Source organism: Lutra lutra, chromosome 9, assembly GCF_902655055.1.
Source record: "Lutra lutra chromosome 9, mLutLut1.2, whole genome shotgun sequence".
NCBI classification, from domain to species: domain Eukaryota; kingdom Metazoa; phylum Chordata; class Mammalia; order Carnivora; family Mustelidae; genus Lutra; species Lutra lutra.
In genome coordinates this window covers 128,230,149-128,790,609 of record NC_062286.1, presented here as the reverse complement: position 1 = coordinate 128,790,609, position 560,461 = coordinate 128,230,149, and the positions used below count along the sequence as shown (strand labels likewise).

At 48.3% G+C, this 560,461-nt stretch overlaps 12 protein-coding genes and 2 long non-coding RNA genes across 35 annotated transcripts; 5 read left to right on the top strand and 9 right to left on the bottom strand.

Annotated features, from left to right (window-relative positions):
• Positions 1-8,866: 8,866 nt before the first annotated feature.
• TOMM34 (translocase of outer mitochondrial membrane 34) lies at positions 8,867-25,724 on the top strand. 2 transcript variants are annotated; one of them, XM_047744068.1, is made up of 8 exons: positions 8,867-9,131; positions 13,028-13,127; positions 14,252-14,404; positions 17,793-17,962; positions 20,772-20,919; positions 24,478-24,604; positions 24,830-24,945; positions 25,462-25,724. In XM_047744068.1, exons 1-7 carry the CDS (start codon positions 9,005-9,007, stop codon positions 24,932-24,934), a joined length of 930 nt encoding a protein of 309 aa, XP_047600024.1. In that variant the 5' UTR covers positions 8,867-9,004; the 3' UTR covers positions 24,935-24,945; positions 25,462-25,724. The 2 variants fall into 2 exon arrangements, with proteins under 2 accessions (XP_047600024.1, XP_047600023.1); XM_047744067.1 differs by having other exon boundaries at positions 8,868-9,131; positions 24,830-25,724.
• Positions 25,725-27,228: 1,504 nt separating this feature from the next.
• PABPC1L (poly(A) binding protein cytoplasmic 1 like) lies at positions 27,229-47,792 on the bottom strand. The gene is made up of 15 exons (XM_047744066.1): positions 46,926-47,792; positions 44,999-45,192; positions 43,493-43,608; positions 41,049-41,188; positions 40,736-40,830; positions 37,827-37,964; positions 37,422-37,517; positions 33,053-33,319; positions 32,227-32,311; positions 31,471-31,599; positions 30,843-30,946; positions 29,649-29,742; positions 28,322-28,452; positions 27,805-27,879; positions 27,229-27,418 (listed from the first exon to the last, which is right to left on the bottom strand). Exons 1-14 carry the CDS (start codon positions 47,116-47,118, stop codon positions 27,811-27,813), a joined length of 1,851 nt encoding a protein of 616 aa, XP_047600022.1. The 5' UTR covers positions 47,119-47,792; the 3' UTR covers positions 27,229-27,418; positions 27,805-27,810.
• An 837-nt stretch (positions 47,793-48,629) lies between these two features.
• On the bottom strand, positions 48,630-70,386 carry YWHAB (tyrosine 3-monooxygenase/tryptophan 5-monooxygenase activation protein beta). The gene is made up of 6 exons (XM_047744069.1): positions 70,251-70,386; positions 55,491-55,793; positions 53,201-53,324; positions 52,146-52,309; positions 50,899-50,994; positions 48,630-50,586 (listed from the first exon to the last, which is right to left on the bottom strand). Exons 2-6 carry the CDS (start codon positions 55,782-55,784, stop codon positions 50,530-50,532), a joined length of 735 nt encoding a protein of 244 aa, XP_047600025.1. The 5' UTR covers positions 55,785-55,793; positions 70,251-70,386; the 3' UTR covers positions 48,630-50,529.
• Positions 70,387-121,888: 51,502 nt separating this feature from the next.
• Positions 121,889-183,551, top strand: RIMS4 (regulating synaptic membrane exocytosis 4). Of its 2 annotated transcripts, none has more exons than XM_047746702.1 (6): positions 121,889-122,132; positions 161,485-161,623; positions 175,467-175,579; positions 175,818-175,919; positions 176,404-176,543; positions 179,048-183,551. In XM_047746702.1, exons 1-6 carry the CDS (start codon positions 122,036-122,038, stop codon positions 179,264-179,266), a joined length of 810 nt encoding a protein of 269 aa, XP_047602658.1. In that variant the 5' UTR covers positions 121,889-122,035; the 3' UTR covers positions 179,267-183,551. The 2 variants fall into 2 exon arrangements, with proteins under 2 accessions (XP_047602658.1, XP_047602656.1); XM_047746700.1 differs by having other exon boundaries at positions 161,482-161,623.
• Positions 183,542-188,793, bottom strand: KCNK15 (potassium two pore domain channel subfamily K member 15). The gene is made up of 2 exons (XM_047746699.1): positions 188,302-188,793; positions 183,542-185,133 (listed from the first exon to the last, which is right to left on the bottom strand). Exons 1-2 carry the CDS (start codon positions 188,582-188,584, stop codon positions 184,424-184,426), a joined length of 993 nt encoding a protein of 330 aa, XP_047602655.1. The 5' UTR covers positions 188,585-188,793; the 3' UTR covers positions 183,542-184,423.
• Positions 188,794-206,585: 17,792 nt separating this feature from the next.
• Positions 206,586-219,380, bottom strand: CCN5 (cellular communication network factor 5). 2 transcript variants are annotated; one of them, XM_047746847.1, is made up of 6 exons: positions 219,100-219,380; positions 218,828-218,920; positions 214,824-215,040; positions 209,504-209,758; positions 208,038-208,127; positions 206,586-207,754 (listed from the first exon to the last, which is right to left on the bottom strand). In XM_047746847.1, exons 2-6 carry the CDS (start codon positions 218,885-218,887, stop codon positions 207,534-207,536), a joined length of 843 nt encoding a protein of 280 aa, XP_047602803.1. In that variant the 5' UTR covers positions 218,888-218,920; positions 219,100-219,380; the 3' UTR covers positions 206,586-207,533. The 2 variants fall into 2 exon arrangements, with proteins under 2 accessions (XP_047602803.1, XP_047602804.1); XM_047746848.1 differs by lacking the exon at positions 208,038-208,127 and having other exon boundaries at positions 206,588-207,754.
• A 49,429-nt stretch (positions 219,381-268,809) lies between these two features.
• ADA (adenosine deaminase) lies at positions 268,810-294,945 on the top strand. Of its 2 annotated transcripts, none has more exons than XM_047744923.1 (12): positions 268,810-268,936; positions 278,328-278,389; positions 283,932-284,054; positions 288,693-288,836; positions 289,513-289,628; positions 290,648-290,775; positions 291,499-291,561; positions 291,652-291,753; positions 292,006-292,070; positions 293,349-293,478; positions 294,112-294,214; positions 294,653-294,945. In XM_047744923.1, exons 1-12 carry the CDS (start codon positions 268,904-268,906, stop codon positions 294,664-294,666), a joined length of 1,083 nt encoding a protein of 360 aa, XP_047600879.1. In that variant the 5' UTR covers positions 268,810-268,903; the 3' UTR covers positions 294,667-294,945. The 2 variants fall into 2 exon arrangements, with proteins under 2 accessions (XP_047600879.1, XP_047600878.1); XM_047744922.1 differs by having other exon boundaries at positions 291,499-291,570.
• Positions 294,946-295,421: 476 nt separating this feature from the next.
• Positions 295,422-393,703, bottom strand: PKIG (cAMP-dependent protein kinase inhibitor gamma). Of its 9 annotated transcripts, XM_047744929.1 has the most exons (6): positions 393,570-393,601; positions 327,894-328,057; positions 318,425-318,494; positions 299,994-300,063; positions 299,417-299,590; positions 295,422-296,145 (listed from the first exon to the last, which is right to left on the bottom strand). In XM_047744929.1, exons 4-6 carry the CDS (start codon positions 300,028-300,030, stop codon positions 296,066-296,068), a joined length of 291 nt encoding a protein of 96 aa, XP_047600885.1. In that variant the 5' UTR covers positions 300,031-300,063; positions 318,425-318,494; positions 327,894-328,057; positions 393,570-393,601; the 3' UTR covers positions 295,422-296,065. The 9 variants fall into 9 exon arrangements, with proteins under 9 accessions (XP_047600885.1, XP_047600887.1, XP_047600890.1 ...); XM_047744931.1 differs by lacking the exon at positions 327,894-328,057 and having other exon boundaries at positions 393,570-393,697; XM_047744934.1 differs by lacking the exons at positions 327,894-328,057; positions 393,570-393,601 and adding an exon at positions 343,605-343,671.
• A 4,651-nt stretch (positions 393,704-398,354) lies between these two features.
• On the bottom strand, positions 398,355-401,006 carry LOC125108720 (uncharacterized). The gene is made up of 3 exons (XR_007129999.1): positions 400,872-401,006; positions 399,897-399,930; positions 398,355-399,035 (listed from the first exon to the last, which is right to left on the bottom strand). It is a non-coding gene; the product is annotated as an uncharacterized LOC125108720 (long non-coding RNA).
• Positions 400,938-426,055, top strand: SERINC3 (serine incorporator 3). Of its 2 annotated transcripts, XM_047744921.1 has the most exons (11): positions 400,938-401,094; positions 407,272-407,433; positions 408,056-408,249; positions 409,967-410,046; positions 410,702-410,839; positions 413,732-413,901; positions 415,564-415,654; positions 416,486-416,666; positions 419,063-419,290; positions 420,098-420,256; positions 423,087-426,055. In XM_047744921.1, the coding sequence occupies exons 1-10, from the start codon at positions 401,056-401,058 to the stop codon at positions 420,234-420,236; spliced, it is 1,422 nt and encodes a 473-aa protein (XP_047600877.1). In that variant the 5' UTR covers positions 400,938-401,055; the 3' UTR covers positions 420,237-420,256; positions 423,087-426,055. The 2 variants fall into 2 exon arrangements, with proteins under 2 accessions (XP_047600877.1, XP_047600876.1); XM_047744920.1 differs by lacking the exon at positions 423,087-426,055 and having other exon boundaries at positions 420,098-420,612.
• Positions 425,324-464,209, bottom strand: TTPAL (alpha tocopherol transfer protein like). 5 transcript variants are annotated; one of them, XM_047744926.1, is made up of 6 exons: positions 463,992-464,209; positions 463,531-463,689; positions 436,333-436,792; positions 433,791-433,984; positions 431,558-431,668; positions 425,324-429,550 (listed from the first exon to the last, which is right to left on the bottom strand). In XM_047744926.1, the coding sequence occupies exons 3-6, from the start codon at positions 436,775-436,777 to the stop codon at positions 429,272-429,274; spliced, it is 1,029 nt and encodes a 342-aa protein (XP_047600882.1). In that variant the 5' UTR covers positions 436,778-436,792; positions 463,531-463,689; positions 463,992-464,209; the 3' UTR covers positions 425,324-429,271. The 5 variants fall into 5 exon arrangements, with proteins under 5 accessions (XP_047600882.1, XP_047600884.1, XP_047600880.1 ...); XM_047744928.1 differs by lacking the exon at positions 463,531-463,689 and adding an exon at positions 454,242-454,347; XM_047744924.1 differs by lacking the exons at positions 463,531-463,689; positions 463,992-464,209 and adding exons at positions 439,662-439,773; positions 440,285-440,398.
• An 11,341-nt stretch (positions 464,210-475,550) lies between these two features.
• On the bottom strand, positions 475,551-537,978 carry HNF4A (hepatocyte nuclear factor 4 alpha). 5 transcript variants are annotated; one of them, XM_047745477.1, is made up of 10 exons: positions 537,834-537,978; positions 497,210-497,384; positions 495,823-495,917; positions 490,665-490,771; positions 489,829-489,984; positions 486,407-486,494; positions 485,356-485,511; positions 482,310-482,576; positions 479,685-479,837; positions 475,551-478,612 (listed from the first exon to the last, which is right to left on the bottom strand). In XM_047745477.1, exons 1-10 carry the CDS (start codon positions 537,880-537,882, stop codon positions 478,470-478,472), a joined length of 1,389 nt encoding a protein of 462 aa, XP_047601433.1. In that variant the 5' UTR covers positions 537,883-537,978; the 3' UTR covers positions 475,551-478,469. The 5 variants fall into 5 exon arrangements, with proteins under 5 accessions (XP_047601433.1, XP_047601435.1, XP_047601434.1 ...); XM_047745479.1 differs by lacking the exon at positions 537,834-537,978 and adding an exon at positions 512,417-512,432; XM_047745478.1 differs by lacking the exon at positions 537,834-537,978 and adding an exon at positions 510,438-510,534.
• LOC125108971 (uncharacterized) lies at positions 505,320-515,198 on the top strand. Its single transcript, XR_007130061.1, has 2 exons — positions 505,320-505,657; positions 514,044-515,198. It is a non-coding gene; the product is annotated as an uncharacterized LOC125108971 (long non-coding RNA).
• Positions 537,979-546,560: 8,582 nt separating the features above from the next.
• R3HDML (R3H domain containing like) lies at positions 546,561-554,306 on the bottom strand. Its single transcript, XM_047745487.1, has 5 exons — positions 554,049-554,306; positions 551,467-551,585; positions 551,216-551,348; positions 549,623-549,738; positions 546,561-546,822 (listed from the first exon to the last, which is right to left on the bottom strand). The coding sequence occupies exons 1-5, from the start codon at positions 554,304-554,306 to the stop codon at positions 546,690-546,692; spliced, it is 759 nt and encodes a 252-aa protein (XP_047601443.1). The 3' UTR covers positions 546,561-546,689.
• Positions 554,307-560,461: the final 6,155 nt, after the last annotated feature.

Here is a 560,461-nt window from a genome sequence, read left to right as displayed (position 1 = left end):
CGGGCTGGCCTCCACAGAATCCATGTTTTATTTGCTACTTTGTCCTACTAGAAATCTGTACAAATGGTAGTAGGAGCCCTGAGGTAGTAAAGATAAAAAGTTTGTACAAAGTTCAGGAAGCCATCACAGGTCCCTATTGCAAAAAGTCAGTCCTCTATCCTCTGAAATCCCCTGGTACTTTTCCTGTACTTCTCCTAAAGCACACTCTTAGTTTGACCTCATGTTCAGGCCCCACTGCCCACACACGCATGCCTATAAATGAGTAGGTACTCAGAAAACCTTTTTTTTTTTTTTTTAAAGATTTTGTTTATTTATTTATTTGACAGACAGAGATTACAAGTAGGCAGAGAGGCGGGCTGAGAGAGAGGAGGAAGCAGGCTCCCTGCTGAGCAGAGACCCTGGGATCATGACCTGAGCCGAAGGCAGAGGATTTAACCCACTAAGCCACCCAGGTGCCCCTCAGAAAACCTTTTTTAAAAATAAATGTCAGTTTACCAGTACATAGTGTCAAACATCCCTCCTTTATGGGCTTTTTCCAAAAGGTAGGCTGAGGCTGACATCAGGATTGCCCTCTCTTTAAACAGAATTTCCAGTCCAGCACTGCCCCATAGAAATTTCTGGGATGGTGGAAATGTTCTATTTATATGCTGTCCAAAACCAGTGCCAGTAGACACATGTAGCTGTTGAGCACTTTAAATGTGGGTAATATAACTGACAAACTGAATTTAAATTATATTTATATAACATTTAAAAACAAACCTCGGGTGCTTGGGTAGCTTAATGGGTTAAGTGTCTGCCTTTGGCTCAGGCCATAATCCTAGGATTATGGGATTGAGTCCCAAATCCGACTCCCTGGTCAGCAGGGATTCTGCTTCTCCCTCTCCCTTGCCTCTCCCCCGACTCATTCTTGTTCTCTCTCTCAAATAAATAAATAAAATTTTTAAAGATAAGTAAAAAAACCTCAGTCTGAACCATAATATGATAATAGCTTAAGAGAAAGAACCAGTGGGGAAACCGGGTGGCTCAGTCCGTTGAGCATCTGACTTGTGATTTTTTTTTTTTTAAAGATTTTATTTATTTACTTAACAGACGGAGATCACAAGTAGGCAGAGAGGCAGGCAGAGAGAGAGAGAGGAGGAAGCAGGCTCCCCCGAGCAGAAGAGTCTGATGCGGGGCTCAATTCCAGGACCCTGGGACCATGACCTGAGCCGAAGGCAGAGTCCTCAACCCACTGAGCCACCCAGGCGCCCCTGACTTGTGATTTTTGACTCAGGTCATGATCTCAGGGTTGTGAGATCCTGTATCTGGCTCTGTGCCCAGTGGGGAGTCTGCTTGAGATTCTTTCTCCCTTTCCCTCTGCACCTCTCCCCATGTGTGCACACACTTTCTCTTTCTCTCACTCTAAAATAAAATCCTGTGGCGCCTGGGTGGCTCAGTGGGTTAGGCCTCTGCCTTCAGCTCAGGTCATGATCTCAGGGTCCTGGGATCAAGGCCCACATCGGAGACTCTGCTTGGTGGGGAGCCTGCTTCCCCCTCTCTTTCTGCCTGCCTCTCTGCCTACTTCTGATCTCTCTCTCTGTCAAATAAATAAATAAAACCTTAAAAAATAATAATAATAAAATAAAATCTTAAAAAAAGAGAATCAGTGAGCAGGTTACTCATACTTCATTCCATGCTTACTGAGCTCCATATGCCTGTCACTGTAGTCGGCTCTGGCTAGGTTACAGTACTCAAGACATAGATGAGTTCTAGCTTTTTTGCAGTTTACAGTGTAGAAGATACAGTTGCTAGGCAGGTAATTAATGTGGTGATAAATTACATAAAACTATAATATGAGAACCTAACCAAGGCTGGTAGGATCAGGAGAACTCTGAGAAGGCCAGAACAGTCATTCATTCATTCATTCATTCAGCAAATACATATCTAGTATCTGCTCTGGGCCAAGCACAGCACTACCTGCAAGGCAGTGAGGAAAATAAAGTTTCTTCCCTCGTAGATCTTCCATTCAAGTGGGAAAGGCAATAAAACAACAAAACCAAATAGACAAAGAAACAATATGTGACTGAAATGAGAGACTAAGTCACACTAATATATATATATATATATATATATATTTTAGATTTTATTTACTTATTTGACAGGCAGAGAGGCAGGCAGAGAGAGAAGAGGAAGCAGACTCCCTGCGGAGCAGAGAGCCCCATGCGGGACTCGATCCCAGGACCCTGAGATCATGACCTGAGCCGAAGGCAGAGGCTTTAGCCCACTGAGCCACCAGGTGCCCCCACACTAATATTTTTTAAAAGAGTATTTAAGGCAGAGGGAACAGGCAAGGGCAAAGGCAAAGGCTTGTGTTGGAAGAGCAGCCAGAAGTTGGCATGTTTGGAGCAGAATGAAGAAGGAAAGGTAGGAGATGAGGTAGGAGCTGTGGCCAGAGTCACATTCAATATGGGCAATGTAAAGATGCAAAGGATTGCAAGTTAGTTCAATGTACTAGTTAACTATCACTATGTAAAAAAACCACCCCAAAACCTAACGGTCTCAAAGTAATCATTTTCCAGTTTTTGGTTATTACAAATAAAACTTAAAATCATTTATGTAGATGGACATACATTTAATTTCTCTTGAGTAAACAAATAGGTGAGAAATATCTGGGTTAATGTATTAAGAAACGTTTTTTTCTTTTTTTTAATTATTTTTAAATTTTTTTAATTAACATATAATGTATTATTAGCCCCAGGGTTACAGGTCTGTGAATCACCAGGTTTACACACTTCACAGCACTCACCATAGCACATACCCTCCCCAATGTCCATAACCCCACCACCCTCTCCCTACCCCCCCACCCCCAGCAACCCTCAGTTTGTTTTAAGAAACTGTTTTTCAAGGTGATTATACTATTCTATATTTCCACCAACAGTGTATGGGAATTTCAATATCTCTATATCATCTATACTTGGTATGATCGATCTTTGCAATTTTAGCCAATCTAATAGTTGTGTAGGGGTATCTCACTGTGTTTCATTTTGTTTCGTTTTAAGATTTTACTTATTTATTTGAGAGAGAGAGAGAGGGCACAAGCAGGAGTAGGGAGGGGCAGAGGGAAAGGGAGAAGCAGACTCCCTGATAAGCACGAAGCCTAGTGGGGGGCTCCATCACAACCTGAGCTGAAGACAGATGCTTAACCCGCTGAGCCACCCAGGCGCCCCCTCACTGTGTGTTTTTTTTTTTTAAAGATTTTATTTATTTATTTGACAGACAGAGATCACAAGTAGGCAGAGAGAGAGAGGAGGAAGCAGGCTCCCCGCAGAGCAGAGAGCCCGATGTGGGGCTCGATCCCAGGACCCTCTCACTGTGTTTCTAATTGGTATTTCTCTAATGACTAATGAGTTGAGCATCTTTTCAAGTACTTGTCATCTGTGTATTTTCCAAGTCTTTTGTCCTTCTTAAAATGGCTTTCCTCTTATTATTGAGTTTTTAGTGTTTTGTTAATATTCTGGAGGCATGTCCTTTATCAGATATATGATTTACAAACATTTTCTGGAAGCTTGTATTTTCATTCTCTCAACAGCCTCATTTTTAAAGAACAGAAACTTTAATTTTAAGTATCGTTTATCCACTTTTTTCTTTTATGACTCATACTTTTGATGTCATATCTAAGAAGTCCTAGGGGAAAAGACCAGTCCTGTAAGCTCACTTCTCAAGTTCCCGTGTCAGCTGACTTCTGGCTGGGTTCACTGTCAGGAGACCAAAAACAGAAAACTAAGAGAGAAGCCAGTCTTTCTCTCTCTTCTTTGCTTCTGATCAAGTATCCAACAGTAATTTTGTCTTCAGCTCCTCCTAGAGCATCCTGACTTGGCTCCAGCTCCTACTCTGCTGCAGCTTCTGAAAGAGCAGAGGCAAACTGAGGGGCAAAGCACAAGCTAACACTCCACAACTCCCCCCCCCCCCCGACACCCCTCACCCCGTGGGTTATGTGTGACATTCCTCAGGCATCCCGGCTGCCCTAAAACAAAGGAAAGGAAGAAAAACGGTTAACTGATGGAGATCACAGTCATGCAAGATACAAGACACAGTCTCCTCAGTTTGCAACTATCAATGGTTATAAGAAAAAAGCAATTTCTGGGGTGTCTGGGTGGCTCAGCTATTAAGTGTTGCCTTCAGCTCAGGTCATGATCCCATTGGGCTGCCTGCCCAGCGGGAAGCCTGCTTCTCCCTCTCTCTCCCCCTGCTTGTGTTCCCCTCTCTCCTCTCTGTCAAATAATACATAAAATCTTTTAAAAAGAGAGAGAAAAACAATTTCCAAGAACCTATAAACTCAGTTTCCTAGAGCCCTAACATCACTCTCCCCTCCATAAGATAGAAAATCTTTAATTAGGGGCGCCTGAGTGGCTCAGTGGGTTAAGCCTCTGCCTTCGGCTCAGGTCATGATCCCAGGGTTCTGGGATTGAGGTCCCACATCGTGCTGTCTGCTCAGCGGGGAGCCTGCTTCCCTTCCTCTCTCTCCCTGCCTGCCTCTCTGCCTACTTGTGATCTCTCTGTCAAATAAATAAAATCTTCAAAAAAAATCTTTAATTAGTCACTCCTCATAACCCCAGTGCAGCTCTTTCTACCCCTGGGTCCTATCTCCATGCTTAACAAAGATGTATCAAGCATTCTTTCTTGGCCATTGGCTCCCTCAACCCCAACACTCCAAGCCACATCATCACCGTTTCCTTTTATATTCAAGTCCTGGCATAGTATTCCTGCTGCTGCTGGCCTTTGGATCCCTCAGTGTTCCGTGTTGGCATCTTGGCTCTTCTGTCACCTCTGAAACCAATTCCCTGAATTAACTTCTTATTTCAAATCCCTTCCATAAGCCATCTTACTCGGAGTGTGTTTTCAGATAAAGTCATGACTGATACACCTGAACTGAAAAGCATCCAGAACTGGAAATTGACAAATTATGATGCTGTCTGTATTTATTTCCCCAAGACCAAGTGGTTCATTATTTGGAATCAGCATATAAAAGTATTGGCTGTGCCTGGCTCAGTTCAATGAAATGTAAGATTGTCCTGATTCTAACACTTTACTCACCAGTGTCTCTCAACCAACTAAGGCAGAGATATTATTTAAAAGAAACTACCAACTAACCCTGAAAAGAAATGTTTAAACGAACAAAAAATGAATGTCCAATAATCATGTCTGTGCATGTTACCTCATTCAGGAGACTACAGCTGTAATATCTATTCCTTCCCCCATTAAAGCTGCATACATATTAAATATGTCTTTGGTGAGATGGTTAACTCAGAGAGATGAAATCTTAATAAATATCAAAAAGTTACTTCTTAAAAAAAAAGTTACTTCCTGTCCAAAAAATAGACCCAAATGTCCATCAGCTGACAAATGTATAAATACATACATGTAATGTATTTATGTGTAAATACATACATGTAATGTATTTATGTGTAAATACATACATGTAATGTATTTATGTGTAAATACATTACATGTAATGTATTTATGGATAAATACATTACATGTAATGTATTATGGATAAATACATTACATGTAATGTATTATGGATAAATACATTACATGTAATGTATTATGGATAAATACATTACATGTAATGTGTTTATGTATAAATACACCCAAAATGTATGCAATGGAATATTACTCAGCAATAAAAAGGAATGAAGTTCTGATACATGGTACACCATGGATGACACGGGGAAAACACTGCTGTGTGTGAGAGGCCAATCACAGAGGATCGTGTATCATATGATTCCATTTACATGAAAAGTCCAAAACAGGCAAATTTATCAGAAGGTAGATTAGTGGTTGCTTTGGGCTTGGGCTTGGGGATAGGGGAGATGGAGTAGGAGAATTGGGTATGATGACTAAAAGATGTGGGGTTTCATTTTGATAATGACAATATTCTAAAATTGTGATGATTATATAACTCTGAATATAATAAAAACCACTGAACTGTACATAACTTTAAATGGGTGGATTATATGCTAATGAATTATTTCTCAATAAAATTGATTTTAAAAAGTCACCTCCCAGAAGACTTTCACTATGCCCCTACTCCCCAATATCTCCCTCCCCTAAATTCTTTCAGTTCTGCTTTTATCGGCCCTGCATTTATGGGAAGCATTGTGGGAAGGGATTACCATTTATCAGTTGCTGTGTAAGAAACCATTCCCAGAACTTAGTGGCATAAAACGACAGTATTTCTGTCTCTCTCTCTCTCCCCCATAAATTTACAATTTGAGCATGGTTCCGCAGGTAAGGTTCATCTCTTTTTCCATGGTGTCAGTCAGGGTCAGTCACCATTTGGATATATTCTTTTTTTTTGTTTGTTTTTAAAGATTTTCTTTATTTGACAGAAAAACAGCTAGAGAGGGAACATGAGCAGGGGGAATGGGAGAAGCAGTCTTCCCACTGAGCAGGGAGTCCGATGTGGATCTCTCGATCCCAGGACCCTGGGATCATGACCCAGCTGAAGGCAGACGCTTAACAAACTGAACCACCCAGGCGCCCCTGGATGTGTTCTTATCCAAAATGCCTCATTCACATGTCTGACAAGTTGGTGCCAGCTGTTGGCTGGGAGCTCACTTAGCACTGAGGGTAGAGGGGACTTCTCATTTTGGTTTGTTTGGTTTTTTTAGTCTCAGGATAAAGGCTAGGTGCTGAAGGATATTTGTGAGGGTGAGCTGGGAGGAAGCTTTAGTGCCTTTTAATGGCATAGTCTTGGAAGGTAGATAATGTTATTTCCACTGTTGAGGGGACCCCAAAGTCCTGTGCAATTTCAAAGAGAGCTAAAATAGACTCTATCTCTGGTTGGGGGAGTGGCCAGGTTCTGGAAGAGGGCAGAGGACTGGAAATTATTGGTTTGGTCATTTTTGGAATATACAGCTTGACACAGATGTACTTGTCTGGTGTATCATTTAGAATATATCCACCTCCAAGTAACTGGGGGGAAAAAAAATCTAAATGGCAGCTTAAGGCACCATGGCATTTGTTGTTTATTAAGTAGTCCAGAAGTCAGTCCTTCCAGGGTTGATTCAATGGCTCACCGATGTCAATTTCATCTTTCTCCTGCCCTCCTCAGCACATGGGTTTTTCATGCCTGTGCCTATTGCCTCACAATTGCAAAATGACTACCACATGTCCAGGTATATATCCTTAACCCAACAGTAACCAAAGCATAAAGAGAGAGGAAAAAAAAGTTATTTTGCAATTCTGTATCTCTTATCTGAGAGGAAAAGCTTTCCCATAAGGACCCAGCAGACCTCCCTTAACTCGCTGAGCAAATCAGGGGTATGTCCACACCTGACCAATCATTGGCAAAAGGGAGTGAGATTACTGTGATTGGGTTAACAAAATCCTGATTCATTCCCTGAAGCAGAAGAATTCAGACTTCCGGAAGCAAAGATGGAAGCTGTTGACTAAATAACCAGCAGTGTATGTGCATGGTCGGGTTTCCCCGCCACACTAAATTCATTCTTTCCTTGTGGGGGGCCTGCGCTGGACTGAGTAGATTCAAATGGAACAGCCACTCAACCCTCGGAAAGCTTATAGTCTGGGTGAGTTGGATTTACACAAATAATTATAACTAAATTTCTGAGGGCAGAGACCACGTGTTTGCCAATAGACTTTTATAACTACATGTTTGGTGCCACACCTGGTTAGGTCTTGTGGAGATAAAAATAAAGACCTACTTCCTGCCTTTAAAGGCTTCACAGTCTTTGAGAAAAACTGTAAACTGACAATTACAGAGTGTTAACTGAGATATAAACTCTGGGAGCAATTGGAGCAGAGGAGGGACCAGGGACAAGATGTGAGGTGTCAAGAAAGGCTTTCAGAAAGAATGATTATAGGTGGAGTCAGGATCAGGTAAAAGGAAGTGTTTGGAAAAGAACTGCAGGTTAGGGGCGCCTGGGTGGCTCAGTGGGTTAAGCCGCTGCCTTCGGCTCGGGTCATGATCTCAGGGTCCTGGGATCGAGCCCCGCATCGGGCTCTCTGCTCAGCAGGGATCCTGCTTCCTCCTCTCTCTCTAGGGGTGCCTGGGTGGCTCAGTGGGTTAAAGCCTCTGCCTTCCGCCCAGGTCACGATCCCAGGGTCCTGGGATCGAGCCCCACATCGGGCTCTCTGCTCAGCAGGGATCCTGCTTCCTCCTTTCTCTGCCTGCCTCTCTGCCTACTTGTGATCTCTGTCAAAAAAATAAATAAAATCTTAAAAAAAAAAAAGAACTGCAGGATGGGGGCACATAAGCGAAGGTTAGAAAGCAAGAGAAACACCTTCATGTGCACAGGAGTCAACAAGCAGTTAAAAACACTGGCCCATCAAGGGGACATACAGTTATGTCAAAGGATGCTGAAGATAAGTTCAAGTTGCCCTCAGCGAAAGATCCTCACGGACCTATCAGTGCATTCATTTATTAAATCAACATCTACAGAGCACTAGGTACCGGTTAGTTTCCAGCCTCAGTGCCTTTGCACTTGCTATGTGTCTGGACCAGCATTCCCTAAATCTTCTCAGGCTTCTTCAGCTCTACCTACCCCACCCCACCACCCCCCTTATCTAAAATAGTCCCCACGTGGTCACTTCCCATTACACCACAGTTTTGTTTTCCTTCTAGCATTAATCACATTATGAGATTATCCTCTTCGTTTGCTCAACAGTTAATAGCCTGTCGGTTCCCACGAGAATGTAAGCTCCCCGCCAGCAGGGACCTGGCCTCTTTCATGGTTTTACCCAGAGTTTTGACCTCCTTAGGCTCTCAGCCTCCCTACGGGGACCATGCAGAGCATTCCGCTAGGTAAGTCCCGACCGGAGCATGCGCAGAAGGCCCCTGGCGCGCGCAGCTCTGGCCCCGCCCCGCGCGTCCCGCCCCCTCCAGGGCAGGTTGGCGGTCGCCGTCGCATCTTCGCCGGCCGGTGCTCCCGCCGGGACGCTGTTGCGCACGCCTCAGCGCGGTAACGGACGCGCCGCCCGGTGCGCCGGCTCGGCCCCGAGGATGGGCCCCAAGCTCGCAGACTCCGTGGAGGCGCTCCGCGCCGCCGGCAACCAGAGTTTCCGCAACGGCCAGTTCGCCGAAGCCACCGTGCTCTACAGCCGCGCGCTGCGGACGCTGCAGGCGCAAGGTACGACCCTGGCCCCGGTTTCCCCACCAGGCCGGCCTCTCCCCGCGGCGTCCCCCGCCGCGGCCGCCCAGACCTCGCTCCTGCCCAGGGTGCCTGCGGCTTGCTTTCTCCAGAGCCAGCTGGCTCATCAGGCCCACCGGGCACCCTTCCCGCCCATTCCCCGCTTCGGCATCCTACGAGAAACTTCCTTGAGCCTTTCTGCTATTTTTTTTTTAATTGTAATACGGTTTTATTACTGGTTCTTTTTCACTTATTGATTCATCCCAAACATATCTCCATATCAGTGGGTGTTTTATCACTATTTTTTTTTTATTGCGGTAAAAAACAGCATTAAATTTACCTTCTTAACCGTCTTTAAGTGGAGTATTAAGTACATTCAGATTGTTGTGCAACAGATCGCTGGAGCAGTGAAACTCTGTACCCACTAAAACACTAATCTTCCTTCCCTCCCCTCAGCCCTTTGTTTCCACCTTTCTATTTTTGGTAGCTGTGATTTTGATTAGTTTAACTTCCTATGAGTCCAGTCATACAGTATTTGTGTTTTGTGACTGACTTAGTTTGCTTACTTTAATGGCCCCAAGGAGATTATAATCCATGTTGTAGCAATGTGACAGATGGTTTCCTCCTTTTTTAAGGCTGCATAATTTTCCATTGTATGGACATACCACATTTAACTTACCCAGATGTAAACTAGGCCTGTCTGATAACCATCAGGGCTGCAAAGAAGACAGACACAGTGATTTGGTAAGAGAGGTGACTGGGGAGCTCTTTTGGAGTGGAAGGTCAAGGACAACTTTGAAGAAGTGACCTTTGAAGTGATGTCTGAATGATGAGAAGAAGCCAAGTGCATAGTTTTGGGTGATGAGTATTCCAGGTGGAGGAAACTGTTCATTCCAAAGGCCCCCAGACAGGATTAAGCATGGTGTGTTGCAGGAACCAGAGCATAGTAGCCAGTGGAGGAAGAGTAAATATTGAGGTCAGTTAGATAAGAGCCGTATTGTGTAGGCATTTTATACAGTAGGCTGTGGTAAGGAGTTTGGATTTTATTCCATGATGGGAGACAACTGGGGAGTTTGGGGTTTTTTGGTTTTTTAAGATTTTATTTATTTGACAGAGAGAGATCACAAGTAGGCAGAGAGGCAGGCAGAGAGAGAGGGGGAAGCAGGCTCCCCACCGAGCAGAGAGCCCGATGCAGGGCTCGATCCCAGGACCCTAAGACCTGAGCCAAAGGTAGAGGCTTAACCCACTGAGCCACCTAGGCACCCCAAGTTTTGTTTTAAACAGAGGAGCAGCATGTCCTTTACCAGTTCTCCCAGCCTCCAGCTCATGGGTAAGACACTTTGGAGAAGAGTTAAGCCTCATTCTAACCAACCACAGCCCACTGACCCAAACCTCTCCTCCAAAGTGCCTGACCCATGAGCCCTCATTTCCTGTAGTACCTATTTCCTTTTGCCTTCCTTCATTTGTTGAGTGCTTTACTATGTGTTAGACACTACAGACTTCATTCTTTTTTGTCTACATACAAACCAAGGATAAGACACCTTATAGATGAGGAGTCCAGAAGAGTTAAATCTGTCTACCCTGGGTTATACAATGAGGACATCAGAGGCAGGATCTGAAAACAGGTCTGTCTGATTTGCAAGTCCAAGTTTTGAATCATTTTGCCAGGCTTCTCCTCAAATCCTCTCCAAAGTCCAATCTGTCTTGTTTGACCTTGTGCAATTTCAAGCCCCTCTTTGGCCCCCTCTTGTTTTTCTAGACACTCCTCTTTAGGCCCACTTCCTCATCTCAGCCTCATTTGATGAAGTCACTGATGAATCTGAGGGAATTGATTTTCTACCTTTTTCTTTCATCCTACCCCAGCTGGTCTGCAAAGCATGTGCTTTTGAATGGATTTATTCTGGATCCTTAGAAGGGCTGCCTGGTGTAGATTTAGTTGGGGACCAGCATTTGGTTCTGATCTTGCTATTGATTTTCCTGGTAATATCTGGGCAAATCCATTGATTTCTCAGCTCAGCTTTGCTGATCTTGAAAGGACAGCAGGGAGCAAGCGAACAAAATGACCCTTCCAGCAAGTCTGTAAAGTGGTGTGTTAATGCGATAGGGGAGCACATGCGATCAGAGGGATCGAGTGACTCATGCGGGCTCAGGGGCAGGATCCTCGGCTCCTCTGCTGCTCTTCCCACCACACCCCTGCTGCTTCTGTGCATCCGTGCTCTAGCGCCTTGAGATAACTATGAGTTTTGAGTACTTGTGCTTATTATTCAAGAGCAAGGATATATTCTACTTTTTCTTGTACTTTGCTGTCTCACTCAGGGCCTGGCAAAATAAGGGGGGACGTTCTGATTTTATTGGTTTGTTACTATTGGTTTGTTACTGTTGATATTGAATGAAAACTGTCGTGCCTCAGTATGGTGACATACTTAGTTTAAAAAAGTAAGTTGTGGAAGGATAAGCAGTGGGGTGCCACTTAGTTTCGAAAATCTTTGAAAGCTATAAAATGGAATATGCTCTTCCCTGTGAATGTGAAGGTAATAGAAGAAGGCAAGCATGACTACAGGAGGGTGTTACCTACCAACTTCAGAACTGTGCTGACCTCTGGGGGTCTGGGGAGGAAGCAAAGAGAAAAGGGTGAGGATGAAGGGAGCTTTAGCCATCTCAAAAATGAAAGAGGTTGGAAACAAATACAATGTATTGCCAAGTCCAGGGATGGATGTCAAGTATCTGTTTCACTGTTTTCTGGATGTTTTGTAATTTTCAGGAAAGAGTTTATTTTACTTCTTTGGGGTATATACTCAGGAGTAGAATTACTGAGTCAACATCTAATAATTTTTGGAGTTTTTGGTTTGTTTGCTTTCCGTGATGGCTTGTGCTAGTGGGTATGAAGTGGTTGAAAAATTATTTTTTTAAAGATTTTATTTATTTATTTGAGAGAGTTAGAGTAGGAAAGCACAAGAGAGGGGAGGGTCAGAGGGAGAAACAGGCTCCCCCCTAAGCAGGGAGCCCAATGCAGGGCATGATCCTGGGACTCCGGGATCATAACCTAAGCCCAAGACAGACGCTTAACCAACTGAGCCAGCCAGGCACCCCAAAAAATTATTTTTTAAAATTGAAAGTCTTTGTGGCCACACAGTAAAAGACATGGGCTTCTGATATTCCTGAGGATAAGGATTACCTTTAGGAAAGTGTCTGATAATTCTCTTCCATACTGGGTCGCTCGAATCCTTCCCCTGATAAAGTTCTGCATATTCCTGCCAGACCCAGAGGACTCTTCTTTGGCAAAGTCCTCTCTGATTTGACCAGGTAGGATTCGTCTCTGTCTGACCTGTTCAGTCTCTTTTTTTATTTTATTTTATTTTATTTATTTATTTGACAGAGACAGAGATTGCAAGTAGGCAGAGAGGCAGGCAGAGATAGAGGAGGAAGCAGGCTCCCTGCCGAGCAGAGAGCCCGAAGCGGGGCTCGATCCCAGGACCCTGAGATCATGACGTGAGCCTAAGGCAGAGGCTTTAACCCACTGAGCCACCCAGGCGCCCCTGACCTGTTCAGTCTCTTTATCACATTTTTCTTTTCCTTTTTCAAAAACCCCTCTCATTGGGTTTATGTGCTTTTTGTAACAAAATTCACACACACATGTAGTTACAGCATGGATATCCTTGAGCAGAAGCCAGCTGGTTCATGTTTTGTCCTTTGCCTGGTCCTGACTTGCGTGCTGGAGTGAGCAAAAGAGAAGTTGATTGGTTCCCTGTGAGTGGCAGGAAACTTGCTGGCAGCCCCTCAGACCAAGAAGTGCCATCAGGAAGCCCAGAGAGCTCCGGGTTTGAAATACACCCCAGAGTCCCGGGGCGTCCATTTCCCACTCTGTTAATTTCGTGCTTTCTCTTCCCCTTGGGCAGGTTGCTCGAACCCGGAAGAAGAAAGCATCCTCTTCTCTAACCGCGCAGCTTGCCACCTGAAGGATGGCAACTGCAGGGACTGCATCAAGGACTGCACTTCGTAAGTGGGCGGGGCAGCCCCGGGGTCTCAGGACAGGAGGCTGCGTTCATCGGGCCTGTTCTCTTCTTAGGGTCAATCCCAGTGGTTCCGACTGTGTCAGATAAGGAGGAAGTGTCCCCGAGTGTCACCAGGTCACCGAGGATAGGAGGCTCCACGTGGTGCCTGCGGCCCCTGACTCATGTCTTTGGAGTCTGCCAACGGAGTGGGAGTCTTAGAGGGTGGGCTTAGGTCGGGACTTAGAGGTGAGCCTTACGGGCCTTGTGAGATTGGGGACCCGACGATGAGGGTGAGGTGCAGGCTTGTGACTGGCTCGCCCTGGTGTTTTCTGGGGTGGATGTGTGCAGGAGGGAAAGGAAGAGGGACAGAGGTTAGTTGAATCGCCTCAAAAGAAGCAAGGAGAAGAAGGCGTCCGTCGATCGCGAGGTGTAAAGGATGTTGAGCAGTTTGTCGTACTACTTTCTTCTGCGGCCAGTCTGACCCTGCCTGCTCTTCTCGTCCCTGAGCTGGCAACATGCGTGTGTTCTCAGACCCGCTCTCCTGCGGCCTCGCCTTGGGGTCATGCCCTGGTGATAGCTGAGAGAGGAGGAGAGACGAGTGTGCTCCCGGGGCCTGTGCTCGGGTGCTCCGTACCGGGCCCATGCTGGGTTTCCTTCCCGGAGGGCTCATGACCGCTCTGCGGGGTAAGTTGACCGTCCCGCCCAGGCTAGAAGTGGGTTGCGGCCGACTGAGGCCGTAAGGTGATCTACCTGGCGTTCCGTGGTCGGTGGCAGAGGTGGAATTCAGACACCACTCCAGCTGACGGCGAAGCCTCTTTCTCCCACCGGGTCAGACTCTGTAGGAACACGTGGGAGAGTACAAGCCACAGGCGCTTGTTCTTGATCTGGGGGGAGTGTGACTCAGAAAATTGGATTTAACAGCCTTAGTGGTTTTCTACCCTTCCTCCCTTCTTCACTTCAGTCTAAGTTGGAAAGTCCCTCTGCTAAGGTTTGACATTTTTAGCCACGTTTCTGTGCCAGCTGTGACCTCCTGTACGCTGAATGTCGCAGATGACCCTTCGTAGAAGGAGCTGTGGGGGGAGCCCTGGTGCCTCAGCAGCTGGATGACATTTCTGCCTCCTGCTCCAGAGCGCTGGCCCTGATTCCCTTCAGCATGAAGCCCCTTCTGCGGCGGGCCTCGGCCTACGAGGCTCTGGAGAAGTACCCCCTGGCCTATGTGGACTACAAGACCGTGCTGCAGATTGATGACAGTGTGGCGTCAGCCGTGGAAGGTCTCAACAGGTGAGCCTGACACCTCAGGCGGTCTCTCCGGAACTCCCTGGCCTCCTGGATTCACTCGGGACCGTGGCTTTGGTCAGCTCCTGGGGGTCCCCTGAGACCTGCTGAGCACATGGTGAAAGTGCTGAAGGAGAGTCCGAGGTCATGGTTAGCAGGGCCCTGAGGGGTCAGAGTGAGAGGGTGGATGGCTCGATGGCCCGGCTGCTCGGGTTCATTCATGTGCTAACAGGTTCTGGAGCTCTGTGTAAGGGATTGTGCCGGGTGCCCTGGGGGAGACCCCGCTTGCTTCATAGACCTAACTAGAGTGGGGACACAGGTGCAGGCAGCCGGGACACGAGGCTTGTAGGGTGGTGTTTGCAGAGTTGGGCTGGCCTTTGGTACTGTGATGCCTCCTCGAGGCCCGTTGGGCACCATTTTGTTCTGGGCTTTTGAGTGGTGGTTTGTTTTTGCCTCGTGGCTGCCTTCGTTTGTGTAACTGGTCACGTTTCCCCTCTTTGCATGGGCCACTAGAGAGCCAACAACCACACTCACAGCAACCCTTTACAGGACTTCGTGGCATGTGTTAAGTGTATCATTTTTAGCTTGACTTGTTTTCTTTCTGTCTTCTTTTATTCAGTCATTCAAGAGAATCTGGCACTTCTGTGTCCCCGACTTTGCACTAGGGCCTGGGCTGATCCCTGACACATAGCTTTTCCTGCCCTAACGGAACCCCCAGTCTCTTGGGGAACCCCAGTCAGTCATAGCCACGCACACCACCGTATAGTGAGTGGTGTGGTAGGAGGAGGCCTAGGGGGCTGAGGGGACAGAAAGAGGCACCTAACCTTCCCTAGGGGAAGGAGGAAGCCAGTCAGGATTTTGGAGAGGAGGTGAGCTGAGGCTGAGAAACGAAGAGATCTGGGGCCAGGGCAGCAGGAAGGGCAACTGCCAGGGTGAGCCGGGATGATGTGTTCTAGGAATTGTGAGAAGTCCCATGTCACTTAGCACTGCTGGTAAGGAGCTCAGCTCGGATGTGTGAGGTGAGCCTGGACCTAATCCAGGCACAGTGAGGTTTTGTGAAAGGGTCTTGAGCAAGGGAGCAACTTGAGCAGATTTGAGAGAAAAAGCTCACTGGCTCCCGTGTTGCTGGATGACGTGAAGGAGAGCAGAGTCAGAAGAGTTAGGCGGTAGCTCAAATGGTGGAGATAGCGGAAGGAGGACCGTGGGGACCAGTTTTGGGGACATTTAGGTAGTAGTTCAATGAATTTGGATGTTGGCGTTAGTGAGAAGGGAAGAATAGAAGAAACATCCTGGTGGGTGACACGGTAAGTCGCAGGGGACCGTGAGATGAGAGGTGTGAGGACAGTGGTTGGTATCTACGTGGGTTTTGGAGCAAAAGAGACAAATATAAGGCAGACTCTGGATTCGAGGTCATCAGCATAGAGGTGGGTTGAGGTTGTGGGAGAAAAAGAGACCCCCACAGCAAGTGAGCCCGGGGAAGAGGGTTGCGTTTTGAAAATTGCAACATTTGAGGGACTTCAGGGAGACAGCAACTGCAGGGGAGGAGGAAACTCAGACCACTTGAAGAGGGTTGCGTTTTGAAAATTGCAACATTTGAGGGACTTCAGGGAGACAGCAACTGCAGGGGAGGAGGAAACTCAGACCACTTAGGGAGGAAGTATTTCCAGAAGGATGAAAACCTCATTCCCATCAGGTGTTCCAATGAGTGAAGTGAACTTGTGGGTTTAAGGAGAGTGGCTGTGGTTATATGGAAGCATGCGGCAGGTCAGAAGCCTGCATGGCAGTGGGTTCAAGAAGCCCGGCCGTGAAGAGGCAGAGGAGTCCAGCTGAAATGGCAGGGTGGGGTCTCCAGGAGGCGGAAGTGAGGAAACAGTGAAATGTGGCCAGTTAGAGTCGGTGGAGAGAGAGGACGACGCTAGAGGAGAGCTGCTGGCTCTGGTTCCTGATGGGGGCAGGGCGAGGTGAGACCCAGAGCTGAGGTGGAGTGCCTGGCCTTGTCACTTCTTCACGTGTGACAGGAGAGAACTAGGAAGGATTCAGTGCCCACGCAGGTGGGTTTGTGTTAGTGAGACCTGGAACTCTGCCCTAAAAAAGGAGGGGAGGGTAAGAGAGCCAGGCTGAGGAGCGTAGAGGTTTGACATAGCTGTGCTAGTCAGGAAGACAGCTGGAGGCCTTAGAGACCGTGAGTTTGTAGTGATTGCCATCTGGGACACCGTCCTTCTAGTCACATGGGAGCACAGTCGTTGGAGCAGAGAAAGCATACGGTTGGCTTTATTCACTGATGGAGCACATGATTACAGGGCCTGGGTGGGTGTCGTGTGATGTGCTACGGGCTGGAGATCTCTTAACCAAAGGGACGTGATCCCTGAGCAGCATCTGAAGGAAGTTAGCTGGGCCCAGAAGGGGGTGGGGGATGGAAAGTGAAGACATCATTCCAGGTGGAGGGAAAAGTGTGGGCAGAGGCTCGAACAGCTGGATCAAGAGGGAATGCGGCACACGGTAGAAGTGAGGAGGAGCAGGGGACCAGATCTCAGGCCCTGTCAGCCTAGGGACGTGGGAAGCGTTAGAGGATTTCAGAATTTGAGAATAACCTAAGATTTGTTTTTTTTTTTTTTTAAGATTTTATTTATTTATTTGACAGAGAGAAATCACAAGTAAGCAGAGAGGCAGGCAGAGAGAGAGGAGGAAGCAGGCTCCCTGCTGAGCAGTAAGCCCGATGTGGGGCTCGAACCCAGGACCTGGGATCATGACCTGAGCCAAAGGCAGCGGCTTAACCCACTGAGCCACCCAGGCGCCCCTAAGATTTGTATTTTATAAAAATCTCTGAGCATTAGTCACGCATCAGGTGCTTGCATGGCCTTGTAATAGATCCACTGACAAAATATAAGACATGTGATCCTTTCTTGGGGGCATGTGTGGTCCTTCGGGGGTGAGGTTTGAGTACCCTTTTTTTTTTTAATAAGCGTACTTTTTTTTTTTTAAGATTTTATTTATTTGACACAGAGCGATCACAAGTAGGCAGAGAGGCAGACAGAGGGGAAGAGGGAAGCAGGCTCCCTGCTGAGCAGAGAACCCAATGTGGGCTTCAATCTGGGGACCCTGAGATCATGACCTGAGCGAAAGGCAGAAACTTAACCCACTGAGCCACCCAGGTGCCCCAGGTTTGAGTACCCTTAACAAGCAGCCGTCACTGCTTTGAAGTTAACAGAGTGTGGCCAAGTCTGGGCCAGGCAGGGTGGACGTGTCATGGTGCAGACTTGTGTCCCCTTCCTGCTGTGTGTCACAAGGCTGTAAAAGGATGGTGGCTCTCACACACCCCCTCTGGATTTCTGAGAGGAGGGGTATCTTCTTGACCCAGTCAGAAACCTCCTTGTAATTTTCTCTGCCTTTCCAGAATGACCAGAGCTCTCATGGACTCGCTGGGGCCTGAGTGGCGCCTGAAGTTGCCTTCTATCCCCTTGGTGCCTGTCACAGCTCAGAAGAGGTGGGATTCCTCACCTTTGGAGTACCACAAAGAGAACACTAAGGGCAAATTCAGAGAAGCCACAACCGCCAAGGGCAGAGGTAAGCTGTGACTTCCTGCCCAGAGTGTTACAATCTCCCCTTGGCTACCACCTTCAGAGTAATCCTGTAAAACCTGACCTTGCTTAAAGCCAAGCTATAAAAGTTATCCAGGAAACAAAAAGTCTTTACCTTTTAGAGCCTGTCTTCTCAGTTCAATCCTGAAGGCAATGAGAAAGCCCGCCCACTGCTGTCCCAATTCAGAGTCAGAAAAGGCACATTGGACACTCAATCTGGCGCATAGGTATACAGCGTTAGTTCCCTCCTCTTTCCTCTGGCTGCACTGGGGATGGATGATCCAGGATGTTTTTGGTGGCAAGAACAGAAAACTCAATGTGGTAAAAATAACAAAGAGAACATAACAGCTCATGTAACTGAAAGTTACGAGTTCAGATTCAGGTTAGGTTTGCTCCAGGAGCTCACGACATTAGCAGACTCGGACTCCATTCCTTGGTACTCGTCTCAGCTCTCTTCTTTGGTGTGTCTGCTTTGTCCTGGGGCAGTCTTCCCTCCCAGGGGTAAAATAGCCATAAAGTAGTTCCTGGCCTCGTCCACAATATGCCATGCCTTGTGGCCCAGAGGAAGAGAAAAAGGTGGTTTTCTTCTGAGAGCTCCCTAAGAGAGGGTTTCTTTCCTTTAAATCCCTTTAAATACACCGTCTCAGTGTATTCTGGCCTGTTTGGTCACAGGCCATTCTCTAGGAACTGATCACTGGGGCCAGGGGGATTTTGTGGCCCTAAACCATCTGCCTCCACCTTCGTAGTGAGAGGGTGCCGCTTCCCCAGGAGTGCACACACCACATGGGGCCCTGGAGGTGGAATAGGGAGGGAAGGTCAAAGCCAGGGAGCCCCAAAACGGGAGACTGTCGACCTCAACCATGTAAAATATAGAGGGGCCATTCTTCAGGCCACGGTTCAGCGGTGCCCCAGGGAATGAGCTGGGCCCAGTGAGTCTAGGCATTGAGGAGAGCAGGTGCAGCGGGTGAGCGCTCCAGGCTCGCCGTGGCAGCAATGCAGGGCGGGGTCACTCCCCTGGCCAAGGGCCAGGGAATGGATCTGGCCGTGGGTAGCATTCACTCTGGTTTGTGGGAACCTGCTAAGTGTCCCCCACTCTTCTCCAGAATGGAAATATGGGGTGCTAACGAACTCGATGGCTTCAGGGCACCTACTAAGTATTTCATTCTTTCAGAGTCACTGGCCCATATATTTTCCAGCTCTGTGCCATGTATTTCCTGCATGACACAGAGAGGACAGGCAGTCTAGGCCGTCGGAAGCCCTCAGTATAAAAGAGACGGAGACTCCCAAACAGCATTTCCAAATACAGGAGGAAGGACATGTGCTTTAGAGCCTTTAGTATTTGGGGAGTTCGAGACAGGAACTGACACCTGTGTGCTTGGAGGAGTCAGGGAAAGCCTCCCGGAGGAGGTGACCAGTGGAGCTGGATGCTGAGGGGGACTGAAAGGGGTGTTCTTCAGGTGGGGAAGGGAAGGGAAGGGAATGTCTGACAGAGTCAGTAGAAAGAGCTAGAGAATGCAGTGCGTGGCTCTCACTGGGGAGTCGCAGGAGGCCCCAGGCCTGCTGTGTGGAGTTGGGGAGCCTGAGGAAAGCCGAAGGGGTATGGATGCGGCAGCCCGCCCAGGAGAGGGCAGGAAGGTTCACAGCAGAATGTTGCAACCGCAAACAACAGAACTGGAAACGGTGCAGATCTCCAAGCAGAAGGGATGAATGAGCAGTGAGCACGAGCTACAGGGATACGCGTCAGTACAGCAGAGTCTGAGGAGCACAGTGCCGAGGGGAAGGAGTAAAGCCAAGTCACAGAGGAATAGGAATACTTAGAATCATTTATTCTTTTATATGAAATTAAAAAAAAAAAAACAAATGGCAAATGGTTTATAGGAATTATCGTATAGAGTTAAGCTACCAAGGAAGAAAGGGGGAAGAAAGCACAGGCTTGGGGATCTTGGTTTCCTCCAGGGGTGGGTTGACTTGGGGAGGGGGCCCCCATGGGCTTTAAAGGTCTCAGTAAATGTTCCATTTCTGAAGGTGAGGGATGAGTGTAAGGGTGTTAGTTTTGTTCCTAAAACCTTACCGATGTCGTAAAGATTCAGGATTTTATAAAGATAGTTTTTAAAAATTAAAGAAACCCAGTGATCTGGGAGCTGGGGCTGGAGCGTGGTTGCGGCTGTGCAGTGAAGGGCCGAGGGCCAGGCCAGCAGCCCGGGTTTCGCCTCGTGTGTCTGTCCGTCTGCGCTGAGGCCGAGCTGTGTGGGGCAGGTGAGGGAAGGTCCAGGCTCAGAACAACACAGAGGGCTCCTCGGCCGTCTTCAGAGATCTGGGGAGTGACACCCTTTCTTTCTCAGATGCTTATTTAAATACTTACTTCCTCTCCTGCTTTAAGTTGATAGGGTGTTCTGCACTTTGTGGCGCACTCAGGTTTTATCCTGACACTGGCCCCGGGTCGGGTTGCTAGTGCCCCAGTATACAGAGGAACTGAGGTCCCCAAGACTAGGCAGGTCACCCAAGGTCCCCGGCTACTGAGGGCCACTGCAGGGACTAGACCTCAGCGTGCCCTTTACCGCTTATCTGTCTGACGTGTGTGTCTGTGTGTGTTTCCGTCGGGAGTCCCCAGCCTCCGACTGAGAACATGTTTAATTTCCCAGAAGCCACGTGGGGGACTCCTTCCTTGGGGACGCTGCTTTAGAGCAGTGTAGGGAGTCTGGGGAGGGGGCGTGGGAGGGGGTCGCTGACAGTGAGGCCTCATGGCCCTCAGGCACCTGCTCCATGGCTCTTACCTCTTCTGAATTTGCATCTAGTGTCTTCTGCTGGGGATGTGGAGAGAGCCAGAATTCTGAAGGAAGAAGGCAATGAGCTTGTAAAGAAGGGGAACCATAAGAAAGCTATTGAGAAGTACAGTGAAAGCCTGTCCTTTAGTGACATGGAGTCTGCCACGTACAGCAACAGGTATATTCCGTGCAGCTGCTGCCCTGGGGGCTTGCAGGACGCTGGCTGTCGCCCCCCAAGTCTGCTTGCGGACTAGGGTGGCCTCTTCACTCCTCTCGTTGACTTGGTGTGTCGCACCTCAGAGTAGGCGTACTTGGTGGTTTTGGTCACTGGGAGGCAGGTGTGGCCGGTGGCATTCTCTCTCTTAAAGGAATAGAAACTGAGCGATGCCCCCATGGGGCCTGGGCTCTCTCCCCCTCCCTCCTCTTCAGGCTTTCTTGAACCGTCCAGCTGTGCACACTCCGTGAGTGAGAGCAGTGTGCTTGCCACACAAACATGGCCTCCGCACATGTCTCGTAGCCCTCCCCCTGGCCTAGCCCCACAGCTTCCCCAGACCCTCCCGTCGCGTGGGTTGGCCCTGTCTCAGCACAGGGACAGAACTCAGGGTGTGGACTCCCTGTCACCTGGCCTGGGAGCAAGAGAGATGGTCCTGCCTAGCCTGAAGGGTGTGACCTGCGGCCCAGTTGAACAACCCGCACCATGGGCTGTGGCCATGGCTGCTGGTTCTTTCTACTGACGGGGTGGGGGGGTTGGGGGGGGCACTGTCCCTTTACTGGGTGGGAATTATGGTTTTACACACACTCAGGTGTACTGGTGGTCAGTGGCCTTCCCCTTTGCAAGTCAAGAAATCAGAAGCTCAGAGCTGGAACGTCTTCACCTCCGCTCACCTGGCCAGTAAATGGTGGAGACAGACTTGCAAACCTGGCTCCGATGAGATCTACTAGTTTTACTGTCAGAAGCTTGGAACACTCACCGAGGGACCATCTCTGAGCCAAATCTTGCTTATAAAAGATTTACTATAAAAATGTTATCAATTGTTTCTCCCGCCCTGCTAACATACACATACTATTACTCTTTAGTTAAAAAATCTTGGATTTACTATAGTCTCGCCATTCACTATGCAAAATTCTTGGGATAAAAATGTGTTCCAGATCTGAGTAAGGTCATATGGTTCATACATGGGACCACATAATACTCCCACAGGCTCTGGGGCAGTGGCTGAAGTTCACTGTTAACATTTCTGCCTGAAACACAGGGACAGTCCATGTTCATGTGGGGCAGTGTTCCAGACTAAGTACCCGCAGGCCTGTGCAAGTCAGGTTTTGCTGTCAAATAAGTTCAAGAGAGAACTTTTCATTTTAAAGTGTGGATTCTGGCATTTGGAACCTGTGGTTCTACTGGCTGATTAGACCAGGGGTCCCTCAGTCTGTCAGGCTCACCAGAAGGAAGCGCTGCTGCCCATCTGTTCTGGGTTTCTGCAGCAGCATTTTGATAACCCCATCCCTGGGCCTGCTGGACTCACTTGTCTCATACTGCGAGAGACCTCTAATAGTCTAGTTTCCTGAATTTTTACTGTATTCAAGACAATGCTTTGTTTTGTTTCAATACAATTTTTCACGCAAGTGTGTTTGTGCCACACTGTTTTAATTATTAGTGCTTTATACTCTCTTGTAGGGGTGGTTTTCTCCTTGTTCTTAATCAGAGCATCACTGGCTCTTCTCCCAGGTTTGTTCTTCTAGCTTTGTCCTTCTAGTAGGATTCTTTTTGACAGACTCCAAAAAGTATCTTGGTGGGCTTTTAGTTGTGGTTACATTGAATTTATAAATTTTTTGGGAAGATTTTTATTATTTATTTATTTGACAGGCCGAGAAGCAGGCAGAGAGAGAGGGGGAAACAGGCTCCCTGCTGAGCAGAGAGCCCAACACGGGGCTCAATCCCAGGACCCTGATATCATGACCTGAGCCAAAGGCAGAGGCTTTAACCTACTGAGCCACCCAGGCGCCCCTGAATTTATAAATTTAATTTCGAGGACTGATAACTTGACACAAAACTGAATTTTCCCTCCATTGTGGCTGAAATTATACATCCCGGATGCCACTGAAATGCTCTGCCTTGTGTGTCTGAAGCTCTGCGCACCGGGGCATCGCCTTTGGCTTCCTCCTGTTCTCTCTGTGCAGTTGATATCACTCGGGTGCCCCGCACGTACAGCTTGCCCTGAATGGACCTTCAGAAGAGTCTCATTTAAAATTAAAAATAAACCTGAATCCCTATCTCACTCCATATTTTAAAAGAAATTCTAAGTGGGTCACAGTTTCAAATGTGGAAAGTAAAAGTATTAAGTTCTAGGAGAATGCACAGATTAATTATCTTGCAGTGGGAAAAGTATTAAAATGGAATTGTTGTGGGGTGGGGGATAGGGACCAGAGCGGTCATTAAAGGAAAGGTAAATTCGACTTCATAAGGTTAAAAACCCTTATGTAAAGATACTGAGCAATTACATTAAAACGGATCTTGTTTTCTTCCATTATTGATTGAAATTAAAGATTGACACCCAGGGTTGGTACAGTTACAGGAAAATAGAAAGTTATTGATGGTGCCTCAGAGAGCAGCTCCTTTGCAGAGCATTTTGGCAACAGTCAAGATTATAAGTGCCCGGGGGCACCTGGGTGGCTCAGTGGGTTAAGCCTCTGCCTTCAGCTTGGATCATGATCTCAGGGTCCTGGGATGGAGCCCCACATCAGACTCTCTGCTCAGCGGGGAGCCTGCTTCCCCCTCTCTCTCTGCCTGCCTCTCTGCCTACTTGTGATCTCTGTCTATCAAATAAATAAATAAAATCTTTAAAAAAAAAAAAAGATTATAAGTGCCCGTATCCACTGACCCATGGTCCCTCCCAGCAGGCCTCTGAGTTTTATGCACAAGGACACTGATGGCAGTGTCTTGTGTTTACAGACTGGAAGCAATGAAAACTGTCCCCAGATAAGGAATTGGTAAAATAAGTTATGGTTCATCCGACCAAGTGAATACTGCTCCCACTGGAGATGCTGGGGATGGATGGATGGAGGCCCAGAGGGAGCGCCAACACACCTGTTCTTAGCGGCCATCTTTGGAGAAAAGAAGGGGGAAGGTGTACAGACTTTCTGCTCGTAGATGCAGAACATTTTGTCACATGGGTGTCTGCAGCTGTTTTTTTCCCATGATTATGAAAATTCTCACACTATAAGTTGAAAGAATTGTGCGTTGAACCACCTACCATCTAAATTCCCCATTAACACTTTGCTCCGTTTGCCCCTATCGCTATGGAGCCGTTGACCGGCGCCTCTTAGTTTGGGCACATTTCAGCGTGAGCCGCAGGCCTCTTCCACCTTCCCGCTAACATGCCCACGTGCGCATCCTCACCCTGGATGACTCTTTAATCCATCAAGGGGGAGGTTTCAGGAACAGAAGATAACAGGCTGGGAGTGTGAGGTGGCCTGAGGGATGGAGCCACACGGTCAGGACGCGGAGTGCCGCAAGCCAGGCTCCCAAGGGGCACCTCTCCCCCCTCCATCCCACCCCACGCTGCACCCTCAGGTTCCCGCTATGGAGAGGGGCCAGCCTCCCCGCAAGGGTGAGGAAGGTGTGCGACCACCAGCTCAGAGCGCTGTTTGTCAACTCCAAGATCCACCCCTCTGACCACCACATGGCTGGAGGTGGGGGGGCTAAGCAGGGGCTGAGACCTCCGTCGGCCTTTCCCATCAGAGCGCTCTGCCATTTGGCCCTGAAGCAGTACAAGGAAGCAGTGAGGGACTGCACAGAAGCCCTCAGGCTGGATGGAAAGAACGTGAAGGCGTTCTACAGACGAGCGCAAGCCTACAAGGCACTCAAGGTAAGAAAAGCCTGACTGAAAGGCACCCACTGAGGCGCCAGTGCCTGGGGTGGCCCTTCCAGAGCGTAGGCTGGGCGAGGGGGGGTGGGCCACGTCCCTCCCCATCCAGGGAAGCCCTGGTGGTTCCGGGCAGGCCCTGAGGCTGGGGTTCAAGACCCTCCGCCCTGGCCGCTCCAGCCCGCCTCGGTCGGGCCTCCATCCTCGCCCCCTTCTCTCTCCTCTCAGGACTACAAATCCAGCTTTGAAGACATCAACAGTCTTCTGCAGCTTGAGCCGAGAAACGGCCCTGCCCAGAAGTTGCAGCAGGAAGTTAACCAGAGCTTAAACTAAAGACCCAGAAGGTTAGCGGGAAACCTCTGCCCGAGCTCCCTCCTCCAGGCCTGCTCCTGGGACCCAGCATACCCCCAAGTGAGCTCGGATGTGACTCAGAGGTGACGGCTTCCCGCCCCTTAAGAGGCTTTGCTTGTTCAAATTAAGCTCAGAGTAGTAAAACAAAAAAACAAACCCCAGATGTTGTTTTGCTGGAACGGTCCCTACTCCCCGCCTGCCTCGGACAGTTGGCAGAGCACTTGGCTCTGTCCTTGCCCCAGCCGTGCTCCCCACGGCTGCCCTTCTAGCTGCACCAGACCCATCTCACTGTGGTTCATCTGAGCAAACTGAGCTCGGGGGTTGGGGGGCTAGTGGGGCATGAGGGATAAACTAGAACCCAGAGCAGCCTGTTGAGCTGGTTCTCCAGGGCTGCCGTCCCCGCCCTGTCCCGGGCAGAGTTCCCTGTGTTCTGAGCTCCAGTGCCTTTTGGCTGGGCCCTGCTTTGGTGAGGATGCGGAATCCTGACCCTCGGATGGCCTTGTCCGTAGCTCTGCGCGGCAGCCTCCTGCGGGGAGGTGCCCAAGCGGTTTTAAGAGTCCGGAGGTGTGGCCGCTCCTGAAGGTGGGATGGAGAGAAAGGCCTTCTTGAAGTCCGTGTCCTTCCACTCTGGGCAGGGACTTCTTTTGACCTCAACAGTGGCTCCCCCCTCCAAGCTTCTAGGTTCTTTGTAACGTGAAGTTAATTTGAACTAAACTACTGATTTTGTTGAACTGTGTATTCAAGCTATTGCATTAAACATCTTTCTGGTACATAGATGCCTACTGTATTCATGTTTGTGCTTTTTCAGCTTTGTGCCTGCACCTTTGCAGTAATAAAGAGCTACAGTGTGTTGAGCATTTGCACACTCGTTGAACAGACTTCCTGGAGTGTCTGCACGGGTTAGGCTCTGTGTACAGTGCTGGGGAGATCGGTGACCAGCCATGTCCCTGCTTGCAGAGGCTGAGGCTCTGGTGGGCAGGGACGGTGGTCACCAGACATCCCTGGAACAAACTGCAGCCAGGCAAGCGCTCTAGAGCCGTCACACAGCGCTTTCCCCGCCTGACCCTGGGGAGGGAAAGGGGTCCCTGAGGAAGTAAAGCTTGCATTGAGTTCTAACGTGGGAGTTTAACTGGTGAGGAGAGTAGTAAGGCAGGCCAAGCAGACACCACAGACGTTTGTATAGGCCCCAGCTGGGAGGAGAGGGCGAGAACGGGGCCCAGAAAGTACTTCCTGGTCTGTGTCCTAGTCAAATTGTTCTCCCCCCCCCCCCACTTTTTTTTTTTTTTTTTAAGACTTTGAGAGAACAAGTGGGAGGAAGGGCAGAGAGAGAAGACTCCCCACAGAGCAGGGAGCCTGACATGAGACTCGATCTCAGGATTCTGGATCATGATCTGAGCTGAAGGCAAACTCTTAACTGACCGAGCCACCCAGGCACCCAATGTGTTTTCCCCTTAATGGAGCAGCACACAGTCTGAGGACCCTAAGAGCAGAGGGAATCCATTGTCCCTTTTCTCCTGTCACAGGAGTGCCGAGCGCCATTCAGCTGGTAGCACACTGCTTCTGAGCTCTGAAGGAGGAGCTTCTGCTCTGTGAGACCACAGCCCTCTGAACTAAGCAGATTCTAGGGGTCACAGGCCCATGTGCCGCATGGCCAAGGGGCCAGAGCGGGGAGCTGTGCCTCTTTTATTATCACCTCTCAGGCAAGACTCTTAACTGATGGGAGGCAGGTTTAGTGGTAACATCCCTTCACAATTGACTGACTTTTTCTTCTCAAGGTCTAGAAGGCAAGCACCTTGGTTTACTAATGGACACACAGAAGATAAAATCAGGACTTGGGAAGGTATCTAAAAGCAATTCTGTGGGCGCTTTTTCTAGAATAATGGTATGTGATAATGATAATGTGCCCAGACGGCACAGGAGGCCTCCTTGTGCCCGAGGGAGGTGGGGCAGAGCAAAGGGTGGGGGCTTGACTGGGCTGGGATTGGCTGGAAGGAGCAGACACCGAAGTGCTGGAGGAGAAGGTGTGTACACCAGAGAAGGGGCAGGGGCAGAGCAGGACCATCTGGAAGCGCCCCAAAGCGCACCCAGCAGCGGCCCTCACACAGCACTGAGACAAGGAATTCAAGCCTCAGGTGCCCACGTCTGATGCACATGGAGGTTTCTGGATACCTGGCTGAGTGCCCGGCAGTGCAGGTATCCCCCCCTCTCCCGAAGCACCAACTGCCGCTGGCCTCCCGCTGACTGAGGGATTGTGTAACATTATTCTAGACAAGACAGAGTTTGCAGCACTTTTAATGCACAAAGCAAAAAGTGATAGGCTGGGGGGGTGTCCAGCCTTCATTCCACATACAGAGCTCAAGTACCCATACAGCCCCAGGGGGAAAGAAATTACGGTTCACTGAGACGGAGAGCCAAGAGCAGGAAACGCCATCCTCTTGTCAGCCAGGGGAGGGAGGATTCCATTTTCTGGGGATGAAAGGATAGGAATAAATGTTTCTCACATTTGGCAGACTCCCGGCCTTCAACTAAGAAGGTAGCGGGACAAGCCAGGCCTTCCAGCAAGGAGCGTGAAGCCAGGCAACGCCAGGGGCAGCCCTGCCTCTTCCCAGGGAGGCCAGCCAGGCAGGACAGCGGGCAAGAGGACATCTGTACTTTTTGCCCAGTGGTCAACACTCATTCATATCACACCGTCTGTCCTCTTCCTTTGATCATCACAGCTTTCCCCAAACTCCTTGGTGCCTCAGAGAAAGCCAGCCACACAGCTTCTTCAAGTTAATCCCTGACTGGTTTTTCCCAGCTTCTCTTGGGCTCAGCTGCTTCTGTCTCCATCTGTCCCACCCCCAGCTACCCACCTGGTCTCAGAGCACATTCACAGTCGCCAGCTCTGTGGCCTGGTGTGCCTGCAGCACTGCCAAGGCCTCTTCTACCTATATGGGACACGAGCGGGGGGATGGCAGTTAGTGCAGCTGCCCAGCGGGGTCCCGGGAGAGCCCTGGCCTCCCAGTGCCTAAGCATGCTAGGTACTGGAAGTCCCCTCCTTCCATAGCATTGGGGCTTGCAAGCGGAAACCCACGGTCACCTTCTCAAGACAGGTGTGTGACCCTAGACTCTGTCAGAACACTGCTCTCTGTACCAAGACCTTGCAAGACCTTGCACATGGAGCTGCAGAGAATTAATGTGGAAGGGCTGGAATAGCAAACCCTTAAGCCCTTTTCCCTGCCTGCTCAAAGATTCAGCAAGTACAAGCTGGCAGTAGCAAAAAGGGAAACCGTCCCAGCCACCACCTGGTAGCTAGCTCTTCTAGAAGTCTTTGTCATAAGCTCTCCTCCTGCCCTCGGAGGGCACCCTGCCACCCAGGGCCCAGACCACCTTGGCATTGAGGGACTCTGGGGACTCCAGCATGAGCAGCAGCTCCGAGTTGTCGATCTCCAGTAGCATGCCCGTGATCTTGCCGGCCAGCTGGGTGTGGGTATTGTAGATAAGGGGATACAGACGCTCACCTGTACAGAACAGCTGGCTGATATCCCAGCAGCCCAAGAGCGGGGAGTGCGGGGGAGGCATGGGTACTGTGGAACAGAGCAGTGAGGCATCTGGGGGCTCATCCCGTCCCTTAGCTCCACTGGGAGCCTCTTTCCCAACTGTAAAGTATGCGGAGCAAACCCTGCTTCAGAGGCTAATTTGAAGAACCAAATTTGATATTCTAGGTGAAGTCATCTACACAGGGTTGGACACAGACTTGGGCTTTAAAGACTACTCTTGTTCATCTTGCAAGAAATAGTTCCCGTATACACACTGAAATCCTAGACAAGATATGCTAATGCTGGACTGGACTTTTGGGGGTGCAGGGGGAGCCACATGCGCAAGATAAATTCACCTTCCACCATCAGGCACTCCTAGTGACAGGACCCAGCACTGGTGGTGAGGCACCCCCTCAGCAATACGTGGAGGGTCTGGCCAGGCTGGGGTGCTGCGGTGCTAGGGTGCTGGGGTGGGAGAGGTTTACAGGGAACGGCTAACAGCTTCCTGCCTCCATGAAGCCCGTGGAGGATTTCCTTTGACCAGTGGGAAGTGGCAGATCCCCAGGTGAGCTGAGCAAACAACAGGGTGGTGGCAAAGGGGGCCTTCAAAGAGTCTGGACATTTTGGTGGCCACGGAGGAAAGAACCTGACACCCAGTAAATAGTAAGCTGGTCATTCGTTCAACAGCGAGTGGCATCCTTTAGCAGGGCTTGTCACAGACAGTGGGCTGGGGACGAACTGCACGGGGAACTCACAGCCCAGCAGGGAACAGGTGTTTGCTCCATGCACACTTAATTCCCGCCTCCCCGCAGTGGTCACTGGGAGCTGGACATGTGGGGACAGCCTCTTCCCATTCAGGAGAGGTGAGGCGCTGTGACACCCACCAGCAGAAACCCAAGACCATACCCTGGGGCTCCTGGCCCCTGATCTGCCCTCAGCTGGGCTCTCTCCAGCCCGTCGTGGGCCTGGTGCTGAAGAAACCCGGACCAGTGTTTTGAGACCAGAGAGCGGGGAAGCTGAGAGAACAGAGGCAACCTGAGCAAGGACACCCAGCAGGTGGGTCTGCAGCAACGCTGGACCTTGTCTACACGTCTGACCGCCATTCAGGGCTTTTCCCAACAGGCTGGCCACCCCTCGGCCGCTGCTTCCCCTCCAGGGTAGGGGGACCAGCCACTCACCAATCATCTGCTTTTGCTCATGTAGCGGCGCTGCAGCCAGCATGGACGCCGTCAGGGGCTCCTGTCCCGGGATGCACACAGCGGGCTCCTCCACCTGAACACAGTGCCGGGGACACATCCCTTAACCACCGCAGATCGCAAGACCTCATGACACTTACCCTGTTGGAAGCACAGGCCTCCAGGAATGTTCTGGAAGAGGGGGGCAAGTGGCAAAGTAGGGACCATTGGGTGGGATAGCATCCCTAACAAGGGCACAGTGGGCCAGACACACCCTAATTCGGATGCCTTAGACAGTGCCAGGAACCTGTGAAGTCCCCCGCCTCAATGTTGCTAAAGGAAAGCGTGACTATTCACTTTGTGCCAAATAACACACTTACTATCACCCAGCTTTATAGCCACATCCCCAGCATACGCCTGACCCTCCCACACCATGGTAACTTTGAAAGCATTCTGCCACTTAAAGAGTACACCTGTTCGTTTTGCAAGAAAGACTTTGAAATCTACACACTGAAATTCTAGACAGGATAGGCTAATGCCAAGTCTGGGACTTGGGCAGGGAGATAAATACACAGCTCTTTAGGTCAATGACAATAGATATATTCAGTTATACTGTAGATTAATCACATCCCATTTCTAGAAGAGCTTTCCTTGTTGCTCCACACTGAATATTAATGAAATCCAGGTTAATGTGGCTAATAACCCAGGCAGAGCAAATAATAAACCAAATAATAATAAATAAATAATTAATAAACCAAATGTGACCTTAGACCTTTCCCTCCTTCTGTTAGTAAGGGGGAGTGTTTTGTTTTGTTTTGTTTTTTTAAAGATTATTTATTTATTTATTTATTTGATAGACAGAGATCACAAGTAGGCAGAGAGGCAGGCAGAGAAAGAGGAGGAAGCAGGTTCCCCGCTGAGCAGAGAGCCCGATGCGGGGCTCGATCCTTAAGGTCCTGAGACCATGACCTGAGCCGAAGGCGGAGGCTTCAACCTACTGAGCCACCCAGGCACCCCAGGGGGAGTGTTTCTTGATTGTACACATTAGCAAATGAAACTTCACAATTCAAGAAAAGAAAAACAAAAAAAAAAAAACAAAAAAACAAGGCCCAGAGAGGGCCAATGCCTCCAATGCCTTAGCCAAGATTCTGAGCCAACCCCCCTGGAGCCCTAAGAGAGCAGTCAGGCCAGCCTTACCCCAGGGTTGTGTGTTGCTGTGGAGTATTTGTGTGTCAGGAGAGGCCCGCTTGGGGTAGAATATCCGGCCCCGCCGGCTCCTGTGGTCTGGGTACCAATGTGGGCTGTGAGGAATAAGCAGGTGCGTTAGGCCCTCACAGCCATCTAAAGCCACAAAGCCTAAAGACACACGTTCATGTAGTAGCCCTGTGCCCACCAGGAGGCTGCCACTTAGATATACACACATTTGCAGAATGAAGGAACGGAGGGGTTCGCCTTACAGCCCACATCTACAACCTTGTTCATGGCTACTGCATGCCCGCTAAGGTTCTGATCTGAGGCTAAGCCCTGGCATGTGTGATCTCATTGTCCCATGCGACCAAACAGGAAGGCTATTTTCATCCCTATTTTAAAGAGGTGGTGACCAGAGCGAGCAAGGCCAGAGACCTGGGTCTGTGGGATTCTAAGGCCCATGCGAACTCCTATGCCACACAGCCTCCAAAGTCAGCTCTACTCTCGGAGAGGGCAGTGTCACAGCCAAGGTTGCCGTGGAGGCCAGTGCTGACTCCCCCACCTGTGCCAACCTGGCACCAAGCCCCTGCCCCGCCCTCCACACACTTCCATTCCTATTGGCCCTGCCCACACTCACCCACTCTTTGGGCGTGGGGCACCAGGGGTGGCACCTGGGTAGAGGCCTGCCTGACACCGCCAACCTGGGCCGGGGGACGCCGCAACATGGCTGGTGGCCGGACCACAGAGGCACCTGGAGGGTAGATGGCTTGTGGCACAGAAAACATGGAGAGAAGGTTGGCGGGGCAGGACAATCCGAGTGGCCCACTGCACCCTGAAGATTCCAGGGTGAGGAAGGGAATGGGAAGGGGGAACCAGAACGCTCTCAGCAAAAGGATGAATGAATTCACTGAGTCAGGCAGACCCAGAACTCTGGGGGAGGTGTGTGTGTGGAAATCTCCAATGACAAAGCCAACTTGTTTCTACCCAGAGGCCCCAGCGGCCCCAGGAGGCATAGCCATCATGATCACACCCACGGGGCCCCCAAGACACTGTCAAATCAGGGTGAGCTCTCCTCCTAGGGAGGGGCCATCCATCAGCCACACAGCCCCAGGAGTTCACTGTGACGGCCCCAAATCAGACCGTCCTTGGGAGCTAATTGAAGAGGATGGCTACACCCATAAGTTGTTTACAAGTTCAGCACTGCATGGTGCTTTATATGGGCCTCATTCAGAAGAGGAAACTAGAAGTGAATCACCCACTGAATTAACACCCGGGGGAGTAGCAGAGCCAGGCTTGCCCCCAAAGCCTGTGTTTGTAGCCCCGGGTTCCACACTGCCCTACAGGGCCCAACCCTGCGGGCCTGGCTGAGGGTACCAGGGGCTGAATCACTCACAGGACGGTCTCGGAGGCTGGGCTGTCCACCTGGGGGAGGGCTGCATGGGGGGGCCAGAGGCGTAGTACGCAGCCTGGGCTGGAGGCTGTGAGGGAGAAGCCTGGCAGTCAGGGGTTAGCAGCAGAGAAACCACATCCCCTCCCAGACACCCCTGTAGGAACTTCACTGCCCCCATCCAGGGACTGGCTAGTGAGGTGTCACGGGCTGGGACGATGTCTCTGCTGCCCAGCTCAGGCTGTCCATGAGCCCTGAACCCTCCGGGGCAAGGTGTCAGGTTCGCTCCTTGCCCCTGATCAGAGCTGGTAGCCCAAAGGGTGGCATGAGATGGTCACACATCCACTCGGACCTGTGCCAGCCAAACCTACTGCTACAAGGAGCTGGAATGTCATCCTGGTAGCTGCTAACGGCCAGCACATTTCCACTTCCTATAAGTCCCATGAGCTCCCTCCTTTGCACACACCTCCAGCAGAGAGGCTGGCTGGCGGCCCGGGAGACAGGACCGGCTAAGCTGGGGAAAGGCTAAGTAGGGGAGAGTAAGGTGTATAGAACAGGGTCGTACAGCATAGAAGGCTAGGTCCCTTCTATTTAATGCATTGTTTCTCAAACTTAGTTGCCCAGAGAGAGTCTCTTTGAGCTGAACCCAAACCTCTCCCTGGGTGGGAAGAAGGGCTGGACAGCAGCACGCTTACCCGCCCCTCACAGATGGGGTTAGAACGGCCTGCCTGCCGAGTTTCCAGCAGAAACACATGGACAGCCCACATCTAGCTGGGAAGCTGCCCTCCTGCTGTACCTGGCTGTCAGGGAAGGGGTTCGGGCAGGTCGTCACCTGGGGCATGGCAGGCAGGAAGTAGCTGGCGGGCTGCTGGAAGGAGCCCAGGAGGGGGCCACCCAGGGCCCGCACCGTGGAGAGACGCTGCATGTACTGGTTGGTGAGGATGGCTTTCCGCTCCTCTTTGCGCTGGGCCAGTGCCACGTACAGCGGCTTGGTGCCCACGATGCGCCCGTTCATCTCGGTCACGGCCTTGGTCGCCTCTTCTGGAGAGGAAAAACACACAAAGCCAAACCCCTTGCTGTGGCCACCCTCTGTCATCACCTAAAAGCAAGACAAGACAAGGTCTACTGGGGGTGGGGAAGGAAGACTCCGGAGGGCTGCGCTCCTCTTCTTCCCCTCACCCCAGGGGCCCAGGAAAAATCGTCCCCCTGACATTGACTGAGGCCCATGACATGCCAGATACTGGAAGTGCCTTCTCAGGTCACATGTACCGCACCTGATGAGGAGGGACCTCCACTCCCACTTCACAGGGGACCAAGTGGGGCTCGAGAGTGACTTGGCGGAGACCAGGCCACTTGCTAACGGGGGGCTGCTCGCTGTTTAACAGGACACTCCCCAGAGTCTGTGGGAACTGCTGCATTTCAGGATTTTCACATTTTCTTTCTGAAATGGTCTTCCTAAGCTGTGCAGGAAAGCTGCTTTAAACGGAATCTACCTACATTACACAGGCTACCATGAAGGAAGAGGATAGTTGAGGATTGCTTAAAAAATCTAAGAACAGGGCACAGGGTTCTTTAGCCAGAGCCACAATCTTAAACACGTCGTGTGATGTCCCTGTGATGAAAATCTGCCTTTCAACTACTCTTTGGTTTTTTTAAACGACCAATACAATTCTTTGGTTCATGTGGGAATCAGGGAAAGAATAAAACGTTCTTAAGAGTTTCCTAGAAAGTCCAATAAAATCAGATTTGTATGGAATATAAGTTTATATATATATAATATATAAACTTTTATATTCCATACACACACACATATATATATATATTTTTATGTGCAGCTTGATCCCAGGACCCTGGGATCATGACCTGACCAGACGCTTAGCCAACTGAGCCACCCAGGCGCCCCAAAAGTGATTTATATTTTTGGTGCCTTATTTTATTTTCTTTGTGGTAGAAATAAAAGTCCTTATTACAGTTTAAAAAAGAGAGTGACTTGTCCAGAGTCACCCAGCCTGTGGACACACATCATCCAGGATTCAAACCCAATGCAGCGTTCTGATAATTGTTCATTGCCTCTGCAAGGCACTGAGCCAAGTTCTTTAGGAATCTGGGGAAGAGGTTCTTAGCTTTGTTACTAAAATATCATTTTTTTAAGTTTTGGAATAACTTCAGATGCACAGAAAAAATGCAAAAATAGTAGGAGTGGCTATCTTTCAGCCCGCTTGCCTCAGTCTGAACAGGGTACATGTGTAGATTAACGTTGGGACGGTACTATTAATTATCAACCACAATGCTATTAACTGATTGGCGGATCTCATTCATCTTTCACTAGTTTTTCTAATAAATATTATTTTTCTCTTCCAGGATCCAATCCACATTGCATGTATGGTTTGTAATGTTTTTTGGAGTCAAGATACTGGCCTGGCTCACACATTTGGACTTGAACGGATATACTTTTAAAATCTGCTTCTCTATTAGAGCCCATGTTCTGTATGTCCTATATCATTGGTGTTCGAACTGCACTTTGCTACCCAACCACACGGGGGCCTGAGCCTGAGGGTTCACAGACACTCCCCCTGCCCAGGGAGGCCCGTGGACAGAAAAGTCAGGGGATCTGTGAACTCAGATGGGGGGGAACAATGGCCTCTCCTTTCTCACATTAGGGTTCCCTCCTATTGTGAATACAGACAACAAAAATAGGGGAGCCTTAGCTGTGCTTGGAATTTTGTCAGAAAGAGAAAGAAAATATTTTCATATCCTGTTAATCACTGCTGCCTTCAAAATATCATCTAGACTAACTGTTGCCTCCCTAGATCTTATAGTTGGGCACAATAACAAAACGCCTACTACTGTCACCTTCGTGTTTTGATAATTTTGTTTCAATATAATTGGTTTTCCGCAATGCTCTGAATTTTCTTTTATGCACTAAAAAGTATTCTCAGAAGGGATCCATAGGCTTTCATCACCCAGATTTTCTTGGCACAAAAGTATTGCTTAACAAGTTAATAAGAACTTCTGTTAGATAGTAAAGAATGATAAAATAGATTTATGCAGCTTACTATAAATGTGGTAGCGTCATTAGCACTTTACAGGCCTTAATTCCTTTTCATAATCATTGCATTTTATATACAATTGAAATCATGGAAATATGTAAACATCCATAAAATCCCCACTTTATAACCTCGTGGGTCAATGAACAAGATAGTGCTGCAACTCGGAGCAGCCCAAACTTTTACAATTCCCTTCCCTCACGGAGGTCAGTGAATCTCCGGAAAATAGACACGACATGTGAATAATCAGATCGTCATTTCACAGCTTATTGGGGGCAGGTGCTCTGCACTCAGGCTCTTCAGTGCTCAGGACACCTTGAGAGGTAGGGAATGTTGCTCCCATTTGACAGATGGGTAAACAGAGTCCAAAAGACAGAGTCACTTCCCTCAGATTCTACAGCTAGTTAATGTAGGACTGGGATTTAGACCTAGTTCTAACTAACTTGAACATCCCAGTTTTCAAACACCATACTACACAAAGTACACGTTTGCTGGCAAAGAGGGCAGATAGCTTTTTTATAATGTTTAAGCAAATGTACTGATGCTTAACTTACACATCTCATAGCTCTGACATTTTTTCAAAGATCCTTAACTCAAAAATTCTTAGAACCTCTGCCCTAAACACCAGACTTCCTGAAGGACATTTAAAATTGTATTCAACGGGGATGCCTGGGTGGCTCAGTCGGTTAAACAAGTGTCTGCCTTTGGCTCAGGTCGTGATCCCAGGGTCCTGCTCGTGGGAAGCCTGCTTCTCCCTCTGCCTGCCACTCCCCCTGTTTGTACTCTCTCTCTCTCTGACAAATAAATAAAATCTTTTAAAAAATAAAAAAAAAATTTAAGGGGCCCCTGGGTGGCTCAGTGGGTTAAGCCACTGCCTTCGGCTCAGGTCATAATCTCAGGGTCCTGGGATCGAGTCCCGCATCGGGCTCTCTGCTCAGCGGGGAGCCTGCTTCCCTCTCTCTCTCTCTGCCTGCCTCTCTGTCTACTTGTGATCTCTCTCTGTCAAATCAATAAATAAAATCTTAAAAAAAAAAAAAGAAAGCATTAAAAAAAAATTTAAAAATTGAAATTGGATTCAACAGACAAAAGACCTTCTAGACCACTTCCCAAGAACCCAACCATCATATCACATATGCGGGTCTCCAGCCCGAGCACTCACACTAATGTCTTTGGAAAGTTCCTCCTTCCCCCCGCTGCAGGTCCCTACCTCCTTTACAGCCAAGCCAAATGCTTCTGCCACTGTCAGAAGGAGGAGCCCTCCTTCCTGGTCCCCTGAGTTACCAGAGCTCTGCCTCCAATACTCCCAGCCCACACCACAAACACCTTATAAGAGATGTGAGTTGGTGATGCATCTGACTTCCCCCTTGACTGGAAGCTACTCAAGGGCAAAACCACATCAAACTCCTTACTACAGGCTTCCCAGAGGCCCTGGTGAAGCAGGAGGAATATGGAAGGAATGAACACTGGGTTATCTGAAAATCCTCTGAGGAGCTTTAAAATAAGATGCCCAGGCCCTACTGTGAAATCTTCTTTCCGTTTGTCTGACTCAGGTGTCTGTCTGTAAGAGCTGCCAAGAGGGGGTTAATAAGCCAGGGGTCAGAAACATCCAATGAACCCAACAGTCTCATGGTATAGATGAAGTTCAGAAAACAGCCCATGGTCACAGAGCTACTGAGTAGAACGGCCAGTCATCACATATCAGGTGCTAAGTGGGCTGGGCTCATGGTAAGTGCTCAGTAAATGGGGAACAATGAATGACAAATGAAGTAGCCCAACCCTCTCATTTTCCAAATGGGGGAACTGAGATCCAGAAGACAACAAAAGTCAATGGAAATTCTGAAATGTGAATTTCTAGAATCTGGCATATAGCAGGCACTCAATTAATGCTTTTTGAATGAACCAAGGTTACAGGGAACCCCGATAAGTCCAGCTATGTGAGTGGGACTGGACTCACATCCTCTTCCCCTCCAGAGCAGACAAGGCTGCAGAGGGCCACCACGCTCCAATGGGGATCAGACATAGCCCCCTAAACTCTAAAAGGAATGGCTCAGCACCAGCTCCTCGGAAGTCACAAGGTGGGGCGGGAGGTGTGCAAACAGCAGGAAGACAGGAGGGGAAGGCTCTCCATCCCCTGTAGGTGCCCCCAGTCCTCACCTTAGCACTGGTAATCACTCCATAGGGAGAGAACTCTTTTCTCAGCTTCTCATCATCAATGGAGTCATCCAGGTTTTTAACGTACAGGTTCACACCCTAGAAAGAAAGGTTACTGCTGGGGGTGTCCCTTCCCCTCCAAGCCTCGGGTTGCTCTGTGTCAGAGGCCAATGTAAGCCATGGGGGGCCTAGAAGTCCTGGCCACCCAGCCTCCTGTTTCCAGTCCTGCATGGCACCCATGCCCCCCAGTCACTAAGCACGCCAATCCCCTGGAAGCTACAGCTACCCCCGCCCAACCACTAAAGCCCAGTTCCCAGACACGGGATTGCTGGAGGAAGGCTTCCCATTCAGGGCCCTCCACACACAGACACGCTCACATAGCAGCAGCTGCCCCCAGGGGGCTGTCACCTGGTAACGGGTCAGCCGGTCCTGCTTTATCTGCTCAAACCTGCGCTTCAGCTCATTCTGCCGTTCCACCCGCTTCTGGGCCCGGCCCACGTACAGCAGCCGCCCGCTCACCTCCTTCCCATTCATGTCCTTCACCGCCTGGCCAGGGAAGGGGCGAGAGTAACTGGTAACCACCCCCATGAGGCCCTGCCTCCAGTCCCAGCATCTGGGCCGGAAGGGGGCCACCTGTCAGCTGGGCCAGCCTCGCTGGCTGAGAATTAGTAGAACCAGGATAAAGGCCCTTTAAAGTGAATCCACTTTTTGAAAACAGATTTTAAAAATTTGGGGATGCCTGGGTGTCTCAGTCGGTTAAGTGTCTGCCTTCAGTTCAGGTCATGATCCCAGGGTCCTGGGATCGAGTCCCTCAAAGGGCTCCTTGCTCAGCGGGGAGCCTGCTTATCCCCCTACCTGTTGCTCCCCATGCTTGTGCTCTCACTCTCTCTGGCAAATAAAATCTTGAAAAAATATAAATAAATAAAAATAGGGATGCCTGGGTGGCTCCGTGGGTTAGCCTCTGCCTTTGGCTCGGGTCATGATCTCAGGGTCCTGGGATCGAACCCCACATTGGGCTCTCTGCCTAGCAGGGGGTCTGTTTCTCCCTCTGCCCCTGTTCCTCATTTGTGCTCCCTCTCTCTCTTACACACACAAAGTCCTTAAAAAAATATTTTCACACAACAGTGACTTTTGCTTCCCCACCCAAATATGCAAATCCTTGTAAACATACTCTCAGATCCCAAGAACTGCTAGTTCCACATCAGTCTTAAAAGGTCAGTACCTGGGTTTTCTAATCTGTTCCATTGATCTGTGCATCTATTTTTGTGCCAATACCATACTATTTTGATGACTACAGTTTTGCAATATTATTCCGCCATAAAAAAGAATGAAAGGTTGCCATTTTCAGGACATGGATGGAGCTAGAGAGTATAATGCTAAGCAAAATAGAGAAAGACAAATACCATATTATTTCACTCATGTGGAATTTAAGAAACAAGACAAATGAGCAAGGGGGAAAAAAGAGGGAGGCAAACCAAGAAACAGACTCTTCACTATAGAGAACTGATGGTTAGCAGAGGTGAGAGGGTGGGGTGAATGGGTGAAATAGGTCTGTTAACACAGTGTAGCATTAGTTTCAGGTCTACAATATGGTGATTCAACACTTCCATACAGGTGCAATCCTCGATTCCCATCACCTATTTAACAATAGTTCATTTTTTATGGGTAATATTCCACTGTGTCTTTAAGTGTGTATAAGTACACACACACACACATACACACAACACGCACACATCTTTTTTATCCATGTCAGCTGATAGACACTTGGGCTGATTCCATAATTTGGCTACTGTAGATAATGTGACTATAAACATCATGGTGTGTATGGAATTGTTGAATCACTATATTGCACACCTGAAACAAACACTGTTAAAAAAAATTTACACCTACAGAAAATGTATAAAATTCATTGCCAAAGTCTCTAAGATTTTGGAGTCAATGAATCCTTGAAGCTCCAACGTGTCATTTTTACAGTTGAGAAAACCAAAGCCTAGAGAGAGGGTGGGATTTGTCCAAGGACACACAAGAGGTCACCTTTTGAAAGGGGCCATTCACTTAAGAACAAAGCTTCAGAGTCAGAGGAGTGCGTTCTAATCCCAGTGGTGCCTCTCACCAGCTACACCCTTGTGGCAACCATTGAACCCACGCTGGTAGAGCAGAGAGGAGAGTGTATGCAGCCTTTAGCACAGTGCCCGGCCCATGGTAAGTGCTCAGGGAGAGGCGGCTGCCATCAAGATGGCACTGGGCCTGATCTCTCTAGCCAGAATCCACAATGAGCTGAGGTCCCCATGGTCTCAATGGTCTTAATGAGGCAGCAGCCTGGGAAAGAGCATTAGGGTGGGAAGCCAGATAGGAAAACATTGTCATGGTGTGACCTCATTCCATTCACTTGCTCAGCCTGTGGGTATCTGGTACTTACTGGCAGGTGCAATGCCAGAGATTTCGCTGTGAAATAAGATCCAGTCTCTACCCACAGTTCTATACATGGAGATCTGGGTTATTGATGGAGAGAGGAAGAAGGGGCCCCTCATCAGAAGCATGAGGATAGAAGAGGCTTCTCAGAGGAGGCAAAGAATAAGCAGAAACCCACAGAGTAAGCTCTGAGTAGTCTAAAGCCGCACTGTCCAATATGGCGGTCAGTAGCCACAAGTGGCTACTGAGCACTGGAATTGTGGCTAGTCTGAGTTCACACGTGCCGGGAGTACCAGATTCCAAAGAATTAATACAAAACAAGGGGAACATAAAATATCTCAATTTTTATATTGAATATATACTGGAGTGATAATTTCAATATATTAAGTTGAAGGGGACATTATTAAAATCAACTTGTTGTTTGTTTTATCCTTTTTAATGTGGCTGCTGGAAAATTTTAAATCTCACTTGTGGCCCCCATTCTATTTCTACTGGATAGCCCTAACTGAAAGAGCAAGAGAAGGGAAACATTTTGAGAAACATATTTGCAGAGACCTGGGGGCAAGGAATCACCTAGCACTTCCCCTCCCCAGCTTCAGTCCCACCATCAGTTCAAGAAGAGGGCAGTGGCTGTCTCAGAGGCCCCTCCACCTCCCATGTGGACAAGAACCTATGAAAAGCAGTAGGTCTTAGTCGGCTTCCAAACGGAAGCACCCAAAGGAGGCTCCAACCTTCAGCCTTTGTCACAGGCAGGAAGAGCCCTGACTGCTGTGGGCCCAGGCTGGGGAGGGACTTCCTTCTCCTTTGCAGCAGCTGGAGCCCTCTGTATCTGATCTCCTTTCTTCCTAGCGCTGGCTTGGTGCCTCCTCCATGAAACAGAGCCACAGCCACAGGGAGGCTCCTACCTTCTGGGCTTCCTCATGCTTCTCAAAGTTGACAAAACCGAAGCCTCGGGAGTGGCCACTCTCATCCTTCATCACCTTCACACTCAGCATCTTCCCTGGGAAGGGCCAACCTGGCTCAGAGGGGAGTTTGGGAAGCCCCAGGATGTTCCCCTCCCTTTCCCAACCCCCTTGTGGCTTTGGACTATTCAGTGCTGTGTACCCCCCCCCCCCCCACCACAACTCCTCAGGAAGCCTCCGGAAAGGCCCCTCCTCCCAGCCCAACCTAGGGACAGAGGACAAAGTGATCCCTGATGCCCTTGGGGAACACGCCCACCAAACTGGGAGAAGAGGTCTTGCAGGCCCTGCTCATCCAGATCCACATGGAGGTTCTTCACGTAAATGTTGGTGAACTCCACGGCCCGCGCTCCCAGCTCTGCTTCCCGCTCCCGTCGGGACTTGAAGTGGCCGACGAAGCTGTGGACACACTGACGGGTTAGGCGGCTGCCAGCCCTCCGTCACCCGCATCCCACCCAGCAACCCTGTGTCACTTGCGTCAATTGCTACCAGGTCCAAGGCCCCCGAATCCCTCCTCGGGAGGCTGGGCAGGGCAATACTCTTTGGACGGACTACGGCCAAGGCTGGACCACTTCCAACAGCCAAGATTCACACTCTAGCATACGGTTAAGAAGGGTTCATTCTTGGGGCAAATGCACAGGGAACTCCTCCCATATACCAGGCAGCTGAGTGTGCAGGAGAGAAGAGCAAGTGTGAACTGGAGAGTCAGATGAGCACCTCAATCCTCACTCTGCAGTTGCCTAGCGGTGTGACCCTGGGCAAGTTACTCAACCTCTCTGAGCCTCACCGCGCACTCCTCTAACACTGGGCATGAAGGGTACTTGGCTGGTTCAGTCCATGGAGCATGTGACTTTTGGTCTCAGGGCTGTAAGTTCAAGCCCCGTGTTGGGTGTAGAGATTACTTAAAAAAAAAAAAAAAATACAAGGGCTCCTGGGTGGCTCTGTTGGTTAAGCGTCTGCCTTTGGCTCAGGTCATGAACCCAGGGTCCTAGGACTGAGTCCCAGGTCAGGCTCCCTGCTCAGCAGGGAGTCTGCTTCTCCCTCTCCCTCTCCCCCTCCCCACTGCTTGTGCGCACTTTCACTCTCTCACTGAATTAAATAAAATATATTTTTTAAAGATTCTATTTATTTATTTGAGAGAGAGACAGTGAGAGAGAGCACGAGTGAGAAGGTCAGAGGGAGAAGCAGACTCCCCAGGGAGCTGGGAGCCCGATGCGGAACTCGATCCCGGAACTCCGGGATCATGACCTGAGCTGAAGGCAGTCGTCCAACCAACTGAGCCACCCAGGCATCCCAAATAAAATATTTTTTTAAAACCACACAAAATAGAAAAAAAACTGGGCATGAAGCTCCGATCACAGGCATTTGCTTGTTCATGTAACAGGTACCGGATGCACTAGGGAAGCAGTGGTGAGAGAACCAGGCATGTGCCATGCCATGGTTACTATTGGGGCGGGCTGAAAATATTAATTTTCTTTTTTTTTTTAAATTTTATTCATTTGACAGACAGAGATCACAAGCAGGCAGAGAGGCAGGCAGAGATAGAGGGGGAAGCAGGCTCCCTGCTGAGCAGAGAGCCCGATGCGGGGTTCGATCCCAGGACCCCGGGATCATGACCTGAGCCGAAGGCAGAGGCTTTAACCCACTGAGCCACCCAGGCACTCCTGAAAATTTAACTTTCAAAATCAGCTTTGTCAGACAAGTTCATGTAAATACTTCCAGAAAAGTATCCTAGGTTAAGAAGAAGACATAAGAGGCATGCCTGGGTGGCTCAGTGGGTTAAGTATCTGCCTGCGGCTCAGGTCATGATCCCAGGGTCTTGGGATCGAGCCCTGCATCGGGCTCTTTGCTCAGGGGGGAGCCTGCTTCTCGCTCTCCCCACTGCTTGTGCTCTCTCTCTGACAAATAAATAAATAAAATCTTCTTAAAAAAAGAAAAGAAAACGTAAGAAAATTCTATAGCACAGTTAGTACAAACAAATGGTAGCTGGCATTAAAAATTACAGGACACGGAGTAGCAAAGGTGAACCTGGGCAAACGGGAGCTAACAAAGATCATGTCCTTCTGAGAACCGGGGAAAGCCCACCAGGCTCGGTTTCACTGATGGGAGCCTCCCTGAGACGCTCTGGACAAAGCCACTCTCAGTGCATCTTCCAGCTCAGAGCCTGCTTCCCTCCACGGCACTGAGCGTGGGGCTGGTTGTCCCATGGGCAGGATCCAAGCCAGGGAAGGAGATGCGCTCCAGCGTCTTCCCCCCTGCCCTGCCCACCGTGAGGCTGGGGGTCTGCCGCGGTGGCAGCGGTGCAGGGCGGGGGATGTGGGGGGATGGCGAACAGACATGTAAGAAGATGGCATGCTAAGGGCCTACCTCCCTTCCTGTCCAAAAGCCCCATGAAACAACACAAACATTTTAAGAAAAAAAAATTCACAGCCATGCCGAGCAGGCTGGAAACCAGACATCACTGAATCCAGTGGTGATCTGGCCATTAGCTGTTCCCACCGAAATTTCAAAATCCCCTCACTTAGGACTCAGCGTAATCCTCTAGGAACATCTGCAGCCCTGTTCTTCCCTGGGGAAAGGGTGCTTCCGAGGGACTGGACCCTTCCGTGGTCACCCCGCCAGCAGAGTTCTGGCTGTGGCTCAGTGTCCGGTGCCCTGAGGCGGTGACGGGCAGCCTCCGGTCCCCCACATCCCAGCACTCACACTTTGCGGTCATTCAGCAGCATCCCGTTCATGGTGGCGATGGCCTGCTGCGCTGCCTCATGGGTCTCAAAGTGGACAAAGCCAAAGCCTCGGGAGCCGTGATCGTCACATACCACCTGGGCCACGGAGGAGATGGATGGGGTTGGGGGGGCACCCCACGGAGAATGGCAAAGGTAACGAATAACCACTACCTGCGTGCTTACTCTGTGCCCCAGGCGGGGTCCCTCCACGTTCCACTCCAGCCTCCCGCTCTTCCCTCCAGATTTAATCATGTAGACCAGAGCCCCACTCCAGGCTAAGCACATGCTAAGGGGATCATAGGCTTCTCTTGTCCTATTTGCTCTAAGAGCCCCTCCAAGCAATTCGTAACCTCTGAGCCCCCACTGCCCGACTGGGGAAGATGGGAATGAAGGACTAGTCCAAGGTCACCAGCCGGCCAAGTTTCTGATTGTGAGAGCTACCACTTAGATGGGGAACAGGGCGTCAGGGTCCTTTCAATGTCGTGAAGAATATCAGACTTAAAATACATGCATGACAAGCCTATGAGGTAGGTTCTACTAAGGCCCTCTTTTAGAGGAAGTCGAGGTATCGAGAGGTCACACAGCTGGCCCAAGGTCACATTGCCAGGAAGTGGAAAAGGCTGGATTTTGAACCCCAGACAGTCAGCACCAAAGTCCAAGATGTGACCGACTATGTTGTGCTGGCTTCTCAGCAGCTGGCCGACTACACGGGGCTAGTGCGCTTCCCGCCGTGCTCCAGAAACCTTTCCCGGGCAGCCATGTGGTGTGGGTTTCTAGCCTCAGCCTCTGACTGCAGGGCTCACTGGGCTTTTCCCCCACAGAGCCCAATCTCCAGCTTTTCCTAAAAGTCTTACCGTCTCCAACCAGCCTGCGAGCTCCTGGGGTAGGCCCCATCCTGTGTGCCTTGCAACTAACCTGGTCCACAGCCACAACGGGTCCTTGTTGGGCCTCAGACACTTGCCCAGGTCCCATCCAGCTTTCTGTCCAATCCTCTATAGCCCAGAGGAAGCCTTAAAGCTTGATGGCCCTCATGGCCTCAGTGAGCAGCCTTCCAGTATCCATGCCCTTCATCCTGTCGTGTCTACTGTCCTCACTCTCTGAATTTGAACTTGTCTTGTGACTTGCTTTGGCCAACAGAATGCAGTGGAAGGAAAGGCGGGCCAGTCCCAAGCTTACATCTCAAGAGGCCTGGTGAGCTTCCACGCAACGTGCCAGGAAGACACCACCCTTGTCATAGGAATGGCCTGAGCTAGCCCGCTGGAGGAGGAAAGACGGCAGGGAGGGGGCCGAGCCAGTCAGCTTGCAGGGGGCCTATGAAGGAGCCAGCCAAGAGCAGAACTGCCCAGACCACCAGCTGCAGAATTACGAGCTAACGAAATAGCTGTTGCTGACAGCTCGGTAAGGTGTGAAGCGGGGGCACTGATTGGGATCCCTCTGCCACACGGGTATTTGACACAGACCCTCCCCTGGAAGGACGCACACCCACCTTGCAAGAGAGGATGTTCCCAAAGGTGGAGAACGTGTCATATAAGGCTTTGTTGTCAATGGAGTCCTCCAGGTTCTTGATGAAGATGTTGCCCACACCCGACTTGCGGAGTCCGGGGTCTCGCTGAGACCACATGATGCGGACGGGCTGGCCTTTGATCACTTCAAAGTTCATTGTGTCCAGTGCCCGCTCCGCTGGACAGGGGGTGGGGGGAGGAGGAGGAGAAAAGGGGGCAAGTAAGGGTATTTCTTTCCCTGAGCCCTAAGGTAATTCATTAGAAGCAAAAAAGGAAAACAAACAAACAAACAACAACAACAACAACAACAAAAAAAACAAAAAAAAATCACTGTCTGGGTCTCACTTGAAAGAAGGGAGATACGCGGAAAGAATTAATGTGCGCAGCGCTCCTCCCACCTTTCTGCTGGGGTCTCGTTCGGCTCCTCACGTGAGCCGGGATCCCTAGCCCCACTTCACAGAGGGGAAAACTGAGGCTCAGAAAGGGGAAGGGTCAGTGGTGTGGCAAGGTCTACTGCAGTGTTCAAAAGCACATGGAGTAGATGCAAATGCAAAGGAGGGCCCATCAGACAAAGACTGGCAGCAGTTAGGGGAAACCAAAGCTCAGAGGTACGGAGGGGCAGAGCTGAGACTCAATCCTGAGACGTAGGGCTCTGGGGGAGAACACCTCTCTGAGGTGGTTTCTTCACCTGCAAAGTGGGGATGATGAGATGATGACCCCTTTTCCACATCGAACAAAGGGAGATGGCACTAGCTACCTCCAGGGAGTCGGACAGGTTGAAAGTTGAAGAAGACACGCCAGGGGCCTTACACTTTCGGCCTGGCACTAAACAGGAGTTTGGGGAGTGGCAGTGTGTCTGCAAACAGCAGCCTCTGCCCATCCTCCCGCCCCTATCACAGCCCGTTCCCTCCCAGCTAAGAGGCAACATCCTTTCTCTTCCCTAGAGCTCCACTTAGCTCATTTGTGAAGTCTGGCAGAAAGGCCAGAGTGCGCAGGGCTTGGAGGAAGAGGTTAGAGGCAGGGGTGGGGAAAGCAGAGCAAAGGAGAAGGCGCTCTGGAATCTAGTTCAGTCACCTGCTGGGAAACAGGCAGAACCACCCCGGCAAACCCTCGTTTAGGAGCCCTTCCCACCCACCCAGGGTTTTTTACCACGCACCAAAGGATACTGGAGATATTCACAGACACAGTGCATTCCTTCTGCGCTGTTGGGGAACAAACCATCACACCTTTTCACAGATGGAGAGGTGGAGAGTGCGAACTCTTGTTCAAGTTCACACCCTAGTGACCGAACTTTGGCAAAACTTGGTGCTCTCACTCTTCAATCTCTCCACCGTCAAACAGTGTGGTCCTAACCACCCAACAAACCAATCAGTCCTCTCAGCTCTGAGACATCAAGTCTGGGGCCTGGAATGGAGACCAGATCTGGGCAGCTGAGAAAGGTGCGAGCCCAAGACCTAGTGCTCCTGCCTTCCCCACTCATCACCTGCAAACTCACCAGGTGCTTTGATTTTCTCATCCTCCCAACCACTGCGGAAAGGCAGGTACCGTCCCCATTCCTCAGACAACGGAATCTCGGAATGGCTGAGTAATTGCTCAAAGTCACACAGCTGCGGGCTTTCCAGTCCGTGGTCTGCCCAACCCCAGAGCCCTTGGCTGTTTTCATTCAGCCTTAATATTTGTCCCCTGTAAGACGGAGCACCAGTAAAGGCACACAGTAGGCGCACACTGATTGCCTGTTCTTGTCTCAGGGGCAGCACCCCTTCCAACGCCCTGTATCTCTGGGCCTCAGTTTCCCTGGCTGCAAAATGAGAGCCGTGGGAGCAGCCAGATTTGCCAGCGTGGGCCCGAGCTGCCACTGGTCGGCCCCAGCGTCTGCGCGTCTGTCTGTCTCCCCCCTGCCCCGGGGCTCACCGTCCGCCGGCTGCTGGAAGTTGATGTAGGCGTAGCCCAGAGAGCGGCGGGTGGCCACGTCGCGGCACACGCGGATGGACAGGATGGGGCCGGCGGGCGAGAACTTCTCGTACAGCATGGCTTCGGTCACGTCGGGGTGCAGGTCGCCCACGTAGAGCGAGGCGAGCGGGTAGCCCGGGCCGCTGGCGTTCATGGCGTTGGCCGAGACGCCGCGGTGGGCCTCTCCTCCGAGCGGCCGCCCCTCCCTTTAGCCCCCGCCCCGCCTCGCCCCGCGTCCCACCTGGGACCCCTCAGCGCTCCAACAGCCCCAGGTGAGGCCTCTGGGACCCCGCCTCTGCAGGCAGAGCGCGTCCTCCACCAGGCCTGGGGTCGGGCTGCGGGGACTCGGGTCGGAGCCCAACCCGGGCTTGTTCCAGTCCCGAAGGTCATTGCCTTCTGGGTCTCTGGGTCCATTTCGCTTCTCAGTAAAACCCCGACGGCGCTCTTCTCAGGGATTGTAAGGGACCCGATGCGATTCTGTGCGTCTCGCAGACGAAGAGAACCCCGGGCCAGACACCCACTTTCAAAGCTTGTGCACCTTGCCTCCTGAAAGTCTTTTCAAGATAGCCAGAATCCAGCACCCGCTCTGGAACCGGCCGTATGACCTGGGACTGAAGGCTCCACTTGAGAATTTGTAACCAAGGCCTTCCTTGACACTGACTCTCGTATCACCAACATCTTTTCCCCGATATTCCTGGCCCACCATTTTTTGGGTTTTTTTTGAGAGTGGTGCGAGGAGTTAGAGAGAATCCTAAGCAGGATCCACACTGTGTGGAGCCCAGTGCAGGGCTCGATCCCACAACTCTGAGATCATGACCTGAGAAGACATCCCCACCCCACCCCAGCTTTCTTTTGACTAAGCCCTTCCACCAGCATTCCATCGGGAAGCCTGTTACTCTATGGGGACAGGAGTCACCTAACAGTACAAGGCCGAGACAGTGGCCTGAAGCTGTGCTTGCGGCCTCAACCTACTTGTGGTGTGGGGGCATTTAAAAGAAAATCCCAATGCTCTGTGGGCCCTATTTCCCCTTGCCCCTCACAGGGACTCTCCCGGTTCCCAATGACCTTTACTTGAGTGAGGTTTCGGCAGGCGGAAGAGCTCTGAACGCGTCTGGTTGTGCAGCACAGTAGCAAGCAGGCACAGGACTGAGTCATCTTGGGCTGAGAAATACCTTCATTTCTTCCCTTTCTTTATGGGAGTGTGGCAGTTTTTAGAAAGGGTGCAAATGCTATGAGGAAACAGTGCTGCAGGCTCTCAGAAAGTGTTAGGGCAGAGGACAGTCTGGTAGAACCCCGGGAATGACCACGCCTTACGCAAGCATCTCTCACAGGCTTTGCTACATCTCAGGGTTTAAAAAAAGGGGTGTGTGTGTTTTTTGAATGGGATGTAAAATAACTGTTCATAGCAAATCTTAGAAGCTACAAAAGAGGACCTAACACATGGGTGGTTTGTCGTGGAGGGCGGAGAAGCGTCCCGTAATAGGCAGAGTGGCTCTTTATTAATGGTAATTTCTCCTCCTTTACAACACCCTGACTTCTGGTTCTAAACAGGATGAGAAATAAAGATGTTCCCTACTTTTAGAGCAGAGCTCCAAGTGAATGTGACCAGAAGAGGCAGCTAATTCTGGTAGTGAGAGAGATGGCGCCATACATCAGTTCACAGGCAACTGATAAAATTTTTTATTTCACTTTTGAATTTTTACACTTTTCCTGATTATTCCGTGTTAAGGTGGAAACTAGAACTGTTTAAAAGACATACACAAATCTAGTACATCAATAACCGGGGATTTTTCTTTTTTCTCTCTCTTTTTTTTTTTTTTTGCTATACTATTTTCACAACCACAGGAGTGCTTGCTAGGCAATATAACCGTCACAGAAGCAAACGTGAGGCAGAATACTGGTAAGGAAAAACGAAGCAAGAAAGAGCTACCAGATATACAGACAGGCTCGTTCCACATTCACTACTGCATTTTCAAGCGCCAAGTATTAACTGCACATTTTTGTTCAGCTAGAAAGGGGGGAGGGGGTTTTTTGTTTTGTTTTTTTCTTTTTTTCCTTTTTTTTCCTTTTTTTTTGGTTTTAAATCAGTGCATGAATGTTTCTTTTCTCATTTCAGCAGATGGACAAACAGGCGGACACTACAGCTACATGGAATGTTCCAGGGAGAGGGGGTACTGTGAGACTGGTAGGCCTGGCTATTCTGGACTCTCCCCACTGTGGTGTTCATGCAACTTCCCTGCATTATAGGGTCTTGTTCAAACAGGTCTGTGAACTTGGCTGGAGGAGCACACTTGGGAGAGCTGGTGACAGGTACTAACAAGCATTATCAGGGCTGGCTGCAACACAGGGAGAAATCATGGGTATTTAAAAACACTTTTTGGACTCAGATCTTGGCCTGACTGAAGAGCAACGAGCGCGCTGAGAAATCAGAGGAAGCCAGAGCTATGTGCTGGCTCTTCTCAACTCCCCTGAAGTGAGGGCTGCGGACCAAAGTGCTTGCCATCTTCGCTCACCCCTCCAGGCCCCCGCCCTGCCCGTACGGTGTTCGACAACGAACAGAAGACAACAACAGAACTGAAAAGGAAAAAAATGTAAAGAAGCAGGACAGAAACTTCAAGAGGGAAAAGAAAAACCAAGGTCAACAGTCAAAAAGGACAGTGGGAAGAATGTCTCGATTTCAAAATTTGAAAGCCCCAAGCTAGGAAGCACCCAAAGACTTGAGTACTTCTTAAGTGAAAGGCAATCTCTGCAGAACATGACTCTGAAAGGTATTACCCAGGAAACAGATAAGGCCATTCATAAGATACACGGCTTTTCTCTTCTTTAGGTCTTGGTTACAAGGAAAACAGATTCCACTACTGGAGCCCAAGTTGCAAATCAGTAAGATGGCTGTGGGAAAGGGGTGTTAGTCACGGGGTCTAGGAGCACTGGGCCTTTTCACGGTGTCAAAACCCAATTATCAGCCACAAAGAGTTTCCATTTTAGGCTTCGAGTTTACGGAGAAGAAGACACTGTGGACATCTGCAGTCATGAACTTTTGAGTGGCAACAGCTCAAACTGGCCAGTGTCTGTAACCCTCCCAAACAGGCAAAACTACTATGAGTTGCTGTCATAGGACAGGGGTCTCACTCTGTGTCCCAGCGTCACAATATAATCTAACTTTCTGTACAACTTTACAATGGAACTGTTATTTCCGTGACTAGTCTGATTATCAGTTTAAACTTTCCAAAAAGTTACACATAATTTAGGTCTAGTTTTCTACCAGTAAGAGTTCTGCTAAGTTACAAAACCCCATAATCACAGTGTTCAGTTTAAAAAAAATTCAGCATACAGTAATCCTGTCAATGTTAATCAAAATCAAAACTTCAGAATGCCGTGGCATTTATGTGACCAATCTGAGTTTTAGATACACACACCAGCTGTTTATCCCATGGACCATTTTGCTAGGCTGAGGCTGTGAAAAATTGAAAGTCTACATACGACTTTTTTTTTTTTTTTATCGCACAAAGGGATATATGTGAAGGGTACAGAGTGACACTGAACAGATCACGAAGCACAACAGACATTAGTTCTCTCCCTCCCCAGCATCTCCTTCATCTCCCTGGTTTTCCGACGTCCACAGCTGCAAGAGAAAAACAGAACTCTAATCAAAACAAGGCTCCTAAAATTCACTCAGAGAAGTGGGCCCAGTCTGGACCAACTTATCTCATTTAACTGCTTCAAATTATCACTGTATTACTGCAGACTATGAGGACTGCAGAGGCCAAAACTTTAGCAGTCATTTACAACCAATTTAACAATTTAGTACGTTTCACTCTACTTACAGGGTACAAATCCCCTTGGGGAGTCTTGGGCAACAGTGAATTCTTCGGTCGGTGATAGGAACAAGACTCTAAGCCCTCCAAGAGCAGGGTTGTTAACCAGCAGTACTTACAGTGAGATTGTCCCTAAGCAGCTGCATGATCAGGGTGCTATCTTTGTAAGACTCCTCGTTCAGCGTATCCAACTCAGCAATTGCTTCATCGAATGCCTGCAACAAAGAGCCATTAGCAGAGTTGTCACAGGTTCTCTGGAGCTAGTTTAGCCTAATTTTTTCCTGTTAACAAATATACGTACTTTCTTTTCCTGTACAGTGCTCTAGGGGAATTGAGGCTATTATTAATGACCTTGTTTGCTAGTTGTTTCCACAAACAGATAATGCATGGTTATAAGGTACCAACCAACAATGACAAAAAAAATCCCCAGAGAACTTCACTGAATGTGGTAACACAGCAGGTATTACTGTCAACCCAACACAAATCCATATTATTATTATTATTATTATTATTATTATTTTAAAGATTTTATTTATTTATTTGAAAGACAGAGATCACAACTGTGCAGAGAGAGGAAGGAAAGCAGGCTTCCCGCTGAGCAGAGAGTCCGATGTGGGGCTCAATCCCAGGACTCTGGGATCATGACCTGAACCAAAGGCAGAGGCTTTAACCGACTGAGCCACCCAGGCACCCCCATATTATTTTTTAATTGCCAAACCTAACTGCCAGTAATCCTTTCCTTCCTTTACTTAAACTCAAAAGGTCTGATAGAAGGAATAAAGGAAGAACAGACGTTCACACCACTAAATCTGATTCAATTAAGTGATGGACCTTAAATAATTCATTTCATGTACTTTTTCCAAATTAAAAAAACATTTAAGTAACAGTGTGCATGTTGAAAGACTAAAAAATATGTAGAAAAGGCAGCTGAGTTACTAACAGAAGACAAGAGGCAGCCCAGCACACAAAGAAAACCTGGTCTGCTTTCTTTCATAAACACAGCTGTAACTTCAAATCTTGGTACAAGGAATATAATACATAACAGAGGCTGACAGAGCCCAAAGTCTGACAAGGAACAACACACTACCTTCCCCCTGAATTTTCTACAACCACCCGCCCAAGCCAATAATAAACACAACGACAACAAAGATCAGAAGGAGGTGCGGAGAAGAAATCAAAAAGTGATAGGTCTGTATTTATGTCACAAAAGATCTACTCCATCTCCAGAACATCTTCAGAAGGACTAGCACAGTCAGTTGTTACATCCAGGCAATAAAAAGAAGTACGTGTACACACACACACACACACACACACACACACAGGCAGTGTTATACTACAATCAGAAACCACACACGGACTTTCTCACCGTTTTTGCCAGGCTACAAGCCTTTTCAGGAGAGTTTAGAATCTCATAGTAGAAGACTGAGAAATTCAGTGCCAGGCCAAGTCGAATTGGGTGTGTAGGCTGCATTTCTTTCTTACTAATTTCAAAAGCTTCCTGGTAAGCCTGCTGGGAGTTCGACACAGTGGCTACAAGAAAGATAAGGACATTAAAGGCGAGGTTCTCTCTGAGGTACATCACATGCCGGACCCCCATCCAGTTATTTCACCCCACCGAGCAGGAATGAGGAGCGACCAAGCAAGGGGTCAGTGTCTCTACCATCTGATTAACAACAATTTGTTACACGTTTACTCTAAGCCAAGTACCACATTAAATGCTTTGGGGGAAAGCAGAAATAACCTTTAACAAGATAGAACATGGGAAACAATATGCTCCAGTAGAGGAATTATGGACTTTATAGAGTCAGCAGACTCAAACCTGAACTCCCAACTCTTACTCTCTAAATGTGGGGCTTGGAGTAAGTGAAAACCTCTGTGAGCCTTGGTTTCCTCATCAGAGTAACAGGCAGATCCCCACCGGAACTCCTAGGGCTGTATAAGGAATAAATGAGACTCTAAAATACTTGGCACATAATAGGTACTTAGTAAAGCAGAGCTGTAGTTCTCACCAGCACAAAACACATATGTGATAAAAGAAACGAAACACTATTTACTATGGTTGTTTTATACCATTAAGTCATCTTAAAGTTTTACTTCTAAGAACAGATACCAAATAACCCTCAAGGTTTTTTGTGTTTTTTTTTTTTTTAATTTTAAGAAAAAGATTTCTTTAAATGGACTACTACATCACACTTTTAATGTCCTCTGCACTTTCCCCTTAGATACATTGATTTGTCAACCCCCATTATGCTGACCTGCTAATCACAGGTCAGCATAATGTTAGTGGTCTTTTAGATTCCCAGTACCGTGATGTTCGTGTCTATGGTAAACAAAGTAAAAACTGTTTGAAATTACTGAGGAGGAGGACTGGCTCCACTATTGGTCAAATTCCTTTAAAAAAAAAAAAAAAAAGTTACTTACTTTGTTTATTATCTCCAGATGCCACCTCAGAAAGATATCTAAAATAATCGCCTTTCATTTTCAAGTAGAACACCTTGCTTTCCGGTTGTGTAGCATTGGGAATAAGATATTTGTCCAACAGCTCCTAAAAAATGATTCACATTCTGTTAAGAATCTGGAAATATTATTTACAAGATGTTAAAACTATGTTTGAGATTCAAGACACACTACCACTTCTAAATAATTTTGATGATTAAAAAAAACATAATTTGCATCCAAAGCTTTTAAGTGGTTTTTGGCCCAGGTCCTAATAGCACATGCCTGTATTCTTCGGTTAAAAATCACTTTTGACCATCCACAAGGGGTTGATTAAAGTACAGCCATACAATGGGATGCCACGTAAGGCCTTAAAAATGATGATGCAGAACTACACCAATAACACGGAAAGATTCTCAAAAGAAGTCTGAGTGAAACAAAAAGATCATAAGTACCACATGAATCCTATTTTAATATTAAACTATGTACGTGTACACACAAACACATAAGGGAAAACTCTTGAGGAATATTTATCGGTATGTTAATAATGATTCTCTACATGACAGGATTAGAAATGATTTTTACTTTCTGATTTATACTCTTCTACCTGGTCACCACCCCTTTAAAAAAAAAAAAAAATCAATGAACCTGTATTACTTCTGTAATTTAAAAAAAAAAAAAATCTTTCCCTTTTGGGAGGAAAAAGGTGAATAATAGAGCAAAACTGCCAAAAACTAAGTTGAAAATCAATCAGACCTGGGTAGAAGTCCCTCCTCTGCTGCTTACCATCTGTGCCCCTGGACAAATGATTTCTAAGCATCCTGAGCCTCAGTTTTCCCAGCTATACAATGGGGAAGCACAATAGCCATCTTCTAGGGTATGAGGACAAATGAGCTAGAGTACATAAAGTGCTTAACACGATGCCTGGCACGCAGTAAGCACTCAAAAAGTAGCTAATACTATTATTAAGAATAAATTCCTTTAAACATTTATGCTTACAACAAAAGCAGTTCTGAAGGAGTCCAAGCTTCGTATACAGAGCAATATTTTCGAAGAGTTGTTTTAGAATGTGGCATCCTGAAAAACTGGTTAAGAGGCAGTAAGTACCATGCTTTTCTTCACATTCTTTCAGATGCTCTTAAAAGCTGGTCTACATTTCAGGAATTATGGAATTTTCTTGCCCTTGGGATGCATGCCATACTTCATCTGAATACCAGATGTACCTAACATTCAGGAATTAGTGCACCATTAACAAACCCCCAAATTACCAACAGGCAACAAATTTAGCCATGACACTCTTACACCATGAGTCTAACAAGAGCAGCTCAATGCAAAAGCTTAGTTGTAAGGGGATTTAATCAATCGATGTGAGAAGATGCAAGGGGCGGTAGTCATTTTAATACTCTCTGCAGACAGCCAGGGTGTAATTCCTTATGGGTTAGGGAGGAGGAATACTGCCTGATGGCTGACAAGCTTTGTACTGGTTTTCAAAAGAAAGGTGTCATGGGCAGTAACTCGGAGAGGCAGCCAGCAGGGGAGGAGGTAGATCCACAAGTGTGAATTCCTTTTCCCTTCAAAGCAGCCCTCACCGTTCATTTTTACCTGATTTCACCTGGAAGAAAAAGAAAGTTCCCAGTGGGCTCAGGATGTGAGGGAAAGACAATATGATCATGATTTGCTCTAGGATACACACCCCTCCCGTCCAACCCCAGACTGTGGCCAGAGCGGGATAGTTATGACTCAATCATCTGACTAAGGCTTATATAAAACCCAGGAGAGGACAATCCCCAAACCATTTTTGATTTGGCTTTGGACACAGGCCCAACGGACAGACGTGGCTAACTTTCAGGACCTTACGCTGTGCGGACAGGACTGGGAGAGGGGGAATGACAGTGGGGCTTCTGGCTCCCACCTCCCCAGCTGGAGGTGACATCACCGCTCAGACACAGAACAGCCCATCTGTGGCGGCACCTACCTGAGATCCTGCCAATGTGGACTGAATTTCTAAAGAAAAGAGGGAGGGATGCTCCTGTTTGTCATAGGTCTTTGTGAAGGGAGAGGAAAAATACCCCATTCGTGATGAGCAACCTCTGATCAAACAGGAAGTGAGGAAAATCACATCACATCACAGGCTTAAAAATCAGCTCCGAATGAGTGCAGCTTTCCAGCATATTCCGACACCTTTCTCTCATGAGCCGCGTGAGAGTTTGCGTTTGAGCGTTACATTAATACTGTTCGCAAATCGCCGTTTGAAACCGAAACCCCGGCCTCTTACCAGAACGTCATTGCAGATGTCCTGCAGCTCGGCCTCGATCTTCTCCCGGTACTCTTTGCCCATCTGCTGCTTCTTCTCATTCCTCTCTGTTTTCTGCTCAATGCTGGAGATGACGCGCCAGGAGGAGCGGCGGGCGCCCACCACGTTCTTGTAGGCGACAGAGAGCAGATTTCTCTCCTCGTTGGAGAGTTCATGCCCCTGTTCCGTGACGGCCTTCATGGCTGCGGCCATGTCGTCGTAGCGCTCGGCCTGCTCAGCAAGTTTGGCCTTCTGTACCAGCTCACTTTTATCCATGGTCGTTCCCTAGGACGGGAGCGAGCGAGAGGAGAGAGAGAAAGCAAGTGTGAGGCTTCAGGGCCCTGGAAATGCATGTGTGAACCTTTTCCCAACCCGTCAGGCAAGAATCATATGTAAATACGAAACATGTACTTGCGAACGCCCTCCGCCGTACTGAACATGAGCGCTCAGAGGGCTAAGTCCCTTGCTAATTGTTTTGCCAATTAATTTTCCCAACAGTCCTGAAGAGTAGATTATGTTCACAACAATCCCTTTCCCCCTTTCTGGAGGTGAAGAAGTGGAGGGTCAGAGAAGGCAAGTGATGTGTCCGGCAGCATTGCTAAGAGACCGCAGACTCCAGCCTCCCTGTCCCCGCGAGTCTGATCAGCCTCCCCATCACACGCGGGCTGCTGGAGAACTATTTCTTTAGAAGCTTATGCTAAATACACTTCCTTAACTTCTTTCGAGAATTGTCTGGTTTTGACCAAATCTTGTTTTTCCCCCACAGTATTGGGAAAAACACCTTAAATCTGAGGACTGCCTCAATCTTAAAGCAAAGACAGGACTTTAAATGTTACATCTGGCAGTGCCCATCAAGCAGTAGGAACCTAAAAAACAGAAGCCATTTTTGTCCTATCTTCTGCAATTTGCTGACTTGCAGGATACACTGTAGACAAGAGCATCAACTGAAGGGAAGGAGATCTGGCGCTTTCTAGCCCCAGCTCTGCTACTGACAAGTGGTCACATTGCTTAACCTCTGAGAGCTTCAATTTTCTTACTGGAAAGAAAGAAAGAACATTACCTACTCTCCGTGGGGCTGCTGTGAGAACAAATGACCTAATCTACGTGAAGGTGCGTTGAGAAGTTTAGAGCATTAAGTACAAATTATCCGACGCTAATCGTCTATATGGTATAGGCCGCAAGAGATGGGAGTGTGTTCAAGATGTGCAAGAGAACTGCAAACCGTAACTGAGTTCATTTACAATCTTTTCTGAAACAGTAAAAATTTTAGTAACCTCAGTTCACCAAATCCTCTATACACCTATTACTAAACACTCCTTATTCACCTCACCTTAGTCAGTTCCCCATTATAATAATCCCCATTTACAGAGAATGCAGTAATTTTTGGATAAAATGTAACTAAAAAAATTTGTTAACCAGTAAGTTCAATAGACTGTTCATTTAAATTTTGGTATGTCCATCTGTGCCACAGCGTAAAAATACACTACTATCTTAAACCGTAATAAGGTTAAATACTACTAGAAGTATCAGTATTTTTATTTATTTTTTAAAAGATTTTATTTATTTATTTGACAGAGAGAGATCACAAATTGTCAGAGAGGCAGGCAGAGAGAGAGAGAGAGGAGGAAGCAGGCTCCCCGCTGGGCAGAAAGCTGGATGCGGGGCTCAATCCCAGGACCCTGGGATTGTGACCTGAGCCGAAGGCAGAGGCTTTAACCCACTGAGCCACCCAGGCGCCCCTAAAAGTATCAGTATTTTTAGAACAAATTCTTACAGGGGCACCTGGCTGGATCAGTCAGTGCATATAACTCTTGATCTCAGGGTCATGAGTTTGAGCCCCATGTTGGGTATAGAGAGTACTTAAAAATAAAATTTTAAAAATAAAACAAAACAAAAAAAGCCCCCAAATTCTTTCATTATAATATACACAGCATCACAATTTAGAACTCTGAAAACAATAATTTTAAAATAGCAAAAGAAGTACTGTCTCCTTCTCACAAAATGGTTTTTTTGTTTTTTTTTTTTTAATTTTAGCAGGCTCCCTGCCGAGCAGAGAGCCCGATGCGGGACTCGATCCCAGGACCCTGAGATCATGACCTGAGCCGAAGGCAGCGGCCTAACCCACTGAGCCACCCAGGCGCCCCCAAAATGGTTTTTTTTTTTTTACCTCAAGTTATTTCTGTATTTTCAAGTGTGGAATCCTATAGACAGGGCCCTACCACATGAAAATGTTTTATTACATGGAGCATAATGCTAAGATCCGCTCCCCCCCAACTTAAACAACTGAGAAGGAGCTGGTTCCCTAAGTTCAGAACTACTATTTTTCTTCCCACAGTTTATTATCTAAGTCATACTCAAGCTGTGTCCTACATAAGGCTCACTAATTCTAAGTTTCCACTCAGTGAAGTGAGTCTCACCTGATCTGCCCGCCTTCTTCACCATGTCACTGGAATGAGACTGTAACAGAGATAATCCTCACGAAACATTCCACTTGCTCTCCTACATTTCCTGGCAGCCCCCAAGCAACCAGGATGGGTCAGGGTGAGTTCTGTCTCATGAGACAGCAGAAATGATGCCACTTCCAGGTGAAAACTGAAAAGACTGTATGTCATTTGCGGGCTCTCTTCTCTGACATCAGCTGTCTAGAAGGCCCTGTGCTCTTGACGATGTGCTACGACCTGCAGCCCGAGTCCCTGAGTGACTGTTTACATTGATTCCTATAGGTTGGCACTGGACACAGCAGTATAAAAAAGAAATCTTTAGGTGAAGTTACTGAGATGTTGGTGCTGTTAGCTGCCACACCACATCCTAGTCTACTCTGATAAAAGTATACCAAAAGGGACATCTGGGTGGCTCAGTCAGTTAACTGTCTGCTTCCAGGTCAGGCCATGATCCCAGGGTCCTGGGATCAAGTCCTACATCAGGCTCCTTGCTCACGGGGGGAGAATGCTTCTCCCTCTGCCTGCCGTTCCCCCTGCTTGTGCTCTCTTTCTCTCTGGCAAATCAAAAAGTAAATCTTTAAAAAAAAAAAAGGTACATCAAAAGGACACCATTCTTCAGCTTCAAATTATACCTTCTCAGTTTATGTCTAAGTTTCTTTTTTCTTTTCTTTTTTTTTTTTAAAGATTTTATTTATTTAGGGCACCTGGGTGGCTCAGTGGGCTGCCTTTGGCCCTTCGGCTCAGGTCATGATCTCAGGGTTCTGGGATCGAGCCCTGCATTGGGCTCTCTGCTCAGTAGGGAGCCTGCTTTCCTTCCTCTCTCTATGCCTGCTTCTCTGCCTACTTGTGATCTCCCTCTGTCAAATAAAATAAAATTTAATTTTAAAAGATTTTAAAAAGATTTAAAAAAAAGATTAAAAAAAAAAAGATTTTATTTATTTATTTGACAGAGAGAGAGAGAGATCACAAGTAGGCAGACGCAGGCAGAGCTGAGCAGAGAGCCCAACGCGGGGCTGGATCCCAGGACCCTGAGATCACGACCTGAGCCTAAGGCAGAGGCTTAACCCACTGAGTCACCCAGGCACCCCTATGTCTAAGTTTCTTGACTGCAAGTCTTTCAGTCAGGATACAGCCTCCATCAGCTAATAATCCTACTTCATTGTTCCCCAAAGTGAGAAGTAGGTAGAAGTCAACTTTCAATTAACTTCAAAAATGTTCCGGTCTGCAGACAAATCCAAAGTTACAGTCACTCAGTGGCCTACTCCAAAGTTCATCAAACAGCACCTGCGCAACTATACCAGGAAAGATTCCAATTAATAAAATCCTGGCCAAAATAAATTAGGATCTAAGCCATCCCATACAGGATTATAAAAGAGTAACAGAGAAATACAAAGGATCGACACTGCTAAAGATGCCAGGAAACTCTGTGGCCTTACCAGCCCAGCCCCCTGGTTAAGCTCCCCTCCCAAACACTCCAAGTTAAATCACACTTCTCTGAAGAATCCTTACTCCTCCCTGGGAGCTCCCACAGGTACATGCCCTCTCTCTCTCTCAAAATCAAATGTGACTTGTTTGGGGCGCCAACTATTTTAAGCTTCTCCAGGATCACGGAAAGAGCCCTTGGACACTGAGAGCCAACATGATATGGTAAGATCCAATGCATGCCTTAAAAATGTATCCATCTGTTCAAAAATAAATTAATTCCACACTCACACGCACAAAACAACTACAACAAACAAAATCCACAGCTAAATGTCCTGATGCCTACTGCTTACATAACTTTTGACTTATGTAACACGGATTTTGAAGCAGCTAGACCAATTTCAACAGGAAATGGGTTACACAACACCCAGCAGTTTGGAGGAAGGCAGGAGACAAGGGACATCTGGAATTGTTCCTGGTTCTACATCTGCAAGAAGGCTCCCATTCACTCTCTTCCAGACCCACTACCTGCATGCAGTCCCCTTCATGTCTTTATGATCAGATTCGTTCTTAAAATTTTGATCGAGTCACTTCCTGCTCAAAATTCTTTAAAGTTCTCTCCTGCTGACAGTAGTCAGATTCCCTCCAAGATTTTCCAACCTATCTTCCTAGACTTTCACCAAAACATGCCTTCCACACAATTTGTGCTTCTGCCAAAATGGTTTTTTTTTTAAGCTTTTATTTATTTATTCGACAGACAGAGATCACAAGCAGGCAGAGAGGCAGGCAGAGAGAGAGGAAGGGAAGCAGGCTCCCCGCCGAGCAGAGAGCCCCATGTGGGGCTCGATCCCAGGACCCCGGGATCACGACCCGAGCCGAAGGCAGAGGTTTTAACCCACTGAGCCACCCAGGCGCCCTCAAAATGGTTTTCTTAGCCGAAGGCAGAGGTTTTAACCCACTGAGCCACCCAGGCGCCCTCAAAATGGTTTTCTTAAAGAGTCTGCTTTTCTGTCTCCTTGTCTTTGCTCACCAAGCCACTCCCTCTGCCTGGAACGTCCTCTCCCGTTTACTCAGCATACAAAATTCTTCAGAGCAGGGCTCAAGAGCCATCCCCTTCATGAAGACTTTCTTAAACCGCTAAGCTGGAGATGTCTAATATAACAGCCACCAGCCACATGCAGATAGTGCCACACGTGGAAACTTTAGTATTTCGGATATATGGAGTTAAGTTCTTAAAAAACGATTAAGTAAAATAAATTTCACTTGTTTCATTGTACTTTTTAAATGTAGAAAATTTTAAATTACACACGGTTCGTGCTGTTTCTATCGGACAGCACTGCTCCAAGCTGAGAGTACTCTCAACAAAGCATTTCATCTATACCTCTCTTAATGTCCTATCACATTTCTCCAGTACTAAAATTATCTGTATGTATCTTGAAGTCCCTCGCCACCCCATCAACTCTTTAGGGCAGATCTCCCACAGTGCCTTGCACATAATTAGTATGAACAAGCATCTGCTCAATGAATGAACAGATCCCCAAATGAAAGAATAAAACTGCAAATCTGGCAACGTCTTCTCTCTGCTCAAGTAATTCAAAGCACCTCTTTTTCACAAGCACATTAAATCCTCATGTTTGCACCTTATTCCTTGTACTCCTGCACCCTACTTCAAAATTACTCAAAGGCACAGCACAGGGACTGTTGTTAGTGGCAGTGGGAGAGTACAGTGTCGGGGATACAGTTGGGTGAGCAGAAATGAACACACAGACTTGTTGAATCATGTTACTGTGATTACCATGATATGCACGGTAACTAATGTTACCACTGTGTATCGACTATACTTCAATTAAAAAAAATAAGAAAACAAAGTGGCTCTTGGTTCTGCCTTCACCCTCACTCTGTCCCTTTGAATGACTCTCTTTTGACAGCTCCATCGAATCTCTGCCCGGCCCTCAAAGTCCTTCTACAGGATTTTGGCTCCTCCATACCCGTCAGGCTTTATCATCAGCCACTCTCCCAAAGGTACCTTTCCCTCTGGCTGGACATCCTTGAATACTCCATAAGTGGCACGCTCAAACACCCCTGAAATTGCTTTTCTAGTTCCTTCACCTAGAATGCTCTCCCATTTACTTCCTGCCTAAGCAAACTCTATCCATCCAACTGGCTAAAGTCTTCCCTGGCACCCCAGCCCCCACTGAGGTTCCGGCCTGTGAGCCCCAGCCCACTTGCAGCCTGTCACACCGCCCAGGGCCTACACCACGTGTAAGTTATCTGGTACAGATAAGAGTAGTGTCCCTTTACAGGCAGTTCCACGTGGATATGTCCTCAAAGGAAACCTTCACATTTGTTTCTCATTTAAGGTCTCACCCTGGGCCAAGCATAAAACTAATGCTCAGGCAAGTGGCTGCAATTTTTTTTCAGCAAATCTGTCCTGAGAGGGCAGAGAGAAGCCAGGGCAGTTTTAAGCGAGGTGGCAGAAAGGCAGCAGGACTAGGTCTAAGAGTGGGTTGTGAACTACAAAGCTAAGTGAACTTGTTCAGCCTCAGCCTTCCAATCTGTACACAGGCGATACAGCATCCTCCTCAAGAGACGTGCTGGGAAGAGGAGATGCAGGAAATTAAAGGAAATCTTTTTTAAAAATGCATAGTGCAAACCAAATGGAAGTACTATTATTCCTCTTACAGGACCTCCACATCACTGTTTCAATCCACAATGTGAGCTTGGATTCTTTCTTATTTAGCATACAACCCATGAGAAGGAAAGCCAGTTGAGATTCATCTCCTACAGGAAGCGAAAATGTTACAGGGTTAACATTCCTAGATAAGACTCCACCCTTCCATAGCCTCAAACGGGACACCCATGGTAACTGTAACACTTTTATCCATTAGTTCCTAACTGAATTTTCTTGAATTGAATATTAAGAAGTGATGGTTTATAATCAGGACCTACTTTTCTTCTAAGACTTTCAACCGATGTCCTACCACAAAAACACCTCAGCAAGAGAGCTTTTATTTGCCTCCTCAAAAACCTTAAGAGACTAGCAGCTTCACCATCAGGCCCGGCACTAAGAGCACAAAGACACCAGAGCCCACTTTTCCCCGTGCTGGGCTCAGATCGGGAAGACACAGACAGGTCTCTGCACAGCTCTCAAGCACAGCCGCAGGGCGACGACATGCGTCTGTCTGCGACATGCATCTGTCTGCTTGAAGCCACTGGATGCAGCACTTTAGAGGAACGGGAAGCAGGTGCGGAGTAAACCAGCACTGCTGAGTGAAAAACTGGGAACAATCTAAATATCTAATAAGGGAGGGGTTAAGAAGAGGGACTGCTGGGCCAAGACTACATGGTTGTCAAAAGAAGGGATTTAATGTCATGGATCTGCTGATGAGACACATATAACAGGAAGAATTAGAAAAATACGTACAAAAGTATTTCATTTTTGTAAAACACTCCAAAGAGTACTATGAAAAGTAATTCCAAGGGTGCCCATGAAATAACAGGATTTCGGGGCACCTGGGTGGCTCAGTGGGTTAAGCCGCTGCCTTCGGCTCAGGTCACGATCTCAGGGTCCTGGGATCGAGTCCCACGTCGGGCTCTCTGCTCAGCAAGAAGCCTGCTTCCCTCTCTCTCTCTCTGCCTTCCTCTCCGTCTACTTGTGATCTCTCTCTGTCAAATAAATAAATAAAATCTTTAAAAAAAAAAAAAAAGAAATAACAGGATTTCCTGCAAATACATGAAACCTCAAATCTGACAGCAAATGCTGAAACAAGAGTATCTATGAATCCACCAAGGCCCTCTAGTTCAAAATTCTTTGCCCAAGGGATTTCTCTTATCCAGATTCAGGATACTGAGAGGTCATCTCATAGGGGCCAGAAGCAGACACCCAGTATAAGAGGGAAAAAATAAAAATAGAAATGACTACCCACTGTTAAACCATATTAAAAAAAAAAAAAAAAAAAAGAGCAGCCTTGCAACGGAAGAGAAGGACCTTCTGAAATGTGGCCTTTAGAAGTACTGAACTCTCAGCTCTGTTTTGTTTTCAAGGAAAAGAAGAGGCTTAATTCTTTTTGTTTGTTTTTTTGTTTTTTTAAAGTAGGCTCCACACCCAATGTGGGGTTTGAACTCACAACCCTGAGATCAAAAGTTGCATGCTCTGCTGACTGAGCCAGCCAGGCGCCCCATGCTCAGTTATGAAATACTGAGCTTTAATTGAATTTGATAATTTCCTAGAAATTTAAAATTGAGGATTCCATTTTCTATCGTGTGTGAAGATGACTAAACCTCTATTATGAAACACACAGGAGTGGAATTTGTTTCTAGGAAAGCCCTACATAATACATATCTCAGCTTCTAAAGAGAAATTAGGCCATTTTTTTTTTTTACAGTAACTTCTCTGAACCTCAGTTTCCTTAAATGTTAAAAGGAAACATTAGCAGCTATTGAGGATGTGCAAAAAAATGGCAAGATGGTGCTGGTCAGAGTAAAGGCTCAGTAGACATATTCTTACTCTTTTTGTTTTGGGGAGGGTTGCGGGGGGGGGGGGTGACAGGGAGAGAGAATCTGAAGCGGACTCCATGTGGAGCCTGACGCAGGGCCGAATCTCACGACCCTGAGACCATGACTTGAACGGAAATCAAGAGGAGGACACCCAACTGACTGAGCCATGTAGGCGTTCCAACACACTTACTACTTCATTAAAATGTAGTGCATATAATTTAATGTGTGTTGAAATCACTGTAAATGAGAACACTATCAGTATGTCCAGGAACTTTTCTTGGAATTCAAAAGAAATACAATTAGAACAGTGTGGTCCTTGTCTCTGAGAGCTCACACTCCCCCAACTGTAACAGAAGACGGCACATACTCAAGGGTTATAAAGTTTCTTGAAGAAACCAGCCAGAATTAGAGGGAAGGGGTTTAGTGTAAAAGTGGCTGGGTCCTCACTGGTTTTCTGGGCTGCAGGGGTTCTGCCAGGAGAGGAAAACGATACCCCAGGTAGGGACAAGAAACACCGATGTATGAATAAAGAGCACATTATGTTTTTCAAGATGAAACTGAAGAAATCAAAGGCCAAAGTAAATAAAGAGATGAGTAGAGTTATGAATCTGGAGGGAAAACTGACAGGAGCATCTTTACAAGCTTCCATGGGGTAAGGAACGGAGGGTAAATTCTGACTAGCGTTCGGTTGTACCATTTCAGACAGAGGACCCACAGCACCACAAGGCCAAAGTTACAGTTCCGGAGTCACTCCGCTGAAGGAAAGACAGATGCCGAGGTACAGCAGGAAGGACTTGAGAATGTCAGTGGGGCCAGGTGGTTAGGGGGTGTTACCCAGAAAAAGTGAAGTACTCCTGGCTCTTAAAGAAATCTCCTCACTGAAAAACACCCACTCTAAAAAATGTCTGTGTGCCATTCTACACACAAATTTCATAGTCCTGTCATAACCTGAACTCCATTCAAACATTTGCCTGCTCTCTGATAGAAAATGAAACACAGCATGTCCTAAATACAAAATCGTTAGTGCTGATGTCCAGCAAACACATAACTGTGAAGGGAAAGTTCACTTTCATTTCAAAATCTCTTCCCTCTTCCACATCAGTTGCTGAGGATCACTGTTATTTAGGTCCAACTGGCCAAAATTAAACTTTAAAAAATGGAGGTATTGAATATGCCCAAGGTCACGCACTATGAATCAACAGCAGATAAGAATAAATTAACCTCTTTGCGTCTGATGATCAATCCCAGACAATCTGTTAGTTCTGATCCATAAACGCAGCTCCACTGGTCCATTTTGGGAATAGGGTTCAAAAGCTTGGAGCCCATCAATACAATGGAGTGACCCAGCCCAATTTACCAGTACCACACACCAATGCCACAGGCTACCTGATCTCTGTGAGTCTGTTTTCTCATGCATGAAAAAGGCATTCATTTAATACGGTTCTTGGAAAGAGTAACTTAGTTCATGATGCAAAATACTTCAGTGTCTACACACTGTAAGCACTCAAATGGCAGCCACACCGGAGTCTAACAAATGGCATCAGCCAGGCTTGAAAGGACACTTCCAACACACCTCATTTCTTTTAAATCCAGATGGATTTCTTTAAAGACTTTTAGAAGAAAGGCACATGTTAACTTACCTATGCCTATTTCTAAAGTAGCACTTAGCATAATTTACTGTAAATGTCTTTATTGACTCTCACATTGGATTGTGAGCTTACGGTAGGAACCCAGACTTTTATCTTCGGGCACCCAATGTGTGGCACAATGCGTGCCATGCTGAGTATGACTGTTCAATCACTCGGTGCACTTTTTTAAAAGGGAACAAGGCTGTTATTTCCTATGTGGACAGAGTTAAGCAGACCACACCTGACCTATAAAGTACAGACTATATTTATCCTCTGCCTTAGTCTACTTTAGAATAGAGCCACCCCAGCTCCAGTCAGGAAACAACACTATGCTTTTTGACTAATGTTTCTCAGCTACCCATTTTTGTATTTATAGATTCAAAATGAGTTTCAACAAGCCCTTGGAGTACTGTCTGTCCATCTCCTCTTTTGTTCAAAAGATGGTATCAGCTAACTGGCTCGGTAAATGTAATAAAAATACTCATCATTTCTAGTTTACCCAAATGTGTAAAGCACTAGGGCTTTAATATCAACTCCTTTAATCCTAAACATCCTATGAAGTAGGTACCCCTATAGGCCCTTTTATAGATTCCAAGAGTAACTTGCCCAGGGTCCCATAGGTAAAATGAGCACACACGCTTTCCTCTATGTGGCACTAACTCCTAAAGATCAACTATGATTCTCAATGCTTACTTTTGGAAAAGGGAGAATGGACTTTTCAAAAACAAAAAACAAAAAACAAACAAAAAAAAACCCCCATAGTTATTACAGTTAGGTTTCAGGGATCAGCCTTAATTTATCTAGCTTTAAAAATCAAAATAAAATTAACTTAAAAACAGCATATGCAAAAAAGCTCAACAGACTGTCAAACAAGCTTTAAGGTGAGGTTTGTGGGCAAACAGTAACAATGGCCAGGACTCATATCTACTTTATTGTCACCTCTGTCCAGGTCAAGGCCATTCAGAAGTAACTTTTACTCCTGGGTCTTTTGGGGAAAACAATGAAATAAAACTAACAGGAAGAAACTTACATAAGAGAGGACTGGCCATATTAAAAAAAAAAAAAAGTCATCTCTTCAACCTACGGCCTGCTGGGAATGACTTGTTTTCTTGAGGCCATCAATCAGTCTCATCTCATTATAAGTACACATTAGAAACACGTAAGTATGCCTATATTAGAAGATCTTTTAGCCCAAAAAGCAGTAAGCTTTCTTACTTGGCTTTTAGCACACGTATCCCAAAATAGAAAGTACTTTAGTCTTTTTCCTCCTTAAGTATTCCCCTTCGAAAAATTCCCTTAGAATCCAGCTCCAACTGTTAAGTTTCTCCCTCATGACACAGAGATGACGACCAGAACCATATTCATGTAAAGACCAAGATGGTTGTAATACTTAAAAGTTGCTTCTATCCAATGAATTTCCTGTTCCCTTGCTAGGGTGAATTGTCTGTCACCTCTCTCTAGAAATATGTAGGAACCAAGGAATGGGAAGTCCCTTTACAAGTAAACCTTAGTTCATTCTGGGGTATCCTTATTCCTTAAAGGAAAATGGCCCAGTCTGACACCACTGAAAGAAGTACCCTAATAGGACATTATAATTTACAATTTTAATTTACTAGTTCCTCATCTCTTCCTCCCCAACAAAATATGGAAAATCTAAAAATCTACAGAAAAAGTAGTATGATAAACCAAAATTAGTGATGGGAGTCCTGATCAAATTCTGTTAGATGAAGAACCAAGTATCAGACAAATCAAAATGCCACAAAGTAACTGATGACCTGTCTCCCTGACATGAAGCAAATGTGAGAACACTGGGTTTTTAACAAGTGTTGCTTCCTGATGCACACCAGCAGTATCATCCCCACGGGCCAGAATGAATACAGTCCCTCCCATAAATTACATATGTATCTTCCAAAACAGCTAAAATCCCTGTCGAAACACATTTACTTTAATAGGAGACACGTAAAGAAAAATTAAGGACGAAATGGGGTTCACATGAAACATGCGCCACCACCGGGAGACACTTATCACCAGAGCCAGACTGCTGGGTTTGATTCCTGGCTCCAGCACTTACTTACCTTGTGCTGTGTATGCGTGTGTGTGGGTGTGTGTACTCTGGGAAAATTATTTAACTCTTCTGTGCCTCAGTTTCCTCATCTGTAAAATGGGGCTAACGGTACTTACCCATCACTGGCTGTCAGGAAGGCTTTAGTGTGTGTAAAGGGCTGAGAACAAAGCTTCACACACAGTAGGTGATGTGATCGCTATTATTATTATTACAGACCAACTGTCCTGATGCTACCTCATCAGTTGGTGAATAAATCAGAGACAGATTCTATGTGTCTATACTATATAGCATATACGCTGTACCTAGTCTCTCTATATATTCATGGATATAGTCAAATAACATATATTAAACACCTACTATATCCCAAATGCTTATTTTGATTTTTCAGTTTATCACAAGAACACAACAAAGACTATTACCACCTGGATTGTACAGATGAGAAACGAGGCTCAGAAAGACTGGACATGGGGTACACAAAATAAAGTTCTACAATAACTTATCAGTTTTTGAAAACAACATGTACACAAAGCAGGGATGGGTCTCATCAGAATGCAGCTGGAGGAAAAAAGAAAGCCATTAATAGTGAATTCTGTGATTAAAAAAACAAAACCAAAAGCTTACATTTAACAGTTTACCCTCTGTAAAAAGGCCCCCCAAACAACTCTGGAGATAGAGAAACTAAGAACCAGAGATTAAGTAACACACTAAATACCCCACAGTTAGAAAACGCTGCAGGTAAGACCTGAATCAAATTTTTATCTGACTCCAGGTCCAGTGCTCTTTGTTTCTGTATCCACAGCCAAATGGGCAAAAGGCACTTTTCTTCGCAGTGGCTCAAGTCTCTGGAGACTCTGCCTCCGGAACTAGCATCATGGGAATTTGCTCAGCCTGGTTTTATGGAGGCTGCCTCCCTGATCTATAGAGCTCCAATTCTAAAATGGCTTCAACATAACACAAGCACTGCATGATGGGAAATGTACAGAAGATTATAGGGTAGGAGCCATACTCCAGGGGCTGACAGTCCAGAAATATTTGCTCCCGATGAATGAGGATATTCAATCTAAAAACTAGGCGTGTGGTCTAGGCCAAATTACCTCATTTCTCATAAAGACTTCATCTGTAATGTGGGTGAATGGTTTCTTATCTCACTGAAAAGGGAGGCTAGGAAAATCACTCAGCAGTTGCTACTGGATTATTACTCTTCCATTTGGAAGACCACACCTAAAATTCTAAGTTGGGTCTAGTAAAACTGACAGGTTTCACCTTCCCCCTCCTGCATGCTGCTAAGGAAACAGATCCTAGAAAAATGAGGGCTCAGGCGACTGAGATATTCCTAACTGAGAAACAGGGTTCACTGGAAGCAATCAAGGAGAAAATCACTGAGAATCAAACATTATTTATACACACACATTTCCAAAGTAAATGCAAAAAGCTGGGTAGCCACGTGTCCAGTTCTATAAACTGCCTGTATGTGTGGTTTCAAATGAACAACTGAGACACAGTGAGGGATGGAGACAATTTTCATATTCTTGAAAGTGCTTCATCTTTCTTTTTGGATCCTGTGGCCGCCTGATTTTTGTATGTTCCTAACATCATCCTGCCAAATCCGGTCTCCCACACAGGGCAAGTAAAATCCGAGTCTGACGCTATCTAGCCTTACTAACAAGAAAAGGAGTGAAGACAAGGACAAGAGACATGCATTTTTACAGAAAGGTTGGCAAATTGTCTTACCAATACTGCCACCTTCGAAAATCCAATTACATGCAGTTCTCCATTTGCAATAGACAAAGATGTACTCAATCCTCCCAAGAAAAAGGGCCCGAATCAATCCTATCCCTTCCCCACCACCAGGGAGGCCACCAGGCAAATTTCAGTCCTAAAAACGTGCTAACACACAGTATGGGGGGAGCTGGGGTGAGGACACAAAAGACAGGCATTAAAGGACGGTAAATACCGTGGAAGAACACTCCCGATTTGCAGCCTCTGATCTGTTTTTCCTGAGGATCGGGCCTGACTCCGTAACCGGGTCCAACAAATGCATTTTCTTGACTCAAACCTCAACCCTGTGCTCCTCAAGGAATCTCGGGTCCTGCTAGGCTCCCAAACCAGCGAACGATGATGAAATGGCTTTACTGCAAAGTGGGAGGGGGTTTTCCCTCTGCTCTCTCCCAAGGTTAAACCCCTTACCCATCCAGAGGGAGTCAACAGAGGCCCTGCGGCTCGAAAACTCGCCCGTATTTGGTTAAATTTTAATTTTTGGAAACCAGAAAACAGGGAGGAGGGGTGACAAAGCTTAAAGGGTCGGTTTTCGCCGCCCGAGGAGCAGGGAGGGGTCGCGCGGGCCACGAAGGTAGGTCGGGAGGGAGGGTCGGGGGTCCGCGGCTGAAGGTCCCTTCCCGCCCCGTACGGAGCCGCACCCCGCTCGCAGGGCAGGGCCGCAGGCGGCAAGGGCTGCCCGGGCCTTTCCGTGAGCTAAGGGGCCCGGCCCCGGAAACAGGGAGGGGCCGTGGCCAGGCCGGGCCCGCGCCGCAGGCGGCCGCGCGGAGCCGAGGAAGCCGCGCGCCACTACCTCCCGGGGCCCAGCCGCAGGGTCGCCCGCTCCGCCACGGCGGACGCCGCCGATGGGGGTGGGGAGAAGCTTCGCGCTTGGGCCCCCAGGGGCCCCGGGCGGACCCCGCGCCGCACTCACCGGGGGAGGGCAACAGGAGGAAAAGACGCTTGTGAGCGAAGCTCCGAGCGCGGTGACCGCTTCCTTCCCAAGCCCACTCCTCAGGCGGCAGCGGCGGCGGCGGCTGCACTGGAGGCGACTGCAGCAGCTACCCCGGCTCCGGAATCGGCGGCGGCGGTGGCGGCAACTCCACTTCCGCTCCGGTCACCACTTCCGCTCCGGCCCGGGCCCCGCCCCGCCCCTGCGCCGACTCCTCATTGGACGAGCGGGGCACGGGGTTGCCCCGGCCGCCCGAGAGGGGCGCTGACAGAGGGAGGAAGAAGAGAGGGGAGACCTGGTCGTCGCGGACCGGGAGCGAGGAGGGGGCGGGCGGAGGGGGACGGAAATGGGGGCGGGGGGGCGGAAAGAGGCTGTGGGAGAAAAGTGGGTGGAGCTGGGGGGGGGAGTGTGGGAACCGGGGGTACTGGGTGAGAGGAGGGCTTGGGCCGGCCCGAGCACCCGGTGCTGCGCTCCCAGCTTGGGCTCAGAACCCTGCAGGGCCGGGCCCACAGACGCCGGGGTCATCGGTTCCTTCCTCACCCAAAAAGGAATCGCCACCGGGTCGGAGGCTGAGGTCAATCCCCTTTGGCTGTGTGCTTTGGGAATACTAGACCTAGGGAAGCACAGAAATTGCTCATCCTTCAGTTTTTGCTTAATCTTCCCTTCAGCCCTTGGAGGCACTCATCATTTTCTCCTTTTGTGGACAGGATAGGCCCCATGAAGTGCCAGGAATCGAACCAGCCAAGTCTTTTATTTATTTATTTATTTTTTTTTTTGAAGCCTGTGTCTCTGCTGTCTTACTTGAGACACGCCCTTCCCAAGGCTCCAAGGTTAAGGAACGGAAACCGGCCTCTACAGCCCCTCATCCAGTTCTCCAGAATGTCTCTCATCTCCTCTCCCTCCCTTTCATTCATTCTTTAAGCAGATATTTATGGAGCAGGCTTTGTGCATAGTGTTGGAGACGCAGCAAGCACAAGACAGCCAGGCACTGCTGTCCTGGAGCTTGTTATCTGGTAGGAGAAAGATCAAGTAAACAGGTCTTTGTCATCTCTCCTTTACCCTTACTTAGCTGAATGACAGACTTCTAAGTCACCACCCTACCCTTAGCCCTGCCCCCCATCAACTGCCAAGGCGATCTTTAAAAAATGTCATTCTTATCTTCCCTTTCTTGCTTAAATTCTTTGGTGATTACTCACTCAGACCTGGGAGACAAGTGATAAGCTCCCTGAGTGTGACAGTCCACGTTCTCCAGAAGCTGCCCTTAACCTTCCTTCTGCCTTTCCCTGCTATTTCCCCTCCATCTTAAAACCCCATTTCCATTGGATGATGCCTTACCCTCCCACTCTGCCATCTCCAGTATTTCTAAGCCATTTGTGTTCATTGCTAACATCTTTTTAAAGACCAAGCGATTTCTGTGTGAACAGAAATCTGCATCGTGCCTTGTCAGCCAACACTGTGTCCACATTTCTGTGTGGCAACAATTGGCTGAAGCCAAGGAGTAGCTGCCCACTCTAGGTCAGGCACAGATTGTTCAAAGTGCCAGGGTCCCCTCCTGACCTGAGTCTACTTTTCAAGTTATCTGCCATATAGGCATTTGTGCCAATGACCCCTACACTCTTAACTTAAGCAAGAGTGAAAGAGAATGTTGTGTAACGTAAACAGCATGGATTTGACATTAAAACCACAGGATTTGAACCCTGGAGGTTTCCCAGTGCAAAAACTTCTCCATGGGGATCCATTTTTGGCAAACCAAAAGATCAATACTAGAGATTGCATAGGTTGAAATAAGACGTAAATGTAATCAGGGGGCACCTGGGTGGCTCAGTGGGTTAAGCCTCTGCCTTCAACTCAAGTCATGATCTCAGGGTCCTGGGATCAGCTTGGGCTCTCTGCTCAGCAGGGAGCCTGCTTCCCTCTCTCTCTGCCTGCCTCTTGCCTACTTGTGATCTCTGTCTGTCAAATAAATAAATAAAATCTTAAAAAAAAAAAAGACTGAACATAATTGGACTGTGCCTTTTGTCCCCATCCAGAAAATGCCTTGGTGGGTCAGAGGGCTCATGATAATTACACCCAAATGATGGCATCAGTACAATGAGGGAACAGAAGTGCCCTTTGCCAGGCATCTCTGAGCGTCTGCTAACGGGTTGCATCAATGACCTGCTTTCGCCATCTCTGCATTCTAGGCCAAAGGTCAGCAAACCACAGCTATGAATTGACAGACACAAACAGATATTAAAATACAATGTTACAGATACATCCATTAGAATATATGTGCCATATATATATTCGTAAGAATATATATATTATATATGTATATATACTGCATAAGAATATATATTATGGGAGCCTGGGGGAAGGGCCCCAACCCATCTTGGAAATGTGGTGGGAGAGCAGGAAAGACTTTCTGAAAGGGAAGATGCTTGAGCCTTAGATTCCATAAAGGGCTTGTTTTAAATTAAGAGACTGCTTTTTAAAGCAGTTTTAGATTCATAGAAAAATTAAAGAGATAGTACAGAGAGTTCCCATATACCCAATCTCTGCCCACCCACAGATTCCCTTAATATTAACATCTTAGTTTAGTGTTGTACATTAGTCAGAATTGATGCACCAATATTGATATGTTATTATTAACTAAACTCAAGTTTACATTAGGTCCCTTTTTTTTTTAAAGAGAGAGCAGGAGCGGGGGTGGAGGAGGGGCATGAAAGAGAGAGAGAGAGAGAGAGACTCTTTTTTTTTTTTTTTTTTTTTAATATTTTTTTTTTTAAGATTTTATTTATTTATTTGACAGAGAGAAATCACAAGTAGGCAGAGAGGCAGGCAGAGAGAGAGGAGGAAGCAGGCTCCCCGCTGAGTAGAAAGCCCGATGTGGGGCTTGAACCCAGGACCTGGGATCATGACCTGAGCCGAAGGCAGTGGCTTAACCCACTGAGCCACCCAGGCGCCCCGAGAGAGAGACTCTTAAGCAGGTTCCACTCAGTGTGGAGCCCAACTCGGGGCTTGATCTCACAACCCTGAGATCATGACCTGAGCCGAAATCATCAGACGCTTAACCTGCCCAGCAACCCAGGTGCCCCAGGATTCATTCTTTCTGTTGTACGGTTCATTGAATTTTGACAAATGCGTACTGTCCGGGATCTCCCATTACAGTATCATACAGAACAGTTTCACGGTCTTAAAGCTCCCCTGTGCCTTCCGTCTCATGGGGCAAAGAGAGAAGATGCTGAACAGGAGGCAGAATTACACTGTTGTTTTCCTCCATCCTGTCCCGAGGGGGCCTGTGCTCTCTCTAAATAACATTAAAGCTAAAAGCAAAAAAATAAAAGATTTAAAAAAAAAACACAAAAATGATTCAATTATTCAACCCTCACCCCCTGCCCTCACCCCAATCCTTGGCAATCATTTCTCTTTTATACTGGCTTTAGTTTTGCCTTTTCCAGATGTCAAGTAATTGGAATCATACAGACTGCAGCCTTTACTGACTGGATTCTTTCACTAAGCAGCATGATTCAAGGTTCCTTTGGGTCTTTTTATAGCTTGATAACTCATTTCTTTTAATCACTGAATAATATTCCATTGTACGAACGCACCACCATTTGTCTATTCACCTGCTGTTACGGATTGACTCACGTCTTCCAAGAAGATATGTTGAAGTCCTAGTCCCTGGTACCTGTGAATGTGGCCTTATTTGGAAAAGCCTTAATCTAGGTAAGATGAAGTCATTAGGGTGGATTCTAATCCAATGTGATTGATGGCCTCATAAAAAAAAAAAAAGGGAAACGGCTGCTGCATGTGATGACAGAGGCAGCCGCAAGCCAAGGAGTACCTAGGACCCATAACCACCACCTGAAACTAGGAAGAGGCAGGAAAGGACTCTACCTGGAGTCTCGGGGTAGGGGGACCTCCTGACACCCGGATTTCAGACTTTGAGCTTGTAGAACTGTGAGAATAAATTCCATTGTTTTAATGTTGATTCCATTTCTGACAATTATGAATAAAACTGCTATAAACCTCCATGTGCAGGTTTTTCTGGGGACAGAAGTTTTCAGCTCATTTGGGTGAATACCTAGGAGCATGACTGCTAAATCACATGTTAAAACTATGTTGAGCTTTGTAAAATATTGTCAACTGTCTTCCAAAGCAGCCAAACCATTTTGAATTTCCACCAGCAGCGAAAGATAGTGCCCGATGCTTCCTATCATGACAGCATGTGGTACGGTCAGGTTTTGTTGTTTTCGTTTTGTTTTTTATTTCAACCATTCTTACGTAGATGTGTAAGGTGAGAACCTAGTTTGTTTCTCTAAAAGTTTTTTTTGTTCCTGTTATTCTGAAATTTCATGGTTAATAGCCTTGAGACACCCAGTGGTCTTCCTTTCTTCCTTGTTTCCTTCATTCCTTCCCCTTCACTTCCCCTCCCTTCCTTTTCTTTCCTTATTTCCTCCATCCCTCCTTTCTTCCTTCCTTCCTTTCTTTCTTTTTTTTTTTAAGATTTTATTTATTTATTTGACAGACAGCAATCATAAGTAGGCAGAGAGGCAGGCAGAAAGAGAGAGAGAGAGGAGGAAGCGGGCTCCCTATTGAGCAGAGAGCCGGATATGGGGCTTGATCCCAGGACCCTGAGATGATGACCCGAGCCGAAGGCAGAGGCTTAACCCACTTAGCCACCCAGCCGCCCCTCTTCCTTTCTTTCTTTCACTTTTTTTTATGACAATAATTTTCAAACACAAAAGTGAAATAGTACAGTAAAGTCCACATATCCACCACCCGGCTTTATTTTAATATTTGATGGTAGGATACCTTCATAGTGTTTTTTGTTGTTGTTGTTGTTGTTGTTGTTTGTTTTTTGTTTTTTGAGAGAAAGAGAGAAAGCACATGCACAGGGAAAAGCAGAGGGAGAAGGAGGGAGAGAATTTAAAGTAGGCTCCATACCCAGTGTGGGACTTGATCTCATGACCCTGAGATCATGACCTGAGCCAAAATCAAGAGTCAGATTCTTAACTGACTGAGCCACCTTAGCGCCCCTATCCTTCATCCATTCTTTTTAAAAGATTTTATTTATTTATTTGACAGTGAGAGAGACAGTGAGAGAGGGAATGCAAGCAGGGGGAGTGGGAGAGGGAGAAGCAGGCTCCCTGCTGAGCAGGAAGCCCAATGGGGCCTGGGATCATGACCTGAGCTGAAGGCAGACACTTAACGAACGGTGCCCCCTTTCATCCATTTTTGCAAGAGGATTTTACAGCAAATCCCAGATACTTTATCATTGTATTTGTAAATACCTTAGTATATAGCTCTAACAGATGATTATTTAAAAACTAATAATGATATAACCGCAATTCTGTGATCACACTTAAGGAAATTAACACACAGTCCATGTTTGATTTTCCCTAATTGTCTCAAAAATGACTTTTTTTTTTGTATGGGCTTATTTGACTCAGGATTCAAGTTCTACCAATTGTATTTAATTGCTAATTCTCATTTAATCTATAACAATCACTCCTCTTCTTTTTAATATGATTGATTTGTTGAAAAAAACTGGGTAAATTACAGAATTTCTCACAGTTTGAATTTGGCTGATTGGACCCTTGTGATTTTTTTTTTTTTTTTTAAGAGCGAGCACAGGCAGACAGAGTGGCAGGTAGAGGTAGAGGGAGAAGCAGGCTCCCTGCCAAGCAAGGAGCCCGATGTGGGACTCGATCCCAGGACGCTGGGATCATGACCTGAGCCGAAGGCAGCCGCTTAACCAACTGAGCCACCCAGGCGTCCCCCTTGTGATATTTTTTAAATGTGACACCATGACTTGAATATCCTGTATTAGATTCCAGTTCAGTTTTTGGCAAGAATATGTTACAGGTGAGATTGTGTATTTCCTATGACATCATACCAGGAGGCACATAATGTCTAATTGTTTCTCAATGATCTTTTTCCATTTGAAAACCCATTTCCTTCAGCTCTGAGATATTTTTGTGAATTCTTTCTTTGAAGATGTCTTTCCTACTTCTCCCTACTTCTCCCTATTTTCTATGTCTTCACTTTCTAGAACTCCCAATTATTCACATATCTGAGCTTTTGGAATGATTGTCTAATATTACTGTTTTTTTTCCTCCTTCTTTTATGTTTTGTGTGTGTGTGTGTGTGTGTGTGTGTGTTTGGGTCTCTTTTCTGAATATCATCTTCCCACCTGTATTTAGTCAGAGTTCTGTGTAGGAGACAGAAGCAGAAATCACTCTAGATATTTTAAGCAGAAAGGAATTTAATATAGGAAATTAGGTGCTTGTAGACTGGTTGAGAGCATTGTCAACTTGGGAAGGGAAGGAAGTTGTCCCTTGTCCCATGGAAAGGTCTGAATTGTTAGGGTCATTCCTGCTGCTGCCACCATAGCTTCCTGACTCTGTGAAGCTGGGGACTTGGGCACTGGATCTGAGAGCGTGGCCACTGATATTTGGTTCAAAAGTAGAGTTCAGGGGAGCCTGGGTGGCTCAGTGGGTTAAAGCCTCTGCCTTCAGCTCAGGTCATGATCCCAGGGTCCTGGGATCGAACCCCGCATTGGGCTCTCTGCTCCACCGGGAGGCTGCTTGCCCCCTCTCTCTGCCTGCCTCTCTGCCTACTTGTGATCTCTGTCAAGTGAATAAATAAAATCTTAAAAAAAAAAAAAGTAGAGTTCAAAGACGCGAGAGTTGTTTTTTGGCTCGAATAAGAAGTTGAAATTGTGGGGTAGACTACAACAGGTCAACTCAGTGAGGTCTTTGCTATCCATCCAACCATTCTGGCTTTTTGTTTCAATGGAATAAAGGCTGGAATCCTGACTTACATCAATCAGTATGATCAGAAACCAGAATTCTCCAAGCTCGCTGAATTGAATTTTGGTCACATACTTACTTTTGCTCTCATATAAATGAGGTCATTGGGAAGGCAGGCATCATTAACCTAAAAAAAAAAAATTTTTTTTTCAGTCTATATTTCAGTTTCATGATAACTGAACCGGAAAGAAGTTTCACAGTGTGTCGAGGTTTTGCCGATTTCTACCTGCAGAGAAAGTGGCAACGCATTGTCATGCTCCAGTACTTCCTCTAGCCCTGGAAAGTTCGCAGAGCTCTCCGCCTCCAGTCTGTTTCTTCAGAGTACCAGCTGGGCAAAAAGAACCATTAATTTGTTGGGTGTTTGTGTGTGTATTTTAAGAATGATATTTTTTACCATTTAATTTTAAGTAAGAAAACACCTGCTGTATTCATTTTAAATAATGTATTTTTGTTACATGGGGACGCACGGATATACTTTCATTGTAAGAAAACTAAAATATTTAAGATTAAAAATAAGAGTCCCCTGTGATCCCTGCTCCCCATCACCATTCCCTCTCCCCCGAAAGTAACCAAGTAGCAATTATAGGGCAGAGCTCATTAGCCATGGTAGGTCAGGGTTATGCCACAATAACAAAAATTGTCAAAATCTCAGTGCCTCACAATAAAAAAGATTTATTTCTTGATCCTTACATGTTTGTCTTGGTTTGGCTGCAGCTATTTCTCTAGACATAGGTTGAAGGAGCGGCCAAGATGTGCTAATCTCAATGGCAGAGGGAAAAGAAAGAATGGTAGAAACCTGGGGTGCCTGGGTGGCTCAGTGGGTTAAAGCCTCTGCCTTCGGCTCAGGTCATGATCCCAGGGTCCTGGGATCGAGCCCCGCATCGGGCTTTCTGCTCAGCGGGGAACCTGCCTTCTCCCCTCTCTCTGCCTGCCTCTCTGCCTACTTGTGATTTCTGTCTGTCAAATAAATAAATAAAATCTTATTTTATTTTAGTTTTTTTTTTTAAGATTTTATTTATTTATTTGACAGAGAGAGATCACAAGTGGGCAGAGAGGCAGGCAGAGAAAGAGGATGGGAAGCAGGCTCCCTGCTGAGCAGACAGCCCGACGTGGGACTCAATCCCAGGACCCTGAGATCATGACCCGAGCCAAAGGCAGCGGCTTAACCCACTGAGCCACCCAGGCGCCCATAAAATCTTATTTTAAAAAACAGAGAGAAAGAATGGTGGGAGCTTTTTAAAGCTTCCGCTTAGAATGTCTCATGTCATTTTCACTCACATTTCCTTGGTCAAAGCAAATCATATGGCCAAGCCCCACTTCAGTAGGGGTGGAGATGTATAATCCTTCCACAGGGAAAGGCAGTGAACATTTCCCCGTAGTTTTATAGAATTCATAAAGCTATAGAAATAGGTATAATTTTTTAAAGATTTTATTTATTTATTTGACAGAGAGAGATCACAAGTAGGCAGAGAGACAGGCAGAGAGAGGGGGAGAAGCAGGCTCCCCACTGAGCAGAGACCCCCCCCCCCCCCGATGTGGAGCTCAATCCCAGGACCCTGAGACCATGACCTGAGCTGAAGGCAGAGGCTTAACCCACTGAGCCACCCAGGCGCCCCAGAAATAGGTTTCATTTTAATATAACTTATGATGGGGGGCGCCTGGGTGGCTCAGTGGGTTAAGCTGCTGCCTTCGGCTCAGGTCATGATCTCAGGGTCCTGGGATCGAGTCCCACATCGGGCTCTCTGCTCAGCGGGGAGCCTGCTTCCCTCTCTCTCTCTGCCTGCCTCTCTGTCTACCTGTGATCTCTGTCTGTCAAATAAATAAATAAAATCTTTAAAAAATATATATATAACTTATGATGGTACTGAATCTTACTTTCTGCATGCAAAAATGTATCTTAGAAGTCTTTCCATGTTATGCAAATAGATCCGTCTCCTTTTTGAACAGCTGCATAATATGCCATAATATGAATGTACCACAGTTTATTTAGCTATTTCCCTATTTGAAGACGTTCAAATTATTTTCTAATTTTTTTTTATTATTGCAAACAAGGGTGTAGCAAATATTCTCGCACTTGCCCCTTAGGCATATGTGTGAGTGTTTCTCTAGGGTGGGTAGAGAGAAGTGGAATGACTGATGAACATTCTGTGCGTATTTTCTCTCTGAATCTTAATATGGCACACTCACATGAGAATTCCAAAGAGAGTTCAATAAAGACTGTTTACAAAGAATAGTGCAGTGCCCCAGGGCTGGTAACAGTGGAGTTATCACCAGCTCTGGGCCAGAAGGAGCAAGGTGAGAGAGCAGGGAGTAGAACAGGGAGGAGAGTCATGTGGAATGGGCTGGTGAAGCCAGCCCAGTATGGCCCCACAGGGAAGGAGCCTAGGGAATAAATGGCTCAAATCACTCTTTTCCCCTCTGGTCTCCTACTGGGTTGACCTGAACCAGAGGACTGAGGACCAAGGAGTCTGTTGCTGTAGTCCACACAGGCCTGCCCCCTAACCTAGGACACAGAAGAGGAGGGGAGAATAGACAGCCAAACTGGAGAACCAAATAGAAGCTATCCACCCCACTCTCCAACCCACAGGACAGGAAATGATGTAATTGTTTGCCAAATCATAAAGCAAAAAACAATACTTAAGAGTCTGTTTTGGGGGTACCTGGCTGGCTCCGTTGGTAGAGCACGAGACTCTTGATCTCAGGTTTGTGAGTTCAAGTCCCATCCTGGGCATACAGCCTACTTAATTTTTTAAAAAAGTGGGTTTTTAATTTGCATTGCTCTAATTATTAACAAGGACTTCTGCTGATAATTCAGGGACACAGATTGTCTTGTCTTCCCTGGATAGTGCTTCAGCAATTGTGTAATCATATCTGGGCCAGTGGACAGGAAGATCTGACAAATGGATCTGGAGACATCTTTCAAGTCCTGGATCAAGCCTTACCTGAGGCTGCCCATGACTATTTGGTAACATGAGCCAGTGAATTACCTTTTATTTCAGACAGTTTTGTTGTTGGTGTGATATGTGTGTGTGTGTTGGTCACTCATAACTGAAAGTCCTCCAACTGATCTGGGATTTGGACCCCACTTTTTATATACTGTACCTTGCTTTGTGTATGTTTTATGCATATAAATTTAAGGTTGAATGAGACCTTAGACATCATTCTATTCCAATTCTTTCATTTTCATTTATATATTCAAATGTTTAATCATACAAAATCATAAGGCAGTAATGAGACAAATCTCTTGTCAGTTTTGCTTCTAATTTTAAATAGTAAAGAAACAGAACGTCATAAATAAAGTTTATATCACTTTCATATCCTTCCTCAGTTCATTTACCCTAGGGAAGCCACTATCAGGAATTGATAATATATTTTTTTCCTACCACATTTTAATAGTTTTACCACATACATATATATCTATCAACAGTATGTAGAATTGCTTTCTGGGTTTAAAATTTTTCATACGAATGCCATCTTGTTATATGTAACATTGTGTACTTTGCTTTTACCATTCTGCATTAGGGTTTCAAGACCTAAACATACTCATACTCACAGATATGGTTAATATCACTGTTAATATTCACTGTTGTGGGGGCACCTGGGTGACTCAGTCAGTTAAGTGTCTGGCTTCAGCTCCGGTCATGATCTCAGGGTCCTGGGATCAAGTCCTGCATTGGGCTCCTTTCTCAGTGCGGGGGCTGCTTCTACCTCCCCCTCTCGCTGTGCCTGCTGCTTTGTCTGCTTGTGCTCTCTCTTTCAAATAAATAAAAGTTAAAAAATTTTTTCACTGTTGTGATAGTACTCCATTGCCTGAATATACTACAATGTACTTATCTAATTTATTTCCATAACACACATTGAGATTATAGGTTGTTTCCTCAATACTGCAATGAACATACTAGAAGATCTCATGGGACAACACAAAAGTGTCTCTAGGGTATATATTTAAAAGTTGAGCTGCTACATCATCATAATATATGCACATTTTTCAGCTTTACCACAAATCATTGATTTACATTGACGGTACCAAGTTACAGTTCCACCAGCACTGTATGAAAATCTGTTTTCTCCATATCTTCAGCAACACCAGGAATTACTAGGCTTTTTGATTTTGCCAATTTGATTGGTGTGGAATTGTATCTGCTTATCTTAATTTGCATTTCTCTTATTACTAGTGAAGGTGAGCATCTTTTCCTATGTTTATGGATGATTCTGTTTCTTCTTCAACTGTTCTCACTGTAGCAATGGAAAAAAATATGAAAAAGATCACACAGTTCGGGCCTCCTGGGTGGCTCAGTTAATTAAGTGTCTGACTTAGGCTTAGGTAATGATCCCAGGGTTCTGGGATCAAGCCTTGCTTTGGGCTTTCTGCTCAATGGGGGACCTGCTTCTCCCTCTCCTTCTACCCTCCCCCCACCCACTGCTCATGCTCTCTCTCTCTCTCTCAAATAAATAAATAAATAAATAAAATCTTAAAAAAAAAAAAAGATTACACAGTTCATCAACAACAGTGCTGGGTTTAAAACTTGGGTCTTCTCCAATCAAGTCTTTTTTCCAGCACATTGAACCACTTCCAGATATAAATTTTTAGAATGCTATTGTTTCTACTAACAGTTATAACAAAGAAAAGATCTTTTTCCTTCTAGTTAAATGTTAGGACTATGAACTGCCGATAGTTGGATGTTGTATCAGTAAGGGTTGCGTTTGTCTGTAAATAAAAGAGATGACAAATACCAGTGACTTTAACAAGTTAGAAGTTTTTATTTCCCCTCCCTTATAAAATTGGGAGACAAGAAATTTGGCATTGATTTGTGCCATGAAGTCTTCTGGGACTTAGGCACCTTTAATATTGTTGCTTCATTCTACATAGCTCCTATTTCCAGGTTTGCCTCGTGTTCTAAAATAGCTGCTCCAACTCCTGCCATTACATCTGCATCCAAACCAGACGGAAAAGAGGATGAGACCAGGGGGAATGGTGGAGGTATTGGAAGCAACACAGCTGTCTCTTAATGAAGATTCTAGAACCTGCCTTGTGATTATCTGATTTATATCCTATTGGGCAATGCTCAGCTACATGGCCATACTTGACAATAAGGGAAGTTGGGAAGGTGAGCATTCATTTGGGGGACCATGTACCTAGGCACAAGGGAGATGATCTCTAAATACTATTCAGATTCCAGGAATTGGACACTCATCTTCCTGTGGCAGGTGAGTTGGTCCCACTTTCTAGGAAGAGCGTCTCTGTCCTCTGACCTCCATGACTTCTGGCTCTTCCCTCAGGGAAACTCTGCCTTATCCAAAATCCTCAAGGCCATATCTAATAGACACTAGTGTCGCCTTCCAGGGGGTCTGGCCAGATTTTCATAGTCCTGTTTCCCAATGGTTTGAGAGCACTGGAACTTCTCACTGCCTTGTAGAAGAGAGGGAGGCATGTATCAGGAGACATTAATGGTCTCTGCCACAGATGTTAAGAAAAATGTCTGGCCCCGGTTTTTCCATGTTTGAGTGCACGAGTCTCATCCTGCATGGAGATTAAGGTTTAATGACTGTTCTTTTTTTTTTTTTAATATTTTATTTATTTGACATAGAGAAATCACAACTAGGCAGAGAGGCAGGAGGAAGCAGGCTCCCTGTGGAGCAGAGAGCCCGATGCGGGGCTTGATCCCAGGACCCCGGGATCACGACCTGAACCGAAGGCAGAGGCCCCAACCCACTGAGCCACCTAGGCGCCCCAGGTCTAATGACTGTTCTTAAGGAAAGATCATATAGAGTTGAAATTATTCTTGACACATCCATGTGTGTTATCCTCTACAACTCTGTGGATGTGTACCAATCAGCCATTGCTGCATCATGAGCTACCCCCAAACTCAGTGACAGAAACACAACCATCATCTATTTTTACATATTCTTTTGCAGGTTGACTAATCTAGGCTGTGCTCAGCGGGGCTGGCCTGGGCTTGGCTCCAAGCTGTAGATGAGGTCAAGTTCCGCTCTAGGTGTCTCTCATCTTCTTTAGATTAGCAGGCTAGCCAGGCCATGTTCTCTGGGATTGCAGAAGCACAAAAGGGCAAGGTCAACCAGGCAAACACTTTTCGAGCGTCTGCCTGTGTCAAAACTGCTAACACCCCCATTGGGAAAAGCAAGTCACAAGGCCACGCTCAGTGTCAGTGGGCGGGGGAGCAAATAGGGTAGGGCTCTGTACCAAGCTAAAGCAGGAGCACAACGGAACCCACCAGCCTGCAGCATCAAAAATTCTCTCCCTCTATGGAGGTGGTGTAGGGGGAAGACTGAAATATTTTTTACAATTTGATTTACCACAAAGTGATTATTTATTTATTTAAAAGATTTTATGGATTTGAGAGAGACCAAAAGAGAGAGAGCAGGAGAAGCAGACTCTCCACTGAGCAGGGAGATGGATCCCAGGACCCTGGGATCATGACCTGAGCTGAAGGCAGATGCTTAACGGACTGAGCCACCCAGGCTCCCTGACACAAGGTGATTTTTTTTTTTTAAGATTTTATTTATTTATTTGACAGAGAGAGATCACAAGTAGATGGAGAGGCAGGCAGAGAGAGAGAGAGAGGGAAGCAGGCTCCCTGCTGAGCAGAGAGCCCGATGCGGGCCTCGATCCCAGGACCCTGAGATCATGACCTGAGCCGAAGGCAGCGGCTTAACCCACTGAGCCACCCAGGCGCCCATGATTTTTTTTTTTTTTAAATCAGGTATTCTGGGGCGCCTGGGTGGCTCAGTCCGTTAAGCATCTGCCTTCAGCTCAGGTCATGATCCCAGGGTCCTGGGGTCGAGCCCCGTATGACTCCCTGCTCAGCGGGCAGTCAGTCTGCTTCTCCCTCTCTCTCTGCTGTTCCCCCTGCTTGTGCTTTGTCAAATAAATAAAATCTTAAAAAAATAAAAATAAAAAAAATAAATCAGGTACTCTAATGTATTACTCAGTTTGTGGCCCTGGATCCTTCTGTTCCTTATTTGAGGATGTCAAGAAATGCTTCGCCCATCACTTACCCAGCTAGCCGAACATTGCATTTTACTTCTTTGTCAATGGCTTGGAACCCATGAAATAATTTATATATTATTTCTGTATGAATATGCAAAATATATGTATGAATATCAAAATATACCGGTTTTTACAGCTAGATGGCAGGCATGGCCTGAGCCACAGGTTCACTGCATGGATGGTGCGCAGGACTTCTGTGCTTTCAATCCCCTTCCCGCTCTGCATGTCAATGACGTTGTCTGTCTACCAGCTGTTCCCCTTATTTGAGCAGCACTGCAGATAAGAAAGGTGCCCGGCTCTGTAGTAGAGATTGTGGCATGCTGCCCAGAACCCCCGCTCCGGTCCGAGGCACTTAATCCCCCAGCTGCTGGGAGCATTGGCGGCTGACAGTGCTCAACTGAGTCCCTCTTGGGGACTTGCCCTTGGCTGAAGAGTGCAACCTAGCTCAAGTACTCCAATGACTGAACGAAGTGGGAGTCCCGAGGTCCAGCCTCCTTGCCGTCCCACTCCATGCTCCTCCCCCTGCCGCCAGGGTGGGCATCAGCTGAGGCCTCCAATAAAGCTGCATTGCAGTTTGACTTGTCCCTCCCACCTGTGCTCCCTTGTCCCTCCCACCTGTGTTCCGGGGAGCACTCCGAAGGAAGCTTTCTGCCTGCACACCACCGCATTAGAGTCTGATTCCCAGGGAACCTCACCCTCAACGGGCTCTGAAGTCCCACAGAGCCGGGCTTGAGTCTCATCTCAAATACCCACTAGCAATATGGCTTCAGAGATTATGAATCCATTGTAAGCCTCTGTAAGTCTCAGATTTTTAATCTCCAAAGACGCAATAATAGTAGTATCCGCCTCTTCCAGTGACAGCAGAGGATGAGGAGAAATAATGCATATAAAGCACTTAGCACGGTATCTGGAGCATGTTAGAGTTTGCTGAAATGTATCCCCCCACCTGTTTACTCAGCTCCTTGCCCGCATTTCCAGAAGTCTGTGTCCCCGCGTCCCACTAAAACAGAAACGGACCTGTTGCGCTACCTCGTTTCCAGCAGATGGCGCCAGCGGACAAGGTCTCAGTGCGGTCCCGCTCCGTCAGTTTCCGCTACTCCCAGATTATGCATCAGTTTCCCAAGCATTAGCTCATTTGATTCTCTTTCATCAGCCATTTACCAAGTCTGACTGTTCTGTCGTTTATTCTTTCATCCCTTCCAAACAAATGCTTACTGAGCACTTACTCCAGCCAAAGGGCAGCTTTAAATCTCTTCTAAAACATCGTAACGACTAAGAAACAACAACAAAAAGAAATAAAATTCCCAGCCCCTGCTGGAAAGCTGGATTGTGAGACGAAAAGAGAAGTTTTAGGCACTGGTATTGGGCTGGTGCCAGCTTCCATAAAGCAGAAGAAGAATAGCGCTGAAACAGAGTCAGGAGGCGGTGGTCCCTCTTCAGGCCCTCCGGGGGTTTCTGCACACCCCCCACAGGCCTTTCCAAGGGCTATTGATCTGAAGGCAGAACAACTGGTCCCTGGCCTGGTTAAGAGTACCAGCTGGGAAGAAAGAATCCATAAAGGGGGCGTCTATGTGCTTGGGAGGTGAGGTTTAGCAGGCCTGGGTTCAGGAGTTGCAGACCCGAGTCAATTTGTGGGTCCATCAGCCAGGCAGACAGGCCAACAGACACTCCTGGAAACCACGAGGTCTGTATCTGTGGTTGGGAGAGAGAGGCTGCCCAGCTCAGCCTTCTCCCACCCACTCCAGAACTGTGGGGGAATGTGCTTTCCTGAAGGTCATCACGTAGGGTTGTTGGAGATCTTGATTGAGGAAATGTATCAAGTAGCTGGTTACACGGGGAGCTCTCACTAAATGATAACTATGTATTACTAACAATAATACTACCACTACCAATCAACGGTTCTTATGATATTCTCAGATGTAATCGCTAAGAACAAAGTTTTATTAGAGGTACCCCAGACGGCAATCTACAGAGAGATTTGATTATTTGGGATTTCAAGAGGATCCAGGACTCTGAAGGTGAAGGGAATACCAAGTCAGGGCAAGGGGCACACAGATGAACTCAGTAAAATCTGTTGAATGGATAACTAAGGGGGATTCTCTTCTAACAGCAAGAGTTACATTCATGATTCCAACAAGCATTTATAGAGATCAACTCTGAGTCCAGGACTGTGCTTACTGTTGGAGCCACAGGGCTGAACAAGCATCTCGTGTGTTTTCAAGGAGCTCCTAGTGCAAGGGTAGAAAGCCAGGGTACCTACAGGGTCTAGCCTGGTGATGGAAATGAGGGAAGTGTATGAGGTGTGAAGAAGGAACATGGGTAAAATAAATATTTTACTTTCTTCTTTAATCCACTATATATAAAAAAAAACAGTATTGCAAGAGTTGTGACAAATGGCTCTGATATGAGGCTTTAATGCAGAGACAGTAGGGCATGGTGGGGACTGTGGAGAAATACAGAAACCATGCTGTATCCAAATGCGCCTGCTGCTGCAAGGGTGGAGAGCTGTAACCATCTTATTGGATTTCCAATTTGTCAAGAGAAGACAGAAATTGGAATTTTTGTGTGCATTCTCTTAATTTTTAATTTTTGGCAATGAATGCAAAAACAATATGTAAAAACAACATATGAGCCAAATAGTGCAAGCCAAGTAAAACATAATTGTCAGAATGTCAGATCTGAGCCTGAGGGTCCAGTGTGTCATCTCCAATCCAACTGGAAAGACGGTTGGGTGTATGGGCAATTTTGATGCAGTTTGTTAAGTTTAAAGATGGCAAGAAGGATGTGGTGGGTGCACAGAAGAACAGCTGGAGGAGGCTGTGGTCTTTGAGGAGGAGAAGATGCCTGATCTGAGTCTTAGAGGAAGAGCCCAACTGGCCAGGAAACTGGGACTGGCGATCCAGTTGGAGGGAATGGCACAGGGGAGTTCAGGAGCCTCTGGACTCCCCTGTACCATTCCCTCCAACTGGATGGTGTGGGGAGCAGGGGTTGAGAAGCTGGGGAGGTGGGCAGGAGCAGATGCAGGATAGCCTTAACCGCATCATCTGTTTTCAATGATTTCTTAGTTTTTCCCTCCTTGTATTTTCTGCTGTTTTTGATAGAAAACCATAAGTTGCGTCTGTGCACCCCAAACAGCCATTTCCTGTGATAAGAAGACACTCTTTCAGCTCTCAAAGTTGGCAATACCCCTCTTTTCTCCTTTCCTGGCTTTGGCTTACCCCATCTGTGTCTCACTCTGATCCCCACAGTATTAAAGAAAATAAATACTTTTGACCTTTGCCAGAACACCTTGGACTTGCCAACATAAAAAGAAACAATTTGCCAGGAGGAAATGATTCCATTCCTCCCAAATGCTTCTCTATGTCCAGAGCCAAATGCAGTTCTGATTCAGAGACCATAGGAGAGGCCAGCAGGGCTCTGGGCTGGAAAACAGGAGCCCATTCTAGTCCTGGTCCTGTGGACCGACTTCGCGTGTAGCTGTGGGTACGAGCAGGCCACTCGTGCCCAACCTGCCAAAGCAGGTGGGTTGGACCGTCTCCCAGAACCTTCTCCATCAGGATCGGGACCCAGATCTCTTGTGCACAGGGCCGGCCTGGACCTGAGGTCTATGATGTGTGGCCTGTCTAACCTGTGTGTGCTGCATGTCAGGTGCTGTGCCGGAATCTTGCCACACATCATTTCATGTAATTCACACAAAAGCTTCACCCCACTTTATAAAGTCGGAAGCCGAAGTCTAGGAAGGTGGCCCAACATGATGGAGTTTTTATGTGTGACCTCAAAGACTATGTTCTTTGAAACAAAATGGAATTCATGGTGGTGTTGAGTTCTCTGTGTCAACCTGACCGGGCTGAGGGATGGCCAGAGAGCTGGTAAAATGTTCTTTCTGGGTGTGTCTGTGAGGGCGGCTCTGGAGGTGATTAGCATTTGAATCCAGAGACTAAGCAAAGAAAATCAACCCTGCCAGTGGGGAGATGGGGGCGGGGGAACCACTCAATCTGTTGCGGGCCTGAACACAATAAAAAGGCAGAGGGGGAGGGTGCATTTGCTCTCTTTGCCTGAGCTGGGCCATCCATCTTCTCCTGCCCTTGGACACTGGCATTCCTGTTCTCAGCTCTCCAGACTTAGGCCGGGATGTCCACAATCTGCTCTCTGGGTTCCCAGGCCTTTGGACTCTTACACAGCTGGCTTTCCTGGTTCCCAGCCTGCAGACATCAGATTGTGTACGTGGGAGCCTGCAATAAATCTCTCTCTCTCTCTTATACACACACAGGTACAGACACACATATCGCATTGGTTCTCTAGAGAGCCCTGCGAATACTTTTGTACATATGATAACATGTCAAACACCACAGGACCCTTTCCCATGAAAAGTGAACTCTGGTACCCATCTCCCACCTCCCTTGGGGCAACCTCTTTTACTCATTTTGATTCTCTGGTGATGATCTCCCTAAATATGAATAATAATTAGACAATATTTGTTGTCTGGAAAGTTTACTTATCCTCCCTGCTTTCTCCTACTGTTCATATTTATATACTTATGGTAGCTCTCATTTTGCCCCATAAATTTAATAAACATAACCTCTATTTTGTTCTTCCATCATATGGGCAATCCTTTTTGACACCCTTTCCTAAGGGGAAGCATGAGCAATATTTTTTCTCCATCTTTCCTCCTTCCTTCTATTTTCCACCTTTTGCCAGCCTTGCTGGCTTCAAAAGATCCCCAACATCTTTTAGTTGTGTGTAACCATGTGATTCGTGCTGGCCCATGGGTTGTAGGAGGGGGTGATCTTTGTCCCCGTAGGCTGGACCGTCTAATGGCTGTGGGGGTTCCATCCCTCCATGAAGACATGCATGCTTTCTTGCCTACCACTATGCTTAGCAACATTCTACACGGAAGAGCCTCCGTTCCTCTGGGTCCCAGGAGACCAGAGCACCCCCACCAAGAGACAAAGTGTAGTATGAGGGAGTTGTAAATCTTTGTCGTCCTAAGCCTCGGAGAGTTTGGGGGTTAGTTGTTACTGCAGCCCAATCAAGCATGTCCTAACTGATGCAGTGAACATTATTATATTCTGTCCTGTAAACACAACCAAGACTTCCAAGTTTTGTCCATACCTTAAACAAACAGATTACAGAAAAAGACAAACTTCCTCTGTCCTGGCAAGTCTGAAAATGTCATAATTTACCCTCCTACTTGATTACATTTGGCCAGGAATAGAATTCTAGGTTAAAAATCTCAGAATTTTTAAGATACTACATTATGGACATTTGGCTTTTCATTTCTGATGAGAAATCCTTCTTCTTCTTTTTTTTTTTTTCTTTTTAAGTAGGCTCCATACCCAGTGTGGAGCCCAACATGGGGCTCCAAGTCATGACCCTGAGATCAAGACCTGAGCTGAGATCAAGAGTCAGCCACTTAACTGACTGAGTCACCTAGGCGCCCCATTCCGACAGGAAATCTAATACTCTATGAGTTCTTTTTTCTTCATAGATGAATATTTTTTTTATTTTTCTTAAAGATTTTATTTATTTATTTGACACACAGAGATCACAAGTAGGCAGAGAGGCAGACAGAGAGAGAGGGGGAAGCAGGCTCCCCGCCGAGCAGGGAGCCTGATGTGGGGCTCGATCCCAGGACCCTGAGATCATGACCCGAGCTGAAGGCAGAGGCTTAACCCACTGAGCCACCCAGGCGCCCCTAGATGAATATATTTTCAATACATGAAAAACTTTTAGAGTCTTTAAAATGTGTTGTATATGACACAGTCTCTTAACTTTTCCCTCATGTTTTCTGTCTTTTTTTTTTTAGAGAGAAAAAGAGTGCGTGAGCAGTGCAAGGATGGGCAGAGGCAGAGGGAGAGACAGAGAGAGAATTGTAATTAGGCTCATGCTTAGTGCAGAGCTGGATGTGGGGCTCAACGTCATGACCCTGAGATCACGAACTGAGCTGAAACCAAGAGTAAGACGCTTAGCTGACTGAGCCACCCAGGTGCCACTCTCTCTGTCTTTTCCATCTCTGTCTTTTTTTTTTTTAAAGATTTTATTTATTTGACACACAGAGAGAGATATCACAAGTAGGCAGAAAGGCAGGCAGAGAGAGGTGGGGGAAGCAGGCTCCCTGCTGAGCAAAGAGCCCAATGCGGGGCTTGATCCCAGGACCCTGAGATCATGACCTGAGCAGAGGCTTAACCCACTGAGCCACCCAGGCGCCCCTCCATCCCCATCTTTTTGTTCTATGTCCAGAGGACTTTCTTTAATTTTGATTTTCAACCATCTATCGGTTTTCATTTTAGCAATCATGTATGAGAAATTTAATACATGTTTATGTAATTGTATCAAACAAAAAAAGCATGAATCATAAGTGTACAAATGGATGAATTATCACAGCCAGAGAACAAGATTGAGTCAAGAAATAGATTTTTACCAGCAAGCAGTCGTCCCCCCATGCTCTTCCCAATTACTACCTACCCTTATCCCCAGAGATTATCCATACTTCTAATACTGTCAATTAGCTCCTTTTGTTTTTGAAATTTTATATAAATGGAGCCAGTCAGTCATACTCGTGAGAGATACATGTTTCCTCAGCTATAAACTGAGAGTGAAGATACAACTGAAAGATTGTGCTAGATTACAGGTGCCTAGTATGTGTTGGTTAAATCTGTAAGACCCATTGTGCCCCAAATCATTCTCACATATTCATCTTACCTCTCTCGGACTTAGGGCATAAAAACAGGTAAAATATAGTCAATTAACCAGACAGCTTATGGTTCTGGGATCTGATGTCAGGCAGACTGGGAGTTGGAAGGCCACTAAGTAGGAAGGGAGATTTTTTCTCCAGACTCTGTATGTGACAATGAATCAGAATTCCTGTCGTTCCACATCCTCACCAACATCTGGTGTCGTCGCTACTCTGTGGAGTTTGTCCCTTGTCATAGTTGCATAGTGGCATCTCCTTGCATTTATTTTGCATTTTCCTAATGAGGTACCATGTGGAACATATTTGCATGTGCTTATTTGCCATGTATATATCACCTTTTGTGAGGTGTCTGGTAGGGTCTTTGACATTTTTAATCAGATTGTTTGTTTCATTGTTCAGTTTTAAGGATTCTTTGCATATTTTGGATCCCAGTCCTCTGTCAGTCGTGTCTTTTGCAAATATTTTCTCCCAACCTGTTGCTTGTCTTCTCATTCTCTTCAGATTATCTGTGTTCAATTTTAATGAAGTCCAGCTAACCAAGGATCTCCTTTGTGGATCATGGCTTTGGTGTCACATCTAAAAAGGCATCACCAGACCTAAGTTTTTCTCCGGTTATCTTCAAGGAGTCTGGGATACATATAATTTTAATCTAACCTGGGGCTTTTGCCCCATCCAGTTGGTTTCCGACAATGCCCTTGGCATATTGTCCTCTAAGGGCCTTGGCGGTGATAACATTCTGCAACCTCCTCTCCCTTATCTTGCTGAGAAGGCAATTTCAGCCCCGCATTTAAAACCTCCCAGTACTTATGTCTGCCAGATTACTTCCCCTCTCTTTACAAGTCTTCAAGTCTTCTTATCAAATTCAGTTAAGACTTACACTCCTGTAACCAAGATTTGTTTGATTCTATATGGGCTTAGAAGCTGATGTCTCCTCTCCGAGGTAGAATTACATTTACCAAGCTCACGGGACCGATGTGGAAAATCAGAACGTCAGTGTACTCGGTGATAACGGGAAATATAATTGCCAGGCAGACTAGAATAGTCTCATCAGCATGACCAGCACATTCCTCCGTGAAGGCAGATCTAAGGGAAAACCCAAATTAAACAAAGAAGATGGCTTGGTGAGCATTTGATCATTCCACTCGACTGGTGAGGAGCCCACTGCATGTCCAACACTGTGCCAGACACTAGGTGGAGAATAGCGAACAAGATGAGACCAAACAGACAGATGGACATGAGAATGAGAGAGCTAGGGCTCTGTACTCACAGGTCCTAAGGTGCTGGGAGAAAACAGGCCCTGAACGGTACTGGGACTTCTAGGTAAAAAAGACTGAACACCTTAGCTTCTGCTTTCTCCTTGAACTGACTAAAATAACAGTTATAGGGATTTTTTTTATTATTATTTTCAAAGGCATTACACAAAGACAGAGTTCAATACACAAAGACAGAGTTCAACAACTAGGGTCCATCAACTAAATCTAGCTGGCTTGCCTGTCTAGGTACAGCCCGTACTAAGAATAGTTTTATCTTTGCAAATGGTTACAAAAATTCAAAACAAGAATAACATTTGGTGACACGTGAAAATGCTATGAAAGTCAGATTTCAGTGTTCATAAATAAAGTTCGGTGGGAACGTGGCCATGTGTTCCAATGTATGTTTCGTGTATTGTCTACAGCGGCTCTCGGGCTACAATGACATCGTTACGGAGGTGCGAAGGAGACCATATGGCGTGCAAAGCCAAAAATATTTACTATCTGGCCCTTTACAGGAAAAAAAAATGCCCACCCCGGCTCCAGGGCAACACTCTTTGATGGAACTTTCTGCAAGGACAGAGATGTCATGCACTGTCCAAGAGAGTGAGTAGCTGGCCACTGGCTCTGTGGGGTTACTGAGCCCTTGAAAGGTGGCTGGTACAACTGAAGACCAGAACGTTTTTTTCATTTATTTTAATGCATTTAAATTTAACTAGTGGCCTGTGGCAGGAGTGGTTGTATTGGATCTCAGGGTGCTGGGCTGTGACCGGAGGGTATCTGGGGTGGGGAACACCACGTGTGCTGGACGGTGGGGCCTCATCCTGAAAGCAGAGGGATTAAGCGAAAGTTCACATATGGAAGGTTGACGTGCCCTCCCCAGTCTTCTCCTTACATGCTTCTTTCCTGACCTAGATTCCAGAATGCTGGCAGGGAGAATTATGCGCTCCTAAAAAGAAACTAGAAGAACTGTCTCTGGGGAATTTGACCAGCTCGGGAGGAAGCACTGAAAGATAACGCGGGGGCCTCCCTAATAGTCAATCACACAGTGTCCAATCAACCGTAGTCTGGGTCCCATGCCTCCATATGGGCTGACTGCCAAGGACCCTTGTCCATTTGAGGAAAAATGTAAATGAGAAAGACCAGACAGACAGATGAATGGATCTAAGCAAAGATCTCTGGGAACACATTATTCTATTAAATTTGAAGGTCTGTGATGCTGGAGGAGAAACGCGATCTTGACTTTCCCAAAGCTCAATTTCAATGCAGCCTTTTCTTCCCTTACCTACATAAGCAACAGACCGTGGTCGTCTCAACACTTCTGGTGACTTCCTCGCCCATAGAAACAGATATTTTTCTCTCCTAATGCTATTGTTGAAGTCATCTCAAAATACCAGTTATGCTCGTCACAGCTTTGAGATGATGGTAGTTATTAGACACACTGTTAAATCTAATATAGAAGCACATATGTTACTATATGACAGATTTGTTTTTTAAATATTTTGATCACTGCCTTTTGATAGAGATGATTTCCTTTGTATTCCCAGGCATGGAAGTTTATTCATTTAAGCATATGACACTGAGGAAAGATCTATGGGCTTCACTAGACTGGGGGGCGGGGCCAGTGCACAAGAAGGGTTAAGAAGGTCTGCATTAATCTTCTCTTTAGGGCTGTAAGGGGGTGGGGGATGGAGGCAATAATCGCCAGGCACTCTTTGCCAGATTTTAAACCTCATAATTCTAAGAGTAATTATTATTATTATTTTGATGGCTTTCATTAGTACTTTTTTTTTTAAAGATTTTATTTATTTATCAGAGAGAGAGAGGAAGAGAGAGTGAGCACAGGCATACAGAGTGGCAGGCAGAGGCAGAGGGAGAAGCAGGCTCCCTGCTGAGCAAGGAGCCCGACGCGGGACTCCATCCCAGGACTCTGGGATCATGACCTGAGCCGAAGGCAGCTGCCCAACCAACTGAGCCACCCAGGCGTCCCTCATTAGTACTTTAACATGCTTATTTTGTCATTTCAGTGGGATATTTGGAGGGAGGAGAGATGAAGAGAGGAACGCAATCCGCTCTCTTGACCCAAAGCTCTGTTTTCTTTTGTCAGAACAGGCATACGCACATTATAAACAAGTTAGAAAATTACAAAGAGGGCAACAAAAATGACCTCCTATCCCACTCTCTATTCCGCGAACATTGTTCTAGACAGCACCGTACGCATACACACGTGAATATACATACACACCCACACAAACATATAGAGATGAAAATATGTAGAAAGAGACGTATGTGGGGGGTCTGGGTGGCTCAGTGGGTTAAGCCTCTGCCTTCTGCTCAGGTCATGATCTCGGGGTTCTGGGATCGAGCCCCGCATCAGGCTCTCTGCTTGGCAGGGAGCCTGCTACCCCCCGCCCCCGCCTGCCTCTCTGCCTACTTGTGATCTCTGTCTGTCAAATAAATAAATAAAGTCTTTAAAAAAAAGAGAGAGAGAGAGACGTATGTAATTTTTAACAAAAACAGGGTCAAAGTTCACATTTATCATTATTTCATTCTTTGCTACACATTTACTATGATTGTGTTTCTTCCCCTGCCTTTATCTTCTACAGCAGTAACAAGAACTGAGAGAGGTCATTATTTTCACCATCCACGCAAGGAAATGGAGACTCAGATGGTGGAAGCCTGGTCCGTGATCCCACATGGTGAAAAGAGGGGGAGTCTCTTGGTCATCCCAGAATGACTTACTACTCTTCAAGGACCTCATGTCTGTGAAGAGGCAAACCCTGGAGTTCAGCTGGTCTGAGACACCTTCGTCTTCTCGGCTGCATTGACCTGAAAGCTTGTGACCTGAAATCTTAGTGATTTCCGGGGGATTCTCGCTTGGGTAGAGGTGACCCATATGCTAAGTCCCAACAGAGATCTGCTGACAAGCTTCAGTTGAACTGTCATACTTGGAGGCAGGAATCTGGCACATCCTGGGTTCCTTTCTTTTTTTCCCTTCTGAGTCCTTTGGGAAACAAATGGGAACAATTCTTCACACTAACCCCAAATGCAACAACTCACTCCAGGATGTCTCCATAGGCACCACATGCTACAGTGGGCGGATGGAAGGGTGTGCACACAAAAGCTGACCTCTTCATCCTGTCTCACTCCCAGGAACTGGAGGAAGGGGAGAGAAAGTAGACTTCCTGAGGTCAATCCCGAAGTGTATTTAATCTTAGGATCCCGAAGCTCTGATGGGCCACACCAGAATCATCTGAGGAGCTTGTTGAAAGTAGTGATGCCAAGGATCCCAGAGTAATAGATGTCAACCTTGGCTATGCATTAGAGTCAGCAAGGAAGCCTTTAAAAAACAAAATCATGGGGCACCTAGGTGGCTCAGTTGGCTAAGCTTCGGCTTTTGGCTCAGGTCATGGCCTCAGGGTCCTGGGATCAAGACCGGAGTTGGGCTCCCTGCTCTGTGAAGAGTCTGCTTGTCCCCCCCTCTCCCCGCTCCCCACTTGTGTTCTTTCTCTCTCATGCTGTCTCTCAAATAAAGAAATCAAATCTTTAAAAAAGAAATGCAGGGTAGGCATAATAGGAACTGAATGTTCCTGTCTTCCCAAAACTTGTGTGTTGAAATTTTACCCATCCCTTACCCGTGATGGTATTGGGGGTGATGGGGGTGATGGTATTGGGAGCCTTTGGGAGGATGAGATGAAGTCATGGGGGTGGAGCCCTTTAAGGACAGGAAGGTGGCAGTCTTCAGCCTAGAAGGGGGCCCTCGCCAGAACCTGACTGTGCTGGCACCCTGACCTTGGACTTCCAGCCCCCAGGACTGTAAGAAATAAAGCCCTGTTGTTTGTAAGTCCCCCATTCTGTTGTGTTTCTGTGAGAGCCATCCAAGCCATTGCTAAGACAAGGTGCTCCGAGCTCCTCCAGAAAAACACTAAAAAAACAAGCAGAAAACCATCAGAACTAACTTTGTCAGAACTCTGGAAAACGATCAAGGTCTAGAGCAACCAAGTGAATGCTGAGTGAAGAAAAAGGCAACTTAAAAACAGCTCCGTGCAAATAGGGGTGTCATTGGAGGGAGAGTTGTGAACAGCCCAGCTAAGTGTCTGAGGAGAATCCCAGCACAGAGCCAGTCTGCGCATACTGAGCGGGGTGTGTGTGTGTGTGTGTGTGTGTGTGTGTGTGTGTAATTGAAATGTAGTTGACACACAATGTGATATTTGCTTCAGGTGTATAACACAGTGATTCAACCTGTGCTTGCAAGGGTAGCCACCATTGGTCCCCACACACTATTACACTACCCTGGGCTATATTCCCTCTTCTGTGCCTTTCATCCCTGTGACTGACTCTCTGCTTGTAACTGGAATGCTGTACCTCCCGCCCCCATTGCCCATTGTGCCCATCGCCCAAGCCCTCTCCTCTCTGGCCATCACCAGTTCTGAGAGGTGTGCTTTGTTTTGTTTTGTTTTGTTTTCAGTTCCTGGTGTCCAAGAAAATCTCTTTCAAAACACAGTGGTACAGGAGCTGAAGGAACAGAGACTTCAGTGATGAACTACATGTGGGTATGTGGTCATTTGTACAGCCGTGATAGAAAGGCTAACCCAGTGCTCGGTCAATGTTAGCTCTGGCCATTAGGGATGGACTTAGGCTTTAGGTCACATGCAGTTAGTGTGCTCAGTGAATGCGCATCACGATAAAAATAATGAAGACTAGAATTCACCAGAAGCAGTATATCAGGATGTCTGTTCCTTTTCCGCTTCTCTTTTGGCATCTGAAGTATCTGAAAGCACTTTGTTCAGTTAAAAAAAGAAGAAGAAGAAGAAGAAGAATTCTGAACCAGCTACTTTGTTTCCTTATTCAGGCCTAATTCCACACTTCGGTAAAAATTCATAGTTTTTTTTTTTTTTTAACTGGGAAAGCGGTGGTGAAATGGAACATAGTCCAGGTCAGAAGTCGGAAAGCTGGGACCTGGTCTCAGCTCTGCCTCTGGCTGGCTGTGTGACTTAGGTCATCTTGCTTCCCCTCTCTGGGTTTCATTTTCACCATCTAGTAAATGAGGGAGTTAGACCAATAATAACTCCCATTTGTCAGATGCCTACAATGTGCAATTATATGTGTGGGGAGCTGCACAAAAACTGTGTAAGGTATCCTCCCCATTTTATAGTTGAGAAAATTGAGAGGATCAGAGATAAAGTGACCTGCCCAAGGACACAGAGTTTGTATCTAGCAGAGCTGAGATTTAAAACCAGGACGCTGGGCTCTTTCAGATAAGCCCCTCTACCTTTCACATGTTTCAGAGTCAAGACTGTCTTTACATAACGTATTTATGCAGTGCCTGGTTTTCTCTATGTCACAGTGAGGATGATGGCTCTCTCTGTCCTCCCACTCGAAGGTTCTGGAATTTGGTCCATCTTCTGTGTTTCTGAGAATCTCTGGCTCCGGCCCTCAGAGACATTCTTCACAAACAGCCATTCCATATTTCCCCTTCTGTGACAGACACTCTTAGCTGCTGAACTTATGTCTGGTCTCCTCTTTTTACTTAGGAACAAAATTGTAATTTTGTTTGAATAAAATGCACTCGGTTAAAAAAAAAAATACCTGCCCACACTCCCTTGCAGCTAAGGGACTGACCCAGTTCTGACCAATAAGATGTACGTGGGCATTTGGATGGGGCTTTTGGGAATCTATTATCTTCTTCATACTAAGGGGTAGGGAAAGTCAGCAGGCACAAGCTTTTTCCTCATTGCCTTTGTTTTCATTCCTGCCTGGAATGTAGGTGAGGTTTCTGGAAGTGGAGCAGCCACCTTGTAACTATGAGGGTGAGAGGCACATGCTGAGGACAGCAGAGAAGGAAGACAGAAGAAGCTTCAATGCTTACCAATTTCTTTGTAATCAGTCCTCCATACTGGCCTGGATTGCCTACCTCCATGTCCCTTGTTACATGAGAAAAATAAAGCTTTATTTGATCAGATTCCTGTTCTGTCAACTTCATGTAGGTTCTCTAAGAAAAGTCTCCCCTCTGCCCTGTAGTCCTGACATGTGGCCTTCATAAGCACCTAGGGTGACTCAAAAATAGACCTGGGGGAGAAGAAATTGGCCATGGCTGTGATTCTGAACTTGCTGAACCATCACCTGTTCAGTCCATGCTCTGAAGAAGAGTCTGTTAATTACACTCTCCTTGGCCAGCAAGAGCACAGGAGGCTGTGTCTGTGTATTCTCAGGGAAGTTCAAATATAGCTCAGGCTCTGCTTCTGCTGAGTATGCAGCATCTGCATGTCTGGCAGCCCCAGTGAAGAATGGGGAAGCTTTCCCCAGCAGGTTAGAGTCTGAAGAAGGTGCTAGAAAACAGGGATGTTGGCAAGAACTTCCCTCCTGCCTCCTGCAAGGTGGGTATTAGACCTCCTAGTTAGCAGATGACAAAACTTGCCTGAGGTCCAAACTGAGGCTCAGAGGGTGAAGTGACCATGTGTCAGTCTGATTATTGGATTGCATGCAACAGAAAAGGATTCTGTGGAGCTGGAGAAGAAAAAATAGTTTGGGGGATGAGTATGGGATGGCTCACAGAATTTCAGGAGAAGCAACTTGAACACAAAAGGAACCAGAGTTCCGGAAGGTCTGGATAGCAGAAACCAGCACTGGGATGACATAGCTTGAGTCATGAGCCCACTCCACAGTTAAGGAGGGCAGGGTGCCCTGACCGACCTTCTTTCTAGATGGTGTTGGAAAAAGTGGTTTTCCGGAAACAACCAGAGGGTTCAAGTACTAGAAGAAAGACAAGAGGATGTTGGGTGCAAAAAAAAAAAAAAAAAAAAAAAAAAAAGATCACTGCAAGTAATATAGAAGTAAAGAATGGTTCAAGAGGGATCTCCTTTGGGAGCTGGCTGACCTTAGCTCAAATCTTAGCTCTGACCTTTGGTCAAACCAATTCAACTCTTAACCTTCAATTTCCTCATCTGTGTGTGTGATAAGAATGAGATGTATTTAATTTACTAGAATATTAACTCTTGTGGGTAAGGACTTTTGTCTACCACCCCCTTCAAAATGCTCTATCCCCAGCACCTCCCTGAGTGCCTGGCTTGTAGCTGATGCTAAAAACATATTTATTGAATGAATGAGCAAATGAACTCTACATTTGTCCCAGAATACCTCTTATGTAGGGAGCTACTTTGTTGAAACTATAACATGATAGGTGCTTGGAGTGGAAAGTAAGCACCTCCTCCTGCCTCACTGCCTCCCTCCAGGGAGGGAGGAGAAGGAAGAGAAATCCAGGCAGCCACTGGGGTAGATGAAAGGACCTCCACTTTGCAGACTCTTCCCCTGACACACTCCCCACCAGCACGCTGACCTGCTTACTCACATCAGTCACTCTGCCCTCATCCTCGCAAGTGAGGCTCTTTGGCTGAAAACCACCATCCCACGTTGAATGCAGGATGGATTCATTCTAGCGATCTCCAGGACGTCCTGGTATAACATTGGTGTGTTAAACTCTGCTGATAGGTTTGATGGGTTGGGAAGTCTGCAGTCACCACGCCTCTGCATTTCACAGTGAACCACGACACAGAGTGGCAAACAGAATAAATCACAGCCTTGGAGAATGCGTGCGTTGTCAAAAAACAAAACAAGACAAAACACACACACAGCAGGACATCACTGGTGAAATGAATGCATTTTGACTTTCTCAGTCTTGTTTTCATTCACCAGTCTTGACAAGACGAAATTCTGAGTAGTTTTGTTCCCCAGGGCCACTGTAGAAATACAAAGCATGAAAGAAAGAGACAAGCTTTGAAGAAATAGGGATTTGAGTATACTTGGTCCCTCCCAATAACCAGCACCTCTGCCTTATTCATTGTCACCTGCAGGAGCTTGGCCATCAGCATGCCCACAATTGCCACCATGGCCGCTGCCACCACCATCCCCACAAAGCCACCAATCCCCATAACACCACTATTTACCATTACTGTTTTTATTTTAAGATTTATTTATTAATTTGAGAGAGAGAGAAAGAATGACAGCAAGTGGGGGGGGAGGGGTAGAGAGAGAGAGAGAGAGAGAGAAGCTGGGCTTGATCTCATGACCCTGAGATCATGATCTGAGATGAAACCAAAAGTCAGATGCCCAGCCGACTAAGCAATCAGGCGCCGCTGCTATTACTGTGATACCAACATCATTACTGCCACCACCACCATGCCACCAACTGCCATCAATACCATCACCATCCCAACCAAGCTTAGTGTTACCAGCAGTGGCAGTAGCCCACCCCCAACCGCAGCTACCACTTCTAGTATTTCCATCTCCATCATCATCATTGTAAAAATGATCAGCATGCTTATCACTACATAGTAGATGATACCGGGACCCCGCCCAGATGCCCTTTACCAGGCTGGTACACTCATCTCTCAGCTGCTATGAGAGTTGGTTGCTCACAGGTCATGGCTACTCCCTTCTGAGAATACCCCCAGCCAGTGGAACTGCTTGGCCAGGAAATGCCTGGGGAGTTGCGCCCCTGAAGGTAGCCTGCCCCTGTGACTTGACTCACTGGATGACTGGATGTGTAAGTCCCTGACCCCTTGCTGCAGGCTGGGATAACCCACTGCCAGTGTTCATGCTCCTTGAGCTCTCTTTGAAATTAGACAGAGGCAAGACTTTAGCTGAAACCACTTTTTTTTTTAATTTGGCCAATCTTTCTTCCTGTCCTATTCTGCTTTCCTTAGCCCCTCAAAGGCTTCACCTAGGTATTTCCTCTAAATCACTTGAACAAGAATCCCGTGTCAGACCTTGCTTCCAGAGAACCCAGACTAAGACACACTACCTCCACTTGAACCATTATTCTAGGAGACATCTTTTGGCATGCTTTCCCTGTCCATACCCCCTTCTTGGAAAATTTCCACCAGGCATAGACTGGCCAGCTCTAGCTCGTGAGGGTCAGTTGCACTCATTCTTCCCATCTCTGTGTCAAACAACATCGCATTGATAGCTTGGAATCAGACATGGCAGGAGGATTCACACAATGGAAATTGGCCAAAACATTTTTTTGTTATTGTTTATTTTGGAGTGCTAGTTGTGAAATATTTACTGGCATGGCACTGGGCATAGTTGATCAAACAATTCCAAAACTTTGTTGGAAATGCCAGCTCTGAGGTGTAACATAAGGGGCGGAGGTAGACTCCTACCCCAGGGGGGACTTATCCATAGGCTTCTAGTGGCATCTGAATTATGTGGTGAGAAAAAATGGCTTAGGTCTGCAGGTGTCTCATGGAATTGGGAAATCAATAAGTTGGGGCCAGTTGGAGAACTGAATAATGCTAATAAGCATAGTTGCCATTTATTGAATGCTAAGCTAAGTCTGTGTTGTGCTAAGCCCTTTGCATGTATTATCTTGTGTAAGTCTTATGATACCCCTTGTAGGAATGCTATCGCCCCATTTTATCAGATTGAACGAGCTCAGGGAGGTAAAGTCCTCGCCTAAGGCCACATAGCTTTTTGGTGCAAGAACTGGCCCCCAGTCTTTCTGACTCCAGAGTCTGAAGCCACAGCCACTCCTGAAACAGGTCTGGGGGCCCAGATTGGCAAAAACCACAGGCACAATGATACTAGGAGTGAACAGAAACCAGAGTAAGGCAAATGTGCTTGTCAGGACACTTTGGTTTCAAGTTACAGAAACTAAACTTGAATCCGTTTCAATAAAACAGGATTCTTCCTTGGCTCAAATCTATCCTTAGGAGGGACAAAACTAGGGCTGGTTTTAGGGCAGACTGGAAGAAGAGTCTGGAATACCAAACCAAGCAATCAATTCATTCTCTCTCTCTCTCTCTCTCCCCCTAACCCTGCCTCTTTCTTTCCCTTTTCCCCTTCTCCCCTTTGTTTCTCTTTGCAGCTGGATGCATCCCAGTGAAAGGCTGTCCCAGCTACCCCGCGCTGTTGGTCCCATCTGACTTCAGAGGGTAGCTATCCAAAGCACCCAAAGGGTAATGGGGTCCTGAACCCAGAGTTCATGCCAGGTGACTCTGATCAGTGAGGAGACAGAGGGATCATGAAGAAGATGAAAAAAATCTCATGGATAGTAGATAGTCTCCATAGCTCATCATCTTTCCCCATGATTGCAATTCCTGGATTTGACCACAAGTCTTGCCCACCAGCAGGTTGTGTGAAATGGAAGAGAGGTAGTGCAGGTTTGGTGTCCAGGAGATCACGACTCTAACAGCAGCTTTCCCATCCCCACTCTGTACATTGCCTGGGAGACATTTGATGGTTAACTGGCAGTGCGGCTTTGGGCAAGTCACTTCACTTCTCTTAATCTGAACACTCAGATGCCCATCTATGATGTGGAGATGACCATCATGCTTAGCTAGCAGCATTGTGAGGATGAAATGAATAAGGTGAAGCCCCTGGACCAGAGATGGTGTTTAGTCAGTGTGAGTTCCCACATCCACTTGCTTTCCAGCAGAATCAGCTCTCCTCTCTTAGGTTATTTCCAACTGGGCTAGTGGGGTGGCCTCCACTCTTACCCAGGGATACAGGAGAAAGGGAAATATATTATATTATAAATATCTGGATAAGGCCCTAATTCTCTGTTCTGCTAGCAGTTACATAAATCCTAAAGTCATTTCTATCTTTCCCTGCCACCCTGGCTAGCCTCCAGACCAATTAAACATTGATGATGTAGCTATACTTATCTCCAGTTCCTTCTTCCCACCAAGGCTTGGACATCAATTTTCTCTTTCAAATAAAAAATTTAACCCTCACATTTTTTGAGTTCTTCGGCTTATGAAGTACTTTCAGATTCACTGGTTTCACATACTTATTATAGCAGGTAAAGCAATATGGAAAAGTACAAAGAAAAAAGTGAGAAAGTCAAGTGATGAAGGTCAACATCACGAATGGTAAGTCATGTTGATATTATGTGCCCCTGTTGTGATGTGGTAAGAAGAGTACATCGCTCTCCCTGCAAACCTACAACCTCAGTCTAAGAATGAGAAAACATGAGGCTCACCAAAATGGAGGACATTCTACAAAATATTTGACCAAAAATGTGTCAAGACTATGAAAGACAAGGAAAGACGGAGAAACTGAGGAGGAGGCCAGAGGAGCCTGAGGAAACATGACATCTGAATGCAATATGGTATCCTGGTTTGGAAACTGGAACAGAAAAAGGACATCAGTGGAAAAATTGGACAATCCTAATGAAGTCTGTAGTGAGTTAATCACATCTTACCTCTCACCAAGTTAATTTCATTTTGATAAATGCACCATGCTTATGTAAGGATGTTAATGTTAGAGCAAGTTGAGTGAAGAATAAATGACTTGGGACTTTTTGCACTGTCTTTGCAACTCTTCTGCAAATCTACAATCATTTCAAATTTAAAAGTCTAAAAACAAAAATAAACTAAAAAGCCTGGAATTTGCATAATTCAAATGAACTGGAAGTCATGCAAGCATCTTTCAAGGCATGTACACAGATAATCAGGAATAATTTTATCAGAATTGTTTCATATTACAATACTCTTCCTCAATTTTGAAAGACATTTCAAATATCTTTCATCATTTGCATCATTTATTTGACTGGGATTTAACAGAATTTTTGTAAATGAAAGTAAAGATGAAAGACTGAACTTTAGATAGCTCTTTTTCCACCAAAAGCAGTATTAGCTCATCAAAGATCCCTCCAGAAAACATCAGGAGGTTGCAGTCATCATCGTTTTTAGCTAAATGTTTCAATTTCAGTTGGTGACTACCTGCAGTGAAACATTAGCACTGTTACGCTTTTCCCCATCTCTTCTCCCCAAACTTCCCATTTTGTATAGCTTTATTATTATATTTACATTGTTGGGTGAAACAGTTAAAGATTGCTTTTAGCCATGGGTTACAGTAAACCAAACAGTAGCTTAAAAAAACAAGTACTGAAGAGTTAGACAGTTGTTGCTGCCTCTGGTTCAGGGCCTCAAGGATGTCAGGATTGCAGTCTCTATAAGTCTCTTGGGATTTTCCTCATGATTACAAAAGAGCTGCTACAGCTCCAGCCACCATGTCCTTATTCCACTAAAAGAAGGAGAAAATGATTCTACCAAGAAAGTTTTCCACAAATTCCTAGCCTGTATCTCATTGGCCACAAGTGCATTATATGCCACCCCTGGCTGCAGAAGAGGATAGGAAATGTGGGATTTTTTTTTTTACTAAACACATTTGACAGACCTAATAAAATTGATATTTCTTAGCAAGGAAGGAAGAGCTGCTAATTCTCATAGTTATTTTTTCTTGTTCTATATTTAAGCAGATTTAATATTTACAGGTAATCTTATATACCAAATCTTCTTTATACCTAAATTCTTTATTTTTATCCACTTCTTGGTTGGCAGGATTTCATTGTCAGGGATGAGCTGAGGCTTAGGAAGCAGCCACAAAAACCTGCCTTGCACCCCCTCTCATTTCTCCACTGCCCTGGAATCAGACTCTAAATGGAAAGAGAGAGTCATGGGAACCCAAACCTGGCTCCCTTACCCAGGCAGAAGCTGTCCCTTTAAAAGAGAGAGGAGGCAGAGATGGCTTACTGCTGCCAGGAAAGGCTTCTGATTGACAGCCAGCAGTGCTCCCCGGAGGTCTGATCTCATCGCCAGTGAGCAACAGGGCCTCTGACTGGCAGCAGAATGAGGAGCCCAGGAGCTAGGAGCCGTTGCAGTTGTGGGGTGACTGGGACGGTTCTGTGCAGCACCTACCCCAGCAGCCTTTGAAAGCTGCAGTGATTTGTCTTCAAGGCATTCCTTTGAGTCCAACCCAGGCTCTTCAGAGCCTCTCTCTCAGCTTCACCTACCAAGCAGGGCCGGGCACTGAGCTTCCTTCCTCCATTCTCTCTGTCCTTGGAACTGCGGTGTCCTGCCTGCAAGACCGGACTCCATATCATGCCCAGAGTGCCAGATCTGGGGCACAGCTGGATCTCAAGTACACGCTCTCCTCCCCACACCCTCTCCAATGATGAACTTGACATTATTTTTTTCTAACTGTAAAACTAATATAGACATTGTTTAAAAAGAAAGGAAGGAAGGAAGGAGAGAAGGAAGGAAAGGGGGTGCCTGGGTGGCTCAGTCAGTTGGGTGTCCAACTCTTAATTTTGGCTTAGGTCATGATCTCAGGGTCATGAGATCTAGACCCACCTTGAGCTCTGTGCTCAGTGTGGTATCTGCTTGAATTCTTTCTCTCCCTCTATCTTTGCCTCCTCTGCTTGTGTGCTCTCTCAAAATAATAAAATAAAATAGAATAAAATAAAATAAAATAAAAAGAAAGGGAAGAAAGTACCCATTGACTCTTGGACATTGGTGACCCCCAAGCAATTGAAAATCACGTATAACTTTTGACTCCCCAAAACTTAACTATGAACAGCCTACTGTTGACCAGAAGCCTTTTGATAACATAAATAGTTAATTAACACATATTTTGCATGTTATATGTATTGTATGCTGTATTCTTACAATAAAGTGAGCTAGAGACAAGAAAGTGTTAAGAAAACCATAAAGAAGAAAAAATACATTTACAATACTAGACTATATTTATTGAAAAAAAATGTGTATAAGTGGACCCGTGCACTTCAAACCTGTGTTGTTCAAGGGTCAACTGTAGAGAGCACTATAAAGAATAAAATGAAAATTATATTAGCAACAATCACCACTATTCCTTTCCTTCAGGACTTTTTCTATGCATTTACCTATTTTTTTTTCTTTTTTAGAGGAACAAAGCTTATATAAACTTATATAAAGCACACAGATTTTAATTATACAACCAGATTAATTTTTATGTATGAATAGACAAATGTGACTCCAACCCAAATCAAGATCTAGAACATTTCCAGCACCCTAGCAGACTTCCTAATTGGCAGACCCCCTCCCCACAATCTTGATCACCACACTCTAGTCTTTCCTACTTTTGAACTTCACAAAAATGGCATAGAGGCATTTAAAAAGTTAAAATGGGGCGCCTGGGTGGCTCAGTGGGTTAAGCCACTGCCTTCGGCTCAGGTCATGATCTCAGGGTCCTGGGATCGAGTCCCGCATCGGGCTCTCTGCTCAGCAAGAAGCCTGCTTCCCTCTCTCTCTGCCTGCCTCTCTGTCTGCTTGTGATCTCTCTCTGTCAAATAAATAAATAAAATCTTAAAAAATAAATAAATAAATAAAAAGTTAAAATGGGACATAGCTGTTCTACATATTTTTTGGTTAGTATATCTTGAGTATTTCCCTGTCATAATTTTTTCAAAACTTCTTTTTAATGGCTATTATTTCATCATATGATTCTACACGATTTACTTAATTATCCTTCTGTTCTTGAACAATTAAGTTTATTTCCAAATTTTTGCTATTCGAAACAGTGCTAAGGGGCACACCATTTTTATACAGCTTTCTGGAGGGCGGGAGAGTGAGGTGGCTCAGAGCATGGGTTTCAGAATTAAAGAGATTGGGGTTTGAGCCCCAGCTTATCACTTGCTTGGCAGGCTTGAATTTGTGCGATTTATAAGCCCTTGTTGAGCCTCAGTTTCCCCACCTGAAAATGGACATGGACATGGCAATAGCCATCTCATTGGATGCAACTGAAAGGTCTAATTGAGGTAAATGTAAAGACCTTAAAATATTGCCTGGCACCGAGTGAACACCCAGTAAATGTTAAGCTGCTATTATTCATCTTTGTGTTCACTTCCAATTATTTCCTTAGGAGAAATTCCTAGAAGTAGAATTGCTGGATCAAAGAGTGCTAGTCTTTAGGGTTTTTCACACAGTCTGCCAAATTGCCCTCCAGAGAAGCTGTGCCAATTCACAGAACCACCAGCTGCGGGGGACAGTGCCCTTCCACCACAGTCTCTCAACAATCAGTATCACCATAAAGAAGAGAGGGAGTGAGCAAGCAAAAACAAAGGGAAGGAAAAAGCAAAAAAGAAACCTTGCCAATCAGATAGGTGTGTGTGTGGGGGGGAAATCCCTTATTGTTGTTTTGTTTTCTAGTGAGATTGACCATTTTCTTTTCTTATATTGGCCCTTTGTTTTTCTTCATTTGGAGATTTGCCTGCTCAGGTTTTTTGCTATTTTTTTCTTGGGACATGTGCTGGTGTTTCAATAATTGGACTGTTACCTGGTTTAGGAAGTCCTATTCTTCCTTGTGTGGGCTGCAGTTACTGTGCTGGGTCTTTGGCCCTGCTCCTCATTCCCAAGTTCCTACCTTGGTGGTCTACCTGATGTCCTGTTCCCTTTAGGTTTGGGCTTCTGCTTCATTCTTGCCAGGACCCATTTCTCTCTCACTATCTAATAACTTGCCAGCCTGAGATGGATAGTGCCCAGAGAAGCTAATAATCCAGTGTCTCTTTTTCCCTTTAAATTCATGTTTGCTTGCCATCAAAAGAAATGAAATCTTGCCATTTCCGACGACGTGGATGGAACTAGAGGGTAACACGCTTAGCGAAATAAGTCAATCGCAGAAAGACAACTATCATATGATCTCCCTGATATGAGGAAGTGGGGATGCAACATGGTGGGTTAAGGGGGTAGGAGAAGAATAAATGAAACAAGATGGGATTGGGAGGGAGACAAACCATAAGTGACTCTTAATCTCACAGGACAAACTGAGGGTTGCTGGGGGGAGGGGGATTGGGAAAAGGGGGTGGGGTTATGGACATTGGGGAGGGTATGTGTTATGGTGAGTGCTGTGAAGTGTGTAAACCTGGCGATTCACACACCTGTACCCCTGGGGGTAAAAATATATGTTTATAAAAAAAAATAAAATTAAATTAAATTAAAAATAATAAATTCATGTTTGCTCAACATTTGCTTAGAAGGGAGGCTGGTTGAAGCATAAGAAAAGAGCTGGGAAGGAAGAATCCTTGTGGCAACAAGCAATTCAGCTCTGCTCCAAACTTGCATGACTGGCTTGATGAGATTAGCGAACTGTAGTTGAGCAAACCCATCTTCCTTAGAAGGCAGTTTAACAGTGCAAATCACCTTTTCCCTCCCCCAATACCCAAGCAGTTTAAGTATCCCTTTCAAATGAGCATATTAGTATCCTTCTTGAAAGGAATCCAGGTCAGTACAATTCTTTCCATCTCATTTCGTAGGCAAGGTTCTTTCAGAGCCTCAGAGATGCACAGCACTTTTGACAGATTTGAACTCTTGTCAACTGACCATCTGATGATTGCTTTCCTGGTTCCACCAGGTCCCGGTAAGGGACATTTTTGTCCTGGTAGGGGACATCTTTGGGGTCATTCCTTGCCAAAGAGGTGATTCAGGATACAGGGTCATGAAGGGAAGTGGCTGTCCTGAAAGAAGACACAATTCCCATCTATTAAAGTGGGGAATATTAAAAAAGAGAGCAAGAGGAGAGAAAATGAATTATCTAGAAATTAACTTAGCCAAGCATGTAAGAGAAAGCTCACTAAAGGAGAGGTTTATTTCTTGGATAAATAGAGATATATTTGTGAAAGGAAAGGCACAGCATTGTCATGGTGTCAACACATATAATTCTAACAAATATTTGGAGAGAGAAATTGGATAAACCAATTCTAAAATTTGCATGGAAGAATAAGTTTCCATGAGTAGCTAAGACAAAGTAGTCTCAAAAAAAGAGCAAAGATGGGGATCTTACCCTACCAGATATTAAGATATAGTATAAAGTCTAATTTTTTGTAGTGTAAGCAGTATAGACCGATGGAACAGAAGAGAAGAATCCAGAAAGAGACCCATGCATGTTGATATTTGGTATGTGATAGAGGGGGCAACATAGATCAGTGGGGAAAGGATGGATTATTTTAATGGTGTTAGGAGAGTGACTCCACTGTATGGGGAAAAAAATAACATCATATCTCATACTATGTAAAGATAAATTTCAGATAGCTTAAGAAGCTATAAAAAATTGAAAGGCAAATCTTTATGATATTGAGCTAGGAAAGCATTTCTTAAATAAGATACAAAACCATAAAGGAAATAACTGATGGATTTTTGTTCAATAAATGACATCATGAAGTTAATGAATGATTAACAGTCTAGGAAAAGGCACTTGCAGCATATGTATAACAACAGATGATAAAAAATTAAAATCTCAACTATATGAGAAACTTAGTAGCAAACTCACTTTCTGAGGAACTCAAGTTTTCTTACAGGCAAACTCACTTTCTGAGGAACTCAAGTAATGAATAAACATATGAAGAAAAACAACTTACTAGAAATCAGAGAAAGAAAAATCAAAACAGTGACATTCTACTTTAGATTCATCAGACTGGCAAAAAAAAAAAAAAAATCAAGTGCTGACCAGGATGGAGGGAGATGAGAACCTAATGCATTGTAAGTTAGCATAGCCACTCTAAAGTGTCATTTCCAAGTATTTCATGAAACTGAATACATTTTACTCCATTATTTTTCAAACTGTGAGTCATGGACCATTAACAGTTTACAAAATTAGATTAGTAAGTTGTGATCAATGTTTAAAAAAGAAAATTGAGTTAAGTAGAATAAAACAAACCAGAATGTTTTTCTTATGATAAGGATAAGCACTATTTCACTAAACTTTTGTTTCAATTGTGTTCATGGAGAGACCCTTATCAGATTCTGATGTAAAAAATGTATTTCTTACAATGTGTCATAGTCAAAAGAGTTGGAAAGACACAGCTAGCCCTGCCACCCAACAATCCCACTTGTGCTTAGAAACTCTAGCAGAGATAGAGAGACAGGTATGGAGATGTTCATCACAGCATTGTTTATAACAGCAACATGATGGCAACAAGTTCCATCAGTCTGCAGGTGAATCTCAAAAATAAAGACAACAATTAAACAGTTGTTAAAAGAAATGACTTTGAGTTACATAAGTTAGCACAGATCTCAGTAAAAAACAAAAACAAAACAAAACACTCATATTGATTGAACAAAAAGGGACAGTAGAATGTAATACGTAGCACAGTAGCCTTTACATGAGATTTTATAAATGGCCTCTCAAAGCAATATTGTATATTGTTTGGGGATACACACACATATATATAAACAAAGGTTTTGAGGGTGGATTGTCCATGCTTACACATCTGACATGTGAAGTGGGTGCGTGATGGTAGGGAGTGGGAGCTATGCAGTCATGGGACTGTGATAACAAACACCAAAAAAAAAAAAAATCACAAAGAGAATAGCTCATTTGAGAGAACGAGGGATAATGTCATATGCTTCTGGAGAGTGAAGCGTGGGCCAATATTGCTCAGGGAGATTTGTCAATACTTATTACAAGCTTCCAAAACATGCATTATTTCAACCTGTGCGTCCACATCTAGAGAAGCTATTAAGTGTATGTCCAACAGCTGAACTGCAAAGAGCATTTCTTTGAATTTTAACATGAGAGCAAAAACATTAAATCATATGAAATGTTATTCAGTAATTTAAAAGAGTGGAATAGAGGTATATTTACGGTTGTGGGAAAATGTTCATGATAGGAAACTAAGTGGAAAAAAACAGACCACAGGCCATGAAACTACTTACAGTACTAGACCATTAAAAAAGCACTTTATATGAAACACGGTCAAAGTGGGGGGAAAGGAGAAAACACATCAGGTTAAAAAGTGGTTGTCTCTGGGTGGCATGACGAAGATGATTTTCAATTTTGTCTTTGTGCTTCTTTTCTTCCCACAATTTCCTGAAAGGTGCAAAAATTATTTTTGTAATAAAATTCATGTATTTTGATTTGAAAATTGAGCAGCCTACCCAGATGATTTGTCAAATGGAAGGAACTAGGTTGAGAAGAGAGAACGAGGCACAAAACTATCAGGATGGGAAACTAGGAGACAGGCAAGAAGCTCAGAAGCAGGGAGGGCAAGGAGAAAGTCTAGAGAATAGAGGGTCTGGCAGTGTCTTATAGGGACCCTGCAGCCTAGGGGGTTGGCCCGGAGGGAGTGGTCAAGGGTCAGAGTCTCAGCCCTGACCCAGCCCTACCTCCAGCAGGGAGGTTGCCAGTCTTCAGATACCCAGTGGCCAGGACTCCACCATCTCCCAGCCTTGATCCTTCATCACTGTCCTGTTTGTCAGGCTGGGAGTGAAGATCCCCCAAGTATAGGCTCTGTGTACCATGGGGAAATTCAAGCCACTATCAGCCTCAGCTGGGTGCATCCAGCTTGGTTGCATGTCATAGCCTGCAGTCTAAATGGTACATAAAGGAGCCATCCAACTGGGCAGGACCTGGAGAAGCAATAGGACAGAAGGAATGTCTTAGTCATGTATTGCTGAGTATCAAATTACCATGTACATAAGGATTTAAACACACACACACACACACACACACACATGCGTTTATTAGTTTCTGTGGGTTGGGAGTCTGGGCAAGGGTCTGCTGGATTTTCGGCTTCAGAGTCTCTTGGGAGGCTACAGTCTAGGTGTTGGTCTGGGCTGTGGTCTCATCTGCAGACTCAACAAATAAGCATCTGCCCCAAGCTCACATAGTTGCTGGCAATATTTGGTTCCTCTGGGCTTTGGGATTGAGGGTCTTTGTTCTTAGTGGGCTGTTGGCCAGAGGTTGCCCTTGGGCCTGCCTGACATGACCCCTTGTCTCATCAAGCATGCAAAAGGAGAAGGGCGAGAGAGAGAGAGTTTGTCAGCCCTGTGGATGTCACACTTAACGTGATCTAATCATGGGCATGACATCTCATCACTTTGGTCTCCTGTTACAGGTTGGAAGCAATTCACAGGTTGCATCCACACTCAAGGGTATTCGTGGGTACTCAGTGCATGGGCATGGATCCAGGGTGCGAGGATCATCTTGGAGTCGACCCACGAAAAGGGTAACCCAGAGAACAGCAAGCTGAAATAAGAGGGTGTGAGATTAAGGAATGGGATGGGATGGGGACAGGATGTCCAGAGCCATCTCAATTATAGCCCTGAAAAAACATCCTGGGCAACACCTCCATCCCAGGGAAACCAGAACGGTTGATCATCCCACCTAGCAGGACACAAATGATGTTAGGCAGTGTCACACTACTTAACGTAGGAGAGTCTCTGTTTCATGGACAAAGTCTTTACTTGGCGATGCTGTGTCTTACCACTTCTCTAAGACTGTCAACCTGCCTTTTATCAAAGACATCTCTGGTTTTGGACCCAACACTTCTGCAGGCTAGAGTATCTCCCTATAACTTAATGTTGCTTCAGTTTTGTCCTATTTACTTATCTGGTTACTTTCTATTTATGGCAAGTGATACTGGGTTCTTCATTTATATAATGTTATGAAATTTTCATCTCAAATAAATGCATTTAAACAAAAATTAAGTCAGTTTAAGGAATAGCAGCAAAATAATAATGTTTGTGGCTGATGATCATTGCACAAATCTGGAAGGCCCATACCACCTGCCACTCCTGTCCATTAGTACCTGTGTGACCACATGTGTTCCCCCTTCCTCTTCATTCATTCACATCAGCCACCCTGGCCTCCTTGCCTTCTCCTCAGGCCAGTAGGCACACTCCCCAGCACAGGGATTTTGCACCTTCTGTTCCCTCTGCCTGGAACATTCTTTCTCCAGTTGTCTGCACGAGTCACCCCTTCATGACTTTTCTCAAATATCACCTTCTCATGATGTCTTCGCTGGCCATCCTGCGTGACATTATCAGTCCCACTCTGGACACTCCCCATTATCCTTCTCTATTTCATATACTTTTTTCAATAGCACTTACTTCCATCCAAATGTTACAGTTTTTTTTTTCTTGCTTATTTATCTTCTTTATTCTCTGTTTCTCCCCATTAGAATATCAGTTTCATGAGGACAGAAAATTTTGTGTTTGAGAATTGTTTTCTGTACTCCCCAGGACATAGAATGGTGTCCGGCTTAAAGGGAGTGCTCCGTAAATCCTCTCCAAGGGCTTTGTGATGTGGTTCGCAGGTACAAGGCTGGGGAGATGGCTGTCATTACCTTACTCCTCTCCCACACGTTTCCCCCATGGTTCAAGACCTGCACTCATATTCTTCCTTCCTGTCTGCCTCTTTTCCCACAAATCAGAAACAAAGACACCTGCCAAGAAAATCAACATTTAGGGGCGCCTGAGTGGCTCAGTGGGTTAAAGCCTCTGCCTTTGGCTCAGGACATGGTCTCAGGGTCCTGGGATTGAGCCCTGCATCGGGCTCTCTGCTCAGCAGGGAGCCTGCTCCCCCCTCTCTCTCTGCCTGCCTCTCTGCCTACTTGTGATCTCTCTATCAAATAAATAAATAAATAAAATCTTTTAAAAAAAGAAAATCAACATTTAGATGTGGCTTGGACAAGCTCTGGCTGAGTCTGGGGTTACTTGGTAACCAATGAAACATATTGAAGAGATGCAGGAGAATGTCAAAGAATCATTGGCAGGAAATAGAGTCAGATATGTATATCCATGGGGTGCTTTTGGTGACCCAAAACAACAACAACACGCACACACAAAACCCCCAATAAAAACAAAAAATAAAAAACAAAACCAAAAGCCCAAAGCAAAAATGCATTAAGCAATAATGAGATGTGGGACGCCTGGGTGGCTCAGTTGGTTGGACGACTGCCTTCGGCTCAGGTCATGATCCCAGAATCCCGGGATCGAGTCCCACATCGGGCTCCCAGCTCCATGGGGAGTCTGCTTCTCCCTCTGACCTTCTCCTAGCTCATGCTCTCTCTCACTGTCTCTCTCTCAAATAAATAAATAAAATCTTAAAAAAAAAACAAACAATAATGAGATGTATGTGCTAACACTTACACCAACCTACGAAGTAGGGCAGTGCCAAGGTTGGTTAATTCAGTGGCTCAATGACATCATTAAGGATCTGGGTTCTTTCACCTGTTCTGCTGTCCACTGTTGCAGCTTTGTCCTAATTTAGCTTCCCTCTTGGTTGCAATTAGAACATGTCCAGCCATGGAAAAGGTGATGTTTCTCTCTCGTGTCTATTTTTCAAGAGTGCAGGCACCTTTCCCAGTAGCTGTTTGCCCCCCAAATTTCACTCGATTCACAATGGTCAGAACTGGGTCCTAAGCGTACACCAAACACGGGCCAAGAGAGATGTGGGGTTTATCGTGGAAGGTGACTTACTCAAATAAAAACAGAGAAAGGGGCAGGAAGATGGATTTGGGTGGGCAACCTACCATGTAGGTTTCAGGTGACCTCATGTAGGAATGGAACCCGGAACTGAAGTATCAGGCATCGAGGTCGCCTGCTCCCTATTCCCACAGCTTGATTTGCTCTGTTCATTTGCACAGAATTCTTTTTCTCTCCCCTGCTTCTCTGGGCAGCCTGGCTTTCTTCACTCCCGTGGTCCATGGCTCAGACAAGGCTCCATTACCCTCAATGTCAGTCTCCTTCCCGTTGAAGTACAAACACCCAGTAGTGAAGGTGTTCAGCTGGGGAAGGCGAATGCTGTAACAGACACGTTTGAAATCTCAACAACTTCAGACAATACGATTTTATTTCTTGCTTACATCCCAACCCAATGTGGGTCAGAGTGCCTGTGTGTGTGTGTGCGCTGATGGAGGGTGACCAATGAAAAACAGCAGCGTCTTCATTCTGGGGCTGCTACAGGTGAAGCCTTGCTTGGGGGCACCCCAACCGGGTCTGCAATAAAGCTCCGACTTTGTCCGCTGTCTTCCTGGCTCGCATGATCCCCTCCCTCTCTCTTGCTTCTGCCTCTACCTCTTTGGTTCTTGTGTCTCTCTGTTACTCTGTCCCTCTCTATTTTCTAGTCTCTATCTCTTTCTGCCCTTTGTTTCCTTTTTTCTCTGTCTCTTGTCTGAAGTGGTGGTTTATTGGATCAGAAATCACACCCAGTTTTTTTCTTTTTTAAAATCATTAATACTCTTCACCAAATGGTAACTGAAGATACTCTTTGTGAAGAAGGGAAGAAGATGTGTACCTGCTCCCTCTGCTCCCTGTTCCCCCCACACACCTCATAGCTCATTTCATTCACTCTGCCACTCCCAGCCCTTTTAGGTAGATGTGCTCCCTGGAGCACATCAGATGCCTCCCCAGAGGGAGAACAGAGCCTGGAAGTCGTAGGAAGGAAGCAGCAGAAAGCAGGAGACTGAGCCGTGCAGTGGTAACAAGTCTCGGCTTTGTCCCAGCTCTGTCTGGCGCTCCAGATGACCCAGGACTGCCATCCTACATAACTATCGGAGCTCTTGGCAGTTTTTAAATTACAGGTGTGCTCAGAATCTCCATAAGGCAGATTCTATGGCGAGGATGCTCTATCCGTTCCATGGGTCCAAGGAGGGCACAGGGTGTATCCAAGGTCACACAGGAAGTTGGTGGTAGAGGCACTTAATGGCTTCTGCTATAGGGAAGGACTCGCCAGTTTCTAGCTCAGGGGTGGCCCTTAGCAAAGTGCTATTGAGAATTGGCTGAAATATACCGGCCGCTGCAGTGATGATGATGATGATAGTTAATATAGTAAGTACCTACTATGTGCTCTGCAGTGTGCTAAGTGTTTTATATGCAATAGCTCATTTCATTCACTCTGCCACTCCCAGCCCTTTTAGGTAGATACTTGTATCATCTCCATTTTATAGGTGAGAAGACCGAGATACACAGAAATTTAGTAAATTGCCTGAGAGAGAAAACCACACAGCTAGTAAATGTCAGTGCAGTTGAGATGAATAGGTGGGTGGCTGGATGGAGGGGTGGCTGGATGGATGGAAGAATGAAATAATGGTTAGGTTATCGGTTAGGGACTTGGAGTTATAACATAAAAGATCTTAATATCTCTAGGCCTCTCAGCTTAATCATGATTTAGCGACTTGAAGACAAGGAGTAAGCCGAGGAAATACTAAATTCTCTCTCAAGCTACCAGTCTGCATGGACAAGCAGCATTCACGCCCAGTCAAGGCTAAATTCATACCAACCAGGATGCAGAGAGGCAGATACAAGCGCACAAGAACAGAATCTTACAATGATATACAAATATAACTCACACAACTTGGTTACACACACACACACACGCACGCACGCACGCACGCCCCAGGATGCATGGTACCTTTAAGACCAGACTGGACTCACTTCACACAAGAACATACACCTTGCAAGGACATCTTTAGGGACAAGGTCATTCACAGACAAGGACACAGATATGCGGAAATGCCCATCTCTTCTGAGATATGCACACATAAACAGAGATTTTTTACACACACATGCACCAGCACACCCACACACCCACAGAGATATTTTACACACACACATACACGCACAAGCACACGCACACACACACACCCCAACTCAGACAGGATCAGTCTCTCTCTGACAAAGCTGCAAACCAGGCCGTGTCAGGTTTAGCTATATTCTAGCCACTTACTCCTTTTTCTAGAAAGGCACTCACTTGGGTCTTGATAAATATGCAAAATTTAGGGACCTCATCCCTCAAATGCTTTGTCTTAGAGAACTATTAAACAGGAGATGTTCCATCCACATGAGTGGTTTTCTCTTGATGCTTTGGAGCTGGGCAGTGCCCCTGTCTTTACTTTTCCTTCCTGGTCTTCACTAGTCCAGTCCATCTCTTAGTCTGGCTCAAGTCATCTCTGGAACTTCCTCAGGGTTAGCCTTTCTAGCCCCTCCTCAGCCTTGTCCTTTGTTGCCTCCTGCCAATGCCCGGAGACTTAGGACCCGGGGTGGGGGGCTCTCCCTCCTCCACTTCACCTTTCCACAGCTCAGCCTCCCCAGCCTCTCCTGGGGAGGAAAGAGTCAGTGGTCTTTTGGTTCAAAGTAGGACTTATCTGAAGAGAAGGAGGAAGGCATCCCTCTGAACTGACTCCAATCTATTCCTTCCAGAGAAGCCCCAGAGGTTATTTGAACATGCACATGTATGGGCAGTGGCTTTATTTTATTTACTGATAAATATAAATACTAATAAATATGTCTATCTTCTCAGGGCCAAGAACAGTGCTGGGCACAGAATAGGTGCCATTCTCAGCTTAAACACCACCTCCCCAGGGAAGTCTTCCCAGATTCCCTCAGGCAGGATTAGATCTGCCCTACCGCCTCACACACTTGCAGGTGCAGACACGTACACACATGCGCTATAAAGCATGTAAATATCTGTCTTGTAGGACACTCATCACAATTGTAATTGAAATTATTATTACAATAGAGTGAGTATATCATGTTATAATTAAATAATTATTGGCATAATTACATGTTTAATGTTGCCAGTTTATAAGTGCCATGAATTCAGAGACCAGGTCTGTTTTATTCCTCTGTGTGCGTTTAGGGCTGAGTACAATGACAAGACTGGGTGGACCCTGCAAATTACTCAATGAATGTGTCTATTAAGTACCTACAATCTGCCTGGCAGTAAATTTACATCCCATCTTCACCATGACTTGGCAAAGTGAATGCGAATTATGCTCGTTTTTTGATGGGAACCCTGAGGGGACTTGCCCAAGGTCACACAGCTAAACTAAGGATAGGCACTTATATTCAAGGCAGGCAGTCCTTCTTCAGCTCCGATCTACTGAGCTGTCTGGCCCTTGGCATCCTCCCTCTCCCTAGGCTGTGAAGCCCACACCACCAGTTTGTTCCTGACTCCCCACTGTTCCCTGTTCCAGACTCACCACTTCCCCCACCCACCATCTCGAGCCTTCCCACCATCAAACTTGTTCTTAGAACACATGATTCATATGCAGGTACGAGTAGTGGACAACTTAGATTTCCCATGGGAAAAAATGATCTATTTACAAGGGATCAAAGATTTAAGCTTAGAGGGCCAAACCTTACTGGGGGAATTTTAGGCATGAGCTAACCAAGAAAGGAGAATTCACACCAGGAGTCCACTGCCTATATTGCTGGCCAGAGGCCAAGTCTGTTTCCGTTGGCTGCCTCTCCTCCTTGACACTGCCAGCTTTGTCTGCATTCACCCCAGGGGCCCCCTGCCTCTCTTGCCGGGTGAGACACAACCTGGAGCACAGCAGGAAGAGCATCGGGCCAGCTCAGGACATTTCTGTTGTGGTAACAGCTCTGCACCCATAGGCTATGCAGTTTAGGAAGTCCCTTGCACTTTCTGGGCCTCAGTTTCCCTCTCTCCCAGCGGAGGGACGCATTGGATGACCTTTCCGATTCCTCCCAGCTCTGGACGTCTGCCTCTGACAGATGGGGCTGTCCGATCCCAAGCTCACACTTGCAGAACACGCACTGTGTTTGGGCACTGTTCTAAGAACTCCACATTTATAACTCACTCTGTGATGACACTCACACTGGGAGGCATTGTCCCCATTTTACAACTGAAGAAACAGACCTGGAAGAAGTTCATTTGCTCGCTCAAGGTCATGATTCCATCATGGCCTACAATATTATGCCCAGACTTAGGGTGTCAAATGACCACCATTTATGCTGTGGCCCAGGAATTTGGGAAGGGCTCAGCGGAGCAGCTCCTGCTTGTGTGTCCGTCATGCAGCTGTCATCAGACGTCAGTTGGGGCTGCACCAAAGTTAGACACCCGAGATCACTCACTCACAAGCCTGGGAGATTGTTGTTGGCTGTTGTCTGGGGGCTCAGCTGGACCCACTGTGGCCTCTCTAACAAGAGTGGCTCAGGGTAGTCAAGGTCCTTATGTGGACGCTGGCATCCCCCAGAGTGTGCAACCCAAGCAAGCCAGGAAGAAACTGCAGGAAACTTTCTGACCTAGATTTGGAAGTCATGCATGTCGCTTACTGCATTCTACTGGTTACAACCCAGTCACGAAGGTTGACCCAGACTTAAGTGGAGGGGACAAAGACCCTACTGTTCAGTGGGAGAGCGGTCAAAGGATGAGCACACAGGCTTTAAAACCACCACAGCGACTCAGATGATAAGTGGAAAAGCTAGAATCTGAGCCTCCAAGCGGGGTCTGCAGGCTGAACCAGCACACATGTCTACTTTCAACATTTAGGTGTGTTTCCTGGGAGTCTCACTGCTGGTCAAACAGACATGCTTCATGGGTCCCTGAGACTCCTTCTCCAGCTCCAGGCCAGCCTTTCCTGGCCTCTCTGTTGTCCTATCCCTTCTCTAGGCCTCGGAGTGCTGCTCTCCTCTGGCCTGTCTTCCTTCTGCTATGGTCTTAGGTGGCCAGCAGGGCAGTGGCTGGAGCACTGGCATTCCCTGCTCTCTGTCACCTTGAGTGTGTCATTTCCCCTCTGAAAGTCTCTGTTCTTCATCTGTCAGCTTGGTGGGAAGGTATTCATCCAATCAAGGATCTACTGAGCACCTGCTTTTTGCTATAGGTATTCTTCTAGGCTCTGGGTAGGAGAGAGAGACAATAAGCAAATAAGCATGAAAAAATATATATAATGCCATATACATATACATATGATATGTCAGATAGTGATAAGGGCTAGAGAGAAAAATAAGGCAGAGTAAGGAGGACTAGGCATTTCAGGGAGGGGTATTGCTACTTTACAAAGGGTGGTGAGGGAAGACTTTATGAAGAAAGTGATGTTTGAGCACAGGTCTGTGAGAATGAGCCACACAGCTCTCTGGAGGGAAAAGTGTTTCAGCCAGAGGGAACAGCAAGGTCAGGACAGTGGGTCTGGAGCTGAGTGAGCCAGAGGAGTGGTAAGAGGTAGGCCAGAGAGGGAGCAGAGCCAAAGGACTTAGGACCATGTCCAACTTGGACTTTTACCCCTAAGGGAAATGAGACCATGGAAGGGTTTTTGGCAAAGGAGCAGCCCCCTCTGATTTCCGTTTTTGATATCCTGATACTGACCTTGAAGATGGAGGAGGCTGTAAGCAAGAACCAGAGGGCCATTTCTAGGAGTTAAGGGCAACTCTACAGCAACTCCCCAGCAAAAGGCCAGCAAGGAAACAGGGGCCTTGTCCCTCAGCTACAAGAAACTGCAGGCGGCTAATGATCTTACATTACAATTGTAATGAGCTTACAAGCAGATTCTTTTTTTCTAAAGATTTTATTTATTTCTTTGACAGACAGAGATCACAAGTAGGTAGAGAGGCAGGCAAGAGGCGGGGGGGGGGGGGCGGGGAGCAGGCTCCCTGCTGAGCAGAGAACCCGTGTGGGGCTCAGTCCCAGGACCCTGGGATCATGACCTGAGGCTTTAACCTACTGAGTCACCCGGGTGCCCCACAAGCAGATTCTTTTGCAGAGCCTCCAGACAAGAGCCCATCTGGCTGATACATTGTGAGACCCCAAGGGAAAAACTCTGCCAAAACTGCTAAGATTTCTCACCTACATGACTGTCCACTAATACATGGATGTTGTCAAGCCTCTTAGTTTGTTATGCAGCAACAGAAAACTAATGCACGTGTTATCTTAATCCTCACAGCCATCCCAAATAGAGGGTCTCCCCATCGTACAGATGACAGAGCACATCAGTGAGGTGAAGGGCTTTGCTCTAGGCCACACAGAAGGGTAGTGTCACAGCTGGGATTGAAACTCTGGGATCGTGCCATCTCCCCAGGCTGCTTTGTAAAGAGTGTGTGAGAGCAGCTGGCAGAGGTTAGACATCTGAGGGTTGGCTGGATGGGGACCTCAGGCCCTAGGTTAGAGAATGGAGTTCGGGTTTCTGACTGTGATTGTGTTCATCCTGGGGGTTTTGAGTGTCTGAAACCGTGTGTGTGTGTGTGTGTGTGTCTGAAGATTGTGGGTCCCGGAGGCAGATATGTGGGTGTGTCTGTGTGAGCATGTGATCCTGGCAGAGTGTGTCTCATAGTGTGTGCGTCTGAGGGAATGGATCCACCACTGGGAGTGACTGAGGCTGTATGTCTGTGTCTGGGTGTGAGCACGTGTGCCCATTGAAGTGTGTTTGAGTGACTCTCTGGGTCTGGGTCTGAAGATAACCGTGTATGAGTTGGCCAGTGTTTGCTAGCATTTGTGTGCATGAGTGAATCAGTGCTCAGGGAGTCAGTGGTCGGGGGCACTGAATGTCTCTGTGTGCAGATCTCAGAGTGTGTCATCGGAGTGTGTGTGTCTGTGTGTGAATTTTAGGATGTCTGTGAGTAGTGTGGGTGCGTGAGTGTGTGTGTGCCTGTCTGAATTTCTCTGTGGGTTTGTGTGGGATCTGAAGGTCTCCCTGTATGGTAGTGGGGCAGTGGGGGGGGGGGGGTCCCTGGTTTTCACTCTGAGTGCCTCTGCAGGTCTCCTTGAGAGTAAGTGTGAGTGTGTGGGTGTATCTACCTCTGTGGATCTTGTGTGAGAGTCTGAGGGTGTCCACAGGTGTAGGTACCTGTGTGGGTCTCTGGAGACTGTCAGAGGGTGTCAGGGGATGGATTCAGCAAATGTCTCTATGAGTGAGTGACTTTGTGGGTGCATCTCTCCGGGTGTTGTGAGTCTGAGGGTGTCTTGCAGAGAGAATGCACTCGTGTGGGAGCCTATCTGAGCTCCCCTGAGGGTTCACGTGGAATCTGAGGGTCTCTGAGTGGGAGGCTGAGTGCCGCGCGCCGGTCGCTCTGAGTGTGTCCCTTCTGAGCCTGTCTGCGTCCCCGGGTGAGGCCTGTCTCGGTCGGCGCCTGGCCGCCTGCATCCGGGGCGAGTCTGATGGCTGAGTGTGGGGTCGGGACAGAGCAGGGGGCACGGCCCGGGGACCAGGGCGCAACCCGCTCTGCCCGCTCCTCCCACGGGGCGCGCACACCTGCCGGGCTAGGGGCGGTGAGAAGGGGCCCCGCCCGCACCCTCCCGGCTCCCACGCCCCCGCGCGCGGCGCCCCCTCCCCCGGGCGGCGCCGATTGGCTGCGGCTGCGGCTCCGAGCCCGCCCCGCGCGGCCGGCTGGGGGCGCCGCGGGCCAGAGCGCTGCGCCGCCACCTCCGCCGCCGCCGCCGCCGCCACCACCACCACCACCACCACCACCACCACCGCCGCCACCACCGTCGCCGCCGCCGCCGCCACCGCCGCCGGGAGCACAGCGCGCTTCGGGCTCCGCGCGCCGCCCGCTCCCGGCCCGCCCGCAGCCCGCCGGCCCCGCCGCGCCCGCCAGCCCCGCCGCGGAGCCCCGGCCTAGCCCCGGGCCGCCGCCACCACGCCGCGCGCCGTACTCCGCGTCAAGAATGGGGCGGCCAAGCTGCCCAAGCCGCCCGCCGCCGCGGCTGCCGCCGGCGCGGCCGAGGCGCCCGGCGCCGGCGCGGGCATGGAGCGCTCGCAGAGCCGCCTCAGCCTGTCCGCTTCCTTCGAGGCGCTCGCCATCTACTTCCCGTGCATGAACTCCTTCGACGACGAGGACGCGGGTAAGCGCGCGGCCCGCCCCCATCCCTGGTTGGGGAGTGTGTGGGGGGGGTCCCGGGAACCAGGGCGGAGGACCCCTGCCTGACCCGGTGCACCCCGAGAGGGGCCCGCTCTCTCCTCCCTACCCACAGCCCCGCTCGGGATACGCCCCCACCCACGGGGCCCCAAGGTCTGCCTTCCAGCCTCCAGCCGCCCCCAGGAACCCCTAGGCCCTCTGCATTCGTCCCTTTCCCGCAGGTGGGCCCCTTAGGGTCGTCTGGACCAGCTCTGTTTACTCACCTGAACCTACTGGATGCCCCCTGTCTTGTTCCTAGATCCGACCTGCCACCCTCCCTCAGACTCTCTCCTGTCGCGCCCACACCTCGAGCCCCGGGGCTTTGGCCGCCTCACCCCTGGGGCGCCGACGCGCACCCCGCCGCTGGAGGTGGCGCGCAGACCTTACCTCTCCATCTTTGTCTTGCCTGCATCCAGAGGCTCCCCCAAGACCCCCCGCCCTGAGCCCAAGGCCTTGAGCGTCCTCATTTGGCTCTTTTCCCCTTCCCCCGGAGGCTGGGGCTCCAGACTCCTGGTTCCTATCAGACTGGGGCGGACCGCGGGGAGACTGGCCGGTTGCGGCCTTTCCTCCCCTCTGGTCCCAGAGGGAGGCGTAGGGCGGCGCCAACTCCTCACCTGCGCACCGCCCGGAATGTGCCCGGACCTTGGGTGCTCTTGTCGCTGGAGTAGCCCTTCTCGGTGGGCTGAACCCGGCCACCATCTAGCGGCCCAAACCTCGCGCTCCCGGGCCTGCGCGCAGCCTCTGCCAGAGCCCGAGGGGCGGGGAAATGTAGGGAAACCTGCTCTTTGGGGCCCTGGAACCAGGCAGAGGGAACCTGAGAGCTCTAGGTAGATTTCTGTGGTGAGGAAGCCAATCCACCAACAGGTGGGGTAGCTAGAGGGCTTGGGTGAGAGTTCCCTAGGGAGCGGCAAATTGGGAGTCAGAACCAGGTTCCAGTCTTGCTTTACTTACTAGCTGTGACCTTGGGCAAGTCATGTCACCCGTAGCCTCAAATCCTCATCTGTAAAATGGGATAACAGCGCTTAAGACACATGATGCAGTTAAAAGTGTTTTCTGAAAATCTGATATAACAGAAGCTGAACATCTGAGAGTATTTGAGTTCAGTGAGAGGACAAAACGGAGAGGGGCGTTTGTGGTGGGGAGGAGCAAAATGGCTTCACGGACACTTTTGAGAACCTGATGAAAATATAGAATATCTCTTCCAAACATACACATATGAACCATCCTCAAAATTTTGGTCTGCAGTTTTAGGGAATTTATGGGTCCTGCTTAAGATTCTGCCTGCAGGGACCCTTGTCTGGTCTCCCAAGTTATCTGGTGAGACATGGGATGACGTGGTGGGTAATGGGTGTCCACCTCTTCCTGCTGGAGCAGGATGCAGGCAGGTGGGGGGGGGGGAAGATTCTCCAGAAGACTTTGTTGGCCCAGTGAATGAATGAGGGGTATGTGAGGCAGACTCCCGACAGACCTAGAGTTGGGGGTGGGTTAAAGCTGGTTATTGCAAAGCCATTTTACAGAATCACCATTTTATGGAAAAAGTAAGTGAGGCTCAGAGCACTGATGAGCTTGATGTAGCTGGGGGAGGTCACTATTCTGGACAGGGCAAAATGAGAGGAAGAGGGGAGGCTGGCTAACACAGGCCTTCCCTGGAGGAAATCAGGTTAGCATGAGGGCTGGGAGAGGGACCCCCACCAGCACAGGTGAGCTGACTCTTCCTCCCTTTGCCTAATGCTTAGGGACTCTCCTGAAGCTCAGCAGGCCACTTGGGTCTCAGGAGGCTGGTGGGGCAGGAGCATGGGTTTGTAGGAGCAGGGACCGTTGGGTTTTTTTTCTCCTAAGTCATGCTCGGTGTCCTGGATCAGGTTATCATTGCTGGTTGCAGGCAATGAAGTCAGAATAGAGAACTTCATGTAGTAGTATTTTTTTTTTTTTTGAAGACCCACCTGATGTTTTTTCCAACAAGTTTCTTCAAATTCTTGTTTTTGCACTTGAAAGAGACCTAGAAATCATCCTGTCCAACCCCTTTTTGCCCTCAGATGAATATGTGTGTGTGTGTGTGTGTGTGTGTGTAACCCAAGGTCACCCAATGAAGTAGGCACAGAGCTGAGACTAAAATAAGGTTTCTAGTTCTCTTTCCAGTAAACTACTAACCTTCTGTCTGAAAGAGGATTTTTTCAAAAGCCAAATCTCACTGTGTGGAAAACGGTTCCCAGGTGAGGGGCCCCAGGGAAGGGCTGACAGCCAAGAGTTTGCTGTGGGCATCTTGTGCTCATTGTCTGCTCATCTTAAGGGATGCTTTGAGTTTGGGAGGGGGAGGGAGATAGTCAAGTTTCATTTTCAGGAGACTAATGAAGTGTCTGGGAAAAATCGGAAGTAAGAAACGTTGTCTTGGTGCTTAATTTCTCTTGTTCTTCTCAAAGTCATTAATTTTCTCCTAAAAAAGCCTTTTGGATTTATTCTTTTAGAACAGCCCCATGCTGAACTAATTTCTAAAAGCAGTTTGAATAATCTGTCACATACTGGACAGAGACTGCTTCTGTAGGAGGGCTACTAGACCTGGCTTCTCTCCACCTTCCTCTTCCCCAATCCCTCCCCTGGCCCATTAATGCCAGGCTGTCTGATGGCTCAGAGGTGTGTCCCTGATGGCTTCTGGCTCGTCTAGGTGCCTCCTCTTTGATGCTGCTTCCAAATCCTGTGGAATGCATCTTGTCCATCACCCAGGTTGAGCCAGAGCCATCTGAGGGCTTTACCTGCCCCTTCAGCTGGTTTCCTGAGAAACTGTGAGAAGCCTATCTCATTAGTCTTAACTGGGCCAGAGTACTTTCCTGTATTGGGCTTGGGAGCCTTGGACGTTTTGTGAGCATAGGAAGCTGCTCTTTCCTCCCCCCCCTCCCCGAGGCTCAGGATGCTGGTCACTGTAGGCTCCTAGAATTCCTCCCAAGGAGCATCTTCCCTCTCTTTGTGCTCTGAACTCATTTCTTATGCTGCCTTTGTCTCTTTTCCAAAGATGCTGGGGACTTTAGAGAGACATGACCTGGGGGCATAATTGGGTAGGTGTCATCATTGCTCAGCCTTGTTGGCACTGGCTTTGTAACTGGGGAGTTAGATACATGACCTCAGCTTTATCATCTGGATGAGGAAGAAAATAATAGCGTGGACCACATAGGATGACCTGCATAGGGTGAACATTTTTAAAATGATTACCTTTCGAAAGGCATCCTCCTAGGTATTTTAAAGATATTAATTCTTTCCTCATGGCAACCCTATAAAATTAACATTTAACATCCCCATTTTCAGATAAGAAAACTGAGGCACAGAGAATATTCATTCAAGGTCACTCAGCCAGAAGTGAGGGAGTTAGGATTTGAACTTGAGGTATCTGACTGAAACATCTCTGCTTTCGGTTATTATATTGTTTGTGGTCTGCAAAGGGCTTAGTACAGTATCTGGCAGGAGGTGGGCTCTCAGTAACAGTTAGCTATCACGTAATTATCAAATAAGACTTGTTTTTGAGCATGACTGTAAAAAAGAATCTGTGGGATTCTCAAAATGTTAGCTTTTATAATTTTTAGAAGCTAATTTTGTTGCATTGTTGTAGCTGTTAAGGCAGCGTTGGATGCTCTTTTTTTGGCAGGGGTTTAAAGATGGGGATTTGGGGGGCTTGCATGTGGAACAAGAGGGTGGGGAGTAGTCCAACTCCCTGTTTCCCTGTTCTTCCTGAACAGTTAATTTTCATCACATCTATAGTCCTACCCCTGCTGTGGTGCACTGGGGCATGGCTGGGGAGCAAGGGTGTCTCCACTTTCCAACAAATGCCAAAGGGAGTTGTTAATATCAGTGTCTGGAATTGATGATGGTGTCCCCGAGTCTGACCAAGTGGTTTCAGCATCCAATTCTCCCTGGTCTGGGAGAAGGGCGGAGAAGCCGGAGCAGCCAGCTCTGATTTGCCCATAGGATGCTTCGATCCAGCACAGGAGGAAGTTGCCATGGCAACACCGGGCCGGCTACCGGTCCCTCTCTTAGCGGTTAGGGCCACATCTCTGGGCTGCAGAGCCCTTCACTGCACCGCCCTCTTCCATTCAGGCCACATCTGGTGGCTGGGGTGGTATGGTAGATGGATCCCACAGACTAGTACCAAAGCCCACTCCCTCTGTTTTTGGACAGAGGGAAATGGAGGGGGTTGTCTGAGTTTCTTCTCCTGGATTGTGGGGTGGAGATGCCTGTATCTTGCCAGACAGATCCCGGGAGGGGGAATTAGAGCTCTAATTCTTGCCCGCACCGAGGCACCTGGAACCATAGCACTGGACCTCCCTCCCCTCCCCGACCCCCAATTTACTCCATTTGGCAGAGTTTTCTTTCCCAGACCAAGTGCAAATTTTTGTCCTTGATATTTGACCTGATCTTTTTCTGAGAAACAAAATGTCATGCTGTTCCACCCCTTTAGTGCTAAGAGGGTGGATGGGAAGGGAGTACTTCAGCCCCAGAGGGGGTTAGGGCTGAGTGGATAAGGGGGGATGGTGAGGGAGAGGCCTTAAAGCATCCTTTGGGATCAGGTCCACTTCAGGTGTGAGCCTGAGGTTTTGAAGCCTCCATTCCCACCCTCTTTTCTAGGGCACACCACTTCCTATCCCCCCCACCCCCCTCCCGCTCCCTCCCCCAGTTTACCACCAAGTGCTGTCATCTCTTTTGGTTTTGGGAGTTGGGCAGAACTCTTTTAAATTTGGGTAACTGAGGCATGGTAAAGAATTGACCCAACCTTCCTTCCCCTGGTTCATGTCATGGGGTGGGATGAGAGTATGAACCCAAACCACTTTATCTGAATCAAATTATCCTGAAAGAAGCATCTCGGAAAAATTGGGTGCACGGGGATTCAGCCCTTCCTCCACTCCCCAGCGCACTGCCCTGCAGATCTGCCTGGATGCCGCTAGCGCTCTTTCCTTAAATCCCTCTCCGTCCGCCCCCCCACCTTCTCTGTCCCCAGGCAGCCAGACTCCTGGCTCCGGCTTCCTGGAGTTTGCAGAGGCAGGAAGGCCTGTCTGGTTCCGTTGGGTGGGAAGCGGGAAGGAGGGCTCCACGCACCTCAGGCTGCTCCCTGGGAGGGTGGTGCTCTGGCTCGCTCCCCACCCGCCTGGGCCCGAGGCGTAGCCAGGTTCTGCCAGCAGGCTGAGTGAGGGCGGGGTGGAGGTGTGGAGGAGAGCCGAGTATGAGCGCCTCGGAGTCAGCTGACCTGCTCTCCAGGCTCTGAGCCTTTTACTTTGCCTCCTCAAACGTCTTTTCATTACGACCTTAACAACCATCATTTCAGCATTTCTTTTAAGAATTGTTGGAAAAGTGCCAGTTGTGGAGAATGTGTTCGCAGGGGTACACACGCATCCTGCACTGTAATCTGTGCCCCCCGCCCCCTCCAGGGCTACTCACAATCCCACGGTCTTACTCTCAGAGCTCCAGGTCCCCTAGCGCTGGTCACCTGGAGGGACCACACTGCAAACTCCTCTCTCCCCCACCAGTTTACTCCATGGGGCTGGCACTGGATTCCACTGTGGCTCTGGGGCCTCAGACAGGTCCTTTAGCCTTCCCTGGCCTCAGTTTCCTCTTCGAGAAAAAAGGGTTACTTATCCTTGTCTGAGCATTGCTTATGATGGTAAAAATAAAATGACTGAAAGTGTTGCTTGGCTGTGCTCTGTGCATTCCATGATCTTACTGAATCCTATAGCAACCAGAAGGGATTGCTACTGCTGCAGATGTACCCATTTTGCTGACAAGGGAAAGCCAGGCAGCTTGGAGTCATTTAGTCACTCGCTTGGGTGGCACAGTGGTGATTCAGCCTGAGGTGTGTTTGACTCCAGAGGCCCACCCTCTGCCTCTTGGCATGAACCCAGAGTCCAGGTGGGAGAGGGCTGTGCACGCCCTGGGGGCTGTGCTTGTGCTGGCAAGTAACAGCAAGTGACAGAGGCTGGGGTGTGTGGGGTCCTGTTCAGATTCACATGTGCCCCTCCAGGGTCCACCGTCCCACTACAGTCCACCCCAGTCCGCTGGATCGCCTTTCTGGGCTTCTTTTCCTGGGTGATCCCCATCACTGGGCTGCCTGGCCTCCTTGAAGAATCCAGTTGTCTGCCGTGGCCCTAGGGGCCGAGCCATCACCTGCCTCTCCAGACCGATGTAGGCCAGTGCTAGATTATATTTAACGCTGTGCTATTTCCACTTGACAGCTCCAGAGCGTCATCCCCCCTCCCATTTTCTCCTTCCTCCCTCCTCCCTTTCTGATTCACTCGGAAACTGACGTGGCTGATGTCAGCGCCTTATTCTTAGCCCCCGTAATTGTAACCGCATTTAGCAGTGCGCGCTTCATTAACGGTTTCTGCGATGGGGGAGTGAAACGACTGCGTGCCTGGGCAGGGACACGGGTGGGGGGGTGAGGAGGGGGCAGCTGTGCAGGGACCCTGGCCAGCTGCCTCTTCTGGCCAGACCGACTGGGTGGGTTCCAGGCCTCACTTCTCAAGACTGGAAGTCTTCAGGAGAGCATCAGGTCCAGTCCCCTCATTAGGCAAGGAGGGAAACTGAGGCTCAGAGAGGCAGAATGGTTTGCCAAGGTCATGTGTTAAGGATCCAGGACTCTGGCCTCTGAGTCCAGGCTTTCTTCCTTGGTATCTACTTATTAACCAATATTTAATTGGCTGCTCAGTGCCTAACAGTATTCTAGGTGCTGAGGATGTATTGGGGAACAAGGCAGACATGGTCTCTGTGCTCATGGAGTTATGTTCTTTGGTGGGGGAAGCAGACAATAAACAGGGAAGCAATTAAAAAATAAGTGATTTCAGGTCGTGTTAAGTGAATGAAAATAAAACTGTTGGGATAGCGGATAACAGTAGGTGAGGTAGGCAGGGGAGGCTCACTGAGGAGGTTACATTTGAGTTGAGGCCTAAATAACAGCCAGCAATGGGACTATGAGGGGGAGGGTGATCCAGGCAGTAGCAGCTGCCGGTGCAAAGGCCCTGAGGTCAGTGTGAGTTTGGGTGTTTATGGAACAGAAAGCAGACCAGTGTGGTTAGAGAGAATGGGTCAGGGGAGTCAAGGTCAGAGACATAAGCTGGGAGCAGATCATTCAACCTTGCAGCCAATCAGGAGTATCAGGTGGGAAAACCACGGTCCAAACTGGGAAGAGAAAAGGCCCCCTAACCGTGTAAAGTCAGAAAGAGGCTGAGAACTCATGCCTCCTGAACCCCTGTCCTTTTTTGTTCCTTGGACATAGGTGGCTGCGCCTTTAAATGCATCATTTGGCTTCTTTTCACCCTGTAGTCTGGGCAGGGCTCTTTCTGCCCTGCCCCCCACCCTGCCCACCTCCCCTTCTTGATTCTCACCTGACCCAGCTTTATCGCTCTCTAAGCTGATGTAGCTGTGAGAGACCTCAGGGAGCTTCTCTTGTAGGATGGAAAGAACATGGCTACATGGCTTTGGAATCTGACAGACCTGAATTCTCATCCTGCTTCTGCCACTTCTAAGTTGTGTGACTCCGGGCAAGTGGCTTTCACTCTCTGGGGCTCAACTTCCTCATCTCTAAAACGGGGGAGGCATTCTTCAAAGGGTTATTGTGCGGGATACGTGCCGTGATGCACAGAACTCACCTAGTCCAGAGCAGGGCGTGCAGAATGGAGGTTTCCTTGGTTACAGGGATGAATGAGATCGTGTGTTTCATGCTGAGCACATAGTAGATGCTCAGTTAGGGGGAGCTGCTGCTGTTGTGGTTGTTCCTGTCAGTTTCAGTGGGTCAGAATAACCTAAGGGACTAGTGAAAAACACCGATTGCTGGTGCCACCCCAGCATGTTTCATTCAATTTGGAGTAGAAGAAGAGCATCTTATTTTTAAGAAAGTCCCAGGTGATGCTGATACCAATGCTGCTGGTCCAGCGACCCTACCTTGAGAACTGCTGGGTTAGGGAAGAAAGATGGAGAGAAATGAAGGGTTCTTCTCCACTTAGGATGTCTCCTGCCTACCTGTGTCTTAGATGTGGGGACACTGGGTACCAAATTCAGGAGCTAGGAATAGTCTTCAGGTGTTCCTATCACCAGTACATGGTTCTAGATCAAATGAGCCTCCAATGCCCTGCTTTGTACCAGGTTTAATAACATGGGACCCCATAAATCCTTTTGGAAGTCATCTAGATAAATGATAAATGAGTCGACATGAATAACACATCAGGCCTTAATATCCTTTTGTGGGATATCAGGCTCAGACAGTTCGGGGATTCTGAGGGGTTCATGTCTAGCATCTGTACCAGAGGGAACAGGACACAGTCCCTTTCCTGAATTGGAGAAAGGCAGGGCTATGTCTTAAAACCAGGAGGTTCATTTGAGGACAAGGCTCTGCTGGGAAGAAGTAAATCAAAGGAATCATCGATGTAAAGGGGCAAAATGCTGGGAAATGCTACCAAGGGAATTTACTGAGTCAGTTAATTTAGATGTTTCTAAGAAAAGGGTCGCTGGTAATTTTTGAGGGAAGGTTTGAGATTTAGCTCAGGTTGGAGGCAGTAGGGGACAAACCTTATGATGTGATAAGGTTCCCACCCAGGCCTATGAAAGTCTGAGTCTGAAGACAAAGGCATTTACAAATAGTTTCCAGATGGGACTTGTCTTAAACTGATAGGAAACACTCCAAGAGGGGTGGCTCAGGGTCGTAAAAGAACACAGGCTTTGGGTTTGAGTCTCTGCCGTGTACTGGCTGAAGCTCTTTTTTGTTGTTGTTGTTTTTTAAGATTTTATTTATTTATGGGGCGCCTGGGTGGCTCAGTGGGTTAAAGCCTTTGCCTTTGGCTCAGTCATGATCTCAGGGTCCTGGGATCGAGCCCCGCATCGGGCTCTCTGCTCAGCGGGGAGCCTGCTTCCTCCTCTCTCTCTACCTGCCTCTCTGCCTACTTGCGATCTCTGTCTGTCAAATAAATAAGTAAAATCTTTAAAAAAAAAAAAGATTTTATTTATTTATATTTGACAGAGAGAGCATGAGCTGGGGGTGGGGTTTGGGGAGAGGGAGAAGCAAGCTCCCCGCTGAGCAAGGAGCCCACCCTAGAGCTCCACTCTAGGACTCTGAGATCATGACCTGAGCTGAAGGCAGAGGCTTACCCGCTTAATAGACTGAGCCACTTCAGCACCCCACCCCCAAGATGAGTCTCTTAACTGTGATATATAACTGTTCTGCTCAGCCTCATCCTTTGCAAAATAGAGTGAATAACGTTCACCTTGTGAGAATTAGAGATAATGTGTGTACTGCTCATAGGGCATCCAGGAAATGGAAGCTTCTGCCTTTCCTGCTAGGGTTGACTGCCCAGGTGCAGGACTGGCGGGATGGTGGGCGCGCACATCTGGGGTTGGGCCTTGTGGCTCTGGTCTGGATACTGGTGTTCACTGTGAACCGAAGGGAGCCCTAGAGGCTGCATGAGGAGTCAGAAGGGGTCTCTGTTCAGCCGCTGAATTTCAGTGTCTTCACTAGCCATGTCCCTTTGTCTCTTGGGCCTCAGAATTCCCACCTGCAGAACGAGGGTGGTCTAGTGGGCTTGTTTATTACGTACAACCAGAGTCTCCCAGAAAACAGGACACTTGCTCAGTCCCCCCCCCCCCCGCCAGTGTCCTCCTTTGGATGTCTCCCACCTCAGCTACAGCCCCTCTGTGGTCATTTTTATCCCCAGAGCATCCCCTCCTGCTGCAGTTTCTCTCTGGCTGGTCCTTGGCTGATCGGTCATGGAGTACTTTTGAAAAGATTAAGTGCTGTTTGCAGTAGGTAATAAATGCAGATGGTGTAGCATTTACAAGCCGTGAAAAGTGTCCTGGGCATCTCCGTCCTCTGACTCTCCCAGGACAAACACTGTTTCCAGCTTTTTCTGCTGTTACTGATATGTTACAGTAAACAGGCCAGGCAGCACCAGTGGACACCCAAGGGGGAGCATCAGCCTCCTCCCACCTCAGCCACCCAGGCCCACCCTCAACACCGTCGTGGTCTTGTAGGCTGCCAGCTTTTTCTTTCTTTTCCAGATACCACATTCTAACTAGGCACTTGCGGCCTAGTTTAGCTCTGTGTTTAGCTGTGTGTTTAGCTCTGTGCCAGGCACTGTGAAGGTGTGAGAGTGGTCAGATTAGACTGGGCAGTATAGCTTGGTGATGGTTATGATACAGACTCTGCAGCCTCATGGCCCGGGTTTGAAAACTGGCTTTAGGAAGTTAGTTAGCTTTGCTGAACCTCAGTTTCCAGGACTATAAAATGGGTTAATAATAACCCCTCCCTGCTCTGAAGCTATCATGAGGATTAAATGAGTAAATATTTGTAAAGTGCTTCATAGGGAGCCCACACACAGTAAAAGTCTGTCAAGAGTGTCCGCTGTTACTGTCTTAGAGTCTCCCAGCTGGAGTCCCTCTGAAGTCATCTGCTCATCTTCATGCGAGGCCCAGAGGGGTATTGCATGGTTTACCCAAAGGCTCACAGCAGGTCTGTGGCAAAGCCAGGAATATAACTGATGGTTCTGTATTTCCCAGCCAGGGCCATTTCTCCTCCTATGAGGTACCCCAAGTGACTACCTTGGACCCTATTTCCACCTGAAGCTTTAAGTCCTCACCCTCCATCTGCAGCACTTGGTGTCTCTGGGGAATCCTGCCTGGAGTCACCTGGGGAGTGGGTGGGAGGATGTGTCCTAATTGGGGCCTGTAATGGAAATTAATTAGTTCCTCAGCAAACGTCTCAAGAAACATCTTTTCATCTGCCCAGGCCCAACACCAAGACTGGACCAGGTGCCTCTGGGGCCGCCCACGTCCAGGCCAGCCTGTCCCCAAGCCATCTGGCCCCAGGAATCTGGCACTTTTGCCCATCCTCTGTTGGGTGCACTGAGTTCTGGGAGAGGGACCCCCACACTGGGAAGCCTGGCCCTGTTGGGAATCAGGTGGGTGCCGCTAGCTTGGGAGGAATGAACATGAGGCGTATGCTCAGGCTCCTCCCAGGAGTCTTCAAGGGGAAAAGAATACAGGAGAGGGGAGAACTCTTCCCTCTTGTCACTGCTGTCTCAGCCTGAGACATGGGCTCTTGTGTAGGTGAGGGGCTGTGCGGTGCTCTCGGGAGGCTTGTGAGAAGGATGAATGACAGCAGGAAAAGGAGCAGTTAAAGCTGGGTCCTCAGCTGCAGCCTGATTTGGGGGAAGTTCTTGGGAGCAGTTGGCATTGCAGAGTTGACTGGTCGCCTGTATTCCCATATCAGTCATTGGCTGTGGGCAGTCCTGAAGGTCAGGACATAACTTTTTGGGAAAGTCGCTCCCATCTAAGAGCAGTTCACAGAAGGGGCAGCTGGGAGCCAGGACCTGCAGCTACTCACAGCAGCCATGGGTTGGTGAAGGGGATCTGGCTGGCCCGGGGACTTCTAGCTGAGCAGTGTCCACCCCTAATTCAGGTCACCCTCCCCACAGTTCCACAAGGTGTGTGTGATCATTGCAGTAGGTGGGCTGGAAGAATCAAGTACCTTGACTTGGCTGTGGTCATACAGCTAGTGAAGGCTAGCACAGGGCTTCACATCCTGGTCTGTCTCCCAACACTTATGGTCTTTCCCAACACTCTGTACTACATTTCTTTTTTTCTTTTCTTTCTTTCTTTCTTTTTTTTTTTTTTTTTGTGAATGTGTTTGTATAAGCTTCTTAATGGGTTTCTGAGTATGTCTTTGAAGGGTGTCTTTCTTGATATTCAAGCCTTTCAGGTTTGACAGAACATTTTTGTCTGTTTGATCTCACTTGATCGCCATGGAAAATTGGCCCTGTTTCCAGAGAGGTGGGCTAGGGTCCTCACAGCCTGCCTGAAGGGAAAGGTTAAGGGGTAGCTGATTTGTTGTGGAATGAGCCCTGGCTTTGTCATAAGAAGGCCTGGATTTGAGACCCCATATCTGCCAGGTTGCCAGTTGAGTGACCCTGGGCAAGTCATTCTCCTCTTTGAGCCTTGCTTTCCTCTTCAGATGAGCAAGTCCATGGGTGTAAGCCACAGGTAGCCCTGCAGGTATTCTTTTTTTTTTTTATAATCATTTTTAAATTTTTTTTCAACATAACAGTATTCATTGTTTTTGTACCACACCCAGTGCTCCATGCAATCCGTGCCCTCTCTAATACCCACCACCTGGTTCCCCCACCCCCCCACCCTCCCACTTCAAACCCTTCAGATTGTTTTTCAGAGTCCATAGTCTCTCATGGTTCACCTCCCCTTCCAATTTCCCCCAACTCCCTTCTCCTAACTCCCTATGTCCTCCATGCTATTTGTTATGTTCCACAAATAAGTGAAACCATATGATAATGACTCTCTCTGCTTGACTTATTTCACTCAGCATCATCTCTTCCAATCCCGTCCATGTTGCTACAGAAGTTGGGTATTCATCCTTTCTGATGGAGGCATAAGACTCCATAGTGTATATGGACCACATCTTCCTTATCCATTCGTCCGTTGAAGAGCATCTTGGTTCTTTCCACAGTTTGGCAACCGTGGCCATTGTTGTTATAAACGTTGGGGTACAGATGGCCCTTCTTTTCACTACATTTGTATCTTTGGGGTAAATACCCAGTAGCCTGCAGGTATTCTAATAATACTGCAAGGACTTGGCAAGGCTTTGACTGGTGTGGGTGTGGGGAGTTCAAAACTAGGGCTGACTTCTGCCATGTATGTACAGGAACAGTCTCAAATTAGGGCCTATCTGTCAGATGGGCACAGTGACATTTACCCTGCTGTCCAGGTTTGGGTTCCCCCAGAAGCAGGTCCCGAAACAAGGCTTTGAGTACAAGTATTAGGATGGGCCACATGAAATTGCTATTTTTAGGGGTTAAAACAGTTGTACGTTGTTTGTGTGGTTCATGGAGGTGATGGATGAAACTGCAGGAGAGGCATTAGAGAAAGTGAGTCAAGGAATGGTGTGAGGAAACAATGTGTTATCTGCCAAGTTGCCCCTAACTGAGGGCAAGTGGAGTTGAGACTTGCTGGGGCCTTCTGGGCCATATTTTAGTCTTTGTGGACCATAAGGTCTCTCTTACCACTGCTCACACAGTTGGAGCTCAAAAGCAGCCCCAGAGAATATGTAAATGGATGGGTGAGGCTGTGTTCTAATAAAACTTTATTTACAACAATAAGCAGCGAGCTAATTTAACTCGTGGGCGTTAGTCGAACGTGAGCCTTGGTTATCCCATCTAGGGGTGAGGGAGCTGGGGTATTTATACCAGTTCCTGTCAGTCATGGCTTGGGGGCCATGGCGGCTGGGCTGGCGATATTCCTTCCATTTATTTGCAGCCGGCTACCAGGAGGGGGCCCTCAGGCCAGGGAGTATATAGTTCCTGGAACAATGGTCACTGACAGTAGTGAAGTAGTGAAGGTGAGGGCTACAGGACAGGGGACCACCAGCATTGCTCATGCCAGCTCAGGGGCATGGCTGTGTTTGAAGAGTGGACTGGGAAGAAGGTGGCCGGATGAATACATTTTTGGGTCGGGTCAGATTATTTAACTTCCTGTTTCCAGGCTTTCCAGCCATTTGTTACTTTCAGGAAAAATTGGCTCCTCTATTCTCAGAAGTTTTGTTTTCATTGTCTACCTCCATGCCTCTGCTTCAGATCCCTTTTCTGGGTTGCCCGCCCTCCCACCCCTCCCTCCCTTCCTTCCCTAGGGCTCCAATGCCACTGCCTCCAGGAAGCACACCTGTCTTCTCTCACATGGAGTTGATCTTGCAAAGTGCGGCTTCTCTTATGCTTCCACTGCCACACTGAGAGGCCCTCCAGGGCAGGGACTGTGTGATTCCCTGTCTGCATCCCCCGCATTGACCTGGGAAAGGTGGAGCTGAATCCCAAACCCTTCCCTCCCTCCTATGCTCCCTACACTCTCCACTTTTCCCTTTTTTCCACCAGAACTCGCTGAGGGGCCAGGCCCTGTCCTAGGTGCTGAAGAGCCGGGAAATGCCCCGTCTTTGCTGGTCTCATGGAGTTTACAGTCTGGTGGGAGGAGGGGTTAGGCATTATATTACTCAAAGGAACAACTAAAATTCGATCACTACTGTGGTGAGTGCCGTACAAGACAACTGGAGAGTGCCAGGAAAGGCTGGAGCTGGGAGGACTGACCTGTCCTGGTTGGGAGGAGAAGGGGGTGGGGAGGGCTAAGCTGAGACCTAAGGGATGAGTAGATGAGTTTGCCAGGTGCAGGAGGTGGGAGTGAGGTAGGATGCCATATGCTGAGAGGACAGACTTGGGAGTCAGTTTTGAGAGTGGGGGTTCAAATCCTGGATTCTCTCAATCTGTGTCTTTGTTTTCTACCTCGTATTTTGTTTTTGTTTTTGTTTTTTTTTTGGTGGTGGTGGTTGTTTTTTTTTGTTTATCTGTTTTGTTTTGTTTGTTTTTTTTTTTTTTTGTATTTTCCAAATTTTCTACAATGGATGTGTCATGGTAAAAATTGAGGGCTTCAGAGTCTGGAGACCACACTCGCACTGGTAGTTGTGTGACCTTAACCATGTGATTTAATTATGTTCTGCTTCTCCTCCCTCTGCAAAATGGAGATAATCTGGTGGTGATTAATACATGCTACCCATCACATTCTGACACTTCACCTCCATTAATTTATTCAAGCCTCACAACCACTCTGTGAGCTAGGTACTATCACTATGCCTGTTTTATAGCTGAGGAAACAGGATTAAGTATGTTGCCCAAGATCACCCAACTGGTAAGAGTCAGAGGCAGGATTCAGACCCAGCTGTGTGACTCCAGAATCTGACCTTAACCACTTGGCTCTACCTACTTCACAAGGTAGGAATGAAAATTAAAGAGAGGACACCTGTCAAGCCTGACACTCAGTTAGTGCTCTATAAATACTGGCTCATGTTCTTACTGGGAGCTGTGCAAAGGCCCTGTGGTGGGAGGGGCACATGGTGTTTTGAAAGCCCAGGGAAGGGAGCATGTAGTTGGCAAAGTATCAGGACTGGCTCATATTAGATCTTTAAGTCAAGAATCCTAGACTTGAGCTTATAGACAGTTGAGCCCCTGTTAGGTTTTTCACAGGGAAGCCACAGACTCAAAATCTATGGTTTGCAAAGATTCTCTGGCTGCAGGCGGGAAGAATGGAGCCAACAGACCCAGGGATGGCTCCTTTTGGTTATAGCGACTCTCCTTAAATGGGTCTGACCATTCCAGCATTAAATCCACAGACTGTGGCAGTGAAGATCTTCCGGTGTCTGGGCTGGCTGCGTGGGCTAGAGCGCAAGACACGAAAAAGTCAGGAGTGTGTCACCAGCCTGGTCTGGTGATGCTGGGAGGCTGGGAAGTGCTGGTTTGAAGGCAGGAACAAATTACTCTCCTGGAGGTGAGGCCGGACCAATTCCTGCCGTGTTGCATTATTAAATTTGTAATCTTCATTCTGATACTTCCCAGCAGTGAATAAGAACCAAATTTAAAATGCCGGCTTTACATTTCTGGAATGAAGCTCTTTGTCAAGAACTCTTGAAACCCATAATTTCTCTCCAGAGGTGAATGTCTATGTCTTAAAAAAATATTAAAATTAAAACATAAAAGAATGTCACTGTTGTAGGTAGAGGTTCAACTGGAAGGGTTGTCTGAAACCCCAGCCCCGACCGGGAATTGGGAGTGGGGCCTTCTCTGGGGCCACCCTAGAAACTTAAACCCCTAAATCGGGGCTTTGCCAGGGAAAAGAGGAGAGAGAAGCCTCATGTTCACCTCACCCCCAAGTAGTTGGCAAATCTGTTGATTTTTTAAAGGGTTTGGTAAAAATGAGGACACAGTCCCTGAAAGAATGGAGCCACGTGAGGCTGTGGTAAGTTTTCTTGTACCTGTGTGGTGAGTGGTAACCCTGGCTGCTGGGCAAGCTGTGGGCCTTGCTGTTACTACCCTCACACCTGCCCGGGAGGGCCCTGATCTGGGGCCTGCAGCATTATTGGGCAGCTCTCTGGGCGAGGAACCTATAGATGTAGGGGCCATGCCCACCTGGACCCCTTCTTATCCTCAGGGTATGTGGGACCCTGGAATTTTGTGTCCAGATGGCCCTAAGTCATCTTCTTGGGTGTGTCCAGACCCCTTCCCTAGGTCCATCCTTCTGAGGGTGGAGTCTGCCCATTGCTGGTGTCCCATTAAGTGGCTTCAAAGTAGCTGTTTGTGGAGGTAAGGACAGAACACAGATGTGCAAAGTGGGCCCCTTTATATGAGGGGGTGGGGATGAAGGAGGGTCAGGCTGCAGCTGAGGGCCGGCTCCCTCCTCACTCCATATTCAGCCATGGAACACTGTGGATTCTAAATTTGAACCTGGGCTGGACTTCAAGGTCATTATGTAGGCCTATTTGTCAGGATAGAAGGATAGAGCATATTTTATTTAATAGCCTCATTTATAACTTTTAAATATTTAGAATAAGTATGAGGGCCTCCATGTACTCTTGCCCTGGGCCCCACAATATTAGGGGCGGGGGGAGGCGGGCAGTGGCCTTTGTGTCCTTCTCTGAACTGAGAGTGAGACCAGCCCAGGGATGATCCTTCTCATGGTCCCATTTGTGGCGCACATGGCTTGCATGGGACGTTTGTGCAATTAGAGAAGAACACTTCTCACACCCAGTCTGGGTGACTGAGCAAAGAGATGGCACCTCCTATAGAGGGATGAATCAGAAAAAGGCCCCCCTTCTCCAGTGCCAGCTCAGGAAGACAGGCTGTATTTCTGCCCTGGGCCCACCCTCTGTCGGGCACCTTTATACCGACAGCAGCTTGCCCCATAGTCCGCAGGGCCCCCTGAACCTGAACCAGAGAGGAGCCGTGGGCAAGACCATAGGGAGAGTGCTGAAACTGTGGGGTCCCTAGAGAATCATTATGTCATCTTACGTTTCTCATAATCATCCTCGTGATAGCAAACGTTTAATTTTGTTTCATACATGCGAGGTACTCTGAGCACTTTTCCTGGATTATCCTATGAAACATCAGCATATGAAGGGGGCAGAATTGTCCTACCCATTGTACTGATGAGGAAACTGAGGCTCAGAGAGGCCAGGCTCCTCTTTGGGCCAAGGTCATTCAGCAGGAAGGTCAAACAGGCCTGCCTGGCATGTGAATCTCTTAGCCTGACCACTGCCATGCATGGCCCTTTATCATTTTTAAAAGCATTGTTTATGCAGTCAATGTATTTACTGAGCCCTGCTCCAGTGTGCTGGTTGTTTGAAGGTAAGCTGGGGGCCTCCCTCAGCCGAGGAGGAAAAATGAGTAGAACAGGTAACTGGGTGACCCCATTGAGCAGGGGGTGCTGAATGTGGCTATCAGGATATGTAGTCAGGGAGGGGCTCCCTATGGTTTATCGATGTCTTGTGGGGGCGACGGAGGTACATCAGGAGGAGGTAGGTGGTTGGGAAAGGTGCTAGTGCCCCCGCCCTACTTGGAGACTAGAACTTTCTCATCCTCTTTAGGCTTCCTGGGCCCTTGCCAACAGGGGCGAGACCTACTGTCCAGCCTCCACCACCAACCTTTGGAAAGGGAGAAAAGTGAGATTGAGAGGGTGATTTGCCATGTCTTTGGCTGGGATGGATTTGGGACCCAGGCCTCTGAGCCCTCCTGGGCCATGGCCCAGTCCCTTCACTGGGCTCCTGCTATGCTGGGCATGGTAGAGTCACTCCTTATCACTTTAATTTTTTAAAACCATGTTGCGCTTTGACTAGTCACAAACACGTGTAGTGTTACACTAGCTGACATTTGCTAGCACAGACCATGTTCCAGATGCTGTGCTAAGATATCACACGTGTTACCTTGTATAGTCCTCAGTCCTGTCCAGTCCTGTTGCTGTGCCTGAATTCCCCCAAGGTCACAACCTAGCCAACAGCAGAGCCGATTTCCTTGGGCCTAACATCTTCAGTCAGTGCCATGTGTACCCATGGTGGAGATTCTGAGAATATGCAGAGAAAGCACACAAAAAGAAAATAAAAATGACTCTCATTCTGTCATCCAAAAGCAGAATGTTTAACCACTGGGGCTGTTTCTCTCCAGTGTGCATGCGTGTGTGTGTGTGTGCGTGTGTTTGCAGGAATGTGTTTAAACCAAGGCAGGGTCATGCTGTGATACTATTTTGTAAACTGAAGCCAAGACTTAAAAATTACCTTAAAAGGACCTTCACAGGCTGGTCCCCCCCAGGGACGTTCTGATTTCTAGGATCAGTTCTAGAACTGTGTATGATCCATCTGTAGACCTCAGCCCCGCAGAGGCAGGCTCAGGGACAGCACAAGGCCACTCACCCTGAGAGCCGTGGCTCATTTTTGTTCTTGCTTTTCGCTCTTGTTCTTGTAGAAGATAAATAAATAAATAAATCGAAAACTGACAGACTTACCCAGGATTTTATTCCATGCCCGGCCCCGCATTTAAATGCGAGAAGCAGAAGGCTTGTGAGCTATAAATAGCACAGGCCGATTCTGAACAGTGGCAGGGAGAATTTGTAGGTTCTGTTTCCTCCCAACCTGGTGACCTGGATTACTTCCTTCCTGCAGCGATGGCTCTCCTCCCTGCCTCCTGTGCCCATCCTTCATGGAGCGGCACAAGTCTCTCTTGGCAGGTGTTCAGTGAGCACCTATCCCGGCCCAGGCCCTGGGTGCTGGCCGTGCGGATCCGAGTGAGCCATCTACCCCCATCACAGCCTGGGGTGGTGGGGGTAGACATAGACACAGATGTTCGCAAGTGGACACCTTGTCATTATGGAAGCCCAAAGAGGGGTCCCTAGCTCTGGGGGTGGGGAAAGGCATCCCCGTCCTGGAGGGTGCGATGCTGGACAGGCGAAAGAGGGCAGGAGGAGACAGGAGCCCCGGAGAGGAGGGGTCTCTGGGGCAACGGGTGTGCTGCTTGGCACCGAGCAAGGTTTTGTTGTTACTCAGCGATTGCATGCTTCTTAGGGGCACTTCCTAGCTTCCTTCAGTGGCTCCTGTGGTTCCTAGAATCCCACAGTCCTGGGTAAGGAAGGTGCTCAGCATTTCACTAGTCCAGTGAGTCCCAGCCCGCTGTGCTCATGCTTTTCCACCTGACACCAGGATCCAGAGCTCCAGCCCGATTACTCAACTGTAAGTCTCAGGTGGGACCCAGGAATCTATTTCTTCACAAGCTCCCCAGGTGATTCTGATGTTTGATCACACTTGGCATTTGCCGTACTGATCCGGTCTCCATCTGGGGACCCGCCTTGGTCCCCTGTCCAGTCTCTCTTGGTGACAGTGAGGGACAGTCCTAACTGCACAGGGCAGTTCCTTCCATTGACAGACAGCTTGATGGCAGAAAGTCCTTCTTTTGTGCCCAGAGTCACCTTCACCATTAATCCTAATACAATAATGACGCTGAAAATCAAATTTGCACAGCCCTTTGTTGTCTACACGATTACTTATTTAATTTGAGAGGCAAAACCACATAGATTTTAAATTCGGAGGGACCTGCATTAAAACCTTACCTCTTTTCTTGTCCTGCTCTACTGGCTGTGTCCTTAAATCAGTGAACCTCTTTGTGTCTCAGTGTCCTCATCCCTTAAGTGGACATAATCATAGTATCAGGGGTCATGGAAGGACTGAGTATAGGGTGATATGGGCTCGGGACAGGAGTAAGACACCAACTTCATAATCATCGTCATTATTTTTACTGCTACTATGTGAGACATTTACACTCCGCATTCAGGGTTTTTATGGAGCACATGATGTGTGCCCAGCACTACCGTGGGAGATGTGGTACATCGCAAAAAAGCTCTCACTTGTTGGCAGTCGTCATCAGTATTGTTAATGTCACTTGAACCTTCAGAGTTGCTGGAGCCTTCGAGCGTCTTGCAGTCATAAAGGAGCCCTTGGGGAGAAGTGTAGGGTCTGGCTGCTCTGCTGGCTCTGCAGGGTTGGGTTTGCAGCCTGAGTGTGGTTAGGGTCTTCACATCTTCTCTGGCAGCTGCGAGTACAACCCCCACTCCACCCTGAGTCACCCCCCGATGCCCACAGCAGGACTTCCCTGAGTCCAGGTCTGACCAGATTGGGTCCAACGCCGGCCTTGGCTGCCTGTAGAACGCCGTCTGCTCTCGGCCTCCTCACCGTCCCGGGAAGGTGAGCAGGAGTTTCGGGCACTGAGTTCTCTCTTCCAGGCGGGGGCGGGGGGGCTTGCCACTCAGCCTCATCTCTCTCCAGTAGATGAAAGGCCCCATCTCCTGGTAAGGAACCACGGACATCAGCAAGGAAATGAGAAGCCTTGTAGTTAAAAGAGGGTCCCTGTAAACAGACATTCAGGGATGTTTGCTGCTAGCGAGGTGGGTCCCAAGCCAGTGACTCACATATCTTTTATCCTGTATTAGAGGTTGATCTCAGCTTCCCTTTTACGAGCCTTTCTCTGAGCTCATTTGCTGTCTGGTACAATTTCAGCTGCCCTGTTCCTGCCTCCCCTTCCACCCACTTCATTCATCTGGCAAATCTCATTTCTAGTAGCCTCTGACTGTGGGAAAGCTCTAGGTCAGGAGTCAAGAGACTGAGTTGTAGACAAATGCTGTCTAACAGAAATTTCTGTGATAATGGGAATGTTCTGTATCTGTACTACCCCGAATGGGTAGGCAGTAGCCCCATGTGGCTGTGTCAGCTCTTGATGTGTGGTTAGTATAACGGAGGAACCAAATGCTTCATTATTAAAAATTATAACTGATTTAAGTGGCCACTTGTAGGTAGTGGCTACTATGTTGGGCAACACAGCCCCAGAACCAGCTCTGTGTGTGCTGAGCTGTGAGACCTTGAGCAAGTGTCTTGCCCTCTCTGGGATTATGGAGGGGTGCAGTTGGAGAAACCAGAAGGAGACTGTCTGGGATAGAGACTGAGGTCTGAGCCAGCTAGATCTGGGGCAGATTCCAGCTCTGTCAAAACCAGCTGTGTGGTCTTGGGCAAGTCACTTAACCTCTCAGTGCTTCAGTGTCCTCATTTGGAAAGGGTGCATAATAACAGTCATCCCGCAGGGTTGAAATGAGGTTTACATGAGATAAAACAAATCTACAGGTGACCCACTCCCCATAGGCTCTTGACACATAGTAGAAGTAGTTGTGGCTGATCTTACAGGAGCCCGTGTTCTCCTGCCTCTTTGGACAACTCTGATAATTCTTGCTTTTGCTACAAATGTGTAAAACGTGCTTGCTTTCAGGGCCAGAGGCTTGAACCTTGAACCTCTTGAAATTATGTGTAGGTTGTGTCATTGTGCACCTGTACTTTTTTTTCTGGAGAAAACCAGACTTTTTTACTAGAGATAAACAGCTTTCAGAAGATTTTCAAAGGAGTCTGAGAAGTTTAAGACTCTGGGAGGGAAAGCTCGTCCTCACGGTCTGTGTGCACCAGGGCTGGTGCGTTCAGGAAGACAGAGGATTCTGGCCCCAGACTGCCAGCCAACTCCAAGCTGAATAAATACTGCTGAACCTCAGCTTCCCCATCTGTAAAATGGGGATAAGATAGGGCCTCTTTCATGGGTTGCTGTAGGGATTAAATAAATGAATCCACATTCATTGTGTAGCCCACACCGGGCATGTGACCATTGTCCAGTGAATGCTGGCTGCTTCTGACATCATCATCGTCATCGTCACCACCACAACCACCACCCATTGTTTCCATGCCAGGCCTGGTGCGAGCTGTGTTGTCTGCCAAAGTCTCTCCTTCTCCTGCCGCCTCATCTCAGACTTCACCTCGTACCACGGTCCCATGCTCATTCCACTCCAGCTGCTCAGGCCTCCTTGTTTGTCGGACGGGCCTGACATATGTCTGCCTGCGGGTCTGTGTTCTTGGAGTGCTGTGCCTCCAGGTATCCATCTGGCTTGTCCCGTTCCCTCCTTCAGGTCTTCACCTGCATATTATAATGAGGTCTTCCTGACCACCCGTCCCTCCACTCGTCACCCTGTAGCACCCTCCATATCTTCATGTATTTGGGTGGTTCAGTGTTTCCTTCTCTCTCCCAGAATGGAGCTTCAGGAGGGCTGTTTGTGTCCCTTATTTTGTTCCCTGCTCTGTCTAGCTCTAGTGTGTAGGACAGGCCATGACACAGAGAAGGTGCTCAGAAAAATACTTAGTGAGTCAGTGAATGAACGATTGGATCTCATTCAGTCTGAGGTAGGCTCCTGTAGGCCCCTCAAGCTCCAGAAAATGTCTCCTAATACTTTGAATCAACACATATTCTCTGAATCCTCCTCTGTGCCAGGTTAGGTGTTTGGTTCTGGGGATAGAAAGATGAAGAACATGTCAGCTCTTGGAGAGCTCACAGCTGTGGAGGTGACCACAGTGTAGTCCCCTCAGTTGTAACTGTGGAATTGGGCTACGACACTGGGGTCTGTCTTCCACCCTGTCCTGGAAGGGTCCGGTGGACCAGGGCCCCCATCTACCTTGCTCCATGCTGTGCCCTCAACCCTCACCAGAGGCTGGCGCACATGTGTGCTGGGTGTGTCAGTGAGCAGGGTGTAGTGGGGTAGGGACTGGCAGAGGGTCTGTGGCTGTGCTGAGGAAGAACACAGCCTCCCTCACATGGGAGGAGAGGAACACTCTCCCGTCCCTTGGCAGCCCGCTTTAACTCTTACTTGGCCAGTGATGCAGCATCTTGGGAACCATGGGAGGATGGTGGCTTCCCCTCCATCAGGAGGCTGGGTGGCGCGCCGCAGCCCTTCTATATTTCAGCTTCTGCCTGGGCCTCTGTCCTTGGAGTTAAAAATAGCTGAGGATGGGAGTGCAAGGACATGCTGTCCTTCTCTGCCATGGAGTGGGGATTCTGCTGCCGCATCTCAAAAGGGGCGGCAGGTTTGAGAAACCAGCGGCTTAAAGAATTATCCCTTCTTGCCCCCTCGAGGACAAGCATGGACTTCTCTTCCCCAATCTGGGATGACTCTAAATGAGCTATGGAATGTCACAGCTGGAGGGACTCTAGGGAGTAGGCTGACGACTGGCAGGAAGCCAGTCGCTTCCAGGCCTGGGACCTTGGCAGACATCACCAATCAATTAAAGCCCCTCTTTCTTGGGCACATGGCAGGCATCACCGATCAATCACAGCACCCTTTTCTGCCAAGTCCAGACACAGTCTAAGAATTCTTTTTTTTTTTTTTTTTTTAAAGATTTTATTTATTTATTTGACAGAGAGAAATCACAAGTAGGCAGAGAGGCAGGCAGAGAGAGAGGAGGAAGCAGGCTCCCTGCCGAGCAGAAAGCCCGATGCGGGGCTCGAACCCAGGACCTGGGATCATGACCTGAGCCGAAGGCAGTGGCTTAACCCACTGAGCCACCCAGGCACCCTAGAATTCTTAACACCAGAATATTTCAGGCAATAGCTATCAGAGTTGCAAAAAAGAGAAAACCAATTTATCATTGTAATCTAGTCCAGTCCCCTCCTGGTGGGAAAACTGAGCTCAGAGAGGGGTAGAAACTTACTGATGTCACACAGAAAGTCTGTAGTAGAGCTAGGACCAGACCCCAGGAGCTCTAACTCTGCTGGGGCTTTTTTTGTTCTCTGTCCCCTATTGCATCTCCTTTTTTTTTTTTCAAATGAGAACGAAAGTGTGTCTGTCCAAAAGAAAGGCTTTTCACTGGACTGCAAACCTCAGAATTTTATGCAACGTACTATGTATATATATGTGCTGACAAGTATTTTTCTAGGGAAGAGAGAATAGCTCTTGTCAGCTTCTCAAGAGGCTCCTTGCACGATCAGGAAAGGTGAAGAAATCCAAGTTCTGCTGGAAGTGTGGGCCACAGACCAGCGCAGGGAACCTCACCTGGGACTTAGAGATGCAGAATGCCAGACCCCACCCAGGAGCTACTGAATCCAGTCTGCATTGTAAGCAGATCCCTTGATTCATGTGCACATTAAAGTTTGAGAAGCTCAGGGCTGGAATTGGGAAGCTCCACCTTTGATTTGCGCAAGTGTGTGGAACGCCTGCTGAGGGCCGGCACCTTTGCAAGTCTGAGGGAAGACACGGCCCTTGCCCTTATTTGAAGGAGTGGAAAGACACTGAGGCTCCTTGGCCAGGATGGGGCCCAGCTGTGCTCTGTAGCTCTGCTAAGGCCAAATGAAGGGAGGCATTTGTTTAAACCGTTGGAAGATGAAGGGTAGCACTTCACTCCAGTGGGCATTAAGGAGGTGTGGGGGGACGGCCTTGGCTGGAAAGCCTTAGTGAGCTCCTGGTTAGCTTCCCTCCTGCAGAGCAGTGTGGACGGGGCCTGGGTGCTAAGCAGCCATGATCTTTGGATGAGCCAGAGTTTGAGGCCAGGTTTACCAGTGGCCTTTGGTGCTGAGAACAGCTCATTGAAAGTGGGTTTGCTTTGGTGAGTGCTGGGGCTGGTGGTTCCAGCTGATTCTAACTGGTCGCAGCTGATTCTAGTTGATTCTTCTGAGTCTAGTAGGCTCTGAAGCCGGCTGACCATGTGTAGACTGAAGAAGGTGCCAGTGTGGAGCCAGAGGCACAAACAGAAGTCTTGCCTCGGTAGGGCTGGGAGTAAGGGATTCCTTCTCTCTCTCCCATGTGCCCACTGCATGTCTTCATCTTTGCGCCTTTGTGGGGCTGTGAGTGTACGGGTGTGCTTTGGAGATGGCACACCTCGGGTCCAGAGGCCTCATATGCCTTCGCAGCAGGCTTCCCATGCTGGCCTCTTGCTCAGCTGGAGCCCTTTGCTGCCCCTGTTGGAGGTCTGTGCTGACCTGCAGAAGCCTTACCCACCCCCCAGCTACTGGCTTTGTGTGGAGTGTCAGTGTAGAGTAGGGGATAAGAGCAGGGCCTAGGAAAGAAAATGGTTGCATATGGCAAGAAAGCTATAACCATAGACCACGCAATTCACTATGTAATGTGGACAGCTCAGGGGTTGTTAGCACACTCACCATTGTACAGTCCCAATTGTGGGACATTTCCATCTCCCTGAAAGTAATCCCTATACCCAGTAGTATTCACTCTCCTGTCTCCCCTCACCCCTACCCCTAGAAATGACTAATCTTTCTATCTCTATGGATTTGCCTCTTCTGGAAATTTCATATATATAGTCATAGACTATGTGGTGTTTGATGGTTCATGTAGCTTCTTTGATTTTGCATGTTTTCAAAGTTCATCTGTGTTGTAGCATTCATCAGTTCTCCATTCCTCGTGGCTGAATAATAATATTCTATTAAATATATATAAACATATATACGCATACGTGTATATATATGTACACATACATGTAAAATACATTTTGTTTAGTTGTTCATCAGTTGAAGAACATTTGGGCTGTTTCCACTTTTTGACTATTATGAATAATGCTGCAGTGAACATTTGCACTCAACCCTTTATGTGGTTGTGCAGTTCTGTTTTGCATATGGCCCCTCTGCTAACTTGCTGTGGGATCTTAGGCAAGCCACATTAGCTCTCAGAGCCTTGGTTCTCTGAGAGTTTCTGGGAATTGGAGACACTGGTATCCATCTCAGAATATTGTTGAGAATAGTGCCTATAATTTACTGAGTGCTTTTAACTTATCATGACAGTCACTGTACATATGTTCTGTCATCGAGGTCAGCCCCGCATGGGACACGAGAGGATTTATTTCACAATTAATGTGAATCTGTGCTAAAATAGGCTAACACATTGCCTTATTATAACAAATCACTTGGTGGCTTGATGGGTTCTCTTTGCAGTGTGAGTGCAGGGGAGAGAGCTCCCCCCACTCCTCTATACCCTTAGCCTTCTCACATTATTAGGGGACATATTTCTTATCTATCCTTTTGTATATTCTTAAACATGCTTAAATATACGTAGAGAAAAGCACAGCGTCTGGAAGAGCTGCCTCATGGTTTCATCATTTCTATTTTCCCTCTGCCATGAGATATCATGTCCCAGATAGGGTTTGCTCCTTCCTCCTGGATTCCAGAAGAATTAATGGGATACAGCCACAGCTAACTCATAAGGTATGTTTCATGTGAGCAAGCACTAAAATTTATTTTGTGAGCCACTGAGATCTGGGCGTCGTTTGTTATTCTAGCATAAGCTAATGAAAGCTGATCAATATTACAACAATGAGAAGTGGGTTCTATTATTTCTCTTTTATGAGGGGACCAAGGCCCAAAGAGGTTCAGTAATTTTCTTTAGATTATTCAGAAAGTGGCAGAAGGATGCTGTAAATCCTGAACCGTTATTCTGGCTTCCAAGCCTGTGCTCTTAAGAAGATGGAAGTACGTGGGCTGTGTTTGGTTAATGATGAGTGATGCAGTGTGGACAGAACACCTGGTATGTTTGTGATGTCAGAGTTGTAGTATAGGTTTGGGGCAGGTTCTGGAATTGTGAGGGTTCCCAGTGCCAGATGGGACCATAGACTCTACCTTTTTACCCACAACCCAGCTTCTTCCAGACCTTGCTTGGCTTGCCCCAAGGGCTGTTGGGAATGGTTTCATGGGGAAAGGTAGCCACATGTGGGGGCTGTAAATTGTTTTCCTTCCAGTAGTTGCTGGAATGACTTTCCCCTGACCATCCTGATAAGTGTAGGATCCCTTCCTTCCCCAAATGCATTTACTCTGCATTCAGAGTTCTTTGTCCTCAGTTGACATTTTGGTTTTGCCTCTTTGCCTTCTCCCTACATATTTGTCAATATGGCTTTTGTTTGTAAACTCCCAGAAGGTAGCACTTGCATCTACGATAAAATCTCACTATGATTTTATTTGCAACCAAGTATATAACTCAGTATTGAAATAATAATTCTTAAAACTGAAGCACTGCCTCTATTTCCAGTGCTGTATTAATTACTCCTCTGTTCCCCCAGTACCATGTGTATATCTCTGTCCTTGAACTATTGTATGTTGTAATTATAACAGCTTGTGTTATAATTGCCCGTTTACTTGTCTGTCTCCCCATAGACTGGGAGTTTCAACAATGTCTGGGTTTAATTCATCTGTATTAGGAGTCTCCTGCTTAGGCCCTGGCACTGAATAGGCACTTGGTAAGAGTTTGTTGAATGAATGACAGTTACTTATCTGTTATCTTTCCCATCCTTCTCTGCCAACTGTAAGCTCCTTAAGGACAAGTCTTCTTCTAATCTCCAAGGCCAGGAAAAGCATGGGATAGGAAATGAGCTTCCATAAATGCATATTTCATCAGACAAATGAGAACAGTTATTTCCTTCCAGGGGTAGAACTCTTTAGAGTTACAAGGCACATTCATATACTTTACTCAGTTAATTCTCTCAGAATCTTTAGACTCTCCCTGTCTAGTGTTCTCAGATTCCTATCACGTGCCCTTTGCCTTCCTTACTCCCACCAATTTTCAGTCTGTGTCTTTATGACCTCTCCCACTTTCCCCTTCGTATCCTCTTGGACAACGTTCTGAGGAATTCACACACAGCCCTCTCCTCTCGTCCCTTCAGTGTAAAGCAGCCTAAAGGGCAAATTACACTCGGGTCTGCACTGAACCAAGATCATTCTCCCACTTAACAGCTTTGCCATCTTGGGCAGGTTCATGAACCTCCCTGAGTCAACTTTCATTTCTGAAAATTGAAACAGTAGTGGTTTTGAGGATGAAATGAGGTAACGTAGGTTGAGCTCTGGGATCTCGGTAAGTGGGAGTTCCTGTCTTTACGTGGAAGGGTGGAATCTGAGACATTATTAAGCCGGTGGAAAGGAATTGTGGCTTAAAAATGAACATGGGGTGGGAGTTGCTTTGTCCTGAGATCTTCCCTCCCTGTGAGCTGCTACCTCTGTCCCAGGCAAGCCAAGACCTCAGCACATGAGTCAGCACCACGGACAGTTCCCAGCACATAGGTCTATTTCGTTCCTGTTCTGTAATAACTCTAAGAGACCTTCACTTCCACGTCACAACTTTATTTTACACACCTTCAAGAAATAAAACGTCAGAATTTAACAGATGTGCCCTTGGTTGTCATTCACATCTGAATTTCAGAAGTCTTAAAATTGTGTGTCTTAGAATCAATGAAATAATGACAATATATGAAAGGTGGTATCAGTGAACCATTGGCCAATGACCCTTGAAGAGGTTAATTTTAATAGGCATCATTTATTGAATGCTTACTGAGTTCTAGGCCTTTTTTGCCCCCCCCCCCTTCTGCCTTGGTGCTGTCTGCCCTTTACACATTTACTTAACAAATGTTACATTTGGGGAATATAAATGTGAGCCAGATAAACAGTTGGTCAGCAGTTTTCCCACCATCTTTCTTCCCAAAATATTTTAGCTCTGAGCCTCATTTCTTCAGAACGTTGCTTCCTGGTAAAGGATAATCTGTGTTAACCTTTCCAGTCCACATCATGCTTAATTCATTTAAAAAGCATTTTAAATGCATATCCTTAATTTCAATCCCAGGTTTGTGCCTAGAAAAAGTGCACAAATGGTCAAGAAAAGACATATATGAGAATGTCTTTGGCAGAGCCTTTTGTAATATCCCTAAACTGGAAAATACAATGTTCATCAGCAGTAGGGTTTTGACATATAAGAGTATGAGAATGAATGAGCTGCACTGAAACAATCAGTGTGAATGAGACTAAAAAACATAATGTTGAGTTAAAGAAGTCAATCTTGGAAAATATACAGTAGATGATTCTATGTATACAGAAGTACAAAAGAGGCGAAACTAACCTGCGGTGTTAGAAGTCAGGATAATGCTACTCTTGGAGAAGTAACCATGGCTCATGAGGGGCTTCTGGGGCATCGGCAAGGTTCTGTTTCTTGATCTGGGTGCTGGTTCCAGAGACAAGTGCACTTTGTAATATTCATCAAGTTACACACTTAAAATTGTACGTCATATAATTGTACACTTCCATATATATTATATATACGTGTGTGTATACACACACACACACACAGCAATTCAACAAACAGGTTTTTTTTTTTTTAAGATTTATTTATTTATTTTAGGGGAGGGGCTGAAGGAGAGGGAGGGAGAGTCTTAAGCAGACTGCTGAGCACAGAAATCAGTGCAGGATTCAGTCTTAAGACCCTGAACTCATGACCTGAGCCGAAAAGAAACCAAGAGTTGGACGCTTAAGCGACTGCACCACCCAAGCGCCCCAAACAATTGTTTTTAAAAGCATCTGTCTCCAGAAGAGAAGGGGATGGTGAGAATTTTATATGCAGGATGATTGGCAAGACATTTGGGGGTAGTTGGTCACATGGGATGTTTGGAATTACCTGAATTATTCAGTGTGAATGGAATGGAAAGCACATTGGAGAAAAGGGAAAAAATAGGCTGAGAATGTAGATTGGAAGCAGATCCGAAAGGCAGTGTATGTTAAGGCCTTTGGAATTTATTCTGCAAGCATTGAGGTATGATTGGAGGTTTTTAATCAAAGAGATGACATACTCAGGATTGAGGTTTTAGAAAGTTCATGCAGGCCACAGGGTGGGGAACTGGCAGAAGAGAATGCTCTGGTGCTGGGACCGTAGTTGGAGTACAGGCTGACCACTTGACCAGGCATTCGGGGCACCTGGGGATCTTCTGAAATTACAGATTCACAGACCCTACCCTAGCCTACTGAAACAGAATCCCCAGGAGAGGAGACAGAGGAAACTGGGTTTTTAGCTAAGTTCCCAATGTATTCCATACTGTCGGATCAGCACTGGCCTCCAGGTGGATATTTGGGAGCCTCTACATTCATTGACTATTGCAGCAGTCCAGGCAAGTCCAGGCAAGCTAAGGCTGTGACCTTGCTGATACCAAGTAGGACTGATTTTGAGTCCCCAGAAGGAGGCGTGGAGACACAGTTTACTTAATTAACAAATACTTATATGTCATTTACTCAATAGCACTATGTGCCAGACCCTGTTCTGTTTTTTTTAAATTACCAAATATTAACTCATTTTATCCTCATAAAAATGTTATGAGGAATTTGCCATTGTTTTCTCCATTTTTTTGGAGAGGAGGAAACTGAGATACGGAGAGGGTAAGCAACTTGCCCAAGATCACATTACTAATAAAGTGACCAGGGCCAGTTATACAGCTCAGGCCATTAGGCGCCATTGTTCATGGTTTTAGTCACTACTGTCCAGGAGTAGACTTTGCTATTTCCGGGACATGCTTCAGAAATAGTGGTGAATGGCTATTTATGGTGAAAGGGGCTGAGAGGTTGACAGTGAAGAGACCTGAATTCTAATTTCAACATAGTCATTGACGCATGTCCCTCTGTAGACTTCAGTTGCCCCTCTACACAGGAAGACATTAGTCTGGATGACCCCAAGTTCCCTCCAAATGGAACCTTCTCTGATTTTAATGGAAGGCAGATTTTGACAGCTCTGGAGAGAAGAGGGGGAGGTAAAGCGCCCTCAAGCAGGGTTTATGCTTCCTCAGCCTGTTTTTGGAGACAGCCAGAGGCAACATCAGGCCTAAGGAGGTCTGAATGCTTGCATGTCATCTCAGCCTTGATTTTCCGATAACTTTTAAGGCATGGGCAAGGGAGACATATGAGGCTGAAGTCACTTGGAATAGTAGGCCAGGGAGAGGTTGACCATGAAGGAAGAAGAGGCAGCAGCTTCCAGGGTATTCATCTCAGAGGAATAAGAAGGGCAGTGCTAGTGGGTAGGGGGAGCAGTGAGTCCCAGGGGCCGTGATACTTCTCCGATCCCGGTTTAAAATAACAGACTGACCCAGAGCTCTTGTGTCCAGGGGAATTCACAAACTGTGATATGGATCTGTAGTGGGCCTTTCACAGAGACAGGAATTCACTCTGGTCAGTTATGTGGTGAGGGGTTTTTAGAGCCTGGGGACCTGGGGTAAGTCATAGGACCTCTCTCAGCTTTGGGCTCCTCATCTGGAGAACAGCTGTGAAGACCCATCTTTGATAAAATGTCAAAGTGGAGAATAGTTGTATTTCTTCCTTCCTCTACCTCCCACCAGCACATTCTTGGAATCTCTAGTGGTTAAGAGTATAGGATCTGCTTTCACACAGATCTGGGTTTAAAACCTAGCTCTGTCTTGTCTGGCGTAAACTTGGATAGGTAGCTGAACTGCTCCGAGCCTGGTTCCTTTTTGTAAAATTAAGATACCCAACACTTGACTCTCAGAGTTTTGGTTAAATTTTATCTATCTATCTAGTGCCTAGCACAGGGTAAGTTCTAAGAATGATGGTATCTACTCTAATTTTTTTTTCTTTTTTAAATTTTTTATTTCTTTTCAGCATAACAGTATTCATTGTTTTTTTTTATATTTTTAAATTTTTTATAAACATATATTTTTATCCCCAGGGGTACAGGTCTGTGAATCGCCAGGTTTACACACTTCACAGCACTCACCATAGCACATACCCTCCCCAATGTCCATAACCCCACCCCCCTCTCCCAAACCCCCTCCCCCCAGCAACCCTCAGTTTGTTTTGTGAGATTAAGAGTCACTTATGGTTCGTCTCTACTCTAATTTTAAATTTATCATTATGATTGTTTTATTATCTCGTTCCTTATGAATGCTTGTTTTTGGGAGAAAGTACATTAAACACATTTATATTCAGGTATAAACACCTGAGTTTTCTTTATTGGAAGATTTGCATTTTTCTTGGGGGCACGTCCTAAAAATAAAGCCAGTTTAGGAGCACCTGGGTGGATCAGTGGTTTAAGCCTCTGCCTTTATTTGTTTAGCTCAGGTGATGATCTGAGTGTCCTAGGGTGGAGCCCTGCATCGGGCTCTCTGCTCAGCAGGGAGCCTGCTCCCCCCAACCCCTCACTGGCCTGCCTCTCTGCCTAATTGCGATTAAACACTATTCAGGAGGATTAGACATCTTGGGCACTGTCCTTGGTGCTGAAGGGACGCAAGGGAGGAATGAGCTTACACTGTAGACTTAGGTACCCACTAGTTTGACTAAGGACTCTGTTTCAAGGTGCAGTGGAATAGATAACTTCAGGAGAGGTGAAGATGAAGTGCCCCTGGGACTCCAGGAGTCTAATCAGGGAAGTCTTTGTGGAAGAGATGACATTTGAGTTCTGTGGTAGAGCTTAGTGAGTTTAGTTTAGTGGTTCATTAAAAACATGGTTATTGGAGTTTGAAAGACCTGGGTTTGAATTCCACCTCTGTCATTAGTAGGCGTGTATCCCTGGGAGTGTTCCTTAACTTTCTGAATTCTTATTTTCTCCTCCTATAAAATGGGGCAGTAACTGTTTTGCTCACAGTTTATTGTGACAGTTAAATGATATGATGCCTCTTAAAATACTGGGCACAACATCTGACACGGTTGTGATAATATTAATAGCCATCTTTATCAAGTGCTTGTGGTATGCCACCTCCCACCTAGTACATCCTGAAGATTAAATGTTAGTGTTATTATATTACTTTATTGTTACAGTTAATCTTCATAACAGCCCTGAGTTTGCTGAGTGCCGAATAAATTGTGTTATTTAAAACTTAGCTATGGAGGATGGCTAGAATTTTGATAGAGAAGGTGAGGAAGGGAGGAAAGTAAAGGAGAGAAAACCAAGGTGAGGAGTTGCTGAGAATGTATCTGGGGTGTGAAGAATGGGGGAGACCAGTAGCAGATGGGCTAGGAATCAGATGATGGCGTCTTGAGTGCCTGGATGCAAAGGTTGAACCTAATTTGACATGCAATAGGGAGCCATTCCAAGGTTTTAAATAAGATCATGGCATGATTGAAGTGATTTACTTATAAATTTATATTTCACCTTCACTTATATACAGAATTAATACATTTAACTATAAAAAATTCAAAGGTCATAGAAACAAACAAAAGAGAAATAAAACTTTCCCAATGTGATGGTTGCAGTGTAAGTTGGTACAAATACTTTGTCAAGTCATTGAACAAATGCTTGCCCTGTAACCCAGAAGTTCTCTTTCTAGGTATATTTCTGAGACATACGTGTGAATCTTCCCTAAAGGCCAAGCACCGAAGTAATCATAGCAACATTGTTCCTAATAACCCCATACTGAAAAAAAAAGCCCTAAATTATACAATGGATAAATAGATTGTAGTATATTCATACAGTGGAATCTGTATAGCAGTAGATAATAAGTGTCTACAACTACATACAATGTGACTGGATCTTATACATTCACCATAACACTGAGCAGAAGAAGCCAGCTTCCCCCTCCCCAAAAGGCCATTCTCTGCCTTATAAAGTTCAGAAACAAAACTAATATCTGGTGTTAGAGATCAGAATAGTGGCTTCCCTTGTAGAGTGAGAGAGACCAGAAGATGGGGCCCAGAGGGCTTTGGGAGTCTTGGCAATGCTCTGTTTCTTCATCTGGGTGCTGGTGATATAGGTATGTCTGCTTTGTGAAAATTCATTGAGCTGTACGCTTTGAGTTTGTGCACTTTTCTTTTTTTTTAAGATTTTATTTATTTATTTGACAGACAGAGATCACAAGTAGGCAGAGAGGCAGGCAGAGAGAGAGGAAGGGAAGCAGGCTCCCTGCTGAGCAGAGAGCCCGATGTGGGGCTCGATCCCAGGACCCTGGGATCATACCTGAGCCAAAGGCAGAGGCTTTAACCCACTGAGCCACCCAGGCACCCCTTGTGCACTTTTCTCTATAGATCTTGTAGTACTTAGATTTGAAAGTCACAGAAACACATCTGTCATACCCCTCTTCTGACAGTGTTTCTTCCTACAGTTATTCCCCATTAACAGTTCGGTTCATCCTCCCAGATTTCCTCCCAAATATATATAAGCTATCTATAGCTTTACAAAAATGGTATTATGATTTACATAGTGTCCTGCAGTGTACTTTGTTAACAATATGTTGAGGCAGTCTTTCTGTGTCACTTTGTGTGTAAAATCTAGATGATTCTTTTTAAAAAAAAAAGATTTTATTTTTAAGTCATCTCTACACCCAATGTGGGGCTCGAACTCACAACTCCAAGATCAAGAGCTGCATGCTCTCCTGACTGAGCCAGCCAAGCACCCCTAGATGATTTGTTTTAACTGTTACACAGTATTTTATTGTGGGGATGGGTCATTTAGTAAACTAGTTCCCTACTGATGGACAGTTAATTCCAGCATTTCGCTGGTGTGAATGATACATGGGCAACCTCTTCATGCATATCTTTGTGTACTTTTTTGACTATCTGTGTAGAATAAATGAGTGGGAGTAGAATATCTTTGTCTGAAGTGATACTTTAAGATGGTTAATCTCTTAATGACTTGTTGGGTGGGTGGGTTGGAAGCAGGGAGACCAGTTAGGAGGCTACGGGCATAGTTTAGACTTGAGGTAATCGAGGTGGTTGGCTGTGAACATGGACAAGGAAGGGGAGAGATAAGAGCTCTTGTGTGCAAAGACCTTATAAGACCTGCCATTTGACGAGAGAGGGGGAAAAGTCAGGTCCTGAGGGGATTCTGAGTCTGGGTGGCTGAGTTGATTAGGGGAAGTAGGACCAGGGGTGGGTTTAGTTTTGGCCAGGTTGCCTCCTGGGATTCTGCTCATCACCCAGGCAGTGATGCTCAGAATGCCGTCGGAAGTATTGCTCTGGCCAGAGTTAAGGGGTTTAGGTTGGGGTGGGATTCATTTGCATAGGATGGTCCTGAGGTTGTGGGAGGGGAATGACATCATCAGGGGGCAAGGTCTAGAGACAGAGAGAACCCAAGGACTGCATGGCGAGGGCCTCATGTATAGGGATGGAGACAGTGGTCAGAGGGACCGGAGGAGATTCATAAAATTTACTGTCAGGGAAGCCAAAGGAGAAATCTGAGGTGACTTTATTCAAAGACTACAGTAATCAGTAGCATGCATTAGTCCCCCTCCCACTGGCCCTCCAATGGGTACTGTCACTCCATTTTGTACTTGGTCTTCAAAGCACTTACAGCACTTGTGATTAATTGTACGATCATCTGTTCAGGGTCCACCTCCCCCTCTGAACTGTGAGCCCCGTGGATGCAGGGACCATGCCACTCATACTGTCCTATCTCCAGCATGAGGCACGGTATTCAGCACACAGTGGTGTTGGTACCCCAAGTTGTTGCTGTTCACACTCTGCACCACCACCCCACCCCCACCGTGCAAATTGTGAGAAGAGGGATACTTAGGACCCTGTGGGAGAAAATTCAAGCTGCTCAGTTCAAGTTTTGGGTACAGCAAGTTGTGAGTGGGTGGCCAAAAGTGGGTCATCCAAACTCCCATTTATTTGTACATTACAGTAGCCAGCTACAGTTGGTGCCCAAAGCCTATAGGACTCAAACTCCAAACCTTTCCAGTGAGGCACTGTGATAACCGGGAACAACGTAGCTTCTCCTTTGCTCCCCTTGCCCATCCCTTTGGAGAGCAGGCCCTTGCCCATGCCCCCTCTCATTATGCACCAGCTCTTTTTATCACCACATTCATGAAGGGAACAGTGTTCCCATTGTGATGCTGGAACCCACCAGTGCAAAGATTTTTGAACTTCGACCTCCTTAGGGTGCCAGTCAAGGCAGGTGTCTTAAGTCAGGTTTCCCCAAAAAGTACCCTGAGATGAGATTCATTGACGGAAGTGCCCCCACAGGAGACTGGGGAAGCAGGAAGCATGCCGGGTGTGGGGTCAGGCAGATCCCACAGAGGGCAGCTTCAGCCCCTCGCCCCCCACTGGGTTCCTCTGGAGCCTATGTAATGCCTCAGAGTTGTTCTGACTTGAGGCATAGAGCCTGAATTGAGGGTTTGTTCTCCTGTTCCATTTAGGCTTTGACTAAGGGGATCACATGTTATAAACCTCCAGGCACTTCTGCTTCTATCTGGGGGCAGTGTGGGCTTAGTAGCCCCAAGGAAGACTGAGAAACAAATGAAAATTTGGCAGGTAGATGGCTTTCAGGAGCCGGTTGGGGGAGGGGGTCAGAGGAGTGGGAAAAAGGGAGATCTGTGAGGTCTGGGTGGAGCGTCAGCACTGTCTGCTACAATGGGTCAAGCCTGGGTCTTTTCCTGGGACCTGATGGACCCAAAGCAGAGGCTGAAGCACCTCTCTGTCTTCCGTCCATGTGCACTTTATCAGTGGGAACCAGCCCTTGGAAGCACATTTCACATCTTCGTGAAGTCTTCCCCCCGGACCAGAAAGCACTCAGTAGACGGGTGCTGCGAGAATCGGAAGCACCCCCAGTTCAGGAGCCGGGGGCTGAGGCCAGGCCCTGTCCTTGGTCCCGAGCAGCCGCTGGAGACTGGCTCAGGAAGCTGTGTGAATGGAATGGAAGCCACACTGCCCAAAATGGCAACATGTGGTGTCTGTGCTCAGAAGGAGTTTGCTGTTTGAAGGGGGTGGTAGAAGAAGCGGAGCCTTGAGCAGACTTAAAGGAGAAGTGGAAAGAACCAGAAGAGGGAGAGGTGGCTGATCCGAGGCCCAGAGAGGACAAATGGGAGGATGAGTTCCTGGTGCAGGTGGGAGGAGGTGGGATGAGAACAGGTGGTGGATCAGCCTTGGCCAGGAGAAGGGTTACCCCCTCCTCTGAGAGAGCCGGGGAGGGTCGAGGGGCGTGTCGAAAGGTCTGAGGATGGTGCAGGTTGGAAGTGAGAAGGAGCAAGTCACAGAGACACATCTTTTCAGCCAAGTGGGGGAAAGGTCATTGGATGGGGTGACGGGGTGACGGGCTGGGGAGAGAAAGCATTGGCACAGTCACTTTGGGGACCTTGACTGAGTCATTGAGAGATGGCTAATGGAGGATGAGATAGCTGAGGGTAGATGGCAGAACTTGGTGTGGTTGAGCACCAGATTGGGGACTCCCACGGTGGGGAAGGTGGCAAATTGAGGGAAATGGAAGATGGTTGGTGTGAGCAAATTTGGAGAGTATTGAGAGGTCTTCCTCTGCAGTCACCGTGGCTACTTCTGTTTCACACCTACTACGTGCCGGGTTCTGTGGCAGATGTCCAGCAGCTCCATGGGGTCGGTGCTACCTGACTTCCCCAAGGTCTGGCCACCAGTGGTTGCAGAGCTGGGACTCACCAGCCTCACCTGAGGCCCATCTAGGGTACTTGGCTGTGAAATGCTTTGGTCCTGAAGAACGCCACACAGATGTGAAGCACACCTTTCCAGAGCGCCTCCTTAGCCCCCATGGGGACTGAGTTGCGTCATGCTTTGGTTATCCCTCTTCCAGGAGAAATGTTTCAGACCCTAGTGGGTGGGGACAAACCAGCGTGAGTCTCCAGAACAGGGCTCTATAGGGAAGTAGAAAGCCCAGGCAGGTGTCTGCAGCCTGCCTGCTGGGTGCTGGGTCATGGGTTTGTACCCCTGATGTGGGGGAGTGAGGTTCGTCCCTGGACAAATATGTCTGCACTGTGTGTGTGTGAGTTGGGGAACATCTCTCTGTGCTTCTGAGTCTGTGCTGCTGAGTGAGCATGTGTGTGGTTCTGGATCTTACTCTGTCTTAGCACCTGCTACACACAGAGGAGCATAGAAGTGGTTGGGTGGATTACAGATACAGCTTAGGGAAAGAGCAAATGGTAGGATGAAGGGAAGCACAGAGACGGGGACACACGTGTTCCCCCACGTGTCCAGAAACACCCAGGTGACACACACACAGAAATGCACAGTGTCAGTTTCTCTCTGTGCTTTCTTGAGTGGGTTGGCGTATACTTCTTATGGCTGTGCATCTGTGTGTATGACTGGCACATACCCAGTTAGCCTTAGAAGCACAGCATAATGGAGACTCACGGAAACGCGCAGATACCAATGCTCAGACATACATTAGTGTGCTCTGTGTCTTTGCATGTGTATTCCTGCATGTGTGTGTGCTACCATGTATTTTTCTGAGTGTGTGGACATCTTTGTGCCTGAATACATGTGGGAGATACATGTGGGAGACAAACGTGGGCACACATACTGAGAAACACAGTGTATGTGTGAGTGTGTGTGTGTGTGTGTGTGTGTGAAAGTCAGGGAGAGAAGGGAGGAGAAGGCCAGTGGGAGGTGTCCTGGTCTCGCTCTGCCTCCTGGCATGCAGTCCCAGGGCCCTTAACTCTTGCTGAGCAGGATGGTGGGATTTGGATGACACTGCTTCTCTCCAGCGGGTTGACCAGCCAGCACTGAGGAAGCCCCTGAGGTTTATGAGCTCGTCCCAGCCTTTGTCAAGACCTGTGGAAGCTCTCCCTAAAGACCTAGCCCCACCTCTAGTGCACCCGCAATCCCGCCAGGTGCCAGAGATGTAAAACCCACCCTGATAAACCCGGCTGTGGAGCTTGGAGCAGAGAGACCCTCCTGGCTCAATTCCTGGTGCCATCACCCCCCCCCAACTTGCTTTCTGGCTCTATGGGTGTGGACAAGTGGCTTAGCCTCTGTGTCTTGTGTCCTTGATGTTTAAGTGGGAGAACAGACTCATCTCTCTCATATGGGGGTTGAAGAGTAAGACCACTCTCGGGGCAGGCCTCCATTCGTCCAGCAGTTATTAACTGAGCACGTGCTGTGGCTGGACCCTCTTCTTAGCCCTGGGGCTTCAACGGTCAACAAAGCAGAGTACCATGTGCTGAGTTCACCTGCTCTGGGGAGGAAGCTGGTCAGTAACCCAGTAATGCACAGACATGTCTGGGGTAGTATTGGGAAGAAAGCCAGAGCAGGGCAACAGGACAGGGGGTAGGTGGCAGGGGCTAGAGAATGGCAAGGAAGGTCATCTAAGATGACATTTGATTACAGAAGGGAAGTTAGCAGAGGAGAGGGTATTTGAGGGGAGGGAATACCAAGGGCAGAGGGCCATTCGTTATAAGCCTGTTGTTCTCCCATTGTACAGTTGAGGAAATAGAGGCAGAGAGAGGCTGAGTGATTTGCCCATAGTCTCACAACCAGTGAGAAAGAGAACCACACTTGAACCTGGGCAGGCTGGTTTCAGAGCCAGTGGCCTAAATCAGTGGTCCTCCATCTGGGGTGACTTTCTCCCCCCACCCCCACGCCCAGGGGGTATTTGGCAATGTCTGGAGACATTCTAGATGGCCACCGTGGACTGGAGGGTGCTACTAGCATCTGGTAGGTAGAGGTGGGGGATATCGATCGACCTTCCAGAATGCACAGGACGTCCCGACAACTAAGCGGGGTCTCATCTAAACTGCTGGTTGTGCTGAGGTGGGGAAAACCTGGTCCAAACGCAGGCAAAGCGCGTAACAGAGTGTGACACAGAGTAGGTGCTCAATAAAGAGCAACTGGAGAGGAGGAGGAGACATGACCTTCAGAGAGTCGCAGGGGAGAGGTGAATCCAAGGGGGGAAATGTACCTGTAAATGAATCCGTCCGTTACCGGGACTCCTGCGATTCTTCTTGTGGGGTGGGTGTGAAGGGCAGGGCCGCCCCAGGGAGGGGGCTGCCGGTGAGGCTGGTGGTAGGAGGAGGGACTGGGGGTTGGGGCCGACCCTGGGCAGGGTCCAGACGCTAACCAGATGACTTGTCTCTCTGTCCCTTCCTGTACCTTGTCTCTCTCCCCATTGCTCTTGGCCTCTCCGCCTAGAAGGGGACAGCCGGAGGCTGAAGGGAGCCATCCAGAGGAGCACGGAGACCGGCCTGGCGGTGGAGATGCCCAGCCGGACGCTGCGCCAGGCCAGCCACGAGTCCATTGAGGACAGCATGAATAGCTACGGCTCCGAGGGCAAGTGAGTGTGGGGCCCGGCCCACTGTAAGCCCTGCTGGCTCTAGTGGGCCCTTGCGGGGGGGGGGGGGGGGGGGGGGAGGGGCCAAGCCACACCGTCTGGAGCCCTGGCTCAGCCTCAGGCCTGCAGAAGGGAGGCGACGAAGCACGCAAGCTCTAAGGGGGCAGCAGAGCACACTGGCCGTGCGGCCCTGGGTGAGTTCTTCTCTGCGCCTCAGTTTGCCCATCTGTCAAACCGGCTGATGCTGGCGGCCTCAGAGGGGGTGTTGTGAGGACTCAGTGGGTTCGTACTTACAGAGAAGGGAGGACAGCGTTGGCATGTGAGTGCCGAATGTCAGTGTTGAGAAATAAAGAGGGGGGTTGAGAGGGGTTTTATCGTGATGTTACTCTTTCCTCTTTACTTTCTTAGTTTCTAAAATCACGATTGGTTTTTAAAGATACAGATTCCTGCTTGATAAGGAGTTTCACACATGTCAGACTACGAAATATTAGATATGACCGTGTCCTCGCCCGTGTTCTCTCTCCCCTGACTATACATAGCCCCCCCTGGGTATTTGTTCCCGATACAGACTGCAGACCCCATGCCCTGAGTCCGAGCCTCTGGGAGTGGAGCTCGGAACTCCGTTTCTTAAGGGCTGCCTGAGGGAACATATTCTAGACTGAGGGTTCTCGTCTTTGCAGCAGTTATGGGCTCTTTGAGAGTTTTGGGCAAGTTTTGGGCCTTCGTTCCCCTAAGAAATATGTGCACCTACACCGTAACACACACACAGTCATGGGGTCGCACTCATTCCCACACGCAGCGACACGCGTTCTCTCACACACACACTCACTCTCATTCTCGCACACAGTCGTACAAGCAAACTCTTCTCATAATTCCCGTGGGTTCCCAGATTCCCCTAGAGCCCATCCATGGATAGCAAAGAAGCCTGGCTTGCAAGTGACTTTCTCATTGTACAGATGACCAGGGCACTCAGAGAGGCTGGTGAGCTTGTCCCGGGTCACAGAGCATGTTAACATGTCTGGAACTCGAGTCCTGTGATTCCCGGTGGGGGGCTCATTCTGTGGCAGCCCTTCGCTCCCTTGTCTTAGCTGTCCTCAGCCAGGGTCGTGGGTGTTCTCATCACCCTCATGAGGACACTGGGGCTTGGGGAGGGTCCAGTACGGTGGACACCAGGCATGTGGCTATTGAAATATAAATTAATTTAAATGGAATGAAATGAAATATTCTGTTCCTCCACCGTGCTGGCCATGTTCCGAGCGCTCAGCAGAGCATGCCCCATGGCTGCTGTTTGGGACAGCGCGGGGATAGAGCATGTCTGCCCTCGCAGATGGTGCCGTTGGACAGCACTGGCTAAGGGGCCTCTTCAGGCGCAGACACCAGGGTGGGCCCAGGGCTGGGGCTCGGCCGCCACCTTCTGCTTTTCTCCTGTTCCTGGCGCTACCTCCCAGCTGGGGGTTCCTGCTGGCTGGAAGCCTTCCCACCCCCAGCCCCTCCTAAACTGGGCATCTCCGGCCTCTGTGAATGGCCTTGCCTTGGCAGATGCCGCTGTTCCACCCACCTCCTGGGGAGGCTTTCCGGAGGGCGAGAAGAGGAGGAGGACAGGCGGAAGGGAGAGGAAGAGGAGGAGGAGGAAGGGAACAAATGTTTTCTTTAACCTGAGAAATTTGGCAAGGCAGCAACGCTTGGAGAAAGGTATCATAGACCTCGGGGTAGCAGTGGGTCTCTGCCGAGTTCCAGAGGGTCAGGAGGTTTGGGTCCTAGTCCTGGGTCTGCCAGTGACCACCAGGTGGCCTTGGGCACATCTCTTGGCCTCTTAAGTGTCAGGAGGCTGGGAAACATCTGGTCTATTGGTCTTAGAGGCAGCTCGGGGGGAGCGTGGTGTGGTGTGGGGAGTAAGATCAGGGGGTGAAACCCAGAGCCCCATTTTACGGATGGGCTCCCAAGAAGCCCCGTGACTTGCCCAAGGACAGCAGCATAGGAGGGCGTCGTGAAGGAGAAGTGAGCTGATGTCTGCACAGGACAGGTGCTTGGGAGGTGGCTCTTGTATCATTTGTCACAATGTGCTTTAAGGGACCAGAACGTCTGAGTTAGAGTCCAAACCTGGACCCTAGAGTCAGGCCTGGTTCGTGCCTCATTTCTGCTTCCTAGTAGCTACGTGACTTTGGGGAAATTACTTCCCCTCTGTGAGCCCAGTTTCTTCATCTGTGGAAAGGGGACAGTAATAGCACCCAGAGACTACTCTCAGAGTTGTTGTGTGGCTTACGTGAATTAACACAGGTATGGGCGCCTAGGACGGAGGCCGGCACTAGCAGGCACTATTAGTCTGTTATTGCTGGCTGTGATTCTCGTTGTTCCTTGTTGGTTTGCCCCTGTTACTTGGGTATTTTGCTCCTTGTGTCCAGCTGTATCTTGCTGGATACAGGGGCTGCCCCAGATGCAGCTGTGTCTGTAAAGAGCAAGCACGGCCTTGATGTTGGCTGTGACATTTAGGATTGTCAGAAGGTTTGGGTGGCTCTCTTGAGCCCAGCTGAGGAAGGATCGGGTGGGTTGGAAGGTACCGGCTCCAGCAGAGGGGAGAGTCTTGATGGAGCCCAGCCAGGCTCCACCACTCCACCTAACACCGGGGCAAGGAAGGGGCATAGAAAGGACGGGGGGACGTGGAGCTGTGGCCGGCCTCCTCCTTGTTCTGGAGGTATTTTGGGTACTGGTGGGACCCAGATGCCAGGCTCTGAAATAGGAAGGGGTGTGACTGTCCTCCCCCTTGGGCTCCTGCCAGCCCAGCTGAGGCTTACGCCGAGCCAGCGGGCTGGAGCAGCCCCCGCGAGCCCACAGCCCCTGGCGCTGCTGGACCTGTCTGCCTGTGCCCTGGCTCACTGGCGTGTATATTCCTGCAAGTGGGCGCAGGGGTTTTTCTTCCAGCAAACGCGACTGAGTGCCTACGGTGTGCTAGACAGTTGGGCTGAACACCTGGGAGGCCCTGCCTGGCACTGACCAAGCAACTTGCAGTGAGTTAAGAGCTTCCAAGGACAGGCGTAGAGAACATTGGAAACCCTGCATCCTCACCAGGTCTCTGGGCTAGGGATGGGGTGCATATGGGTGGGGCCGCTCTGTCACTGAAGCTCCTTGGGCTCCAGGCTGTGTGGTGGTAGCTGGCAGTGATGTCAGCCTTTGCTGTTCCCAGTGTGGCCCCCAGTCCAGCATCAGCGGCATCCCCTGGGAGCTGGTTAGAAATGCAGGGTCTCCGTCTCCACCCCAGACCTCCTGAATTGGAAGCTGAAGCTTTACAAGCTCTCCTGGGGGCTTGTGTGCACGTGGAGGCTGAGAGGCCCTGGCAGTGGGAGTCATGTTCTAGAGCTGGTCCCTTACCGGGCACTTGCTCTGGGCAGACACTGTGCGAAGTGCTTTTATATATGTTGGCCCATTTAATCCTCACAACAGCCTGATGACGCCAAGATTGCAAATGTCCCCATTTTACGGACGAGGACACAGAAGCCAAAAGAGGTTAATTAACATGCCCAAGGTCACTCATCCAGTAAGTGGCTTCAAATGCCAGGCTTCAAATCTGGGCCTTGGAATCTGCCCTTAATCTTCACACTTGACTCTTTTCCTTCATTTAATGGTTGCATTCATCAGGATTTCGGGAGGCGGACACTTCAGGGTGGTGTGGTGGCTCAGGGAGTCCCTTCAGCTTTTCGCTCCCGAGATCTCAGCAGGTTGGACCCACCCTGATCTGTCTCCTGGGGCTGGGGAGGGGCTTTCCTTCCCAGACCCCCTTTCTGCCCGGTGGAAAATTGGAGTTCTCTCTGTTAAGGATGGAAGGGAACAGCTCTGGGTTTGGGAGAGCTGAGCTCCACACCCCCCCCTCCACCAGTCCCGTCTCCCCCAGATAAAGGTCGGGGGTTCAAGCCCCCTGAGAAAGGACCACGAGAACAGTGCCTTCCCACACACCCCCCTGAACCTGAGCTGCTCCCTCAGTGACTGCTACAGTTTGGGTTCCCCAGAACCAAACCCGAGAAGTGGATTTGAGTGCGAGTCATTCACTTGGAGATGATTCCAGAAAACCACGGTGGAGGAGCATGTGTGAGGTGCCGAGCAGAGCAGGCATCCAGAAACATGGGCTTTAAGAAGCGAGCTGCCACTGTAGGCTAGAGCTTGATCCTTCCAGGGATTCTGGGAGCCAGGTGGAACACGCACCTGAGTGCTGTCCCCCGGTGTTGGGGGAGCCGAAGTAGGCGCGGTTGACCCTCCTTCCTTAGGGATTGGTGGCTGCTTTCTGGGGACTCTGCTACCCTCCCTGCAGCACAGTGCTTGCTAGAGGCAGGAGGGGTGCAGGGACTGGCAGTGAGAGTCCGAGAGAGTCCGTGAGCACGGATGAAGGGAGGGTCCGGAGAGGGGATGGTGGGGAAGGAGCAAACAGCGCCACTGGCTCCTCCTGGCTGCCCAAACCAGAAACCTGGGGTTCTCCCAGGCGGCTTCCCCTCTCACTTTCCATTTCCATATCCAGCCCCCCGTTGGGCTCTTCCAGTTTATTTCTAACTATCTTTGACTCATCCATTTCTCTCCCTCCCACCCCCCTGGTGAGGCCCCTCATCACTCTTGCTTGCATGCTCTCAAGTCTCCCTTTTGGTCGAGACTCAGCAGTATGTCACTCAGCATTTACTTCTGCTGATCCCTGCCATCCTCCCCCAGGCCCCGACCATGTGCCCCCTGCTCCAGCGCCCTGAACGTCTTGCACTTCCCTCCGTCTCCCCTGCCGGTCTTCGCCTCGGCCTTCGCTTCCTCTACCTGGCACTGCCTTTCCCACCTCTCCTCCCTCTCCACCCTCTGACTCATTCCTCCTCCAGATCTCAGCTCAGAACTGGCACATAGGCTTCATCTCCGGCACCAGCTCCAGCTAACTGATAGTGGCTGCCTGGAATGCTGTGCAGAGAAGGATTCTGGAGCCTTGTCCAGCCTTGGCAGGAGTGTGGAGGTTGATTAGTAATGTCTGCCCTGGGAGTGGGCAGAGGAGGGGGAACGGCAAGGTCAGCCATTCCTCTGGCTGCATCAGTGGCTTCCACGATCTGTTCTGCCTCCCACGGCACCCTCCACTTGGTCGTTAATGGTCACAGGTATATCTAGTTCAGTGCTGCCCAGCCTGGGACCTGGCCTACAGGTGATATTTTGCAAATTTTGATGGATAATGGGTAGGGGCTATGAGCAGAAGCACCCCCACATTCCACTCCTTCCTGCCCTTCCTTAACCTCCATTACACAGAATCACAGCCTCAGCATCTTCTCTGGGTCCCAGAAGCTCTTGAAGCCAGCTCCCAAAGCCTCTCGTCCTCCTTCCCTCTGCCCCTTGTTGTCCTGAGGCGTCTGGGTCACTGACATCCAGCTCCCTGGCATCTGGGTCACTGTGCCCACAGCCCTGGAAAGCAGGGTGTGGGAGCTGGTGCGTGACCACCTCACCTGGGCTCAGCATCATGTTTTTGCCAAGTCTATGTTTCCCTAGTCACCAAAGGCCCCAGGGGTCCGGCAGGTGGCTGGGACCCCCTTTCCCTTGCCCACCTCTGCTCTGTAACGGTTTGTGCCTGAAGGATGGACCGGGACTGGCTGGGGCTGTGAGCTAGGAGACACGGGGGTTTGTTTTGTTCCGTTTTGTAAACACTAGTATTTATGGCACATTTGGCTGTGCCAGATTGAGTTCTCAGAAGTTCATCTTGCATAGTACTTACAACAGCACTGAAGGGCACCCTGTCATTTATTCCTGCCTCACCAAAACGGAAACCCGGATTCAGAGGTGAAGAATGTATCTCCACAGCTACAAGCGGGGGTGGGGGTGAGTCGGGGGCCGGGCTCCCAATCCAGGCCTGCCTGACCCACCCGGAGCCCAGACTGCAGACCCTGGGGCTCGGCTCTGGCAAGGGTCACTCTCCCCGCGGCGTGTAGACACAGCAGAGCAGAGTGGTTAAGCAGATGCACTCTGGAGCCAGACTGCCAGTGTCTAGCAGAGTGATCTTGGGGTTATGTAACGTTTCTATGCCTTGGTTTCCCATTCTGTTATTTATTGGATAAATAAAAAAGTCAAATTCCTGGCATCAGGCCTGCGAGCCACACTCATGTGCTTGGGAGCAGGTGTGGAAACATCTGGGTGCTTGAGAAGCTGGAGTTGGGATTGTGGAGTCTTTGTCTCCTGGCACACAGCCAATTCTGCGACACCGCTTGTTTTGAAAACGTGCATTTGTTCCAACACAGCTGAAGTATTAGGGAATAGCTTGAGCACAATACAGATTTTGCTTTTGCTCAGGTGTGTTTCATTCTGAGAAACACGAGGGGAATGCTGAAAACAGCACCCACGTGGGAGCACCCCATACAGCCCTCCAGCCGCTCCCTGCCCCCGCGGCTCCTGCCCCCTGCCCCTTGCACACTGGGCCTTACAGCTCTCTTCCCCGTCTCAGACAGCTCTCCTCCGCCACTTCACAACAGCTCCTGGGCTGCGATCCTCTGACACTCATTTCCACAAGCAAACTTTAAGGTCATTGATTGCCTCAGTAAAGCACCATGTTTATTGTAGTCTGTATGTATTTCTTAACCATTTAATGTGTTTAAAGACTGTTTTTACTATGTTCCTGTTGTGTGTGTGCGTGTGTGTGTACATGATACTGACATAGTGTTTGGCTGTTGTGCCCCTAACCCTGTTTTCCCCAAAAGCTCTGTGATTTCTTCTGGGAGGATTTTGCCCTGCAGAGTGATTTTTAGGAATGTCTAGTTTGCATGATAGCAAATGAGTGTAGTGGAGGCTCTGCGGGTCTGTGGGAGGGCGGATGGATGGGAGGAAACATGGGGGCAGACAGTGAATGGGAGAACAGCAAATCCATAAACCACTAAAACCTTTCAGAGCCACATAACCTATAATCACCACGAGGGCTGTGCAGCCTTTTAATTTCAGATGCAGTTGACATAGGTGATCCATCCGGAAAAGAGAAGAGTCAACCCTCAAGTAACCCAGTTAGTTCTTTAACTGTCGAGAGCACAGAAAATCCAAACAGAGCTCCGGCCAAACAGAGCTCAAAGGTTAATAATAAAAGACAAATGGGTTTCAGTTCTGCAAACAAAACTAACAAGATTTGAAATGCAGGAAATCTTATTTCACCATTAACACAAAGTAAAAGGCCAGCGGCCCATGGGTTGTAATCCTGTTTCAGGCCTGTGCCTCTACCCATGTGGCTGATGTGTGTCCTGGGGGGGGAACCAGCTGCTGCGGTCCTCCTCCATTTTCCCCCCATCCATCCTCCCCTCACCACGCCCCCCCCCCCCCCAAAACACACACACCTCCTCAGAGCCTGGCCTTGGTCTTAGGCATCCAGATGCTGCAATTCCAAATAGGTCTGGAGTCAGAAGTGCCATGAAAGTACCATGGCGAGGGAGAAGAGGTCCTCCCAGGGCAGAGAGCAGAGGCCGCATTTATTCACCCAGCATATATCGTGTGCTGGGGCCCGTGCCGAGTACCTTGCCTGCGCCTTCTCTCTGACTCTCCCCACAACCCAGTAAAGTGATCATAGTTTAGCCCCATTGCATCCATGAGGAAACAGCAGCTCAGAGTGGTTACAAAACTTACCCCAGGTTGCATAGCACTGGAATCCAAGGTTCTGTTTCAGGCCAGACTCTAGTCTCAGCCACTGTATTTTCCCAGTTTGGGACCAGCTGAAGGGTTTGACAGAGAACCTTTTTTTTTAAAAAAGATTTTATTTATTTATTTGACAGAGATCACAAGTAGGCAGAGAAGCAGGCAGAGAGAGGGTGGGGGAAGCAGGCTCCCCGCTGAGCAGAGAGCCCGACGTGGGGCTCGATCCCAGGACCCTGGGATCATGAACTGAGCCGAAAGCAGAGGCTTTAACCCACTGAGCCACCCAGGTGCCCCTGGCAGAGAACATTTATTGAGTTCCTACTACATACAAGACACGGTTCAAGAACTGGCATGTGTTTGGTATTTAATTCAGCAGACTCTCTCCCACCCCTTTGCAAATGGACCCTATGAGCAGAGATTTTTGAAACTTTTAAAGCTGACACAGCACGGGCACCCATGGGTGGCATCACTGCACACTGTCCAAGAGGGAGGTGGGAGTGGTCTTGTGTGCACATGAGACAATTTAAGCACAGAGATGCCAGCAGCTTGCCAGAGATCACAGAGCAAGCAGGTGACCAGTGACTAGAACCAGCTTGGACTTTTGTCCTCTGCCTTTTGTCTTACTCCAGGGAAGACCCTGAGGTGAAGTGAGATCTCTGATACAGTCGACCCTCAGGCCAGCAGGAACCTGCCACTATCCCTTCTTCCTTCTTCCAACCCCATGGAGGATGTGATAACCCGTTCAGGGCTTCTGGGGCATCTGCCTGGTTCCTTGGCAGCCGGTGAGGCACCCTGGGATGGGAAATCAGGCAGCCGCCCAGATATTATAAACAATTACCGCTAATTACCAGGCCTGCCAGTTCCCCATTGTCTGCTCACAATCCCACCAGGAACCGAAGAGCAGACAATGGTGATGTTGGAGGGAACTTTCAATTTCAGGCTGCAGAAGCCTCGCTCTGCCTGGGAGACTGGGCCTTTCGGTGACTTGGAGCTCAAGAGGCACCACTATTTCTTGGGCTTCTGGAGCCCAGATTCTCCTTACAAAGGGAGCCTGGAACCCACAGATGGCCGGGAGCACGGGGTGAGAGAGAGACAGGGCCGAGGAGGAAGGCGCATGTCACCAGTCGTGAGAGTCTAGGTCTTAGCTTTGATGTTAATTAAGGATCTTTGCAAGAATAATAGATACACATTTCTATCCCTCGATATTTAAGTTGTTTCCCCCAGACTCTCTCTGTGAGACTGTTGCATAATTGCTGAGATAATAGATTCAGAAGCCGGACTGCTTGGATTCAGCACTCCTCTGCCTGTCTTGGTTTGGCCCTCTCTCGGGTGTGCCAGGAACATATGCTTCTTTTGGGCTTGGAGGGACACACACAGCCTGAGTGACAGGTTCACGTGACAAGACACCACGCAGCCATTTCTGCAAAGCATCATGCCCTTTCCTTAGCTCCGCCCAAGAGGAAGGATGGGCACAAGTCCCCTCTGCTTTCAGATGCCTCAGGCCCGTGTGGGGGTTCCCAATGGGTCTCAGCACCACCAGCCCCGTCCAGGGACCCAGGCCTTCCCTGAGGACCCTCCAGCATCCCTGCTCTCCCCTCCTTCCTGACTTCCGCTGCTCCCTGGGGCTGGGGAGTTGCGGTGTATCTGGGGACAGGACAGTCTGGTTTTTGCACATATCCCTCTATGTCTGTTTCTTCTTGGATTTGCAACTCAAAGGCCAAGAATCTGACCGGCTTGTTCATTGTCTTCTACTGGTTCATCACTTATCTGAGGCTGTTGCCTGAATGGAAGAGGGCGGCAGGGATGGTAGGAGATCACGAGAAGGAAAAATAGTCAGGCTACAGTGTCAAATTATCATTCTGCCATCAAGCCTGCCAATAACTTGAGTAGAGAGAGAAGTTCCTGGCACGCCACTCAGGTGCCGCCCATGGGTGAGAGAGCAGCATGAGCAGCGAGGCCTGGGGGGCTGGTTTGGGGCTCTTGGGGAGGGCCGTGACTTTCAGTCTCTGGGATTCTCTTTTCTTGTTTCCCGGAGAGTTTTTGTGTGAGCTTGGGTCAGGTGTCTAAGCCGTGGATCCGTCAGCTCTGCCCAGGGGAGAGGGGCCCTGTATTTAAGTAAAGCCAGTTACCATAACCGGCCTCTTTAATCGATGACTGAATGACAGCATCCGTTTCTGGTTCATGTCAATTTCAGGGCAGGTGTTTCTGGTCGTTGGGCCCAGGCTCCCTTTTTCTTGTGGCCTCACCGTCATTAGGGTCCCTGATGGGGGAGGAGAGAATGTATATGAGGTTCCGAATTGTGGTAAAATACACAAGATACCAACATTGTAACAGTTTTTCTCATTGAAGTAGAGATGACACAGTGTTACATTGGTTTCAGACGTACAACATAGCGATGGGACAACTCCACCTGGGACTTATGGTTCCATAGCTGGAAACCTGAGCCACCCCCTCCCCTTCACCCATCATTATACCTTCTTTTTTTTTTTTTTTTTTAAAGAGAGGAGGGGTTTTGGGGAGAGACAGAGGGAGATGATCTTAAGCAGGCTTCTCGTCCAGCACAGGGCTCAGTCTCACAACCCTGAGACCATGACCTGAGCCAAAATCAGGAGTCAGACACTTCACTGGCTAAGCCACCCAGGCGCTCCTGTCATAACGATTTTTAAGTGTGTTGGTTCGGTGGCATTAAGTAGTCACATTGTGCGACCATCACCACCGTCCACCTCCAGAACTCTTCATCTTGTTAAAGTGAACTCTGTCCCAGAAAACCTGAAATCTTTATTTTTCCCTCCCACCCACCAGCCCCAAGCCCCTGGCAACCGTCCTTCAGTCTCTGAATTTGACTGCTCGAATATCTCCTACCAGTGGAAACATCTAGTGTTTACCCTTTTGCGACTGACTTATTTTGTTTAGCATGACATCTTCAAGACTCATCATTACAAATTTTACACATTTGTAAAATGTGTCACAATGTCTTTCCTTGTTCAGGCTGAATAATAATGCGTCGTATGTATAGACCCTTCGTCCTCTGATGGACACTTGAGTTGTCTCCACCTTCTGGCTAGTGCAGATGATGCTTCCATGAACAAGGGTGTACAAATGTGTCTCAGACACCCTGCCTTCAATTTCCTTGGCATACGCCCAGAAGTGGAATTGCTGGATCATATGGTAATTCTATTTTTAATTTTTTGAGGAACTGCCATCCTGTTTTACAGAGCGGTTGTACCATTTTACATTCCCACCAACAGTGCAAAGGATTCTAATTTCCCCACATCCTTGCCAACACTTGTTATTTTGTTTTCTTAATTTTATTTTGTTTTTGATAGTAGCCATTTCAATGGGTGTGAGATGGCATCCTGTGAGCCCTGGCAGGTTTGGTTTTGTTTTGTTTTGTCTCTATAATGCCAGTGCCTGTCTTCGGCTCTGACTGCTAAGGCGTTCATTTCAAAGAGGCAAACAAATTTGTCAGCCACACAGAGCCGGGCCACCTCCTCCACGGTTGAGGCTCTTTTGTTTTAGAGATCTTGACTGATTTCAGTAACTGACCATTTGGGCCACTTGTCTTTTCTCTTCCTGTGCTTTAAATTCCTGCTCTTATGTTTTAAATTCACCACTAAAGAGTGAGCCCTGAACCCCTAGGCGCCCACCCTGGACCCCCACGAAAGCAGAACCCCTGGTCCGTGTGCTCTCTCGCGCCCACTTCCCCCTTCCCACGACCACGCTGTGTAGTCCCAGGTGTGCTGTGCAGTTTCCCAGGTCTTGTAGGTAATAAGCCTTTATTTCTCCAAAGTTCCCTGGTGATTGTTGCTTACAACAACAAAGATCCCTGGTGATTGATGTATCTTGCCATCTTAGTAAGAACCACAAAGGTCGGTCCAGTCCTCACACTGATTTGGAAAGGGGGGAGGTATGGCAGGCATGCGGGGGCCCAGGTGAGTGCTCCAGACATTTCTAGCCTAGGGTGTTACTGTCCTTAGGCTGAGACTGGCACAACGGACGGCATGGCAGACGGCCCTGGAAGGAGCCTGTACCCCTTCAGCTCACAGGGGCCACACTTGGTTACAAGGCTGGGAGACAGACTGAAATGTCTCTCCCGAAGGAAGAGATGAGGAGAGCCTTCACCACACTCAGAAAGGCATACCAGGCTTCTGGGAGCTCACCCCACATCCTGGGACCAGTCCTGGACAAGGGGAGGGTGTTGTATGCCGTGACAGCCGCCTGAAAGGTGTCTTCCACAGGCTGACTTGGGTTCTAACTCTGCCTCTTCACCCTCTTACTGTGTGACCGTAGACAAGTGGCTTTCCCTCGCTGAACCCCAGGGTCCTTGATGCTAGCTCAATAAAATCATGCCTGTTTCCCTAGAACCACTGCAGAAGTCACACCAGAAGGTATGGCCCATGAGGACAGGAATTGATAAGCCCTGGAGCCCTGAGGGGTGCTGGCACATAGTAAGCCCTCGGGACTGGGGTACCCAGCCTGAAGTAGGTGGGTCGGGGACTGGGTGTGTCTCGGTATATTGTCCTCTTTGGTCATTTCTTCAGGAGCAACACATTTCCCCCAGCAAAATGGTGGGTTCCTAGTGTACAGGGTCTTGTCCCTCGGGAAAGGCACCGGTGGTTCAGAAGCAGGAGGGGGCACGTGTGTGGAGTGCATCCCCAAGCCCCACCTTCCTTGGAAGCTCTTGGAAGCTCATCTTGCTCCTTCAGGTTGAGATCCCAGCAGGTTTCCGAAGAGGGGAAGCTTTGGTTGGCGGGGTGGGGGGTGCTCTCAGGCAGTGAACCAAGCATGCTGTGCCCCTGAGGCCCCAAAGCGGTTTCCTCCTCCTGCTCAGGGACCTCCCTGGCTGCTGCTGGGCAACCTGCCACACCATAGGCACTTGTTAAAAGTCCACTAGTGTTCTTGGGACCTTCCCAGGTGGAAAGTCACCAGGGCTTGGCCTTGGAAGTGTTATATTCAAGTGCTGACTCCCTAGGAGCTCTGTGGCTTTAGGCAGAGCAGGACCTCCTCCTTTTCATCTGAATAGTGATGGTAAATCTGAGCCACCAACCTCTTGGGGTTGGAGTGAGAGGGTCAGATGAGGAAGTGGGCTGCCAGTGCTTTGCTCCTAAAGATAACAGTACTCATCTCATTTAATACAACAGACCTAGGAAATGGGAACATTATTATTCCCATTTCAGAAATAAGAGAGAAAAACTATAATTAAAATGGGCTGAAGCAAAATAATAATAATTTGTAATAATAATAGTTGTTATTGACTTATGTAACCAGAAAAGAGATGAAGTATCTTGCTTCAGGTAGAGCTTGACCCAGGAGCTCACGCAAGGCCTTCTGCCTATCTGATGGCTTCCTCCTTTGGGTTCCAGATGGTAGCGAGATGGCTCTAGTCTTCTAAGGTTCGAGTCTGGTGGGAAAAGAGAGCTTCTCACTCCCCACAGTTCATGGGAAGCTTCCTAACTAGATTCCTATGGCCTGAATTGGGCCATGCACAGCTCTCTGAACCAGCACTGGCCAAGGGAAGGAATGTACTGATCGGCCAGGCTGAGCTCACCCCTGGGCCCTGGGGCCTGCTCTGCTCTGTTGCATGGGAATTGGTGCCTTGGGGAGGGGGGCTCTTCAAAGAAGATTTGAGGTCTCATTCCCAACAGAAAGGGCAGTGGCCTTTGGGCAGCCCCATAGCAGCAACAAATATAAGCCGCTGAGGCTGAGCCACAGGTCCTTTGCATCTCAAATTATCAGGTGCAGACAGGTCTGCTGGGGCTCTTGTTAAAAGGCAGACTGATTCAGCAGGTAGTGGTGGAGTGGGGTGCAGATCTGTTCCTGATTAGCTCCTGGGCACTGCTGCTGGTCCCTGCACCACACAGTGAGCATCGTGGCGCTAAGCCACAGGAGCCAGGCACTGACAGCATCACCTCCCACGCGTCTTACAACCACCCCAAGAGGCAGGTATCATCAGACCCATTTCACGGAGGTGGAGCCTGAGGCTTGGTGAGGGGAGGTGAGGGGATGGTACAGGACACAGAAGCTAAGAACTAGAATTTTGAAGTTGACGTGGAGATGTTAGGACCATGAACATGGAAGGAGGGAGAGAGAGAATAGAGGTCTGCCGGCGGCCGGGCGGTGGATATGGGCAGAATCCCTGGGGACTGAGAGGAGCTCTGGAGGTGAGTGCCTGAGTCATCAGAGCCCCCAGTCAGAGCTGGGGGGACATTCGGTTTTGTTGCCTCCTTCCTTCTGGCAGCCTTAACTACGGGGGCGTGTGCCTGGCGTCTGACGCGCAGTTCAGCGACTTCCTTGGAAGCATGGGGCCTGCGCAGTTTGTGGGCCGCCAGACCCTGGCCACCACGCCCATGGGTGAGTGCCCCGAGACCTGTTCCAGGTCTTTCCCCCACTCCCTCTACCTTGGCTGCATCCGCTGAGCACCCAGCTTAGAGCCCGGTCCCACCTGCCAGGCCCTCAAGCGGTCGGAGTTGTTTCTGGTCTTGTTTGGGCTGGGAGCAGGGGAAGGGGTTTCATCTCTAGAGAGGAGGGGCTGAACCCTTGGGCGAGCTTCTAAGTTACCTCCAGTCGCTTTGCTTGGGGCCTCTTGCAGGGGACGTGGAGATCGGCTTGCAGGAGCGGAATGGCCAGCTCGAAGTGGACATCATCCAGGCTCGGGGACTGACGGCCAAGCCAGGCTCCAAGACACTGCCAGGTGTGGGGACTGCCCTTCTTTCTGCAAGGCAGGGGTGGACGTCGGGGAGGAGGTCCTGAAGAGTATTTGGGTTGAGAAGAGAGAAAATTGGGCCCAACTACAAGGGGACCCCTTTGTCCCAACTCCATGACTCACATGGGACTAGTGGTTTAGGGTTTGTTCTGAGGACACACTTATTGACCTTATTGGTTTCCTCCACTGGTTTGAGCTTCTGGAGGACAGCCTTGGCACAGTCAGGCTGAGCAGATGTGTCCGTGGTGAGTGTGGAAGCTGGGGAAGGGGCGAGCAAATCAGGGACTGAGAGAAGGAAGAGGTCAGTGCAGGCAACTGCCCAACGCAGGCTGCACCCCCCGCTGTGGCTACCTACCCAAACCTGAGCGGGGCAGTCCGACCCCCAGCAGTGACTAGGCAGCGTCCCTCTGCTGTGCCATGGGCCCACCGTTTGGGGCCCGATTGGAAGTTACCTCCCGGCCTCTGTCCTCAGCGGCCTACATCAAGGCCTACCTGCTGGAGAACGGTGTCTGCATTGCCAAGAAGAAGACCAAAGTTGCTCGCAAGTCACTGGACCCTCTGTATAACCAGGTGCTGCTGTTTCCTGAGAGCCCCCAGGGCAAAGTCCTGCAGGTGAGGGGCCCTGGGGCAGGGGTGTGTGTGCAATTCCTGAGGGAGGGGGGAGCGCTCCTGGGAGGAGGGAAGTGGGGGGTGGCAGCTGGAGGGAGTGGAGCCCTGTGGTTGGTCTGAGTGCTGCAGTACAGCTTGGAGCAGGTTCCTTTCTGAGCCTCAGCCGCTTCCTCTGTAAGATGGGGGTGGGGTGGGGGGGGGCCTGTGTTACCTCCAGGGAACATCACTGTGACAGTTGACGTGTGTACTTTGTGCAAGAGAAGTGTAAGTCTGGCCTATAGGGAGCGTGCTGCGTGGCTGTGGCAGCTGCCATCGTTCTTGTTGTTCACATCAACACGGCCGGCTCTGGCCCCGCTCTGGAAGCCGGGGCTTGGCCTGGAGCACAGAGATCATCCGCTGGGAGGCAGTGAGGGGCCAGAGAAGCGAGCCGTCTCCTGGTCGTTAGGAGGTCCTCGGGCTGACTCCGACGAGGAATTGGAAGTAACCGCCCATCGCGGGTGTCGGCGGGGCCCAGGTCGGACGCCTGTGGGAACCATGTGTCCACCGTCTCAGGGCCGCTGCTTGGGCACCTCAAGCTGGTGCCTCCCTGCCTGCTTCTAACCGGGGCAGGCAGAGCAAACGAGGGCAGGCCCGGGGTGCTCCAAGTGGCCGAGGCAGTGGGACTTCCGCCCAACTTGGAAGCCCAGGGCCTGTCTGGGGCAGGATTTTTCAACGTGAGGGTTAAGACCCATCTGAGCGGAGAAATCCGTGTAGTGGCTCTCAACACGTTTGTTTGCTTGCTTGTTTAATGGGCTGGACTGAGAAAGGAAACATTTATTGTTCTTCGGGAGACAAGTGGTTGCTGGTGAGGCACTTGCTTCCTTTGGGAATCCCGCGTCTGCACCCCGTGACGCTGTGAAGCTCTTACTGTATGTCCCTGTCAGAAAAGCTTGGGGAAAGTCTTCCAGCCTAGAGGCACGTAAATACAACGTCAAACCCCAGAAGACCACCCAGGGGCCACATCTGGTCCGCTAGAGGAAGCTCGTGCCTTCTGGCCTGGGTGTCTTCAGAGAAGCCCCGGAGAACGGAGAACGCCCTGCCTGGGATGTGGAGGGTGCGGGGTGACAGCCTAAGCGGTCCTTGCTGCAGAGCGCTCTGACCGCCACCAGAGCAGGACAGACCCACCGGCACCATACTCGAGGTCCAAATGCTAGTTGTGGTAGTGTGCGAGGGCTGCTGTGGCAAAGTGCCACCGACTGGGTGGCTCACACAATAGAAATTTTTCACGGTTCTGGAGCTAGGAGCCCAAGACCAAGGTATTTGGTTTCTTCCAAGACCTCTCTCTTTGGCCTGCAAACGGCCACCTTCCCTCTGTGGGTCCTCGCGTGGTCTTTTTGCTCTGTACACGTGCACCCCTGTGGCCTCTCCATGTATCCTGGTCTCTTACAACTCCAGTGGGACTGGATTAGGGTCACCCTAATGGCCTCATTTGAATCTAAGGCCCTGTCTCCAAATCACGGTCGCACACTGGGGGCTAGGGCTTCCACATGAATTTGGGGGGAACACAGCTGAGCCCACAACTCCAGTTTAAAATGAATCCATGCATGCACTAGAGGTGGGCTCCTGCTCAGCTGCCCAGGGGGCTACCTCGGGCAAGTGATTTAGCTTCTCCCAGTTGAAACAACTGAAACGAGCGTTTTTGTAGGGTTGTTGGGAAGACGGCCTCTAAGGCCAGTATCACCTTGGGGCAGTCCGACACCGCCCATGGTGGCATGGGCTCACACTGTTCTCATCTCCCCCCTCCCGTGTGCTAGAGGAGCTGCTAAGAGTTCACAGGGAACTTTCACATCCGCTCCTCTGATCCTTACCCGCGAGGTAAACTGGGGGTGATTTCATTTAAAAACAAGAACTCGAAGACGCCGGGATGTTAGATGCCTTGCCCGAACCATTAAGCCAGGACTGGGATCGGGACCTACGTGTGTCTGAGCCTGGAAGCCGTGCGTGCGTTCCCACAGGCTCTATGGGGTGGCTGAGCCGGCCCACCTTCAGAGAGGGCACGGGACCTGAGCACAGGAACCCCCCAGCTGGCTGCCCCAAGACAGTGTGTAAACCACACAGCAGGGAAGGCACTGCAGAAAGGAGGCTGTTGGACACAGGGAAGGGCATCGTCAGCCACTTATAAAAACTTTGTTTCACGTCGGGGGTTTCCAAGGATCTGGAAGCAGAGCGCCTGGTGGGGGTTGTAGCGGGGACCAGGCAGGGGACTCCCCATGTAGGGTCAACCTTCAAGGCTTGGCATCCAAGGTGGAGGAGGATGCGGAAGGTGGAGTGGAGAGGGCTGGATGGGAGGTAGGGAGGCAGGAAGCCAGTCGTCCAGGCGAACAGTAACGGTGGCACCAGAGCCAGGAAAACACAGTCAGGCTCGAGCCAGGACTCAGAGGTGCAGGCGTGGGCGTGACCTGGAGTCTGGTTCTGGGCCTGTTAGCAGCCCCGGCAGGGTCTGACCCACGGTGTCTCTTGCCCCGCAGGTGATCGTATGGGGAAACTATGGGCGGATGGAGCGGAAGCAGTTCATGGGTGTGGCCCGTGTGCTACTGGAGGAGCTGGACTTGACCACCCTAGCCGTGGGCTGGTACAAGCTCTTCCCCACCTCCTCCATGGTGGACCCGGCTGCGGGGCCCCTGCTCCGGCAGGCGTCCCAGTTGTCCCTCGAGAGCACCGTGGGGCCCTGTGGCGAGCGATCTTAGGGCCGGGGTGGGAGGGGCTCCCCGACAAGGCCTGGAGAACGCCCAGCCCCAACCTGGGACCCCAGGCCCAGGGGCACATTGAACAGAGGAGGATGGGGTTCTCCCCCACAGTGGGGAAGCAGAATGGGGAAACCTGCCCCCCAGGGCCCCTCCTCACCCACTCTTTGCCTCCTATCCCCTGAGACCTTCCCTCTCCCAACGGGATTGGCTGCACTTTTGACTTGGCCGGTTCTTGCCCTGGTGGATGTGGCTGCAATCCGGAGAAAGGAGAGACTGAGGTGGCAGAGCAAACCATCCTCCTGTCCCAGACACTGTCCGACTGCTCCCCCTTTTCGCCTCCTCGGAAGCTCGCTGCCCGGAGCCAAGTCCAGAACCCAGCGGCCATCTCCATGGTGCCAATTACCAGCAAGTGTCTTTCCTGCGGCACCGGGTCCAGGCAGCTACTCCAGCCCCAGAGCCGATGGGGCAGGCTTGCAAGGATCCGGAGCCAGCTCCGGGGGGCCCAGAGCCTCCCGCTTGACGAGGAGCTTGGCCTCCCTCCGCCTGCCCGTGGAAGGAGCTTTGCCGCAGCCTGTCTGAGTCCATCTGTCTGTCCCTTCCTGCCTGCCCCTCTTCCGGTGGCTCTAGGAATTGGGGTCCAGCAGGGACCAAAGGAAAGGAGGCAGCGCCCTGGGCCTGGCACAGACCCCCAGGGTGTCCTCCGTGGACTGCAACAAGCTCGTTTGAAAATGGCGGACTGGGAAGGACTGGGTCGTCTGCGTTTTGGTGAAGGGGCTGCGGGACCCTGATTTCTGAGAACCCCAAATCCAGAGAGCTCACTGCCTCTGAATTTTGGAGATGCTGGATTGGAGAGGGAGTCTGAGTAAAGTCGGGATTGGGACTGGTGGTGCCAAGGCAAGGGTTTCTCAAATAGGAGAATCCCTCCTCGTTGGATGAGGTCAAAGGTCTTCTTGTCTACGCCTCTGCCTCTAGGCTAGGGATCTGGGGAGGCAACAGAGCTTCCCTGTTTTAGTCTTTTTAAACAAACCATTCTATACTAAGGGCAGAACCCACTGCCCTGGCCTCAACTACCTTGGCTCATGAGTGTAAGAATTGGGAGATTCCTTCTCAAGCAGGCCTGGGTAGCTGCCTTCCTGGCCCGGCCCTCCCCGAGGCCTACGGAAGCCCTTTTGCATGCTGGGAGGACACAGGCTGGCCCCTCTTTATAGAAGCACATTTCTGCCACCTCCCCCTGGGAGGCACCCAGCAGCCCACCACCCCTCATTACCCAGTCCCTGCTGTGTAGGGCGTAGTCCAAGTTAGCTGGGTAGACTTAGTGTTCCAGGCCCCGGGGCCTGTTCTTAGCTTGCATATAGACCTTACAGAGCTCCAGGACAGGGGTGGAGAGGAGACAGCGGTCTCCCTGCTGGGCTGGGTCTGGGCCTGGGCCTGGGCCTGGAGCCTGGGTCGTGGGAGGCCAGCCAGCCATTCTTCCCCTTCCCTCCCCCCACCCCCAGGGTTGTAGCTGGAGCTGCCCCTTCTACTCAGATGTTCTGATGTATTATCCTTGATACAGGTTTTATTTGTGAAGCACTCCTGAGGGTTGTGGGCCTCGGTGGAAGGGTCTGGGCTCCGTTGGACGGACAAGGTTGTCTTCCACCCGGAGGCCCAGCTGTGTTCAGTCCCGCCTTCTCCTTGGCCTCACTCTAGGCTGTGGACCAGGCGATTTCTTCCACCCGGAACCCCTTCCCTCCCCTCCCCGCCCTCCCCTCCTCTCTCTGCCCGTTTAAGCCCTGGGGAGCCTTTAACGTTCTGGAAGAGTTATCTTGCCTCCATGGAGCTTCCCATGCTGCACTGGGAAGGGGAGACAGAGATGCCCCTTTCTTTTCTGGATGAGTTCTCCCGAGCTTCCTGGGATTGTGCTGGGTAGAATCCCAAGGCTAGGGCAGGAGGCCGCCAGGGCCCTGGAGGGCCTCCCATCTGAGGCCCGGAATCAGCCCCTCCCCTGTTATTTTTTTTTAACCAGTGTGATTTCTCCGCTGTTCGTTTATTACTCACCATTTGGAATATTTTGAGCCAGGAGAGCGCCTTCTCTCTCCAGCCGTCACTGCTCGGGTTGTTCAGGGGTAGCTTTTCAAAGACGGGGCAGAGCCTGGCTGTCCCACATAGAGGGCGAGAGGGCTCGGTGCCGCCCCCCCCCCCCCACCAGGCCAGAGCCTACCCTCCGGGGTCTGCACAGCCTTTATAAAGAGAGAACGCGCTCCAAAGCAATAACAACATCTGGGGGTGGTCTCCGAGGGCCCCCCTCACTGACTTTCTTGTTTGTTCTGTGAAATCTCAGTTCACCTTCGGGTGGGGTGGGGTGGGGCTGGAGCCCTGTTTCTTTGTCTAATTGTTGTGAGCACGTGCCCTGCTTCCAAGGGGCTCTGACCATTTGGTGCGGGAACCACTGTCTGTCCTCACCAAGAGATGGGGTTTTGGGGGAGGGGGTGACGGTTCTCAGTGTTAGCTTGTCCCCACTGCTGCCTGACCCTCGGCGCACTCACACTCCACCTGGAGAGGAGCAGAGATGGGGCCCCATAGAAGTTTGGGAGCCGCGTGCTCGGGGCTGATTCTTTTCTCAATCACTGGGCCGAAAGTCACACGCAGGGGTACTGTGGGAGGAAGTCTCCATTTCCCTTTGCCAGAATCCGCTTTTCATACAGATGGGAAAGGGCCTTTGGGACCATTAGTGAAGTCCGTTTTACAGAGGAGGACTGAGGCCAGGCGAGGCCTGCCTCTGGGATCACCTGGGAATTCAATGACACCCCCTAGCCTGGGTCTCCTCCAACCCCAGGCTGAGCTGGAGCCAGAGTGGGACCAAGTGAGGCCGTCATTTCACGCAACACTTCCTCCTCCCTTCTCTCTGTAGAACCTCTCAGTGGCCCAGAAAAGATGGGCACCCTGTAGCCCCTCTGAGAGGTGAGGCAATTAAAGCCCGGAATCAGGAAGTGACTTGCCCAAGACCCCTCAACAAATGATCCATGGGGACAGAACAGGGGCTCTGTCCTGCTTCGCTCCTTCTTGGGACCTGAAGCCACTGACCAGGCAGGTCTGCCATGATAAGTATTTGTGGCCTTTAAGTCCTGGGCCACCCAGCCTGCCTGGTTCCATCTCCGAGGGCCCGGGTTTGGGGGAGAGAGTTGCCATAGAGACTTAGCTCTCCTGGGGTCTGGTCCAGCTGACTTCGGGTACACGGATCTGGTCTAAGCCTTGGAGTCTGTCTGGGCAGAGGCTCCTGCTGCCGGAGCGGCCATAGCCCCATAGGACCAACCTGAGGGATGTGAGAAGCACCACTTCCTGCCTGGGGCTGGTTGCGAGCGAGGAAGGGCCGTGGTACACCGCATGTGAAGCCTCCTGACGCCTTCAGATGTAACGATACCTGACCTTCCTATTGTGCTTCTCAGACTTTTGCTTTCAAAGTGCTTTGACGTCAAGCACACACTCCCAAGAGCCCCTGGGCAGTAGAGGGGGCCAGTATTATCAGCCCATGTTAGCGACGAGGGAGCTGAGACCCGGGGAGGGAAGGCATAGGCTAAGGTCCTACTGTGGGGCCATGGCTGCGCCGGGACTAGAACTCAGTTCTCCAGCACTGGAGAGCTGTAGGAGGTGAGGCAGATCATGTAGGGGGTGGTTACACACTTTACAAGCTGATTCACCATCCAGTTCCTTAAACCAGGAGCTCCTGGGCACCGTTCAGTGTCGAGAGGCGGCGCTGAGCACCCCCCACCCTTGGAGCACAGCTGTTGCGTCAGGCAAGGCCACCTGCATTTATTTATTGAGCAGCAGCGCTGTGCCGGGCCCAGGGGACCAAGTCCCCTCCCGCTCCCCAGTAATGATCCCCTTGGCTCTTCGGGAGGGCCCCCTGTCTGTATAGCAGCACTTCAGAGTGGACGGAAAACCGCCACGTCTGACTCACACGCCCTGTGGGGGAGGCGGACTGTGCCCATCGCACTCCCAGCGATGAGGAGTGGCACTTTGTGAGGGCAAAGTGGAGACTTGAACCCGGGGCCTCAGGCAGCACATCTTGAATCCTTTCACTCCACGGCTGCCTCCTAAGAGGGTGGCCGGGAGGCTGGACCTTGGTCCTCAGGCTGGGGGCCTTTCTATCCACCCGCTTTTCCCTCACTCCCTCTCCGGGAGCAGGAGCTGCTCGGGATTTTGGGGAGGGAGGGTTTCCGGGGCCCCTGGGTGGGTGTGGGTCACGTTGCATTGTGTTCATGACCATGTAGCTCATGTTGAAAATTAAAGTTTTTGGCTTTTCTAACCCGGCTCGCTCTGCTTTGTGTTGAGAGTTCTGTCTGGGAAGCCAGGGGTAGGATGCTGTGGGATGCCAGCACGCCCCACCGTGGGCGCGGAACCTTCTAGAGATGCATGGCGGCTGGGGCGGGGGGTGGCGGATTCCAGTCCTATTTCAGAGCTGGAAACTGAAGCCCAGGTAGGAGATGACATTCCCCAAGGTCACACGATGGGCAGGTCCCAGACGACGGCTCTTCCCACAGCAGGCTGCTGTGTCCAGGTGCCCCAGGGGTGCGGGGGCTGCCAGCAAGGCCCCCCTCATCCTGAGGTGGCATGGCCAAGGATGAAGAGCAGCAGATGAGGAGAGGAGGGTATGTTGCATTCACACATGGGCCAATTCCACTCTACACCAAACAGCGAGAGAATGAACAATCATTTAAATAGTAGGGATTTGCCCACTCCTCCCCACTGCACAGATGTTTCCCTGCCGTCCATCAGATCCCCGTGCTGCTGGTGCGGTAAGCGGCTGGCCTCACTGTTGATTCCAGTGCTGAAGGTCGCCCATCTCCCCTGAAACACAGAAAACCTGCCTGTTCTCACAACAGAAAAATGGCCACCTGTTCCCACTCCAGAGGGCGGGCTGGTGGAGACCCTCTCCTGGTGGGGGCTGATGTGGCCACGCCTTCCTGAAACAATTTGAACCACAAGGGATTTGGGCCTACAGGGCGACTTAAGCGTGGCCCTCGTGCTTATGGTGCTGCTTTAGGGGCTGGCCACAAAAGGGAAGGACAGACTGCCCGTGGCTGAAGATGGCCTGGAGGCCATAGCCCTTCACCCCTCTCCGAGCTCTGGGGAGGGTGCACTGACAGGTGACCCCGGGCCCAGGCCAGAGCTGGGCTGTCAGATGGACTTCCGCCGGGCCGGGAGCCTGCCCCCCCCGCCGCTGCCCACAGCCCCAGGACTGGAGGGGGGCGAGAAGCCCAGGTTGTCGCGGGCCCCGATCTGCAGCTGGTGCACGCGCGAGGACACGGAGGTGGAGCCCCAGGCGCGGGTGCGGCGGCGGGGCGCGGAGCGGCCGCGGCTCTCGGGCGCCCCCAGGCGGAGCGGGCTGGAGCGGCGGGCGGCGCGCTCGGGAGCGTCGGTGTTGGCCGCCAGGAAGCGCAGGACCACGAGGTTGAGGAAGGCGCCGATGACCGTGAGCCCCAGGAGGATATAGAGGAAGCTGAAGGCCACGTAGGGCGGCTTCCTCTGCAGCGCCTCGTCGCTCTGCAGCGCCACGAAGTCGCCGAAGCCGATGGTGGTGAGGGTGATGAAGCAGTAGTAGTAAGCGTGGAAGAAGGTCCAGCCCTCGAAGTGCGCGAAGGCGGCGGCCCCGAGGGCCAGGGTGGTGGCGCATACCAGCAGCCCGGCCACTACCATGTTCTCGGTGGACACGCGTGGCCGCGGCAGCCCCAGGCAGCGCTTGGCCGCCAGCAGGAGGCGCCGCACCAGCGCATTCAGTCGCTCGCCCAGACTCTGGAAGGTGACCAGCGTCAGGGGGATGCCCAGGAGCGCATAGAACATGCAGAAGACCTTGCCTGAGTCTGTGCCTGGCGCGGCGTGGCCGTACCCTGGAGGGAGAGCAGAGGGTGGGGGGTGGGGGTAAGCGCCGGCCACGGCCGCCCTGCCCGGGCTCCCTCCTCAGCCCTGGAGCCCGTGTAGCATCTTGAAGTACGGCTTCTAACTAGGCCATCCCCGCCTTTGAACCCTTGCGTGGCTATCCCTAATCGCCCCAAACGGTAAACAACCCACCGACCCTCAGCCGGGGAAGGGCAAACGGCCTGCAGTCCATCCACACAGCACGGTTCTGTTCAGAACAGAGAGGCATGAGCTAGGGTTACCTGCTGCCGCAAAGGATGGCTCTCAGTTGCATTAGGCAGAGTGAAGGAGGCCAAGCTCAAAAGACAACATACTGCATGGTTGCACTGAAATGACATTCTGCAAATATTCTGGCACAACTATGGGGACAGAGAGCAGATCTGTAGTTGCCAGTCCTGGTGGCTGGAGGAAGGGTAACCAGAAAGAGGCAAGACAAATTTGGGGGTGATGGAAGCCTACCATGTCTTGGTGGTGGCTGCAGTTGCCTGACAGGCCATCATTTGTCAAAAGTCGTAGAAGGCTGCTACACTGCAAAATGGTGCATTTCATTGTGTAAGTTACGCCTTGATTTAAAAATAAAGCAAAATCTTCCACGGTGCCCCAGTACCCACAGGAGAAAGTATCCACCTGTTCTCTCGCGGTGTCCGAGCTCTTCAGTGATCCAACTCCCCTCCCACCGGTCCAGCCTCACCCCGTGTTGCTTCCCCAACCCACATGTCCCACCTCCTCATGCCTCTTCTCATGGTTTTTCCTCCCCTGGACTGCCCTCCACCCTGCCCCCCGGTCCACTTCTCCTTCCCATATCCTGCTCCAAGCCAGCCCTTGCTAACCCATTCTTCAGTCTGGTGTAGCACATGTTCTCTGTCGTAGGGGGACCTATGCGCCACTGGGCGTCCTTGAATCCTGGACCACTGTGCCATCGCCGGGGAATGAGCATTCCTAGACAGAGGAGCGAAAACTTTCTTGGTATTCTCAAAGGGGCCCACAACCCAGGAAAAGTCAGGTGGACCTTCCCCCCAAAGAACACCCCTCCTCTAGCAGATGGACACCACCTGCCAAAATGGAAACACGCAAATACACAAACCCTGGAACCATGCCGTGCCACAGGGAGCAAGTCAGTCCCTCCCACACACGCGGGCAAAGTGAGGGAGGCACGTGGGTCATCACCAAAGCATCGCTGCTCGTGGTGAAAACTGGACAAGCTAAGTGCCCATGGAAAGGGGGATGCACAGCAGTGGCTCCAACCAGGGGTAGTTTTGTCCCTGACGGGGACATCTGCCTGTGTCTAGAGACACCTCTTGTCACAAGTGGGAGGCAGTGGCTGTGTGCTACCGGCATCTACGGGGTGGAGGTCACCGATGCTGCTAACCATCCCACAGTGCTCGGGACCGCCCCTCGACGGGGTTATCCGGTCCAGCAGGTGGATAATGCCAAGGTCAAGATACGGCTTTCAAGCAACCCAATGCAGGGTCAAGAGACTCGTGACCCTAAGATCAAAACCTGAGCTGAGATCAAGAGTTCGACACTTGACTGACTGAGCCACCCAGGCGCCCCACGGTGGCACAGCTTTTTAGGGATTTTTTTTTTTTTAAATCACCAAAAAATATGCGGTGAAAAAAGGCAAGAGTCCGAACAGCGTGTACAGCCTAAGATCCCCTGCCGGCTCTCTGCAAGGAGGGCTTACGCAGCCCGAACACACGGCGCAAGCTGGCGCCCCCAGGTGGCCAGAAAAGGCAAAACTCTGGCTATTTCCACTCTAGGTCTCTTTCCCAGGCTCCCAGATGCCAGCCAGGAACCGGCGGCAGAGAAGACCAAACCGAGCTCCAGAGGTCTCCAGATAGCGTGAGGGTGGGCAGAAGGGGTGGATGGGTCCCTCCCACTGGGCATGGCAACAGAGAGTCTTGGGCTGAGCCCAGGTAGGGAAGCAGGGGTGCCCGTGTTGACAGGAGAGGGCATAAAGGGCTGAATGGGAGCTGGGCCCACAGCTGGCAAACAATGAATTGTTATTACTAATTAATAGTGCCTATTTAGCCTCAGGCACCACGCCAGGCATTTTACACACTTGACCTCATTTAAACCTGGCAACCACCCAGTAAGGTAGCAAAAACTGCATTTGCAGTGGAGAAAACTAGGGCTCAGAGAGGTACATCCAATTGCCAGAGAAATAGGAGCCAACAGAGATGAGAACAGAACTCTGGGCTAGGTGACTGTAGAACTCAGGCTTTTAACCCACAGCTCACATCCACTTGCAAGGACATTATGGAAAAACTTTCTCCAGTGCTTGGACTTCCAGAGTGGTGATCCAAACTCTGGCGTTGTTGGGGGGGGGGGGCATGCCTAGATATCCACAACTGGAACCTGGGCCAGCCTGACACCGGGCCTGGAGCCCTGCAGAGCCTGCTTCTCTCCTCTCCAGTTTCCCCAGGCTTCTGCTCAGCAGGTACCAGCCAGACGGTAGCCATGGCAACGGCTGACGGTCCAGATGCTGCAGAGAAACTGCTCTGGATCCCCGAGGGTGAGGTCCAAAGCTTGTGGTAATCAGTCATTCCTTCAACAAATATTTATTGAGTGTCTACTATGCGCTCGGCTGGGTACACTGCAGTGACTAAGACAGACTAGATCCCGTTCTCGTGGAGTAACAGAATAATTATAATACAAAAATCAATCTCTATTTTTTAGTGCTTTGTGTGTGTCAGACCCTGCGCTAAAACTTTCCGCATGCATTATCTCCTTGGCAATAATTATCTCAGCCCAGCCCCAAGATAAGGGAGGCCCATTAGCAGCCCTACTTTTTACAGAGGGGGAAAGTGAGGCGCAGAGAGGTTAAGCAACTTGTCTGAGGTCACACAGCTAGGGTGATGCAGCCGGGCAAGGAAGCCTCCATCTCCAGCCCCTCGCGCGCTCCGGCCCGCTCCATCTGTCTCCCAGCCCCCGGAGGTTTCCTGAGCTGTCCCGCGTGCCACCTCTGGGCGAACTTGAGCTCCTGACTCCTCCCAGCCCCGCCCGCGTGGGACGCCGGCCCCCCTCGGCGGAGGGCAGCTGAAATGACAAGTCCAAAGCCACCCAGGCGGGCAGGGGCAGAGGAGGGGTTCAGCCCCGGGAGCGGGCTGGGGGCGTGGGCGCGTCGCGGGGCCGCTCACCGATGGTGGTGATGACGGTGATGGCGAAGTAGAAGGAGCCGGCGAACTTCCACTGGCGGCCGGCGCGGTGCGGCTCGGCCTGCAGCGCCAGGCGCTCCAGCTCGCGGTAGTCCTCGGCCGAGAAGCCGTACTTCCTGCGGAACTCGCCGCGCTTCTGGGCCAGCAGCCGCTGGCGGCCGCGCTCCGCCTCGGACTCGAGCGCGTCGAAGACGGCGGCGCCCACCAGCAGGTAGGACAGGATGCACAGGATGAGCGCGGCCGTGCGCACGCTCTGCTTCCTCATGGCGGCGCCGCGGGCCCCGCGCCCCGGGCCGGTCCATGCGCCCCGACGGCCGCTCCGCACTCCGCCCTCCGGCCCGCGCGGCGGGAGCGTGCTGCGGGCCGCCGGACGCGCGGGCGGGCGTGGGGGGAGGGGACGGAGGCGGGGCCTCGAGGGGGGGCGCGGAGGACCGAGAGGGCTCCTCCCGTCGCCCCGCCCCCTCGCGACACCTGCCTTTGTTTACCCGCCGGAGCTCTGGGCGCAGGTGTCTAAGCAGCGACCGCTGGAGCAGAGCGTCCAAAGCCCGGTTCTGCAGATGTCGGGTCTCCACCGCTATGGGCCTGTGACTTTGGGCCAGTCAGCCAGCAAGACTTTACTGAGCACCTACTGGGACAAACAAGCGTCCTGGGCTACACGGAGCCCATATCCTAGAAAGGAGGTTTGGCTAACAGACCCACAAAGATCATTGAAGACAAGCGTGAGACAGAAGGGAGTTAGTCTCTGGGGGAGGTGGGCGTCGCCCCACTGAGGTGATGGGAAAGGCCTCCAAGGAGTGACTGGGGTGGGAGCGTCCAGGCAGCAAGTGCGAATCCTTTAAGCAGAGAACCTGCGTGATCTGGAACCGGGGAAACGGGGTGCTGGGGGGTGGAGGAGCAGGGAATAGGAGGACAGAGAGGGGACCTCACACAGGGTCTTACAGGCTGTTAGCACGGAAAAGCTGTAAGCAGGAAAACAAACACACACCAGTGATCTGATTGACATTTTTTCAGAAGAGTGCCCTGGAGGTCCGTGGTAAAGGGGTGTTGGCTAAGAGTGAGGCCGCTTAGGAAACTCTGTAGTCCAGGAGCGTTGGGGGGGGGGGGGCGTCAACCAGGGACACGGCCTCGGAGGTGTAGAGAAGTCCATGAATGGGAAATAGGGTGGGGACCTGGGGCTGGGCGCACACAGCTAGCCATATTTCCCAGCCTCCTTTGCACTTACAACTGTCACCAGTGGCCTGTGGGCAGAAGTGACCTGTGTCAACTCCCAGGCCTGGCCCATAAGCCCCCTCCCATGCTGTCCTCCACCTGTCCGCCCCGACCTGCATGCTGAATGCAGAGAGGTAAAGTCTTTAGCAGAAGGCACAGACACAGGGTGGAAGGAGCCTGGGCACCCGGGTGACCCCGCAAGACCGCCCCCATGCCAGGAGCACCGATTCTGAACTTCCGTTGTGTTGAGCCCCTGAGCTATGTGCTCAGTCTGTTATCTCAGCTGGTGTTACCCTGATGCGTGAAGCAGCAGCACCTGCTGGTGGGCTGGATGTAGGGGGCAAAAGGGGACTCCAGATGACGCTGGGTCTTTGGCCTGAACAGCTGGGTGCTTGGACCGCCTTCCATTGACCTCACTCCCCAAGGAATGAGGTCATTGCTGCTGCTCAGCACCAGAGTCCAGGGTAGGTCTTTGTGGACTCTCTGGGCAAGCACCTGGCAACCTCTCCTGCAGGTGTCCAGAGCATCTGTGTGGCCTGGTCTCTGCGGCAGCAGAGAGATCCCCGCATCTCTCCTCCCGCCTCTCTCCCTGCAGCCCCTTTGTGATTTTTTTTTTTCTTCAGACACACTGAACTATCAGCTCCTTGCACAAACTCTTGCTTTGCTTAGAACAGTCCCCTTCCCATCACACTCAATAGCCCACATTTCTTGAATGACTGCCAGGAGCCAAATGCCCGGTGAAGCTCTTGCAGGTATCATTGCATTTTGTCACGAAAGCCTCCTTACCCTGTAGGCATGGCTGGCGGATGCCCCATTCCTCCTTCAGCTCCCAGTTTACTGGACGTGGCCGTCCCTGGCTATCCCACAGGTGGCCTTCTTTCATGCTAGTCTTTGGCCAGCCCTCCTACCCTCTTGCCTTGGTCCCCTGGCACTGATTCTCCCATTCCATATCTGTGTTCTTCTGGAGGATAGGGATCCTACCTTGGTCATCTTTCTGTCCCCGGCGCCCGGGTCCGGCACAGCACACCTCCCGTGACTGTGGACAGATGAGCAGCAGCGGCCCGTAGGAGTTCAGGACATGGACTCTGCAGCATGACTCTCTGGGTTCAGATCTCAGTCTGCTGCAGGGTTAGAAAAGTTCCTATCTCATAAGGTGCTGTGCCCCGCCCCTCTGCAGAGATGCCCATGTTCTTTCCCTGGAACCTATAAATAGGGTAAGATACACAGCAGAGTGGAGGGAGGGTTGCGGGTGGAATGAAAGTTACTAATCCGCTGACCTGGAGGTGGGAGGTTATCCTGGACTAACAAAGTGGGCCCGGTGTCATCATAAGGGTCCTTATACGTAGACACGGCAGGCAGAAGAGGGACAACCAAGAAGGTTCGAGAAGCCATTGGCCCGATGTTGCTGGCTTGGGAGATGGACCAAGGGGCCACAAGCCAAGGAGAACAGGTGACTTCTAGAATCTGGAAAAGACAAGGAAATGCCTCCCTAGAGCCTCCAGAAGGGAATGGAGTCCTGCGAGTCCCTCAGTTTTAGGCCAGTGTGACCTGTGTAGCCCTCCCGTCCTATAGAAGGGGGAGATGGCACATGAGTGGTGTTCAAGCCACTATGCTGGTGATCATTTCTTTGAGCGGCAGCAGGAAATGACTTCAGCAATTGTCAGGACGGAGGAGCCCATAGGCAGGAAGCACTAAGGGCAGCCTCTGGCCCTGAGGACTCATCTGGAAGCGTTAGCCACTGTTTCAAACATCACAAGTGAGCAAAACCCCCAGGCCCCCAGAGACATTATAGCATGTGTTCTGACTCAGTTCTGGGGCCAAATCAGGGGACTTGCACCTCTACCCCTCTGGGAAGCTGGACTCAGCGGCCCAGAAGCCATATTTGCAATAGTGTCTTCAGCAAGTTTGCTTTTCCTGATTCCTGCCCAGCTTTCAGAGGAGCCGGAGCCTGGGTCACAGTCTCGATGGCTGGGGGTTGGAACATCATGGATTTACTGCCTGAGAAAGGGCTGGGAAGAGCTTTCTGGGGACAGTTAATGAGTCCTGGTCACTGACACTGGGCTCACAGTCCAGCTCCTCCACTTTCTAGGTGCGTGAGTGTTGCAAGAACATTCCTCTGGCCTTGGTTTTCCCGTCCGAGACACGTCTGGTAATGATGTCCACCTCGTAGGGACCATGCCGAGAACATAAAGGATCTTGTGTGTCGCTTCCCAGGAGCCCGGTAGCAGTAGCTGTGTTTCCTCCCTTTGTACAACTCACTGTCTGCCTGCAGATGTCAGGAATTCTTTTTCTGGAAGCGCGTGTCTGTGCTAGGCATATTCACAGACCTTCCTGACAGAACCCTCACTTTCCAGTGCGGGAAACCAAGGCACAGAGGGGAAGACACCCCACTTGCCAGGTCCTGATGGCCGGGTGGCAGCTGAATGAAGGCCATGTCATCCCCAAGGTCACAATCCTTCCAGGGCACCATGCCACCTCGTCAGGCATCATGCCGCCAGCTCTATCCCCCTCCCGTTGCCTCTCTGGCCTCCACCTTCCCCATCTCTAAGCTGGAGTGGAGGACCCCCGCTGGCTACCCCTAGCACCGTGAGGGCCCCTGTGACACACAGCTGAGCCCGCTGCGGGGGGGGGGGGTATTATTGGGGCCATGGAGGAACTGTCTGGCCCTGCCAGGCAGGTGACTCGGCCGTGTGCTTGGCATCTTGGGTTCAGCAGCTCTATTTTAAGCCAGAAGAGGTTAGAGTTTGTGGGTGTGTATTTCTCTGCTTGCAAAACTGTCAGCTGCCATCACCAAAAACAGCAGCACTCCAAGACACCCCCTTGGGCTGCCCCTCCCTCTGCCTCCGCCACTCCTTCCTCCCTTGGGAACCTGAGGGGACCCAGTGATTTTCCTCTGTCCCTTTATGCCAGAGTCACACGCGGGGCCCCTCAGCGAGGCCTTGGGTCCTCTTCCAGGACCCCAGGGTCACCGGCTTGGAGGATAAGGAGGAAGGTGATCCCAGTCCCCCACTAGACCCTGGGTGCCTTTCAAAGCATTCTGCATCCCTGTGAGTCTAGAGCCTTCTGAAAGCTTTGTGAGTCCGGCAGGCCATGCCGTTCCCATGTCAGAGAAAAGACACAGACTCAGAGAGTGTGTGTCATGTAGGGTGACACAGCGCAGGGCAGAAGAACAGGAGTTTCTGAGGGAGGCAGACCTCAGTTCCCTCTTGGATCAGCGACTTCACCTTCACACCTCAGTTTCCTCATCTGTGGCATGGGCGTAAAGATATCGGCCTCTCAGTATTTCTGGGAGGATTAAATGAAAATGTGAAGGAGCGCTCCGCACAGAATGGGTGCCCGGGAAGTGTTACCCCTTCTATCCAATTAATTTTTTCCTTCCCCTTTCCACACTGCTTATTCCCCAGGCCTCCTGGGATCTTAAAGGATTGATTTTTATAGTTAGAATATAGTTCAGTAATTTTCCACAAGCCCAGAGGGCCCAGGTGTTTTTCCTGATAAGATCTCTCTCTTGTCTCTGTCCTAAAAGAACGGATTATTTTGGCCTCAGGTGTCAGCTCCTTCGAGAAGGCGGCTGTAACCTTTCTGAAGCCCAAGTATCACTTAGGGATCTGGGCGGCAAGAAATTAAAAGCTGCCTCTTGCCAGTTTAAAGAACATTACAGGCAAGATCTGGGGTTCTTTCTTGCAGAATCTTCCAGGCACTGGCACACAAACTGAGGGACCCAGAGAGCTGGAACCTACATCAGGGAATCACATAGCCATACCCAGTGCCGGGGCGGGGGGCGGGGGGCACCATGGTTCCCAGCCTGATGCAGACACCATTCGGGGGACAAGTCAAGTGGCAGCTATCTGATCATGACCTTGTCTCTGACTGTTGGGACTTGCCAGAGCTGCTCAAAGGATTCCCAGCGTGAGTCTGTGGCCATTTGGTTGGAGCCTTCAGGAATTCTCCACTTTCCTGAGGTTGGGTATCTTTGGGTTAATGGAGAGATTAAAACCTTTACTCTGGTTAATAATTTTAAGAATGAGGGGCACCTGGGTGGCTCATTTGGTTAAGCGGCTGCCTTCGGCTTGGGTCATGATCCCGGCGTCCTGGGATCGAGTCCCACATGGGGCTCCTTGCTCGGCAGGGGGCCTGCTTCTCTGCCTCTGCTGCCACTCTGTCTGGCATGTGCTCACTCTTTCTCTCTCTCTCTCTGACAAATAAATAAATAAAATCTTTTTTAAAAATTTTAAAAATGAGTGATAGGAGTACAGGAAGTTACTAAGCCATTCCGTGTCCTTTCATGTACGATGGAGAATTTTCACAATAAAATTGATTTTTAAAAGAAACTTTCTCTCTCTCTCCGTCCCCATCCCCCTTTGGTTTCCACAGGAGGGTTTCTCTGTGGGTTGGAGTGAATTGGAAGGACATTTGCTGAGCAGTTACTAGGATCCAAGCAGGAAGCTGGGTGCTTAGCAGGTGTCTCTTCATGTCATCCTCACACCAGGACTTTTCATCCCACCTCCCAGGGGAGGAAGCAGCTGTCGAGAGGGGAGGGAGCCGTCCCAGCCTGTCCTGCTGGCAAGCTCTCGCTCCAAAAGGCCACACTTCCCCTGCCCTGAGGAGCATAGCAGAGTACCAGGATAAGGTGGCAGTCTTGGCCGCATGGAAACTGGGGTTCAGGCCTGTCCCTTCTCCTGCTAATGCCCACCCCTCCCATTCCCCTGTCAGCATAATGGATTAGAATTAAGGGACATCTGAATCAAAGGGGACAGGTTTAGATTTCAGAAGACATCATTGTCTGGAAAGGTCAAGGCAAAGACATAAAAGATACTCAGCAAGGCACGTGTTCAAGTTAGTGTAGCACAGAGCTGCTCTGTCCCCTGTGGTAGCCACTAGCCCTAGGTGACCACTGATCTTTAAATCAATTAAAATTCAATTCAGCTTTAAAATTCAGTTCTTCGGGGCACCTGGGTGGCTCAGTGGGTTGAGCCTCTGCCTTCGGCTCAGGTCATGGTCTCAGGGTCCTGGGATCAAGCCCCATGTCGGGCTCTCTGCTCGGTGGGCAGCCTGCTTCCCTCACTTTCTCTTCCTGCCTCTCTGCCTACTTGTGATTTCTCTCTGTCAAATTAAAAAAAAAAAAAAAACAAAAAAAAAAATTTCAGTTCTTCAGTCACACCAGACACATTTCACGTGCTCATTAGCCGCAAGTGCCAGTGGCTAGGACATTGGACAGAGCTGGTCAGAACCTCTCTGTCATCATGGAAACTTCCATTGGACTTTGCTGGTACAGAGAGTCAGCACAGACTTTGCAACCAGACTGGCTGCTTTTGAATCTCGGCTCCACCATTTAGCTGCTGTTATCCTGGGCCTCAGTTTGTTCACCTGTAAAATGAGGCTAATAATCCTGGAGAACCCTCCATATCCAGCACAGCTGCGACCAGGGTTAGTTTGCGAACGTGCGGAATTATTTTAAATGAAATACGCCTTGAACGTTTGCCATTCTTATCTTCGAGTGTGGAACTGTTAATTAGCTTTTCACGTCGCCCTCCTTACATAAGCTACTGAATCTCTCATCTGATTTCCTATTTGGGTTTATTTCAAGCAGAACAAGTGTTTGAAGACACGGTACAGCCGCTTGAGCACAGAAACTCTCTAGATTCTCATGGCTGCTTTTTTTCTGGCTCTCCTGTCATTGTTTCTTCCTTGCCTAAATTGACAGTATTTTTTAGCAACTCATCTCTATCGAATTTTCATAAAAACAAATCTCTTCCTTTTTGCACTCATATTTCATCTGCGTGCGGAATGTCGTTACAATAACAAGCGTGGTCCGTGCAAACTGGCTTGGGAACGAACCCCACAGACTCTTGGCAAATGCGCCATTTGTCTTAGGTCAGGCTGCTATATCAGAACACCATAGACTAAGTGGCTTACTTCGCATGGCAATGGAGGTGGAAGTCGGAGATCAGGGTGCCAGCATGCCGGGTTCTCGGTGAAAGCACTCTTCCTGGTTTACAGACAGCGGTCTTCTCATTCTCGCTTCCTATGGCAGAGGTCAGAGAGAGGGAGCAAACCTTCTCATACATCTTCCTGTAAGGGCACTAATCCCATAAGAATGGCTCCACCCTCTTGACCTTACCTCCTGATACCATCATTGAGGATTAAGATTTCAACATAGGAATCTGGAGGTGGGGCGTGTACAAATGTTTGATCCAAAACGTCATTCTGTGGTGGGGAGCAGAAGGAGGGCAAGAGTGCCAGAGAGTGGCCGACCAGCTGTGAGCATCCATTATGCCTGGGGCAGAAGCTGTGTTCAGAAGGAATGCGGAGCACAGGTTAGCATGGTGAGCTGATTAAACAGACATTGGTAAAGAAAGCTGATTTGTGGGGAGCCTGGGTGGTTAAGTGAGCTGCCTTAAGCTCAGGTCATGATCTCCAGGTCCTGGGATGGAGCCTCACACTGGGCTCCCTGCTCAGGGGAGAGTCTGCTTCTCCCTTTCCCTCTGCTCCTCCCCTGCCTCATGCTCTCTCTCAAATGAATAAACAAAATCTTTAAAAAAGAGAAAAGAAAGAAAGCTTCTTTGTCACACTAACTAAAAGGCCAGTGTGGTGTTATCTCTGGAAGATACCTGCCCAGACAGAGACTACATTTCCCAGCCTTCTTTGCGTCTTAGCGTGATCACATGACTAGTTCCCACCAATGGAATGGGAGTGGGAGTGGCACACATCATCTCCCCGCCTTTAGGGAGCAGGTGAGCTTCTCCATCCCTGCCTGCAGTCTAGTTGCAGAAGGCTCCCAGGCCCAGGAGTTTGGTGGAACCACAGCCTGTAAGCCTCCTGGCTGACCACACTAGGGATCTCCAACCAGAAACCACCTGCCTTGGAATATTATGTGAGTAAGAAATAAATTTCTGTTGCGTGAAGCAGCTGAATTTTGGGGTTTGCCTGCTATAGCAACTACCATTATCCTAATCAATAAACTTACCATATAGGGCTGTTGTAAGGATGAAATTTGATGACAGACACGTCACAGACTCTTCAGTGAGACTTTTCTTGTCGCCTCACATTTCCAGTTAAAACCACAAGATGCTAGGGTGCCTGGGTGGCTCAGTGGGTTAAGCCGCTGCCTTCCGCTCAGGTCATGATCTCAGGGTCCTGGGATCGAGTCCTGTATCGGGCTCTCTGCTCAGCAGGGAGCCTGCTTCCCTTCCTCTCTCTCTGCCTGCCTCTCTGCCTACTTGTGATCTCTGTCTGTCAAATAAATAAATAAAATCTTTAAAAAAAAAAAAAACACAAGATGCTAAATGCCCCCCATATTCCAGAAAGCCACAAGACCCATGTCTGTAGGGCCTTCTGAAGGATGCCATGCCAGCTTTTATCCTACCCCATCCCGGCCCCCTCAGCATAAGCAGAAGATTCTTCTCCATAAGCAGAAGATTTGAATTTGAGAATGAATTTTTAGAGTAAGGAGAAATGACCTACTTTTCCTGTTTTCTTGGGGAAAGAACATAGGGGTACTCCCCTCGTCCTGACAGATTCTGCTGGTAGATATTTGGGGTTCCTGCCAGAAGTAGTGAGTGATATCTGATTCTCTGACTGCTTATCAGGCAGACTCGCTCATCTGCCCGTAGTGTTTGTTGAGCTGGGAGAAAGTGGTTCAAGAGAGATGGCAGGGCGGGTGGGGGGAGCACTCTGCACTCCCAACCGTTTGGCCACGAAAGGATGGGCGAGCTTCCCATGAGCTGAGTAGGTGCTGGGCCATCTGCTCGGTATCCTGCCCAAAAGGGATGATCGTTTTGCTTTCCAGGAAAGAGGACTCTGGCAGAAAGACGCTGTGAACTGTACTTCTGGGGACAGAGTTTGAGAGAAGTCAGGGCTCCTAGGTCTCCCCCCAACAGACTAGAGACCACTACAAGGGCCCTGAATAAGCTCCTCACATGGCCCAGGGATATCAGCCTTTGAACACTTGCCACACAGAAGGAATCCATCCCTCTGGGAGGACCTGAAGCAACGCCAGCTAGATTTTTGCCTCCTTTCCTTCACTGCTCCCTTCAGGCCTCATAAACAGGAGAAGCTAGAACTTAGACGGATTGGGGGTGAGAAAAGTGTGAGAGGGACCCTCACATTGCTCTCAGGGCTGCGGAGAACTATAAGGCAGACATTAAGGGCAAGATTCTGGAGCCAGACAGCTTGGGTTTGAATCCTTTGTCTATAACTTACCAGCTGTGTGACCTGGGGCAAGTTGCCTCACCTCTCTGGGCCTCAGTATCTGTAAGATGCCATTAATAATAGTACCTGCCACATAGTGTTTCAAAGTGCACCTAGTTAGGCCACTTAACTGTTAAGTTAAATAACAATGCATTCTTGAGGTGAAGAGTCAGTCCCGATTTAGCAGAAGCATTCAATAGGTTATGATGAGATGTTCAAGCCTGGATTGAAAGGCATGGACAAGGAGAGGTTTGAGTGAATGTGTTCGAAGATAGTGGTTTAAGAAAAACTAAACCCATTTCTGTGCGTCCTTCACCAAGTTCAAATTGGTCAATAAACCAGAGATAAAGGTCAAGTATTTAGATCAATTTGGGACACATTGAAACCCTCAATACATGTTAAATATTATTGTTATTCAAACTTCTGCCAGGTGGGGGATCAAATCCTCTCTAAGCTTGATTAGTTTGGGGTGATAATATGAATAGCTTTTTTTGTGGTCTCCTACTTGGTGGTCTTTATAAACCACCAAATTTCATAAAATATGTGTGAATTTAAATAACACTCCTAACTCTGTGAAGTAAGAACAATGGGGGAGGAATCCACAGGTATTGTTTATAATCATCCTCAGCTTATACAAAAATGAATTTCATCACCTCTCCAATTAGGAAGGTCATCAGTTCAGGGTAAAGGATCGTCCTACAGATGGTGTCCATTTGACTTAATGACATTCCACTGTGTTGTCCTTGTTTTTAGTCCCAGTTCACTGGCTGGTGTCTGAAGACCTCCGATACCAATTACATAGATTTTGCAAGCACCTAGAGCTGTTGCGCCCTGTCCTCATGGCTGCCCTGTAGGACTGGGATCGTCATCTGCACTCTCTCAACCTGTTGAGGTTCAGAGAGGGGCCAGAGATTCACACAGCTGGCCCCAGAGTCTTGATGTTCCCAGAAAAAAATCCATACGTATTACAGGGGCCTCTGCTCCACGTGGTCACCCAGGGACCCAGGCTCCTTATTTCCTGGGTTCCATCATGCCTGAACACAGAGACTCTTATCTCGGAGATGAGGGCTCTGTGGATGGAATTTAAAGTAGTATTAGCCTTACTTACTTGTTGCCAGTAGAAATCACAGGCACTTTCCTATCTCACGGCAGTTACAGCAGACATCACAAAGTACTCTGACCCTCCTTAGCCACCACACTGAAATTACGACAACTAGACTCAATCTTGTTAAAAAAGAAGCCCATATATAATAGTCTCACACACTTTTTTTGTTTTAGTGACTGTATTTCGATCGTTTGTTTCCCTTGTAATGCCATATATTTTATTTTATCCATTTACTATTACTACTCTGAGAAGGAGATCATAGATTTTACCAGCATAGGCTCACAACTCTCTTGGGTGCTTCCAGGTATAGACTGAAGCCAGGTCCCCGTATGCAGAGGGCAGGGAGAGACCGAGGGAAGAAGCAGGACACTCCCGGTTGGTAGTTGGCAGGTTTTTTTTGTTTTTGTTTTTGTTTTGTAGGTGACTGTTTTAATCATAGCCAGGGAAACTCCCATATGAGGCTTGTCTTGGGCAGCAGCAAAACCAGTGACACCTTACACCTGCCCCCCAGATCTTAAAAGCTTATAAAGAAGCCCTACCTGGGCTCAGTCACACACACCATGCAGGTGTTTTCCATGCCACATCAGCATTTCAAGGCTGTATTCTTGGAATGGTCCCAGGGAAGGCAAGTGGAACCCACATTACAAGGACAGGGGCGAGGGTGGGGAGTCTCTGAGTTCCGGGTACACCTCCAGTCGTCTTTTTTATTGTGTCCCCAACAAGCTGTCTGAGGAGACCTAGGCTCATAAAGAATAGTTAAGAACCATGTTCTAGAGCCTTGAAGTCCTCCACTGGGTCCCCTGCCTGGGACCAGAGAACAAGGGCAGAGAGCGAGTGTGGTAGCTTGGACAGTGCAGGGGAGAGGGGGCTTATGGTTCACATCTGGAATCATAGCCCACGGCCAGACCTCAGTCACCTGCCAAGAAGATGTGGACTCTCTCTGGGTTCCCAGAAGGAAAAGTCAGACAGTTTGGAGAACAAGCATCCAGCCTCCACCCCATTATTATGTCACTTACAAGGACTCAAATTCGAGGAGGCACTGGGACCCCTTGTCTCCGTGATTTCTGTGGGAGGCGGGGGCCCACCTTGCTCATCTCATCTGCAGGTGCATCAAATCAGATGTTGCTGGGAGGTGGTGCTGGGGGCAGCTGAGGCTGCTCTTCACACATCTTCCTTCTGTTCTTCCAACATGCCGTCTGCTTTGTGTCCCAAGAATCCACAGTCTGTCGGGGGCTGGTGAAATTAGGACAAAATGTACATCCTTGAAAATATAATTATAGCTCCCATGTATGTAGAGCTTTCGTTTGCCAAGCACTTTCATAAGCCTGGACTTATCGGGTCCTCACCGCAGCCCTCGAGCAAGGCAGGGCAGAGACAACCATCTCCACCACAGCGGGAAATGGGGCTCGAAAAGGAGACTTACATGCTCAAGGTCACAAACCAGAGGCAGAATCGGGGTTGGAACCCAAGTGTCTGTCGCCATTCATCAGGGATGTGGTAAATACTTACCATGTGCCAGGTCCTGTGCTGGCTTCAGGGACACAAGGATGAATCAGAAATCTACTTGGCTTCTAGTGAGCAAAGCCCAACAGAAAAGCCAAGAATAGACCAGTAATTACACTGCCCTCTACAATTATATTTATCAGGACTCTTTTAGCTCAAGTGATAGAAATCCAACTCAGCCTCTTTTAAATATAAATGGAATTTATATTGGTTCACATAACCAAAACATTTAGGGATGTATAACTTCAGGCATGGCTGGATCCAGCAGCTCAAACCCTATTGCCTGGCATCTGTTTCTCTTAATTACTTGGCTCTGTGTGATTTTATTTTTCAGGCACTCTCTTCTCAGGGTGGCAGACATAGCTTCTGGCAACCAAAGTCTTACCCTGTAATCATTTGGCTACTTGACTCAAAATGATGGTAACCCTACCCCAGTTGTTCCAGAAACAGTCTTGAGGCTTTGAACGGAATGGCCGAACTGCCTACCTGACCTGTTGGTGCCATTCTGGATGCAGGTAAGGAGGGGATGGGGTGGAGCTATAAAAGTGAAGGAGCCTGAGTCTGACTCATAATCATTTTGTGGAGGAGACCACCCACCAGAAACACCTGCTAGGAATGTTATGTAACTGAGAAATTGTGGTTTAACCAGTAAGCTGTGGTGTGCCGCAGGGGGTCATGGTGGTGGGGTGGTCTGCCCCCAGATGCAGTTGACAAAGGGGGGCCTTGTCTTTACAGACATTTAAAACTATAGTAAAACTGGCTAGATTCTATCTGCTTTTTAGCATCACCCCATACCAGTAAATCTAAACATGGCCAGCGTTACAATATTCCTTCCCCAGGAAGAATGCTCCCGACGGTGGCGGGGGGTGGGGTGTGCTCCTTACTACTGGACTCCTGTTCACTCCAGTTTAATAAAGACCTGATTCGGGGTTTAAGTAGCCACATGATAAAGACCAATATGTACACCACAGTGATTAAGGAAACATAACAAATAGGACTGTTGACGTGAAAGTTTAAAATAAGTGTAAGTTTCTTTTGGAGATCAAATTCGGATGGCTGAGTAACCTGCTGAGTGGAAGGCCCCAGGGAGACTTCCCATCAGGGGCCTGCCCGGGCATCTGGAGTAAGCAGTGAGATGGTGCATCTGATTTCAAGACCTTGGGCTTCGATGGGGGTGAGCGTGGGGCACAGGGCAGGGACCTGGAGAGGACAGGAGGGCCACGGAGGGTGAAGAGGATGTCTCTGGGACTGGGGGAGGCAGGAGGGTAATCAAGACATGGAGGTCCAGTCCTCAAGGGGAGAAGAGGGTCAAGGTCAAAGTCAACCACCTGTGCTTGGCTGCCGCTGGCTTGCAGCTCGGGTTAATATTGCCCATCCCACCCAGAGTGGATGGAGAGACCTCGCCCAGCAATGCGATTCAGAATTCAGGAAAGTCAGTAGTGAGGGGCCAGGAGGCAGTGAATGGGCCACAGATAAGAACCAGATCAGTGTGATGGGACACTTACAACTGTGCTCATTGGCCAACCTCAGGGTGTCCAAGAGGCCTGGGCTGTTGCCCTTGGGTTCCTCCTGATGTTGTCATTAATCATAGCAGAAGAGGAGAAAGTTCTTGAGAATCGGCTCAATGGCGACCCTGTTGCTGAGAACGTGGCTGAGATCCTAGACCGCATTTTAGCCATCAAGAGGCAGGTGGATTTTTTTTATAGTACCTGGTACCCCCAGTGAGGCTGCTGGAGTTGCCCCTTGAAGAAGACCCCCTGCCTCTTGTTAGCGGAGTAGCCAACACACGTGTGTGTTGATGGGAATGATCTGGAAGAGAGGGAGAAATGGAAGGCGTAGAAGGGGAAAGGGGGCCCTGTAGGGCTGCATCACCGGAGGGCGAGAGGGGTGGGAGCCAGCACACAAAGGGAGGGTTGGCCTCAGGTAGACGTGGTAACTGGCACTAAGGGAGAATAATCAGGGGACATCCAGGCTAGACGGGAGTGGGAGGTAGGGAGATTGCCCCCAGGGAGCTGGAGTGGGGAGCCCCAACCACCCAGTGTGGTGGGGCACTGAGGAGGCCTGTGAGTCATGGAAGGAGCCTGGACCCATCCCAGAAGGCAGCTCTGAGCCTCAGAGGGGTTTGAGCAGAGTGATCTAACCATAACTGTGCTCCAGAAAGTGCCTCTGGCTGCAGAGTCTAGCTGCGGGAGGAGCGGTGAGCTGGGCTGCGTGAGGAGCAGGGAGTCGTCTGGGGACAGCTGAAGGGGCTGAGTCAGGGCAGTGCAGGGGTCCTCACAGGCATCTCTGTAGTATTTGAAGGAAAGGGAACTGCGGCATCACACAGGGAGGAATCCCAGGCCAAGTTCTGTCCCTGCCTCCCTCCAATGTCCTTGGCTCCCCCCCCCCCCCCCCCCCCCCCCGCCTCTGGCTGCTGGGGTCACAGCAGGCAGCACAGTGCCACGAGGGGGCAGCAGCACACCACGGTCTTCTCCCATTCGAAAGCCACACTCCAGAAATCATAAACAAACTTTAAGGAGATGCAGGACTTGTTAACCCACAGACTTCTGGTCCCATCCCAAGAGTTTCTGTGAGTCTAGAGTGGGACACAAGATATTTGCATTTCTAACCAGTTCCCAGGTGATGCTGATGCTGATGCTTCTGGTCTGGGAACCCCACTTTGAGAACTACTGGAGTTGAATGTTGGGTGGGGTTGGGGGGATGTGGCCACTGGGAAATCCCTGTCACCTGGGCTTTTTCAAAAGGAACATCTATTACTTCATTCATTCAATAAGGACCAAGCCTGGTTCTGTCCTGGGTACTGTTCTTCTAGGTCCTGGGAATTTAGCAGGCAACAAAGCAGAAAACAGAAGCCCCAGCCAGCACTTATGGGGTCAATGAATAATAATGTTATGAACAAGTCAGGTAGTGTGTTAAAGCTTGGTTTGTGCAACATACATCGGGAAGATAGAAGAGGGTGGCCAAGGTGGGCTCTTCATGAAGTGTTAACTTGCGAGTCATACCCGAAAGAAAGCAAGGGGAGTAGCCACAGGGGTATCTGGGGGAAGATGACGTCAGACAGATGGAAGAGACAGTGCAAAGGTCCTGAGGTGGGAGTGTCTAGCATGTTCAAGAAACAGCCAGGAGGACAGTGAGGTCAGAGCAGCATGAGCAAGGGGTTGAGGGCAAAGAGGTGACTGGGGCACAGAGTGGGGTCCTGTGGGTTGCCGTGGCATGGTTTGGCTTGGTGTTCACAGGATCCCTCTGGCACACACTGTAAGGAACAGGGAGGAAGCCAGGAGAGCAAGAGGAGGCTGCAGGGGTCATCCGGGCAGAGACGGTGGTGGCCTTGGCTGGGGAAGCAGTGGGAAGACAGGGGTGGTAAGAAGTTTATACACCAGCATACACACGTAGACGTACTTGTCCGTGTTTCTGTAACTAAATGGCCAGGGCAATCTGTGCGAGTGACTCTAATTCCCAACCCGAACTCTTGTCTCTCTGTCTGTCCATGTCCCCTGACCCATCTTTGATATCTAGCGGCCTCCAGCCACACTGTCCTGGGTGACTACTTCATCCTCAAACTCAAAACATTGAGGCACCCCTCCATCTGCCACCTGTAGGGGCTCCCCACTCACCCCAGTTTCTGGCAGTGTGGCCCCTCCATTCTGCCATCCTCCAGCACAAAGCCCAGGACTGTGTTGGGTATCTTAGTTCCCCCAGTGCTCACATCCACCCTTCAGATAAGACCCCACAGGAAATGTCAGGTCATGGCGATTCTCCCGTTTCCTCTTTCCTGCTCCCACCACCTGTCCAGGCTGGCTTGCCTTATCCCTGAACCCTGCAGTGACTGCACACAGGGGAGCCTGGTGGCCACGGGTGTGGGCTCTTGAGCATGACTCCCTTCGGTTTGAATCCTGGTTCTGCCAACTGTGAACTCTGTGAACTTGGGCTATTTCCTTCATTTGCCATATCTCAGGTTCTCTGTGAAATGGGCATAATTATACTTCAAATGGTTATTAGGAAGGTCAAGTGAGTGATTACATAGAAGATGCTTGGAACAGAGTCTTGCATGTGGTGAGAACGTAATGAATGTTAGTTCCTACCTTTATGGCTTATTCAATAAGTCTTTACTGAGCATGTATTGGATGGAGACCTGCATTGTACTGGGAGATAGTCTGACCCAGGATAAAGAGTGCAGACCCTAGCAGTTCTGCTCCTAGATGTTTATCCAACAGAAACGTTCACCAATGTCCAGCAGGAGATGTGGGCTAGAATGGGACCAGGCTTTGTAATAGCCCAGACTGGAAACTACCCATTAAGTATAGAATGGATAAATGAAGTGTAGTATATTCATGCAATGAAATGCCACCCAGTGTTGAGAAGGAATGCACTCTTGTTACTTGCGACAACATGGATATTATAATATAAATACAACTCGGGGAGGGGCAGTACCTGGCTGGCTCGTTTTGGGGAGAGTGCGACTCTTGGTCTTGGGGTTGTGAGTTTGAGCCCCACGTTGGGTACAGAGATTACTTAAAGATAAAATCTTTAATTTAAATATAAATAAACATTTAATGGGGAATGGCTGGGCCCGGTACCTCTGGGCTATAAGTTTCAGTGGGGGTTAGTCTGATTTTTACCTGTAACCTTGCCCCCAACACCACCTTCTCTTGTTTATAAACAAGAAAATTCTCAGCCTTTGCCTCATATCACTCTCTGACTTGCAAAGAATCGTAGAGGCAGGATTGTACAGATTATATTTCAAGTGAACACAGAGGAACGACTGACCTGATACTCACAACACTGCTACATAATGGGAACTCGCTCAACAGTGATCGCATAGGGCGGGCACTTCTATTTATGCCCATTTTACAGGTGAAAAGACTAAAGTACTAAAAGGTCCAGAGAATGATGGCTAAAATTGTTGTTTAAATCACATAGTACTCAACAGCCCTCTGTGTAGAGTACTGCCGTCATCGCCGTTTTAGAGGAAAGGACACTGAGGCATAAAGAAGTCAGGTACCCTGCCTAAGATCGCACTAGGAAACCTCAGAGCCAAGGTGGGGCGGATGGCCGAGTCCACCCTGTGCCACTCTGTTCCGAGCTGCTGGGTAGTGAGGTCGTAGACCTTGCAGCCAGCCGGCCAGGGGTCCAGCACCACAACCCCAGGACAACTCACTCATTGTTCTGAATCTCCATTCATCCCATCCTTACAATGGGAACATCAGTAGCACTTTCCTTTAGGGTGTGTCCCAAGTGCAACAGAGTTGTGGGGAAAGCCCCTAGCAGCTGTCTTCATCCTGGCTGTCATCACTTCTAGAGACAATACCTGACTTTTTCCTGGCCATGTGTTCAGAGTTTACCTTGCGGAATCTGACCCACTGAAACTCTCAGCGTGTGAGAGGCCATCAGCCCAGTCTTGAGTCAGGTCGGCTTGGCGTGGGCTAAAATCTCTCCCCAGCAGCAGACCGGCTTTTGGACAGACCACTTTCCCAAGCAGTCTCCTCCTCTGTGCCCTGAAGTTAGTTCTATTCTGTGAAGACTGGGTGGTCAGATGCTGCCTGTGATTCTCAGTCTGGGGTTTTGGGAAGAGGTGGTCCCTGAGCAAAGTCCCCGGGGGCAGCTGTTCCGAGGGGCAGGTCGTCGCGCATCCTGGGCGCTGGGTCGTCCTTCCCCTGCTCAGCTTCATACCTCATCGCCCCACACTCCCAGGCTTCCTTGCCTCTTACCTTCCCAGTGGGGGTGACCCATGGGAGGCACCCCTAGAAGCTGGGGCAGGGGGTGGTGTACTGCAGAAGCCAGGTCTGCCTCCCCAGCTCTGTCGGCTTTTTGTTAGTTCTGTAAGGCTGCACCTGCTCCCGGTAGCGGGACCTGCTGTGATTCCATCTTCCGCTGGCAGGTCCCAGCTTCTGGGCTCTCCTTCAACCCTCCGTTCCAACAGCTTGTACCAAGTGAAAGAAGCCATTCATAGAAGAGTACCCAGTCTATTGATGTGAGGTTCGAGAACCGGCTTTCCATCCTATTTGGTCATAAAACTCAGAACAGGGTTTGCCTTCAGGGGCGGAGGAGATGACCAGGAAGGGGCCAAAGGAAACTTCCTGAGACTCTGGAAACGTTTTGGACCTTGATGGAGGTCTTGATCACACAGGTGTTCACATTTTCAAAGACTCTGTAAACCGTACGGTAAGACCTGTGTGTTTCACGGCATGTAAACCGCGCCTCCATAAAATTAGTTTAATAAGAAGAAATCCCTGTTTAAATACGGAGAGTGGTCTCCAATTTCCTGGTTGGAGTCTGATGAAAACACAGTTTTTATTTTTAAACATAACCTGTAGATCACAGAGGAGGATGGAAAATTTGTACATAGGTTTTTTTTTTTTTTTTTAAAGCAATAAAACATGAGACTTCAGGCAGAATTTCACACTTGGGTTGGTTTATTTCAGGCCACGTTTCCCAGTCCCCAGGGAGCTATCCTTCATGCTCCCCTACTTTTCTCTGGTCTTAAATGTTGCGAAGCACCAACCTATATATAAAGTGTCTAGCTCTGCGCCTGGTACTTTGCAGGTGCCTGAGAAAGGTTCATTCCTATGAATACAAGTTGGGTTTAATAGATCACTCTCAGGCCTGTTTTCCGACTTTGTTCCAGACAGTGTGATTTCACCTTGTGACTTTCACAAAACGTGCGACCTCTGAATTCTACCCTAGATGGTGGGGTGTGGGGGAGCTTTCTCAGACAGCATAAGCCTGACCTACAAGCTCTTGCACAGACACATATACGGGGACATTTTTATGTCACTCCAGGAAAGGAAGCAGGAGATTCAGAATATCTGTGTGCCCCTCTTCACCACACCCCCAGAAAAATAGCCAGTCCAGCCCAGCACCTGCCTCGGCCTGATGATTAAGGGACAGCTGGTTGTCCTATCTGCTGGGAAGCTTGCCTATGCACATGTTTGATAAAGGCTGTTGGGAATGGAGCAGAAGACCCTGGAAACCTTGGCCAGCACCCTAGGCCATGAGGTAGAGGAAGGGGGCTGGGGCAGACATCCCGGCTCTATCTCAGGGTCCAGATGGAGCAGACGGCTTGTGAACATTCTGGTCCTCCAGGGCCTGGATGCCGTTGCCTAGCCAAGGGCGTGGGGAGGAGCCATCTGCCTTCTGCTCAGGGCCCAAGCGCTGGCTTGCCTTCTGGGGAGGGTGGTCCCGGAGCCCCCAGATTCCCAGCCCTGCTCTAGAAGGCGCTGTTCCATGGGCCGCGGCCCCTGGCAGGTGGACAGGGCCCAAGCAGGCAGAGGCGGCGCTGGGTCTCCAGGCGGCAGAGGCGGTTCTGGTTGGACACCCGAGTGGCCACGCCCAGCCCACAGGTGGTTGAGCAGGGGCCCCAGGCTGTGCTCCACTCTGGGCAGGGGGCGCCAGGGGGTGGGGGAGCGACAAGGCCAGAAAACTGGGGTCCTGGGGGAAGAAAGAGAGGTCAGCACTGTGAGGTCCGGGCCTGGCAGCCAAGTCAACCCAGCTGCCAGCGGCGCCCTCTTGGTCACATCCCTTAGCCTCTCTGGACCTCAGTTTCTTCCCATGTAAGTTTTCTAATGGGTGATAGTTAGGACTGAGTAAAATAACGGAGGGGGCATGCTTAGCACGGTGCTGTGAGCACCTCATTTGTGCCGGGTACTAGGCAGCTACGATGGTGCCGGCCGTGATGGTCCCCCAGTACGTGGTGGGTTTCTCATTTCTGTACCCCATGGCATCTTCCAGGAAGGAGGTTGTGGCCTGTGAGTAGAGGTGCTGGGACTCGGTGGCAAAGCTGCTAGGGTTTCTGAGGCTGTACCTGGAACAAGATGGGAGGGTTCAGCACCGTCTAGCTTCTCCTCCTCCTCACATCTTATTCTGCTTTCTTAATATTGTGGTCTCCTTTCTTCTGGTCCTTATTAACCAAATGGTTCTCAGCTGGGGGTGACTGTGCTCTCCTCCTTTTGTAATGTCCGGAGACATCTTGATGGACACGGCTGGGACTGAGGCTACTGGAACCCAGCAGGGATGTTGCTGAACACCCTGCAGGGCACAGGGCAGCTCCCCTACGAGAGCATCACCCAACCAGAGTGTCACTCGTGCCCAGGTTGAGAAAGCCTGTGATACGTGTGATATGCACCTGTGTGTATGCAGGGCGTATGCGGACACACACGCACACACACGGACACACGTAATGGAGATGAGATTGCATTTACAGTGTCCCACCCAGATTTTTCATATATAAGATGAACTCACTGGCATCCTCCTATGTATTTAAGTGGATGTGTTCCATTCCACAACAGGGATAATGACAGCCACCACAGATGGAGTGCTCTGTGCGAGCTGCTGCTGTGACTGCTTTCCTTGGGCTTACTCATCCAGACCCCTACAACAGCTCTGCAGGTTAGACACATTTACCCTCATCTTATAGTTGGGGGAACTGAGGCACAGAGAAGTTAAGCAACTTTCTCAGAGTCACACAGCTAGGAAATAGAGAAGCTGGGCTTAGAACCCAGACAGACTCCATGCTGAACCCCACCCTGCTCTATCTACTCTGATGCGGCACCACCATCAATGAACCAATGCCTTCTTTTCAGGTGCCTTTCTTTAAAAAGATCATGTTCATATAATTACAATAACCCACTAATGTAACAGTAACAAATTCTCTAGAACTAAAGAGTTTATAGCAAGAGGTAACTGTCTTTCCTCCACCTCTGCCCACCCCTAAGCCCACATCCCAGAGGCAACCACGTTGCCTGGTTCAGTTTTGAGTTCCCCTTTGGATAAGCCCGAATAACTACATATTCATAATACTATGTAATATTTAAATTATATAAGTGTATTATTAATGCATATCAATATATTAGAAATAGAATACTAGTGTATATCATAATAGTATACCTCTGCTATGAAATGGGAGCATTTGATCCAAGTATCCTAGCCCTCCCTTCCCTTCCCCATTCCGCCACCAATTTTTATTTTCCATTATTTATGATTTAGAATTATTTACTTGTTGTTTTGTCAGTTTAAAGAAGTCTTGTGACTCCCGCTGGGCTTTCCGAGTATCCTCAGCCACCAGCCCCTCCCAGCAGCAGTCAGGGAAACCGGTGCTCTGACAAGTCCAGGTGTCCCAGCTGCTGGGAAGCCCCACCCCCGGGTGGCCCTGGCCCTGGCCTGGGCCCACCCAGCACTCACCTTGGGCTGGGAGGGGCTGGACCCCCAGCTCCCTTCCCCGGTCGCACACCCACTCAGGGCAGCACTTGCCAGGGACCTCAACCCTCCTGGGATGCGGACAGTCCCAGCTGGGCAGCCGAACGTCCTCGCTGCACAGGGGCACACAGGTGAAGCCCCCGTCCTCACACTGGCAGCGAATCCTGCAGTGGGGCTGGAAGGTCTCCCCATCCCGGTACAGGCGGCCGTTCACCTCACAGCTCCCGTCATCCTCTCCCCCTGCAGAGGAGAAACCGGAACCCCATCCATGACCCCCAGCTTTTCCCTGGGCAAGACCGTGCCAGCCGCTTCCTCCACCCAGTCTCTCTGCAGAGCTGGCCCAGATCCAGCTGGGGACCAAGTCCCTTCAGCATCTGCTCACTGCCAAGGCTCTCCAGCCGGTCCCCATCGCCAGCCTCCCCTGGTGCCGTCGGGAAGACAGTGTGGTGTACCGCATCCTGGCATAGGGGCTGTGGGGACACTGGCCTGGTTGGAGCCCCCACTCTGCTTTTTATTAGCTATGGAGCTTGGACAAGCAACTTTACTTCTTCTTACCTCAGTTTCCTTATCTGCAAAATGGGTTATAAGGGCACTTATTTCACAGGGTTGTGGTAGAGACCAAATGAAATGATATATGTAATGAATCCAACATAAAAGAGACCTTCAACAGATCCCAGATGCTCTGTTGTTATTATTAATGTAATTAATTACTATATACTATATTACTATATACTATATTATTAAATATATAACTTACATACACACTGAGAGTTCATGCAACACACTTTCAATGTGCCTCTGCCAGGTTGTAGTCATCCCTGCCAGGCCTGGGCTTAACCTGCTGGCTTTGTGACTTTAGATAAGTTGCTTAACTTCTCTGAGTCGCCTTAACAATAGCAATGATGAGAACAGCTCCATGCCTTCCAGTACGGGAGACGATATTCCATAACTTCTAACACCGTGCTAGGCATACAGGAGGTGCTCAAGAGACACTCTTCAAATGAAGCCCTCAAGATACAGGCATTATTCCCACTTCCTGCAATGGGCAAGCACTCCCTGAGGGCCAGGGCCGCCCTATGCTGGCTCAGAGCATGGCTGGGACACTCCCAGGTCGTTTGAATGAATGCCTCGTGCAAGACCCAGCAAAGAAGAGACACTCATGAAAGGGTTCTGATTTCTTACAGTTCCAGAGATGTGTCGTGTGCCCCTCCTGGGTGACAAGCCACTGGGCTCCTAGACAGGACTAAGACATAGTCCTTATCTTGAAAGATGGAGCACCAGGAGGGGGACAGATGTGAAAGTCACCATCTGCCAGACAGAATGAAAAGGCAAGGAGATGCATAGGTGAGCCGCCCAGGGAGGGCAGAGCAAGGAGGAGCCGAAAGTCCTGGAGACTCCAGGGGTAGTTCAGCTGGGTCTGGGGAAAGATTTGCCCAAAGGCAGGTTTTCCCAGGTCTTCAGAATAAAACCTCCAACAGGCCCATACCTACGTAGGGATCTGGGACCTGCGCAGGGATTTGGGACCTGCGCAGATGTGGGTGCCAGCCCCTGTTCCCACCTGCTAACTGTGGGGCTTGGGAAAGGTCACTGCACCTCTCTGAGCCAAATTACCTGGCTCCCAGGGCCACTGGAGGATTAAAGGAACTAGTGTACTTAAGGCGTTTTGCCGAAAGCCTGGAACATAGCAGATGCTCAGTGAACGGGAGTGGGGGATGTCCGTTCCTCGGGGAGGACGGAACGAGAGCCAGCTCTCTCCCAGCTCCTTCCAGGCCACAGCCCTCTGACGCCAAATCCCTGACCTTGGGCTTGGATCATGTGGCCGCCAGTTTCCTGGAAACTAGGGGCAGCTGCCCCTCAATCCTGAGGGGTCTCCCACCAGACTCCTGGGGCCACAGCCCTGGGCTCCTGGTCTCCGGGAGGATCTGGTAAACAGAGGGATTGTTTCGGAAAGTCAGCTGGAGGGGTGATAATTTTAGCAAGGTTTCCTGGCACCTCTCCTGGTCCTCCAGCTCAGAGCTGGCTGGGGGCGGGGCTGAGGATCCCTGGGTGGCCACTCCCCACCCTGGGGTCTGTGTACCTTTATGCGGGATCCCAAACACCAGGAGGCACCTCCAAACGTATTCTTCAATCCGCCACCCCCTGCCCCCCGCCAACCATATACACATATAGTTGCCAAAACCCTACTTCCTCTTCCAGGTCCTTCCAATGCCCCCTTGTCCGGCAACCTCCCTCAAATAACTTCAGAGCCCAGTCGTGTCATCTGGTGATCTCTGCGTCCCTCTTTCCCTCTGAGAGTCCTTTGCAGGAGAAGGAACAACAGAGGATTTTTTTTTTCCTTTAGCTACTTGCAAATTGTGTGACCTCAGGCAGGTGACTTCACCCCTCTGAACCCCAGTTACTTCATCTGCAAAGTCATTTTAATAATAGGACCTACCTCATTATTAAGGGTTTATTGGAATGGTGGGAGAGGGAACACGTTCATTATTAATGAGATCACATGTGTAAAGGGTGTGCCCACAAGACACGCGCCCTGAACGGTCCCTGTTATTGCCAGCCTCTCCAGAGCTTTTACTCTCATTGATGCATTCAGTCAGTCCTTATTTACTGGGGGCCTACTATGTGCCAGACATGTTCTAGGGACTCGTGATACAACAATGACTAAAACAGGCAAAAATCCTGCCCTTGTTGGAGCTTTCACTCTAGTGGAAATAAACACTATAAACAAGTAGAGTTTATGATGTCCAATGGTGGTTAGAGCAAGAAAAATAATGGGGGCAAGGTTCAGGAGAGGGCTGTTGAACATGGTGATCGGGGAAGGCCTCCCAGAGAAGGTTGTATTTGAGAAAGATGAGAAGGAGATGCAGGAACTTGCCATGCAGATACCTGGGGGGAAAGAACACTGGTAGAGCAAACAGCCAGTGCAAAGGCCCTGCAGTGGGACCTCCCCTAGGGTATTTAAAGAACAGAATAGGCCAGCATGGCTGGAGCAGAGAGCAGGAGAGAGAGAGGGAGTTAGGCAGGGTCAGAGAGAAAACAGGAGCAGGACATTACGGGGCCTTGTAGCCACTGAGAGGACTGGCTTTTACTTGGAGGCGGTGGGAAGCTGTTGGAGGCCTTGAGGAGGAAGAGGGATGTGATCTGATGTATGTATTGAAAGGAGCCCTGTGGCCGCTGTGTTGGGAACAGAGTGGGGGGTGAGGACAGAACAGGCCGGTAGCCGTGGAGGGACTGAGAAGGGACCAGAATGTCAGGTTCTAGAATATTGTGAAGATTTCGCTGGTGGGCACTATGTGGGGTATACAAAATGACAGATATCAAGAATGACTGTAATTCATGATTGTAAGGTTTTGAATTCAAGCTGCAGGAAGGGTGGAGATGCCCTTGGCTGAGCTGGGCAGGCTGCACACTCAGGGTGTGGGGTGTCGGGAGCTTATGGTGGACACGCACACAGCTCAGAGTCTGCTGTCAGAGGTCTGTCGGGCTAGGAATTGACTGGAGAGTTTGAGGCAGCATATTCCCTCCAGAGCTAAGACCTAGACTCTGCTTCTGTAAGGTCTTATCTGTGGGGTTCACCAGCCTCCAGATCTGACTCATGAGCACTCACTATGTTGCTTGTCCATGGCTGGGAGTTGTAGGAAGAAGCAAAGATCAGCTACAGTCTAAAGTCTGAATCAAGATGGAATAAGAAAAGCCCCTTAGTAAATTTAGTGACAGGAACAGCCAATATGTACTAATCATATGCTGAGGATCAGGCAGTAGAGTGATGGACATGAAGATTGTGGAGCCAGCTCCCTGAGTTCAAATCCCAGCTCAGCCACTTATGAGCTGTGTGACCTTAGGCAAGTTGCCTAACCTCTCTGTGCCTCTTTTTTCCACCCGTCTATAAAATGCAGATGACATTAGTACCAACTTCATATGCTTTCTGTGAGATTAAGTGAGGTGGTATTTGTGAAGCCCTTAGTGCCTGGCATATGGTAGGGGCTATGAAAGTGTTGGATAAATAAAATGCTTCCAAATGCTTTAGATGTGTCCTGGCTCATTGAAACAGCAGCCTGGGAAGATAAGTGATACTTATCTCATTTTTTCCCTAGATACATTTTTCTTAGCAATCATGTATGAGTTTATAAAACAAATCACTATCTTCTCATGATTATACTTCCCTGATTTAAAAAAAAAGTGTTTAACAAGGATTTAGTATTGATAACTTTATGTCTATTAGTCTTGTTGGGTTTTTTTAAAACTTGCTTTTTTTCTGTAAGTGGACTCATTATCAGTGATCCATGAGCCCTTGTTCTTTTTTTAAAGGGATACATGCAAACAGATGAAGACATAGATTGCTCTATAAGACTTATTGAGAAAAAAAAGAATACCCTCCCATTTTTCTATTTCTCTAAAGCAGTAGTTCTCTGTTGGAGATGGTTTTGTTCCCCAGGGGACATTTGTCTGAGACAGAGTGTCATGACTTGCAGGTGAGGGACATGCTAGGGGTGTCCAAGGAACAGAGACCAGGAATGCTGATGAAGGTCCTGCCGGGTACAGGACAGCTCCCCTCCCCCAATATAGAATGATAACAAAGAATTGTCCGGTCCAAAAAGCAAAGTTGAGAACTCTGATCTAAAGCATCCAAGGGCACGAAGGCTTGGAATGGTGGGAGAGGGAACATGCTCCAGGTCACCAGTAAATAGCAAACTCAGGATTCGAACTCAGGTCCTAGGGCTCCCACTCCAGGAGGAAGGCAGAATGAAATGTTGCATCACACCCTGTGTGGCCCAGTCCCGAGCTGCATAACAGTAATCACGCTATTTAATATTACTGAGCCTCAGCTGGCTCATCTGTAAAGTGAGTCTGGAAGGACTTAGCTCGGAGGGTCCTTGTGAGGATTATGTGATTTACGTGAGGGTCCTGGGGTAGTTTCAGCATACTGTCTGACACCTATTACTCCATGCCGCCCCCCAAGTAAACCGTTGCACTTTTATTTTCTCAGAAGTGTTGTGAAGGTCCTGAGAAAGGATAGTGATTCCCAGTTTAAGGAATCTGAGAGGACTTCTCGGGGGAGGAGTGTGTGAGGTTGGCTTTGACAGTCGGCTGTGGTTTGGACAGATAGGAATGAGGGGACGCTGTCCAGGTGGGCGGCGTGGTGGAAGCCAAGACAAGAGGGGAGGAGCCGAAGGAGGGCCTGGGGAAACGTGGGCCACCAGCTGGTGCACCTGAAGTGAGGAGATAGAGAAGAGCTTCTCTTGGACTCAGGAACCCTCAGCCTTGACCCTCCCAAACACACCCGCATCCGTCCCGCAAACCTGCTTACAGAGGCACACAGCCCCTCGGCGTCCAGGGTCCACCCTGGGTTGGCAGACCAGTCCCTGGCTGGGGTCACAGACGTGGAGGTGGTCGCAGGGCTCCCCCAGCCGCCGTGCGCACACCCGGCAGCAGCCACAGCCATCCAGCACCAGGGGCACCCCCAGTGGACATCGTGGTGGTGGCCAGGGACAGGCACAGGGCGTCGGGCACAGCTGGGCACACACCTGCAGAGACAGAGCGTGTCACTCGGCCACGGGCATTCCAGGTGGGCAGTGAGGGGTCCACGCTTTGGCCCCAGGGTCACACAGACCTGGCCTTGAACCTTGGCAGTGTGGCCTTGTGGTCGTGAGCAAGGACTTTGGCCTAGAGTCGCAGTCCTGCCTCTGCTCCTTATTAGCTGAGTGACCTTGGGCAAGTTACTCAAGCTCTCCAAGCCTCAGTTTCTTCATCTGTGAAAAGGGGGCAACAGTAATATTTAACTCAGAGGATTGTTTTCAGGATTTCATACATGAAATGATGCATGTTAAACCCTGAGCACAGAGCCCATGAGCACAGAGCCCATGCTGTAGATGCTCATCGCCTTAGCCATGATGATCACCGTGGGGAATTACAAGGGATGACCTGGGCCCCACCCTCAGAAGCTTACAGAAAGGCAAAATCAGCAAAACAAAGGATTACAATGGCAGGGCACTGCACATTTTCTAGCATGTAGACTGGAAATATTTGTCTTGACAACTAAATAAATCACACAGTATCATAGATGTTTTTGATCTTTGGAACAACCCAGAGTATGTTTCTGGATATGTATCAGATCCGTCAGGAAACTTGGTAAAATACTGATCCCCAGGCCTCCGCTGGGACTTCCCAAATATAACTTCCAGGGACATGCTCTGGAATCTGTGTTTTTATCAGGCTGTCCTGGGGCTTCTGATGCATAGCTAGGATTTTGACACCTCTGCTCCAGTTCTAACCCCCATTCCCCTGACAGGGAGAGATGGGGGAAACTGAGCTCCAGCGAGAGAAAGCATCTCGCCGAAAGTCAAGAGTGTGTTAGCTGCAAAGCTGAGCCCACTTCCTCCTTAAGGATCCTGTAATTGGGAAAAGCCTGAGCCAGGGACCCATCCCCCACGGACAGGGTCAAGGTATTGATCCAAGTGTCCTTGTTGTTCCCCCACACTCAGGACAGAGAAACAATCAAGCCAGAAGCCAGATGACATGGTCTCCCCATATGTCCATTTGAAGGTGGGGACCCAGAGGCAGGCATAATTCAAGATATTCCCCGGTAGCCCCCTTGGTGGGGGGTCAATCTTTAGTTCCATAGGCTCTTTGGAGGACCAAAGGGTTTCATCTGGAGGATGGAAGACTTACAGTTTACAAAAATAGAATGAATCACCTCCAAACTTCTGTGTGGCCCCAAAGCAGGCAATGAAACCCTTGGCCCTCTTTGTTCCACCCCTAGAATCCCCCAGTCCTGCAAACTTGCCTTCAGTGGCCTGCAGCTCGTGCCCCAGCCACCAGGGGCCACCCCAGACTGGCCAACCAGCCTGGGGGGCCGGGCTGGGGGCGGTGGCTCCAGGCAGGGACAGCACTGGTCAGGAGGCCGGCGGGCAGCTCTGTGCCCCGGACCTCGCAGGGGAGCGAGTCGCCATCTCTGCAGGAATTCCATGCTAGAGACTGGGTGATACTGAAGAGATTCTAGAGAAGATGGCCTAGCCTTGCCCCTCAAAGCCTGGTCCAGACCAGCAGCATCCGGCTTGTCTGGAAGTCTATGGCAGCATCTAGGGCCCCTCTTTATGAACCCAAGCCTGCACTGTAATAAATCTGGAAACAATTCTCAGGGAATCACCCTGAGGAGACATCAGCCAAACTTTGGGGTCCCTGTGCAAAGCAGAGGTTGGGCTTCCTTGGTTAGTGAGTAGTGGGGCCCCTGACCAGAATTGGTTCTTGGGTCCCTCCCAGGCCAGGCCACAGGTCTTTTGCTTTGTACCCGGGTTCCCACCCCAAGCTGCCTACGGGGTGAGCTTGGCTTAGGGGGATGTGCTGGTCCTGACACCCAGGTGGGGCCACTAATAATACTGATGATGTGGCCAGCACTGACCCCGGGCATGCCGTGAGCTGTAATGTGCTAATTCAACCCTTTCAGATGAGGTACTTGCTTTGTGTCCACAGGAAAGACCAAGAAACAGAAGCTCAAAACAGTGTGGGGACGAGGCCAATAAGAGGTAGAGTCAGGACTGGAATCTAGGTCCACGTGAATCCAAGTCCCAGGCTCTCATCACCACAACCCACCTTTGTCCTTGGGCAGCTCTGTTGCCAGCTTAGCCTCTGCCTCAGTTTACCTATTTATTCAGGAGGGACAGTGAGAGGTCAAGGGAGCCCAGCCAAGGAGACACCTGTCTTCTCTGGATTCCCTGGATCTCTAGGGAGACTCATGCTGTTTCCCCTGAGCCTTGCTGCAGTCACCAGGGGGATGAGCCCTGGACGTGGAATATTCTAGAAAAGAGTTGAAATCCAGGTTGTACCTGGATGGGCTGTGTGACCTTCAACACACCATGTAAATGCTTCGTGGGGGAGGAGGCTGTTTCCTTCTCAAAGGGGTGAGACCACCTATCTGGAAATGGGGACAAGGATTAAATGAAGTCATGGCTGACTCTTGGTCACGGTGACTTTGTCTGTTTCCGGGTCTCTGCCACCTGCCCCTGTTCACAGACCTGAGCCCAGGAGCCCACAGGCTGCCGGAAGACTTAGAATTCTCTCCCTGAGGATGGTTGTGGCTTTCTGTATTCATGATGACTAAGTCCCTGATTCTGTGCGGTATGCCGCCCGCCCAGCTCCCGGGGACAGGGAATAAGGGAGGGGTGGACAGTGAGTCCCAGACAGCTTCCTTTGAGTCTTTCATTTAAGCCTGGCCCCGGAACCCCAAGTCCCCTATTCCAACTACCCAAGCCACTCACCCGGGCATCAGGTGTTGCTCAGCCCCTTGGGGGAGAAAAACAGTGGGGTCAGGATGCCAGCTGGGCTCACAGCCTTGCCCCCCACTCCTGCTCAGGATCCAGGAGAGAAATGCTCCTGCCATGATCCTCAGAGAAGCATGAACGTACAATGAGATTGTGACTTGTGGTGGGGCCAGTCTCCATGGCATCGGGAGCTCAGCATTTGCTGAGGGAATGATGGGGCTCGGCAGCTGGGGCCTTGGTCCAGGTAGGGGAAGAGGCATGGGCAGCAGGAGAGGCACAAATAGAAGTGCCCCTTCCCTACTCCCCACACAGCCAAGCCCACCTGGGCTCCACCGCCTCAATTACTCTGATGTTTCTTCACTATGTGATTTTAGGCAAGTTACTTGCCCTCTCTGAGCCTTGCTTGCCCGAAAACAGGGGATAATAATTCCTTATGAGGTTGTTGGATATGCTAGGCAAGGTAGATATTTCACAAACCTTGTGAAAAATGTGCCCTGAGAGGAGATCGCTATTCCATGAATGTCTCCCTGTCCCCCTTCAGCCCGGGTCTGCAGGTCACTCACACCCAACAGCAGTAATGCCCTTGCGGTATGAACTTTCCCATCAGGTAGACACCAACATCCATCCAAATCCTGGCTCCAGGTAGGCAAAGCAGGTTGTATGTTGCGTCTTCTCATATATAATGAGGACACCCCCTTCAGCGCTGTAGAAGGGCTCTGGGGACCGCCAGTAGTCGTGGCCCTCTCCTTTGGAACACCCGCCACGGTCCAGGTCCTTCTGATGAATTACCATTGTGATCTTTGCAAAGACCTTGTGATCATTATGCCCATTTAGCTGAGGGAGCAGCTGAGGCTCAGAGAGAAGGGACTCGCCTGAGGCAGCACAGCAGAGCTGGCCAGAGACAAATGTCTGGGCACCGGGGAGGGAAGCTGGGCTGTGCCCAACACCAGGGACCTGCAGGAAATCTTCCAGGGGATCCTTGGCAATGATCCCACACCTCTCCCACCACACCAAGGAAGTCAGCAGGACATTTTGGGGCCCGGGGCCCCCTTACCTTTGAGAGGAGGCAGAGGAGGGAGAAGGCCAGAAGATGGGTCAGTGGTGTGCCTCTCATGTCACTGTGTCCCCCACGGAGCCAGCTTTGAGCCTGGGAGGCAGGACCTACTGTAAGATTTTATGTTCCGGCGGCTGTGAGGTCACTCCCAGGCAAACACACACACACACACACACACACACACATACACACACAGACGTGTGCGCACACACTGGCCTCTGCATTCCCCCTCCTGTCCCCATCCTCATGCTCCCACTGATGAGCCCATTTACCTGAAGATGAGACCGCGGAGGCCACCGAGAGGGTGCCTGCCAGTGTGAGTGTGTGTGTGTGTGTTTGAGCGTGTGAAAGCCAGAGCCAGTGCCAGTGCCAAGAGCCTGTGACAGGCTGGCAGGGGCCTCTCTTGCTCCTCCCAGCCCAAGGGGGTGGCCGCCGCAGCCCTGCCCTAGACCCCAGCCTGAGCCCCGGGACGCTGTGGACCCAGCAGGAGCTCCGTAGGACACCCCCCTTTGCAGCACTGACCCAAGTCCTCCGAAGCCGTGTGGCCCGGACTCTGGGCAGTTTCGGCTGGGCCTGTGGTTTCTGGCAGGAAGATTGGCAGCCACCCAGAGGCGGGTGTGACCCAGAGCAAAACTTCCCTGGGCGGCCTGTTTGCTTTTGGCAACAAGGGGCCTCCCTCCCGCCGGCTTTCCTGGGCTCTGGAAGGCGGCCCACGGTGCATGAGCCTGTGCAGGCTGGACCTACTGTGTGCCGACCCTGTTGGATGGTCTGGAAGAACCAAATCCATTGCATTGAATTTGGCCATCTCTGAGGCCCCCTCTGTGGGAGCTGGAGACACAACAGTGACCTTGGAACAAAGCCCAGAGAGGGAGACCACAGCAGGAAAACAGGTGGAATTCCTGGGCATACTGAGATCCTTGTTCAGAGGGAAGGTGAGGGTTGGCTTTCTGGAGAAGGTGTCTTTACAGAGACAGAGGGGATAAGAGCAGGCAGGGTTTGCAGGCAGAGGGAACAGCACATACACCTAGGCAGGAGTCAGTACAATAAGGATAATGTGCCTATTCTGGGAGCCAAGGTGTGGCTGGAGCTGGGGGAAGTGGGGAGTGGTGCTGTATGGGGGGAGCAGAACACCCAAATTCAAACCCTTCATTTCTGGGGGCATCTCCAGCATTCCAGCCAGCGGGGGTAAGGGGTGTGAAGACAAGGGCTTGGACTGTAGAATTTGGTAAAGGTCACAACAGGGGGTGTCGAGCAGGGGCTGGGGAAGACTTTGGCCCCCATAATCTCCACCAGGACCCCAAAACTCGAAGTGAGGGCCCTGGCTTCCAGAACGGGTGGTGGGTGAGGAAAAAGAAGAGTGACCAGATACAGGGTCAGATGGAGGGACTTGCTGAGGGGGAGACTTCCTCCTAGTCCTGGGGAAAGAGGCGATGGGATGGGGGACATTGATGGAAATGCACGCTAGGTCTCGGTGGGTTCTGGCTGGAGGAGGAGGGCAGGGTGGAGCGGCGGTGTCCCCAGGCGGGCAGGGAAGAAGATACATCTATTTGTCTATCCATGCTTATGTTTTAGTCCAAGGCAAGCCTGGGTGCTCTTTGCCCAGTTCCTTGTGGCTGAGCGCCCCACTCCTTTGCACGGCAGGACTGTTTTCAGTAATGACCTTGAGATGAGACAAATAGTCTTCATGTGTGAACTAAAGCTTGCACTTACCAAATAAAGACAGCCCCCCCACCCTTTGCAGTCACACTGTTTCACTGTTTTAAATTTTATTTTTATTTTTTTAAGATTTTATTTATTTGCCAGAGAGAGAGAGAGAGAGAGAGAGTACACACAAGCAGGCAGAGAGGCAGGCAGAAGCAGGGAGAAAAGCAGGTTCCCTGCCGAGCAAGGAGCCCCATGTGGGACTCGATCCCAGGACCCTGGGATCATGACCTGAGCTGAAGGCAGCGACTTAACCCATTGAGCCACCCAGGCATCCCTCACTGTTTTAAATTTTAAGCACAAACCCAAACTCCAAGGACTCACAGAGAACGAGAGAATTGAAATGCCTGTATCTTCACCATCCTCTGTGACCACTGTTTGCTTCAAGTCTACTGTCGGGGTGCAGAACCGCATCCCCAGGGTTGGAGACAGGGCTGAGCAAGATTCGGAACTGTCAGGAGCTTCTGCTGCCAATGCATGCGTGCTCCTGAGTTCATGGGCGCTGGGCTGCTGTCTTCCTAGAGATAGATCTCCAAGTTCCCTTCCACGTAGGATAGGTTTATTAAATGGAAAGAAATGGGGGGAGCCTGGGTGGTTCAGTTGGTTAAGCATCTGCCTTCAGCTCAGGTCATGATCCCGGGGTCCTGGGATCGAATCCTGCATCAGGCTCCCTGCTCAGCAGGAATCCTGCTTCTTCCTCTCTCTCTGCCCGTTGCTCCCCGGCTTGTGCTCTCTTGCTCTCTCTAAAATAAATTAAAACTTAACTTAAGGGCGCCTGGGTGGCTCAGTGGGTTAAGCCGCTGCCTTCGGCTCAGGTCATGATCTCGGGGTCCTGGGATCGAGTCCCGCATTGGGCTCTCTGCTCAGCGGGGAGCCTGCTTCCTCCTCTCTCTCTCTCTGCCTGCCTCTCTGTCTACCTGTGGTCTCTCTCTGTCAAATAAATAAATAAAATCTTAAAAAAAAAAAAACTTAACTTAAAAAAAAAAAGGTAACAAATTAGGGGGCACCTGGGTGGCTCCGTCAGCTAAGTGTCCAACTCTGATTTCAGCTGAGGTCATGATCTCAGGATTGTGAGACTGGGCCCCACACCGAGTCTGCTTGAGATTCTCTCTCTCCCTCTGCCCCTTCCCTTCTCTTGACCTCTCTCTCTCTCTCTAAAAGAAAAAAAAATAGGATAAAAAATTAAAATGTGCTAAATTCGAAGCTTAATTAAAATTCAACAGTTACGGGGCACCTGGGTGGCTCAGTGGGTTAAAGCCTCTGCCTTTGGCTCAGGTTATGATCCCAGGATCCTGGGATCGAGCCCCGCATTGGGCTCTCTGCTCGGCAGGGAGCCTGTTTCCCCCTCTCTCTCTACCTACTCGTGATCTCTCTCTCTCTCTCTCTGTCAAATAAATTTTAAAAAAATATATCTTTAAAAAAAAAATTCAACAGTTACCACATCAATTGTTGAGAACTTGGACCAAGACAAGATGTTTTCAGGACAAAGTACTTTACGACGGACAGGATTTACATTTATATACTGACACGGTTTCTATTTATATACTGACTTCTCATCGGTTTCATTTTATCTTTAAATTCTCTGCAGACCCTGTGCCCATCTTATTGTCTGTGCTCAGGGAAGACCAGTCCTGGGCCCCACCCATCCTTGCTAGGACCCCTGGTTTTAAGAACAATGAAAGTGATTACATAAAGGGCACGCAGAGGAAGCCAGCCCTGGGCTAAGTAACTTCTTATAAAAAGTGGTGTTTTAATCTTCACAATCTATGCCTCAATGAGGGGAGGTTCAGAGAGGTTAAGTAACTTGCCCAAGGCTGCACAGCAAGAAAGTAGAACCAGATTTCAGTGCAGGACCCCCGGGCTCCCAAACCTTCTGTCATGGTTTTGGTTGTGATTTATTTTGGCTACTGCTTATAAAACTCTCAGTGGCATATATTTTTTAGATCAAGGGGAATGTGCCAGTGTGACGTATACGTCTTGACAACTCTTCCCATACGTGCACACCCCTGTCACCGCCACTCAGAGCAAGATACATTTCCAGAGGGTTCCTCATACCCCTTCCAGGTACTCACTCTTCTGACCTCTATCATCATTGATCAGTTTTTCCTGGAACCTCTTCTCCGTCTGAAGCAAGAAGGGAGACAGGAGAAGTTGGGCGTGGGGAGGAGCTGGCGGGAGGCACACTGCTCACGGCCATGTGGAAGGGACGACCTCTGCTGATAGCCAGGCAGTGAGGCTGCCGTGGGCTCCCAAAACAGTGAAGGAGTCATGGGTCAGCGAGGGCCAGGGAGGTGACAAGAGATGACTCGAAGTGCTCCCTGCACCATCCTCCCCCCACCCCTGCCCCTGGGGGCCTCTCTGAGTCAGAGTGTGGCCATGTGCTTGGAACGCGTCCTCTCTCGTCACTGGGGATGGCAGCATGCGGTCAGCAGGAGGCTCTGGGGCGGGCCCGTCCCGGAAGCCCTTGGGCTGGCATCGGGGTGTTTGGGAGTATAAGTGTCAGAGATGAGCTTCCCACACGCGGTTCAGGGTGTCGAAAGCCCTGCAGTAAGAACTGCCGCTTTGCTGACGGCTCACGCGGGCCGGGCCCCCCAAAGGGCCAAGCTCGGTGCCAGAGGGATGAGACAGTCCAGAGAACCCATGAGGCTCTTGGCGGTGGCTGTAGCTCCCCCAACAAGACCCCAGAATGAGCCCGGCTGTTCTTTGCGTTACTGGAATAAAACACGGGCTCCTAAATCCAAAGATCCTGGCTTCGAATCCTGACTCTGCCCTGACGCGCGGTGCTGGGCTTGGGTTGTGATAAGAGGTGCTCCTAGATGCCCCGAGCGAGCAGCCCTGGAGGGCCCGTCCCTCTCGGGTGCCCCCACCTCGTGCACTGAGCCCCCCCGGGCAGTGAGTGCCGCCTGAGGGAGGAGGCGCCTGCGGCCCAAAATGAGTTCATGGCAGCAACTCAGTGAACACTGGTTGCCTGACTCAATGGTACTCCCTCCTCCTAATGTGTTAATTGGGGTACATTAGGCTATGCTGAGGCCACAAATCCCCAGATCTCGGCAGCTTGACCCAATGGAAGGCTGATGTCTGCTCCCAAAGAGTCCAGTGGGGTCAAGCAGGTCTTCTCCATCTTGGAGCTGACCCTGTGGCTCTTCCCTCCCCACGTGTGTGCTGGGGTGTCAGCACCCCCCAGGTGCTCCTGTGAGGAGCAGGAGGCTCGCCCAGAAGCAGAATCTGTATTTTAAGGAGGCCCACCGGTGTTCTGTATGCTGTTTCCGTTTGGGAGTCACCCAAGGTCACCTTGGAGGAGAGGGCGGAGAAGGCACGCCGGGCTTTCATTGCCTCCACCAGAGGCCATGCCCAGCACTTTGCTTGTGCTTCCTTGGCCTAGTCTGTGCCATATGAATTTTATCCTAGGAGCAGCTTTGGGTTCTCTTGTTTTTCCACATTCTTCTTTGGTTCTCCAGTTCATTGATTTGTCCCCAGAAGTTTTTCTGTTCTGTGCAGCTGGACCTCAGTTGGGCCCTCAGGTGCCAACCTGTTCCGTGTCTTCAGCAGGGTCACCTCCATCAGGAAGTCCACAGGATGGGCCCAGTGAATGGCCGTGGCTTGCCGAGGTCTGGGCTCCTGCCCCAGAACATGAGGCCCCATCTCTCCAAGACTGGCCGTCTCCACGCTGCCCTTGCTAATGGCCACACTGGGAGGAGCTGGTGGAGCTCTACCTGTTGCCGGTAGCACAGGTCTCGCCATCCCCGGCACCTCTCCCCGGCCCCTTCTTCCACACACTCCCAGTCTGCACGGAAGTTCAGAGGTCTGCCCCCCGACCCTGAGATCCCAGATGATCAGCCATGCTGAGCTCCTTCTCCCATCCTTGGGACAGCTGTGGGGCTTGGACAGTCTAACACCTGGCTTCAGTCTGCGCTGCCCATGTTCTGTGTACAGGGACCAGCATGGTGCTCCCCGAAAGAGAGGCTGGGATGTGGAGCTCTCAGCACACACATGGGATTGCCTCTGCACACAGTTTCACAGCACTGGGACCCGGGAGGCCTGGCAATGAACTGGTTCTCACTTGCTGGGTGAGGGGGTTGGCCCAGGGGCTGTGCCAAGGGTAGAGCTGGTGAAGCATTGATAAGCCTTCTGGGGAGCAGGGAGGAAGTCATGAAGGGACATGGAAAGGGCTTTGGAAATTGGCACGAGGGTTTATTTACAGGCTTAGTATGCCAAGGAGAAGGCGCTGAACATGGCAAGTGTTAGGTGCTAGGATACGGCTTTGGTGCATGCGTGCATGAATGAATGAATGAACTGGGGGACCAAAGCTCTAACCCCAGCTCTGTAGCTGTACGTTCTTGGGCTGGTTCCTTGGCCTTGCTTGGTGTCACTTTCTTCATCTGTTAAATAGGAGAGGGGCAAACTTCATATTTTGTACAACCTCTTGGCTCTAGGAATCTGTTTTTGTGCCCAGAAGCATGGAGTGGCAGCTCTGACCCAGAGGGGGGCATGGAGGGAGGGCCCTCAGGAATTCAGAGTTCCAGAACATCAGGAGGCAAAGACTCATTGATGTCCACTAATTACCAGAGTTCAGGAGACCCCACTGAGTTGGAACAAGTCGTTGCTCATGAGGGACTGGGTGTCAGGGAAGAGCTAGCTTTGCTCTTGGCCAGCTATCTCTCGGAGGAGGCAGATAATAAGTTAGATTACTCCCTCCCCATCCAAGAGAGCCCCTCCATCAGTGGGGATATCCAGTCTCCAGGGACTTACCTCTCACTGTTTGCGTCCCAACAGGTGCCATTACCTGTCCATCCATCTGTCCATCAATCCATCCATCTGTTTGAGCATTGGTCCATTTGTTTGTCCATTCATCCATTCAGCTATAGATCCATCCAATCATCCATCCACCCATCCATCCATCTATCTTTCTATCCATCCATCTGTATATCCATCCACCCATGCATTCATTCAACAAACACTGAATGTGGTGGGCCATCCCCTACTCATACATAAAGAATTAAATAAGGTCTCTGCCCAACGAGCTCACAGATTAGAAGGGAAGAGAGAGATAAGTGGGGGTAATTACAGCACAGTCAGTGGGAAAGCAATGAGAAGAAGACCTAACCTAGTCTGGGAGGTGGGAGAGGTGGCTTTGTAAGTCTTCCTGGAGGAGGTGACTGCTGAGCTGAGCCTTGAAGCAAGAGGAGGAGGAGTTGTCCAGGCAAAAAGGCAATTAAACAGAAGATGGGAGAACAAAGGCCTGGAGGTAGCATGAGAGCAGGAGCCATTTGGGGAGCTGTGCGTAGCTGAGTCCGGATAAAGCCTGGAGAGCCAAGTGGGAGGTAGACTGAGATAAAGCTGGTTACGGAGGGCCCTGTGTCAGCTGGGGAGGACATTTGTGGCTGGGGGTAGGAATAGGGACAGAGACATCCAGAGACAACCAGAGATGTAGAAAAGCTCCAGGTCAGGCATCAGAATACCACCTTCCTTCCTCCTGTCTACTCCTGAGTGGCCTTAGGGAAGTCACCTGCCCCTCTGGGCCTCAGTTTCCCCACTGTGGCATGACAGGGTGGCCCTCTGTGGCCTCTTGGGAGTCTTCCAGCTCTGAGGAAGCCCTTGGGTCACATGCGGTTAGCAAAACCAATACCCACGTGAACATCTGGCCAGGCCTGAGGCACAAGTTAATTGTTCCCAGTCCCTGTGTGTGTTGGGGGTGGGGAGGGCATTGGTTAGGAGGACCCCGGTTAGGGGCCGCCCCCATAGGGCTCATGGTCACAGGACAGAAGGATGTGCTAGGCAGGAAGTGAGTCACCAGCCAGTCATCAGTTCGGGCCCAGGGTCCCCAGGTAGGGGAAGGGGAGCTACACTCCTAGCTCCTTGTCACCCCAGAGCCCCCTTCCCAAGACAGCAGACCTCCATTCAACAAACTCCCATACAACAAACCCTAATATTTAATATAGGCCCAAGGAAAATGGTTTAATTGGTTTGGTAGGAAGCAGAGGGTGGGGGCCCTCAGCTGGGGCTCTGGGTCCTCTCCACCCCTCAGCAGCCCCCAGGGCCCTACCACTGTGCCTCTTTAAAGGTGGTCTGGAAGCATCTCCTGGTTTCTACTGTTTGGGATTCAGATAATAAGATAGAAGTGATTCAGAAGGAAGATAGAGACCCAGTCACATCCTGGCTCTGTCTTCGCTGTGTGACCTTGGGCGAGTCACTCCACTCTCTGGGCCTCAGTTTCCAAGCAGAATTGTCCTGAGACTTACAGGCTGGGGGTTAGCTGCACTCAGGGGATGGCAGCTCATGCCGACCAGTCCTTCCCCCAAGTTTGCAGCCGCTGGCTTTGGGCGGGGAGGAGGCCGGAGCCACAGCTGAGACTTGCTTTTCCATTTTCAAGCTGCCTGGCTCTGTCTCTAAGAGAAGCTATTTCTCTAACCCCACAACCCCCTCAGAAAGGACGAGCCACAGCCTCCCTCTGGGCGCAGCCCCCACTCTCAGGATCCCAAGACCTGCCCCCTCAGAGATAATGTCACCCTCAGACGCTGGAGGGGCATACGGGCTGCCCCAGGCCGCAGTGAGGGGCCTCCGGACCAGCTTCCAGGAGCCCAGGGCAGGAAGTGGGACAAGGAGGCCCCCAGTGCCCCATCCCCCCCACCCCACCAGCCCCAGAGAAAACACTTCATTACTGGAAGCCCGGCCAGGCAGAGGGGGTGGAAGTGGCCGTGCGAGAGGAAACCTCACAGGGTCAGCCAAACCTCAGCCCCCAAGGCCAACAGCCCACGGACTGGCCACATGGGGCTGGCCTGCTGGTGTGTTTATGGAAACACTGGCCCTGAGGCCGGCCCAGCTGCTGGGCGGGGATCCCCCCACCGAGGCACCCCCAAGCCTCAAAGTACCAGCCTGTGGGGGGACATCAAAGGCTGCAGCTGAGGCCTTGTTTTCCTCCTGGCACACCTGGGGAGTGGAAGGCTGAGGAGCTCCCCAGGGAATGGGGGGTGAGGTCTTCAGGACCGCCCTGGGTCCTCCTGGTCCAGCTTCCTGAGCTGGGTCAGGGGGTCAGGCCCTTTCTGGACACCCCCGGAAAATGGCATCAATGTAAGAGAGGCATGTGGCCCATGGACTCTGGAGCCAGGCTGCCCGAGTTCAAATCCAGACCTTGGCCCTCACTGGCTGTATCACTCTGGAGAGTTCCCTCAACTTTTCTGTGCCTCAGTTTCCCCATCTGTAAAATGGGGGTGACAATAACAGCACACACTTCATGGAGATGTTGATAGAACGGAATGATCTTGTATGTGCCAGGTGCTGCCCCAGTCACGCCCCAAGTGCCATGTTTGTTACAGAAGTCTTTTCAGCTTAAATATCTGCTGAGCGTCCCTACAGTGATTGAGATGCTGAGGTTATGGAGAGAAATCTGATTTAGTTCTTGCCCCAGCAAGATTCACGGTCAAGGTGAGCGTCTGGGGGGTTGGGAGGTCGGGGGTGAGAAGGGTGGGACTAATGACCATAGTCACAATGGATATGAAAGGGTGAACATCTCCCTCTCTGTCTCTGTTTGTGGGAGCAGGGGCCACACGAGCCCAGTCACCCCTCTACCCTTACACCGGGCACGGAGGCCGGTAAATAAACACCCATGCTTTCTGAGGGCTGGAGGGTGGCAGGCCCTGAGCCCAGTGTGACACCCTTCCAGCTCCTCAGCTCCCAGATGGAGTGGGTCGTGTCATTCTTTCTATGTTCAGAGGAGCAAACAGAGGCTCAGAGATGCCAGCCCAAGGTCCCACAGTGGGTAAGTGGCAAAGCCAGGTCTGAACCCAAGCCGAAGTTCAGAGCCTGCATTTTTAACCACTAAGCTCCCCATCGTCAGTGCGGTATTAAATTGCACAGCAGCCCTCTGGCCTGGAGCTCAGAGCTGTGCCCAGCCTGGCCTGAGAACATCCAGAAGCATTGTGGGGGAGGGAGGACCCTTTAGGCAGAGGGACTCGCCTGTGGAGAGGCAAAGAGACAGGCCCAGACCACTGTACTACTAGCATGAGCTGCTTGTGCACTAGCAAAGACTGCGTTATGCAGGGCTGGGGTGTGGGAGTGGTGGGAGCAACAGCGGGGAGGACTGAGGGATCTCTGCAGACATCCTAGAATGCCAGGGAAAGGTTCAGACTGTCCTGCAGGGTGTGAACCCTGGGCCAGTCCCGAGCAGAGTTTGCACGTGACCAGATGGGATGCCCACTTGGGTGGCCAGGATCAAAGATAATTACCAAGGAAGGAGTTAGGATACAGGGGCGGGGAACCAATTGGTGCAAATGACAAACCTCAGCATTGTTGCTGGCGGTGAGCTATCTCGCCCAGATCAAACCTTTCCTGCCCCGTGTTCCATTTCATCCAAAGCAACGTCTGTGTGCCTTTGGGGCCCAGGGCCGGGGCATGGAGTGGCCAGCCCAGGAGTCCTTGCAGCCCAGAAACGTGTCTTCTTCTCCAGCCCAGCCTCAGCCCTAGCCCCAGCGATGAACGACTCCTGGGCTTAATCCCACTTTGCTCACCGTGGCTGCCAGCAGCTGGAGGGGGCCCGGAAAGTGTGACTGGGGGGCAGCTGTCTACAAGGTTCTCAGCAGCCAAGTCTTCACCACCACCCTCCCAGCCCACCTGGAATTCAAGACACATGGGGGTTCACTCTTGGACCTGTCATGTATGTGGGCTGTGTCCCCGGCTAGGTGCCTGGAGGTCTCCTTTGTTCATGACATAGACAATCATGAACGAGAGGGGTGTGGTGAGGACTGATCGGGGTCTTGGATGTGGGGCATGGAGCACGCCGCTGGCTCAGGGCAAATGCTCTATGCCTGTGAGCTCAGTGTCATGACCACAGCAGCCTGAAGGCAGAAGCCGCTGTCTGGTCTGGGAAGAGCTCAGAAGCTACCCGCTGTGGCCTGGTGAGGCCCAGAAGGCATCTGGGCCATCCCCCTGTGACTTAGCTCAGGGAAGTCAGTTTCCCCCAGCAGGCATGGGGGTCCCTGGCTTGAGTCATGTGCCTGCACCTCATAGGGCACAGGCTGGTGAAAAGCAGAAGGGCTCATGTCTGGGCTCCATCACGCGGGCTGTGTGGTTAGACCACCCTGGCCTCCCCTGAGTCCTGGCCCTCCACAGTCCATCCCAGGACGAGTTACGTCACGTTCCAGTGCCTTGGCTCCTTCCTCTGCAAAATGGACATATCACAGTTCCCTCCTCATGCGGTCATGGTAAAGATTAGGAGAGGGGGCCGCTGGGTGGCTCAGTGGGTGGGGCGTCTGCCTTCAGCTCAGGTCATGATCCTGGGGAGCCTGCTTCTCCCTCTCCCTGCTTGTACTTTCTCTCTCACTCTCTCTCTCTCTCAAAAGAAGAAAACAAGATTAGGAGTGGGGGTATATACACACTTAGCACAGGGTCTGGCACGTGCTAAGCACGTGGTAAATATTAACCATCATTGTGAAGCAGGAGCCATAAGACAAGAAAGGTCAGGAAATTCACAGCAATTAAATTCCGGGAGAAGGGGCGATAAATCTTGAAAATTGTGCCGTATGCACAGGTGGGCGAAGACGCTGGCCATGGAGACAGCCGGGAAACGGGGCCGCGGCTGGGAAGCGGCCCAGCCTCCTTCTGAAGACCAGTCAGGAAGAATAACAAACAAGCAGCGGCATTTCTCACAGAATGTGCCTGAGGCGTGTGCTAGGCACGGTGCTTGTGAGCTCTGCACAGAAAAGCTCATTTCTTTCCCACGACAGCCCTGGGAGGAAGGGCCGGGATTAGGGTTGGCAGTGAGATGACAGAGGGACCTAATTTACGACGCACGGAATCTCTCCTGCCTCCTTAAATGTCACGTCCTGGGCACTCGGCTTGCCTCTTCCTAGTCCCAGGTCTGCTGTGAGTTGGGATAATAATTAGCTCCATTTGATAGATGTGAAAACCGAGCCCTCGCCAGGCTGGGCCCCTGTCCTGTGTCATAGGACTAGGAAGAGGGAGACCCCAGGATTCTTAGATTTTGAAGCTTGGACCTCTTTTACCTTAAGGAGCTGCCTTCTAGCCTAGGAAGCCAAGGTCCCAATTCACCTCCCCAGAAGGCCCAGCCACGGGGAGAGCTGCCTGGAACCGCCCTCCTCTGGCTGGCCCAAGGCGGCCCAGAGAGCTGGCCTGCAGGGCAGAGGCCTGAAGGTTCCGCCCCACATTCCTGTGGGTTAAGTCTGGGGACCCAGGCTCCCAGCATCAGCCATCACGTTCCCCAGAAAGAATCTCTACTCATAACAAACCCTAAAGGTCACTCATCCGGGAAGGAGCGTTCCGTCTCCACCCTTGGGCAAGAGCGAGGGCTCCAGCTTTTACGGAGACCGCCCAGGTGCCCGGATGGGGATGACCTGCTCCTGCCTGGTCTGTGCACCCTGGTCTGCGCACCCTGGTCTGCCTCCCCTGGGTCTCCTCTGTGGATGGTGGTTAGATGGGACAGGTGGACAGAGAAGGCGAAGGAACATCCCGGTAGAGGAAGCCCCGTAGAGAGTTCTAGTGCAGGAAATGCCTGGGCTCTGGACTCAGCCTGCCTGAGCTCACGTCCGCCTTTCACTGCCTCCTAGCTCTGTGTCCTCGGACACATTACTTTGCCTCTCTGTGCCTGTTTGCAGATGATAATAACAACTTGCGTGAGGAAGTTGTTCACTCAACAGCTATCATTGGCCTCCAAAAAATAAAGCAATGAATAGAGGAGACACAACTCTCTGCCTTCAAGATTTTAAAGAGGAAATATCATGATGAATATTATTTACTTCAGCAAATGCTGGTATAAAAAAAAAATATGAAGCAGATATAGCAAAACGTTACCAGCAGTTAAACTAGGGGATGGGCAAATAGCAAATGGGTGTTTTCTGTGCTTAACTGTATGTTTGAAATATTTTATAATTACAAAGTGCAAAAGAAAAAGAAGTGAGATAGAGAAAGAACAGGAGGGAAGAAGAGAGGGAGGGAAGGGAGGGAAGAAGGAAGGGAGGAAGGAGGGAGGGAGGAAGGGAGTGCGTGCATTTTCCCCGTGGCTGTGTCTCCCTGTGAGGGTGTCTCGGGCCGTGGCTTAGACACACCACATGACCATTTCATCTTTCAATGCCTCACTCTGCTTTTAGATTCCTCAAAGCTGTCTGGGGTCAGGCTGACCCACAAAATTAAAAAAATATTCACTCATAGCTTCTTCTCTGGCTCCCCTCCCAGCTTTCTTGTTTGGGAGAAGGAGAGGAGGGAGGGTTGGGGGAGATGTGTATCTGTCAGGGTCAGCTAGGTCACAGTGCAGTAACAACCACCCCCAAAGCTTGTTTCTCAGTTATCCTTGCTGCGTGCCCCTCCCAGCTTTCTTGTTTGGGAGAAGGAGAGGAGGGAGGGTTGGGGGAGATGTGTATCTGTCAGGGTCAGCTAGGTCACAGTGCAGTAACAACCACCCCCAAAGCTTGTTTCTCAGTTATCCTTGCTGCGTGGCCCCTCACCCCAGGATCCAGACCGATGGAACAGCCACAGTCCCAAAGGCTTTTGAAACCTAAAAAGCGATGCTCTGCTTTCACTGGAACATCCCTTTCCTGAGTCAGTAGCTGCTCCATAGTCCAACCATCTGAAGGGGGAACAGAAAACCCAAAGGGGAAAACGTATGCAATCCAAGACTCCTAGATTTGAGTATTGTGCCATCCTAGATCAGAGTCTAAGAATCTGACCATCACAGATTTTCAAAACCAAAAGCCCTTTGAATCCAGTATCATTTTCCAAGCAGGAGTTACCTCTACAACCTTCTTCACAGAAGAAGAAGACTAGCCACCCGTCTTTGCCTGAACTCTCCCAGGACCGAAGAACTCATCACCTCCCAGGACAGCCTATTCTGTTAAGGATCAGCTCAAAAAAGTTCTGCTTTTATAAAGTGAGTCAAACTTTCCCTTTTGCAGGCTCTTCAAGTCCAGATCCCAGTTATTTTCCTGCAGCCATCACCAGGGCAACCTTGGAGACAGGCTGGACTGGCAGCCAGCTCTGGGGAAGGAGTTCAGGAGACCCTGAGCAGCCCTGGGCGCCAATAGTAATATCTGTCTGATGCCCGACACTCCACCATCCCAGTCTGTGGGCCCCAATGAGGGAGGCTTATAAATAGCAGAAAGCAGAAAACCTTGGACCCAGACCCAAGTTCAAATGTTGACCTCTTGACCCTGCTTGCAGGCAAGTTTCCTCACCTCCCTGAGCCATGGTTTTCCCCTGTGTTCGGTAGGAATAAGTAGTCATAGCAACAAGAACGCCATCTCCCGTGCACATCCAATGGGCTAATGAAATTAACATCTGCCACCATGCTGGGCACATAGTAGGTGCTCAGCTAGACCTGGGTGCAGATCCAGCTTCTACCTCTTCTTATGTGTATGCCCTTGGGCTTCACTTCCACGAACTTCAGATTCCCTATCTCTCCAATGGGGTTGATATTCCTCACACCTCCCAGGGTCTGGTCAGGATTGTTTGGTTCATGTTCACTGATGACATGGTAAACTCTTGACCGGAATTGGACATTTACTCCTCTTCCGAGCAGGTGGACTGTCTTGAAGCACCCCAATGTTAGTCATGAAGAAACTGTGGCACAGAGAGGTTGGGTTGAGTGACTTGCCCAAGGTCATGGGCTGGTGAGGTGATGAAGCCAAGATTGGAATCCAGACATAGACAGACTCTGTGTATGTCAAGGGCCTGGCACATAGTTGTTCATGTGGTGTTTGAACTGCTGTACCTTCCCCATCCCTTCCCCCAAACAAGCATAATACCATGTAGAGCGGCTTAGGTGTTCTCAGCATTCATTCCTGAGCCTAGGTCAGGTAGGAGATTTGAGGCTGTAAGTGATAGAATTAGCCACCCCAATATTCCTGACTTCAACCGTGAGGACCTTTGGGGTCAAGAAATCTGTAGGTTGGGTCATTCCAGGATTGGTTAGTCCAGAGGCCAAGTGATGGCACCCAGGAAGCATACCACAGCTCTAGCATCCTTGGTGTACTGGGTTTAGTGCTCAGGCTTGGTGCCTCATGGTCTCAACATGGCTGCCAAAGTTTCAGACGTCATTTCCTCACACAACCACCTGAAGGGGAAGAATGGAGGAACTTCTCCCTACATGGCTTCTTAAACTTGAGGCAAGCCCTGCTCAGAAACCCCAGCAAACGTTGTGTCTCCAATGTAACCCAAGAACTGGGTTACATTCCTGTGGAAGCCCGCTAGTGCTCACCAGTAATAGCCTTCTTCTTCCAGGACGCACAGTGAGACTGCAATTCCTAGCCCCCATTGCAGTTAGGTGTGGTCATGTGACTGAGTCAGGCCAATGGGATAGGAGCAAAAATAAATGCATCGTTTTCAGGTCTGGCCTATGATCCTTGCTCTCTTTCCCCATCTGCCCGCTGAATGGAGAGGACTCTGGATGGATGAGGAAGGCAGAGTCACAGACAGGAAGAGTCTCAGTCCCTAAATGGTGGCAGAGAGCACAGTCCTCCTGCCAAGACTATGGGAGAAAAAAATCAGGCATTTGTGGCGGAAAGCCGCTGAAATCTTAGAGGTATTTGTTACAGCGGCTAACATGACCTAACCCAGCCAATACATGTGCCGGTCCCTGAAAACCAGCCAACAGGACTGGAGAAGCGTGATCGGCTTAGCCCCTGGGGCTGGAGAAGAGATTTCTTGGGCACACTGCCCACCCCATACTAGAACAGAGGCAAGGCTCTGGAGAGAAGGTTGGAGGCAGGAAAGCGAGTGGGCGATGGGTTCTGGACAGGCTGCTGCTAAGAGGAGCATGTGCAGGGCAGGGAAGGCTTCTGTAGAAAGCCACGTTTGTCTGGGCTGACCTGCTGTCAGTGGGGTCACCGGCCCCCCCATTGGCTCAGCCCTCTAGCCCACACCCTGTGGATCATCCTGTGGCCAGCAGAGAACCGGGGAGGCCGTCAGATCCACCAGAGCAACGTGGGTTTCCGAGAACTGTGTATTTGGGGACCCTTGGCAAATGGACTCTCCAGATCCTCGGGCCTAGCAGGCCGAGCAGGGGTGGCTCAGTCTGCTTCAGGGGCCTCAGCCTGGGGAGGGGAACTTGCAGGACGGATGAAGAGGCCTGACGTTAGCATCTCAGTTCCACAACTTTCTAGCCTGGTCCGCTGGACAAATGAGCTCCCCTCCTGAACTCAAATCAGGGGAAGGAAAGTGGATTCCTTCAACATGGGTGAAGATGGAATAAAATAATCAAGGTAAAGTGTCCAGCCGAAAACCACAAGCCCAGCTGGTTCTCCTTGCGTCTGGCTGCCGCGGTTACTGCTGGGTGGCGGGGGACCACATTCTGCCCTTGCCCCCTCCCCATCTTACCAAGGCTTGGCAGGGGCCAGGCCACTCCTGGTAGAGCTTTCTCTTCCCCGGAGCAGACACGCTGGACAGAATCCTGCCCTGGTCCACATCTTGCCCACGTGCCACCAATCTCCTCCAAGCCTCCATGTTCCCACCTGAACAATGGGCACAGTCAGGTCACCTCTGCCTCCACCTCACAGCTGTACCCAATCACTGCGCCTCAGTACACAGAGTCCACAGGCACCCTGCCCTGGGTTCAAAGCCTCGCATTTCATGACCTTGAGAATACCATTGAATTAAGATTTGGGGGCTTTTGATTGGTATAACCCTGGTTCCTAGCTCCTAGGGGAGATGAAAGCAGACCAGGCATGTGACATGCACAGCTCTAAGCCTGGGACTTAGGAAGGGTTCAGGCAATAGTAGCAGCTGTTACATCACTAGTGGCCTCAGGATTTTGCAAAGTCCAGAGAGTGCTGTAAGTTGAAAGCTTCTTAGGTCGGTCTCCATGAGACACCAAAGAAGAAAGTTCCCCCTTCCCCTGGAGGCCGTTTCGGTCCCCTTCTTCCCCTGCTCCAGTTGCTCTTCCAGACTCCAGCTCCTATGCCCTCTTCCCTTAATCGGAACCACGTGGGAGCCAGTATGGTGCAGGCCTGGGAGTCGGGAGCTTTGAGTTCTAGTCTAGCTTCCACTGCTCTCTGGCTGTGTGGCCCTGGGCAAGTATATCAGCCTTTCTGAGCCTCCTTAACAATCATATGAGGCAATGGGACTGCGGGCTCTACCCTATGGACCGTATGATACGACATTCATGGACTCCTTCCTCACAACAGCCAGCAGCCAAGGAGAAAGGGTGTGGCTCCCTGGCAGGGTCAGGGTCAGGATCACGGCTCTGTGTGGAATCTGGTCTCTGCTGCCCAGAACAGCATCTCCTGATGCCTGGAATTCCACCATGAGTGACTCATGCCTTTGGGAAATCATTGCCCTCCCCCACACTGAGTAACAGCAGGAACGGTCCCTTGTGGCTTCCCTTCACAGAGAGCGTCCACACGGCACCGTCTTACTGGGTCTCAGCACGCTCGCTACCGTAAGGTAGGCAGCAAAGTGAGGAAAGTTTGAATCATTGCAGAAAGCCATGTTTCCAAAGCAACACAGCAAGTTAGTGGTGGAGCCTGGGTCCTCAAGTCTCCTGGCTTCTTGGTTAGTGCATGCATTCCCCCAACAACTTTGCTTAAAAATGCTGCCCTGGATATCTGTGCACCCATATTTATAGTATTATTGCCAACGGCCAAAATGTGGAAGCAGTACAAGTGTCCATAGATGGATGAATGGATAAGCAGAATTTGGTCTATACATGCACCAGAATAGTACTCAGCCCTAAAAAAGGAGGACACTCTGACCCAGGCTATGCCATGGATGAACCATGAGGACCTTCTGCTGCGTGAAGGGAGCCAACCACAAGAGGACCGATGCTGTGCCATTCCACTTACGTGAGGTACCTAGGGCAGTAGAAGGTAGAAGGGTGGTGGCCCGGGGCTGAGGGAAGGGAATGAGAAGTCCGTGTATGGGAACAGAGTCTGAGCTTCTCAGTATGAAGAGAGCTCTGGGGATGGATGGTGGCAATGGTAGCATAACTATGGGAATGTTCTTAATGCCATGGGCCTGGACATTTTCAAATGTTAAGACAGAAAATTATATGTTGCATGTATTTGGGCAACATTCAAAAGTTAAGTTTTTAGGGGCACCTGGGTAGCTCAGTTAGTTTAGTGTCTGACTCTTGATTTGGGCTCAGGTCATGATCTCGGGGTTCTAGGATCCAGCCCCACATCAGGCTCTGTGGTCTGTGGGGTCTGTGGGGAGTCTGCTTGTCTCCCTCTGCCCTTCCCCCAACTCTCTCTCTCTCAAATGAATAAACAAATCTTTTTTTAAAATTTAAACTACAGTTTTGGGGCTCCTGGGTGGCTCAGTGGGTTAAAGCCTCTGCTTTCAGGTCATGATCTCCGGGTCCTAGGATCGAGCCTTGCATCAGGCTCTCTGCTCAGCAGGGAGTCTGCTTCCCCCTCTCTCTCTGCCTGCCTCTGCCTATTTGTGATCTCTCTCTGTCAAATAAATAAATAAAATCTTTTAAAAAATAAGTAAAATTTAAACTACAGTTTTTAAAATAATGCTGCTTCTGCGAGGAAGATGGGGAAGTCCTAACCTTTTTATGACTTACATGTAACTTTGTTTATCATGACGTTTATCAGTCAGGATAGACTAAGTCAAGCTGCTGTAACAAACAGCCCCCAAATCTGACTTTTGAGTCAAACACTCACTGAACATTACTGCCTTACACACTATACCCTGTACCCCCTGGAACAGTCTTTCTCACTGTTTTAACATCACCCTGCTCTGTCTACACCCCAAGCCCAGGATAAGGCAATGGAATTGGTCAGATTCAACCTTGGCTGGCTGTGTGGCGGTAGGTAAGCCAGTTAACCTCTCTAAGCCTCAATGTACTCATCTGGGAACTGGAAACAGTAACAGAAGATATCTTGAGGAGCGTTCCACGTGGCCTAAGGCACGCTGTCAGGCTGTGGGTTTATATAAGCCTCGTGCAGAATTTGGCACCCAGGCAGGAATGGGGTAGGCATTAGCTCCTGCCAGCCAGGCCCTCGGCTTGAACAATCCCAGGAGAAACACCTTCTTCCAGCCAGCCTTGTGTCAGGGCTGGGGAATGGGTGGGACAGGAGCCAGAGGCTGCAGAGACAGTTGTCTCAAGCCTGAAATACTTTTCTCTCCAATAATCTGTTTTCAATCTCTCAATCTTCTTTTCCCCCTTTTTCAAACCCATCCTGCCAAGGAACAAGCATGTAAGTGTGCGTCAGCTCCTGGCCCAGCCAACATCCCACCCTTTGGGAATTTCTGCTTTAAATAGTAGGGCATGGGACCTTTTAACTTACCATGTGTGTCCCAGCCTCTACGCCTTTGCATATGCCGTTCCTCCTCCTTGCCATGCCTTTCCCTGTCTCCTGGTTCTATTCTGATTCTGCTCATCACCTGTCAAGGTTTGGCTGCAGAAACCTGTTCCACAGCAGCTCCTCTGATTGGTCCCCCAGGCCCTGTTAACCCATCTCCCCAGATCTTCACACAGGTCTTGATTTCTTGTGTCCTCTAGTTACCTAATGCTTTGGAGGGCACAGTGTTATCCAGTTCTTTGCAAAATCTGAGGCTTTCATGAGCTGAAGTGTGCCTTCATCACTACCATGTCAAGGGGAGGCCATTATGATTGTTATATCCCATTTCACAGATGAGGAAATGGAGTTCCTGGGAGCAGAAGTGAGTGGTCACATGGCGGGGAGTCAGGACAACTAGCCCTGAAGAGAGAGGCTCTCACTAAGCCGCCAGCTGGGCAGAGAGCACAGGAGGCGTGTGCCTACACAGGCGTGTGCCTACACAGGCATCAGCAAGGGAAGGGGCAGGCGTGGCAGAGACAAGTAAGCCTGGCCTACGCAGGGTTCTTTGTGCACACGCATCCGGCCTACATTTCCCAGCCTCCCTTGCAAGGGGAAGCAAGGCCTTCTTGGTAGAGTAGTTATGAGAGTGGACTCAACTCTCCATTTCCTACTCTTCCCACGCCCCTTTGCAATGTGACTTTGACCTAGCTTCCCTACTCCCCTTTTTCCTTCAAATATGGGTTGGCCTTGGATCTCTCTTTGGTCAACAGAATGTGACAGAAGCAACCTTGTGCTGGTTCTGGGCGTGGCCTTAAGAGACCTTTCCGCTTCCCTCTCCGTCTCTCTCTCTCTCTCCCTCCCTCTCTCTGCTTCCTCTCGTTCCTCTGCCTGCCCCCCGGACAAAGGGAGAGCACATGGACTGGAACCATGTTATTTCAACAGCTTTTGGGTAACAGACAGTTCTCTGCCTTTCTCAGATACAAACACGGTCTCCACTCAAATTTTCAATGTCCAGTCAGGATACTCAGGGGAACTGCCAATTTGATTTGGGTTTAGACCTTCTTCCCTGCTTCTTCCCTGTATTAGGGACGGTGGGATGTGAGGTGGGGACTCCTTCTCCATTCCTTCTTCCCTTCCCTTCAGGTGGGGCTGAGGGGACTGGGCGGAGGCGGCCAGGGTAGAGAAAAGATCTTTCCAGAGCTGCTGCCATCCTGGCGGGCCTCCAGTGCTCTAGCAGAAGACATTTCAAACTGCCCCTTTTCCATCATGGGATGGTGTTGTGGGCTCCCTGAACTTGGTCATTGCTGCAGGCTCCTCTCACTCTTGACCTTGGTGGATGCTCTTCTCCTCCTGGGGGTCACTTGCCACTCCTTGCTCAACCCTAGGAATCCCAAGTCCATCTCCAACTTCTTGGGACCCAAGATGACCCCCCGCCAGCTCCCCCAACCCCAGCCCCATCTGATCCAGAAACCCTCCCAGGTCCTGGGCCTGGCATTTGGATGCGCAGTCTCTGTTTGGCCTTCTCAGTTGGGGGTGGAGGTCCCTCAGGCCTCTCTTCCTATGCAGCACCTCACCAAGTCCCCTCCCCCTTTCTCTAAGTGATGAGGGGTGAAGACTGGGGAGACGCGTCCCACCCACTTCCTTTGGGACTCCTTTGTACGTGGTGATCTGGTCCGGAAGGTCACTTCTGTCCTATCCCTGTGTCATCTGTTTAACATTTTGACATATTTAAACAAATGGGAACACTTGTACACTCTGTTCTCCCCTTGACTTTTATTACCCGCTGTATCTCGAATATTTTTCTCAGCTTTCCTTAGAGACCCCTCCCTTTTTAGAAGTTTTAATTGTGGCAAAATATGCATGCGTAATATAAAATTTGCCCTTTTAACCATTTTTCATTGTATGCTTCAGTGGTACTCAGTACATTCACATTGTGGCCCCACCCCTGACCCCATCCATCCCCAGAAGGCTTCTCCTCTTGTAATACTGAAACTTTAGGCTTTGAACAACTCCCCCGTTGTGTCCCCCTGCCTGACACCTCCCCTTCTGCTTCCTGTGTCTGTGACGTTCCTTGCCCTGGGTGCTGCTTCCAAGTGGGACCATTTGTCCTACGACGGCTCGTCTCACTGAGCACAGTGAACTCAAGCTTCACCGTGCTGTAGTCACATTTGTCTTCCCTTGTATGGCTGAATGGTCTTCCGTGGTTTTACAGACATGCTGCTCGTTTACCCGTGAACGAACACCTGGGCTGCCTCTCTATTTATGATTCCTAGGAATCATGCTCTTAAGAACACGGCTGTACAAATATCTGCGTAAGAGCTGACGTTCGAATCGTTCAGGAGTTGTGGAATTGTCCAATGATATGGTGACTCGACTTCTGTTTTTTGAAGAACTGCCATGCTGTTTTCCACAGCGGCGACTCCATTTTCTGTCCTACTAGCAGGGCAAAACGTTCCATTTCTCCCCATCCTCGCCAACACTTGGTATTTTCGTTGTTTTTTTTTTTTAATATTTTATTTATTTATATGAGAGAGAGAGAGAGCATGCAAGCAGGGTGAAGAGCAGAGGGAGAAGCAGGCTCCCCGCTGAGCAGGGAGCCTGATGTAGGCCTTGATCCCAGGACTCCAGGATCATGACCTGAGCCGAAGGCAGAGGCTTAACTGACTGAGACACCCAGGAGTCCCATTTTCATTGTTGTTGTTTTAAGATTTTATTTATTTATTTGACAGAAAGAGAGATCACAAGTAGACAGGCAAGCAGAGAGAGAGGGGGAAGCAGGCTCCCTGCCGAGCCGAGAGCCCCATGCAGGGCTCGAGCCCAGGACTCTGAGACCGTGACCTGAGCGGAAGGCAGAGGCTTAACCCACTCAGCCACCCAGGCACCCCCATCTTCACTGTTTTGACAATAGCCAGCCTAGAGGTGTGAGCTGGCGTGCTTCCAGTGTTTTGCTACGGTAAGAAACAGCTGTGGATCATCTCGTACACACTTTATTTCACGCATGTGAAACCGTATCTATGGTTTAATTCCTAAAACTAGAATTGTTGGACCAAAGGGTTTGTACATTGTTTGCGAAACTTATAACAGCCTAACCTACACACGAAACCCAGCACCAATCCTGAGTGTTTAGCTTGGCGACTTCTCGCAGAGCACTGGGGCTCCAGCAGCCAGGGCCTCATCACCAGAACCCTCCAGCCCGCAGCAGCCCCCCTCGTGGCCCACCGGTTCGCTTTGCCTCGTTTGAACTTCGTGTAAGTGGACACTCACGGCGCGTACGGCGTTCTGTGTGAGATTCGTCCACACTGCAGCGGACGCGCGGTCATTCTCACGGCACTGTTGCATGCAAATACACCAAAATTGCTTATCCCTGCTACCGTTGTTGGGCATTTGGGCCGTTCCCAGTTTGGGGACATTTCCAACAGGGCTGCCATGGACAGTACTCGTGAAGTGCTGTTCATCCACATTCTCCTCCAATATATACTCAAGAATCGAAAGAAGAGACTTGAATAGATATTTGTACATAAACGCGCATTGCAGCATTTTTGACAACAGCCCAAAGGTGGAAAGCAACCCCAAGATCCACCAGCTGATGAGTAGATAAAAGGGTACATAAATACGATGGAATGTCGTGCAGCCTTAAGAAGGAAGGAAATTCTGACGTGTGTTGCACGTCATAAGCCTTAAAGACATTATGCCGGGTGAAATGCGCCAGACTCAAAAGGACAAATATTGTACGACTCACTTACCTAGAGCAGTCGGATTTAGAGAGGCTGGGACTAGAATGGTGGCTTCCAGGACCCCGGAGGAGGAGGGAATGGGGAGCTGCTGTTTAAAGGGGCAGAGCTGGGGCGCCTGGGTGGCTCAGTGGGTTAAGCCACTGCCTTCGGCTCAGGTCATGATCCCAGGGTCCTGGGATCGAGTCCCGCATCGGGCTCTCTGCTTGGCAGGGAGCCTGCTTCCCTCTCTCTCTCTCTGCCTGCCTGCCTCTCTGTCTACTTGTGATCTCTCTGTGTCAAATAAATAAATAAAATCTTTAAAGGGTCAGAGCTGCTGTAGAGGAGGGTGGAAAAGTTCTGGAGGGGGTTGGTGGCGATGGTTACACAACGGTGTGAATGAACTTGATGCTGTTAAGCTGTACCGTTAGAAATGGGGAAAATGATAAATCTAATATTGTGTGTGTTTTACTACAAAAAAAAAAAAAAGAAGAAGAAGAAAATTTGAAGCCACACTGCAAACCATCGATGTAACTTCAAGTTTTTCTAGTGGACGTGTTTTAAGAGTAAAAAGAAACAAGTATAGTTACCTTGAAAAATTATTTAACCCAATCTATCAAAAATATCATTTCAATATAGCATCAATATTTAAAAAAAAAAAAGCTATTGAAGAGTTATTTCACTTTTTCCCGCACACTAACAAAATCTGGTGTGTGTTTTGTACTTACAGCGCATCTCAAGCAGGACTAGCCAGCTCTGAGCGCCCCATAACCACAGGTGGCTGGTGGGTATCATGTTGGATACTGTAGAGCTAGTACACGTCTTTATTCATGTCTAAGGCATGCCCGTCGGATGCGTGTGATCTTGCTGTCCTTTTCTCTTTTTTTTAAAGATTTTTAAAAAAAATTTATTTGTGAGAGAGAGAGCACAATCAGAGGGAGAGGCAGGCAGAGGGAGAAACAGGCTCCCCACAGAGCAAGGAGCCTGGGATCATGACCTGAGCTGAAGGCAGACCCTTCATCAAGGAGCCACACAGGCGCCTGAACTTGCACTTCTGAGAGATCCTGCCAGGTTGCCTTCCCTAGGTATTAAGCCGAGTTTTAATACCCCTGGCAATGTATGCGGTTGCATTTCCCTCGTCTGCACAGCTGCCAGTTTGATAGATCGCAAGAGCCTGCTTGCTGGGGATCTAACTCAGGTTTCTCTGATTAGGAAGGAGCTAAACATCTCTTCATATATTAAAAAGCCATTGGGGCACCTGGGTGGCTCAGTTGGTTAAGCAACTGCCTTCGGCTCAGGTCATGATCCTGGAGTCCTCGGATCGAGTCCCACATCGGGCTCCCAGCTCCATGGGGAGTGTGCTTCTCCCTCTGACTTCCCCTCTCATGCTCTCTCTCTGTCTCTCAAATAAATAAATTAAAAAAAAAAAAAAAAGCCATTGTGTTTCCTTTTCTGTGAACCACAGGTTCTCCTCATTTGAGGGCTATTTTGTATTCCTCTGCCCCTGGCTGTGGGCTCCCCAGGCCCCACCTGAACCTGGAATGCAGGGGGCGCCGGCGGCCAGGTGTTTCAGAATCCTGTACCTGTAAGAATTCTGTCTGCCGGGTCCTGGGAAGCCGGGTTTATCTTTGAGAACGTGGCTCCCTCTGCTGGCCGTGGTGAGTTTTGCCGCCTCGGCTTGGACCAGCAGAGGAGGCGGGGCTGCTGGAGCCTGGCTCCATCTCACCATTTACTATCAGTTATTGCCCTGTGACCTGGGTGAGCAACCACAGCCCTCTGGGAGCTGCACCTCCTACATGTAACATGGAAATCATCTGCCATTTCTCTGATCCCAGGTTTGTTGGGGGGATAATCAAGTGATGAGACATGAAGGAGATTCCCAGGGTGTGTCATGCCCAAGGGCTAAATGAAAGGTACTGAGGGATGGGGGTTGGTACTTTTTTGCTCCTGGAGGAGCGAGAAAGGGTGGCGTGGAGCCCAGTAAAGGAGGCACAGGTGCAGCTGGACATTCATGGGGAACGGCTTGTTTCCTGTTCGGGGAATGGCCCCCTCACCTTGCAGCAAGAGGCTGGGACGAGCTGCCATGCCTGGGACCCTCACATCCGTACCACCCCATGCCTAACCTGGACCCCCATCGGTTCCCACACGGGGCTGGGCACACAAGAATGTTGAACAAACCCAAGCTGGGCACCCACCGAGGCATTTGGACGCTCCTAGCCTGGGCCTTCCCTCCCAGGGACCCTGTAGACAGGATCACCCGAACGGGGTTGGGGGGTGCCGGGCTGGGGGAGGGGGGCACTCCCACGACCACATCGCTTGAGCACCAGCTGTTTGGTGGTGTTGGGAGAGGGCGGTTCCCCCTGAGCCAGTCGGACCCCTGCCACCTCTCCACAGGGCTCTGCCGTCCTATGTGACATTCAACTCCTGTGTAATTGACAATTATACTCAAACCCTCCCTCTGCTCTAGAACCTCCCATAGTGCCCCCACCCCTGCCAAAGAAATCCAGCTTGAATGTCACTCTGACATTCAAGGCCACTGTAGCCTAAACTTGCTTTCTTCGCGCAGGAAGCCTTTTTGACGATGCTCTCTCCTATGGGCACCGAGGGCTTACCTCCCGGCTCTGCCCCTGTCCTGCGATGTGTCCTCGGTAAGTCATTTTCCCAAGTCTCAGATTATTTTTATCAAGTGGTGACAATGATTCCCACCTTGAGACAGTGATTGCAGGAATTACAGGAGATTAGGTGTCAGAGTGCCCGCACGGGGTAAGCCCTGGCGTGGCAACCCTCATTAGCAGCCGCAGGAGCTGCTGACCTCCCCACGCAGGCTCCCCAGGTCCCTGGCGGGGGATCCAGAGGTTTGCACTCTTTGCCCACTAGAGGGCACCAGAAATCAGGCACTTGTCCAGGGCTCTGACCCTGGCTGAGCAGGCCCCAGGCTCCCAAGGAGGTAAGAGTGAGGGGTTTCTGGGCTCAGAAGAGACCCCCTAAGACCGTCTGAGAGCCTGGCAATTATCCTGTGCTCCTAGGCCTGGCGCACAAAGATTCCCAAACCCTGAGCTTCAGTAAAGTAATGAAAGGCAGCCGAGTCACCACGCCCAAAGCCCTACCATCCTTCTCTGGCTGCATCCCACAGCCCAAGACAGCGTGGGCAAAAGAGCGCCAGCTTCTGAAGTGACTCTTCACATCTGACTGTGTGACCTTGGGCAGGTAACTTGCCCTCTCTGAGCCTCAGCTTCATTTTCTGTAAAATGGAAATGTGACAGCCGCCTAGAAGGGAAAGGCTTCTGTGTGCAGAGGGCTGGTCATAATTGCTTTTGTTTCTTTCCATCAAGAATGCTACAGGGTAATCAGCTGTTTTCTGCTGATCACAAATGCAATGGATTGATTACTCCAAATGCTTTTAAAGCATCTCACCGTGAGGCAAGCCCTGTACTGGCCTGATAAGCAAAATGAAATTAATAGTTTTGTTAGGGGTCATGAGATTCTGGGTGTTAGGTCTCCCTGCCTCAGCCCCTCTGTATTCTCCAAACTCTCTACAGTGTTGATGCATTGTCTTCTCAATGGTACACAAGGGTGAAAAGAAGGAACGGGCACCTGCTATGCACTGGATATTTTTCCTTTATCCTCCCTCCAAATCCATAGGCTCCACGCGGGCAGGGGCTGTCTGCCTTGCTCGCTGCCATATTCTCTGTGCCTAGCACTGTGTGTGGCGCATAGTAGGTCCTCAAAAATATTTTTATAGTGATCAAGAGTGATTTCTGCAGACTTTACAAATGAGGAGCTAAGGTTCAGAGAGGTTTTGTGACTTGTCCTTGATTACCCAGCTTGTGGGACGCAGGGCCCATATCCCAAGAAATTTCTTTCTACTCAGTGCCTGTCCTTGATCCCCAAACCCCCTCTGCCCAAAACAGCTTATTTTGTGAATTCCTACTTATGTAGTATATGTAGTTCTTGTTAAGCAACAATCCTAAGGGGTAGGTTTTAGAATTTCCCCCATTTTATAGACAGGAAAATTGAGGACCCCATCAGTCAACTGACTTGCTCAGATCACACAGCCAGTAAATGGCAGAGCCAAGATTCTAAGCCCCGCAGTCTGTCACTAAAATGCTTGCCATTGACAACTATGTGAGGCCACCTCTAGGTGTGACTCCCGCCTTCTTGATTCCTTGGGGGTCCCTGGAGGGCCTGGATTGTGCCTTCTTTTGTGCAGTCCTTGGAGCTCCTGGCACAGGGTGAGGCATGTTGTCTGTAGGCCCTCTGGCCGCATTCCTTTCCCCACCCCCCAGGCAGATAAGGTCCTCTGGTTGCTGTAAGCCCATCTATAAGTTAGTAGGTGGCCCTTGGTTTCTAGTGCAAGGTCATCACTGCCCTTTGAGCCTACAGCCTATGCTTCACCCCATCCTGTCTACACCTGCTAGCAGCAGCTGGTGCTTTGAGGGTGAAGGGAAAAAAAGACAAGAGTTAGACTTTGACCCCTTTATCTGCACTCCTTTTCCCACTTTAAGACGTGAGTCCAAAAGTGTAGGGCCAGGGTGCACATTTACATATGTGTGCATGGGGCTTCCGTGGACACACCTGTGGATAAGAGCCATCCTGCCTGCGAGTGCACATGGGAATCTGGGTGTGGCCAAGGGTGCGGATGATGCAGACCTGGGTGTGAACTTGAGTTTCTATGCAGCTCTGCACACATATGGGTAATGCACAAAGACAGACCTCCAAAGCAGAAGGCTTTGCTCCTCCTTGCCCTGCCTCGGCTTCCTCCCACGTAACATGGGGACAACAGTGGCACCTCGCTGGTGGGACAGCGCCAGGCATACCATAAGTGCCATAATAGTTAATACTATATTATCAACCTTCCAAGTTGCTGGAGATGCCAGAAAATAATAGCTTTGAATGATCTGGCTCAAGAAATATTACACCCATGATCCTCAGATCAATCTTCTTTCCTTAAGTCTTAGCATTGCCCAGGCACTGCAACAACATCAAGAGAGTTTAGAAATAGAGGTGGGGGGGCGCCTGGGTGGCTCAGTGGGTTAAAGCCTTTGTCCTCGGCTCAGGTCATGATTCCAGGGTCCTGGGATCGAGCCCCACATCGGGCTCTCTGCTCAGCAGGGAACCTGCTTCCTCCTCTCTCTCTCTGCCTGTCTCGCTGCCTACCTTTGATCTCTATCTGTCAAATAAATAAATAAAAATCTTAAAAAAAAAAAGAAAGAAAGAAAGAAATAGAGGTGGGGAAGGGTGGGGAATCTATCACCCAGGGTCCCGCCCTCCCCCCACCCCCATCCCCACCCCAACAAGCAGTCTCTGCATCGTTGCTGTTCCTTTCCAGACCTTGCCCATCTGTCATCTCGCTTGGGGCTTGGAGCCCACCGTGGTGGTCAAAACACATTGGGATGAATTAACAAACATACATTGTTTTCAGCGATGATGACTAAACTGAGTATTTTTGTAATCCTGCCTTTGTTTACTTCTTGCAAGCATTTCCCATGTGACAACCCGTCTTTATCATTACTGGAGATAATAGAAGAAGATTAGAAACTACCTAATGTCCCCAAACAGGGAAATATCCTTTTATGGAGAGCCAGCCTAAGGAATGTTATGAAGTCGTAACGGACAGCTCTTTCCATGGAAGATTTTTTTTCCTTTTTGGGGGACAGTTTCGTGTTTCCATATCAGGAAAGGGATATTCCAAGATTATCTGTCCCTGGCAACGAAGCAGATTTCGTTGAAAAAGATGGAGACATTGGCCATCAGGGAAATGTATGCCCAAAGTCCAGTGAGATCCCACAACACACCCACAAGGATGGCTGAAATCAAAAAGACAGACCATGGCAAGCGTTGCTAAGGCTGTGGAGAAATTAGAACCAATTAGAACCTTCATACATTGCCGCTAGGGACGGAAGGTGTTACAGCTGCTGTGGAAATCAGTCTGGCCATTCTTTAAAAGGTTAAACATAGAGTTAGCATATGACCCAGAAATTCCTCTCCTAGGCCTGTGCCCAAGAGAAATGAAAACATGTTCATACATAAATACTCACAGCAGCATTATTCATAAGACCCAAAAAGGGAAAAAAATCTAAGTGTCCTTCAACTGATGAATGGATGTATGAACCATGGTCTCGCCACACAATGGAATATTGGCCAGTAATACCAAGGAATGAAGTATGGATTCGTGATACGACACGGACAAACCGTGAAAACACTATGCTAAGTGAAAGAAGCCAATCACAAAAGACTTAGTAAGATTTCCATGGTGCATGATTCCATTTATTTGAAATGTCCGGAATAGGCAAATACATAAAGATGGGAAGTAAACTGGTGTTGCCTGGGCCTGGAGGGGGAGGGAGATCAGCAGGAGAGCTAGAGGATGACTAACAGTGGGTACCGAGTTTCTCTGGGGGGAGTGATGAAAAGGTTCCAAAAGTGATTGTGAAAAATACACCAAAAACCATTGAATTGCACACTTTAATGAGTACGTTGTAAGACATGTGAGTTTTCTCTCTATAAAGCTCTTATAGCTTTTTCAAAAAGGCTGGAGACCCAAGGCAACAATGGAAATATATACTGTCATTTATTGTGAGCCTGGACCATGGGCCAGGTACTTGTTAATGTCACTTAACTTCCACGATAAGCCTGTTGGGTTATTTTCCCTATTATATAGATGAGGATGTGCGGTTCAGAGAGTTGGAGTAATCGGCCTGAGGTCACTCAGTGCTTTGGTGGCACAGTTGTGATGTGAAACCGGGATCCATGGATCCATGGATGGATCCATCCATCCATCCAGTATGAAGCACTTTTGCCATCATTCTGGTTCAAGATGGCAACCAACTTAGAAGAATTCTGAGCTCTCCTCCTCCCAGGGACACGGGGTCTACAGCTACATACAGGAACGTTTAGCTGAAGGATTCCCACACATCGGGTGGAGGAGAACCCACATCAAGGCAGGTCGGAGAGCCTAAGACAGATTCTCGCCACAGACCTCACCCCTGGTGAGTAGACCCACAAAGGAGAGGGAACTCAAGATCTCTGAGCTTTTCCCTGAAGAGTGAGGGAGGTGAACCCCACATCTGGTACCCCAACTTTTAAGACCCATACCTAGAGTCCTTTTGTCACCTCCTCGGGAGAGGCCAGGAGCTGGTGCACCGGGCCAGCTGGACAGATAAACGTAGAGCAACAGGACATGGGGGTGCCCAGGATCAGGGACTCCTCCCTGCCCTTTATCTGGCCTGGGCACCAGCGGTCATTAATGGTCTGAGTCCTTTATCACTTCCTCAAACCTTCTCATAGCATTGCCCTTTGTCCAGGACCCCTCAAGTAGACACCCATCACATCCATCAAAGAGCCTGTGGGGCCCCGGGACAAGTTTGGCAAACAGATCTGTCCACGGGGCAGCCCCCCAGACTTCCCATCTTTCCTGTATGGTGACACTCATACACGTGAGTGTAGGACAAATGTTCATCACAACATTTTTTTTTAAAGATCTATTTGAGAGAGAGAATGCACATGCACACATAGGAGCAGGGGGAGGGACAGAGTGCAGGGGTGGAGGGAGAATCCTCCTACAGACTCCCCACTGACCGTGGAGCCTGGGGTAGGGCTCCATCCCAGGACCCTGAGATCATGAGCCGAAACCAAGAGCTGGCCACCGAACCAACTGAGCCAGACAGGTGCCCCGTCACGGCATTGTTTGTAGTAAGGAAAAACCAGAGAGAACCTAAAGGCCCAGCACTCAGGGACTGGTCACTATGCAAGGGGACAGGCAGTGGAGGGATCAGAGGCGGCCCGTAGAGCTCTTGCAGTAGAAGGCTTATGGACACAGAGAACGGCTCACAGTACATTCAGTGAGGGCCGCAGACCCCTGCTAGCCGCCCCCACTGTCCTCCCGCCACCCAGACAGCCCCAGACTGCATCTCACTGCCCAGCCACACTTAACTCCTTAAGGTTCCCAAATGTACCCCAAGCCCCCGCCACTCTCTCTCTTCTCAGGCGTCCTTGGCACCTGCCTCTCCTTCTGCCTGCAATGCCCCTTCCTGTCCCTCTCTTTCATTCTCTTTCCAACTGGCTGACTCTGGTTCAGCCCCGGGTCTCAGCAGAAGCTCCCCCCCGCCCCCCGCCAGAAGTACTCTTTGGCTCCCGGGCTGGGAAAGGCCCCCTCTGTGCTCCCACAGCCCCAGTGAGGCCCACATCAGCAGCACAGCCCCCAGTGAGGCCCACATCAGCACGCGGTCACACTCTCTGGGACTGTCTGCTTCCGACACTGGAGGCCGGAACATGAGGCTATTGTCTTCCTGGCTATTGTCTTCTTAGTATCTATCTACTCTCAGAGCAGGCACCTTCCAGTGAATTCCTCAGCAACTGGAATAAAAGCCAGACTTGTTTTCATGGTCTGCAAGGTCTCATGTGACCTGGCTAGGGCTCACTTCTTCAACTTGCCTGTAATTCTTCTCACTGCTCTCTGCTTACTGACCGAGATTGTGCTCCTACATGCCAGGAACGTGCCTGCCTTAGGACCTTTGCACCTGCTGTTTCCTCTGCGTGGGATCAAGGACCCAATGATGGAGACCTAGTTCTTCACCTCAAGTTGCTCTTGGTCTGGTGAAGGAGGCAGACACATACACTGGCCCCACTCTGGGCCCTGCTCTCAACTATAAGATGAAGGTGGCCATCTGCCAGTCTCTCCCTGTTCTGCCTCCTCCCTTGCCAGACATTAGAAGGTCCCATAGGGCCGGGGCAGGAGGTAGTGCCTGTTTGGGGAAGCATTCAGGGGCAGAGCAGGTGTAAATAGTTGCTGTAATGGGCCGAGGTGGCAGTTGGGGCTCAGCTGGAGGCGGGGAGCGGGGAGCAGGAAGGGTAGGGGCAGGAGAGGAAGGCACACAAAGGCAGGCTGGTTCCCACTTTGCCCCAGGCTGCACCTGGCTAGATTCTGCAGACCCTGCTCTGAGCTCACTGCCTCCCAGTGCAGCCTGGCCTTTAGCAGGGCCCAGCTGAGGCTGGGAGGGGATGCCCATGGGGTCAGGTATTGGAGCCAGGAGGGCCTGGGTCAGGTGGCAGGGCACCACCAACCCCAATGCCTTTCCTATTGTGAGTCTCTCTTTGCTACAAACTTTACTTCTCTCCTCCCAGAAGGGGCCCCAGGGAACAACAGGATGCCAGAGGCCCCAAATAATCAGTTCTCAGGGGCTCCCCTCTGCTCTTTTGGACCATTCCTGCCCAAACTTTCCCTCCTCCCCCCACCCCCACCCCGTGCTTAAGGGACTGGAGTGTTTATCCTTCATTTCATTCCTGTTTCCTTAGTGGAAAAGAAGATTGTGAGCCTTTGTCTTGCAGATACACTTGAAGTAAATCAAAGCAGTATGTGAGGTCACTAGGAGGTTCTAGGACTGTGTGTGAAGACTGTGGAGCTCCGAGATTGTGACCGCTCTGACTCGGGGAGAAAGGAGACCTAGAAAGGTAGGTAAGGTGTGACAGGCACTTTAGAACTAGGATCTAAGTTCATCCTCAGTCCTTCGACGCCAGGATGCTGGTCTTCATTGAGCAGACGAGGACACAGGCTACGAGAGGCGAAGTGAGTGGCTCAAGGTGTGCTCACAGCCGAGAGCTGCTGGACCTCAGAGTGCAAGTGCGGTCACCTGCTGGAGTCGGTGCCCTCCGTCGTGGTGTTCACCGCCTCAGGCTGCATTTTAGCGGCACAGCTGACCACGAGCTGGGTTACCAGCTCCGTCTCTCAAGGAAGAAAAAAACCTTAGGGAAACTGACAGGTTGTCAATAGCCCACAGCCCCTGAGCCTGCCCACCAGTTGAGGATTAGAAGGAATAACAAGGTCTTTGAAGGTCATCGAACCCCATTTTACAGAGGAGAAAGCAGACTGAGAGAAGGGAAGTAACTTACCCAAGATCACACGGTTGGTGAACTAACACTCCCATACCAGAGTAGTTGGATGTGGGAAACAAAGGCCAAAGAAAAATTAACTTATTTCCTTACTTCTCACAGCCTACCGACAAGTCCTTGAGACAGGCAGAGTGACATTCTTCTTGGAACTCAGCTGCCTCGACGTTAATATTTTGTTAAGGGCAAGAGGCAATCTTAACCCGACCCCCCCCACACACACACATATACCCCAGGATCCTGCAAGTCTACGTTAACATATAAAAATTCCTATGGGAACTTCCTTTATCTCTACCCCCCAAGATGCATGTTGGCAATCATCCTCCAAGCATATGGCCCACTGATATACATCTGGAGGGTCTCATGGCTCAGGTTTTATTAGACAGTAATAAATGACATTTTCCTAACCATAGCTAGCCCTCTCAAGGTCCTGGAAACCTTGTTTCCAAAATTCCTTAGAGACTTTAAACTATCCCTAACCCCCTCCCAACTTGCAAGTATAATCAGCCGCTCCTCCTGACCCAGCACAGCTCTTTCTGCTCGCAGGTCCTGTTCTGGGCTTTCATAAAAGCACGTTTCACACCAAAGACATCTCAAGAATTCTTTCTTGGCCATCGGCTTTGGACCCCAGCGTTTTTCCTACATCAGTTTGATGTCACTGGTGGGGACAGCAGCTCACCGTGACGACTGTTCCTCCACAGGTCAGTGCTCCAGCTCCGCAGGACCATCTCGCCATCCCACAAGGACCACATTGGTCTAATCTATTGGTGATATTGTGCTGATAGGACTGGGTGAGCTCAGATGCCTCTTTAAGACACCTGCAGGCTAGAGGTGGGGAGACGGGACCATTGCCAGTCAGGTTCTCCAGAGAAACAGAACCAATAGAAGGTGTGGATGTGTGTGGGCATGTGGGTGTGTATGTGTGTGTAGGGATATGGGTGTGTATATAGAGAGTGGAGAGGAAGGTAGGAAGGTGGAGGACAGAGATGGATTTTAAGGGTTGGCTCCTACACTTATAAGGCAAGTCCATCCACAATCCCCTGGACAGATCAACAGACTGGAAACTCAGGATGTCTGTGTTACAGTTGTTTGTTTGTTTGTTTTAATATTTTATTTATTTATCGTGGGGGGAGACGTGTAGAGAGGGAGACAAAGGGAGAGGTAAAGAAGCAGACTCCCCACCGGGCAGGAAGCCTGATGCTGGCCTCCCCTCGATCCCAGGACCCTGAGATCATGACCTCAGCTGAAGGCAGATGCTCAACCCACTGAGTCACCCAGGCGCCCCTGTGTTACAGTCTGGAAGCAGAATTATTCTCCTTTGCACACTGGAGCCCCTAATTCTACCCATCTAATGTGACTCACAGCATGAGTTCTGAAGTCAAAGAGCCCGATTGCACCACCTTCATGCTCTGTAACCTAGGCTGTTTATTTAGTCTCTTCAAACCTCGGTTTCCTCATATGTGAAATGGGCTTCATAACTGTACCTGTTTTGTAGGATTGCCTTCATGATGAGGCAGAGACAACACCCAGCACAGAGCCTCCTACATAGCTGGGCACTTGACTCGTGTTCGCTGTTATCTCATCATCATATGCGTATGAGTGGCTAAGAAATCATTGAGTTAATGGATAAGGAAGACTTTGGAAGTCAAGTTACAAGAGAAATCTTTGAAGGGAGCCAGGTTATCTTGGGCAAGAATAGAACTTGAGCACTGCCCTCAAGTGTCACCAGAGCTAAAATGAATGGGCAGAAGTAGGTAGCAACCCGGGGGCCCGGGGGGCTCAGTTGTTAACTGTCTGCCTTGGGTTCAGGTCATGATCCCAGAGTCCGGGGATTGAGCCCCACATCCGGCTCACTGCTCCACGGGAAGCCTGCTTCTCCCTCTCCCACTCCCCCTGCTTGTATTCCGTCTCTTGCTGGCTCTCTCTCTGTGTCAAATAAATAAATAAAATCTTTAAAAAAAAAAAAAAAAAAAGGAAGTAGAGAGCCACCAGTTATTTCCGGGCTTGAAGGAAGATGAGGACCCAAGGGGAAATGGAAGACAGTTAGTGGTTAGGGTGACAGAAGATTGCCAGAAGAACTTCCCACAGTTAGGGTTTGGGGGAGGCGGTGAGCTCTTCCTTGCAGGAAGTCTGTAGAGACAGTCAAGTGGGCAGCTGTCAGAGAGAAGATTCCTGCACTAGTTGGAGGTTGAAGAAAGACTTATGAGGTCGTTTCTTTGTCCTTGTTTTTTCTGAATAATGATCCCAAAATTCCTTCCCCTGTTTGGCCATATAGCCAATGAGAGGTCCAGTAGGATTATGGGAAATAACCTCCTCTCCTTCTCTCCCTGTCCTCTCTGTGCTTCTATTCCTCAAACACAGCCAAGTTCTACCCCACTACCACTGGGCCTTTGCACATGCCACCTTCTCTCCATAGAATTGCATCCAGATTTTGTGAGCCTAAAACTTATAAAGCTTGGAGACTTTCTTTAAGAAAAAAGAACACAAAGGAGGCTTAGGTGGTTCAGTTGGTTAAGCATCTGCCTTTGGCTCAGGTCATAATCCTAGGGTCCTGAGATGGAGCCCCGCTTTGGGCTTTGGGCTCAGTGGGGAGCTTGCTTCTCCCTCTCCTTCTGCTCCTCCCGGTTCCCTACCTGTGTGCTCTCATGCTTTCTCTCTTACTCTCAAATAAATCAATAAAATTAAAAAAAAAAAAAGGATAACACAAAATCAGATAAAAATGTGAGTATTTTGAATGAGAAACAAAACCACAACGTATAAAAAGCAGACAAACACAATACAGTGTCCAGAAAAACAATATAATACTTATATTAACTCCCTTCTATGCTTCCATAATACTTTTATTCTTACATTTGGGTCATGTACTTTTGGGATAACCTCTTCACTTGACATTGATTTAGTACTGTCATTTTCTTTAGAGAGAATAAGAAGATATCTCAAATTTTCTCCAGCACAGTGGACCCAACACTTCCCCCACCATTGTTAATAGTTTCAAAAGTTTTCTTTCAACTTCACAACTCATTACTGGTAGCGTCAAAAGCTTTAGGATTACTGTCCTATTTAGAAAAACTTCGATCAGGATTGAGGATCTTACATAGACAATCACAGGACTTTTTATGTTTCCTTGATTTATGAAACTTAAACAGCATTTGAATGGAAGCCTCTACCAACCATCTTGTTGCCAACATCCTGTTTACATTTTGAGTTTTGTTTTAGATTTTCATCGATGTCCGCATTCTGTGACAACTTCCCCTTCGCTAGAGTCCCCCAAATGTCACAGCAGCTCCGGCAGCATCAGCAGCATCGGAAGGGAGGGCAGGTGGGACAGGGAGGAAGTGGCAGGGGGGAGAGGCAGTGAGAATAGCTTACTTTGGCCAACTCTGCCGCGGCACGTGATCCTGAGTGGGCATGGCCTCTCCCAAGTCATAGGAGGATGCCCGGCAAGTGAGGGGCTCCAGGGCTTAAGCTCTGTGACTTTCCCAATAAGCCTGGGAATCCACTGCCCCCTCTCCCTGGCAGGAAATGCCCCCCCCCATGGTGCGAGGGCAGCACAGCTGGCCCACCTCCACTCAAGCATCACTTCTTCTAGGAGACCTGCAGAGCCAGTTAGCTGTCCCAGGAGGCGGGAGGCCAAGTCTGTCTGGCTCACTTGGCGCCCTTAGTCTCCTCTGAGCAGTGCCTGGTACACATCATAGGCCCAGAAGGTGGAAGTGACCTGCCAGGGTCACCCAGAGAGTAACTGCCAGAGCTGGGAGTCAACCTGGAAGGAAGGAGGGAAGGGAGGAACCCCGCTTCCCAGATGAACTGCGGACCTCAGAGAAATACACTCCTTGCCAGATGCCTTTGGAGCCCTAGCTGGCCGGCTTCCCTTCTTCCTTCCTGCACAGCTGATCAGGAACCCGGAGCGTGGGTCCTCTGAGCCCCTCCACAGAAATCTCCCTCCAGCAGTGCCTGGGAGTGCGGACCTGGGTCTGAACCTCCAGGCCACTCCTTAACAGTCGTGTAGCCTCGAGCAGTTTGGCCTCACCATTTGGCACCTTGATGTTGTCATCTGTAAAATGGATAAAACCCCTGGAGTGAGGGGACTGTAGATAATGTAAACTCAGCAGAAGGGCTCTGGTCCTGGAGCAGCAGCAGCAAGTGCATCATTAGCTCTGCGAGGTGAGGCCAAAGCGGGACCCTTTCCCTCCTCCCTCCTCCCCCCACCCCCAGCCCAGTGATCTTCCCTAAGCTTCTGCAGATGCTGCCTTGCTGAGGTCAACCAAGATACCAACCTGCTTGTTATAGACAAGGGACTCTGGAATCCGCATGCATTTCTCTATCTACCTCTCGCTTGGAGGGCAAGGGCTGGCTCACCTCCACCAGGGGTCAGGGGAGGGCCAGGATCCACTCCCTGCCCCCCAGAAGTCAGAAGGCAGCTGCCCCTAGACTAAGCCCTCTCAGCGGGGCCAGACCTACCTCACCACCTATCCCCAGCACCCAGCCCAGGGACTGGCCCAGGGCCACACCCTGTCAACGCTGGTTGGGAATTAGGGAGGAGGCTGACACACAGCCTGCCCCAAAGTGGTCACCCCTGACTCACCACGGTGGCCACTGGGGACCGTGGGGTGCGTGCCTGCAGTGTTCCACGGGCCCTGCTCCGCTGTTCGACGGGCTTTTCTTGTTTCCCCACAGCCTTGCAAGACAGGTGCCATTATCCCCATTTCCCAGAGGTGAAGACTGAGGCTCAGCCAGGACAAAGCACTTGCCCGAACCTGCCCCCGCAAGGGGCACTAGAGCCCGGAGGGGACTGTCCCCACTGCTCTTCCAGAAATGGAAATGCCTGGCATTTCCCCCTCAGGGAATCATTCTTTTCCATTAAGGAACGCTCCTCTGCCAAAATGTACTGCTATGGCAAACCACTCTAACATTCTGCTTTAAAAATTTAATGCTATTTTCTACCCAGAGATAAAAACAGCTGTGAGCTCCTCCAGAGAAGGCATGTTTTTTTCTGCCGTTCTCATGTCCTCACTGCCTGTCGTGGGGCCGGCGTGGAGCAGGACTGCGGTGGCCGTTTGAGGTGGGAGGGTGAGAGCCGCCGCCTGGCCCTGGGGAGAATCACGGCTCCGGCCTGTAAGAGGAGGCCGCCTCAGCCCCAGGTCACAGGCCTGGGGGACCCCCGGCTCACACGCAGGGTTTCTTTATTCTACACGATACCTTTCTGAACTTTGAATGATTTGCCCATCTGTAAAGGTTAGAAGGTTTCACACAGGATCCTGGTTTCCAGTCTGTGGCCAGAGACAGGTGAGCTTTCACCAAACCCATGTCCTTTTCTTCCAGGCACACAGCCTCCCTTGCAGTTAGTGGGGACCGTGTGACAAGAGTCCGGCCAATGGAAGGTGGGTGGAAGTAATAGGCACCACTTCCTGCCTGGGCCCCCAAACTTCCCTCCCAGTCCTGCACCCTCTCTTTCCTGCCTGCTACCAGAGACAGAAGATCCCGGGAGAGGACCCTGTGCGGGGGTGGGGGAACACGGGGAGGAGGCCTGAGGAGGGGGTGGGGCAGGGCCCATCCAGAGCTGGCCCATGCTGGACTGCGGTGGGAGCAGGATATAAACCGTTGCAGTGGTAAAGCCCTGAGCTTTGGGGCTGCCTGTTATAGCAGCTTTTTCTGACTAATGTGGCTTCCTCTGAAAAGTCAGAGGTGGCAGGGGTGGCGGGGTGCGGCGCTGGGCTTACTTTTCTGAGGGGCAGCGATGAGCTGGAATTTTCTAGCTGTCACACCCTTCAGCCTGGCTGGGGTTTTTAGCTCCCCTAATCCCTGACCTCAATCTGCCCGACTCAGTGTCCAGGGAAGTCGAGGCACATGGAAGACAAGGGGCCAGCTCAAGGTCACAGTGTACTGGGGGGCAGAGGTGAACTTGGACTGAAGTCTCCTAGCTAGTACTCCAGGGTTCTTTCTCAAGATCTTTCTCACTTGTGAGCAGAGAGGAGGTTTGAGTAGAAAGTGAGGAAAAGAGGGAGAGGTTCAGAGTCTAGCACCCTTTTGGGGTGAAGGGAAAGCAAGGTGACCAGGAGGGGAAGGGGCACCCCAGATGGTGAAGGAGGTGAAAAGATGGGGGGACCATAACTGCTCTATGATTCCGGTTTGCAGAAGGCTTGGAAATACTCAGCAGGCAAAACTAGGCCCCTCCCCAAGGGGCTAGACCTGTGTCTGGTGTGGACGCCTGACCCCAATCCTCCCTTTCTCTATCCCTCTTGGGAAAGGGCCGATGTCCTTTGTTGCCAAACCTCCACTACAAAGAAGCAGAATACAGTTTTCCTTTCCAGACAATCCAATCCAGAAAGAAATGATTTACAAAACAATCCTGTGTCGAGGTAGTTGTGCCAGGAATGTGAACGCCAGGAGCGGGGTAGGGTGCTCTGTGAAGTGTGGAGAGATGGTCTGGGTGAGCCTCTCCCAGCAGCTCTGCGGGGGTGGGGGAGGAAGGGAGACACTTCCCTGCCCCCTTGCAGTCACTATAACTCCCTAGTACCCCGAGCACCTGCCAAGGCATGCATTTCCTGGAGGTCCCAAGTCCTACCCCATCTGGGGACCTCCCAGAGTCCCCTCTGACACTTGTCTGCCATGAGGTGTTTGTAGACTCCCAGCAGCTGTGGAAGGGCCATGAATCCTTCGGCTCTACCATTACCTGCCCAGACCAGACCACTGCCTGGAATCCACGGAAGCTTTGACAGAAGCTCAGCTTGTTCCTCACTTCCCCACAGCTTATGACCACCCCCACCCCTCAACATGGCCATTGGGCCCAGCGGGCTCCCCAGCTCAGACCAAGAAAGGCACTTGGAGACTTGAATTTGCATCCCACCACCCCAATCACCACCACCCACCACCAACACCCTACCATCAACCACCACAAATCGCCAAACACCGCACCACCAACCACAACTACCACCAACCATGATCACCACCAACCACAACAATCACCAATCACCAAACACCCCACCACCAACAACCATCACCAGCACCAACACCCAAACACCAAACACCACCAGTCACCAAATACCCCACCAACAACCACAACCACCACCAACCATCACCGCCAACAACCAAATACCCCAGCGCCAAACCAACCACTGCCAGTCGCCAAACACCCCCCCACCAACCGTGACCACTACCAACCATCACCATCACCACCAATAACAACCATTACCACCAACAACAACCAAAAACCTTACCACCAACTACCACCAATCACCACCAATTACCAAACACCCTGCAGCCAACCACCACCCACTGTCAGCATATTGACAGGAACAGAAAGAAATTACTACATTGAGGATCTGGATAGAGAAAGAAGGAAAGACAGTATCCTCTCAGAGCTGCTGTGCAAAGGTCCTACTACGAAGGTTCACAAACCCATGGAGATCTTGGGCACAAAAGCCTGAGTTGTCTTTAAGAAGCAATTATGCGGCACTTACACCAGATGTGCATTAAACAATGACCCAGCAAACCCGTACCCGCGTCTAAAATGTCTTGCTTGCGCTTGTGAATCCAGGAAATTCTGAGTGAAATAATTGAAGATTAGCACCAAAACTCATATGGTGGAAAAAATCTAACCTGAACAGGTATGTAAATATTCACGCATTATGTTCTGCAGGAATATTAATGTGTTTAATTATGGGATGTTAATCCAGACCCCACTGGTGTGTTACATGACATATGGTGTGTTCTTTCCTTCTTCCTTTCTTCCTTCCCTTTCATCCTTCCCTTCCTTCCTTCCGTTTCTTTCCTTTCCCTTCTTTTCCTTTCCTTTTCTTTCCCTTCCTTTCCTTTCCCCCTTCCCTACTTCCTTTTTCTTTATTTCCTTTCCCTCCCTCCCTCTTTCTCTTTCTTTCTTTCCTTCCTTCCCTCCTTCCAGATTTTATTGTTAAGTAATCTCTACCCCCAACATGGGCTTTGAACTTAACAATCCTGAGATCAAGTTGAGGTCGAACGTTCCAGTGACTGGGCCAGGAAGGCACCCCTGGTGTGTGATTTCTAAAAACCTCAAACTTCCAAAATCCCAAAGCATGTGAAGGCCCTGAGGTATCAGGGTTGAGATAAGAGACTGTGGCCTGTGTACATTCTAAGTGCTATGTATCTATGAACTCGCTTACTCCTCGCAATAACCCTATGGAGGAGAACTCCTTATTACTATTATTCCCATTCTAGAGATGAGGAACCTGAGGCAAGGGGAGGTGAAGTGACTTGCCTCAAAGCTGGTGAGTGTTGGAGCTGGGGCTTGGACGCCAGCATCCTGGCTCCAGAGCCTACTCCCTGGACCATGCCCCCCTCTGCCTGGGGTAGGTGGTAAACAGCAGCAAGTACATGCCCCCCGGGCTGCATGGGGAATGGATCCATACTCCAGGTGTTCTCCAGGCCGCCAACCATCCAGTTTGCCCTGGAACCATCCCGTGTCCCTGGAAACCCCTCAGTCCCACCAAACTGGGATGGTAGGTCACCCTAGTTCTTGGGGACCACGTGTCTCCCCTCTTATAAGTGTCCTGAGCATCTGATCCACTGAGGGGGATCCCAGGGTCTGAAGATGTGTATGTTCACATAACATGGCTTCTCAACCCACACCAGGATCTCCTGCAGGCACTTAACCAAGACACTGGGAGAAAACTCTGGAGGAAATGCGGGCTACGTCAGACTCACCGAGAAGCAGGATGTCTGTGTTCAAGGCTGGCACCTGCCTCGGGGTTTATAAGGACAAGTGTGACTATCCGACCTTCCCCTTGAGCACTGACTTTGGACGCCATTGTAAACACAGTGGGAATATTCCTTTGCAGGGAGATTTACTCTGGTACTTAAATTCAGAAATGACTAGCTCTCACCCCTACCTTCTAATTTTAGCTTGTTAAAGCCCACCTGACTTCTTAGGAATGAGCCACACGCAGGACTTTTATCCACCTGCTGTAAGCCTGCCCAGTCCTGTCCAAGTGCAAAGTGGAGGGAGGGCAAGGCGCCTGCCCTTGACAAGCAGGTCTGGGCTATGGAGGTGGGAGAGAAACATGTGCCTGGCAGAGAGAGAGAGAGAGACAGAGACAGAGGGAGGGAGATGGCGGAAAAGAGGGAGAGAGAGAGAGGGAGAGAGGGGAAGGGAGAAGAAGGGAGAGAGGGAAAGAGAGGGAAGGAGGGTGGGAGAGAGGGACAGGGAAAGGGAGAGGAGGGAGGGAAAGAGGGAGAGAGAGAGCGGAAGGAGGGAGAGAGGGAGACAGGAGAGGGAGAGATCACCCTACATGCTGGGGTGCCCCTGGTCAAGAATGCAGGCCAGAGGCTGCTGCTGGCTTCCCATGGCAGACTGAACACGTGCATTTACCTCCCCTGTTCTCTAAAATTATAATAAAATGGCATAAAAGCATTTTTTAAAATTTATTTGTTTGACAGAGATCACAAGTAGGCAGATAGGCAGGCAGAGAGAGAGGAGGAAGCATGCTCCCCGCCGAGCAGAGAGCCCCACGTGGGGCTCCATCCCAGGACCCTGGGATCATGACTGGAGCCGAAGGCAGAGGCTTAACCCACTGAGCCACCCAGGCGCCCCCATAAAAGCATTTTTTTAAATGCACACCTGTCCACTGGGAGAAAGAGACCATGTGAGGAGCTAACAGCAGACGAGAGCAGTCAACCAAATTCTAGAAGCTAGAACAGATGGTGAGTGGGGGCTAACTTAAGAAACCAGAAAGCTGAAACCTGACTGACTGCTCCGGGGAGCCATCAGGACACAGGACAACCGAAGACCGTCCGGTAGGCTCAGGCATGAGGGAGACAAAAAACCTCCACAGACCGAGGTGAGGGGCAGGATGGGAAAGAGAAAGGTGGGTGATTATCTGTCGGGCAGACAGCGGGTTTCCAGGGCTCCCTGCCCGGCTGGCACAGGCAGGACAGGACCGTCCCTGCCACCGCAGGAGGCTTGCCCAGCAGAGAGCCCCGACGCTGCGAATCTGAGGTCGTGTTTGTGCTGGGCTCCACTCCCGGCCTGGACTCGAGCTGTCCTTGGAAGCAGTAGCTCTCATTATTATATTCAGCTGGCCTCTTTCGGGCTGGTCCTCTTATTTTTCTTTCGGTCAGACAGAGCCTCAAAGATGTAGGAGGCGGGAGAGGTGAAGTGGACCGCAGAGTCTGGCCACCTGGGGACACCCCTCTGCCTATCCACACGCCCTCCTCACACTTCAGGCTCTTTGATGTGGCACAAACGGCTCATTGCCTCCCAATATCTACTATCCTCTTCTTGAGTAACCAAACCTCGCTTTTTAGCTAGCTATTTTACCTCCCAGCTACAGACATTTCTCAGTCTCGTTTTCAGTTAGGTGTGACCATTTGACTATAGGAGTGAAAGCGTTGTGAGGAAATCAGGAATTATCTTTAGAAGAGGAGAGCTCTTCCTCCATTCTGCTCTCTGGGTTGCAGATGTGATGGCCAGTGCTCCAGCAGCCATACTGGACAATGAGGATAAAAGCCCCATGCTAGGAGTGGTGGAGCAGAGAGGTAGAAGGTGCTGTCTTCACAGAGTTGCCATACCAGCCTGCATTGCCCACCTTTGGACTTCTTTTACATGACAGGGAAATAAACTTCTCTCTTGTTGTGGCTACTGTTATTTTAGAATTTTCTGTTTTGTGCTACTGATCCTAATTCTGTCTGGTTAAATTGGAGTTGGGGACAGCACCTCCCTTGTCCTCTTTCCTATTCAGAGATCAGAATCAGCAGAGATTTTGGCTGTTATGAAGCCCATAGGGTCAGGGGCAAAATCTGGCCCACTGATATTTTTCTTAGCTCACGCAAAGTTTTTAAAATTAGGAGGTATTTGAATACTTTTTTAAAAAAAAAAAATCAGTCTTGCTTTTTTCTTTCATTAGTAATATTTTTAGAGCTATCCCTCTTGGTTTTAATGAATTAATTTTTAAATTCATTATTGAAGCATCATTGTCACACAATGTTATATTAGTTCTAGGGATACAATGTATTGATTTGACAGTTCTATAAATTACTCAGTGCTCACCATACGTATAATCACCAGCTGTCTGAACACAGTTTTATTTATTTTTTTTAAAGATTTTATTTATTTATTTGACAGAGAGATCACAAGCAGGCAGAGAGGCAGGCAGAGAGAGAGGAGGAAGCAGGCTCCCCGCTGAGCAGAGAGCCCGATGCGGGGCTCAATCCCAGGACTCTGAGATCATGACCTGAGCCAAAGGCAGCGGCTCAACCCACTGAGCCACCCAGGTGCCCCTGAACACAGTTTTAAACATTAAAATTGTAGTTTCCAGATTTTCTTGAATGACTGGGGGGCCTGGTGTTCCCTGAATCCACATTCTGATGGGGCATCTGTGGTCTTGTTGCATGGTCCTTCCATTGCTCTCCCATGAGCTAGGCGTGTGTGTGTGTGTGTGTGTGAGCTCGTGATAGCTCATGAGCTAGGTGTATATATAGGTTGTCCTATGAGCTACATTTGTATAATGGGTTATCCTACAAGCTAGGTATTATATGGATTGTCCTAGGTGGTAGGTATATATGGGTTATGCTATGAATTAGGGATGTCTGTGTGTTATATTCTGAGCTCGGTATGTATTATGTGTCCCCTCCACTCACCAGATGAGGAATTTTGAGGCCCAGAGAGCACTGGCCCCAGTCGTGGACCTGGAAGTGGCAGAGCCAAGACTCCAATCTGTCTGCATTCCACGCCTGCTGTGTTGCTTTTTGCGTTGCTAACGCTTGACTTTCCAACTCCTTGTTTGACGTCTCATAGGAGACAATAGAGCCAAGGAGGAAGAAATACTTAATGATCCTTGTCATATCATATCAAATGCTGCTTCCTCTGCTGCCCCGGGAGTAAACCACCTAGAGAACGGATGTTTTCTGCATGTCCTCAGTGCCTGGAGCAGAGCCAGCCGAGGGAAGGACGTGCTAAACAAGTGAGGTGACCCGCCCTCAGTCACACAGAACCGGATTCGGATCCAGGGCTCCCGCCCGCCTGTCCCGCGCTCTTGTCCCAGACCTGGCTGCTCTCCAGCCTACCCTGCTTTCTCTTGGATACTGACAGAGGTCAAGAGCCCAGGCTCTGAGTCTAGCATATTCACACCCAAATTCCCACTTCACCTCTTACCCCTTGGAGTCTTGATTTCTCCCGCGGTGAATAGGGCTAAGTACAGAACCTACATCATAAGGCCGCTGGGTGGGGGGAATCTCTGGGTGAAATCATCCGCATGTGAGTAAGTGACCAGCACGGAATAGGTGCTCAATAGACCTAGATATTATCGTGACACGAGTTTTGTATGAGTGTATGGGGTAAGGAGGGGTTTGTCTTGAAATTCTTTTCTTAGGCATCATCTTGCCCTTCCTTAATCTAAGGCAGCCTGAGCCCTGTGCCGGCCTGGACACAAGGTCATGCTCAGGCAAGGGCTTCGCATAGATCTCAGAAGCTTGACAACAAGGACCTCAATTGCCCACTTACTTTCTATCATTCCACCAACAGGTAGCAGTTCCTACTTTCCACCAGACCCTGGGTCAGAGCTGGGGATCCAGGAGAAGTTGACCCTGTCCTGCCTTTGTAGGCTCTCCACCTGGCGGGTAAGGTAAGATAAGGTCACAGGGCTCTTCCACACACAGCTGATGACAAGTCTTATGTGAGAGGAGCACAAGGGCTACTACGGAAGATGCATTCCCACTGCAGCAGCGGCTGCTAACACTCACCCACATCTGTAGCTCCTTGCCTTCCCAAGTGTGCTGCTGGACTACATTTCCCAGGCTCTCCCGCAGTACAGTGTGGCGCGTCACCCAGCTGTGGGGATTGAAATGTGGGCTGCAGTGATGGGTGCCGCTTCGGAGCCCTGCCCCCAAACCCACAAACGCTCCTTCATCTCTTTGCCCTATGAATGACTAGAGCAGGGAGGACCCCCAGGACCACCTTGAGACCCGCATATTGAAGATTCAGTCTGCGCCCCAAAAGGACCAGGTAGAGTCCACACCACTCTTGTTACAGAAGTAAGAACTCTTTTTCTAGCATATTGTATGTGTAACATCTATGTGGAACAGTGGCTAGGGTTACCTTAGCTGATAATCTACCCTGAAACCCTGGTTTTCTTACGCACGACTCTAACAATTACCTTTACCAATGCTATTGTCCGGCTTAATGCTTTGTGCAACTAGAGATGACACTCCTGAACGGTGTTATTTCCAGTTGGGGCATTCTTATTCATTCTCTGTTTTCATGCATCTGTTGTTGGCATTGTTGGCTGGAAGTAGATCTTGAGCTAGATTTTTCTCTACCCAGCCCTCTTCCAAGTCTATAGACATTGGCCTACCCTGGATTGTTGTGGAGAGGTTCAAGACTTGTCTGTAGTACCCACTGTCCTGGCAGGAACCAGGCAAACACTCAGACTGAGTAACTGAGGGGAGTTTAATAAAGAAATTATATTCACTCAGTTATAAGATGAATAAGGTCTGAGGCTCTAATGTATAACAGGATGGTTACGGTTGATAACACCATTGCATAACTGAGATGTTGAAATGTGCTAAGAGAGTAGAACATAAATGTCCTCACTGCTCCCCACCCCAAAAGAGGTGAATATGTGATGAGGAATGTGTTAATTAACTTGAAGGGGGGGGAATCATTTTACATGTATATGTCCATCAAATCATTGCATTGTACACTTTCAATATCTTACAATTTTATTTGTCAATTATACCTTAATAAAGCTGGGGAAAAAAATGATTTACAAAGCTGTGGGTCAGTGAAGCCCTCAGTGCCCAGCCCACATGCCCTCAGCATCACCTCTGCATGGTGCTTTCCTGCTAATACGGGAGTCGTGCTCCTGCTCGCTCTCTCTGCCGTAGGGAGCAAGCTTAGCCAGCGCGTTGAAGCAGCCCAGAGTGCCTGGAAGCACTTGATGTCCTGGAAGCAGCCCTCCAACAAAATCAAAACGCAGTTGGTAGATAAACCTCCCAGCTTCCTCACTCTTCAGCTGGGGTAACTTTGAGAGACACACTCCACACTGTCTCCCAGAGCGCCCCTGAAGGACTGAGCTCTAGGTGCCTGGGGTGCTTAGCCTGCCTGCAATGGCTCATTTCCTGTCTTACTGGCACTGCCCTTCCAGTGTTTCCCAGGATCTCTTCTCAAATAAACGACCTGCACTTGAATCTTTGCTTCAGGCTCTGCTTCCGGGGGAACCCTAACCCAGAGCTGAGTTTATGGAGAGCAGTAAGGGGTGGTGCAGTAGCCTGAAGCTAGTAACAAAAGGAATCCCTGCCTTTGAAGATGGGCAGGAGGGACCGGTGTGAAATGGACAAGACCACCTGCCAGGAGTTGGGGGCTTGGTGGAGAGACACAGCTGACCCGGTGACTGACTGTACAAGGGGGAAGGGGGACAGAAGGAGTAAACATCCTGACTTCTCCCTCCTCCCACTTTCTGATCTCCTGCTGGTGCCCCCTATCGACCAAACCCAACCAGAATCCAGAGGGTAAGAGAGTCTGCTGGTGTTTACATAGTGGTCAGGCTGCCTGGCACACAGCAGCCTGGAGAAAGGCAGGGGTTGCATTTGGAGGGGCAAACAGAAGATGTGCAGCACACAGCCCAATTGTTTCCCTTTGTCTTTAAGCTGCTTGGAAGGCAGACTTTTGGTAGTCCAGAATCTGGGAAAAGGCTTTTCCAGGTGTCAGGATGGAGTAAACTTAGGTGCAGAGACTGGAGGGGTTGGCATGCATAGGCACCAGCATTCCTGTTAGCCTCTGAATAACAATCTGCCCCCAAGACTTGGTGGCTTCAAGTAACAATTTTATTACATACCCCAAATCTGTAGGTCTGGCATCTGAGCTGGGGTCAGCTGGGTAATTCTTCTGTTCCACACAGCATGGCTGAAGTCCCATATTCGGCTGGCAACTGTTTTGATCTGGGTGCGGGGGGGTCCAACGTGGCTTCATGAATGTGTTTTTTTTTTTTTTAATTTTATTTTTTTAAAAAGATTTTATTTATCTATTTGACAGATAGAGATCACAAGTAGGCAGAGAGGCAGGCAGAGAGGGGTAAGCAGGCTCCCTGCTGAGAAGAGAGCCTGATGAGGGGCTCGATCCCAGGACCCTGAGATCATGACCTGAGCTGAAGGCAGAGACTTTAACCCACTGAGCCACCCAGGCGCCCCGAATGTGTTGTTTCTTGGTGGGAGATGTGGAAAGGCTGGGACCAGCAAGACTGGAGTGACTTTAAGAACTATGGGCTCTCAGGACACCTGGGTGGCTCAGTCGGTTGGACATCGGCCTTTGGCTCTTGTTGTGATGCCAGGATCCTGGGATTGAGCCCCGCACTGGGTTCTCTGCTGGGCAGGGAGCCTGCTTCTCTCTTTCCTTCTGCCTGCCACTCTCCCTGCTTGTGCTCTCTCTCTCTCTCTCTCTGTCAAATAAATAAAATCTTACAAAAAAAAAAAAAAGAACTATGGGCTCTCCAGCATGATAGGCTCAAGGTAGTTGGACTTCCTACACAGCAACTCAGGGTTCCTTGGGAGAATGTTCAAGAGGCCCCAATGGAGGCTGAAAAGCTTTTTACAACCTAGTCTCAAAGTCCAGAAATGTCATTTCCACTGCATTCTACTGAACAAGTCCCTCCATCCAACCCAGATACAAAAGGAGGAAAATCTTGCAATGGGAGGAAGTGCAAAGAACTTGTGGTCACCTTTACTGAACCAGCAAGTCACTGGGTTGACTAGTGTTTGGGGAATGTGCTGGGAAGTCAAGGGCCAGGTGTTGGAGAGGGTCTTGAAGGTCATGACAGAGGCTGGGGAGATGGTAATAAGGTGGAGAGTGAAGGCTCTAGAGTTGGGTTCAAATTCAAACAGGATGTGGTCTGAGTCTGCAGTTATTTTTTTTTTTTTAAAGATTTTATTTATTTATTTGACAGAGAGAAATCACAAGTAGGCAGAGAGGCAGGCAGAGAGAGAGGAGGAAGCAGGCTCCCTGCTGAGCAGAAAGCCTGATGTGGGGCTCGAACCCAGGACCTGGGATCATGACCTGAGCCGAAGGCAGCGGCTTAACCCACTGAGCCACCCAGGTGCCCCTGAGTCTGCAGTTCTAATCAGCCCCAGATATCAATGCTAACGATTTCCAGACTGCACTCTGTGTAGCTGGAGACTATTTTTTCTTCCTCAAATAAAAGCTTGATCCCGATTTGCCTCCATTTATACCCTTCACTGATTTTCCAGTGTTCTCAGGGGGAAAGAACTATCAGTCCTTCACTGTATCCCAGATGACCACCCCCACCGGTGTGATCTAGCTCTCTCTTGACTCATCCTCACACCCTCATCCTCTTTTCCCCTTATTTATTAACTTATATATAATATGAAATGAAATAAACCCACCATGCTCCCAAGTGCTTGAACATTACCAATAATCAGGATACAATATTGCATGAAATCTGTTAGATCTGTTAGCGTCTCCTCTACCCCTCCTTCCTTAGTCCCCTGAGATCAACTTCCTATCAGACATGTGTTTATCTTTCCCTTTAAAAGTTTCTTCTACCCATGCATGTATCTAAACATGCATGTTTTTGGTTTTGCTTTTATGGTACGTTCTAAAAGTTGCACCATAGCATATACAGTTTTCTGCAACTCTTTTCATGCAATATTGTTGCCGAGATTCAGCCCCTCTCTGCCCGCGAAGTCCATCAATTCCACCGTTGTGTAACAGTCTATGGAGTGAATAATCCGGTTTATTTGCTCACTCCCTGTGAACGAGCATTTGGGAGTGTTTCCGATGTTTTTGTTGTTAGGAACAGTGCTGGCGTGAACATCCTCGAAAAGTTCTCTGACTGCCCACAAGTAGGTTTCTCTGCGGGTAAATGCCTAGGAGGATGTTTGCTACGCCTCCCTCTCCTTGCCTTTCCCCAGCTCTGCGGAGTCTCACGGAGAACGTCATCTCCCCCTGGGCTGCCCTCTTCCACCCCACTCCCACCCACCCAAACCCCCTCACCTAGGAAGCTCAGAAAACCCTCCCCCGACCCCAAGCTACGGCTGGTCCGCATTAAACCCTCTAACTATACATTTATGTTGTGCGTTTATGTGACGAGCATGTGTCTCGCCCAGTAAAGTGCAAGCCCCACGAGGTCTGTGACGCTCACCGTTCCCCTGCTTCCAGCCCAGCTCGGGCCTGGCATGCTGCAGGCGCCTGGGCGGTAGCTTGACTGTTGCTCGAGGGGCCAGGCGGAAGGCAGAGCGGGCCAGGCGGCTGGAGCCTGAGCCCACAGGTGGATCCAGCCCTGCGTCCCGGAGCCGGCGATTTCGGGCGGGCCTGGGTCGGGGCAACTCGGACTTGTCCCAAGCCAGGCCAGGATTTCCAGGAAATGCACATCCCTGGTCGGCGAGGCGGGGTTCGCGGCGGGGCGGGGCCCGGGCAGGGCGGGGGCTTCGGGGAGGGGGAGGAACCCTGCGGGGCGGGGCGGGGGCGGGGCCGGGCCCACTTAAGAGGATCTTGGCGCGCAGCCGTCCTGGCAGGTCCGTGGAGTGAACACCGACCCGCGGAGGGAGCGGCGCAGGGGCGCAATCTTGGCACCATGACCCAGACGCCCGCCTTCGACAAGCCCAAAGTGAGCTCGGACGGGACTCGGGGTCCGGGGGGTCTGGCTTCTGGTCTGGCTGGAGGGCTTAGGGGCGTCCACAGCCCGGGAGCGAACCGGGGCCCCTGCAAGCGCTTCCTCCCCTCAGCTCAGGCCCTCGCTGCTGCCGGGCAGTTTAATGAGAAACAATGAAGCAGGGAGGGTCCCGAACCCCAAGGCGCCCCCGACTGGCTTCCACGCTCTGCTTCTGCCCCTGATTTGGCCTCTCGGAGTCTCAGTTTCACTACCTGTCAAATGGGCCTGGGACCCCGCCAGCTCTGGGTAGCTGTGGGAGACTAGGCAGGGGGCTTGACTTTTTGGACCTTGGCTGTAAAATGGGGCCCAGTGTCTACATCCATAGGCACCTCAAGTGTTGTGGAAACAGCTTTACAGTCCAGCACTGTGATGGTTTTGTGAGCCAAGGAGCTCAGGTCTGTGGATGTGCCGGACAGGAGGACCACGCGGTAGAGCGGAGGGAGGGGATCAGGGCGCCCCTCTCTCCCTTCTAGGAGCTGAGTGGACCTTAGGTTCATTCGGGGCCAGGCCACAGCCACTGGCCTCAAGGGATAACTCCGTGGTCCTCCTCCTCCCACCAGCTGTGGCCTCTTGGGAGAGGCTGCGTCAGGGAGGGTCTGGGCCCATTTGGCCGGCTTTGGAGCACTGAGATTCAGTCTACCGGGGAGGGGAGGGGTCCAGGGGTCTGTCCAGCAGAGTGAGTCAGCTAGCAGGATTTGAGACTGCTGTGGGGGGTCACGGGAAGGAGTGAGCTGTAATCAGACTCAACTTACCGCTCCGAAAAAGAGGTGTGAGTGATGATGGCAGGTATCACAAGTGTTGGTGAGAATCACGTGTGTGTTTGGGAGTGCTGGGGTGTGGGGTTGGGTGGGCAGCCCTGGAGGAGGTATGGCCCAGGCCCCACTGCTGCTGCCCCCACCATAGGCTCAGCTACCCATGCCATTTGTTGTGAGCTGGGGAGCCCTCCTGCCACACCCCACCCGGCGCCTCTATGCTTCTCCTGGATGTCCCAGGACTGGAGCTTCTTTCCTTGTGAAGTTTTGTTTTTTTTTTTCTCCTTTTTAAAAAATGCTTTTGGATTCCCCCCTGCCCTTGGGAAGGTGGTTCCCCTGATGTGAATCCTGAGACAGCAGACAAAGTCCCTTGACTGGAAGTGAAATTGGAATTCGGGGATTAGTGAGAGGCAATGCTTCTGTAGAACTTACTATATGCACCCAGTCCGCCCTTGCAACACTTGTCATAGCCCACCGAGGGCGGGACTATTTTACCATTTTGGGGTCTCACCCAGTCCTACCTGATTGAGGCTGGCAGGTTATTTCCCCTCTCTGGGCCTCAGTTTCCACACCTGGGAAATGGGCCCCACCTGCTTGGTCGGGAGGTGTCCAGAGGGACACCAAGGGATGCTTGAGAGGGAAGGCGAGTGTTCTCCACTGTGTAGAGGAGATGTGATTAAATTTTATAACGCAAGGAGGAAACGTGCCTGAGCTGGCAGGAGAAGTAAAAACGAGCGTGTCTCAGCCACTGCGACCAGAGCCAGCTCCCTGCCTTCCCGTGGGTGGGGCAGAGCCTAATGAGAACTGGTATTAGTAGCTGGAGCTCATTAAGTTGTTATTCTTCTGTGCCGGGTACTGTTCTGAACTCGTTACTTTCATTAATTCATTTGATTCTAGCAAGGACCCTGTGAGGTTGTTATCATCCCATTATACAGATGAATAGAGGCACAGAGAGATTAAGGACAGCTCAGATCACACAGTGGGAAAACAGCCAAACTGGGGTTGAGCCCAGGTGGGCTGGCTTCAAACATCCCGGAGCCAGCTTTCCAGCTTTCTGCCTTTGCAGAAGCCCTTGGAGTGGAGGTGCTGGTGCCCCTCGTGGGGGCCTCCAGGACAGGAGCCTCTGCTGGGCTGTTTGGCTTCTCATGCCTACTACTAGGTGAGACCCAGGACCTGGCCAGCTTTAAGAAGGCAGAGCAAGGCTGTGCTTTGTAAACTTCAATGGGTACTCAAGTCACCTGAGTGCCTTGTTAACATTCAGACACTGAATTGGGAGGTTTGGGGTTGGACTTGAGATGTTCCCTTCTAACAGGCTCATGGGCAATGCTGACACTGCTGGACCACAGACCACACTTGGAGTAGCAAGGCCCTAGGTGGCTGCCTCCCTGGTTTGACTGTGTTATTCTAACAGATGCTTTCTGAGCACCTGTTGGGCTTTGGAGGAGATACCCAGGAGATGGAGGGGTGGCCCCTATCATTCTATTTCTACATGAGGCAAGGCTGGAAATCCCGTGCTGTTCAGGAGTTCTTTGTCATGGAGGACATGCTGATCACATGCCTGTTTCTGTAATAACCGTGGGTACCAGGCACCTTCCGTCATTTACATCCCAGTCCTCTGAACAACTGGACAAGGTAGATCTCTTCCTCCCCCTTTAACAGACCAGGAAACTGAGAAGCAAAGTGACTTGCCTAAGGTCACACAAAATGAGCATCTCAAAGCTGTAGAACAGCAAGTGAGCCGGCCCAGGTTGGAAAAGCACAGTTTCTACGCTGTCCCTCCCTGACGCAGAGAATTGGGACTAAGTCTCTCATGTAAATTTAAGTAGGCTCTATGCCCAGCTTGGGGCTTAAACTCACAACTGAGATTAAGAGTCGCATGCTCTACTGACTGAGCCAGCCAGGCACCCTGCCCACATCATTTTTTCTTTCTCCTTTTTGAATGTTTGCTCTGTACCAGGCACTGTTCTAACTGATTTGCATATACTCATTTAATGCTCGCAGTGTCACTTTAAGATGGCTCCTCTTCCCTTCTCTAGGAGGAAATGGCTCAGATAGGGGAAGGAACTTTCCAAAGTCACACAGCCAGAAAAGCAGAGCTACACTTGAATCCATTTCTACCTAAAACCAAAATAGATACTGTCCACTGCCTTGCCATTTGGCCGGTCCCACTTTGGGGCAAGGGGTGGACTCAGAGTCACCTTGGGCCTCAGATAGACGGGGGGGAGGTCCCCACCTCTCTGTTTGGCAGCCACAGAGTCAGGTGGACATTTCTCTGAAACTCCGCTTCCTTCTGTATAAAAATGGGTTGATTAAATCCAAGGCCATGGGGCACCTGGGTAGCTCAGTCGGTTAAGCATCTGCCTTCAGCTCAGGTCATGATCCCAGGGTCCTGGGATCGGGCCTCAAATCGGGCTCCCTGCTCAGTGGGGAGCCTGCTTCTCCCTCTCCCTTTGCCTGCTGCTCTGCCTACTTGTGCTCTCTCTCTACCTCTCTCAAATAAAGTCTTAAAAAATTTTTTTTTAAATCAGGCCATGGGTTCCTGGGGACATTGTGCTGAGTGGCACTCGTGAAGCCCCTGGCTGGCAGGCTGCAAGCCCTTAAGGGTGCTGTTCCTCCCACTGGGGTTGTAGTGCGCCCCTCTCCCCCACCAACTGGGGCCCTCTGGGAAGCCTCCTACCCCCACGGTCTTTCTTCCTCTTGACTTCCTGCCGCAAAACCCACCGAAGAGCCCACCGTTAGCATGGCTTTGGCCTTCTGTGCTTTTTGGTTAGCAAAGAACCACCTGTTTTTATTTATTTTTTACTTACTATTTGAAGATTTTATTTATTTCCGAGCGAGGGAGCATGAGTTAGAGGGAGGTGTAGAGGGAGAAACAGACTCCCTGCCCAGGAGGAAACCTGATGCAGGGCTTGATCCCAGGACCCTGGGATCATGACCTGAGCCGAAGGCAGAGGCTTAACCAACTGAGCCACCCAGGTACCCGGAGCCACCTGTTTTTAAAAAGCCCCTCAAGGAGCTTGCCTTACCCATTAAAACTCACAGGGCACTTTGGAGGGAAGGGAATGAATGAGACTGGGTTTCAAGGAAGCCTTTTGTTTGACAGAGGAATCGAGGACCAGAGAGGGGACACACGGTCACACAGTGAGGTAGGGGAGGCTGACCATGCTCCTGATTCTGCATCCGACCTTGGGGTTGGCCTGGCCTGGATGGCGAGGGGCCCTGGGAGCTTGGAGGAATGTGTCTCCCTATCCAGTGATCCTTGGGGTTGCCCTCCTGGGGCAGGGAAGGGAGCACTGTGACTGGCTTTGGACTGGGGAAAAGAGTAAGCCAGGGGGCCACAGTGAGGTTCAAGCCTATAGGTACTCAGAGTTTTGGGGGCAGGCTCGTTCTCACCCCTTAGGGTTCTGAGGCCCCAGAGGAGCAAGGTGAGGGAAAACACAAGCCTTGGGGTCCTTGTGACCACGGGGGCAGAACACAAGTTTTCCCATCTTTACAATGGGAATCCAGTGGTCTCCAGGCCGGGGAGGGGTGGGGCACACCAGTGCTGGCCGCTGTCCATCATTACGCTTGTCACTGTTCTCAGTCCCCTTTAGACTTTTCCCAGCATTGACTCAGCACTGATAGCAGGATGAAGGGAGTGGATTGTGGGTTTACGAGCTCTGGTTTTGACTCAAGCAGCTTCCGGCTGTTGGTACTTACTAGTCTGGCCTGAGGCTCATTCCTTAATTTCTCTGTGTCTCCTGGATAGCTGGGGATAGCTGTGTTGGGGGTTCCTAGGCTGTTTCTCCGTAAGATGTGGCCCTGGCTGAAGACCTGCCCTCCCTGCTCTGACACCTCTGCGGGGAGGCTTCCAGCAGCAACCGAGAGCTCAGTCAGGCCCTAAGACGGCAGGCGGCACCAACACTGGGCGGCTTCATTACTGACCCTCTGAGCTGTGGGAGCTCAGATGGGGCTGAGGGGAGGACCTCCTAGAGGAAGTGTGACCAAAACAATATGTCAGGGGCGCCTGGGTGGCTCAGTGGGTTAAGCTGCTGCCTTCAGCTCGGGTCATGATCCCAGGTCCTGGGTTCGAGCCCCGCATCAGGCTTTCTGCTCAGCGGGGAGCCTGCTTCCTCCTCTCTCTCTGTCTGCCTCTCTGCCTGCTTGTGATTTCTCTCTGTCAAATAAATAAATAAAATCTTTAAAAAAAAAAAAAACAAACAATATGTCAACCCAGGGCAGCTCAGTCTCCTGGCTTTACCTCTCTGCGGGCACTGACCCCTGGCACCGCGCAGCTCACTGCCAAGAGCCGGGCTAGGGAAAGAGAGGCTGGCTGGCTGGTGGAGGAGGGAGGGCACCTGCAGCTCATCGGGGTTCTGGGTTCTGGGGGCTTCTCTTCTAGGCCCAGGGGCGCTGGTCAGTCCTTTCCTTGCCCTGGGGAGAGGACACAGCACTGCTGATCTAAGACAGCTCTTGGTCATTTGATGTGTACTCAGCGCTTTTGGCTGTGCTGGGCATGGTCCTAAACCCCAAAGACGCAGCATAATGACCCCACTTTGAGGAAACTCCTAGGGAGACAGCTACAGTAAGTGAATTTAAAAAGTCAGCGTTTTGAAAACAGAACCAGATGGTTGGTTGGGGGAAGTCTGGGAAGAAGGAGTTTGACTCGGGCGTGCATTGAAGACATACAGCCTCCCAGTTAGGAGTGGGAATTCCATCTCATAGTGTCTGGCCCAGGAATTCATGACCTGTGACCTTGCCCTGGATCTGCCCCTGACACCTCGGGTGTGTGAATTGTACCTCCCCGGGTCTTGGCTGACTGGCTGGCTGGCATCTCCTGAGAGCAAGACTTAATGTGTTCACCCACCCCCTCCCCAGTGTGCCCAGCACCTAGTGGGGCTTAGGAAATATTTGGTCACTGGGGATGTTTCCTACTCCTCTCTGGGATTTCCTGCAGCTCTGTGAGGTGCTTGCCAAGTCAGCCTGCTGGAGAGCAAGTGCAGGGGAGTAGCGGTGAGACTTCCCTCCAGAGAGGTCACGAGGCTGGGCACAGGGCAGGGGTGTGGCCCCTGGGCAGGACTTGGGCTTAGAGGTAGAGAGACTGGGGTTCTAAGCCAGCTCTGCGGCAATCAGCCTGGGCAGCACAGGGCAGGCGGCCAAGTTCCTACGAGTTTATCATCCCCATGCCCACCCCCCCAACCCCCAGTCTGCAGCCCAGGGCTAACATGCACCTTGCCTTGGGGTCAAGATTAATTGAGGTAAAGGACCTGGTAACTAGAATTAGCTGCTGGTACTGCTGAATGGTTCCTGACAGCCTCTCTGAGGCTGGGCCTGCAGGCAAAGCGTAGTAAGAGCGCTGGGACTCAGACCTGGGTTCAAATGCTGACTCCATCCCTGCCTGCCTTTGCGCTCCTGGATCCTTCTTTGAGTTCAGCTTTCCCCTCTGCAGAATGGTTGTCAAGTTCTGCCTTCACTGTCGTGAGGATGGAATCAGTTCATGTCTGTATGTGGTCCAGCACACAGTAGATACTCAATAATCAGAGGACACTGCTGTTCTTTTTCCCTGAATGGGGACAGCAGAGCAGGGTCCCCACTCAGTCTCGGAGCTTACACCCCGTTGTCACCTGGGGGGTGCAGACAGACGTCTTCATGGGTACTGGCTATTTTCCAGAAAGTTCTATGGGAGGCTTGCCTGAGGTTGAGCTACCTAAGGGTGGTTGTTGCTTCTGCTTTTCCCCTGAAACGTGTCTGGGCAGCTTCCCAGGAAGCTCCAGGAGTGGGGGGGACCTGTAGGGCATGGTGGGGCATGATGGGGCAGCAGGCTCTCCTCTCGCTGTCCCCGGGGGTGCTCTCGCTTCCTGCTTCCCGGCTGGCTCTCCAAGCCCCTCTTCCCCTGCTCTGCTGCACTGGGGAGCACCTCCTGCGTCTGGCGGCTCCTCTCTGGGCTCCCCATCTCCTGCAGAGCCACTGGGTGCTGGTGCTTCTGGAGGCTTCCTCCCCCACCCCTTCCTTGACCCACTCTCCCCAGGTGAGCCTGTTCAAGGGCTCAGCTGAAGCTGTCCGTATTCCTACCTGCATTGCCAGCCTGGTGTCTGGCCGTGCTAGAACTTCCCATGCGTCGGGTCTGTCCTTTTACATTTGGAAGGCTCAAAGGTGTCCCAGCCAAACATCCCTAAGATCAAACTGACTGTGTCCCTCTCCCCGCACCCCTGTCTTTCCTTCCCCCTTAGCACTTGGGCTTCTTCCTGGGTAGTGTCCAGAGCATGGCAATCACTACCCACCCCATTCAGGCCTGACCTGGGGCTTCCTCCTTGACCCCTCTTTCTGTACCCCCACCCCGTTTTTCCATATCTGTCTTGTCACCCTGGTCCAGAGCATCATCCTCTCTCATAAACTGGACCGCAGTAGCCTCCTGCTGCTTTGCTCTGAGTCTGCCTCGCCCTCTAGCTGGCTTCAAACCCTGTCATGGCTTCTCTGTGCTGTCAACTAAAATGACTCCTTGTGGCCTCAGTGACCCCGCAGCCTGTCCAGACTAACGATCCCTCCCTTCTCAGAGCCGGGTTTCAGTTCCTCCCCTGTACCATGGGCTCACCTACCACATGGCCTTTGCACGTGCTATTGCTTCTTCCTGGAATGCTCTTCCTGCCTCCCTCCTTGGCCTGCCTTTGCCTGGTTGGTTCCTCTTCATCTTTTGGATCTTGGCTCAAGCTCTGTTTTCTCTGGGAAGCCATTGTTGGCCCTTGAGCTGGGCGAGGTCTTTTGTTTGTTAGCCCTTTTGTAGGCTTGTGACTGTACATCTGTCACATTTATGTACTGCCTCTTCCCTGGCGGGACCATAAGCATCACAGAAGTGGGACTCTGTGCCCTGAGCTTTGCTCTCCATCCCTAGCACTTGGCAGTTTGGTGAATTCTGGCCTCTGCACGGATGCCGTTTTAGCATTTGCTGTGTGCTAAGTGCTGGCCTCGCACACTACATGCATGAACGTGGTCAAGCCTCACAAAGCCCTAGGAGGAAGGCATCATCTCCTCCCTGTTGGATCCATGAGGATGCTGAGGCACCAAAAGTGAAGTCACTTTCTCCAGGCCACCAGGGAGTGAGTGGAGGAGCCAGGATTCCAGATGTAACCCCAGAGTATCCTCCCTCTTTGGCCAGATCCTCAGTAGGGCGGTGTGCTGTGGGTGTGGGTTCAGGACAACAAACCCTGCAGGCTCAGAGAGGGGAGGGCCCCTGTCCAAGGTCACACAACTCCTTGGCAGTTCCCTGGGCTGGAAGCTTCACTGTTCCCAGCGCTGATTTTGAGAACGTAATGAACGTTTAGCTAAGTGGGCGTTAAACTTGTTTCGTCAGGGGATCCAACAGCTCCCTTGCTTCTGCGCCCGGCGGGGAGTGTCGCTGGGTCCTTTGCAGGCTGGGTGACGTCCTGAGAGGTCTGGTTCCTCGGACCTCCTGCTCGGAGGCAGGTTAAGCAGCTCTGCGCCTGCCGGCCTCAGTGGGCCTGTAGTTCCCTCCCTCGCCAGGGCAGCGACTTTCTCGTCCAGGTCCCCAAATTCCAGGGAAGACCCCAACCTGGCAGATGTCAGTGGAGTTTCTAGGTCTCCCCCTGGCCCAGGGAATGTCCCCTTCCCCGTGTCTCCCAGACCCTGTTGTGGTTCCCAGCTCCTGGGAGATGGCCTGGCTGAGAGGCGGACTTATAAATCACCCTTGTGTACCTACGCGGTGTGTTGTTATTGTTGTCTTTAATCCTTACGGTTGTTGTTCTCGGACAGGGAGGCAGAAATACCCTGTTGTTTTGCAGTTGAGGAAACAGAGGGTCGGAGAGATCAAGTGTCCTGGCTGAGATCACACAGCCGGCCAAGGGGCGGAGCTGGGAGTCCGGAGATGGGCTGTCTCCAAAGCCCATGTCCTTAACCTCCTGGTGTTGTGCACCAAGCAGTGTTTGCAGGGCCCTACGCACATAGGGAACGATCCCCAGGATGGCCGAGTATCCAGGACCCTTTCTGGAGTACGGAAAGATCCTGTGTTGTGCCTGTTGATTCCTGATAACAGGGCTTATGTAACACCAACTTTGGAAAACAGAGTCTGGGTGTTTGAAACCCACTGTGGGGTAGTCACAGGCCCAGGAAGTCTGTACTCAACACTTTTCGTTAGAGTTGGATTTTGCTTAGTGGGCGGAGAGCAGACTCTGCCGGCCCGGTAGCTGGCGCTCCGTGGCTGGCCTTGCGCTGGCTTTGGGTGTAAGGGCACTGGCCTTGGGCTTGGGCTAGGGTTCTGGTTCTGCCATTTACCAGCCACGGTGAAGAACAGAGGAACTGTGTGGGGTTCCTGCCTCAATGGCTTGTGGTGTGAACTCGGTCAAGTTACTTAACCTCCCTGAGACTCAACTATGGTTGAGCCTCTGTGGTCTTAATCGTGAAAGAGCTAGAGATGACTGTTAACACCGCCCCCCCGGCCGCAACAGATGAGGAGGAAACAAAATGCTGTGTATTCAGAGCTTAGTGGAGCGTCTGTGGCAAGTGTCCAGTCAGGGGGACTCATGGTTATTGCAGTCCTGCTGACATTCATGGGTGTTTGTTCTCGCCCCCCCCCCCTTTTTCCTCCCCCTGCCCCCTTGCAGGTGGAACTGCACGTCCATCTGGATGGAGCCATCAAGCCTGAAACTATCTTATACTATGGCAGGTAAGTCCACAGGGAAGAGACCTTCCTCCCCAGCATCTGGGGACGTTGGGTAGGGGGTGCTCCATGGCTCAACCTAGAGGCTTCTGGAAAATTCCAGATTGCCATTCCTTCCTGTATCCCCATGGAATGAAGCTGGCCCCCTGGCTGGAAGAAGGTGGTCTGTGGAGAAATGGCGGCCCCTCAGCTCTGAGCCAGAGACCCACAGCCCAAGGCTTCTGCTTTCCCTGATTCTGACTCTTGTCCTCCTGATGCCAAGGGGCCAGGAGGAGCTTGCCCTACCTTATCTGCAGGTGCTTGAGTGCATGCATGTACGCACACATACCCCCACAAACACACACACGAGAGGAGGCAATTCCCAGGGCTAAAGTAGTCACTGTGTTCGGACTCCGCAGAGAGGCTGTGGCAGAGGTGATGGCCCCGCATGGGACGCCGGGACCATTTGCTAAGCATCTCCTAGTGCCCGGCTGCCGGGCTGAGTACCCTCCTTGAGTCAGCAAATTTAATCCCTCCGCAGAGGAGGACAGTGCTGCTATCCGCATCTCACTGAGGAGAGCCAGGGGCTCAGAAAAGCGAAGACAGTTGCCGGAGGCCAAGGCAACGATAAACAGAGTCTAGAACTGACCCAGGGCCCTCTCCTCTCCAAGGCTTTCCCTGTGTCACCAGGGCAGTCGCCTACTGGGGAATGTGGACAGGCAGCCCCTCCTCTGGGGCCCATCTTCACCTTCTAAGTAAGGCTATGCCTCCTGCTTCGGGTCGCATGGGTAGGAGGGTCACCGGGGCCCCCAGGGAGGGGTGCCTGCCGCTCCCTCCCCACTTCAAGGGCTCATGGTGGACCCTCTCTTGGGTCCCCTGTTTAACAGCAGGGACTTTAGAGGTCAGAGGGTCTGAATTTAAATATGGGCACACTGTTTCCTCACTGTGACCTTGGCCTCTAGCTTGAGGGGGAGGAACAGGGCCTCCCTCCAGAACTGACCTAGAAGAGGGGGGGCCCCTGCTGCTCCCCACCCCTCCCTTCACAGACTGTGCCCCCACCTGTTTGCTGGACACTCCTTTCATTTGGAGCTGGAAGGAGTCCGCCTCTCTCATTGCCCGGAGCACTTCCACTCCAGACCCAGATGCGGACACTCAGCTCCGTAAGCCCCGGTCCCCCGAGTTCCCCAGACACCGCTGCTCCAGAGAACTGGTGAGGCTGGGGTGTCTGTCCCCAGTTCCCCGGAGCATCTCTTCCAACTTCCTGAGGCAGAGTTCTTCCAAGAACACTTTTCTCCACCTTCTACTTTCACAGACCCCTCCCTCTGCCCTAGGAAGTCGCTACTGACTTTTTTTTCTCTACTGATTTAATTCTTGACTCTCCTATGCCATTTGTCAGCATTTACTGTGCTCCCCGAGGCGCTGCATCGGGGCCCATGTGCTGAATCCTCATGACAACTTGTGAGGTGGTACTGTTGTGGCCCCATTTTTTGGAGGAGGACACTGAGCCGTGATGGGTGAGGGGACGGACCTAGGGAGCAGGGGTGTGAGCCCGAGTCCACGCCCCTGACCATTACTCCTGCCAGAGAGAGGCTTAGATGAAGCAGTGCCCTGAAACCACTTAGCTCCGGGCACTTATTGATAGTCTTAACGATGAGCTATAGGGCTCTGGCTAAGTGGGGTGAAGCTGCTTGGCTTATCTCTGCCCGTCCTTTGCCCATGCCAGGTGCCAGCCATTGCCCCAGATGAGTGGGTTATGAGTTGGGTGCGTTATCAAGCACCAGGTTGGGACTGCCTACTGAGTACTCATTAAGGGGTCAGAGAGCACTTACTAGTGGAGCAAGAAGGCCGGAGTCCAGGACAGGGTGGAGGGAGGTGGGAGAGGAACCTCCCCCGTGGGCAGGCTGGTGGGATCTTCTGATTTCCCCCACAGCTTGGCATCTCGGGAGCAGTCGAGGTGCCTCGGTGGGCCCATGGGGCAGGGGTGTTATGGGTGCCAGCTGGAATCTAAGCTCGAGGACAGCAGGCAGGGAGTCAGGGAGTTGGTCAGACTTGGCTAAGGAAGCCCATAAACACACTGGAGGACTTCCCGGTGGCGGTGGGCTGAGAGGAAGAAGGAAGCCCTTCTCTCCCTCTGGCCAAATCCAGTGGCCTGTCTTCTGCCTCTGTGATTTGGGCCTCCGCTGACTATGTTCTTACCTCCTTCTCCCCTTAGCTTCTGTGATTCTGTCCTCTCCGGGGCTTCTCCCTCTCTCCGTCTCCTTTGTGAGCCTGTCTGCTCTTTTACCACAGCACATTCTGAGTCTGGCCCCGCTTTCCTCCCTTGACCAGCCTGGCCTGAGCCACCAGCATCCCTCACCTGGGCAATGGCAATGGCTTCCTGGCTGGTGTCCTGGCGGCCACTCTAGCCTCCCCTATTTCCTGTCTCTGCAGGACTAGAGTCAGAACACCTGTCTTAAAACCTAGTCTGACCAGTCACTCGCCAGCTCTAACCCTGCCACACTCCCAGCTGACTCTGAGTCAAAGCCAAGGTCCATTCACAGCCCTTAAAGACCAGCAAAGCCTGAGTTGCCTCTCTGACCTCTCCTCCTTAATCCACACTGGAGGTTCCTCAACTCTGCCAGACTTGGTAAACACAGAGAGGTTGAGTAACTCTTCCAAGGTCACGCAGCCTTTAAGGAACCCAGCCTGGATTCAGAACTAGTCCATCAGGCTTTGGGGTTTGCTGTGTGACCCTGGGCATGTAAACTACCTCCTTTCTTCTTCTCTGTACCTTAGCTATCTGTGTTACTGAAAAGGATGAGGAGGTCCTTGGATGGGATGGCTCTGCCCCTGGGTGATTTGGCACATACGGCAGGGGGATGGACTTGGAAGTCCAGAGCCTGGCTCTTCCTGCTCGCTGGGCTCTCTGTGGCCAGGCTCCTGGTAGGCACATCCCCCACCATGGCAGGAAGAAGACTGGCTGAGGCATGGCTAACTGGGAGTATAAGGAGCATCTGATGACCAAACTTGGTCATACCCAGGGGAGCCTCTGCTGGCAAGTGGCTGTGGGTGGCAGGAGGACCCAGGGCCCTAGGAGTAACTCCTTTTTGCCTCAACTTTGGGCCCCAGACCAGAGCATTACAGCTTGGCCTGAGCAGCTTCTGGAGGCCCAGTCCCTTGTGAGATCCCAAAGAGTGTCTCATGCTATTTGTTTCCTGCTAGGACTGCTGCAGTAGCTCTCAGATCTGATACCCACACGGCAGGTGCCTCGTTAGCGCAGTAGGTAGCGCGTCAGTCTCATGATACCCACACGGCAGCCAGAAGGAGCTCTTAAATCTCTTCGCGCCGCTCCGCTGCTTGAAATCCTTCAGTGGTTTCCCCGTGCTTTGGGGATCAGGCCCGAACTTCTACGAAGCTTCCACTAGGCTCTGCCTGCCCTCTGGCTCTTCACCTACCACTGACCCCACTCTGAACTCCAGCTGCCCTGCCCTTGCCTCCCCTCCCAGCTTAGGCCTGGAGCCCCTTCTGTTCCTTCTCATTCTGCTTAAATGTCCCCTCCTCTAACCAGCCTTCCCAGACCACTCTGTGTGGTCAAAGATTTCTTGGTGGCTGACGAGGAGAGAGGCTGAAGACGGTAGGCATGATGGGCCTTCAGGGAGTAAAATAAGTGAGATGTGACTGGCTAGTCAGTGGGCAAGGCAGAGGAGCCTGGGGGAGGCCCCTTCCCCGGGTTGGGCAGCTGGGTGGGGGGATGGTGGAGCTATATTTGGAAACATGGATCATAGGACAGGGAGGGGGAAGGTGGCATGAGATTGGGGGGGAGGGTGGTCAGACACCTGGGTCTGTCTTGGTCACTGCTATTTGTCCAGTTCCCAGGACATCGTAAGCCCTCAAGTGGTGGTATATGGAAGTAGAGACTTCTGGCTGAAAACCATGAAAGGGGAGGAGCTTGTGTGGGCAGGTGTGTAAAAGGGAGGGTCTGTAGGAACGGTCAGGAGGAAGGGCCCCACCAGGAAGTGGGGGTCGAGGGAGCTGGAGGAAGACTGTCGGGGGCCTCACACATAGCGTGTCCAGAGGACCAAGCACGTGTTGTGGGGAAGGGGGCTGCCTGCACGCTGGGGGGGCACTCCTAGGGATTGGGACTCCCAGCAGGGGAGGAGGGCCTGTGTCGGGGGCTCAGGGGACATGCATTTATGTTGGAAAGCTCATAGTATTTTAGGGACCGAGGCCCCCCAGTGTCCCTGGCAAATCCTCCCTTCCATCCTCTGTTCTTGCTTTGCGGATGACCCGATGCTTGAACCGGATTTAATCACCTCATTTCCGTAATTGTTTGCGCCTCTATTTTTTTTTTTTTTAATCTTCTTTTGTTCTACTTGCTGGAGGAGTTTCTCCGCTGTATTTTCCATTCATTTTATTTTTTTTTTTTTAAAGATTTTATTTATTTATTTGACAGAGAAAGATCACAAGTAGACAGAGAGGCAGGCAGAGAGAGAGAGAGAGAGAGGGAAGCAGGCTCCCTGCCGAGCAGAGAGCCCGATGCGGGACTCGATCCCAGGACCCTGAGGTCATCACCTGAGCCAAAGGCAGCGGCTTAACCCACTGAGCCACTCAGGCGCCCCTTCCATTCATTTTATTACATCCTGATGACCGGCCCGTATTCATATAGATTTGCAGGAGGGCTCTCTTCCTCTCAGGGTCCCCTTACTGAGAGGGGTGTCTTGTTTCCGGGGAGGAAGCTCTTCTCCGGTCCCGGAGATGCTCCTCTGTAAGGGTTTTAAGTTTTCTTCTGTTCCCTGCATTGTTTCCTCGGAATTTCCTCCTGTCTCCTGTCTTGTCCCTTCGTGGCGGAAGCATTTCTTGGATGTCTGGTGTTCTTTTCCTGCTCCTTTCGTCTTCAAAGTGGGAAAACTGAGGCTGGGGTGACCTGAGAGTTGTGGTGGGTGAGGCAGGTCCGGCTCACCCTTGCTGCCCCTGGCAGGGAGGAGGAGGCCCTGGGCGGAGGGGCGGCTGTGGGCAGGCCCCACGCTGGGGTCTGTAGGCGGAGAGGGGAGATGCTGGGAGGAAGGTGGCCAGTGCACACATTCCTGGGAGTCTCCGCTGGACCCTCTCCCAGCTCGCAGGTTGGGCAGGCCTCTCCCATGCACAGGCCGGCAGGATGGAGGGCGGAGGTGGGAAGTCCGGCCCCTGCCCCGGGCATTGTGGTGCTGCAGCTATGGCCCTGATAACCTCTGACCTGGCCGGGGACCAGCTGGCTCTACCCACTCCGGGGCTGAGGAGGAAACTGTGGGCTTGCCCTAGCAGCTGCCTGGTTCCCAGGCGCCAGGGGCGTGCATGCGAGCGTGCATATGTACATGTATGTGTACAGACTTCAACCCCCGGTATCCCTCTTGAGATTCCCTGGCTGGTCATGACCTTGGGGACTTGGTGGGGGGAGGGGTGCTGGAAGGATTCCAGCCTGGGTTCTATATGCCCCAGGCCTCTGTTTTCCCATCTGTTCAATGGGAGGAGTTGGAGGAAGAGGTCCCCAGCTTTCCTGCTCTGGTCCCCATGGGGAGTTTGCAGCCCACTGCCCTCACGGTTTTGTTCCCAGGAAGAGGGGGATTGCCCTCCCCGCTGAGACAGCAGAGGAGCTGCGGGACATCATCGGCATGGACAAGCCGCTCAGCCTCCCAGGGTTCCTGGCCAAGTTTAACTACTACATGCCCGCCATTGCGTGAGTCAGCCCCCCAGCCCCGCCCCAGCTGTGCCTGCCACCTGCTGTCCACTGTGGGGTGGGAGAAGGTGCTCGGAAGCCCCAGTTCTGCAGCTTATCCTTGTATGTACTTGTGTGACTCTCTCCAGGCCTTGATTTTCCCTTCTGGAAAGTGGGTATAATGTCTAGAAAGTTCTTCTACTTCTATAGGAAAGTGAGAGCGTGAGGTCAAGAGCTGTCATTCTAGTGCCTGAATCTTTCACGAAATAACTGTGACCTTGGGCAGATTTATCCTCTCTGGGCCTCTGTTCCTTCATCCAGACCATGGGGCTTGTGATCCTGTCTACCTCCTGGGGCTGAAGTTCGGAATGGACGTAGAACTTTCCTCACCAAGCTCCCCCTTGCCATGAAAACGGTTGCTACCTTTATGGACAGCCAGGCACAGCTGTTTTTATAGTCCCCTTTGTTCCTTCCATCTTTTCATAGCAGTGTATCTTAGGTCTGGAAGACTGTGCGTGCAGCACTCAGAACTGTAGTTTTCATAGTTGTCGGTAGTCCCGTGAGGTGGACACACTCCTCGTTTGCAGAGGAGGAAACGAAAGCTCAGGGGAGGGTAGGCGCTTGCCCAGGACCACACAGCTGGAAGGGGTGAGGCCCAGATCCCACCCGGAGGCCACCTTGAGCTTCCTGACATGAGGCAGGCCTCTGCAGTCTGCTGCCAGAGCTCAGGAAGGGGAAGAGGCAAATGGAAAGGGAGCAGTTAGGGAAAGCTGCCTGGAGGAGGAAGCATGGCCCAGGCTTTGGGATAGAGAAGGTGTAATGTAGTCCGGAGGACTAGACCGGAGGGAAGGTTTGGAGCATATGCCAAGTAGGGGTTATTGGATGACTGGTGAAGGTCTGCGAGGCAGATGGAGGCCCTTGGCTGGTTAAGTGGCAGGACAGGTAGGAGGAGTTCCGCGGAAGGAAGATGTGTGTCCAGGCTGCTTGCTGGAAGCTTTTGGAGTCAGCCTGGAAAACACCGCCTGTCCCCATCCCTGGCCCTGGTAAGCAGAGGCGCGCACACACACACACGCACACGCACACGCCTCTCTGGAGACACCCGTCCTATCTCCCTGGACACCCCCTCCCCAGGACATACACACGGGTGGGGCTTCGGTACAGGCTGAGGCACTTCTCTCATGTCCCCCCCAAGGCAGCTTCTGTCCCTCTGGCCACAAGACAGAAGATGCCCAGCTCCTTGAAGGCCCAAGATGACCAGGCTGTTTGGCATCATCTCCTTCTGAGTTGCTTGGCCTTTGGGGCTCTGCCCGTAAGACTAATGTCCATACTGTGCCCTTGCCACCATCCACCATCAGACAGGTGTCTGATGAGAGCCCTTATCTTCTGCCCTTATCCTTCTGCTCACTTCTCTCCCACAGCGTGGGCCTCCTGTGGCACCTGGGGCAATAAATATATTCCCAACCTCAGGTCCTCTGTGCATGCTGTTCCCTCTGCCTGGAATGCTATTCCCTGTAGATGCCCTGTGGCTAGCTTCCTCGCCTCCTTCTCAGGTCTGCTCAAGTGTTCCTTTTTCAGTGAGGCCTTCCCTGATGGTTCCATTGAAACTCGTAGTCCCCTCCCCTGTTTTATGTGTCTTCATAGACCATTTCACACCTAACCTACTGTAGATTGTGTGTTTCACTTACTTACCTGTCTCTCGTACTTAACTATAGGCTCCAGGAGGACAGGGATTTTGTCTACCTTGTTTGCTGTATCCCTAGTGCTGGTCACTGTGCAGTGAATGTGTGCCACCGCTCTGGGGAAGGTCGGGCACCCTCTTCCTGGGAGGCCGGCTCCCCTGCAGCAGGCCTGAGGTCCCAGATCTAGGCCAGGGAAGGCAGCAGCTGCTCATTCTTATCCTCAAAAGCATGGTGCTTCCAGTGACCCTTCTTCTGGGCGTGGCCAGTTTCCCTAAGGCCCTTTGCACGCACATCCCACATTCGGTTGACCATTCTGTATTCACCCTTCGAGGTGGAAACTTCCAGCTAGGCCCAGCTCATGGTCACTTGATACCACTTAGCGTGGCCCTGGCAGGTTGATGTGTGCCTTGCTTCTAGAGCCGACACTCAACAACTAAAATACTTCAAGGGTCTGTCTGTCCGACTCAGAGCACTGACCTAGGTGAGTTTCAGGAAGTTCAGCATCTTTGTCCTCACAGTAACATTTACTGTGTCGGGGGGACTAACCAGAGTCCTGTAACAGGTAAGTGTGGGAACCAGGATTCAGGAGTCCTGGGTTTCTCCCCCACCCCAGGGTACCCTCTGGATCTGTCCGTCTGTGTCCTTTCCTCTCTCTCATTTTAGTTTTATTAGGGTATAATTGATAAGTAGAAATTATATGTTTAAGGTGTTTTGATATACATGTATGCTGTGAAATGATCACCACAGCCCAGCTAAGTTAACATATCCATCACTGCAGATAATTACTGTCGGCTTTGGCTGCGTGTGTGTGTATGTGTGTGTGTGAGAACACTTAAAATCTACCCTCCTAGCAAATCTCAAGTATATGCTACCGTATTTTTTTTTAAATTTTTATTTATTTATTTGACAGAGAAAGAGATTACAAGTAGGCAGAGAGGCAGGTAGAGAGAGAGGGGTGAAGCAGGCTCCCTGCTGAGCAGAGAGCCCTATGTGGGGCTTGATCCCAGGACCCTGAGATCATGACCTGAGCCCAAGGCAGACACTTACGACTGAGCCACCCAGGCTCCCAGAATGTTACAGTATTGTTAACTGTAATCCCCATGTTGCACATTCCATCTCCAAAACCAAACTCCACTTGTAGAGCTGAAACTTTGTACCTTTTGACCGACCTCTCCCACTTCCCGCTTCCCCCATTCAAGCTGCCCCAACAACTTCTGTTCTACTTTCTGCTTTTATGAGTTGGGCTATTTTAGGTTCCATGTGCAAGTGAGATGGTGCAAGATTTGTTTTTCTGTGTCTGGTTGATCTCACTTAGAGTGACGTCCTCTGGGTTCATCCGTGCTGCAAATGGCAGAATTCCCTTGAGGCTGAATGATATTTCTGTGTGTGTGTGTGTGTGTGTGTGTGTCTGTGACGTTTTCTTTATCCATTCATCTGTCGGCGGACCTTTAGGTTGTAGCCACGTCTTGGCTGTTGGGGATAATACGGCAGTGAACGACGTGGTCGGCGGACCTTTAGGTTGTAGCCACGTCTTGGCTGTTGGGGATAATACGGCAGTGAACGACATGGTACAGATATCTGAGATACTGACTTCATTTCCTTTGGATAAAGATCCGGAAGTAGGACTTCGGGATCGTATGGTAACTTTTTAAAACGTTTCTTGAGGAGACTGCTCGCTGTTCTCCACGGTGGCTGCACCAATTTGCATTCCTGCCAGCACGCACAGGGGGTCCCTGTTCCCATCTGTCCTCAGCGACACTTGGTGACTGTAGCACACTAATAGGTGTGGGGTGATCTGTCCTTGTGGTTCCGATTTGCATTTCCCTGGTGATCAGTGATGCTAATCACCAGGGAAATGCACCTTTCCATGAAGCTGTTGGCCATTCATATGCCTTTTGAGAAATGTTTATTCGGGTCCTTTGCTCATTTTTAATCTGATGATGTGGTATTTTTGCCATTGGGGACTGGAAGTTCCTTTGGTATTAGCCCCTCGTCAGATTGGATCTGCAGGTATTTTCGTCCATTCTGTAGTTGCCTTTTCACTCTGTTGAAGGCTCCCCTTGCTGTATGCTTTTGTGTCTGATGCAATCCCACTTGTCTTTGTTTGTGTGTGGTGCCCGTGTTCTCTCGTTTCTCTCCCCTGCTGACCTGCGCCCATCAGCCAGCAAACATCTGAGTGGCCATTACATCCTGGGCTCCGTCCAGGGCTGAGGGGTCCCAGCCATGACATGACTGAGGGCAGGACCCCTGTCTTATGGAGTCTACATTCTAGTAGGAGAGATGGAAATTGACTGATAAGCAATGAGAGAATCACGCCAAGTGGGGGTAAAGCACTGTTCAAGCCCAGGGGAACAGGTAGAGAACGGCAGAGGAGCCCTTTGGAGGCCAGGTGGTCAGGGATGGGCACTCTGAGGAGGCCGGGCTGGAACGGGATCCAAATGGAGACGAGGAGTATAGGACAGTCCCGGGGAAGAGCCCTGCCAGCTGGGGGATCTGCAAGCATGGAGGCCCCGACCTGGGAACAGGTCTGACTGTACCTGGGACAGAAGGAAGGCTCTGGTGGCCTCATAGAATGAGTGAGAAGGAAGGTCTGGAGAGAGTGACAGGAGCCCGAGTCTGCAGGCCTTGTGGAAGCCATGAGGGTTCAGAGTGGAGGGGCGCATGTTTGATTCACATGTTAAAAAGATTGCTCTAGCTGCTGTGTGGAAAACGGAGTTGGAGGGGCAAGCCTGTAGACATGGAGATCTGTTTAGGAGGTGGTTAGAACCTGGGTGGAGGGGACAAGAAACGGCATGTAGTTTGGAGGTAGAACTGACAGGCCCTGCCTTGTTTCTAGGATCTTCTCCAACAGCTACCAGAACTTGGGGCTGGGGGCCAGAAGTGGGTTTGAGCTGCCATGGGTTGGGAACAGCCCTGTTGCTCCTGGAGCTCCCAAGAGACTTGGAGAAGGTTGTCCCCAACCCCTCTCTTCCCTTCCCAGGGGCTGCCGAGAGGCCATTCAAAGGATTGCCTATGAGTTCGTGGAGATGAAGGCCGAGGAGGGCGTGGTGTACGTGGAGGTACGCTACAGCCCGCACCTGCTGGCTAATTCCAAAGTGGAGCCAATCCCCTGGAACCAGCCTGAGTAAGTGATACCTGCTGGGGCGACCCAACTTGTGGGAGCCCTGAACCTACTCTTGCTCCCTGGTCCTATCTGTGGCCTCAGAAAGATGGGTTTAACTCTTTTGCAAGAGACCTGGTTCCTAGCCCTCACCTGGGCTAATTTTTAAAATTTTTGACCTTTGGTAAAAGTGTCTGGCTATGTTTCCGTGCCCCGGACACAGGCCCACAATCTAGGAATAGTAACCCCCTTGTCTAGGGACTTCTGTGTGTCCTGTTCTAACCTTGTCACTGAAGCGAGTGTGGCATATTCCTGCCCACTGTCTGGACCCCAGAGAGCTCTGAGTGCCATCAGCCGACTTCATTGCCCCCTTCCAGCCAGGACTCTGACAGCTGTGGATGCGTGGGAATCAGACCTGGCGGGCTTAGCAGCACCCCCCGTCCGTGGGGGAGGACCGTGCCTGAACTCATCACCCCACACACCTTCCAGTCTGGAAGTGCCCACGCAAGCAGGAAGTTGGGGGTTGTGTCAGGGCTGGGGGCCAGGTCTTTCCCCAGAGCCCATGGGTTAGCAGTGGCTGGAGCTGCTTCTCCAAGAGTTGTCTTTCTCTTCCCCCAACCACCTGCCATGTCCCTGTCCCAGGGCTGTCCTTCAGACCTTCCCTTATCTCTGGCCCATCCCTGCTCCTCTCCCCACACAGGGGCGACCTCACCCCGGATGAGGTGGTGGCCTTGGTGAGCCAGGGCCTGCAGAAGGGAGAGCGAGACTTCGGGGTGAAGGTGCGGTCCATCTTGTGCTGTTTGCGGCACCAGCCCTGTGAGTACCCCTCAGCCCTGCCCCTGGCCACTGCTCTGACACGCCCCCCGCCCACCCCCCCCAGCCTGGCACTGGATCCACGTCTGGTCCCCACATGCCCCCAACCCCATGGTATTTGTGGAGCCCATCGGCAGGACCTCACTGGTGCCTGCTCCCGTGGGAAGGCTCAGACCTCCTCCCAGCAGAGAGACCTCCTCCCTGGGCAGACCGGGCCTGCCAGCCACGTGACCTGCATTTAGGAAGCAAAAAACCACAGGAACCTGAATAATAGGAGAAGACCATCTAAGCCAGGTTCTGATGAGCCCACGGTTCTCCCTTGAGACCCTGGGGGCCAGGCCTCGTCCTGTGTGGGCCACAGGCCTTGTGGACAGACAGGTCTGCCGTCTAGGGCCTCCAAGGGTCTCCCTTGTGAGGGATGCTGGTCAGGCGTCTAGAGCTCCAGCTTCCATGATGTGCAGAGCCCCACGGTGTGACTTTGGACACGTCCCTTCACCTCCTCGGACTGTAGCTGCGTCACGGCCGGTGACGGTCTCTGCTCAGTCTCTGCTCCAGCGGGCATTGCAAGCCAAGGGGTTCCCGCCTGCCGACGGGCCTGCGTGTGGAGAGGGACTTGCGTGGGCTTCCGTGGTCCCCGTGGCAGCCTGTGGGGTCGGGCTGCCATCGCCGAGCCTCCTGGGCTGGGCGTGGGGCTGAGGCTGAGAGAGGGGCGGCCTCCTGCCCCTCAGTCGGGACGGCGTCGGGCGTGCACATGCACATGCAGCCCTCTGGCTCCAGAGCCTGCGACTGGTCATTTTTAAACTCCTTGTGAGGACTTGGTTAGTTAAGAGGCCAGAGCAGGTCAGCAGTACGACGAGTGCAGTTCTGGGCTTCTCTGTGAAATCGCGGGGGGCCTCTGTCTCCTCCTCTGCCAAATGGGGTTAGGCCATGGCATCGTGAGGCGGTGAAGAGCTAGGCTTGGGCTGGGGGATGGGGAGCAGGGGGACTTCTCGGTGCCACCAACAGAGGCGTGTTGCCCGCAGGCTGGTCCCCGGAGGTGGTGGAGCTGTGTAAGAAGTACCGGCACCAGACTGTGGTGGCCGTGGACCTGGCTGGAGATGAGACCATCCAGGGAAGCAGCCTCTTCCCGGGACACATGAAGGCCTTCGAGGTAGGGACCCGGGGAAGGAGGCAGGGATGGGCTGGCACCGGGGAAGCCACAGGAGGAAGGAGGGGGTCACGTGGACAGGGGAGGCTGGGGCCACCTCCATGCTCCAGTGCGCCGTGGTGGGGTCTCGGGGGTGCTAGAAACTGGGAATTTGGTATAAGCAGAAGCTCCTACCCGGTGTGGACACTCCTATGTGGGAGCCTGTTTCTGCCTGTCATTTGCCGTGTGACCTTGGGTGAGACTGTCCCTTCTTGGGGCTGCTGTTCCATCTGTTGGGATGACCGAGTCGGAGCGAACATTCAAAGCCTCACAATGACGCACTCCGTCCCCGGGCCTGGAGCGTGGGCTCTGGGGCCAGAGCTCTGGAGTCTCACCGCCCTGACTCAGAGCCTGGCTCCCCTCTTCCTTTCTGACCACCATCCTGTTACTTTTCTGGGCGTGTTTCTCCTCTTGTAAAATAGGTATTAGAGTATTTGTAGAGATTAGGTAACGTGGCTGAGCCCTTTCATACGGTGACTGACCCATGGTCACCGTCTAGTAAATGGCAGCTATGGCTTAAATTAGGATCACACAAACAGAAACCCCGGCTTCCCCGTCCTGAAGCAGGTCAGCTAACTGAAGAAGGGCCTGGCTTGAGCCTGCCGAAACGGGGAGCTGAAATGTGGCAGGGGCTGGGCCCGTGGGGGCCTCCCCCAGGCCATCCCTGACTGCCTGTCACCCTTGCAGGAGGCTGTGAGGAGTGGCATTCACCGCACCGTGCACGCAGGGGAGGTGGGCTCTGCAGAGGTGGTGAGAGAGGTGAGGAGGTTGGGCTGGCGTGAGGGCCTTCCGCCCGCTTCCCCCCTACCCCGTCCTGGGTTCCACTCCGCTTCTCTGCAGGCTGTGGACACGCTCAAGACGGAGAGGCTGGGCCACGGCTACCACACGCTGGAGGACGAGGCCCTTTACACCAGGCTGCTTCAGGAGAACATGCACTTCGAGGTGGGTGGCCAGGCGGTGGGAGGACAGCTGGGAAGCCAGGAGGGCACCGGGAGTGCCAGGAGCAGGCCATCGCGGCAGGAGTGGGCAGTGGGCCTCAGAGCCGCCAGCCGGCAGAGGTGGCAGGATGGAAGTCATGGGACTCGGCGGCTGGGAGGCCGGTGTGGCTCCAGCCCAAGGGGTTTACGAGGTGGGGTGCGGGGGTGGCGTGGCTTGGGGGGGACACGTGGGCCAGCCACCTACCTGCTCTTCCAGGTATGCCCCTGGTCCAGCCACCTCACAGGCGCCTGGAAGTCGGACACGGAGCACGCAGTGGTTCGGTGAGGCCCGGTCCCTGGGGCCCATTCAGTTTTGTACCAGGAAAGCCGAGGGTGGGAAGGAAGTGGAGGGACTGGGTCCTGGCTCAGGCGGGGCCTCTTGCTAGGAAATCTCTTCGAGTCCTTGGGAAGCAGGTGCTGCTGTCCTCATCTGTAAGATGAGGGCAAAGCTCGATGTGCCGTGACATGACTGAGGGAGCCCAGGTCCTAAATAGCAGAACTGGGGGGGGGGGCCCTCTCATGGAGCAGTCATGGCAGAGCACCCTGTTGCCCTGAGGGGGAGGGGGGCTTCCACACTCCTGACCCTGCCTCCTGGGCATCTGGGAGAGGAGTCTCTCCCGGTCACGTGGTCCCTGCTCCTAACCTAGCATCTAACTAGAGGCCTTGGTCCTTCCTCCAGCTGTTCTGTGACTGAGCCCTGGGAGCCGCATCAGGCCTCAGGAGGGCAAAACCACCCTTTCCTGACACAGGAGAAGGCGGCAAGAACAGGGTCGACCACGGTCAGGCCAAGCTTAACGGCAGGATCTTGGGCTCTGATGTTCTTCTTACAAGGAGGTCCTGAGGTCTGCTTCAGGACGGGGGTGCGTGGTACCGGCAGAGTGTCCGAGGGGAGGTTCTTGGAGGCACACAGCCTGTGGGCTGGAGACAGGTGTGCGAATCAGCTGCACAGATTCGATTGTTGAAGCGACAGCCTCAGGAGATGGTGGTACGAGAGGGCCGAGGAGAGAACCTGGGACAGTGACACTGAAGGGACAGACAGAAGAGACTGGTCCGAGAAATCAAGAAAAAGGGTTTTAAGAACAGTCAACAGTGTAAAATTCTACAGAAGCTGAGGGAAGAGCGAGGGAAGGCCCTCTGGGTGTAAGGAGACAGCGATCTGGGGGTGCCAGGAGCCCTTTCCATGGGGGGGTGGTTGAAAAGTCGATCATAGTGGGATTAAGGGTGAAGGGGTTACGGACGACTCTCGCAGAACGTTGGCAGTGAAGGCGAAGGCTGGAGAGGGTGGTAGCTGGAGGGCGTGCTACTTGTTTGGCCTCCTTAGGCCCCCACTCTGCCTGTTCCTCTTCTGCCTTTGCCCGGCTCTGGCCCGCCTGGGTGGGCTCAAGTCTGGAGATGCTAGTTCTGTGCTGTCGGACAGGTCAGCGGAGTTCTCCCAACTTCCTTCCCCTGTACGGCGAGCAGCTCTTCCAGGTCGTAGAGGGCTGCGGGCTTCTGGCGGCAGGCACCATTCATGTAAGAGTACGGGCGGCTCTTCCCTCTCCCCCTCACCCCTGCACCCAGGTTCAAAAAGGACCAGGCGAACTACTCACTCAACACAGATGACCCACTCATCTTCAAGTCCACCCTTGAAACGGATTACCAGATGACCAAACAGAGCATGGGCTTCACCGAAGAGGAGTTCAAGAGACTGGTGAGTGGGTGTGCACTCTGGCGGCCTTGACCCTTGGCCCTGGGAGCGTGTGAGGCCTTCAGGTCTTGGCCAGGCCCCAGGGCCTCTGGAGATGTAGTGTTTGCCTCACCAGGCCAACCCACGCTGGTCCTAGAGTTAGGTGCCTTCTAGGGACAAGGTCTCGGGCTGGCACACTGATCAAGGACCAGGTTTTTCAGCCTTTGCTTGGGTCGAGTGCCTGCAAAGAATCCATTAAAAGCTGTCACCCCTCTTCCCAGAACGGTGTGCTCGGCTATAAAATTCTGCACGCACTTTTCCAGCCATTCATAGATCCCAGGCTGAGCCCTTAATTTCAGGGGCTGATACCCCAAATCTGTCCCTGCGGGAATCTCTCTGGCCCCACATATCCTGCCCGGTCTCCAGTTTCTCCAGCTTCCTTCTCTCATCCCTGTGTCATGTCATGGCACTGTAAGAGCACTGAACCCCATGGTCTGTGCTCTGGCACTTGCTGCCAGGTGACATGGGACATGTCCTTCCCCACTGTGAGCTTAATCATTGGCCATGCTCATTGAAGAGGATGGCTCATCACTAGACTGTCAAGGCTTCCTTCCATGCTCTCTGGTTTCACATTATTTGCCATTCTGGCCCTTCTAGAACATCAACGCGGCGAAGTCCAGTTTCCTCCCAGAAGATGAGAAGCAGCAGCTTCTTGATCTGCTCTATAAAGCCTATGGGATGCCGTCTTTGGTCACTGCAGGTGTGTTCCTGGCTGGGCTTCTGGGCTCTTGACCTGGCTTTGTGGGATTTCCTAAGAAGCCCTTCCTTCCCCTCTGGGGAGGTGCTCAGGATGCGTGAGGCCTCCCTGGTTCCAGGGCTGAGGCTGATGGCCTCCCACTACTGGTTTACCTTCTGTATAGCGCCATCTTCAGGCTGGTCTCGGGGGAGACTTTCTGAAGCCCAGTCCCAAAGATCTTGGCAACGTGGGTCATCTCCATGGTCTCCTAAAGCCAAGGGAAGGGGAGCTGGGCCCAGGTTCTAGCTCTGTTCCGCTCCTTCCTTCTGGTGTGACTTTGGCAAAGCATTCCCTTGCTCTAAGCCTCAGTCTCCCGCTCTGCAGAAGGGGGTTCCTCTCTGGCTCTGAAGTCCTGGGTACTAGCGGCTGCTAACCTTTCTGTGTCTCTGATGTGGCAAGCAGGGCCGCATCCCTGAAGACATCGTGGTCGCCTCTCCAAGCCCTCACCTGTGGACGGAGCCTCCCCAGCACTGTGGAGCTGGAACGACACTTACCTTGACTCCTTCAGGGAAGATTGGCCTAATCAGCTACGGCTGCTCCTGAAGCCCGTGTGCCTGTTTCTACACACACCAATACCTCGGCATGCCGCGTCTCTGCCTACGGGCCAGACTCTGGTTGACTGAAACCTTCCTCCTATGGTGACTCGTGCTGAAAATCTGGTGCTCAATAAAGCAGCCAATGGCTGGTACTATGCAGCGCCATGGTCTAGGGCAGAGTGAGAATGGAAGGAGCCTCTGGGTTCCCAGACTCAGGCAACCTGTCCAGCAGCGGGGTCCTGAGATCCTGGTGCGGGCTTGGGGTGGGGGTGGACAGGGACACTGGAGCTTCTAATGCTGGGGGCAAAGAAGGGACCCCAGTCTGCCCTCCCTCCAGAAGAAACAAGGCTTCTCTTAAAGAGTGAATCTGCTTAACTGCTCCCTCTTTGCGCCCTGCCACTGTAGGTTCTAAGGGCTGGGCCTGCCCGTCTGGGTGAGCTGTGGACTGGGGTGGCAAGAGGGAGAGTGGAAGACTGATGAGCCAAGGAGGGTACCAGCCTCTGTGAAGACCAGCCTCTTCTCAGGTACTTCCTTGCATGGAAGCCCGGGGCACTGACAGATCCCAGCTAACCGTGGACTTGGGGAAACCAGGCCCACCCCTGCTTTTGCTGTTTAAAGAAATAATCATAAACCAGTCACACAAATGATCAGCATTTATTTCCTGGGTCCTAGGTGTCACTTATCTCGGTAGAAAGGGCAAAGAGTTGATCAGACAGTTTTGAGCACAAAACCCTTGCCTAGAAATGGATCTGTGGAGCTCCATGAGGGGACGCAGAGCCGCACAGATGGTCAGGTTAACTTCTAATGCCTTCCAAAAACACCCAAACACAGCTCCCGCCCCCTCTGCTGAAAAAAAGTTTAAAGTTTTTAAAAAGTTTAAAAGTGTTTTTTAAAAAAGGGATATGAAGATCTTGACCCAGAAGGTTGGGCTTGGAGGGGGGGCAGAGCTGGGCTGGGGTTGCTGCCCAGGCCACCTCTAGAGGTGCGTTCTTGGGGGGGCTGCTCAGGCACCCACTGAATAAATAATGCCCCACAGCTGCGGGGTCCTGGAAGTGTACCTGGGCACAGTGAGGAGGTGGTGGGCGAGGGGAGCCTCAGGGTGCAGGTGGAGGGCCTTCCCAGGGAAGGGGCCGTGGTGGCCTCTGGGGGTGCCTTTTCACTCTGGCCTGGCCTGCCTGGGACCGGGGCTCAGAGAAGAGGCTGCCAGGCCAGTGCCAGGGCTCCCAGTCCAGGCAAGGACAGCAGGTCTCTTTTCCATCCTCCATGGGAAAGGTCAGACTCAAGACGAGGTGGTCCCATCGCTGCTCTCGGGCTGGCTGCTGGCTGCCTTGTCTGGGGCGCCTGCCTCTGTCTGTCCTTCTGGAGAGGAGAGAAAAGGAACATACAAACGTAAAGCACAGAAACCTACTTGGAAGGGCCCAAAGTGGTAATAAGAGAGCCCTGGGGCGCAGGACACGAGCTGGATTGGGGTGGCAGTGGCCAAAGGACCTTTAACCTGGCCTCTAACATGTTAATGTTTACAAAGAACTTGCATGCGGTGCTACTAGTATAATAAAGGTCAGTGAAAGGCCAGGACCACAGATGACGGCTATAAGCCTTAGCATCCAGTGAAGGGCTGCTGAGCGACGTTTGAGAAGTTTGTGTGGGTTCTCCAAGAGGAAAGGGCAAAGATGAAGTCCCAGCCGGGAGCAGGTGCTCCAGGGAGAACCAGGGTGTGGCTGGGGCAGAGCCCATGGTGGTTTCACTCTGCTGTGTCCTTACCAGACGGGCCTCACCCTGGCCCACCATGACCCCCTATCCTGGGGTGGTACCTGTAGCAGAAGCTTGGGCCCAGAGGGTCCTTCTAGACTTCCAGAAGCCTGACAAACTATTCTGCACTTTGGGCAAATTTTCTAGCTCGTGATGTTCTATTTGACCCTGAGCTTCTTGCCCTGGCAAGCAGAACATTCTCATCAGATTCCCTAGTAATTTCTGCTCTACCCTTTCCTTGCTGTGGGGCCATTTATTTCCTCTTATCAGGCAGTTTATTTCCTCTCTCTGAGCTTTTGCACACTTCCACCTGTATGTGACAGGAGTGCAAGGCCCACAGGTGGTCATCTGGCACATGGGAAGGTCTTTGCCCATGGTAACAATTCCTCTCAGCCAGTCCCAGCTCTCTCTTGGCCAGGGGAGAAGGTTGGCTTTGTGTTTTTCTTAAAAGAATGAGCACAAGAGTGAGCAGGGAAGGAGATGAAGAGGGACAGAATCTGAAGCAGGCTCCAGGCCCAGTGTGGAGCCTGAGGTGAGGCTGATCTCATGACCTTGAGGTCATGACCTAAGCTGAAATCAAGAGTCAGACAGTTAACTGACTGAGCCACCCAGGTGCCCCAGGGAGAAGGTTCTTGAACACTTACTTTACCAACCACTACCCTTGGGACCCCCTTGGGGCCAGTTTCAGGACACACTTGAAATGTTTTGTGGTCACTGTACTGCTGGGAAGGGTACTCCTTTCTTCACGTCCTATCTGGTCCTATCTGTCGTTTCTCTCATTATTAGGCAAAGTAAGGAAATGTTTGCTCTCTCCACATGCAGAGGGATCAGGAAAGGGAGGATAAGCTAAGGGAGCGTTAACAAGCACCACACTTGGCCGCTGTCCTTCAGGATAGGCCAAGGCCCGGCCTCCCCATCCATACGGCCAGGTCTCCATCTCCTGGGCTGTTTTAAGCAATCAGATTCTCAGCCAGCCCTGCTGGTCCGAATCTCTGTAGACCCACTCCCTCAGGGAGCCTGGGGGACTGAGCACAGCCACCAGGCCTGCCTGTGGAAGCCACTCATTGCAGGGCCCACTGGAAGGTTCCCTGGCCGGGCTGGCCTACAACTGTAGCATGAGTGCTTCACCTCCTTGCAGTGACGACTGTTCCTTCCTCAGGTCACCCTGGCAGGCTAGTGTCCTAGACCCAGAGGACCCAGACACTTCAGGGATTCCAAATTAGAGGAAACAGGTATTTGAAGGTCCAGGATCCACGGGGTGGCTACCACTGCTGAGGCAGAGGGGGATGGAACAGGTTCCCAGAGTCGAGGAGAAGGCTGCAGAAGCTCAGAGCAAGCCCTGTGGCAGCACAGCCCATGGCGGGGGCAGGTGTGCTGGGCCGTGAGTAGCCCTGGACTAGGCAACCTGTCCTTGCTACCAAGGGCCATGTCCCAGGGCACAAGACAAAGATCCAGGGGGAGAAGCCCCCAGCCCAGAGGGGTGCTGTGCAAAGTGGGGCTGTGGAGGTGGCCGGGAGGAGAGGGGCCACCTCCTGCTTGAGGGGCAGGTTTGGGTCTGGGTCTCTGAGGAGTGAGGGGAAGGCAGGAAGAACCAGCCCCAGGGAGCAGCATGTTAAGGTCCGTCGGGGGCCGCTGAGAAGCAGATGTGCTTTCCTCTGGCCAGGTCAGTGGCTGCGGGCTGAGCGAGCTCGCAGGAGGTAGGGCCACAGGACAGGGAGGGCGGAGAGACCCCCGGAGCAGGGCAGGGTGTGCGGTGTCTTCCTTGCGCAGGGTGCCGTTCTGTGTTCACTTGCAGGTGACCCTGAGCGACCCACCCAGCTTCTTGGGCCTGACGGTCTGTCTAGAACAGGAGCGGGTTGAGTCCATGTCCCCACAGTCTGTTCTGGACTCAGGGGTCACTTCTGGCCAACGCGCTCTAGCCTGGAGACTATAAGGGGAGGGGGCGGGGGGGAAGATGGTGGCTCTCCAGGACAGCTCTGTGGGAGACCCATGGAGCCCTAGAGTTGCAGTCAGCTGTGGGAGGTGATGTGACACAGACCTTGCCTCTGAGGAATTATGGGGACAGGGAGGAGAGGGCTCTACCCAGTACACGAGGGTGAGGGAAGGCCGCCCAGAGCGAGGACCCAGGGCTGACCGGTGGATGGAGCAGGGGAGAGTCCACTAGGACAGGAAGGGAAGGAGGGCTGCCCCAGGCACGATGCGGGGGTGGCAGCTGCTATTTCCCCCTTCAACTCACTCCTGCAGCCCGTGGTTTCCAAGCACCTGCTCTCCTGGAGCTCACATTCCAACACACGAAACCTTCACTGTCAGGGAAGGCCCCTCTGAGCAGCTGGTAGGAATTCAGCCATAGGACTGGGTGGGAAGGTTCTAGCAGAGGAGACCATGACCCAGGAGGCTCTGAACAGGACAGGCTTGTGCCTTGACAGAAAGAGATCCATGGTGGGTATGGCTGGAGGACAGAAGGTGAGGGCTAAGGGGCCCCCGCTGAGATCCAAGAGGGAGGGCAGGGCCTGGTCACACAGTAGGGTGCTTCACTGTCAGTGAGACAGGGGCCTTGCCACAGAGACATGATGGAACGGGACAGTTTGAGTCCTGCTGGCCACAGGCTGGCTGGTGGGGATGGAGGGAAGTAGATGGCCCTGGGACGTGTCTGGGAAGAGAATGGATAGGACCTGTGCATGGAGGGGGCGAGGAGAAAAAGGGAGGAGACTGGACGCCTGGCCGAAGAGTCCTAGGGGCCTCCATACTAGGCCCTCCAGCCTAGAAACTGGTTGGCCCCTTGGCCACTGACCCTGAGACTGGGGACTGACTTAACATGGGCAGTCTAGGACTTGGCGGGCGGCCCCGGAGCCCAGAAGAATGAAGACCCATGCGTTCTGACCTGCTCCCTCGAGTGTCAGCTCGCCCATGTCTCCAGCCAGCTTCCTCACGCTCACAGCCTCAGAGTCCCCCTGGATGTCAGGGACTGCGTTCCGACGACCTGTCCGGTCACAGGAAATGAAGTCCGAGTAGGAGGACTCAACCTCCATCATGCCTGTCGCATCGCTCCTCAGACCTGTGGGGACAGGGGCAGGAGGACCCGTGAGGCCAGGTGCAGCCCGCAGGGAAGACTCCGCTCTGGGCCCAGCACAGACATCTTTTGACAAAATGACAGTTTTTGCCTCAATCACTGAAGACAGAACAGCCAAGAAAAATATGAAGAACAAAATAAATCACCCATAATTTCACACCCAGGAAACCACTAACAGCAGTTTAAAGAACAGCCTTTGTCTTTCCTCTAAAGTTACTGATGCGGGTCTAGCATTGGTGAGATGTGGCCGTGAACAAGCCCGTCACAGTCTCTGCCCCCATGGAGCCACCAGCCAGCTGGCGGCCGTAGCGAATTGCCTAAGTCACCCGCGGAACTACGAGGGGGCTCAGGGCTTCCAGGGAGAAGGCAGGGTGCTGGAGTGACTTACCAGGGTCTGACCAAGGCTGGGGATCAGGAAGCAACATTTTAGGTGAGCTCCAAGGAAGGACAGGTGTTATCTAGATGAGTGGAGGGGAAGAGCGTGCGAAGGGAAGGGTAGGGGGAGATGCGAGACCCAGAAGAGCTCCAGGTTGGAGTGTGCTGGGCGAGGGGCAGGGACACCCAGGGTGCTGCTGAGCTGGCAGGGCCCGGGTCACATCTGCAACTGGCTGCAGGTCCCAAAACATCAGAGCTGCGTTTTCAAGGAAGACTCTGGCATCTGGGCTGAGCAGGGCCCAGAAGGGAGCAAGCTGTGGGCTCCTGCAGGTGAGGTGTGAGAAGACAGTCAGCAGAGGAAGGAGGCGGTGGTGCAGATTCTAGATGTGACTTGGAGGTTAGATCAACAGGACCTGGTATCTGACTGGTGGGGAAGTGAGCTTTCTGACCCGACTGAGTGGATGTGTGGCTGCCTGAGACGGACACCAGAGGAGGCATACTTGGGGCCTGACAGGCGGGGAAGATTAAGAGTTCTATTTGACCACACCGACTTGGAGATGCCTGTGAGCCCTGTGAGGGGAAATGCTGAGAAGGTACATGGAGAGAAGGGGCTGGAACTCAGAGATGGGGGAGGGTATGGGGAAGAAAAACAGGAAATTAGAAGTTACTACTACAGAGATGATTAAGAGCTCTGCTGGTAGATAATATAGCCTAGAGACCAAAAAGAACCACACATATAAAGAAGAGCCATATATATATTTGAAAACACTGGGGGAATCGTACTACCCATTGTATTTTATAACCTACTTTGTAGAACTCTAGAACTTGTCATTAAGGTTCCCTCTAGATGAGTTTTGTACCCATATACTTGGATGTACCACGATTTGATCAGTCTCCTAGAAATGAACATGGAGATATTTCTAATTTTCTACCATCACAGACAGGACGAGGTCTTCATGTAAGTCTGTGCCTCGCTCTAGTTAGAGTAACCCTCTAGAAGTAGAATTGCTACACTAAAGAGAAGGATGGGATGTTTTTTAAGCCACACCGTTTAGACACATTTCCAAGTTGCCTTCGCGAATTAGCGTAGGTATTATGACGACAAAAAACGAAGGGGAAAAAAACCTTTTTAAATTCTGTACTATTCCCATTTATATTCCCACTTGCAGCATGTAAGAGTGTCTGTTGATCTGTGCTCTTGCCAACGGTCAATATTGCTATTACGTAAACAAATGTCCATCTGCTGGGGGACATGAACATTTAAGAAACTGATTTTCTGAAGGCAGTCAGATCACACCAGGTATATTGACACAGCAAGGTTTCTGAGATAAACCATTAATTGCAAAACAACACCTAGGACAGAAGCTAGGTTCTGTGGAAAAGAGCAGATACAAGGAAAGAAACCTTATCAAGTGTGGTTTTTTTGTAACTAAGGGGAACTTTTACTTCTAAGACTATCTTTGTTCTTTTCAGCCCAAGTTACTGTGTGATGCTTTTGTATGGTGTTAGGTGACTGACGTTGGCAGAGGGGCCTGGGGTGGGGTGGGGCTCAGTAAGGTGTGTGTGTGTGAGGCGGGGGGGGGGGGGGAAGGTCGGGTTGCCAGTGTGGAGGGCTGGCCTCACACCTCCCCACAACACCTAGCTCAGAAAAGACAACTAAGAATACATCTGGGGCATTCCAAGAATGCCCTGGGCCTCCCGGGGCCTGTTACCCCCATCTGCAAAATAAGGGCAGGGCCAGAGCCCAAGGCAATCCCCCCACGCTCCAGCAGAGGGCGTGCTCAGACTACCTTTCCGGGCTGCCTGGAGCGACGTTGCCCTAGTGCTTTGTCTTCTCAGCAAACAACAACACAGCAAAAACCAAACTCTCCGAAGTCCCAGAAGGGGTTCCTTCCGCAGGTCACAGAAGTTTTACTTCTGCACTCTCCCTCTTGGGAAATGGCTCCGAGCCTCCCAACAGGGGACTGGCCTGCTGCAGTAACAGGAGTAACAATAACATTTCTGACAATTCGAACAGCAATAATGAAAAGTTACCAAGTCATTCTACGCTTTCTGGTCCTCATTTAAACTGCCACAAGACCGCTCGCAGTCAGTGAGGTGAGTTTATGACCATGACTCAGGAAGGTCCTGGGTGGACCCCTCGGGCTCTTAGGCCCAGGCGGCCGAGGGCAGGGGACAGACCCCCGGGCAGGCTACACCATTTCCCCAAGCCCTGTCTCTTTAGTTCTTTTCCAATTAGAGTATTGGTTCTATGAGAACAGGGATTTCACCAGCCAGACCAAAAGGCTTCTTCCGGGCAGCTGAGCCAACACGCTCAGAGCTCAAGACAGTGCCTGACGAAGACTATGTGATCAATAAATATTTCTCGGGTGCCTGGGTGGCTCAGTAGGTTAAAGCCTCTGCCTTCAGCTCAAGTCATGATCCCAGGGTCCTGGAATCGAGCCCCACATCAGGCTCTCTGCTTGGCGGGGAGCCTGCTTCCCCCCTCTCTCTGCCTGCCTTTCTGCCTACTTGTGATCTGTCAAATAAATACATACATACATACATAAAAATAAATATTTCTCAAATTTCTGTCTGTCTACCTATCTATCTACCCTCCATCTCTCTCTCCCTCTCTGTGCGGCCAATAAAGGGACTTGTTAGGACTGCTGAGAAAGGACTCTGCCCCCCGTAGACTGCTGTGATGTTCTCATCTGCTCTCTCTAGGATCTGCCACTGCGGGATGGAGTCACAGGTTTCATCTAAAAGGCCAGCTTCCGGCTGGAATAGACACCCTGGGGTTTTGGCTCCTGCCCTTTCCCTACAGGCTACCCTGTGCAGGGATCTGAGCCTCTTGGCTCAGAGAGGGAAGTGTGCCAAGCGCAAAGCCCAAGGAAAACACCAATGCGGCCAACATTCTCCATCCTCACCCTCTTGGGGAAGAGGGATTCCAAAGCGATTTTAGGCTATAGTCAGGAGAGCCCTCTGAGCCACAGCATAAGCACACAATTTCACTTTTCTTCAACATTTGAATTCTTGCTCTCTGCTCTTTAAAGTCAACAGCAACGGGGAAATAAATCCTTAGAGTTGGAAACTGCATCAGAAAATGGTCATTATCAGACTGCTAATGATAGTATAAACTTGCCAGAGCCTCTCTGGGGAGTGATTTGCTCAGAAGCATCAAGAAACCTCAACTTTTTTCATATCCTTGAGCAACTAAGCTCATAATAACAGACTTCTTTTTAAGATTTTATTTATTTGAGAAAGAGGAAGAGAGCGAGAGCGCGTGAGAGCACAAGCAGGGGGAGCAGCAGAGGCAGAGGGAAAAGCGGGTTCCCTCCTGAGCAAGGAGCCCAATGCAGGGCTTGATCCCAGGACCCTGGGATTGTGACCTGAGCCAAAGGCAGACACTTACCTGACTGAGCCACCCAGGAGTCCCTCATAATAACTGATTCTAAGACAAGAGTCCAAGTTGTGCATGAAATTAATGTATAAAGATATTCATTATGGCATTATTTATAATAGTCCAAAACTAAGACACCGAAATGAGCTTCTATGGAAAACAGAGAAATATAAACATATTTCACCAATTTATAGCCAAATGAAATATAAGTAGCATTAAAATGTTTGTGAATTTATTTTGAGATAGAGAACACAGGCAGGGGGAGGGGCTTAGGGAGAGGGAAAGAATCTTTTTTTTTTAAGATTTTTTATTTATTTACTTGACAGACAGAGATCACAAGTAGGAGAGATGCAGGCAGAAAGAGAGAGGAGGAAGCGGGCTCCCTGCCGAAGCAGACAGCCCGATGCAGGACTTGATCCCAGGGCCCCGGGATCATGACCTGAACTGAAAGCAGAGGCTTTAACCCACTGAGCCACCCAGGCGCCCCAGAGAGGGAGAGAATTTAAGCAGGCTCCCCGTTGCTGAGTGTGGAGCCTGACTTGGGGTTCAATCCTGAGAGATCATGACCTAAGCCAAAATCAAGAGTCAGATGCTTTGGGTGTCTGGGTGGCTCAGTGGGTTAAGCCTGTGTCTTCTGATCAGGTCATGATCCCAGGGTTCTGGGATCAAGCCATGCATGGGGTTCTCTGCCCAGCGGGGAGCCTGCTTCCCCTGCCCTCTCTGCCTGCTGCTCTGCCTACTTGTAATCTCTCTCTCTGTGTCAAATAAATAAATAAAATCTTAAAAAAAAAAGTTAAGATGCTTAACCAACTAGGCCACCCGGGTGCCCCACGTTTGTGAATATTTTTAAAAGACACAGGGAAATGTTCACAATTGTTAAGAAAAATCTCAATAATATCATCAAGTATTTAAGTTATGACTTAAATTTTTTTTGTATTCTTCATAGTGAAAACATTCACCTTATTTTTAAATTATTTCATTTTTGAACATGTGTGCATGTAGTATAAAACTCAAAAAAGGACATGCCCCCCAAAAGAATAAAATCCTTAGAGATAACCAAGGAGGTAAAAGACCCATACTCTGAAAGTGATAAAACACTGATTTAAAAAAAACTGAAGATGACACAAACAAATGGAAAGATATTCCATGATCATGGATTGGAAGAATAAATATTGTTAAAATGTCCAGGCTACCAAAGCAATCTATAGATTCTGTGTAATCCCTATCAAAATACCAACAGCATTTTTCTCAGAACTGTAAGAAATACTAAAATTTTTATGGTACCAACAAAAGACCCTGAGTAGCCAAAGCAATCTTGAGAAAGAAAAACTAAGTGGGAGGTATCACATTTCAAGACAGATGACAAAGCTGTTGTATCAAAACAGTATGGTACTGGGACAAAAACACACACACAGATCAACGGAACAGAACAGAGAGCCCAGAAATAAACCCATGTGTATATGGTCAATTAATCTATGACAAAGGAGGCAAGAATATAAAATAGGGAAAAGACAGCCTCTTAATTAATTGTGCTGGGAAAACTGGGCTACACAATATACCAAAATAAACTCAAAATGGATTAAAGACATAAATGTGTGGCCTAAAACCATGGCACTCCTAGAAGAAACCAGGCAGTAAGCTCTTTGACATTGGCCGTAACTGACATTCTCCTAGGCGTGTCTCTTAAGGCAAGTGAAACAAAAATAAAACTATTGGGACTGCTTCAAGATAGAAAGCTTTTGCACAGAGAAAGAAATCATCAACAAAATGAAAAGGTTAAGTCTACTGAATGGGAGAAGATATTTACAAATGGTATATCTGATAAGGGATTAACACCAAAAATACAGCCTTATATAGCCCAACATAAAAAAACACACAAATAATCTGATTAAAACAGGGGACCTGATAAGACATTTTTCCAAAAGCCATACAGATGGCCATATAGATGAAGGATGCTCACATCACTCAGCATCAGGAAAATACAAATCAAAATCACAATGAAATACCACCTTACACCTGTCAGAATGGCTAGAAGAAAAAAGACAAATAACAAGTAGTGGTGAGGATGTAGGAAAAAGGAACCTTTATACACTGCTGGAGGGAATATAAACTGGTGCAGCCACTGTGGAAAACGGTTGTGAGGGCTCCTCAAAAAATCAGAAATAGAGTTGCCATATGACCCAGCAATTCTACTACTGCAGATTTACCTGAAGAAAACGAAAACACTAATTTGAAAAAATATATGCACCTCTATGTTCATTGCAGCATTATTCCTTTTTAAAGATTTTATTTATTCATTTGAGAGAGAGAGATAGATCATGAGCAGGGGGAGGGGCAGAGGGAGAGAGAGAAGCAGACTCCCCACTGAGCAGGGAACCCGATGTGGGGCTCCATCCCAGGACCCCGAGATCATGACCTGAGCTGAAGGCAGACGCTTAACCGACTGAGCCCCCCAGGCACCCCATTTATCGCAGCATTATTTACAACAGTGAAGCGGAAGCGACCCAAGTGCCCATGACAGATGAATGGATAAAAATGCGGTATATGTACACAGTGGAATTACTTCATAAAAAAGGAGATCTTGGTCTTTAAGACAACACGCATGGACCCATGGTGTATCACACTAAGTGGAATAAGTCGGGGAGGAAAAGACAAACACCATATGATTTCACTCGTATGTAGAATCTGAAAAATGAAACAAACCAAAAGCAGAAACAGAGGACAAACTGGTTGCCAAAGGGGAGGAGGGAAGGAGGTTGCACACAATGGGTGAAGGGGAGTGGGAGGTACAGGTTTCCAGTTACGGAATGAGTAAGTCAAGGGTATTAAAGACACAGCACAGGGAATATAGTCAATGATATCATAACAGTACCGTAGCAAACACGGCATAAGGCATAAACTTGTCAAGTCACTACCTCGTACCAGAGAAGCTAATGGAACATTGTATGTCAACTACACTTAGAGCACGCGAGAGAAGGAATGAACCTCCAGACAGAAACAGAGCTAGAAAGAGCAGCTGCTCCTAGTCCAGGGCTTTCGCATGCACTGCGACTACAGGGCCATTCCTGTCGCATTTGCGGGCACTTCTAACAATGTCCACAGAGGCAGTCACTTCAGAGAGGGAGAGAGGCTGGTAACAATGCAGACAAGGAATTTGCTAGAAAAACTGGTATAGGTGACTTTAAAAGTCCAGAGGCAGAGATCAAAATCAGACAAGCAAAACCTCATATTATACTGTTAAACAATTATTTCTGCCTCAAACATTTATAATAATTAATGATATACACTTTAAATTCCACATCAAGAAAATAGTAAGACCCAATATACTGTCCTCCAAAATCATGTCTTGTCATGTGAAGACAAAGGCTTACTGGTTTCATCTTTCACTTAAATGTCTTGAATATAGTTATAACTTCAAATTAAAATTAAGTTCAGATTTCAGGGGCACCTGGGTGGCTCAGTGGGTTAAAGCCTCTGCCTTTGGCTCAGGTCATGATCCCAGGGTTCTGGGATCGAGCCCTGCATTGGGCTCTCTGCTCAGCAGGGAGCCTGCTTCCTCCTCTCTCTCTCTCTGCCTGCGTCTCTACCCGCTTGTGATCTCTGTCAAATAAATAAATAAAATCTTTAAAAAAATTTAAGTTCAGATTTCAGATTGAAAATCAGTACCATGGAGATTTTAAAATGCAAGTAATACACATATGAAAATACTTTGAGAAATGTAACATGTAACATAAAGCTGAAAAATGAAAAGAAACCCCAAACCTCAGAAGGTACAAAAGAAAAAGCACAAGCACTCAGAGGCCCCCTTGGTCTCAGACACCGTCCCCAGGGCAAGCACTTCCTCTGTCCTTCCAAATATACTGTATAAAATATATAAATATATATTCCCTCCCTTACTCCTTCCTTTTTCTTTCATTTCCAATAGAAACTTTTTTTTTTAATCTTGCTTTTTTCATTTAAAAATATATTCCTGGAAACCATTCCAGATCACCCTGACACCACAGCACTGATTACATCAAAACCAAGAAACAAACCCCAAATCCTTTATAGCTGAAACCTTTTTCTTTTTTCATTGACTGTACGGTATAGTGTTGTCTCACTACTATAGACTGATTATTCCCTTTAAAAAAAATTTTTTTTTTCAGATTTTATTTATTTGTTCGTCAGAGAGAGAGAACGCACAAGCAGGGGGAGTGGCTCTGGATCACACTCAGAAATATCTTCCCCACTCTGAGATTAGTAAAGAATTCTCCCTTATTTATTTCTTACACTTTCATGGCTTCATTTTTCACATTTAAGTCTTTGATTTATCTGGGATTTATTTACTGTAAGGTATGGGCTAGAGATCTACATTAATCACTTTTTCCACTTACCTCAAGACCATTTGTGAAATAATCAAACCGAAGGGGACCCCAGAGCTCATGCTGAGAAGCCTCCCATTGAAAGCTGGGGAAACTGAGGCCCAGCAAGAAAAAGTGAGCTGCCCAAAGTTTTTGCATCTAGGGGTGCTAACTCTTGGTCCAGAGCTCTTTCTCCTACACTGCTCTGCCCTGTCAGGAGCCCCAGTGTCATCACAAATCTCCAAGGGGGACGTGTGGTATGGCAGGAGGCACCTAGTGTAAACAGCCATCCGGTGCCACTATTCACTGGCTTGGAGACCTTGGCCGACTCCCCTCACCTCTCTGGACTTGCTTCCTCTGCCACAGTGTGGGGAGAACAGGAACACCCTGGGGATCAGGGGGCTGTTGCCAAGACTGAAAGAGATGATGTGTATAAGGAGTCTGATAAGATACCTGGAAATGTAAGAGGCACACAATAAGTCACTAGTACGGCCTGTTTTCATTGGGTGTCTTATCAGTAAAACTGTCTTCTTGACGTTTTCATTTAACTCCTTTATCTTTACGTTTTGTGGTGCATAGAAGGCCGAAAACTTTTATACTTCCTTCTTTTGTTCTTTACGGTGCTGAAGGGAATGTAAGTTCTGCACAAGTGGCGACCCTGGGTATCCCACTAGAGCTGAAAGGCCTCGCACACGGTTGAAACTCAATGAATATTTAATGAATGAGTAAATAATAGAAGATGTTCTAGATTCCAGGGCAGAAAGAGCCAAGGGTGTGCAGCCCTGCATCAAAACAGTGGCCAAGGGATGCCTGGGTGGCTCATTGGGTTAAGTCTCTGCCTTCGGCTCAGGTCATGATCTCAGGGTCCTGGGATCAAGCCCCACATTGGGCTCTCTGCTTGGCAGGGGGACGAAGTCTCCTGCTTCCTGCCTGCTGCTCTGCCTACTTGTGATCTCTTCTCTCTGTATCAAATAAATAAAATCTTAAACAAAAAACAAAAACAAAAACAAAAAAACAGCAACCAGAGCTCTGGCTCAGTCTCCATGCTGAAGGGTGATCCCCATACTCTCTCCCAGCTTCCCTTCCCCCCATCTGAATATAACAAAGGTCGAAATATGCTCTCTACAGCTCTTCTGGTCCTAACATTTCTTCCTTCCTCCCTCCCTCCCTCTCATTCATTCATTTCTTCCTTCCTCTCATCCACTCATCCATTCATTCTTTCATTGTTTACTGAGCCCCTTCTACATGCCAGGCGCTGTGCCAGTATGCGGTATGCACTGAAGACTAAAAAGACATTTACAGTCTGATAAGAGAAAAAGGAGCTGAACAGGTAAATGCCTGATCATCACAGATAAATGCTGAGTGCAAAGTTAGAAGAGACCAGGTTCTCTGCGTGTGGATGTTTAGTTAAGGGTTGTGTGGTTGGGGAAAGCCTCCTTAAGCAGGTGACTTCGTGTTGAGATCTACAGAAAAGCTGGACAGGGGGCAGTCCCAGCAGAGTCAACAGCCAGTCTGGGGCTACAGCGATCTAGAATCTCCCATCTCATTTCCAACCCTATGAAGTGTTCAAGAGTGACATTCCTCTGCTCTTCCTCAACCTCAGGAGATTCTGGGGCTTTCTTGGGGTCTGGTCACTTGTAAGGCATTTGAATGCCCAGGATGGAAGGGAAGACCCTTATATGCAGCTTCCCAGACCCAGATCCAGAACCTTGGTGGCCCGGGGTCAGAGGCTCTTGCAGGTTTGGCTCTGGGCACTGTCAAGCTCCCCAAAGAAAGCCACCTTATGCCTTCAGTTTCTAACATTCCCCCCCACTCCCCGCCCCAGCTCTGTAACGGAAGAGGTTCCCGGACTCTGCCAAGAGCTACATGGTCTGTTCCAAGACTGCAACTATTAGGCCTCATTGCTCAGGCAGATTCCAGTACAACTCTAAATTGTTTCCAAATTTACCAGAAAGGTCATTTCCTGTTTTTTTTTTTTTCTTTTTCAAAAATTAAATATTTGCAGAGACCATACAAAAGAAAGCAGATCCTTTTGCAAAGGACACAGGGCACAGAATGAGACTTGGTCCCATGGGAGAGGTCTCCTCAGGGGGTGGGGAAAACGCTCTTGAAGGTTTCTCTGAGGGGAAAAAAGGGCTATGGAAACCTGATGGAACTACCAGGGCCTACTGAATGGGCATTCCTCAAATTCAAAGGGAAGCGGCTTTTCCCTCTGGTGGGCAGCCAGAACCAGAGAGGCACGGAGGCAAGGAGGAAAGTCAGGGCCCCAAACAGCACCTCCCAGAACCTGAGGAAGGGCAGGGTAAGGGATTCTAACCATGGGAGGCCTGTACCAAGAGGCGGACTGGCACCAAGCACCATCTAGTGCCTCGGGCACACCCAGAGCCGAGTCACCAGAGAGCAGTCTCCTGCCTGGGCAATGCCCGCCACCCACTCCAACAGCACCTCCGGGGCAGGTGGTTGAGACACAGGCTTCAGGAGGCCGCTCACTGAGGAGGAAAGGGCAGGGTGCAGAGTCACCCAAAGTCCTCAGCGACCTTCTGGTGTCAGTCCTTGCAGACATCCTTTTTCTCAGATGTCCCCCACACTCCAGGGCCCTCTCCCAACATCCTGGGCCATGTCAAAAGCCCTTCCACACAGGTGCCTCCTCTGTTAGGGACTTTTGTGGTACAGGGCCCCTAGGACCGGGATCAGGACCAGGCGTGGGTCCTCTTCTCTCTCTGTTGGTCCCTGGACTTCTTAACCCTTTCCCTTAATAGTATGTGTTGATGGCTCCCCGTATAGCCTGCAGCCTCCCTCCGGAGCTCTATATTTGCCAACCTGACTGCCTCCTTCACATTTCAAACGTCAAGTCGCAAGCCTGTCCCCTCTGGCCTTCCCCAGTTCAGTGAAGGCACCATCTGTCGAGACTGCTTAGATGCTGGATTCCTCCTCCCCCTCCATCATACACGACCCCTTGCCAGCTCCCGTCACCTCCACCTGCGAAGCTCAGCGTGGATCTGTCCTCCTTCCCCCTCTACGGTCACCACCTGGTCTCCATCATGCCTCACCTGCACCTCGGTGGAGCCTCCTTACTGCATCCCTGCTCTGAGCTTGCCCTTGGCCCAAGGTCTATTTTCTGTACAAGCAGCCGGGGTGGGGGGGGGAATGTCTGCCTATCAGACCTTGGGTCACCTCCCTGTTTCATTCAACCTTTGATGCTTTTCCATTCCACAGCTGGCAAAATCCAAACTCATCCCCCCCCAACCTGAAGTCCTGCTCTGATTGAACCCTGCCTCCCTCTGTGACCTTTTCCCTCATTCCCACTGTCTTTTGGCCCATTTGCTCGTTAATTCCTCAAACTATGTTCTTCCGACCTCAGGGCCTTCACAAGACTGTTCTCTGCCGGGAACGCTCTCTGCTACTCTGCTCCTTACAGAGACTTGAACCTGGATTCCTGGCCCTGCCTTCTAGAATGTTCCAGCTCTAGGATTCTGGCCAGAGAGGCCTTCAGGGCATGCAGGCTTCAGAGCCCTCCGGCCCACCACTCCCGCAGGTCAGGGAGGCCTGGCTGAGCCACCTGGAGTTTGTGGTGTGGTGGACACGACAGGGGCTGAGGAGTTACCAGCTTCTTCTTCTTCTTCAAGATTTTATTTGAGAGAGTGAGGGAGTGAGAGAGTGAGATAGACATGAGCAGAAGGGAAGGGTAGAGAGAAAGGGAGAAGCCGACTCCCTGCTGAGCAGGGAGCCCGATGTGGGGCTCCATCCCAGGACCCTGAGATCATGATCTGAGCCGAAGGCAGAGGCTTAACTGACTGAGCCTCCCAGGCGCCCACCAGCTTCTCCCCCTACAGCTGGGCAACTTGCCTGACCAAAGATGCCTCTTCTGGAAGATGCGGGTATGACAACTGTCTTGCAAGGTAGCTGTGGGGACTAATCAGAGCCAGCCCATACAGAGTCCCTCCTGTGCGCCACACTGTGTGCTAAGCATCTTATAGGCACTACCTCATTTAATTCTAGCACAGCTCTCTAGCAAGTGGAAAGCGTTCTTCATCCTGTTCTACAGAAGAGACAGCTGAGGTGCAGACAGGTCGAGTAGCTTCCCCAAAGTCATGTAACCACTGAGCATAGGGTGGGATTGAGCCTGTGCCATTCGGTTAGGAAGCACAGAAATGAATCGGCGTCTGCCTGGCACTAGTAAGCGTTTGCTAAATGTGGTCCATTCCCTGTTCTCCCCTCTGTCTCCAGCCTCACAGCAGGGCATTTCTGAAGGAAGGGCAAGAAAGCAACAGAGTCCCAAGGAAACAGTCTACGGTACTGGCTGAAACACACACCCACGTGTACTTTTCCCACTTAAGCAAAGTTCTATTTAGAATTTTCAGCTGTAGGTAAAAATCTTCAGAATCTTTTTGGTGATGTTAGGTCGGTTCTCTGAATACTGTCCCCAAATTCCATTTTTTGTCATCTCACTTTACGGCAATGGAAAAATAATTACTTGGGGGTACAAAATTTAAAACTCTCACTCCCTCCGCAGCCACATCTCTCTCTGGGACGGGGCAGGGTTAGTCCTGCATGGAGGGCTGGGCATTGAGAGAGGGATACACACTCCTCAGTCCACGGACACCTGTGCTTCTGCAGCGGTCTCTGCAAAGAGGCAGAAGAGGCCAGCTGGATGACCCCTTGGGGACGGGGCACACTGGGACCCCCTGGGCCTTCTGCTCTTTACACACCATCTCAGCTTGCTGAGGCCTTGGCTAAAGTGGTCCCCGGCGTACTGTGGAGGGAGGATAGGAAAGGAAAGCGCGATCATTTCCATGCAGAACAGCCAAAGGTCCAGAGGGTGTCCTGAGCTCCAGCTCTGCTGGGTACCTCTGGGCAAGGTTCTTTCCCCCTCAGACCCTGGGTGGAATGAAGTAGGAAATGAAGTGGGTAAGCTGGGGTCTTTGTGGTGGTTTTGAAACACGTCTGCAAATGCTTCGATGTTGCTCCTATCAAGAGGCAGAATCTAATTTGCATCCTTTGAATGATGTGGCCTCAGTGCCTAGCTCCTAACTAATGGGATGCAACAGGAGTGCTGCTGTGTGACTCCCAAGGTGGGGTTAGGAGAAGAGACACAGCCTCCACCTGGCTCTCTCTCTGAGCTTTGAGCTGCATGTAAGGAATCTGAAGCTGCCACGCTCTGAGGAAGCTCAAACCAGCCCAGGGAAGTGCCCACATGGAGAGGTCCTGCCAGGGCAGGGAGAGAGGAGCAGCCGGCAGCCCCTGGCTACACTGTTCCAGCACTAACCACCACCCGATGGCAGGTGCATGAGAGATCTAAGCCCTAAGCGCCCAGCCAAGCTCTTCCCCAACTTCTGATGCACGGAAATCACAACCGATAATAAATTATTGCTGTTATTTCAAACCACTAAGTACTGGGGCTGCAGTGTTATTCAGCAATGGATAGCCAGCGTGGTCTCCAGCATGCTGCCTCTCCAGGCCACCAGAAGTCTATAAAATGCATTCCCTAAATCCACTGAGGAGAATGAAAAGCAAGATATGATCTCTAGAATATTAATTTATCCATCCATTTCGTTCCACAAAATTTTACTCATCACTCAGTCTATACCAGGCTTGGGACTAGATGCCACGGACTCAAGAACAGTAGGACATCACTGTGTCTTTGAAGGAAGTTCATGGTCTAGTTGGGAAGATCAACTCATGCCCCAATATTTGTGACGAGTGTGGGTGGCGCCTACCAGAATTACCAGGACTGCTGGGAGACTGTTTCAAGCTGCGCCCCTTGCCTCCCACAAGGATTCTACTAACACCAGGCAGGGACATGGGGCGGCGGGGACACGGGGCGGCGGGGACACGGGGCGGCGGGGACACAGGATAGTGGCCTCTGCTGCTGCCGGGAGGGTGTTGGAGCCCACATAAGTAAGAAGAGGGAAAAGAGCTTAGGGACCACCTCTGTATAGAAATCTTTAAAAATTTTAAGAATCTTTAAAGAGCTTTGTAGTTAAGAGCTGTAACGAGAAAATGTATAAGGCAGAGTCGGGGCTCAGGATGCCAGTCATTTACACAGTCATTTTAAGGAAGTTCCTCCCTCCCTCCCATTGTATTTATCACTCGCTGGGCACTGGGGATTCAGCAGTGAACGAAACAGACTCTCGGCCCTCATGAAGCCGAAGGTCTAGTGGAGTGACTCTACTAACAAGCACACAGAATCAATTATCGAGTGGCAAAAGTACTAAGGGGAAACTAAAGCAGGGCTCGAGGTATGGGACTCTCTATAGAGGGCACAGGGAGCCTCAGCGATGGGACCCCGGAGTGGAGACCCGGAGGGAGAGAGGGAGGGAAGGAGGGAGACGGGCAGGCAGGCAAATACCTGGGGAAACCATGCAAGAGGCGGGCCTTGCCCAGTGTCCAGAAAGACCACCAGGAGGCCTCAGTGCCGGGGTGCAGGGCTGGTGGGGAAGGAAGACCGAAAGTGGCTGGCGCCTTCCGGGGTCCTGGAGGACAAGGGTGCCTCTGGATTTGGCTCTGATTTGGATTTTACCCTCTCATAGGCATTTCCAATTGGATGCCTTAATGCTTCCCTTCCACGCCAATTTTTGAGCTTCCTCCCTGGTGTGGGGTGAGTGAGGGGACTCCCTCACACAGTGCACCCGGGCATAGATGCTGCCCGCCTGAGGGCAGTGCCGGCCAGATTTGGATCCTCCTGTCTGAGCTAAAGGAGAAACAAAGTTCTCGGTGCCTCCCTACGCCTCGAGCTAGGAGCAGAGATCAGAATCCGCAAAACACAACCTAGGTAAGTACTAACTGAACGGCCTCCCGTGGAACCTGGAAGAGCCACGTGTTTATACACCGGGGACCCAGAAGCAAAGACAAGAGCCCTGCTTTGCCAGGACACACGTGCTGACACATGTGTTCACTGACTGCCTTCCCAATTGGTTCCGAGAGGACGGGTCCCCAGACTTTCGCGTTTGTCACTGTATCGCCACCACACGGTGTAGTTCTTGAATGTGGAAGGGGCTCAGTAAATACAGTCACGTGACTGAATCAGTCCACAAACAAGATAAAAACTTAAGGACATCCACGCTCTCAAGCCAGTGATTGAAATAACCATCTGAGCCCCGGCTCCTGGCCAAGTAAGAATGGTAATAGGAAAATTAAGACGGCTACCATTTCTGGGGTGTATCTACTGTCCCTCGGAACACGGTAACAGCCTCTGAGCTACCTCACAGTAGCCCCGTATAATTAGATGCCTCTGATACAGAGCTGGGCAGTACTGGAGCCTGGAATCCCCCAGGACTGGCTGGATCTCAGGCCTCAAAGGCGGTGCCTCTCGGGCTCAGGGAGGCAGAGGACGTGGGAGCCCCCCTAGGAGTAGGTGAGGGGAAGCGGCTGATGTGGCAGGAGCGGGTTGCCAAGGAGAGGAAAGGGAGGTTCTCCTCTGTCTTCATTTACCCTTGTCTCTACCTACTCACCTGACCTGTTTGAGCTCTACCCTAGCTCCGAGAATCACAGAACATTCCCGCATTCCTGTCATTTACTCCACGCTTAATAAGTGCATACTCTTTCCAGCAATGGTCCTGAAAGTATTTGAGAGGCACTGCATTAGCTAACCCTCCCCATGGAGAGACCGTGACTCACAGAGGTGACGTGAGTCACCGAACACCCCCACCAGTGAGTGAGTGAATCAGGACTTGAATCCGCAGTTCCTCGTTGCCCATTCAGCACGAGTCCTTCAGGACGACACATTCTGGGGATGGCTTTGTCTGGATGTGACGACACTGCACCTGTCTCGTCCCCATCAGAGAACTCCCGGCCCCCCTGGCTGTTCTCAACACAAATGCCCGCCCCCCTCCGGCACCGGCGTGGCTGAAGCAAGGCCACAGGCTGTAAAAATGGCATAAGGAGCTTTCAGGGCACGTACCACCGCACCTGTTGCAGAGTGCCCAAGAAATGCTTTCTAAAAGAAGGAATAAACGAATGAGTCAGGAAAGGCAAGACGATGGAGTGTGAACCTCTCCAGAGAGCTCGCAGCTGGACGTCGTGCAAGGGCCCAGCAGGACCCTGCGTGAGCGGTCTCCGGAATTTCAAAGAGTGTCAGGCATCTACACGAGCAGCCTTCACGCCAATGACGACTACAGCAAGGCGGACAGAGAAACCACACCAGGGATTCAGAGGACAGAAAGCAAGCTCCCATGCCGAGTTACCACTGGTTTGGACACCAGCGGAGAAACACGGCCTCAAGAAGCCACTGCTCTACAGCCGGGACCGAGAAGAGCCTGCTTGACGGGCAACGTGCCCAAGTAGAAAGGACTCAGAAAATACTCGTTTCTTGCTTACGTTGACCCTCAGCTCGGGCATAACAAAGACGTGCTTGCAGCTTCTCAGCCAATAAAGCCATTTCTAAACTACGTTAGAGTCCAATTTCATTTGTCTAATTATCCCTTAGGGGATGACTCACTCCAGATCCCCAAGATTCCCACACTGTTACTCTTGTAAGACGAAAACCTCATCTGGAGATAGAAAATAGATCAGTGGTTGCCTAGGACTGGGGAGAGATGGGGGGTTGGGAAGGTGATGGGTACTAAAAATGTTCTAAGACTGATTATGGGGATAGACACACAATTCTATAAATACCCTGAAGGTCACCGGATTGTACACTATAGCCAGGTGAACTGTATGGTATACGAATCATGTCTCGATAAAGCTATAAAAAAACCCTTATCTGAATTGTAATAGATAGAAATTCTTTTCATAGGATGCTTTAATGTACTGCCAACTTTTCCTTAAGGATTTAAGATCACAGCTGTGTACCCGCTATGATCCAGCAACGCTCTCACTATTACAACATACAGGACAGTCTGTCCTAAATGACCCTGTTTTTGCTGTTTACTCTAGTTTTTCTGTCGATGCCCTTTACTTTCACCAGAAAGCTTGGGTGGTTAAGCTCATGAGCTTGGGTCACGTATCACTTACTGACTTATTGGCTACGTGATCTCTGGTGAGTGACTAGATCTCTCTGTGCCTCTGGTCCCCCATTTGTAAAACAGCAGTAGTAACCTCACTGGAGGGTTGTGGGAGTTAAAGATGATGATGTGAATAAAGCATTTATTGCTGTTCCTGGCAGTGGGGAGCCAGACTGAATTCCGGCCATCAACACTATTCTCCCCATTGTCAGTACAGCTGCCTAGAGGGACCCTTCTGAGCTACGGACTCAGTAACCAGATAACCTGCCTGGAGTGTTCAGTACACCGCTGTGGTCAATGAGATGAAACGGGCTGGGAGTGAGATTTCAGGACTGGACTTTGGGACATCCCTCGGGAAGGCTCTCAGCGTCAGTGATACTGGGTAATCTGTCCGAGTTCAGCTTCAAACAGAAAAACCCAGGGGCCTGGGGAGGTCTCTCAAGATCCTAGATCTGGGAGGCTTGTGCCCAGGGGGACACAGTGGTCTCCAACACTTCAGACTTTCTCTAGACCAGTGTTTCTTAAAATTCAGAGGTCACAGAGACCTCTGAAAATCTAAGCAAAGCCAAGGACATTTCTTGGCCCAGGAAAATCCATTTACATATACTGTACCCGTAGGTACAGGGGAAATCCTGAATCCCAGAAGCTAACCATAAACTCCTGGCTAAAAACCCCAGCTCTAGACTTCCTATAGCCCCAGCATCCTCAAGGTTTGGTGGCCGTGAGCCTCAGCACTCCCGCGGCAGCTGGAACACAGGCCTTCTGGAGGCCTGCCCTCCTAAACGAGCCAGACAAGCGGTTCCGGGAACTGACTGCTTCATCTTAGTCACTGCGAACAGCTGCATCCAGGGGCTTCCCAGGGGCACTGAGTCAGAGCAGGACACAAGCATGGTAGCTCCGGAAGCTACCGCAGGGCAAGGCCCAGAAGCCCTGCTGATAAGCAGCTGGGGAGTTCCAGCCCTAGGGCAGCAGCCAGACTCTCACTCTGCCAGCAACAGAAAAGACGAACCTTAGGGGCAAGAGGCAGGCTAGGCCAAGCACAGGAATTCAGAGGTGGAAATCCCCCAAGCTCCCGGGACTACTACGCCTTGGACAGATTCAGCTCTAACTGCAGGGAGACAGAGCCGAAAGAGGGTGGACAGGTTGTGGGGAGGGGAGGGGGCTGAACCATGGATCAGAGGCTGTTAAAAATGATTAACTGACACCACAAGTGTTTAATTATGAACACTGACCCAGAGTAGCCATACTCCAAGAGTACGCCATTATTTCATGAAATGCAATATTCTTCCAACTGGGGATGGGGGGACCTGTAGGCACCATCTCTTTTCATCAGACCAGTGAGCTGTGCTGGTTTCTCCAGGCTGGGTTTGCTTGCTTTTGCTCTTCTATCACAGTATTAAAATGCCCATAATGTGCCCTAGGCTTTATGAAAATAGCTTTGCAACAATTGGTGGACAGGAAAGCTGGCATCGTGCCCAAATTTGCTAATAATTTCTGTGCATGATTCCATCAGCGTAAGTGGATGACTGGAGAAACCCACGCTCTTTGGAGCCGCCAGAAGTAACTTGTTTTTCTGATGCTATAAAGAAACGGTCTGTAAAACTGGGGTGTGATATTGTATAACTTCTGCAAAGTGCCAGCCTGCTTTAACTCCATGGGACCAGAATTCCTTTCTAATTTCCCTTGGGACCGATTTATTCGTTCAAACAGAAAGAAAGCTATTTACACAGAAACGCTTGGGATGTGACAGTAGAGTGGTAAGAACAGTGTGACTACCCACCTGGTTTAGTTTCTTTTTCCTACTTGCATCTCTTCCGATTTTCCGCCGTTGAGTGATCAGTATGGAAATTCTAAGGGAACAGAAGAAAAACAAAAATTAGAGCCAGACACACTCTAGGGTTGTAAACTAAAACAATCTTTGGGAAGACAAGTTAAGTGTATCAGTAACATGTTAAATGTGCACATCCTTTGGGTCAGCCAAATATGTAGGAATCTACGCTATAGATATGTTCCCGTAAGTAAAAGGATGTTCGGTAAAACATCCTGTGTAATAGCAAAAAAAGGAGGAAACAAGTTAAATGTCTGTTAATAGGAAGAGTTAAGTTACAGTGTCCCAATACAGTGAGAAACTAGGCAGCCATCACAAAGAATGAGAAAGATTTCATTGCACCGACAAGGAAATGTCATCATTTTCATATGTCACCATTTTTAATATAAATATGAACATGACTGTTCATGTTATAAACATGATTGTTTATGCTTAGAAAAATACACCATTTGTATACATACACATTTGTATCTAGACAGAACAAGGCCATCAGCAAACTATGAAGAGCGGCTCTCTCTGGGACTTGGAAACTGGGGGAGAAAGGAGTGAAAGACTTTCCCTTTTTACATGAATAATTTCTGTTTTGGTTGAAAACTTTTAAAGAGGCACACATAACTGTCATAATCATTATATGTGCTGTGTATCTAGAATTCTAAAATATCAAGAATGCAAAAGACATTTTCAGACAAAGACTGAGCAAAAGTTTGCCATTTAGTCTCCAAGAACATTCTCCAACAGAAAGGAAACCAAACACAGAAAGTAAGTGAGATTTTGGAATCAACAGTGAGACAAATTATTAAGTATAGTGTATTGGTAAATTTAAAACACTGAGTGAGTGAAACCAAGCTAAGTGGGGAGATAAACACAAATTTGACAATATTACCCATTTGACTATAAGTGTGTCAAGGATGGAAGAGAGATGAGAACTAAAACTTTGCACGGTCCTTGTTAACCAGGACAAGCAGTAATACTGTTTAATTGAGACAATATATTCATGATGCCTATTAAAAACTTTCAAGGTAAAATGACAAAATATAGGAATAGAACACTTAAGTTTCAAACCAGTTAGCATGTTCTTGGGTAGAGAAGTCTAATTATCCAAAAACATTAATCCTCTCCAAATTACTACATAGTTTTAATTAAATTTTAATAAGAATACAAATAGTTTTTTGGGGGAGAGTGAAATGGATAAAATTACTTTAAAGTTCATATGGAATAATAAATTCCCCAAAATTTAGCCAAGAAATGGGCAAGAAAATTATTTTTAAAAAGTAAATAGGGGAGTTGTCTTAAGAGATAATAAAAATTTACTTCATAAAGACTTAAGAAAAAGATATGGTTGTAACATAAGAACAAACAGGTCTGTAGACTAAAGCAGCAAGTTCAGAAATGGATACAAGAAAGGGACTTAATTACCACGAAGATGGAATTTCAATGCAAAACAGAAAAGATGGCTTATTTAATAAATGGTGAGGGCATGTCTAGAACAAAGCTTGGCCACTACCTCTTTGCTACGTATAAACATAATTCCAAAGGGATTAAAGGTTCACGATTAAATAATTAAAGCCATAAAAGTACTGGAAGAATGTTTAGGAAAATATTTATATAACTGTGAGGTGGGGAAATTATTATTAAACAAGGCAAGAAATCCAGATACTATGATGAAAAAAATAGAAGAAATTTAACAAACAACAGATCAGGAAAAACAGTTGCAATACATATAGAATCCTTAATATATAAATAGCTCCTATAACTTGTTAAGAAAAAAGCAAACAATTCCTAAGGAAAAAAGTGAAGGAAATTCAGAGAAGAGGAAAATAAAGTGGCCAAGTCACATGAAACAATGTCCAGTCTCACTAGTGGTAAAGAAAATACAAGGTAAGCATCTGTGAGATACCATCTTCTGCCACCACCTTGGTCACAGACAGTACAGACAGAAGATGGGATGGAGGGAGGAGGGGAATGGAGAGTGGAGGGAGAGACAGAGGGCAGGAGGAAGAGCAGAAAGAATATCTAATATTGGTAAAGATTTAGGGAAATGGAAGTACTCCTATATTTCTGAGAAGAATGTAAATTACTAGAACTCTTTATAAAGTAGGATATTCTCTATTAAAATGTCAAATACATACAATATATGTATATTATTATTAATATACAATATTATTTATGAAAATGTAACTTACAGAAATAAAGGCACCAGCATATTCAATGGTATTATCATAGTGTTGTATGGTGACAGACGGTGGCTCCTTTTGTCCTGAGCACAGCATAACTTATAGACTTGTCTAATAACTATATTATACATCTGAAACTAATGTAACATTGTGTCCACTATAATCAATTTAAATAAATAAATTAAATAAATAAATAAATAAATGCACCAGTAGAGAAGGCTATGCATATAAAGATATTTAGTGCAACAGTATTTTTAGTGAAAACAAAACATAACTCGAACATCTGTCAAAGGAGAGACAGCTGAATATATTGTGGTCTTCTAGGTCAACAGTCCTGAAGCTATTTTAAAAGGTGCATTAGATTTATCCCTACCCAGGACCCATTATTTAGTGGGAAAAATGAAGTGCAAAATAAAAGTATGCTCCCACTTCTGACCAAACAACCACACATCTACACAAACCCTACACCCATTTCAATAGGAACTTGGAGAAAAGACACATACCAAACTGAGTTCAGAAGGATGGAAATGGGGAGTAAAGGGAAAGGAGAGATTATAACTTCTTCTTTATAACATCTTCAAATTGTTTAGTTACAATGAACGTATGTATTAGTTTAGGGAAAATTAATGAAGATAAAAACAATGACAAGCATATGAGGGCAGAGAAAAAACTCTGATAAGCTGTGTTATACGCTACCCACTTGTCTTTACATCGGATAATTAACTCCTCATTTACTGTTACTTCTTTTTTGGTCAAATAGAAAAAGTTAATAGCCGGAAGACAAATTTTTTTAAAAAGTTTCATGGGGGGGGGTACTTAATTCCTAAGGATTGATGCTTTTTATTTAAGAAGGGGTAAAATATTAAGAAAAAAAAATTTCCCATGTTAAAATCCCAAAGAAAGCCTAAAGCTCTGGCTTGAAACCGCCCTGTTTAGGTGGTGGTGTGTGGGCTGGTTCTGTGCTGTTGACTGTTTTCCATGGCTCGGTGCCCTTGCCTGCTTTCCTCCCCGCAAACCAACTGAATACACTCCCGGGAGTGAACTGGCTGCTGGGAACCAGAGCCGTGCAACCCCCTCATCTCTGCTCACAGGCTCTCTTGGTCTCCAAGCAGATGCTTTGGCTTCTACATCAAATGGGTTCCGGAATGCATAGAAGTGAAATGGCTTGCTTTTGCAAACCATTCTGACGGGAGGAGGAGAAGAGGAAATGGTTTATCCCAGCGGATGAAACAGAAGAGAAGAGAAGAGAAGAGGACCAGCGTTCCCAACAAGCTCTTGAAGGACAGCGACTCTATGGAATCTGCCCTTTCAGAGTCACGTTCAAGGTACACTCTGGCCTTCCCTGGTGGAATGCTTCGCTTTTAACTGTTACTTCATCAGTAACGAATATTGCACAGAAATAATAATGATACCTCACGTTTCTACAGCACTTGATATCTTACAAAGCACTTTAAGATACCTTAAAGGAGCCAGGTATCAGATCAGTATCACTCCCATTTATAGGTGAAAATGACTCAGAGAAGTTCAATCTTTTTCAGTCACGTGGCAAGTTGCTAACTCTGGTCTCCAAACCCCAAATCCAGCAGGGAGCTCAGGTATGAAATCACAGGGACAAAGGGGAACTACAGGCAAACCAATGAATAAAAGCAGGTTCTTGGGAAAAAACAGCTCTTCCTGCCCCTTAGGGAAAAAAAAGATTGTAGTCTAGGAGTAATATTCTATGCCACCTCAGAGAGAAACTCTCCTCATTTACTGGAATAGAGCTGCTGACTAGAAGGAAATCCCACGCTCTGCCCACCCACATCCTACCTAACCTTCAAGGCCACCAGACCTCTAAAGCCCAGGGGGACAGAGGATGCATATCTTTTGTCTCTACAGCCTCAGGGCCCAGCCCTGGGTCTGGCACAGACTAGAAGCCACTAAGTTTCTATCTCTAGTAGTTTCGAATCCACCTACCTCTTCCATCCACCCCCACGCCTCGCCAGGGTCCTACCCAACGTCAATCCTCTCTCCCCATGACTACTTCGACTGCCCCTCCATCCATCCCCCACACAGCAAACAGCACCCACAAAGGCCTACTGATTAATCATCGCCATCAGGCCCCTGACTAATTCTCTGAAGCCTCACCTCCGCCTCTTGCTCAGTTCCCTTCCCCTCCATGCTTCAGCCACGCTGGCTTCCCTTCAGGCTCTCCAACAGTCCACATGCTTTCCTGCCTTGGGCCCTTACCCACATGTACCTGTCCCTACCTGGATTATCCTTTCCCACAATGCCCTTCTTCCCTACCTGCTGCCTTAGCTCTTGGCCTAATGAGCACCTCATCTCAGTTTAAACACTGCCTTGTCAAGCAAGCCTGCCCTGACCACATTCCTACTTATTTACTTTATAAAACCATACGTCCTTGGCTGAGAATGACAGTGAGAAGGATCATGCTTGTTTTATGACGTACTGTTCACTATCACCTTACTCAGTGCCTGGCAGATAAGGAGGTGCTCAGTGAGCATCAGCTGAAACTATAATGAGCTGAAGGCTGGACTCAGATTCTAGTGTGCCGCGTTCTCAGGCTTTCCACGGCACTGTCCCTCTCTTAGGGCACATGATGACATGTGTGAGAGTTACCGGAGTCTTTTTTTCCTATCAGATTACAAGCTACTTAGAAGTCTAATATACCTTGGTATTCCCTATCGGTTCTTCTGAACAGTGGATGAACTCCTGCACCAACACAGGGAAATACGAAGAAAGGCTGCAGTCTCTAGTCAACCACAGACAACGGCTTCTCCTAATAGGGGACTGCCCCGCAAGCCTTGAGCACCTTGGATAGGCAGAGACTCTGCCCAGAAAATGAGAAGTGAAACCTGGAAAGCAATGGTAGTGTGAGGGTGAGAACAGGACAAGCATGTACTGCTAAAGGGGAGTTTCTTACCTTGGCAGAAACTTTCTGGAGCCAAACCAGAATATGTGTAGGAGATCTAAGCAAGTTCCCCTCTGACCTAGCCATGCCCTATTAAAAAACCAGAGACATGAAACCACTGGGTGATGATTTAAGTGTTTTTCTGTACTGTCTAGCTTTCCTTTCATGAACATGTTCTAATTTCATAATCTGGGGAGAAAAAAAAAAAACCCACCACAATAAATGTTATAAAAGCAAACCAGCAGAAAAATCCAGTGACAATCTTAGACCGCAGAATCATCCGTCCTTATGTCTCCTTACTCGACTTGGGATTGCAGACTCCGGGTCCTCCGGGGTGGGGTCCCCCTGCAATTAGTCAGGAAGAGTTCCCATCCTTCATCAGATGCCTTGGGCAGGAAGGAGCCAGGAGTGAAAGCTTCCGCAGGGCACAGTTCTCATCTCTCCCTAATGCAGATGCTGGTAAAGCTCTGAGAATTAGGAGATGGAGGGGAAGTGTGGGGGTAACCAACCGGCTCAAGACCAGGATCCCCAGCCGCTAAATGCTGGTGCAGCTCAACTGTTCATTGACGTGCCTGTCTTTCCTGATGCGTGGAGAACCTCACAAGGCCATGGCTGTTTCCTCACAGCCCTGTTCCTCCACACACCCTAGTGCTTCGTACTAGTCCGCCTCTCGTGTAATTTACTGAATGGCAGAGATCACGCCTATGAAGTCCTAAACATAATGACTGACCTAGGTCCCTGTGACATAATAAGAAGGCATTTTTATAATGTCCCCAAAGGTCCATTATTCATTTTGGAAAAGCCCAGTTGAAGAGTAGTCATTTCTTGGAAGATCAAAGAGACTTCTTTTAAATAAAGTTAGGAAATTGCCGGCCTCCTCAAGCAAGAGCCAATGCATTTTAATCTGCTGTTCACAATCACTCAGCATGGCAGCTTCCGAAGGAACCACTCTGTGAAGGCGCTCAAAGTTTTCATAAGGCCTTTCTGAAAGACTTCCAGGAGGTAGAGAGCTCAGCTTCGGGTCATGATTAATGACTTGTTTCCAAGAACTTGAGATTTTTCCATGTCTGTCTCCACTTAGGAATCACTTCTGGCCCCTTGTGCAAACACTCAGCAGAGTTAATTGGGTGAACTCAGCTTCTCGTCACACTCAGAGAATAACACCTGCCACCAGTTTCTTCCTTAAGTGGCTGGGCTAGCATCCTCGGGTCCCAGGAGAACAGCACCTACTTCTGGTTTTGGTCTGAGCACCCGACTGAGTGATAGGAAATGGTGCTAAGGCTTGGCTGAAAGAGCCAGCATGGGAGCTCTGATCAATTCAGAGAGGACACCACATCCCGCATACAGATGGCATCCTGTGACTGATGGGGCCAGGCCCTATATACATTGGCTAGCGTTCTCTTTCTGGAAACCATAAAGTAGGCAACCCCAAGCATGTTTTTTGTGCCAACTAGGTGCACTATAAGCTTTATCCTGTCTCATCCTCGTGGCACCCCTGGAGGAAGGTGTGTGTAATTGTGACACCCCCCCCCCACACATTCCAGAAGAGAAGCAGGCTCTAGGAGGTAATCTGTTGGAGATGTCTCCACTAGGAGATGGTGAGGGCAGAGCTCTCTCTGCTACCCTCCCCAGCTTCTCACTGACCTCTACACACTCTGAAGTTAACAGGGACTGTGGACACCCACCAGCCCAGGGGGCGCAAAGGTAAACGTCTACAGGGGCCAAGCGGGAGGCATGAGACCAGAGATGGTGACAGATGGGCAAGCAAATGACACAGACAGTACTAAACTGGAGAACAATCCTGCTAAAGACATTCAAATTCAAACAAAAATAAAAACCCAAACCACATACCTTCCTTTCAGAATATCACCTCCTCACCACTGTCTTTGGAAGAGGAACCACCTTTTTTTTTTTTTTCCTCAAATAGGTGCCATGCATAACATGTAGCCCAATGCAGGGCTGGAACTCACCACCCTGAGATCAAGACCTGAGCTGAGATCAAGAGTCGGACGCGTAACTGACCGAGCCACCCAGGCGCCGCTGGGACCATTTTCTTAATTAGCGGGAGTCTGGAGATCTTGAGCAGCTGGGCTGAGGCAGAGAGCCTTGGGCCCCCTGCCCAAGACCATGCGTGGCTCCGTGGTAGCAACGGTCCACTTTCAAAGGGCTGAGCCGTGGAGAAGACCAAAACACTCAGATACGCCAAGGGGCTTTGAGAACCCTCCTGGTAACCATGATCTTAACTCAAACAGTTTTTTTTTTTTTTTTTTAAGATTTTATTTATTTATTTGACAGAGATCACAAGTAGGCAGAGAGGCAGGCAGAGAGAGAGGAGGTAGCAGGCTCCCTGCTGAGCAGAGAGCCCGATGCGGGGCTCGATCCCAGGACTCTGAGATCATGACCTGAGCCAAAGGCAGAGGCTTTAACCCACTGAGCCACCCAGGCGCCCTCAAGCAGTTTTTAAATACTGCATTTTCCTGAGGGCTGGACACTCTGGTAGCCTTAAAGACAGAAATCTCTTAAACTGCCAACACCTGGCCCCCTGGCCGCTCAAAAATCCAAGACCTGACCACATCTTCTGTTTTTCTTTGCACTCTGGCCCCAGCCACGCTGTCCTGAAGCAGCAGTCGCCATGTCTAGGTGACATGAGGTGGAAGGGCCCAGAGGGAGATTTTCCCTTCCTCTTCTCTTCATTGCCAAGCTACGGACTAGGAGGGTGGGCTCTGTGTTAAAACTGAGTATGCCCGGTCTCCTCTGGACCTTTCTACCAGGGGACGGGGTTCTGGTCATGGATGAGACAGACTCACGAGAGGGGACACATGGTCTAGGGGAGACAGTGAATGAAGTTCTGCCAGTAATTATGTGAGCCCAGTTCAGGTGAACGGGGAAGGTGGTCGGGATGATACGGGAACATACCATGGAGATTAACCCTCAGTCAGTGGAGTTAGGAGCAAGGACACGGACCACCTCAGGTTATGGAAAAGGCTGAGCATCACGTGGGGTTGAGCACTTAAGAGACACTCGATAGGGATCATTCTTTTTCTCCCTGCCCCCACCCAACACTGTGCATGCCCCTGCACACCACGCTCAAGAATACCAAACCTTACAAAACTATAAAAAACTCAAAAGTAACTTACTCTTGCCTGTTTTATATCCTCTTTTAATTGTCCTTCTAGGGGCCGGTTTTTAGCCACTCTGGGATACTGGAAACCAAGAGTACTTTGATCCTCAAGCTCTGAGGATTCTCCGCAAGCAGAAGAGATACGGATGGTTCATTTCAAGCTGAATTCCAAAATATAGCGATCATCTAGTTTTGTCCCTTTATTTAGGTACAAAAGAGGAAACAGGCCCAGAGTGTGGAACACTCACTCAGGCTGCAAACCGTCCGTGGCTGGCCCTTTGTTTCTTAAAGCCAAAGTCTTTCCCCTTTAACCGTGATTTCCCAACTGTTTTGACCTGCGGGCAGGGGTGGTGGGTCGTAGGCAGCAGCTGCAAACCCTGTACCGCACACACACACCCCGGGAGGGAGAATGGTCAGCTCAGGCGCCTGCGGGTGAGGGGCCCAGGGCAACAAGGCCCTCCCCTCCCCTCCCCTCCCTTCCGCACCGCTTTGGAAGGACGCACCTGGCTTAAAGACCTGAGGACGGACCCCAACAAAGAAAATGCTGAAGTGCTTACTTAGACGATTGTTCTGTTTACTTTCTAGGCATCAACAGCAAATTTTAAAAAGGAAACAATAAAAAGACCACGAAGCCAAAGTTAAAGTCTCCCCATGCTTCTTTCCGTCTTGGGAGTCCGCCCAGCTGCCGCGCCAGTGGGATGCCTGTGATAAGCGAACTTCAGAAACCCAATCATTTCTAGATCGTGCATTTAGAATACCAATCTTGTCTTTGTGAGGGGAAGATTACAGGGAATTGTCACTTCCAGAGACACTTTTTTTTCTAGGATGTCTAAAATTGTTTGTACAGCCTTGGTAATTAGAGAAAGAACTAAAGGTTTTACAAACCCCAGTGTCTAATGAAGGACTTAACTTCTTCACCTATCTTCAGGGCAACGAGCTGCTTTTAAAGCTCTAGCCGATCTGTCCGTGTTCTTGGGGTAAAAATTCAAACAGCGTTTGAATGGAGCCCATCCGTGAAACTTGAGTTCAGACTCTAGCCCCAGGCAGTTGCAGACAAAGCCATAATTTGCAGAGCAATAATATATCATAATATAAAAATAGACACTTTCTGACCGACAGGCTGTGAAGCAAGCCAAGCCCTCCAGAGAGCTCTGCCTCCCTCCCTGCTCTCCCCAGGGCTGTGGGGGTGATGGTGGAGAATAAAGTTCTACTTACAAGAGCAGAGTTTCTCCAAGGTCCAGGGCTCCTCAGTCCAAGCCAAGGGAGAATTTAAGAAACCAGCATTCAAAACACCTCCCTTTTGAGGGGTAGCGAGATTAGCAGACCAGGCCAGCGGTGCAGTCTGGATTCTCTCTTGCCCTCTCTCCCTCTCGGAGTCTCTAAATGAAATGCACTTCGAGGTTTTAGTGGGTGTTTCCCACGTCCCGGGCCAAGTAAGTCCCCATTTGTTGTAACCCAATGCTCAGCCTGATGATGTCAACCACTCAGCTCCCTTGCTCGGTTTCCACCTCTCCGTCCACGGGGGAGATCCATTTCCTCTGGACAATGAGCTGGGAGGCTGTAACTTCATCCCAGGCAGTCACATTTGCCTAATATCCTTCCTTCAATTTTCAACAGCGCAGACTTAGTGACAAAAGGCTTCCTATCCACTCACTGGGCCAGGGCTCCTGGTCTAAGTCCCTTTGCCTCTAGTCACCACTGAGTGAAAGCGATCTAGTTTGCTTTGCTGTGTTTTAACTCACTTTTTTGGTGTGTAATACCCTCGTTAGGGTGGAGACTGGCATCCCCACTCCACCCCACCCTCCTTTCCTCCAGCTCCATGTTCCAAGTTGTTCCGTTTCCCCACCAAGTTTCCTAGGTGTGTTTTGGGCACGGTGTATGTTTGTCCTTCACTTAGGGGAGATGACACGTGCCCGAGTGCAAGGCTCAGAAGCAGCACTGGTCTGTTGCCTGGAGAACTCGGTTCTTTCTGGCCTCAATCACACTCCTAACTCCCTTGACCTCAGTTTCCCCATCAATAAAATGATGGTCTGGGGGTCTTCCACTTCTGAAATTCAACGGCTGAGGAGCTTATACACAGACACAAGATAAAGACCTGTACTGCAAGCTGGCTGATTACACGCTTGAGGGAGGGAAGAACCCTTGGCAGGTCAGAGGCCAATGGCCACGATGCCAGGCTCAGCCTGGCTCCTTTGACCCCCTTTGTGGTGGAGCCGCACTGTTTCTCTGGGAGAAAAACCCAAAGAATTCACTGAACAAGGCCTGGGGGACATGGAAAGAGGCAGCATAAACTACTCGATAAGATAAATAAGCAGAAGAGCTGTCCTTAGGGATTAACGTGGAACAGCAGTGATTAGGAGCGACCATAATAATCTCCTGCATTTGTGGAGTGCCTGCAGGCGGAGAGAGAAAAAAACTCTGTGCTTCTGGGTACAGAGTGAAGCAGTGTGACATGTACACTGCCTATGGGAACAGCGATCTGGGAACCAGAGCCATAGATCTGAGTCCTGTGTGACTTCACTTCTCTCAACTTTTTTTTTTTTTTAAACTGTAAATTGGGGTAAAAGGGCCTCCCTTTCAGGATTGTGAGGATTAAAGAACACATGCAAGGGGCAGAAAGCACCTGCACACACTAAGTGCTGATGGATGGTAGCTTCACTGTCCTACATAATCTCATCTGATTCTCATTTTAGGAGAATTAGTACCCAGGGGTTGAATTACTAGTCTGCTTTTCCTGGGTAGGAAAATGAAACAGAGACGCCAAGTGACATGCCCAAGGTCACACAGCTCAAGATTAAAGGGGCAGATATGGAAACTGAGTCTTTAACTCCTACTTAGTCCAGCACACATGCCATACACATGCCAATGCTATTTCTTTTTTTTCCTTTTTAAGATTTTATTTATTTGACACACAGAGAGAGATCACAAGTAGGAAGAGAGGCAGGCAGAGAGTGAGAGAGAGGAGGAAGCAGGCTCCCCGCTGAGCAGAGAGCCAGACTCGGGGCTCAATCCCAGGACCCTGGGACCATGACCTGAGCGGAAGGCAGAGGCTTTAACCCACTGAGCCACCCAGGTGCCCCGCCAATACTATTTCTAAATGGGATCATTTCTCCTTAGAAAAATGGGCTAAACTTATTATTTTTTTAAATGGGGAAGGGGTGGGTTCAGCCAGGTTGGGGCCAGGGGGTTGGGGGGGGAGTAGTCAATCTATTGCCTAAAGGAAACACTACAGGTCACTAGGTAAGAGGAGGTACTCACTTGCTTTGCTCCCCAAATACCATGTGACCGGAAGGAAGTCTGGGCTTCAGTCACCCCTTCCTCCAAAAGGCAGATCTGATTTGTCTTAAACCTACTCGGATGAGAAGCTGGGATTGAAGTTCTTTAGGGAAAGAAGAAAACTATTTAGAAGTGGAGGTAAGGCTGTGGGAGTTTATGACTTAACAAAACTTTAATTCTCAGAACTCTCTGATGCTGTGATCAGGAAGGACCAAGCAAATAGACTATACGTTAGGAGGGAGTTTGCCAGTCCAAAGGCTCTCCCATAAGCGGGCGTGGGGCTGTGGTGGAATGAAAAGAACTCCAGTTAACGGGAGTTAACTCGGAGCCTGTTCCCAGCTCAGAGAGACCTGAGTTTCCTTCCTGTCCCTGGACCTTCCAGCATTGGATGACCTTGGGCAAGTTAACTTCTATGTAAAGTGAGAATAATAATGGCACTTAACATAAAAGGTTCTTATCTGGATTAAGGGCCTGTGAACTACAAGTTCAAAACTATTTGAAAAAAAAAAATTGCAAAACTAAGCTGCGACATCCTAAAGTCAAGGCATTGTTTTCTCATTCTGACTCAGTGTCACCATCCTCTACCCCGAGGATGATGTAACAGTGCATGAATAAAGTCAAGAATGTCAGGAAGCCAGAAGAAGGACCCACTATTTCTTGAGAACGTCAGAATGAATAAGGAACAAAAGGCCCACCGGGAACTGTGAGGCGTGTTCTCAGCAGCAACACGCAGCTTGGAGGGACGGGAGGTGGCGGCTGGGGCCGTTATCTGCCGGGCCTTTATTCCAGAAGTCCAAGTGCACATCAGGAAATGAGCTGGGCCCTGGACAGGTCAGTTTGCCAAAATCACTCTCAGTGCTTTGTTATTTGAACAAAAGTAAAAGTAAGGAGCCCATTCATAAAAACACAGATATTGTTTTCTTCGACCACATACATTTTCTGACCCTCACCTGTAACACTGAGTAACTGTACACCTGTCACAGAACCCTGGAGAACAGACAAGGCCGGGCGCTCCTTCTGCCTTCGGACTGCCGACGACTGATGACAGCAGGGACACTGTGGCCTGGCGCCACGCTCTGTGCTGAGTGCTCTCGAGACACCACCTTCCATTAGCCTTTCACCTGGGAGGTGAGGAGCTTTAACAGCCCCTCCACTCACAGCTGCGGAGGCCGATGCTGCTGGGCCGACCGACCAGCACGAGGCTCACGGGACTAAGTGACAGAGCCTGGGCTCCTCGCCAGGGCTGCTGGGGCCCGGCCGGGATTCGCAGTCCCTTCCTCCGCTGCCTTCGGGAGGGTTTCCCTGCAGGAAAGCTGGCAGCTCGTCACAGCCCGAAGTCTCAGCTCCATCTGAAGAGGAAGGAAACTCCGCCTGCTCCTCCACACACAGAGCTGGTCTGACGGGCTCAGACAGCCCCCCTGCCACAAGGCTGCCCTGAGTTCCCACCCCTCACCCCCGTCTGGAAGGGGTCTCCCCCTCTGATGTTCCGTAGGACTTTACTGTTCCTCTATCAAGAAACTTACCCTTTTCTCCTCTTTGAGGCTTATTTATTTCTGGACAGCTCTTACTTATGCTGCTGCTAGAATCTGAGCTTCTTATAGAAAAGCTCTGTGTTTAATTTATGAGCATTTTGTACATAGGAGACACTTATTAAAATAAGGAAGGCTATAAATAACGACTTCTAACGGATGCTTACCATATGCCAGATAGTATTCTAACTGCTCTACAAAAATCATCTCATTTAACCCCCACGAGGGTCCTGTGAGGTAGATCTTACTACCACCCCCCAACCAACGAGGAGATTCTAGACCTGTCAGTCACGGAGCCCGTTCAGCTGGCAACTGACTGGCACCTGCTGAAAGGAGTATATGATGAATAAATTCTGGGCTCCGCGACTGACCTCGGAGTCGGAACAGCTGCTACAAAATGCAATGACCTCCTCACCCTATCCAAGGCAGGTTTCAGCTGTCATGCCATTTCAAACTTACTTATCCATTGAGAAGGACGCTGACTGAGACTTCAAGTTGTCATTACAGATTTTGTTTTCTTTCCAATTACAATTGTTTATTGTAAAAAAAAGAAAGAAGGAAAGAAATATAAAAGAACAGAAAACAGGGAGAAAATCATCCATCATTCAACCACCCAGAAATAACCAGTTAACTTCCTGGCATACAGACCCCCCAAAGAGCCGCACCTACACTGAAAACAATATTTGGGGGCACCTGGGAGGCTCAGCGGGTTAAGTGTCCAACTCTTGATTTCAGCTCAGGTCGCGATGATGATTTCAAGCCCTGCACTGGGCTCCACCCTGTATGTGGAACCTACTTAGAAAAATAACAAAAAAAAATTTTCTTTAAATCGGACACACAAATCATTTGGGGACAGAGAGGAGTCAATCCCACAAAAGATGACAAAGAAATGTTTGATGTTATTTTTTCTTCTGGTTTTGGAGTACACTTGGCTACTTTCTTTTCTTTTCTTTTCTTTTTTTTTTAAGATTTCATTTATTTATTTGACAGAGAGAGAGACACACAGTGAGAGAGAGAGAGAGCACAAGCAGGGGGAGTGGTTGAGGGAGAAGCAGACTCTCCACTGAGCAGGGAGGCCCATGTGGGGTTTGATCCCAGGACCCTGGGATCATGACCAGAGCCGAAGGCAGACGCTTAACGACTGAGCCACCCAGGCACCCCACCTGCCTGCTTTCTCTACAGGGTTTGATATCCGGAGGGTCCACCTCCTTGGCCCCCTCGGACGGCTGCTGATGTAGCCAGTGCACCCAATGGAGGGATCCGGCAGAAGGGAAGCCTGATCCCAGAGAGTATGCACCCAAAAAATGGGTAAGTTCACAGAATACCTCCCTTCTAGTATGAGACTGGACGTCCTTATCCTGTCCTTTGAAGGACCCTCAGTCTCACTGCTGCTCAGGTGCCCTAAAGCCAACTGTACCCATCGGTGTGGTACACAGAGCTCCTAGCAGCCTTCCAGGCAGGGCTGAGGCCTATGCGGCAAACAGACACCAATTCCAGGGGCGCCTGGGTGGCTCAGTGGGTTAAGCCTCTGCCTTCAGCTCAGGTCACGATCTCAGGGTCCTGGGATCGAGCCCCACATCAGGCTCTCTTCTCAGCAGGGAGCCTGCTTCCCCCCTCTCTCTGCCTGCTGCTCTGCTTACTTGTGATCTCTCTCTCTCTGTCAAATAAATAAATAAAATCTTTAAAAAAAAAAACAAACAAAAAACAGACACCAATTCCAGAGGAAACGAAGGCCTGTCTCCTTAAAGGAGGCTTTTATTATTGCTTACAATTGGGGGAAAAAAATTACAGAGCATTTGAGAAAGCCAACAGCATGACAGAAACTAAAGTAAAGAGAAAATGGACTCTTTTTATTTTTTTAAAGATTTTATTTATTTATTTGACAGAGAGAGATCACAAGTAGGCAGAGAGGCAGGCAGAGGGAGAGGGGGGAAGCAGGCTCCCTGCCAAGCAGAGAGCCCGATGTGGGGCTCGATCCCAGGACCCTGAGATCATGACCTGAGCCAAAGGCAGAGTCTTAACCCACTGAGCCACCCAGGTGCCCCAAGAGAAAATGGACTCTTATGGGAAAGAAAATTCAGACAAGTGAAAACCTTTAAAAAAAAATTCTTATGTTTTCAGAGAGATTCTGGTGATATCATATCCACAAAACGAAATAAGTTGATAAAACTGGACTCTTGGAAATTAATAATATTAAATTAACAGGTCAGTAGAAAAACTGGAAATTAAGAAAAGGAAATCTTCCAAAATACAGTATAGGGAAAAAATATTTAAAGGATGAAAAAGAATTTTGATATAGAACAGTAATCCGGGAAATTCAACATCAGTCTGAAACAGGAATTCCAGAGAAAGAATACAAAGAAAAGTACAATAGGAAATTATCTAAGAAATCATGAGGGAACATTCCTAGAGTCAAACGTTACATTTTTAAGACTTTAATTATTTGAGAGAGAAAGAGCACATGAGCAGGGGGGAGGGGTAGAGGGAGAGGAAGAAGCAGACTCCCCACTGAGCAGGGAGCCCAAGGTGGGACTCAATCCCAGGACCCCGGGATCATGACCTGAGCCGAAGGCAGATGCTTAATTGACTGAGCCACCCAGGTAGCCCCAAAATTGCATCTTTAAACTGAAAAGTTTATCAAGTGCTGAGGAGAAGGGAAGAGTTGATCATGCCTGCATGTAGTCTTCTAACCTTTCAGAATTCAAAAGGAAAAAAATCCTACATGTTTCTAGAGAGACAAACTGTTTCAAAAGAAGAGAATCAGACTGGTGTCACACTTCTGAACAAGAATGGCTACTTGAAGACACCGGAGCAACGCTTTCGAAGGTGAACATTCTAGGGGCACCTGGGTGGCTCAGTGGGTTAAAGCCTCTGCCTTCAGCTCAGGTTATGATCCCAGGGTTCTGGGATCGAGCCCTGCATCGGGTTCTCTGCTCCGCAGGGAGCCTGCTTCCCCCTGTCTCTGCCTGCCTCTCTGCCTACTTGTGATCTCTGTCAAATAAATAAAAATCTTTAAAAAAAAAAAAAAAAGGTAAACGTTCTAAAGGAAAATGACTTGGAACCTAGAATTCATCCTCACCCAGACAAAATAAAGCCATTTTTGAGGCATACGAGGACTCAGGACTGCTTCTCTCTTGTGCACTGTTTTCTCAGTAAACTCTTGGAGAATATGCTTCACCTAAATGAGGGTTTAAGCTATAAAGTAGGATTTGAAAGCAGGGATCTAACAAGAGAGATGGAAGGAATGCCAAGGCTGAAGATGAGGGCAGCTGTGGACCTCAGCAGACCTGCGGACCTAGAGAGCACCAGACTGACTACCGTGCGACAGTGGCAGCCTCTAAGAAAGCAGAGCTGAGGGACCCCCCACCCCCACCCCGAGACAGGTCTGCTGAAAACTGTACTGAGAGTCCATGGGAAAACAAGGACAGCCTTTACAGGAAGAAACAAGGAAAACTGAGCATATTAAAGAAGCTGTTATCAGTCCAGGAAAAGTCATACAGAAAGGAAAAATAACCAGAAAGTTACTGGCTCAGCAGGAGATAGTATTTATGATGTCATAATGCTATAAAACACTGAAAACTGACTTAACCAAAAAACTGTGATATTCGGAGAAAAAGGTAAAGGAGAAGTGTGAAGGGGGCTCTGGTGCTTGTGAAAAAGCTAAAGTCCCCCTGCTCCATCCTAGCAGGTCCGGAGGTAACCCTAAAACTGAAAAATGAAGAAAAAGCAGTATGGTAGTGTGTGGTCCTTGTTTGCATCTGAATGAAAAAATACGTGATCAGCAATTTCTGCAAGTAATAAGGGATTATTATTTTATGTGTGATAATGGTAGTATAGTTACCTTTTTAAAAAAGCAGTCCTTGTTCTCTTAGAGATACACGCTGAAGTAGCTATTAATGAAATGACATGATGTTTAAAACTTACTCCAAAATTATCCAGTAGCAGGGGGAAAAGTGGCCACAGGCATAGATGAAACAAGGCAGGTCGTGATTTTTTTTTTTTTTTTAATTTATTTGACAGACAGAGATCACAAGCAGGCAGAGAGGCAGGCAGAGAGAGAGGAAGGAAAGCAGGCTCCCTGCTGAGCAGAGAGCCCGATGCTGGGCTCAATCCCAGTACCCTGGGATCATGACCTGAGCCGAAAGCAGAGGCTTTAACCCACTGAGCCACCTGGGCGCCCCAGGTCATGATTCTTTTTTTTTTTTTTTAAAGATTTTATTTATTTGACAGAGAGAGAGATCACAAGTAGAGAGAGAGAGAGAGGAGGAAGCAGGCTCCCTGCCTAGCAGAGAGCCTGATGTGGGACTCAATCCCAGAACCCTGAGATCAGGACCTGAGCTGAAGGCAGAGGCTTAACCCACTGAGCCACCCAGACAGCCCCGGTCATGATTCTTAAAGCTTGGCTCATTATATTATTCGAATATTGTCCATGTTCTAAAATTTCCATAAGAAAATGTTCACAGAGAGAGAGAGCTGTATAAGCATATTATTTGGATATATGGAAGTAACAGAACGAACAGCCAGCAGGATCAAAAGTGTATGCTCTTGGGACCAGGGCAGGAGGCAGGGTACTAGTGGGAGCAGGAGACAGCTGTTTTCAGTGCAAGTTTATAATGATATTTGATCTTAAAAAGAAGAAAGCAAACCTATGTGCATGTGCCATTTTGACTAAAACAAAAATTTTAAAAATACATATTTATTGGGGCACCTGGGTGGCTCAGCGGGTTAAAGCCTCTGCCTTCAGCTCAGGTCATGATCCCAGGGTCCTGGGAGCCCACATAGGGCTCTCTGCTCAGCAGGGAGCCTGCTTCCCTCTCTCTCTACCTACTTGTGATCTCTGTCTGCCAAATAAATAAAATCTTTAAAAAAAAAGTATATTTATTTTAGAGAGAGGGAAAGAATAGGGGGAAGGGGCAGAGAGAGAGGGAGAGAAAGTATCTCAAGCAGATTCCCTGTTGAGTGTAGAGCCTGATGTGGGGGGCTTGATCCCACCTCTGAGATCATGACCCGAGCTGAAATCAAGAGTAGGACACTTAATGTGCTGAGCCACCCACCCAGATGCCCCAAAACACAATGCATTTAATTTTTTTGAAAAGATTTAATTTGTGAGACAGAGCATGAGCAGGGCTAAGGGCAGAGCGACTTCCCACCAAGTGCAGAGCCTGACATGGGGCTCAATCCCAGGACCCCGAGATCACAACCTGAGCCGAAGTCAGACACTTAACGGACTGAGCCTCCCAGGTGCCCCAACACAATTAATTTTAAAAAGGAAATGGAAGGGGTGGGGAGGGCATGTGGCTGGCTCGGTCAGTGCAGCATGCGACTCTTGATCTTAGGGTTGTGAGTTCGAGCCCCAGGGGTGTAGAGATCACTTAAAAAAAAAAAAAAGAAAGAAACGGAGGGTTAAAAGCGGAAGTCACCTCAGGTGAGGGGGTAAGCAGGAAACTGATGCCTTTTTGGACATGCAGTTTTTTCAACTGATGTTCCTATATTATGATTTTTAGAAAATATTATCTATTTTTATTAGTTATTGCCATCAGCTTTTAGCTGGGCCTTTTGCTAATCTCGACGTTTACAAACTGAATCTGTTTCTCCAGGTAAAGAATCCTGAATAACCCAGAGTGAGTATCTCCACATTAAATGTAATAATAATTATTACTGCAGTTTAATAATTATCTACCATTTGTCAGTGCTTTATATATGTTATTTCTAATCTTTATAACACTGTTGGAAGACTGATATCATATTCCCATTTTATAGATGGTAAGATTAAGGGTGAGAGCCACATCAGCCTCGTGCTTGAGGTTACAGAAGGCCAAGCTTGAGACTCTTCCCACTACCCTATCTCTCCTTCACAGCCCACTGGTTTGGGACAGTCCAGAACGTACTTTTGCATCCATTTTGTCATCCGATCCATGAAGCGGGAGAGACAGAATTACCTCTACCTGACAGATGAAGAATGAAAGCTGAAAGTCAGGTAACTTGCTGAAGCGTCCGTTCCTTAACTCAGGACTTCTCTGTCATCCCCATCATCTGTCCCCTCTACAACAAAATGCTGTTTTCATAACCTCCTCAGAGGCATGTGACGTAAGAGTCACTGTAAATGAATGCAGTTGAAGCAGGAATTTTAAAAAGAGACTTATTTTTTCCAAAGGAAATATAGTAATAAACCATGGAATGTCCTTAGTTGCTCTAACGTCAGCATTTTACTCGAGTCCTCAAAGGGGTTCTTAAAATGTCAGCAGCCTGTCTTCCTGGCAGAGGGAGATGGGCGGCTGGCAGGGGCAGCCTGCAGCAGTTCTGACAACCGGTGCCACGTTTCTCAGCTCCAAAAGAAGGGTATGAGCCAGGCATGCTTTGGCCCTGGAAAAAAAAAAAGTGTGTCTCCATCTCTTAAATCTACTTACATCAGTGGCCATGTGGCCCCAGGGCTTTTGATAGTTGCCAGGAAGCTTAGATCGGTGCTACTCTCGAGCAGAGCAGTTCATAAAGCTGTATGACAGGCTGGGGCGGGGGGCAGGGGGTCGGGAGCCCAAAGTGGGGAACTGAAGGGCTTGAATGTCTGTCCTCTGGTCATCTCCAACCCTGGGTAGCTGATGGCCCTGCCTGGCAAAGAGGCAGACTAAGAGCTGGGCCCAAGGGCCATGAACTTGGCTTAAGAGCCTGTTCCCTGGCTGTTCCGGCATCTGAACAATGGCCAAGCAGCAGCTAGGGGGAAGGAGCCGTTTACTAGAGTTCAAACTATTTATAGGACCAGCAATCTGCACATATTTGGATGACAAATCTCTGGGTTGCAAGTGAGCCATGCTTTGCTCCTGGACAATTTCATCAAACACACTCCCTCCCCACGCCGCCCCCGGGCCCCTTCGTGTTGCCCTTAGGATGTTTTATTTAAATTGCTGCGTTAAAAAAAAAAATCAAGATCATAAAAAGAAATCACATTTTAGGAACAAGCGACTTTAATCCATTTGCCTAGGAGCTTAAACTACATAGTATCATTTTCTTTCAGGCTAGAATCAGAGATTAAATTCTAATACATGCGTAAATTTTAAAAATAAGACAAATTAAAACAGTATCCGCATGAGCTCTGTAATTTCACAGGTACTCGATCACTGTAATGATGCTGAGCCCCAGTCAAGCCCTGCAAAAAGGAATGTTTCCGACAACGGTTCTAAGACGATAAAAGGCCCCACAGAACAGATCCACAAACGCTATGCAACCAGATCCACGTTACAGCCAAACAGAGGAGGCACCACACCCCGAGGGTGCCCGCAATGCCACTGCCCCCAGCGTGTGCCACCCAGGAAGGGGTTTGATTGGAACAAAAAGACGTACAGAGCCTTCCGCACCGTTTCAACACACAAAAGGTTACGGTACCCTTGCCAACGCATCTGTTTGGAAAAACCAGCGTACCTCCAAATGCTGCCTTGTTTTTACAGCAAAGGCAATGCTGATCAGCCGCCTCCCCTGAGCCAGGCACTGTCTCATTCCAAAAGGGAGATGTGGATGGTAATCGACATGCATGCCCCCGCTAACGCGCTGGCGGCCTCCAGCCCCATCGCCCAATCGGGCAGGAACTGGTGCAGAGAGAAAGGGCGCTGAGTGAGAAGGAAGGTTTAGAGTACAGGGGGTGATGCTGGACAATTAAGAGATTCGTCCAAGGGACCAACCTGTTTCCTTATTTTTAACCCCTGCTAACGAAGCTCTTTAGAAGACAAACACGGAATGTCTCCAAGATAATCTTGAGATTAACCCCACTTTTTTTTCCCCAAAGATTTTATTTACTTATTCGTTTGACAGAGAGAGAGAGCATGAGAGAGGAAACAGAAGCAGGGGGAGTAGGAGAGGGAAAAGCAGGCTTCCCACCCGCGTGGAGCCCGACCTGGGGCTTGATCCCAGGACTTCGGGATCATGACCTGAGCTGAAGGCAGACGCTTAATGACTGAGCCATCCAGGTGCCCCTAGATTAAACCCACTTTTTAAAAAATCGGGAGAAAAGTAAAAGTGGTAAAAGAGTGAAGGAATGAAGCATGTTTATATATAGAGGGAATGTGAATTATTTTAGAAATATTTTGCTGAGGGGCGCCTGGGTGGCTCAGTGGATTAAGCCGCTGCCTTCAGCTCAGGTCATGATCTCAGGGTCCTGGGATCGAGTCCCGCAGCGGGCTCTCTGCTCAGCAGGGTGCCTGCTTCCCTCTCTCTCTCTCTCTCTCTCTCTCTGCCTGCCTCTCCGTCTACTTGTGATCTCTCTCTGTCAAATAAATAAATAAAATCTTTAAAAAAAAAAAAGAAATATTTTGCTGATCAGTTGGTAATATTTGGGCAATATGTGATTAAAGGCTTTAATGCACGTAATTTTGATCCCATGAGTCTACTTCTAGGAATTTAAACCATTTCCTCATCATTCAGACCTTAGCTAAAATGTCACCTCTTGGGGACTTCTCCAACCCACTCAACCTAAGGTAACTACCCATCTATCACATCACTTTCCTTTTTAAAAGATTTTATTTATTTATTTGAGAGAGCGAGCACCTAAGTGGGGGGAGAGTCAGAGGGAGAGGGAGAAGCAGACTCCTTGATGAGCATGGAACCTGATGCAGGACTCGATTTCAGGACCCTGAGAGATCATGACCTGAGCCAAAGGCAGACGCCCAACTGAGCCATCCAGGTGCCCCAGATCACTTTCTTTTAATTGTCTGCACAGCACTGCTATTTTTCTTATCCATTAATTTCTGTACTGTTCATCCTCACTGCCATTCCCTACCATCCACACTAAAATGTTAGCTTTATAGGAGCAGGGACCAGGTTTGTCAAATGTACTGCTTTCTTCCTATGTGCTGGGTACTAGCCGCAGATGTTACATGTGTCATCTCATTCAGTCCTCACAGCCGTATGAGGTTTGTTATTATCCCATTCTACAGATGAGCAAACTGAGGCACAGTTTTAAGTCTAGTGAGTGGCCAGCAAATGGCAGTGGGAATATGAACACTGCTGTGTATGACCACAAAGCCTTTGCTCTTAACTGCTTCCCTCAAAACGAGCCAGAAGTTTCAAACTACACACTTTTTGACCAAGCATTACAGTTCCGGAAATTTGTTATATGGAGATAATCAGACAAGAACAACGGTGAGATACATTTTTATTTACTGCAGGCTGCTTACAGAAGCAAATATTGGAAATATGTTTAGGCAAGTCATCAGTTAGCTATAAGCCTCAAGTTTACTTTTTGGTAAACAGGAGGCCCCATCTCAGAGATACTGTGAAGATTTAATGAGACAGAGCACAGTACGTGGCTCATAGTCAGGGTTTTACTGTTTGCTATATGCATTTACATCTCTAAAAGGATACACAAGAAACCAAATTGTTATCAGAGGCCATCTCTGAACAGCAGGATTATGGGGGAGGGCTTTCATTAACTAAATTGTGTACTTCCACATTGGTCTAATTTTTATAAAATTCATACTGATGTCATAGTCATAAAAAATAAATATATTACTACTAAAAAAATAAAAAAGAATATGAAGGGGCACCTGGGTGACTCAGTTGGTTAAGTGTCTGCCTTCTGCTCGGGTCATGATCTCTCAGGGTCTCAGGGTCTCTCTCGAGCCCCACGTCTGGGCTCTCTGTTCAGCGGAGAGCCTTTTTCTCCCTCTCTCTCTACTACTCCCTCTGCTTGTGTTCTCTTGCTCTCTGTGTCAAATAAATAAAATCTTAGAAAAAAAAAAAAAGAACATGAAGAAAACGTTAAAGAAACTTGGAGAAGAAAACTCAGTTTATGGGACAGTGAGGGAAATTAGTTTAGTAGATCTCAAACTAAAAATGTTCCTCCTCTTTTGTGCTATGAAGGAGTAAGATCTTCAGTGGGCTTATGGGTCCTACCCCACTGCAAAGGCCTGCATTCACAGTGAAGTCAGAGAGATTTTTAATAAGAACTCAGACCTACAGAATTTACTCAGATGGATTCAAGAAATTTGAAAGGATGCTAATATATATATATATATGTTTTATATTTATATTTATAAATTTTTTATATTTTATATTTATAAATATAAAATGAAAGAAAAACTTTATAGCCACATCTGCCTTCTAAAGAGAAAGACTGTCAAATATGAGGCCCTTTTAGCTACCAGCCACCTTTTTGAGTTCAGCCATGCAAAAAAACAACAGAAATAAAAGCCAAAGGTTGCCAAGTTGCTCTGCACGATAAATAAAGAAGAACTGAATTCCAGGGGGAATCTGTGAGGAATAAAAGAAGGGGAAGGAGCAAGGACCCAGGGAGATGCCAGAGGTCCAGGGTCTGGGGTTCCCAAACCACCAGCAAAGCTGGTAACAATTAAAATTCTTTTTGTGAGTATATTCCCTATTCTTGGTGGAAACCAGGAAAGGACCAAGTTTCAATTTTGAACTGATAGGCTGAGAAACAGAGGAAGAGGAGGCAGAGATGACCCAGAGAACACCTTCACCCCCTAGGAACCTGCAGAACCTTGGGGGAAACCTCAGATTTCTACATGGCAAGAAACAAGGGGTCAAGCTGATCTTATCTAGATCTTAAAGTGCTAACACATCAGAGTTTACATGGTTTATTTATCAAGAGGGATATTTATTTATCAAGGACAAATTGATATGTATGTGGGCACAAAAATAAATTAACTCGACTACTCTTCCACACCACTGAAAAGCTTTTCACAGTTTGTGTGGTGTTGCTAACTCATTTTAGGTCACGTATTCCTTTGAGGATGTGATGAAAGCTAAGATCCTGCTCTTTGGAAAATGTGTATCATTTCAAGGGGCCTGTGGACCTCTCTGGAGGCCATCTCTGGGACATTCACTATAGGGAGACTGTAACAGCACTGATGGTCATTGCTTGTTGTTGACAATGGGTACCCCAAGTCACCTTGCAGTTTATGCAGAAAATATAAGAACACCGCTGACATTCATTGATTTATAAACATAATACACATAATCCTGAAGGTATAAACAATGCAATGTGATCTCTGTACTGATTTATAGTTAACTGAGGGAAGGAAAGACAACAGACTGCTACAATAGGGTGGGATAAGTCAGACTGTACATTTCAGACTAACCTCACCCCTCCACTTCCTTTTTGGCCCTAGGACTCACTAACTACAAATGGAACAACAGGTGGAAATGAGTGACATGAATACAGAGTACAAGCAGAGGAAATCAACAAGAGGCCAGGACACTGGGGCTGTTTATTTTATTTAAAGATTTTATTTATTTATTGGACAGAGAGAGACACAGTGAGAGAGGGAACACAAGCAGGGGGAGTGGGAGAGGGAAAGCAGGCTTGCTGCTAAGCAGGGAGTCCCATGTGGGGCTCCATCCCAGGACCCTGAGATCATGACCTGAGCCAAAGACAGACACTTAATGACTGAGCACCTCAGGTGCCCCTGGGGCTATTTTATTTTATTTACTTATTTATTTATTTATTATTTTAAATATTTTATTTATTCACTTGACAGAGAGACAGAAAGAGGACACAAGTAGGCAGAGTGGCAGGCAGAGGGAGAGGGAGAAGCACGCTCTCTGCTGAGCAGGAAGGCCGATGCCGGGCTCCATCCCAGGATTCTGGGATCATGACCTGAACTGCAAGCAGCCACTTAACTGACTGAGCCGCCCAGGTGCCCTTTTTTTTTTTTTTTTTTTAAGATCCTGGGGCCATTTTAAATAGCCAGCCTGCTATACTGTGGCCTTTGATTTCCCTGTGTCTGCATACAAATATCTCCAAAATCCAAACCAAGCCAAAACAAAACAAAAAAACAAGAGTTCTTTTCCTTAATAAACAGTAACCATGAATATTTTTTTAAATGCCACTTTAAGAAAAAGGAATTGACAAACTGAGATTGTTCTGAAAACTCATCTATGCTAAGAGAAACCTACCATCCACATTGCTGGTTTGCATTGTTAGATCAGCAAATATTTATTGAGTTCTGAAATAATCATGTCTGCTGTTTGCGTTACATAAGAACTTTCACACGAGATTGTCTCATTTCTTCTGAAAACCATCTTGTTGTAAATGCTTACATTCAAGGGCATGATGACTTGGTAATTTACAGCTTGTTAAGTCCTGTAGCCAACATCAAAATACAGACCTACCTACCTTTTCCTAAACTCCCAGGGAAAATGACAGCCGTGCCAGACACAGGAGGGGCAGAGGAGGTAACAGCCTTGAAGGATAGAGTGGAGAGAATATGTTAATGTAGCACCAGGATAAGCTTGGGTGTTGAAATCACATGCACTTGGGAAAAAATCCTAGCTCCCTCCCCCACTTACGAGCTATGTGATCCCAGGCAAATCACTTGATCTCTCTGAATTCTGAGATCTCATTTGTAAAATGAAGACAATAATAGCATCTATCTCATCTGAATGTAGGAAGGTAGAGGAAGGAAAGGAGGGAGAGTATAATGAACGGATGCTAATTTATCTTTTACAGAGGAGAATCAGAGACAGTGAAGGCATCAGGACTGACTGCCATTTCAGCCAACATGATGGATTAAATATCCCCAAACCTTCCTGCCATCACCCTAGCAAATATGTCGAATGCATGCCTGAGCTTAAGAGCCTGCATGGGAAGTTTTCTGAGGTCAAACAAGCACAAGTCCGGCAAGATAAGATAAGCACCAGAAGGTTTAAAGACATTTGCCATTAAATGATACAAAGCTACTTTAAAATTAACTGTCTAAAATCACAAATAAAGAAAAAATATGTATATGTGTGTGTGTGTGTGTGTGTGAATCTTATTTACAATTTTGGAGGTAATCCCCACAATTACCAAAAATCTCTAAAGTAATAAAGAAGTGGTGACGCCTGGGTGGCTCAGACATTAAGTGCCTGCGTTTGGTTCAGGTCAGGATCCCAGGACCCTGGGATGGAGCCCTGCATTGCATCGGGCTCCCTGCTCAGCAGGAAGCCTGCTTCTCCCTCTCCCACTCCCCCTGCTTGTGTTCCCTCTCTCACTATCTCTCTCTGTCAAATAAAATAAATAAAATCTCGAAAGAAAGAAAGGGAGGGAGGGAGGGAGGGAGGGAGGGAGGGAGGCTTTCAGGAGAAAGCTGGGTAAGTGAGGAGGGAGACTCTCCCCCACCCTTTTTTGCTTATATCTTTCTGTTCTATCTAGGTGTTTATTTTTATGTACAAGTATTTACTTTTCTAACTTTTGTTAAATTGGCAAAGTAAGGAAGGTTGATGGAACTCTGCCATCACCCACCATAAAAAATAGTAATGGGATGGATAACATAAAAATGAATTTCAGAAGAAAAAAAAAATCAGTCTTAAGGTGACTGGAGAAGGTATTCTCCTCTAAACGTACCTCATCAAAGATCTCTTTTGAATGATAACACCCAGTGTTGTAGAGATACGGGAAAATGGTGGTTAGGAATGAAAAATAGTACAACAGTCCTAAAACGCAATTTGACAACATGTACTGAAATCCTTAAAACACTTCCCCCCCCCCCCCCCGGGGTGGGGCGGAATATGGAAACTTTCTGTACTTTGTGCTCCGTTTTACTTGAACCTAAAACTAGTCTAAAAAATAAAGTTTACTGATTAAAAAATATGTATACATGCCCTTTAACCAGGTCATGTGACTTCTAGGGCTTTATCCTGCAAGAGATCATTATGGGGATGTTTGCAAAGACTGGACTCAGGGTGCTGACTCACAGTGCACAATTAGCGAGTGGCAAATACATTTTGGTACACCTGCAGAATGGCATACTATGCAGTTACCATGTGATGCTATAGAAGAGTATCTCACAGCATGAGAAAAATAGTCTCTCTATATATTATATTATATATATAATATAGTGTATATAATAGGGGCTCATGGTTATAAAGAAAAATTCTGCATAAAAAAATAACTGAGGAACCTAGTAGTAACACTGCAGGTAATTTTTATTTTCTTCTTTTGGTTTGTTAGCATTTTATTTCATTTAAAAAAAAATTAGGGGCGCCTGGGTGACTCAGTGGGTTAAAGCCTCTGCCTTGGGCTGGGATCATGATCCCAGAGTCCTGGGATCGAGCCCCGCATCGGGCTCTCTGCTCGGCGGGGAGCCTGCTTCCTCCTCTCTCTTGCTCTGCCGGCCTCTCTGTCTACTTGTGATCTCTGTCAAATAAATAAAGAAAATCTTTAAAAAAAAAAATTTTAGAGATTTTATTTACTTGAGAGCGAGCGAGCGAGAGAGAGAGCACAGAGGCAGAGGGAGAAGCAGACTCCCCACTGAGCAGCGAGCTGGATGTGGGGCTGGATCCCAGGACCCTGAGATCATGACCTGAGCTGAAAGCAGACACTTAACCAACTGAGCCACTGCAGGAGCCCTAGTTTGTTGGCATTTTAATGTTTTCCGCAAAGCACTCTTTTTGTAATAAAAATATAGTATTCTATAAAAAGAAAAAAATATAAAAAGCTATTTTTAAGTTCCTTTGGGCAACACATACCAAGAAAAGAAAAGGGAAATAAAATCGGAAAGAAAAAGGAGGATCTTTAATAAAGCAAGATGGAGAGGAGAGGGAAGGGGGCAAGATCCTGTGGGATGGAAATGCCCTGGGCAGCCTCTGGGCTCCTCAGCCACAGCCCTTCCTCCAAATCTTTGATGGGAAAACCACAGAGAAAGGACCCCAGAGCTTTCTTCTCATTTCCCATGACTGATCACATTGCTTCTGATAGGTGGATGGTAGGCAGACATCCAGTGGATTTCAGTACAATGAAAGATGAGATCAAGAACAAGGCTATTAGCCCACAGAACTAAAGGTACCCTCAAACTAATTTGCACGAATGCCATGATTTCTAACCAACAGAGATGATTATTTATGCAGAGCTGCAAAGAAGCTGTTGTGTCCACAGATGAAAATTCTTAGCCAGGAAAAGATTCCAGGCCTGAAGCAGAGCAGTCTTTAAAAGAGAACAGCCTTGCAGAAGATAAAAGGGATTCTTCCCTCCCCCCTTGGGAAGGACTGAGGCTGTTGGCCCAGAGATAAAATGACTCTGTACAAACTGATGCTGAAGTTTCTAAAAAGTCCCAGTAAAGAAAACAAAGAGAAAGATGATGTGCTTGAAGATTAATTTAAGCAGCAACAAATTAGACAGAAACCAGAGGAAGCTGACTGAAAGGCTCATTAATAGTGTGAATCTGAAGGAAGAAAATCAGATGGGACGATATTACTGGAAATTCTCATTTCCGTGGACCCTATGACAAGAGAACCAGGCTACTGCCTTGTAAGATAGGGCATTAAAAATAGAAGCCTTCCGTGTGAACTAAGTATATTACATGGGCTCAAAGAAGAGAACAAAGTCATACCTGAATTACAGTCCCTATAATTCTTTTGCACCCTAACTACTTCTCTGTACTAACTCCATATTGTGCAAATATCACCGAGGATAATTCTGATTTCATCTGGCTTAACATATAGGGAAGACTGATCTTGCAAGCACTCGCCAGCATCCATTAGTTTCTGGCCATATCCCCAAATTATCCATATGTTTTCGCAGAGAGTTTACTGGCTGTCTAACAATAGAATCCTCTGTGAGCTGGAGATAACATCATCTGAAGCTAAGGACTAGAAGAGGCACTTAACAGAGCAAAAGGCAAAATAAAATAAAATAAAATTCAATTACAGACGTTGAGCCAAATAGGCCTTTTGGACTGGAGCAATGAAGACAAGTCTTCAGCACAGAATGCTGCACTGATTAACCCCTACTTGCCAGCCGAGGCTTGTGACAGAAAGGGCTGGAAGGTGTGAAAGGAACCTTGTTGAGAACATCATCTAACTCCAGGAGCTCCAAGAGGCCCATTATGAATGGCAGGGCACTGACTGCTGGCCCAGGCCCTCAGGATGCTCTTACTTGGGGAGTATCTTTCTGAACAAGGAACTGATAAGGAACTTGCCCAGCAAGTAATCCCTGTTACAACTGTCCGACTTTTTTTTTTTTTTTAAAGATTTTATTTATTATTTGACAGACAGAGATCACAGGTAGGCAGAGAGGCAGGCAGAGAGGCAGGCAGAGAGAGGAAGGGAAGCAGGCTCCCTGCTGAGGAGAGAGCCCGATGTGGGGCTCGATCCCAGGACCCTGGGATCATGACCTGAGCCGAAGGCAGAGGCTTTAACCCGCTGAGCCACCCAGGCGCCCCATAACTGTCCGACTCTTTAAACAGCCATAAACAATGTGTAAACAGATGCATATAGTGTATTACAGTAATACTGCATTTACCAAAACAAGTGGCAGGCTACAATTTGCCAATTCCCACACTAGAGGATGGGATGCTGGTCGCCGATAGCATGAAATGTTGAAAGAGTTTTAAAAATAATCACCTACAGTCATGAGAAGTGAAGTTCAAATTGAAGGCAAAGCTATTCCAAGCTCAGTAGTTGCTCCTCCAGACCCACGAGGGGCATGAGGAACATACAGATCAGGAATTGGGTTTATGCTTCTAATTGCACTGGAGACCTTCAAGGCCATTTTAAGCTCATGTTCCAGGGCTGTTCTGGAGCACAGTTTCTTTTTTCTTTTTTTTTTTTTTTAAGACTTTATTTATTTATTTGACACAGAGAGAGGCCACAAGTAGGCAGAGAGAGAGACAGGCAGAAACAGAGAGGGGAAGCAGGCTCTCTGCTGAGCAGAGAGCCCAAGGCCAGGACCCTGAGATCATGACCTGAGCTGAAGGCAGAGGCCCAACCCACTGAGCCACCCAGGGCCCTGAAGCATAGCTTCTAATGTCCAATATCTAATGCCACGTGTGCTGAAGAAGTGAGTCAAGGCAGCAGTGGTGTTTTCCCTAAAACAATCCCTCTTAGTGTGGCTGGACATTTCTTATGGAAATATCATCCCTGATTGCTTTGTTTCCATCTAGGTAAACATTCAAGCCCAGATCTATTAGCTTCCCCCGCCCCCCGATTCTGCGAACTATCTTCCTACTTAAACCAGCGGGATTGGATTTTGTCCTTTGCTCTGAAGAACCCTGACCAATATGATATGCTACCAACAAGCATCTCTATTATAGAACCCAGCATAGTACATTATCATTACTTGTGATATTTCTGTCTCCTTAGCTGATGGAGAAAGTATTTTACTCATCTCTGTAGACCCACTACCCTAGCACAAATGCCAGGCAAAACAGAAGGCACCTAATAAATGAGTGTAGATGAACAGAAAAAAAACCCACAAAAAGATGGAAACCGTGTCTTCAGAGTGGAGAGATGAGTTATTTTTAAATGATGTTGTAATGTATTTTCTTAAGAGCCTCACTTGGTTGAAGTTACTATTGTCCATCCAAGACCAAGTAGCACAGTAATATTCATGCCCAGGACCGCAAGTCCCACTGAAGAAAAATGATTTCTAATTCTCTTTATTTCCACTGCTAAGTTTGAAATGAATTTCAAAGGTTTGGAAGATTCTTTAAGACTTATGCTGGAACAATGACAGAAATGTGGTATCATGATCAAGAAGGTGTGATTCCTCCTGTGCTCACAACCTGTCTTTTATATAAAGTGATATGGGGATGGAGAGTTACAGAAAGTTAAAGAAAGATCACTGAAGGAGGTGGATTTGGGACCAGAAAAACACAATCACAAAGGAAAGCCCTTGGAAGCAATAATCATAAAAATAATGACTGGAATGCACTGTGACTCATACTACATCACAGTTTAGAGAGAGCTTAAAAATGAAATGAAGCTGTGCCCTTTTGTACATCAGAAAACAGCCACTTTAACATGGAATAAAAGCAAATCAAAATTGTAATGTCATGAGGCCTCCTAGTACTGTAGTAATGGAAAGTTTTGAGAAATGATATGTAATACTGGAAAAGCATTCAGTTTAAAACTCTTTTCCCCACCTGCCGTGGGAAAAAGGGAGCTCTGGCTTCAGGTGCTCATTCCAGTGAAAGGAATTCCATATGCTAAAAGACGATCAGGACTCTATCAGACCCCTCTCACCCAAAGTCAAAATTCATCTCTCCATCTGCCTGAGAAAGGTAAGGTTAATAAGCAAAGTCTTAAGACATCACACACACAAAAAACAACTTCCAATGGATCTACAGATTTAAATGCAAAAATATCAAACCACATAAGTATTAGAAAAATACACGACACAATGTTTTGTAGCCTCACAATGTGGAAGGCCATTCCAAGTATGAAATAAAACCCAGAAGTCATTAAAGAAAAGAGTGATAAATTTTACTGTATACAAATAAAAATATTTTGCGTGGCAAAAATCATGATCAGCCAAGTAAAAATCCTAAGTCAAATTGGGAAAAATTACATTTCATAGCATGAATAGCCTATTTCCTTAATCTACAAAGAGTTTCTAGAAATTGGTAAGACAAAGACCAACAACCTAAGGAGGAAAAAAGCTCAGAATATGAACAGGGAATTTAGAGAGATGTAAATACATATGGCTCTGACTATATGAAAAGTACTTCATCTTAGTTGATATTTTATTTTTCATCTACCATTGGAGAGGATCAAAAAGTCTAACACAGGGTGCCTGGGTGGCTCAGTTGGTTGAGCAACTGCCTTTGGCTCAGGTCATGACCCCGGACTTCCAGGATCAAGTCCCACATCGGGCTCCCAGCTCCTTGGGGAGTCTGCTTCTCCCTCTGACCTTCCCCTTCCTCATGCTCTCTCGCACTCATCCTCCCTCAAATAAATAAATAAAATCTTAAAAAAAAAAAAGTCTAACACACTAATGTTCAAAAACAGTAATTCTCATCCATTGCTGATAGAGTCATACATTGGTATAGTATCATTTGACAATGAATACAAAAAATTCACATATCATCTGCCGTGGCAGATCCGCTTTCAGGGATTTATCAGAAAGACATACTTCTAAAAATGTGAGATATGTATTCATTAGAGCAAAAGATTAGAAATCATCTAAACATTCATAAGAGGGAGGTTAAATAAAATCAAGGTACTTCCAAAAGAAGCCTATACAGCCATAATAATTTAGATACACAAACAGTGATATTTAATGATACAAAAATAATTCCAAAAAACGTATATTTGGGGGTGCCTGCATGGCTCAGTGGGTTAAAGCCTCTGCCTTCGGTTCAGGTCATGATCTCAGGGTCCTGGGATCGAGCCCCACATCAGGCTCTCTGCTCAGCGGTGAGCCTGCTTCCTCTTCTCTCCTTCTCTGCCTGACTCTCTGCCTACTTGTGATCTCTCTCTGCCAAATAAATAACTAAAATCTTTTTAAAAAGACAAAAAAAAAAATGGGGCGCCTGGGTGGCTCAGTGGGTTAAGCCTCTGCCTTCGGCTCAGGTCATGATCTCAGGGTCTTGGGATCGAGCCCTACATCGGGCTCTCTGCTCAGCGGGGAGCCTGCTTCCTCCTCTCTCTCTCTCTCTGCCTCTCTGCCTACTTGTGACCTCTCTCTCTGTCGAATAAATAAATAAAAATTAAAAAAAAAGACAAAAAAAAGTATATTTTACAAGCCTGATGTAGAAAAATATGAACAGTATACTACCTACTTCATAATAAGGAAAGAAACAAATATGTTTATTTACTTTTATACACATGGAATATTTCTAGGATGCATGAAAAACTGGAAATGGTAGGTCTCTCTAGGGTAGCTGAAGGATAAGGATGACAGAAGATTTTTCTTTTTTCTTTTTAGGATCCAACTAGAACCCTACTTCTTGAATCTGATGGTTTTAGTTCTTAAATCCCTTCTAATCTAGAATAGCACACCATGTCTTATGAAGAACCAATGTCTCTGTAGTAGTGAGTTTTCTAATATTTGCAACAAGATCTATTTCCTTTTATGTGGGTGTTCTTTAATGTCTCTCAATAAAATTGTATAATTTTCTGCCTAGAGGCCTGTGGTTTTTGATGTTGCTATACAAAGTATCTTTTAAAATTTAATTTTCTGGGACGCCTGGGTGGCTCAGTTGGTTAAGCAGCTGCCTTCGGCTCAGGTCATGATCCCAGCGTCCTGGGATCGAGTCCCACATCGGGCTCCTTGCTCATCAGGGAGCCTGCTTTTCCCTCTGCCTCTGCCTGCCATTCTGTCTGCCTGTGCTTGCTCTCTCTCCCTCTCTCTCTCTGACAAATAAATAAATAAAATCTTAAAAAATAATAATAATAATAAAATTTAATTTTCTACTTGTAGCTGGTACGTAGAAATACAATTGATTTTGTATATTGATTTAGTATCCGCCAAACTTGCAAAAACTCTTAACTTTAATAATTTATTTGTAGAAATCTTTTATAATTTCTACATAAATAATCATGTCATCATAGAAACAGTAAGTTATTAATTCATCCTTTCCCATGCTTTTATTTTTCTTGTCTCATAGCAATTGCTAGAATTTCTGACAAATGTCAAATAGAAGTAATGTTATTAGGGCAACTCTGATTCCTGATCTCCAAGTGAAAACTTCCTCAAACTGAAAATTCTCCATTAAGTATGATGTTTGCTGTACATGCTTTATAGTTCTTCCCACCAGATTAAGGAAGTTCCCTTCCTATTTTCCACCTACCCCTAGGGGGCTGAAATTGTTGCTACTGTTTTAATCAGGAATGGATGCTTAATTTTATCACACGATCATGATTCTTCTCTTCTAATGTTAGCAAATTACACTAATTGAGTCTATGGTGTTGAACCAACCTTGCATTTTGGCTATAAAACCAACTTGGTTATGATGTATTATCCTTTTCACACACTGCTAGATAGGGAAGACTATGTTTTCCAAAGATGGCCTCAACAATACTACTCCATCCTGAGTGCTTTTCTTACAACGTGACTTTGACACTCCTTCAGTTGGGTGGTGGGGTCTTTGACACATTCGCAGGAATCTAGACTGACCTCTGTAATGGTCTCAACCAAGAGAGTACTGGAGGGGTGGTGGTATGTGAATTTCAAGATTTGACCATAAAAATGTTAAGCACTTCCAATTAACTGACTTAGAACCCTGCACTTAGAACCCAGCACTTAGAACCCAGCTGTCACGCTGTCAGGAAGCTCAAACTAGTCCTTGCAGACAGAACACAAGAAGCACCTATGTAGGTGTTAAAATGGAGATGAACTGAGGTTCTATACAGCAGCCAGCTGATGGTCTACACAACAGTCGGTACTGACTGTACGACATGCAAGTAAAAACCAGCTCCATATGATTTCAAGCTACTTTGAGTCTTCTCAGCTGGGGGCCCAAACAAAATGGAGCAGCAGAGACAAGCCACCCTCACTGTGCTCTGACCAAGTTCCTGACCCATAGAATCTCAGGTATATAAAATAGCCATTTTAAGTCACATTCTGGTCAGTTTCCTACACCACAATAGTAAGTAAAAAACTGGATCTTGCTTTGCTAATATTTAGCTTAGAACTTTCCATATCCATGAGTAAAACAGCCTGTGAATTTTCCTTCCTCACAATGTTACCATCAGGTTTTTTGTTTGTTTTGATCATCTTTTACTATTTTCAGGAAGAGTTTGTGTAATATTAATTCCTTCTCTCTTAAATGCTTTATATAACTTTCTAGTGAAGCCATCCAGACCTGCAGTTTTCTTTGTGGGAAGGTTTTTTAACTGCTGATTCAATTTTTATTAATAGTTACAATACTAATAAGTTTATCCATTCACCTAAATTTCCCAAATTTTTGGCATAAAACTGTTCACTATGTCTTATTATTTTGTTAATGACTACATGATTCCCCCCTCTTTTCACTTTTTTTTTTTTAAGATTTTATTTATTTATTTATTTGACAGACAGAAATCACAAGCAGCCAGAAAGGCAGGCAGGGCGGGGGGGGGGGGGGGGGTCGTGTGTGTGAAGCGGGCTCCCTGCTAAAGAGAGAGCCCGATGCAGGACTCAATCCCAGGACCCTGGGATCATGACCTGAGCTGAAGGCAGATGCTTAACTGACTGAGCCTCCCAGGGGCCCCCCATCACTCTTTTCACTCTTGATATTGATTATCTGTGCCTTTCCTTCTTTCCTTTTTCCCTCTCTCCCTCCCTTCCTTCCTTTTCTTAATCAACCTCACAAGGGTATATCATTTTTCTTAATCTTTTCCAAGATTGTTAAGCTCTCGTTGATAGACTATATTATATATTTGCTTTATATTTCATTGATTTCTACTTTTCTTATAACTTGTCTTTATTTTCTTCAGAATTATTTTGCTGTGCTTCTTCAGACTTCTTAAGATAGATGCTTGCTCGCTATTTAGCCTTTTTTATTTCTTAACATATGCATTCTGGGCTATATACTTTTGAATCTCTGAATTCACATCTTTCAACAGTTCTGGGAAATGTTCAACTATTACCTCTTCAAATAACTGCCTCTGTACCATTCTTGCTCTTCTCTTTCTGGGATTCCAATTAAATGTTTATTAGACCTTCTCACTGGATCCTCTTAATTCTCTTACCATCTCTTCATACTTTGCATATTTTTTGTCTCTTGATGTTCATTGTGGATCATTTTCTCCTAACCTATCTTCTAGTTCACTAATTCTCTCTTCAGTGATTTTAAATATACTGTGTTCTTGTTTCTGGTTATTATATTTTTAGTTCTACAATGCCTTTATTTTTCAAATCTGTTGTTTGTTTTTAACAGTGTCCAGTTACTTACTGATATTTTCATTCTTAGCTTCTATTTCTTCTTACAAATAAATTAGTTGTTTTATAGTCCATGTCTTAAATTCCAATATCTCATAGCTTTGAGGACGTTTTTGCTGTATGTTGTTTCTTCTAGTTCTTTTCATGGGTATCTTGTTTCCTTGTGAACCTGGTTTTCTTCTGTGAGCTGATCATTATATAACAAATTACTTTAGAGGACTAGTTTGACACACAGGATAACATACTCCTTTAGAGAGGATTTTTGCTTGCTTCTGCCGGTTCCCTGATGGCATCATTAGCTTAATATCATCAAGATTAAAGGTTCCCCAGAAGCTTTGGTTGCAAAACTGTATCAGGACTGGTTTAGTTCAAGATCCCCCTTCATGACCTTAGCAGTCCCATTCAAATTCAAAAGGTGGTTTATTTGAGTCCCTGTCCTTGACAGGCAATGGGCTATGAATTCTGTTCTCACAGATGAGGCCACCAAAATTATCACTTAACTTCACAGATGAGGCCACCAAAATTATCACTTAACTTCACAGATGCTTTCTAAGGATAAACAAATGCCTCCAGAACAAAAATGGCTTTGGTATCTAGCCTTACCTCTCTTAGCTTTTTTTTTTTTTTTTTAAGATTTTATTTATTTATTTGACAGAGAGAGATCACAAGTAGACGGAGAGGCAGGCAGAGAGAGAGAGAGAGGAAGCAGGCTCCCCGCTGAGCAGATAGCCCGATGCGGGACTCGATCCCAGGACCCTGAGATCATGACCTGAGCCAAAGGCAGTGACTCAACCCACTGAGCCACCCAGGCGCCCCTCTCTTAGCTTTTTAACCTCTCTTACAACCCTTCAGTATCTTCTAAACTTTTTGAAGCTTTCGAGAAAATGTTCCTATATCTTGTACATCTTTCCATACTGTCATCAGCAGAGCTGATTCTAGGGATCTAGTCTGCCGTTACTGGAAGTAGAAGTCCCACCACGTACCTTTTCAAGTAACTTGGGAATCCTGTACCATAAACAATGGTTTGTTGTACCATGTACAATATAATGGTATTGCCTATCCAAATAAATAAATACAACAAACCCTGAAAAGATAAGGAAAATGGTCAAAGAATCCAATATTGAGGAAAACAAACATGTAAAGGAGAGAAAATAAGGGAAGTTTATTTACCTTTTAGTATTCACAGAATGTCTGCAGGAATGTCTTGGGTATTGATAAACATGTTAGTCACTTCATGGAAAAATATAATCAGCCAATTAAAGCCTCTCTAAACACACTTATTGCTTGGTTAATGTTGAATTTCTATACTCCAGCCACTTGAATTTGGTTTCCCACTTGTTTCAACGCTTGCAGTTTTTATGGAGTATTTAGTTATAAATAACGTTGTACCTTTTAAATTAAAAGAAAGCCAGTTCCCTCTGTAGAATGTAAACTAGTGCAAACTTCTAACGAAGAATTGGCAATATTCATCAAAATTTAAAATGTACATATTCTTTGATACGGCACAGTCTTCCACTAGGAATTAATTCCACAGATACACTTAAACAAAAATTCACAAAGACATAAACTAATTTTCTTTGCAACAGTTTTTTTGCCGGTAAAAAACTGAACATGACAACTTGAATATCTACCAAGAGGTAGCTAGTTAAATAAACTACAGCATATTTATACAACAGAATACCACTGCAATGGAAATTTATCATTTTTTAAGCTGTCCCACATCCAACTGCCTCCTCCTATTTGGACGTCCACTTAGACTCTGAATAAGCTGGTGATACAAAGACAAAGGGACAGTTGGAATTCATTCCTGACTGAGTCCTAATGTCAACATACTGGCCTGGCTGCTTCAGCTAAAAGAGGTTCACTGAGCCTATTTATTTCATGGTTCTCAGGCCTGCCTTGGTCCTGACCATTCTCCAAACTTTGTCCTACATCCCTCCAGTACACTCTTTGTTTTCTGTTACTTGAAGCCGAAAGGTTTGTAATGGATAGAATCATGAAGTTGTTTAAAAAAATAAAATGGAAAAAAATAAAAAATAAAATAAAATAAAATGGATCTATGTGAACACTAGTGGCAGAACAGTATATACAATATGAGCTCATCTATATAGTTTAAAGCAAACAACAGATCTAATATTTCTGCCTGGAGATGCAGTTTCTGGAAGGGTTGTCCAGGCAATTTATAATGGTTATTTCTAGAAATGAACCACTTACAATTTTTTTTTAAAGAAACAGCTTATTTTATTTTTTATTTATTTATTTAAAGATTTTATTTATTTATTTGACAGACAGATAGAGAGCACAAGTGGGCAGAGCGGCAGGCAGAGGGAGAGGGAGAAGCAGGCTCTCCACAGAGCAGGGAGCCGGATGTGGGACTCGATCCCAGGACCCTGGGATCATGACCTGAGCTGAAGGCAGCCACTTAACTGAAGAGCCATCCAGGCACTCCAGAAACAGTTTATTTTATTTTATTTTTAAGATTTTATTTATTTATTTGACAGACAGAGATCACAAGTAGGCAGAGAGGCAGGCAGAAAGAGAGAGGGGGAAGCAGGCTCCCTGCTGAGCAGAGAGCCCGATGCGGGGCTCGATCCCAAGACCCTGGGATCATGACCTGAGTTGAAGGCAGAGGCTTTAATTCACTGAGCCACCCAGATGCCCCAACAGTTTATTTCAAAAAAGAAAACAAAAACCAGAGGAGATGACTGTTCTTAAGTTGAGATACACTGAAATCTCTAGGTGCTTATTCTTACTGAGGGCCATTTGAAGCCAAAGTCCATTATCATTCTATAGGTGATAAGTGATTTAAAAAATGACTGAATTGGGACGCCTGGGTGGCTCAGTTGGTTGAGCAGCTGCCTTCGGCTCAGGTCAGGATCCCAGTGTCCTGGGATGGAGTCCCACATCGGGCTCCTTGCTCAGCAGGGAGCCTGCTTCTCCCTCTGCCTCTGCCTGTGCTCATTCTCTCTGACAAATAAATAAATAAATAAATAAAATCTTAAAAAAAAATGAATTATTTTAAATGGCAGAGTGACATCTACAAAGTAGGATTTAGACAAAACTTTGGAAGAAGGAGCCCCACTAGAAGGATGCACTGAAGTAAAGAGAGGCTAGAAAAAGGCAAACTGGAAGAAACATGAGCTCGAACTGGCAGTAATATGAAATATGGCAGTAAGAATGAAATAGAAGGGAACTGCGCAAAAGACAAGATGGCTTTGTGTCTCACACAGTTATTTATTACTCAAGAACTTACTGAATGCCTACTACTGAGTGCCAAACAGAGGGCAAAAAGAATCTGAACTTTACCGAAACTAACCAACCAACCAAATTATACACAGCCTGTTTAGGTCTCAGTTTTTCTTGTAAAATGGAGAGAATACCTAATGTATTGGATTGTTACATGGATTAAAGGAAACTACGCATATAAAATATACTAAGTCTTCCACAAATGTTAATTACTTCCATAAATGTTAATTATGTATTCCATAATTAGTTAATTATTAGAACTAATACAATGGAGAGGATGATAATTTAAATAGCAAAAATAACAAAGTGTCTCTTTCAGGAACATATCTACATTATGGAATGAGGTCTCATATATTCATTCTGCTGTATTCATTTAAAGACCGAAAGTTTTGTTACTAATGACTCATGGCTTTACAGGGGTCCTCTTGCAGAAAGCTGGTCAACTTCAAGAAAAATAGAGATGTTTCTAGCCCCTCTGCTACAAAAGCCTCCTCCTGAGTTCCCCAGCCTCCGACATGGAAAGTCTCGGGAATCCAAAGCAGCACCACATCTCACGTTTGCATTCTGTATTCTGCTACAGCTCTCTGAGACTAAAGTTTAAGAGTGTAACCTCTTTTTAAACATTTATTGTTCAGGCAAGATTGGGGAGATGACTGGTAAAATAGTAAACAGAAAAGGTCAATTTCGTTAAGTACAGATTACTCTAAATACACTGAAAATCCCAATAAAATAATTTGTTTATATCTGATTCTTATAAGATAGATAAGATTCATGACCCACTTAATTGTAATGAAGTAAGATATTGTAAGACTTATACAACCCCTGAAATTTACTTTGAAACTACAAATAATCCTTGAAGGCTTTGAGAACAAAGGACCTTGGCCAAGGTAAAAACTTTTATTACACTACCATAAAAATAATGACTGGGGGGGCGCCTGGGTGGCTCAGTGGGTTAGGGCCTCTGCTTTTGGCTCAGGTCATGATCCCGGGGTCCTGGGATCGAGCCCCACATCGGGCTCTCTGCTCTGTGGGGAGCCTGTTTCACCCCCTCTCTCTGCCTGCCTCTCTGCCTACTTGTGATCTCTGTCTGCCAAGTAAATAAATAAAATCTTAAAAAAAAAAAAAGTGACTGGGACCTTTTGAATAACAGGGTATATTCAGACTTGGTGAAAGGAAACATACAGGAGACTTAAACCTACCCTTCCATTTGGATTTCACATCCCAGCTTGAGACAATTAGTAAAAAATAACTATCTCTTAAATCTATACTTTGCTGTAAACGAAAATGTTATACTTGGGAATCTCAATTCAGTACAGATCTTTACAAACTTAATACTATTATTAGCCAAAATGTATAATTATTACTAATATTTAACTTCTGACTGTCACATATGAGGAACAAGATGTTTATCAACTGAAATATATGTGAGAAATATTTTTCTAAAACTTGGAGATTTAGCTAAATGAGGACAAAAAACAGATTATTTTAGACAGTAAAAGATTTAGCTGTTAATAATAATTAATCAACAATAAACCTTAAAACTAGTACAAGTCTCTAATATTTCTCTCAACTCCTGGGTTCTGTGAGATAAATTTCATCATGTAAAAAATATTTTTTTGTTAAAAAAACATATGGGAGTGACATTAGCAAAATAGCAGAAAGGGTGTTGTACCATCTTTTCCCAAAACAACAATAATTTTGACAACCACCTGTGGAAAGGAGTAGCTTTGTGGCAGTCCAGGAATTCAGCAGAAAATTTTCAGCACGTTTGTTACAACAAAAAAAATGTGAGACTAGACTCATTGAAGGGGGTAAAAGAAACAGTTTCGCTTTACCTGAATCATCCCTCCCCTACCACAGCATAACCCAGAGAGGCCTTTTTGGCCCATGATTTCTCCCAAGAGGAAAAGTGTGTGTGTGTGAGTGTCCAACTTCCCTAGCTGTGCGAGATAGTGCCTAAAGGCCTACTTCTTTCTTGCTCCATCCAGAAGACTACAGAGTTCCATGTGACTGTGGGATAGGGGAAGGGCTGAGAGAACAGCCCTTCTCTGGGAAGGCATCAAAGGGATACAGATCACACTGTCCCTTCTTGGACTCCATCAGGAAGCCTGCCCACAAGCCTCTGGCAACACCTTATCTGAAGATCACCCCCCCTCAACTTGCCCAAGGGTACCCACAATGTCCCATGAGCCTCACCCACACACATACACCATTCCACTGCTGGCTCCAAGAGCACACTGGGAGAGCAAGGGGTACAAACTTTTGCAGACGGCAAGTGAGCACATGCAGAAAGCTACCTTGACAGTATGGCACTGGGAAAAAGCACACAAACGAGAGCATTGAGAACCACCTAAAGAAAAGCAAACAAGAGGCTATGAGTACCCAACCTGGCTTCACAGGATTGAGAGAAGGCATACATTTTAAAAACTCCCCCAAAGGGAACAAGAAGTGTGGAGCATGTGTATCCATAGAAAAAGTCTGATAAAGCCTCAGAATCCCTGGACTGGTGGACATTAGATGTTTCTTTCCTGAGGCCCCTCAGTAAAGGCTAGAGGAGGTGACTGCTTCTTTGAATGTGAAGAGAGCGACTTAAGACTTCAAGGAACATGAAAAATCAAGGTAACATGGTATCACCAGAAGAACAATAATTTTCGAGTAACCAACCCCAAAGAAATGGAGATTTGTGATCTTCCCAATAAAGACTTCAAATAGTTGTTTTAAGGTGGCTCAATGAGCCACAAAAAAAACCATACAGAGACAATTCAATGAAAACTGGAAAACAATACATGAACAAAATGAGAATCTTAACAGAGACAGAAATCATTAAAAAGAACCAGAGAGAAATTCTGCACCTGAAGAGTATAGTGAATGAAATACAAAATGCAACGAAGAGCATTTGCAGCACACTTAATTAAGCAAAAGAATCTGTTAAGTCGAAGATAATTTGAAACTATGTAGTCAGAGGAGAGCAAAGAAAAAAGAACTGAAAAGAGTGAAGAAAGCCTCTGTGAATTATGAGATGTCATCAAGAGAAAAAAAAATCTACGTATTACTAGAGTCACAGAAGGAGAAAAAGGAGAAAAGGGGAGAAAGCTTATTTGAGGAAATAATCTAGGGAGAGATTTGGATGTCCAAATTCATGAAGCTCACAGGTCCCCAAAAAGGTTTAACACAAAAGATGTTCCCCAAGATACATTCTAAAACTGTTGAAAATCAAAAGCAAAGGGAGAATTTTAAAAGCATCAAGAGGAAAAAATTCCTCACATACAAGAGAAATCTCCAGAAGGCTATCAGCAGATTTCTCCACAGAAAACTTAGAGGCTAGGAAAGGGTGGGAACACACAGTCAAAGTAATAAATGTGTACATTAAGAAAAAAAGAAAAATCTCCATTAAACAATCTATTTTTATACCTCAAGGAACTAGAAAAAGGGGAATAAAATGAGCCCAAGGTTAGCAGAAGGAAGAGAATAACAAAGATCAGAGAAAATAATAAATGAAGATAGACCAGGAAAACAACAGAAAAGATCAACAAAACTGAGAGCTGCTTTTTTGAAAGGATAAACAAAGCCGACAAACCTTCATTTAGAAACCAAGAAAAGAGAGAGGACTCAAATAAAATTAGAAATGAAAGAGGAGACAGTACAACTGATACCAAAGAAATACAAAGGATCCTAAGAGACTACTATGAACCATCGTACACCAACTGTTTGGATAACAAATTGAAATTGGAAAATTCCTAGCAACACACACAACTTACCACCACTGGATCATGAAGACACAGAAAATCTGAAGAGACCGATAATGAGTAAGGAGATTATTAAATCAGTAATCTAAAAACCTCCTCACAAAGAAAAGCCCAGGACCTGATGGCTTTACTGGAGAATTCCATCACCAACTTTAAAGAAGAATTAATAACAAATCCTTCTCAAACTCTTAAAAAAACTGAAGAGGAGGGAAGATTTCCAATTCATTCACAAGGCCAGAATATCAAAGCCATTCAAAGACACTATAAAAAAAGAAAATTATAGGCCAACATGCCTGACGAATATAGATGCAGAGATCTTTAACAAACTATCAGCAAATTGAATTCAGCAGCACAGTAAAAGATCATACTGTGATCAAGGTGAATTCATCTGTGGGATGCCAAAATGGTTCAGCATATTCGAATCAATAAATGTGATACACCACATTAATAAAAATGAAGGAGGGGCGCCTGGGTGGCTCAGTGGGTTAAAGCCTCTGCCTTTGGCTCAGGTCATGATCCCGGGGTCCTGGGATCGAGCCCTGCATCGGGCTCTCTGCTCAGCGGGGAGCCTGCTTCCTCCTCTCTCTCTGCCTGCCTCTTTGCCTACTTGTGATCTCCATCTGTCAAATAAATAAATAAAATCTTTAAAAAAATAAATAAATAAAAATGAAGGATAAAAATCATATGATCATTTCAACAGATGCAGAAAAAATATTTGACAAAATTCCTTTTATGATAAAAGGAATGCTCAACAAATTCAGTATAGAAGAAATGGTGCCTCAACATAAGAGAGGCCATAAAAGACATGCCCAGAACTAACATCACACTCAACAGTGAAAATCTGAAAACTTCCTCTAAGATCAGGAACAAGACAAGGATACTCCACTCTAGTCACTCTTATTCAACCATAGTACTAGAAGGCCCAACCAGAGCAACTAGATAAGCAGCAGAAAGGACAAGTATCTAACTTGGAAAGGAGAAAGTAAAACTCTTTTTGCAGATGACATGATTTTATACTAAAAAAAAAAAAAAAAATTTAAAGGTGCCACCAAAAAACTTAGAACTAACAAATTCAGTAAAGTTGTAGTATATAAAATCAATATACAAAAATCAGTGCTTTTTACTTTTATATTAACAAGGAACTATCTGAAAGAGAAATTAAGAAAACAACCCCATTTATAATAGCATCAAAAATAATAAAATATTTAGGAATAAATTTAACTAAAGAAATATATGATCTATACACCGAAAACTGTATGAAATTGATGAAATTGAGAAAGATACAAGTAAAAGGAAAGATAGCTTGTGTTAATGGATTGGAAGAATTAATGTTATTAATTTATTTAATTTATTAATGTTATTAATTGAATGTTATTTAATTTGGGCCATACTAGCTAAAGTGATCTATAGATCCAACACAATCCTTATCAAAATTTCATTAGTATTTTTCACAGAAATAGAAAAAAAAATACTAAAATTCAAATGAAACCAGAAAAGATCCCAAATAGCCAAAGTAATCTTGAGAAAGAAAAACAAACCTGGAAGCAACACACTTCCTGATTTCAAGCTAGAATAGAGAGCTACAGTAGTCAAAATGGTATGGTACTAGCATAAAAACAGGCACATAATCCAATGGAGTGGAACAGAGAGCCCAGATATAAACTCAGGCATATACAGTCAACTAATCTTTGACAAAGCTCCAAGAACATACAACAGGGAAAGATAATTTCAATAAATGGTATTGGGAAAACTGGATATACATATGCAAACTAATGAACCTGGACCTACCTTATATCACTCATGAAAATGAACTCAAAACAGATTAAAGGGGGCGCTTGGGTGGCTCACTGGGTTAAAGCCTTTGCCTTCGGCTCAGGTCATGATCCTGGGGTCCTGGGATCGAGCCCCACATTGGGCTCTCTGATCAGCGAGGAGCCTGCTTCTCCCTCTCTCTCTCTGCCTGCCTCTTTGCCTACCTGTGATCTCTGTCATATAAATAAATAAAATCTTAAAAAAAAAAAAACAGATTAAAGACTTAAATATAAAGCCTGAAACTATAAAACTCCTAGAAGAAAACATAGGGAAAAAGCTCCTTGACGTGGTCTTGGCAATGTCCTTTCGGATATGATACCAAAAGCAAAAGCAAAACAAGTGACACTATATCAAACTAAAAAACTTCTGCATAGCCAAGTACACTGTTCACAGAGTGAAAAGGCAACCTATGTAATTGGAGAAAATATTGGTAAACCATATATCTGGTAAGGGGTAATATCCAAAATATATAAGGAACTCAACTCAATAGCAAAATAGTAATAATAATCCAATTTAAAAACAGACAATGGACCTGAACAGACATTTTCCATAGAAGACCAAAAATGGCCAACAGGTATAGGAGAAGGTACTTGACACCACTGATGATCAGAGAAACACAAATCAAAACTACACTGGGTAATAGTATAGAGATTCTTCAAAAAATTAAAAATAGAGCTACCATATGATCCAACAATCCCACTTCTGGGTATATATCCAAAGAATAAGAAATCGCTATCTCAGGGGCGCCTGGGTGGCTCAGTGGGTTAGGCCGCTGCCTTCGGCTCAGGTCGTGATCTCAGAGTCCTGGGATCGAGCCCCGCGTCGGGCTCTCTGCTCAGCGGGGAGCCTGCTTCCTCCTTTCTCTGCCTGCCTCTCTGCCTGCTTGTGATCTCTCTGTCAAATAAATAAATAAAATCTTAAAAAAAAAAAAAAAGAAATCGCTATCTCAAAGAGATGTCTGCACTCCCATATTCCCTGCAGCATTATTTACAACAGCCAAGATACAGAAACAAACTAATGTCTTGTCAACGGATAAACAGATAAAGAAGATATGGTGTATATACATACAATGAAATATTATTCAGCCATGGGAAAGAAGGAAAATGTGCCATTTGAACACCATGATGAATCCAGAGGACATTAAAGTTTAATTCATAGAAACAAACAGTAGTAGTTACCAGGGACTGAAGGTGGGGAGACAGTTACATGATTAAGCTCTAGCGATCCGATGAACAGCACCATGACTAGAGTTAGTAATATTCTGTGTGAAATTTGCTAAGACCTTAAGCATTCTTAGCACACACACACACAAACACACACACGCACACAAGGTAACTATTTGAGGTGATGAACGTGTTAATTTACCTGACTGTGGTAATCACTAAGTACACATATGTTAAATCAACACGTTGTGTTCTTTAAATACATACAATTTGATTTGTCAATCATGCTTCAATAAAGCTGAAAAAAATAAATACAATAAATGTTTAAACATGAGGAATAATAACAAATACGAGTAACAATAAACAAAATAATCTATACACACACACACACCAAAAATACTAAACAGAAGTATTTTCTTTCTTTTTTTTTTAAATATTTTATTTATTTATTTGACAGACAGAAAGAGATCACAAGTAGGCAGAGAGGCAGGCAGAGGGTGGGGGAAGCAGGTGGGCTCGATCCCAGGACCCTAAGACCATGACCTGAGCCGAAGGCAGAGGCTCAACCCACTGAGCCACCCAGGCTCCCCCAAAAGTATTTTCTGAGTTAGACCAGGATGCTTCTCAGAGGAAGTCCTCAAATATTACTAAAGAACTGTGGGTGAGCTTAAACCCCATGGGCCTGAACTGCTCTGTAATCTTCCCCAAACCAGCAAGATGGTATCTCTCAATTTAGACACAGAAAGATACAACGCAGTATGGAGTTTAGGTTAAGCCCAATATGAACAAAAATATTTATAAACTTCTATTAAACCTATTGAGCTTGTCAAGCTTTGGAGAAACAAACAAATAAAACCTGATGAGAAACAAACTTCTCGAAAATATATTTTAGGGTGTTTTGGCAGTAAACTGTTTTTACACACTGTTCTTTACAGTTTTTTAAGAGGGAAAAAGAGGGAGGTAGAGCATATACCTGGATCTCCCATTTTTGTGTTTGCTTGTTTTTTTTTTTAATTTTTTTTTTTTTTTTTTTTTGACAGAGCTAGCAATCACAAGTTGGCAGAAGTAGGCAGATCGGCAGGCAGAAAGAGAGGGAGAAGCAGGCTCCCCGCTGAGCAGAGAGCCCAATGCGGGGCTCAATCCCAGGACCCCGAGATCATAACCCGAGCCGAAGGCAGAGGCTTAACCCACTGAGCCACCCAGGTGCCCCTGTTTGCTTGTTTTTAATTGAAAAAAAAAAAAAAAAAATTTCCTGATCAGAAATACCGAGGATAATTAGTTTTATTCATAGTATCTTTTCTTTAAGAGTAACAACAAAAACCGCACAGTAACACATTAAATGATTTCTGACACTATGTCAAAAATCCAGATTTTTTTTAAAAGATTTTATTTATTTATTTGACAGATCACAAGTAGGCAGAGGCAGGCAGAGAGAGGGGGAAGCAGGGTCCCTTCTGAGCAGAGAGCCTGATGCGGGGCTCGATCCCAGGACCCTGAGATCATGACCTGAGCCAAAGGCAGAGGCTTAACACACTGAGCCACCCAGATTCCCCAAAAATCCAGATATTGAAATAATCAGAACACTGAAATGAATAAGCTTCAGTAAACCCCTAAAACCCAAAACTGTAACAATATTTTTAATACCCTACTCTTGACAAGGAAATTATTGGGATGCCTGGGTGGCTCAATCATTTTAAGTGTTGCCTTCAGCTCAGGTCATGATCTCAGAGTCCTGGGATCCCACACTGGGGCTTCCTTGCTTCTCCCTCTCCCTCTGCCCCTCTCCCCTGCTTGTGGTTCTCTCTCCCTCTCTCCCTGTCTCAAATAAATAAAATCTTTTAAAAAAAAGAAAGAAAGGAAAGGAAAATGTCACAAGTAATGTAGGTAACAAAAATACATCTGTAAGGTAATTATTTTCTTGTGTTTCATCAGTGTTGCTGGGAGAAACACTGCCCCTGTAGCTAGCTAGGCACACTTTCAGGAAGTTTTCTCCAAACTGCAGGTGGCCTGGGAGTCTTTCCAGGAAGACCCTGAAAAATAAACAGTATTCTGTGCTCTGTGTAGATATTATGAATCCTACAAAGCACTTAGGGATTTGACCTCTGCTAAAAACATCTTAGGAGGGGTGACTTGGTGATACCACTGGTGAAGTGTCTGCCTTTGGCTCGAGTCATGATCCCAGGGTCCTGGGATTGAGCTCTACATCAGGCTCCCTGCTCAGCGGGGAGCCTGCCTTTCCCTCTGCCCGCTGCTCCCCTTGCTTGTGCTCTCTCCCCCTCTCTCTGACAAGTAATTAAATAAAATCTGTATTTAAAAAAAAAAATAAAAGGAATCTTAGGAAATCTGAGATCCTGGTCCATTCCCAAGCTGGGTTTCCCCACTGACCTGCAGACAACCACCTATTCCAGCCCTACCCTTACTAGTGCCCTTGCCACCCAGACGGTTCCAAGCCAGCAGTTAGCATCAAGCGTGGGCCCCGCTTGAAACCCATTCCTCTCACTGCCTCAGTATCAAGCTAAAGGTCCTTACTCATAAAGCGGCACTGTTAACAAAAGTACAAAAAGTAAGCTGATCCACAGTGCTCTGCATGATCGAACCCTGCAGCTTCTCCAAATGTTTCTTGGGCCAGACTTCTCCCCCACTCAACTGCCCTTGGGTCACCGCAGCGCGAATTTCAGGTCCTCCACGAGCAAGCTCTTTCTCCCACTTCAAGGCCATACACATGGAGCTCCTTCTGCCTGGAATCTCGTCAGCTCTCCCTGCCCCACCCTGCTCCCTTCCTTCTAGTTAACACCTACTGGGTACCTTCTCCTCCCCTCACCTTCATGCATAAACACACCTTCACGGGTACAGGCCAAGGCACCTCTCTGCTCCCTTAGCATCTTCCACTTCAACCACCACAGCATTCGTGGCAAATATGTTAGAATATAAGGTCCATGGCAGCTGGCTCTGGGTCTTTCTTCCCTTTTTTAAATTTTTTTTTAATTTTTTTTTAAGATTTTATTTATTTGACAAAGAGGTAAAAGAAGAGAACACAAGTAGGCAGAGCGGCAGGTAGAGGGTGAGAGAGAAGTGGGCTCTCTGCTGAGCAGGCAGCCGGATGCAGGACTCCATCCCTCTGGAATCATGATCAGAGCCGAAAGGCAGCCCCTTAACCAACTGAGCCACCCAGGCGCCCTGCTCCATGTCTTTGTTATTCACTGTTACAGCACTAGTGCTTACCATATCACAGATGATCAATAAATACACACTTATTGAATACCAAAGTGATGTGGGAAACAGAGGCAGAAGAAAAATTACTAAATTTCCTTACCCACTGACAAGCCCTTAAAACGGGCAGGGTGCCATTCCTCTAGGCACTCAACTGCCTCCACCTTAACACTTTGCTAAGGGCAAAGGGCAATCACAGTCTGACCGACCCCTACCCCCAACCAGGATCCTGTAAGTCTATTTCAACAATTCCTTTGGAAACTTCCTTTATCTCTAAACGCTCCAAGATTCGTGTTGACAATCATTCCCAAGCATATGGCCCACTGATATATATCTAAAGAGTCTAACAACAAAGGTTTTATTACCATTAATGAATAACCGTTTTCCCAACAATAGCTAGCTCCTCAAGGTCCTGGAAACCTTGCTGCCAAAATTCCTCAGAGACTTACTTATGCCATCCCTAACCCCTCCCCCAACTTGCAAGTATATAATGGACCATTCCTCAGAGCCCTGGGACAGCAGCTCTTTCTGGCCACCGGTCCTGTCCCCGAGCCTTAATAAACCACCATTCTGTATGAAAGATGTCTCAAGAATTCTTTCTTGGTCATCAGCTCTGGACCTCACCCCACCAAACCTCACTTATATTCTAAGACTTCATCAAAAGGAAGGCACAAGGGTATTAGTCATCCTGATCTATAACCTTTCCCCATTGTGCTGGCTATAATGTACTGCCTGAATTCTATTGTCTGTCATCTCAAAGCCAACTGTGAAGGTATCATAGCTCTGGCTTTAATTCTGTTCAGGTTTCCTACCTCAGAAGAAGACTATTCTATTCAACAGAAAGCAAGTTAAGGGGCCAACATGTGTTTAGTCAATTAACATGTACATTTCAGGCACTTGTCTAATCTCCCAGCCAAGAGAATTGGTTTGTCTAGACAAGGTTTTATGTGAGATGCTCAGCTACATGGCACTGGTCATTGTGGCCACTCTAGGACAGCAGTCCTTCCTGAGATGGAATTAATGACATGACACCATCAAGCTTTCAACTTTGGAAAGTTAAAAAAAAAAAAAAAAAAGTAACCGGACTGATTTCCCTAAAAATTCTCTCCCTTGCAAGGTTGTTATGAGCGGTGGGAAGGAAAATGAGAAGGATGAGTCAGTGTGAGTCAGTGTTAAGAAAAAAGCTCTGCTTCTGGTAAACAGTTTGCTCTTTTACAGACAGGATTAGGATTACCCGACTCCCACTGCTAAAAATATACAAATAACAGGTGGTATACATTATATAAGTAGTTCCAAAACAGAGACTCAGATCACTGACTCTAAAAAGGGAACAGTTAATCAGCGATTGGTCAGACCTTCTCCAGGGCCTGCTTCTTCTTGGAGAAGCCCCAAGACTAAGTAAGCATTTCCTTAAAGATGATTAAGATCTTAAATACTTCTACTGCTCACTCAACTGACCTAAAGGAATGACTGAACCTCCCTTACAAGAGCTACCACTGAATGAGCACCTATTTTGTGCTAACCTGTGCCTGACACTTCACAAAATTCATCTTTAAACTTGCAACAATCCTGTAAGATGGCCCTTATTATCAGCGTTTTATAGATACCAAAATCTGGAGTTCACAGGAGTTAAGTGATTTACTCGGGTCATAATGGCAGTGCCATGATTTTAACTCAGATCTGACTTGGAAGTGCTTGTTTCCTTGTATCCCAAACTCAATTCAGAAATACATATGCAGGGGCACCTGGGTGGTTCAGTGGGTTAAAGCCTCTGCCTTCGGCTCAGGTCATGATCCCAGGGTCCTGGGATTGAGCCGCACATCAGGCTCTCTGCTCAGTGGGGAGCCTGCTTTCTCCTCTCTCTCTGCCTTCCTCTCTGCCTACTTGTGACCTGTCTGTCAAATAAATAAATAAAAATATTTTAAAAAAAATACATATGCATCAGCATGTGCAAAGCAGTGTACCAGGTATCATGAAGGATACAAGGGAATCAGAGGTCCTCCAATTACCAAGAAAGCAAAGAAGGAAATGGGATTATCTACAGGAGATTCATCTCTATTTCTAGAACCTTGAACAAGGCCTGCCACATACAAGCTGCCTGGGGAATTATTACTGAAATATATGTGGAAGGTAAGGGAAACACACAAATGTAACACAGGTAGTCTGTGGTGAGTATCATGAGCAAGAAGGTATTATGAGGTTTAGATTATATCCTGACGCAGGGTTCTGAGAAAGATCCATGAACAAGATGGCATTCAAGGGGCGCCTGGGTGGCTCAGTGGGTTAAGCCTCTGCCTTCAGCTCAAGTCATGATCCCAGGGTCCTGGGATCGAGCCCCGCATCGGGCTCTCTGCTCAGCGGGAGGCCTGCTTCCCCTCCTCTCTCTCTCTCTGCCTGCCTCTCTGCCTACTTGTGATCTCTCTCTCTGTCGAATAAGTAAATAAAATCTTTAAAAAAAAAAAAAAGATGGTATTCGAGATAAACTGGACAAATGGGACTTTGACAGGCAACAGTGAAAAGTAGAGATGGTGGAGTCCAGGGAGCAATGCAGTTGAAATAAATCCGTCAGCATCTCTAGCAAAACCAGGAATATAAAGCTAAAGAAGAAAACCAAGTGGGCCCTCAGTCTGCTTCAAGTCCTTTTATACAGAAAAGCACAAGAATTACAGATATTTCAGGGCACCTGGGTGGCTCAGTGGGTTAAAGCCTCTGCCTTCAGCTCAGGTCAAGATTTCAGGGTCCTGGGATCGAGCCCCACATCAGGCTCTCTGCTCAGCGGGGAGCCTGCTTCCCCTCTCTGCCTGCCTCTCTGCCTACTTGTGATCTCTGTCAAATAAATAAATAAAACCTTAAAAAAAAAAAGAAATTACAGATATTTCCTAGTCGATTCAGGTCAATACATGAGGAGACACACTTACTGCTTAAATAAATCAAGAACTGTCATACAGTCTTTCTGGAACAGAGTGGTAGTGGTGGCAGTGGGGGACATAACGGACTAAATGAATGTATGCATACAAATGCAGAACATATATGCTAATATAACAATAGGTACATTACAGGTAAGTTTTACCACTTTCATTACTTCAACACTGAGTCATTACAGTACGGGTTCTGGGAGCATACTTTTTCTTTTAATTTAACCTACAGCCCCATCATTAGGACCAATTAGGTCAATGTTCTCAGGCATAGTCACTAGAGGGCTTTCTGGAAGAGGGGAGGGGGAAAGGGCCTTCTTGGTTTCACAGTATTTGATTACCTACTCACTCAAATGGGTATTTAGTAGGTGGGGACCAGGACACTAAATGTCCAGCAAACTGTGAGGCAGTCTTACAAAAACAAAATTGCCACTACCGTGCCTGACTTGCAAATACCAAGACATTCATGTAAGCAGAAAACCTATTTATAATGATGAGCCTAGAACTTACTCCTTTTCATTTGTAACAGTGTACTTTCATGTGGTTTTAGAGGCAATGTATTGTCCAAGAATGCATGGAAAAAGGAGGAAGTAAATACCATACAAAAGGAAGATGATGCCGTTTTATATTCAAGAGGGAATTGTCATGCTTGTACCATACTTTCAAACAGTCCAGTAAAAAGTTGAAACACACACACTTATAATAGAGCGTATGCACCAAAATGTTAGCACTGTTTCATCTAGGTATTTGATGCAGATGCTCACTATACTTTAAAAAAATTTTTTTTTCCTGTATGTCTGAAATGTGTCATAATATAAAGTTGAGGGAAAAAATCCACCAGGCACCCATTAAGTGGGAGGTCATAATAGAAGCTAAGAGCACAGACTCTAGAGCTCTGTGACCTTAGGCAGGCCATTCTCCCTCCCCATGCCTCCGTTTCCCCATCTGTAGCATGGGGATCGTAATAGTAACTGCATCCCAGAGCTGTTTTAAGGATAAAACAGGTTACTCTATGGAAGCTGCTTAGAACAGAGCCTGGCACAGAGCAGATGCTGTTGAAGTGACAGCTATTCTCATCATACCTCAGTGAACGGTCACCCACCCACGCACCTGCCCATCTCTCCATCCTGAGTTATTTGCACAAGCAGAAGAAAGGGGCTGGACATTCTTGACCAAGAGACAGTCACACTGTCTCCTTCCAATGAGATCCTTTCCCTCTCTTTCCCTTCTTGAACCTGCTCCCGCCAGACAGAGCCTCCTTAGCCTCCACTCCTTCTTTTCTCTGATGCATCCTGACCTTGCTCTCTCTCATCCCACCTAAACATCATTCCTCCTTTCTCCCTCCTAATTCTTAATGCATCCTTCAGGACATTGGCCAAGCACCAGCTCCTCTGTGAACCTTACCAGACTCAGCCACACTTGGCTGACCTCCTCTGGAGTCCTTCTCCCAGGCAGGTAGAAGAAGACCACTTTGAAGTGTCAACTACTTTTCAATTTGCAGGCGTCTCTCTAAACAATTTTGAGCTCTTTGAACAAGAGCTACACCTTTCTTTGCTAACTGTTTTCCTGGGCTTCTCACGGTTCCTCGCAGCAGATGCAGGAGGAAATCTTTCTTCCATCTTGGCTGCTGCATTTGCTCTCTGAAGAACTGCCCTTGTTTTTATTTTTTTTTAAAGAATTTATTTATTTATTTGACAGAGAGAGATCACAAGCAGGCAGAGAGGCAGGCAGAGAGAGAGGAAGAGAGAGAGGAGGAAGCAGACTCCCCGCTGAGCAGAGAGCCCCATGCGGGATTCGATCCCAGGACCCTGAGATCATGACCTGAACTGAAGGCAGAGGCTTTACCCACTGACCCATCCAGGTGCCCCTACCCTTGTTTTTAATGCTATGTCAGGTAAAAACTGGATCCAAAGGCTTGAGCTGACAGTATCTTCTGTGCTAACATAAAGCCGAGGGTGGTCTGAAAGAATTCTAAGCTGCGTGAGCTACACCTCCAGAGGCCAGGATACCCTGACTGTCACGTGGAGCCTCCTCCTGAACATAACCAAAAGCCAGCATGAGAGGCAACCTCCCTTCCCTCCCAGCAAACCCATCATTCTGCCTGAACTCCTTATTGGGAGAACCAATGTGATTAATGGGTGATATTCTGAAGGTGACAGGACCAGAGTCCTTTTCCTGAAGTGGTCTCCAAGAGAAATGTATACACATGGGGGCAAAGCAAGGAACAGGAAAGCTTCACTCTAGACCAGGGTTTTGGTCCCAGAACTCCCATAAGCTAAGCTGGACCACAGTGTTCATAGCATTGCCTTGTTAGAAGCTTCCAGCACTGTACTCAGAATGAGATCCTCTCTCCTCATCGTGGTCTGCAAAGCCTGAGCTGACCTGGGCCTGGACGATTTCTCTAGTCTGAAACTGTATCACTCTCCCTCTCCTTGCCTATCCTCTAGCATCATGGTCCTACGTGTTCTCTGAACAGGACAAACTCAACTCTACTTTAGGGCCTTCATGCCTGTAGCTTCAAGTCATGGTTCCACTTTGTACCAGCTGTGTGACCACAGTTAAGTTACTCCATCACTTTGAAACTCAGTTTCTGCCTCCATAAAGTTCAGTCACTTCGGAAATATTTATCAAGCGCCTACCGTATGCATGTCCTTTTCTAGGCACTAGAAATAAAGCAATGAACAGAACGGGTAACGTTCCCATTCTCTTTAGCTTACCTTCCACTGGACAGAAGGCAACTAAGCAAATAAATAAGATAATTTAAGACATTAGCAAATTTTATGAAAAATATTAAGCAGAGTAATAGGACAGGTGAATGAAAGTGGGGAGAGCAGCCTATATCTGAGCAAGGATGCCTTAAGGAGGTGACATGGGAGCTCAGATCTATTACTAAGGGAAACTAGGTAAAGGGTACATGGGATCTCAGTAATGTTTCTTACAACTGCATATGAATCTGAAATTAGCTCAAAAAGTTTAAAAAAAAAAATCACCCCAGCTGCCATGTGGAGATTTATATACATACATAATATTTAATCTATGTATAAAATCATTTAAAATTTTAATGTTTTAGAGTTAACCCAGTATTTCCAAAACATCGTTGTATCGACATGTAATTGTTATAAAATTATTAATAATATATTCTTTATCTTTGCGCTAAGTCTTTGAACTCCACTGTATGCAACACATCTCAATTCAACTAGCCACATTTCAGGTGCTCAATAGCCACATGTGGCTAATGGCTATCATACCGGACTGCACAGCTATAGAGTTCTACCTAAGGCCTCGAACCATGGGCATTTAACGTCAACCCTTACTTCTCTCTATACTCACTCCCCTGTGTAGTTTTATTGAGATATAATTGATACACAACATTGTATTAGTTTTAGGTGTAAACCATCAATCTTATAGTAGGTTAAAAAAAAAGGGGGAATCAGGGAAGTCCCAGCCTCAGCAATCAGACAACAAAAAGAAATAAAAGGCATCTGAATCAGCAAAGAAGTCAAACTCTCACTCTTTGCAGATGACATGATACTCTAGGTGGAAAACCCAAAAGACTCCACCCCAAAATTGCTAGAACTCATACAGGAATTCAGCAAAGTGGTAGAATATAAAATCAATGCATAGAAATATTCATACACTAACAATGAGACAAGAAATTAAGGAGTCAATCCCATTTACAAATATACCAAAACCCTAGGATACCTATGAATAAACCTAACCAAAGAGGCAAAGAATCCATACTCAGAAAACTATAGAACGCTCATGAAAGAAACTGAGGATGACACAAAGAAATGGAAAAATGTTCCATGCTCATGGATTAGAAGAACAAATATTTATAATGTTAATACTACCCAAATGTTAAAATGTTTATACTACCCAAAGCAATTTACACATTCAGGGCAATCCGTATCAAAATACCATCAGCATTTTTCACAGAGCTGAAACCAATAATCCTAAAATTTGTAGGCAACTAGCAAAAGGAATGTTGAAAAAGAAAACCAAAATTGGCAGCATCACAATTCCAGACTTCAAGCTCTCTTATAAACCTGTCATCATCAAGACAGTATGATACTGGTACAAAAGCAGACACATAGATCAATGGAACAGAACAGAAAACCCAGAAATGGGTTTACTGCTTTGACAAGCAGTAAAGAACGTCCAATGGAAAAAAGTCTCTTCAACAAATGATGTTGGGAAAATTGGACAGCCACATGCAGAAACTGGGCCATTTCCTTACACCACACACAAAAATAGACTCAAAATGGATGAAAGACCTAATGTGAGACAGGAACCCATCAGACAACACAGGCAACAGCCTCTTCAACCTCCCACAGCAACTTCTTGCTAGAAAGGTCTCCCAAGGCAAGGGAAACAAAGGCAAAAATGAACTACCGGGACTTCATCAAGATAAAAAGCTTTCCCACAGCAAAGGAAACAGTTGACAAAATCAAAAGACCAGACGACTACGATAGAATGGGAGAAGATATCTGTGAATGTCTTATCAGAAAAAGGACTAGTATCCAAAACCTATAAAGAACTTATCAAAATCAACACCCAAAGACCAATAATCCTATCAACAAATGGGCAAAAGACCTGAACAGACATTTTTCCATAGAAGACAGGCAAATAGCCAACAGATCCATGAAAAAAATACTCGACACCACAGGCATCAGGAAATACAAATCAAAACCACAATGAGATCCCACCTCCACCAGTCAGAATGGCTAAAATGAACACATCGGGAAAAGACAGATCTTGGCGATGATGCAGAGAAAGGGGAACCCTCTTACACTGTTGGTGGGAATACAAGCTGGTGCAGCCACTCTGGAAAGCAGTATGGAGGTTCCTCAAGAAGGAGCTACCCTATGACCCAGGAATTGCACTACTGGGTATTTGCCCCAAAGATACAAATGTAGTGATCTGAAGGGACACCTGTATCCCAATGTTTATAGCAGCAATGCCCACAATAGCCAAACTATGGAAAGAGTGCAGATGTCCACTGACAGATGAATAAAGAAGATGTGGTATATATATACAACAGAATACTACTCAGCCATCAAAAAATGAAATCTTGCCGTTGGCAATGACAAGGATGGAACTGGAAGGCATTATGCCAAGCAAAATAAGTCAATCAGAGAAAGACAACTATCATGTGATCTCACTCATATGTGGAATTTAAGAAACAAAACAAAGGAGCATAGGGGAAGAGAGGTCAAAATAAAATAAGATGAAATCCGAGAAGGAGACAAACCATAAAAGATTCTTAATCCCAGGAAACAAACTGAGGGTTGCTGGAGGGCATGGAGGCAGGAGGATGGGGTAACTGGGTGATGGACATTAAATGCAATGAGCACTGGGTATTATATAAAACTGATGAATCACTGAACTCTACCGAAACTAATAATACACTATATGTTAATTATTTGAATTTAATTTTTTTTTAAAAAGCGAATCAGGGAGACCTGGGAGGAGACAGCCAATGCTGCTGACAGCTCACAGGTTACAGGTCGAACAGGGTGTATTCTGCAATTAGGGGAAGGTAGCCAAATGGATTGCGTGTGAACAGGACAGTAAGAGGGATCAAGGAAGAAGGTTTTCAGCTTAAGCAACTGGGTGTTTAAATCCTATCTACCTACCCAGTGCTTCTCTGAGAAGTAAATGAACTTTTAGTTCATTTACACCCAAGATAATACCAAGCACATAGTAGGTGTTTAATATATGTTGAAAGAAAAAAATTCATCCTAAAGTTCTAGTACATAAAAAAAATGAAGGTACACCTCATAAACGGGATAAAAATCTTGTAATTCCTTCAGAAGTTAAAACTAGTTCCAAATTTCACTTTTCAATGATCAACAAGTTAGATCACGGAGTACATTCAGCCCCTTTCTAACTTCCTTTTCACGCAAGGAGATGTAAACATGTATTACAGAGAAGAAGCATTCTCATGATTCTAAAAATCCAACATCTTTCCTGTCAACATCTCTAGAACCAATCTGGGAGGTTAAATTAGAAGAAGCACTGGGGTGCCTGGGTGGCTTCATTGGTTTAACGTCTGCCTTTGGATCGGGTCATCATCCCAGGGTCCTGGATGTTGGGCTCCCTGCTCAGTGGGGCGCCTGCTTCTCCCTTTCCCTCTGCCCCTCCCTGCCCCTTGCTGGTTGTGCATTCTCTCTTACTCTCAAATAAATAAATAAAATATTTTAAAAATAATTTAAAAAATCAGAAAAAAGCCCATCTTCTTATACAACATTAGCTGGATGACTACTAGAGATAAGTTAAGTTAGATCCTTTCAAAAGAAATATCAACAAAATATACTGGAAGCCCAGGAAAAAGCATCTTTTCAGAAAAGAAACTGTGTAATAAAACATGTAAATAGAACAGTCTATGGGAAATAAAGCTAAGAGAGGTCATATGTCAATGGGGCCAAATAGTGGCATTAGGATATTGCTCTTTTTGAGACAAAACTGCATTTTGTATTTATTTATATTATTTGTGGGTACACAATGGGGGGCTTAGTTTGTTTGAAGGAATTAGTTTATAAAAGTCCAAGATGCTATAAATCACAAATGGTAACAAGGCCAAATTTTATGAACTAAAACAACAAAAATCAAACTTTTAAAAAGTCAAACCTATGGCAAGTAGTAGTTTGGAAAGAGAAAATCTTCCTGAGAATGTAAGTATAGGACACTGAGCCTCAGAATGGGATTTATAGAACTCTCATGCTCAGGAGACATGTCAGCTGATTGTCCCATCCAAACACTGTAGAAATGTATTATAGCCACCAGGGATATTCTATTTCTCTTCCCACAGCATCTACTAATTCTTATCTCAGACAGATATGTATGTGATTTGGATGAATGTTCTGCATAATTAGAATTCTTTGCAGTACTAAGGAGAAAGCCAAGTGTTTCAAACTTAGACTTCATTTAAAAGAAAAAGAAAACTGATTTTTTTTTTTTAAGAGGAATCCTGGAGGAATTTGGGAAAGCTATTTTTAATTAGGAGTTGAGCAAAGTGTTATAAGAAAAATAAAGACAAATGAAAATACTGTTTATATTTCAAAGATGATGAAACAGATTCTGCCACAACATTTTTCCAACACTAATTCCCAGCAAACTGTTCCTTAGGAAAACTATTTTTATCCCTTTATCAACTTGGTTGATAAGTATTTCATTTCCAGTGCATATTTGGACAAGCTATATAAAGCAAAATTGTTTTCATGCTTTAGAAACAAATATTTTGCAAATGGAAACAGAGCTTATTGTGCTATAATATTTATTTGCTAGGCTGACAAATGACTCTGGGGCCTGTTAATATCATGAAGTCTCAGAACAAGAATCCGTAATTCCAGAAGTCTGGTCCCTCCAGGCCAGAACATCACTCTGGAAAATTGTGATTAACATTAATTAATCCAGAAGACCTTTAACATGCCTACTGCACTGCCTTATGTGGTATATAACATGTTACTATCATTCTCATTTTTCAGACAAAGAAACTGCAGCTCAGAAAGGCTGATGTCCAAGGTCACCAAGTTAGTGTGTATCTTGGCCACCAACCTCCGCTCCCTCAAGCTACATAGTGGCAATAGTAATGGTGTGGCAGTGGCAGTGCCAAGTTGTACTCACCTTGCGCTGGGCCCCATTCTTTGCACTGTTCACATGTGACCTCACTCACATAACCCTCGCAACAATTCTAGGAGGGAGGTAGGAAGGTTTGTCGGGGGCCCATCACCACCTTTTTTTTTCCACCCTGCCCACCATACTTGCCCCTCTTCTTTCCCCATAAATCAAAACGAGCACTCCAGAATCCTCACGTTCTCTCTATCAAATCAAAACTGATTCTAAGGGGCGCCTGGGTGGCTCAGTGGGTTAAAGCCTCCTCCTCCGGCTCAGGTCATGATCCCAGGGTCCTGGGATCGAGCCCTGGGTCCAGGCTCTCTGCTCAGCGGGGAGCCTGCTTCCCTTCCTCTCTCTTTCTGCCTGCCTCTCTGCCTACTTGTGACCTCTGTCAAATAAATAAAATCTTTAAAAAAAACCCAACTGATTCTAAAATGTTGATAAGTACTGAAGCTAGATGACGGGTAATGGGGATTTCTTTTTATACTATTCTACCCTTGTTTATGTTTTAAAACCACCTTACAAACATTTAACACGATTTGCTCTAACGTGGAATCTGACCTATTAAAGAGCCTAGAAGACTAGCTTCCACTAACAAGGAATTTGAAAGCAGCGTTATGGAAGATGGCTATGTCATAATAGAAGAAAGGGACATTGATGCATCCATTCTTTTCATGAACACAAAGTGGGGGCCCACTATGTTAAGATATAGAAAGGCCCAATGAAGGACTCCTGTCCTTAACAAGTTAAGAGATTAGTAGCAAATACAACACAAATGCAAAAATAATTACGGAGGAGGGCTATTTATGAGAAATGCTATAAAAAGCAAAGTTCAAACAAAGTTCAAACAAAGCCACATCAGGACATATTCCATTATGCTGAACTTTCTGGGACAGTCCAAACTTTTTGGTGTACTGAACATTAAACATTACCTACAATCAGTGAGTGGCCCACAAGAAGAAATGGAGCTAAGTCCAAAAGCAGCATTAGGGCTGGAATGTCCACCATGCCCTCTTCTATGGTATTCTAATCATTTCCAGACTAAAATCTGGGGCCTCTCAATGAAAAGGGCAGGATTCCTGTGAACTGCGGAGATCAAAACATACTGGAGAAGACTTATCTGTAAAGAAGCTCACCAGAGCACCAACTATAACACTAAAAAGTGACCAACAATGTAAATGCCCAATAATAGGGTTTGGTCTCGTTTCAACTCGTGCACACTAATCCCTACAAAACAATTTAAAAAAGAAAACAGACACTCTTCCCTGATGGGATCAGGACTAATCATGGTAAAATTCATTAAAAAAACAAAAACAGAAACCGCCACTTAAAGAGAGGAATCGTTAAAAAATATATGTTCCTTCGCCTAATACTTGATAAGGGGCTAAGGTTTTTTCTTTTCTTTTTGAAGGTTTTTTCTTTGAAAATAAGTTCTAGTTCTAGGAATTAAAATTCCTGCATGAACCACACCCACGGGGAAGTAGTGTGAAGGCCAAATCCTACCTTTTGATGAACTGTTTTCCTCAACCTCTTCAGAGGACTCTTGTACATCTCTCTAATTTCATCAGAACTTTCTTTTCGTCCTTTACCTTTATCAGGTCTTTTAGACATACTAAACTTATTTTTCACAAAAACAGTGTCTTTTTTTCCCTTTAGGTTCTCAAATCTCATTAGCCAACATAATACTCAGTTATTCCGCAATTACAAGAGCAAGTAAAACCAGCACGAACAGACCTGGGATCAAAGCCAGCTGACTCTTACTGGTCATCACCACCATCACCACCACCACCATCACCACCATCACCACCACCAACAACACCACCAACAACACCACCATCACCACAAACAACACCAATACCACCACCACCACTACCACCACCACCACCATCACTACCATCACCACCACCAGCATCACCACTACCACAACCACCACCATCACTACCACCACCACCAATACCATCACCATCACCACCACCAACACCAACACCACCATCACCAACATCATCATATTATTGCAACAAATACTTAACAGTTGTTTACTACGTGCCAGGCACTGTTCTAAGCACTCTGCATACACTGAATCCTTATTTACCCCTCACAGTCTAGGTACCACTGTGACCATCGCTTCACAAATAAGGAGACTGAGGCACACTGAAGCTAAGGAAGTTACCTAAGTCACACAACTAGTAAACGGCAGAGTGGGAATTCAAACACAGACAGTCTAGTTCCAATCTGGTGACTTGAATCCCTACCCTCAAACTCCCTAAACCCACACAGGCAAGAGCTGTGGTGTGCTGGTGCGGCGGAGTGGGGCTGTCCAACAGAAGTTTCTGCAATGATGGGAATGTTCTGGACCTGAGCTGTTTAACACAGTAATCGCTAGTCACACGTGACTCTTGAAACTGAAATTTTAATGTAATTTAAATTAACTAAAATTTAAACAGCCACATTTCCCTAGTGGCTATTGTATCGGACAGCATAGTACAGAGTTGTTTACTGGCCAATAACATTCAAAGGACCATGGGAATTAAACACTACATTTTATAGTGAAAAAGTGAAGAGGATCTGTTAATCTAGCATCTTTTACGTGGAGATGAAGAAGCTTCTATTGTTTATTAACGGACATGAAAAAATACTCAAGATGCTGTTAAATGGAAAACATGAATTATAACACATGTAGAATATGATCTCATTATTTGATTAAAAAGTCATAAATAGACAGTAAACATATACAAAACTGTGGCTTCTGGGATGCCTGGGTGTATCGGTGGGTGAAGTGGCTGCCTTGGGCTCAGGTTATGATCTCAGGATCCATGCATCAGGCTCCCTGCTCAGTGGGGAGTCTGCTTCTCCCTCTCCTTTCGCCCCTCCCCCCTGCTCCTGAGCACGCATGCGCACTCTTTCTCTTGCGCTCGCTCTCACGCTCAAAAAAAAAAAAAAAAAAAAACCAAAAAACAACTGTGGTTTCCTCCAAATGAAAGGTACAGTGGAGATTGCTGGCTGCCTTCTTTGATAGGAAGGTCAACAGCCATTTCCCTTTCTTCCACAGCAACAAAATCCCTAGGTGGCCGGAAACAGTCATGGGTCCAGCTGAGAAACTACCTTCACCAGCACCCCTCGCCTGTAAGAAAGGACAATTAAGATGCAAACTGGATGTGCTGGTTGGGACTTCCAGTACTTTAACGCACGTCCTTTTGGCTTCTCCTTTCCTACTTCTTCCTGCTTTGAGGAAGGACTGTTTGGTTAGAGCCAGAAACCCACTGGTGACCACAAGGTGACCATGAGAATGACCACCACGTGATACAGATGGTAAAGCAGAAAGGAAGAGAGGTATAGACGGCCTGATGGCACTGTGGAACTGCCATGCCAGCAGCAGACTGCCTACTCTGGACTAATGTTTTTTGAAAGAAAAATAATTTATCTCATTTAAAGCGCTGTTAGCAGCAGCCAACAATAATTCCTAACTAACCATTCTCAGAGGCCATTCCTCATGCTCACAGAGAAACATCCTAATAGCAACACAGTTCTGTTCCTGACTGACCTAAAGATAATTCCATGCCTCTTGTAAATAACTTGTTTAAGAACCAAGCCTAAGCCCAAAGGCATTGCATTGCCCCGGTGACAGGATTTGGTTTAAGAATGGGCCCATGAGCCAATGCAGGCCAGTGAGATTCTAGGATTAGTATTCTGGGACCTTCTGAGAAAAAGTCTCACTTAGGAGAACAGAGGAAGAAAGAATCTTTCAATTCCTTTGGTGGGTTCATACATGGACCCATGGGGCCCAGAACTGCCACAGCTATTTTGGGCTGGTCTAAGGATGGAGCCAATGACTTGAGGAGGGCACAGCCAAGACAATCTCAGCGAAAGAACCCTGGCAATGGGTTAAGTTCATGCTGAAGTCTGTCCTTCTCTGGAACAAATACAACTTATGTGAGCCAAAAAATATCCATACTCTGAAAAGATCATCTTAGAGGCAATAGAATAGGTACTTAGAGTTATTTAAATACTGTGAGAAGGTCAGGTCTTCCCCAGGGGCCTGCCAAGTTAGCCACTGGGTCTTCAAAAATATGTCTGCCCCTTTTCCATAGCAGGCCTAATAAAGAAGTTATTATATGGTAAGTTTTTGTTCTTCTACAGGCTTTTGCAAAAAAGGTACTAAATAAATGCTCCGGTTTCAAAGGCCTCATAATAAGGACAACAGTTAACATTTATTTGTCAACTACTTACTACTTGCCAGGCTTTGTGCCGGGCGGTTTATCTCATACAGTCCTCAGGAGACAAGGAACTCTTGTTCTATCCATTTACAAATGAGGAAATGCTGAAGCTCAGAAAGGCTAAGTAACTTGTGTAGGAAAGTAGAAAGTGCCTAGGCCAGGATTTGAAGTCACATCCAAAGGATTCCAAGGCCTCCTCACCATGACTTTGTACTGCTGCCTCAGGATACATAAAAGCACATCTAGGATTTCCCCAAGACTGTACTACTTTAAAATATGCTGTTCTCTAGGGGCGCCCAGTTGGGTCAGTTGGTAGAGTACACGACTCTTGATCTCGGGGTTGTGAGTTCAAGGCCCATGTTGGGTGTAAAGATTACTTTAAAAAAATCTTAAAAAAAAAAAAAAAAAGGATGCTGTTCTCTTGATCCCGTGAGTATATTATACTCATCAAACCAATTTTTTGGTTTGGAAAATATGGCCATATGGACCACATGTAACATGCAGAGATCATTAAGAACCACTAAATGTGAAACCCTGCACACACAAAAAAGCAATATAATTACATATGTTTAACTGATGTTGAAAGTAGGATGAGACCACCAACTTTTCTCTGTTTTAAGTGTCCTTTTGGTGATTTGCAGAAGCACACATTAAGTAGGTTTGTGGACATGGGAATGGCAGAATTGAAGATAATTCATACTTATTAAGCCCCTTCTAGTGGCCAGGTTTTATGTAATGGTTAATTCTCGAAAAATCTCATAAGACATTTCACTGATAAGGGAACCAAGACTCAAAGATTTTGCCTGATCTGCCTGAAACCCAAGTTGTTGTTCTTCCCACTATATAACTCTGCATTCCTATAAGCACTAGCATTTCCCAAATGTTGACTAGGAGAGAACAGTGACTCTGAAGCCACAAGAAACCTACGCCATTTTATTGGCTTCTCCCTGGAAATATTATTTTAATTAAGTTTCAGTGACTTTCAATCATGGTGTCTTTAGCTTTAATAGATTATCCATAAGAAAATAGCCCAAGTTGAAAAGATCTAATGCATCAAGTTTTAAGCAAGGATATAGGTATATAGGTTTATACAGATAAACAGACTTAAGATAATACATATAGTATTTCTTTTCTTAGGCAGTAAAATACAAACAGAAAGCAGTAAAATGCTAAGCTTCGGTACAAATATACAAAAAGTACACTGGCCACAGACAACCCCTCAAAACAAAATAAAACACACCCACCTGAGGGGCACCTGGGTGGTGTAGTCGGTTATGCATCTAACTCTTGATTTCAGCTCAGGTCATGATCTCAGGTCTGTGAGACTGAGCCCCACATGGGGCTAAGCACTCAGCACAGAATCTCTTAAGATTCTCTCTCCCTCTCCCTTTGCTCCCCCATCTGTGCTCTCTTTCTCTCCCTCTCTCTCTTAAAGATTTCATTAGAGAGAGAGAGAGTAAGCAGGGTCTGTCTCTCTCTAATAAATAAATTTTTAAAAACCCTACCCAAATTGGCCTCATATACAACTAATGTTATCATATTGTTTATGAAAACTTAGGAGTTATATTTTTAAATGACACGTGTATGATACTCTCATTTTCCAAGCAGCTGGGGCACCTGGGTAGCTCAATTGGTTAAGCATCTGCCTTCAGCTCAGGTCATGATCACAGGGGTCCTGGGTTCCAGCCCACATTGGGCTCCCTGCTCAGTGGGGAGTCTGTTTCTCCCTCTCCCCACTGGCTTGTGCTCTTTCTCGATCTCTCTCTCTCTCTCTCTCATATACAAATAAATAAAATTAAAAAACAAAACAAAACAAAAAACCTCATCTTCCAAGCAGCTGAAATCCCCAAACAGAGAAAGTTAGAGCACAGAAGAAGTCTTTATTATTACTTTGATAAAAATAAAAATTAAAAACAAAAAATGGCTTTAGGTGCAATATATTTTGCTCCATTTTTTTGTACAAAAGTTGCTGATCACCTGCCTACCTCCCCAAATTATACCACTTTCAGAGTCATCCCAACTAGGTGCCAGTTCCTCTCTAATATCTTGTAGCCATTAGTTGTCCCCAGCCAAAGGAGAGTGCTCATCATTTTTGCAATTAGAAGGGTGGGTCAGCGGTCCATATAGAAGCAAAGGCAGCAGCTGAAAAAATGAAACCAAGTAGGCGGTAGCAAGAGGCTTATCCATTTTACATTGTGAGACATATTTTGGAAATAACAGACACAAAGATCGACAGAAGAGAATAGAGAGCCCAGAAATAAACCCATACATATATCAATTAATTTGTGACAAGGATCTAAGAATATACAATGAGGAAAAGAATGGTTTCTTTAATAAACGATGTTGGGAAAACTGGGCAGCCACAGAGAAAAGAATAAAACTGGACCACTTAAACCATACACAAGGATCAACTCAAAATGGAATAAAGATTTGAACATAAGACCTAAAACCAGAAAACTCCTAGAACATAGGTGAGCTCCTTAGCATTGGTCTTTGGCAATGATTTTTTTTTAGATGTGACACCAAAAACAAAGGGAACAAAAGCAAAAATAAACATGGGGGACTATATCAAACTAAAAAGCTTCTACACAGCAAAGGAAACCATCAACAAAACTAAAAGGCAACCTACAGAATAGGAGAAAGTATTTGCAAATCATATATCTGATAAAGGGTTAATATCCAAAATACACAAATAACTCACACAACTGAATAGGAAACAAATGCAAACAATCCAATTAAAAAGTAGGCAGAGGATCTGAATGGACTTTTTTCCAAAGAAGACATTTACAAATGGCCAAAAGCTACCTGAAAATGTACTGAGCATCACTAATCACCACGGAAATGCAAATCAAAACCACAATGAGGTATCATCTCATACCTACTGGGACGGCTTTTCTCAAGAAGACAACAGATATTAAGTCCTGGCAAAAATAAGGAGAAAAGGAAACCCTTTACACTGTTGGTGGGAATGTAAATTGGTACAGCCACTATGGAAACACTATGGAAGTTTCTCAAAAAATTAAAAATAGAACTACCATATGATCCAGGAATTCCACTTTTGAGTGCTGATCTGAAGGAAATGAAATCTCTATTTTGAAAAGATATCTGCACCTTCCATTTTCACTGCAGCATTATTTACAATATCCAAGACATGGAAACAACCTAAGTGTCCATGGACAGAAGACTAGATAAAGAAGGGGCGCCTGGCTGGCTTAGCCGGTTATGCATCTGCCTTCATCTTGAAGTCCTGGGAATCTGCTTTTCCCTCTCCCTCGGCTCCTCCCCATGTTCGTGCTCTCCTGCTCACTCACTCCCTCACTCTCTCAAATAAACAAATAAAATCTTAAAAAAAAAAAAAGGAATAAAGAAAATGTGGTGCATATACACAATGCAGTATTATTCAGCCTCAAAAAAGAAGAAAATGCTGTCATTTGCAACAACAAAGATAGACCTTGAGGGCATAATGGTAAGTCAAATACCACGTGATCTCATACCTGAAAGTTGCTAAGAGACTAAATCTTAAAAATTCTCATCACAAGAAAAACAAAACAAAAATCTTTTAACTGTGTGTTGATGGACGCTCACTAAATTTACTGTGGAAATCATTTCACATATTAATCAAATCATTATGTTGCTTTCCTAGAATGAGTACAATGATACACATCAATTCTATCTCAACAATAACAAAAGAATCCTTGTAATATAGCTTTAATCATTTCTGGAATAAGGAGAGATTAAAAATAGACGAAGTAAAACGGGTTCATTATTTTAAAAGGAAGATAATAACAGCTAATATTTACCGAGTGGTTCTCAGAGGAAGGCTGTGCTAAGTGCTTTTATTACTTACTGTGCTCAGTGCTTTAACTACATATTCAATCTTTATAACAATTCCGTTCAGCCGGTACTATTATTAAGGAACTCACTCAGCATTCACATTTATTCAGAATATTTCCAGGATCCGGTAAACGCATGAAATTTATTTCTCCCACTTAGGGCTGATTCGGAGCAACTTACTCTCTGAACCTCAGTCTCCACGGCTTTAAGATGTTAGCTGTATACTCTAGTCCAACATCTGCATTTCCTAATCCCGTATTACACTGTCACTAAATATCCCATCTGCCCATGTCCTAAGCCAATTCCAGTCAAAGTCCGAATAGTATTAGGGCTATCTTTGTTACCAAGATGTGCATGGGAGATCTGGCTGCCTTACCCCACCCCCATGGCTTGTCAGTTTCTCCACCTGCCCAGTCCTGATGTCTTCACCCTTTCTAACCAACTCATGTGGCTGAGGCTTCAGCATGACTTTTTTTTTAAGATTTTAGTTTTAAGTGGTATCTACCCCAACATGGGGCTCGAACTTACAACCTGTTTAAGAGTCCCAAGCTCCACTGACTGAGACAGCAGGTTCCCCCTCCAGCACGACTTTTAAGGATGCCAGGGCTGACTGGAAGCAACTACATTACCCTCAAGGGTAGAGGAGAATATATTAAAAAAAAAAAAAAAAAAATCCCTGAAGAGTTCACATTTCTTCAGCTTGAATACTAGAGGATAGGTCACTGGGGTAATGTAATTTTGGTGAACTGGCAGTCACCCAAAAAAACCTTCAGAGGAAACTCTAAAATCAATCAATATACTGTACTATTTCATAAGCAGTATGCTGGAACATAATTGAATCCTTGACTGAGAAACTTGCCATGTCTCAGGGCGGTCATCTGAACACTCGAACAATGTGGTTTTGACCAAGACCTCAATAGGAAATACATTCTATACCATGGCTCAGACATACCTAAAAAGAGCTGAAACAAAAAATTTACAAATCAAAGGTTACTCTTACTATATAAGATGCACTCTGAATTTTTTGTTGTTGTTCTTTCTAGTCTGGTTTTTCATTAAAAAAAAAAAAAAAATGCTGGAACGTCTCCCCCCAAATAATTCTTTACAATACTAATGTGTAACAATGTGTGGTTTAAAAGCCACTGGTATAGGCAGCCTTTCCACCGCACCATGTAGTTTTGCCAACATGTAACACCAACCTAGGAATGCAATGTTATAAGCAACCACTACTGGACACAGCATATGGGCTCTATTTGTTAACAAAATGCATTAAGCTGAATTATTTTTTTTTAAGATTTTATTTATTTATTTGACAGACAGAGATTACAAGTAGACAGAGAGGCAGGCAGAGGGAGAGAGAGGAGAAAGCAAGCTCTCTGCCGAGCAGAGAGCCCGATGCGGGGCTCGATCCCAGGACTCTGGGATCATGACCTGAGCCGAAGGCAGAGGCTTTAACCCACTGAGCCACCCAGGTGCCCCAAGCTGAATTATTAATTGAGGGATTCTTCTCCACCTATCAGAGCAGCGAATATGGGACAGTGTGCAAAACATTCCTCTAACAAGGAGACAGTGGGATTTACCAGAGTGTATGACTTGGCATCAGAAAACCTAGGTTCATTTTCCAACCCCTAAAGAAATAATAGATCAGGGACGCCTGGGTGGCTCAGTTGGTTGGGCGGCTGCCTTCGGCTCAGGTCATGATCCCGACGTCCTGGGATCGAGTCCCGCATCGGGCTCCCTGCTCGGCGGGGAGCCTGCTTCTCCCTCTGCCTCTGCTGCCACTCAGCCTGCCTGTGCGCGCACTCTCTCTCTCTCTCTCTCTGGCAAATAAATAAATAAAATCTTTAAAAAAAAAAAAAAGAAAGAAAGAAATAATAGATCAGGACAATGACCATTAATAGACGCTAAAACCATTCTGTAAAAGACTGATAAGAGCCTTATAATGGGTGGACCATGCTAACAATACCTGAACCCCCGATCAATCTTAAAATCACACCCAATGAGAAAACTAGACTTTATTGCCTGCTGATGAGATACACAGCACCACCTATAAAGTTTAACAGCCACAAAAATAAAGGGAAGGGAGGACACATTAAAGGGATGCGATCAGGCAAATCCAGAACGTGAGAAGTTGTACAGGACAAATAACCTGTTTTTTTCAACAAATAATAGGCAAGGAGGAAAACAAAAAGAGGAGAAATTGCTATAAATTAAAAGACTTAAGAGATGACCAACCAGATGTAATAGGTGGACCTTGTTAGGATCCAAATTTAAATAAGCCAGTTGTAAAAAGACATTTATGAGAGAGTTGAGGAAACTGACTACCAAATAAATATTATTTTTTAGGAATTACTACTGTTCATTTTTCATGTGTGATAGTGGTATTGTAATGATAGAGAAAAAAGGAGGGGAGGAAAAGTCCTTTCTCTCTTAGATGCATATTGAGGCATTTACATATAAAATGACATATTGGCTAAGATTTGCCTTAAAATAATTGGTGCAAAAAAAATCCAAGGGAGGGAGCGGGTGGGCATTATAGATGAAATAAAACTAACCATATGCTGAGAACTACTGGGTATGAGTATACTGGTATTTATTAACTATTCTTTGTTCTTTTGTAAATGTTTAAAATTTTCCATAGTAAGAAACTATAGGGGTGCCTAGGTAGCTCAGTGGGTTGGGTCTCTGCCTTTAGCTCAGGTCATGATCTCAGGGTCCTGGGATCTAGCCGGCATCGGGCTCCCTGCTTAGCAGGGAGCCTGCTTCCCCCTCTCTCTCTGCCTGCCTCTCTGCCTACTTGTGATCTCTCTGTGTCAAATAAATAAATAAAATCTTTAAAAGAAAGAAAGAAACTATAATATATAAAGAAAAGAAAACCTGGATTCAAACTCCAGGGTTTAGTAGATGTAGGACTTTGGAGGTCTCTTGAATCCTTTGATCTTCAATTTTGTCATCTGAAAATGGGATGATAATCCTTGCCTCACACAATTGTTAGGAGGAAAGAAATGAGATCATGGGTTCACCTCTTTTGAAAATCCAGCCCTTACTGATGACAGTTTTGTCAGAGTAGAAATAGGTAATTGGCTGAGTCTGTTAGAATTTTCCAGAATTTTTGTTTTGTTCTATCTCCTTAATATGACAGTGTTTGCTGAACACTGGCCCTTTTCTCCCAAAGGAGAGTCAAAACTTATTAGCAATAAATCGAAGTTCTCTAACGAGTTGTTTTCATTTCTTGTTTACTTCCCCAATTATTCATACTTCCTCTGCTAAAGGTAGAAAATAAATTTACAGGAGACTGTGTCATTGAGATAAAACAGAACACAATTAGAAATCAATGTAATCTACACGGCACTTTGTTTAAAATATTCCAGGTGCTTTTAGGAGAGTAGATATATATCTTTCAGCACCAATGCTTCATCTTAAATAAAAGGAAATAAGGAGAGGTCCAAGCCTAAGTAACACAAAGGGAAACTTGGCACTATCTGGCTTCAGCCTGCAGAATGGGTTGGAGGGAATCAGGGTGATCTTTCTATAACCCAGTTCCGATTAAGTCATTTCCCTTCCTTTCAATGGCTTTCCCTCTGCTTTCAGGAAAATGTCCAAATTCCTAAACAAAGGCTCAGGTGCCTCTCCAGCCTGACATCCTCCCTTTTGCCTTTAGTCTAAGCCCCTCCAAGACTGATGTCCCTTCTTACCACTGGCACGGTCAGTCTTCCACTCTCCTCTCCTATACCTTCTAGTTAATTCTCCTGAAATGTCTCTCAAATCTCCCCTCTCCATTCCATTCCTGCTTCCACTGTCCACGATCAAGGACCCCCCCCCCTTATTTTTTTTGCCTTTACTACCCCATTTCCCAAACAGGACATATCCTTATTGCTTTTTCTGATTACAAAAGCAATTCATGCTCATAAAAATAGAAAAATAAGGCAATAAGGAAAGGAATAAAAGTCTTCCCATGATCTCCTGACACAACATACAGAACTTCTCTTTCTAGTACACTCCTGTTTAAAGCACCATTACTGACAACAGCCAAAAGGTAGAAAAAACCCAAGTGCCCATCTGTGGAATGGATAAACAAAATGTTTATACATACAATATATATACAACATGTATATATACCTACAATAAAATATTATTCAGCCTTAAAAAGGGACAAAATCTGACACAGGCTACAACAGAGATGAACTTTGAGAACATTATGCTAAGTGAACTAAATCAGTTCCAAAAAACATATTGTATCATCCCATTATATAAAGTATCTAGAGTAGTCAAATTCATAGAAACAGAAAGTGGAAGGATGGCTGTCAGGGCTTGGGGGACAGGGCGGTAAATGAGAAACTCGATGGATATAGAGTTTCAGTTTTACAAGAAGAAAGAATTCTGGAGATCTGTTGTACAACAATGAGAATATCCTTAACAGTACTGAACTGTACACTTAAAAATGTTTAAGATGGTAAATTTTATGTTATGGGTATTTTACCACAATAAAAAATTTTTAAAAAATTTTTTAAAGAACTAACCTTTCTACATATTTTTCCTATAAATGTGTATCTATACATTTAAAAAAAACAAAAATGAGAACACAACTGTACCATAATGAGCTTGTCACATCAAACCATAAGATGTAGACATCTTTCTCATGTATATAGCTCCCACCTCATTCTTTTTTAATGGCTGATAGTATATATCATATGACTGCACCATAATTTAACCAGTCTGTCTGCAGCTTTTCATATAATAATAACATCACAGTCAACATCTTGCATATTTTCTCATGTCTTATGATAGACATTTTGTTTTTGTTTTTTTTTTGTTTTTAAATGTGCCCTGTTTCTGGTATCAACACCCTGAGTTTCCCAAACAAAAATACCTCCTCCTTAACCAAACACCCATCTGTATCCAGTGTCCTCCCCTCGAGCCACTCCTGTTCTCTGTGTAGCTAGTATGGGCACATTTATTTGAAAGTCTGTTCCCAGGTATTTATTTTTCATGTTGTTATTCCCATGTCTCCTACAGTTACATTTTGTGACTATTACTATCACTATTCTATAAAGCTATTGCTTTTTGTCTAGGCTCTACTTGCTTGTTTACTTAACCTCATTATACCTAATTATTTTTAATTTAATTCTCTTGAATCTTCTCAGCAGATCATAGGTAGACAATATATTGTCCACACAGTGATTAAGAGTAAAAGCTCTGGGCTCAGGAGGCAGACCTGGATTCAAATCCTATATGACCTGGAGTAAGCTTTTTTTTTTTTTTTTTAAGATTTCATTTATTTATTTAATTGACAGAGAGACAACAAGAGAGGGAACACAAGCAGGGGGAGTGGAAGAGGGAGAAGCAGGCTTCCCGCTGAGCAGGGAGCCAGATGCGGGGCTCAATCCTCCTGGGCTCCTGACCTGAGCCAAAGGCAGACGCTTAATGATTGAGCCACCCAGACGCCCCTGGAGTAAGCATTTTACACCTCAATTTTCTCACCCATAGACTGGGAATCCTATTAGAGGTTATCTCACAGGACTGTTGTCAAGATCATATTATTAAAGGAGACAAGTACACGAAAAGCACTTAACACATATTAGTTCAATAAGTGTCTACTATCTGACGATAATGAAAATATAACTTTCCCTCCACACTTACTTACACCTTTTATTTATTTTTTGTTGTTGGATTACACGGATGCACTCCTGGTCGGCAACTGCCTTGTTTCTGGAGAAGCCATCAGGCTCCTCGTGAAGGATCTGTGCTGTAGACATCACCCACTCTTTCCTCCTCAGGAAAGGACTGCCATCGTTTTGCCCCTTTCATCTGGATTTTCTCAGCCTTTCCTCTCACTATTGGCTCTTTGCCATCAGCCTTTAAATCTGCTCACGTCTCTCTCGTGCTTAAGACTCCACCTTATTCCCGTTGCTCTCCAGCCTTCTCGCTCTCCCTTCACAGTCTAACTCCTTCGAGCTGCCTACACTTTGTCTTTACTTTCTCACATCCCACTCTCTCCTCATCCCACTGATATATTACACTGAACCTTTGGGAGCTGCCGATATTCTAGATTCCACCCCCACCACTTCACCAAATCCGCTCAATTAGGTCCCCAGTGACCTCCATATTCATCTACCCGAAAGACACGTTTTAATGTTTAACTTCTTTTACTTGAAACCTAAGCAGCATCCAGCAAAATTAACCTCTTCCTTCGGCTTTCCTCACTGCATTCTCCTAGTTTTCCTTCTACTTCTCTAGTCATTCCTTCTGAGTATAATCTAAGTGAATTCTTCTTCCAATTCCGAGAGTGTGCAACACAGTGGCCTTGAATGATCTAGGCCTTTCTTTTTTTCTTCTTCTTTTCTCTTTTTTAAAATTTCTTCCAATATTAAGCTCCAGCTGTACCAGATTCATATCTGTACCCCACGAATGTACCTTGGAACGTGTTTGGAATGCACGCCATGAGGGCAAGGATCTGAGTCCTTACTGCTCCCACAATGCCTGGCACATAGCAGGCGCTCAGTAAATAAATAAATATTTTAAGAAATATTTTTTGAATCGCCATAAATGAATGGCTGCAGCGTGAAAAACAGATTGGAGGCATGAAGACCACGAGAGAACAGCAACAACAAAAACCACTGGAACCCTGATCTTTCAAAACCATACCTCTGATCAAACACATGCAACATACACACACTGCCTGCCTAAAATCCTCTAATGACTCCCCAATGCCCCCAAGCTAAAATCCAAACTCTTCAAAACTTACAAGGAGATACAAGGAAAGTCTTTCCGAAGGGGCACCTACTTCTCTCTGAAACATAGTCTAGCCAGACCACTTCAGCTTCTTGGAATCAGTCTCTACCCAGCCTATGAAACCCTTGCCAAGGCCCAATGAGCCTGCTGCACTCTATCCCTTGGGCTTTGCACATAAGGCTCTCTCTGCCTAGAACACTGTGCATTTCACCAGCCTCACCTGGCCAATACACTGCCAGCCTCCATGTCTCATTTAGGAAGTCATCTTTTAGAGTCTCCCTTTGACCCCCCTCCCTAGCTTCAGCCCATGAAATCTAGGTAAAATGCCTTCTCTAAGCGTTCAGTCCCCTGTAAGTCCAAAACCATGGCTCAAATCGCAATGAATTCTTATTTCTACTGTAAAACTAGAGCTCCCTGAGGACAAGATACCTCACTCACTTTACCCCTGGCAATCACCCCAGGCCCTGCTATGCAATAAATACATGCTCAGTGATGGACTTCCTTGTAGTAGTAGTCATGATAAAAGCTCCAAGATACGGAGGACTTACCTGCAAAGGTTTTAAATATAATTTGCCTTATAAGACAACCATTATCATGCCCATTTAGCAGATGGGAAAACTGATGCACAATGAAGTCAATCCTCTCTGGTCCCAGAAGAGTCGCACGGACACACATTTTCTGCGGTTTGAGTTATTCCCCGAGCCCCAAACAAGGGGGGGGGGAGGCTTTCTTTTTTTTTTTTTTTCTTTCTTTCTTTCTTTCTTTCTTTTTTTTTTTTTTTTTAAAGAAACTTTCTGTTAAAGCCATGCAATGGGCCCAAAATAAGCAAACAGCCTAAAGCGCACACCAAGCCAGTGCCGAGCGGGTTTAAAGAGCAGGAGGAGGCGCCGCCCGGGCGCGGCGGAGGGGATAAAGCTCTGGCCGCAGCCTCCCTCCCGGGGGTCCCCCGCGCCCGAGCCCCGGCCTACGGCGACGAGTCAAGGCCGGGGCGGCGCGTTTGGGTCGCGACTGCCCGCTCGGCCCTGCTCACCTGCAGTTCCGCCGCCTCGCCGAGCCCGGGCCGCCGGCCCGCAGCGCCTCCGCCGGGCTGCTTGGCGCCAGCAGCGCGCAGCGGAGCGCGTTGCCTTGGCGACCGGAGCTGCCGAACTCCCGCGGCGGGCGCTACGGCGGCTCGGAAGGGACCGGGAGAGTTCGCGTCCCGTTCCGCGGCCTCCAAGCGGCGGCAGAAGGGAAAAGGAGGGGGGAGTCGGGGTCCTGAGCCGCGAGGGACCAAGGTGAGGGTTGGCAGCCTGGATCTTGGCCCCGGGAGAAGGGGAAAGGAAAGGAATGCTGAGGGAAACGGGGGCAGCAGGGCGGGGGAGGGGTGGGGACTTGTACCTCGGAGCCTGCCTTTGCCTCAGTTTCTCTCTCTGTAACCAGATACGGAACCGTTCGAGAAGAGAACAGGGCCATAGGCAGAAGCTTGCTAGCCTGGGACTATTTAAAGTCGAGAAAACTGATGTGGGAGGAGTTACAGATGCATTTCCCTTTAATCTCAGACGGGGTCGTGTGGCAAAGAATGAATAAACTTGTTTCTTGGGGCTCAAGGTGAGAATTAGATCATCAGATCTCATTTCAATATGGCAAGTTTACTTTAGCTACTGACCAGCAATTATACCTCTTGAAATAAGAAGGTGGAGCACAAAGAATATCCATTGCTCCCATAAAATGAATAACTACAAGCAGGAATTAAGAGAGACCGAAGAAAGTAGGTACAGATGTGGCTATAGTTTCAGTAAAGATCCATCTTCAAGCTAGGCTTACATGAGTGGTCTGACTAGTCTTGTCTTTGCTTCTACTCTTACTTCCAGCCTTACGCAACCCTGCCCCCAGTCTGTTTTCCACCTTGCGGCCAAAATGTCCTTTTTAAAATATGAGCCTGATCATGTCCTTCCTCTGCTCAAAACCTTTCAACACTTATCCCTGTGTCACATTCAGAATAAATCCAGAGTAGTAACCACGTTCAGCTTCATCTGTCATCATTCTCCCTCTTGTTCATGCTCCAGATACACACTGGCCTTGTTTTTAGGTAAAGCATGTGTTTAAACAGACACACACACACACACACACACACACACATACACACACAATACACAGGCCCGAAATGGTGTCATTTAGAATTCCCAAATGGTGCTCAATACGTAATCTAATTGCAGTTTCAACCTCCCCCAGAGATATAGTCTTAACCAGTCAGCCAGGAATTTTTCAGTCTTCACGGAAGGGTCTGCCACTTGCGCCCTCTCCATCCCCCAAAGAAGGACAAGGTAATCTGCATAAGACAACAGGCTTTTCCCTTAGAAAATGGCCTTGCCTAGAACAATCTTTTTCTTTTTTATTTTATGTTTTTTTTAAAAGATTTTATTTATTTATTTGACAGAGAGATCACAAGTAGATGGAGAGGCAGGCAGAGAGAGAGAGAGAGAGAGAGAGAGGGAAGCAGGCTCCCTGCTGAGCAGAGAGCCGGATGCGGGACTCGATCCCAGGACACCCCCCCCCCCCCCCCCCCCCCCCCCCCCCCGAGATCATGACCTGAGCCGAAGGCAGCGGCTTAACCCACTGAGCCACCCAGGCGCCCCTAGAACAATCTTTTTCTTTTACTAATGACGTTCTCGCTCTCACTCTCCTTCCATAAAAGTTTCCATGTTGTTTAACTCCTTGGGAGTGCCTTTCTGCTTGCTAGATGGGTGCTCCTGGATTGATGAATCTCTTAATAAAGCCAATTAGATCTTCAGATGTACTTTGGTTGAATTTTGTTACTTACTACGTGCTTCTGTTTCATGGCTTTTCCTCTTGCTGTTCCGCATTAGGACCACTCTTCCTCCAGACAATGCTGCAGCTTGCTTTCCCATTTCTTTAGTATCTCTGTTCAAGTATCGGATCTTCAAACACACCTGCCCTGACTACTCTGTTTAAGCAGGGCCCCACCAACTCTGTGTTCTCCTCACCTCTTTTCCTATTTTTCTTCACAGCTCTTGTCAGTATCTGACATATTTATTACTTGTCTTTTTTCATTACACTGGAAGCTCTTCTAAGGGCAGGCATTTTGTTTTGTTCCTGTGGAGGCCGAGAAAATTAAGGCCATCCCACCTCAGGTTTAGCTGATGTGGGAAATAGAGGCAGAAGAAAATCATTCAAATTCCTTACCTACTGACAAGGCCTTGAAACAGACAGAGTGGCTCTCCCTGGGGACTTAACTGCCCTCACCTTGAGATTTTGCTAAGGACAGTCCTAGCCTGACCGACCCCCTACCCCGACAGGTCCAACCAGGATCCTGTAAGTCTACTTTAACAATTCCTTTATCTCTAAACCTCCAAGGTAGTATATGGCCCACTGATATGCATCTAAAGGGTCTCACGAGAAGATTTTTACTACTGGTAATAAATAATCTTTCTCCCAACAATAGCTAGCCCCTCAAGGTCCTGGAGACCTTGCTTCTGAAAGTTCTTAGAGACTTACATCATCCATAATCCCCTTTGTCCTCACTCACCAGGGAGTCCACCCCTACTCTGCCTTTAAAAACTCTGGCTGTTATCTGGTTCGGGGTCCAAGTCCACTACTCCGCTGTGCCGGGTATACTTGGGCCCAAGCTTAAGCTTGTCAAATAAACCCTTGTGTGATTGCATCAGTGCTTGGCTCCTAGGTGGTCTCTCAGACGTGAAAACTTGGGCATAACAGTTTCCTGCTGCTTTCTCATCACTGGGAACTGCCTGGCACATAGTAAGAGCATGATAAATATTTATTGAATAAATGAAAAAAGTTAAGTGAAAAAAAGCAATCATGCACCACTATGTGGTTAGAATGCTACCACATGTGAAAAGGGAATGACATAATACATCTAAGACTGGCATAGGCAAGATGAACTTTGGAAAGAGATCTGGGAGATGAGAGGGTAAGATAAAACATTTTCACTGTATGTTCTTTTATGCAGTAGTTCTAAAAACCACGTACATGTATTATCTTTTCAAACAATATATGTGAATGTAACAAATCAGAATATACCACTTTAGCATAAAGATTATTTTGAGCTGAAAGCATTTGTAAAGTAGACACAGAAAAGTTCTCGCCCTCACTCCTATAAATTCCTATATATGAAGGTGTAGCTCCCGTCCTCTTCACCAGGAAAAGCAGAATTTAATCACAGGAGATAACCGACTTTAGACTTTTATCAGTGAGAGGAATCTACATAACAATCCAGAGTAGTACTGAAACAATCCTTATCTCCCATTAGTTTCCCAGGTGTATTTATCTTCCCACAGTCCGCTTCCCTAACACCCTAAACTCCTTTTCATTGTCTTATCACTTCTCTACAAATTTAAAATTTATCATCCTTTGTCAGAAAGGTATAAAAGCCTCCAGGCCTACTCAGCCCCATCTCTGAGGCTAGAGGGTGGAGGAAAAATTTCCCTCTTAGAGGGAAAAAAACAACCTAATTTTGACAATCAACCTGCAAAGATAGGAGGGGCTACCTTGGTTTGCAGTGAGCTTCACACCCTAGAGGAAATGTGGTTCCTGCATGATGTGGGAAGTTGGAGGTGATCCACTTTCCTCACTTTTGTCACCTAGAAGAGGAACACTCAACAATTTAGGATCAGAAACACTGAGAGATGGACAGAGTCCCACTGACAGAATGGTGCAGACCAGAAAATGAAACTTTTTTTAAAAAATTTTTTTTAAGATTTTATTTATTTATTTGACAGAGAGAGATCACAAGTAGACAGAGAGGCAGGCAGAGAGAGAGAGAGAGAGAGAGGAGGAAGCAGGCTCCCTACTGAGCAGAGAGCCCGATGCAGGACTCGATCCCAGGACCCTGAGATCATGACCTGAGCCGAAGGCAGCGGCTTAACCCACTGAGCCACCCAGGCGCCCGAAAATGAAACTTTTTTTAAAGATTTTATTTAGTTATTTGACACACAGAGATCACAAGTAGGCAGAGAGGCAGCAGAGAGGGGGAAGGGAAGTAGGCTCCCTGCCAAGCAGAGCACCAGGTGTGGGGCTTGATCCCAGGACCCTGGGATCATGACCTGAGCCAAAAGCAGAGGCTTTAACCCACTGAGCCGCCCATGCGCCCCCAGAAAATGAAACTTCTACTGCCAGCTAGACCTAATATTCCTCACTGAATGTAAACAGTGCTCACAAAATATAAACAAGTATCAGGTAAGGCCAGTCTGTTGGAACAAGGCAAGGACAAGGCCACTGTGGAACCACAAATAATGACAACATCCTCCTCATCTAACATGAGAGTGTCCTGCTTCCTTCTCAATCTTAACTCTGGCCTCACTTCAATCCTCCCAGCTCCTGGGTAAAACAGTAAGATCCCTACCCATTGAATTGCTCCTGCTTTTGGACTGTATCCAATTCAAAACTGTTTTCCGCTTGCTTAAACCCTCCTTACAGATACCCTGCACAAATGCAATTCCTACAATAAGATCTTCCCAATTCCCTTTTAGGAAGATACCTCATGTTTCCTCTAATGTGAATTCTCCCTTGCCCTTGCCCAACAAGCTAAATAAATCTGATTCTTTTTTGCGTACAGGTTATGTTCCTGATGGGATTTGATCGTGGACTCTATCACAGTCTTAGGTTTCTTCAGCCCAGTCCAGCAGTATCCAAACAGGAAGACGTAAGGATTTTAAGGGTTAATGTTATGCCCAAGATTTCGTGTCTGAGAGACCACCAAGGAGCCAAGCACAGAGGCAATCACATGAGGGTTTATTTGACAAGCTTAAGCTTGGGCCCAAGTATACCCGGCACAGCCGAGTAGGGACTTGGACCCCGAACCAGATTACAGTCAGAGTTTTTAAAGGCAGAGTAGGGGTGGACTTGGCGGTGGGTGAGGACAAAGGGGATTATGGATGATGTAAGTCTCCCAAGGATTTTTGGAAGCATGGTCTCCAGGACCTTGAGGGGCTAGCTATTCTTGGGAGAAAGGTTATTTATTACCAGTAGTAAAAATCTTCCCATGAGACCGTTTAGATGTATATCAGTGGGCCATATGCTTGGGAATGATTGCTGACACTATCTTGGGGGTTTAGAAATAAAGTTTCCTAAAGTAGACTTACAGGATCCTGGTGGGACCTGTTGGGGTAGGGGGTCAGTTGGGCTAGGACTGTCCTTAGCAAAACCTCAAGGTGAGGGCAGTTAAGTCCCTAGGGGAGAGCCACTCTGTCTGTTTCAAGGGCTTGTCAGTAGGTAAGGAATTTGAATGATTTTCTTCTGCCTCTGTTTCCCACATCAGCTAAACTTGAGGTAGGATGGCCTTAATTTTCTTGGCCTCCACAGTTACCTGGAAGGGTTACTTTCTGTGACTGCAAAGCAACCTGACTTGAGCAGGTATTTGGTGGTAGGGGTTGGGGGAGGGGGTGGTGAGGTGAAGGGCTCAGGGGGAAATTAGGAAAGCTTGAGTAATTCTCCTTCCTCTGCCTGGGGTGAACCATTGCACTTTGAGCCTTTTCCATTTCTGTAAAAAAAAAAACAGATTAAAATATATTACTCAGGCTTCTTCCAACCTAAATATTCCAAGATTCCAAACTCTACAGGTTTTTATATTCCCAGGTAAATGTTCCCTTCTTAAAAGGTCATCTGTATCACACTCTTATCATTGTTGCCATAGCTGCATACTACCTGCACTTTGATGTATATATCTCAAAACTTTTTCTTTAAGTAGAGGCTCATTTTTTACTTAAATTTACCAAGTTAAATTTCCATCACTTCTTAAATGAAAGACCAGCATTGCTAAAGCTGCCTCCGCCCCTCCAGCCACCCCAGTAATCTAAATAAACTTCAGCACACACCCTAAGCCTGAATGACTGATTAACTAACCCTTTTTTGTGTATCTATAGATCGTGCATTCTTTCCTAGAAAGAACAGAGTACATCTGCACCTCACTTACAAAACAGACACCAGACCCTCTTGCACAAACCCCGGGAACTAAGGAGCCAGACCCCCCTTGCACAACCTCCCAGCACTGCGATAACGTTTGCAACCCGGCATCATCGAGTCTGCACGTAATCAAGAAATGTTGGGGCCACTGCACTCCCTTTACTGATTAACTGCCCTAAACCCTTTTATAAGTCCCTGGGCCAGGCAGAAACCTCGGAATTGGCCTTTGGACAAGACTGTGCCTTGTCTCCAGGTGGCCAGACTCCTGAATAAAGCTCTTACTCCTTTCCAAGCAAAACTCTCTTGAGTACGGGCCTTTGGAGCCATGGGCAGCCAACCTGGGGTTCAGTAACACTTCTTGGGAGAAATCAAAGAATTTCTGCAAGTACACACACACACCCTAAAACAAAAAATGCTATTTAACTGTGGATGAGCTTACCTTTTGGAGAGATTTGGAAAACGAAGCCTTTGCTCTGTCAAAAATGGAGATAAGCAAATGTTAGAAGTATGTTAAGTCCTAGTCTCAAACTCTCTTTGGTTTGAAACAGGACTTCCTGACTCTGCCCATGGGTGCTAGCTAATGTGTTCATGTACCCCGAGGCCCTTTCGTGTACCCCGAGTGGCATGGATACCCCTCATTTTCAGAAACAACGCCCATCCTTCCCCGATTAGCTTGGACTCATCTTTTGGTTCTCAGACTAAATATAAATTCCCAGAACTCCCCTACAGGGGGGCGCCTGGATGGCTCAGTCCTTAAGCGTTTGCCTTCCCCGCAGGTCATGATCCCAGAGTCCTGGGATCGAGCGGGCTCCCTGCTCCTCGGGGGACCTGCTTCTCCCTCTCCCACTCGCCCTGCTTGTGTTCCCTCTCTCACGTCTCTACCAAATAAATGATATAAAATATTAAAAAAAAAAAAACAAACCCCACCCCTCCGGGGTTGCCCCCCGCCCCCCAGCGACATTACTTTTCCCTCACACAGTAAGCATTAAATAAACTTTTTTTTTTCATTAAATAAACTTTTATTTAAAGGGTGGTCCCTCATACTACTTCCTGGTACTCATCACAATGTGTCGTGGTGCATGTGTGTTCACTGTCAAGACTTTTTTTTCAAGTAGGCCGTAAATTCCTGAGCGCTTCTGTACGTCAGATGTCCACACATAACGAGCCGCCAAGGGAATACAGGTGAGGTGAAGGAATAAAGCCTTCACAGCTCCGCAACTCTGGGTCGCTTTCACCCCATCTCCCACCTCCCCGCGGGTCGGTTAGCCCCGCCTCCTCCGTCCGCGCCCGGCTGGACTAGCCCCGCCTCCTCCCACCCCTCCTGGCCGGCTTAGCCCCGCCTCCCCCTAAGCGTCTGGTCGATTTAGCCCCACCTTCTCCCTCGGCCTGTTGCTGATTTAGCCCCGCCTTCTACCTTTGCCAATGACAGAGGCTTTCCTGGCAGCGGCGGCCTAGGGCGGTGGGCGGGGCCACGCAATGACGCCACCCGCGCGTTTCCGGCCTGAGAAAAACGTCGCGTTTCGGAGGAGACGCCTCGTCTGGCAGTTACCACCGCGTTAGAAGCCTCCCGACCGGCCGCCTGCATCACCAGCGTCACCATGGGGGCTGTGCTGGGCGTCTTCTCCCTCGCCAGCTGGGTGGGTTCGGGGTCTGGTGTCTCCGTCGGACGTGTCGTTTGGGGGAGGGCGGTAGGGAGACCCAAGCCCAGACGCGATCGGGCCTTGGCCGGGAGCTTGGGGAGACAGGCCCTGGGCTGCAGAGAGTATCCCAGGCTCAGACCAAAATCCGTGATGCTCCCGGCCCCCTCGCATCGGGATCGGGCGGCTCGTCTTCCGGGTTTGGGGGGGGACGTCGGAGGCCAGGCAGTCATTGTTTACAATTTCGATTGCCCCGCCCCCGCGAGGCTTCCGGCCTCTGGGTTCCTCTGGAGCTGGAACCCGGACCGCGGAATGAGAGTTCCGGGGCGCGGGCGCTCTGCTTCATTTCGAAGTACCCACATAAGGTGGCGTCGTTTAATTTTGGGGCGGCTTAAGTGATATTTTTATCCCGGAGCATGGATTTGCCTTTGCTAGAGACTATGTGGGAGATTTGGGATTTTAACCCAGGCTTGTGTGCTGTTGTGGTGCAAAGGAAAGAAGGCCTTGTGGATTATTATTTAAAATTGGAAGCCATGGCGTGAACATTTTGGGACTCGTCCAAGGCATTTATCTCTGGCTTCCCGTAACATGAAGCCAATAACCCCAGCATTCCTCCTCTTGAGAGCTGCTGTGAGGATAAAGTGAATAAATGGGTGGAATCGCTTTGTAAATTGTAAATGCCTTACTTTAAAAAGGAAACTTTAGGATCTGTGGAAGAGAATATGGTGAGTTCCCTCATGTAGTTTCTCCTGAGGAGCACGATTCTTTAAAATCACTTCTTGTCTCATAACTTTCCAACGATTTAATTGACCAAGGACTCAATCTCAGCTCATTCCACTACCATTTCTTAGGGACAAAGTACAAAGTGTATTTTCCATTCTTTAAGGTTGTTGATCCTAAGTCAAAAGGGTATTTGGTCATTTACAGGTTCCTTGAGAGCAGTGGCTTTCCAATTTTTTGACCTTGATCCAAAGTAAGAAATAAGTTTTACATAGTTGATTTAATATGCCCATTTACACACAAGTTTCATGAAATAATTTTTATCTTTATTATCTGCTGTACATTTTTTCTGTCACATTAGAACAAATCCAGGTAAGTTGAATTTTACAGTCCAGCAGTAAGTCAAACTATTTGCAAAGTAGATTTAGGAAAAAATATACAGTGAAGGTAATTAAGGAGTGAATTTGTAAGTTGAAACAAAGTGGTCTTTCTTACTGTGATAACCTGAAACACATTTTGCCTTTGATGTAACGCTAATATTTATATTCATGTCACCAAAGCATTTCTATCTGTAAGTTGCTTTTCTATATTTTTAATCCCCTTTATTCAACAGGAATAGCAAAGAGTGCAGTGTACCAGAGAATAGTTTGAGTGAGGGGAGGAAAAATAGGAAATGAAGTCAGAAAGGTAGCAGGGAGCCAAATCATGTAGGCTCACAAATCATATTTGTATTGGCCTTTACTCTTTTTTTTTTTTTTAAGATTTTATTTATTTATTTGACAGAAAGATCACAAGTAGGCAGAGAGGCAGGCAGAGAGAGAGGGGGTAGCAGGCTTCCTGCTGAGCAGAGAGCCTGATGTGGGGCTCGATCCCAGAACCCTGGGACCATGACCAGAGCCTAAGTCAAAGGCTTTAACCCACTGAGCCACCCAGGCGCCCCTTGGCCTTTACTCTTAACAGATATGGGGATCCATTATAGAAAAGAAGAGTGATGTGATCTGACCTGTGTTTTAACAAGGTGGTTGTTGGAGAACAGACTATAGAAAAGAAAGGGTAAAGCAGTGTAGAGGAGAAAAAACTTTGCTCGATTCCTCTATTGGCGTAGTGGCCTGTGAATTAAAGTGATAATCTTAGTGAGAGAAAAAAGAGCTATGTACATGTACTACACACATACTGGCAGGATGTTATTCATCATTCAGTGATGAATAACGCAAAGGGATGGTAGAAAATAGGGCTTATTATATACCTTACTTAGTAGGGAAAAGGAAAAAGGAAGAAAAGGTCTTCTAGTTAGGAAGAACAAAGAGGAGATAAGTAAGTTGGTGATAGTACTTGTTTATGTAGTTGCAGAGGTCTTTTTCTTCTTTATGGCCATAAAACTCCCTTGGAGAGAGAATTTATGGCACCCTCATATCCCAGAAGTTTCAGCTTTTAGTCACATGAGGAAACCTCCAAGAAGACTTTTTTCCCCTGTATCTGTTGAATCTCAAATGTCTTCACCTTAAAACAATCTTTTTTTTTTTTTAAGATTTTATTTATTTATTTGACAGACAGAGATCTGAAATAGGCAGGGAAGCAGGCAGAGAGAGAGGAGGAAGCAGGCTACTTGCAGAGCAATGAGCCCCATGCGGGGCTCGATCCCAGGACCCTGGGATCATGACCTGAGCTGAAGGCCGAGGCTTTAACCCACTGAGCCACCCAGGCGCCCCACCTTAAAACAATCTTTATACCACCTCTGGGTTCTGCTCGTGTGGCTACAGGAGTGAGACAGGAGTCATTGCATTTAATCCAGCTTAAAAGATGATAGTAGTGGTTTGGACCAACACGATAGCTAAGGGTGCTAAGAAAGTGGTCACATTCTGGAGATACTTGTTTTTTATTATTTATTTATTTTATTCTTAACTATTATTTATTATCTTCAAAATTATATAGGCTCTGTACCGGACTTGGGGCTTGAACTCACGCCCCTGAGATCAAGAGTTGTATGTGCGTGCTACTGACTGAGCTAGATATGTTCCCCAGATTCTGGATATGTTTTGAGGATAAAGCTGATGTGCTAACAGTTTGGATGAGAGTTTTGGAAAAAGAAAACGTCAAGGGTGACAAGGTTTTTGGCCTGAGTAACAGAAAGAATAATAGAGTTGTTACTTACTGAGATAGGGAAGTGACATAACATACAGTAGGACAGCTCTGGTCCACAGATTAAGTAGCTACTGTAAAGGCTCAAGAGATAAAACAGTACGTAGTCCCTCCAAAACGCACTTAGATTTTCATGATATGTACAAACAAATAAATGGGTATATTCATTTGCTAGGGCTAGATTTAAAAAAAAAAAAAACAAAAAAAGCCACAAACTAGGTGGTGGCTCAAGCAACAGAAGTGTGTTGTCTCTCTGTTTCTGGAGGCTGGAAGTCCAAGATTAAGATGCCAGCAGGGTGACACCCTCATCCTCAGCGTGATGAGGCAGAATCTGTTCCATGCTTCTTCCCCAGTTCCTAGTGGTTTGATATTCCTTGGCTTGCAGATCTCTGCCTTGGTCCTCACTTGGTGTTCTCCCTGTGCTGCATGTCTATACCCAATTTTCTCCTTTTTATGACACCAGTTATATTTAATTAGGTGCCTACTCTTCTCCGGTATAACATCATTTTAGCTAATTACATCTGCAATGACTCTATTTCCAAATAAGGTCACACTCTAGGGTACTTGGGATCAGGACTTAAACATATGAATTTGTGTGTGGGGAGGTGGGGAGAGGACAGAGTTCAACCCATAAGAAACAGTAAGCAGTTATTGTGAGATTATTTGATAGGCCAGAAAAGAAATAGAGTTAAGAGTATGAGAATGCAGACAAAATAAATGTAAAGCAATTAATGTCATTGCTTTTTTTTTTTTTTAAGATTTTATTTATTTATCTGACACAGAGAGATCACAAGTAGGCAGAGAGGCAGGCAGAAAGAGAGGGGAAGCAGGCTCCCCACCGAGCAGACAGCCTGATGCGGGGCTCAGTCCCAGGACCCTGAGATCATGACCTGAGCTGAAGGCAGAGGCTTAACCCACTGAGCCACCCAGGTGCCCCAGTGTCACTGTTTTTGGCTGTAAAACCTGTTTCTGTCTGCAGCCAGCTATAGACCTCTATTATGGTCTTTTGGTCCAGATTGTAGTTAAGAATCGAAGACTGAAACTGGATGATCAATTTCCGATGGCTCTTGCGGTTACAGATGTTAATGGCTACCATGATATATTGAGCCCCTGCTATTCCAGGCAGCATGCCAGGTGTTGTCTGTTCCTGACATTAGTTCATTCTTTGTATAGTAACTGTTCAGGTAGGTGGTGTTATGCCCATTTTTACAGATGAGCAGACTGGGCTTTGAAGCTAAGATGACCTTAGCATCTTTTTTTTTTTTTTTTTAAAGATTTTATTTATTTATTTATTTGACAGAGAGAGAGAGATCACAAGTAGGCAGAGAGTCAGACAGAGAGAGAGAGAGAGAGAAGCAGGCTCCCCACTGAGCAAAGAGCCCGACGTGGGGCTCGATCCCAAGACACTGAGATCATGACCTGAGCCGAAGGCAGCGGCTCAATCCACTGAGCCACCCAGGCGCCCCTGACCTTAGCATCTTGTTCCAAATCACAGGGAACCATGATGAAGTCCCCCAAGGTACCATCTATAAAAAGTAAAGACTGGGACCGTACTGTGAGACCAGCATCCCCCATTATTTACATCTGCTTCTGCTGATGATTCTGACTTCACCTGACTTTGCAATGTGACTTAATGTCATCTTTAAAAGCAATTTGAGCACTTTCCTAATTAAGCCTACATAAAACGACTCAAGATTATGCCGTTATTTGAAATGCTCACCAGATATCCAGGTTATTTTTTTTTTTCAGTTGAGGTAAAATTAACCATTTTTAAGTGTATAATTCAATGACATTTAGGACATTCACAGTGTTAACACTGTTGTTGATGTCATCACATCAGTGTAGTTCCAGAACATTTTCATCACCCCAGAGAGAAGCCTGATTCCCATTAAGCAGTCACTCTCCATCCCATGTCCCTCCTCCTCCAACTTTTGGAAGCTGCTAATGCTTTCTGCCTCTGAATTTACTTATTCTGGGTATTTCATATAAGTGAAATACAACATGTGATCTTTGGGTCTGGTTTCTTTCACTTAGCATGTTGTTTTCTAGGTTGACCCATGTTGTACCATGTATTAGTACTTCATTCATTTTCATGACCAAGTAATATTCCAGTATATGGCTGTATCACATTTTGTGTATCCATTTGTCACTTGGTGGGCATTTGGGTTATTTCTGCCTTCTGGCAACTATAAATAGTGCTGCGTTGAACATTGATGTATGAGCTTTTGTTTGAATACCTGTTTCAGTTCTTTTGGGTGTGTGTTTAGGGGAGGAGTTGTTGGGTCCAATGGTGGATTCTGTGTTTAAATTTTTTTTTTTTAAAGATTTTATTTATTTATTTGACAGAGAGAGATCACAGTAGACAGAGGCAGGCAGAGAGAGAGAGAGGGAAGCAGGCTCCCTGCTGAGCAGAGAGCCCGATGCGGGACTCGATCCCAGGACCCTGGGATCATGACCTGAGCCGAAGGCAGTGGCTTAACCCACTGAGCCACCCAGGCGCCCCCAATTTTTTTTTTTTTTAAAGATTTTATTTATTTGTCAGAGAGAGAGGGAGAGAGAGCAAGCACAGGCAGACAGAATGGCAGGCAGAGGCAGAGGGAGAAGCAGGCTCCTGCTGAGCAAGGAGCCCGATGCGGGACTCTATCCCAGGACGCTGGAATCATGACCTGAGCCGAAGGCAGCTGCTTAACCAACTGAGCCACCCAGGTGTCCCTGTGTTTAAATTTTTTGAGGAATCTCCAGATTACTCTTAAATTGAGCTGAATGGCTCTTGTTATCATTGTATATAAGGGTTTCCATGTAGTGTTACTTGGTGCTATAATACCAGATTTGGTAACTAGGATTACTTAAATAGCAAGTGGAGGTAGATTTTTATGTTGTTTTTAAATAAAATATGCTCACTGTATAAGTAACATTTATCAGGCTCCTCGTATGTTTTAGGCACTGTTCTGTACAGCAGTGTCTGAGGGAGGAAGATTCTGTTATTCAGTCTATTTTGCAGATGGAGAAATTAGCTTAGCTTATGTAACTTGCTGAGTTAGAATGACAGAAATAATATTGACTCCAAAACCCATCCTTTTTTTTTGAACTCATGACTGTGAGATCAAGACCTGAGCCAGGATCAAGAGTCAGACACTTGATTGACTGAGCTACCCACGTGCCCCCAGCACCCACGCTTTTAGCCACTTCCTCCCAGCCACAACTCTCTCATTTAAAGCCATCAAAGCCTGGTTTGCCTCATCTTCTACTCTGTGACCCTTATGATATGAAGGAGTCCCCTGAAAGAGGTCTCAAATGGCTGTGGTGTGCTTTTTACAGGTTCCCTGCCTTTGCAGCGGTGCATCATGTCTGCTGTGTAGCTGCTGCCCCAATAGTAAGAATTCCACAGTGACGCGCCTCATCTATGCTTTCATTCTCTTCCTGGGCGCTGCTGTATCCTGTATCATGCTGACAGAAGGGATGGAATCACAGCTGAAGAAGGTAAGTAGAAGTAACAGTAGACTTAAGGTGCCTGTTATTTGTATTATTTTTGTATTTTGCACAGTTTCGGTTGTGATTGACATTCTTATTTCTTTACCATTGTAAATCTCAATCAAGTTCGTTGTAATTGTTCGGTTTTGACATTACTTTTGGGTATGGTCAAGACATAGAATATGAAAGTTTTAGTCCTTTTCCAAAAATGAGGGTACTCAGAAAGAACATGTTCAGGTTCTATTCTAACAACTGAGAGAAAGATATTCACAGAATGGCAGGAAAATATTATCTTCCCATGTATGTTTCAGATTTAAACATTTGACCTAGACTAGCCTTACACCTGTGGAAGGAACCAGTTGTAGCATGAAAATTCATGCAGAATGGGAAATAACCACATCAGTAAGAAAAGCAAAGACGAGAACACTTCATTTTTATTTGCAAAATGCAAATTGTTAATACTTTTTGGTGACAAGATTGTAAGCGAATTGGAAGGCAAAGAGAAAAGTCCCTCAGGACAGTCTCGCTCTTGTTGAAGTAGTCAGTTGTATAAATTCAGGCTTTCTTACGATGGGATATAATATTTATCTAAATGTGGATATTCCCGTAACACTGAAATTGCTTTTTCCAGATACCTGGATTCTGTGAAGGGGGATTTAAAATCAATGTGGCTGATAGAAAAGTGGATAAAGATTGTGATGTTCTGGTTGGTTATAAAGCTGTGTATCGGATCAATTTTGCCTTGGCCATCTTTTTCTTTGTCTTCTCTCTGCTCATGTTAAAAGTAAAAACAAGTAAAGATCCCAGAGCAGCTGTACACAATGGGTATGTACATTGATTTTATTATTTACTTGTTAGATTATGGTGTAGATCCTCCCCTTGAGCAGTTAATGTTGCCATCCTTATGGAAACAGAGTATTTGAATCAGTGCCTCACATAGATTTCTGACCCATTGTACATGGGAGGTTGTTCGAGTGTCATTTTCAGTTGGAGTTCTGTAGCACAGAGGGGCTGAAGGGGAAAAGGAGAGTCTTGTTCTTTTTTTAATTTTATTTTTATTTTTATTATTTTTTTAAAAGATTTTATTTATTTATTTGACAGAGAAATCACAAGTAGGCAGAGAGGCAGGCAGAGAGCCGGGGGAAGTAGGTTCCCTGCTGAGCAGAGAGCCCAATGCAGGGCTCGATCCCAGGACCCTGAGATCATGACCTGAGCCGAAGGCAGAGGCTTAACCCACTGAGCCACCCAGGTGCCCTTGTCCTTTTTTAAAATACTTTGTTCAAGTTCCTAGATCTTTATCAGACACCTGTGAAACAGTTCAAGGATTGTGCTAGGCACTGCATACACACAAACATGTATACTTTTTATTGTTAAAAGATAAAAATGTATCTGATTTATTAAACAGTGTACAGAAAGATAAACTAGTTATATTTGGGCCATGGATTTATAAATCTTTCGTTTCCCATTCCTGACTGCCCCCAGTTCCCCTTTGACACATAATTCTTACTTGAAGACTGAAGGGAGTTTTGTACACTTTATACATATTATAATCCTCTTTTTATAGATGCAGTAGCTAAATTTGAGAAAGGTCAAATAAAATGCCTGAGATCTCTGAGCCAGTGAGAGTTAGAGTTGGGATTGAAACTCAGGTTTGTCCAGCTCCAAAACCTGATTCTTTCCACTCTGCCATAAAAGGCAGTCTTTAAAGGTCATGGACTGAAAGGGGCGCCTGGGTGGCTCAGTGGGTTAAAGCCTCTGCCTTCTGCTCAGGTCTTGATCCCAGGTTCCTGGGATCAAGCTCCACATGGGGGGGTTGGGGGCTCTGCTCAGTGGGGAGCCTGCTTCCTCCACTCTCTCTGCCTGCCTCTCTGTCTGCTTGTGATCTCTCTGTCTGTCAAATAAATAAATAAAAATCTTAAAAAAAAAAAAAAAAGAGGGAAGGTATGTGCTGTGGGGAAGGTATGTACTATGGTGAGTGCTGTGAAGTGTGTAAACCTGGTGATTCACAGACCTGTACCCCTGGGGCTAATAATACTATGTTAATTTAAAAAAAAAATTAAAAAATTTAAAAAAAAAAAAAAAGATCATGGACTGAAAGCCGGGTTTGGTCCTAGCTTCGCCAGTGAGGAACTGTGTGATTGTGGGCACAAGGCACTTTGTCCTATGTTGAGAAAGAAGGATTAGGTGATAACTTTTCCCTAGACCCAGTAGTTAATTACTGTATATGTAGCTAACGTTCGTTTAGAATACTCCAGAATTGTAGAAAAATTCCTATCTTTAATCGCTAAATGTAGGGAAATTCCTAGTTATATGTTTTTCTCTTATTATGTCTATGAATTATTTGTTCTTTGGGCTAATATTTGTCCTTAAATTGTGTGAAAGATTGAGTGGAGCAGTTTCATGTCAAATGAAGAAATAAGCCCAGACAGTCATGGTGGGTGGGAGTGCTACTGAGTCCTTATTTTTGCATTTCGGAAATTAACTTTTCTCAGTATAAGGGCAAAAATTAACATTTCATAAATGTACTTTTATATTTTAATAGGTTTTGGTTCTTCAAAATTGCTGCCATTGTTGGTATCATGGTTGGCTCTTTCTACATCCCTGGGGGCCATTTCACCACAGGTATGGCTCACTACTAAGAAGGCTAATTACATACACACAGTCTACAAATGATGGTGTTGAAGCTACATTTTCTTTACTGGTTTTGCAGAACTGGCAATTAAATGAGGTGGTGTTCAATTATACGACTTCATACTAATATTAAGGGAGTAATTACTTGATTAAACCCAGGAGGCATTCAGCCCATTTTTTTTTAGCTGTTTTGGAACCATGTGTTGCCAATATTTTAATAGTTTACCTCCTCACTTGGCAGTACTAAGTTAATCCGAGAGCTTGTCAACATGGGGACCTGTAACTCATATGTGTTCTACTATCCCTGTCTTAATACACTTTTTTTTACCATAATATCAAGTGACATTTGTGGATTTCCACTGTAATTTTTTTATTCCCTTGTGGAGGGAAAGGCTTATTGTACCATTTGGAATGTCAGCTCCCAGGCTACCCTGGGCACAAGGTAAACAAGCTTTAAAAGGTCTGAAGCCCAACCAGACTTCTCAGAGGATGCCTTTGAGTTTGGAATAATGTTGCTGTACTGCTGGAGACAAAATATGTCTTTACCACCTCTCTCTTAATTGAATGGAAATTGTTTTAAAATTGGGTAATAACATCTGAAATGTTACTCTTATGGTAAAAATAACTTTGTTCTCTTGGGTTCTAGCTTGGTTCATCGTGGGCATGGCCGGGGCCTTTTTGTTCATCCTCATCCAGCTAGTTCTGCTGGTCGACTTCGCTCACTCTTGCAATGAGTCATGGGTAAATCGAATGGAAGAAGGAAATCCAAGGTGCTGGTATGCTGGTAGGTATCTGAACTCACCTGTAAAAGCCATACTGCATTATGCTATCTTAAGCAGGATGTACAGTAAACATCTCCATTGATTTAAGTGTGTAAACTTCCAAATTAGAGCTGACTTTCTAAAAACTGTAGTCTCCCAGTTGAGTCAATTCTGAATTATATGCATTACCAGAAGGGGGAAGCACAGATTGTAGAAATCATTGGCTTCTCTCAATTCATTTATTTTGCGATTTGTAACATAACTAAATGTGTTCAGATAAGAGAAAAATGTGTTAGTGATGTAGTTCTGGTTTTGATTTCTGTGTTTCCACGGACAGGGAACTCAGGTGCATTATACATTCAGGACATCTGCCCACCTCCCTCAAGCAGATAGAAGTGAACAGTCCTTACTGCTTTCTTCAGAGTATGGCCCACACTCCTTATAAAAGCTTTCTGGTGGAAAAGGGGCACTTAACATTTCTAGGGTGGAAATACAGGATTTATAGCTGGTAATAATGGGGAGGGAATTTGGAATCCTCTACTTATTAGGGGCGATGACCCAGCCATACCTCATTTAGAAAAAGCAATAGTTGTTGAAATTCCTCGCCGCTGCACCCCACGCATTTTAAACGTGATAGCTCCTCTTGTGTCAAGAACTTGAACGGCCAAAAATCACAGAAGACAACAAATTCCCCGTTACCCAACTCTGTGGTAATTAATACTTACTGTTAAACATGCTAGTCTGTATCTTTCCAGTCTTTTCTCTTGCATATGTATCTTCTATGTATAGAAAAAAAGTCATTGAAGAAGATGTATACTTGTATCTTTTTTTTCTTTTAAGATACTTATTTATTTATTTATTTGACAGAGATCACAAGTAGGCGGGGAAGGGGGGGGAAGCAGGCTCCCTGCCAAGCAGAGAGCCCGGGGCTGGGCTCAATCCCAGGACTCTGAGATCACGACTTGAGCTGAAGGCAGAGGCTTAACCCACTGAGCCACCCAGGCGCCCCTGAATACTTTATCTTATTAATTTTTTATATGTGTTATACATTTGGATACGTTATAGTTTGACTTTTTTTAAAACCTAGAAGGAGCCTTTGAATATGTGGCAGTAAATACCTAATAATATGTCTCTGAGCACATTTCTGCTTTTTCCCTTAGAATAAATTTCTAAAAGTAGAAGAGTGGAAGGGTATGGATATTTTAAAGGCTTTTAGTACACATTATCAAACTGTCCGGTTTTCTTTTTTTGTTATTTATCTAGCTTGCTTTTTAAAAAATAACTAAAGCGGGGCACCTGGGTGGCTCAGTGGATTAAGCCACTGCCTTCGGCTCAGGTCATGATCTCAGGGTCCTGGGATCGAGTCCCGCATCGGGCTCTCTGCTCAGCAGGGTGCCTGCTTCCCTCTCTCTCTCTCTCTGCCTGCCTCTCCGTCTACTTGTGATCTCTCTCTGTCAAATAAATAAATAAAATCTTAAAAAAAAAAATAAAAAATAACTAAAGCAAAAAAAAAATTTTTAAACTAAAAAAATAAAAAATAACAAAAGCAAAGCCAAAAAAACCCCAAAAATGAATACTGTGTTCACCATAAACACAGATAAAAATAATAAAAAATAAAACATGCAGATTTCCACCCACTTGCAACCCACCTTCCTCTCCAGATGTAACCATGAATACATCTTTATGTATAATTTATGCACATATGCATGTTTTTGTTACTTAGATGTAAATAGGTTCATATAATACATTGTTCCATCACTCGCGCTTCTCATCAACTATATGATGAGTATTTTCTAACATATCTGTGAGTACAGATACATGTTAACTCACTTAATGGTATACAGTTTCATGGGGTTCCATGGTGTGGTATACCCTAAGTTATTTAACCATTGCCCTATTTTGTTGGTCACTTCAGTTATGTATAATGACTCTTTATTTTAGCATGAGATTTAAGAAATTGTTTTATTGTGACAAGTTGGAAATCCTGAAACACCTCCCCATTTCTGACTCATAAAAATTTATTTTTTTAATCTGTTTATTTCCTTTTTTATAATTCACTTGAATCATTCAACTTTAGAAGAATTTAATAATGAGTTGTAGATTTGTCCTCCTTTGAAGTAACTAAAAAGTAGAGAAATCTTGCATATTCATATGGAAAAACATTAAGAACTGTACTAGTACTTTGACATACAATACCATTTTATACCAACATCATATACATCATTTAATTTTAAATATGCAACCATGGAGGTTATAAGTAGAAACTGCTTTTCTTATAATTGTGCCTTGAATTAAGTACAGGTTAATCGAGCTCATCATTGCTACAGTTGGTCTGAGTATACGGTTACTCTTCCATGTTTTCTAATCTTCAGAGTTACATAGCTAATTGTTGCCTATCCATGTGAACAGAAAGGAATATTATTTTTGAAAATAGCAAATACGCCACTCTCCCACAGTGAGGTGGTCTCACCGGGACAGGAAGCGGGCTTATGCAGCCCGTGGCTACAGAAGGCTAATGACACAAAAGATGGCTGTCTGTCGTTATCTGCTGACACCATCCCTCGCATTTAGCTTGCTGGAACTGGGCCAGTTTGAGGGCCTACAAGTTTTGCAAGTTCCTAAGAAAAGCTTATAATGCACATTATTTAGCCGAATTTACTCTAGCTTGTTTTTCAGCCCATGGAATCAAGGTAGATAATCCAGAAAGTAAGTCCACTTGCTTGAATTGAGCACCAGGCCACCTCTAGCGCTGTCTGAAATGTCATCCTTGGGTCTTCTGTAACTTCCTTGTAAAATGTTGACCACCGTAACAGTAAAATAATGTCTCTATTTTTATATGGAGTAGAAGAAAATTGGTCTTCATTTGAAAAGTTTGTTACAGTTGTGAGCATTCCTGTGGGTTTCCCTCCTTCCAGCTTTGCTGTCTGTCACCAGCATCTGCTACATTCTGTCCGTCGTCTTTGCCGGCTTACTCTACACTTACTACACCAGACCGGATGGCTGCGCAGAGAACAAGTTCTTCATCAGTATTAATTTGATCCTTTGCTTTGTGGTTTCTATTATATCGATCCATCCAAAAATTCAGGTATCGTTTTCTGCTTTATCCTCCGTGAAAAAAAAAATTTTTTTAGTATTTGTTCATTTGAGAGAGAACATAAGAGAGAGAGAGTACAGCAAGGGAGAGGTGCAGAGGCAGATGGAGAAACAGACTCCCCGCTGAGCAGGGAGCCTGATGTGGGACTCGATCCCAGGACCCTGGGATCATGACCTGAGCTGAAGGCAGACGCTTAACCAACTGAGCCACATCCTCCTGTGAAAAATTTTTAATTATTGCCAGACTTAAGCTGATGTAATCTTTTATGTGAGTTTATGTTTATCTACTTAAACATTTTCCCATATTATAAGTTCTTCATAATTCTAATTTATTAACTGTAAAATGTGCCATTGAGCACCTGTATCGTGATTAAGTGAATAATTTCCCTATCATTAAAAAAAACAAACAAAACCCTGGGTAACCTGAGAATTTTATAGCTCTTATAAAATAGTTTATGTTAGGAGAATGATTCTTACGAATCATGAGCTAAGCTGTTTTAGGGGGATTAAATTAGAAAATCACTGCTTTAAAAAAAAAATCATTGCTTTTAATATTAAAAAACAAAACTCATGCATGTGAGTTTCATCATTTAAATACCATATTTAAAAAATTCATGGAGGTTTTTTTTTTAAGATTTTACTTATTTGAGAGGCACCTGGGTGGCTCAGTGGGTTAAAGCCTCTGCCTTCGGCTCAGGTCATGATCCCAGCATCCTGGGATCGAACCCCGCATCGGGCTCTCTGCTCAGCGGGGAGCCTGCTTCCCCCTCTCTCTCTGTCTGCCTCTCTGCCTACTTGTGTTCTCTGTCTGTCAAATAAATAAATAAAATCTTTTTTTTTTTTTTAAAGATTTTATTTATTTATTTGACAGACAGAGATCACAAGCAGGCAGAGGCAGGCAGAGAGAGAGGAGGAAGCAGGATCCCCGCTGAGCAGAGAGCCCGATGCGGGGCTTGATCCCAGGATGCTGGGATCATGACCTGAGCCGAAGGCAGCGGCTTAACCCACTGAGCCACCCAGGCGCCCCAATAAATAAAATCTTAAAAAAGAAAAAGATTTATTTGAGAGAGAGTGCAAGTGGGCATGAGCTGGGGGAGGGGCAGAGAGAAAGGGAGAAGCAGACTCCCCACTGAGCAGGGATCCTGATGTGGGGCTTGATCCCAGGACCCTGGGATCATGACCTGAGCCAAAAGCAGATGCTTAACGACTGAGCCACCCAGGTGCCCCAGTTCATGAAGTTTTAGATGAGAAATATGAAAAGAATGTAGAACACCTCTCCTTTCAAAAATGAGAAAACTGAAGTTCCAGAGAGATGATGGTCACTCAGCTGATTAGCACTGCTGTGGAGCTTTGCTTCTACAACTAGTAGGGACAAGTGAATCAGCCTCTGCGGGATACTTGGGAATTCCAGGGCTGTCAAATGCCTCAAGAACCACTAGTACACAGTCCTCTTTCTTGGTTCTTTTTCAGGTTAACTCAGATTGAAAGATTACTTATCCTCTTTCAACTGTCAATTAGAATCAGAAGGTTCTCAGTTGTTCATATCTTGGGGCGGGGCGGGGGGTGGTGTTGGGGAGAGGCCAGGGACGTCCTCTGGGTTTTAGAAAGTCAGCCTTGCAGTTCCCATGGCATTGTTTTCTTTTTGATTCCACAGGAACACAGGCCTCAGTCTGGTCTCCTGCAGTCCTCTGTCATCACCCTCTACACCATGTACCTTACCTGGTCAGCCATGACCAATGAACCCGGTAAGGGAATGTCAGTAGTACATGCACTTGATTGAGAGAAAGTAGGAAATCACTCTTCCGGCAGGTGCAAACACTGGAGGTAGAACAAATGGCAAGTAGGAGAACACACAAAAGGCTTCACTTAAATGTACGGTGCTCATCGTATGGTGCAGATACTCGCGTTTCAAGTTTTATTCTCCATGTCTGTCCGTAGCTCTTCATAGCTGACAGCCTAAAGGACCGCAGTCTTTATACAGTCTAGGCTTTTCCCTGGACTAAGTCAAACTAGTTAAGAATTGGACAAGGCAACATTGTTTTGGCCCTTTGTGGCATTGTTGTAATTGAATTTCACTTTGGTGTTACAGGCTCTAGAGGAAATGGCTGAAAGATTTCTTTATAATTACTGCATTGTGTCTCACTCAGTATGGTATTCTACAGACTTGTTTTAAAGGAAAATGGTTATTCCAGATCCTCCAACGATGACTCACTTAGTGTTGTTGTACTCTCTAACTGTAAAAACAAAACTAGGGAAAATTTCCCTATGGTTAAAGCCTTTGTACAACTACAGACCCAAAAAGATTTGCCAGTTAAACTTCAAGATCAGTAAAATCAGGATTGACATTCATGAATTTGGCAAGTACTTTGTTGTCGTGTCTTTTGTTTTTTCCTTAAACTATGTCACTGATTGCCGCACAAATACGTGTAACTAGTTGCTGAGTTTCCAGATTCTTCTAAGTATGGCATCCCCATGTTTTATATCATGACTGAATGATGTGTGAACCCTTCCCTCACATCCTTTCTCGGAACAAGAGGAGTTCTAACTAAGGACAGTAAAAAATATCCCACTTTCAGATCGTTCCTGCAACCCTGGCCTGTGGAGCATCGTCACGCGCATGACTGCGCCAACCTTGGCTCCTGGGAATTCAACTGCTGTGGTCCCTACCCCTGCTCCACCCGCAAAGAGTGGGCATTTTGTAGATGCAGAGACGTTCATTGGGCTGACAGGCTTTGTTCTCTGCCTTTTGTATTCTAGGTAAGTTAAAAAGTACTTGGGACAAGATTCTCATGAAGGTTAAACATAGAGCAAAGAAGCAATTTTGCTTTCAGAAAGCAGTGTGAGGGATTGAGAAAAAGAACTTAACTCATTATTATTATTAATTAATTGATTTATTTTTAATTTATTTATTTGACAGATCACAAGTAGGCAGAGAGGCAGGCGGGGGGGTAGGGGGAACAGGCTTCCTGCTGAGCAGAGAGCCCAATAAGGGGCTTGATCCCAGGACCCCGAGATCATGACCCGAGCCAAAGGCAGCGGCTTAACCCACTGAGCCACCCAGGGGCCCGATGTTGAGCATTCTTATCATGTGCTTGTTAGCCATTTGTGTGTCTTGAAGTGATGTCTATTTAAATCTTTTGCCTATTTTTAAATTGGGCTGTCTTTTTATTTTTTTGTATATGGCTTGGAGTATGGGTACAACTCCATTCCGTTGTAGTGTGGATATCTAGTTGTCACAGCACCTTTTGTTGAAAAGAATATTCTTTCCCCCATTGCTTTGTCTGGTATCCCTGTCAAAAATCAGTTGAACCTAAATGTAATGGTTTATTTCTGGACTCCTAACTCCATGTCATTGATCTGTATAGGTATCCCTATGCCAGTACCACACTGTTTTGATTACGGTGGCCTTGTAGTAAGGTTTGAAATCAGAAAGTATGAGGCATCGAGATTTGTTCTTTTTCAAGATTGTTATGGTTATTCCAAGTCCCTTGCATTTCTGTGTAAATTTTGGGTTTTGCTTGTCAGTGTAATTGAGATTTGGTAAGGATTGCATTGAATCTGTTCATCTTTTGGGCATTACTATCTCAACACTATTAAGGCTAGTTCATAACATGGGATGTTTCATTTGGTCTTCAGTTTCCTTCAGTGGTAATGTAGTTACTAGTGTACAAGTCTCAAACATGTCTTGTTAAATTTCTAAGTGTTGTTTTTGATAGTTATAAGTGAGATTGTTTTCTTAATTTATCTTTTAGGTTTTGCAGTTACCATATAGACGTGGAATTTTTGTATATTGATCTTGTATTCTGGAAGATCATTTATTGATTCTTTTTTCTTTTTTTTAAAGATTTTATTTATTTATTTGACAGAGAGAAATCACAAGTAGGCAGAGAGGCAGGCAGAGAGAGAGGAGGAAGCAGGCTCCCTGCTGAGCAGAAAGCCCGATGTGGGGCTTGAACCCAGGACCTGGGATCATGACCTGAGCCGAAGGCAGCGGCTTAACCCACTGAGCCACCCAGGCGCCCCTCATTTATTGATTCTAATAGTGTGTATATTCCTTAAGATTTTCCATGTATAAGGTCTGGTTATTTGCAAATAGAGATCATTTTACGTCTTTTCCAATCTGGATGTCTTTTTTCTTTTCCTTGCCTAATTGCTCTGCCTTGAACCTCCAGTACAATATTGAGTAGAAATGGTGACAGTGGGCTATTTGTCTTATTCTTGATCTCAGGGGGAAAGCTTTTAGTCTTTCACTATTTTAAAAAAATATTTATTTATTTGACAGGGAGATCACAAGTAGGCAGAGAGGCAGGCAGAGAGAGAGAAGGGAAAGCAGGCTCCCCACTGAGCAGAGAGCCTGATGTGGGGGCTCGATCCCAGGACCCTGGGATCATGACCTGAGCTGAAGGCAAAGGCTTTAACCTGCTGAGCCACCCAGGTGCCCTAGTCTTTCATTATTAAATGTGATGTCACCTGTGGGTTTTTCATAGATGCCCTTTATCAGTTTGAAGAGGTTCTCTTCTGTTCCTAGGTCGAGTGTTTTTATCAGGAAAAGGTATTAGATTTTGGTCAGGTGATTTTTCTGTGTCTGTTGAGATGATTATGTGGTTCTTTAGTTGTATTTACTTTCTTTATTCAGTCATTTTAACTTGTAGTGAGCATCTGCTATGTGCTAGAAATGCATAGATGACTACGGTCATTGTTGAGCTCTAGGACTAGCAAGAAAGACAGGAATGCTAAGTATGGCAGAGGGGAGCAGAAGGAGCTGTGGGACTTTAACCCAGTGTAGTGATGACTCGATGCCAGGGAAGGCTTTCTAGAAGACATAGCACATAGAGAATTGAAGAATGAGGCTCACTGGGAGGAGGCTGGTGGGTGGTCCATTCCAAGCATAGAAGAGACTTGTGAAGTCACGGAAGCAGACATGGAGAGCACGATGAAACTCCTAAGCAGTTAGCCATTAAATGGTAACCGATGAGAGTGCTCTCTGTCTTGTGATGACAAGCAACAGTTGAGAACTTTAAGCAGAGCCCTTCAGAAGGCCTTCAGTCCCCAGATAGGGGCAGTTCAGAAACAACCTGCATGTATATAGGCCAATAGTAGCGATTCATCTCATGGCCCCTTGCTGATCCATCTTCTCTCGGATCACTTTCCAGCATCCGTACTTCCAACAACAGCCAAGTAAGCAAGCTGACTTTGTCAGGAAGTGACAGCGTGATCCTCCGTGATACAGCTGTCAGTGGCGGCAGCGATGAAGAAGACGGACAGCCTCGGCGGGTTGTGGACAACGAGAAGGAAGGAGTGCAGTACAGCTACTTCTTATTCCACTTCATGCTCTGCCTGGCTTCCTTGTACATCATGATGACCCTGACCAGCTGGTACAGGTAGGAGGCATGGACAAACCAGATGGAAGACCACTTGACACCCTGCCCCCCCGTGGGCTGCCTGTAAAATCTACCTCCATTGCTTGACCTCAGAATCCCCTTCATTTACCCATAGAGTGAAGTTGTGTTCAGTGCGGACTCTTTTCTGAAATACTTTTGACTTTCTCTCCTTTTGGATTTAAAATCCAGTTGGAATTCATGTTACTTATTTATTTGCCAGAGGAGAAGGAGAACAAGCAGGGGAAGCAGGCTCCCCGCCGAGCAAGGAGCCCAGTGCGGGACTTGACCCCAAGACCCTGAGATCATGACCTGAGCTGAAGGCAGATGCTTAACTGACTGAGCCACCCAGAGGTCCCTAGTTGAAATTCTTAGAGTACGAATCATGGAGAATTCTTCTAGACTTGAGTTACTTAAGAGAGAAAATCATAACATAAAGCAGTCTGACCCATTTTTGTTCCCGAATTTTCCCTTGTGTCTAGAGATGGCCATATGGAGTATTCTGGTCACAGTAATGATGTGATAAGGAAAGTTTCAGGGACGTCATTTCAATCTAGACTTTTGCCAATACCTAGAACAGCTAGGTATTCCTGAAGAGCTTTGCTCAGCAAAGAGTTCTTCGTGCTGGTAAGATAAAAGCTTTTTGAGAGGCAGAATCCCCTGCACATGAAAACTAATAATAGCAGCTTTCATAAGTTCCTTCTAGAACCTTACTAGAGTGTAGTGTTAGCCAACTTTCTTTGCTTTCGCTGGGGGGTGCTACTGGATGCTGCCAACAGGCTCTTACCTGACCATCTTCTGCTTGCTTAGCCCTGATGCCGAGTTCCAGAGCATGACCAGCAAGTGGCCAGCTGTGTGGGTCAAGATCAGCTCCAGCTGGGTCTGCCTCCTCCTCTATGTCTGGACCCTTGTGGCTCCACTCGTCCTCACCAATCGTGACTTCAGCTGAACCTCTGAGAATTCATAAAGGTCTGCTTTGCTGAAAGCCCTTACCTGTTTTACTTTTGCTTCAACTAAAATATTAAGTGAACACTTTGCAAATTTTGACTGTATCCAAGTTTATATCAGAGAGCAAGGTTAAGTAATGCTTGATGCAGGATCTGAACTTTTCATTTATATGTATATTACGTTTATTTGTAAGGATATAGCGCAAAGGGAACATTTTGCGTTTTAAAGTGAACTACAGCTGTGCTGTGAAGAGACTTCTTTATTAAGATCTGTAGGATCCTACAACTTTGATTTAAAATGTAAGAGAAATGTTGGATATTTGAAGCCAATCGTTAATATATTTCTATTGCAGTCTCCTTAAAAAGCAAAAAACAAAAACAAAAAAACCCCCACCATTTCTATGACAGGTTTCCTCTGTGAAAGTCTTTACTTGTGTGATGCAAGCAAACAGTGTGTTCAGTCCTTCATCCCCCATGAAGTGTAGCATCGGAGTATGGGATGGGGGGGAGGGGCGGGTTGCGTGCCACTGGCTCCTTCCCCAGAAGAGCAGGGAGGCTGATCGGGCTACTGCTTCTACAGCTTGAGTTCGTCCGTCCAGTGTTGGACACTACAGCAGCGATGCCGCGCAGTCCAGCTTTGCCAGAAGTGTCCGTCTCCATAAGCGCTTTTGTAGGTTTGGCGAAAATGAAAAGTCACTTGGGAAAACAGTGCCACTTTGGTTTATGTCATTCTCCTGTTATGAGTATGTAAAAGTAAAATGCATGTGAATTTATTATATTTGCACTATAAAGGTATTTGATTAAAACAGAGACTTAAGCTTTTAAGCCCCTTTCTTTTACAGCTCTTATGAGTTAGCAGCCGTTCTCTGATTTTTAGACATTCATGGGCAGTCAGGTTTACCAGGGATCGAGCAGAATGTGCCTGTCTCTTCTAATACTTGAGGTCTGGCTAGTAAGTAAAGTCTTGAACTCGTCCAAAAATTGTACGCCTAATACCTTGCCTGGGGAAGACACTTGCATATATGAAACACAAGGCAGGCGCTGTCAGGAAACTTTGTCAAGAGAGGGTAGCCCACAAGGATGTCGACTAGAACAGTTCGTTCTCTGAGCACACATTTATTGAGTGTCTGCTCTGCACCCGGTGCTGTCAGGTTCAGGGCTCCAACATTAAACACAAGATACCAGCTCTGCCATCTTGGACTTAGAGTTTAGAGGAGGGTGAAGATGAGCGGACTGGTGTACAGCCTGGTGTGGTGAGTGCTGGGATTGAGGAATTGCTGAGAACTTAAAGGAGAGTTGCCTGGGGTTGGGCTGGGGGGGTTGTCCTGGTAGGCTTCCTGGAAAAAGTGGAATTAGAGGCCAGAAATTGTTAGGAGTTTTCTGAGAGAGAAATGGGGCAGAGTGCTGGCATTGCTATAGAGTAGACAGAACTTCACGTTAAAGGAAGGGGATGCAGACTTGTTCAGGAAAGCTGGAATAGGGAGAAGAGGGCAGGACCGGGTCATGAAGGGCTTTGCAAACCGCGAAGAGTTTGAACCTTAGTTGAGAGCAGTAGGGAGCATATTGATGGTGACGTGAACACATGGTCTTCAGTCACTGCAGCAGACACGGAGAGAGGGCTTTGAGAGAGGAGACCAGGGCAGGCCATACCCCGCTTCAAACAGAGAAGTGGAAGTGAGGATGGGGAGAAACTGACAGCTGAGAGCTACTTAGTAATTAAAATTTAAAAACTGGCAATTGATTAGCTGTAGAGGAGAGGCCAATTCCTGAGTGATGTTTAATCACCTGAGTTGACGGGGCTTCCGTTTATATGGTGAGAGACAGAAACACATTGTGCCAGAAGGATGGAGTTGGTCCCTTAAGAATGGCTGAGAACATGGTCTTGGAAGCCAGAACTCGGTTTGTAGCCAGCATTGCTTTTTCTGTCTGTTAACTGGTCGGCTAATATTTATTGAGTACATACTATGCCTTATGATCTTGGGCAAATGACTGTGTGACCATCTGTCTGAGCCTCAGTGTTTGCCTTGTTTGAATAAAAGTTAGTACCTAGTACATGTTATTGTTTAAAGAGTTAAGTTACTTTGCAAAGTGCTTAACCCATTTTAAACACTCTGGTGGCAGCTGCTAATCTCACTGTGGGTTAAAATGACACTAGACAGTATTCATAAAGGTCAGAGATGTCCAGCCACAGTCAGATGGAGGCTAGATTTGAGGTGTTCATACAGAATTAAAGAGATGGGACACAGAGGGGACAGTCTCAGTTGGGATGGAGGTGGGTGGGGTAGGGAAGCAGGGCTTGATACGAATCATTGGAACCACCTGTTTTAAACCAGTGCTTTATGTCAGGGTACAGAGATGAAGTTGCAGGGGAGGTGGGGCGTGGTGCAAATAGGAGAGGCTTAGCCCCTTACTTTGCCAGGGTAAAGCAGATACCCCCCCCCCCCCGCCACTTTCCTTAATGGCAGGGTAGCCAGATTAAGACCTTTAAAGGCCGTAAACTTCAGAAACAATGAGGGTTTTCCATCCCCTACCTTACGTAATGCAAAATAAAGCAATACTAAACTGTAAAATAAGTGTAACAAAGTCCAATAAAGTATTTTTTTCTCATGATAACTTTTGATATTAATTTGAAATAACAAAATTTCTTTGAAAATTAGGGGACAGTATCCCTGTTTGCTGGACTGTATTCTAAGTTAAGTTGGTCTGTTGCTAGGAAACCCAGGATTACTCAAGACTCAAGGGAACCATACTCAGGAGTGCTGAATTACTCATGAGTATAGACAGGTAACATCAGCAGGTCGACCAGGAGAGTATCTTGACTCATCAGACCTTGTGGTGTCCTCTCATTCCAGATAAGTCATCTGGTGTTTCATCACCAGGAATGGGCCTGTCTGTCCCTCAGGATTGCAGATTGACAGCCTGGCTTTGAGGTTAGTGATACGGTCTAGGAATTCATCAGAGGCAACAGCAGTGGCTGCTACGTTTACCTGGTTGGAGCCAGCTGGGAGAAGGCTTGTAGGCCCATGTGGCCCCTGCCAGATGTTTACTCTCTAGACTGGTCTTGTAAAGTACTTGGTTGGGAAATAAAAGCTTCTCTTATCCATCAAGGATCCTGCCAAAGAATGGCCGTGGACCTGTTTATCGCTGCTATTGATGTTCTGGACAAAGCTGTACACCAGCACGTGTTTTTGTCCATTACAAGTCCTTTTCCTTTTTATGCATCCAAGTGAGAGTGTTGTTACGTGAGTCATGGTTCAAGCTCTACAAATTGATGATGGGCACCAGGCTTATCAATGAGAGCTGCTGCTCCTTTCTTTTATCCTTTCTTGTTGTTCTGTCCATCCGGTTACCTAGGAGCCCAAATCAGGCAGCCTTCCCAGTGGCGTCCTAATCACTGCTGAGTGACCTGAGCTGCACGCGACCTCCTCAGGTGAAGAATAGCAACATGAGACAGTGCGTGTGCCCAGCTGTGCCTAGACGCTGTCCACGCCCCAGAAGGTGGGGCAGCTTCTCCCCCTTTGACAGATCAGACTAAAGCTTAGAGGAGTCAGGAACTTGCCTGTAGTTACTTAGTAAGAGGCAAAACAGAGAAATAAACCAGGCCTTGAGAGTTCCTTTTTCAGTTAGACTCCATTGTCTCTTGGCATAAGGTTATAGGCACGAGCTGTCAGACTACCCCTCAGCAACGAGGGAGGATAAGCAATCCCCCTGAAGGCAGTAACGACTAGGTCACTTTATCTAATGGCTGGCACCTTATTAGGTAAGAGGTGGAATATTTGGTTAAAACGGTGTGTTTCCAGAAAAGTGGCAACCGTAAAGGATTTTCTTCCTCACCATCTTCGAATGCAGTGGCAGGACACATGTGCTGCATCAGGTACAGGCGTGCTGGCCCAGTGCCGTGTGAGGAGAGGGCATTGAGGAAAACAGGTGTTTCAGAAAACAGACCAGAGAGCGTGGACTCATAACATGGGAAATACCTCCCACGGCTTGTAAACAAAAGCATTTGCTGATCCTTGTGACTCTGCTGCGCTGGTCGGAGCCAGTAGTCCGTTTTCCCAGATGTGGAAATGGACTGAGTTTAGGGCTGCAGCTTCCTCGGGAAGGCTGAGCTGAAGAGCTGGAGTGTCGCAGTGTAAGGACTTACCTGCCACATCGTCAGAGGTCAGCGGTAAGTGTATGGACGTCCTGCATGAGACCTTCTCAGCTGACCCACCACCAACACGCCAGACCCACCATGGCGCCTAGCTTGTGCCTCCTATGGGAAGACCACACGCTCCTGTACAGAAACCAGCAGGGAGCAGGTAGAGGAACAGCTAAGCATGTGTGGGACCGGAGCGGATCAAGCCAGACCCAGTCATCCCCCCGGGAGTCTGGTTTCCTTGTAAGTGTTTCCAGAATAAAATGTTCTCAGAGGTTAAGAACCTCTGCTTTATATTTTATACGAAGCTAGGAAACGATCTAATTTTTAGACTGTTGCCCTATAAAAAAAAAAAAAATTCTTCCCTTCTTTCTTTCTGTGGTCTGTTGGAGGGTGAATGACAGTTAAAGGCAAACAGCCTGGCTCTAACCATCAGGAGAAGTCGGGCTAGAGTCTGACTGACCACTTGGCTTTGGAGCCCAGCTCTGCACGTGACCTTGGGCGAGCTGCTGAGCTTCTCCAGATCTCATTTCCCCTGCAGGGGGTAGTAATGCCATTTAAGATGAAACGAGGTTCTCTACATGAAGCACCTAACATAACGGACGCCTAGCCCTTAAACGCCCCTGGGAGTTGTTCACTGTGAAGGCTTCTAGACCAGTCTAGAAGGGACAGCTGGGCCTTAAGAACTGAAAAATGTGCCTGTCATCTCTACCACTGTGTAGAGCTGTCAGACTACCCCTTTGCTGTTGCTGTTCTTTGTATACGCTGGCATCTTCTAATGGTGTGTGGTCCTCAGAGGCGGCCAGCCCAGGCGACAGGTGCACGGTGTTGCCGCAGGGCCTCTCCCTGCCTGACCTGGAGTGACGCTCTACCCGGGCCTTCATGTACCGTGAATAATAAAACTTCAGAACCTTGATCCAAACTGTCATTGTCACAAAAGGACTCCACACATAACCTTACAGGGATTTTTATTAAGACCCAGTCATGCATACTAAAATTACATGTTTTCACCACTTTGACTTAGAAAATGCACTAGAAAAATAAACTTTTGGTCAAACACTGAAGTTAGATGAATCCACCACCACGTGTCTGTATACTCAGAGCTAAACTGAGTTTCAGTCTGAAGCGAGGAATGTGACCAGTGGCTGAAATGGTGCCCCAGTCTGCTGAGAAAGTGAGCTCGACTCCCGCCCCACCCCCTGCCCCGTCAGAGTGGGATCAGAGGCTCCTGGCCCCCAGTGGCTTCAGGCATTTCCTCCCCGTACCAGGTTACCACGTGATGTGCCAAGAGATGGAGGCACAGCCACAATCCCCGACAGCGGCTGACCTGCCCAACTAAGTGAGCCGCCCAGCGAGGCCTCAGGAGAAGTCGAGAAATGGCAAACAGTTCATCAACAGCATCTCCTTCCGTGAGTCTCACGGGGCCTCCCTGTGGCACAAGCTGTTAAGGAATCTCTGACTGACGATTCCTGTCACTTGGCATTTCGAGCAAACCAATTCTGAGTCGGGAAAGCAGAAAGGAATTTACTTTAGATTTACAAAGTTAATAGGCCCCAATACTGACAGACATCACCGGATGGACTACCCTCCCGAACAGTTGAGATGCTTCTGTTTGGTGTCTCCACAGAGCCCCAGAACAGCCACACTTGCACCGTGACCTCTGCTAACACTTCACTGCCTCGATGAAAGAAAAGGCTTCAAAGGTAAATCTTAAAAGCTAAAAACTTTACAATGAAGTATTATAATAATGCCACAGCTTTTGCCTGCCCAAGTGGAAAAGTAATCCCATGACTGATCTGAGAATCCAGTGGCATTTAAAGAAACTGCCCACTGGGAGAATTCAGAACGGCTCAGTGTCTCATAGGAATTTGGGGAAAATACCTCTCATTGTCTTCTCAAGTTCGGCAAAAATGTAGTATCGTACAAGCCGAAGTGTCTGTAAACCTCTAGAGACAAGTGGGTCCTTGTGAAAGCGAGATGAAGCTAAAGCCACTTCTGCCCAAAGCAAGTAAGCTCGGGAGAGGAAGCCAGGGTTGCACAGACGTTTCTGTACATTTCTTCCGGCCTGTCCCCGTGAAGGTAGAACAGGATTCCAGGAAGAGGCACAATGTCCCAGATTCTGTACAAGAGAAGAGGGAGAAAACCCCCATATTACCTAAGCTTACAGATTCACTTGGGAGCAATTGAATCAGACCTACATCGCCTATAAAATAACCCAGATTGGGGGAAGCGGGGGAGAAACAGGCCTCTAAAAGGTAGAGTACAATGTCCTTGTGGCAGTAAAGCCAAATGATGCCTAAAACAGAGGGTTCGGAGCTCAGAGTGGGGATCCCTTTAGCATGTGATTCAGGGGTGGTCAGTGGCTTATTCAAGGCCACACAGCGTGTAAAGCCAGAGCTCCGGTCTCCTGGTTGACTCCTTTCCCTTTCCTGTTCCACGGTACCATTAATTTAGGGAAAAGTCACTTTTCAGGTGTTCATGAAATGGGCCAGACCTTCTCCCTGAAGGAAAACACTCGCGGTTCTCCCGATGCTCACTTGTTTGCCCCACTGGTGTACCCCCGCTCCCGAGCCAGGCTCCTCGTGTGCTCGCTTCATCATCCCACCACCCTGCTGGGGCGGCTCTACACAGACACCTGGTAAAGCCGCACAGAAACCGCCTTGATTTTCACCCAGGGAGCTCCTGCTTTCACAGCCTGGTCCAATCCTCCTGAGGTGTCCAAACTATTTGATCTCCCTCTGGAACCAAAACCAAGCCCAGCAGCTGCAGAAGGCAAACAGATCTTGGCTCTGACTCAGAAGCTGAATGAAACCGCTCCCTGGGCCACCTGGAAGACCCTAGGAAACGGGCAACGTCCCGGTCTTGGAGATCCTTGTCTAGGTGAGCTTACACACACGCAAGCTTTTCAAGTCAAGGGACATGGGCCACACGGGCCAGGAACGCAGTGCAGCCTGTAAACGGGAAACTTGGTGGGGCTGACCAGTCCCTCTCTCCCTCTGTCTAGCTTGGGGGTGGTGGGGAATCTCTCCTTCCTCTCTGAGGTCTGAGAACACCTCTAACCACTTCCCACATCCAAGCAGTTGGGTTCTAAACCTTCTGCTTGAGCCATCCTGCTGGCGCTGTCAAGATCTTTTCAGCAGAGCCGGTCACGCTGTTCCTGGCAGATGGAACTGAGGGCTGCCAGGGGCCTGCATGCTGGCACTTCCAACTCGGCGTGGCCCCTAGAGGATCCAGGGTTGGTACCCACAGGGCAGAGCATTCCCTGGACTTGGCACTGATGGGGTGAGTCATTTCCACCTTCTCCAGGCATTTTAAACAGCGTATGAAGATGACGAGCTTATCCACAGTAGACGGGCCTTTGGCTTTCAGAGCACTGCCCTCCTCCTCACAGATGGTCCCCTTGCCTGCTGGTTTCAGAAATGCATGAATTTTTAAGGAATTAATATGAAAGGAAATAGGTCAAAAGCCACCAGAAGAACCACCTAGTTCGATGGTTGGGCTAAGGCTGAAGTTCTGACAGGAAGGGTCTGAGGTGCTGAAACGCAGAGCTAACATTCGGTCTCGCTGGCTAGACGAGTCTGTCCACCCGTACCAGAGAGAGAGAAATGCAAGTGTGTCTGGGAGGTCGGGGGCCCCAGAATGATCTGGCGATAGCACGCACTTGCATTCGTTTCCAGAGACCAAAATCTAAGAATCCCAAGTAATTAGCCATTCCCTGCTGCCAGGTTTCCAGTGTACGGCCAGAGCCTCAGGGATAGAAGGAATTCCCACAAACCTAGGTCATCTCACCTGCCCTTTTCCAGTTTAACCCTCCCTACAAAAAGAAGTTGGTTATCGCCAGGTCCCAAGAATATACATACACTTTCCTTAAAGGCAGGGCCAGATGGTGACACATGCCTCTTGGAAAGGCCCAGGTGTACCACAAAAAAGCGGACCCAACCCCTTGCCTCTTTGAGAGCCATTTGAGAGCCATCTAGGCAGAAAACAAATGCCTAGCATTCAATGACTAAACCAAATCCCAGAACGTCAGCCAAGGCCCTAGGCATCATTTCATCCAGCTTCATTTTACAGATGAGAAGGGTGAGGCCCACAGAGGTCCAGGTTTTGTCTACAGTCCACACTTGTGAGGCTGGAGCCCTGGTCTCTTCATTCTTGGGCCAGAATTCTTTCAGCTCGGGCCTGGCGTCTAGCGTTTTAGGTTAAGTAGAATCACATCCCTCTAGGATCCTGTATGATTGTACTGAGAACCAGGGCTAAGGCTTTGTGGGTTTGGGAAAACTTCCATTTCTATTGCAAGAGTCAGTCAATAAATCCCAGAGGTTGTCTGACGCCTCTGGCTCCCAAATTTGATCAGGAGGTGCTGCTTATGTCCTGATGCTCCCATGAGTAGATTAAGGTGCTTTCCAAACCCAGTGTGGCAGCTGGGGTCTGGGCCTCCAACTAGAAACTTCCTGGTGAGCAACCCAAGTCTGTCGTTAGGGTTCAGATGAAAGACACGAACTCCTGAAGTCCCCTGTGTGGCCATCCTGTAGGCACAGCCAGGTTCTTTCACAGGAGTGTGCTGACCGGCCAGTCAGGTGGTTTTCTCCCGGAATGGGGGACCAAAGTGATTTGATCCTGATTTCTCTTGTTCCAAGATCTCCAAGAACCAGATACACTTCCAGGTTAGTGGCTGCAAACTGGGATTCCAAAGGTTTGGGAATCACTGGGGACATCTTCCGTGTCTTCCATGGATTAATTCAAGTCACCAAAGGCTTACCCCAGGGCTCACCCTCAGACTCTACAGGCTTTAATTTAATTACAAGGAGCAAGACAGACTCCACGGCACCTCAAATTCTCCTTGCACCTCTCCAAAGAAAAAGGAAAGGATTTCAAGAGGGTGGCACTCACAGGGACTGGCTAATAGCAGGAGTAGAGCTGGGACTTCACGGCCCGCAGGGAATCATCACACTGCGCGTCCGAGGTCAGCCCCTCAGGCGGGAGGGCCTGGCCCAGGATGCTGTCGCACACAGAGACTGGCTGGCAGAACTCCCTCACGAAGTCCTCCTCCGAGGCCAGCAGCACTGCATTCCAGGCGCTGATGTCCAGCTCTCCGGCTGTGCCCCCATACTCCTTGGGGAGAATGCTTCTGGGAAGGCTTGTGTGGAGAGAGTTCAGGTCAGACCCATGGAGGAAAAACTAAAGAGGAAACGGAAACACATGTGTCCTCAGGTTAGTCAGTCACCTGCGGGCCAGGTAGGTGCTCAAGCATCTGTTGAATGAATAAAGGAACAGCTGATGGCAACCGGACCCTTCCAGTTCCTCAAAAAGCTTGAGGATCCATAATTCCCTTCCATATATGCCATGCTATGTTGGCTGCTCCTTCAAAATGTTTCCAGGATCCAGGCCACTCTGTGGCCCGCCTCGTGGAACCCTGCCACCCCCACCTCTCCTCTGGATTCCCATGACGACCTCTGCCTGGTCTCCCTACTTGAAGCCTGCTCTGCAGTCTCTGCTCTTCTTGGCGCTGGTCAGATCATGCCAGTCCTTTCTGTGGGGCCTGCCAGTGCTTCCCACCTCACATGAGAGGCTGAAGCCTGCACACTGGCCTACAGGAAGGGCCTGTCGCAGTCTGACCCCTGTGGCTCCTCTGCTGCCCCTCTGTCCCCTCTCCCTTCCCTCTGCTGCTGCTCCCAAGCCCAATGTGCTCCCGCCTCAGGACAGCGTCGCTGCTGGTCGTCTGAGATCTGTCAGCACCCTCCCTCACCTCTGCCAAGTCTTTGCTCAAAGGCCAGCTTCTCACTGACGCCATCCCTAACCCCCCTACTGAATGCTACAACCCCTTGCCCCTGTTCTATACTGGCTCCTTTCTCTGCTTCATTTTTCTCCACAGCACTTAATCACATCTTAATTCTAGATAATATACATCCGCTGGCCATGTCTCTCTCTCTCTAGCACGTAAGATCCCCTGGAGGCAGAGACTTTAGTCTGTATTATTCATCTAGAACATTCTTGTATACTATAGTAGTTGATCAAGAGATATTTTTGAATGAATGAATGAACATATGAAGGACGAAATGAACAAGATTATGGACCACAAATAAGGTCATTTCATAGATATAAAAGGCCTGTTCCAAAGGCTGCTTTGGCTTTAAAAGCAGGTTCCAAACAGGATCTCCAGGTACTGAGATAGGTTCAAACCCAGACAGGGACGCCACTAAATTATTCTCAACCCTGGCTATGTATCAGAATCACCTAAGAAGATTTTAAAAGCACAGACTCCTAGGCTCCACCCCTGAACTGGAGTCAAAATCTTCAGGGAAAGGGCCTAGAATCTGGATTTTACTTTATATTTGTAAAGATTTTCTTTTTAAGTAATCTCTATACTGAACATGGGGCTCAAACTTCAACCCTGAGATCAAGAGTGGCACATTCCACCGACTGAGCCAGCCAGGTGCCCCCTGTCTCTGTTTTAAAGTCCTTCCCTTGTAACCTTGAGATTCTCTCTGTTTATCCTTTGGGGAAAAAAAAAAAAAAAAGTACAAAATTTAAAACCCAGTCTTTAGAGGGACCACAATGTTCCTAGGCCTTGGGAAGAAGAGGAAAAAAACCAGACATCACATGCAATCACAGTACTAGCAAAGGGTGAGAAATGGCTCTTTTAGGTCAGAGAGGAAGACCATCTTTCAATGTGCCATCTCTCCTTTCTTAATAACAGGTAAGCTAAAACTCACCTATCTCATAAACCAGGAATTATTCCACAAACTTGATACAGCAAGACAACAAATTTGGTAAACAGAAGGGCTTAAAATAGCATTTTTAAACCCCAAGGAGCTGTTGTAAGACATCACCATAACTTTTTAACTACCTGCCCAACACTACCCTTCTCCCTGTCCTCTTACGTAAGAAATACAATGTTGGTTCACAGTTCCCAGGTCAGGATATTCAATAACGAGTCTAAATGACTACACAGCATTTAACTCTCAGGAGAGCTGCCCACTCTGCTCTCTCCTCTGTCAAATATTATATCCTATTAATTTTATCTTCTTTTCACAGAAAGGATTGCTCATTTATTTTATCTGTAACTCCGTACTTTCCAAATTAATCATCCCATGGCAAAAATAATAAACTAAGAGAAGTTCATTGATGTCATAAATAAGGGAGCCAAAAAAAAAAAAGTATCAGGTCAATAAAATCATCACTTACTCTGTTTGCTATTTTCTCCTTCAGAAATGGTTTTATGATGGCAAAAATGCCTTTAAATATTCGAGGTTCATTCACTACATGGACTGCTTTTATCCGAATGGGGAAGCCATCCTGTGGGGGAAGGGAAGGAGATGTTAGAACATGTGGGGCATCCACAGACAATCCACAGCCTGCCTCCCTCCTTTAAATCTTCTTTAGGCCCCCAAATCAGTCTGATTGGTCTGATTCTCATGGCCTCCTCAAAGCCAGCTTAAGTGGGGGCTAACCAGGAAGATAAGCCTCAGAGAGATGGTCTGTCTTAGGGCCTAGTCTTAGGCCAACAAATGGAGGGCTGCTCCTCTTGTGGCAAACAGAACAAAACAAAAAACAAAATAGGACAAAAAACAGAGTCTGTGTAGCTGGATCTGGCAAACATCAGACCTTCAGGATTGGTGTTATCAAAGGGTATTTCTTAGGACGGTACTAGGTGTGATGCAAAAAAAGGTTCCATGGTAGGTAGGTAAGTTTGAGAATAGCACACTATGTAGTCACACGGCTTTCCTGAGCTGCAGGACTGTCGTGTGCAAATGTGTTCTCACGAAAGGGACATGCTAAACTACATTTCCCAAATTTATTTAACCCTGGAACTTTCTCCCCCCAGATCACCTTAGGAGACTAGAAAACACTGATCCAAACTCCTTATCCTGATACTTGAATCTACAGGGCATCAAAAGAACAGAAGCTAAGGGAAGCCAGAGTATTGGCTCCACATTTCTGATAATGACCAAATGGGACACTGATGTTTAAATAATCAGCCTGGCACCTAGTAGGCGCTCACATGCATTGTGGGATTCACAGAGGAAACTGTTTTATCGCTGGTGCCCCACAGCTCACAAGAGAGAGCATCCACGGGCCAGTCAGAGGGAACAAAGAGCCAAACCGTTAGAGCCGTAAGACTCAGGCCAGGCTACCCCTGCGAGGGCTCTGTCCCTATCCATCAAAAAGAAAAAGTAATTCGTGCTCGCTTCAGCAGCACATGTACTGAAAAGAAAAAGTAATTTTTGCCTTGTCTATCTCAGAGGAGTCCCTGTAGGACCGAATGAGTTATAATGATTGTAGGAGCACTTTGCAAACCATTGAACATTGTGCAGATAGGGGAGGAACTTTCTGGTTCCCCACACTTTTTTTCGTGGGCAGTAAAGCAAGGTTTATTGAGCAATAGCAAAGTGATAGCACAAAGCTCCCGAAGAGGAAGGGGACCTGAGAAGGGTTACCCTACACTTAAGTTCTAAAACATAGGGTGCATGGGGGCTGAGTTGGTTGAGCATCCAACTCTTTTTTTCCCCCCCAAAGATTTTATTTATTTGACAGAGAGATCACAAGTAGGCAGAGAGGCAGGCAGAGAGAGAGAGAGAGGAGGAAGCAGGCTCCCTGCTGAGCGGAGAGCCCGATGCCGGGCTTGATACCAGGACCCCCGAGACCATGACCTGAGCCGAAAGCAGAGGTTTTAACCCACTGAGCCACCCAGGCACTCCAGCAGCCAACTCTTGATGTCGGCTCAGGTCGTGATCTCAGAGTCATGGATCGGGGCTGAGATCGAGCCCCGCCTCAGGCTCTGCACCGGGGGTGGGGGGTGTGAGGGGTGTTGGGGGTGGAGAGTGGAGTCTGCAAAGATTCTTTCTCACCCTCTGCCCCCGCCCCCATACACACGTGCGCCGGCGCATACTCTCTCTCAACATAAAAACAAAAAACCACACATAACACACAAGATGTTAAAGCATCTGTCCAAAACAGTCCAACAGGCTCCCTGTCCCCAGGTCCCAGAGGGCAGAGCAGGGTCTAGCACATCAGACAGAAACACAAATTCTCAGTTTCTTTTGTTAGAATTGCTCCTCTGTCTTCTGAAGAAGGGAAAGAAAGAGAAGGAGGGAGTGGGGAGAGGGGGAGGAGGGGGAGGGAGGTGGGAAGGGAGGGAGAAAGAAAAAACATACCTAAAGCTTTTCTCTGGCTTAGGGCTCTTGCCCTAAAGCTGATCTTGCCCAGACTAAAGGGACCTCAGAAACTACTGGAGAATCTGACGAGAGTGAGCAGTTAAATGGGACATGTACATTCCTTCCCATAATGTTTTTGAATCTTTTAGACTGTAGGGGAAGTGGGGTTTGTGTATTGTGTGGGACCAGCGGTGAACAGACAGGGTCCCCTGGGAAAAAGCCCAAACTGCCACGGAATAGGTTCACAACAAACAAGGGCGTACCTGAAGGATGCCAATGACCTTTTTGGCTATAAAAGGGCCAAAGTGAGATGCTTTTGATAAGCTCACTCCTTTGTAGTCCGCAAGAATCACGATTCCATTCACTTGGGTTTCTTCAGACTGAATGAGTTTTTCTAACGTCAAGTATATAGCTCGGATGTTTTCAGTAATTGGGTAGTTGCTCGGTATCCATCTGTCTGAGGCCGTAAGAAATGGACAGAATGTCACAGAGACGAATACGAACAAGTCATCACAGGCCAAGATTTATCTCCTTGCTAGAACTCTTGTTTAAAAATGGAAAGAAAGATACTCTACCAGCATGACTCTCTTCAGGTTAGTAAATGGGACACCTTAGCTGCAGCTGGTGTTAATTCCAAAGGCAGCAGCATGTTCTGAAATGGAAATGCAACTGAGCGCTGAAGTTAAAAGCCGGGGCTCTGAAGTCAGACACACCCCGGGGTTTGAATCTTACCAGCTGCGTGAGCTGCTTCCTCACGCTGAGCCCCCGTCTCCCGAAGTAGGATGGGATCGTAATACTAACCTTAACGGTCATCTGTGCTATCTGCCAACAGAGGTGCGCCCAGATTTTCAAACCACTGCCCTGAGCCACTTCTTCCCACGCTAGCCTTGCGGTTTGGGTACCAGTGACCTCCCTCCTGGCGGCAGAGGTGGACATGGTCAATGCGGGTCTTACATCCTCCTGGCTACAGTGCGTGACCCCAGCCTGATGAAACAGCCAAAGGGGACTCAATTCTGCGACCGCAGAAGATGCTCCCTTAGTATTCCCTGTATATCTAAGGAATCCTTCCTTTCTCTGGGAAGAAACGACAACTTTTGACTGTTAAACCGCTGTTCTCAAGAAAATCCCACCAGCACCTGTGTGTCCTTCCCTTAGGAAGATGAAACGCCACATGACTGCCGCCACCACAGGGATATGTAATATGTGCAAAATTCCTATGAACAAAGTGTTTGTCGGAAAGCTGTGCCAGCTCGCTGTTGGATGTTGCCGCCAACTACACCTGCTTCTGCGTAACCGGAGGTCATCCTTCTCAAGAACGTATGTCCCCAAAGAGGCCAAGCTAATACCCAGTTGAGAACAAAACCTCCTCAGCGTGCCTCCCCCTGAAGAGTTGCATTGGTGGGGAGGGTCTAGCTCTGTTCCAGACACATGGGGGTAAAATTCATCTCACGAGCAAAGGGTTGAAATCGCGCAAGCGCAAGTGTTGAAAACACATAAGCCAAGAGGTGAAACCAGTGTGCTAATCTGTTTTGTAATATCCTTATGAGTTGAGTACAGAGGAGTAGTGGGAAAAACCTGCTGACTGGTTCCTAGGTCTGCTGCTGCCCTAAAATCGCCACTGTGCTGCTTGTTTTAAAATAAACCACCCTAATTTTGGAAAGGTAAAAACAGCAGGTTAAGCAGCTAACACTGTGCCTGGTACATAGCAAAGGCTCAAGAGGATGGTCTGGTTTCCAAAAAGGGCTTGGTAAAAGACCGAAGTGATGTGGCTTTAAGAGAGGACAGCACAAGGAGGTCTCCACTCCCTGTTAGGCGTCCTTCCAAGACTAGGTACGCGTGAGCAGAAGAGGGCTCCCGGCAGGCATGTTCTCCTGCTCCTGGCTTTGGTTGGGAGAACACTGCAATCTTACTTTCAGATTTTGTCTCTGCTCCGGTCTGACAGAGAATGATAAGGCTGTGGGGGTGGGGATCAGTGGACAATGCCCCTTCACTCCCGAGTTGATAGCACATTTGGCCCCCCTAATTAAAACTACTGCCAGAGAAATGGAAGACGTCCTGATTACCATCAGTAAGTACTGAGACCAAAAAGTGAATCTGGAGTGAATCAATGGCTCAACAAAGTAGAGGAATGGCGGGAGAGGAAAGGAGGGAAAGGTGGAAGAGGCATGTGGCAGATGGTCAGACACTCCTCCCATCGCCCGCCCAGCCCCCACTGATGCCTGCCTCACCTACTCACAAGGGAGGGACGCGGGGCAGGCCTGTTTGTACCCTATGATCAGGGCTGCTTTCTCAGCCCACTACATTCTCCATGCTAGAAATTCGGAATTTCCATGGAGGAACTTAACTGGGTGGCCCAGGAAGTCTGGGCACTAAGGGGTAGGAGACCTCGCCAGGGGCACGGAGGCAGCAAAAGCCAGTCTACAGAAGAGCCAAGAAGATATGCATGGCACAGCAGAAATGTGTGGCCCAGAGGGGTACACAGATGGACAGAGGCAGAGACAGGGAGAATGGCTAGCTTAGTTCCTGATCGGGGAACGAACTGGATTCTGGTTCTGGGGCCCAGGGCCCTGGGAAAGCAGCTATGCTTTTGGCTCGCTGGTTCTGCGGGAGGCTCCTGTTTCATCAGACTAATTCCTTCCTTTCTTCCTAAGCCGGGTTGAGTAGCTTTTTGTCACCTGTCATCAAAAGAGCTTTGAGCAAACCAGGGAGAAGGCAAAGAAGACAAGGCATGGGAGAGAGGGTGTGGGGCACATGCATCCCACAGAGCAGGGCACGCGGGCCCCTGCCCACCGTCTCGGGGAGTACCTGGGCGCATGCACAGGATGTGGCAGCCCCGGGGGTCGGTGTGGGGCAGCACGGTGAGGAATCCCGAAGCGAGGACATCCTTTAAGGCCGAGGGCTTCAGGTTGTTGAAGACCTCAGGCCAGCTTCTCCTGCAGCTGTGGTAACTGACCAGGAGCTGCAGGGCTCGGTCGTAATCGAACTTGCGGGCCCGGAGGAAGCGCAGCAGGAAGGCGTCGTCCAGGGAGGTGCTCAGGTTCGGGCACTCCTTCCGCACCATGTCACGGAGGGCCTGCACGTCTCGAAGTCTCCATTCCGGCTTCTCCTGCAGCTCCTCCCTGGCTTTGGTCACCAGGTCCTCCGTCAGTGAGCACACGTAGCCGGGAGGCTCGGCTGGTGGTGGCAGCTCATTTTCTGAGAGCGAGGCCGCAGAGGGGCTGGTTCGCAGAGAGTCACTTTCTTCTGACATTAGCTACCAGGATCCCTGCCAAAACACAAACCCTGAGCCAAGCGAACAAAGCCCGGAGCCACTCACTTCAGGGCAGCCCCATGTGGGGTGGGGGGGGCACTTCAGTCAGAGTGGGGGTGCTCAGCTGGAATGAAGTGGCTCAGAACCCTGTGCCCAGGTCCCACCCCAGACTGAACAGAGGGAGGATCTCCACCGAGGCCCCCAGGCAGCTGCAGCGGGAGACACACACTTGCCACCCAAAGCCACGGCCTTGCTTCCAGATGTATGGATGGTTGCTCGACCTACGCGTAATTCGAGAAATGTGAACTAAAACTCTCAAAGTCAGATTGGCGAGAATGCAAAATGGGCGCTGAGATGCTTGCTGTGGGTCAGAGAACAGACTGGCCTAGCCTAGTCAGAGAGCAGTTCGTCTATCTCTATCAAAATGTAGGGGCGCCTGGGTGGCTCAGTGGGTTAAGCCGCTGCCTTCGGCTCAGGTCATGATCTCAGAGTCCTGGGATCGAGCCCCGCATTGGGCTCTCTGCTCAGCAGGGAGCCTGCTTCCTCCTCTCTCTGCCTGCCTCTCTGCCTGCTTGTGATCTCTCTGTCAAATAAATAAATAAAATAAAATCTAAAAAAAAAAAAAAAATGTAAAACCACACACCCTTTGGCTCAGCATCCTGCTTCAGGGACATATACTTCCGTGTGTGTGTGTGTGTGTGTGTGTGTGTGCGCAAAATACACACAAGGAGGATCACTGCAAGTACTGATTATAAGGGGACAAGACGGGAAATACTTTAACTGCACACCAGCTGGAGACTGGTTATATAATATCATCCCAAGAATGGGATACTATCACTCATGGAAAGGAATTAGGCAGGTTTTTATGAACTGACACATTAAGGAAAAGAAAGCAAGTTGCAGAACAGGGTGCATAAGATCATCTCATATTTTTAAAATATGTATCTATATGCTGAGTGCACCTAAAATTTCTGTAAGGAAATACCAAAAAAACTGTTCCCAGTGGGTTCCTCTAGGGAAGAGTACTGGACCACAGGACACTTGAGGGAGAGAGACTTTTTCCTGTACTGTTTGACTTTTTTTGACCACACACACGTGACTTATCATGATGGCTGTGAAACTGGGCTGACTGGCTCTCCCTGGAGCATTACTGAGGGATGGCCCCAGCTGCTGTCCCTCTGCATCCTTCATCCAGCAGATGCCACTTTCCACACACTGTTCCCAGTGACTGAGTGAAGTGTGGGCCTCCTCTAACTTTGCATTGAGGCTCAGCCTGAACCTTCTGTGGAACTGCCTGGCGGTCCATGACTCCCTGTCCAAACCTCCTTCCCGGGGGGCTGGACTTCTGTCATTGTCTGAAGCTCTCCCTGCAACTTCTGCAGCTCGCCTCCCTTTTCTGCTTCACAGGTGCTTCCTCCAATTGATTTCTTGCATGCCTGATCTCACCCTGATCCTGGTGTCTGCTTCTTGGAATATCTGAACACATTTGTTGAATAAAAAACAAAAACAAAACAGCTGCTTTAGATATCCCAGGAATAAGGTAGCAGCAGGTGTCCAGTTCTAAAGCCCAAGCTCCTGTCCACAGACACCACTGGTCCCCATCTCCGAGCTCAAGGAGAACTGAGCGCATCTCAGGAGCCTCTGCACATAGCTAGTGCCCAGGTCCCTCCCCCCAAATCTTAGGAATGCCCACTCCATTCCTCGAATTCTAACCTCCAGCCCCACCCAGCTGCTTTCATTTCCTCCCAAAGCTGTGTTTTCTTGTCTTGCTCACATCCTGTTTCCTCTGGCTGGCTTCTTCTTCCTCCCGTTCCTCACCTGACCAATACTGATTCATCCTAAAGTCCCAATTAGATGCCACTTCAAGCATTCAACAAATACTGAGTACTTACCATGTATCAGGCCCTCTTCCTGGCACCAAGGACACATCAGTGAACAACAACAAAAAATTGTGCCTTTGTTGAACTTAGATTCTAGTGGGAGAAACAGACCATAAGCAAGCTAAACTGTATAATCTAACAGATGAAAGTGCTATGGGGAGAAATAAAGCATGAGGAGGGTTAGAGGTACCTGGGAATAGGGATTACAATTTTAAATAGGATGGTTACGGATGATTTGTTCATGCAAATGACATTTGAGGAAAGATGAAGGAGATGAAGGAGCAAGCCAGTAGGACATCTGGGAGGAGAACAAGGGCAAAGCCAGAGGCAGGAACACACCTGTTTTGTTTTTTTTTTTTCCAAAGAACAGAGAGGAGGCCACTATGGCTACAGCCTAATGAACAAGGTGGAGAATATTAGCAGATGAATTTACAGAGATCCGTGGGCCCCACTGGTATAGGGTTTTGAGGGCAAGTAAGAACTCTGACTTTTATGGAGTTTGGTGGGACCCGTCTGAGTAGAGTGACATGATCTGATTTCTATTTTAAAGGATTGCTCGGCTGTCTTGCAAATGGATTGTAAAGGGACAAGGACAGAAGTAAAGAGACCATTCAGAAGCTACTGTAGTAACCTAGGTAAGAGATGATGGTACCTGAAGCAGGAAGCCTTCTCCAACCTCCGGGCCAGGGTAGGAGCTTCCCCACCAGGAGGTCTTTGGCATAGCACTCTCCTTCTGTTTTAATTGTCTACAGGCAATTTGTGGGCTCCATCTATATCTGTCTTGTTCATCACCCTAAACCCATCCTCTAACAAAGTGTCAGACACATAGTCTGCACTCCATAAATATTTGCTGAGTGAAATATATTTCATTCTGAATTAAGTATTTGCTTGGCGGAGGAATGCTAAGTGAGGAATGAAACAACCATCACAGTTCACAGGACCCACCCTGGGCTGTTTCCACACGAGTCACCAACAGATGCCTGTAATCCCAATGCAGTGCTTACCTCGGAGACAGACTGTAGTGTCCAGTACAGTGTGCTGACACACTGTACAGTGTCCACTGTCGTGTCCACTAGGCCTAGTGTCTAGAGGCCTAGCCTGGCACATGACGGTGCTCTGCAAATATTAGCGGACGACGGGAGGTTAAGTGATGTGCCCGGAGGGTACACACCTAGAGAGGCACAGCGAGGATGTGTCTAGCCCCACTCTGAGCTCTACCCTCCACCTGGAGATTCCTGTTTAATTTCCAGGGCCTCGGTCGTATCAGGCTCAGAGCAGGACTCAGTCTCGAGAATGAAATGATGGGTGGGCGTATGGATGGGTGCAAACACCATTTGTTACGGTGAAGCCTGGAATCTTCCTCACCTGCAGCCCATCATGTTGTGAGCATCGCCTTCCTTCCCACCCCACCAAGAGGCCTGAAGGCCATCGCTCCTGGAGCCCCAGAGACCCCATGTCTCGTTGACAACCTTCTGAGGCCCCCCACTTCCGGCTGTCACCCCTTCCCCAGGTGTCCCCATTTCCTGGGGTCTCTCTCCTTGAGTCCCTTAACTTCCGGTTATGCCTCCCCCTCAGGGGTCCCTCTCCCCGACCCCCATGACACACGGAAGGACCCGCGGGCACTCACCGGCCGGGCTACCGGGCGGAGCGCGGGTATATTGGCTGCGGGAGCTTCGTCCGGCAACGCGCACAGACCCGACCCGCACTCCCCGCCCGGCCGGCCCGGCCCCTCGCGCCGGAAGTGACGTCGGTGGGGCGTGGGAAGGCGAGGCGCCGCCCGTGAGTGCGCATGTGCAATATTCCTCCGCAGTGCTGGCCCTCTGTCCCCACCTAGCGGCCAAGTCCGCGCGCTGGAGGAGTCAGGCCTGCGGAGAGTCTAGTTGGGAGGGTCAGGGGGAGCGCGAGCCGCTTTGGGTGGTACAGTTGGGGAAAATGAGGCCCAGAGAAAGAAGAAAAGAAGCTGCCGTTTCCGAGAACATACTACTATGTACCTAGTGTTTTACATCCGCTGTCTTATTAAATCCTCGTATTTATGGAATCCCCCTATTTCATGGAAGGGAAATTGGCACTCAGTGAAGTGTAAGGGCTTCCGACCTAGACCTTGGGGGATTAGCGTTCCAGGATTCTTCCCACAGCAGGTGCCACCAGGACTGGCTGCTGCAAAAGGGGAGATGCTAATCCAGCGGACATCTGTCTGTAACTCAGTGACTGCAGGCCTCAGTTTCCTCATATGTTACATGATCCTTGCTTTGAAATCCCCATTGAATAATTACTTGTGTCCTGCTTTGGGACTCAGAAAGTCCCCTTCAGAAAGTGGTAGCTTGAAAAAGTGTTCCTGCCCCACCCCCAGTTCATCAAACTCCAGCGCCATCAGCCGGACACCCGCCCCAACATACATTTCATGCAACTATGGCTTTGAGACCAAACTCCTGGGTGGCTCTTTCAAGCAGAGTAAAGACTCGAAACCATTTCTAGAGAGAAATTCTGTGGCCTGGGAGAACTGAGAGCCCGAAGGTGTATCCAAGAGATGACCTTAAACAATCCTTTCCTTTCCTGACCCCAGAGGCAAGAGGAGCTCTGGGAGGTGGGAACTGACCCATGAGGGCCACAAGAAGATGGCAATTTTTGCCAGATCCCAGACTGTTGAGGAAAGTAGCGGAGCCCAGGAGTCGTAAATTTTGACTCCTGCTTCACCACTTCAAGGATAAAATACAGAGTACTCAGTTAAATTTGAATTTCAGATAAACAATTTCTTTTTAAGTGTAAGTATGTTTCATGCAACCTTTGGGATATACTAAAAAATATATTATCTATCAGAAATTCAAGTTTAACTGGACATGCTGTGTTTTGTTTATTTGGGGTTTTACCCCCCCAAGATTTATGTATTAGTTCCCTATCTGTGCTGTAACAAATTGCTACAAACGTGGTTCCTTGAAACAACACAAACTTATTCTTTTACAGTTCTGCGAGTCAGAAGTCTAAAATTAAGGTGTTAATAGGGATGCAGTCTCTTTGGGGACTTTAAGGGGGGAATCCATTTCTTTACCTTTTTAGCTTCTAGAGGCCACTTGCATTCCACAGCTCATAGCTCATTTCTCAAGTCACTCCAGCCTCTTACTTCTGTTGTAACATTTACTACTGACTTTGAACCTCAAGTTCCTCTTTTAAATTTTTTAAAAATTTTCTTGTAGTGGGAGCACTTAACATGAGATCTACCCTGTTAACAATTTTTTAAGTGTGCAATACATTATCATTGATATAGATACAATGTGTCCTGCCTCCCTCTTATAAGGACTCTTGTGATTACACTGGACCCGCCCAGATAATCTAGGATTATCTCCCGTCTCAAGATCCTTAAGTGAATCACATCTTCAAAGTTCCCTTTATCATACAGGATAAGATAATAACAGGCTCCAGAGATTAGGACAAGGATATCTTTGTGTGCCATTATTCAACCTACCACAATCCAGCAATCCTATGTCCAACTGTGTGACCATAGCCAGGTCACTCAAATTTCTAAAGCCTCTAGTTCCTTACGGGCAAAAAGGTTGATTAAATAAGTCATGGGGGAAAAACCTTGCTCTTTGCCAGGCAAACAGAAAACAGAAAGTGTTTTTACAAATGGCAGCTCTCATGGCAAAGGGCGAGGGATGATCCTCTCCAAAACATGGTGTCCTAGCCATTGGAAGAAACTCCTCTCCTCCACCCAGACCAGGACCCATTGGTGGAACGTCCAGGTTGCAATCCCAGATACTGCCAGCAGGAGGAGAAGAACCTAGGACTAGAACCTATCTCAAGGGCAGGGGAGGGTTTGTTGGAAGGCAATTCAGAGATGTCCCAGAAGTCTCTGCCCCATCCTCAATTGAGGGCCATTATTTCTGGTTACATATCAGGACACCAGGTTATTTTAGGATTAGAAGAGTCGCAGAGAATTGCTTTTTGAGAGATTATATACACCCGATACTAGGTACTGTGCTAAATTGTTTGTATGATTTCAATTACTACAACCCTGTGAACTGGATGGGGAAACTGAAACCCAGAAAGGGATAGTCACTTGCCTAAGGTGTCATACGTCTGTATGACAGCACAGCCCCAAATTTTACTTGGCCTTAGAGGCTACTTTTCCTCTTTGTTCCTCACAGGTTGGGAAGCAGGCTCAGAGAAGGAGAAGAGATTGCCCTTGGTCACATGATGACTCCAAAACTGAGCTGGGATTTGAACTTGTCTTTTACTTTTCTGCACTCAGAAGTAACTCATTTGGAATTACTCCTGGAAAGCTCTATTCCCTTGTGGGTAAAATGGGGGTATGTATCCCACGTCTAGGGAGTCCTTAGAAGGAGTCAGTAGAATGGCACGTGCAGAGTCTTGTACATTGGATCATGACGTCTGCTAACTCCTGATGACTGCCCTGATGGAGAGCAGAAAAGTGACTGGAGGGAGGGCAGCTTGTCCTGCATCTTGGTTTGGAGGGCTCCACACACCCTGCCCTCCTAGGTTCACCCAGTCTCCTAAGAAAGAAGTCTGGCCACTGGATATGTGCTACAGGATGCCAGAAATGCCTGACCTACCACTGTTCTCTCTCTCTCTCTCTCTCTCTCTTTTTTTTTTTTTAAGATTTGTATTTATTAATTTGAGACAGAGAGGGAAAGAGACAGAGCATGAGTGGTGGGAGGGGCAGAGGAAGAGGGAGATACAGACTCCCTGCTGAGCATGGAGCCCAATGTGGGGCTCAGTCCCAGGACCCTGAGATCATGACCTGAGCCGAAGGCAGGCACCCAACTGACTGAGGCCCCCAGGTGTCCCTCTATCTCTTTTTCAAAGCATGCAATTCTCACTTCAGATGATCTGCTAGAACCGGTTTTAGTATTGATTCTAAGGCAAGGGTTGTTTAGGGTAGCACCATGATACAGGACATAGTTTCTCATCCACAACATTATTGACCTTTGGGGCTGTGCAAGTCTTTTTTGAGGGTAGCACCCCACACTTACAGTGGTGAGAAGCAAAAATGCCTTCAGACATTGCCAAATACGAGCTAGGGAACAAAATTGCTCCAGCTGAGAACCATTGGTATAGAAAAAGAAAGCTGGCTTCTGGTCAGACAGACAAGAGTCATCTGGGGAACCTCGTAACAATTACTTACCTTGGTTTCTTCAGCTACAGATGCTCTACTAACAGCTACCACTGATTCAACACCTTTTCTTTTCTTTCTTTCATTTTGGGGGGGGCAGTGCCATGAACTCTTCGCTTAATAATCACATTTAATTGTCAATAACAGAATCCTGGAGGGACACTGGCTGGTGGAAGCAGGAAGGAAGAAGTAAGAGTAAGGGAAACAGGGGGAAAAGTAGTCTGTTTTAAACATCTTCTGTGTACCATGCTGGATGGCAGGTGCGCTCACATACATTCACCCCCTGTCATTCACTGTGTGATTTTGAGAAACTGACCGTGGGGCTCAGTTTCCTCATCTGTAAAATGATTGGAGCTGGCAAGTTCTGATAAGATGATGGCAATGATACCCAACCCAGATTTAAATCCTCCCAACTTCCCATATAAAAACAGAAACAACATTCCATACCCACATTTGCAACAGAACTAGGTGACAAGGTATATTCAGGAACTCCAGGAACAAAGGACTGAGGACAAATCAGCAACAGCTAGGAGGCCTGAGTGCCACTAGCGCCTCTGGGAGGAGGTACAACAGGGAAGCAGCAAGGTATCTAACAGACCTAAGAACTGGAGTCCCCAAACTGCAACATCTATTCATGGGAAAGCAAGACCCAGCCACTTGAAAACAGCAGCCAAAACTGGGAAAGGTTTTGCGAACTCCAACTGGGGAAGGGCAAGGGGTCTGCCATGAGCCCTAAGGGCTGACAGAGCTCAATGCCCGTGAATTCCAGAAAAGACCACCAAACCTTCCTTCTAGGACAGGCCCCATGCTGAGAAACTCCTGGGAAGGAGATTGCAATGGAGCAGGATAGGGAAGCAGAAGTCAAGGAAATAACTGAGCTGGATGAAAGTTGGGGAGAAGAACAGAGCCAGCAACCTCAGAGGTAAAGCCAGATTTTTGTTAACAATATGCAGAAACAACAGAAGGGGGAGCTCTATGAAAATACAAAAGTTTTCTTAACCAAGCCTCCTCTTCAATGTTCAGAAAAACTAATTTCATGTAAAAGTGAGCAATGGAGGGGCGCCTGGGTGGCTCAGTGGGTTAAAGCCTCTGCCTTTGGCTCGGGTCGTGATCCCAGGGTTCTGGGATCGGGCCCGCATCGGGCTCTCTGCTTGGCGGGGAGCCTGCTTCCTCCTCTCTTTCTGCCTGCCTCTCTGCCTACTTTTGATGTCTGTCAAATAAATAAATAAATAATCTTAAAAAAAAAAAAAGAGCAATGGAGGGGTGCCTGGGTGGCTCAGTCGTTAGGCATCTGCCTTTAGTTCAGGTGCTCATCCCAGGGTCCTGGGATTGAGCCCTGCATGGGGCTCCCTACTTGGCTGGAAGCCTACTGCTTCCCTCTCCTACTCCCTCTGCTTGTGTTCCCTTTCTCACTGTGTCTCTCTCTGTCAAACAAATAAATAAAATCTTTTTTTAAAAAAAATGAGCAACGGAAAAGTACTGAAGTCAAATCCTGGGAAAGCAAGATGGCTTAAAGAAGTCGGAGGAGGAGGAAGAGGAAGAAGAGGAGAGAGAGAGAGAGCAGGAGAGAAAAGAAGGAGGAGCAGAATAATAGCCCTACAGACAATGAAAGCCAACCAGAAAGACATTTATTTTAAAAAAAAAAGAGAGAGAGTAAAGCAAGATAAAAACATGAACAAAATGATGTAAGAAAAAAGAGAACAACATAAATCAAAACTACAGAAATTCAGAAACTAGGTGGCAACTCATGAAAGAACCAGAGATAAAGGAAAAATTATTTTTAAAGTGAAAAGTGAACTAAACAAAATATAAGAGCAAATGAAAAATAAAATCAACAGATAGTTGAGCTAAATAGAAAGTGAAAGGGGGACAATTTTTAAAAATTAAAGTAAAATGAGGACATAAAAGAATTTGAAGGAAAAGGACAAATACTGAAGTTTGGAAATGAAAATCTAACTTAGGAATAAGAGGAGTCACTGAAGGGAAAAATATGACAAAGAAACAGCAAAAAACAAAAACAAAGCAAGGAATACATCATCGACCCAGAACAATCAATACCAAGGCACACGTTTATAAAATTACTGGTTTTTAAAGAGAAAGAAAAAATTATTTAGGTCCCCCGGACATGCAGGCAAAAAAGAAATAAAATGATATTCTCATCAGAATCTTCAACAGCGATACTTTTTTTAAAAGATTTTATTTATTTATTTGACAGAGATCACAAGTAGGCAGAGAGAGGGGTGCCTGGGTGGCTCAGTGGGTTGGGGCCTCTGCCTTCAGCTCAGGTCATGATCCCAGGGTCCTGGGATCGAGCCCCGCATCGGGCTCTCTGCTCAGCAGGGAGCCTGCTTCCTCCTCTCTCTCTGCCTGCCTCTCTGCCTACTTGTGATCTCTGTCAAATAAATAAAATCTTAAAAAAACAAACAAACAAACAAACAAACAAAACAAGTAGGTAGAGAGGCAGGCAGAGAGAGAGAGGAGGAAGCAGGCTCCCTGCTGAGCAGAGAGCCCGATGCGGGGCTCGATCCCAGGACCCTGGGATCATGACCTGAGCTGAAGGCAGAGGCTTTAACCCATTGAGCCACCCAGGCGCACTTCAACAGCAATACTTTAAGGCAGAAGGAAATGGTATAATATAGGTAAGATACTCAAAGAAAGTACAAACCAAGAATTTATATCCAGCAAAACTGACCTTCTATGAAGACCCATTATTACCTTGCAAACACTCAGTATTTTTCCCATGAGCTCTTCCTGAGTTGTCTACCAAGAGAGAGTGGAAGCCCAATGACACGTTTGGAGAGACATTGCCTCCAGGACTGGTCGTAAGCACTCGGTATTTATTTACTTGGAAAAGTAACACTAGATGATTGTTAAAAGAAAAACGAAGTTTAAAGTGCCTATATGCTCTAACAGTGTGGTTATAGCACAGTCCTCCAAAGTGGTGGGGAAGGGGCACAGTGGATGTGAGCAGTTTTGTATCCATTTCTGGTATTCTAGCTGGTAGCAGCAATTTTCCCATTGTTATTCTGAGATAGTTGCATGTAAAAAGTGGCAAATCAGTTATTGTAGAACCTTTCAAAAAAGTTTTAAAGATTTTATTTATTTATTTGACAGAGATCACAAATAGGCAGAAAGGCAGGCAGAGAGAGAGGGGGAAGCAGGCTCCTTGCTGAGCAGAGAACCCGATGTAGGGCTTGATCCCAGGACCCTGGGATCATGACCTGAGCCAAAGGCAGAGGCTTTAACCCACTGAGCCACCCAGGCGCTCCGAACCTTTCAAATTTTGCATCCCCTGATATATATGTGGGAGGTTTACATATATATACTCTATAATCTATATTAATAAATATATAAAATCTATGTCTATATTTATATAAAAGACCTAATTCTATTACTAAAAAGGCCTAGAAATAATGGCTAATCTAGTAGCAGTGAGCATACATAATAATAGTCATCTTATAGTCTTGTGATGCCTTTTTCTACTTAAGAAAATAGAGGGACCTTTTGGAGAAATTGCTGATTCTAGATGTGTGGCAGGAAATATAAAAGATGAGCCTGGGATATCTTGTCATACCAGTTAACAAGGAAGCCACCGAGCTATCAAGTGGACTTGGATACCAGCCTGATGTTGTTACAACTTCAGCTGTAGCAAAGATTGTAATTGCAATCGAGTTAAATGCATCAAAAATTTAATAAGCTCATGGTGATCTTCGGCAAAAAACACTAACTGATCACCTTCTGAAGATGGTATAGAAACAAATTACATTCTTTAAAGTTATGTAAATAAAACAGAAAAATCAAGTATTTGTTCCACTTTTCTTATATGAACTGTACTACTTGGGTGACCAAGTAATAGATGAAGAAAAACATCTTACAAAATTTATTACAAATGATACAGGAAAACAAAATGATACAATATTGCGGTTTTGCACCCTGCCATGAATTAGTGTGTGTAGCCGTTGTACACAATAGCAGCGAATATCAAAGAACAGAAAACTCTAGCGTGTATGTGCTTCTTGACAAAAAAAATACAGAACCACCTATAATCATGCCAGAGGGATGGAAACTGGCTGACTCAGCTGCTAATACACAGGAAATGCGGAGGGCAAGGGCCATGTTAAATTGGACTGTGAAGATGTAGTAGACAAAAATCCAGACTTTGAGAAAGGCTATGGGTCAAACAGCATAACAGATAGACTACAAGGAAAAGAAAGAGATATGGGGGGAATCTGTGGGTTAAAACACAGATTAAGTTGTTTTTTTTTTTTTAATGGGCAAAATGGAACTATAATGTCTAGGGATACACACTCAAATGATTAGCAAGGAAATAATTACTATAGAAGTCAGGCTAGGAATTACTTTTGTGGGGAGAGGCTATGATTGAGATGAGGTACATAGAGGGGCTCCAGGGGTCACTGGCAAAGTTTTGTTTCTTGACCTGGGTGGTGGTTACTGGGATGTTTGCCCCCCAAATAATCACTATGCTACAAATTTAATTTGTATGATTTTCCATATCTGTCATTTATTTTATAATATAAAGTTTTAAAAATATATATATATATTTTTATAGATTTTATTTATTTATTTGACACAGAGAGAGAGAGAGAGAGAGATCACAAGTAGGCAGAGTGGGAGAGGGGGAAGCAGGCTCCCCGCCGAGCAGAGAGCCCAATGCGGGGCTCGATCCCAGGACCCTGAGCCAAAGGCAGAGGCTTAATCCACTGAGCCACCCAGGTGCCCCTTTAAAATATGTTTTTAAAAATTTGACAGAAAGAGAGAGAGAGACATCAAGAGAGGGAATAGAAGCAGGGGGAGTGAGAGAGGGAGAAGCAGACTCCCAGCAGAGCAGGGAGCCCGTTGTGGGGCTCAATCCCAGGACCCTCGGATCATGACCTGAGCTGAAGGGAGACACTTAATGACTGAGCCACCCAGGCACTCCCATAATACAAAGTTTTTAAAAGATGAAAACAGAACTACCTACTTCACAGTGCATGTGTGTGTGTATGTACACATGTTCGAATATCCAGCTTCTGGTACATAGTAGGTACTCAATAAATATGTTTCCTTTTTTCCGTTAATCCTATCGAATAGCCTTGCCTGTGGGATTTTAGCACCATTGCTAACATTACTAACTTGTGGGATTAATCAAAAACAGGTAGTACTCATTAAGTGACTATTATGTGCCGGGCACCGTTCCCAGTACATCTAATCTAAGCATCCTCACAATTCTATTATTATTACTCCCATTTTACAGAGAAGAAAACCGAGTCGGAGAGGTCACCTTTAGCCACACAGAAGGCGGTAAAGCAGCCTGGTTTTGAACCCAGGCAGTCTGCCTCCACAGTCCCTACTCACACGCACAGCATATATAACTCACTGGTTTTCATTTGGTGTCCAGTGAATGTTTGCAGGCATAACGTCCCCCTACCAAGCGCCTGTGGATGTGGGTGCCGTCTCTTGAGACTCACACTACCTGAATCTCGAGAACAGCCCTGGTGGGTGAAGGTTCTGGCTAGTTTGCATTTGATGGTTGGGAAAACCAGACTCAGGGAGGCAAAGGAACTTGCCCAAAGTAAATGGCGGTTGGCGGTGGGGGATGGTAATTGTGGATGGGGAAGGTTTGTACTCTTTGGCCCTTGGGATTCTAAAGAACAAAATGTTCCATACTCTTAAACAAATGCTCATCTGATGAATCTGACCCAGTCTGAGGTCACGGGTTGCCCAACCAGCCGTCCAGAGCCTGACTTGGCTTGAGAAGTGTCCAGACGAGGGCTGGGAGAAGTCAAGGGCTTGGCAAGCGCCAGACATGCTTGACCCCAACTGGGGGATCATGCGAAGCTTGTGACCCATGGGCCTAGCGTGCCTCAAGGAGCCAGAGGCTTCTATTACTCTCTGTGCCAGACTTTTCTCTCACAAGCCTTGGAGTCAGGGCCCAGAATTGGGCTGCCACTTCTCTGAGCTAGAGATAAAGATGTGAGTGGGGCTGGCTGTGTGAACTTCCCACAAGAGGTGAGAGCACAGCTGTGTTGTTCTGGTCACACATAGATTTTTAAATCTGAGTCAGCATGACTGTTTGGAGGTACAGGCTGTCCTCTCTGTTCCCAGGGGCCCTAGAGCCCAGCTGGGCTGAAGCATTTCCAAAACAGGGCCTGGAGTAGTAGGGGACCAAGAGGGGTGGAGATTCCACATCCCCAGCCCCAGCAATGCCAGCATAAAAGCCCACCCAGACCACCCTCCACTGAATGAGTAACATCCAGCAGTACTGCGTCCTTACCACTGTGAGGCGCTGTGCTATATGCCTCATATATATTCATGCCACCAACCTTGTGGAGGTGCTATCAGGTGGGGGCTCTTACCAGTACCATTGGACAGGTGGGAAAACCCAGACCAGGAGAGGAAAATCACTTGTCATCAGCAGTCACACAGAGATGGGATTTCAGGTCTTTGATTGTGGGATCCTAGAGAGTCAGATCTGGCAACAACCTATATATGTCACTCAGTCCTCACAATGACCCTACCATGTAGGTATTGCCACCCTCATGAAGATATGAGAAAATGGAGGCTCGGGGAGGCAGACGGGACTTGTACAGTGTTGCTCTAAAGCTCGTCTGTGTCAGCCAGTGATAACTTTTCAAGAACATAGTCCAAAGCCCACAAGTGCTAAAACTTGGCTATGACCACTTAAAACCCTGATATATATTATTATCCCTACATTCACCCACAGTTCTCCTATGGTAAGGAGAGAGGACAATGATCCTTTGGTGGCCATCTTCTTGGAAGAGTGGAATGGAATGATGGGGGCTCTTGGCAGGAGGGCAGAATTTGAAGAGCTTAATGTGGGCAGGGATGTCTGAGGTTGGGAGAAATGGGTTGTCCTGCTGTGCTGGTGAAGGAGGTAGATCATGGGGGTGTGCTGAGGTCAGCCCACACGCCCACATGCTCCAAGGCAAAGGCTGCTGCAGTGTTTCCCACGGACCAGCATGAGCAGAGAGTACCTACAAGGGGTCCAAGCTTACTTCTTGGTCACTGGGGACAGTGCAGTCATATCCCACAGGACCCTGTGGAAGGGCAAAGGGGTGGCAGCAACAGAAAGCTAGAGTTGGCTGCCAGATTCCTAGTGCTGAGGAAGGAGTTGCTAGAGACCCCTAGGAAGACAGGTGGATCTGTCAAGGTCAATGTAGAAGGGCCTGTGGCTTTGGCCATCTCCACGAGCCCACAACAGTGTCCCATGACAGAAAGGGGCAGGTTAAAATGTGTCCTAGAGAGCTCAAAGCCATCCAAGATGGTGGCAGGTCAAGGGAAACCCTTCTTCCCCCTCTCCATCTCTACCCAGCCCTCTAAGCACCACCTGTGTGGAGGGGGAGGAGAAAGGGAGGAGCCTCCCACACCACCTCCCACCACTGCAGCAGGCTGCCAGCCTAAAGCAGGACCAAGCTGGCCCAGGGGAGAAGCTTTAAACCCAAATCAAGCTGGGAGTTGTGATCAGTAGCGTTACTGGACATTCTAATTTCTAAATCAACAGTGTGTGTTTGACCTAAAGTGATTATAGAATTGTCTGTTTCCGGAGAATGAGCAGAGAAGTAACTGGGATGAGTTTTCACCTAGTTGGCAGAGAAAATGTCTCTCCACTGAATAAATTTTTAAAGGGACACTGGGAGACAAAAATAAAGGTGTGTTTAGATTACGTCATGAGTCCGGGCTGTTCCACATGCTGGTTGCAGCAGGACTGACGATTCTCTGAAACAAGCCTGGAGGTGGATGTTCCCGAATGCCCTATAGCTGGCTTCATGGGCAGGCAAGAAGTGTGGGTGCCTCTGGGGACCTCTTGAGTCCTTCCTTTATGGGGCCAGCACTGCCCCCAGTGCCCCCCAGATGCTCCAGTGGTTGGCATCTGACGTCTCATTCCATCTCCTTCTCCTGAGCACCGTGACCTCAGACGTCACCTCACCCAAGAGGTTACCCTCCTCACCCACAGGTAGTTCACAGCCAATGACCCATAAGAGGTACAAAAGGCCAGCCCCCTTGCCAGACTTTACCTGAGAACAAATCTCTGCTTAGTTCCATCCCATCCTGCGTTCCTCCCTCCCTTATGGGTGTCCACCTCAATAAATTGCATGTACCTCATCCCTGCCTCAGGCTCTGTTTCCAGGGAACCCGACTGAAGACCACCCTGAGCCTTGGGAGGCATTCTGTGATGGGGCCATATTGCTAGTCCTGAGCCAGCTACTCCATTAGCAATTCTCCCAGATCCCAAATCAGACAGACAGACCTAGGTTCGAATCCCAGCTCAGTCCCTTAACTGCTGAATGACAGTGGCCAAGGCTGTTTTCCACACCTCAGTTTTCTGATGTGGAAAATAGAGGGAAAAAAAACCCCAACCACTCTCCTCAAGGCTTTATAAGAATGGGCTATTCACCCCCCACCGCACCCCCCAGTCCCCTCACTACCACCCCCACTACCCTGTGCCTGTGACAGTCACTGCCTCTCCTATTCCTCTGGGCTAGGAGCCCTGACTCCACACTGAAGGAGGCAGCTGTTACCCTCTGCTTTGAAGGTGTGTCCTGGGGTAAGGCTCCGGACCATGGGTTAGAATTAACCCTCATCTCTTAGAAACACCGGCGATCTGCCTGTCCTGATACTGTATGTTGCCTGGGTGCTAGCTCCCTATGTCTTCACTACCCTTCAAAGCTGTTATGGTCACTTCTGCTCTATACAGGAGAAAACTGGGATCCAGACGGGCCAAAGGACCACCAGTGGGGGCCACAGGAGAAGAGACGCTGGTGCGTCCTCCTGGAATGGCCAACATGAAAAAGACTTGCCCTGGCAACTGGGACTCTTTGTACACTGCTGGTGGGGATGCAAGATAGCACAACTAGTTTGGAGAATGGTTTACAGTGGCTTTTGAAAGAGTTAAACATACACTTACATGACTCAGCAGAGCCACTCCTCGGCACTTGCCCTCGGGTAACGAAAGTGTCTGTCCACACGAGAGTGTCTGGGAGACGTGCGCAAGAATGTTCTTAGCAGCTGTATTTATGATGATCCCCAACTGGGGAAAACAATGTCCATCCCCAGGGGAGTGTGATAAATGAACCGATATACATATAATAAGTAAAAAGAGCAATAAAAAGGAACAAACTATTGATACGTGCAACAACATGGGTAAATCTCAGAGTAATTATGCCCAGTCGGTGAAGCCAAACCAAAAGGGTCCGTCTTGCACGATTCCATTTCTATAAAGTTCCAGAACTGTTAACATAATCTATAGTGAAGAGAAAAGTATTCCACGGCGACCGTGGTGGCTTGGGGATGGGAGTGGGTGTGATAAGGAGGAGAGGCTTACACCAGGCTACCGGGAAACTTCTGGGGTGATGGAGACGTTCATCCTCTTGATTGTGGTGATGGGTTCATGGGTATGCACATATGTCAAAGCAAATAAAATTACGCAGTTTAAGTAGGAATTGTTCATTGTACATCAAGTATGTCTCAATAATGCTGGTTTTTGTTTGTTTGTTTTTAAACTGGAGAGTGGTGCAATTAGTCTTTGAAGCCACGTAAGTCTGATGTGAAACCACACGGAAGCTGGTGAATTATTAAAAGCCCCCCTTTCTGGGCTGGAGATATATAGGCAGCCCAAACGGCACCACTTCCAGGAAGACTTCCATCCCCTCCATGGTAAACTATGGCTTTTCAGAAATTGCCGCTCCCATGGCCTTGGGTCCACAATGCCCTTCTACCTGCCTTTGGGATTTTTGTCAGTGGCTCCTTGCTCCACTTGGGGAACTTCCCTTGCAGTCTCCCCCATAGTGTCCTTCAAATGTGCCAGTGGAGAGCCCAGGACCAGTATCAGACCCACCTGGGTTTGAATCCCAGCTCTGCCATTTACACCCGCTGTCCACCTGACCTCTGATGCCTCCTTTACTTCTTGGAGCTTCAGATTCCTCATCTGAATAATAATAGAAGCTACCTCGAGATTGCCTCCAGGATCAAATGAGAGATAGTTCGAGTTAACCAATTAGCAAAGGGCCTGGTGTGTCATAAAGCACTCAATAAATGTTAACTATTACTGATCTTCACCTGGGCAGTGGCTGCTGACTGTTTAAGTTTCTCAGCCTTTGAATCAAGTACTTACCGCCCCAGCTATATTTATTGACATGGAAGGATGCCCAAAGCATACTCTTGGGGAGGGGTGGGTGGCAGAAATCAGGCTACAAACAAGATATACCTCCCAGGTAAGGATTAAAAGGGGTGGTGGTGGGGGGGAACGGACACATAGCTCTTCGCCTGGTGTGTGACACAGCACGAAGCACTCACTGAAAGCTAGCTGGGATTCTTGTTGATGTGAAAGCATTTTGTAGTCTGTCCGATGCTACATTCAAATAGATCATGTGAGTTCCTGGGAACAAGACGTTCGCGATTGTGCTGGGACAGCGAAACACAGAGACCTGTTCCTCACCTTCTGCTTGCCTTCTCACGAACTTCAGGGGGCTACCGTCGGCAGGGCTAGAGTTGGACTTGGGACCCATTAGTTCGATGTGGGTTTGGGCACTTTCTTCTGTGTCCTGGAGCGAAAGAAAAGGAAAAATACTGCACTTTCAAGCAGCGAGACTCCAAGCTTGGCTAAAGGGTGGTAACTGAGATGTTATGACAAAATGTAAACACTGGAGGGCGCTCCATCAACCTGCGATAGAGAAAATCACAAAAAGGAGTGACGATGATAATAATAATATGAATGCTGTGGTTACATTTATTGAGTTCTTACTATGAGCTCCTCAAATGTGCTAAGGGACCCACAACCTTTATCTCGTTTTATCCTTAGAGCACCCCTTCAAATACTGTTTACTTAGGATTTTATAGAGTGTATTGTTCCTTAGAATTTTTAAACATTTAAGGAGTCACAATTCACAAATCTTTTAAAATGAGCAAATATTAAGGGTACAGCTTGGTGAATTGTTACAAGTGTGTATACACAGGTAACCCCGCATCCAGATCAAGATATATGACTTTTCTTGCCCCCTTTCCCCCCACCCCCACTGCCCGCAACTTCTTTCCTAACTTCTACCATCATTTATTCCTTTTGCTTCTTTTTGAACTTCATATAAATGGGGTCATACATATATGATATTTAGGTTTCCAGCTTTAGCACATAAAAAGTCAGGATGCCATACGAATTTGAATTTCATCTGGGAAATATTTGTGCTAAAAAACATTCACTGTTTATCTGAAGTTCAAATTCACCTGAACATCTCGTATTTTTTCTGGCAACTCCAGTGTCTTTCACAACTGACCCCTTTCAACATAATTGTGAGATTCACTCCTGTTGTTAGAGTTATTGGCAATTCACTCTTTCTTCATGACTAATTAGTATTCCACTCTACAAGTATACCTCAATATATTTACTACTTCTACTGTTGATGGGGAAGGGAAGGTTAGTCTTAGGCCCTAGAGAGTAGTGTTAAGCAGGTATACCCTACAAGTGAATCGGAGGCCTAGTGGATTTGAATTCCAGTTCCACCTCTTTTTTTTTTTTTAAGATTTTATTTATTTATTTGACAGAGAGATCACAAGCAGGCAGAGAGGCAGGCAGAGAGAGAGGAGGAAGCAGGCTCCCTGCCGAGCAGAGAGCCCGATGCGGGGCTCGATCCCAGGACTCTGAGATCATGACCTGAGCCGAAGGCAGCGGCTTAACCCACTGAGCCACCCAGGCGCCCCCCAGTTCCACCTCTTACTGCTCGTGAGACCTGGTGACAATCTTCCTGTGCCTCCCTGTGACAACCTTAATATGGGCTCATAATAGTACCTCAAAGGGTTTGTAAGGTTTAAAGGGGACTTACCGTTGGGAGATATAAACCATTTAGAATAGGGTCCAGCACACAGTTGGTGCTCGATAAAAGTTGCCAGTGTCATTGTACCCATTAGGCCCAGGAGAAAATAGAAGTTCAGAGACAGAAACTTGCTCAAAGTCACATACCTAGTAACAGAACCCTTTTGTCACTGATATCGAGGAAATTGGACTCATTTATTCATTCAACAATTTTTGTTGAGCATCTACTACACATCTGGCACTGTTTTAGACCTTGAAGTTATACACTGAACAAATCAACCAAAGTCCCTGCCCTTATGAAATATATCCTTATTAGTTAAATGAAATACTGTCTGGAAAGCACTTAACATGGAGCCCCACACGCATTACTGTTCCAAAAACAGCAGCTTTTAGCCAGACCGGAGCCATCCGGTCTGTGGCAACGCTGTGTGATGGGTATCAGCAGTCCCATTTTACAGATGAGAAAACTGATGCTTAGAGAGGTTGAGGCACTGGCCCAAGGTGACACAGCCAGTAGCAGCAGAAGAGGAATTCAGAGTCACGTCCACCTGACTCCAAACCCTCTTGAATTTCTCTGGGCTTGTTTCTCAGTCTTGAGCTCTGCCTCTGGACTCCAGATGTTAGGAGGCTCAAGTCGCAGCTTTTGTCACCCCGGGTAAGTGACTTGCTGTCTGCGAGTCCTAGTTTCAACACTTCTGCACGGGATTGCCTTAGGGATCTGCGGAGAGCGCTCGGTGCAGATACAGGCCGAAGATAAACAGCCTCTAGAGGGCGCAAGTGTGGACCCACCGTGGGGAGGGGTCCTGCCTGTGGGAGCTGCTCCGCCCTTAAATCAAAACCTTACTTCGCTAAACGAGCTTATAGACATGGAAAGCTGCCTAGAATATCTTGTTGGGTCTTCTGCAAGCAGGTGTAGTGCGCATGAGTGGAACAGTGGCGGTGCTGTGCTGAATGCTCTCTAAGTAGTTAGCTCAGTTCTCCTCGCACCCCGGGGTGCTAGGTGCTGCCATGGGACAATTTTGCTGGTTGGAGAAACTGAAGCAGAGCGAAGCTGACCGCTAGCTCGTGACATTTTGGCTTCAGCACTTCAGCGCTACCTCTGGGGAGGGTGGTCTGTCTCTGGGTGGTAAAATTTCAGTGTTTTGAACTTTGAATCTCTCTGTGTTATTTGAGCTTTGGGGATATGTCGGTTTTGTTTTTAGAAAAACAACAATAGGAGGGGTTTTAAGGAGGGTGTTTGCTGTCTTTCAGAATTAGCTATGAACACTTCTAGGGACAAACCACTCCCACTCTTTTTTTTTTTTTTTGTGGTGGGGAGACCACAGTCCTTGGAGTTGGGGACTCAGGTTCCAGCTATCATGTCCTCCTACCCCAGGGTCCCGGGTCCACCAGGAGAGCAAGGCTCCTGGCACAGGGTAGGTCCTCAGCAAGGGTCCTCTGGCTCTAGGGGGAGGGGGGATCGTTGTGCCTGGATCTTGCTCTACATTTCCACCACCCAGATCTGTGTCCTGCCTTCCCGTGGGGCCCTGAGAATTAACGAATGAACCAAATCACAAATAGTTTACAGGTTCTAAGAAGTGGCAAGAGACACAAGACCCAATTAAAGGGATGATGAATGGTGGCCCACTGGGCTGGGAGGGCATGGCCATCTGGGAACCCCCAAATCCTGTCCAGGCTGGTAGGATAGGAAGGGGCTGCTGGGAGTTTTCTGCCTGTGACCCCACTCATGACCCCAGCTCCTATCACCCCAGCCTCTAAAAGACTGGGCTCACAGGGCCATAAATTCCTGCTGTCGTTAGTCAGTATCTCTACAGCCCAGACTGTTTGCCAGGAGCCCTACAATTATTTTTATCACTTATGAGTCCCATAATTATTTTTTATCGCTTTTTTTCTCACAGCAGCCTTGCAAGTAGGGCTAGTTTTGCTCTTTTTTTGTCTGGAGTTAGGGAAATCCAAGTCCTGGATGTTTTCAGAGAAGCTTCTGGCTTTGCCCCAAACTCCAGAGAGGGTCAGTGTTCAAACTCACAGCCCCTCCGTGTCCCAGCTGGAACTCTGGGTGAGGCCAGGGCTGTGGGGGAATTGGGCGGTGGAAACAGGGGAGCCTTGGGAGCCAGGTAAAGGCCTGAGGCTTGGCTACTTCCAAGCTGTGTGACCTAGGGCAAGTCACTCAACCTCTCTGTGCTTCAGTTTCTTCATCAAATAAGGATGTAATAATAGTACTCATCTCATACGTTAGTGTATATAGGTGCTCAGCAACCATGAGGTTCTACATAACCTTGAGTTGGGACCTGGATTCTAAACTCAAATCCTTGCCTACTGGGCGACTTGGGTCCATCTCTTGCCCTTTCTGAGCCTCAGATTTCTCATATGTAACATGGGTGTAATCTTGCCTGCCTCACACCCTGGCTTTCTTGTCCCTGGTCCCATCAGCCTGATCTTCTCAGAGCCCTCAAATTGCCAACTCTTCCCTCCTGCTTGGAGCTATGCCCAACCCTCCCACCCCCTGCTTTGTAGGGTAGCTCTCCATTATCAGCTCAGGCATCCTTCCTGCCCCCCACCAACTTCTTTTCATCACTGGGTCAATAAATATTTATTGAGCACCTACTATGTGCCGGGACTGTAGTAGTTGGTAGGTAAGACAAGGCAAAGTCCATGTCCTCATGACGGGGAGATAGACAATAAACTAAAAAAGAAATTAAAAACAAAACAAAACAACCCACAGCAATTACAGACTGTATTATATACTTCATAAGGGAAAATTATAGCCCCATAAGAGGAAGTAAGCAGGGAAGGTTGCTTTCCAGAAAGGCCTCTCCAAGGAGACGTTTTTATTTGAACTAACAATTTATTTGAATAGATACATGGTACAAAATTCAGGCAGTACTCGTCATCCAGCCAAAAAGGCCCGTATTACCAGTTTCTTGGTGGGGAGAGCGGGGACGGTGACATCTGTGGCAACATCTGAATCAGAGAAACAGCAGCTGATTGTAGATATGGGAGAAGAGGAGTCCAGGCAGAGGGAAGGGCCAGAGCAAAGGCCCTGAGGCAGGACCCACACGACTGGAGAGAGGGAGAAAGGAGAGTAAGCCATGGTGATTGGAGGCCTGTGGTAAGTGGGCTACCACTTTGCGTCATGGGTATAACTCTTGAGTTAGGGGTAGAGCGGAGGTGAGGCCTTCTGATTTGTATTTTATAAAAACAGCATGGAGAATGGATTTAGGGATCCGAGTGGGACAAGGAGACCAACGAGGTGGTGACTGCAGAGCTGGGGATGGTGAAGACCAGCTAGGGTGGCCCAGGAGGGCCGTGAGAAGGGGTGGGTTTGGGTGGTTTGGGAGGTAGGGTGGAGACCAATGAGGATCCCGGCCACTGCTGGTAGTTCCGTCTTTGTGATGACTGGATGAACATTACACCCTGTAAGCTGGCACAGAGTGGGTGCTTGGATGTTTGCTGAAGAGATGACTACAGATGAAAAGGCCCTTTGTAAGTGGAGACACGCCCCTGGAGAGATGGCTGGGGTGGCTCCTGGGTCCTCTCTCCACCCCCAAGGGCGGGCACTCCCCTGCCACCCAACCCTGTGGGTGAATCACCCCCAAACCCGTCCTGCCGTGTGAAGCCTGCTTCTCAGAGGCAGAACTTTAGAACCTTAAGATCTCACATTTTAAACGTTAGCCACGAAACCCTTTTCCTGGGAAAGCCTGATCGATAAAATGTATAGAATTTTTTTTTTTTATTAAATACCTCCACTTCCAATCAGGGCACACCTGACAATCGCTCTATTTGCATCTTTTCATCAAAGAGCCATTGGTCACTTCCTGCAGGGAAGCCAGTCCCCCAAATTCAATTGTTTCAGTATTTGGTTTCCTTCACATCTGAAGGCTTTTCTGCTTCACCCAGAGACAAATTTCCAAATGGTAACAATCTGTGTGTATGTGTGCCTCGAAAGTTTTATGTAATGTTTAAAATATGCATTTTAAAAATGCACAAAGCCTATGTGGACAGCTCGGTAATCCTTACGAAGAGAACACCACGTCAGGGGCCCCCAATGAAGAACGAGCAGCCAGCCAGCACCCCCCGCCAGAAACCCTGCTTGTGAATTACTTGTAAATATCTGAGTCTTCCACTCCAGCTACAATCCAACAGAAGCGGCCCTTTTTTCCTGAGTCTTCACGCTAGGTAGCTCTGGCAGCCTAAGTTAGAATCCTAAACTGTCTCCACTGCATTAAACTTTGGGATGAATATCCAAGGGCTCAAAAAAATGTATTATCATTATGATTATTTGAAAACATGTTTTTAAAGGATATTTCTACTACCACCATCATCATCATTATCACTATTACTAACACCATTATCATCTCAAAGTTTCTTTTAAAATATATTCATATGGGGGCGCCTGAGTGGCTCAGCTGGTTAAGCATCTGCCTTTGGCTCAGGTCATGAACCCAGGGTCCTGGGATCAAGCCCCACATTGGGTTCTCTGCTCAGTGAGGAGTCTGCTTCTCCCTCTCCCTCGGAACACTCCCCCTGTTTATGCTGGCTCTCTGTCTCTCTTCCATGCTCACTCTCTCTGTGTCAAACAAATAAATAAAATCTTTAAAAATATAAAATATATTAATAGGTCTCATAGAGGTCATGGTTAAATGTGGGTACATTGGACCCAGATAACCTGGAATCAAATCATGACTCCGTTACTAGGGGCTTGTGTATCCTCAGGCAATTACAAAACCTCTCTGTGCCACTGTACAAAGAGGATGCTAATAATATTTATCTCACTGGGTTCTTATAAAGATTAAATAAGATAATACTTATAAGGTCATTAGAAAAGCAACTAACACAGAATAAACATTCAATATACGTTAGCTACTTATTATTTTAAAAATCATGTAGGCAGACTGATCATCTGACCTGCTAGGGAGACGCACCCTCTCAGCCTGCCTGAGACGGAAGGGATTTTCAGAACACAGGACTTTCACTGCTAAAACAGGCAAGGTCGCCGGCAAAAAAAAAAAAAAAAAGATGAATTGGTCACTTTAACCCTGCCTGACAGTTATATCTCACTGTAATTTAACAGACTGGGCCATTTACTTTTATTAAATTATTAACTAATTAATTAATTAATATTATTTATTTATTAAATTATAGATTTGGTTTTGAAAATAGTATTTGAATCACATGCCCCTTTTAAGCATCCCTTATGATACAGTTTCTGCAAAGCACTAATCTTGCTTACATTTTGCCCATTTTACAGATGCCCAGAGATGCAAAGGAGCCCCCTCTTTGTGGCAGCCCCCACCTTGACGAGTCTCCTCCATCACTTCCTCCAGAAAGCTGACAGATACAGTTTCTTTTGTGCTCACCAGGCTCTGAGTAACATACTAAGTGCTTTCCCTTCATTTGATTCTGACAGTAATCCTAGGAGGTGGGTTCTACTATGACACCCATTTAAGAGATGAGACACCTTCTTGCCTTCTTTTTTTTTTTTTTTTAAAGATTTTATTTATTTATTTGACAGACAGAGATCACAAGTAGGCAGAGAGGCAGGCAGAGAGGCAGGCAGAGAGAGAGAGGAGGAAGCAGGCTCCCTGCAGAGCAGAGAGCCCGATGTGGGGCTCGATCCCAGGACCCTGGGATCATGACCTGAGCCAAAGGCAGAGGCTTTAACCCACTGAGCCACCCAGGCGCCCCACCTTCTTGCCTTCTTGCTTTCCATCTTACCCTCCCACCCATATCTCCAGGACTATCATTCATTCATTCTTCATTCATTCTGTATGTATTTGCCTAATTGTGGTTTCCTGAAATTTCTGTTACAGGGGGAAAAAAAAAACCACAAAACACCCAGGTTCCCTGGGTCTTATTTAGTCACTGAGTCTAGACCCTTGTTGGCTGTAGCCTGTTTTAGGACATTGTGGAAGGATCATTTGATTGAATCAGCAAATGTCTCCTACCCCTGGGGCTATGTGGTGAATGACACAGAGACCTTGCCCTCAAGTACTTGAGTCTGGTAAGGGACCCAGCTCCCCTGGTTCTCTCCCCACTGTACAGGGGGTGGCTTGAAGACAAAGACTGGGTCTTTTCATCTCTCTGTCATTAAGAGAAGGTTGAGTGGGTCACAGTGCAGTGAGGGACACCGGTGTCCAGAACCCCCAGCTGGGAACTCCCAGGCTCCCAGGAGGGAGCAGTTAGCATCTCAGGGATATAAATCAGGGTTTTTCAACTCATCAACATTAATTTTTGGGGCCAATTTTCAGTTGTGGGAGGCTGTCCTGTGCACTCTAGGATAAACAGCAGCATTCCTGGTCCCCCACCCCCCACTAGGGGTAAAAAAAGTAGCACCCCCACACTAGCAATGACAGCCAAAAATATCTCCAGACATTGCCAGCTGTCCCCTGAGGGGCAGAAGTATTCCAAGTAGGGAACCAATGACTTAACTGAAGCAAATTTAACGAAGGAAGTATATGGGCAGGCTTGGGGAAACTTTAAGGAATATCGAGGAACCCAGGGACTAGAAACAGTGGGGAGCTGTCATCACCCCAAAGCTTGAAGGGCAAGACAGGGAACAGTGTTGGTGCTCCCGGGGAGAGCTGGAACTGTAGAAGCAAGGCCAAGGCAAGAGCGTAGGTCTTGGAGAAATGTAGCCCCCATGAAGATGAAGGCAAAATCGGGTGGTGATGGGTCACATCAACACCTCATTCTTTGTCATCCTGCCCTTTAATCTACCACTGACTCCTCCCTCTGCCAGATCCAGTGAGGAGTCAGGAGGCGTGGGTGCCTCCCAGGGCACAGAGCAGGGCAGATGAGGGCATGCGGAGGTGGTGGGCAAATGGAAGATAACCGTCACAGGGAGGTGGCAGCAGGCCCCAGATACTGGGCATCTGAGCTCAATCTTGTAACTTGTGCAGTTTTCCAGGTGGGGTAGACCGGGAAAGGGCATTTCCACCAGCGGGAACAGCATGTACAAAGGCACGGAGTTACAAAAGAGCCTGGCTCACTTCATTGTTTATTTAATTATGATTGTTTGTTTGATTGATTGACTCTGATCTATGAGCACGGAGTAAAAATAAAACGCTCAAATGGTACAAAAGGGCATAAAATGAAAAGTAGTTCTTCCTCCCACCCCTGACCCCAACTACCCAACTCACCTCCCCAGAGGCCACCTTTCTCTCCAGTCTCTTACCACCTTCTAGAAAGAGTCAAGGCAAATGGTAGCTGGGAAATGTATAAACTCCTAATTCGACTTAATTTCATGGGTGTTTGTGGAACCCCTACTGTGTGCAAAGAGATGGACAAGAAGTTCTGGCTTTGGGCTCTAAGCTCAACCCGTCACCAAACGCTCTGTGGCTTCCCATTTCCTCCTCCAAGCAAGCAGTGAGTCTCCAAGGATCCTGCCAGCCCTGTGGGGTTTGTCCACAGTTGTGTTGTTCAACTGATGTTTTGTGAATTAAACTGAATGAAAGCTGAACCACTGGCAAGAAGCACATTGTAACACAGGAACACACATTAGCCTTGGGTGTGGTTCCAGAGACCACGTGCTTGTTTTGAGGAGACAATTGAGGTTTCTGTCTCCAAAGACCTGCTCTTGCTTGAGTCAATGGAACAGTTGCCTAAGAAGGGAATACTGCGGGATGGCCTTGAGGGTAGGCTGGGTTGGAAGCAAGTTGCATGGTGGTTGGCCTGGCTCAGACCTGCCCCGGAAAGACCAGATCCTGCTTGGCTACCCCCTGCAGGTATCTGCAGCCCCAGGGAGAGTTTAGAACCAGAAGGAAGATCTGGGAGGGCCAGTAGGTGACAGATGTGGGGAGTCCTACAGCCAACTGGTATACCAGCAAACAACCAAATCTGGGAACCAGATGCCCAGCCAGAAGCCCAGAAGCCAGAGCAACCCAGGTCACCGGGAGCAGACAACAACAGGGCTTTTCCTTACCTCTGCTCTTCCATGCTGATCTCTCTTTTTCTCTCAAGACCCACTTCCTTCCAGGCAATGCCTGTATATCAAGCACTTAGGGCAAACATGCCTCCCATGGACCAGATGCCTGCTTCGTGCAAGGATACACCACGCACCAGCTCTCACTTTCTGGCTGCTCTGCAAGGGAGGTCTTGGTGACCCACTTTGCAAACAAGGAAAACAGGCTCAAAAAGAGGGGGTGGTGTGTAGGGCAGTGTGAGGTCAGGGATTGTCAATGCAAAGTGATGTCAACAGGCATCTTGGGATGAAGAATTATGGAGTGTTGAGCACAGAATCCAAGAATCAGAGAAGTCAGGAGGTCCAGGAGACCCAGACTCACAGGTTAGCAGTATAATCCACACTCCCCATCCTTTCACCACACCATGGATAAAACAGCTCTCTTTGGCCCATCTCCCATCTGTTTAGGTCTCTTCTCTCACCTGGGGTCTTGTTCCAGCCTTCTCTCTGGTCTCTCTTCTTCCCAAACTTGCACGCAGCAGCTGAGGCAACTTTCCAGGCTCTAGGCACACTATGCCACTCTTCACCTTAAAACCCTTCACTGGCTCCCCTTTTGCCCTCAGGATAAAGTTCAAACTCCTTAACATGATTTACTAGGTCCTCTGTCACCTGGCCATAGTCTCTTGCTACTCTGCTGCTCTCCAGCACCCCTCTACCGGCTCTACACCAACTCATACAGACCTCATCTTACCAGATATTATCCACTCTTTCCCTCTTCCTAACCCCTGGACCTTTGCACTTGCTGTTCCCTCCACTTGGATCACCAAGTGTGGTGTGCACCAGCGCCACCTTCTTTGGTTGGAATCCTCCCTCTCTCTTCCTGTCTCCTCTGGGAAGGAATTTCTGCTCACACCCCTCTCAAGGAGGCTGGGTTAGTGCCTCTTTCTCCACTTCCACTCCCCCAATTCCTGTGCCTCCCCACATGACTGCTCACTATGCAATGTATCACATATGCCCATGGGCTTACCTGTGTCCCCATCAGCCAAATGAGCTACAGGAAGGCAGAAACAGGGGGTCACCTTTTCTCTACTGAACCCCTAGCTCCTGGCACTATGCCTGAAGAGAAGAGTCATTGAGCAAAATATATATTGTTAAAATAATAATAATATGTTAGAATCACAGAATCACAAAATTTGAGAATCATGGATTTGTGAAACAAAAACCTGAAATCCCAGAATCGTAGACTCATCAATTAGAGAGTATTAGAAATGCAAACTGAGAACCCCCAAAACAGGATCTCAAGGTTGGAAGAATTTTTGTACAGGTAACTCATCTAAGGGGTGTTAGTGGATTAGGAAAGTCTCAGCTGTGCTCTTCTATATATTTAATTTATATTTTAACATATATTTATATAATATTACATTCACATCTTTCAAATGTTTACTTTTATAATGTATCCTACTATAATATGTATTAAGTACCAAACTTATTTATTAGCCAATATTTGTTAAGCACATAGTATGTTCAGATAATGTGCTGGCAACTGTATTTTATCTGTGGCTACATAATAAATTACCATGATTTTAAAGAAAATTATTATCTCACAGTTTTTGCATGGTAGGACTTCAGGAGGGGCAAGCTGGATAGTCTGACTTAGCGTCTCTCACGAGGTTGCAGTCAGAGTGTCCGCCAGAGCCCCGGTCACCCGAAGGCTTGATTGTGGCTGGAAGGTCCACAGTCAAGATGGCTCATCCAGGAGGCTGGCCCGTGACAGGAGGCCTCAGCCCCTCTCTGTGTGGACTTCGCCACAAGGCTGCTTGATGTCCTTACACATGACTGCCAGCTTTCTCAGAGCAAGTGATCCAAGATGGCAAAATGGGAGTCCTGGTACCTTTTTAAACCTGGACCTGAAAGTCACACTCTTTCATGTCCAGAGTATCCTGCGGATGACACAGGCTAGTCAGTTTGGAAGAGGATCTCAGAATGTGTGAATATCAGGAAATGGGGCTCCTTGAGGGCCATCTTAGAGGCTGGTTACCACGGCAGTGTTCAATAACAATGACAAGACCCTGCTCTTGGAGTTTAACAGTCTAGGGGGAGGAGTAGAGGAAGACAATAAGTCAATATACAAATACAATATACTTTCAGATAGTGGTAAGCACAATGAAGGAAATCACACAAGATAATAAATTAAAGTAGGGGCTGGCAAAGGATAGTCATTGGCCCAATCTGGCCCACTGCCTGCTTTTGTAAATAAAGTTTTATTGGGACTCAGTCACGCCCATTCACTTAGGTATCATTTTTGGTTGCTTTCACACTGTAACAGAAGATTTAAGCAGTTGTAGCAGAGACCACATAGCCTGCTAAGCTTCGTATGTTTAGCTAAGTTGCTCAGGGACCAACTCTTTTTAAGAGGTGACATTTGAGCAGAGACCTGAATGGTTAGAAGGAAGCAGCCATGGGAAGAGCTGGGGGAAAGAGTGAGTGTTCCAGAAAAGGGAGACATTGGGGTGAAGCCTGTGAAATGAGAACAGGTTTGGTGTGTTGAGGAACAAGGAGGAGGCCAAGGGGTCTGCAGTGGAATGACTGAGGGGTAGGGGGTAGGAGATGATTTTGGAGAAGGGGTCAGAGCCATGTCATATAGGGTCTGGGGCCCCAGTAAAGGGTTTGAATTTTGTTTCAGGGATGGTGGGAAGCCACTGGAGGGTTTTAAGAGGGAGAGGTAGGATCTGATAGGGATGGAAGAGATGGCTGGTGTAGTTTGTCCCCATCTTCTGAGCAAGACAGCGCTTCTGCTGCCCCTCTAAGTGCAGCTGTCCCAGAACTTGCTAGTGTTAACGAGACCCAGGTAAAGACATTTTGCATTGTTTTGCTACGTGTTCAGGACTCAGCAATCCTTCTTGTCATACTGTCTTTCTTATTTTTTTTTAAATTAGTATTTTATTTTATTTTTAAAGATTTTTATTTATTTATTTGACAACAGAGATCACAGGTAGGCAGAGAGGCAGGCAGAGAGAGAGAGGAAGGGAAGCAGGCTCCCCGTTGAGCAGAGAGCCCGATGCAGGGCTCGATCCCAGGACCCCGGGATCATGACCTGAGCTGAAGGCAGAGGCTTTAACCCACTGAGCCACCCACGCGCCCCCTGTCCTTTCTTTTGATTCACGTTGAGTCCCTTGCTCTCCCATCTCTGCCTCTCTCTTCTGGATCTAGAAGAGCTGCAAAGTTGGAAAGAACACTGGATTTTGAGCCCTGGATTCCAGACTCTTTTTCTGACATGGACTTGGGTGTGACCTTGAAAGAATCAGCCAACCTTCTGGGCCTTAGTTACCTCATCTGTAAAATGAGGTGAGAGTCCAGACTGCTTGGAGCAGGACCAGGTGGTCAGAAGGGGGGTTGTATTGGACACATACACCACAGTCCGAGGGAAAGCCCAAACGTCTGGTTCACGGGCTTGGCCATGCTGCGGTTGCTGACTTGGGTGATGGGTCCCAGGGGTGGTTGGTCCATTGGGCAGAAGGCTCCCTGCAAACTGTCTCCTGCTTGAATTTTGAACAACAGGGCAGCTTGCTCCCTCCCAGAGCCCCCTGGGATGGCAGACTGGCTTTGTTTGGCATTGTTTGGGGCAAGGCTCTGGAGGGAGAAGGGAAAGTTTTCTCGTCTACGAGATGAGTAGAATCTAACCCAAGATGCTTCAGCTGTAAGAGGCACTCCCTTCGAGTGTAGCGCTAAGAAAGAAAACTGCCCCCTGATCTCACCAGCAGTGATCACAGGATGCCACTGACTTACAGACCTACCCTACCTTCAGGTGAAAAAAGGTGCTTCATAGAAATATCACAATAACCACTTTAAATTTTTTTTGAAAGATTTTACTTCTTTTTTTTTTTTTAAGATTTTATTTATTTATTTGTCAGAGAGAGAGGGAGAGAGAGCAAGCACAGGCAGACAGAATGGCAGGCAGAGGCAGAGGGAGAAGCAGGCTCCCTGATGAGCAAGGAGCCCGATGTGGGACTCGATCCCAGGACGCCGGGATCATGACCTGAGCCGAAGGCAGCTGCTTAACCAACTGAGCCACCCAGGCATCCCGAAAGATTTTACTTCTTTATTTGACACAGAGAGAGAGAGAAAGAGAGAGAGAGGGAGAGAGGGAAGGCAAGCAGGGAGATCACGAGAGGAAGAAGCAGGCTTCCCACCCAGCAGGAAGCCCAACATGGGGCCCCAGGATCATGACCTGAGCCGAAGGCACACGCCTAATGGCTGAGCCACCCAGGTGCCCCAATAACGGCTTTAAATTAATTAAACTGGGTTTAATGATCCTCCTGAGGTTTACGTGAGGCCAGAACATGATAAGTGTGTGACGGGCCCTGACCGCAGGCCCCGTGTGCCTGGCTTAGCAGTGGCTGTCCCTTGCTTGGCATTTCTCAACTGTCCCCTGACTCTCCTGGCCCGGGGCATCGCCCTCACAGGGCTGCTCAGGTTTATGGCGACAATCACTGCCTCTGCTAGACGTGATCTCAAGCTATAAAGGCTTTTATAGTTTCACTCTCCCCCTGAGATAAGCCTGGGAGCCCTTCCCAAGGCCGGGGAGCAATTTCAGAGCCACGGTGCCGGGGGAGCGGGGAGGTGGGGCAGGACGTTACACAAGTCGGGAAATGGAACAAGTTTTATGGCCCCAACTTCTCTAAAAATACCGTGTTCTCATATCCTCAGCGTGAACCTGGGGGGTGAGATCAGCACCTGGAGCACAGTGATACTGATTTGGTCACTCATTCATTCAACAAACAGGGAACTGGTTGCAGGGCAGAGTCCCGTACAGAGCTCCTCATTTTGCCACCATGACACGCCATGGGGCCCCAGGGCAAGTCCCTTCCTCTCATCTGTACAAGAAGGACAGCTGATGTCACCTGCCTCATAGCCTCACTGAGGTGCTTATACCAGACGATGTGTCGGCGAGCACTTAGCGTGTGGCAAGCCTGCTAGGGACGTGGCTAGAATCCCTTTCCCTCACCATCGACTTCCATTCCATTTGTTGTTTGTGCCTCTTCTTCTTCCAGACTGGGTGGTGGTGTGGACCAGGGTAGAATCCTCCCTTCATCAGTGCTAGCTACGCTCCCTCTTTATTTTTATTTATTTTTTATTTTTTAAAAAGATTTTATTTATTTATTTGACAGACAGAGATCACAAGCAGGCAGAGAGACAGGCATAGAGAGAGGAGGAAGCAGGCTTCCCGCTGAGCAGAGAGCCCATTGCGGGGCTTAATCCCAGGACCCTGAGATCATGCCCTGAGCCAAAGGCAGAGGCTTAACCCACTGAGCCACCCAGGCGCCCCATATGATCCCTCTTTAAATGAGTTCCACCAACTCCTTGGCTTTTTTTTTTTCTTTCCTCTTTTATTTTAAGGTATACATTTCCAGATTCTAAGCCTTAACCTCTTTAATGGATGGTTCTGCAAGTTTGGGCAAATGTACATGGCCGCGTAACCACAACCACAGTCAAGATACAGAGCATTTCCGTGACCCAAGCCCCCTCCTCTAGGACACTTTGTACTGGACCTTCCACCCCCGCCCCTGTGCCTGGCAACCACAGCACCTGACCCTAGAATTTTGTCTTTTCCAGAATATCAGACAGATGGCTATTGTGTGTAACGTTTGCGGTCTGGCATCTCACACTCAGAATGATGCATTTGCAATCCAGTTGGCTGGGATCCGCCGTTTGCTCCCTGTTCTTGCTGAGCAACATTCCCACTTGGCTTTTAAATTACATCTATGCTGATGACTTGGCCTCCTCCCCAGCCCAGCTTGGCCCTGAGCTCTAGGCTTGTATATCCATCCAATGATTTCGTGGATGTTTCATTGGCACCTCACACCCACCAAACATCCCCAGCAGAATTCTGCTTTCAAACCCAGATCTTCAGTCCCCAAATCTATGGTTTCCCCGCTCTACAGCCCCCCAAACCTATGGCTCCCCAAATCTATAGCCCCCCTCAAATCTGTGGCTCCTCAAATCAACAACTCCCCAAATCTCAGACCCCCAAATCTGTAGCCCCCAACTCTACAGCACCCCCCAATCTGCAGCCCACAGTCTTCCTCATTTCAATAATGAGGACCACCGGTCCCACAGCTACTTCCTGTCTTTCATTCACACTTCCCACCCATTAGCCAGCTCTTGGCGGTGCTACTTCCCCAAATCCCAATCCGGCCATCTTGTCCCTTCCACCCCGTACATTCCCCCTTAACACATTATTCCAGACTTAGTGGCTTGAAACAACACTCACTTACTAGCTCAGCATCCAGTCAGAAGCCCAGGCATGGCGTGACGGGATTCTCTACCCGAGGTCTTACAAGATTGAGTTCCTACCTGAAGTCTCTGGGGAAGGATCCACTTCCAGGCTTATTCAGGTTGTTGCCTGGATTTGGTTCCTCGCGGTTGTAGGATTGAGGTCACCGTGTCTCAGTGGGCTCTCCCCTGGGGGGTTGCTCTCCTTTTCTAGAAACTGCCTGCATTCCTTGCCATGGGGCCCCCTCTGTCTTCAAAGCTGGCTTGAAGACACTCCCTTACCTCAAATCCCTCTCGTGCTTCTCATTTCATTTACCAGAAAGAGAGTAGCTCCTTTGAAGGGCTCAGCTGTTTAGGGCAGGCCCACCAAGGGTGATCTCCCTATTACAAAGTCTGCTGGTTTGGGACCTTCATTACATCTGCGGAATCCCTTCATTGCAGCACTCAGATTAGTGTCTGATTGAATAATTGAGAGACGGTGTGTATAGCCCAGGGGGCAGGAGTCTTGAAGTCCCCTTCGAATGCTGCCTACCACCCTGCTCTTGGCCCAGCGGCCATCCTCTCTCCCCTGGACCACTGCACACACCACCTCTGGGCTTTGCCGTTTCCACTCCTGTTCCATGTTATCTGTTCTCTACCCCTTGGAGAGTGACCTTTAATGAACACAGATCGCATCACCTCCCTATTTAAAAACTTCTAAGAGGTTCCCATTGTACCTAAAATAAAATCCAAGATCTTTCCCATGGCCTAGAGGGTCCCCCCAACCCTGTCCCTCCCCGCACAGACTTCATCTACTCTCCAGCCACACTGACCTTTCTGCTCAGCCTCCAGTGCTCTCAGCTGTCTCTCACCTGAGCTTTTTTTTTTAATTTCTTTTCATGGTAACAGTATTCATTGTTTTTGCACCACACCCAGTGCTCCATGCAATCTGTGCCCTCCCTAATACCCACCACCTGGTTCCCCCAACCTCCCACCCTCCCACCCTTCAAAACCCTCAGGTTGTTTTTCAGAGTCCATAGTCTCTCATGGTTCACCTCCCCTTCCAATTTCCCTCAACTCCCTTCCCCTCTCCATCTCCCCATGTCCTCCATGCTATTTGTTATGCTCCACAAATAAGTGAAACCATATGATAATTGACTCTCTCTGCTTGACTTATTTCACTCAGCATAATCTCTTCCAGTCCCGTCCATGTTGCTACAGAAGTTGGGTATTCATCCTTTCTGATGGAGGCATAATACTCCATAGTGTATGTGGACCACATCTTCCTTATCCATTCGTCCGTTGAAGGCCATCTTGGTTCTTTCCACAGTTTGGTGACCATGGCCATTGCTGCTATAAACACTGGGGTACAGATGGCCCTTCTTTTCACTACACCTGTATCTTTGGGGTAAATACCCAGTAGTGCAATGGCAGGGTCATAGGGAAGCTCTATTTTTAATTTCTTTTTTTTTTAAGATTTTATTTATTTATTTGTCAGAGAGAGAGAGGGAGCGAGCATGAGCACAGGCAGACAGAGTGGTAGGCAGAGGCAGAGGGAGAAGTAGGCTCCCCGCTGAGCAAGGAGCCCGATGTGGGACTCGATCCCAGGACGCTGGGATCATGACCTGAGCCGAAGGCAGCCGCTTAACCAACTGAGCCACCCAGGCGTCCCTCTATTTTTAATTTCTTGAGGAATCTCCACACTGTTTTCCAAAGTGGCTGCACCAACTTGCATTCTTACCAACAGTGTAAGAGGGTTCCCCTTTCTCCACATCCCCTCCAACACATGTTGTTTCCTGTCTTGCTAATTTTGGCCATTCTAACTGGTGTAAGGTGGTATCTCAATGTGGTTTTAATCTGAATCTCCCTGATGGAGAGTGATGATGAACATTTTTTCATGTGTCTGAGAGCTATTTGTATATCTTCATTGGAGAAGTGTCTGTTCATATCTTCTGCCATTTTTTAATATGATTGTCTGTTTTCTGTGTGTTGAGTTTGAGGAGTTCTTTATAGATCCTGGATATCAACCTTTTGTCTATACTGTCATTTGCAAATATCTTCTCCCATTCCGTTCTCACCTGAGCTTTTATACCTGGAGTCCCTCCACTTGGCTGGCCTTCCCCAGCCAGCCCGAGCTCTGCGTGGCTGGCCCCTTCTCCTCCTCCAGACCTCAGTCCGTTCCCCCTCTCAGCCTGACGGGATCCTATCCCCATCCTTTCAAATTACCCTGTTTTGTGATCTCTGTTTTATAGCCACACTTCCACGTTACCTTGTTTTAAAGAATTTGGCTGTTTCTCGGAGAGTCTGATGTTCGACTATCTGGAATCACCTTCGTTTATTTATTCACTGAAAAACCCTGTCTGCCTGCTCCTCCCAGAAAGCCCGCTTCGTCGAGTTGGGGACTCTGTGTTGCTCACCTGTGCGCAGAGCTCACTAAATAGACGTGGTGAGTGAGTGAACGCATGGATGTGTGGCTTTTTTGGACTGGTTCCCTCCCCTCCATCTCTGCTGCCACCATCTGTCACCTGGGCCCTCCCATCTTCCCTGCTCTCTCTGCTTACATTTGTACCTCCTCCTGTCTGTCCTCCATGAAGCTGCGAGAATGATCTCGGGGCACCTGGGTGGCTCAGTTGGTTAAGCGTCCAACTCTGGATTTTGGCTCAGGTCATAATCTCAGGGTTGTGGGATCAAGCCCTGCACTGGGCTCCACACTTGGGGTGGAGTCACCTTGTCCCTTTCGCTCTGTTCCTGTTCTCCCTGTCCCCCAACCCCCATGCTCCCTCTTTCTCTCAAATATATAAATAAATTTTTTTTTAATATACAGATGTGGCCACAGCCTTGCGCCAATTGCAGATCTGCAGGTGGTTTCCTGTTTCCCCAAAAGAAATTCCATTTGCCCAGTGTTTGGGGTCCCTACCTCATGGCGGGGATGAGCCATCACAGCTCGTTTCCTGGTGAGGGATGAGGACCTCAGTAGCACGCTGAGTGATCTTAGGGACACCTAGGGACAACATTAGGTGGGGTGTGCAATGACTATGGGGGGGGAAACGACTATGGGGTGGGAAACTGGTCCCTGTCCTTCTTCCCACCCACAGGCTGCACTTCCTGCTGCTTGCCCTCACTTCTGGTTCCACTCCCTCTCCTCCACTTTAAATGTGCTTCTTCTCTCTGCCTTCCTAGCCCCTGAATCCCACCCCTGTAAGAACTCGCCATGCCTTTCCCCGACCACAGCAATCACTCCCTCAAACCCCCATCTCACGGCCTGTCGCTCTCACTCCTTGGTCTCTTCATATTCCGACTGCTTGTTTTTTTCTCCTACAAAGGAAAATCATAAGATCCAAGAAGGAGGCCCCTTGTGACGTTGCTTTATCCTAACCCCCAGGATGCTTTGGCATGAGGCTTTGCCCGTTGACTGTTTCTATGCCCACCATGCAGTGACCCAGTCATCGATGTCCTCCTCGATCGCCATGGCCCCTGGTGTCAGACAACTAGCAGTTTCAATCTCAGCGGTTACATCACTTATGGACCTTGGGTAAGTCCCTTCCTCATGTGTAAGACAGAACAACAGGGTGCCCAACTTGGGGGTTTATCGTGAGGATCAGATTCTGTCCATCAAAGCCCTGCAAAGAGGAAGAAGTCAAATGTTGTCCTTGGAATCAGAATTTGGTTTTTAGTTCCACTGTCATCAAAAAGGCTGCTTGGGATCCTGGGATTCTGGTCTCTTAGATCACACTTTGGAATTTACATATGACATTCTGACTGGAGAAATGTAGATCAAAGGTGATCTGGGTTCCGTGAAAGAGGAAGTAGGGCATCGCTGCCCGTTTGGGGTGATGGGTCATTCACACCACACGGTACTCCCTCGTGCAACCTAACACCTTCACTTCTCCTCCTCACTCTGAGCAATGGGGCGCCATTTAGAATAATGGGATTAGAAGCTTTGTGCATCATCGCTTTGGAAGCAACCTTTGTAGTTGGTGGGGGGCAATTCCCAGTCCTCAGTGAAGCCACATGGGTTGGTAGAAGCAGCATGGATCAAGTTCTGGCTCAATGGCTCCCGAGCTGGGCACCTTAGGACAAGTTCCTTGGCCTCTCTGAATCTTGGGTTTCATCCAATCTAACCTGGCGGTGATGGGATTCGCTGTTTGTCACCCAAGCTGATGTTGTTTTGCAACTGAAATGGAAATCAAACTGGGAGCTCTGGCCGCCCACGCAGAGATCTGAGATTAACTGGGGCAAAGGGCTGATGAGGTGGAGGAGCCAAGGCCAGAGGGATTTATGGGGCCCAGGGTTTATGGTTTTGATATGGGTTTATTAAGCAGAGTCTGGGACTGTGGTAGCCTCCGCTGGCCCCCAGCCCCCAGGTCCATGCTGGCAGACACATGGACAAGGCTTGTGTTGCAACACTATGGAAAACATTTCCTGGAGCTCTGGAAGGGAGGGAAGGGACAGGGGAAGGCGGGGGTGGCCTCAGGGATCTGCAGGCAGCTCACAGGTGCTCTTGAGGCTGGAGAAATTGATGATTGTATCTCATTAGAAAGGGTCTGGATGGAGGGTTCACACTGAGCCCCTGGTGGTAGGCACCTCACACCCAAGAGCTCTTCCACTTATTCTGGTCTCATTCATTTTAATCCTGACAACACTCCCAGAGGGAAGCATCATTTCCGGTTTCCAGATGAGGCTTGGAGAAGTGGAATTACACTGATCTGTGACTCCCAGGCCCAGAAATGTTGTCACCTCCCTTGGGGAAGCTGAAAAGGGTTGTCCTGCTCCACTCTCATCCTTGTGTGACTCCACACCTGGGCCTCCGGACTCCGGCCACCCCATAAGCCCTATCCCCCATCCCTGAATGCCCTGGCGTGCTGGTGATGTGTAGCAACCGCTCCCCAGGGGCAAAGCCTTGATCTGTAGCTCTTGCCTGTACCTGTCTCACCCTTACCATCCATGTCACACTGCCAAACTTGAAGTTGGGAAGAGAAGCTCTGCAGGACACACCCCCGAGGGAACATGAGGCTGGGATGTGTGGGGGCCACGGCACGAGCCCACCCACCTAGTTTACCAGGGGAGAGGGCCAAAGTGGCCACAGACCTGGCTAGAAATTCTCTGGTGCGTCCTTGCCTTTATGGTTTTTTATTTTTTTTATAAAGATTTTATTTATTTATTTGTTAGAGACAGAGAGAGCATGAGCACAGGCAGACAGAGTGGTAGGCAGAGGCAGAGGGAGAAGCAGGCTCCCCGCTGAGCAAGGAGCCCGATGTGGGACTCGATCCCAGGACGCTGGGATCATGACCTGAGCAGAAGGCAGCCGCTTAACCAACTGAGCCACCCAGGCATCCCATGCCTTTATTGTTTTTTAAAACAGCACTTGTCTTTATGAAATTTCCTCATGCCTACTCATGCGTTGTGGCCAGACCAAGGTCCCTGGCAAGGACCCAGAATTAGGCTCCATCTCGGACCCTGTTGCCAAACCCCCAGATCTTTCCATCACTCTCCCACCACATCCCTCCCCTCTTCCAGAGGGAGAATTGACTGTCACTCTCACTACATAGTGAACACTTGGAAACGGGGATCAGAGTTAGAGTCCCACTTCTACCTCTGCCCTGAGCCTCAGTTTTCCCAGCTCTAAATGGGGGGCAGGGGGCAGGGATAATAATGTCTAACTTGCTTACCTCTTGATGTGAGATTGAAAAGCAATATAAAAGCATTTTCCCACCATAAAGGACCATCTGGCTCTTCTCATTCTTATTTCTAACACCTGACAAGGAAAGAAAGGACACCCATCCAAGGACTTAGAAAACATATGTGCCATTTATTTTGCTTTATAAACTTTTGTTAAAACACACAAGAGTAAGAAATGGTTTTTTGCTTCTTCGCCCCATTGGGTGGCAGTGATGGGCTTGGGGGTTAGCACGGGGGCGGGTGGTTTTCACACCCACAGGAAGCAGCCTGCTTCCAGAATCGCTTGGTGTGAATTTCACAATTCAACCCATTCAGGGAAATTTACGGAACAACTTGGCAAAAGTAATTGGCTTGGTCATTTCAAAAGATCCAGGAGCATCCATCTCTGACCCTCTCCTCTGTCCATGCTGCAGGGAGTCCTGTGGGTTCTGGAAGCTCCTGAGAGCTGCCCAGGGAAATGGCTCTCAGGGGAGGAACTGGAGGGTCCATGCTTGCCCTCCCAACCCTTGTTTCATTCTCCAGATTTTATATTTTAGGACTAGAACTCAGGTGGCAAAGAGAGAGAGAAAGGTCTTGAAATGCCATGTCCTCAGAGTCAGAAAAGTCAACTGCTCTTTGTTGTGGGCTTCCTGCATTCCAATAAAATTATTAAAATAGAACGGATTTCTCCTCCAGGAAGGGGTCATTTTGGACTGAGGACTGAGCCCCTGACCCAGAAGGCTGCCACTATTAAAAGCCACTGCTAACCTAATTCATCCTGTGGAAAATTCCTATCTCAACTTCGTCCCCGTGACTGAGGCCTGAGCACCAGTGGGGGACTGGAGGAGCAAAGGGTGGGGATGGCCACAAAGACAGAAAGATTCCAGCCTCCCCACCTGACCCCAGATGAGTCTGGGTTCCCTGACCGGGATTTCTGCGGACTCAGAATGAGGGATGGCTGGAGAAGGCTTGAGGGCTCTGAGCAGGGGACAGTCTCTCCTGGGACCGGGGAACATGGCTTGGTGGCATGGGCAGGCCACTCCTGGGACCACTGGAGATGTAAAGGTTTCTCTTGGACATACTGCCCTCAAACCCCTCATGCCTGCATCACAAAAAGCGATCACTAAGGATGGAATTTGGGGGCGCTGGGGTCCTACCCCTGTCCACTCAGAAGGGTCAGCCTGGGGTGGGGACTGGTGGCCAGTCTAACTCTCCTAAGCACAGCTCCAGCCCCCAGGATACATCCCTTTTGTTCCCACTGGCTAGTGGCATTTTCCAGAATTTTCCCAAAGCTACCAAAATTTCCATGGATGATATGCTGGCTGTTCCATTCTGGGGCTTAATGTTTCCAGAGCAGCGCTCAAACCCAGGCCTTCCCATGTCTCCCTGGCCCAAAATACCCCACTCCTGGACCACCAGGCCACACTGGTCCATCTCCTAAGAACAAGACCCCTGACACCCCTACCCCAGACTTGGGGGGTGAGGAGAAGAAAGGGGTCCAAGAGTTATGAATTCTCCTGTTCTTCAGCAGACAGGATGCTGGGCCCCAAATGGACATTCATGTAACTCCAAGACAGTCTTAATCCTACACGTGGGCAGGGCCCCTGGAACAAATAAGACTTCGGCTTCTGAGGCTGATGACAGGGGCAGGAAGTCCCTCCAATGGATCACAGTGAGGACAGAGGTGCCCTTTCAGAGATGCTCGGCACCCTGGTCAAGAACTCCTGCTCTGACCCAGGCAGACCTGGGGTCCAATCCTGACTTGGCCACTTACTAGCGGTGTGAGTTCCAGAAAAATCAATCAACCACTCAGATCTCAATTTCATCTTCTGGAACAGTCTCTGGGAGGCAAGGAGGTGATGTGTGTCAAGTGCCTTAACGCAGCACCAGAAACGAGGCAGAGTTTGAGACAAGCCCTGGAGAAGGGGGTCATTCTTCCCTGATGTCCTTCTGAGCTGGGCTCGCATCCAGCCATCTTCGTCTCCAGGTTGCCTTGTCCTCACCTGGATCATGTCCTCAGCCCTTATCTGACCTCCCCGCTCCCTCCCGACCCACTGTGCCTCCTCCCCGGCTTCTCCCAAACCTCAGTGCCTCAGTCCTGGCATTTAAGACCCCTACGCTGCTCCAGACAGCCTGGTCTTTCCATCGCCTCCCTCCCATGCCCTTCTTCCGACCTGGGCCCTTTCTCACCTGCTCCACCAGCTGGAATCCTGCCCTTCCATAAAGGCCTACTGCAGAGTCTGCCCCAGAGCTTTCTCTGACCACCTCAGCCTTTCCAAGTTCCTGTTGCAACTGTCCACCTTGGCTTGTCCTCTCGTGGTGGACAGCCTGCGGGGAGCACCACCCCCTGTACCCACCTGATTCCCTGAGGAGAGCCACAGGTAAGAGATGGAAGGGTGTCCCCCTTCTCACCAGTCTCCCACACTGTGCCTAGCCCAGCTGGTGCTTTAAAAATGCTCCTGGAATGACTGGGGGATTGCGTGCGAGTTTCCTTCAGCCTCTGGAGAGGTGGCTGTGGAGGAATTAGGATGGCTGAGGAAGGTAACAGTGGCAGGTGGAGAGGTTGGAGGTTGGGGTAGGAGAACAGGGAGAGGTCAGATGCCCCAATCCGACCCAGCCTTGAAGGGCTCTGTGTCTGGGGACTAGGGCAGTACTTGGAGAAAGAAGTATCCATCTGAAGGGGAAGGGAGCTATGTTGAAGCAAGGTCCCGTGTCGTCTCCAGACAGTTGTCCTTTGGGGCTGAAGAAGTAGGGGGCAAGTATGATGAAGGGGAAGGAGGCAGTGGCTTCGGTAAGAGAAGAGTTGTCGAAGGCAGCAGAGGATTTCCCAGCTGGGGCCTCCCCGAGTCAGAGCCCTGTCATCCAGAGCAGGGGGTAGAGGGTAGCAACGGGCTATGGCCCAGAGCCCAAGTTCTTGGTCCCCTTGCCCTTTCCACTGCTGCCCTGAGACTGGCCTTGTTGTCATGGCTTCCTTCACTGTGAACAAGTGACCACTGGGGCTCTCTGAGGGGTCTGGGGGGCCGGCAGAGCCCCCGACCCCCAACGGCTTGCTAGATGACTTCCTGCTTGGTGATGGTCGGCTGGGGGATGGCGGAGGGGGGCTTGACGATGGTGGCGATCGCTCCCGGCAGGAGCTTGTAGGGCTCAGACCCCGAGCCACCTGGCGGTGAGGGCTGTGGAGTCTCAGGGGTGGCTGGAAGGACAGAGAGACAGACAGAGGCTACTGAGAATTTCAAGCTTTTGGGGAATAACCAGAGTCCTAGGAAGGTTCTTCCCCCTCTCTGAATTAGTTTTCTCTTCTAGAAAATGAGAGAATTAAACTAGACAATCTCTAAGGTTTCCTACAGCTCAAACCTTGAATCCCTGATCTTGACGTCTAAGTCTGGTAAGGTCTGGAAGGCTATGGCTGGGCCAGTTGTGGCCAGAGGCTTCTGCCCAGGTTCTACCAACCCCCATCTCCTCCACCATTTAACATGGAGATCTGGGCTGCTTCTTCCAAATCAGGGCCCAGCTCTGACTCTCTTCAAGGACAGTGGGACATGTGACAGCAATATCCTTTCTTGGAGACAAAGAGGAGCAGCTGATGAGACCTAAGTGTCTGGCCAACTAACTTCGAAAATACCATTTCTTTAATATTAGGAAGATGAATAATGGAAACTAACTGGCCTCACAGCATCGCCTATTTGAAAGTTAACTTTGACCATGACCCACTTGGCCAACTTTATTCGATGAACAAGTTTCCCAAAGAACAATCTCAATGAAATGCAATCTCATTTTAGTGGACCACCTCATCCCGATGATAATCTTACTTTTGAAGAACTTTGTCCAATGACAAACTCACTCATGTAAGATTTCACCTCAGGGGACCATCTAGACTAGTGGACATCCCCACCCAATGAGGAGTCTCACCCAACGGTCTAACGGATACTCTTACCTAAAATTGGGCAGTACTTCAAGAACAATTTTACCTAATAGGCAACATCATAATGGAATTCTTATCCCAGTGGACATGTCCACCCAATGGATCCCTCATCCCAAGGACAGCTTCATTCAACAGAGGCTGTTAATTACCTCACTGAATAAATGGCCTCAGTGAAAAAACAGCCTTAACGAATGAGTAATCTCACTCCTCATTCCATACCCTAGAGCACAGAGAACCGTAATATCCCATCTTCTAGATGTTCCCATCTTCTAGACCCACCCCTCTTGACTCCCCTTTCTGGTCCCAACCTCATTCCTTGCTGAGTAGAGCTCAAGTTGCTCACCTGCCTGCGCCCTGGGTCGGGGCCACTCACACATCTGTCCATTGCTGAGGTGAGAGGGCATCGTGTTGGCAACAATGACGTTAGTGCCCATGTGTTCCTGCATCAGATGCGGGTGCAGGGGGTGGTGGGCATGAGGTGCATCACTGGAGGACCCTGCAGGTAGAGAGGGGCTCAGTCAGGATGAGGGGGTCCAAGATAAAGACCACGGGCCTCGTGGTACACCTTCCTCAAGTGTGGCCAATCAACCCGTTCACCCAGTATTGACAGTGCCTGTTGGCTACCGATTTCTGGGTGAGTAAACTGGGGCTTACCATTCCTATCTATAGGTCCTACGAGGTTCTTAAGAGGATCCAAAAAACCAAAAGAACAAAAGTTAAAAGAAAGAAGGAGCATATAAGGAAGCTGTGAGTGTAGTCACTGAATAGGAACATAGTGGATTTAACCAATGGCTCTCAAGCTCCATGGCATGCCAAGTCCTTCCATTTGGTGCCAACTCACCTGTAGCCTTGTCCCCCCAACACCTCTGCTTCAGCCAAACTAACCTACTGATAGCACCTAAGTGCTCCCTGTACTTCCCTAGCTCTGCTTTTACACATATATTTCCAAGAGAGATGCTTTCTCCACACCCCCCGATGTCCACCAGTCCAAATTCCAGCTCAGGTAATTCTACCTTTGGGAAGCTTCTCCTGATTCTTCACTCCCCAGTAGGAAATAAACCTCTCCTTCCTTGGAATTCCCATAGGAATCTATCTGCAACCCATCTTTTGGGAACATCTACTTTTCTGTCCATGAGCATTACAATTACAGCTATATTTTTCTCCTTTTTGAGGCCTAGCAAAGTGTCTAGAACACAGTAACTGCTTCAAAAAAACATGTCAGAATGATAATACCATATAAGATACTGACCATGGCAGTGGTCACTGATGTGCCATGATGAGACTTGAGGGATGGCAAGAGTCCTCTAAATTGACAGCTATCAATTACTGAGCATCTAATATATGCCAGGTACTGTTCTACATACTTTTCATGTCAAAATAACTGAATCCTCTCAACAGTCCTCTAAGGTGGGTTATCCCATTCCCATTCTACAGATGAGATTACAGGGCCTGGACAGATTAATTACTTTACCCAAGTTTATCTGGCAACAGAGCACAAGCTCCATCCTGATCCTCCCCTGCCTTTTTCAAAAGATTTTAGTTTTAAGTAATCTCTGCACCCAACCTGGGGCTCAAACTCACGACCTTGAGATCAAGATTCGCACACTCTTCTGACTGAGCCGGCCAGGCGCCCAAGTTCTGATCTTGATCTCAGCGACACTTAATTCACAATTCATAATTCACAGGGTCAAAGTGAGAATGCAATGAGTTTGTAGTTCTCAACTGGGAGAGATTTGGGGCCCTCTGGACACATTTGACAGTACCTGAAGACATTTTGGCTGTCACTCCTATAGGAGTACTATCAGAATCTTATGGGTGGAGGCCAGGACTGTGGCTAAACAGTGTACACAAGAGCCCCCACAAAAAAAGATTATCCAGTCCCAACTATGTGCCAAGGTGGCCCTTAGCCATACCATTGCCCGTGACCGTATCGCCTCCCAAATCCTAACTAAGTTCAAGTGCCCTCACTTAGATCCCGACTCCTATCCTACCAGCCCACTGGACGAGGGCTATCGCTGCAAAATTCTCTCACCCCACTACAGCTGTCCCGTCACTGATCCCCACTTCTTAGTCTCTATCACCACAGCCCCTAGCTGCTGGAGCACCACGGAGCTGCTTCCACCCTGAGCTTTGAACTCATGCTCGAGCAACAGACTCAAACATGAAACTGCCTCCTGATAACACACTTCGCCCCGCGCATGTCTATGGTCATCTCGAGCTTCGCCGAAGTATAACTTGGTCTCTTGGTTCGTCTCCACGGCCACCATCATCTCAGCCTCAACCTGTTTTCCCTCCATCTTCCTCATTTCAATAAGTTACTCCAGGAGCATCCCTGTCACTCAAAGCAAAAATGTGGGTTTCATCCTTGACTCTTCCCATCCCCTCACCCCCGCCCCGCCCACACTTCTGATCAATCAACAAATCCTACCTCCGCACTGATGGTCCAGTTTATCCAGTCACACCTTCGCCCCAGCCTCCACTGTCCTATCCCCACCTGGTGACAGTAACATTCTCAGGGGTCTCCTGCCTCTCCTGTGCTCCCCTGACATCATTCCCTTTCTACCTAACATTCAGAGTCGTTTGTTAAAAACAGTAGTCTGATTTGCACTCTTCTTACCCAAGCTGCAATGAAAATGAAATCCAGATTTCTGACCATGACCTACAAGACCGTATGCTCACCATTTGGTGTCTGCCCCTCACCGTCTTCATTTCAGGCAACCCCTCCCTCCCCCATCTCACGACCTTATTCTTTCTGGACCACACGGACATCCCCCACCTCAGGGCTTCTGCAGGAGTTACTCCTGCCTGGAACGCTTTTCTCTTGGCTTTTAAATGTTGGATTTTCTTTCATCCATTGGGTCTTAGCCAAAAAAGTCCCCGCTTTCGGAGAACAGGGAAGGAGGAGGTGGCGGAGCTGGGAGGTGAGCTAGGTGTGAGGCCCGATCTCTGGCCAGGGAGCCCCGCCCACCTCTCCGCCCCTCCTGGGCCTGGCACGGACCTCCCAGCAGCATCTCCTGCAGCAGGTTGTCGATCTTGGCCATGCCGAAGAGCTTGATGAACTGGATCTGCTCGATCATCTGCCAGGTGATGCTCTGCAGGGTGGGCAGGAGGAGCAGCAGCTCGCCGAAGCGACCTCGGGAGTCATACTGACGGTCGTTGATGTAGTCCTCCAGGCTCACCTGTACCTGCGAGCGCAGCCGCTTGATCTTGCCCGGGTCGCTCAGCCCCTTGGCATCTGCAACGGGAGGGCAGGGGTCGAGGGCCCAGCTGGAGCATCTGGAGAGCCAGGACCCAGATCTCCCCTGACTCCTGAGGCCCTGATGCGGGGGCGGGGGGGGGGGCCCAGTGGCCCAAGGTCACTTGCAGGGTCCTTAGCAGTGCTGGGACCAGGATTCAGGGTCCTCAAGAACCAGGGTTCACTAGCACACTTATAGCTTCCTGGACGCGGGCAGAAAAGCATTTATGTCACATTTCCTGAGGTACAGAACTGGGAGATGGGGGGTGGCAGAGGACAGGTGGGTTGGACTCTAGAAGCATACCGAAGAGGGCACCTAACAACCTCCTCACTACACGTGGGGAAAACGAGGCAGGGAGCAGGAAAAGGACTTGGTCCAGGTCACACATCCAGCTTTTGGCAGATCCATGATGGGGACTTGGGGCTCTGGGTCACAGCTGAGGTCCCATTGACAAGACCTCAGTACATACTGCTTCCCTTAGAAGAGTCTCCCCACTTCCTTCCCCCCTTGCCTGTGTCATCCTGGGGTCTCAGGTTAGGCCTCACCTCCTCCAGGAAGCCTTCTTTGTTCCACCCTCCCAAGCCTGCTTTATGAGTGTCCATTGTGTCCCGCATTTCTGCGGTTCTTCTCTCACTACTGGCTGCACAGGATGCAACTGTCTCTTCCAGTAGATTATGAGCTCTGGACGGGCAGGCATGTCCTGTTTGTCATTTTCTTTTTTTTTTTTTTTTTTTTTTAAACATTTTATTTATTTATTTGAGAGAGAGAGAGAGAGAGACAGTGAGAGAGAGCATGAGCGAGGAGAAGGTCAGAGGGAGAAGCAGACTCCCGGTGGAGCTGGGAGCCTGATGCGGGACTCGATCCCGGGACTCCAGGATCATGACCTGAGCCGAAGGCAGTCGCTTAACCAACTGAGCCACCCAGGCGCCCCTGTTTGTCATTTTCAATCCAACACCTAGCACCATGCAAGTTCAATATTTATGGAATAGATAACTAGATAAGAGGATGGTTCGATGGATGGAGGGATGCGTGAATGAAAAAAAATCAAGAGATAAATTCTAGAGCCTAAACCTAGAAAAGGGTTCAAGTGATTGTCCAACAGTTAAACTCAACCTTTATGGCAATCATCCATTTATTTCCTCTTTTATAGACAAAGTGATTGGCAGAAAGAGAATTTCACCCATACTTCCAGTCCAGGGCTCACTCCACCGAGCCACATTTGTGCCTGCCTTCATTCAGTCAACAAACATTTATGGAGCATTCCCTCCACACCAGGCCCTATACTGGCTCACCTGCCCCTCTGAGCCAGGTTGCTGACCCTGACTCGGCATCAGTAATTCTCCCCATTTTCTTGAGCAACTACCATCTGCCCAGCTCCATGCTGAGCACTGTGGTGGGTACAGCCTGGGCCAGGCTCTCAGGGCAAGTAGAACCAGAACCCTTACTCTTTAAGAAATGGAAATGATGTGGGGCGCCTGGGTTGCTCAGTGGGTTAAAGCCTCTGCCTTCGGCTCAGGTCGCGATCCCGGGGTCCTGGGATTGAGCCCCGCATCGGGCTCTCTGCTCAGCGGGGAGCCTGCTTCCTCCTCTCTCCCTGCCTACTTGTGATTTCTGTCTGTCAAATAAATAAATAAAATCTTAAAAAAAAAAGAAATGGAAATGATGTGTGGTAGGTAAGAATACAGGCTTGAGAGCTATAGAGTCTGAAGTTCAAATCCAGATTCTGCCACTTCCTGGTGATGTGACCTTGGGCAAATTAATCAGTCTCCCTGTGTCTCAGTTTTTTTATCTGCAAAATGGGGATAGTAACCATTCCTACCTCATCAGTACCGCATTATAAGTCATAAGTGACATAATCCACGTTAAGTATTTAGAATGGTGTCCTAGTGAGGGTTCCACAAACTATGGTCATCTCCCTCTTCGTTACTATTATTATTGGAGGTGATCTCCATGAAGTCTAGCACTAAGAGCAGTGCCTGGCATGCAACAGGTCCCCTGTAACGTGTAAGGAGGGAGGGTAGCAAACAAGGTCTTTGGAGTCCGGGAATCTTGATATTGTGAAATGAAATCAGGCTTTGCATAAAGACATAGCTACAAAGTATTCTATAAAAATGCATGTGGAAAAAAAAATTTAAAAAAATTTAAAAAAATGCATGTGGAAAGTCAGTAGAGGGAATGGGGAAGAGGAAAGGCAAGGGCATATAAAGACAATTAGTAGAGACACTAAAATCACAGTGAAAATGCGGGAAGAAGATGGGAGCGGTGACAGAGGAAAGCAAAAGCCTCAACCAAGGCAGGAGGGAAAATACGACTGAAAATAGCTAAATCAAGAAAGAGACGGCTTAGTTTTTTTTTTTTTTAGCCAGAAGAAACAGTTAAAAGACTCAGAAATGGCTCCCCTGGGGAAATGGGCTTTCGCAGGGAAAGTGGGGGTACATTTTAAGTAGGTGCAGATATTGTTTTGATCAACATTTTTGAGGGAAAGAAGAAAAGGTGAAAGGAAAGGAAAGAAGGAAGATAGGAGGTCAGAAAAGGAAGGAGAGAGGAGAGGACAGAAGCGAAAGGGGGAAAAGAACAGAACGAAGCCTCTCGGTCCATGTGCCTCGTCAAGTCACGTCAACCCTCTGAACGCGGGTCTCTTCCTCATCTGTTAAAGAGCTCATGCAACAGCCTTAGCCCATTGCTGTACGGAAGAGTGAGGGTGTGAATGCAGGGTCCATAACCCAGTAAAAGAAGTCTGCTGGAGCTTCGGGGGTGGGTGGGGGGCGTGGACTGTACCTGGGTCAAAGAAGATGATGGCTTTGAGGCAGGCGTACTCATTGTCGTCGATCTGTAGCTCCTGGAAGGGCAGTACCAGCTCATCGAGGATGCGCATGGACACCCGACTCATCTCTGCCAGCTCCGGGCAGTGCCGAGGGACGATGTAGTCATTGCCTGGGTGGGTGGGAAGGAGAGGGGATGCGAATACCACCTTGGGGGTACCCTTCTCCCCAGCTTTGGACAGGCCTTGGCTTCCGCAGTTGCAATCCAACTGGTGCCCACGGGACAGGGCCCCATGGGGATTGTTATGCCCATTTTACAGATGAGGAAATGGAGGCCCAGAGGAAAGGAAAGAGTTGCTTGAAGTCACTGGAGTGGGTCTGGAGCCTGGCTTTCTAGGACCCTTTCACACCACCCATCACATTCTCCGATATGACCCATTAGAGCAGCGACATTCAGGGTCCCCTTGGGAGGCACCAGTGCATCCAGGTGAAGGGCCCAGATTCTAGAATTAGACTGCCTGGGGTTGAAATCCAGTTCTACTGCTAACTAACCATATATATTTGGATAAATTACTTTCTGTGCCTCAGTTTTTTCCATCTGTAAAATGGGGATAAATAACAGAGCTTACCTCATAGGGTTGTTGTATTAAAGGAGTAATGTTTGCAAAGTACTCAGACTAGTATCTGGCCCATAGTGTCATGTGTATAAGCATTTAGAATAATACATAAACATGGCGTGGAAGCACAAGTGACACAGGCCAGGTGGTTGTGCCATTCCTGGCGGCCTCCTGCTCCCGCTCCAGAAAGCACATCAGAGCGCATGGTCAATTCCATACATAACCCCGACCATGCTCTAACTTTAATGTTGGAGAACTTCCATTCCTTGATTCCTTGATTCCACATTTCCTTCCTGAGTGGAGGATCCAGTTGGGAACACTGGGAAACAGACATTCTTGATCTTTCTCCCTCGCCCCTGCATGCCACTTTGGAACTCTCCTGTGCCTGGATGCATTCCACCCCGGGCATGCCCTCCGCGGAGCCCCCGCTGGGGCAGGCAGCCTCCTTACCTAGAAGCAGAACGTCCTTGAACACCATGGATCGCTTGGTAGCTCCAAGCAGCAGGTGCTCACCAGCATGGGCTCTGAGCAGGGCCACCTGGAAAAGAGAAAGGATAATGTCTGGGAGCTGCACCCCTGGGAAGGTGTCTGTACCCCCGGGAAGGTGCTCCTAGCCAACTCAGTGACCCTGAGCAAGTCAGCTTAATGCTTCCCTTGCCTTTACCTGCTATTGAGTTAAACTATAAAATGGGCACCAGAAAACTTCTGCCTTCCTCCCATAACTGATAAAACCTGGAAAAGATTCAGGAGGAACCTGGAAGGGGACAGAATATGCACTCAGAGCTGGGAGGCCAAATGATGGCTTTATCTTTGAACTGCTGTGTCCTTGGGTGAGGTAAGCTGCCTCTTCCCTCTGGGCCTCATTTCTGTGCCTGATGAAACTTAACGTGTGTGTGTGTGTGTGTGTGTGTGTGTGTGTGTGTGTGTGTGTCTTCAGCAGAGGTTCAATGCCTTTCGTCAGACTTTCAAGAGGGTCTAGGAGCCAGAAAGTTCTAAAACTGTGGATTCTGAATTACTACCCATGGGCCAACGGTAGAAGATTATGAAGAGTACTTCATAAAATGCAGATTCTTGGACCCTACTCCCAGAGATTCTGAGGTTGTATGCATAGGGGTGGGCCCAAGGATCTGCATTTAACAAACTCCCCGGCTGATTCTGATGTGCAGTTGTGTCTCGGGAAATCACTGCTCTGCAAGATTTCCAGGACACCTGCTCACTTGACATTGTAAGACTCTAGGGTTCTGAGAGTGAGTTCCAAGAGGTTGGACGTGGATGTTGGTTCCCAAGGCCAAGGTGTGAGCGCTGGTCCTTGGCACGGGATGAGCTTGACATGTTCCTTCCCTGCAGAGAAGACAAAGCAGCTTTGGCAGCCTGAAGTCCAGGGCAGGGACCCAGCCAGGAGGACATTGTCTGTCCTTTCCGGGCCATCGGCTTTGGGAATGGCATAGGGCCTAAAGGATGGTGAGCACAGCAGCTGGTAAAAGTAGTAGCCAGCTGGAGGCCTCGAGGATCTTGTCTGCAAGGTTGGGTTGGGGAATTCTGAAGCTTTTTTAGCAGGCTAGGCTAGGAAGTAAAAATGCTTCTGTTCATTCATTCAGTCATCAAAAGTTAAGTGCCTAGTAAGTGACAGGCACTTCCTAGGAAGGAAGGATGAGAGGGAGGGAGGGAGGGGAGTGAGAGTCATGTGATAAAGAGTGATGGGACAAGAGGGGCTACATTAGATGCAGAGGTCAGAGAAGTCACTCTAAGGAGATGGCATTGTCTAGGGCATGGAAGGCCGCTGGCACATAACATAGTAAACATTCAATAAGTATTTATTTGAATGAAGAAAGGAAGGATTGGGTGAATGAATGAATGAATGAATGGGCAAACGTGTGAACTCCCTCTCCAGATCTTGCAGCGACCTGCCTTTCTTCATCTGTCCTCCCAGGGTCCCATCCTGGGAGGATGACAAGAAGGAGGAGAATGGCATTTGCCTTGCAGATGAGGGGCCACTTCCCATGACCAGGACAAGGGAAGCCAATCACCAGTGACTGTGCAGGGCTTTTGTCACTGACCCCACCCGGTGGCTCTCAAACCCAGGGGCAGAAGCCCCGGAAGGAACTCCCAGCCCCTGGCTGCCTTGCCCTGCAACCTGGTGCAGATCCCTTTCCCTCGCTAGACCTTGGCCCCTTTATTCGATGCTACCCAGCCTCCTAGGTGTCAATGGGTTGATGGCCAAAACAAATCAAGAAGTGAATAAACTTGGAAAGTGGTTCCTGGGGAAGTACTGATAGATCTGGGGTATCCTTTGGAGGACAGTGTCCCCCAATTCTCCCAGGTGTGTCCCAACTCTCTTGGGCAAGATGGGCTCCTTATACACCATGAATGGGGAGCTGGGAACCCTCCTGACATGGCGGCTATTCCTGGGGTGGGCAGGTGGCGTGGGGGGTGTTAATGATTGTCCTGTGTTGCTGGCCACCCATCACTGCTCTCTAAGAATGCTCTGAGCCCCAGCCAGGGCGGTTTGGGTGGGAAATCGAGGTTAACAATTGCTCAGCTTGGGGGTATCTTATTGCCCTGCTGAGCCCCTGGGAAGGAACAGAAGGGATTAAACATTAATATAGACTCGCGAGCAGAGGGGACCAGGGCCAGCACACAAGGAACAGGGGAAAAGGCAGGGGCAGCTTGGCCAAGATCCCCGGCCTGTCATCCCTCCCAAAGCAGGGAGGGAACCACGAGACAGAGCATCCGACCCAGGCCCGAGTAGGAGGGTGAGAACCAGCCGAACCAGTGTTTCCACAGTGCGCCCCACCTTAGGATACTAACAGGTGTTCCAAGAGTCTGGGGCTTCAGGGAGTCTGAGAGCCCTGGGTCCCACCAAGATCAGCAGCTTCCTTGCCTGAAGGACTTCTCGGAAACCTTCATAGACTACATGCATTGTCAGTATGTGGTGCAGATGTGCAGAACCGAGAAACACTGCACCAGGAGCTGATGTCTGGGGCACCATCCAAGCTTCCCTCCAAGCTGAGAAGCTGACCCAGTCTGACAGTCCCTCCAGACAGGAGACCCCTATGAGGTGCCTGGCCAGGAGCGATTGCTTGCAGTATCTCAGAAACTCATCTGTCCTCAGACGTGCACCCCACTGCTCCAGCCTCTTCCCTGCCCCCACCTCCACGACGGTGCCGGTATTCCAAAGAAGATACTTCGGGAACAGAAAGCTCAATTAAACCATCTTGGTGGGATACAGGAATGAAAGTGATACTCAGGGAGGCCGGCTGTGGCCTGGGCCACGACGTTGGTGTTCCATTACATGAGTTAGGCCCTTCAAATGGTAATGTCCTTATTTTTTTTCTGAAGCCGATATTGTAATTCCCACTTTACAGATAAGAAAACTGAGACTCGGAGAGAGGGAGTCATTTGTCCCAGATCACACAGAGCACCAGTCTCTGAGCCGGGGCTCAAGCTCATCTCTCAGGATCCCTGGCTCTGGGGCCCTGTCCGCATGCTCCTAGGAGAGCTGTCTGGTGCAGGAGTGCAGTGGCCAGGAGCCTGGACTTTGGAGCTTGCCTACCAAAGTACACCTGCATGCACAGTGTTCTACTCCCGGCTGTGCTGGATACTAGCTGTGTAGCCTTGAGCAAGTCACTTAACCTCTCTGTGCCCCAACTGCATCACCTATAAGATGGGAATGCTAACAGTACCTAACTCATAGGGCTGCTGGATGGATCAAATGAGTTAAGGTATGTACACTTATTTAAACAGCTCTGGGCACACATGAGCACCATGTGTTCCATTAAAGACAATCAAACCAATCCAAGACTATATCCCAGGGGGGCCAGCAGGACCCACCTGCCCAGTGTCGCCATTGCCCCCAGAGTGTTGGTGCTCACCTGGTCGTCCAGAGGGAGCTCGCAGAAGGCAGGGATGTACTTGGCCCACTCAACGAGCACCAACAGCTGCTCCTTCATGGACTCGCACACATCAGCGATGCTGGCAATCTTTTTCGCTCGAATGTCTCCATTGATCCCGGAGACGGGGGAGGTGATCTGGGAGGAGTGAAGGACATGCTGGGGATGGTCAGGCCCTCCCTACAGTCTCTGCTCCCTGCACAGAGAGCCCCCCCGCCCAGACAGTTTCCGTGTCTGGAAAAGGGGAGATGGACTGTGGATGCCTTTCAGCTCAGGAGGGAGCTCGGGGGCAACGGGAGAGAAGGAAGGATGCTGAAGAAGGCTGATATGAGGAAGGAGGCTCCCCCTGAGCCGCCACTGGCGGCCCCCCACTTCCTCCTCTGCCAGCTCCTCGGAACTCCAAAGAACCCTTCAGCTCAGGGCAAAAATCATCATTCTCATCTGACAGGTGAAAGAACAACTCAGAGAGGTGTTGTGACTTGCCCAAGGTCACACAGCAGGGAATGGGCTGAGCCCGTTTGCTAATCTGTCTAATTGTCCAATAATCTGTTCTCTTAGGGCTAAACTGATCTCAGGCCCTCACTGAAAATCGACTCTGTCTGGTCCACGGAATGCATGCAAAAGGATGAACTAGAAAGTGCCACAGAGGGCCAGACCTGGGTCCCAGTGGTGTCTTTGCTACAGAACTGGCTCAGTTTCCCTTCTGTGATATTCCAGGGCCCTTGCTCCAGGGCCTGGCTGGGGAGGACATGGGTGGAGGCGAGACTCCTCTTTGGTATGGGGGATCACCAGGTGGGTTAAGAGGGTCATCCTGATACCTGCTGGGACAGGACCTCGGCCTGCAGCAAAGCGTTGATGGAGGGCAGGCTGCTGTCTTCATAACTTGACCGCCGAGTGCTGATCCGGTCCCGCTCATTTTGCACAGCTGTGAGGAGGCACAGAGAGGTGAGGTCGGGGGACAGGGATGGGGTGAAGGGGAGAGTGGTCCTGACTGCTGAGGAGCAGATGGGGTATGTGGGGAGAGAGTCTGACCCCAAAGGAGATACTGTAGGGCTGACTTGGAGTAAAGGAAACATGGTTGGAGGTGGAAGGAGGGAGGATCCGGGGGGCAGAGCCTGGAGTAGCATGCGGGAATGAGGGCCGATGATTCCAGCCCAGCCTGTGGAAGAACCTTCTAAGCACCAGAACTGCCCCCAACACAATGCGGTGCTGTGGGAGTGATCCCCTTGTCTCTGGGGGGATGCAACACAGTGATGCCTTGACAGAGGGTTTGAGATGGGTCTTGTGTATTGATGATGGATCTATCTAGATGACAGATTTTTAATTCCTGATTTGGAAAAGGGTCCCTTTTATTCCAGATCAAAGTGTGTAAAACAAGGAAAATGAATGGCTTTGGGTGACATGGAGATGGCTCAGGGATTCCCGAACACCCAGACAGAAGGCCTGGAAAAGGGACTTGGAGGCCCCCAGCTGCCCTGACAGTCTTCTCCATCAGCAGGAGGCTAACCCACTCAGAGACAGTACAGAAAACCCCTGGCTCCCTCCTGCCCCACCACGGACTCTCCTCCAGGAACTCAGAGCCCCTGGCCTCCATCTACTGGGCCCCCACACCTCCCTGCATCTCCCTATCCATGTCAGTCCTGGCCTAAGACATGAGACAGACCTTCTGTGGCTCTGGCCTCATCCCTTGGAGTCCAAGGGCCCCCACCTTGGAATGAGGCTTTGCTGAGGCTGGCAGGAGGGAGGGCAAGACAGCTGGAGACCGGGGTGCCTTCCAAGTCTGGAACTTGCCACTCACTCTCTGTGTGCTGGTACAGATCACATCCTCCCTCAGGCACCTCAGTTTCCCCATCTATAAGCTTGCCCATCGCTCCTTCTCTCACGGGCCCACATGCCATCCAGAACCCCCAGGTCTGGGCTGGGCCCTGCTGCCTCTTCCTAGGAGCAGCTCAGGCTCAGGTCTCTTTGCTTCTGGCCTTACCCTGACCGTCTGGGCACCTGTCCGAGTCAACGGGATCTGCTATGACCCAACTCAGTCCCATCCCCACACCGCTCAAAACCGGTGACTCCCCATCTCACGCGGACTGAACCCCTCATGACGGCCCTTCGTCTCTAACCCCACACTGCCTGCCAAGCCGCCACTGCCCCACGGCCTGGGATTCTGCCTCCCCACAGCTTCGCTGCTGCTTTGCTTGGCGCCTGGCTCCGTGCACATGTCACCTTCTCAGAGACACCCACTTTGACCACCCTGCTGGCATGGAGCTCCCTCACTCAGGCTCTGCCCTTCATTTCTCCTGCTTCCCTTCTCTTTGGGGGCCCTTCCTATACAATCTCTTGTTCATTCCCTTACTCTCTGTCTCTCGATGGGAAGGAAAGCTCCAGAAAGCTAGAACTCCGTTGCTGTTCACGGCTGTAGCCCCAGTGACTAGCATGGGGCTTGGCGCACAGTAGGTGCCCAAGAAATGTTGATTGAGCGAGTGAGGGAAGCTCTGATTTCTCAATGGAACGTCCATGGCCGCCATTCAACTTTCTCTTGATTTCACATATGGCTGAAATCAGAGAATGAAAGCCAGACAGCATAGACCAAGCCCCGGCATGAGTGGGATAGGAGACCGGTCCCCAGGTCAGAAATCTCTCCTGACACCCACCACCCCCGCCAGAGCCAGCCCCCGGGGCCACTCCCCTGCACACGTGGCGGCCCTGCCCAAGGACACCCCTCCCAGCCTCAGCCGCCAGCGCCCGCCCGCACCCACCAGGGCGCCGATGGGAGGCGGGCCCAATAAAAGGGCTGCTGTCAGCAGCTGCGGATTGGGCTCCCCAAGGTTAGCCCGTGTTATCAGTACCCAGCGCGAGCTCAGTCACGGAATGATGTTTTCCAAATGTTTGCTCAGTATTAGCAGGGTCGGGGACCTAATGTAACTCCTATTGAATATTAACCGACCTGGCCAGAGGAAGAGAGGAGGATGAGCCTGTCTTCCCAGAGAACCCCTGGACGGGGCCTATGGGGGGCTGGGCCAGGGTTCTGGGGAAGGGCCCATCAAAACGCCCCATGGCCCACCACCAGCCTGTACCTCCTGCACCCCCGGCCTGGCTTCCTGGGTGGGCTTCTGTCTAGGGGCTGGGCACTCATCCTGGGTCTGCCAGCTGAGCCCCAGTAGCCGTTGTCTCAGGTTATAGGGCAGAATTCAAGACCTGCTGTTGGGCCCACTGACCCCCAGTTTTCTCCCCAGAGTCTTTGCCCCTTCAGGTAACCCACTTTTGGCCACCATGGAACATGCTCTGGCCAAGGCTCACAGGCCTGTGGGATTAGGAGCCCTTCCCTGTTGTCTAGGGAAGTTTCTAGATCAGAGATAATGCCCCCAGGCCAAGCCCTCCCAGTCTCAGTTCAGGGAGCCTGGTGTGTGCCCAGCTCAGGGGAACCTGCCTCCACCCGATCACGTCGCCTGCCTGGCTTGAATTTCCCCATCTGTAAAGCAGGGAGGGGGTCGGTTTGGTAACCGCGCCTCCACCTGGCCAGTCCATCAATTCTTTTGGTGGTGCAGGCCTTCCTGTGGTCAGGGACCACTCCTGGGTTTCAATTCCTGAATATTAAAGCTATCAGAGAAGAGAAATGAAAACTTGTCCCAACCCTCCTGATCACGGAGGCTTTGGCCAAGAATCTCTCTGGGCTTTGGGGACATCCCACCAGCTGGATGAGGGGTGTCGGGATGACAAGACTTCGGTAGAATGGGTAATACTTTTTCCTCCTGGAGCTTGACCGCCACGAGGACCAAACACCATGCCCCTCAGACCTATTCTTGAAGCAACCACACGACTGTCAGTGTCACCATCTTCCAGTTAACCGAGACACACAAAGAGCACCAACACTGACTAGCTCGCTCACTTGCCATCAGCCAAGGCTCCCATCCTCCTGGCCGAAAGCCTCCTTCCCTGAGCTGAGAAGCCGGGGCTATTTTCAAGGCTAGCTAAGGCAGAATGGCCTGGGGCTGTCCCTCTCCCTCCAGGAGCCAGGACACGGGACTGCTCCCTCCTTGACAGCTAATACAGGGGACCAGGGAACAAACACACATGCCCCACCAGGGGGACAGGCAGATCAGTGAGTGGGTGGCTGGACTCCCAGAGCTGGAAGGCATCGTTATCGCCACTCATTTTACAGATGGGAAAACCAGAGTCAGAAGAAATATTTCTCAAGTGACACATGAGTGATTCTGGATGTTTAGCAAGACATATAAGAGACCACAGGCAGACACTAGGCCCTGTGCAGCCTAGGAAGGCTACCAATCCTTTTCCTGCCTGCCTGTCACAAGGCCTGAAATTTTACCATGAGAGCTTCATGCTCTCGAACCTGACACCTCAGGCTGTGGGGGAACAAAGCCCCCAGCTGTGAGAACCACAGAGCATGAGGCCCCTAGACCGTACGCTCAGTTTTTTCCTTGTCTCCTGCTGCCCGTGTGCAGGTTCTAGTCCTGTTTCTCACATTCCTCATTCCACAAAGTGGAGATGAGGAGGAGGAGGAGGAGAGGGACTTGGAGGAGAGGGACTCAACCCCACTGAAGACTAGGAAGTTGGGGGGTGAAGGGGGTTGCCCTTTGAAAAGGCCCCTCCCCCACCGGAACCCCCCTCACCCTAAGAGCTGGGTGCTACCATTGTGGAGTCGCAGCAGGAAGGGGCCTTGGAGCCAACCCAGTGCCTCACAGGGGTCAGCAGGTCCAAGTTCCCAATAGGACTCAGGAGCTCAAAGCAAGACCAGAGAGACCAGAGACCCTCCTTCACAGGCAGCTCGGGCAGGCTGGTCCCAGGCTCCTGCCCTGGGCTGGGTGTGTGTACAGGGCTAGGCCATGGGCCCGGCTGGTGTGCCACAGCTGCGGGTGAGGAGTGAGGGTCTGGTGCCTGAGCTGGGGAAGGTGAGCAGAGAGGAGCAGGAAATGAAGTAGTTAAAGGATTTCTGCTTCCTGAGCTCGGGCTGTCCCTGAGATCTGGAGGTCATAAAGGAGGTGGCATCAGGTATCACCAGGCAGAACCCAACTCTAGTCTGAAGCAATGGGTGCAAAGCTGTGGGGCCTCAGGCAAGTTTTGGACCTGTTCTGGTCCTCAGTCCCCACATCCAGGAAAAGGGGGAGTGACAATGGTGCCAGCCACATAGGGTGCCACGTCACTCGTAGAAAAGCCCAGCCTGGTGCCTGGCATCTCCTGGTTACAGGAGGCCTGGAGAGAACTTTTTTTTTTTAAATTTTATTTATTTATTTTGACAGAGAGAGATCACAAATAGGCAGAGAGGCAGGCAGAGAGAGAGGAGGAAGCAGGCTCCCCACTGAGCAGAGAGCCTGATGTGGGGCCTGATCCCAGGACCCTAAGACCATGATCCCAGCCGAAGGTAGAGGCTTTAACCCACGGAGCCACCCAGGAGCCCTGAACTTTTTATAAACTTTATAAACGTGCTCCTTGCCTGCACCCAGGGCAAGCCTGACGCCTCGTTCTTGCTCTGCAGAATGTGAAAACCTGGGGTCACCAGACACTGAGAGTGAAGACTAAGGAACAGGGGCACTGCCCCTGGGGCAGGAAGCTCAGGAAGAGAGACCCCCTCCCCCACTACTGTCCACATTTGCTGAGTCTAGGTGGCGGGCACACAGACATTCTCTGCTCTCTTCCTGTTTGCAATAGTATATGAAGAGAAAACACCTGACTGGGCTGCCCATGGCCGTGGCTGTGGGGCAGATAGGGGTGGCGAGGGCTGGGAACCAGAGTAGCCAGGAGTGAGAGCTTATCTCTTTCTCAAGACCAAGCCCAGTCCCACCCTGTGGCCAGATTGCCAGGCCCTCCCTCCTCTCAGCCATTCGCCACTTACCCCAGGGGCCTGTCACCCAGTCATAAAGGGTGGCCATACTTGTACCCGCCTATCCCGGAGTGGGTGCAGGTGGGGCTGTGGGGGGTGGGGATGAGGGTGGAGGTGGGGGGAGGGGGAGGGCCGAGGCTCACCTTCCTTCTTCATGCCAGCCCGGAAGCACTTCTTGAGTCTGCAGTAACGACACTGGTTCCTCTTGTCTTTGTCCACCACACACTGCCGACTGAACCTGGGGAGAAGCTTGGAGGGTTGGATGCGGCAGGGACAGCCCTCCCGTCCCCGGCCGAGCTAGAGCGTTGGCCAACCTGGCCTTGACTCCCAGCCTCCCTGCCTTCATCATGGGAGTCATGCTAACCATGAGTCAGACCCCGGGACTCTCGAAGAAGCCCGCCCTGTCCTGCTGAGGCTTGGAGAGGTGACACGTAGCCCGGGATCACTCAGCCTGATGGTAGAACTGAGCTGGAAACTCTAGCCCTTCAACGACCAGGGCACTGCACTCTCTACCACGTTCTAGGAAAGTCCAGAGCTACGGCAGCCTCCTGCTTATGGCTCAGAGTCAGTACCTTGTTGGCCAAGTGACTCTCTGGAGGGGGCTGTACACAGAGGCAGTGCCCCACGGTGACCAAGGGTGGAGACCTGAGTGTCAACAGGGGCTCTGCCACTGATTCAAGCTGGATGACCTTGGACAGATTCCTGGCCCTCCCCAAGCCACAGCTTCCTCATCTATAAAATGGGAAGAATCATAGCAACCATGTCAGAGGTGTGTTGACAGATGGAAATGAGAAGATATGTGGATGGGACCCGCAGTGCGTCTGCAAACGGCAACTCCTCGTAGCCAAACCCTATTTATTTATTTACTTATTTATTTATATTTTATTTATTTAACAGAGAAAGAATGCAAGCAGGGAAGTGGGAGAGAGAGAAGCAGACTCCCCGCTGAGCAGGGAGCCCGATGCAGGCAGGGCTCTATCCCAGGACCCTGGGATCATGACCCGAGCAGAAGGCAGCCACTTAACCGACTGAGCGACCCAGGCACCATAATAGTGCTATTATTTTATTATTGTTGTTACTCTGAATGGGAGGTGTGGGGTAGGTAGAAAGGCCTGGGGCCAATCCCCTATTTGTCCCAGGAAAAGCACCAGGTTGTGGGATGGGCCCCACCCGCTGAGGCTTCAGAAGCAGCTTGGTCCCAAACCTCATGGATCCTCATTTGCTAAGCAGGAAAATAACGATGGGCTTGTAGGGCCAGTTAAATACATACAAAGACTCAGTATGTCTGGCATATAGTAAGTGCTCAGTAAAGGGCAGCTGGTAGCTTTATGATCAGTGAATGAGGTTCCTAGATGCATGTTCCCATCTGGATCCCTGAGGCCTAAGAAACCAGAGGAAGCTTTAAGGCCTCAGAAGGCAGACGTTTCTGGGACCTAGTGAGGGGGCAGGCAGACTCTGGGGAACATCAACAGCCCAAGTGTACCCACTTCCCAGCTAGAGAAATCAAGGCTCTAAGCAGGGGCTCCTCACCTGCAGGAGTACATGTGGTTCTTTCTCACGCTCCTCCGGAAGAAGCCCTTGCACCCGTCACAGCTTGAGGCACCGTAGTGCTTCCCTGTGGCCCGGTCCCCACAGATGGCACACAAGGCGCTGACGCCCAGGCTGTTGGGTGCATTGAGGTTGGCACCTTCTGATGGGGATGTGTCTGCACCAGAGGAGACAAGAGTGAGGACTCAGGAGATGCCCTGCTCCCCTGGTGGCTTAGGTACAGAAACCAATATGAGCATTATGGGGATCTCTCCACCCCAACCCCCACCCCAGGCCTTCAGCCTCATCCGGACCTGGGTGCTGTTCCCATTCCCTCAATGACCTTGGGCAAGTCCCTCGGCATTTTGGAACTCCTGTTTTGCATCTCTTACTTAGGGATGGTTGTGACAATGAGTTCACAGAGTCATCTGTGAGGGTCTGCTACTCTATGGTGCAGACTGCTAGGCCCAGTTTTCTCTGGGAAGTAATGAAAACCTGATCACCCCCTACGATGCCTCTGACCCTTACAGACCCGACTGACTGGGCAGAGGGGACTGGGGAAGGGACAGTATGCCCCCGGCATTTGCTCAGGTCCTGTCCCTCATTTCTCAGTGTATCCAGAGGCCTCACAAACTCTCCCAGGAACAGGAAGACATGCACCAAGGACAGCGGCCCATCTGTCCTCCTGGGAGGGTCAGGGCAAGGTTCTGGGCATCTTTCAAATACCACCTGTGTCAGAGGTGAAAGCTACTGCATCTATATAAGTCTGAGAGGGGAGATAAGAAACAGGTAGCAAAGATCTTGGACAGAGTGCTTGGGGTCCTTGGGTGCTAGTGCTGATGTCACCACTAACAGACCTGTGACCTTGGGCAAGTCCCTTTACCTCTCTTCGAGTCCCCTTGGGCCTCAGTATCTCTAACTGTAAAAGGCAGGGGTTGAACTGTTCTGGTTTGCAATTTTTTTTTTTTTTAATTTCAGCAGCAGAACCCTCTTTGTGTAAGTAGGCCTTCCATCAAGGCTAGACCTCTTGGAGAAGATGAAAGATGCCATGGACCATCTCCCCAGAAAAATGCACACATATGCATACCACACAGTCATATGCAGATGGGTTTTTTTGGATACCCCAAATCTGACCTTGACTTCCTGGGAACACCGCACTGAGAACCAGAGGGGACACTATGCTACAGTTAATGGCACACATACTACAGCCTTTCTGCCAAGCTTCAGTCTGAGCTGGCCTACTTCTTAGCCAGGTGATGTGGGCTGGATGGGTTCACCCCTCCATGTCTTTGTTTCCTTGCATGGGAAACAGGATGCATAATTATCCCCTAAGACTGTAGGGGGATTCAGTGGGTCGATGTAGGTGACATGCTCGGTACATAAAAAGCACCATATCAGGATTCGTGAAGGGAAAGCTTTCCTGCAGAATCAAATTCCTGGAGCAGAGGACGTCCAGCCTTCATGCGTAAGTGGACCCCGCCATGTCTCATCTCTGCCATCATCCAGCTGACATCTCCTAGGTTCCTGAGGTGCCCAGAGCTCAGCCCCCTCCACTTGGTGAATTATTCCCGGAGATGGGGATAATTGTTAAGCCATGTTGGTGCCCTTTCTCCCTCAGCCTCACTTCCCTCAACCCCTGGGGAGGTTATGACCCCACAACTCCTGGCTGTTCAGGGAGCTCAGGGGGCGGGGGTTCCTCCACCCTGCGCAGAAGGAGCTGGGTGCTATTGAGTGCATCATCTCACCGCTGCCTTCGGCAGACAGGCCCCATTCTCTGGGTGAGAACACCGAGGCTCGGGGAGGACCTGTGACCTGCCCAGGGTCATCCCACTCCTGCTAAGTGGAGGAACCCGATTTACAGTCCAGGTGTGTTGGACGACTCTGGCCCGGGCTACCCTTGCTGGGATGTCTGCGGGGGCCTCTGGTAAGCAAAGTCCCTGCTGTTGCTGGAGCTTCCAAATCAGGGGTGGGAGACAGATGGGGAGATCTCCATGGAGCGCTGGAACCCCCAGCTCAGGAGGAATGTAAAATGTGATGCCAACACTCACACCCTTTCCAAGGCCAGTGGGGAACGCAGACCTTCTGATGGATGCCCAGTGCTCTTGAGACGACTCATGGTGGGTGAGGCCCAGCTACCAAGGCCGGGCACCACGCGCCTCATCTTACTGAATCCTCTGGTTAGCACAGGAGGCAGGTGCTAGTCTGTACTCCATTTGACAGATGAGGAAACAGAAGCTCAGAAAGGAGGCCGGCCTGCAGAGTTCTCATAGGCAGGAAGGGTCTACGCCAGACTTTGAGCCCAGATCTTTCTGGCCCCTGAGCCCGAGGCTGTGCTACTAAAGGGACACCCAGGGGTGGCCTCCACCTAGGGCACACGTGACTTAGGGAGGTGCAGGCTCTGAAGGGGTGACAGGGCTGGCCTTAGGGAGTAGTCTAGGGCTAGGCAGTGGCCAGGAGTGTGACAGCACATAATGTCCCCACGGGGTCACACGACACCCTGCCTGGTGCAGAAGCTTCTTGCTCACCATTTGCTGTGATTTTCACCGCAACTCCCTTCCACGGATGCTCCGCAGAGCTGGCCGGCCAGCAGGCCTGAGGTGATTAAACCCATTTTGCAGAAGACGGAGAGGCCAAACTAGGGGATATGACGTGCCCAAGGTCACACAGTGAGCAGATGGCAGGAACAGGTGAGCAGCTGGTGAGGCCGACCACGGGCAATGCAGTCACATCTTTCTGACTAAGCCAAACTGACCACAAGCATTACAGACCCTGGCTGAAGCCACAGAGCCACAGAAGGAGGGCAGGGGGCACGCTGGCCTTGGTCCCCTGCCACACACCTTATTTGAGGCTGGCTTAGGGTCTTTCCCCTCTAGAAGCTTCCTGGCTTCCTGGCTTCCAGGCTTCCTCTCTCCCCCTACCTCCTTGGGGAGGAGAACCTCTCAACCCAGTTTCAGATGTACTCTTGGTGATGTGCAAGCAAATCTATAAACCCGGGGAATGACACAATGCAGGCCACGACACCAGCTCAGAGAGAAAGGGACGTGCAGCTCAGGGGACTCTCCTTTGGCAAATGTCAGGACCGACCCCCTGCCTATCCTGTCTCCATAATGGAGGTTACGAGAGAGTACGGATCACCCCCCTCCCATCCAGGAACGTGCACTAGGACAGGAGCAGGGACATACCGGGGCACAAGACAGAATGCCCGCAGAGGACATACGTCCAGAAAGCACAGGGCACCCAGCCTGTGCACGAACTTCCACAGATACATGGACACACACTCACTGCTGCTTCTGGACAGAAGCAAGACAAGCACACACACCTCTCAAGACACCAGCAAACACACGCAGTGATCGAATACAAATGGAAACCAAAGAACCGGCACATACAGACAAACTAACGCAAATATGCAAAAGGGTTCCCGGAGGCACACACACATTTGCCAACATGGTTCTCCCCCACACACGGGTGTGAAGAAACTCGCGCGTGCACACCCAGGCGAGGCCACAAGCACACCACAGCTCACACTGCTGACCAGCATCTCATTGAACAAAACTTCCCTAAGAACTCTAATTTTTTCTAAGTGGGGCGTTCACCCCAGGAAAGTCCCAAAGACACCCCGTGGGGCCTCTCCATCCAGCATCTCCAGGGACAGAGCATACCTTTCTATCTCTCTGGACCTAAGCCCAGAGGGTGCAGGAAGGGGCCTAGTCAGGCCCAACTATGGCAGCTGGGCACCAAGGGGGAGGTCACTGTCATGTCACCGCTCCCAGTGACGCACTGAGCAGAGACAGCCTTGAGGTAACAGGGAGCAGAAGGGCGAGACAAGAATACCTGGGATCTACTTTTGCTGGAGACCTGCCCACGCGGGCCTCCCCTCACCCAGAATGCCTCTGGTCGCTGTACCTGGGCACACCTGTTTCACCTGGCGACACCTGTCCGGACCTCCAGGCCCGACATGCCGTTTTCTATCATTCTCCTCCCAGCGCAACACTGAGCGCCCCAGGCCTGCTCCCGAGCTGCACACCTGGGCACACCTGCACCCACCTACCATTGCCCATGGTCAACACTTGCACATTCTCGAACTCGAGGGTGGTGTAGGCGGGATCCAGCGCGGCGCTGTAGTCAGCCATGTCCATGTCCACGAGGGTTTTGGAGAGGCGCATTCTCCCCTTCCACCCCTCAGCCGCTCGCCCTGCCCAGGATGCCTACCCCGAAGGCTCGAAGGCTCCGGGCAGAGCCCCGGCCCCGGCCCTCTGCCCTCCCACCGCTTCCTCCCAGGGGCCCCCTCTGCCTTCCTGCGTTTCAAACCTTCCTCTGGGAGGATCTGCCCGGAGTCTTGGCCTAGCCCCTGCGAAGGGGTGGAGGCTCTGCCGGGGAGGGGTGGGGTTAATGGTTAATCAGCTCCCCCACTGGTGGGTAGGCTGGGCGGGGCGGTAGGGATTTGGCTGTTTATTGGTTTCTGGTGGACACCCAGGTGCCATTACAACAGTTGGGGCCCTAACCCCCTGATACTCGGTTACGGATTTCTGTAGGACGGACACACTAACTCGCCAGCACTCATCAGATCCCTGACTCAGCCACCCGCTCCCCCAAGCCATTATCGCCCAAAGTCAGGCATTCTAGATGATAGGCCAAGACACTGACAGCACCCTCTCCAAGATGCCCTGATTCAGTAACTTCCCAAATCATTGACTTCTACCCTCAATGCTCTGGAGGAGATAAAGCTACCTCATGGCACAGAAATAAAGACCCAAATCCCAGGCCCCAGACACCAATCTTTGGATCCTCCTCCTGGCAACCCCCCTCCCATGGCCCATCTCCCTGGGAAGGAGCATGGACTCACCTGGGGTTCTCCTTTCCTGATTCCCGTGACCCCCCTGTGGCTACCACCAGCCCCCGCAGCAGCCAGCAGCTCAGCACCGCCCCCCCCCACTCTCTCCCAATGTCCTCACCTCCTCCTACTCTTTTCCCCAACCCCCTCAACAGCCGGAGGCGAGGCCTGCAGCCCCACAGACCTGGATTACACTCAGGCGCCTACCCCCTACCAGTCATGACTTTGGGTAAATGATTCTCCTCCTGGAGCCTCAGTTTCCTCCTCTGTAAAAGGCATAATTGACCTCGAAGGGTGGCCTGAGTGTTAAACGAGACGGTATCAGGCAGGTCCTATCAAGCGTCCACCCCTCCTCCCCCCCACCATCCCATTTCCATCTCCCTCTTCTCTCCACCCACAGCCTCCTTCAAAGGGGCCTTCGTGGGCCTGTCACCTGAGCAGTGGCGGAGGGCCCAATACTTCAGTCCCTGTGTTTGGCTTAATGCTCTGCTGTCGCTGAGATCCCTAATGATTTCTGAACAAGGTGCCCTGCAGATTCGACAGCGGGTCCTCGGGTCTTCTGCGGGCCGTCTTCCCTCTTTTCCCGTCATGCCTTCCGACCCCACGGGCCCTCGACACCAAGAGCTCCCCGCATAGCCTGGGAGGGGAGGTCACAATGCAGGAGGCAGAAAGCGCAGACAAGGGCAGAAGGGCCTAGACTTGGGAGCCTCCTCGGGCAGCTGGAGCAAGCATGGGTGAAGGAGTGACCGCCGATGCGCACACGGCAAGGGGGTGAGTTAGTGATGGAGTGAATCAAGGAATGAGTGGGTGAATTAGTGAAAGCGTGTGTGAACCAGTGAAGGAGCAAACAGGTGGGGGAGGGGTTCTGTGCAGGCAAATCAGTGGGCGCGGGGGTGTGAGTGTGAGGGTGGGCAGCGGCAGCCTCCTCGTTCTCCCGATTATTAGAAGCCCCATCTCCGGACTGTGTAGCCTTGTTCTTCCCCTCTCCATCGTCCCCGCAGGAGCTGAGAAAGGGAAGTGATTGTTCCGGAGGAGAAGAGAGGCTGCACTTGATGTCAGGAGACCCGGGTTTAGGAGCTAGTTCTATCACTATACGTATGACTTTGTTCAAATCACGTCTCTCGGGCGCCTGGGTGGCTCAGTGGGTTAAGCCGCTGCCTTCGGCTCGGGTCATGATCTCAGGGTCCTGGGATCGAGTCCCGAATCGGGCTCCCTGCTCAGCAGGGAGCCTGCTTCCCTCTCTCTCTCTCTCTCTCTCTGCCTGCCTCTCTGTCTACTTCTTGTGATCTCTCTCTGTCAAATAAATAAATAAAATCTTTAAAAAAAAAAAATCACATCTCTCTTGGGGCCTCCATTTCCCTAACGTAAAATGGGGAGATTTTGGCCCATTTGTCTGTTGTACAAGACCCCCAGGGAGGGAGGAAGAGAGACCTTCCCCCAACCCCACCCCACAGTCTGCACCTAGAAATGTGACAAAGGCCCGAAGGAGACTTCAGCTACTGGCACGTTCCTCCCATGCCCCACCCCCCACCCCGGGGACATCAGACCCCAACTCCAGTAGCCCAGACAGAGCTAGCTGGGAGGGGGGCTGACTGAGGGATAGACACATAGGAGAAGGAGGGACAGCCTTGGGAGGGGCCTCTGAGGGCTGACCCTGGGTCCTGCCACCTGTCTGGCACCTGGGTTAGGCCACACACACACTACTGCTTTCACAAGCCAGCCGTCTGTGACCTACATGCACGGCGTCTCATCAGCTCTAAGCGGCACACTCCCCGGTTACCAATGGTGGGATGTGATTATTAGCATGTCAGAGTTCACTGGTAACAAAAATAACAATTTTTCAATCTCCAGATGACATCTTCGATTGAATGAAATAAGGTCTATGGTCCACTGGGGTGAGCCGTGGCATGCCACATCCCTGACCCGTTACACAGGAGAACCACCAGGTGGACAGTCCGCCTGTGACTGTGACAAGCTACCAAGGACACAGAGCGTGACATACACTTTACCAAACACACAACACCCATGATCCGCTGCTTATGAGTCACAGTCTAGAACCTGTGTTATATCCCGTTCACATCGCGCACATCACAACCTACTTCACGTGTAAATTTATCCATTCTTGAACTGCCCACATGTGAACTTGCATAATTGACCGCTCTATTTCACCCTGAACTGATCCCAAACAGTATCTTCTAGATACACGCACCTTATATAAACGACACGCCACTGTAAGATCTACTGGCTCTGTGATCTCAAGCAGGTTATTCTTTTTTTTTTTTTTTAAGATTTTATTTTATTTTATTTGACAGATAGAGATCACAAGTAGGCAGAGAGGCAGGCAGAGAGAGAGAGAGGAGGAAGCAGGCTCCCTCAAGCAGGTTATTCTTTTGAAGCCTTGATTTCTCTAGTAAATGGGACTAACTTGTAGTTTGTGGTAAAGATTAAATTAAATAATATCATAAGCATTCTTAGACCTCCTTCCCTCTCCCCCACCCCCGCAACCACCACTTCAAGGGTAAACTACAGGCCTTGAAATCAGAGCTAGGCCCAAATCCAGGCACTGCCAACTTCCCAAAACTATGACATCATGTCCACCCCTCCCAGCCTTAGTTTTGGCATCAGATAAATGGGTTGGTACCTCCTTCACAGGGATGGTGTGGGCATTAAATGACCAAGTGTAGGCCTCTGGTGCAACAGGGACAATTATCACTGGTGGTTGATTCCTTGACCCACTAGCCAACCCTCATGATCGGTGGCAATCAGGACCCCTGCTCAGAAGAGCTCCTGGGGATGGCCTGCCTGGCCTCGAACACGCCTGAGGCTTCCACGCCATCAGCTCAGCCGATGACAAAACTAAGGCTCAGAGACAAGGAGTGACTTGCCTAAGCCCACACAGGAGGGGCTGTCACTGGAGCCCAAGTCTGACCAGAAAGCTCACAGGCTTCACCCCCTATATACTGCCTCCCTCCGGGAATCCCAGAAAGGACACCAGAACTCTGGTCTGGGGGAGCTGGAGAATCCTTCACATCACTTCCTTGGAGCTCTGGGATCTGAGGGGCCAAGGAGCCTGTCCCTGGTCATATGAAAGCTCAGAGGCACCCTCCCGACAGCGGCCACCGCAGGCTGCCTGGCATCTTGGCTTCCCCTGGGCGCTTACCACCCCACTATCTCATCTTTCCTCGCCCTACCACCCCCTCCCCCCAGCTGGGGAGTGGTGCAGGGAACCCAGACTTATCAAGACAAAGAACAAAAGTCGTGGGGGAAAGAAGCCAAGAGCCATCTCCACTCTGGGGTAGGGCCCTCCAGTTTCGCCCCTTTGAAATTTCAAATTCCAGTTTGTGGACAAAGTCCTAAACTTTCTCACAATATAGGTCCCCAACCACTGACCAAACTCCAGTCCAGGCAGCCAGCAGGCCCAGGGCTGGCCTGGCCCTGCCGCTTCCCTTGGTAGCACTCGAGTGCAGGGGAGGGGTCCTGGGCCAGCTGGGGTCTGCCAGGCCACTTCTGCAGACAGGGACCACCCCACCCGACAGGGACCCCTGCCTCCCATCTGAGAGGACAGCTCTCTTCCTGGAGCTGGGATCTGTCGCTTGCTGGTACCAACAGCAGATAATCAGGTAGGCCCCCTCCCTTTTTTGGGCACCTTCCCTCCCCCTTGAATTCCTAAAACACTGCCCATACCACCCTCCTCACCTGGATAAGGCCACATTGGCTTAATTCAGTCATGACCTCACAGAACTTTAAGACTGGAAAGGGGGTCTCAACCAGCCCACCCATTTGGTGGATGGAGACACTGAGGCCCCCAGGGCAGCGGCAGCGAGCTGCAGGTTGAACCATAGACCTCAGGCCCCTTCCTGAGCCCCACAGGGCAGAAGGGTCCTGCTCAAGGCCACACAGCAGTGGAGGGAGCTGGGTGGGGGTGGGGGGGCTCGACCTTCAAAAGAAGACCCCAAGCTCTGTGAGGAGCCCTGCCCCTCATCCCAGCCCTCAAGGGCCCTGGCAGTGCCTCCTGGGGACCCTGCATGGTAAAGCGTTTGTTCCCTCAGTCGCTGATGGCCACGGGGTTGCCAGAGGAGTACTTCCGAGAGGAAGATGAGGGAGCTCGGGGCTGAAGGCCAGTGGATTTGGAAGGAAACAACATTCATGTGGTTAACTGATAACCGAGCCCCATCCTTGGGCCCCCAGAAGCCTCCTTCCTCCCTCTCCTCAGTCTGATTAAGACGAACTTACTCGCCTGCTAATCATTGCTGAGCCTGTTGATTTTGCCTTAAAAAATTAACTGGGCATGAGTTTGCGGTTTGCCTCACCCCTAACCCTGAAAAGGCCTGGGTGGGCAGGAGGCCGCCCGGGTTATGCAAGAGCTGCCGGCCTCCCCACGCACACTCAGGGTCTTCTCTCCCGCTCTCCACGGGGTAGGTTTTGCTCAAGAGTCAACAGTCTGCTTGTTGGCCTGCTCTGGGTCCTGAGCAAATTTGCTCTGTTACCAAAGAGAGATAAAGGCAGCTGGGGGGAGAGCTCTACAAACAGGGGTGCACAGCGGCAGCTTTGAGCACGGGATTCTAGAATCCTGCAGTGTCAGAGCCTGGAGAGTGCTGAGGAGGATGTGGGCCCCGGGGTCTTTCAAACGGGATCTGAGGCTCCTGAGAGGCTGGCAGGGGAGGCACAGGCCCCGCTTCACCCAGTGCCTCTCAGGCTCTTAGATGCCCTCCCCTTAATATTCCCTTTGAAACGTAGAGCCAGAGCCCGCCAATGGTGGGAACTGGAAAGATGCTGGGCCAGCCTCATCCCCTCATTTCCTTATGCAGACTGTGGGGTCGCGGGCGTCCTTGTCCGGGGACAGAAGGCTACCCTAGGTATTCTGAGTCTCCAGCTAGCCCGAGAAGACAGGGCTCTCTCTGGACTCAGTGATGTGTTCTGGACATTAGTACACAAGATATACTGAAAACGTCTTGCTCTGCCATTCAGCCCTGCTCCCTGAGGCTGGCTGGAGGCGGACAGGTGCCTGGAGCCACCTAGAGTCTGGGGAGTTCACCTGGCCCTGGGCCCTGGGGACCCTCCGTGGAACAGCCCTGAGCTGTAACCAAGAGGCTCCAAGCCGGAACCCGCCTCAGCCATGTCCTCCCTCTGGAGGCGTCAGGCCCCAGAGAAAGCTGCAGGGCCCTTCCCTGACTCTGCTTCCTCACCTGCGGGTGGGAATAACCATACCTACCTCCCAGGCTTGTGAGGAGGAGGAAGCGGAGCGTGGACAGCCACAGCTGATGGTAACGCAGCTGTCTGGGGGGCTTTACATGGGTTAACTCATTAAGCCTTACAACCAGTCGATGAAGTAGCCAATCATTTTATCACCATTTTGAAGGCTTGAGGCACAGAGGGTCTGGGCCATGGGCCCTGAGCTCATACAGCATCTGAGGAACAAGAGCTGGGCTTCCAACCTGAGCAGCCCAGCTCCAGAGTCTGTGCTCTTAACCCTGGGGCCACCCTGCCCTTCCAGGGCTGACACTCAGTGCCCCCAAGGCAAGCTGGCTTCCACCGAGGCACGTGTGGGCTGTGTGCATGGACTGGGAGGCCTGGAGGAGGCATAAGGCAAGCAGGTCTGTCTCTGGGCTGGGGTGGTCAGGGACGGATTGCTGGAGGAGGTGACATCCTGGGCCGCAGGAACATCCAGAAGCAGAGAACACGGTGGGTGATGATGGAGGGAGATGGAAGGCACACTGGCCCGAGAGCAGGGCATTGTGGGAGATGCTGACCACAGGGCTCAGGGGGTAGGGTAGAGCGTATGGTCTGGAGAGTGATCAGGAGGGAAGCCAGGAGGACTTGGGTCTTTGGGGGCAGGGCCTGCCTGAGGGCTGCCTCCTGCCAGGTGGCTTGTGACTCTGGGCTGAGGCTGTTGTTGTCCCTCCTGTGTGTATCCCTCCTCCCTCTGGGTTATGTTCCTGACTTTATCTGCAGAAGTGACCTTCGGAGTGAGATGGGGCCTGCTCAGCCCCTGTGGGGCCTGGAGGATGATAGCAAGCTCCTGCCCGGCCCAGGCCCTAGTCATGGTGTAAGGGATGAACCCCTAACCTGGGAACAACCCTGGGTCCCCCTGTACCTGGGTACTGAAGGGCCCCAGGGATCTGCCTGAGGGTCACTGAGATGTAGTGTTTGGGAGTCCTGAGACTCAGGCCAGGGTTGCCGCATGTAGTTGCACAGGTTGCTCACTGCACAAAGGTTCTCTGTTCCACTTACCAAACCAAATGCCTGTAGAGATTTATCTGCCCAGAGGAGAGTGCCCCGTTTTATTTTCACAAAAGCTCCATAAAAGTCCTGCCTCAGCTCTGCTTCCAGCCACTGTGTGACCTTAGGCAAGGTCATATCCTTCCCTGGCCTTGGTTTCCTGTTTGAAAAGTTGTCTAGCATAAAGCCCAGCTTCGACCCTGATGGCGAATTAGAATCACCTGGGACCTTTAAAAAATGCTGATGCCCAGGCCCCACCCCAGACCAGTGATCAAATCTGGAGATTGGGACAGGTGGGTACTAGGCATCAGTAGTTTTTCAAGTCCCTAGGTGATTCTGATGTGCAGCCAAGACTGAGACCCACGGTGGGAGCTAGAAAGGCCTAGATATGCATCCACGTTTTGCAACTCACGAGCTGCAACTTCAGTGAGGCTCAGTTTCCTTATCTGTAAAATGGGAATGATGATAGCTTCCTGTTAAGTCAGAATGTCCACTCAGCGCGATGATATTCAGACAGTGCCTGGCACTGTGGCCAGCATGTAGGGAGCTCCCGATTCTTGGTACCAATGACCAGTATTTTGCTATTGGCAAAATGAGACTGGCTTGAAACAAAGGGCCTTTCAGAGACTCGGAGGCATGCTTTCTCTGTTCCTTACGTCAAGTCCTCACACTCTGGTCTCGTCTTGTCTGCACGCCTTTCATATTACTGAGGCCTTTTGATTATTATTATTACTTGATATTTTACCTCATTTATTTAAATTTTTAAGTTATTTTTTGGAATCAGTATTACATTGACGTGGTCCAAAAATCAAAACAATAAAGAAGGTGCACTTTGGGCGCCTGGGTGGCTCAGTGGGTTAAGCCTCTGCCTTCAGCTCAGGTCATGGTCTCAGGGTCCTAGGATCGAGTCCCGCATAGGGCTCTCTGCTCAGCAGGGAGCCTGCTTCCCCCCCCCCCGTCTCTGCCTGCCTCGCTGCCTACTTGTGATATCTCTCTCTCTGTCATATAAATAAAGTCTTAAAAAAAAAAAAAGGTGCACTTTGAGAAGTCTTGGTCCCCTCCCCAGCCACCCACCAGGCCACTCCCCCTCCTCACCACAGGCCACTTCCCTCATTTCCCTAGCCTCTTCCAGGCTTGCTTCCTGCAAACCCAGCAGCATCCAAGGCCCCGGATTAGCACCCCCTGCCCCTGGCACTGTTCCCCACTTTCCTTTGGTCTTTACTAGCAGACTACACTCTCTTCCATTCCAGCTGAGAGCAAGCTCTGAGGAAGGAAAGGTTATTGCCCTCCTCCACAGGTGAGGAAACTGAGGCTCAGACTGCTGAGTGTTTGAGCTACCCCGACCTGGCTCCAGAGCCGTGTTTGTCCCCTGCCCCAATGTGGCCTTCCAGGAAACCTGGCCCAGTGAGTTTTGAAGCCAGACCTAAATTTCCAGGCTGGCCTGGCAGGAGGTGACACAGGGGTGGGCTGTCAGGACCCCCACTGTGTCTGGATGCCCTCCCCCGCCCCCCACACACAAAGACACAGAGAGGTTGAAGCCGGGAACAAAAAATGTCCAGTCTTCCAGATGATGACCCAGCCAGGGGATGTCCCCTGGATGGGACAGTTAGGGCCTGGTGGCCATGTCCTCTGGTGGTGTGAAGACTATCAGGAACTCTGCCAGCATCAGGCTGTGTGGCAGGCAGGGAAGGTCAGGATGGGGAGGGAAGGAGGCATGGTCCATGGGACAGGCCCAGAAGACAGAGACCAAGGGGATCCCCTTCCTGGAGGTCAGGGAGGAACACTTGGAATTCAAGGCACGGGGGGCAATGCCATCTTAACCAGTGTTTTCTGCCCAGGTGACCTCAGGGCTGCCTTGAAATTGTCCACCTGCTTCAGGTCACTAACTGACTGACTTTGGCCACTTTCCTTCTCTGCATCAGTTTCCCGAACTGTCAAAGGAAGATGAGGTAGTTGGTCTTTAGCTAAAAGACTCTGTAAGGCTCCCCTCACCTTGTGGAAGGAAATCTGGACCTGGCCTTGATCAGGACGGCATCTGCCTATCAAGAAGCCTTTCCGGCTTGGGGGCTCAGGGTACGAGGCCCCTGTACTGCTCCCAAATCCGGACTCCTCCCCGGGTCCTGTGTCTTGCTTCCACCACCCCGTGCTCCTGTCCAGGTAGCTGTGGAGTCAGAACCATACCTGGGGGGTGCCGGGGGAAGCCCTGGCCCCAGTCTGACATCCTCCTCCTGGTGCTATGGGGTCCCGCACAGTGAGCAACCTCTTCATCCTTGAGGGGGCTCCTGCTGCCACCCTGGCACCCAATATCCTCGGAGGGCTGCCAGGCAGTGTTAATCTCTTAATACTGGTCACAATGAGATTTCAGGGATGGTAGGAGGCGGTATCCATGGAAACGGTGGACCCGCCCAGGACCCATGCAAGGAATTAGCCGTAGGGCTCAACAAGGGGGTCCTGGAGACCCAACCCAAACAGGAGCAGGAAGTAGAGCAGCCTTGACTCCTGGGTCTTGCCGAGGCCCTCCCGAGGTCTCATACCCCTCGCACTGCCTGCATCAGGAGGAGGACTTTGGCTGCCTGAGGGGTGAGGTTCCTGTGAAACTGAGGGAGCCATATTCACTGGTACAGCCCTGTCACCTTTCTGAGGCTTAGTTTCTTCATCCTCTAATTTGGGTTCCAGTTCTTAACTCAGGGGCTTTTCCAGAACAGTGCAGGCTTCAGAGTCTGACAGACATGAGTTTGAAGCTCAGCTCTTCCCACTCAGACTGTAAACCCAGACAGGCATTTCATTTCCGTAAGCCTCAGTCTCTTCATCTGTGTAATGGGCACAGTGATACCAACCAACCACAGTAGCATTGCTACTGTGCCTGACTGGTAGGTTCGGACGAGCCTCCTCCTCAGCTGATTTCTGGCTGCCCCACTTCATTGCACATCTGCCCCCAACTCTGCCACTTGAAGCTTTCAGAATCCCACAGCTTCCCCTTGGCTCTAGCCTTTGCACATGCCAAGGCTTCTGCCCAGACTGTCACACCTTTCTTTTCTCTCCTTCCCCCCTCCAAGTCCCATCTTTGTCGTCTTCCTCCAGCAGCCCCGCTGGCTTCTCCTCTGTGCTCATACAGCTCCCACCACTTTGCATAACCACAGTGTAATCAGATGGTGGTTCCTGCCTCCTCCACTGGACCGTGTCCCATTTACCATTCGATTCCCAGGCCCCAGCTGGTACTTCACATAATGGGTCAGATGGAGGAGTGAATGAAGGAAGGAATTTATCCCCCCAGTCATTTAACATGTGTTCACCACTTCCCTTGTGCACTGTTGCAGGTGTGGAGACACAGATGGGAAGCCAACAGGCAAGGGCCACTCCCCTCAGGATGGCAGTTTTAGAAAATAAAAATACAGGATGACCAGGGACATCTGAATTTAAGATAAACAATGATTTTTTTTTTAAGTATAAATATGTACCAAATAACACATGAAACATACTTAAAAAAATAAGTTGCCTATTATCTCAAATTCAAATGTCACTGGACATTCTGGCCCTCCCCAACTCCCTCCCTCACGGAGCTTACATTTTGGTGCAGAGGTGTGGTGGAGAGACAGGAAGCAAGGAAACAGACTTTTAAAACGAGAATTTCAAAGGGTGATGAAATGCAGCAGCAAGACATTGAAACGGCAGGTATGACAGGGGCGTCTTTAGACAGGGTGATCTCCAGCCAGTGGCCCTGACCGGCATGGCCAGTCCTAGGCTCCAATGAGATGCACCTTTGGAAAAGTCCTTAAAGGATTTGAAAAGGGCGCGACAGAGGCTGTGGAGCTCGAGAGGAGGGCTCCGAGGCGGGGAGAGGGCACAGTGCAGGGAGGAGGCGCTGCTGGGCTCCGAGGCGGGGAGAGGGCACAGTGCAGGGAGGAGGCGCTGCTGCGTCTCCTTTGACAGACTCCACAATTTTGCATTTTGGATCTGGGCCTTCACAAACCTTCCCGAACTCGCACCCCCACCCGTCGGTCAGCCAAAGTCCTCTGTGGGGCCGGGAGCCCGGGGAAGGGGCCAAAGGGGCTGTGCAGAGAAGCGTGGCCACCCGGACTGGAGCTGGGAGTTCTAACACCGTCCCCCGCACCCCCACCCCTGTCCCGCGGTTGCCTGAGGGCACAGGGCAGAACTAGTACCTGGGCAGGACCGGAGGGCGGAGGGCGTCAGGGAAGAAGCGGCCCAGACTCACTGCAGCGCCTCGAAGTGCGCATCCCGGGCTCCACCTAGTGGCGGATGCTGGACGGGCGTTTAGAAACTTTTCAGTAACCTCACGGGTTTTAACCAATCACAGGAAGTAGCATTACAATCCCACCAATCAAAGGCCAAGACGGACTACATCGCTCCAAACCTAGCCAGGTCGGCACGGAACATCCCTCCAATCACACAGCAGCATTTGGCCACTGCACCAATCGGAAAGCAGGATTTTTGAACCTGTTCCCCAAGGCTGGTATGGCGTCGCCCTTACATCATCTGTGAAATGTATATTCCCAACACTTGGTCCCAAAGTGCCGGCGTCTTTAAGTAGGGTCCCAAGCTTTGTGCTGGCTTCGTTGGAAGTCTACATTTGCATTCAGGGGCATCTATGTATTTTAACAATGAATGGTAGTAAAAGCAATAAATATCCCCCATTATAAAAATTCATGTACAGGTCTGGGAGAGTGGGGAAAGTATGACCTTTGTTTGGAGTAGACACACCTGAACTAGAGTTCAGGTACGAGGCTTGTGAAGGAAAATACACTCCCCCTTTCTCAGTCTTTGAAAGAACAGTATCAATCTTGCCAGTGTTAACTGTCCTAGTTCATCACCCCACGCCCGTCTCACTTATTCAGGCCCAAACCAGGGGAGTCACTGCCTTTGTGTTCTTCCTCCCATCCTTCCCAAATCGTCAGAAAATGCAGTTCTTGCTCCCTCCACGTGTATCTCAGATCTTCACCGTGTTTTCATCTCCACCACAGCCAACACTGTCCACATCAATATCATCTCTGGAGATCTGCAAACGTCTCTTCCCTTCTATTCTCCCAGGCGCTGGTTCCCCTACCACCTACTCTTCACCCAGGGGCCAGCGATGACCCTTTACACGCAGACTGGTTCAGGTCCCTCCCTTACTGAATTTTTTATGGCTTCCTGTGCATTTATCATTAAACTCATAAAATTCAAAACTCTCCTGGGCTATGAGGTCTTGATGACCTTGTATCTATATCACTACATCTCCAACCCCATTTTAGTCCACTCACACCAACCCCAGTATCTGTAGCGACACTGGCCTTTTGTTTGCTCGTCTTTCTGCCTCAGGGTCTTTGCACATTCTTTTTTCTTTGCCTGGAAAATCGTTCCTTGGACACGGTCCTTGAGTTCCTTTCCTTTCCAACTCCCTTTCTTGGATAGCTTTTCCAAGTAGGGACAGAACCAAAGCCTATCTCAGCCAAAGTTCACATGGTTTCATCTACCTTCAGGGAAGCAACAAAGCACAACCGCACAGTTCAACCCACACTGCTTATGAAGTAACAGCATTCCCACCCAAAAGGAAGCCTAAAGGAGCAGTATTTCCTTAACAGAAAGGTATTGTCAGACCCTCTTCTCCTTGGTGGACCAGAGTCCCTTCTCTGAGAACAGGTGTGAAGGCCCCTGGGTGAGGCAAGTCACAGTGGTCTGAGACAGATCCAACCCAGTGACTCAGTTTACCATTCTAGACCTGTCTTTCAGACTCCTTTCTGCATAGTCATCTACGGACTGTTCTCAACTGCTCTACTTCACTCATTTCAGGCACATGACCACTTTCTTGCTTCCTTTGAAGTTAGAGGTGACCATGTGACATGTTCTGGCCAATGAAACGAGAGCAGAAAGAAAGACCCCCGGGTCGCACCTGGACAGGAGGAGCTTGAAGAGCCAGCGCTGGGTACCTCCGGAAGTAAGTGTGGATGAGGTGCGCCCCCTGCTGGCCCCTGACGGGCAGGTACTGTGAGTGAGCGGTTCGCTCAGCCGCCTTAAGCCCCTGAGAAGGGGCCTTCAGTCACTGCTGCACAGCCTCACCTAACTTGACTGCATATGATCTTTCCAAAGATCCCTGATTTTCCTACCACCATTATGATTTTTGTCATATCTGAAAACCACCTATACTCTTACTTAATATTTTTCCTACATCAACTCACTTATTTTCATTTAGATTTATCTTAGGAAGTGTTATTACTACCAAATGAAACACCAGTATCGTTAAGTAGAAAGCAATGGGAAAATAAACGGAATGAAATAAACCATTATAGTATAATACTGCTGCCTTTCGAAGACTCTGGGCCCTTCCTCTGTTCTCTCTTCATTTAAAAAAAAAAAAATGGAGGTCCTTAAGTGTGCGGCAATCTTTTGGGGCCCCAAAAAGCTGGCTGAGATTGTCAGCTGTTTGGAGGTAGCACAGCATAGAGGCTGAGAGCACAAATTCTGGAGCCCGGTTTCCTGGGCTTGAATTCTGGTTCTGCCACGGACTGGCTGTATGACCTTAGGTGAATTACTTAATTGCTCTGTGACTGTGTGTGTGTGTTTAATTGGCAAAAGAGGGATGATAATAATAGGTATGTCATTGGGATGTTGTGGGGATTTTCTGTGCTAATATACAGAAAGGACTTAGTGCCTGGCACACTGTGAGTTCTCCACGGGTGTGAGCTATTCAGTAATGGCAGGATCAAGAGCCACATGGATTTGTGGCTGAACTCGATGAAGAGGAATGAGAAATCCTCCACATTGGTTAAAAATAAATCACCTGGATAGTGTTGCTGAGGAGAGCGGCCTTAGGGGCAGTTGACACAACCAAGTTCTAGAGGTTTTACTTGGCAGCAGCGGTCCACGCCTAACATCCGGTTTCATGTGACATCAGGGAGGACCAAAAGCAAAGACAACAAAAAAATAAACAGATGGGACCACATTAAACAAAAAACCTTCTGTACATAAAAGGAAACCATCAACAAAATGAAACAGTGATGTATGGAAAGGGAGAAAGTATTTGCAAATCATGTATCTGGTAAGGAATTAATATCCAAAATATATTTAAAGACAGCTCCTGGGTGCCTGGGTGGCTCAGTGGGGTTAAAGCCTCTGCCTTCAGCTCAGGTCATAATCCCAGGGTCCCGGGATCGAGCCCCGCATAGGGCTCTCTGCTCAGCGGAGAGCCTGTTTCCCCCTCTCTCTCTGCCTGCTTCTTTGCCTACTTGTGATCTCTGTCTGTCAAATAAATAAATAAAATCTTAAAAAAAAAAAAAAAAAGACACCTCCTGTGTCATAGGATGGGACAGGATGAGAAAACCATATCCTTTGAAGGATAATTAAAGAACCAAAGGAGTTGGCTGTTGGGGATGAGGCTGTTGGGGATGAGGCCGCTGGGGGTGAGGAGAGGGTCAGCTTGGCAAAAAGGTCAAGGCCACTGCCTTTGAAATATCAATGCTACCATTCGGATAACTGACCTTGTGAAAATTATAAGCTCTTCAAGCCTTATTTGCTTTGTCTACAAAATAGGAATCAGTAATAGGACTTGTTAATCAATTGCTTCGTGGATTAAATATGATTGACCTTAAAACCTGACATATAGGGGTGCCTGGGTGGCTCAGTGGGTTAACGCCTCTGCGTTCGGCTCAATCATGATCCCAGGGTCCTGGGATCCAGCCCCGCATCGGGCTCTCTGCTCAGCGGGGAGCCTGCTTCCTCCTCTCTCTCTGCCTGCCTCTCTGCCTGCTTGTGATCTCTGTCTGTCAAATAAATAAATAAAATCTTTTAAAAAAAACCTGACATACAGTTGCTCATTATGTAGTTCTGTTATTTACTGAAGTCAAAGTACTGTACTTTGGGAAAGAATGCTTATCTTCTTATAGCCCCAGAAAACCAGGACCAAAAGATGAACGGTACAGGGAAGAAGGTGTGTTCCACAAATTAGTATTTTTTTCTACCAGATACGAAAAACCACTTTATGAAGTTGTGAACATCTTGTCACTGGAAGCATCAAGCCCAAGCTAAGTGACCACCTGTCAGAAAGCATAGTGAAATGCTTCCAGCAATCAATCAAAGGCTGAATCAAAGTAGCAGCTCTCAGATGCAGAAGTCTTAACTAAAATTGGATCAAAACCAAATTCATGTTGGGAAAATTGTCTATCCACATGCAAACGAGTGAAACTGGACTCTCAGCTTACACCATATATAAATATTAATACAAAATGGATCAAGACCCAAGCATAAGAGCTAAAATTATAAAACTCTTAGAAGAAAACACAGAAGAAAATATTCATGACATTGGATCTGGTGGTGATTTCTCTGGATATGACACCAAAATCAGAAGACACAAAAGAAAAAATAGATGAACTGGACTGCACTGAAATCAACAAGTCTTGTGCACCAAAGAATAGCATCAACAGAGTGAAAAGGTGATCCCTGGAATGGGAGAAAATCTTTGCAAGTCATACAACAGATAATGGGTTCCTATCCAGAGTATGTAAACTCCTACAACTCAACAACAGTAACAAAAACCAGATTTTAAGATGGGCAAAGGATGTGAATAGGTATTTCTTCAAAGAAGATGTACAAATGACCAAGAAGCACATGAAAAGATGCTCCAAATCAATGCAAAACCACAATGAGATACCACTGCACACCTGTTAGAATGTATATTATTTAAAAAACAACAAAAAAATGACAAACAGATAATAACAAACATTGGTGGGGATATGGAGAAACTGGAACCCTTCTGATCTGCTGTTGGGAAGGAATATAAAATAACACAGCTGCTACAGAGCGTAGTATAGCATTCTCTTACAAAATTAAAAATAGAATTACTATACAATTCAGCAATTCCACTCCTTGCTATGTACCCAAAAGAACTGAGAGCATGGTCTGGAAGAGCAGCGTTATTCACAACAACCAAAAGGTAGAAGCAACCCACGTTGTCAGTTGACAGATAACAAACAAATGCATGTTTGTGAAAAAACAAATGTGATAACAAATAAAATGTGATATACGCACAAAACAAAAAATGTCATATATACATATAATGGAATATTATGTGATAAAATGAAACAAAATGTGATATATACATATAATGGAATATCATTCAGCTTTTTAAAAAGGAGGGAATTCTGATATCCCAGAACATGGAGGAACCTTGAGGACTTCATGCTAAATGAAGTAAGCCCATCACAAAATGATGAATTTATATGAGGAACCTAGAGCAGTCCAGTCCATAGGGACAGAAAGAACAAAGGTGGTTGCCAGGGGTCGGGGGGAAGGGAGGCATGGAGGGTTATCTTCTAATGGGTATAGAGATTCAGTATGGGAAGATGAAATAATTCATGGGAAGATGAAAGAATTCATGTGATGGATGGTGGTGATGGTTGTAGAACTATGTGAATGTACTTAGTGCCTCTGAATTGTACACTAAAAAGTGGCAAAAGTGGTCAATTTTATGTTATGTATATTTTACCACAATTTTTTAAGTTTCATCAATGTATAAAATAAAAAAATATATAAATATATATACCAAATTGCATCATGACCAAGTTAGGTTTATTCTAGGAATGCAAAAATAGTTTAACCTGAGAATATTTATTTACCAATTAGCACATTAAAGGAGAGAAAAATGTGATTTTCTTAGTAAATGCACAAAAAGCAATCAAGAGGGGCGCCTGGGTGGCTCAGTGGGTTAAGCCTCTGCCTTCGGCTCAGGTCGTGATCTCAGGGTCCTGGGATCGAGCCCCGCATCGGGCTCTCTGCTTGGCGAGGAGCCCGCTTCCTCCTCTCTCTCTTTCTCCTACTTCTGATCTCTTGTCTGTCAAATAAATTTAAGAAAAAAAAAAAAAGCAATCAAGAATACTCAACACTGACTAAAAAACAGACAAAATTTCTAGCTTACTTTAAAAAACTTTTGAAAACCCTATAAAAGCTACCTACCAAAACCCTAAAGCGGATACGATATTTAAAAGGTCAAAGTGTCCCTTTAAAGTGAAGAATGGAGGCTCCTGGGTGGCTCAGTCGGTTAAGCATCTCGCCTTCAGCTCAGGTCATGATCCCAGAGTCCTAGGATCAAGCCTCATGTCTGGCTCCTCGCTTGGTGGAGAGCCTGCTTCTCCCTGTGCCCCTCAGCCCACTCGCTGCTCTCTATCTCAAATAAATAAAATTTTAAAAAATAAATAAAGTGCAGAATAAACAAGATTGCCCAATGTGGCACAGGCTGTGAATTGTCTGGTATTATCTAGTCTCCTTGTCTTCCTTTGTAATGTAACCTTCAGTTTTCATTTGAGCACACAGATGCCCTCCAGAAAGATTTAAGTCACACTAGGTTAAGACCATGCACACATGTTGTGGTCAATGAAATATAATCAGAAATGTAATGTGGCAGTTTCCAGGATCTTTTCTTAAAAGACAGCTGCAACATGACTTTTACTTCATTTTCTTCTTTGTCCCCTCCATCTTTCTGTAATGAGGACATGTGGCTGGAGCACCGGCAGCCACCTTGGACCATGAGGATAAAGACCTCATGGAAACGGAAGAGCAGTAGCTGCAAGGAGTTCCTGAGGACTGCTGTGGGGAAGAGCTGCCATCCTAACCTTAGACTGTGTACATCTGGGCTTTCACAGAACTGAGGAATAATCTGTCTTGTTTAAGCTACTATTATTCTGTGCCTCAGCTACTCATGGACAAACCAAACTCTATCTGATATGCACGTTATTACTGCTTCTATGTGATATTTTACTGGAGGCCCTAACAACACAATAAAACAAGAAATTAAAAACAGATATAAGAAGAGAATTTAGCAAGGTTACTGGATAGACTTTTTTTAAAGATTTTATTTATTTGACAGAGAGAGGGAGAGATCACAAGTAGGCAGAGAGTCAGGCAGAGAGAGAGGAGGAAGCAGGCTCTCCGCAGAGCAGAGAGCCTGATGCGGGGCTCAATCCCAGGATCCTGAGATCATGACCCAAGCTGAAGGCAGAGGCCCTAACCCACTGAGCCACCCAGGTGCCCCGACTGGATACATTTTCAATATATTAAAAGCATTTGGGTTTTGATATATTGAAAATGTAACATCAACAAATGAGAAGATTCCGTTTTAAAACTCTTTACAGTAGCGGTAACAATTATAAATTATCTAAGAATGAAACTAACAAAAGACTTTGATTATTAAAATTATCTAACTTTATTGAAAAATATAAAAGCAGACCTATACCTACCCTTATATAAACATAAATGAAGACCTACATCAGTGTGGCATATTCATGGCAGAGGGATTTATTATGTATAGATGTCAGTTCTTCCCAGATTAATCAATAAATTTGATGAAGTTTCAGTTAAAAGCCCAACAGGATAAAGCCACTTAGCCCAGTACTTGGCAAATTGCAAGCACTTAAAATATGGTAGTTGCTTTAACTGAAATCCACTGGAGGAGATCAGTACGCCATTGGCCTCTAACCTTTGTTCTGTCCTACTGAACACCCTCCTAAAATTTGTATAAATGAACAAAGAAAATACACAAGACGGTTTTTATAGAACAACTACACTATGAGAAAGACATGCTGTACAATACAGAAAGCTAAATGTATACTTGTCAAGCGTGGTAGCTACTGGCCACATGTGACCATTGAGCATTGGAAATGTGGCTGGTTCAAATTAAAATGTGTTCTTCGTGTAAAATACACATCATCTTTGGAGACTATATTTAAAAAGAACAAAAAAAATCTCATTATTTTTAGTGATTAGATGTTGAAATAATTAGATGTTGAAATTATGTGTGTATACATATAGGATTAAATAAAATATATTATTAAATAATTTCAACCATTTCTTTTGGGAGATTTTTTAAATTAAACTTTTAATTTTGGTGTAATTGTGGGTTCACTCACCTGGGTTTTAAAAAAATTTTTATTGCTTAAACGAATCCAGACACAGATCTATACATATTTGAAAATGGGAGATAAAAAGAAATGACAGTGCATGTCAGTCAAGAAAGAATGTTCTAAAAAAAAAGAGAGAGAGAAGAGGAAGGAAAGAAGGAAGGAAGGAAAGAGAGAGAAAGAAAGAAAGAAAGAAAAAGGAAGGAAGGAGGGAAGGAAGGGAGGAAGGAAAGAAAGGATGTCCTATTCAATAAATGGTGTGGGACCAACTGGTTATCCATTTGAAGAAAAATGTAACGGCGTCTCTATTTCATACCATACACAAAAATTAAGTCCTATAAATAAACATCTAAATATGCAAAGTAAAACTTTAAAACCTGAAGAAAATATTTCATATAATATCTTTATGATCTCAGGGCACTGCAAGATTTTATGGACAAGATACAATAAACACAAACCATAAAGGAAAAGACTAGTAAATTTAACGACCTGATTTATAATTTAACCAGAATGTAACTTCCACATAACTGTAAACTTGTGTACAACAAAAGAGGTTCTAAAGAGGGTGAAAAGACAAGCTTCAATCTGATCAAAGATACTTCCAACTACTATTAACTGAAAAAAGTTTTGGATCAAGAATAAACAGTGCCTGGGGCACCTGGCTGGCTCAGTCGGTGAGACTCCACCACGGAGTTGTGCGTTTGAGACCAATATTGGGGGAAGGCATTATTTAAAAATAAAATCTTAAAAAAAAAAAAGAATAAATAGTTCTTTCACATGATAGGAAAAGGTAAAGAATGCAACAGAAAAATGGGAAAAGGATATACACAAGTCCACTCCAGTGCAAACTCAAATGAAAAAGAGCCTTTCCCTCTTATAATAGGGGAAATACAAATTCTCATTTTAAATTCATCACCTTCTGGAATCAGGTGCTGGTGAGGATGTGGACCTCTCAGAACCGCTAAACGCTGGGGACTGAAGTGGTTGCTGGTGGGTAAGACTGAGCAAAATACCAATCTTTCATCAAAGACAAGATGTCCACTACCTGAGATCCAGAAACTCCGCTCCTGCCGTGTTATCCTAGAAAAACCCGCAGCCACGGGTATCAGAACGTTCTTTGCAGCATTGCTGGCAAAGAGAAACAGGAAACAATTCCATTGTCAAAAACCAGAATACACACACTTGGGACATTCGTACACAGCATTTTCAGTGAGTGACCTAGTGCTACTTGTCTCTGCATGGGAAGATCCAAAAAGCTATGATATGAAGGAACAAAAGGAGGCTGCCGAAGGATGTATACAATGTATCGTTCAAATGTATCCTTCCGATTAACAGAATAATAGTATATATATTGCTTATGTAGCCACGTGTAACAGAAGTATAAAAACATGTCTGCCAATGCTAACCAGCAAAAGTTGACAGTGGTTACCTCCAAGAGGGGTGGCTGGAGGATGAGATCAGGGAGAGAGGTACAAGGGGGCTTCAATGCCAAGTTTAACATCTCACTTCTCATTAAAACAAAAAAGGAATCCAGTGAAGAAACGGTCATGTGTAAGATTCCACAAAACTGAGCAATGGACACATCAGTGTTCACAATGTTATTCTCTCTACTTTTCTGCGGGTCTGTAATATTTCCAACTTAAAAGAAAGGAGAGATATGATGAAAAATGTAACTTTCTATCTACCAGCAACAGACGATTTGGATGTAATTTTTAAAAATCATATCATTTCAGATATCTAAAAAATATATTATTTTTAAAATCTAGGAATGTATTTAAGCTATAGCATTTCTCTGCTTCAGGGCAGGGAGAGATTTCATGGGGGTTAATGTTTTTCATGGGGCTCCGTGATGAGCCATCGTGGGCACACTGGAGGTCTCTCTCTCTCTTTTTTTTTCCCCAGATTTTATCTATTTATTTGACAGACTGAGAGGCAGGCAGAGAGAGAGAGAGGTGGAAGCAAGCTCTCTGCTGAGCAGGGATCCCGATGCGGGGCTTGATACCAGGAACCCCCGGGATCATGACCTGAGCCGAAAGCAGAGGCCTAACCCACTGAGCCACCCAGGCACCCCTGGAGGTCTCTCTTGAAGTGTCCAACACACTCTGTCATGTGTTAAGGACAACTTCCTTTAATCAAACATCGAACTTTTTTCAAACATCAAACAATAGGATCTGTCTTGCCTGAGCGGCCTTGGGAAAGTCTGACCCAGTGACCTCCACGGGCTGCCACATTGGAGCCCTGTGTTAGGAGGATGTTTCCACTTAATTTTATTCTTCCTTTCTCTATTAACTTTTTCATTATTTATTTTAAGCAGATTCGTGGTAGGAGAATTATGAAAATGTACCGAGGCAAAGTAAAAACTGATTAAAATGATCCCACATGGCCCCTATGGGCCCCTTTTCAAAAGGTATGATGGTAGCCTAGCATTTATGGAGCACTTACATGCAAACACACTGTGCTAGAATAGGTATGTCCTTATCCTCATTTTACAGAGAGGGAGACTGAGGGTCAGAGAGGTACTGTCACCTATCCAAGGCATCTGGCTTGCATAGCCCTAACCCAAGTCTTCCCAACTTTGCAGCACAAGTTCTCAGCCACTACCAGACAAGGCCTCCCCATTGGAAGGGGAGGGGTGGTCTTCAAACCTTCCAAGATTCCTTTTCCCCCCTTGCTCCCTGAGTCCTTCAGGATTCTCTCATCCCCCCAGGGGACCTGTGGACATTATCTCTTCCAAAAAACAAAGTCTGTGCCTTTGCCATAGAAGGACCTGAGTCCCTCCCCCAAACCCCATCCACCTTATCTCTGTGAAAACCATGACTTGCCCTGAAGAAGGGGGAAAAATTAAGCCTCTCCCCACCCCAGCTCCACCCCCAAAATCACTGGATTTGGGGTAAATTGGGCAGGCTGGAGACAGAAGAATGGCTGAGTAATTAAGTTTCAAATTGACTATTGTGTTATGCGAATGTCTGATAAAGGAAACACAATGGCTGCCAGATGGGGGCTGGGAGGTGAGATTTCCCCAGTGGAGAATTCTAGAAGACGGGGCCGGTGTTCTGGAGTCTGGGTCCTCCAGACAGACAAGCAGGCAACAAGGGTGGGGACGCCAGAGATAATTATAGGGAGGAGAGAAGAGCCAGTCAGGGACACCAGCCCAGGAGGTTTGGCTAGGACTGGTCTCTTCAGCGTGGGACACAGAGGCAATGAGTGAACAGTGAACTCAGGCACTGCCGTAGGTCCAAGGGACCAGAGCAACATTATTCAGCAGGAGTACAATGGGAACCCCATGTAATTTTAAATGTTTCAACCGTCACATTAAACAAATGATAAATCTATGAAATAGGAGATTGTTCTCACAAATAATGAGCTCTCCCTAGGTCTTAGCAATCTGGGGTCCCAAATTCAATTGCCCTCAATGGTATATGGAACAGATGGCACATGAGCCAGTCTCACACTTTCCTGTAAGAAAAACAGGGCCGCAAACAATGATTTCTGTTCATCAGTGTGACTTCAGTGCCGGGACATTGAGAAATGGTGGGAACGACAGCAAATTAGAGAAAGTACATCCAGGCTAAATTGCTCCAGTCCACTCTTGCCTCATGGCAATTGGGAACCAAGTGTTGCTAGAGCTTCCCCCCCTTTTTTTTTTGAAAGGAGCAGGAAGTTGGGATTTTTAAAGGTTGGCATTCAAGTCAAATCATATTAAAAAAAAAAAAAAAACTGAGTGGGCTGGATCTCAGACTCTGATCTGCATTCAATCCTTGACCATGTTTTACAGAGAAGGAAACTTGGTTCAGGGCAGTTAAATATTTTCCCAACTCATAGCAAAGACAAAGAACTGGCTCTTCTGGTCATTTCGACTACTTCTCCTAATAACCAGCATTGATTTTTTTTTTTCTTTCACTATTCTTATTGAGAATTTACCAGGTGTAGGGTTCTATGCTGAACATTTGCTATCATGAAGGATACTGCTTATGATGTCAAATTTAGAGAGGGGAAACCAAGGCTCAGAAAGGTGGAGTAAATTGCCTAAGGTCACACTGTGGGGCTTGAACTTGGGTCTCTGATTAAGAGAGTCTAGAAGCCCCACTCTGGGTGTACTTTTTCCACTGCCCAGCCCTGAAGAAACTCAGAAACCAAGGATCCCAGCAGTTTTCACCCTGCGGCTCCTCCAAAGGGGTTGTAGGCAGCTTCCTACACTTCCACACTTGCTTTTTCTTTTTTTTTTTTTTTTAAGATTTTATTTATTTATTCATGAAAGACAGAGGGGCTGAGGCAGAGGGAGAAGCAGGCTCTCCAAGGAGCAGGGAACCTGACACGGGTCTCCATCCCATGACCCCAGGACCACCACCTGAGCAGAAGGCAGATGCTTAACCAACTGAACCACCCAGTCCTCCCCCCAACGCCTACCCCCCCAACTCTTGCCTTTTTTTTTTTTTTTTTTTTTTTTTTTTAAAGAACAGGCAGGGGGCAGAGAGAAAGGGAGAGAGAATCTTTTTTTTTTTTTTTTTTAATTTGATAGAGATCACAAGTAGTCAGAGAGGCAGGCAGGAGGGAGAGGAGGAAGCAGGTTCCCTGCTAAGCCGAGAGCCCGATACGGGGCTCGATCCCAGGATGCTGGGATCATGACCTGAACCGAAGGCAGAGGCTCTAACCCACTAAGCCACCCAGGCGCCCCCCAACTCTTGCTTTAAACTGAGGGCCTCCACTGTGTCATTCCTATGAATTGGCTTCCGGGTAAGATTTTTGTTTGCAGAGGCTGCAGCTGCCTTTTTTTTTTTTCCCCCACTTGTTTAAATTTGAAACCACTGACCTGCCCCAGTCCCTTGATTTACAGTGGGGGGAAACTGAGACCCAGAGTTAGTAAGTGACTTTGGTCCCTGTGCAAGTCTGGACCAGAGCCGGGACCCAGAACTGGACCCAGAACTGGAGGCCCAGCCTGTGGAGGTCAGGCCCCACCTGGGAAGCCGCCTGCTGGGTGTACCAGGGCCTCCCTCCAGCGCCCCTGGGCTCTGCCCCAGGAAGGGCCAACTGTTCCCTCTGTGTCTCACCACAGGCTCCGCCCTTCCTCATGCCTGTTTGGATAACTTTTCGACCTGTTCCTGCACCAGCCCTCCCCGAGGTGTGGCTGCCTCGGCTGCTCGGCCCAGGGAATCCTGGGGCCTTGGCAATGGACCGGCCCAGGCTTGGCTGGTCCCACAGCAGACAGTTGTCAAACAGTGGCCGTCTGGGCAGAGGGAGGCCTATTTACAAAGGGCAGAGCCCAGGCAGGGGTTCCGCTTTCTCCCTACACCACTGGCCCATCCAGCCCCTCAGCATACTACTCAGCGGTCCCTGGCTGTACTGGCTCATTCCATGGGTTTCTATGAAGTACCTACTGTGTGCCAGGCACTGTTCTACATGCTGCGGATTTAGCAGGCAACAAGAGGCCAGATTCCCTCTCTGATGGAACTTCCACTGCAGTGGAGGAGACAGACGAATGCACGACTCCAGAGCTGTAGGAGATAAGAGGACTGAGAGTGATGGGCAGAGGTGGGGTAGTCTCAGATTTGTGTGGTCAAGGAAGGCCCCTCTAAGTGGGAAACTTTCAAGCTAAGACCCAAACTATGAGAAGAAATCCATTATGGGAAGATCTGGGGAAAAGGTGTTCCAGGCAGAGGGAATAATGAGTATGAAGGCCCTGGGGCAGGAATATGCTTGGAGAGATCAAAAGATAGTTAAAAAGCAAGTAAGGCTGAACTAGAGTGTGCAAAAGGGACAAAGACAGGAGAGGCCAGAGCGGCAGACAAGAGTCGGATTGTGTGGGACCTTTCGGTTAGGGAAAAGAACTTGGGCAACACAAAGGTGCTGAAAGGTGTTCCGCAGGGATTTTGAACATGAACGTGTTCGGAATTTCTCCTGTAACTTGAACTTTGCATTTAATCCTAATCTGGGGCTTTCTGTTCTAGGACTCTTGTTTTCGTGTTTGAAATAGGGCTTAATTATTCTCTTCTCTCTCTCTCTCTTTTTTTTTTAATATTTTATTTATTTATTTGACAGACAGAGATCACAAGTAGGCAGAGAAACAGGCAGAGAGCAAGGAGGAAGCAGGTTCCCCACTGAGCAGGGAGCCCGGTGCAGGGTTCGATCCCAGGACCCTAGGATCATGACCTGAGCCAAAGGCAGAGGCTTTAACCCACTCAGCCACCCAGTCGCCCCTCTCTTCTCCTTTTTAATTTAAATTTTCTTTTCAAAAATTTAGTCAAGGCTGTATAGGTGCTCAGCTGAAAGAAAACAAGTACTTTTACAAAGCTGGAAACCAGTCATAGCAGCTGTCCCCCTTCTCTTCCTGAATCTGATTCCTACCATCCATAGGTCACTACCTGAAACTGTTCTAGCTAGTTTTCCTCTATTTTTCTATGTATCACGATTATACCACTACTTGATTTTTCAGTCTTAGATGTAAAGTGTTGACTTGCTAAGAGGAAAGATCCTATATAACTATTTCCCAATCTGGAGATAAGTCAATATTCACTGTTTTCATATACGTAACCACATTGCTGTCATTACTATTCTCTGCAGCTGGTGTCATCTGTATCTGAACAATGAGCTTTCCTTGCATCGTCTCAGTTGACCTTCACAATAACACTAGAAGGCATGTGTGGGTCAGCATAACAACAGTACTAAGACTTTACATCCCACAACATTGGCTGCACCTGCTGAGTCCACAGAAATGGCATTATTCACCCATTTTTCAGAACACATGGAGCTCAAAAGGGCAAAGACAGTTCTACCTATCACCATGGAGTGCAGTGGTTAAAATAAAACTCATCTTCCAGCCAAGATGGAAGGAGCTGGGGTCCCTGGGTGAGGGAGATAAACTTTTTTTTTTAAATTTTATTCATTTATTTGACAGAGAAAGAGATCACAAGTAGGCAGAGAGGCAGGCAGGGAGAGAGGGGGAAGCAGGCCCCCCGCTGAGCAGAGAGCCCGATGTGGGGCTCGATCCAGGACCCCGAGATCATACCCTGAGCCAAAGGCAGAGGCCCTACCCACTGAGCCACCCAGGTGCCCCAGGAGATAAACTCTTGATCTCACATATTGGGTTGGTGTGTTATGCCAGCTAGCACTGCCATGGCTAATACAATGCCTGGGTTTGAATCCCAGCTCTGGCTCTTGCAGTCTGTGTGGTTTGGAATAAGTTACATCTCTGAGCCCTCGTTACCCCTTCTGAGAAATGGGTACCATGGCAGTACCTACCTCAATGGGCAGTTGTAAGAATTAAAGGAAGTAATCGTGACAAATGATTTAGAACAGTGCCTGGCCCCTAGTGAGTACTACAGAAGTGACAGAATAAATCAGGAGGGACATCTGGGGTGGCTCAGTTGGTTAAGCTTCTGCCTTTGGCTCAGGGCATGATCCCAGGGTCTGGGGATGGAGCCCCACATCAAGCTCCCTCCTCAATGGGGAGCCTGCTTCTCCCTCTGTCTGCCACTCCCCCTCCTTGTGCTCGCTTGCTCTCATTCTCTCTCTGGCAAATAAATAAATAAAATCTTAAAAAAAAAAAAAGAACTAGAAGATGAATGAACCAAGACCCAGATATGAGTCACGTGATTCCAAGTTCAGTATCTGACCCCAAAATCCTAGACATCTGTATTCCTTTTTACAATTTTTACCAAATCTGCCTGTTACCTATACTTTACTAGTAATTATTTACTTGATATTTTTTCTTTCTTTTGAAAACATGTATTAATTTTAAAAGTATATTTTATATTAGTGCTTTAGTATGCTATTTATAAAATTTTCTAACACACAGTAATATAAAGTCAGTAAGATTTAAAAATGTTTGTCCATATACTCCTAAAATCAGCCCTACCCTGTGGATACACCTAAGGAAAAGTATGCTATTTTTAGGTCTATAAAGAACCTTCGGGAACATTCTGTCCAGTGGCTTTGAAACCATTTTGACCATGACCCTATAAAACAGCGACTCTTTGAAGCCTGCCTGCATGATCTGGAACCTTGGCATTTCCTCTTAATGCCTGTATCACTTTCATCAAGTGACTCAACCTCTCTCTGCCTCCATTCCCTCGTCTATAAAACGGGAATGATAGTAATAGTACCTACATCACAGGGCCATTGTGAAGATAAGGAATTAGTATGTGTGAAGCTCCAAGAAGTACTTTATCAAATCTTGCTATGATCACAACCCCACGCACACATCCATAAATATGTATAAATGAAATGAAAGTTTCATACATGTGAAATTTACTCAGAGGAGATGGACTGGGATGTTTTTTCTTCTATTTTACTTCATTTTTAAGGATGTGGTCATCTTTGTGAAATTTCACTTATCTGTTTCTGATTTATAATTCATGTTCTTGTCTGTATGAACATTATACTTCAAAGAAAATGTTCTTTTAAACGGTACGTTTTTCTTTTTTTAAGATTTTATTTTTTTATTTGACAGAGAAAGATCACAAGTAGACAGAGAGGCAGCCAGAGAGAGAAAGAGAGAGAGGGGGATGCCTGGGTGGCTCAGTTGGTTAAGCAGCTGCCTTCAGCTCAGGTCATGATCCCGGCGTCCTGGGATCGAGTCCCACATCGGGCTCCTTGCTCATCAGGGAGCCTGCTTCTCCCTCTGCCTCTGCCTGCCATTCTGTCTGCCTGTGCTTGCTCTCTCTCCCTCTCTCTCTCTGACAAATAAATAAATAAATAAAATCTTTAAAAAAAAAAAAAAAGAAAGAAAGAGAGAGAGGGAAGCAGGCTCCCCGCTGAGAGAGAGCCCGATGCGGGACTCGATCCCAGGACCCTGAGATCATGACCTGAGCCGAAGGCAGCAGCTTAACCCACTGAGCCACCCAGGCGCCCCGTGGTACGTTTTTCTTAAAGACTTAATTTATTTTGAGAGAGTGAGTGCGCAAGCCGGGGAGGAGCAGAGGCAGTGGGAGAGAATCTCAAGCAGACTCCTCGCTAAGCGTGGAGCCCGAGGCAGGACTTAATGTCATGACCCCTGAGATCGTGACCTGAGTGGAAATCAAGAGTCCACCGAATGAGCCACCCAGGCGCCCCAAATAGTACATTTTTATTCAAAGAAAAGGTAAAGAATGATAATGAAAGAAACCAGCTCATTCTATGAACAGCCAATGTGCTGAAATTATTTTGTCTAGCTAGCATAGTGAGGGGACATTAACAGACTCAGGGTCCCTAACAGCTGGCACATGCTGATCTACGTTTCTTTTTTTTTTTTTTAAGATTTTATTTATTTATTTGACAGACAGAGATCACAAGTAGGCAGAGAGGCAGGCAGAGAGAGAGGAGGAAGCAGGCTCCCCGCCAAGCAGAGAGCCCGATGTGGGGCTCGATCCCAGGACTCCAGGATCATGACCTGAGCCAAAGGCAGAGGCTTTAACCCACTGAGCCACCCAGGTGCCCCTGATCTACATTTCTAATAAAAACTGTATGCATTAAATTCTAGGAAGAATGTATCTGCCTAAAATAAAAAAAAAATATGTGCTTCAGAGGCTTTTAAAAAATCATATATTGGGGCATCTGGGTAGCTCAGTTGGTTAAGTGTCTGCCTTCAGCTTCGGTCGTGATCCTGGGATCCTGGGATCAAATCCTGCGTGGGGCTCCCTGCTCAGCAGAGTCTGCTTCTCCCTTTCCCTCTGCCCCTCCTCCCTGCTCATGCTCACACTCTCTCACTCTCTCTCTTCCTCTCTCTCGCTCTGTACTCTCTCAAATAAATAAATAAAAGAGAAATCTTTTTTAAAAATCATATATTGGGGACGCCTGGGTGGCTCAGTCTGCTGAGCGAGTTGAGCGTCCGCCTTCAGCTCAGGTCATGATCCCAACCCCAGTGTGGTAGGATTGAGTCCCACATGGAGCTCCTTGCTCAGCGGGGGGCCCTGCTTCCCTCTCTGCCTGCAGCTCCCCCTGCTTGTCCTCACGCTCTCTCTCTCTCTTGCTCTCTCCCTCATAAATAAATAAATACAATTTTTAAAAAAATCTTGTATTAAAGCAAGAGTCAGCAAACTAAAAACCTCTTGGCTAAATCTGGCCCATTGCCTATTTTTGTAAATAAGGTTTTATTGGAACACACCCCCATTCACTCATTTACATGTTGCCTATGGCCACTTTCATGCAGCCAAGGTCCCACGACAGCCACTCAGATCCTACCCCGCCTGCAAAGCCCCCAAAATTCACCATCTGACCTTTTACAGAAAAACTGCTGACTCCTGCCTCCAAGTTCAAAGCCCCTAAACTTCAATTAAATCACTTCCTATTTATAGCTTGTTCTAGTCTAATCCTAAGCCTAGCAAATTTTAACAGTTATATTTCCCCCTTACACTTTACTTTGGGAAAATTTCAAACCTCCTTAAGAGCAAAAGAACAGTATAGAGAGCACTGACATCCCTCACCGAGATTCTCCCATCAGTAAGCTGCATTCTGTCTCATGGCCTTTATCGCTATGTGCCTGTGCACTTTTCCATTGAAATATCTGACATTAAAAATTGGACACTCACATTTGCTATACATATTTGACTGTGTTGTGTGTGTGCCTGACCCCACGCTACAGGCGTTCAGCTGTGTACCAACACATTCATGTTCCCCCTTCCGCAGCTGAGAGCGGATCCTGGAAGACAGCTGGCCTAGAGGGACCGTGCATCCCCGATTCCTTGGCAGCTGACCAATGTCATGTGACTAGTTCTGGCCAATGGAATATGAGCAGAAATGACAAATGTCCTTCAGAGTCAGGGCCACTTCTGGGGTCCTTGGATGACAGAGATAAATAAACTTCTAACTGCCTTTTGGGGTTTGTTTGTTACATCAGCTAGTGCTACCCTAAATCATAAACCCAATAAATTGCATGAGCTGTGAATGGGTGAAGACGGCCGCTTGAAACATACTGACTGGTCTTCTGGCTTTCCAAACACCACTGAGCCATGGAGCTTTCATCAAATGTTGCATTCAAAGAGAGCATGCAGCTTTTCTGGTTGAACCGGAGGTTGTGAGTGGAGTGGGTAGGAGGCTGGTTCATTTGAACAACCACACTGGCCTTGAAACTGAACCCTGGGGCGTCCTTCTTGACTCCTTGGGCTCCAGTGAATGTTGCATGATGACTTCTGAATAAGGAACACACCCTCTTTTCTCAGAAGATGAGGCAGAGAGCCAGCAAAGGACTTGACTGGGGTCAAAAAGAGCTGCCTGGGGCCAGAGCCTTTTCCCACATCTGTGGCCAGGGCAGCTCTGCTCACACTTTGTCCACACCTCCCATCTGCTCCCCACGAGCCCAGACTCATGAGCCAAGCCCCTGAGAACAGACCCCTCCAACAGGCTTCAGAGCCCATCTGAAGGCTGGGAACTAAGCTTTGTTCTGACTCTCCACCCACAATTGCGTCCTGGAACAACCAGTTACATAGCCCTCGTTCATTTCAGTGCATCCCACAGCTGCTAAAAGATGCTTAGCATATAGTAAGCACTCAGTCCCTCTAGCAGAGGAGATGCATGCTCTACAGATATTATAAAAATCATTACAATGTATAGCACTTTCTATGTGCCAGACACTCAATACTTTCCAGATATAAACCTCACTGGATTCTCACAACAACCCTCCAAAGTGGATACCGTCATTATCACTACATTCAACAGATAAGGAAGGTGGCAACCCCAAGCCTAACTCTGGGGTCTGAGCTGCTAATCATGATAGCTCCTCAGAGGCTACTGTGGGGTAACAGGTATAGCTGAAAAAATAAATGTTTGCGGTCAGGCAGACTAGACTTTCATCACTTACTTGCTGTGTGATTCAGGAAGACTTACTTAACAACTCTGAATCTCATCTTCCCCATTTATAAAATGAGGATAATACGTTCCAGCCTGATGGGTCATTGCAAGCATTAAAAGGGAAGAAAGAGGGACGCCTGGTTGGCTCAGTCAGTGGAGCGTGCAACTCTTGATCTCAGGGTCATGAGTCTGAGCCCCATACTGGGTGTAGAGATTACTTGCCTAAATAAATAAAACATTAAAAATAAAAGGGAGAAAATGTCTAAAGTAACACCAGAGTCCTGCCAGTTATGTAGGAAGCACTTCAATGGGAACAGATTCCATTCTTCTTTCCAGGCCCACCCTCATGCTAAAGGCATGTGAGTCAGAAAGAAATGGAAGGCATAGTTCATACACGTAAGCATCTCATAATCTTTTAGGAATGAGATGAATCACAGAACAATCAGAAAAGTCCCAATATACTTTCAATAAAGGATGGAATCAATTGCAATCGAGTACAAGTAAAATCCTTGCAGGGTATGCCACAGTCAAGGACTTTGCAAAACATATTCCCTTCCCTCTCTTCTCCAGGCTGATTCCTGCTAAACCTTTGGGTTTTAGCTTAGATATTGAAGCCACTTCTCCATGGTTAAAAGGTCCCTGATCCTTGCCCTCCTCCTAAGTCCCTTTGTGTCCCCACAGTGCCCTATTCATCCACATCCTGTCACTCTGTCTTTGACTATGGTTGGATCATCTCGGTGCTCTCCAAGATCTGAAACCACGTTTCATTCTCCTCCATTCCCACAGTGCCTAGCAGAATGCTTGTACTCCATAAGCCCTCAGTAGAAGTTTCTTGAAAAAATGAACACAGGAACCGTGACTTAGTGATTACAGGAGCCTCCTGGGTGGAGACAGGATCCACTCTGGGCATCGACATCCTCCGTTTATAAAATGGGACGAAATAAGATGGTTTCTATACTTTGGCTCATCTGGACCCCAAATCACATAAGGAAACTAATAAAAAATTAAAGAGTCTTGAAACTTACCCCAGGAGATTCTAATTTACCAGGTCTGGGGTGGGACTCCAAAATATGTCGTTCTAAAAAGGTTTTCCATATGCAGTTAGGTTTGTGAACCAGTGAACCACAGAGGCTGAAATTGAGTTGAGGTGAACTGGGAAGAGGTGATAAAAGAGGGGAGACAAGGGAAAAGGGTGGGGGAGTCTATACTTGGGGAACGAAGAGTGGGAGCCGCCATGCCTAACGTCCAACACAATCCTACAGCTGGAACATCGGGCTTCCTACCCAACCTGGGCCCATCAGCCCTTCTGAAAAATGAGGCATTTTATAGTTTATGATACTTTCCTCCTTCATTAGCTCACAGAATCCTCACAACAACCAAGTTTCATTTGATGGCTGAAGCAATTCAGAATCAGATGGCTAAAGCCAAGTGTCAAGCATTGTACAGCATTCAGTAGGAAAGCCACTTAACCAAACGCCTCTGACAACAGCCTCTGATCTGGCCTAAGGCTGATGCTATTGGTCAAGGGAACTAGACCCACCTATCCAGGAAAAATAAGGCTCATTTATTCTTCCCTGATGGAGGACTGTCAACCAGTGGCCAAATAACCCCATCTCCTTACTTGTTCTGTTCTGAGCACTTGCAGGTGCTGCTAGTCCAGCCCAGCCTATCTCATCTATCTATCCAATTATCCAACCATCCACCCATCTACCCATTCTTCCATCCATTCATCCACCTATCCATCAATCCATCTATCTACTCATCCATCCATCCATGCATCTATCCATTCATCTACCCATTCATCCACCTACCCATCCATCCAACCATCCATCCATCCATTCACTCATCTATCCACTCATCCACCCATTCATCCACCTACTCATCCACCCATCCATCTCCCCATCTATCCACCCATCCACCCATTCATCCACTCATCTATCCAGTTACTTATTCATCTCCTTATACATCCAGCCACCTATCTTTTCATCCATGCCATCCATCTACTTATCACTTGTCCATCAACCACCATACCTACCCATCCACCCATCTATCCACCCACCCATCACATCCATTCATTCATCCATCCATCTTCTCGTTCTTTCATTCATTCATTCAATAAGCTTCTTTCAAAGTCAACAGAGGGCCAGGTCCTGTGGTAGCCTATAGTAAAATAGGAAGACAAATACAGACCTTGCCCTCAAGAGATTTGAAATGCTTACAAAAACGACAAACTTCCAAAGGACCAAAACAAATAATTAAGGAAGCTTGTTAAAAGAAAAAACGTAGGAAAGGGTAGGAAAATAGCAAAACTAGGAGTCTGGTTGGCACACAGAAAAGCACACTATAGCATCTTATCCTCATAATCGCTAAGGGCAACTCCAGATCTGCCTCTGAGCCAGTTCCTGGCACCCAAGGCAAGCATGACAACATAAGAGTCACAGGATATTCAGCTGTGGCAGACATCACGCCACAGCTATTCCTGCTTCCTCGTAACATAGTAGTGCTGTATGTGCACAGGGCACATTCAGAAATGTCTGGAGACATTTTCAGTTGACACAACTGATGGAAAGGATACTGCTAGCACCTAGTGAGTCAAAGCCAGGAAAGCTGCTAAATGTCCAACAATGCATAGGACAGCCCCCACAATGAAGGATCATCCAAGCCAAAATGTCAATAGTGCTGAAGCTGGGAAACCCATTCTGAGAAAACCCTGGTTTTGTTTGGAGCAGCATTGTGCCAGACCCCAAGAAAAGAATATCATTGGTCCAAGCCAATCTTGGCTTTCCCATTTCTTTCCACTAGATACTTGATCTCAGCTTTGCTTCAACCAGGGAAGTCTGCTGGGAGGTTTCTGGGGAAAATTCGCTTTTTGAGAAAAGAAACAAGTACTTCAAGGAATATCCCTTCCAGGTTCCTGCCCTTGAGGGTAGACATGAAACCTCATACTGTACCAGCCACGTTGGGTCTATAAAGCCAACACGGTGAGCAGGGAGAGAGGAAGGAGGGAAGAGCATGGATCTGACTGACATTGTTGACCACTGTCATAAGGTTATTTCTTTAAACCTCCTTTAGTTCATTCAACCAACAAATGTTTATTGAGCATCTAGTCTCTGACAGCCACAATATGTGAGACATGTGAGGCCAAACAAATCACTGATAGTCCCTGACCTCATGGAGTTCATAGTTGAGCGTGGGACAGACACCACGACACACACTGATGCTATCCAATCCGAGTCATGATGAGAACTGTAAAGGAGAAGTCAGTGTACCACCAGCGCATTGCAAGTCAAGGGTATGGTCAAGTTCACTCAGCATCACCACACCACAGATCAGCCCCTTAAAGACTGTCCTACCAGCGTTCAAATACATGAGACAGCAACTGAGATTTAGGCATGCTTACTCTGTGCCAGGTACTATTCTGAGCACACAGGTATTAACTCATGCGATCCTAACCACAACCTTGCCTGCCAATGCCTCTCCTGAGGCTCTGCTCTGTACCACATCCCATACCCTGCAACTTACCTCTGCAATCACAACCTTAGGGGCTTTGGTATTATCTTTTATCTGAAAGTGCATTGTTCCTAGAGCTTCCGCAAATACTTCCCTAGTTCATTTTATAGGTGAAACATGAGGGCTCAGAGAGGGGTAGGCCACACAGCTTTAAAGGGAGGGTGTAGATCCAGGATGCTGACCCAGATTTATTTTTTCTAAAAAGCAAGGTCCTTTAGTCACTATCACGTATGTGTGTGTGCACGTGCGCACTCATGCGCACGTGCACACTCACACACACACCAACAAATGCCTAACTGTCCCAGGCCACCAATGTTCTTTTGTGGATGTGTGCTACAAATCTGGCCAGAGGAGCTCTTCTTTCTCTGCCCAGCCAGATCTGTAGCTTAGTCAAGAGGGTCAGAGAGGGTTAGGGTTTCTTTTTAACAATCCTGAGCTTTAGTTTTCTCTTCTATTCTTGGAGATAACAATGATGTTGTTTTTCTGGAACAAGTGCTATAAGAATTAAATTAAATAACAGGCATGGAACACCCATCCATCCAAACATCTACCCATCCAAACATTCAACAAATGTGTGCTGCATACTTGCTTTGTGATGAGCGCGGTATAGAGGTTGGGATGAAGGGGCAGGAGGACACCCTAAAAAGTACATAGACCTGGAGATAGTGAAAGGCTGTCAGGTATTATTACTCTAGTATCCTCTGGGAGGAACATGGGGTACTTTCTGTTCATCCCTAGTCTAGGCTTATGGCCTGAGGATCTCCTTCCCCAGAAGCTGATTATCTGGTCCCTATGCAGATAGTCTTCCTCGGGCTACAGGGTCAATCAAGTCTTACAATTGTGTTTTAACCTTGGATGAAGCACCTAAGGCATGCCTAGCCCTTCAGCTATGCTATCTGCTCTCACTGCACCACCCTCTGCAAGATAGGGCCCGCGGGTCTCTCCATTTTGCAGCTGGGGAAATAGATTCAGAGAGGGGAAGTAACTTGCCCAAGGTCACACAGTGGGTGTGCAGGATGGATCCCACAGGCTATTTTTGGTTCCTCAGCCTCTGCTACTTCCCCAGACCCCTCCCCACCATCACATAATTCTGCTTAATGGCGGATCCAAGAAAGATCCCCTCCATCAGTCAAGAGACCTGAGCTACCCTCAGCTGATGACCATATTAAATAATATTTGTTGAGTCCTTACTATGTGCCTGGTGCCAAGAGCTTACACCCTGGCCTCCTTCGTCCTCTCCAAGGGCCCCTAAGATACGCTCTCTCCATGGCGGGGCAACTGAGGCACACAAATGTTGAATAATTTGTCTAAACTCACAAAACTAAATCCTGGATTCTAGAGACCAAGCTCTGTGTGTGTGTGTGTGTGTGTGTGTGTGTGTGTGTGAGAGAGAGAGAGAGAGAGAGAGATTTAAATCACTTTATAAAATGCACCTAATTTTTAAAAATCCAAAATGTGCCAAAAAACGTTAAAAAAATATTTCTTGAACCTCCCTCCTCAGCAATAAAACTCTGTTCTTGGTCTCCTCCTGTCTTTCCACCGGCTTTCTATGCAAATACAAATGTGTGTGTACATACACGTATATCCGTTCTGTTATCAGAAATGTAAAATGCTACACACGGTCCTTCAGTTTATTTTGTTTCACTTTGTGTAACCTGGAGGTCCTTCCCTATCCGCACACAGATCTGCCTTTTCCTCCTCCAACAGTGGGACAGCATTCCTCGCTAAAGACGCATCACGCTTTGTCTACCCATCCTCTACTGTGGGACACTGGGGTTACTTCTAATCATGGGGTCACCCCAGAAGCAGAGCCTGAGCTTTCACTGTCAAGATCACACTCTTTCCTAGCCTTGCCTCTTAGTTTCATACACCTAGCACGAGATCATTTCCCTTTCCCGACGCCCCACGCTGGGTGCTACTTGAAGTGGCTTCCCTCTGGTGAATTAGACAGAGCTGACACCGCATCAGAGGGGTCAGCCAACTCCTGCCGTGGGTCCCATCCCACCTGGAACATGAGTCAGCTCTATGCTAGGCCCAGCAAAGCTCCCTGTCGGCTTTGACTCGTCCCCAGTAACCTGGGGCTGGCAGTTCTGGCCCCATCCTCTGTGGAATTTTGGAAAGACCACTGGGACATATCCCCAGGAAAGCAGTCTCTCTTGGCCGTAAAGTGAGCTCCCCCTGCTCCATGGTTCCTGCAGTCCCTCCCAGCACTTCCCAGACCAAACATGCCATGCCCCTGTTTAGGACTTGGGTGAAGCAACTCCCCTACACCCCTGGGGCTTCCTGCCACTCTAGTGGAGTCTAGAGGACCCCTAGTCTTCGGGGTCTTTGGAAACACGCAGGGGGCGTCCCATGGCCTCCCCAACTTGACCATGGTCCTGCCCTGTCCAGTCCTCCCCCAGCCCCGACCACTGGTGCCACTCACCATAGGGACTCTCCACAGGAGCCCCGAGGGGCGCGTTCACACTGACCATGGCCGAGCCCACCCAGCCAGAGACGTGGGGGCATGGAGGAGCCGGGCCCCACACACAACGGCTGCGGGGACCACAGGAGCCCGTCCACCAGGAAGGCAGTGAGCACAGCCAGCTGCCACCACCTGGTTATCTTATTGATTCTTCTAATCACCCAAGGTGGGTGGATATGTTAAAGAGTAACCAGTCACTTAGGGAACCTGTGGCGGAGGCCTGTCACTGTTACCATGGCAATGGCAACCTGGCCAGCACTGAGGTCCACTCGGGCCCTAGACCTGCACTCTGGGGTTGGGGACACCTGGAGCCAGATCTAGGGGACACCAGCCCCTCACCCCAACGTGAGGTAAGGGACCGGCCAGGGGGGGATGAGGAGGTGAGAGTCCAACCTGGGTTGGGTTTTATTGCTCCACATACTGGGTGTGGTGTGGGGCGGGAGGGAGGGGTAGCAGAGAAAAGGACTGGGTGGAAGACTGGACATATTGGACACCCACTGGATGCTGGGAGTTGCACACAGGCATCGCCATGTTTAAGTTCAACCTCAAGGAGGAAACTGAGCCCCAGAGAAAGTTGCTTGCTTGCGGTCTCACAGCTGGTACACAGAGAGGTTGTGTTAGCTTTACAAACCCCAGTCTCCCATTCATCTGATATGTATTTACTGAGCACCCACTGCATACCAGGCCCTGTGATAGATTCCTGAGATACAGAAATGAGCAAAGTAGGTATCACTGAGGTGCCTGCGGGCTCAGTTGGTTAAAGACCTGTCTTCAGCTCAGATCATGATCCTGGAGTCCAGGGATCAAGCCCTGCGTTGAGCTCCCTGCTCAGCGGGGAGTCTGCTTCTCCCTCTGCCCCTCATCCCACTCGTGCTCTTTCTCTTTCAAATAAATAAATAAAATCTTAAAAAAAAAATAAAGTGGGCATCATCCCCACACCCAGGGAACCTGTGGACTAGTGGGGGTGATGGGCATTTGTCAGATAATATTAAAGATTATTCAAAGATATCATGACACAGATATGATTACGAACTGGGGAGTGCTATGAGGGTTGGAGAAACAGGTCTGACTCCAAGCCCATGGGCCAAAGGCTCTCTGCCCGCCGCCTCCGCTGGTCCATTGGTCTCCCTCCCATTCCCCTTCCAAAGGCAACCTACCGCTGAAATCGCATTCGGCCCTCCGATTGCCGCGCACCCCTGCAGCTCAGCCCTTTTGCACACTTGCTACACACCTGCTCCCTGGCTGCTTTTGCAGCAGCCCCATTTCTTTTGTCCCAGTGATGGGTCTGGCGGTTTGAACTGGGATTCTGGAATCACCTACTCCAACGGACCCCTTCATGCTGCCCGGAACTTCTACCCTGTTTCCCGTCTCCTGGCTTTTCTGGTGTCTACCTCTCTTTCTAATCTTTTCACCTCTCACACCTTTCCCATTCTCATCCTCAGCAGGACAAGACTTTACCTTCTGCACAGAGAAGAGGGAAGCCTTAAACCTGGACCTGCCTGAAATCCCCACCAGAATTCACCTGCACCTGTCCTTTGCGTCTGCACCTGCCTCTTCCCCCTGCTCAGGAGCCCTGTGTGAGCAAATGGGATTTCTCCTATATATCCAATCTCTCCCTCCACAGATTTTTTTTTTTAAGATTTTACTTATTATTTGAGAGAGAGACCCAAGAGAAAGAGAGCAAGCAAGCAGAGCAGGCCGGGAGGGAGGTGGCTGTGGAAGGCAGAGGAAGAAGCAGGCTCCCTGCTGAGTGGGGAGCCGACCGATGGACTTAATCCCAGAACCCCAAGACCATGACCTGAGCTGAAGGCACATACTTAACTGACTGAGCCACCCAGGTATACCCCTCTCTTTAGACTTTTAAAATCAACTTTCTTGAGGTATAAGTTACATATAATCAAATGTACCATTCTTAGGTATACAGTTTTATGAGTCTGGATAACTATGTATACCCACGAGGCTATGACCTTAATCAAGGTACAGAACATTTCCATGACGCCCCCAAAGTTCTCTTTATTCCTCTGCCATTAATCCTTTGGCAACACTGATCTGTTTTCTGTCTCTCTCAATTGCATCCGTCTTTTCTAGAATACCATAGAAATAGAGCCAGACAGCATTTACTCTTTTGTGTCTGGCTTCCTTTGCTCAGCATGGTGGTCATCTGCGTTCATATCCCTTTTTGCTAAGTAGCAGTCCCCTGAATAGTTCACCCATTCCCCTGGTGAAGGTCATTGGGTTTGTCATGTTGGGGCTATTATGAATCAAGCAGCTAGGTATAGTCATGAACAAGGCTTCATGGAGACATACATTTTTCATTCCCTTGGTTAAATTTCCAGGAAAGGAATTGCCGGTTGGTATGGTATGTGTATGTTTCATGTATAAGAAACTCTGAAATGGCGGTCTCAAGTGGTCGTACCATTTTGCATTCCTGAGGATGGGTTAAGAGAGCTCCTGTGGGCTCTCTACATCCTTGTCACTGTTCATTGGTGTCAGTCTTTTTAACTTTAACCCTGTGATGTGATCTCTATCTTTTTGCTTTCATTTGTTTTAAGCTAGTTTTTTTTTTAAAGATTTTATTTATTTATTTGACAGAGAGAGATCACAAGTAGGCAGAAAGGCAGGCAGAGAGGGAGGGGGAAACAGGCTCCCTGCTGAGCAGAGAGCTGATGCAGGGCTTGATCCCAGGTCCCTGAGATTATGACCTGAGCTGAAGGCAGAGGCTTAACCCACTGAGACACCCAGGCGCCCCTAAACTAGTTTTTTTGTTTGTTTGTTTTTTGTTTTTTGTTTTTTAATGAAAAAGGTAATACATTCACATGTTAAAAATGAAAATTGTGCAAACATGGGGCACCTGGGTGGCTCAGTTGGTTAAGCATCGGTCTTTGGCTCAGGTCATCATCCCCGTGTCCCAGGATCAAGCCTCTCATTGGGCCGTTGCTCAGTGGGGAGCCTGCTTCTCCCTCACCCTCTACTGCTCCCCCCGTTTGTGCTTTCTCTAAAAAAAAAAAAAAAAGAAAAGAAAGAAAGAAAAAGAAAATTGCACAAGTAACATATAATGAAAAATAAGCCTTCCTCCTACCCTAGGTCCATCACATCTCGCTCGATGGAACTTTTAAACAAATTCTTGTATATATTTCCAGCACTTAAACATATGCGCACACATACACACTGCTAGGGACTGAATTGTGTTCTCCCCAAATTCATTATGTTGAAGTCCTGTTGTCGCAAGGCGATCATATTTCAAGATAGGACCTTTAAGGAGTAATTAAGGTTAAATGAGGTCATAGGGTGGGGTCTTGATTTAAGTGTCCTTAAGAGAAGAGGCACAAAGACCTCACTCCCTGCCTCCTGCCACCCCAACAGGAGCACGCGGTGAGAAGGCGGCTCCCTGCAAGCCAGGAAGAGAGCTCTCACCAGAACCCAATTATTCTGGCTCTCACATCTCCGACGTGCGGCCTCCAGAACCATGAGAAAATCATTTTCTGTGGTTTCAGCCATGTGGCTGATAGTGCTTTGTGATGGCAGCCCAAGCTGGCTAATACACACACACAAATATCAATGCACAAACCACGCAGGAAACCGTTAAAGATGCTCTTAGGCCTCCTGCTCTTTCCCCCTTGGGATCTAAGGGTTGTCTCTCTACCAGCAGATCTGCCTCATTCTCTTGAGGGTTGATCCAGCTATGTGGCTGTCCCATGAGAGGTTTGACTTGTGTCCTGATGCCGGACCTTTAGGATGTTTCCAGGCTTCGTGACTCTACACAGTGACTGTCTTCCTGTACATGTCTTGACCAGCAGCATGTGGGAAGTGTCTCTGTAGGACAGATTTCTGAAAGCAGAATCCTATCAGTATTTAAATAGGCTGTAATATCTCTTTTACTTAAAAATAATCCTCCCTTAATAAGTTCGTTCTCCATCACTGCCACTGCATCACCACTCTCCTCCCTTTGCGGCCAAACTTTCAAAAAATAGCTCTCTACACCAGGGCTCACTTTTCCCCATCTCCCTTCTGTGACACTACCCTCTTCAGGCTGGTTTCTGCTCCACGTCTCCCCACCACTACACACTGAGTCTTCATTGCTGCAATAGAAAGGCTCCCTGCCTACACATTCAAAGGACATTTCTCCGGAATCCCAACTGCATTGACAGTTGACTCTTCCATCAGCATCAGACTACTGTAATCTTCTCGATTTCTTCCTTCTTGACGTCTTTTTTCTTCTCTGTCTCTTGACACTTCATGCTTCTCTACCTGTCCTTAAATACTGAAGTTACCTGGAGCTTAAGTCTAGATTTACTTTTTTTTTTTCCTTCTGTTCTCCTCCTCCCATCATCACTTTCATTACCATGGTTTCAATGGTCATCTGTATACTCGTGATTCCCAATTGTGTATGTCCAGCCTAAATTTCTCCTCTGGAGGCCAGATTCATATAGCCAGCTGCCTCTTGGATATCTCCACTTGTGTTTCATGGATATCTCAAATATCATATGCCCCTAATTGCATTCCTGCTCCTCCCTTTCATCGAAACTCCTTCCCCTGAATTCCCCACCTTGATAAATTGGCACCCTCATGTACTCCACTTCCTTCACACCCACACCCAACCACTACAAAGCCCCTTTAAATTCTTCTTATTTTTTTTAAAGGTCTTATTTATCTATTTCAGAGCATGCAAGAGTGAGCAAGTGCAAGTGGGGACGGGGAGGGGCAGAAGGAGAGGGAGAAGGAGGCTGCCGAATGAGCAGGAAATCCGATTCGGGGCTCGATCCCAGGACCCCAGGTTCATGACCTGAGCTGAAGGCAGATGCCCAGCTGACTGAGCCACCCAGGTGTCCCTTGAATTCCATTTGTTAAACATGTCACAAATGTATCCACCTCTCCTTATCTCCAGTGCTGCCATCTTGGTTTAAACAACTTTCCTTTCTTCCTTCCTTCCTTTCTTCCTTCCTTCCTTCCATTTCTTTCTCTCTCTCTCTCTTTCCTTTTTTCTCTCTCTCTCTTTCTTTCTTTCTAGTGCGCACACAGAAGTGGGGAGGGGGCAGAGGAAGAGGAGAATCTCAAGCAGGCTCCCTGCTGAGCATGGACCCCCCCCCCCCAATTCTGATGCGGGGCTCCATCTCCTCCATCTCAAGACAGCAAAATCATGACCTGAGCTGAAATCAAGAGTCTGATGCTCAACTCACTGAGCCACAAAGGTGCCCTGCCATCCTCATTTCTCACCTGGATGCTTGAAATAGCCTTTTACCTGGATCCTAGTGTCTACTCTGACCCTGTCAAATCTATTCCCCTTGAATGCAGCAGAATTATCTTTTCAAGTGCAAATCTGATATGTCATCCCACTGTTATAATCCTGCCATGCCTCTCCATTGTCCTTGAGTGAAGCTCCAAGATTCTTCCTGACTTGGACCCTGCCTCCCCTCCCAGGGTCAGTTCACTCTCTTTCCTTCTCACATAGCAGGCTTATTTTAGAACCTGAACTTGCTCTGTGCTCTCTGTCTCAGCTTTTCACCCACATTGTCATTACTGCCTCAGAGCCTGACCAGCTTCTCTTCTTCATCAAAACACATCTCGCAGGGTGCCTCAGTGGCTCAGTCATTTGAGCATCCAACTCTTGATTTCCACTGGGTCATGGTCTCAGGGTCGTGGATTCGAGTCCCACATAGGGCTCCACTCAACACAGAATCTGCTTGGGATTCTCTCCCTCTGCCTCTCCGCCCCCGACCCCAACTGACCTTGCACAAATGCATGTGCACGCTCTCTCTCCCTCTCTCAAATAAATAAATAAATAAATAAAATCTTTTAAAAAAGAAAACCACATCTCTCTGCAGAAGACCCACGTGACTACCCATTGTAGTTTAGACAGCACTCTTGTAATTCATGGTTCTTCTCCCAGATGGAACTTACTTCCATTACAATAAATTATTTGTATTCATCTTCTGTTTAATGCCTGACTTTTATACTACAATTACAAGCTCCAGGAGCATAAGGACATTATAGATCTCAGGACTCAATAAATGCTTTCTATAAAGGGTCAGATAGTATAAATTTGGGGCTTTAGCTTTGTGGTCTCTGGCCACTACTCATGTCTGCTGTGGAAGCATGAAATCAGCCACAGACAACAGATAAACAAATGAGCGTGGCTGTGTTCTAATAAAACTTTATTTATAAAAACAGACAGTGGGCCAGATTTGGCTTGTAAGCCATAGTTTGTCCGCCCTGATCTATATATTAGTGACCACTGTGCTCTGAGCTGACCCTGTTATAGTATTTTCTATATGCTAGACACTGCTCTAAGTGCTTTCCATGCATTCATTTGTTTAATATGTTGAATGACCTCATGAAGGAGATACTCTTAGTGTCCCCACTTACAGATGAGACAGGCACTCAGAGCTTACGGTAACCTACCCAAGCACACTTAGCCACTAAGTTAAATTTGTACGTAGGCAATCTGGCTGGGGAGTCTGTGCTCTTAATCCTCTCAGTGGATAAATGAATGTGTGAACAAACAAGGAATCAAACGAGACTGGGCTATGAAGATCTTCAAAAAGTATAAAATACTACAGAATGTTGTTACAGATTTCTTGCAGCAAAAGTTCCCCTTCAGTTAGAACAGAGGCTCTACCAACCAGGATGCTATGAGCAACCCCCCTCACCCTGAGTCCCCACCCCCAGGTCTGCAGGATCCAGACCTTGGCTAGCTGAGCAAGGCCAACCTCCTCATTGCTCTGTTGCCATGGACTCTTCTCAAGGGCAATTCCCAGAGGTCATCTGGAATTCCCACCCCTTACTATGGCACCTTTTGCTTAATTGTCCCTACCTTTGTCCAATCTCTGAGTTTCTCCCTTAGCTGAGAAGCAGCAAGGAGATGCATTAAGACACTGGGTTTCTGTGTCACATAGAACATACTTGAATTCCGCTTCTTGAGCTTCAGTTGTTATGTCTGTAATGTGGGGCAGCCAAAATCACACAGGCTTTGAGTTCAGATGAAGCTAAATTCAAATCCTATGCTTGCTCCCTACTAGTTATATAACCTTACGTACACCATTTAATTCAAGGTCACATGCCACTTAAATTTTCAGAACATTTCAGGAAATTGGCATAGGGCTAGCAAGCCTTTCCCCTCCCCAATATAAAGACATTAATATATTTTTTAAAAATCTAACATTAATCATCACCATTTTTAAAAAAGATTTTATTTGTTTATTTGACAGAGACAGTGAGAGAGGGAACCCAAGCAGGGGGAGTGGGAGAGGGAGAAGCAGGCTTCCCGCTGAGCAGGGAGCCCGATGTGGGGCTCCATCCCAGGACCCTGGGATTCAGACCTGAGCTGAAGGCAGACACTTAACAACTGAGCCACCCAGGCACCCCATCACGATTGTTTTATAAATGAAAATACTCCCTCCCCCGGCCCCCAAATGAGGAAGGATATAATCTGCAAATGATAAACTCACAACAGCATCCTTGTTTCTCTTTACCCATTTCCAACATTTGGAAATGGGCGGTACCCCTAAGCCTCATTTATCTGATCGGTAAAAGGAGATAGTAATACACACCTGTGCTTGCATGCACTAAGCTAGTTGTCGTGCCCAGCACAAAGCAGGGGCTGTTAGCCCCCTCTCCTGGCCTTTCCCTGGAGCCGGTTTTGCCTTCACTCCATCTCCTCTTACTCAATTTCCTTCCCTCCTTTTTTTGACTCTGCTCTAGGAGCTGAGAGATTGGGGGGACCAGAAAGAGCCACTGCATCAGATTTCAAAGGACTTTATTGGGGGCCAGGGACAGGGGGGTGCTTGTTGACATGCAAGGACCCTAGCCTCAGTGGGAAGGACCAAGAGGGAAGAAAACTCACTCCATCCAACAGGACGTAGGGGCCCGTTTGACTGGAGTGCTCTCTGGCCAAGCAGGGAGTGGGGCCCCAGCTGGAGGGCAAGGTCTGAGGGGGAGATTTTACTATCTCTGGAAACAAAAGGACTTTTGTGTGTTGTGATATCTGGGTGGGGCGGGGTGGGGAGAGAGGAAATGGTTTATGGGAATGAGAATGAGATTCTACAGGGAGTGTGGGGGAGAAAGAGACAGATAGACAGGCAGACACATGGAGTGATAGAGGAAAAAGCCCAGAAGAAGACAGTCCCGTCCCCCCACCCCACCCCACCCCTGCCGGCCAGCTCTGGTTTTGCACTCTCCGTCCAGATGCTCCGAGAGGGATCCAACTGCCTACAAGGGCTATCAGGGCCTGTGCTCCAACCTGGGTGCTGCTGGGGACAAGTTGTTGTGGCTCTTAGTAGGTCATACCCCTTGGCAGAGCCTCAGTGTACCCATCTCTAAAAGGGGGGTCCTGAATCCACAGGTCAATTTCAATTGGTTTTTTTTTTAAAGCTTGGACCTGAGACGTTCCCAACAGGGAGCAAACCACAAGTCCTCGAAGTCTAGCTATTATTGGGTGAATGAAAGTGGGTTTCAGGCTAAAGATTATTTAATAAATCCCCTTCGCTGGATGGACAAAGACATGTGGGTTTGGGACCCAAGAGTGGGCTCCAACCAGCTCTGGCTCTCTGAGCAGAGTCCATGAAAGAGGAAGGCCTCTTTCCCAGAAACCGGGGAGGAGAACGCTGGTAGAAGAAAGAAAGAAGGCCAGGAGGTTGCTTCTTCTGACGCATGCTGGACCTTTCAGGAATGGAAGGAATCAGGAGGGAAAATTCAGATCAGTGGAGAGAGCTCAGTAATGTCCTTTACAAAAGCAATTATGCTTTCATCTGGACTTTGGGGAGGGAGCCTTTAGGGGAGGGCCAGCGCCTCCCCCCCCCCCCCCCAGAGCCTGGGGAAAAGTTAGACCCACAGGAGCTGATTGGATTTGAGTCTGGAGAAGCACATGTTGCTACTACAGGTGCCTTGGTAACTTGGGGGGCAGGCAGAACATGGCCTTCCCATCTTGTATGGTGCCTCGCCAATCCAGTTGCCTCTGGAAGAGAAAAGGTACGGAGGAGACAGCGACAGAGGAGAGTTAATGTGGGCAGCCTTCAGACACGTTTCCAAATCTCAGCACCTCTGCTGACTGGCTATGTGACCTGGGGCAAGTCACACCTGCAAGCCTTAGTTTCTTCATCTAAAACTAATAGAAGACTCCCCTTCTCACAGAGAGGCAGCAAAGATCAGATAATGGGGCCATGTATGCCCATACCTAACACAGTGCCTGGCCAATACATGACTCTTCAGAAAGTGCTGATTTTCTTATTCCTTCCGCCCAACCCAGCCACTTAAGGGGTGCCTGGGTGGCTCAGTGGGTTAAGCCTCTGCCTTCAGCTCAGGTCATGATCTCGGGGTCCTGGGATTGAGCCCCAGTCCTGGGATCAAGCCCCACATCGGGCTCTCTGCTCAGCAGGGAGCCTGCTTCCTCCTCTCTCCGCCTGCCTCTCTGCCTACTTGTGATCTCTGTCAAATAAATAAATAAATAAAATCTTAAAAAAAAAAGTATGCATTTCTGGTTTTACATGGGGTTCGTTCACTTATTCATTCAACAAACACTTCCAGAGCAGCTATCGAGCATTGGGACTTGTGCCAGATTCTGTGAGTGCAGAGTTTTCAAAAGGTGCTCCCAGAAGTTTGGAGGCAGGGAATGTGGGATGTGGAAACACCTGGGGGGATTGGAATAAAAGTCAATCTTTTTTTGTTGTTCAATTAAACCACTTAGAAAAAAGCTTTGCTTAAAGAAGGAAAAGAAGGTTGAAATCACTGTAGTAAAAGGATACAGAAATGAATCAGGTCTATTTCCCACCGTCAAAGAGTTTATAACCCAATTATATCGCCAGCCACCATTTACTGAGCATGTACTATGGACAACTATGTCCTGGGATCCTCTGTGAGACAGGTAGGATCAGCCTTATTTTAAAAGAGGATATGGAGGTCCATAGAGGGGGAAATGCTTTATCCGTAGTCCTCATATACACATGGACACACTGTATACACACGGGACACCACACCCAGATCTGGTCATAGCAGGAAACACCGCTATGTAATCTGCCGTCATGAGCCCGGGGGGGTTACCTGGGTCAGATCACTTACTTTTCTCAACAATTCAGTGAGTAGGTATTATTTTATCCCCATTTTGCAGATGAAGGAACAGGCATGTAGAAGTTAAATCACAAATTTGAACCCTAACAGTCTTGACCCCAGAGCATAAAAATCTTAACAACTATAGTGTTAATATTCAGTGCTGCAAAAATTCTGTGTATCAGCAAATTGAAACAGTCCCTTAAGCTATTGTAATGCAGTTTGCTTTGTATTTTTGTGTCTGATAAAGCTGGGCTCTATACTTTGTTAATTGATGTCAACCATTAACAAATAAATAGCTGAGAATTTGTGTTCAGGCTACCAGTGATTTCTAGAACTTCGGAATAGTATAGCAGACAGAGCATAGACTTGACATCAAGACTTGTGTTTCGAACAGCTCTGCCACCTCCTGGCTTTGTGATTTTTGTATATTACTTAACCTCTCTGGTCCTCAATTTCTTCTTCTTCTTCTTTTTTTTTTTAAAGATTTTATTTATTTATTTATTTGACAGACAGAGATCACAAGCAGGCAGAGAGGCAGGCAGAGAGAGAGGAGGAAGCAGGCTCCCTGCTGAGCAGAGAGCCCAATGCGGGGCTCGATCCCAGGACCCTGAGATCATGACCTGAGCCGAAGGCAGCGGCTTAACCCACTGAGCCACCCAGGCGCCCCTCAATTTCTTCTTAAAAAAGAAAAATATTTTCCCAGGATCCCTCCCTTTTTCCTTCCTTCTTTCTTTTTCATCTCTTCAATGAGGTGAAAATATTTTGTAAATGGTCAAGGGCTACTTGAAAGTAAAAGGTGCCATCAGCATTTAATTTTGAAATTCTAAATATCATGTTTACTTAGAATTTGTTCTTGTTTTTATATGCAAATCTGTAATGTTGGCAAGTCTGTATACTGTACGTTGGCTGGGAACTTCCATCCTTCTTTCTCCATGTTTCCAAGAGACTTGCCTACGAAGGGCACTCGGGACCCACTCCCACAAAGCTGATTGGAGAGTCTGAAGGAAGGAGCTGAGTATGCTCGTTCTGTCTCTCCTTTTCTTTCCCTTTGGGATCTGCCTGGGTAGGGGACACACGTGTTCCTGATTGCTCTACTTCCTATGACAAGCTTGGAGGGGCTAGCTGGCCTTGTTGGAAGAGGACTGGGGCTGTCATGTGTGGCCAGGCAGTGGGTAAGCAGATCTAATTCAAGAGTGAGATATTTGCAAGCCCACTTGTCCGTCGTGTCTAAACCATATTCTCTAGTATTGACTTCATCCTAGAGGCTGCCTATCCACCTGCCTTGGTCCTCTACCTCCCAAGCACTTTTGCAATTAAAGAAAAAGAATTATTTGGGTAAAGAAAAAGAATTATTGGGGGTGTCTGGGTGGCTTAGTGGGTTAAAACCTCTGCCTTCGGCTCAGGTCATGATCCCAGGGTCCTGGGATCAAGTCCCACTTCTGGCTCTCTGCTCGGCAGGGAGCCTGCTTCCTCCTCTCTCTCTCTCCCTGTCCTCTCTGCCTACTTGTGATCTCCATCTGTCAAATAAATAAATAAAATCTTTTAAAAAAAGAATTATTAATTGACTACCAGATTGTATGGTATTGAGGTTACTTAGAATGGAAGAAGGCAGGGTGTCCTGGGAGTCTTCCTTTTCTTGGAATTCTGCCCATTCCTCTAAGGGTCCATCCCCCTGCCACCACAGCCCCCTACCTCCATGCTGTACTTACTTAATGGCATAGTTGCAGACCAGGTACACTGCGTGACGCCAGGTGCTGCCCCAGACGTTGATGCTGCCACAGGTGTGGATGGCACAGCCCAGCCGATTGGAAGATGCCCACACCATCTGAGGAAGGACAATGACAAGGAGGCTTTGAGGAGGACGTAGAGAGACCCAAGCTCCTTGGGATTCAGAGGCTCCTGGACAAGGTCAGGGTAAGTGAGGTCTTTCTGGGGGAGGCAATCTGCCTGTTCTAGTATTCCTGAAGACACATTGTTCTGCGTTGTTTCTCAAGCTTTTTTGTTTTTGACTACAACCAACAGTAAGGCATGAATTTTAGATTGTTACTCAGTGCACAACATGCACACACAGTTGAGACAAAAGTTTTATGAACCAACACTTAATTTTTGCATACGTGATATATGCTATTATTTTCTATACTGTTCTATTACTTTTTTCCTCCTTTTTTTCCCTAGCAACCACTGGGAAATCATTATTCTGTTGGAGGTTAAAACACAAACTTTGGAGTTAGACAGCCTTGGATTAGAATCTCTATATCACTAGGATGTGACTTTGACCGAGTCAAATAACCATGCCATGCCCCACTTGCTTCTTTGGTAAGATGAAAGTAATAGTATCTCCTGGGACCTCAGGAAGGACACTTGCTTTAGGCCTCACAGTTCCTAGAGGGTCTCCAATGTAGTTTTTTGACTGTAACTCCACATGAGTCACAAAGAGATGGACAGACTGAAAGAAAATATTTGTCTTACACTGGGAAGTTTCGGGCCCATTTCCTGCAACATTATATCATGTTATATATATTTTTTAAGAGTATATTTATTTATTTGACAGACAGAGATCACAAGTAGGCAGAGAGGCAGGCAGAGAGAGAAGAAGGGAAGCAGGCTCCCCACTGGGCAGAGAGCCTGTTGCAAGGCTCAATCCCAGGACGCTGGGATCACGACCCGAGCCAAAGGCAGAGGCTTTAACCCACTGAGCTACCCAGGCGCCCCCATGTTATACATTTTTTGTGTAACGAGTGGTAACATATTCAATATGAACACTCAAAATATACTACAATTTTTGTCATTTTATTTTAGCACTTCCTTTTTTTAAGATAGTGGGATCCTAGGGGTGCCCGTGTGGCTCAGTGAGTTAAATGTCTGACTCTTGATCTTGGCTCGAGTCTTGATCTCAGGGCTATGAGTTCAGGCCCCACATTGGGCTCCATGCTGGGTGTGGAGCCTACTTAAAATGATGATGATGATGATGATGATGATGATGATGATGGTGATAATAATATCCTTAGAAGACAGAAAATACTAGAAAATGTTTGGAGCTATTGAATTCAGAAGCATTCTTGATTTGTCAGACCACACATCTCCATTTTGGAGGTCAAACAATCTGGTCTGCCCACCTTAGACACTCAAAACAAGATCCAGTCAGCTCAACTCAGTCTACACACAACTTTCCAGGACTACACTTATTGTGTGAAAGGAGGTCCATAGGGCCTCTGTTCTATCATTTCTGTTCCACCACATTCTCTGTCTTCTAAGCTAGCAGGATTTGTTCTCTCTCAGCCGTTCATCCCACAGAGGGGTACCTGGGTATAGTGGGAGCAGACTGGACCACTGCAGCGCCAGGGGCAGCGCGGCCGACAGTCCCTGGGGGCCGGAAACGAGTAATGGCGCTTCTCCTCAGACCAAGACTTCACGAGGTCCACCACTGAGCGGTACCTGGGGAGAGAGAGAAGATGGAAGACCCCTGCCTGGGAGTGGAGAAGGTGCTCTACCACCACCTTGTTCGGTGATTTTGTGGAGTAATTGAGAGAAGGAAGGGCAGAAGGTCACTCACCGGCCAGAGTGGATGGAGAGGTTCTGGCCCACGTATCTTGTCAGCTGGGAGGGTCCGTGGGCCCAGATACACTGGGTGGCCCAGGCCTCAGCGGACCTGGCCAGCCGCTCGTCCCAGACCTGGGGAGAGAAAGGCCTTGAGATTCCCCAGGGGGACAACCCCCATCATCCCAGCTGTGTCCAGAGACACGCGTTTCCCTGGTGCCCCTCGTCGTCCTCCATCTCCTTGAAACCCTGCACCGAATCCACTCAACAGCTTAGAACACTTGGAGTCAGAGAAGGCCTAGGACATCCAAGTCCACACCAGAGCCAAGACCCACAGCCAGACCTCTGACTCCTCTTCCGGCACCCTTTCCCCCCATATGGGACTTCCGGTTGGGGGTTCTCTGCTCTGAGCGTGTCCCAGACTCTTGGTCCAGCAGTTAGCAGGCCCTAGAAGCGGCTGAGCCCAGGGTGATGGGGAGGGAACTGGCTTTTTATCATATTTATTGTATTCTTAAAACAAATTTCTTTTGACATTAAATATTTGAATTCAAAAATTTTTTTTTCTGAATAGTGAAAACAGGCACAACTATAATATATGAGATTCCCCAGAGAAAGAAAAGTGGAAAGTCTGTCATCTCAGTCCCATCCTTGGTCCCCCAGCCATCCTGCCTCCTAGAGGCGACCATCACTGTGACTTTTGGAGTCCTCTTCCAGAAATATTCTATAGCTGTGCAAATATATACGTACATATATATACATATATATATATAATGTATATACACACACACATACACAAACACATGTAATTATATAAGTATATATAATTGTATATAATTAAGTGTACATAAGTATATTATATATATATTTATTTATTTTACAAAGGCAGCCGGCCAGACATTCTATCAGGCCTCTTGCTGTTTTCATTCAACCAAAGAGGTTATCTTACTGGTTATTTCACATCAGCACATAGAGAATACCCTCCTCACCCCTCCTAACAGCTTCATAATTGTCCAGTGTGTGAATGCCCCAAACTGTATAACTTGAAAAAGCATCACTTTAAAAAAAAGACCAGTTTCCTTCCACTCTGACTTCCTGGGATTCTCTGAGATATTAGTCATTCATTTGTCTTATTTGTTCATTCAGCAAATATTGAACAATATTTCCAGGCGCCGGGGACTCCCAGTCTAGCAAGGAGATGAGACAGTAAATAATCATTACAACCCTGGTGGCTGTGAGAACGTGAAACAGGGACTGGACCTTTTGGGGAGGCTGTGGGAGAGAAAGCGTTCCTTGAGCAAAGGGTACTTAGTCAGACCTGCATCACACCCGCATTCACTGACCCTACTGGGGTCCAAAGGGGAGATACTTAGCTCTCTCTGTCCCACCATGCACGCAATAAATAAAGACTTGTCGGGATGAGTGCCTTGCACACACAAGAAATGCATCGTTGTTTGAAAAATGAAGGACCTTCCATGTGCCAATCACTGTGCTAATGAGTGAATGAGTCCTTCAATGTGCAAGTTAATAACCTTCCACCTTTAGCTGCCTGCCATTCTGGCTCCTATCCCCGCCCCTCCCCAACACCTATTCCTCCTTGACATTATATTATCCAGATCTTGTGTTGTGGATTTGTTTTCTATCATCCCCACGAGGGAAGACACGCGTCCATCCTGTTCTCAGCAGAGCCCACGAGGCTTTGCACGGTACCGGGCTCCGAGCAGCAGCCAGTACCTAAGTGAATGGACACATAGCAAAAGCATAGGAATTTTCAGGCTGTGGAGTAGCACATATTTGCCTTAGAGGAGGTGGACTGACAATCTCTTTCCCTAAAGAGATCTGTGGGTGGGCTAGAAGCCTATCTCTCCAGGCTGATTTGGGACAAAGGTCCTGGGGGAGGGACTGCGATAACGAGAAAGTTCCCCTCCTCCACTCCCAGAGTCTGGCTTCTGGGGGACTGGGGTGACAGCTACTGGCCCTGTCTCTTTAAGGGAACACATCTCAGCTTCTGTAGCTGGTCAGCTGCCCATTTTCCTGAGCTTGAGACTCCAGGTGCCAGTCCCCAAACTCTGCCTCCACAGGCTTGCTAAGTGTCCATCAGACCCCTAAAGCAAAGAGACAATAGCACCGAAAGCTCCAGCCACCAACCTCCTGCAGGTCCCCAGCAGGGAGCCCAAATCCTTGGGGGGGGGTGGTTATTGTATCTGTTAAGACCACAACAAGCACAGCTGGGTTAGAATCCCAGCTGGATGACCTTTAGCAAATTAAATCTCTGTATCTCAATTTCTTTATCGGAAAATAGAGATGACAATCCCCACCTCGAAGGAAGAGGAGTGCCTCAGGACTGTGTGTAGGTTATAGCTAGACACACAGTGGATTGTCCATACCTAGCAGCCTACTGACCCTGCTTCCAGGGAGGACCCGTGCAACCGCCTTTGTTTTCTCATCCATAAAATGGGTAGACTAATTCCTGGCCTTTCAGCAGGACCCAGACACCCAGATACTGATTAGTGGGGCCAGGCTGGCAAATGGTCCAGCACTTCCGGAACACGCTGAGTTGACTGGCATTGGCTGGGCACAGGGGAGGGCGTGAGAACTCACCATATACTCCATGTTGGCCGCGGGTGGGTGCACACTGGCCCGGATGTGGTTGTGAAAATCCAGTAGGGCACTCATGTCCCCGGCAGAGATGTGCCGCTTCCGCCGGTACCGGGGCACCCCAAGGCCACTCAGGGGCCGCACTGCTGTCCCCTCGGTCCAGGCCAGTGCCACGGTGGCATTGGGCATCAAGGCATTCACTGTCTGGCCTGCCCAGAAGAGTAGGCCTGCCAGGCCCACAGTGCTGGGCAGCAAGGGCATAGCTGGCTGGAAGGGTCACACGTCACCTCGTGCAGTCAGAGCTGGCTGCCTGGAGGGGGTGGGCATGAGGGCACCAAACCCTGAGTGTTCTCCAGCATTGCCACCCCAAGGATGCTTACCCCTGGGAACTTGGCAAAGATCTCCTGACTCAGCTCTAGTCCTGGTGCCCAACACCCCGTCCTTCCCGCCCCGGTGCACTCAGTGAATTGGGTGATGGAAGGAAATGCCTGGACAGTAACTAATCTGGATCAGGCCATGGGATGCAGATGGGGCCACCACTTCAAAGCCAGGACACCATCCCACCAGCCCATGAGACAGACACCAGTCCTCTCCAGCTTGGGCACTCTCTTCTGCAAGCGGGCTCTGTCAATGCCCTCAGAGGGGCAGGGCCAACCTTCCTTGGGGTGGAGTGCAGGGCCCTCTGGTCCCTGAGTTGCTGCGTTTTGGGAGTTGAGAGTGAGACACAGGAAGAGCCAGATGGCAGAGGATGAAAGAGGAAAAGAAGAAGAGAAGCAGAAAGGGAATAATGAGAGAGACCAAAAAGTCATCTGAAAAAAAAGGTACAGAGAACAGGGATGATGGAAACTGAAAGGTGGAAAGATAAGGAGAGAGTGGGAGACAGTGAAGGGGAAAAAGAAGGAACGTGGGAGAGACAGAGGCAGAGGGAGAGAGGGGAAAAAAAAAAAAAAAAGCCAGGGGAAGGAAGGACAGAGAAGACAGGGAGAAACAGAGCTGAAGAGAAGAGAGCCAGAGACCAGAGTGCGGGAGACCAGACAGCCGCTTCCCTTCCCGGGGGCGCGTACCCAGGCCGGGCTGCCCAGGTGGATGGCAGCAGTCTCCGAGGACCCGGGGAACGCTGCAGACACCCTGGCCCGCCTGGCAGCGCAGCGACTTTAATGGTCCCCTGGGAGCTGATGGCATCTGCCCCCTCCCCTTGCATCCAGGCCAGACTTGGACCGAGGCTCCGCCTGCCCATCTGTGGGCTTTCCCCTCCCACCCTCTGGCACCTCTGCCTGTCCCTCTTCCACCTGGGATGTGCTGGGCTGGGGCTGAGCCTCTGGCTGGGATAGGGATATGGCAATGGCAGGGACTCCAGGAGGAAATACCACCCCTCCATCTCGGACACCCGAGAGGCAGAGGCTTTTCTCTGCCTTCCAGAGCCCAGCAGGGAGGCCGCCTTGCTTCTGGAGAATATTCTTGGACTGTTTTCCCTATAAAGCCGTCCAGCCTCAGAGTAGGTGATTAACTTGGCCCCATCTAACGAGCACCTACTATGTGCCAGGCCTGGGCTGAGTGCTTTACACACACACAAGCTCAGCCAACCCTGAGAAGCAGATACGATAGCTCCCCATTGAACAGATGAGAAAACTGAGTCCGGGAGATGAAGGGACAAGCCCCCAGCCAAGCCAGCTTGTCTGCAATAGAGACAGGATTCGAATACAAGTCTGACCCCTGAGCACTGTTAGTATGTAAAAAAGGTGCTGTTTTCATGACCAAACCAGTATCCATGCAAAGGGAGAAGCCTAGGAGGGTAGTCGTGACCCTGCTGCTCAAACACTGCACCCGGTAGCCTAATCAATTAAGTGCCAGATCTGGGTTCAAGTCCCCATGATTTCACTGGCTAACTGGGTGCCCTTGAACAAGTTACTCAGTCATTTTCTGTCTCATCTGTAAAATGGGAGTAATAATGGTACCTATCTCAGAGCACTGTTAGGAGGATTAAACAAAGTAACACTTGTGGAGCCCGTACAACCGTGCCTGGCACTCAGTGTGTGTAATTGTATGTGTGCGTGTGCGTGTGTGTGTCTGTACAGATACACGCATGAGCCTGCAGGTGTCTATTCGTGTGTTTGCACATTGTGTGTTGTTAACGCCCCTTCGGTCTCTGAGCTGCTTATTTCTAGGTTAAGAAAGACTGTATCTCTCTTGTCTGATTACTTGCATTCTTCACAAGCAACAAGCAATACTTCCGTAACAGACTTAGAACGATGTTATATAAAAATCCGGAAGTGGGAGCATTAGTAAGCCTTCAGCCCCCTCTTCCAGTGACCCCTGAGAATCCCCAGGCAGCACCCAGCCTCAGGTGCCGGTGAGCCAGGGGGCCGTGAAGGGCTGCAGGCTGGGGTTCTCCCCAGACACATGGAATTCCCACCCTGGGCAGCAACCCAACCCCAGCCTCCCGGCCCAGACAGTGCCGGCTGCCAAAGCACACACCATCCTGCTGGACGCCGGGGAAGGGGGGGCAGGCAGAGGCAGTGAGGGGTGGGGTGCCGACCCTGACCTGGACAGGCCTTTACCACCATGCCAGAAGGACAAGGATGCTTGGCTCCAGAGTGCTGGGTGTCCAGAGGTAAGGCCCTATCCCTCTCGGGGCCTCAGATGTCCCAGGAGAGAAACTGGCCTCAGGGCTTCTGTGCCTATGGCAGGCTGGGACCTGCGGCACCCAGAGGGAACTCTGAAGCCCAAGGGGAGGCATGCACGAACAGTCTGAGCTCTTACAAACCCAGAAGTGCCCACAATTATGCCCCACTCTGTCAGCAAGCTCAGCGGAGCTTCCCCCACTTGTACAGGTGCAGACTTCCCATCCGTGGACGTGGTTCAGTCCACTGCACAGCTGTGGATACTGAGGCACAGGGAGCCTCAGGGACTTGTTCTGGGGCTGGGAGCTTGTTGGTGTGGCCACTGGGGTCCACAGAGAACAACCTCACCCGCTTACAGAATGCATGTGCCTTGTGTGTGCACACACCACGCACCCGTACACGCACGCCCTCACACAAGCACATCTTCCTCCTACAAAGCACAGAGACAGCTCATTCTGCCAGCCCCGTAGATCCCTTCTACCGTGCACCCTCGGGTGCCCTCACAGGCATATACAGGAACTCACCCTTTACACATTTAATCCTCTGAAAACATAGAAGCTGGATGGATTTGCTCCTATCTCAGCGCCCAGTGTTATTTTAAGCCCTTACCTGGAAGAGCTCACTGAATCTTCAGAAAACCTCTATCAGGTTGGGACTATAACTGTCAACCTATCCATTTTCACATACATGAGGGAACTAAGGGGAAACACATGAGTCATTTTCTGGGGTCACATAGCCAGTGGGGTGGCGCCGGTGGGATGTGCACCCAGGCAGGCTGCTCATGCTGCCTCTGCCCAGAGACAGACAGACAGACAGACAGCTCCACACACAAAATCCCCATCTCCTAGTGCACAGGTTCACGCATCCACAGAGACCCAGACGATGGCCTGGGGTAAAGCACCCAGCAACACCACGGTCGTCCGCTCCACCGGGTGGGAGCTCCTCTGCTGTCCTCCTTGTCTAAATCCGTTTCCAGGTTCACTTGAGCAGGTTACCAACAGATCTGAAGGGTCGGGGGGTGGGGTGGGAAATAACAAGGGATGGCCCAGATTCACGCCCTGAGCTGGAACCTCACTTTAGGGTAGGGACACCGTCTCACCCCTGGATTTTATCACGCTGGGTTCAGCTGTTGCTCCGTCCTCACCCCTGCTGGAATTTCCTCTGTGCTTGGACAAGCAAAAGGGAAATTCTTCCAGAGAGTAGAAGCATTGAGGCAGGATCGCTCAGCTTTGGATCTAGACAGCCTAGGTTCATGGCTGACTATCTGTGTGGCGGTGGGCAAGGTCTTTAACTTTTCTGTGCCTCAGTTTCCTCATCTATAAAATGGGGCTGCCTCATGGCACTGTCGGGAGGATTAAATGAGTTAGTACATCTTCGGACACTGGACACAGTGCCTGGCACAGAGTAAGCAGTCAATGTATGTTCGCCTTAACAATAGCTAACGACAATAGCAGTAACAGTCAATGATTGTTTGGCACGTACAAGGAGCCAGGTGTTAAACGCTTTACGGGCATGATCTTTATGTAAGTCTTGCTCCAATTTCATGGGTTAGGTACCAGAATCCCCATGCTATAGATGAAGAAGAGGAAACTCAGAGAGGTTAAGTAATTTGCCCAAGTTCACAGGGCTAGTTCACAGGGCTAGTTCTGGAAGCTGGGTTCCAGAACCACATCTCTCTGATCCTTACCCTGTAAAGTAGCTTTTGAGTAGAAACTACAGAACAAAAGCCTGGTGTTTGAGGGAGGAGACTGAGAAAGCTGGAAGCTTTTGGGTGATCTGCCAGTTAAGGAAAGAAGTTCAAAGAGGTTAAGTGACTTATCTAAGGTCACATAGCAACTGGCAGACTTGGGAGCCCAGATCTGTGTCATTCCAAATCCAAGGAGGGGAGGGAGGGAGCTGAAGGGAGGGGAGCACACGTGAAAAATAAATGCTCCAGATTCTTCCAAAAGATAAGCCAAGAAAATGCAAGGGATGAAGAGGGAATCAGTAGAAACTTAAAACTTAAAAGATACACATTGTATTTTTGTATACAGAGAAGACTAAACTATAGGGTCTAGGGATATGTACTTGGGCAGTAAAACCGTAAGGAAACACAAAGAAATACGGTAAGTCAGGCTGTGACCAGGGTGGGACATTTGAGGGGTTCCTATTTTTTTTTAATTTTCTATTTTTAGAGAGGGAGAATGGAGGGGAAGGACCTAGAGAGAATCTTAAGCAAGACCCATGTCTGACATGAAGCCCCCAGATGCAGAGACCCCCATCATGGAGCCCAATCTTACAACCTTGAGATCATGACCTGAGCCAACATCAAGATTCGGATGCTTAACAGGCAGAGCCACCCAGGCACCCCAAGGGGCTCCTATTTCTTGATCTGACTGGTCATTACAAGAGGTTTGCCTTATGGGGTCCCCATTGTTTTGTGGGACTTTCTGTACTTGTTTTACTTTACAATAAAAATGTTTTCTTAAAAAATAATAGCCATGGTCATCTACACATGCACAGTGGCATCTCCCATCTGTTACCTACTTCATTAACCATGCATGAGGATTTTAATCTCCTTTAAACAATTGAAGATGTGAGGTTCAAAGGGGGAGTCGACCTGCCCCCAGTCACACAGTAAATAAGTCTGGGAACCGGGACTCAAACCCTGTGGCATGGTGTGTCTCTGCAGCTCAGCAGTGGCTGGATGGCCGGTGGTAATTCCTGGCCCAGCAAGAATTACAGAGTCCTCATGACAGACGCTGAGAAAGTGACTCCTTGGAAAATAAAGCACACTCGGGGCACCGGGGTGGCTTAGTCGTTAAGTATCTGCCTTCAGCTCAGGTCATGATCCCAGGATCCTGGGATCAAGCCCCACATCAGGCATACTGTGTGGCAGGAAGCCTGGTTCTCCCTCTCCCACTTCCCCCTGCTTGTGTTCCTCTCTCGCTGTCTCTCTTTGTCAAATAAACAAATAAACTCTTTAAAATAAATAAATTAATTAAGCACACTCCCCAGCACCTCTGGTCTCCCAGGTCTTTTGCTCCCTCTGCACCAGATGACAGAGTCTCCCTGTTGGCACGTTACCCAGAAGGAGACAGGATGGTCTAGTAGTGAGTGAGGTGCAGAGCCATGGTGTCAGACAGGTGACCGGGCTCTGAGCACTCTCTGAGCCTCAGTCTCCTTCTCTGTAAAATGGGAACAAGGAAGAGGTGCCACCTTATTTGGCTATTATGAGGAATTCAATGAGATATATGTTAGCACACAAAGCAAAATTTGTTCAATGTTAGCCGTTAACCTCCCCCAACACAAACACTGTGAGTGCATTGCCAATCTGCTCATGAACAGGTAAAATGAATTTAAGGTAACAGAAGCTAGAAGTGGCTAGCATGTGGGGTACAGATAGGAGCTTCTACTGAGGGGCTGTATCTGCCTTATATTTTGATCCAAGACACAGGGTGAATGTGTGTCAGAATTCATCTAGTTGCATACTTGAGATGTCAGCACTTAAACTTAAGTTACACCTTAATAAAAAAATTTAGAGTTATATGTGCTTTAAAAAAAAAACAAACCTTTGTTTAAAAGAATTCTTTCAACAAGTATAAAATGAAAATCCTATATAAGAAAAAATACACACCAGCAGAAATATAACATTCTTGTCTCCCCAATAACACATACTTCCTCCCCCGTATACAGGAATAACCCCGCATCCACCCACCCAAACCCCAACACTCTACACACGTAGCCAAAGACCCCAACACCAACACAGACAAAAGTCACCATCCAACAGAGCAGACACGTCTGCATTTCACTCAA

What these genes read in the sequence shown, in the direction of transcription:
- R3HDML (XM_047745487.1), bottom strand. Translation starts at nt 554,306, where the DNA reads ATGCCCTTGCTGCCCAGCACTGTGGGCCTGGCAGGCCTACTCTTCTGG. An exon ending in CTCTCCATCCACTCTGGCCG is followed by an intron (nt 551,349 to 551,466) that starts GTGAGTGACCTT and finishes CTCTCTCCCCAG; the next exon opens with GTACCGCTCAGTGGTGGACC. An exon ending in TCTGCTCCCACTATACCCAG is followed by an intron (nt 549,739 to 551,215) that starts GTACCCCTCTGT and finishes GTCCTTCCTCAG; the next exon opens with ATGGTGTGGGCATCTTCCAA.
- RIMS4 (XM_047746700.1), top strand. Translation starts at nt 122,036, where the DNA reads ATGGAGCGCTCGCAGAGCCGCCTCAGCCTGTCCGCTTCCTTCGAGGCG. An exon ending in AGCTACGGCTCCGAGGGCAA is followed by an intron (nt 161,624 to 175,466) that starts GTGAGTGTGGGG and finishes TCCTTCTGGCAG; the next exon opens with CCTTAACTACGGGGGCGTGT. An exon ending in CCTGGCCACCACGCCCATGG is followed by an intron (nt 175,580 to 175,817) that starts GTGAGTGCCCCG and finishes GGCCTCTTGCAG; the next exon opens with GGGACGTGGAGATCGGCTTG.
- PKIG (XM_047744931.1), bottom strand. Translation starts at nt 300,030, where the DNA reads ATGTTGCTTCCTGATCCCCAGCCTTGGTCAGACCCTG. An exon ending in CCAGCCTTGGTCAGACCCTG is followed by an intron (nt 299,591 to 299,993) that starts GTAAGTCACTCC and finishes CTGTCCCCACAG; the next exon opens with GTCTGAGGAGCGATGCGACA. An exon ending in GCTGACACTCGAGGGAGCAG is followed by an intron (nt 296,146 to 299,416) that starts GTCAGAACGCAT and finishes TCTCCTCTCCAG; the next exon opens with AAGGACAGACAGAGGCAGGC.
- CCN5 (XM_047746847.1), bottom strand. Translation starts at nt 218,887, where the DNA reads ATGAGAGGCACACCACTGACCCATCTTCTGGCCTTCTCCCTCCTCTGC. An exon ending in TCCTCTGCCTCCTCTCAAAG is followed by an intron (nt 215,041 to 218,827) that starts GTAAGGGGGCCC and finishes CTGTCTCTGCAG; the next exon opens with GTGTGTGCCCAGCTGTGCCC. An exon ending in CCGAGGGGCTGTGTGCCTCT is followed by an intron (nt 209,759 to 214,823) that starts GTAAGCAGGTTT and finishes TCTCCTCTGCAG; the next exon opens with GGGGAGAGGATGACGGGAGC.
- KCNK15 (XM_047746699.1), bottom strand. Translation starts at nt 188,584, where the DNA reads ATGAGGAAGCAGAGCGTGCGCACGGCCGCGCTCATCCTGTGCATCCTG. An exon ending in CACCGTCATCACCACCATCG is followed by an intron (nt 185,134 to 188,301) that starts GTGAGCGGCCCC and finishes CTCTCCCTCCAG; the next exon opens with GGTACGGCCACGCCGCGCCA.
- TTPAL (XM_047744926.1), bottom strand. Translation starts at nt 436,777, where the DNA reads ATGTCAGAAGAAAGTGACTCTCTGCGAACCAGCCCCTCTGCGGCCTCG. An exon ending in CATCCTGTGCATGCGCCCAG is followed by an intron (nt 433,985 to 436,332) that starts GTACTCCCCGAG and finishes TTACGGCCTCAG; the next exon opens with ACAGATGGATACCGAGCAAC. An exon ending in AGGTCATTGGCATCCTTCAG is followed by an intron (nt 431,669 to 433,790) that starts GTACGCCCTTGT and finishes CTTCCCCCACAG; the next exon opens with GATGGCTTCCCCATTCGGAT.
- PABPC1L (XM_047744066.1), bottom strand. Translation starts at nt 47,118, where the DNA reads ATGAACGCCAGCGGCCCGGGCTACCCGCTCGCCTCGCTCTACGTGGGC. An exon ending in GCCCCACGCCCAAAGAGTGG is followed by an intron (nt 30,947 to 31,470) that starts GTGAGTGTGGGC and finishes TATTCCTCACAG; the next exon opens with CCCACATTGGTACCCAGACC. An exon ending in TGAGCAAAAGCAGATGATTG is followed by an intron (nt 28,453 to 29,648) that starts GTGAGTGGCTGG and finishes TGTTCTGTACAG; the next exon opens with GTGAGCGTCTGTATCCCCTT.
- HNF4A (XM_047745475.1), bottom strand. Translation starts at nt 501,369, where the DNA reads ATGCGCCTCTCCAAAACCCTCGTGGACATGGACATGGCTGACTACAGC. An exon ending in GGCTGGCATGAAGAAGGAAG is followed by an intron (nt 490,772 to 495,822) that starts GTGAGCCTCGGC and finishes GCCTCCTCACAG; the next exon opens with CTGTGCAAAATGAGCGGGAC. An exon ending in CCGACCCAGGGCGCAGGCAG is followed by an intron (nt 478,613 to 479,684) that starts GTGAGCAACTTG and finishes CTGTCCTTCCAG; the next exon opens with CCACCCCTGAGACTCCACAG.
- SERINC3 (XM_047744921.1), top strand. Translation starts at nt 401,056, where the DNA reads ATGGGGGCTGTGCTGGGCGTCTTCTCCCTCGCCAGCTGG. An exon ending in TGGAATCACAGCTGAAGAAG is followed by an intron (nt 407,434 to 408,055) that starts GTAAGTAGAAGT and finishes TGCTTTTTCCAG; the next exon opens with ATACCTGGATTCTGTGAAGG. An exon ending in ACCCTGACCAGCTGGTACAG is followed by an intron (nt 419,291 to 420,097) that starts GTAGGAGGCATG and finishes CTGCTTGCTTAG; the next exon opens with CCCTGATGCCGAGTTCCAGA.
- ADA (XM_047744922.1), top strand. Translation starts at nt 268,904, where the DNA reads ATGACCCAGACGCCCGCCTTCGACAAGCCCAAA. An exon ending in CCGCCTTCGACAAGCCCAAA is followed by an intron (nt 268,937 to 278,327) that starts GTGAGCTCGGAC and finishes GCCCCCTTGCAG; the next exon opens with GTGGAACTGCACGTCCATCT. An exon ending in ACGGAGCACGCAGTGGTTCG is followed by an intron (nt 292,071 to 293,348) that starts GTGAGGCCCGGT and finishes CCCTGCACCCAG; the next exon opens with GTTCAAAAAGGACCAGGCGA.
- YWHAB (XM_047744069.1), bottom strand. Translation starts at nt 55,784, where the DNA reads ATGGATAAAAGTGAGCTGGTACAGAAGGCCAAACTTGCTGAGCAGGCC. An exon ending in ACATCTGCAATGACGTTCTG is followed by an intron (nt 53,325 to 55,490) that starts GTAAGAGGCCGG and finishes ATCATTTTTTAG; the next exon opens with GAGCTGTTGGACAAATATCT. An exon ending in ATCTGGAGATAATAAACAAA is followed by an intron (nt 52,310 to 53,200) that starts GTAAGTAACTTT and finishes TCTTTCTTGTAG; the next exon opens with CCACTGTGTCGAACTCCCAG.
- TOMM34 (XM_047744068.1), top strand. Translation starts at nt 9,005, where the DNA reads ATGGGCCCCAAGCTCGCAGACTCCGTGGAGGCGCTCCGCGCCGCCGGC. An exon ending in TGCATCAAGGACTGCACTTC is followed by an intron (nt 13,128 to 14,251) that starts GTAAGTGGGCGG and finishes CTCCTGCTCCAG; the next exon opens with AGCGCTGGCCCTGATTCCCT. An exon ending in CACAACCGCCAAGGGCAGAG is followed by an intron (nt 17,963 to 20,771) that starts GTAAGCTGTGAC and finishes ATTTGCATCTAG; the next exon opens with TGTCTTCTGCTGGGGATGTG.